Raw genomic sequence first — 572,970 nt, forward strand, 5'->3', positions numbered from 1 at the left:
TGCATTGCTGGGATTATTTTGTTTTCTGGTTCCTGTGTCAGTGGTATAAAGTAGTTTCAATATTGTCCTTTACTGTGACATTTTTCTGTGGCAATATATCATGCATCAAAATGTGTTATTGTGGCCTAATGAGAACCATATAAAAGCATCTGCCAGTGATGCTATTTTTATCCAAATGAGCATGTTGTAAAACCATGTGAAAAAAACTGCTTTAACTATTCCATGCAGTTGTGTGTAAGTCATGGTTTAACCTGAGAGTGAAAGGAGAAACTAGAGGCATGTACATCTGCATTATGTAATAACAATGCATAATGTCATAATGATGCAAAATTTGATAATATTGTTACTCAAAGGCCTCAGCCAGTCCTCAGTCAATAAGCAAGTGGAGCAGATTTCAGAATTTGGAGGAAGAGATTTTAGTATTTTTGGTGTTAATTGGCAATAATTAAAACTCAATTCAATATAAAGGGTCCATATTACGCTAGTTTGACCGGTAAATTGTGAAAATGTCTTGATTTACCGGCCAATCTACGTTCCTACCCTCACCTATGGTCATGAGCTTTGGGTAATGACTGAAAGGAAAAGATTGCAGTCAAAATGAGCTTCCTCTGCCAGGTAGCTGGGTGCTCTCTTAGAGATAGGGTGAGGAGCTCGGTCACATGGGAGGAGCTCAGAGTAGAACCGCTGATCCTCCATGTTGAGAGGAGCCAGCTGCGGTGGCTCAGGCATCTGTTCAGGATGCATCCTGGATGACTCCCTGGGGAGGTGTGCCAGACATGTCCCACCAGGAGGAGGCCCCGGGGAAGACCCACGACAAGCTGGAGGGACTCTCATGTCTCTTGGCTGGCCTGGAAACGCCTTGGGGTCCCACCAGAGGAGCTGGAGGACGTGTCTGGGGTGAGGGAAGTCTGGGAGTCCTTGTTTAGACTTCTGCCCCAGTAACCCAGCCCTGGATAAGTGGAAGAAAATGGATGGCTATTACTCTATTTTATATAGTATATTAAGGCTGTTTCCTCATCAAAAACTTACAGTGGGTACAGAAAGTATTGAGATCCCCTTAGGTTTTTCACCCTTCGTTATATTTCATTTTTTCTTCATTAATGTAGATACAGCACCCCATATTGGCAGAGAAACAGCATAATTATTAAAAAAGAAAAACTGAAATATCACACATAAGTATTCAGGCCCTTTGCTCAGAATTTAGTAGAAGCACCTTTTGAGAACACAGCCATGAGTTTTTTGGGAATGATGCAACAAATTTTTCACACCTGGATTTGGGAATCATCTGCCATTCCTCCTTGCAGATACAGTTCTCTCAGGTTGGATGGTGAACATTGGTGGACAGCCATTTTCAGGTCTCTGCAGAGATGCTCAATTGGGTTTAAGTCAGGACTCTGGCTGGGCCATTCAAGAACAGTCATGGAGTTGTCCTGAAGCCACTCCTTTGTTATTGTAACTGTGTGCTTAAGGTCATTGTCTTGTTGGAAGGTGAACCTTCAGCCTAGTCTGAGATCCTGAGCACTCTGGAGAAGGTTTTTGTCCAGGATATCCCTGTACTTGGCCGCATTCATCTTTCCTTCAATTGCAACCAATCGTCCTGTCCCTGCAGCTGAAAAAAAAACCCACAGCATGATTATGCCACCACATGCTTTACTTTTGGGAGTGTATTGGACAGGTGATGAGCAGTGCCTGGTTTTCTCCACACATACCGCTTAGAATTAAGGCCAGAAAGTTCTATCTTGGTCTCATCAGATCAGAGAATCTTAGATGAGATGTCCTTTTAGCAAACTTCAAGCAGGCTTTCATGTGTCCTGCAATGAGGAGAGGCTTCCGTTGGGCCACTCTGCCATAAATCCCTGACAAGTGGAGAGCTGCAGTGATGGTTGACTTTCTAGAACTTTCTCCCATCTCCCAATTGCATCTTTGGAGCTCAGCTGTAGTGATCGTTGGGTTCTTCTTTACCTGTCTCATCAAGGCTCTTCTCCCCAATTGCTCAGTTTGGCCAGACAGCCAGCTCTAGGAAGGGTTCTGGTGGTCCCAAATGTCTTCCATTTAAGGATAATGGAGGCCACTGTGCTCTTAGGAACCTTAAGTGCAGCAGAATTTTTTCATAACCTTGGCCAGATCTGTGCCTTGCCACAATTATGTCTCTGAGTGCTTCAAGCAGTTCCTTTGACCTCATGATTCTCATTTGCTCGGACATGCACTGGGAGCTGTAAGGTCTTATATAGCCAGGTGTGTGGCCTTCCTAATCAAGTCCAATCAGTAAAATCAAACACAGCTGGACTCCAATGAAGGTTTTGAACCATCTCAAGGATGATCAAAAGTTAAATATATGAGGGTCACAGCAAAGGTTCTGAATACTTATGGCCGTGTGATATTAATGATATTAATGAAGCAAAAAAAAAGAATTTAAATGATTTTAGCAAATGCTGCAATATGACAGAGTGAAAAATTTAAGCTCACTGGAATCAGGTTTGTGTAATATAGGATGCTTAACTGAACCAACAGAAAGTTAGAAAATCAGTGAAACAGTCATTGGTCAACAACAGGCAAGCAGATTAACTAACAACGTCTGCATGGCTCATATTTAAGACACTGAAAATCATTTTAATTGTTTAAAAATTTTTATTTATATATATATATTCTAGCTTTGTTTTTGTTCCTTATTCATCAAAAGGACACTGGACATAATATAGGATTAACTGCTGGTCACCATTAATTCTAATTTAGCCTAGCCTCTGACCTCAGCCTCCCTCACACACTTTCTGTCACAGTTATAATCCATAGATGCTTGTTAGCTTTAAATGACTGCAAGCTCTTTTGAGCGTCAGGTGTGTTGTAGCTAAAAAAAGATGAAATTGTAAACATGCCTATAGCCCAGAATACTATCTTAAAATTCTGCTACATATGTCCATCCTCTTACACAAGACATTTGTAAAGAAGCTGCAGTATTACACTTGAAGTATACTCATGTCCCTCCTCTTCCTATGTTCCCCCATGTGAGCGTGTGTCCACAGAGACCCCATGGGCAGTGCGCAGATGGTGGACCATGTCAGACGCAGATGCCCACCTCTCATCTGCCACATCTCTGCCAAGACAAAGCGCACGGAGCGGGCACGGAGCGGGCATGGAGTGGGCACGGAGTGGACACAGAGTGGGCACAAACAGGAGGAAAAATATGGAGGGAGGAGCCACACGATCCAGGCTAATCACTCTTGGGTAATCAGCCATTTCACGTTCAGAGACGCACAAGCAGCATATACAGGGATTTTCTGCATGAAGAAAGTTGTTAGGCTGTCAATGCAAATCAGTTGGGCAATTATGTATGCTTAAGATTTTCTAATTGAATCAGCATTTCAGGCATGTAACAGCAAGGAATTCATTTGTGAGAATCCTTCAAAAGTGTGGCATTTATTTATTTATTTTTTTGTTCTCATAGTAATATAAAATACATTATTTATCATGTACATACAGTATAGTACATACATATACTTATATATGTGTTGCACTCTACAAACCCAACATGTCTCTAACTATGCCAGAGTCTAGTCATTATTCATGCACTTCGTGGTGGTAATCTACATTTGTAGCCACAGCTGCCCTGTGGTTTCCTGACAAAGCAGGATGAATTCTCACAATATTGGTGACTTCATAAGCTCGCAAGAATCAATTTTGTGCCAATTTTGTGTATTATGGTTTTGGCAGAGCCAAAGGTGAAACGCCCAAACAAACCAAAACAAATATGATGCCAAGTGCCATATTTCAGCCTATTTTAGCTAAAATATGGACTGTTTTAGCTGTGGGGAGCACTTGCATTTGTGGATGGGTAAGACCCCTGTGCTTTTCTCTTAATTGGTTTGAACAAGTTTGATTTCTTGCCTTGTTCTTTTGTTGTAACACTTCCAATAATCAGATTTAAATATATGTCATGACTTGCCCCTTTCATCTGTTTTCACTGGGTTGTAAAGGACAGCCTTTGGTTTGCACATCAGAGAATGTCAATTCTATTGTGCATGTACATTAACATAACAACTTTTTTTTAAAGTGGCATCAATGTGTGTTTGATAACCCTTCTTATAAAGTACATATACATACATACATATACATATACCTGACATGACTCATCTGATGATGTACATCAGTTTGCCACACATTATACTATATTCAGAATGCTTTCATGTCTCTTCTTTCATTGAGGCAATATAAGTGAAGCCTTGTTTTGTGATGGGGGGTGTTCTGATTCATTTGGAGAGCTGTGTAATCTGAAGGAGACCGCCTGCTGGGATCAGTGGCTCACATAGGCCTGATCCTGTTTGTTGGATACATTAGGAGCTTTTATGTTTAGTGCTGTGGAAGGATAATACTGTCCAAAAGCCCGCTCGCCACTGAAGGTACACACAGGTCCAGATTGGATCCCAGCCGGGGGTAAAGGTTAATGGAGACGACCCACAAAACACAGATCTACCACCAGAACATCTGTGGCATGGCTACCCCAGTATCCTAATACTGTGTACTAAAACATATTTGTACAGGTGTCTTGTTGTCTATACACATCCAATCAAAATCTTGTTTAAAACTGTTGAAAAGAAATGAGCTGCGGCTAGTTTCCAACTCCCCAGGTGAGGTGTAGAATACCGGAAAAGACAAAAGGCACTATTTACATTTTATACATTAAGGTTAGATATTAAACAAACAATAGTTTTGGAAATAATGCTCATTGCCTATTGAGCTTTTTAAAGGTGTACTATGTAACATTTCTGGTTAAGTGTTCACCTCCTCCTATCATGAAATATGCTATTGCAGGTTTGTGGAGATGCAAGCCAGCTCACAGTAAGGATGCATGTTTTTCAGTGCAATAACAACCAAAAGGAAAGAAATCAAGCTGTTTTGTTTAGTCTAATTTTTGGCTTTAAACCAAAAAGAGACTCTAAACTACATCTTATACAGTTGTTACTAAATATAGTTACGTAAAAGTTTTGAAAAATCTGTGCACACAACACAAAATCACATCAGAGCTTGTATGTGCGGATGGGAGCATTTTGTGCATTTTGTACCTGGTGTGTTGTGAGACTTGACACTGACAGGTGCAGTAGGGAGACGTCAGGCGGCACATGGCCTAGAGGCAGGTGAAGACGCTTCTGCTGAGTTCAGATCAGAAGAACAGAGAAGAACAGAGAGGACAGGTCCCCGTGAGACAAGGACACGGGAACACACAGCTGTCTCCACATAACACCATCGCATTTAGGCTGAACACAAGCAGCTCCAAGACTATGCACTTTAGAAAGTTTGTCAATTATTTTTTTTCTCACCAACATTTTTTATTATTATTATTTTTTATTTATTTTAGATTTACTTTTCTGCCACTGCCTCTTTAAACCCACAGTATATAACTTTTTAATATTTTGGCTGTTTTTATTACACTGAAAAACATAGAAAAAGATGAGTCCTTACTGTGAGCAGGCTTGCTTCTCCACAAACCTGACTCTGCTTGTTTACATGGAAATGATTATTTCCTTTCACAGTACGGCATGGAACATCTCTATCATCATGGAGAATGTTCCAAAGTGTGTTTTAACTTTTGATTTCCATAGAATAATGCAGGAAACATGCAGTCTCAAAAACACATGTGCAAAATTGCATTATTTTATTATTATTATTTTTTTTTTGCATGTTATAATATTGTCCCCTCGTCAAAAACCTACCTGGAGCTGCATTTGTGTTTCTTTAATCCATTTACCCAGTCTTTTTCTCTCAACACTCAAAAATTCTCAGTTTGAATTTGAACCGATTTGTTGTGTCACAGGTAAAAATCTAGTCATTTACTGTAAACCCCACAAACCATCTCTGGACTCATTCTACAGTAAAATTCTCTATTAAAATAACATTCATGTTTCCAAAGGGCTACATTTTTTAGTTTACTTTCACACTGTTCATTCTTGTTGCTGACAGTAGAGGGCGCTTCAACACCGAAATGCCTCATTGAAAACTGAGGAGTAGTTTATAAAGTGTGTTTTCCAAATGCAGACATTATTTTAAGTTAAATGTGAAATGCTTATCCCAGCGAGACCAAACACATATCTGAAAGAAAATTAAAACTGTAAGAATGTGTACTACATTTTCTTTAGCTTTTCTTTTATATTTAAACCTGCATGGTAAAGTTAATCCAATTGCAATATGGCAATGGGGACAGAACTTGCTAAATTTAAGAATACTTTAAAAGGGGGGGGAACAAGTAGTTTATTTAATTAGTTAGAGAGGATTTTTCCACTTCAGTAGTGTGCATTTTTGATTGCAAAGAGTTCACTAACAAACTCAGCATTGACCAGTTTGCTAAGAGAGGGCAGATGTATAGATTTTCTTTTTTACTGCTTGTGGCTATTTGCAACCATAACATCCATCCATCCAGTTTCTTCTGCTTATCCGAGGCCGGGCCGCAGAGGCAGCAGTCTAAGCAGGGACTCCCAAACTTCCCTCACCCCAGACATATCCTCCAGCTCCTCCAGTGGGACCCCAAGGTGCTCCCAGGCCAGCCGAGAGGCATAGTCCCTCCAGCGTGTCCTGGGTCTTCCTCTCGGTGGGACATGCCAGGTACACCTCCTCTAGCAACCATAACAGCAATATATATAAAAAAAAGAACATAAATAAATGTATAGTATAGAATTTAACAGTATGGCAGAAAATGTGGAGAATGTTCCGCAGTGTGGTTTTTACTTTCTCTTTGTATGAAATCATGCATGTGTCGTGCCACCTTCAGAAAGTTGTTTCTTTTACTGCTTATCAAGACGAGGTTGTTGTTGTGAATGAGAATTGATTCTCAATCGAGCTTCCTGGATAAAAATATATATATATATATATATTATTTTTACTCCATTCAAATAAACTTCACTGTCATTATTTCTTGTATGACTGTTTTGTCCAAATGAAGATAAGTTTGTTATCATAAGTTTGAAAGCAGGACCATACCTCTTTTATGCCTATTCCAGTGGCTACACTATTTAATCCTCCAGGTCACACACATAGCTGTTTGTGTATGCGTTCCCCTCCCTCCCACCTCCTTTTAATCTTATTCTATTTTGTCTTTCAGACGAGAGGTTACGAGGTGCGGGAGCCTGTGGCCCTCATAAGAACCCCCAAAACGCCCTCCATTGTTTGTGTTCATTTTACATTCACTTTGTTTCAATAAACAATGTCTGCATCCAGTTTTGAAGTGATGAATAAATCGAGTATAATCTTGTTGGTTTATTTAGGTGTTAGGCATTTAATTTGTTTTCAGTTCCTTTCCATCTTCAAGTCGGTCAAAGCGCTTTACATCAAGGAACCACTCACCCATTCACACACACCCATACGCCAGTGTACAAAGAGGTGGATTAAGTGTTTTGTCCAAGAACACAATAGCAGTATTCATCTGTGGGAGCCGGAATCGCACCTCCAAACTCCTTTGAGTCATTGGACGAACACTACCAACTGAGCCAATGTCAACCAATGCATTTTAGACTGGAAACTGGACTCAAATACTTGTTTAGTCCCTCTTTGCAGTACAGATTTTAAAATAAACAGCAGTAACACTTTCTAATAATTATACCTTAATTAGCCTTTTAAGACACCATGATCGTTATTGTTAGCTTTAGCATCGTGGCAAAGTCTAATTAGGATGCTCAGAGTGCATTAGGTAAGTGAGGAATAACTGTTCTGTTAGTTCTGTTTTTCACGTTTTAAAGACAGTATTAAATCAGGTACAGCGTCTTTAAGAGGTAATTAGTACTTGTATGCAAACAATAACAATGAATCTTACAGTTTAAGTGTTTTGTTGTTGTTTGTTTTCAAATATTCCTGTTTACAGATTGTATCCTTTCATGTTAGTACGGATTCTGTGTTATACCTGAGTCTAATCCTTAAAAGCAAGAATCCTGGGGAAAAAAAAATAAAAAATAAAAAAAAAATCTTGTGGACTACACTATGTACTTTCCTGTACTTTTCAACTTTTCAACTATTTCCTTCCCGAATAATTCAAGTACCACTACACATGTGCACAGTTTGTTCCAAGAACCACTAATGGCAGTCTGCAATTACAGTGAAAAAAATAACGAGCATGTTCAGATTGACATTTTTTCTCTCGCCAACCTGTACCCAATGGAACTTTTAAGATACCTGAGGCACAAAAAACAGGGAGGACTTTCAACTAGCCACGGGAAAATATAACAAAAATGTGCAATTCGAATGTTTTGAGTGAGAAGAGATGAAAAGTTAATCGAATGGGTAAACATAGATAGAGATAGAGATGTAGGATGATACTGCTCTTTCAGATATGATTTTTACTTTTTAATTTCCTTTGAAGATACCAGATTTTGGACATTGTTGAAAGCTTTGTCCTTCCAACTAAATATTGCAATACAATGTTGAAACTGTAATATTGTCAACATAAGTGTAGACTTACAGTGTGAAGAGTAGCTCAAGTAAGAGTACTGTTACACTGTGAACTATATAATATAACTGAAATCTGACAATATGAGCATTACTAGACATGTACGATGTTATTATTGCGAAATATTATTTCCAGAAAGTCTATGGGAAAAATCACTTTCAGACCTTCCAGAACCAAGTGGAGCCAATGTTTATATGGATCCCAAGTTTGATCTATGTCTGATTTCTGTGGCTAGAAATCAAATTACTGGTCTTACGATAACTTATTTAGCAGACATTGTTGTTGAATTAAGGAGGCAATTGATACACGGACTTAAGACGAGGGGGCTTTTTTACTCTCACACACCTGGGATACTGTCTTGAAGAAGTTGGATTACAGGTGGCGCTGTCATGCTGCCTTCACCAGTAGGAAGACAGTGCCAAAACCTGTTTAAATCAGCTGACTGGACACGTCACAGCAACATCATGTGACCATTCTGAGCAAGAGTGCTATGAAAAGCACTATGAAAACTAAACCTTGGTCTGGTTTCATGCTGATTGTTCACAAGTGTGAACGTTTTCAAGTAAATTGAGCCAAAAAGGGAAAACTAATATGGTCAAAAGCAAAAATGTAATTGCTTAAATAAAAAAAAATCAACTGATTAACTAGCAACATTTTTGCCACATATTATTTTTATTATTATTAGGCCTGAGCCTGGGACAACGTCCTGGCGAGGGACTGCGCCCAGAGCCCCAAAAATGCCAAAAATCAAGTAGTAAACATGCTCCGACATGCCAGTGAGTGGTGTCAAAAATCAGAACTCGATGAGCTCTAATTGTCACCGAAGACCCAGAGAAAAAAATAACAAAAGACGACTCGGTAGCGCCACCTCAAACTTTGATTTTCAATGGGCCAATGGGTGCCCGACCCAAAAGCCAACGTAAAAATCTGAAACTCACATCAAAAAATAGTCAGGACATGACAAAAATAAATGTACAGGAAGTCAGCCATATTAGATCAAATCTGGGAATGAGAGAAGCACACACCCTAGGACACTTTGAATTTAGCCCAAACCCACTAAATCCATGTGCAAATAAAGGTAAAAAAGCTAATACAGCATTTATAATTTGTGAGCTGAATGCAGTGATGTGCAAATACATGGGGTTCAGAGTACTAGACTTTGTTTTAAACTAAATAGATGCTCTACACCAGGGGCTTCCAACTCATTTTCACCGAGGGCCACATCAGCAAAATGGCCGCCATCAAGGGCCAGATGTAACTGCAACATCATTCTTTAGTTCCTCTGCAGCCTGAGGTTGATGAAGCTGAACAAAAAGACATGGAGACCTTAGAAGGCTCTCAAAAAGAACAAGAACTTTTAGCAGAAGTTGCTGTACATGAGGAACGAGGACGCAAGTGCATGCACCATCTGCAACACCAATGGTACGTAAAGTTAGGAAGGGCAATTCCAAATCAGCCAAAAAGGGGAGGAATAACAAAAGCCGAATTAAGGTAACAACTTCCAAACAAGCAGTACCTAAAGACACAGGAAAAGTGGCTGAAGAGGACAGAGAGCACACTGAAGAGCATTTATTAGAGGACCTGAAAAACCTGAAATCTGCAGTCCAAGATGGTGTCTCTGAAACATCTAAAGCACCAACTGAAGTCACCCAGGACCATGGAGCACCAACCAATGCTACTGGCAAAAGACAACACAAAACACAAAAAGGACATAAGTCAGAACTTCAAAATGTTCAAAGAGATCTGACTGAGAACTTAAATACTGAAGAGACAAAGAAGACTTCGGAGGCAGTCAAGATGGTGTCTAATGCACCAAAGTCTTCTAAAAAGGTCAGAGGTAAGTCTTCTCGCTCTAACACCACAGAGGAGAAAGTGCTACATGAAACAGAAAAGCCTGACTTTGAAGAAGAAAGAAAGAGTTGTAAGAGTTCTAAGGTCCAACCCAACCTCACTGCCAACAAAAAAGCTAAAAAGACTGAGGAGCCTTCAATAAGATTCAAGATGGATGTCGAAACACCAAAGTCCACTCGCCCTCAACCTGCAATGGAGTCTAAACCTGCCACGAAGAACCAGGCCAAACCATCCAAAGATTATGGGCCCAAAGCAGTGATGGGCAGATGCAAGAGGCAGGAAAATTTCAAATAGAACTGAGAAACATGGAGGAACCTGAGGATGAGATGGAACTCATCAGAAAGAACCATATTTTTAAGGGCTTTAACCAGCTTCCATGCCATCTGAAGAAGAGCAAGGGAGATGTGGATGCTGATCTGGAATCTGTTCTGCACCAACAGCAAAAGCCAGAGAAGATCAAGAAAAAGAAGAAGCCAGGATTGGGCTCCCTGGCTTTTATGTTTAAATACTGAGTGCCTCACATAGACACTGACATGGGGTTTAGTCTGAGTTTGGATCTAAGGTCTAAGCTGGGATAAACAAGGATGTTAATTTTGACACACTGTATTAAAATGAACATCTAATAAATAAACATTTGAGCTGCAGATACTTGTTGAACTGGTGATTTGATATAGCTACAGTTCAATTTTCCCCCCAAGCATTGACATTGTGATTAGATTTGTGATTTCTGTTTTATTAATAGGATTTTGTTTAAAGTACACATTTTAAACACGGCCTGTAGAACTGACAAAAGACTAAAATATGAACTGACAAACTAATACAAGAACATTTTAGAACATTTTGGACAGAGCTAAACTACAGCGTTAGCAGTTTTTTATGCAGAATAAGACTGGAGATTGTGTTATTTGTGGAAGAAGTTATGGTATGTAAAAAAATGCAGCCTTTGTAATTTGCTAATGGCATTCAAATTGTGATTTTGATTCTATTTTGATACATTTTGCAGCCCTACAGTCTACAAAAAGTCTACAGGCCCATGTTAAATTCCTTAACTTTTTATTATTATGAAAAACTAAACATTCAGAAAATATGCCAAAATGCCATAAAATAGGGATGCAACAATTAAGTGTCTAATCATGACTTGTCGACTATGAAATAAAGTATATACATATGTAATAATAACATATAAAAATTTAATGCTTGCAGTTTGTATTATTATTTTTATTTTATTTTATTTTATTTTATTTTATTTATTTATTTATTTATTTATTTATTTATTTATTTATTTATTTATTTATTTATTTATTTATTTATTTATTTATTTATTTATTTATTTATTTATTTATTTATTTATTTTTCATTTCATTTAATTTTTTTTAAACAAACCAAAATCAGATCTAATTAATGACCTATGTGATTTTTCTTTTCCCGGCCATGTAAATATACCCACTAATCTCCATTGGCTCTATTAGCCTTTCACACTCATCAATAATAAATAAATACAATCATAGACATAAAAACTCAACACTACACCCTATCAGCCGTATGAGTGGAGGCAGGGGGAGTTTGACGCGAGTGGCTTGGCATGGCCCACATCTCCATAACTTCACAGGGTATTAATTGTTTCAGCGCCGTCAGCAGAATGGGCTGTGCTTGTTGAACCGAGTCCAGGAGAAAGAAAAGTCTCCAGCCAAATAGCAGAGAGCAGATCCAGAGGCGGGCGGACTATAGTATCAGAGCTGTGATGAGGAAGAGCACTTGAGCTTGTTGGAATATACACAGATAATTGGCAAGAAATATTCAACAGTTTGTAATGGCTTTTCAACCGCAAGCTTTTTAAAGAGGGGGTATTTTACTTTTATGGGGTATTAACTGCTAACACATACCATTTTTAAATCACTATGTTACCTTTTATTGTTTTGAAAATGCTATATTTGCAGAAAACAATGTACTAATAACAAGTTTAATGAGTTTTACTTAAATTTTTGAGGCTCACTTCCCTTTGTTCTGCGTGTTAAGTAAGAGCGCTATCACAACACAACCAGCACGCATCCCACTAATAAAACTACTGCACATCATCAGGTTTGTCAAGTTGTTGTGTGCAGTTTGGTATCATGTGTTTGCATATTTATGGAGAATTTTTTGGAGGACGTAGGCTTGTGGGCTGAGCATTGGACAGAATCGTACAGCTAACTGTAAAGAGGCTTGGAATAGGGCCCGGGAAAGGTCGCTAAATTCCTAAAACATGCATAAATGACAAATAAAATCTTTTCAGGCATGTTTTTGATGAGGGAACAATGTTATAACATGGTAGAAAGCCTGTAAAAATTGATTGTGCATAATACCCTGTCTTCAAAGAGGGGGTAAATTACTTCTATGGGGTATTAACTACGAACACATAACATATGTAGATCACCATGTTACCTTTTATTGTTTGAAAATGCTATATTTGCAGAAAACAACATATTAACATGTTTACATTTTTCACATTTGTTTTTAACGCTGAGTTTCCGTCCCCCCTTCAGAGCTCTATAACCATACAATCAACATGCATCCCACTAATGAAACTACTGGACATCATAACAGAAATAACTGTTAAAAATAATAATAATTTAAAAAAAAACAACAACAAAAAAACAAAAACAAACTACTACACGTAAGAGTAACTTAAAGAGTAACTGCCGAAATGTGACATCTGATTTATAATTTTAGGTTAATGTAACAAAAATGCACAAATCTAGTATTTTCTACATATATAACACAACATAAAAAAATAAATCATATCTGAAGGAGCATACAAGAAACAAATGTTCAAATCATGTTTTTATTATCAAAATTAAGGTTTTAGTCTTACTTGCATTTTGAAGAGTCACCAAAATGTTTACTGCTAGTTCTGTTACTACAATAAAATATTAATCAAGGTGAAATAAAGGAATAAATATGCAAGTAAATGTAACTAAGTACTCCCCACCTGTCATTTACCCCCTGAAAGTTGTTTTCAGAGTGAATCATGCATGTTTGAGCAATGTTTATTCTCGTCATTGCTCTGTTTTCACCCACTGCTCTTTACTTCATTCTCCAATTTTATTTTCTTAATCGGCGATACACGTAGGATTCAACAGCGTCACGTAGCCATTTTGGCACAAGTAAAAACAAAATCTACCAGCGTCATCTGCAGCTATCCATAGGAGGGGCTGACAGAATACAGCGCTTTGATTGTGATGACGTTTACAGTGACATACATAACGTGGCAGGTGGGAGTCGGCTCCTAATCCTAATACCTATATAACATAATGATCCACGGTTGTCACAGATTATAACTATATACCAGGCTCAAGCACAATATGTTTTCTTTAATATATAATGGTTTGTTTGCTCGGTTGTCGACTCAATTTTAGGAAGCATAATTGTTTAAAGGTTTGTAAAAGGTACACATAATGAATTCCTATTAGACATTAAAAACACACAAACAGATCTGAATCATTTGTGATATAACTAGAGCATTTAACTGTGACCAATGCACTACCTGACCAGTTGAGCTGACCCTTCCATGACGGGGTTGGAGAGACACACACTTGCTCGTCTTGCTGTCTCCTCTGGGTAAGACGTCAGCTGAGATTGAGCCTATGGCCGTGTCAACATTCAATAAAGAATAAGAAAGAAAGAAATACAATAACTGGAATGACTTGTGGATCTGAGATTGTCAACACCGAGGCCTTTTGTTTTTTTTTTTTACTTTTAATTTTAGCTTCATACCTTCCTTCTCGTTCATTCTTTCACTTGAGCTCTCCGCTTTTACTCACTTTCTCTCTTCAACTTCAACATGCGTTAGCTACACACACACGCACACACACACCTACAAACACACACACATAAAGAAAAAAAAAGAGTGAGTGAGTGCTTATGTCTTCTGTCTTGTTATTTGAATCACTGACTTGTTATTAGTATGTCTTGGACCTACAATCTTGTATTTAGAAATGATTCTATGTCTGTTTGACTTTAAATAAGTAAAATAGAGGATTTATAGACATCAAAAGTGGTACTGATCTCAGTCCTCAGTCTACAGTTATGTATACTATCTAAAGTTGGTCAGGCTACTGCAATGGTCTGCCCACTGACCTCTCCAAATAAGCTGCAGTACATCCAGAATGCTGCTGCTTGACTAGAACCAGGAACTATGAGCACATATCCTGTGCTCAGGTCTCTGCATTGGCTCCTGTGACTCAGAGAATAGACTTTAGAGCAGCTCTGTTTGTGAACAAGTCTCTCCATGGCCCACCACCGAAGTACATCTCTGACATGTTAGTGCCATATGAACCATCTCACACTCTGAGGACCTCGAGGACCGGCCTCCTGCTGGTGCCCAGAGTCACGACTAAACACGGGGAATTAGCTTTTCAGTTTTATGCAGCTAAAACCTAGAACAGTCTTCCTGACGATGTGAGACAGACCTCTACTTTGACAATGTTTAAATCCAGGCTCAAAACGGTTCTGTTTAGTTGTGCATATGACTCAAAGGTTTTTCTTCCGCACTCTTCTCTTTTAATGTAAATTTTATGACAATTATTTATGTTTTGATTTGTTTGTACTGTCATGTTAATACATTTCTTATTCATAAAGCACTTTGAATTGCTTGTATGAATCATGCTATACAAATAAACTTCCCTTGCCTAAGAATTGGCCCAGAATGCTCACCAGAACAACACAGCAGGTGCCACACTATCCCTATGCTTTTCTCCCTACCTGTCACTTTTGGAATCCAGTGTAAGATTTTATTGTTTGCTTTTTTAGTTTCTGCACTTCTTCTGACACCTTGTTATTCATCTGAAATGCTTAATTTGCAGACTTCGGGCACAGCACCAAGGTCAGCTCACCAACTGCTCTTGGATTGCCCCAGGTCTACATTGAAAACCAAAGAAGTCAGAGTTTTTTTCAGTGGCTGCCCCTAAACTGTACAACGCTCTTCTCTTGGACATCATAGACAAAACACTGTTAAAGAAAAACACTATTTATTTATTTATGTATTTATTTATTTATTTATTATTATTATTAACCAATTATTTATTTATTAACCAAGAACCTTCAGATCAGCGCACAAACACTATACCAACTTTTTATGGGAAGCACTTTGCGCAGCTGAAGTTAAACAAATAAAATTGAATTGAACTGAACTTTGGGATCGTGTATCTGTTTACACATGCGCTATTAAAATAAATTCAACCCTTACCTACAGAAGCAAGATTTGACGCCATTTTGGTCCTCGGAATTACTACTTCTCCAGAGAATGTAACTCACCAGTTCCTAACCTCCACATGTGTACACTATTGCGTGACATTGTACAATTCCTTGCATCTGTAGTATTAAAATACACACGTTTCCTTGTTTATTCCCCTAAAATGAATCAAAACTAGAGGTACAATGTTTGCAAACTTTTTACACACTCTATTAAACTATTCACAGCAAGTCAGGTAGCAACTGGCAGCATTTATTCATTGACTTTAATGTTGATCCAGATGGTAGAGAGTCTGTTCACTTTTTTTTTCAGTCAACCATAGTAATGTATATTTATAAGACAAACACAACTGCAGCTTGGCGCATACTAGCATGTGGGTGTCTACTATGGAAAAAATAAAATATAAAAATAAAAAGTCACGTGGATGTACACTGTAGAAAACATATATGGAAAAAAAAAGTACTATGAAATAAAAGTCTGACCTCATCTGGGATCAAACGGTATAAAAACGACGAGTTATGGCACGATTTAAAAAGTTGAAGTAGTAAAAGTGTTCATTGGGAGTCAGACTGCATATGGAGAATTCAGTCGTTAGTTTTAATGCCGATCCAGATGGGGCTCATTTGAACAGGTTTAAATAAAGCAAGAATCGTAACCTCTCGGAATGAAACAATGAATGGTTGTATAGGCCAATAAAGCGCTCGGAAGTTTACATTGTGGATAGTAAAAGAGGATTTACAAAGTTCAAGTAGGTAATTTGAAGAGGCGGGTCTCAAAATGCGGTCGCAAAATAAACCAGAGTGTTTAATATTTTCAAACTAAAATGCGCACAATAAGCAGGATAATCTTTCTGCTATGTACGCTTGACGGTACCAAGGTTAGGTCTCAGAGATGGGTCGTCTGTCTTGATCCTTCAGCTCTCGCTCTTCACCCCTCCCTCGTTTTGTCTTTCACTCTGGAAGAGCTGTTCCTGCGTATGTGGGAGGAGCCATGGTTCAATGCCAGCTGCAGCCTGTTAGTACTCACCTATTGTTCTCCAATCAACCTATATATACCCGGCTCTACCACCAATCTCTGCCAGTTTCTCTATATACCTTCAATGGTAACTACACTTTTTGAAAACTCTTACCTTTTGGACTAAATCTTCACTTTTCACAGTTTCCTGTCAGCCATCTTTGCATCCCCAAACACCCCTGCTAATAAACCATTGACAAAAAAAAAATGTTTTGTGTTTTGGATTCTACTTTTGAGTCCTACAATCTACTCCTACAACATCATCGGGGTCTCTGGTTGCCCCCTGGTCCTGACAGTTTGACCCAAAGGCATTGAATTATGGGTCAAACGCGAAGGAGGAATGTTCCTAGGGGGACAATAAAGTGTAATTTTGACTGCATATTCAGGCGAAGTTTAAACTCGTCGTAGCTTAAAAAACATGAACAAAACTAGTTGATTTTGAACTGTCTGACGTTGTACAAAGTTACTTCACACTTTTTCTAACGCATTCTTAGAACTTTCTGATTCTCTGACAATACACAGCTTTATAATTAGATGCACAGTACAGCAGTCTCATTTTGAACTCAAGAGCTGCTAATATAATACATCTACTCTGGGGTATGACACATTTTTGCGCAAATACATAAGCAAAAAATGGGTACAACTACTTAAATAATCTTGGTTTGATACTGGTTTAGAAATGATTCAGTAAGTAGACAAAGTAGTGTTGTTATTCGGTCCAAGGGAAATGTTTCTTTTCTTTTTTTCTTTCTCGGCAGATACCCTTCTGTGGGTGTAATATGATTCATACACGGATTACAACCACTTCCTTGACATGTAAAGTGCAATAAGAATAAAATGTATTACTATTATTACCTTTATAATTATTAATATATAAATTGTACCTTGCTATATATTAAGGGGAACTGTATAGCGAATATACAGTAAGCCTGTGCTAAAAGCGTCATGGAACCTAAAGCTATTGGGACAAACGCACATAGAATAGTTAAAACAAAATAATGTTATAACTGTTATGAATTAGACATACTGTGCAAAGTTTATGGTGATACTGTTGCATTAGGATGGTTTGATAGTCTACTGACCTGGCTACCACACAAAAGACTATTTTAAAGAAGAAATCAGCACCACGGAGAGCTCCTCTATGAACACTCCTTTGTTGTGAAGGTTTGGAAAATTTGGACCATAGAAAACATCCCTGGCTGTGTAGCAATGCTGGTAAAAAAATAAAAAAAAATAAAAAAATAAAAACAGTGTTGCAAAGATCAGCACCACGGATAGCTCTTGTGTTTCAATGGCACTGTGGACTGAGTGTGTGGACAGTTTCTCGTACATTTCTGTGACAACTGATTAGCTAATTGAAGAACTGTTGTAAGTATGTTAAATTACAAGGAAAGAAAAAAAATGCAGGAAAAAGTTTAAATCAAATTAAAAGGATATATAAAAATTATAAATAAAGATAATTTCTGATGCAATGCTTCCCTCTTATGCAAAAATGCTTTTAAAATTTAATTTGTTTGTTTTATTATATTTTTTTTCTCTGACTAGAACATGTTGAATTCTGCTATCCAATATGGACCAAAGTTACAGCACAAAGGACAGTTCCAGTGGTCAGTGGAATGAGCTCTGTTATATAGTATCAGCACCATGGACAGAGGCAGGGCCACTCACAAGCTGTACCTTGAAGTCTTTGATAGGACAAATTTGCTAAGACAAAAAAATAAAATAAATAAAATATAATAATAATAATAATAATAATAATAATAATAATAATAATAATAATAATAATAATAATAATAATAATAATAATAAATCAATGCTCATATGTTATTAATTTAAATATTAAAGCCCCTATATTACACACTTTTAGCCATGCTAGAATGTTGTTGATGTACCTCATCTAAAACATGCCTGGAGTTGTTTTTTTATTTCATTTACACATGTTTAATCCTGTGTAAATGAAAGTCCAAAACTCAAGATGCTCTGCTCCACCTTGTGATGTCATATAGTGATAGTTGATAGCTACTTTTCACCTTTTGTCCAATAAAGATGGACGATTCCAGGCCTAGAATTATCCAAATGATTATAGTGAAGATGTATGGATTTTAAAAACACAGTGGCGCACTTCCTGTATTACCACATGACATCACAAGGGGGATCTTTAAATAGAAAATGCATGTTATTTTGGCCTATTTGTTATTTTTCAATAGTGGAATGACACATGGGTGAAAAGTAAATTTATTGCAGTGACTAATGGTTCTCACTGCTTGATGTTGTAACTTTCTGTTGCTTATGTCCACACTTTTATGAAGGCCTGCGTGGGGGCTACTGCAATTGTGATTTGGGGCTATACAAAAATAGACTGAATTGAAATGAGACAATAAATAAATACAAACCTGACTCCTTACTCTACTACTGTTGCCATTCCTTCCCACGTGCGTAACCCAACTCTGTCCCTACCACCTACCGCGCTATTCTGACCAGCTCCTATAACACAAACCTACAAATCACTGCACAACTTCTTCTTCTTCTTCTTCTTCCGCACTGACTGATGTGATGCACAGCGCTCCCGCAGAGTCATGCCTCCTGCCTCCTCCTTCCCTATACCTCCGCTTGTGCGCATACATGTCCTTCCAGCCTCAACGTCAAACTCCACCTTCCCCGCCAGCGCACAACACCTAACCCACGATCGAACACGTTGGATGGCGCAGTCCTTCGCTTTTTTCCCCCCCCTTCCTCGTCTCCCGTGCTCTCTCCCTCTCTCTCCCTCTCTTTCTCTCCATCTCTCCGGGTCGCAGTCTCGCCAGAAGAGGGCATTATTAGGATTCTGCCTGACAAAGTTGCTGTGACACACGGCAGATTAACAACGGCGGATCGTTCCCATTCCCAAATCTCCCAAAATCTCCAGAGACACCGCTGGGATTACGAGTGAACGGCCCGTGGAGAGGAAAAAACAGACAAACAAAAAAAAAAAAAAACTGGATTTGTTTGGAGATAATTTACCGGTGTGTGAATGTCGCTTCACTCCAACGGCAGCAGCAGCGGCAGCGTCGGAGACTTGTGGATAACGCGTCGGTACTTCGCGCACTGAGCATCCTACAGGAGGAGAGCCCGTGTCGCTCGGAAGAAGAGGATTCGCCTTGGGTTTGCGTAACTCTCTAACGGAAATTTTCCTTGATTTTCACGTCAAACACAACTGGATTTCTTCCCTTTCCCGCCGCGCGTAACAGTGACACGAATTTCTGGATGTGTCTTTACGAGCTTATGCGTCAGATGCGGTACTCTTTTTGGCTGTGACTTGAGAGAGAGGAGGAGAGGGGGAAAAAACGCACGAAAGGAGCTTTTTGTTGATTCTTTTTCTCTCTTTCTTTTTGCTGTAAATGTTACCTGGAGTTTTAAAACGCTGGCTGGATGTCTCACGTTTGATTGTGGAGTTTAAATGAATGACAGTGATTTCGTTTGGCATAAGAAGTGCGCCGACGGATAAGAGTTTTTTCGCCTTGTCTCGCTTCGGATCCAGGGGGGGGGAGTCCAGACCGGTGCTTGTGGTGGATCGGGACGGTGCCGTTGCGTGCGGGGGAGCGGGTCATGTGGACTACCAGTAGCCGTTGAAAAACCTGTAGGCTGGGGCTGATCGAAAAGCGGATATGGGTAAGTTTGCTGTATCTAGTTGCACCTTATGATTGCGTGTGCTTTTCCTTTATAATTCAAACGCCTTGGTTGGGGTTTCCATAACGCATTGACTGTGCTATTAGTCAGGGCTGGCTGCGACGTCTTCCACGATTTCTTTACCATCTTGCCATACACGACTTGTGGGTTGCTTTTGGTCCTTGCGCAAAAGAAAAAAAATCTTCCCTTTTCCCTCTTCTGACTATTATCTAACTCAATGTACTGTGTCTCTATTTTTTTGTCACATCCTGCTATGCTAATCACGATTTTGGAACGCTGGAAGCTGCTCAACTTTACAAAGCGTGCTGCTACATAGTAATACATCATTTGGCTTAAAATGTGTCGGCAGAGGAGGACTATGGCCAAGTCTGTTGTTAGTCTAAAGCTAAAACACACTATCCTAACATCAATGTCATGTTTGGAAGACGTTTTCAGTGCTGGTTTTGCTTTAGGTGCAACTAATGGGTTAAATCCAGCTATTTAAAGGTGCAATAAGTAACTTTTCTTGTGGAGAGTTTGGTGCTTGTTTATCTCTTTGCCTTGCTCATAAGTGTCCCACAGCATGGCACTAAACTAATCTATTTTGCTTTTCTTTTTTTTTTTTAACTGCATCTATTCATTATTGTGCGTGAGCCCGCCTCTCCGCAGATATGATCTGTATCTTGGCCCAGTGGCGTTACCGGCCTGTCTCCACGGTGTCTCAATGGAGATTAACGAGATTAATGTCATTCTATGGAACAGTCCAAGCAAAAAACAATAACATTAATAATAGACTTAGGTAATAGACTGGCCTGCAGTAGCTTATATTTGACAGAAATTTGATAATGAGCATAATGAGCACGCTAATGCTATAGGTGCCACGCTGGTTGCCCACTGGTGCTGTAGGGTGGGTCAAATGCAAAAGATAAATTACCCTACAGGCATAATAAGTATAAGAATATAGCTGCAATCTTGGATAGGGCTGCACGATTTGGGGGAAAAAAGTGAACAAAAGAAAAACTGTGAACACGACTCACATTTCAGAGCATGTCTACAGAGATCTAAACTACAGGGTGGCAGTTGGGTATGCAAAATAAGACAGGAAATGAATGGTACCTATAGGGCTGAACAATATATCGTAAATGAAATCTGAATTTGAGTTTGAACGATTATGAAACTCCAAAGAACGCTGTTATTTTGACAGAAAAATCTCTGTCTTTTTATAGAAAAATCGTGTTGTACCTGTAGTTTAGACCTGTACAAACCTGTTCTGAAACACACACATGGGGTTATTTCATTAGTTTATCAGTTCATAGGTCAGTCTACTCTCAAATATTAACACTCCAGGAGTTGTTTACAATGTCCACTTCTAATCTCAATGTTTCTGCCAAAATCGTTCAGTACTTAAAACACTCCAGCCTTTGCGATTTGCTAATTGCGTCCATTCAAATAGCGGTTTTGATTTGCTTGTAGCCCTACTCTTGAACGCTGTTTGAACTCAAATCTCCTGCTAGCTCGTTCTAATACCTCTACTATCACACCCTCACTAGTTATCCAATTACCTCAATACAAGCTATCCTTTCACGGCCCTCCTCAGACTTTTCTCACCGTGTCTTGTCTCGTGTTATCGTCCGGGGAGCCCTAATCAGCGTCGGCCATCTTTAACCAGTATACAAATGGCCAAGTTCACCGAGGCTGCCGTGACATTAATCGTAAGGCCCATGATGTATTGACCGCGCTGGGGTTACTGCACCGCGTCAATACTATTCCACAGCACAACACATTCTACCATACAGAGAGATGGGGAGGACTGCAGGAGCTTAGGTTCGATGTAAGTGTGCAGAGAGGAGCGTCGTGATGAAGGTGTGTGACAATCAGTGCTACAGGGGCCGGTGCATAAGGAAGTAATGCAATCTCTTCACAAATAGTTTAATGGTAATGTTGGAATTTTAGAACGTAAGGGACGATGTAAGTAACAATGTTTTAGATATAGATGGAAATGCAAAATTGTTGTTGAACCTCATCATAAATTATATAGAAAAAAAAAACGATATGGCTGATGCTATTGCAGTAATAAAAAAAACAAAGTGCTACCTTTAGTTCCTTAAGCTCACGCAGAATCACGTAGTCTGGCATGTTGTCAAAGATGACGTCTGTGGCAGTCAGGATTATGTCACCAAGCTTTATTTGAGCACTTTAAGGCAAAGAGGACGCTGCACGAAATGTGACGACACAGCTACACAAGCCGACGTTATGTGTACAATTCTGCCTCTTTGAGTGAATAATACCGCTTTGAAAAATCAGATAGAGAGCGGTAGCGACAAAATCTCCATGGAGACAAGCAGGCGGAGTGTAAGAAATGTTCCATAATGCACCTTGAAAGGTTCTATAATACACAAAATGGCTTCTTGTGAGCTTTACGCCATGTTATTAAGCTCTTACTTGAAAAATATATTTGGAGTTGTGTTTTGTTTCATTCACGCATGTTTGAGTAACTCTTTATCTTTATCTTTTAGTCTGTCTACATCTACAAAGTTCAAAATGCTCTGTTCCACCTTGTGATGTCATGTAGTGGTAGCTGTTATGACCCAGCTCGGCTAAGGAGAGGGGAAGTAACAAAGATGAGAGTTATACTTCATTAAAAAAGGAATGTTAAAGTAAAAAAAAAAAAAACACACACACAAAAGCAACCCAGTCTCAGAACTATTCCAAGGACTACAAGTGTCAATTTACAAAGTCACAACAATTACGTAGAGACACAGAACAAAAGTGGCATGCTGTTCACTCACAGAACCCAGCAGCATGGAATGGCAGGGGGCGGGTCCTTTTAAAGGCGTGGCAGCTGCAGGTGAAGGACAAGGGGTGGCCAGGCTCTAGGGTGTCGCACCAATCAGCTTATAGGACCCAGCAGCTAATCAGGTGCTAGCTTGGAAACAAGACACTAACCACAGGAGAGGTCTGTCGGATCAACGCTTCCACACAAAAACAGGGATCAGCAGCACGGACTTTACATATTCGCTGTAGGAGGACATGTTTGAGTAACCCTTTATTATTAGCTCAAAATGCTCTGTTCCACCTTGTGATGTCATGAAGTGGTAGTTTTCAAGTTAACAGCTACCTTTTTTGAAATTTTCTTCAGTAGACAGTGGCAATTCCAGGTCCGTAGACATTCACATGATTCTAGTGAAGGTGTATGAAGTTAAAACAAATACAGTGGAGCACTTCCTGTATTACCACATGACATCACAAAGTGGAACAAAGTGTCTTCTGTTTGAAAGAAGAACACAGCCTAAATATGCAGGGTTTGTGAACGAAACAACACAACTCCAGGTATGTTTTTGATGAGGAAACAACATTATAACATAGATCAGGAAATAGCAAAAATACGGGCCCTTTAACGCGTTCATATCCAGCTTCCAATTTACACTTTGGATCAGAGTTTTAGGTTCCAAGATTATAGTAAAGATTCAAATTAGACACGTTCAGTGGCGTTAGATAGAACTGCAAAAGCACAACAGAGGTCAGAGTATATTTCTATTAATTTCTTCAGTGAATCATCCTGGTATAATAACACAAGACTACTGAGTGTTTGCGCTGTATCTATGTTGTATTGCTGTGTTTAACATTAGCTCTAATTACTTATAGAAACACAAACACATTGGAAGAAATAAGACTTGCTTAAGCAAATATGACCGTTCTGACAGTTTCGGCGAGTTCGGCTTTATTGCTGGAAGGAACAAAAATACATCTACACGTAATTTCTTGAACACAATTGAACCGGAAAACAACATGATTTTGGTTGGCGCACGGTTAAACTAGGTCACATCGGGTCAAAGTTCACACGCAGGAAGAGATCGGAACTTTTAAACAACTAATAGTCATGACCTTTGAGCGTAACACTGTATTCTATTTCTCGTTATAGAATAGAGGAAAAGGCAAAGTATTGATTTTGCTTTGATAACATGGGCTTTGCTTGTTGGTTAGCTGCCAAACTTGTAAAAACAATTTCAGGTTATGTTTTTTTAAGAAGTAACTTGTTCTCGTGTATTTGACCTGTTATTTGTAATAGACTGACATAAGCACATATAAGGAGAATATACAAATACAAATCCAAAGACCTCAACACTAGCCCACAGGTTGGCAGTTCGATTCCAACTCTTATAGACGAATACTGTTGTTGTGTCCTTGGGCAAGACACTTAATCCACCTTGTTCCCAATGGCTGCGTACACTGGTGTATGAATGCGTGTGTGTGTGTATGAATGGGTGGGTTTAGTTTGCATGTTCTTCTCAGAAACCGTTCAGAACAAAATGCCACTGTGCCCCTTTATACTGTTTTAGTTGTTTTTACTTATTGATTTTTAAATGTTTGCAATTTATCTTTTGTCTTTCTTTCTAGCTTCCTGTCTTTTCTGAACTATTTATGATCCCGACTTGAAATTCCAGGGCTGTGTGCCTTGGGTTACTTTGGACGATTATTCTGATCGGATGATGGCGTTTTATTATTGTTAAATACTTAGGTTTACAAGGGTTTATATATAAAATACATAAAGTCAATTAAAGCACCACCATGCAACTTAAGAAAAGAAAGACCTACTTAATTTTTGTTGCACTGAAAAATGTAGAAAAAGTGCGTCCTTACCCGGAGCAGGTTTGCATTTCCACAATTCTGACTTTTATTTAGCCTGAAGGAGGGCTAAATCTATCTTCATGCAGAATGGCCTGAAGTATAGTTTTAACTTTCCATTTCCATGCAATCATGCCACCTCAAAAGTTCCGCAGTGATGCCTTAACTGGAGTTTTGGAAGTGAATGTGAGTTTAATCTGCCTTTTATGTCTAGTTACATATAACTTCAGTAAGACGGGAGTGTGCAGTTTCAATCAAATACATGGTCAGATTATAGAGATACTTAAAGACACTGTACCTGATTTCTACTGTTTTTAAACTTGAAATACAGAGCTACTTTATATTAAAGGTCATATATTACACAAAATGGATTCTTCTGAGCTTTTAGCCATGTTAAAATGGTGTTATCTCCTCAAAAACATACTTAAAGTTGATTGAGTAATCCTTTATTATTAGTCTGTGTACATCACCAAAGCTCAAAATGCTCCGTTCCACCTTGTGATGTCATGACAGTCGTGCACGTCCTGTATTACCACATGACATCACAAGGTGGAACAGTGTTTTCAGTTTGAGAGAAGAACCTAAATATGCAGGGAATGAAACAAAACACAACTCCAGGCGTGTTTGTGATGAAGAAACATTATAACATAGATCAAAAAACTCTGTAATATGTGACTTTTAAACAGTTTTCGGCGGTCGATAGTTATTCCTCACTTACCTTATGCATTCCTGAAGAAGTTTGGCTGTCACGGTAATGCTAACAACAACCGCTCATGTAGGTTAAAAACACTTTAGAAAATTAGATGTAGGCAGCATGAAGTGGTTTCATTTCTACTATAAGAGCTGTACTACATATCTCTACAGGCATCTAGGTGCAGGGCGTTTTGTCAACCAAGAATTTCTTTGGCTTCACAAATTCAGCTAATACCCAGCCACCACTTTATCCCATTGCACCGTTCCTCACTCTACATTACACATCTACACCGATGCCTCCTCTCCAGATGCTCAGGTGCCCGTCTCCTGCTCCGTCCCTATAGCTTCACGCTGCTGCCCACAATTATGCCATGATTACACAGAGCCGTGGTCGCAGCTAGCCACCGCTGTAGCTCACCGCTGTAGCTCACCGCCATCCTCTTCATTAGCAGCACGCCACGCACTTGTGCTTCATGGCCCATATCATAAGAAATCTGTTGGGTGGGAAGGGGCCCAGTGGGGAGGAGGTAATAACACAGACACATTTAGGGTTTTAGCACCACAAGTCAAGAAGTGATGAATGCATTTAAATGGAAAACTACAGTTACCACCCATGTGCATTAGTTGGGGAATGGGAAAATAATGTTATGGTTGTTTGTCTAACACTTAAAACGTTGCATATATGAGTTTTTAAAAATAAAAAAATAAAGCTAAACAAAGACAAAAATAAAAAATAAAAAAATGAAAATAAATAAATAAATAAATAAATACATAAATACATAAATAATAATAATAATAATAATAATAATAATAATAATAATAATAATAATAATAATAATAATAATAATAATAATAATAAATACAAAATGCAATAAAAAATACATTATTAAAAAAAAAGTAAACGAGTAAATAAATTGTCAAAAAAAATAAAGGAAGGAAAGGAAGAAAGACCAAACATTAAATAATGGACAAAATCTGGTATTTTCAAAGAATAGACCACAAACTAATGAAAATGCATTTCTGTGATATTGGCAAGTGTTGTTGATTTTTGCTGTTCACTACTTTTCAATATGTATTATGGGACATTTTGAGTGATTCTTTTCCACCTGCACCTTTGGACAGCACTACAAATTTAGTTTCCTAATAGAGTGGACTTTTGGACACAGCCATATACCGTATATAATACAATTCCCCTATGTTCTATTGAAATGGGTCCAATGGCCAGAAATGAATGTGTTGAAAGAGCATTTTAGATAGAGATCGACCGATATGAGTTTTTTCGTGGCCAATTGTTTAAAATCCAGAGCAACAGATGGCCGATAAGCTCCGCTAATATTTTTGGGCTGTTACATTGGGCCGCTTTGATTGTTTTCCTCAAATTATGTCATTTAAATTTATTACAAACTCCCCCACAGTCTCTTTTACCACAAACCTTTATGAGAGGAGTGTAGTCACGTTTTGAGCAGTATTTCATTGTGTTAAAATAAAGCTTCGTGTGTATTTTTTTAGGCAGTAGATTGACCAAAGAAAACATCGATCAATGCTGGAGATTTAAGGCCTTTAGTCTATATGCTAAAAAAAACGTCCCATTATCGGTCTTATATCGGTCTATCTGTAATTTTAGAGTCATGAAAGATGTGATATTCTCTTTCAAATGCAACCGTGTAAACATTCACTGTGCTGGCATTTATGCTGGCAGAGTGGTTAGCGCTCCTTACTCTGACCATTATAGACTTGGTTCTTTTTCCATACTATCTTTTTTTTTTATTTTTTATCAGTGACATTACAGGTGGATTCAGTAGCTCAGGTGACAAAGTGGCCATCTTATAACTGGAAGGTTGATGGTTCGATTCCAGCTCTGACCGTTGCACAATGGTGCTGTTGCTGTGCCCTTAAGCAAGATGACTGTGTGAATCATAGAATATATAAAAAAGTGGATTAAAGGAGTATGTAATCACCCATAAAATACGGCTCCAGTCAAATGACGCTCATCCAGGCTAACAGTTCTAGTGGCAAATTTGGAGCCGAGTATTCCATATTTGGAATTCTGACCACGAGTATCATAGCAACCAAAGAGAAAGTAACGGCCCTTCCCGCTTACACCAGTGGCTTGGGGGCTTAGTAACTCTGTCAAACCTGTCGCTAACACTAGTAGGAGCAACCTCAGGGAAAGAAAGCGCCTGATTTGTCTGATATTAATGTTTATATCTTGATTTACAAAATAAAAATTCCAGGATGATTTAGAGGAGGTTAATATGAACATTTTAAGACCAAAATGATGAGTCTGACAGCAGCAGTTACAGAGAGTGGGGCGACAGTTTTTCTATAGAAAGTCAATTGTAGCCAGAGTCGATGGAGCCGGAACCTTGCCCATGCTCATTTTCTATGTGGAACGTGGCAGCTAGCAGGTTAGCTATGTCCATTTACATATACAGTCTATGGTGTCAATGAATAATGCAATGCTAAGCGGTTTGGGTATCTTGAAAACCACTTTAAAACCCAAGGCAAAATAATCATACATATTCATAACTGAGATTGAATATGACAAAGCATTTGAATTCTAAACACGTGAAGGAGTATTCCATTGTCCTATCCCCTGTTGCGATATTTTTCTAGCTTGTGTACAAGTTCAAAGTAGCCAAACAGGTGAGGATGACCTTCTAGGGGTGCCTATATTATCCAAAGGGCAGCCTGTTGAAAATGTCAACTATATCGAAAAAATGCTTAGGAAAAACGAACCAAGAAATTCTACAGGGCATTTAAGAGTAATCTGAGTCCACTATAGGGTTTTTTATAGTTAAAGTAAAAAATCAATAATTGTCATTCCCTTAATTACATACAGTACTCTGGAAAACTCTTCAGCCTGTTCTCGCAAGTGGGATAATTCTCAGATGCATTTCCTGAGTCATTCATATAAAAAAGGTCGAGGTATGGAGTGAATAAAGTGGTAGCCAGCAGTAAAGCGAGTGGATAATTCTGAAACTCCTGTGTACCTATTGTTGAGTTATTTAAATTGTTTTTTTTACTTATAAAGGGCCAATATTACGCTATTTTCTGATCTATGTTCTAATGTTTCCTCATCACAGACATACAGATAAATTCAGCCCTGGAATTGCTCATCTCTACTGAACAAAAGGTAAAAGGTAACTGTTAAAATGAAAACTACCACTTCATGACATCACAAGGAGTAACAGAGCATTTTGAGCTTTGGGGATGCAGACAAACTAACAAACCAGATATTCTCAAATGTGTGAATGAAATAAAACACAACTACAGGTATCAGGTACCATAATTTCTCCCAAAAACAACAAAATAGTCTGTATAATAAAAAAAAAACCCAAACAAACTGCTAACCGTAGCTGCTGTAGTTTAGATCTATACAAACATGTTCTGAAATATGCTACATGCTATTCTTGTATTCATTTGTCAGTTCATACGTTTATTTCAGTTTTTGTCAATTCTCCAGGAAATGTTTAAAATACCGACTTCCGAATCCTGTTAAAATAAATATAATAATACAAATATTGCAAATCGAAATGCTATTTGTTTCCAGCCCTAGTTTGAATAATCCTTTAATGTCCTGTTTTAAACTCAGAAAATGCCCTTTTCACCAATCCCATATCCTTGTCCTCTGCTCTGTATTTCCTCGCAATTAGAAAAAAAAAAAAAAAAAAGTAAGAATATGTAAGGTTTAAACATATCACACAAGCATTTATCCAGAAATAAAAAACACTTTAAAGAAAATCTGCTTCCTTCTACAGTGACATTTTGCGTGCCCAAGACAAATCCCCCTTGCGGGACAATAAAGTTTAACTTCACTACAAAGAGGCAGGCTCAGCAATTCTGCAGTTTTGAACAAGAAGTCGATGGACCTGTTTAGATTATCAAGTAGTTACAGATCAACATTGTAGTTGTAGTGAACAAAAATTTAAAAGTAAAATGGCCACGGTCTTAACCAAAATGTTGGAACTGATACCTGATCCAGTAAATTCAAATGTAATCTTTTTTGTACTTAAAAAAAGACATATTGTGCTTGTGTCTGCTCTATAGTTATAATCTATGACACATGTGAATTATTATTGTATATTTTGGGCATTTTAAATTGCAATAATGGTCTAAAACGACTCAATAAAAGAAACAAGCCCACTGACTTATGGCTTGGAAAATAGTGGTGTCCAACGGGAGCCTGCATTGCTGTAAACGTCATCGACAACAAAAAACTGCCCATTTGTTGGCCACTCTTATGAATAGCTGCAGATCACACCAGCGAGTACAGTGGTCCCTCGTTTAACGCGGGGGCTATGTTCGAAAAATAACCTGTGAAAGTTGAAATCTGCGAAGTAGTCAGCTGTATTTTTTACAATTATTATATATGTTTTAAAGCTGTAAAACCCCTCACCACACAGTTTATACACCTTTCTCAGACAGGCATTAACATTTTCTCACATTTCCCTCTTGTTTATTTAATTAATAGTGACTCCCGCATATTTCACAGTTCCTCTTCGTCCTGGCCGCTGCGTTGTAGTGTTGATTGAACATTTATGTAAATTTGCCAAGTTGAACGCATTCTGTACTGTGCAGGAGACACGGCACGGAGCAAATTGATTGACAATGGTCTATAGTCCCTTAGCCAATCAGGACGCAGAACACAATGCACGTTCATATGCTGAAAAAAAAAAAAAGCATATAAAAATTGCACAAAAAATCCGCAAAACTGTACCACATTTCTTTTTCCATTTGCACCAAAATAACTACGCGATGCTGCCAAATCCTAAGCATATCACCGATTAAGAAAATTACATTGGAGAACAAAGTCAGTACAGAGCAGTGGGTGTGTGCCAGTGGTAATGAAAATGGGGGTTGATCGGAGCAATGACGTCTTGAATACAGGAGTATAAAGATTCCTCAAACATACATGAATCACTCTAAATACAAGTCTCAATGGTTAAAGTTCCAAAAAGTCACATAATTGCTAAGTAAAAACTATTGTAAATGCATCTAGTTGACTACATTTCAAAACCTATCTACCATTTTTCACCCATCATGTTCGCATCGTAGCGCATTGTAACTAAAACAAAGACAGCCAATCACCTAGCATGACAAAATATAAAAGAATACACTAAATGAATACACTAGAAATATTGCATACCACCGGGGCGTCCTAGTACCCCTGCTTGAGAAGCACTGCACTTAACCAAAGTCTTACAATACGTTTTTACACACATTACATTTGGAAGACACTCAATGGGAAGATACAGCTGGAAAAGTGCTCATTTGGGGCAGAGTATAAAGCAGAACTTAAGTATCCTAACTCTGCCCAAGAAGTGAAGCATAGCCAATTTATTTTCACTTTCCAGAGACGACCTTACACTTAAGATCTAAAATGCAAATGCGTCAGTGACAGAGACAAACGAGCAGCTCTGGCCCTACCTGAGCTACGCCGGCTTTTGTCTTCTCTGCAGACAGGTTTGGACTCGGAAGTAATGGACACACTCTGAACACACTTTTTTTTTTTTTTTTTGTATTAAATTGTTATTTTTAGGTGTTAGAAGTAAGGGTTGCATGATATTGAAAAACAAATAAATGCAATATCTGATTACTATTTTTAGAATTGCATTAGTGATACAGTAGGTATTTGAGCTAAAATGTGAATTACGTTATTTAGTCAGCAGGAAAATATACCACAAAAATAAATAAATAAATAAAATAATAATAATAAAAAATACAAAAATAAATAAAAACTACAATAATAATAATATTAATAATAATAATAATAATAATAATAATAATAATAATAATAATAATAATAATAATAATAATAATAATAATAATAATAACAAAGTAGTGGTCTAAGAAATTATTCTGAACTGAGAGTGAAATTGAAACAAAACAAAATTTTGTGAAACTACTCCTCAAATACTTGTCAGGGGATAACATCTGATTAATAATTTGAAGTTAATTTAATAGGAAGAACCAAACATAAAAAAAAAAAAAATTAAATAAAATAATGTGCAAAATCAAGTATGTTTAAAGGATTGACCAAAAAAATTGGAAAAATGAAATTGTATCTGAAAGACTGGTGCAAGACACATAAAAACGTTCAAATCATTTCATATTGTCAACATAAAGCTTTTGTCACGTAGATTTTCTCACGGTGGGAAGAGGAACCGAAAAGATTTATTCAAGTAAAGCCCGCCACACATTACAGGATAATTTGCCAGATTTAGGACCCAATTTGCGTCTCCCCTCGTGTCGTAACCACAAAACATTACTACCACTGCACCAGCCAATAAGACAGAGCAACAGGGGCAGATGGAGTGACAGACACACACAGGTTCAAGATACAAACTCAAGAAATAGCGAAAAATGATTAGGCAACTTTATTACTCACTTCTCGTAAAGTTGTAAAGTTAAACAGCATCATTCCCGTCCATATTATCCATTAGAATTTGTCCTCCCTAAGTAATGACTCCCAGTCCATAAAACAGTGACATTAGGCCAGTTGGGAGTGTTTTGTAAAAGTAAAAAGGCGTGTGGTGATTTATATAAATGCACGCTGCACGGATCTGGGTGAAGCTGCAACAGATTAATCAATCAATCTATCAGACTTTATTTATAGAGCCTTTAACAACACTCAAGGTGACCAAAGTGCTTTCCAATAAAACCAGCACAATATAAGAACATTCAAAACATTAAACACTGAAATAAAATAAAAAAAACAAAGTGTACAAAGTGACACAGCATTAGTACGTGTTAAAAGCCAAAATAAATATGTTTTGAGCCTGGATTTAAACAGGCCAAAGTCTGTGATAGTGCATAAATCAGGGGGCAGTTTGTTCCAAAGTCTGGGGCGAGCCACAGAGAAAGCCCCGATGACCCCAGTGTTTGAGCCCGGCTCTGGGGACTTCCAGCAAGAGTTGGTTGCTTGACCTTAAAGCCCTATTAGAGCTGTGAACAGACAAACAGAAAGAAGCAAGGCCGCTAAGAGCTTTAAAAACAAACAATACAATTTTGAAATCTACTCTAAAAGAAACTGGAAGCCAATGAAGAGATAAAAGGACTGGAGAGATGTGCTGACGTCTGGGGGTGTTGGTTGAAAAACGTGCTGCAGTGTTCTGCACGAGCTGGAGGCGACTGAGGTTGACTGAGATTAGCTAGAGTAAACGCGACTCTACTTCATGTGTAATTAATTATTACCGATCTTCAGTGCAATAATTATAACACGGTTTTGACTCGCATCTAAACTAAAAGTGCAATGCTCTGATATCTGGAACATTTTAGAGTCTCATAGCGAGTTACTTTACTGTAGTTTTGTTAGCTTTATGGGTTTTTTTTAGCCCTTGATGTGTGCTCTGTAATGTGTGACGGGCTTTGAGTACTATTACACATGTAGATATCAAGTACGAGTAAAAGTATTCAGTTTGAAGCTAAGAAAAAACAATATTTAAAAAGTCCTGAACGGGAAAGATATATCAGAAAAGACTTCCTATTCATATCTTGAATCTTGATACAAACTATATTAATTTGACTTCTGTTTAACCTTGGTTTGCAGAGAACATGACTTCATTGTTTTGGAGGCTAAATTCAACTTTGGCACAAGTACCATTGGCAAACTCCCAGCTTTGAAGAACACTGTAAACAAAAGACAGCCTCTTTAGTAAAAAGAACGGCTGATTGACCAGCAAATTGCCTGAGACAATAGCAATTTGTTTAGTCAGATAATTATTTATAGATATGGTTTCCTTCAGGGGTATTCAATTATATGTTCTTAAGGGCAGGATTTTGAGGAGGGCCTAGGTTTCTGGACCAGAAAATGGATAATGTGCCACCACTTATAAAACAGAAACTCTTACCCACACTTTACACCAAAGCGCAGGAACCATTTTTTTCATTTTGACTGGTCAGATCATCTACACCAGCAATGTTATATGTGCATCCAACGAGCGCAATTACACTACGCATTGCTCAAATTCAGCTGGAGTTCAAATTTTTTAATGTCATTGGAGTGAGAAAGAAAACGAGTAAAATGGTACGTGGTGTCAAAATAAACTACAATCGATTAAACAACATGTGTCACATTCAGGAACTGGGGAAATGACTTGTAATGGACTACAACAAAGTTTATAGTTGTGGGGGAAAAATACACTTTACGACATCAGATAGCAACTTTTCCAAGGGCAACTTGTGAAGGAAAAGGCGGATGGCGTGCAGACTCCGAAACTTGGTAAATAGTCTAATTAAAGCTAGCAAAGCAGCCACAGCTTGTTATTGCTATGCTAATCATTGTCCCTCTCGTTAAGGTTTGTATAGTTTTAAAACATAATTCATCTGATCAACCATGAATATGTAAGCAATATAAAACAGTTTGGTGTTTAAATGTGAGAATATATAGAGCGTTGCCGGAGCAGGTCTCTGGTAAAACTGACGCTTTTAAAAATATAACGTATGCAGCTTCGCCTACGTTACACGTCGCTCCAGATCCAGGTGTAAATTTGGTTTTGGATGGATTTAAAATGCATCTACAGCGGCCTGCTCCCTACAGTCTGCTCATTCAGAATGTGACATTTGGGAGACGTGATGTCTAAGTCGCCCTGAAGTGCCTCTGCGTAGGATAGTCAGCGTTAATGACTTCGTAACACTGAAGCACATGATCCCGTTGCATCATGGTTACTTTTTCAGCACTAGGATGAGATTTGAGCTGTAGAATGTTGAATTATGAACTTGACTTGTGACTCATTATAGATACATTAAAATTAATTAAGTGTCGCATTCTGTTACTTTATAATTCTGCTGTATGGATGGGTTCAATATTATCGTTTATCATTTATATTCGCTTCAGCAACATATCGAGATCCACCGATGTGAGGCTATGAAAGAGCACAGCCATTTTCCTCTATCCAAATTACATTTCCGTGTACATACATTGAAACATCACTTCCATTTTCTGAATAAATAGTCTCTTTTCCTGGCATGTCTCCTCTGAAGATGACAACAGTATCTGCTGTACCCCTCCGCTCTCAATCTAATCAGCCGCTCTGATACAAGGCAGTGGGACTAGCGCACAATGCTGCTCTCCGTGTTGAAAAGAGGCTAACTTGGCAGCGCTTGCTATCATCTCACAGATAATTGGAAACTAATATGATGGCTTAGGCTAGTCCGGGTCTGTCTGTCTGTCCTCCCTCCCTTTATATGTGCTAGTCCCTGAACAAGTCAAGCTTAGTGCGTTAGCAATTTTCCCTCCTTGCTTTTCATTGACAAGTTGTAAATACCAATGAGCCACTGGTGAGATTCTAAAGCGCACCGGTTAGCGAGTCCATTTGCCAAGTTATTAAGCTACATTTGGTTGTATTTTGGGTCAGCAGTAAAGTGCACTTACCGCACGATGGCAGGAATAGCAGCGGTGTTGTCTGTCTATAGCTTTAGCGCACACATTTTTAACTCAATTTTTGGCCAAAACGTAACCATCCGTGAGACATTTGAAATGACAACTGCAGAAAGAAAGTAGGAGATAGAAAAGGGGATGCACTGTGTAGACTTGGAAATCGTGAGCAAAGAAAGTGGTAAAGGTTGTTGTTATTGGTTTAAATATTTAAATATACACGTAATAAAAGCTTCCTTGTGTCCCGTTATGGAATCACACGTACAAAAAAATGTCTATTGTGATCGGTGTTCAGAAACAAAGACAAAAAACCTGTGTGTTATGTAACTTTTCTGATATGGAGTCTTGTTTTGCTTGGAGCTACTATTTAACATCTATCTTGTGTTTACATGTTAAAAAGCTACTAAAAAGTATTTGTCATCTGAATAAATGCAAAATGGACCCCCCACTACAAAAGTTACATAGGGCAACTTTTAGTCTTACACTATTTGCTGTTAATGCTTTTATTTGTGGCTTGTAGTTGCTTATGCTTGCGTCTCGTCCAATACTGGTAGCAGGAACCAAACCGTCACCATCCGGTTTGAGCGAAAGTCTTTAGCAACTGAGCTATTTCTTCCATAACTTTATTCCCATTTTAGAGTTTATTTTAAATCTAAATCTTGAATCCGCTAGACACTTTGGCTCATTTAAATGGGCAAAGGAGGTCTACGTGACCCCATGTAGCTTCTTTTTTTTAGGTTATTACTCGGAGGTAAGGTGTTTAAGAACAGCCAGGTTAATAGAATATGATTACACTGACGACACCCCACCAGCCTGAAGGTCAGAAGTTCCTTCAGGTGAGCGATTCCTGCTCGGACCAAGTTCTGTTATTGTGTACTTTAACCCACATTGCCTATAATGAAAATGGCGTGTGCGTGAGTGTCCAGCTGTGATTAGCACTAGCGAGTATGGAAGTAATAATCACTTGACCGTAGCAATATGAGACGCTTTGTCGAGCCTGTAAAGCACAAGTATAGGCAGCATTATTGTTAGTCTACTTGTGTTTTGGTCATTTTTTTAATACAATGACCCATAATCCGCTTGTATACATTTTATAGATTGCATCCAAAAAGACATGGATGGCAAAGAATGTAAAATTAGCAAAGCGAAGCACCAACGTGGACCACATGCATAAGACCCTACACTATAAGAACATATGGCAACTAAGGCTTTCAAGGACATGGCTAACCTGCACCATGTAACACCGTAGGGGACAGAAAGGTGAAATATTGTTCTTAAATCCAGCAGAACATGATCATACATGAAAAAAAAAAAAAAAAAAAAAGACTAGATTGATACCGGGGGGCATTAGTGCTTCAAGCTATTATTCAAGAACCTGCAATGTCAAGCAATCTACCATCTCTTCTAATAAAACCTACCTATTATGCATGTGGGGATAAAAGCAAGGGGGGGTTTGTTTCATAGGTCTCCCGGGAAACGAAGTCAAGCGCAGAATTCATTTTAAAAAGAAAAAGACAACTAGAGACATCCGCGTGTTCAGATTACAAAGGAGTGTTGTGTTTAGATAATGTCGTATACGTTATTATATATATATAAAAAAAAACACAATTGTAGCATTTCTAAACATGGCTTGGAGCATTCGACAATAGTGTATCACAAACAAGGCTGCCGTGGAGTTTTCGCAAATGTTAAATGAGCAATTATTTGTAGCTGGGATAGTAGGAAATAAGAGGGAAAAGCATACCTTGATTGATATGGGTCAAGTCTGATACTGAAAATGTAAATAATCAGTTCCGCGACACATGCCAGATAAAAGGTAATCCACGTACAATGCAAATTAAAGTTAATTAAAGGTGATATAACTGATTTTTACCCTAAAAAACAGATCTAGTCCCTTCCTGGAATGCATAAGGTAGTTCCTTACTTACCTTATGCATTCCAGATATCCTAATTATTCATCATTATGGATTTATACGCGCTTTTCACAACTTTGAGAGACAAGAGCAGAGTTTTGCAGTAGCGGTAAAGCTAAAAACAAATGGTTGCTGACGTGCACTTCCTGATTATTGGACAACAAAACGCTTTCTAATTAGATGCAGGCAGCACACAGCGGACATATTTTGAGCTCAAGAGCAGCTTATACAGTATATCTGTACAGGGCCTTTATGGACTGGTGCTTGGTCATTGTGTCAATAATTGTGAATACTCCCACAAAGTTTGATCTTTCTTTGCATAATAATCATAATACTAATTTGATATCAATCTGATATTGTATCATCTCTAATAAGAAGGACCAAGGAGGTACAATTGATAACACTGTCCATTTGCACTTGGGCGGCAGTAGCTCAATTGATAGTGTTTGTCCACTGATCCGAAGGTTGGCGGTTCAAATCCCACTTTTGGCATAACCATAATTGGTTGAGCGGTGAGATCCACTGACCCACAGGTTGGCGGTTGTGTCCTTGGGCAAGACACTTAACGCACCTCGCTCCAGTGTCTCCATACATTGATGTATGAATATGTGTGCGGATTGGTGAGTGGTTCCTTGATGTAAAGTGCTTTGAATGCCTTGAAGGTGGAAAAGCACTATATAAAAATTTGAAAATGTGTAATCATAACACTAATTTCATATGAATTTGATATAATAACACCCTAGTAGGAGGGGGTGGCGAGAAAGTGCACTTAATGAATGGCTATAGAGGTGATTGGTTGAGAGGCAAATGTAGCTGGCTGTGATCGGTTGATAGTGACGAGACAGGAAATGCACTCTTCATATTGTCTACTCCTGCATTTTTTCCTCTTTTTTCGCCAAAAGTTGTTGATGTTCCTGGCTCAAACCTCAGAACTGTGAAAAGTGTCTACCCGCATACTCAGGTGTACTCCATCTTGCGATCGCTATTGTGTTGTCCATAATATTTACTTGAATGCACCAGCAATTGTTGGCTCCAAGATGAAGAAAGATGATTGATGTATGTGCCGGTATAATCAATAGCCGGAGCGAATTATCCGTGCGCTCCCTCGACTCGATCCATCTGTAAGGAATGATGAAAGAGTCTTTGGAAAAACAAACAGAAAATGTGTCTAGCCTTTTTCTATTATTTCTCCAAACACACGAACATCGATACACGCACATGCTATACCCATATGGGATCAACAGATGCTTGGCACGAAGCGAAATGGCTATGTTGGATAGCATATGTTCCATGTTGCCTCTCAGCCACTTTGAGTCAGGGAATGAGTTCAAACAAAACACAAATTATACCAAAAGAAGGACATTTAACCCTAAAGCTACACTTCGAACCAATTGTACGACATTGATTTTTGCACACTATATATGCACATGGTTGGTGAAGTGTCTTGCCCACAAGCACGATGACATCATGCACTGGTCAAAGCTAGGATCAAATCACTCTCCCTCTGGTTTGGGGACGAATACCGTAATTGATAAGCCACAGCCACTCCAAATCATATTTATAATGAGAATGTAAGGTACTGTATATAGCATTTACAGCAATACAGTTTTTTGGACATGGTGGTCAATTTGTTTATGTTATAATTTGGTCTTTTGGTTCTCAAGACAATTATCCAATCAGAAAGCATAATTTGGGTTTCCATGTCCATATCACTTGGTTTGAACCAAGTGATGCTTTCTGCTCTGATTTGTCACTTCCTAATCCTACTTGGAGCCAATCATTAATCAGTGCTAGTGCAGCCTTTGCAGCTCAGTGAGTGAATTCTGGAGGTTCTGAACTTCCACATAAGGCATGGACTGTCTATATACTGAGAATGAAAAAACATGTACATGTCCTTTATCTACAGGTTTAGGCACTGCCAATCCAAGTTGACCACGTTCAGTTGATAGCACATTCTTTTTAAAACTAGCAAGAGTGCACCGTACCTTTAATCCCGTAGCTTTAAGTATGGCTTCTTTATAACGCACACTTGAAAATGAAAGTCTTCAGCCGTTAGATTTCTATATCAGCAATATGTATTTCATAAGCGTGTGATAGATTAGCTAGCAAATTCTCACACTTGCCAGTTCAATAGTGTTTAAGTCAAGATCATTTTATCCTGCTGGACCTAAGTTTTCCTATAAGAGAAAAGAAAAAAAAGGCTCTGTACTTGTAATGCTTCTTATGATTTGTCCTATAGGACCTTCACTACCTTAACACATTAGGTATAAAGATATATTGTGGAATCAGAAGCACACAAATAAATACATATGAAATAAAAATAGATGGATAATTCAAATCTGCACCTCTCCTACAAAAATAGTACAGGGAATGTTACAGTAAAAGTCACAGAATTAGAATAGCTTTACATTTTCTGACCTTGGAAACAAGCTCACAATAAACCTTACTACATTATCATAAGGGCAGCAGTCTAAGCAGGGACTCCCGGACTTCCCTCACCTCAGACATGTCCTCCAGCTCCTACGGTGGGACCCCAAGGCGTTTCCAGGCCAACGAGGGACATAGTTCCTTCTGTGTGACCGAGTTCCTCAGCCTATCTCTAAGGCAGCGCCCAGCCACCCTGCAGAGAAAACCCACTTTGGCTCCTTGTACCCACAATCTTGTTAGTCATTATCCAAAGCTCATGACCATAAGTGTGGGTAGGAACATAGATTGACCAGTAAACCAGATCACAATTTAGATTTTATCATAATGCATGACTTTTTTTTTTTTTTTCTATAGATACAGCCATCTGCTTCTTCTGAAAATTCACACTTCACTGTGATTGGTTAAACCCAGCAGTCACTCACCCAGAGCCTTACAGAGGTTGACAAATGAGTGGGAAAAGGTGTCTGTGTTTAAGCAGACAGTGGCATTAAACAGAGAAATGTGAATCACAAAAATAGCAAAATAGCACATTGTCATAGGGATCAGCTTTGAATTTGATTTGTATCCCCATATTGCCCAGCTTTGCATTATCATCTTTGTATATTCACAGGTTATCATTTTGTTTGTTTCTACTCTTCAGGCTAGCAATTTTGTTGGAACTCCATGAATATTTTTGTCGTTTTGTTGTGCGGCATGTTGAACTTTGTATAAGATGTGCACTGTGTCACATACAGCTGAAAATACAGTCTTCAACATTAAACATAACAGATGTAGATGACGAAAGCGCCTGACAGTGAAATTCATTGGAAACTTTAGATAAACCCCAGAAGGCCTTTAGAATTGTTTTGAAAGTGACTTTAAACATATCAGGTCTGATTGATAATAGGAGGAAGCCATTTTTCTTCTCCTGACCTTCATCGTGTCTTCTGTGTTTCCTTGATTTAAGAATGTTTGATGAGGTTAGATGTCTTTCTGAACAAGAGCCCTGTTTTTCACCGGAACAACTGATTGACTCACATTGTGCTCTATCTCTTTGACAGTGATGGGAAGAATACTTCGTAAATATATTTGGTTTCAGAATAGCTGCATTAAAATGTATTTCGCAACATTGAGTTACATGATCTGATACTGCAGTGCTGTAGTATACTGTAAGCTGCAATCAACTTTGTTTCTTTCACCATTTGTTATTCATTTATCTAAGGCAACACTGCGTAACTTTCTGGAAATGCGTTTTATGCCATATTGTGGAATATGACAGCAGGTCGGGGCTCTCCTCTAGACCAAATAAGAGTCAGGTCTGTGGAGATGTAAGCCCACTCCAGTAAAGAGGCATGTTATATCTGTACAATAAAAACATTAACCGATTATTGCTATGCAGTTTGAAATGTAAATTGTACAATCAAATACTGTTATGTATTAAACATTTTTCATACATGTATTCAGTTACCTCCGAACACTGCTCTAACCCTTTCCTCTTTCTGCTTGTCTCCTCCTCACAGGCTCTGCTCTGCGGCGTCGCTGGCTAGTGGTCCAACTCCTGATGCAGGTGTGGCTGGCGGCGAACCCATCTCTGAGTGAGCGCCCGTGCCCCAAGAGCTGCCGCTGCGATGGTAAAATTGTCTACTGCGAATCCAGCGCCTTTCGCGATGTGCCCAAGAACCTATCTGGAGGCTGCGAGGGCCTTTCTCTCCGCTACAACAGCCTGGCCAGTCTGCGCGCCGGGCAGTTTGTTGGACTTAACCACCTCATATGGCTCTACTTGGATCATAACTACATCGCGACGGTGGACGCGGCGGCTTTCCAAGGAGTCCGGAGACTTAAGGAACTGATACTAAGTTCAAACAAGATCACCTCTCTCCACAACACCACATTCCACCCTGTTCCTAATTTGCGCAACCTGGATCTGTCGTACAACAAACTGCAAGCCCTGCAACCTGGACAGTTCCAGGGGCTGCGGAAACTTCTGAGCCTTCACATACGCTCAAATTCTCTGAAAACCGTCCCGATGCGCCTCTTCCAGGACTGCAGGAATCTGGAGTTCTTGGATCTTGGCTACAACCGCCTCCGCAGCATCACTCGCAATGCTTTTTCCGGTTTGGTCAAACTCACTGAGCTTCATTTGGAGCATAACCAGTTCTCAAAGATCAACTTCTCCCATTTCCCCCGTCTGTACAATCTGAGAGCATTGTATTTCCAGTGGAACCGCATCCGCTCCATGAGCCAGGGCCTAACCTGGACCTGGGCCTCCATCCAGAAAATGGATCTGTCCGGGAACGACTTAACGGAATTGGACCCGGTGGTTTATCAGTGTCTGCCCAATCTCCAAACGCTAAACCTGGATTCCAACAAGCTTACCAACGTGTCCCAGGAGGTGGTTGACGCCTGGGTATCCCTGACCACCATTAGCTTAGCGGGGAACGTTTGGGACTGTAGCCCAGCCATCTGTCCTCTGGTCGGCTGGCTTAGGAATTTTCGCGGAGCCAAGGAGACCACTATGATTTGCGCCTCTCCCAAGAAAGCCCAAGGCGAGAAGGTTATGGATGCCGTCGAAGCGTTCAGCGTATGTCAACTGTCACCTTTGACCACCCTCCGGAGCAGCCCGCCCACCCCATCCAACCTCCCCGCCCAAACCGACAAGCGTCCCGTCATTGTGGCTATCCCGACCGGATCTGGCAAGCGCGGCGGATCCCTTCAAGGCCCCACATCACCATCTGCCACCCCACCTGTCGCTCCGCCACCCGACCAAGAATTGGAACCCCTCTCCTTCCATAAAATCGTTGCTGGGAGTGTCGCACTTTTCCTGTCTGTTGCCATGATCTTGTTGGTGATTTACGTGTCTTGGAAGCGTTACCCAAGCAGCGTCAAGCAACTCCAAGAGCATTCGGCGGCCGCTCGTAAACGGCGTAAGAAAGCTAGAGAAACGGAACGCACCCTTAGCTCCCCGCTCCAGGAGTACTATGTGGACTACAAGCCGACCAACTCCGAGGCCATGGACGTGCTAGTCAATGGGACCGGACCATGTACCTACACCATTTCGGGCTCACGGGAATGCGAGGTATGACCCACCCTACCATCGCCATTCCCTCCAAATCATACCATGCTCTCATCGAAGCAGCATGAGGTAATTGCTTGCTTGCTTGAGATGACAGATGCTAATTTTTGTCTTTTTCGGTCTGCTACCTGAAGTCCTAGGTGCAGCAAAAAGCGGATTTGTGGATTCTTTTGTTGTCATGGAGAGACAGTTGGTTTGCTGGGATATAAGTTTGTTCTGGATTGGATGCTATAAATGGAACGGATTACTCACTTCTTTTTTGAAATTTTCCTGACGTGGTGTAATCTGGCACTTAAGCTAGCGTGTTTGTGTGCCTGGTTTTGTATGCGCTATGTTCAATATTTGCCATGGTGGAACATAGCTTGGACTTGGGACTTGTTGATACTGGTTCTAAACGCAGAAAGTCTGTACCTTGTTTAAAAGGGTATTGTTGTTATTGTGTTACATCTTACTGAATTTTTGGATCCATTTTTCATGCAATTTAAATGGGCTATGGACGGAAATAAAAGCAAATTAGATTGCTTTTACCTATTCCCACATGGAGGTTATATTTAACTATATGCAGTGCAATGCAATTCTCAATGCACAGTGCTCACCTGGTTTCCTAGCAACTATCCTTATTAAAATAAATACGTAAATACATTGTTTTCTACTGGTACGCTGACCATATTGATATTGCATATTTAATTTTCTTGTTTATGTTTTATTTATTTACAGGTTTGATTAAATATGGTCCAAAGACTAAAAAAAAAAAAATACACACATATGCTCTGTATTAAAAATTTGGTTCTTTGTAATCAGCAGGGAAAATGGACTGGAAACTGCAGTTATCAGTTATAGTAATGGTCAAAATATGCACAAAAAAAATATTTCTTTTACTGTTGAATATGATACCTATTTTTACACATTATATGGAAATCACTTTTTTTTTTTTTCTTGACCAACAAATCAAATAATTTTACAATAAAATGAAATAACTTATATGTAATCCTTGTTTACTTCTTGAAGTCTGAACAGTTGACCAATTCATGTTTACCTTACACACAGGCCTGTCAGGATAACAGTTTGAAAGTGTTAAAATACAGACGATGAATAAATAGTACAAATGCACACTTTAATAGTTTGTATCTACAGTGAGTTACAGAAGTAATTTATTCAAACCTCTTCAGCTCAAATCTAATACTACAGAAGAATTACAAAAAGTTCCACATTAGCACAAAGAAGAAGCACCCATAATGAATATTGACCCCCAAAAAATATTGTTCAGTCTCTCACTTGCAAGCATGCTGTTTCTTCACTGTTGATACTTTGCAGACGATATCATCAACATTCCCTGAGGGTGTGATGTTAACTGTAGGCACTGCTCTGTCTGCAGCACTGTACTTTAAGTTACACTTTAATCTGAGCTTTGTTGTAACACAATCTGACCATAAATAACTGACTTAGTTGGAACTACAACAGGAGATCTGATGTATGCTGTTAAACAAGTCCCTCTCAAATTACATTACAATCACAAGCTAGTTAATATTAGCCAACAGTTTTCACTTAGCCACTCTCACTTTTTTTGTTGAAAATTTAACAAAAACAAGACCAAGAACACTGGTATTGGTTACAAAATCAGGCTGTGTTTGCTAATGTGTGCATCGTGTCACCATGGTAACTGAACATTCCGCCATAGACATACATGAAGCACCTCCCAAAGTATCAATATCCATGAGGTTCAGAATGTTAAAAAATTACAACTGTAGCCATAGTGATTAACAATATAGAACAAAATTGTATCTTTTGAATGGGAAAAAGTTTACAAAATATTGCATATAGCCTAACAGGAAGCCACGAATTGACTCCTTCCACTGCAGTTGTGTTGTTAAGCTGAGAGGAGGCACTCACAGTCTGTATTCTCATTTCAGTGGAGGGCAGGGTAAGCGGATGCAACATGTCCGCTGTGATTTGTGGCCCTCTTCTGCAATCAAATCAGCCTGAGCGCTCTGACTTTGCATATTTCGGGGCAGTCTGCATTCACTAAATTCCGCTAGCCAGTGGAATAAATGAAAACCACACACCCTGCCTTCTTTTTAAAGTGCATATGGCAGGTTTTCATGTTGTTTTAATTATTTCTTGGTTTGGTAGTTTATTTCTTTGGTACTGGTGGTAAATATTTATCTTAGTTTTGCATCAGTTTGTGAGGAAAATGTTGAAAAGAATTATACAAAAATACAGGAAGTAGCTTTGAGTTCTAGTACATCTGACAGTTTGAACCTCCATTACAAAAAAATAAATACATAAGTAAATAATAATAATATTGTGTCATAAATTTGTATTAGTGTAATTGTGATTATTATTTGGGCCCTTGTTTCCATTATGGTTGCTAGGTAACAGTTAAGGAATTACCTCAAACCAGAAAACTTCACCCCCCCCCCCCCCCCCAAAAAAAAAAATAAAATAAAAAATAATAATAAATAAATAAATAAAAAATAAAAAACAACAACAATAATAATAATAATAATAATAATAATAATAACAACAACACATGCATACCATTTGAAAAAACAAACAAACTTAAATATAATTATAATTATGTTTTATATGCTAATATATGCATTTTAAATTAAATAAAGCACAGAATGTCTTGAATGTATTGCTATGTCTCTGAAAAACCCCGTTAGCAAGCTCATAAAGCAATCTATAAAGTAGCGGTCTGCAGACACACTGATAGCGTGTACGGGTCTAATAGTACAAGTGGCCTTAGGCTTCGGCCAGCCTCTTCTCCTCACCAGACAAATAGGCCAGTAATATATATCTACAGAAATGCTGCTTAGTGGCAGGCAGAGTAATGCTGGTCCGTCGAGTGAAACTGGAATGGTACTATTATGTGTCAGGTGCAGAGAATGTAGTGAGACATGAGCAGATAGGATTCCCACATTGCCATGGTCTGTAAAAAGTGGATTAAGGAGTCGGACTTCAAAGCCTGTTTCCTTATGTGCAAGACTAGTGCACCGGTTACAAAACAAATTCCAATTTCAAGTATCTCCTAATTTATGTTTAAAGCCAAGTACTTACAACAACTACATCAACCGACTTTCTTTATTAATATTGTAATATGTGATTAAGAAGTGTTGTCAAAAGTATCGAAAAATCAGATATTAATTTAGAATAATCTTGAGCAGAACAAGTATAAGACACCTAGTATATGCCCATGGACCACACCTGGACCACTGACGGACTACGCAGGTATACGTTTGAGTAACCCTTTATTATTAGTCTGTGTGCATCTCCAAAGCTCAAAATGCTCTGTCCCACCTTGTGATGTCATGACGTGGTAGCTTTCAAGTTAACAGCTACCTTTTACCTTTAGTTCAGTAGAGATTGGCAATTCCAGGACTGACGTTATCCAAATGATTCTAGTGAAGGTGAATGGAGTTTAGAAACGCAGTGGGGCACTTCCTGTATTAGCACTTAATGACATCACAAGGTGGAACAATGTGGAGTGTTTTCTGTTTGAGAGAAGAACTCAGCCTAAATATGCAGGGTTTGTGTGTTAAACGTGTGTGAATGAAACAAAATACAGCTCCGGGTATGTTTGTGATGAGGAAACAACATTACAACATACATCAGAAAATGGTGTAATATGGGCTCTTTAATTAACTCATGTTATGGCATTTACTCTGTTATTTATTGTCTCAGCAAACAATGAAATGAAACAGTGTTGGAACATTTACAGCTTATACGATACAGAACCTTAATACTACGAACATAATTTGCAATCTTGATTTGCATGAAAATGAGAAGGCGTTTAGAATTAGGTGACATCTATCTGTTCATTCAGTTTAATTAATGAGCATCTGCAAATGTATTTATGAAGCTCAAACAGATAATTAGGTTATTCGGTACAGCATCATTACTGCTCAATTAGAATTTCCAAAAAGTGGAGATGACAGCTTTTAATATTCATAATTGTATTTGGACATTGTATTGGCTTCCAATTTGAGACTCTTAATTATAATAAACACACTCTTAAAGGCACTGTGGTGAATATTGTTTCCGTGTCTTTGAGGAAAATGTGCCAGTACAGAGATGTTGTATAAGCAGGTCTTGAGGGTCAAATAAGCCCGATGTGTATTGCCTGCATCGAATTATAAGGCATATTATTGTCCGGGAATCGGGAAGTGCGAGTTAGCATGCTATTTGTTAAGAGGTTTAACATGATGACGGATCTTCATTTTGGTCTCAGAAAGTTGTGGAAAGCACCTATAAACTCAGTGTGGTTAGGATGCTCAGAACGTATAAGGTAAACGAGGAATCATTTTGGACCACTGCAAACCATTCAAAATGAACTTATTCTGGGTTTTTTGTGTCATTTTTTTAAGACGGTAGCAAAAGAACAATTCTAATCTGTGAGTTGGACAAAAAGTTGTAGGAGTGAACACGTTTTGCTGCTCATTCGCTACCTTATATTAGTTCACATTTTGTCTAGACCTAGCTAACAAACAGAAACTGTAAACCATATGTGTCAAACTCAAGGCCCTGGCTCTGGCCCTCTGTGAAAATGAATTTGACACCCCTGCTGTAAACAATAGGTGTTTTAGTTTCAGAGTAGTTAGCTCCTCCCTTCAGATAGATATTTAAGGCAGTGTCCACCAGCAATCTGACCAGAACTGAAGAAGAGGCTTGGATGAGCAGCGAAACGTCTTCACTCCTCTCTTTTACAATGGATCATACCCGGGTGACTGAGGGATTACGCAGACATCTCTTAAAACGGTAAAAATCTAGTACGGCGCCTCTCTTATTCCGTCTTATTGGCCACTATAATACTTTTAACTATTTCAAAACTGCAATGGGCGTGCTACCTTCTATGTCATATGTCTTGTCTAATGCCCCCAGCCATTCAGACTGTCCTATTAATAGACATACGCAGCATCATACAGAGTGGGCGGAGCTTATTCCTGACCTAAAAAAGTCCATTGTGTCCATTGGGTTCATATAGCACATTGCTTACATTTTTTTCAGCGGTACAAAATGAAAATCATGCATCACCGTATAGCATAACATTCCACATCATAATTAGAGCCTTGACAATTAGCTGTTATCTTGGCTAGACTCAACCTGCTAATTTGCAGAGGTTTTTTATACTGTGACCCCAATTAAATATGAATTGCAGCATGCGGAAAAAGTACATAAGTGCCATGTGATGTGAAAGAAACTGCCAACACGTGGTATATTAGCCATGACAGAAATGCTAATTATGCTAAAAGCTAAAGTGATCCCGAAATGGAAAACAATGAAGAATTTCTTAATTAATGACGCACGTTTTCTAACTACATGTATATAAAAAAGGCTATAAAAGACCAATGCATTACTATAACTAGCATTGTAGAGTATACCAGTCCATATTTATACATTCAGGCATAGTTGTTATAAAAATTGCACTTATGAAACATCAGCAGGAGGCGCTAGCTCTGTATCAGCTGTAATATTAGAACATGTCTTGTGGAGAGGTATAGATTTTACCACAGAGGAGCTTCATGAGTTACAATGCACCAGCGTAGAGCAGTAAGCAGCAAGCAGTTTTTGCTATTACTGTCTTAAAACGTGATTTTAAACAGTTTGCAGTGGTCCAAAGTTATTTATCACTTTCCTAACACATCCTAATTATTTGCTGCAATGAGTTTAGACACTTTTATTGTATTTTTTTACAACTTTCAGTGACTAGAGCGGAGTTGTGCTTTCATGATAAAGCTACAACTAGCATGCTAACTGTGTACTTTCTGGTTCCTGGAGGATAAAACGCTTTACAGTTCGACACAGACTGCACACAGCCAGCATTCTGACCCTAAGAGCCGCTTTTACAATTTTCCGTACAGAGAGAAAACAAATTTGACACAGCTACGTGGACAAAAATTGGATACTGTCACTTTAAGAAGGAGACGGACTAAATATAGTAATTATGTGTTCGCAACATATTGAAATTGTAAATAAACCCAGAGATGAAAACTGTACATTTTACTTCATTCATTTAGTCTCTTTAATATTAGCTATTACCTGAAACAGGGATAATGATAAAATGATATAACAAAATCCCTTAATAACTCATACAATATCTATATAATATACAAGTGCCTTCACAGGTCCTGTACAAAAATACCATTGCGTTCTTGTGGTATCAGCAGTTATACCGGGGCCTGCCTCCATTTTGTTTCTTAAGCTATCTCCTTTGAAAATGCCTCTTCTCTTCGGCCTTATCGGCGAGCCCAGTGTCACCTGCAAACATTGTAGCAGGGAACTATCAGTCAGCGTTCTCCAAAGTTCATCTGGAAAGCACTCCTGTCTTGTTAGAACATTTCCTCTCTCTTTCACGCACATAAATCACACAGGTATAATGCAACGTCACCTGCTGCCACGGCGACCACTGGATTGGAGGGTTTTTTTGCACTCGGACTTGTGTGAGTGGCTCAGGTTTGGGTAGAATTCTGGATTAGATGTAAAAAAAAAAACTGCAAGTCGTTTTGTAAATGCAGATCTTTATTGATCACTACCAAGAATTGTATGGGGATTGAAAAAATCATTTAAATATTGCAGTAATTGAGAAAATTGTAAGAATATTAGGGGAATTAATGAAGAGTTTTATGGGAAATAGTGAAATTTGTAGGAATTGTTATGGAATTGATTAAATCTGTAAGAATTTGAGGATAATTGATAACATGGTAACAACTTTATGGGAACTGAAAAATTTTAAGAATTTTAGGGGAATTGTTCATCAATTACTGTAATATGTGATATTATGGTAATTGATAAAACAATGAGTTAAATTGATTGAGAAAATTGAAAAATTTTGGGGGGAACTGAAAAAATTCCTTCTCTGTATGCAAAAAGGGCATTCACCTGCCTGTGATTTGATAATATTTGTAGAAATTCAGCATTTTGACGTATTGAAATGTAATAAATGAAATAATTAAACATATAATTACCATGAAATTTTGATTACATTGCCAATCAAACATTAATTCCTCCAACCGGGACATTAAAAGGGCACAAAATATGTGACTGAACTGCATGACTTTATCTGATCTAAAGATATCATGCCCTTATGGTTCCAATAAATTAAGAATCTTCACAAACCACTCCAGAAATCACCTTAAATTCCATCATTAGAGTTGGCAGGATTATTTGAAAGCACATGGATCACCCAACACAATTTCTTTGACCACACTGCTGTGTCTGACTATAATCCAGTCCTGATTGTGCCTTATAACCCAGCAGGAGCGCTTGGCCTGGGCAGAAGTTAGCTTGTCTTGTCATAGCACTCTAATTCGAAATGGACTCTGTCTTGCCCCCCCTTGATCCCTCCTCACTGCGGGACATCTTATATGCTTTGATCCCCTGTTCTCCAGTTAGCCCTTTCATCCGGGCCACCACTTGACCCCAGTCCCAGTTTGTAAAGCCGTCAGCCTTTTTGAAACATGACTATTTTTTGCCATTGTAACAGCTGAGTCAAGCAGCATTGCAGTGTGAAATTGGTGTGTTTCTCTAAAAATAAGGTATTTGGAGAGCTCAAAGCCATCCCAGTGTGACTAACTGCCCTGTCATCATCGACTGACCCCTACCACCTTGAGTCCCCTTACTCACTTTAGAACAGAGTCTTATGTGTGGAGGTTTAAGAGAAAGGACCCCATATCAGTGAACGTAGTATTGTGCAATGTCTGTGTACTTGTAATATAGCAGTATAAATCTCTATATATGTAAATACCGTAAATGGATCATTTCATTTTTATTTTTTTTTAAAGGGCCCATATTAGGGTCTTTTCTGATCTATGTTACAGTATAATGTTTCCTCATCAAAAACATGGGTGTTAAAAATTCACACGTTTAACACACAAACCCTGCATATTTCTGTTGAATTCAAACAGAAAAGACTGTTCCACCTTGTGATGTCATGCAGTAATACAGGAAGTGATCCACTGAGTTTTTTAAATTCCATATGCCTTTATTTGCTAAAACATTTCAGGTAGACGGCCCTACGACACATATATATATGCTCTGGTAATATTGTGAGATCAAGGCGGCTGCAGGCGGTGAAAGTGGGTGAAGGCGAAAAAAAGAAACTGGAGCTGCCTGCACATGCCTTCATGAACTACAAAGACCAAACGTATGATGGGATTATATATGATTCATTAAAAAGTCATTTTCACCACAAATCCAACCTATGGATGTAAACTTTATTGTAAGCTGTGCATTCTTTGCTCTGGTGATGTGTGTTGGTCTGTGGTGTGTGGGGAAACAGGAGAATGCATTCACAAAGTTTAATGTAGTTTTATTCAGTGCAACACTTCAAATGAACGCGGAATCTGTTCTGTCACTGGGACTGTGTGTGATCTGAGGCTGCCTGGCTGTTCTCGGGCTCGAGGAGTGTCCAAGCTGATTTCAGCCTTCTCCTTCTCCACTTGGCTGCAGCCGCCTGCTCTCGCTGACAATCCAGGCGAGGATTTCGGCATCTTAAACACACCTATTGACTTTAAAAACTGTCTGTTGTTGGGTTCATTTGGGAGAGACTTCAGTGTAGCTATGTTCACACGCTTGGTGTATTGCATTGATTTTAAGTTATTTATTTTCTGTTTAGTAATTTGAAAAGTTTATGTTGAACTTAATATTATTTTTGCATTTTCAACCAAAGTCATCTTTTAAGAAATTTTGTCTGGTAAAAGGCACTTTTGCTTTGTCTGCCTCCTGCTTTGACCTCTTTGACAGCTTCCCCATGCTATCAAAAAAACTTTTTTTCTAAAATAAGTTTTACTGTGAAAATTATCCCCTAAAACCATTTAGATTCTAAAAGGTAAAGACTATTTATTTATTTTTAAGTTACAGTAAATCAACCCTTAACGTAACTTCTTCTCCTTTTTAGCCACTTAAAGTGCTCCTAAGTGCACCAAAGAAGTAGTTCTGATTGCCCAGAAATATAATCAAAAATGAACAGCTTTTAATCGTTTCCCTTACATAATTCTGAAGGTACATTATGCAACGTTTCTGGTAGAAGGTTTGCTAGCTTCTTGTCTCCATGGAGACATCGTTACTTTGCCTGGAATGTTCCACTGAATAGCATTAAACTTTTATATTTTGCATTTATCCAAGACTACATATTTTATTGCTAAATTAAATTCTTACTATGAGTGAGCTTGCCTCTCCACAGATCTGACTTGTAAGCTGACCTGGTGGTATCACCTTCTTTCATGTCTATGGAAATAGACATATTCCATACTGTGGAACAAGTTGCATAGTTCACCTTTAAATTATAAAACATGAAATGCCAAAGCTAAGGTGTTGAAAAGTAGCTCTATGTTATGCATGAGGTACAGGAGCTTTAAATCACCATGGAAACACATATTCCCTCCTTATACTTTCTCCAACCACTGCCTTTCCACCTCTGCTGTAATAAGTCACCCACATGCTCTCCTGTACTCCTCTGCTTTAATGTATTCTTCACAAGTCCACCAACTCATCTACACTAGCAGGGCCACCGCGCGCTCTCTTGACCCCAAACTTTACGCCGTGAATATTGCCCGTGCCCTTTTTCAAACTAATCGCACTCCGGCCGTACCTTCACGACTTCAAATTAATTACAGTTATTTTTAATAAACCCGACCTGTAAGAGAACTCGGCACATCAGGAATGCATCAGAATTTCCTGCCCTTTCCTGAGGTTTACCGTACTGGCTCCCTGTAATTATTGTCGTCATGGTAAATTATCGAGTTTCGCCGTAGAACATCTGCTGACCTGTTGCGAGGCAGATGCTAGTGCACAAATGTCACTGGAGGAAAATGTGTATATGTTGGCAATATTGAATGGGATGACCTTTATAGGCTAATTTTGCTTATGGTTTCGCTTTGTCTCGTGCAACACAACGGAATGGGATTTTTTTTTTTTTTTTAATGGAAATTGCAGCCGTTGAATAGGTTGAATTATGATGTTGTTAAAGGTGGACTATGGAACATTTCTGGTGGTTTGTCTCCGTGGAGATGTAATTGTCTGTAATGTCCTACGGAATGGCGTTAACCAGCCAAAGAGTTGGTGGAGTAAATTGAAATGACTGAGTACTAAATATTTAGTATCTGATTTTTACTGTCTTAAAGCAGACTTTTCAGAGCTTTTAACCATGTTGTAGTTTCCTCTTCTCATTTACCCTCCTGAAGTTGTTTTTGGAGTGGTTCGTGCATGTTTCAACAATCTTTTATCACCTATTTTCAAAACGTAATATTGCCGATCAAACCCCGTTTTCACCAGCACCATTGTACGCCCAATGCTCTGTACTTACTTTGTTCTTCAGTGTGATTTCCTTATACGGGTAGGATTCAGCAGCGTCGCGTGGTCATTCGGTACAAACGCAGAAGTCAGCAAACTTGTTTCTTTTACTAAGTTGTTTTAGATGAATATCATGATTGAAACAAGCACAATAGGTCTTCTTTAAAACATGAAAAACAGAACTTGTTCATTTGAAATTCTTTTATTCCAAGCGTAGTCTTCACTTTGATAACGCATTCCTAGCTTCCAAATTTTCACAACGTTCAGAGGCCATGCTAATAGTCCATTTCCCGATTCTCGAAGGATCAAATACTTTATAATCAGATGCAGACAGCATGTGTGTTTGGCTTTGTTACCAGACATTGTAAAACCAGTTTGTTCATAAGTCTCATTTGGCTTTTAGAAAATCTGGTTGACTGATCTAAAAGCCACTTTAGCTTCATATGTTTTCGAAGTGATTTAAACGTTGAAATTCAAAATCACTGTTTCTCCTCAGCCTGTCTCCATGGAAAAAAGGAACCTGGCTTTTATGGTTTACCAAGAAACCACACGCATAATAAGTACTTGTGTCTTATTCTTTCAAACTTACCACATAATAAATCACCAAGCGCTATATAAGCCCTATGTAGAACCATAATTACATCCACTTTTCACTCCCTCGCTACTTACATCCCACATGTCCCTCTCCCTCCTACTGTCCAAGGTCACTGAGCCAAACTACTAATTGCACAAAAGGGAAAAAAAATAAACATAAACAATGGAGGTAATGTAGGCAGACCAAGGGCACGCATGTAATTCCGTGGACTGTCTTCTATTTCGCAATTATAGGAGAACTCCAACATGGCCGACGTGGCGTGGAACATCTCTCTCCGGTTGTAATCTCAGACGTTTCACACTGCCAGGGTTCTGCTGCTGCCCCTGTAGCTGTTTGATCCAGTCCTAATGAGGGTCTTAGATCACCAGTGTAGCAATTACCATACCTGGAAAAGGAGGAGTGATGTCCAATAGGGAAGACAGGAATGGAGCTTGGAATGCTTTATATATCTCCTTTTTTGTCCACTGTATTTTTAATTTTTTTTATTTTTTTTGTGGGAAGTTATCTATCTAATTACTTTTATTAATTGCACAAACCCTCAAAAAATAATTATATTTCCTTAAATTAATTTTGCCAGCTTGTATAGGTGTTGTCATTTTGTTTTTGAACATTGAGCCAATGTTACACTTAATTACATTTTATTCAGCAAAAAAAAAAAAAAACTTGTCTCCTTCATCAAACATATACCAGGACTAGAGTAGTAGCCATAAACTGTATATATAAATCGACATAGCTAACCTGCTATTAGGAAGTAATCATGGGCACGCTTCCGGCTCCATCGACTCTGGCTCCAATTCACTTTCTATTGAAACTGTTGCTATCAGGCTCATCATTTTGGCCTTAAAATGTACGTATTAGCTTGCTCTATAAGATCCTGGAGTTTTTATTTTGTAGGTTTGTCCGTGAACGAAGATATGAACATTAACAACAGACCGATCAGGCGCCTTCTTTTCCAGAGGTCGGTTTGATTGACATTGTTGCTAAGCGCCTGCTCCTTGCTAAACCAGCGGTGCGGGATGAAAGGGCATTACCTTTAACAGACTAGTTCCTTTTTAAACTGAAAAACATGTCTTCTTTCTGTGAGCAGGCTTGCCGCTCCATGAACCTGACTCTTATTTGGCCTGAAGGAGGGCCTCTTCCTGTTTCTTTCTAATTAACTGTGGTTATTTTGGACATAATATTGAACTACTGATAACAAATGGAATAACATAAAATTAAATAAAACTATCATAATAGCCTTTTTTAAACATATTTACTGAAGACTGACTTGGCAGGAGATAACATTAGATGCCATCCTGAATTGCATCAATTATAACCACAAAAAAAGATAAAAGATTCTCATAAAAGCTCCTGTATAATCATAAAAATGTAACAAGGATCTTAACGTATATAAAGTCTTCTTTGTTTTGGGTATACCGCTCTTGTCAGCTTCTCCTCTTTGTAACCACTAAAGAGTCCAACGCTCAGCACTATAAGCACGGCTAAACGCGTGACATTTGAAAACGCCACTCGTATGGATTGTTAAATAAAAGCCTCCTCCTTCTGACTGTTATGGAGTATTAATTAAAGATGGCGGCCTCATCACTGAAAGGGTAAAATGGCCTTGGACTAATCAATGAGTTTGATTGGTCATGCTAATGGTGCTTTCAATTTTACAGTCTGGATCAATCCACTCCTGTGATGTACTGTGTGTCAGTCATCAATCTGGGAAGGAGTATTACTCAATTCAGCTGTTTTCTGTTGTATGGATTATTATTATTATTATTATTACATTTTATTTATTTATTTTAGAATTATACCCTATCACAAAATATATATAAATTAGTCCAAATTGTTTTTTTGGAACTGAAAAACATTGGTGCTGGTAGTGACAATAATGATGGGATAGATATTCTTAAGAAATACATCCAAAGCATGCTTTTCAGAAAGAATAAAAGGTGAAAAAGCTGAGGCGGCTTATGGTTCTGCTGCTGCGATGAAGATAAGATGGTGGAAGGTTACATTGCGAAGCTGGAAAGACAGATTTTGCAAAACTTAAGCTATATTTAATTGCTTTTAAAACACTCTAGATTAGTGGCTAGCACCCTCTCCTCACAGCAAGAAGGTTCTAGGTCAACCATTTCTGGACATTTCAGTTCACCTCATCAAACTAAAACATGAACAATAGGTAAAAATCCATCAAAAAGATAATAGTTGTGAGATTTGAGATTACAAAGTGTTCAGAACTTCCAGAGCTTTCCACTTCCACTTCAACTCAATCAACAATCAACTCAAAACGTTATTATTTCGTAAAACATTGATCAGAAGAGATCAGCTTTGCCAACTCTCATGACAGGTGGTTTCACATTTTCCATTTTGTTTATAATGCTCAATAATGGAGCCATGTTGTTTAATGCATTTACATATTTACTGAATCATCTTATATAGCAGCCTTATTCTCCCTATCCATTATTCCTTCATAAAAAAAGAAAGATCGCAATCGTTTTGAATGTTCTAAAAGCCTTTTGTGCAATTCTCTATGGTAATTTGTCCCCACAAATACAAAAAATGTGATCATCTAACAGACAATTATGCCCAAATGGGAACACGTTGCATTAAGGACTAGGGTAGATCACTACTTTGCTGTGCTGTTTGTAATATTAAATACATAATGGCCACTCGGTTTGCCAGAAAGGTTAAAGGACATTATCCAACCCAATGAGGCGTCCATTTTCTCATTAACTATGTGATTATCTCAGTAAAGCCCGGCTGCAGCTCTGTCACCTCTCGCTCCAGTCACTAAACTCCTATAGTTGTAAATTAGCAGTGAAAAAGTAATACTAAGAGGACGATAACGCAGAGGGTCAGAGCAAAGGAGCAGGTTAGACATGATGTAAAAAAAAAAAAAGTCAATTGCAATCAAAAAGTTTTGTCAGGGATGAAAGAAAAGGTTGAAGCTAGTGAGAGCAGTGATGTCTGGACAAAAGATCGTTAGCCTTGTGAGGAAATCAGGCAGTTTGTAGGCAATCGAATCACAGGTGCTTTTTTTTGTAGCGCTTGGGGGATTCCCGTTTCCACCTGGAGGCGGGCTTCCACCTGCTCCTGTTTCCATGGGAATGTTATTTCTTTGGTTATAATCTCCCACAGTATGGCATAAATCTTAATTATCTCCATTGAGAATGTTCGAATAAAGAGAAGGCGACAGTAGCTCAGTTTGTGGAGTGTTTGTCCCCCGATACAACGGTTGAGCGATAAGATCCACTGACCCACAGGTTGGCGGTGTGATTCCAGCTCCCATGGATGAATGTTGTTGTTGTGTACTTGGGCAAGATACTTAACCCACCTTGCCCCCAGTGTCTGCATACATTGGTGTATGACTGTGTGTGAATGGGTGAGTGGTCCCTTGATGTAACGCAATTTGAGAGCCTTGAAGGTGGAAAAGCGCTTTGCATCAAGGAAAGGAAGTGGAAAATGTGACCACTGAACATTAGCCAAGAATGGTTGTAAGTCTCTATTCCATTGAACCATGGAGGTGACGCACAAATTCCACAATTGCATGTATTATTTCATTTTAAGTCCATCTGACCAACACCACATAGCGAAGTATCTTGACACGACAAAGGCAAGCATGGGTCTGACTGGGGTCCAAACTGCTGACCATTGGGTCGTACGAACGCTCTAACCACTAAGCCATCACGACCCCAGCACCTCAACTGACAACTGTTTAAGAGTTGAGTTGCTATTACCCATTTCAGGCTCATGAATGAAGCAGCCCTAGAGTACATTATACAGTATAAAGCAGTATTAATGTTATTTAACCAATGCACAAAGTGGTTCCCAGTCCCATTATCACCAGCCCATGATGTAGTTGTGTTGGCGCTTCTCCTGTGTGCTTTGCCAAACTGCTGCAGACAAACAGCCACAATAGAAAAATGCATCAGCCTATTTACAACATTTAGATGGACCGGCTCTGCTGCCAATATTCTATTAGACTGTGGTGTGGGCTCTATTCAGTGTAAGCAGGGTCATAATCTGACTTTGTATCGCAGTGTTTTGAGAAGTATGTATTGAACAGGATAAGAATTGAATACTTTTAGAATCACATTTCACATAATATGCACAGCAAAACAGGGAAAATGAGAAGTGCTATTTGGATACATGTATAGTTCAAAACAGCAGATAGGTGCTCGTTGGAGTGGTCTTCGTTTTAACTTGAAAATATTTAAGACAACTACTTAAATATGTTCAAGTAAAATAGGGAGGATATTTCAAATTGACATATTTTGCTTGAATATTGCATGTATTCTTGATTTATTTTTTAAACAATCATTCAAGTATTAACCAGTCCCAACCCAAGCTTCAGAGATTCTTAAAACAATATACTACAACTTCACAAACCTGGTGCGATGTGCAGTAGTTGTAGCAGGGTGCATGCTGATTGTGTTGTGATCAGTATGAAAGAGAGGGTGGATTCAGTGTAAAAAAAAAATCCAAAAAAACATTTCAATATGTTGTTTTCGGCAAATATAGCATTTACTAAAGGCTGTGTTGTGTTAGCAGCTGATACCCCATGTGCCCAATGTAAATACTGAAAAAAAAATATATATTACCAGCTTACTTTCCGCAATGTTACCATAAAACTCCTTTTAAAAAATTTGAATAAAATATCAAACCTTTTCCTACTGAAGCTATTCCCTGGCAGTTATTGCTTCTGACACCATTCAAGCCTTCCTCTTTAGAAAACCCCAGCAGCCACAACACCCTCTGAGTTTGATTCACAGATGGACAGGTGGGCATGCAGGGTGAGCCAAAGGGAGGGAGAGCGCTGGATCGCTGGACAGATGGAGCAGTTAGGAGCTCATAGAAATCTGACAGTCTTCCAGAGGAGACTGATAGATTGGCAGGATTCCACCCATACATTCACCTAGGCCTTTGTCCAAAGACATCTGTCCATTCTCTGATCCGCACGAGCTTTTAAAGGTCCTATAATACACAGAATGGACTCTTTTGAGCTTTAAGCCACGTTATAATGTTGTTACCTCTTCAAAAACATACCTGGAGTTGCGTTTTATTTGAGTAATCCTGCATTATTCGTCTGTCTACATCTCCAAAGCTCAAAATGTTCTGTTCCACCTTGTGATTGCATGAAGTGGTAGTTTTCAAGTTAATAGCTACCTTTTTACCTTTTGTTCAGCAGAAATTGCCAATTCTAGGGCTGAATAATTATAGTGAAAGCGTATGGAGTTTAAAAACACAGTGGAGAACGTCCTGTGTTTTCTGTTTGATAAAAGAACTCAGCCTAAATGTGCAGGGTTTGTGTGTTAAAAGATAACTTCAAGTATGTTTTTTTATGAGGATGTGACATTACAAAAGATCAGAAAAAAGAATAATATGGGACCTTTAAAGACACTGTTTATTTTCTGGGTTGGAGTAAGACGTTGGATACTGGAGAGGACAGATTGACATGTTTTTATCAGTGGTCACGTCAAGACTAGGAGGCACCGAGAGGAGTGTGTTTCGGAGGTTTTGGATTAGAAATGTGTCAAGTGGGTTTTCAAATGGCTTGATTGAAAAGAGGGCAAGAGTGGTGCAGTGTACTGGGAGTCGGCAAACCACAATGGCAGATGTTGCTAGGTCTGTTTGTCATACTAATGTTACGGAATGAATTTATTTTCACGATTTCAGATATTAGTGGTTTAGGAAAGGCAAAAGGCAATCGAGCAAAATTATAGTACTATTTGTGGTAATTCATAACTGCTGTATTTTGTTACAGATAAAAAATAAATAAAAAATGTGTTGGATATGTATGTCTGTGGCGGAATGTTCAGTAGTTCCCAAGGTGACACAATACACACATTAGCAAACACCAATAATTAGCCAATGAAGTTTAAAGATTATCTGAAAAATCAAGAAAAAATACAAAATGGATTTAAACAACAGATTTTGGAGAGCCTCTGACTAAGCGTTCATGGTCCTGTTGAGGTGGTTGATTTTCAACAAAAAAATGAGAGTGACCAACTGAAAACTGTTGGCTAATGCAAGCTAGCTTATGACTGTCATTTGAGAGGGACTTGCTTAATGGCACAAATCATCTCACCTGTTGTATTTCCAGTGAGTTCAGTTCATTATGGTTTAAGTCTATACTTGAGTAACAGAGCTTTAGACAGAGCAGTGCTTCTAGTTAGCGTCAACCCCAACCCTTCCAGGGAATGTTGATGATATCAGCTGTAAAGTATCAATTGTCAGATCATTATTTGATGTTGATTTGACATACTGTTCTTCCTTTCAGGTCGTATTGACGCAGGCAGGATTTGAACAGCAAAGCTTCTGGTGAATGGGCGAATGCAAAAAAAAAAATACTGTGACACCCCCTTTGCCACAATAAATCTTTATATATAGTCTAAATACCTCCCTTAAAATGGTGAAGGCTGTAGGTAATGGGGTTGCATGTATGTTCATTAGGACTTATCACAGTAAACCATTGGAATATGTAGTCATTTATGTTTTTAATGTTTTTTTTTTTAATTGACTGATTTTTATGCCAGATGCCCTTCCCATCACTATGAACCGACATCATTCTGACTGGAGTGTGCAGTAAGGGTTAGGTGTCTTATCTAACACAGCTGAGTGAGTAACAAACTGACTACTTTTGGACTGGAGGTGAATATTATACTATCTGTACCACTTCTGCACCACATGCTGCGTCAATAATTCTTTTTTTTTTTTTTTTTTTTTTTACGTGCTTTAAAGGCGTTGCACCTATTTCATGTAATAAAGTAGCATTTGTCTTGCTCCATTACAGATATATTGTGTCTGCTGTTTGCATCTAGTCAAAAATTGTTGTTATTGTTCACGAATCACGAAGTAATGCCGGTGCACTGTTAGCATGCTAGTTGTTGTTTGTATTACTGCTCTGACCTCTGACAGTTGTGAAAGTTGTGCTTATCAACTCAAATCACCATGAATCATTAAGTGAAGAATAACACTGGACCTTAAAGTGAAACATGTCAACCAACAATAAGAAATACACTGAGTAAAAAAGTAGTTTCAAAACTAAACATCTTATATAAATCTGTTTTCTCTTTTATAGTTAGCACAGTTATGTTGAGCAGATCAAGAACTGTAAGAATCCACCTCCCCCTTGTTACATATTATGAACGTGTGTGGGAGATAAATTGACATTAAAAAATCTAAATTGCCATTCCTTATGTCCTAACAACTTTAGATCAGAGAAGTACAGTATGCAAGTGTGGGCGGTGTACGCAGACTCCTCATCTTGGCATCATATAGTCTTATGAATACTTATTCCTATGATGCTTGAAGTACTAGTATTTTTACTTGATTTTTACAGTTTTAAAACACAAAGTTATGCCTCACTTAACTTATGCATTGTGAACGTCCTATTTATTCACTGCAGGTTTTTACAACTTTGAATGGCCAGAGTGGACTTTTTTGGCATCACAGTAAGGCTAAAAACAACTAGCATGGTAACTGCACACTTTCAGATCATTGGAAAATATAATTGCTTTATAATTAGATGCATAAAGTACACAGCAGACTTATTTTGACGTCAAAAGCGGTTTAAAGGCTCATATTACGCTATTTTCTGATCTATGTTATGCTATCTATGTTATTTTTTTGGTGAGCTAACAACATTATAACATAATGTGTAATGTAGGCCCTTTAAACAATATATCTGTACGAGAGCAAGACAAATTTTGCTTCTAATGCGTGGAAAAAATGTGGTACAAGCCCTTTAATTGCATGCCTTTCAAGTCACTTAAACTGTAAAGCTGAAAGGATCCAAGTGCATATTATATAAGTATGTACTCAAGTGAACGTGCTATATATTTTAGTCTGAGCACATGCTTGGAAAGAGAAAATGCCAGGGTAAGTTTCTTTAGAATCTGGGGTTTATAAAGAAGGTGGTGGTTGAATCTCTTAAAGGTACTCCGCCAGCTGTGAATCTGAATAGCTTCTTTCTAAAGGGTGGTATTTTGGGGTAGCAAGATGCAAACGTGAAATCAAAGCAGGGTTGACTGAGAGAAGTTGTAAAAAGTTTGCTGAAATGGTGTTCAAGATTCATGACAAAAACGTTTTATAGGTTCCCTCAGTCGTCCAGGTATGATCCATAGTAAAAGAAAAATATAAAATCTGTCGGCTGGACAAAAAGTTGTAGAAGTGAAGATGTTTTGCCGCTCAACTTCAGTTCTGGTCAGATTTCTGGTGGACACTGCCTTGTATCTATCTAAAGGGAGGAGCTAGCTACACTGACACTAAAACCCCTAATGTTTACAGACAGTGCACACTTACTGTAGCTCAATAGACCGAGCCTACAAACAGAAACTGTAAACAAAAGGGGTTTTAGTTTCAGTTTAGTTAGCTCCTCCCTTTTGATAGATATAAGGCAGTGTCCATCAGTCTTCACTCTTGCAATTTTTGTCCAGGTGTCATATTGATATCTTTCTTTAACTATTTTCTACTGTTAGCCAACGTAAAAGATATGCAAAATGGTTTCATTGACTTTTCAGATTCATTATAATAGCCTATAGTGTGCATGATGTGATAGTCAGTAATATGTATCCTGTGTAGAGCATTTAAGCCTTTTTCTCCATAGTTTTCACGCAATGGGCTATCGTGAACGTAGTCCTTGAATAAAAATGAAAGTAGTTACCTAGGTAGATTTTTAATTTGGAGATGTTTCCCCAAATAATCTTCTTTGAGTAATCTTTTGTCCAATAAATAGTTGCAGTTGTAGTGGTAGTAGTTATTGTTGACTACTTCTTTCCAAATGTTGCGTGCCAAATAGTGTTGTCATCAATCAGAAACCAGTATTTGGAAAGTTGGCTTATTGACTGTAAATGTAGTAGTACCGTAAATTTCGGATTATAAGCCGCTACTTTTTTTCCACGCTTTGAACCCTGCGGCTTTTACAGCAGTGCGGCTTATATATGGAATTTTACTGGATAACGGACCCTGGGGGGCGCTCTCTAGCTGTAAACGTAAAAGTGAGACAGACGTGGGGAAAGATTCTGCTCTGAAGAATTCACTAGTTTTGATTTTGAACGATCATTTTGCGCATCATGAAATGGATATGATGCAGTTTTTAAGATAAAGAAACAGAAAGGAAACAGAGCAGGGGTCGGCCTTTAACACGCAAAGAGCCATTTGGACCCACTTTCCACGTAAAATAAAACACTGGGAGCCGCAAATACTTTTTGACATCTAAAATGAAGATAACACTGTATAATAACAATAATGTAACGGAATAATGTAGGTTTTACTTTCACGGACAAGCCTTCTACACGTGGCAGATAAATATGGCAAAAACAACTTAAGTGCATTAAAAAAATACAACTCACCAAACCGCTGCATCATGCATCGCGCTGATTATGTGATTATGTCTACTCTACTCCGCAGTTTCTTTAAAAAAACAACAACAAAAAAACTCGTAGCGTATCGTTTAATCCCAGGTGCTTATTCTCCATGTGCCAAAGCAGTTTTGAAGGTTTCATTGCCTTATTTGCTTTTCCCGTATGTTACGTAGAGCGGACTCTGTGCGTGAGAGTCACCTGTAGCGACAAACCCAGATTTTAAGTAGGCATTGTCTGTTAAATTTATCTTTCTTTTTCTTGGAGGTCGTAGTCTCCTCTTCTGGCTCCTCAGTTGTCCTTTTCCCCTTTGTTAAAAAGATCTCCAAAGACTTTTGTTTTGGCTCATTTTCACTCGCTTGTGGCTCTACTTTTGTGCGTCGTGTCTGATGTGTTATATGTGAAACGTCACCGCGGAGACAAGAGCAGATAATATACTTGCTACTACATCAAATAGATTTCTGTGGCGATTTCCAGCAGGATTTTCATGATACATCTACGGACGAGCTTATTAGTGTGTCATTAGGGACGGGCCAAAGTTGCTCCTGACCCCTGTGCGCACAACGTCTGAAAATCAGGGCTCTTTACGCAGGACTGTGAGCTGTGTCTGTGTTAGTTCCCAAGCCACGCAGAGCCGCAGTATAAGGCGGAAAGAGGCGCATGCGGCTCCGGAGCCGCGAGTTGCCGACCCCTGAAATAGAGCCACTGCACGTAAGCTCGACATCAATGAATCCAACTTGGTCAATGTAAAAAGACAACAAAAGTTTTCAGAGGAAATAAAAGCAGATTTTCCGTGTTGGTGCAGCTTTATTTTCTAAACCTGCAGATGTGTTCATCCCGTGTTGTTGTCGTGTTGGTGCCAATTTTCAGGCACAGTTTAAAAAAAAGCGTGTCGGTGCACCGTCTTTCTGTGTAAATATCTCATGTTACAATATGAAAACCTGCGGCTTTTATTCAGGTGCGGCTTATATATGTACAAAATTGATTTTCTCTTCAAATTTAGCTGGTGCGGCTTATATCAAGGTGCGCTCTGTAGTCCGAAATTTACGGTAGTAGTGGTAGCAGAAGCAGCAGCAGCAGCAGCAGTAGCAGTAGTAGTAGCAGTACGGGCATGGAAATGGTTGTTTCTTTGGCCATAATATTCCACAGCATGACATTAAACTTTCACTATGGAGAATGTTCCAAAGTATAGCATAAAACGTTTATTTCACATGCACATTACCACTGATATTTGGCTAGCTGTCTACTGTAAATGTAGCAGCAGCAGCAGTAGTAGTAGTAGTAGTAGTAGCAGTGGTAGTAGTAGTAGTAGTAGTAGTAGTGGTAGTACTATAGTAGCTGTAGTTGTAGCGCCATTGTAATTGTACTTATATGTATGTTATCTTCAATCCTCATATCTAATACTCTTAGTCTACTGTAAATGTAGCAGCAGCAGCAGTAGTAGTAGTAGTAGTAGTAGCAGTAGTAGTATTTTAGTAGCTGTAGTTGTAGCGCCATTGTAATTGTACTTATACTTAAGTTATCTTCAATCCTCATATCTAATACTCTTAGTCTACTGTAAATGTAGCAGTAGCAGCAGCAGTAGTAGTGGTAGTAGTAGTAGTAGTAGTAGTAGTAGTAGTAGTAGTATTTTATGTGGTTTGTGCTTCTTACAAACTGTTTTTAAATCTGCTTTGCATGAATGAAAACTACAGTGTGGGATTGTCACACCTTTCATCCTTTTTTACAATGTATTTTTTTATTTTTTTACACTGTAATAGTAGTAGTAGTAGTAGCAGTAGTAGTAGTAGTAGTAGTAGTTGTTGTTGTAGTAGTAGTAGCAGCAGCAGTAGTAGTATAGTAGCTTTAGTTGTAGCACCATTGTAATTGTACTTATACTTCAGTTATTTTCAATCCTCATATCTAACACTCTTGGAAAATTGTATTGGATGCCCTTGCAAGATGGTAGCTACCCACACACCCACACAAAAAAAGTCCCCTGTGAAAATCTTTGCAAAGGAAAGCATCATATTTCATAATAGAAGTCCAAACCTGACAGACATTTGCAGGCAGAGGACGGGGAAAAGAAGATGGATCCTCATTGCCCTGCGCTACACAAGTAATACCTGCCCTACATCCAACAGGATCCATCTGAACAAATGTCATTGATGTGGAGGTTATTTTTCACCCAAAAATATGACAGTCCCGGTTATCGATTGGATTATCCAGGTAATAAAAGGTCAGTATTGACAACTGACCATGGTCGTATTTAGAATTGATTGCGCCACAAATGGCTCATGAGGCAACTTAAAGACCGTATATTACACAAAATGGATTCTTGTGAGCTTTAAGCCATGTTGGAAGTTGTTACCTCATCAAAAACAAACCTGGAGCTGTGTTTTCTTTCATTCACACATGTTTGAGTAATCTTGCATTATTAGTCTGTTTACATCATCAAAGCTCAAAATACTCTGTGCCACCTTGTGATGTCATGAAGTGTGCTTTCTGTTTGAAAGAAGAACAGCCTAAATATGCAGGGTCTGTGTGTTAAACATGTGAATGGAACAAACACAACTTCAGCTATGTTTTTGATGAGGAAACAACGTTTTCAAAAAAATAATACAAAATAGTATAATATGGGTGCTTTAAAGACCGGCGGCCATCTTGGAATCTAGAGTAGGTGGAGGAGACAGGGGCTAGAGATTGCACGTAATGATGTCATAAAAGGCAAAACAGCACGAAACAGGCCTGTCGGTGTGTGGTGTATTTATGGTAGTGACGTTAACACGATGGAGGCTCGTCCTTGAGCTGGTTTATTAAGCACCTGTTGATTGGGCGGTAATAACCCCATCAGAGAATGAATGGGTGGTTTTAAGGGTTTAAGAGTTCAGGGTCTGAAAGTCTGTGGGGGCAGGAGGAAGAGAAGGTAGAGGAGGAAGAGGAGGAGGGGATGGTGTATGTGGACTTGTTCTAACTGAATTTTGCATTATCTGTAATTTCTTCTACTTCTTCTGATGATGATAATGATGATTATTATTTTATACAATTATTATTATTATTATTATTATTATTATTATTATTATTATTATTATTATTATTATTATTATTATTATTATGCATTTATATGTGTGTATTTAATATGTATATTTCTTTTTTCATACATTTTAATTTATTTCATTATATTCATGTATTCCTTGCAAATTTGATTCATATTGTTTATTTTAATTTCATCTTGGGAGTTATATGTTCAATCTTATTTGGCTTGGAGCTAGGCCTCCTCCTGCTTGTTTCCATGGAAATGGTTGCTCCTTTGGCCATAATATCCCACAGGATTAAACTTTCACTATGGAGAATGTACCAAAGTATGGTATAAAGCTTTCTACTTCCATTGAATCCTGCAAGTGCCCTGCCGAAAATGACATACTTTAGATATAAGACACAACATATGAATAAATGTAACAGAGTAGAATCTACAAGTATATTTACATAAATGATAGCCCTGAATCTCATACAAACTCATACATATTCATATTAACACATTTGCTTCGGCTTGTGCTTTATTGCATTTGCATTTTTTAATTATTGCGTTTAGTACTTGAGCCGCCCTTTTCAATGCAGGTACAGCACTCTGTATCCACAGCGTAACCATTATACATGTTTACAAAGGTCTGTTGTTTATAAAAAGTCTTTACAATATTGAAAATACATGATTAGAAAAGTCATTCCCACCGACGAGCTGGACCTTCTGCCTTATTGATATTTGATTGCTGTAATAATCAGTTTCTATCCTCTGGTGAATTACAAGGATTGGTATTTGAAATCATTACCACCACATTTTCTACTGGATTTTCCCTTATCCTCAGACCTTAACCTGCTCTTACAGCCCTTATAGTCTCACTAATATCGAACCACTATCTAGCCTGGCAGACAAGTATCCCCCTGGCGTCAGAATAAAGTACGAAGGAAGTTTTTCAGACCAAATTGTATCATGAAAAAGTAAATATTTCAAGGCGACAAGATAAGACAAGCAGCATGGCATTGAAAACCTGGAAAATGAAAACTAAAGAGTGTAGCCATAGTTCAAAGTCGATGCTGTTGAGATTAGAAGTTTTGTAGCACTGCGGCAGGATAAGAAATGTAAGCACTTTGTAAATATAGGGACAAAAAATTACTTGTATAGTGATGTGCAGATACCAATACCACAATTATCTATAAATTGATACTGACTGCGGTATCCAGAAGTATAGATTCTCATGGAAAAATATCGATACATAAAATTTCTGTAAAAATACTTATCTATCTATAGAATTTCAATGCATTTTAATACAATAATACTCATTGGTATCAGTTATGTATACACTGATATCGACACTGATAGTGGCACCGATCCCGAAAAATTTGATCAGGTATTGATTCCATGATATTAATTCAACCGATATCCTGGTTGGGCCTTTTATGGGGATGTAATAAAACTATTTACTGGCAAAATGTTGGGCTGGAATGTTTAATAATCTTAACTTTTATTCATACAAAGCTGATCAATAGCTACTTGCTGCATAGATAACAAATTAGATCAGTTTTGTAGTAAGTCATGTGTGTTATAGATACCAAATACCAAAAGCCAAAGTATTGATATCGGTATCTGAACTGAAAAAGCTGCATCTGTAGTATCATAGATCATAATACTTGCTGTAACATAATTTGGCATGAGATCCAGGAATTAATGTTATTTTCTGATGAAGAATATTATCAATTGTATATATTTATGATACAATGTAATCCATTCTCTTACCACAGATGTGTTTTTGCGGTTTTGTTGCCCAATTGCTGTCACTAGTAAATGATCTAAGAAACATATGTGCATTTTCCTTGTCAGATATCTCAAATCAACCAACCTCCGTGTATGTGCGCATGGCTGTAGACCTCTTCAGATCATATCCCAGCACCTGACGTTTACAAGCAGCATGATGAAGCACGCACTATCTGCTCGGGTGATTTGCACTGGCTGTCTGCCGGAGAACTGGTGTTGCTTACTCGACCTTCCTCTGCCTGGTGACCTGAAATCGCTCTGATAGTCTGCAGAGAAAGTGCTGCCTAAGCTAAAGGCCGCCCCATCCACCACAACATAAAGCCAGAGCGGTGTTACCAGGCTACGGAGAATCGATGAGCCGGTTCTGTTGACGCTGCGTGCTGTGGAATAGTGTGAAAACAATGAATATAATGAGGTTTGAATGGAGATGAGTTGTGTAAGTGAAATTGCATTCTGTTTGTGTAGCAGTTGGTCTTACTATGCGTACTGTTGCTAATGTTGGCTGTAAAAGTTGTTCATGGGTAATTATTATAACATCTGAACGCTGCATGGAACCCTAAACCTATTTCTAGCAATGCAAATACATTTAATTACAGTACAGTTGATAGGTGCAATGTATCAAGCGTAGTGTAAAATGAACCAAAAATAAGCAAAAACCAAGCACAAGCAATACTTTTGGGTTGTCAGAAGTATCAAAAATCATGTAATAATTGGTACTAAAACTTGTATCGAAACTAGATACTCGTTTGAGCAGGTATTGATACTAAAAAATCACATTCACAGGACAGAAATGAACCTTTCCTGAATAGTTTTAGAATGATTTTGAGCTGTAACAGAACAAGACTACATAGGCTGTCTGTGTAATGCCTCAGTCGTCTAGGTATGATCCATAGTAAAAGAAAAATTCAAATCTGTCAACTGGACAAAAAGGAGTATAGGAGTGAAGATGTCACTGCTCACCCAAGTTGCTTCTTCAGTTCGGGTCAGATTGCCGGTGTTAGTTTCTGTGTAGTTATCTTCTCCCTTCAGATATATATAAGGCAGTGCCACAGCAATCTGACCAGAACTGAAGAAGCGGCTTGGATGAGCAGCAAAACGTCTTCACTCCTACAGCGTTTTGTCCATTTGACAGATTTCAGTTTTTCTTTTACCACATAGACTAGTATAGGCCCATGGACCACTAAGAAACCTACCTGTACGACTGAGAGGTTAGACATATATAAGGCCACATAGTACCCCCATTTTATGTTGAAAATAGCATTCTATTGTCTAAATCAGGGGTCTCAAATTCAAATTAGCTGGGGGTCACAGGTGGCAGAGTCTGGGCCACATCAAGTATTCCACAAAAGAAGTTTTGTTAAAATCTTCTCAAATGTCATCACATCATCGTCTCGTGGGCCACAATTGGCCCCCAGGCCGCTAGTTTGAGCCTCATGGTCTAAATAAAGAATTATTGTCATTGTGGTATCAGAATCGGTACTGAGTATCGAGTATCAAGTCTATTTCTTAATATTGATATCAAGTTTGAAATTTTAGTATCGTAACAACACTAACACATTGTGACCATGTTTTCTTATGTTGAAATCACTCATTTAATTTCGTTCAGTCCATCTAGAGTACTTACCTTTTTGCCACTGAACCTTTTGCAGTACTTTATGTGCAGCACCACAGGAAACTAGTTGTACTTCCTTTAGTAGTAGCAGGAATGATTGCGGTATTAGGATAGTTGTAGTAAAAGTTGTAACTATGATTGTGCGGTTGAAATTCACCATACTCTGTGATTCTCTGTGACCTAGAAGTGTTTCTGTTGCACTACTATATCTTCATGATGTTAACCGCAATTGGCCATCTTGTTAATTCCACCTGTTACTTACCTTAATTAAAACCCATTATCACATTTCGACATAACAAACCCACTAAATATCACTTGGTCTCATTGGATGTCTGCACATAGCCGCGTACCAGCGCTTTGATAGCCCATTCCCCATTAAAAAAAAACCCTTCGGTAGAGAGTCCTGGCTGCGCATTATCCTCCCTCACAATACTCTCCATTTTGCAGCTGTTAACATATGAATCCTGCTGCTGCTGGCCCACTGAATGCGACCATTATGGAGGTGTTTTTCATTCTGTATGGAGTTTTATAACAGCCATCACAAGCCAAATGGTTCTTCGGTTTGCCACGTCTGAAATGGCGAGGATATTCACTTTGCAACAACCCCCATGCACTGAGCAACGCATTTCCTTCAAACATTCGACATTGTATTGCGTGACAAATAGCGCTTGATCTTGGGCATTCAAATCCGTCTTTTTTACCAGTCTCTACAGCAACTGCCTATCACACCCGGCAACGCTCAGAGACAGATATGTGCATATAACTAACACCATTGGGACTGCCCCGCATAGCTTTGTGTGAGCGGTTAAAGGTCGTATATTATGCAAAACTGACTCTTATGAGCTTTACGTCATGTTATAATGTTGTAACCTCATGAAAAACATACCTGGAGTTGTGTTTTGTTGTATTCACACATGTTTGAGTAATCCTGCTTTGTTAGTCTGTTTATATCTTCAAAGCTGAAAATGTTCTGCTCCACCTTGTGATGTCATGAAGTGGTAGTCATCAAGTTAGCAGCTACTTTTTACCTTTAGTTCAGTAGAGATTGGTTGACATCATCCAAATTATTCTCAAGACGGTGTGGAGTTTAAAACCATAGAGGGACACATCCTGTATTTCCATATGACATCATAAGGTGGAACCGAGTGTTTTCTGTATGAGAGAAAGTCTAAATATGCAACTTTAGGTATGTTTGTGATGAGGAAACAGCATTATAACCCTTTAAATTGTATGGAACACGTTAGGGACCAATATAATTTCAATGATAAAAACTTTGCAAAGAAGCAGACAGTTGTTGCAGATTTAAGGGATTATTCCGGTATTTTGGCAAATCAATAGACCAAAAGCGAATGTTCAACTGTGAATTTTTATATTTTTGGTATGGCTAGGAAGAGGACTACCAAGGTGTAAGAGTCACCTATTGTTTAGGTCAGGGGTGTCCAAACTTTTCTCATTAAGGGCCATATATAAAAACACAGACAAAGCTGAGGGCCGATTTAGGGCCATAGACTGGTCATCAATACAGTGAATACTTCAAATCTGTGTTAATATTACAAGATAGACTGAACCACTAGATCATTATTTATGCTTACATTGCAATGGGACACATTAAATATTTGATATGGGCTCATTAAAGTAGATTTTCAGAAATATACAGTAAAAAAGTACTGTTTAAAGTAATATGGGCCAATTCACCTGGAAGCTTGAGGGCCAAGAAAAAATAGTCTGAGGGCCGCATTTGGTCTCTGTGCCACAGTTTGGGTATGCCTCGTTTAGGTTGATTGTGTGCAAAAAGGGTTATTATACCTTGTTATAGATGTGCAAGGGGTTTTTGTTTTTTTTTTTGTTTTTTTGGTTGTTGTTTTTTTTATATTGACAGCCCTTCTGGTAGTGAAACCATTAATTAATTGTCTGACATATAGTAAGGTTTCACTATATAATGTTTCTGGTGCCCACATGCTTGTCTTATATTGTTGCATTAAGTTGAGAAAAGAAAAAAAAAGAAGAAAGAAGGGTCCTGATTTGTCTGCTATTAATGTTTATGCCTCGATTTACAGACACAATAGTGAAATAAAAATGCCAGGATCATGTAGAGCGGGTTAATACGAACATTTAAAGACCAAAATGACAAGCCTGACAGCAGCAGTTGTGAAGAGAGGGACGACAGTTTTTCAATAGAAAGTGAATTGGAGCCAGAGTTGATGGAGCCAGAAGCACGCCCATGCTCACTTCCTATTTGGAACGTGGCGGCTAGCAGGTTAGCTATGTCCATTTATATATGCAGTCTATGGAGTGATACCAACATTCCAAATTACTGTTGTTTTTCAATTAAACACCTCATAGATTTGTTAAAAACTGTGAAACATAATAACATTCTATGCAAAGCAACACAATCTTCATGGAAAAAAAAGCAGTGTCATAGTCTGCCTTTAAGCATTGCGGTGATACCTTCTTCTTGACTGGGCAGTACTTTCCTTATCTGCCCTATGAACTCGGAGTAGAAGCAGGAAGTGGTTCAAAAAGAGCTTTACTAAATTTGTGGAAAAAGTAGGTCATCTAAAGTGGCAGTTCAATTTCTACTTGTATCATTGATGTGGCTTTGAGCAAAACCCGGGCCTCCACCTAGCCCTCAGTGTGACTGGATGACTGGCTATATGATGAAAAGTGGTTTTAGCAGGGCAAAAAGTCCTTTAAATTCACCCAAGACGCCAGAGAGTTTCCGTTGGTACTTGGCGAGGAAGTAATCGGTCCAGTGCTCATGCTAGGTGTGGTTTATTGTCTCTCAAGGAATATTTCGTATTGTATTTGATCCAGTCTTCGATGCAAAGTAGTAAGGAAGATCAGTGGTTGGAAGAAGTATCTTTTGCATTAATATTTAAGGTTTGGGTCATCAAGAGGGAGTCAACCCGATCAAAGATTGCGCATGTAAACTCATCACAAAATTCCTCATAATGTTCCCAAATCAAACCTCAGACCTTCTTGCTGTGAGGTAAACGTACTAACCCCTATGTCACCAGCGGATTTAAAAAAAGGGTCGAATCGCTTTGTCCCTGATAATTGTCATTGAAAGGTTTGTACCCCACCTATGCTCGAAATCTAAAAAATACACAATAATTAGCTAAATCTCTAGCGATAGGTACTACTAGTGTTGTCACGATACTAACATTTCAAACTCGATTTCGATACTAAGGAAAACACACAATGCTCTGTACCAATTCCGATACAACATTGATGAAAAAAACAAACTAATCAGTACATAATTATAGTGTTTTCTTTAGGGTGGTTGTTTACTGGAGTTGATAAAGTTCAAAATTACATCAAAACTGTTCAAGGAACGGTCTAATTTGGTCATGTTACTTTTTCAATACTTGTTAAATCGAGTCTGTTTTTGATACTTGCTTTAGCATCGATTACTATGTGACTTTTGATACTTTTGACGACCTTAGGTACAACTGAACAAAATTTGGATTCAAGATCTTGACATTTTACATACATCAGAATAAAAAATAAACCAATTAATTCAAATCAATGAACATAAAGACTACCCAATTATTTGTATACTGTATGTAGAATACTTCAGTTTGTGGTGTTGTCTTGATATTCACATTAGCATTGAGACACAGACCCAAACATTTCTCTTTCTAAACAGTGTCCAAATGTCCTCCGGTGAAGTATTCAGTTTATTTTTGTACTTTTTAACTTGTCGCGAGTGACATCCCCCCACAGCTCCCTGTCCGATGCCTTAATTTTAAATATTTATACATTTTACCGTGACTCTGCAAAAACCCCATAGAACAGGAAGTAGAGATACAAACAGTGAGGCTGATACAGGTTGACACATAAATACAGACTATATAGGTCTACAAAAGGTATACCTAACCTTAAACATAAAGTATTCGCACTTGTAGTATAATAAATCCATAAAAAAATAACTTTGAGTCTGAAACAATACTGACAACACATCACTAACAACTTTCTTCCATCATTATCTCTCCCAAATTTGCACACCGCACAGACGTGGCAAAGGCTATTTTTTACTGCAGAAAAATATTACGATAATAGTTGAATACTTGACCCGTGATAATGAAATTCTAACTTGGCTAAATCCGCGGAGTGCCCTGGAATTAAACAGAAAGGCCGATTTCCCTTTTTAATCACCGTTAGATTTTTCCCATCAAATACAGGGTCTGCAATCAGCATTAGGCAAACCAGAGAACTTTCAGCCTCCATGTGTTATGAAGGTAAACCAATGTGCGCGAAGAGGGGAGTTTTTGAGCTGTTGTCAATCTGATTAGGCAGCCGCGCTTGAAGAGAATTAATTTACTCCCGCAAGGTTGGCTGCTTTTCTGACATAATAAATGCAAAATACTTATGCAAGAGGTATTCAAGGCCCTCTAGTCATTTTAAAAACATTTTTTCCCACATATTTGAACAAAATTTGTCTTGTCCCAATACAGATATAATGTAAGCACTTATAAACCTGCAGTGAATAAATAGGCTCAGGATGCATAAGGCAAGTGAGGAATAACGTTGTACCACTGCAAACTGCTTGGAATGAACTAGTAAAACAAATCATGTTCAGCGCCTTTAAAAGATTCTGTACATTTTTTTACATGTATTTGAACACAATTTTGTCATGCCCCAGTACAGATATATTACATAAACATCTCTTGAGGTCAAATAAGTCTGTGTACGATCTGCATGCAATGAACTAAAGAAACATTTTTATTGTCAGAGAATCAGGAAGTGTGCAGTTTGCATGCTTGTTGTCGATTGCTTCACCGTGACGGCAAAACTCCGCTCTGGCCTCTGTAAGTTGTGTTTATGAACTCATTATGTTCAATAATTAGGATGCTTGGAATGCATAAAGTAAGTGAGGAATAACTTTGTACCACTCCAAAGTGTTTGAAATGAACTAGTTATTTTATTTTTTTTATTTTTTTTAAGAGTAAACAAATCTGGTACACGCCTTTAAAATATCCAATACAGTTTTGTTTTTTTTGTTTTTTTTTACATGTATTTGAGCACAATTTGGTCATGTCCCAGTACAGATATATTATATAAGCAGCTCTTGATGTCAAAATAAGTCCAATGTGTACAATCTGCATGTAATAAACTAAACAGGAATCAGGAAGTGTGCAGTTAGCATGCTAGCAGTCGCATGCTTCACCGTGACGGCAAAACTCCGGCCTCTGTAAGTTGTCTTGAATAATTAGGATGCTCGGAATGCATGGAATAAAAGGTAAGTGATTGAGTTTAAAATGAACTCGTTCTCTTTTTCACATTTTTTAAGGCAGTAAAGATTAGGTACAGCGCCTTTACTCATGTATGATATTTTGAGGACAAGAGTGACTGGAATTTATCGAGCCGAATAAGGGGTACCCGAGTGGAAAGGGCAGGGAGAAGCAATGGAAAATTACAAGTTCCGGCGAAAGATAAGAGCAGTCAGCGGGGAGACAAATGGGTAGGTGGGTACGAGGATTTGAGGAGAGCGGAATTGATGGTTGGGTCGAATGAAGGCGGAGAATGCCACCGTTGTCATGACACCAGCCTGGGGTGATGAGAGAGATTGTTGAGAAAAAATGGAGAAATAAATTGTAGTAAAGGTCTACCATGTGACATATTTTGCTAAAAAATGTCGTTCCTCTGAATGGACTTGCATTCAAACAAAACTCTTACTTGGCTTGGAACCTTCATGGATAATGTTTTTATGGTTTTAACTTTCTATTTCCATGGAATAATGCATTTGACGTACCACCGCCAGGAAGTTACACTCTTTTGCATTTGTTCCTTTCAATTTTTGAGACAACAGATGATAAGATCTGTAGGCTTGTTACCGTGGTGTCTACTAAATTTATGATCAATCAAACTCCCAATGTTATGCTACGAACACAAACAGCTACTTTGTCTGCGATGTCCATATGTCCTATTCATGTCCCACACAACAAATCCATACTTACAACTGCTAGCTTAGTCTTTGATTTAGCACCTGAGTTTGTTATGTTTGCACTGCGCCTCATAATTCATTAGCATTACCATAAACTTGTGGCGGGGAGATTGAAGCGCTACCTCTTGGGTCTCTCCTCCTTAAAATAAATTAGTTGATGGAGGATACCGCGTCAGTCAGGTCCCGAAACGCTGCATCCGCCCCCGATTTTTTATTTATTTTTTTAACATATTTTCTCGCTTTTCCTACGTTTTTCCTCGTGGCCCGTGAAATCTGGGACCCGCCATAAATATTCATCCCATCAGCGTGCACCCCGGACAGGGCCAAGTGTAGCAGGTGAAGGAGAGCTAAAGGCAGCTCTAAATTATACTCAAGACGTGTCATTGGAATCAACAGCAAGGGTGAGACTTGATGTGCCTGTAAATCCCCCCGCCCACAGGCTACATTCTGATAAACGCATGATGGATGGGAGTGAGGAGCTGATTTATGCAATGCTAGCCACCGCATACATACATACATACATGTTCTGGGATGATTAGATGTTTTTTTAGATGCAATATCCGTAATTTTAACTCTCTTGAGTGTTAAAAGGCCCATGAATTTGAGCAAAATGTGTCTTTCCCCGGTACAGATATACCGCACAATCAGCTCTTAACCCTTGTTTGTTCTGACCTCTCCAAATTAAAGTGATTGACGACCATTATTGAACCCTTGGTAGTATATACACAAGTTTGGGGTCTTTGTAAAGGTAACATGCTGTCGTTATACCCACAGGTGTCAGAATCACTGTAAGTATGTCTGATTAGCATTTATACACTTTGGAACACACATAAAAAATACATTTTCTCACTCTCATCTAATTTTTTTTGTTAAAATTAAGGTGTAGGAAGCTGCAGTAGGTAGCTGCGGGACAAAAATACACTATATCTCAACTGATAATACTGTTGACCACTCACATTTCAAATTTGAGGACAATATCTATAAAACTGAGATTTGTCAAAGTACGTCTGCTGCGTAGTGTCTGCAGCAAATTATGAAGCATTTCGTTGTCCCTTAATCAAGAAGTGTGTGGTTAGCATGCTAGTTGTAAGGTTTACCGTGATGGTAAAACTCCACTCTGGTCTTTGAGAGTTGTGGAAAGTGCTTTAAAAGAAGGTTGTTGGTGTAGATTGGTAGTATCGGTCAACAAGAAGCGAGAAGTAGCTCTCCACCACTATTATATTAGTATTATTATTACTTAGGGGCTTTTTTTTATTCTCTAAAGTACTTTGTGTATGAATTGTGCTATACAAATAAACTTACCTTGCCTTACATTTTACATACATCACATTAGTTTGTCTGAAACAGTTTGCAGTTGTCCAAAGTTACTTCTCTCTTTCCTAACACATTACTAGAACCCTAAATATACATTGTGATGAGTTTATAAGCATGTTTCACAAATTTCAGATGCACCGCCACTGCTGACAACAACTAGCATGCTAACAGGGCGCCGGCGTTACTTCTTGGTTTACGGCTGATAAAAAAAACATATGTATTTTTTAAAAATTTTTATTCCATCATTCTAAAGTGTGATCTATAACCCGTGATGTTTGGTACTTTGCTTTGGTCCACACTTTGCTCTTGTGGCTCCATTTTTGTCTATACTGAAAGCTTACCCTTAAATTATACGATTAACCTTGATAGAATCCTGTGTGATCATTCACAGTACCTCTGGCTTTCTTCCAACCTGCACTTACATAAAACATATGGTTGTGGGTTGGACAATATGGCCAAAGACTGCTTAAGGCTTCGCAGTTGCATTTTCTGTAGAACTGGAGGTTTTATTTACACAGTACTAAAACTGTATTCTACCTCCATCACTCAAAGGAAGTATTCGCCCATCCGCAGTCAGTCTCTCCCTCACACCAGCAGATTCAGCCACGAGAGATAAAGCATGTGTGATGTATTGCTCAAGGACACAACAGTTGTGCGTGCGTTGCTAGCACTGATCGAACCACGGACCTGGGTTTTTGGCAATGTCTCTGTACCCATTGAGCTTCTGCTATCAATTATTGCAGTTTCAAGTGACATGCAAAGTTTGTGGTTGCTAACAATATTTTTTAACCATTGAATAATAGAATCAACCTTGGTTTATGGCAGCAAAGATTAATCAGAACAATTAATAACATTGCTGACTAATTTAATAATCGTTAATTGTCGCTAAGGGTCGACAGTATTTGAGTTGGTCGACCGTTTGTCTGCTGATCTGATGGTCGCTGGTTCGAATCCCGCTCTCAACATAAACATCATCGGTTGAGCGGTCTGATCCTCTGACCCATGTTTTGATTCCACTTCTCTCAGATGAATCCTGTCATTGTATCCTTGGGCAAGACACTTGTTGTTGCTTTCCCGTGAACTACATCTATATGACAGTTTTGACTGCTCATGTGATGTTGCTGTGATGTGTTCGGTCAGCTGATTCAAACAGGTTTTGGCGCTGTCTTCCTAAGCAGAGGTGACTCTGAGGAACACCGCTAGTGAGCAGTCGAAAACAAAACAAACCTTAGTCTGAAAAAAAGAATCTATTAAAATATATTTGACAGTTCCAATGGCAAACAGGTCATAGGAAGCACCTTGAGATGAAATCCTACTTCAAAGCTACACGGTTTTCAACAGTCAATCAACTCCACTGTGCTACGTTTAAACAAATTTGTAGTGAAGTATGACAAAACCTCATTTCTGAATATTACCGTGTTGTATGTAACCCGTTGCCTCATGCCTTAAAGTCTCCCAATCCCCGAGATTTGAGCTGAAATTTGACGGCTGGTGCAACCTCGTGCTTATGTGTTGCAGAAGCTAAATTCCCTTAGACTCCATCTTCTTCAATGTTTCATGAATTTTTAAATGAACCAGATTTTGTTTTGTCCTGTTTTTTTCTCCTTGAGAAAGTCCTTGCCAGACACCATATTTACCATGCAGAACAAACAGGAGCCACTGGACATGTTGGCTGGGATGTGTTTAAACGACGCATATTTTTGGGTTGACTTTTTTTTAGCGTTTAACCAAGTTACGTAGACGTGGTTAAACGCTAAAATCCATAGAGTTGTACTGTGTTATACTTATGCTTGTTTCATTATTTAATTATTCTAAAAATGTCTTCTCTGAATACACGGAAATGCGGCGTTTGCATTATGCCTAGATTGTTGTGTCACAGGTAAAATCCAGGCTAATATGCAGTTTTAAGATAATAAGCCATCAATGATTCTGCTCTATTAGCATACCATTTGCATGCAGGCTAAGGATGTAATTAGTTTATTTTCCCATTGTTCATTCCCGTTGCTGACAGCAGAGAGAGCTCCAATGCCTAATGACTCATTGGAAACAAAAGTGTATTTTATAAAGTGTGTTTTCCAAATATAGACATTATTTCATGTTAGATAATATGAAATACTTATCCAAAGGTCACCAAAAGCATGTTTAGGGAATCAAAGCCACAACAATGTTGCCTGGGATCCAGAATACATAGTTCTTCAATATTTTAACCAAGATTTGAGTCTGGTCACTGGTGAATCTTTCCGTTTTCAGATGAGAATGATTGACAGGTGGATTAGCCAATCAGGAACAAGCATGGTCCTTCTATATCAAAACAAATATGGCTGTTTACAAGGAACAAAAAAATTAAAAAAAGGAAAATATAAACTGAAAAACATTGCGGATTTCTGCAGAGTCAATGAGCAAAGCACTAATCTCTAATCTGAGGTGAGAGAAATGTGATTTTATTTGTAAATGATGTTTGACCAATGAGCTCCTACGTTTCAAATGTGCCACTGAGAAAAATAAATCTGAAAGCATGATCACGTTTGGTTGGAACACAGGGCACAACGTGGGCTTGGGGACCAGACTGATATCGCTCTGTATAAAAAAAATATAGAGATATCATTCTGGGAACAATACATAATGTGTGTTCTTTATAAAGCTTCACAGTGTCAACCAGAAAGCTGTTTTTGCACTCCGTAATAGATTCATTTCAACAGAGTAACAGCTGCAAATGTGAGCTTGCCGCAGTGACATCATAGACCTTGTTAAGACCACTACTAACCAAATATTGACTGTGGGATCTCATAAATATGCATCAAGGGGAGTAAAGGTACGCTTCAAGTGCTAATGTATGCAATCACGAGGGTTTATCTTGTAACAATGGCTGGCAACACTTCACACTAGATTAGTTACAATAATTGGAATTTCTTCATTTGAGTGACTTCAGTATGTTATATTTACCTACTGAATCAATAGAATAAAAAGAGAAAAAGAAAAAAAATGCATTTATTAAATTTTAAGTGTTTGTATTGTAACTAAAAACCTTAAAAAAACATGCATTCTTACAGTGAACAAGCTTGCCTCTCCACAAATCTGACCTTCATCTTGGCATGGCTCTTCATGCTTCTCCCACTTTTTTTTTTACAATCAAGGAAAACAATAAGATCTCCATGGAAACAAGTAGGTGACAGATTCTCAACTTAAAAACTGACTTATTGTATCTTTGAAATGAGAGACAACCATAATGATACTGTGGAAGATTGAAGGTTAAAGGAATAATATTTCCATGGAAACAAGCAGGCCCTCGTATAAAGCAAAGAGTCAGATCTGTGGAGATGCAAGCCCTCTCACAGTAAGGATGCATTATTATTATTATTATTATTATTATTATTATTATTATTATTATTATTATTATTATTATTAATAATAATAATAATAATAATAATTTATTTTATTAATTAATTAATTTTTATTTTTTCAGTGCAATAACTATCCATAAGGAAGAAAACATACTTTTACTGCAGTCTATTTTTGAGGGACAAAATGGTACACAGTGGGGTTTTAAGTAAATCCTCCAGTACCACCTTATGACATCACAAGGTAGAACAGAGCATTTTTTTTTTATTTCTGGAAAGGGAGAGGCAAAATATGGATGATATGTGTGAAAGAAAATGCAATGTATGATTCGATAAGTAAACAGCGTTGTAACATTTACTATAATAGGCAACCTTTACAAGAATAAACCGTAGGACTACACTACATCGTATTTTGCATTCAAGCCGTGTTTAACCTAAGCAAATCAAAGCGGTATTCTCTTCACACAAGGTCAACCCCTAACTCCATCCGCTCGCTTGTTTACTTGTCCTTACCTCAATTTTCCGCTTTACATTGTCGCCTTAAATCCTAGCATCAGCGCAGCCACACATTCCTCTGAATACACGGTTAAATCCGCCCGAACAATAGTCTGACGTTGCAGTTGGGAATACAGCTTTGGGGCTTGTACTGGCACAGGGAAGCAGGAACGCTGGGTGCCTAATTATTCCGGGCTTGCTAAATTACTGTCTCTGTTGGCTATTACGTACCCTGCAATTTTTATTTTTCCTTTCTTTTTTACATTTTTTGCTCTTGTTTTTTGTATCGTCCTGCGTTTTGTGCATCTATATTTCCACGTTCATCTTTTCAGGACCGCCCCGACGCTTGCAATCTGTTCCGAGGTGATAAACTGTGTGAGGGTTGAGCTTAAGCAAAGAGGAAAAGCGGGTTGCGCGGAGTGTGTTGTTGCCCGGGCCGACCACTAGGGGACGGCGAGTACAAAAGCCCCAGCTGTAGGCGATAGATATTGACTGAGAAGCGTATTGTCTTTGGAGATATAGAGGTGGTTCTATGAAAGAGCAGGTGGTCGGAATGTGGAGGTGGCGCCATGCCCTTAGCGTCTGGTCTCCGGCGTGCCCGATTGCTAGCGGTAATCTGCAAAATGCTGGCACGGTTAAAGCAGGATGTACCCAGGGCAGAGAGAAGCTATTTTCAGTGTTAGAAAGACATTTTTGTACAGAATAAAGGTGAGTTAGAATGCAGCTCTATCAGGTAACGATGGTAATTGTGGGTTAATTAAAGAAGCAATATGTAACTTTTCTTGTAGAGGGTTCGCCAACTGTTTTTGTAGCTTTTGTTTTTTGTTGTTTTGTTTAAAGCGTTTTACATCAATGAACCACTCACCCATTCACACACATTCATACACCAGTGTACGCAGGCATTGGAAGCAAGGTGGGTTAAGTGTCTTGCCCAGTGACACAACGGCAGCATTCATCTGTGAGAGCTGGAATCGCACCGCCAACCTGTGAGTCGATGGATCCCATCGCTCTACCAATGATGTTTATGTCGAGAGCAGGATTCGAATCAAATCCGTGGACAAACACTCATCTATTTAAAAGATAAAATGAGAGCAGCTTTATTTTTTTTGACAATGGGGAAATTCCAGTGTTGCAACACACAGTGCAAGAGCAGATAGAGGTATATGGAAAAAAATAAAAAATAAAATAGATTTATTTTTTTCCATGCATGTTATTGCTTAAAACAGTATGTAACTTTTTATCCATAGGCAGCCTGTCAACAACAAATGGTTTATTTTGGTCGTATTTATAGCACTGAAAAACATTGAAAAACATGCATCCTGACTGTGAACGGACTTGCATCTCCACAAACCTGACTCTTATTTGGCCTGGAGGAAAACCTTGTGCTGATTGTTTTATGGAAATGTTATGCTATAATATTCACCAGTATGGCATAAAATGTATATATCTCTATAGAGAATGTTCCAAACTACAGGTTTTTACTTTTTATTTCCATAGAATCATGCAGGTGACATGCCACCTCCAGAAAACTACATACTGTACCTTTAACATGAGATTTCTACTGCAGTATTTCACTTATCTGTTTTGCTTTTACTGAAATGCAATATTTGTTTTTGTTGATCAAAAACGCATTGTCTTTGCATGCATTATTATTGTAAACGGGATCACCTCCCCCCAAATCTGACTAACTTGGCCAGTTTAAAGCCATTTAATGTTCCACTATATGGCATTAAACTTATCAGTTCTGTATTCAAGTTCAAGGTGTTTGTATTGCTAAAACATACCTTCGACAAGCATTCTGATTGTGATCTTATTGTGGTCAATTCTCCACAGATTTTGCCTGGAAAAATGTGTTTGTTTGTTCTTGTTTGTTTCGGTATTAAATATTCGGTATGTGCAAAAATGTTGAGGATGTTGGTAGATAAGCCATCCGTTTTCCTGTGATCATGGGTTAGCCTGCAGCTGGACTTGTTTCACAGTTTTGTTCTCGGCATTTCAAAATGTTCTGAAATAATTTTAAAAAGCCATGTGCTAGTTCCAAAATAAATAAATTATTAAATAAAAACATCTACTAAACATATTCTTCAATATTAAATCTACTGGGCACTCACTTAGGTTTGACAAAAACAACTCTAAACGATATTTGGACTCTAATGGCATTGCCGAAAGCCCCGCCCCTTCGTTCTGTGCCGAGAATAACAAGCTGCCCGTGTCACCGGTCACTGTGGAAATGCACAATGGCCGCCCTGTGCATACTGATTGGAGTAAGTGTTGACACTGGGCTGCACCACGCTGGCTTTATAATGAGACACATGATTAACTCATCAGGCCCTTCTCCTGTTCGGCCTATGAAGGAGGTCACAAGTCTACAGCATTTACACAGCTCACATAGAGGTCCGGAGTATGCTAGCAAAGACGACGCTCACCGTGAATATGCTGTATAGTGGAAATAAGTACAAGATGCTTTCAATCAATGGTTATTTTGATCAGTTTGTGAAGAAACGTGAAGAAATGTGATGTAGTTTGTGACCTTTTCAGCCAAACAATTGACTAAGATAACAGCAAGTTTTGTTTCCATGGAAATGTCGTTCCTTTGGCTATCGTAATATAATAATGTCCACTGAGAATGTTGCAAAGTATGGTTTTAACTTTCTATTTCCACTTTCTTTTTTTGCGTTTTTCCACTTTCAAGACATTCAAAGCACTTTACATCAAGGAACCACTCACCTATTCCCACGCACACATTTATACACCAATGTACGCAGACACTGGGGGCAAGGTGGGTTAAGTGTCTTGCCCGAGGACACAACGACAGCATTCATCTGTGTGAGCTGGAATCGCACCGTCAACCTGTGGGTCAATAGATCTGACCACTCAGTTGAGAGTGGGATTCAAACCGCTATTTAAAAGATAAGATAAGATGAGAGAAGCTAAATTTGTTCGACAATGGGTAAATTCCAGAGTTGCAACACATAGTACAAGAACAGAATAACATATATATAAAAAAAATAAATACAAATAAAAATAAAATAAAATAGAATATTAGAATACTCTGAATATGGCTAAGATACAAATGGGTGTAAAAAATAAAATAAAATAAATACTGGGATTCAAAACTAATATGTACATGCAGTGATTATGACTATGGATATACACAGTACAGAATATGTCAAGAATAAATAGCACTTTTCCTGGTTCACACATGATAAAACGCTTCATAATTAGACGCAGACAGCACACAGCAGTCTCATTTGCACCCTAATACAGTACAGCATATGGACAAGAATAAATAGCAACAGTTACAAACCGTTGGCAGTTGTCCAAAGTTACTCTTCACTTTCCTAACACGGCATTTTAATTATTCACTACAATCAGTTCATTTTCACAACTTTCAGAGGACAGAGTGGAGACTCGCCATCACGGGTATTGCTAACAATGACTAGCATGCTAACAGCGCATCAGCATTCCTTCCTGGTTCGCAGACGATAAAAGGCTTTTTAATTAGATGCAGTCTCATTTGGAGCCAATTACACTCTATACAGCGCATAGACTAGAATAAATACCAACAGCTGGCAGTGGTCCAAAGTTATTCCTCACTTTCCTAACACAGCATATATATTATTCACCACAATCCGTTTATAAGCACTTTTCAGAACTTTCAGACGCCGATGATTCGCAGATGACAAATTGCTTTATAATTGGATGCAAACAGCACACAGCAGTTTCACTTGGACCCTAAGAGTAGTTTAGTTAATACTTTTTTTTACGTTATAACCTGCAAAAATCGAACAGCCTATAGCATCTTTAACGTTAAGGTCATCTTGTTTCTGACTTTCTGGCTAATTACATAGATGTTTATCACTGTGTAAATGTTCTTTTTTTTATTATTCATTTGCATTTCTCAAAAATCCCATATTTTCTCAAAAAACCCATACTTTCTTTCGCCCCATAATTTTTAATAAACACAATAGTGCAATCAGCGCTCATTTTAGACTATTGTTGGTTAATTACATATAAGCCCATATCTCCCAGCTACACTTGACAAAACAAATTGGGCTGCGAATCACCCATTTCAAAGCACTCTTGGGCACACTGTACAAGTCACATTTAAAGATCCGCTTGCGTAAATATTTTGCACTGCATTTAAGCTCCAGACTGACTTAAATGCTGGTACTCTGCCGGAGAATGAAGGGCTATTTTTAAATGTGCACGTCCCAAGAAACTTTCTGATCCAATTATGAAGATATATAGATTTTGGCTTTATGTATTTATAAACTATAGCTTGAACACATTTTGCTTACTTGGTTGGTTGCAGGCTGCTATTTATCATAATAAACTACTACTATTTTTACTGTGTTACAAATGGTATTTTACTTCTATGGGGTATTGACTGTAAATGTATAACATATTTAGATCACCATGTTACCTTTTATTGTTTAGAAAGTGCTATATTTGCCTAAAAAAACTACATATTAACATGTTTAATAAGATTCAGCTTTGTTTTTGGTGCAGATTATAATGTGATACTGCACATCACTTCAGGTTTGTGAAGTCGTAATCAATTGCATGGTACTGCTAACCATAAGGAGGGTTCGAATAGGGCCCCAGAGCGATTGCAAAATTACTCAAACATGCATGGATGGCGTCTGAAAACTCTTGGCATGTTTTTTGACAAGGGAACCACGTTATAACATCGTGGAAAGCTCCAAAAAAAAAAAAAAAAAAAAAAAAAAAAAACCAGTTGATTCTGCATAATACCCCTGTTTAAATGATTTTCAGTGGTCCAAATTTATCGCAGTAATACTAACAACTAGCAAGATAACAGTACATCTCCTTATTTTTTTAGGATAAAATGCTTTATAGTTAGACGCAGACTCCAGGCTGCAAACATATTTTGATCTCAAGAGCTGGTTACTGTATTTGTACTAAGACATTCTGCTCAAATACTTGGAAACAAAACCAGGTGCAGTCTCTTTAAATCTATTTTTTGCAAGAAAGAAAAACTAAAAATGTCCAGTGTTCAATCTGTTACTAATATTTAGCTCCTGACCTCAGTGTGTGGGAGGAGTTGTTGTTGTTTATTCAAATATTGCTCATTATGCAAAAGAAGTTGGAGCAAGCTGTTTTAAAAAAAAACAGTGTTTTGTTTTTTGTTTTTTTTAATACATTATTTTCATTGGAATGGTTATTTGTAACAGGTTTGTCCTCAGGTTATTTATTTTAATTTAACAAAAAAATAAAGAAATAAAAAATCAGAAAAGGTCACTGGAATAGGAAGTAAGGTTAAAGCAATGGCTATACAATAGCCAAAAAGTATACAAATAGGTGCACATATAAAAAATACATAGTTGCACCCTTGTTAAATTTCATAAAATAATGCATTGTGATTTTTTTTTTTTGACCTTTTCAGATTATAATTACTTGAAGTGTTAATGTAAATCCAAATTTCATTGTATTTATTTATTTCTTCTTTTTTTTTAAATTTAATCTGAATAATTTTATAATTTGTGAATTTTATACTATACCTTTTGTATATAATTCTTCTTTATTAGTTTTTTTATATATGCATTTTTTATTTTTTTATTTTATTATTATTATTATTATTTATTTATTTATTTTTTAACAATATCCATGTATTTTTAGAATAGTATTTAGTCTATGCTTCAATAAAAGTACTTTTGTTTTGTTTGTTTGTTCGTTGTGTGTATGTGTTGTTTGTTTTTTTCCTATTTGAGGCTGAACTATTACCAGTCTTGGCATCTTCCTCTTGAGTACTACAACAGGTGGGCTTTGTGCTGTCACTTTGAGGAAACCCGAGGTCGACACTGAAGGCCGACACACAGTATGAGCCGCAGATGTGAGCTCTGTATTTGCCATGTGTCTGTGAGTCTGTTTAAAACTTCTCACCTCCTGCGGTAATCCCTGGTCCCTGCTCGGTCTGCCTGGGATGGAGGCTTTAGATACTTTTATACTGGCCTTGAGTGTTGGACTAGTGATTCCAAAAAGTAAGTAAGCTCCCAAATTCCAAGTTACAGTACTTAAGAGGAAGTTATATTGACACTATTACTGTAGTTTTTTCTTATTTGTAGTGCCCTCAAAATGTATTCAATTATTTATATAGCACATTTAAAACAATTTCAGCTGCCCAAAGTGCTTCATGTAAAAGTCAACAAAAAAGAAAATATACAGATAACACGATACATAGGAAAAGTAGAATAAAACACCAATATATCCTGTGTAGCTAGTATTAAATGCCAGGGAGAAGAGATGGGTTTTCATTCTAGTCTTAAACTGTGTTAAAGACTGAGAGGACATGATAGGCAGAGGGAGGCTGTTTCATAATCTGGGCATAGCAGGAGCTGATCAGCTGACCTCAGGGCTCTGGGTACAGTATAGGGCTGCAGTAACTCCCTCAAATAAAGAGGACCCATAGAGTGAAGATTTATACACAATCAATAACGTGTTGAATTGCACCTTATAACACAGGTGGGATGTGCTCTCATTCTTGGTTTTGTCAGCAGATGAGTTGCAGCGTTCTAGACATTCTGTGAGCGCTGCAGGGAGCCCTTGTCCAGCCCCACACACAAATGCAGACGCGATGTTATAAATGCATGGATTACATTTTTTTAAATCCACTGCAAGTAGCCTCAAATGAAAGATGGTGGACTTTATCACAGAGCTAATGTGCTTGTCCAAAGAGTACACAATCACCCCAAGATTCCTCACAGCAGGATGACAATAAGAGGACAGAGGACCAATCACACTGTCACGTCCAAGCAGTGGGTTAGCTTGGCCAAACACCACAATCTCAGTTTTATTTTGATTAAAGTTCAGGAAGTTTGCAATCAGCCAAGTCTGCAATTCCCTGAGACAGTTCTGCAGAGCTCTGACTGTGGTCTGGCTGTCAGTGGTGAAAAAATAAAAATAAAAAATAAAAATAAATAAAAGCTTATTTTTTATTATTTTTTTTTTTTCAAAGCATTTTCTCACATTCACTAAGGATGTGAATATTTCTTGAACATACAGTATACGCATGTCATTACTCGACAACATTTTATCTATTTTTTCCCCCCTTATTTATTGAATGTCCAAAACACCAGAAAACACCTCTAAGAATATTACAGTAGTTCATTAATGCAGTGCTACTATTTATATGTCACTTTACTTTGTGTTTTATGCTTTCTTCAATGTCCTGATGTGATATATGGTCAATGCTTTAACCCTACTTCATATTTCAAGATGCAAAAGTACAAATTAACATAAAAGTACATAAATAAAAACAAAACTATAGACAAACCTTTCACAAACAACACTTCCAAGAGATGCCAGCTCTCTGCCAGTGATGTGATCAGTTTGTCTAAAATCTGTAATCCCTGATAACTGCTCAGTCTGCGTGGGCTGGAACTTTAAAGGCTTTCAGGGCTGCTTATGATGTCTACTGACTGACCAGGCTGCCTCCTTTCTTCCTTTCCTGTGGCTGCATTGACAGCTTTTAAAACCGTCCATTGGAACTATAGATAAAATATAGTAAATGGTAAATGATAAATGGGCAGGTTTTATACGGCGCTTTTCCATCTTCAAGGCACTCAAAACGCCATTCATACACCAGTGTACGCAGACACTGGCGAGGTGTGTCAAGGCGGTGTTTTGCCCAAGTACAGAGCGACGGCATTCATCTGTGGGAGCTGGGATCGCACCGCCAACCTGAGGGTCAGTGGATTTGACCGCTCTACCAATGATGTTTATGACGAAAGTGGGATTCGAACCGGCAGCCTTTGAATCAGTGGACAAACGTTCTGCCAACTGAGCTACTGTTGTCAAGATACAATATATCCTCAACGCTTTAAATGAATAGGGATACCTGTAAATATTAGAAAGGCTACTGCGTCACAAAAGATTTCGAGAGGACCTCAAGATTTCATATTAAGACTGGCATGTGTAAATATAGGTGTCTGTGTCATGTTGAGAGTGGGATTCGAACCGCCAACCTTCCGATCAGTGAACAAACACTCTACTTTACGCATGCAGAGTTGGTTTACTTATAGCTATATGTGTTTCTTTTCATCTGTAGCTTGTATTGCTTTCATTTCACACACGTTAAGGTCAAGATTAGCCTTTATTATCCTCGCAGGGGAATTTGTCCTCCGCGTTTGACCCATCTTTCATGCCTCTGGGGTAACCTGTCAGCAGCAGATCTTGAGCTAGTCTTTGCCGGGACTATCTTATGTTTGAATGTTATGAATATGTAGTGGTTTGATGGGGGGGGGGGACCAAAGGAAACCCACCCAGACACAGGAAGAAAGCCTGTAGAGCAAGCGCATTTGAAAATTCATTTAATGTTGAGGAATGAGCAACCGGCAGTCTCCCCATCCATCCTCCTCCAACCATAACCCAGATTCTACGAGCTTCAAGTAAGTTTTTAGCTTTGTGGTTTGTAAAGTGATAGTGGGCTTGTCTCAAACTTCCAAACTCCTCGGTATAATCCCTGGTTACTCCCAGTTTGCTTGAGTTGGAGATTTAAGAGGCTTTCGAGGTTGTGTACTGGTGTCGACTAACTCCACCAGGCTTCCAATATTCCCAGAGCGTAAATCTGTTTAGTTGGCTACTTAAGCGCTTTCCCTCTTGTTTCACATCTCCTCTTTAGCCGCCACATTTGGGAATTTTTTGTGGTCATCTGAGTGCAATTTGTGAGTGTTTTTTGGGTTCCTTCCGAAGTCTTTAGAGTCGTGTAGTGTTCCCAAAGCGTGTGCGGTGGCTTCATTTGCATGGCCTAGTTTCTCGAGAGGGGAGTTAGCTAATACCCCACAAGTGCCGGAGCGGAGACTGGAGAAGAGAACACCTCCCTGGCTGTGATGGGGAAAGAGGAGAGGAAGAGAGGGACACTTAGAGGTGTTTTGTGTATGGGGATACACTGGTATTCGTAGTCAGAAAAGGTAGGTAGTGTTGACACGATACTAAAATTTCAAACTCTATTTCAATGCAAAGGAATATACATGGTACTCAATACTGATAATACAAAACACTCTCTACGTAGGTTCCATAGTGGTCCATAGGTGAGATCATTCTTAATCTATTCAGAAAAGCTTCATTTCTGTCCTGTGAATGTGGCTTTTTTAGTATCAATACCTATTCAAATGAGTATCTAGTTTCGATAGTAGTTTTAGTGTAGATATATTTGGCAACCCTACTAGCAGGTGAGATGGATGAAGGACAGTGCATGCAAGCAAAGAATACTACGGCATAAGCGTTTTAGTCCAAAAACACATTTAAAATACAAGATTTGGCAAAATATTTTAAGATTTTAGAAGTTTATAAAGTTCAGAGACAGATTTTAAATTAAATTATAGGTATTGTGGTCATTAGTTACCAGCTGAATAACCCCTGAGTGAAATTTAAAAAAAAATTATATAAAAATAAATAAATAAATAAATGAAAATTATTATTATTATTATTATTATTATCATTATTATTATTATTATTATTATTATTATTATTATTAATAATAATAATAATAATAATAATAATAATAATAATGAAATGGGAATTTTGGGTCACTGTTGCGCTGCATATCCACCTTTTATTTTTTCCCCCCAAAGAGTATCTAGTAAAAGCAGCTATTTGTGCAAGAACACATGATAATGCTCAAAGGCAATTTTAAATGGCAGGTTGTTGGATGAGAACAATAAAAAAAGCAATTGCGAATGGCAGACAATTTTATCCAATCAGGGATGAGCTGCTGGATGAGTACCATGTGGAAACAACTGGATTTCTCGTGACTATGGCTGATAGTTGTTTGTCTGTCATGATTCAACTTCAGAGAGAGTGAGAGAAGGGACTAAGTGGCCTGGGTTAACAGTTACTTCTGAATGTTCTTCACTCAACCTGCTGCATTAAAGTAGTCTAACTCATGCCGAGGGACTTTTACTGTAAAAAAGCATCTACATTTGTCAACTTTCAGAGGCCAGATTAGAGTTTTGCATCACATTTTTATCATCGTACTAACCCTTTACTCCAGACATTTAATAGTACACAAAAGAAACATCTACTTCAGGGCAGCTGTGGCTACAATAGCAGAATGTGGAGTGGATGGATAATGCAATGAAAAGGAACAACAAAAAAAAGCACAAAATCTATATTCCTTGCAATCGGGTCTACTAATCCAATTGTCCTGGCATAACTTTACATTTAACTTACTGAGACACCAGATTTACCTATAGCCGGTTACCTTGTACAGCACTTACAATGACTCATTCAGTGCACTTCTCTCCCTTGCTGAGTCATGCAGTTTCTTTCTTATAATAATAACAATGGCAGACCTTGTGCTTTCGTAAACACTGGTCTTATCGCTTCACTTTTATAATAGGCATTTGACAACAAAAAGGAAACTGAATAGAGTTTTATCCAAAATCTCCTTGAGGAAAAGTACAAACCCGTGTATCTAATTAAAATGTCTGTTTTTCCAGTTGACTATGAAACAGGAGGATGAGTCATAACAAACTGGGGTGAATGTCAGATTTTGTAAGTGTATTGTGCTTGGCAGGTTCGGGTAAGTTTAAGAATGATATTATTGGGCATTTTTGGGGTAATTAAAACATTTATATGGCAAAAAAGTGACATTCATGGATGAGCTGTAACTTACTTCCCAGGAATCATTCTCAGGGTCTTGTGCCTGGAATTTGCAGGATTACCAAAGTGCGGGATTAGGGGAATCTTTATGCAAAATCTGACCCCATTCTAAATTATTATTTTGCATATTCTAGTGTCTGCAATTACTTGAAAACCAATAATCTGTGTAATCCCGCAGTTGTCCAGGTGTGATCCATAGCAAAAGAAAAATCCAACTCTTCGACTGGACAAATGGCATGTCAACCCTGATCCAACCATACGCTGTTGTTGTATCCCTGAGCAAGACACTTACATTTATACATGCCAGTCATAATATGGAATCTTTAAATCAGTAGCTTTTATAATATTCACAGATATTTCTATTCATTCATTTATAGCACTGAGGAAATATTGTATCTTGACAACAGTAGCTCAGTTGGAGGAACGTTTGGAGGAACATCCACTGACCCACAGGTCGACGGTGCGATTCCAGCTTCTCTAGATGAATGCTGTCGTCGTGTCGTTGGGCAAGACACTTAACCCACCTCACTCCCAGTGTCTGCGTATGACGGTGTATGAATATATGTGTGGTTCCTTGATGTAAAGTGCTTTGAGTGCCTTGAAAGTGGAAAAGTGCTCTATAAAAATGTGACTATGACCATTTACCATCTTAAGCTTCATATAAACTCTCACATGCTGAGTAAAAACAAACATGTGTTTTCAAAATCTGAAAAGTCAGTGAAGAAAATTCCCCAACTAGCCATGTGCTTTGTCAGTTTGGTGCAACACTCAACAAGTAATAAGCTGCCATTTATTCCATCTTTAGACCGCTATAGTTTTCCCACTTGAACATTCCCAGATGAGGACACTGAACACAGAAAAGTTAGAATATAAAATGAAATGCATTACCCTTCACTTGGCTTCAAACTTCACTTTTTTATGTTGCAAAGATCTTGCATAGCTAATCTCCCATTTTTATACATTTTAACAATTTCTGGGACACCCAAAACCCTGGAGAAAGCAGTGTGCACATTTAAAAAATATATTCAGAGTTGAGTTGGAATTTTTTTTTTTTTTTTTTGAGAGAGAGGAAGAGTAGGAGGAGAAATAGACATTGCAGCAAATAAAACATGGAAAAAGTAGACGTGCTCGGAATAGTTATAGAATGGGGGAGCAGGGTTCATATATAATAGCTGACTGGTAAAGAATGAGAATTGGCTGTTTTTCATTTCACCTGTCGCGGAAAAAGAGGAAGCACCTGTCACTGCCGGGCCAATGTCACCAAAACAGGAGACGTTTCCATGACAACCACAATCTTTTTCGCTTCCTCTATCTCTATCTCTTCGACTAAGGAGATGGTTTTAAATGTGGAAAAGAAACCGGGAGCAAATTATGAATGAGGCGCTCCCTTTATGACAAGTCTGCTGTATTTGGTGGCACTTACGGCTTGAGTATCTTATTTAATATATTGGTAACTATAATTTAGGCCCTTCGCCAGCACGTTCGGAAAAGCATTTTTACATTAATATCGTGCTGTCAGCGTTAAAGTGTTACCGCATGCGATTAATCAAAACAAATTGACCATCATTACGAATCTGTTTGGACCAATCACGCGTGTAAATCGGGTCGGGAGGTTTACCTGACAGGAGGAACACTGTGCTCAGGGGCTGTGCTGATAACACGCAGTTACATTTACACATAAAATCCATCAGTCTTCCTCACGTGGGAAAGCGCAGATCAGTTGGTGGCTGCACATAAACACGGCAAGGCCAAACCGAAGACGCGGCAGAGATCTCAAGTTGAACACGTGTGCTCCGTGAGGAAAATAAAGGTCACGTATGAGCGCTAACATGAGTAAAATGGGCCATATATTTCATTGGAAGACGCCAGGCCAACTCTACCAACTTGTATATGTCACAGTGAGAGCCAGGTATATCCGCAAGCGGCAATGACGGGCCTTTAACCCCTCTAAACTTGTTGCTTGGTTATGTACATAGGCCTGTCATGATAACATATTTTGAAGTTGGATGTATTGCTTGAGTAAATATAGATGATAAATGATAATATTGAAAGAGCAGATGGAAAAAAAATATATATATATTGTAAATGTGCAGTGTCAACAAAAAAAAAAAAAAAGATGCAATAAATAAACAGCAGAAAGAAGCATTTTAGTATTTAGTTTTTGTATCTGTACTGAGTCATGGAAATGATTAATTCAAAATTCTAAGGTTCAAATCTTACCATATAGCTAAAAAGTTACCATAAATATGCCAGTAGTGCAAAGAAAATGAACACATGATAAATACTGTCCTCAAAAAATATTGTTCCAACTGTCATATATAGTACGATAAGTCCATATAATTATCGTGATACATGCACATGCACATTAGCCTGGAAGATGTGGTCACACAACTTCATTATGAAGTGCAATGTTTAGACTTTGGCTAGATGGGCTTTAGAATAGCTAATTTACCAAAAAACATATCTAACAATGTCTAAATGTAGTTGGTTTAAACCGTGAAGCCTTTCTCTGATCTGAATCGTCACTACCTAAAGTCCAGCACCTACAGCTGAACATAAATCAGCGCTAGTGCAGCTTCTGCTACACTGAGAATGTGAAAAATGTGTGTGTGTCCGCTATACACTCTGTGTAAGTTAAGGCACTGGCAACATAGGCCCAGTTGTAACTGAAGTAGCTTATTTACTTTATGTATCGTATTTTCCAGACTATAAGTCACTCTGGAGTAAGTCACACCAGCCAAAAAATGCATAATAATGAACAAAACATATATAAATCTCACTGGATTATAAATCGCATTTTTCGGGGGAATTTATTTGACAAAATCCAAGACCAAGAATAGACATTTTATCTTTAAATGCAAGCTATAATAATAACAATAAAGTAGAGAACAACAGGTTGAATAGCAGTACAGCCCGCTAACATAACACATTTATATTTATTCAGCTACATGAAGTGTAGACAACAAACTGAATACATGTCTGGTATGTTAACGTTAGATATTAACAGTTAATCAGATGACTAGATGACTATAAGTATAAAAACAAGATAACAAGTTTACTCTCGATCTCACTCCAAATCACTTCTGAACAACTCCACCAGCTCCAGAAGCCTAGAGTGCCCTCGCGAGGTTGTCAGTGTGACAATAACAAAGATGTCTTAATAATTACACATACAAGTCACATCTGAGTACCCTCAGCCAAACTATGAAAAAAACAACGTATAGTTTGGGAAATACTGTAAGAGCGCAGGCTACACACACCTGACAACCACAGGACACAACTTTATACAGTGCTGTTGGTTAAGGTGCGAAGACCCAATCCTAATCTCTATAGGATGGAAATAATCTTGAGTGCGCTATAGAAAACGCAGGGTAATTATTCAAAAAACAGGACACATATGCAAGACTGTAAATTCCCACAGAAGTTGGATGGGCATTTTATAATTTCATATTAATAATAGGGAAGAAACTGCAAAGTGCATTTATCCCTGTGCTATTATGCACATTATACATTTTGTGTGAAGTAAGAAAATTGCACTTTAAGAAGACAAAGCAGTCAATTCAGCCGAAATAAATGGAACATTAAGTTACTTAATTCTAGTGTTGTGTTGGTGAAGAAAAAAAAAAGAAAAAAAGTGTGCGCTTTTTTAACTGTCAGCATTATTTAGCCTTAGATAAGCTTGTGTTTGTTTTAGAATATCTTTTTTGGGAGATCTTCGCAGGGCAAATTAAATTACATAGCTTTTAAGTGAGACAGATAAGGTAGCTACCGCTAAAACAACTTACTTGCATTTTCCGATCCGTGGTGTTTCAGAATGAGAAAAGATTTGGATCGTCGACATGGTGGTTAGCAGTTTTAAACAATATGGCAAACCTTAACTCCTCAAAAATTTGGCATACAGGAAGCGGAAATGCATGAATAGGTTGGGGTCACATGACATCACAGTGTTATAGAATCAGTATAGTTTAAAATGAAGCTGGAGGAGAGGTGGAATCTGCTGTTTAACTGTCAGATTGCTGTTTTGTTGACCCAGTTTATGCTTTTTATCTCTGTAATTACTGGGGCTAAATGAAACAAAAACTGGCACAAAATTCAAAGTCTTCACTGTAGGTATTAATCAGAGGCGACGCCAGACATTTTTTGGTTGGAGGAGCTAAGGTGGGTGCAGAATTTAATTAAGAATTAATTTAGAGCATACCCCCAACCTCATTCCATGCTTGCTTAATATGGATTATTATTATTATTATTATTATTATTATTATTATTATTATTATTATTATATTTTTACTTTTTATCATTTATTTATTTATTTAGTAGTCTCGTTTTGAACACTTTTTGGTTGCCATTTGGACATTGTTAGTTGAGACTGGATGTGCAATAAAAATGGGGCAAAAATGTAGGGGGCGACAGTAGCTCAGCTGATAGAGATCCAAATGTTGGCGGTTCAAATCTCGCTCTTGACACATCACAAATTGAGCAATAAGGTCCACATGTTGTTGTTCTGTTAACCCACCTTGCTCCCAGTGTTTGCATACACCCACTTATTAATGTGTGTGTGTGTGTGTGTGGGGGGGGGGGGGTGAATAGGTGAGTGGTTCCTTGGACAATAGCTTTATATAAAGAGTAGAGTTAAGATTTTTATTAAGCTGCTCAAGTCACTTCCGACTGCGTGCTGCAAGTACGCTGGAGCCAGCTTCTCCGCAATCTCTACTGAACTACAGGACCTTTTAAAGACAGAAAACTTGAAGAAATCTACAGATTCCTGCTCTGAAGTTGGGTTTGAGCTGCGCTGATATGAAAAGTGACACCTCTAAACCTGGAGAATAAAAACTCAGCGAAGCCAGTGGCGGCCGCTTGGTTACGTGCTAACAGCTGAACCGGGGAGTAGCGGTTCAACTGTGGACAACAAGGAACCAATCCAGGTAGTGAAAGACTACAAGAGTTGAAGCAGAGATGGATGATCTTGGCCAGATTAAAGTGTCTCTGGATTTTTTAGCGGATGAAATTACCGCAATCAGAACACAGCAGAAAAAGTACCTTGGATCTTGTGAAAGAGGTGAAAAAGGACAAGAGAATTGAACAGTTGGAGACAAAAGTGGAGGACCTGGAACAGTACACGAGAAGAAACGATGTCATTGTTACCGGGCTCCACATTAAACCCAGGTCGTACGCTGGCGCGGTCGTTGGGGACCGAGGAGGAGAAGCTGGAGACCAGGATGCCATCTCCAGCTCAACGGAGCAACAGGTGGCTGCCCTTTTGCGGTCCAGGGGGATCGAGCTGGACTGCCGTGACATCAAGGCGTGCCACCCGTTACCCAGGAGGAAAACCGCAAGTATTGTCACCTACAACCCGACCATCATCATCAGATTCGTGAACAGGAAAAACAAGTCTGCACTTCTCAAACAAGGACGAAAGCTGAAAGGATCAAACGTGTTCATTAACGAGCATCTCACCAAACAGAATGCTGACATTGCCAAAAAAGCCAGAGAGCTCAGAAAACAAAAGAAAATTCAAAATACGTGGACCAGTAACTGTGAAGTTTTCATAAAGGTAAATGGCACACCTGAGGAGGCGAAAGTTTTGCTGATCAGGAAAATTGAAGATCTGAATAAGGACATGTAAAAGATGAAGCACAAGATGGAAGGTAACACACATTTACACACAAACATTTACTAATATGCCATTGACTGAAGACATTCAAAACTTACCAGGACTGCAAAGTCGTGTGGAGCAGGAAATGAGGGATTTTCATCAACAACAACTAATTAATTTTGAATACACAGATCATAACATGCATGATGTGGATTATGAAATAGACCCAGATAATAACTTTTTTTCTACTATTAAGAATAATTGTGGTTATTACTCATTTCACATGCTAAAAGCAATGAGACATTGCTTTTAGCATGTCTTCAATTGTAGAAGTCTGAATGCGAATTTCTGCAATATTAAAGCTTATCTAAATAAATTTGCACAACCATTTGACATAGTTGCCTTATCAGAAACGTGGATAAAGAGTGAAAATAAAACCACTTTTGAGCTGGAAGGATATGAATGTATTGGTGTCAATAGACAGAATAAAGGAGGAGGAGGTGTAGCACTTTTTGTGGAGAATTCCTTGGAATTCAAAATTGTGGATAACTTGACAACTGTGATTGACGATGTTTTGGAGTGTATAACAATAGAAATTTGTAAAGAAAAACAGAAAAATGTTATGGTTAGTAGCGTATATAGAGCACCAGGGGCAAATGTGGAGCTATTTATAAATTGGATGAAACCTTTTCACAATTAACACATAAAACAATGTTTATTTGTGGGGATTTTAATGTTGACCTACTTAACTCAAAAAATCCTAAAGGCACAGAGGATTATTACTACCATGTATAGCATGGGTCTATATCCTCAAATCACAAAACCAACCAGAATAACTTCTTTTAGCGCTACACTGATCAATAACATTTTTACGGACGATGTCAACAACTGTACACAAAGTGGAATACTAGTGTGTGACATTTCAGACCATTGGCCAGTTTTTGCAGTTTACAACAAAAACTACAAAATGAAAAAATGGACAAACCAATACAATACAAGCGAATTGAATCAGTGGAAGCAATTAATGCTTTTAAAAATGATCTAGTGAAACATAACTGGGAGGATTTATATCAGGAATCAGATGTTGATAGTGCATATAAGGAATTCTTAAAGGGTTTTATTTCATGATAAAAACTGCCCTATACGTCGGTGTAGGAGCAAACAGAAAGCTAAAGAGTGTCCTTGGATGACAGAGGGACTTGTTAAAGCCTGCAAAAAGAAGAATAAGTTATATAAAGAATTTTTGGTGAAAAGATCTGAAGAAGCTGAAAAGAAATATAAAGTGTATAAAAACAAACTAATATTCTAAGAAGTGCTAGGAAAGAGTACTACAGAGTTCAACTAGAAAAAAATAAAACCAACATAAGAGGGACATGGAAAATTTTAAACAACATTATAAAAAAGGAATCAAGACAAAATGGTTATCCTCAGTACTTCATTGAAAAGGACAAAAAAGAATATGATATGAAGGTGGCTGCCCACAAATTCAACACTTTTTTTGTTAATATACGAAAAGAGCTCGCAGAAAAAATTCCTGATATTGATCCTAAAAGAAATTCACAGTCTATGTTTTTTAAACCAGTAGATGAAATTGAGCTTATTGCTGTAGTTAAAAGTTGTAAAAATAAGACATCAACTGATTATCAAGGCTTGAATATGACTCTAATAAAAACTGTAATTAATGAAATTGCAAAGCCACTAACCTCCATATGCAATTTGTCCTTTCAAACTGGTACCTTCCCTAAACAAATGAAAATGGCAAAGGTAATTCCTATTTACAAAACCGGCAACAAGCATCACTTCACAAATTACAGACCTGTTTCAATACTACCTCAATTTGCAAAAATTTTAGAAAGACTTTTTAACAATCGTCTGGAATCATTGACAGAAAAACACAAATTGCTTTCTGATTGTCAATATGGGTTTAGAGCCAACAGATCAACTTCATTAGCATTAATTGATACAATTGAGGAAATAACTAATTCATTAGATAAGAAAAAAATTTGCAGTTGGATTATTCATTGACCTAAAAAAAGCATTTGACACCTCAGCCATCAAATTCTAATTCAAAAACTAGAGTTATACGGAATCAGGGGAGTTGCCTCAAAATGGGTAGAAAACTATTTATCAAACAGGCAACAGTTTGTGAAGCTGAATGAGAGTTACTCACCGTATCTTGATGTTACCTGTGGTGTCTCACAGGGGTCTGTATTGGGTCCAAAATTCTTCATTCTGTATATCAATGACATATGTTCTGTATCTAAGATGTTGAAGTTGGTCCTATTTGCTGATGATACTAATATTTTTTGTTCGGATGGTAACTGGCACAAACTAATGGAAACAATAAGTTCAGAAATGGAAAAATTACAAGTGTGGTTTAAAAGAAACAAGTTAACATTAAATTTATACAAAACAACTATGTTTTTTGGAAATAGGAAGATAGATAATGAAATAAAGGTCAGTGGAAGGAACTATTTTAGAGAGAGTACAGCAGAGTAAATTTTTGGGGGTAATAATAGATGATAAATTAAACTGGAAGGAACATATTAAATATATTAAAACAAAAGTAGCTAGAAGTATAGCGGTATTATCACGAGCGCGGGAAGTATTAGAGTTAAAATCTCTCCAACAATTATACTTTTCTTTGATATTACCGTATTTGACTTACTGTGTAGAGGTGTGGGGGAATAATTACAAAACAAATACACAACCCTTAGTTATTCTTCAAAAACAAGCAGTTACAATTGTGCACAAAGTGGGATTTAGGGAGCACACAAATGATTTATTTTCACAGTCTAGATTACTAAAATTTGAGGACTTGGTGGAATACCAAACCATGCTTATTATGTTCAAAGCAAGAAATTATCAATTGCCTCCAAACATTCAAAACTTATTTAGTGAGCGAGAAGGGAATTATAACCTTAGAGGAATGGCAAAATTTAGACATGCTAAAGTGCACACTACAAGAAAGAGCTTTTGTGTCTCAGTCTGCGGGGTCAGATTATGGAATGGGCTGAGTGAAGATTTAAAGCAATGTTCAAATATTAGGCAATTTAAAAAACTGTATAAATGTCATATTCTGTCCAGATATAGCAAAAGAAAATCCTAGTGGCTATATGTATACTTTTTTGTTGATAGAATGGTTCAGTACTGATGTACAGGAAAGACTATGGTGATTTTTGTGATAATAACAAGAACATGAAGAATAAGAATAACAAGAATAATGAAAATATAATAATAATAATAAGAAGAAAAAGGAAAAGTAGTTAATATTAAGAAGTAAAGTGAAAGGAAGCTGGATGAAATTTTTGTTCAAAGTTTGAATTAGAAGAAAGGGGTGGGATTAAATAAGTGTACACTTCTTCCCACATCGCTTTTGAGAATGTTCAATGTTTTTGTGGATGATATTTTATTTTATTTTACGGGCTGTAATGGACATGTACTACATGATTAATGAACATACTCAAAATAAAATTCATTTCATTTCATAAAAATGTGACCACTTACCATGTGACCTAAGGGGCTACACGGGCCATTTTAGGGGACGCTAATGCCCCCCTCAAGACCTCCCCTCTGCAACCCAGCTCCCAGCAAACACACATGTTTTAGTACAATAAAGACAACTAATATGAAAAAAAAAAAAAGAAAAAAAAAAACATGCTTTCATTGTAGCCAGTTTTGTGGCTAAAAAGCTCTGCAATGGGGCTTTAAATGGCCCATATTACACTATTTTCTGATCTATGTTATATTGTTTGTTTCTTCATCAAAAACCTACCCGGAGTTTTGTTTTGTTCACACATTTAACACACATATCTTGCACGTATTGGCCGAGTTCTTCTCTCAAACATAAAATTAGCTTGTGATGTCATGCGGTAATACAGGAAATGCTCCACTGTGTTTTTAAACTCCATACACCTTCACTAGAATTGCCAATCTCTACTGAAGTAAAGGTAAAAGGTAGCTGTTAACTTGAAAACTACCACTTTCTGACATCACAAGGTGGACAAAGACAAAGACTAATAATAAAGAGTTACTCAAACATGTAAATGAAACAAAACATAACTCCAGGCATGTTTTTGAGGAGGTAACAACATTAGAAAATGGATTAAAGCTCACGTGAATCCATTTTGTGTAATATAGGACCTTTATGTAATTGCTAACCCTGCATCACTGTTATAAGTTTATCATGAATTAAATATGTCCATGCTTGTTATGACATATTAAACTGTAGCTATTATAGAGTGCTACCAATAGTTCAGATACAGATGAGGCTTCCAGCGCGAGGTACTTTTATTTTAGGTGCAATCAGAGTCGATGTGAAAAAGTCATTGAGAATCAGCGGCCACGTTTACTTTTTTTTTCTTGTCTTTTTTTTTTTTTTTTCCTCATCGTGGCACAGTAGGAACGTGATGGGGCCAATCTAATTCCAGCTGAGAGAGACAGACCCCCGCAGGTTACTGATTTTAAAGGCACTACGTTGGTCTTATGTTTCACCATCTCTCATTTCGGACGCGGCAGGGGGCACCTTTGGGTGGGAGCGGAGGGTGGGAGAGGAGGGAGCATGTTCAAACTCCACATTACACACATTAAGCAATAAGGCACTGCTCGCGGAGATACGATTTTGAGATATCGGCGTATCTCAAGTATGTATTTGTTTTGGGAATTATGCGGGTTAATTTGAGTGACAGGTCGTACTGTATATAAACTAGTATATACACTACCACTCAAAACTTTGTCTATTTACATTGTAGATTGAACTATGAATGGACACATATGGAATCTAGTAAACAATAAATCAATAAAACATGTTTAAAACAGCCACTCGACCCCAACAAGGCACAGCTGTGAAGTAAAAACCATTGCAGGAGACTTTATTGAGAAGCTAATAAATTGAAAAGTCAAGGAATTGCAACACTGTCGGCAAAGCAAAGGATGGATACTTGGAGCATTTGACGATATAATATATTTTTTAAAATGACTTTTGTTACTTTTTCAAGTCAGAAAAACTCCTCCCCTGTGTGTAAACTGTGTGTGCACATTTTGGGTGGCACTGATTACAGTTGATGACATGTAGAAGTATTCCATTTTAGAAGTCACTGCTACTACTTTACGTTAGTAGTAGTCGTAGTAGTGGTTGTATTAGTAGTAGTAGTAATAATTATATTCGTAGTAGTAGTAGTAGTAGTTGTTGTATTAGTAGTAGTTGTTGTTGTATTAGTATTAGTGGTAATAGTAGTTGTTGTATTAGTAGTAGTAGTAGTAGTTGTTGTATTAGTAGTTATGGTAGTAGTAGCTGCATTTGTAGTAGTAGTAGTAGTAGTAATAGTTGTATTAGTAGTAGTGATAGTAGTAGTAGTAGTTGTAATAGTACTACTACTATTATTCATATTGGTAGTAGTAGTAGTTGCTGTAGTAGTAGTAGTACTAGTGGTAGTAATAGTAGTAGTAGTAGTTGTATTATTATTATTAGTAGTAAAAGTATTAGTAGTAGTAATAGTTGTAGTAGTTGTGTTAGTAGTAGTAGTAGTAGTAGTAGTAGTAGTAGTAGTAGTAGTAATAGTTGTAGTATTAGTGGTAGTAGTATTTATTTACTTTGTTTACATAACATTCACACATTACTGTACATAGAAACATGCATAGCCCAAAAACCACTAGTCTGAAGCAGTTGATTTTGGGCACCTCCCGCATTTCCTGTATATAACTTTTTGTTTTCTACTTTTCTTCACAAACAGCCACTTGGCTTGGATGTAAAATCATGATAAATATTTACTCAGGAACTATCTCACCAAACAAAGTCATAACTAGACAAACATATTAAACTGTCAAACGCACTTTTTTATTTACTACACAATTCCATATATCTTGCGTAATATATCTGACGTCTTCTATCTAAAATGCAGACTGTAGTAAACATAAAGAATCATTGAATTAGAAGGTGTGTCCAAACTTCTGACTGGTAGTGTAAATCAACTGCATAACAAATATTAAAAATCAAGATGGCTGTATTTCACTCTGGAGCTCAGGGGGAAAAAAGAGGTATATAAAATCATTTATCAAACTCTGACATTTTGTAGATTTCAATTGTTCTATTTATAAGAGAATACAGTCATATATATAAGCAGTTGCAGGGTTTTACACAAGAGTACCTAACTGCAGGATTAACCTTTACTGCGTTAGAGTGTCTATAAATTCAGTGGGGGATTGTAATTGACAAATGTACCAGGGGCGGCACCAAGAAGGGGCTTGAAGGGGCACTAGTCTCCCCTAGAATGCCCCCCCCATAGCTCCCTCCAAAGAGCTATAAATCACTAACTACATTAACGTGTTTAAAACAATGACTCAAATATCCTGAGGTGGGTGGGGCAAGGGGGGTGGGGCAAGGGGGTGGGCTCTAAATTAGCATGTTAAGTGAGCACTGCCATTGAAGAACGTAGCACCACCATAGCCCCTCCAACCAAAAATGTCTGGCTCTGTCCCTGGAATGCACATGAGAATTCAAACAAACTTCACAAGAACATGCAAAATACAGTTCGGGTGCATTTAAAATGTATTTTTACATTTTGATATTAAGGAAGATTATGTAAAAAAAGCTAATTAATATGTCAAAGACCAAAATTAAAATGTCAAAGATCATTTACTTATTTTCAGTTCATTTCAAAGATTTTTTTTATTTTACTCTAAAAATAAATAATTAACTGGCACATTTTTTGAGCATGTAAACACACGCCAAAAATCTGTTCAAATTACTGGGTTATCTGGTTATTCTATTAGTCTGATTAAATTGTCCATGTGAATTTATCTAATGTTTACTATTCCAATTCTGTGCCCTATAATTACACGGCATTGATCAAATAGAGTTCACCATGCAATTCTTATTCTAAGCCCTTCAAAATATTATCAGCACATCAGTGTAATAGAAAAAAACAGACACATAGAGGACACTGGTGCATATTTACTGATCAGTGTCGCCTTTTTGATGTTTATAAAATCTAGGTGTTGCACTTAGTCATGTGCTCAGTCCAAAACTCCTAACCAAATGTCCTTCCTACTATCTTTAAAGAAGGGATATTATGCAAAATACACTTTTTTGAGTTTCTACCTTGTTATAATAAGGTATTGTTCCCTCATCAAACATGCCTGAAGTGGTTTGAGATGTCATCAATGCATGTTTGCGACCTCTCCTGAGCCTTATTCGACCCCTGCTTCTGGTTAGCTGTAAGATTCTGTCCAGTGTTCAGTCCACAGGCCGACATCATCCATACTCCCACACAAACATTTTCTATGAATATACAAAAGCAGGATACAAAACAATGTACTACAACTTCACAATCCTGATGTGATGTGCAGCAGTTTCGTTAGCGGGATTCACGATGACTCATTAAACATGCTAATATATGGTTTCTGCAGATATCTCAGTTTCAGAACAATAAAATCTAACATAGTGATGTCAGTATATTATGTGTTAGCTAATAGTTAGTTAATAGTTAGTTAATGCACCATAGAAGTGTAATACTCCTTCTTTAATGCGCTTGTCAAGTTGCACCTCATATTTACAGTTTTTGGGAAATATTTACTTTGCCAGATTGTTGAGTCCATTTGATCAGCATTCATGCAGTATTACTTTCGGCTGATGTGCTGCTACTTGAAATAATTTCCCTCTGTAAATAACAATAACATATTGGACTGTCAGAGAGCCAATCGGATATGACCGGATTAAATGCCTGTGTAAATATGACGAATGGGATTTTATTGTTTTAATGCTGCGAAGGCAATGAAAATATAAAGCTTCAATGACGACTACGGCTAGTTCTAAATCATATGTTGTTATATGTGTCTCATTTATTACATTAGATTTAATTGCAATAGTTTTTCATCATGTCACCGTCAATATGCTCTAATGATACTGGGTTGGAAATATGTTTATAGATTCTATCAGCTTAAATGTAATGAATTGCGTGGATAGTTACAGTAATATAAGCTCACACACATTGTTACAGGAAGTAAGATCAACAAAACGGCGAAGGCTTCAATTGCCAGTACATAATTTGTGAATTTTGAAGAATTTTCTGATAAAAAATAATAATAAATAAATAAATAAATATTGCACAGAGAAGAAATTTTGAAAAGAAACAAAAAAAATAAAAAAATAAAAATGGTTCACAATAGAATCATTTAGCACAAGTTTGAAACAGATTATATCCTACTCTATTCTTGTACTGTCCTATCCATATCTTGCAAGTGAGTAACATTAGGACCGTTGCCATAGCAAAATAGTTCCAAACAAAATCGAAGCATGTACAGTGTGAAAGTCATGTGACAGAAACTTGAGTTCATGAATTCATGCACAAATAAATATAAAATAGGTGATATATGCATTTTTAAAATCATGTTATTTGCATTAGTTTTATTCATAAGACACTATATTTGGCTAGCTTTTTTTGGGTTTTTTTTTTTTTTTTTTGATTCCTACATCACTAATAGGCATAGACTGATCAAAACAATACTTACATGCGTGCATACATGGGTCCATAGGTTTAGGGTGATTTGATATGCCTACAGTAGGTACAATAGCATTTTTTTTATAATTATCATTTTTATATTTTTTTGTATATTTCTCTATATATTTTATTTATTTGTTTTTTTATTCTATTATTTATTTACTTTTATTTTATTTTATTTATTATTTTTTTATTTTTTGACCCATTTTTCCTATATCACTAATAGCCATAAACTGATCGAAATAATACTTACTCATACATAAATAACTTTTGTGTTTTTTCAAAAAGTTAAAATATCCTCTTATCCCATAGGCCTGATAACCAGCCTGGATTTAAATTGGGTTTCGTGTCATGTTTTGGTCCCTGCACTCCCTGCTCCTCTTAGCGCTCGTTGAAAGAGCGTGATTACAGATGGCAGGGCGCCGCCGTGGGCTAATGTCCACTCATTATTGACCGGTCAATAAGTGTGTTGTGTGTTGGCTGACTCATTAGGTGCGAGTCCCTGTCCGACTGTCTCTGCGCTTTAAACAGTCAATTAGACCTGTTGTCTTCAGTTTGCAAATACCGCACTGACTGGAGTGACTATATCTATATCTGCGTATAGTCAAAAAGTACATGATGTATATGTATATGCTAGTCTTAATTGTATGACTGTTGATAGCCACGTTTTTGTCCAATGAGGTTCATCTGGTCTTCCATTAACTGTAGATTCTTTTTTCCAGACCAAGGTTTAGTTTGTTTTCATACCTGACAGCTTCGATTGCTCACTAGCGATTTTCCCTCGAGTGGTCACGTGATGCCGTGATGTGTCCGATCCGCTGATTTAAACAGGTTTTAGCACTGTCTTTAACTTGCACCTTACACCTTTAACTTCCTTTTATTTCTGTTGAACATTTACTATGGATCCTGTATTTGTTAGTGTCATGTCTCTATAGGGAGATGTTCTGGGCACTATGTCTCTCGGCTGACCTGGGAACGCCTTGGGGTCCCATCAGAGGAGCTGGAGGACGTGTCTGGGGTGAGGGAAGTCTGGGAGTCCCTGTTTAACCTGCTGCCCCCACGATAAGCGGAAGAAAATGGATGGATAGATGGATGTCGCTATAGTTGTTCTGCTTGCTCTACTCCCACCTGTTGCCATCAGAGGGCGTCTTAGGAGATCTTAGGAAAAGCAAAAAGCAGCATTTTCTAAAAACAAAACGATCTCAAACCAGCCGAATATTCCCGTAGCAGCAGTGACAGATAACACTTTATGTCCTTGCTTTTTCATTTCATGTTATCAGATTCCTCGTATATGTTTCCTTCTCTTTAAATATGTATGTGGCCATTAAACCGAAGTGGATGGGCTGCCTTCGGAGCTAAACACTACTTAGTCGGTACACCGCATTCCTGATGTGCAGTTCATGTTTCATGTATGGCCTGTTCCGCAAAATTATTTTCAGTGAAGGCCGCTTTAAGGATCCTGCGCGCTCATTTGCAGTGAAGCAGATTGAGCATGAGCGCTTGGCTGTCACGGCAAATACATGAAGAAGTGTGTAGCACCTCCAACTCCGCTCTCACAAGAAGATAGGTGTTGGAGATAATCAGTGGTGGAGTTTGATCATGACCTATTCAGATCTTTTGAAAAACTGTTGAATGAACTGCATTATAGTGTTGATTTTTTTGTATCGCTAAGTAGATTCACATGTTCTGTAGGCTTTGTGTGCAGCAACGTGCTAGTTTTGTTTCATTCACACATGTTTAACACACAAACCCAGCATATTTAGGCTTTAGAGTTCTTCTCTCAACCAGAAAACACTCTGTTGCACCTTGTGATGTCATGTGGTAATACAAGAACTGCTCCTCTGTTTTTAAAATCTATACACTTTCACTAGAATCATTTGGATAATTTCAGTCCTGGAATTGCCAATCTCTACTAAACTGAATGTTAAATGTAGCTGTTAACTTGAAAACTACCACTCTGTGACATCACAAGGTGGAATAGAGCATTTTGAGCTTTGGAGATGTAAACAAATAAACCAAAATTACTCAGACATTTGTGAATGAAACAAAACACAACTCCAGCAATGTTTTTAAGAAGGTAACAGCATTATAACATGGCTTACAGCTCACAAGAGTCAGTTTTGTGTAATATAGGACCTTTAAAATCAAGAAACAATCTATTAAAATTCAAATTAATCAAAATATAAGCTCCCCAATGATTTTTATATGTAGAATACTTCAGTTTGTGGTGTTTTAATATCTATTATGCCTCAAAATTAACATTATAGTTAGCACTGAGACACAAACATCCCTCTTTAAAATAAATAAGTGTCCTCCAGTGACGTATTCAGTTTTATTTGTGTGCTTCTTAACTTTAACTTTTTAATGTTGGCAGTGACATCCACCCACAGCTCCTTGTCCACTGCCTTATCTTTAAATATGTATTAATTTTACCGTGACTTGGCAAAAACTCATAGAGATGCAATAGGACAGGAAGTAGTGACGCTCACAGTGAGGTTGCTGGGAGCCAATTGACTTTATTCCAAAAGTTGCTGTGGCTGCCACCATCGTCATTCGTGTTCTTTTATTTTGCATGGTGGTGCCAATCTTGACAAATTTTAAAGCCTCCCAGAGAATCGGTAACCTGTCTCATGCCAAATTGATATGTATGTCACTCTGAATTGCATTTTACACATTATCAATCTGGGATGGCTCTCAATGAAAGAGATTTGCGTTTGCATTTAGATATTCCATCTTCGTCAATGGTAGTTCTGAGAGTTTTAGGTCTTGTTAATCAGACCCTAAACCTGCAATAAAACCAGGATTAACACAGCCTCGGTCCGTGTCGTTCCTCGTATAAAATTTGTCACGATTGAGGGTGGGTTGATTCTTAAAGATAAATTCACACAAAAACAAGCCTCTTCTAAAGCATTTGTCTTAAAATCCCCTTACTGAAAGCAGGATTTTAAAAAAAGCTCATAATAATACTTACATAGAGACACAGTTGGTTCTTTTGCAAAAACACTCAAAAACACAACATTTCTTTCCTCGTGTCATGGACCAAACTTTTGGCCCAGTCCCCAGTGTCCGACTCATCAGCCCTTCTGCCTGTCAGAGGCTTCATTCACTAAAAGAGACAGAGGCGACGTAAGGAGAGAGGAGAACGAAACAGAAAGGGAGGACGTGGCATTGACTGAGATGGAGGAATGTCAAAAGCTAGTGCTCCTTTGTTTTTTATATATATATATATTTTAACGTGTGTTTTTTATGTATACACCAAATCCAAATGTTCAAAAAGAAATACAAGTTGTTTTAATAATTACCATATTTTCCGGGCTATAAGTCGCTCTGGAGTATAAGTCGCACCAGTCAAAAAATGCATAATAATGAAGAAAAAAAAACATATATAAGTTGCACTGGCACTTTTTGGGGAAATGTATTTTACAGAATATGAGACCAAGAACAGACATTTTATCTTTAAAGGCAAGTTTTAATAATAATGATAAAACAGAGAACAACAGGCTGTTAGTACGCTAACATAACACATTTAAATTTATTCAGCTACATGAAGCATAGACAACTAAATACATGTCTGGTATGGTAATGTAAGATATTAACAGTTAATCAGATAACTAAAGCATAAAAAAAATAAATAACAAGTTTACTCTTGATCTCACTCCAAATCACTAAATCATTGAATTCTTCATCCTCGGTGTCGTTTCTGAACAACTTCACCGACTAAAGAGGTAGATAAAGCGTTGTTTCCACGTGGCTGTCATCAGACTCAGCAGGATATGATTTTCTTTTAGGGGCATTTTTGTTCAGTTTTTCTCAGATGTCTTTTGAATTAACATAATGTTGACATTTAAAGTTTTCAATAGTACAGGAGTAGTAAATACTGGTACACAAACCTAAAGTCCCCTTGTGTGGTTGTCAGTGTGACAGTAACGAATATGTGACATTATATATTTTAATAATTTCACATAAAAGTTGCATCTGAGTATAAGTCACACCCCCGGCCAAACTATGAAAAAAAGTGTGTCTTATTACTGTAACAGTCTAGTCACGTCCTTTTGTCGCTATTCATGAAATCAGCCATTTTAGGCCAACTAAAGGTCCCCAAAAACATCTTCACAAACTCATGAGATTCCATCTGGCCCAGCTCCTGCGGGTGCGATTGAGCCCGGACCACCAGTGATTCAGACCAATCATAGAGCAGCATTGCTGTTTGGGAAAAAGTGAAGTGCCCAAATGAACCAAAACAAACATACCGACAGATGTACTTCAGCCTATTTTAGCAGAAATTCCGACTGTTTTGTTTTGTGTCTGAGAAAACTGTTGTATTTATGGATGGGGAAAATGTCTGTATGTCTCTCTCAACTGGATTCAACAACAACAGCAAAAAAAATCTCTGCTTGTTTTGTTGCGATGCTTCACCAAGTCATATTCAAATAATCACGACATTCCACCTTTACTCATCCGCTTTCCCGTAGAGACACCCCAGATTGATAAATGCGTATTGCTACACTCTAGGCCTATATAGCGCTAGTGATACTACCAGCTAGTAGCATAGGCCCTGGGAGCACTATTTGTCTATGTTCCTCTCACTAAAGCCGGATGGGAAACGAAGAAATTACCCGGGAATACGCCACAGTTTATATCAGGGAAGCTTGGCAGAACTACCCATAGCCGGTAGGGACACAAACCAAGACTGCTTCCGAGCTGATAGAACAAACACAATACAAACTCACTCCCTCCATTTAGAGCTGCTGTCAAGAATGCATGCAGATTCCACATTTCCGGTATTGTGGATATCTCTGTCTTTGTCTCCATTCTCCTCCTGGGATGCTCCCTCACCACAGTGCCCCCGAAAGGTTAAGGGATCTGCTCCACATAATGGGCTGTCTGCACACAACTTGAGCTTGTCTTCTTCTCCCTAAGGCCTGCTTGTGAAAGGCCTGTCAGAAATGGGTCTAGTATACAGCATGGGTGTTCTACGGCTGTGTTACTGTTGCAATGTGGGAAAAAATGGAAAATAGAATGCCCCCTGCTATGGCGTGAGCAAATACAGAACAGCGGGAGGTAGTGTTAAGCGACTGGGATGGGAATAAGGAGTTGGGTTGAAATGCATAAGATGATTTGGCGTAATTATATAGGATGGTTGTTTATTTAACAAACAAAACTGACTGAGAAATCCGTGGATTTATAGATGATAAAAAACTAAATGGAAAATGCTGTTTCTGTGGTTTAAATCTGGCCTTGGGGTTTTGCGTCAGCGGCATAATTTACGTAGTTGTAATATTATCTTTTATCGTCTATATCAGGGGTGTCTACACTTTTCTCATTAAGGGCCACATATAAAAACACAGACAAAGGGCCGATTGAGGGCCATAGACTGGTCACCGATACAGTGAATACTTCAAATCTGCATTATTATTACAAGTTAGACTGAACCACTAGACCTTTATTCACGTTAACATCCTCAATGGGACACATTAAATATTTGATATGGGCTTGTTAAAGTAGATTTTCAGAAATGGACAGTAAAAAGTACCGTTTAAGGTCATATATGCCAATTCACCTGGAAGCTTGAGGACCAAGAAAAACTGGTCTGAGGGCCGCATTTAGCCCCCGGGCCATGGTTTGGGCTTCTTCAGTAATATATTGGATTTCAAAATCTGTTACTGTGACAGGCCTATTTATCAGATTATAGAATTGTCAAGTAAACTGTTCTATCTGATGTGAGTAATCTGATTTCTTTCCAGTTGTTGTCCACCTATGCAGAGAAATTATGGATGAAAATGTGGCATAAATGAAAGCGACTGAAATGTTAAAGTGTCACCGGGTGTTTTTGATTTTGTGCATGTAAACACACACCAAAAATCCGATCTGATTATTGGGTTATCTGGTAATTTTAGTCAGATTTTTACTGGCCTTGTAAATGTACCAAACCATCCCAGCAAGATAAAGTTGTTTGATTTTTATGAGTTCACAAACTCTTAAGAATCCATCGCGTTAGGTTACGGCTGAAGCGTTTGCATGTGATAGGTCGTGCAGAAACTGACCACATCTGATCACATGACTCACAGAGCAGCATTGTGGGTTATGCGGAAGCTAGCGACGAAGTTTTCTCTCAACTGCATTTAACAAAAGTTTGATTTTTGGCTTGTTCCCGTGCTGTATGAGTAAGCATTTGTTTGAACACTCCAATCACTGGTTCCAGCAAGTGCCATCCCAGATTAATGTGTAAAACTCAATTCAGAAAGCCAAGTACAAGTACTAAAATGCAGTACTTACATAGAATTTTTAGGTATATGTACTTTACTTCAGTACATTTTACAGTGGATACTTTTTACTTTTACTTTAATACATTTGAGAGCAGGTATCTGTACTTTCTACTTCACCATTTTGAATTGAATTGTCAAGTAAAAAGTACTTTTCATATGATTTGAGGGGTTATTTTTTGCATGTTCGTGGTAAAATCCTGACTATTTTTTTCCGAGTACAAGCTTCGGCTTTGAGCAAACAAAAATAAACACAAAATTCATAAGAAAAAATAAGACACTGATTGCAATTGTATATATCATTTTTAATCAACAACACTGAAATACTTCTACTTTTTTAGTACATTTTTAAACAAGTAGAGTAACAAATAACCTTTCACCTCTGTATCTGTACTTTTACTTAAGTAACAAAATCAAATACTTCATCCACCACTGGTTAAAATGTCCCCAATGTCTCCTGTCCATATTACTCATGTACATTTTCCCTTTATCTGAATATTGTAGAATCCTTACAGAAATGAATGACAGCATGTTGTCCTCACCGTTACACCGCACGCAACACCCTTCTGTCTCCACTGCCAAATAACTGCACGCCACAATATCAATTTGGAAACAGAAATGAGAAATCTGTTTGCATGCAGTCAACGAGTTACAAATACATGCAGTCAATGAGATACAAAATATATATTCTTCTCTGTCAAATTTAATCGGACACACTTTTCCTCCATGTGGGGGTTTCTTGTTCCTAACCGCTCTCCACTGCACAGTAATGTAATTGTGTCTGTATGGGCTAGCTGTTGTGTAGCTTTGCTTGTGAAGGCTGTCAGTTTCTCCTTTGCCTCGTGGTCCATGATGCACATAATATGCCTGGGGTGGGAGCTGTCATGGCCGCCTGCTCCCCCTCTCTCATTGGTATTCCTCGTCACTCTCGGGACTGATGGGCGGTGTGTAATTACCGAAGCCACCCCCTGGAACCGAACCATCGCGGCTGCATTGTGCTATATGTTTACCTGCTGATGGTTGGGGAACAAAAACGCGCAGCTCTTTGACAAAAATACAAACTTTATTTCATTTTTTATTTTTTTTTTATTTTTTATTCATGTGGACTCCTTTTGCGTACTTTATAGTGAAATACTTAAATGCCAACTTACTGATATTATAACTATAACTATTTTGAGGACTTTTTCCCATTCAAAAGACATAATATTTTGTTTTGAATTGTTTATTACTATGGCAGCAGTCCTAATCAAGTTTAATCACTCTGAAACCCGTAGATAGGTCTAGGAAAAATGTGACGCATATAAAACATCTACCATAGAAGTCCATGCGTTTCATTCTTTAAAACAGGAGATGCAGCTGTTTAATAAAAGCTACAAACTATAGCTTGAAAAAAAAAGAGTTGGAAAAGTAATTTGGCAAATTATAGGTGGTAAAAAACACAGATGAGCCCATTCAGGACTAGAGGTAGAGGTGGTTAGCAATAGTTCAGTGAAAAAAGCTATAAGTATACAACCTTACCATGTATAAATATCCAGATGTATAACTGAAAAACACCCAGTATGTCTTTTTTTATGAGAGTACATCACGTTAACCTTAAGTATAAATTGTCACTTTAGCATAACACAGGGCTTCCGAGCTAAAGAATGCAGCTGTGCAGGTCACTGGGTCAACAAAACACGCATTATCTACCTTAAAAAAATAAAAATCATCAAATGTATACAAGCTCAGATCCATGTTGACATATTGTGAAAATGCTATCCGCCTCTTCTATGAAAAAACAAAACAAAACAAAAACAAAAAAAACAAGATAAATTGCTATTGGCTAGCTCTGCAGGCTGACAAATGCACACCCACCGTTCTTGAGGGTTCTGGGAGCTTCTTGTCTGCTCCTGCTGGGGTTTTGTCTGGGGGCAGTTGTAGCATCAGTGTTGCTGTCAGGAGCACATTAGGAAGACAAAGAGGGGGCAGAAGTCCGACCAGAGGAGCTTGTCTTTTCGATATCCAAACAGAACGGCCGTGATAACAGCGTGTCAGCTGAAGTCGTGGAGAGTTGCGAATGAGGAGAGGCCGGTTGATCGTGGAATTGTTTCTGGAATGTGCTATGTAAGTATTTATTGTCGTATTCATGGGTTTCATTCAGGTCATTTGTTTGTTGTTGTCGCCATTTTGAGAACGTCACTGTGCATTGTCGCCTATCTCCACTGTTCGATAAATCGTAAATGGCCACATATTTATGAAGCGCTTTTCCACCTTCAAGGCATTCAAAGCGCTTTACATCAAGGAACTACTCACCCATTTACACAGCTTCATACACCAGTGTACGCGAGGCTTTTTTTAATGTTTAGAGTGGGATTCGAACCACCCACCTTCAGATCAATGGACAGACACTCTACAAACTCAGCTACTGTCGCCCCGTCGTACTCATTATGCTACATCAAAAAATATCTGCCTTGCTCCAGATGAAAAGGGGTGATACTTAAAAAAGACAGAAGTGTTGGCTTTTGATCTGCGGGCTGGCGAGTCACTGACATCACAGTAAAAGTTTGCCATAACTAACTTTTGCAGACATAACCGCTAAGATGACAGAAGCTCAGTTAGTGTTTGGACGGTTAGCAGTTTGAATCCCGCTCTCAACATAAACATTATTGGTTGAGGGGTCAAATCCACTGAACTTAAGATTGACAGTGTGATTCCAACTTCCACAGATGAAACCTGTCATTGTGTCCTTGGGTACGACAGTTTGACACACAGGAGTGTATGTGTGTGAACGGGGGAGTGTTTCCTTGATATAAAGTACTTTGAATACCTTGAATGTGGAAAAACAGTATATAAAAACATATACCGGACAACTCTTGAAGATATAAGCCATATCAGACAGTAGTGTTAAGTCCTTAAATAGCCTACTGATTTAATTTGGATGCTAATTGCTAAATAGTAACTTTGAAGGCTGTTAACATCCGGTTAGCAAACACATTCACACTTCGGACGCATGAGATTGTTGTTGCATTGCCTCCATGGTATCACATGTATATCTTTAATTTATTACATTGCAAAACCAAAAAGTACTTGGTTTTGTGGAGACGCATTATTATCTCCATGGAAATTGCTAAGTTTACCGCCATTTTGTGGAACATTCCTGGACCCTTCATCAAGAAACTTACATATAGTGCTCTTTTAAAGGTACAGTATGTCACTCTCAGGAGGAGGCATGTCACCTGTATGATTCCATGAAAACAGAAAATTAAAACCATACGCTGGGACATTCTCCATGGAGATAGGTAAGTTTTATATCATACAGTGGAAGATGTCTGTGCAATCACTCCAGGTATGATCCATAACAAAAGACAAATTCAATTCTGTCAACTGGAGAAAGGTTTTAGAGTGAAAACGTTTTCTTCTAGAGTGAAAACGGTTTCTTGAGTTTGATGAATAAGCCTGTCACGAAAACAAATTTTGAGGTGAGATATCTACTGAACAAAATATAGACGATAAACGATTATGTTGAAACTAATTTATGCCACTGACACAAAAACCTTAGTGCAGAATTACTCTAATCTACGATAACTTGATATAGTAATTATCATGACGGGCCTTTGGATGAGCGGCCAAACATCTTAACTCTAAAACTTTTGTTCAGCTGACAGAATTTGAATTTTCTTTTACCATACTGTGGAAGATTATAGCCAAAGAAACAACATAACCATGGCAACAAGGAGAAGGAGGCCAAGAGTTAGGTTTGTGGAGATGCAAGCCGTCTTACAGTAAAGATTATTTTATCATATTTCTTGGATAAAAATTCATAGTGAGGCTTTAAGTTTACTCACACATCTTTTAATTGTGCAGCAAATTTCTATGATCAAAAGTAAATAATAAAAATTAAAGAGCAACTGGAGTGGCACTTTACAACATACACGGGAGCACTTTTATCCACATGGCGCAGCGGAAATCAAGCCCGTTTTCCAATCCCCTCTGCAAACACGCCTTATGTGCTCAGCGACAAAATGAAATAAGACTACGTACTCACTCACCTCACCCTTCCCAGTACACACACACACACACTCCCCGTACACCCCCAAACACCCACATACACCCCCATACGCTAGATATACGGTGACCGAGCCACGGCTACAACTCTGTCCAATGCATCGGCCCTCCTCACATGAGCAATGGCTTCTGTGATGAAACGTCCCCAATGTTCTGCCGCCTGATGGAAAACCCCTATAGTGCAGGTTTACTCAGAGTCATCCAATTCGCAGCTGCGGCCAGACGTCGGTTGATATACTGTGAATAGAGCGTGGAGAGACTGGAGAAGCCTCGCAAGAGATAGAAGAGAAGGTGATTGAAATGAAAGAGGTACAGGGGAAGGGTTGGTTAAATACAGGATGTGATTTGAGGAATTATAGACTGCAGTTTGGGATCACTTGAAACCCCAAATGTTCAGTTATTTATGGAGATTTTGGGGGTCAATGGAAGGCCTATTACAGTGTGTTGTGAAAGCAAAGACAGATAATGGATGTCTTGATGCGCCAAACTCTTCATTGCAATATTTTAAGTTCATTAAGCTTCAGTTTTAGTTTTATCACTTCTAAGACAATGTACTACGATGCTGTACATTCCATCTTATGTCATTTTTCTGGGATGTTATTACTTTGCCTGGAATGTTGCACAGTATGGTATTAAATGTTCCTTGGAAAACATGCATTCTTAATTTGAGCTGGGTAGTTTCACAGCAGATCTAACCTGTAACTTGACCTGGAGGAGTCACCTAATTGTTTACATGGAGATATATGCTGTGGGTTCAATGCTTTACTGAGGATCTTTCTAGAGAAGGTATCTCCATGGAAACAAGCAGGCAATGTTCCCTCCATTTGAAATGTTACTTAATATCCCTTTAAAGCAGGCATGCCCAAACTGTGGCCCGGGAGCCAAATGTGGCCCTCAGACCAATTATTCTTGGCCCTCAATCGTCAACGTGAATTGGCCCATATTACTTTAAACAGTACTTTTTACTGTACATTTCTGAAAATCTACTTTAACAAGCCCATATCAAATATTTAATGTGTCGCACTGAAGATGTAATGATGAATAAAGTAGTGGTTCAGTCTAACTTGTAATAATAACGCAGATTTGAAGTATTCACTGTATTGGTGATCAGTCTATGGCCCTCAATTGGCCCTTTGTGTATGTTTTTATATGTGGCCCTTAATGAGAAAAGTTTGGACACGCCTGCTTTAAAGTAACCATTATTTTGCAGTTAAGCAAAAGTAGAGTAATAGGAAAGAGGATCCACAAGGTTACTTACTAGTTTTAATGTTTGGATCAGTACAATATCATCTAGAACTTGGCTTAATTATTTTTATGAGCCATTTTTAGGTAATATCCAGTGCTGTTGACCACTAATCAATGAGTGTATTATGTGCATTCATGTACATAATTAACTTTATCAATGTTTTTAGCTCATCTTTGTTTCACAATATACCAGTACCATAGTGAGCACTGCACCATACACTTGACCAGGCGCTAAAACAGCGTGAAGCATCTTTCCCATTACCCACCATGTTTGCACCTCTGCTCCGCGAATCCCCACCATCTTGCTGACGGACACACAACACCTAGCATGACTCGCGTCGCGCTGTGCTGTGAGACAATAAACATCAATAACAACAACCATAACAGCAACCATAGTAGTCCGACTCACGCATTCGGTCGGAGAGAAAGCCCGGAGGAGCCTGGGGAGCCCGGCTATGTGACTCATCGGTGGGCTCTAATGACCACAGATGGCCATTAGCGAGGTGTGAGGTGAGCTAGCATACCCTTTTCCCTCCGGAGAGCTAGCTTGCGCGGCGTTCGGCGACAGCCCCGGCCCTGATGTGCATATAATGAGCCCCTTGGTATATTTGTGCCGGTGTACCAAGCGTGCTCGACCACCCCCAAGTCACCTGCCATTTTGAGCAACATGCCCCGAGCGAGAACCCGCACATACAATAAATCAATGGGAGACTGAGGATTCATTATTGTAGGAGAGGAGTTTTGGGCTTAGCTTTTGGGCTCCCGCTACAAATCAGGTTGTGTTGTCATGCTTTGGCCCCATCGGCTAAAATTCTGTTCATCTGGGCATAAATAAAAGTGCTGTCAGACATCCCAACTTACTGTGATGGCGATTCGATAGGCTGGGGAATATATTATGCATTTCAGATGAAGAATAAGTTCGTGAACAGAAAGTAAATTATGAGTCATAAAGTATGGGTATAAGATTATGTGGTCATTCAAGCAACTATGGACTACTGGTCGTGTCCACATCAAGGAGGTACTTAAAGTGCTGAATAAAACAGAGCTAGTTCACTTTAAACAGTTTGCAATGGTCCAAAGTTCTACCTCACTGCAATGAGTTTATAAGGGCGGAGGTGTGCCGTTATGGTAAAGCAAAAAAAAAAAAAAATGCTAACAGTGCACTTCCTGATTCTCATTTTGACCCTCGAGCTGCTTTTACTTGAAGAAAAATGGGTACAGCCACTCTCATTCCAGACATTGCAGCTTTTTTTTTATACAAATTTGAAAAGTGCCTTGCTTAACCCTTTAAAGACTGAGCACATTATAGACCATTGTAGCTTGCCAAGACTTTTATTCTTTTTTTAGCCATAAAAAATCATCTTAAATGAAGTATCAGCATGTACTTTTGCCTTTTTTTTCCACGCAACTACCTCTATTTTACATATCCATCCTTATTTTTCCTTTAATGCATCAAATAACTGACACTGCGGCACCTACGCTCTGATTGGTCATCTTCGAGGGACAACATAAGCACATTACCGGAATGACAGTAACATATTTAAAGAGCCCCGTGTCTCTGCTTTGAGATGCCGTTTGACTTTACACAATAGCACAATTGGTTGCGGAGTTAAAGTAATGGAAAATCCGCAACCGCAAATCTATTGGAGACGATAGTATTCGACGCTATAGGGTTAAAAATACAACAACATGGTGGCTCACTTCAGAGTAAGAAGGTCCAGGTTGATTTGCAGGCCTCTGTCAGGTACTATTGAACAAACTTAATATTCATGGGTTTCAGCTTCCTGTTTCTAGGTGACATTTTGAGGACTTTTACCCATGCAGAAGAGACAATTTGTTTTGATTTTCATCCCTCTGAAACCCATGGATAGTGTAGGCTAATAAAGTGAACCTTAGCTGTAATCTTTTAACAATTAATTTCCATCATACCAGGCCAAACTGTGTTCAAATAATAACAGAACACATATAATTATGTCTTAAGCCATACAAAAACACCCCTATCCCAAAGTGAGCGTTACTACTTTGTTTACGACTGAATGCAGACCCCATGCTGTTGTTATTCTGTATTAAATTTGGATCCTATTTTTCATGATTAATTAAAAATAAAGCCTGTCTTTCGGCAGAACTATATTTAAGTTTTAATGCCTCCACCTCATATGGTCGTTTTTAGGAACCTGCTGAGAGAATCACAGCACGCGTCTGTCCTCCTAGTGTTTTATTCCCAAATGGTGTTCCAGGGCGGAATAGCTGAGACTGGAGATGATCCCTGGGGAACGGGCTTTCCAAAGCTTTGAGGAGTTTTTCTGGAAGTTGCTGATTCCGGCTTCTACAACTCATATCTATAAGTTTTAAGCGCACATCCTATCTCCCAATCTTTCTGCTTTGGCTCTATAGTGTTCTGAAATTCTGGTTTGTCGCAGTGCTGTAAAAATGAAGGACTTTTGACAAAATTTCAAATGGAACAAAATGGGTACAAGCCTGACAATAGTGAAATAGTATGAGAGTGATTGGGAAATACAAATGCAAATTATGTCTAGTTAGTATTCCAGCAATTATGCCACACAACAGTCACTTTGCCTTGGTGGCTATGGTAATATACTATTTTACAATCAGGTTAAGATTAGGGATAGGGTCAGGAACAGGTAGTTTGGTTAAGATTGGAGCTTAGAACAGGTTATTATTGTGTTGGCGAAAAAAGATGCTTGACAGACTATGTTTGCTCTGGTTATCCATAGGATTTAGAGTGATGAAAAAATGTACTGTTGCCAAGTAATAGGTGTAGGTCACATGATCAAAGTGGGCTGGCATCAGTAGCGTGTAGTGACTTCTATCGATAGGCAAGCAGACTTGGGGTGGACATTAACATTTAGTTGGCAACAATTTAATAATGCCACTTTTTAAACAAACTAATTGCAAATCAATATATTTATTTTTACTGACATTAAATGCATAGTGAGCCAAGTGGAGTCAAATTAGAGCAGCCTAAACCTACATAGTTTATTAATTGGACTGAATTGTTTCCTCACAGATTTCACACATCTTTTATGCTGCTGAGCCTTCAGTACTATTGTTATCTATGTAATTCTCTTTTTGCATCTAGAAACTATATGAGTGACATATGAAGGTCTACAGATGTACAATACAGCTACTGCGCAAAATTTACGTTCATGAACCGATACTAACAACAACAGTGCACTGGTCAGACAAGTGCAATAGTCAGACAGGTTCACTGGTCAGACAGATGCACCTATAACACGGGCTCATGTGTCACAAACGTCCTCTTACACACAGCCTTGCATTAGAACGACGTGCTGACACTCACCTCACAGATACAAATCAAACCCACATCTTTCCTGAAAAAACGTCCTGTGTTTCTCCAAAGTGGAGTAGGTCCAGAATAGCCACAGGTTGTGTAATAACCTGTGTAATAGTCCTGTTATTCCACCAGCACTGTTGCTCCTTCATAAACACACAGGTCACAGACCAGATGTCTCCTACCAGACTGTGGCTTCTAGCTGCCCCAGCTGCTGTCACTCCACTGCTCCATCCTCCATTTGACACAAACTAGCCCTGAAACGATCTCACTGTTTGATTAAATGACTGTCTGCATTTTTAACTAACATCTAATTATTACAAACGTGAAACTATGAACAATGACGTTTCGCTAAAAGCGAAATTTTAGACACTTGTGTTGAACGTTGGCACTGTTGTCATCTCCTGCACATGTGCACGTACTAGAAATCTCCTCAGTTGTCCGATTCCCATGGATCTATAATATGGGTTTATGCAGTGCTGTTTGAGCCGGCTGTGGTCCTCAGTATGCATGTGCCTCTAAAAATAATCGGATGGCTCTCTGGTTGTAAAAGTGCGTGTTGAGAGTGTGCTTTGCATGGAAGTATAATGGCCCAGCATGGCCTCTGTAGCACAGGACAGCAACACAAGTGAATGAGACATTTGGAAACCGCGGTTGCTGCAGTGTGCTCAGTGACCAGTAGGGTGTAATAATGGACACCATGACTTTAACCATACTTCACAGAGGCACAAGTGACATGAAAATTTGATTATTTTTGATATAATTTGAAACTGACACACAATGATTTTCGATTTTATTGGACAAGCACTGCTTGCTTTGATTGCCCTGACCGCATGCCACTGGCTGGCACGCAGTCACCTGGTGCATGATGGAACATGTAGGCAGAGCAGAGTTTAGTTTTTAAAGACATTTAAATTATACATACATTCATGTTCTTATAGTGTAAGTAACAACTAGGCCTACAAAAGTGCTAGAGATGTATCATTTTGTAGAGGACGAATCTTCTAAAAAAAGTAGGCATTGATTTATAATTATATAAGTTTAAAGCTTGTGGTTTTAGAGGAAGCAGGAATAATCTAACTCTCCAGTGAGGGCTGGAAACTGTGTAGCCTTGAGAGTATAGATCCAGTAAGACTCTCTCTGAAGAGGTTTTTTCAGTCTGTTTTTCAGTTTGCGTTTTGTTCAGCCCATATAAAAACAACCACATGGACGATGGAGCGGTATACTAGATAAGTGGTGTTGCAATTCATGACTGTTCTGATATTAAAAGTTTGACTTGATGTAATGACCATGAAAGAATTAGTCGGCTGTTCATGTTCACAATAGGCACAGTTACCTCACCTATACACAGGCCCATGCGGTCATGTTTATGTGGCCTGAACAAAACACAAACTGAAAAACAGCCAGACTGAACACAAACAGGCTATAAGGATGTGGCCAGCCCACTTTGATCATGTGACCTACACCTTTAAATTTGCTCTATGACAGCCATCTACGCCCTGATGAAGGCTGAAGGGCCGAAACGTATTAAAGCGATTTTAAGCGCAACCCATGAATAGTTACTCCTGGATTGGTTGACCCAGTGGCCTTAGCTGATGGATGAGTCGGATGCAATTTAGCACATGCAAATACATATTAAGTAGATCTAATCCTAGGTAATCATTATCATATTTTTCCCACTATTATACACAACGTCCCAAACTTATTATGCAAAAAGAAAGAAAGAAAAAAAAAAGCCTCTCTTCATTACAACTGTAGAATTTTAATTTAGTCTCCACAGGGTTTGTGTTGATTTATGGCACCATAAAGTCATTAGCAAGTAGAGCAGTAGGGATGGGTGAAATGTCTTGCAGAGGGACACAACAACAGTGCACACTTAAAGATGTATATAAAAAATAAGAGCATTTTACAATCTACACTGCAGCCAGAAACCACTATGGCCAATGCATTTTATGATCTTTGTAGCATTTATCTTGGAGTTAGATAGATATTCTTTTTCCTCATTCTCCTTCACATTTAAAGGTCCTATATTACACAAAATGGATGCTCATGAGCTTAAAGCCATGTGGAATGTTGTTACCTCACCAAAAACCTCCCCGTAACTGTGTTTTGTTTCATTCACACATGTTTGAGTAACCAGGTTTATTAGTCTGTATGTATCCGTAAAGCTCAAAATGCTCCGTTCCACGTTGTGATGTCATGAAGTGGTAGTTTTCACGTCAACAGCTACCTTTTACCTTTAGTTCAATAGAGATTGGCAAATACCAGAGCTAAAATCATCCAAATAATTCCAATGTTCAGTAAAGGGATTAAGATTAGAATTACTTCAGTATCCCAGTACTTTTTTCATGTTTTACACAAGCTGCCATCAATTTTGTAATGCCGTGTCTTTTTGCGGAGTTCAATTTAACTTTCTCTCTATGCTCATACGACTTATAAGAATTACGTAACACTGTCTGGAATAGCACATACTGTATATTACCATGGATTTGATGGACAGCAGACTCCATTATATCTCATTATTACTGCTCTGGTGAAGGCATTGGTGAGCTTATTCAAAAAGTGTGATACCCGCCATCTTGGTTTCTGTCACTTCTGCATGTGTCATTTCCTCCTAATGGGGTTTGCTAGCCTTACACCTGACCAGTCCAGAACAAAGCTCTCAAAGTAAGTCTTAATGCATATATAAAGATCAGAGCAACTTATGTTTTTGTACGTGTTTTCAATTTAAAGTGCTCTCTGCTAATAGTTATTGCATTTGTGGTGATATAGGTAACCCCAAGATCCAATTACAGTACTGCAGGTCACCAAGAGTGTTCCATGGGAATTGTTAGACCTCTGGAAAAGTCCCAAGCGAAAATCAAGTTTTTTATATCGTATTATACCATTTTAATGCAGCTTTATGATGAAAAACAGACACATACCCCAATGGTTCAACCTCCCTAAGGGTCTGAGTGAGTGGCAGGTGGAATGACCCAATCATAGTGAAGTATGAACTCTCAGAACAAACAGATTACTGTATTATCACTTTAAAATATTAAGTTTACATGAACTGTGATCAAATGGAAATGGTGATCTGACTCATGAGCATTTTGGAATTATTTATTTTGAATGTTGTCCATCTCTATTCTTGGCAAACATTTAATAATAATAATAATAATAATAATAATAATAATAATAATAATAATAATAATAATAATAATAATAATAATAATAATAATAATAATATAATAATAATAATAATAATAATAATAATAATAATAATAATAATAATAATAATAATAATAATACAATATTTAAAATACTTGGAAACAATGTATCATTAGAATAAAAAAATATGATTAGAAAAAAAAAAGCTTTGTTTGGCATTTAAAATTATTTCAATGTCATTGTCATTTTAAAAGCATTAATTTATTTTCTCTAGTATTAACAAAGAAAGATATTCCACATTCACAATTTGCAGAGGCAATAGTGCTTTGAAGAAATTGCATTCATAATTTTAAAAGCTACTGTTCCTTTTCTTACAAGATATTTAGCTGACATCTTTGCAACATTTCCATATTCAGTATTTATCCTAAACATGAAAATACACAGGAAATTATTATACTATTAATAACAACAGTAGAAACCAATTGCCTTGAAGCTAACTCTGGGCAGTCTTGTCCAGTTTAATTCGAAACGTCTTGTCTAATTTGAACACCATTTTTCCCAACAAGACCTTATTCCATTAAAAGGCCGTCCGTAGCCTTGTCTGGTTGTCTGCTCTGACAAGACCATGGCTAATTTGCACCTATGCTAAGGATCAAGCTGTATTCTTCTCAGTGAGTTAACGTGCACAAAGCAGCTATCCTCAAAGCGCCACCGCGTAAAAGCTGAAACGATCTTTATGTCTTTGAGTTTTCCCAAACCTGTCCTGTCCAGTTAGTCAAAACAAGCTTTCATCCTCCACAGAGAGCTTCCTTTAACAGTTTCAATCTGTCAGAACGTTGACAGGTGTGAGCGGCTCTATTCATTTTGCATATGTAGAGTGGAATGCTGTTTTAAGGTCTCAAGGAGTTTTCAGATGTCTGGATTTGCCTTGGGACAGCATTTACGGATATAGGCAGACAGCACAGATCTAAAATACCCTACCAGGGACTAATTAAGGGAGGGGATGGGGGTGTACATTGATGATATATGCGGTGGAGGAATGAACATAGAAGATTTGCACTGAACATGTACTCAATTTCTAGTACATGTACCACTGCCAAATTTGGACAAATTGAAAATTGCTGTAAAGTATTAGTTACTTTTTTATGCAATTTTAGAAACTTTTTAAATTGTGATAAAAAAAAATTAAATAAATAAATGTGTGCCTGTGTGCTTAAAGGTAAACTGTCAAAACCAGATTTGGAGAGAATTATCCGTGCATTTGTCTCCAGTAGGTTAGTGTAATGGCCTGCTCCCTGGCCTCTCCAAACGAGCATTAAGACAGCTGCAGTACATCCAGAACCCTGCTGCTCATGTCCTGACTAGAACCAGGAAGTAAAAGCCCATAAGTCCTGTGCTCAGGTCTCTGCACTGGCTTCCTGTGGCTCAGAGAATAGACTTTAAAGCAGCTCTGCTTGTGTACAAGTCTCTCCAAGACGTATCACCAAACATCTCCTACATGTTAGTGCCATATGAGCCATCTCGCACTGTAAGAACTTCAGAGACTGACCTCCTGCTGGTGTCCAGAGTCAGGACTAAACATGGGGAATCAGCGGCTCAGTTTTGTACAGCTAAAACCTGGAACAGTCTTCCTGAAAATGTGAGACAGGCCTCTACTTTGACAATGTTTAAATCCAAGCTCGAAATGGTTCTGTTTAGTTGTGCATATAACTAAAAGGTTTTTATTCTGCGTTCTTCTCTTTTAATGTTAATTTTATGATGATTATTTATCTTTTGATTTGTTTGTATAGTGATTTTTAATGTCTTTCTTTCTGTAAAACACGTTGAATTACTTTGTTGTACAAAATGCACTACATGTCTTGCCTTTCCTTGTCGGTGTATAAAAGTGCAGACATAGGGATGGGGCATGGTTTTGGACACCTGGCGATTGTATTACTGTACTCAATAACTATTTTAACTGTAAAAACTTATAAATACATGGTAGTATTATATTCAATTACAAAAAACAACTCATTTGATATATAAAATTTGCAGAATGTATGAACTCTAAAGCATAGACTGTATAAAGAAATGGACTAAGACAGCGTGATATCACCCATCGGCTCCAGTCAAATGAAGACTGCGAGAATCATAGCAACCAAAGTGCCAATCCGGAGTAAGGCTTTGGAAAGTAACACCCCTTCCCGCCCGCACCACTGGTTTAGCAGGGAGCGGGCACTTGGCAACGCTGTCAATCAAACCTGTTGCTAACGCTAGCAGAAGAGACCTCAGGGAAAGATGGCTCCTGATTTGTGTGTCATTAATGTTCATATCTTTATTTACATACACAATAGCGAAGTAAAAACACCAGGAGTTACAGAGAGAGGGGCAACAATTTCAACGAAGCCGGTGCGCACATGTTCACCTCCTATTTGCAATACAGCAGCCAGCAGGTTTGCTATGTCCATTTATATATACAGTCTATGCTCTAAAGCCACACTGGGACATTTTCACACTACAGATTCTAACATTTAGAGTACCATAGATTGTCTCTAACAATCTATAAAAAGCTATTTATGGTTAGTCTTTATTCGCGTTCAAAAATTGGAATGGACCGCCTCTGCTCTACACGGCAGGTATCGTCTCTCTCGCCTCTCCTCCTCTCCTCTTCTCCTCCTCTCCTCTTCTCCTCCTCTCCTCTTCTCTTGCTTTTTCTGGAGCTGTGCCGCGTATGGCCCACAGGCAGGCAGGCAGGCAGGGGCAGCGAGAGCCCGTGGGTAGCCTGTAGAAAATGGATCACCCAAGAAAAACACCGCAAGACTGCAAATGAGCGCACACGGAGGAGGTGGGTGCGGGGGAGCGAGTCCTGACCGGAGATCCAACAGACCTCCAACCAGCTATTCTGATTCTACATCCCCCAATCGCAGTGACTGCAGCAGGGGTCTTATAGGATTCTGGAAGGGCTTTTTTTCTAACCATCGAACGCCTTTGAGAATGACGGGAGATCTACATTGATTGGCATTGAAGGAGCTTCGGCTTCCTGTGTGGGGGGTAGCACCAGGCTAATTGAATGTGCTTTTGGTCACATAAGAATTGGCAAGCTTACAGTTTTACTTGAGAATGGAAGGTGAAGTAAGTGGGTTTTGGAAAGTAGTTTTGATACAACAAACTTTTACTTGTTCTTATTATTGTACACTAGCAATTTAACAAGTACTATACAGAAACCATAGACTGTATATATAAATAGACATAGCATAGCCAGTTACCGCGTTCGAAATAGGAAGTGATCATGGGCGCGTTTCCGGCTCCATCGACTTTGGTTCCAATTCACTTTACATTCAAAAATCATTGCCCCTCTCTTTGTAACTGCTGCAGTCAGGCTTGTCATTTTGGTCTTAAAATGTTCATATTGACCCTCTCTACGTGATCCTGGCATGTTTATTTAGCTATTGTGTCCGTAACTCAAGATATGAACATCAATAAGAGACAAATCAGCTGCCTTCTTTCCCCTGAGGGTGATCCCGCTAGCAAAAGCAACAGGCTTGATTGACAGCATTGCTAAGTGCCTGCTCCCTGCTAAACCAGAGGTGCGGGCGGGAAGGGACGTTACCTTCAACAGCTTCGCACCAGATTGGCTCTTTGGTTGCTATGATACTCTCGGTCGGAATTCCAAATATGGCACCAAATTTGACCCTATAACTTTTAGCCTCAACAAGCTTCATTTGACTGGAGCTGAATACTATGTGTGACGTCACACTCACTCAGTCCACTTCTTTATACAGTCTATGATTACAACCCTCCTTTCAAAACAACAAATCTCTTTTAAAACGTTTTGTCCAAAATGTTCGAACTGTCCAAGATTCACAGTTAGCCTTTTTTTTCCCCAACAAAAAACGTGTGAATGCCAAGACCGTGAGGCTGCAGCAAGAAATTGTCTAAAGAAATTAAAATCATTCAGCGCTTAAGGGGTCTGCTAAATAAAGCATTTGGCAGTTTGAATTATTGACCAAACAGAGGTGTACACCTACAGCAAAAACACCCAGACCCCGAGGTCTCTCTGACCACAGCCAGCAGAAGCACTCATGGATTAAATTGTATGTTCCAATTACCCAGCCCTCTTCAAAGCCCTAAAATGCGATTGGTAAACATGGCAACCCACTAACACACAATTTCATATAATGCAGTGTATTTTTATTATGCATGGTTTGACAATTTAATGCAAAAAAAAAAAACAAATCTACAAAATTATTCATGTTTTCTGGTTTGTTTCAATATTTTATAAGAAAAAAATAAAATAATAATAATAATAATAATAATACAATTAGAAAAATTACAGTGCATAATTTCACTGTCCTGCATAATATGTACAGGTAACTATATACAGTACTTACTCTGAATAATGTGAATACTATGGTAATGTTATCCGTTTCCATAAGTGGTGATGTAGACTAGCAGAGTGCAACAACAGTGGGTGGGAAACTGAATAAGTGAATAGATTCCACATTAAAGCCACTGGTGGATAGCTCAGGTTGGTAAGACAGACATCTACTTTTTGTTTTGTTGTCAGAATTTAAACTAACTCTTAACATTATACTTAAAGTAATAGTATGTACCTTTCTGGAGGTGGAAAGCCGTCTGCACCTGCCACCATCCCACGAAGACAGCTATATCATTTCAATTCTTTCATAATGTTCCCTGGAGTGATGCTGACACAATATCTCATCCAAAGTAAATATCCATTTTAATTTACAGTTGATATGAAATGTCTTCACCGAGGTCATCCTATCGATCGGATGCCTCTTGGCCATACTGAGACTGTTGAAGATTTGAAATTGATCTTGCACAAAGACAATATTTTTAATTTGCCCAGATGGCTAGTAGAATCTTTAAAACAAATTAATATGTCTGATTTAACTATGCAGCTCGAGATGGATCGGTAAGGTGAAGGCGCGATGAACCATGAAAAAGTCCTAGTCAACTATTATGCTAGACACTTGTCATTCTAACTACTGGTCACATGTAGGCTATAATGTATGGAGAAAAAAGAGAAAGTGGCTAGTGCAGAAGTGGCGTATGCAATTTTCTGGTTCAGTACATATAGAGCAGTTGTAAGCCTGATTATTCACAGTACTCTGGTGAGAGCTATGTACAGTTGAAACTAGAAGTTTGCATACTCTGTAAAGAAAGACACACTTTTTTTCTTACTGTCTGACATGATAAACTTTTTGCTGTTTTAGGTAAACTAGGATTACCAAAATTATTTCTATTTGCTAAGTACCAGAATAACGAGAGAAGGATTTGTTTTTTTGTTTTTTTGACGCTTTTCATTACTTTCTTCAAAGTCAGAAGTTTAAATACATTTCATTAGTATTCGGTATCATTGCCTTAAAACTGTATGACTTGAGTCAAACGTTATGGATATAGCTCCATAAGCTTCTCACAATAGTGGGCAAGAATTCTGGCCAATTCCTCCTGACAGAACCGGTGTAACTGAGCCAAGTTTGTAGGCTGCCTTGCTTACACACGCCTTTTCAGGTCTGTCCACACAATTTCAATAGGACTAATATCAGGGCTTTGTCATGGCCACACACTGACTTTTTATCCCCAAGCCACTTGTAATCAGTTTGGCAGTATGCTTCTTGTCATTGTCCATTTGGAAGATCTATTTGCACCAAGTCTTAACTTCCTGGCTGATGTTTTGAGAAGTTGCTTCAGCATTTCCACATAATGTCCTTCCCTCATGATGCCAGCCATTTTGTGAAGTGCAGACAGTAAAAAAAAAAAAAAAAAAAAAAAAAAAGTGTATGTGTCTTTTTATATCGTGTATGTAAACTTCTGGTTTCAACTGTATCTTTCTATATTTTTTTGTGCAACCTTGTGCTCTGCAAAAACATAAAGAAGAGTTTATAGATTGCTTAAAGCTGTACTGTGTAATTTTCCTGGTGGGGGGGTCTTCAAATGGCTTCTTTCCACGGAAATGTTATGGCTTTGGCTGGCATAGCAGTCAGCATCTATCTTGGATTTGTGCTTTTATTACAAAGTAAATATCCCTGAAAAAAAAAAAAAAAAAAAAAAAAAAAACATGCATTCTGTGAGGAAGTTTGCCTGTCCACAGATCTGACCTGTAATGTGGCTTTGTGGTGTCGTCTTCTTGTCTTCATGGTAGTGGTGGATGAAATGCTCAATTTTGTTACTGAACTAAAAGTATAGATACAGGGACAAAAACATTACTCAAGTTAAGCTAAAGTATCACACAGAAAAATCCACTTAAGTAAAAGTATTTAAGTACCTGTTAAAAATGTACTTTAAGAGTAAAAAATAAAAGTATTTCACACAGATTCTGACAAAGTCTTATTAGTGAGTTAAAGAGGTAAATGTAGTGATATTGATTCAAACATGATACATCTTTTGGTCAACAGTAGCGATACAGATACTTTTTTTAATTTTTCTTATGAACATTGTGTACTTATTTTGTTTGCTCAATTCGAAGTTTGAACTAGAAAACTTTAATCAGGATGTTACCACGGACATGGTAAAAATAACAAATCAAATCATATGAAAAGTACTTTTTACTTTTCAGTCCAGTTCAAAAATGCAGTTGAGTAGAAAGTACAGATAGCTGCTCTCAAGTTTAATGAAGTAAAAGTAAAAAGTATCCACTGTAAAATGTACTCAAGTAAAGTACAGATGCATGAAAATTATACTTAAGTACTTTACCTATCACCACTGCTTCATTCTTACTCAACTAGATAATTGCCTACAAAGTATTGGAACCATTTTTATTTCTATTTTTGGTTAAAATCACTGATGTTAGTGAAGATGGGTCTGTTGTCCAGTGACACAAGCAATAGTATATACCTTTGGTTAAGGTTCAAACTGGCAACTCCCCCAACCAACTCATGCACTATACTTTACTGGCACCCTAATTAGTTTAAGATAATAATAAGTCATAAATGTGTTTGAGTAAACTAGTTTGGACTACCTGCTGAATGTCTAACCTCAGTCTTCATCCAATTTCACTGTACTTACTTTCCCATGAAAAATACAGAAAAAAAAACCCAAAAAAACATCTGTCCCAAAAATATCTGACTGAAATATTCAAGCATTACCCAGTATTCTCTTCTATCACTGACAGAACATTACCACAGTCAAAAAATACCTACATATTGATTGGCGGATAGATTGATGGGCAGGCTGAGTCATGGAGGGAGTGAAGAAAAAATGAAAAGAAAAATAGAGGAAGTGAAAGATGGAGTGATTCATGGCTTGGTCGGGGTGGAGGGGTGGAGGGGGTGGAGGTGGTTGGAGGTGCCCCGCCAGCTCTTCTGCAGGTCTGCCTGGGGTTGAGGCTGGGGCCATTGACAAGCTGTCCACATCGCGCTGTAATTTAGGGACCTCACCCCGGAGAGCACGGCTGAGTTATAACTGCCCTGCCTGGCCACCGCTCTACTCCCTTACCCTTTCACTCTTTCTTTACATCTTTCTCCCTCTCTCTCTCTCCCTTTCTCTATATTTTTGTCTCTCTCTGTGGCCCCCTCAAAGTCAAATATCTGTCTCTTTCTCTCCTTCTGTCTCACTGTCCATCTTTGCTTTCCAATCTCCCAGCTCCCAAACCGCTCCCCCTCTCTTTCTTTTACTTTCTCTCTCACGCTCTTTCTCTCTTCACCTCCCTCTCTCTTCCTCCCCTTTGTTTTTTCCAATCTCATGTTATTTAACAGCTTGACCCCGCTCTCTCTTTATCTACCCCCTCCTTTGTCTCTCTCCATCTGTCCCTTTCTCGTTCTCCTCTCTCTCCTTGCGTCTCACTGCACATCTTTGCTTTCCAATCTCATGTTGTTTCGCTGGTCCCAAAGCTCTCTCTTCTTTTTCCTCTGCTTTGTCTCCAACTTCTTCTTCCTCCTCCTTTTCTCTCTCTCTCTCTGCTCCTCCTCTCTCGTTCTGTCTCACTGTCCAATCTCATGTTGTTTTCACAGTTCCCAAATCTTTCCCTCCTTTCTCTCTCTTCTTAACCCTTTAATTTCCCTCTTTCTCTCTCCCCCTTTCCCTCTCTCTCCCCTTTCTCTCTTTCTGTCTTTCTGTCTCACAGTCCATCTTCTGTTTTGATTCTCATGTTGTTTCACAGTTCCCAAATCTCTCTTCTCCTCTTTTATCTCTTCATCTTGCTCTTTCTCTCTCTCTTCTTCTCTCTCTCCCCCTATTTCTCCCTCTGTCACTTTCTTCCTCTCTTCTCCCTCTCTCTCACCTTCACTTCTTAATATTCACTCACTGTCCTTCATCTTTTGACAATATCATGCTGCACAGCCCAAAATCTTTCTCCCCGCTCTCTCTGCTTCTTCCTTTCTCTCTCATTCTCTCACTTCCTCTTTCTCTCACTTGCTCTCCTTCATCCACTTTCTCTTTAACTCTCTCTCTTCATCTTTCTCTCATTCTCTTTTGTCTCAAAGTCCATCATCTCTTTATAATATGTTCCACAACCCCAAATCTTTCTACCCGCGGTCTCTCCCTCTTCCTTTTTCTTTCACTCTCTCTCTTCATCTTTCTCTCACTCACGCTCCCTCTTCCTCTCTCCCTAACTCTCTCTCTTCCTTTCTCTGCCTCTCTGTCCCTCTATTTGTCTCACTGTTTCTCATCTCTTTACAATATCATGTTCCACTACCCCAAATCTTTCTCCCCACTCTCTCTCCCTCTTCCTTTCTCTCTCACTCTCTCTCTTCATCTTTCTCTCACTCACGCTCCCTCTTCCTCTCTCCCTAACTCTCTCTCTTCCTTTCTCTGCCTCTCTGTCCCTCTATTTGTCTCACTGTTTCTCATCTCTTTACAATATCATGTTCCACTACCCCAAATCTTTCTCCCCACTCTCTCTCCCTCTTCCTTTCTCCCTCACTCTCTCTCTTCCACTTTCTCTCACTCACTCTCCCTCATCCTCTCTCGCTAACTCTCTCTCTTCCTCTTTCTCTCACTCTCTCTCCGTCTTGCTCTCTCTCGCTTCCTCTTTCTCTCACTCCGTCTCCCTCTATTTGTCTCAACGTCCATCATCTCTTTAGAATATCAAGTTTCTCTCTCCTCCTCTTCCACTCTCTCTCTAACTATCTCTTTTCCTCTTTTTCTCCCTCCTCCTCTCTTCCTCTTTTGCTCCCTCTCTTTATCTCACGGCCCATCTTCTCTTTCCAACATCATGTTATCATCACAGCCCCTGAATCTCTCTCCCCCTCTTCCTCTCTCTCTCCCTTTCTCTTCTTCCTTTCTTTGTCTCACTGTCCATTTTCTCTTTCCAATCTGATGTTGTTTCACAGCTCCCAAATCTTTCAACTCTGGAAAATAAGTTTGAAGCTGTCTGGGAGAATGGGGAAATCTAAAGTTGCCGCTAAAGTGATTGAATTCGGGGCCGAATGAAAGACTCTGTCTGCCTGGGTCTCAATGTGTGTAACTATAAGGCCGTATCCCAAGGTGTAGCCAACTCCCATTCCCAAAGACGCAAAGGAAGACTGAGGCTCCGAGCAGTTTCCAGATATTAGATGGCACCATAATTCTCTGTCTGCTATAATGCAAAATCAACTTTTTGCAACTTTCTACCGTGTTATAACATTTTTCCCTCATCAAAAACATGCCGAAAGAGGTTTTAGATGTCACCCATGCATGTTTGAGTAATTTAGCGATCTCTCCTTCCCTGATTCGTACCCTCCTTACTGTTAGCTTTACGATCCTGTTCGAAGCTCATCCCACAAGTCCACACAAGTCACCCATGCTTATACAAAAAAATCTACTACAACTTCACAAACCTGATGCGATGAGCAGTAGTTTAATTTTCGGAATGCAACGCACGATTGTAATCTGATAGTGCTCTGAAGGGGGAGTGACTTTGCACAGAGAGCAAACAGAAGGGAGTCTCAGAGATTGAAACAGCTAACAGCTAATACCTTATAGAAGTGTTTAGTTACCGTCTCGTTTAGTCTAGTCCATGTTTATTTGCAGGTTAATCCCAGTTTACGTTCAATTTTGTGTGTCCAAGTGTATATTTTATTTATAACTAGAACCATAAAACCATATACTGCTTCATGAATTCTTCAATTTGAAATATATTATTAAAAAAATGAACAAATCCTCAATGGAAATATATAGAATTGGTCATACGTTGGTGAGGTGTTAGGGCTTTGGGACAGTGGAATCTTAAAGGTGCGGTACCCGATTTTTACTGTTTTAAAAACGTGAAAAACAGAAATAGTTCATTTTAAACAGTTTGCAGTCGTCCCAAGTTATTCCTCACTTGCCTTATGCATTTTGAGCATCCTAATTATTCACGGCGTTGCACTTTTCACAAATATTAGCATCTAGAAGAGTTGTGCTGTCATGGTAAAGCTAACAACAATCGGCATGCTAAAGCGCACTCCTGGAATGTTAGACGATAAAGCGTGTTATAATTAGATGCAGACAGAACACCACAGACTTATTTGGACCTCAAGAGCTGCTTACACAATATATCTGTACTGGGGCAAGACAAATTTGGGGGGAAAAAATCCAGTACAGGGCTTTAACCAGAATTCTGCAGCTTAGAGCGTCTCACAAAGAAGCTCGTCCAGTCATAACAACCAATTAAATTTTGGTTTGGGAGATTGCAGAATTCTTTTTATGTTTCCTTAGTTGCTTGGTCGGAGGTGCAGAGCTTGATAATCCATTTCTTTTTTTTCATTTTGGGTGAATTGTAATTTTCCCCTTAGTGCGAAGAGCCTTTTGGTGCATAGGCATGTGAATTGGCTCTGCAGGCGTCCTTGATCAGGTATCCCCATAGACCACTTTACAACTTAGTTCCTCCACACACGACCAGGGGACAATTAAAGTAAATGAGAATGGACATCCCAGTGGACACACGAGCACACTTTATCACAGTCTCATTTAACTAAGGCGATTCTTTTTTTCAGCTTTTATTGCCAGTGTGTGCCGTCGACTAAACTGGAGAGCAGAGCGTTTCGGATTTGCGGTTGTGTTGAGAGGGCGAGGTGAGGCTTAAGAGATTTTACATCAAATTTGGCAATCGTCATGTGGAAAACTTAAAAATTGGGATAGCATGTCCCTTTTGTCCCTATAGATCCTATTTGTTTTCAGCCCCATGCAAAATAATACAACCAAATGACAATGGTGGCACCCATGGCAACTCGGTGAATACAGGAGAAGGGCAAGGCAAGTTTATTTGTATAGCACAATTCCTACACAAAGAAATTCAAAGTGCAAAATAAGAAAAACATTAAAATCACAATACAAACAAATGAAAGCATAAATAATCATCATAAAATTAACATTAAAATAGTGTGGAATAAATTATTATTATTATTATTATTATTATTATTATTATTATTATTATTATTATTATTATTATTATTATTATTATTATTATTATTATTATTATTATTATTAATTTATTATTTATTTTTTATTATTTATTTTTTATTTTTATTTATTTTATTTATTTATTTATTTTTACATTTAAAGTCTTACTAATCCAGTTCATCCAGGAGTAAAGGTCTTACTAAGGGTAAAACCAGACCTGTTCATAACCAACACTAAACAGACGCACTCCCAAATTCTAAATTGCAATCACACATATTTATTTTACATAATTGCATTCATATTAGCATGCAGAAAGATGATATTCTCCAAGGTAATGGGCAACAATTCATTTATATTAGCTCTTTTATGGGATCTGAATATTTTGGCTCTTTTACAGTTTATTCATATGACAGAAGCCAATGTGAGAGCTCATTTTATCAACAAACTAATCACAGAGAGAAATGACCGAGGCTCAGATGAGTTTAAAATGGTTCAAACTGAGAGTGGGAGTGTTTATCCTTTGAAATGAAGACGAATCTACACAAAACTGTACTGCAATACAATAATAATAGCTCAAAAACTGTCATCACAATACCTGTCTGCGCTGACTCTTGTGTTGGCTCAGTGTTAAATGCACACAAATTAGAAAGAAAATGACTCGGCTCTTTTAAAAGATGAGATCTGGACCCAGCCGTGCACGTTAAGGAACCTCATGAGCTTTCATGCATCACATCACTAATATATATATGCAACAACTTTCTCGCAAACCACCATTATTTTTTTCCCTGGCTTGAAAAACAGATGTGTTCAATCAACGTTAAGTGCTGTGGCGTTGTTTATGTCGCTTCTCATATTATGTAGGTAAAAGGTACAGCGTCTTTCCCCAACGGTTTTCATCACGGTTGGCATTTGGGTCTGACAGCCCAAATTAAGAGCCCCCAGCTTTAGATGCTAATTTAACGGCCTGCCAGTGCCACACGAAATCCCCTCCCCTTCCCTCCCTCCTCTGTAAAGCTGTCTGGCTGCATGGTTCCACATCTCCGTTCCTCGATATTGGCGTTTGGAAGATTGGCAGCTATCGTTTCTAAAGGCTTGGTAGAGAAGTGGAAGTGTAATGTAGCACAATTAAAGTCAATGTACCTGTTTTTATTGTATTAAAACTGTGAAAAACTGTTCATTTTAAGTGGTAAAAGAAAAACTCTGATCTGTCAACCGTACAAAAAGTTGTAGGAGTGAAGACGTTTCGCTGCTCATCCAAGCCGCTTCTTCAGTTCTGGTCCAGGTGACAGATTTGAATTTTTCTTTTACTATGGATCATACCAGAACGACTGAGGGATCGCGCAGACATCCTCATTTTAAGTGGTCTAAAGTTGTTCCTCACTTACCGATGCGTTCATCAGCACTTTTCACGACTTTCAGAGGCCAGAGGATTTTGTGTCATGTTAATACTAATGACAACTGCCATGCTAAGTGCACACTTCCTGATTATCGGACGACCTCAACAGTTGCTTATACAATATATCTGAACTGGTGCAAGAAATATTTTTGCTCAAATACAGGGAGAAAAAATGGCAGTACTGGCAGTAAAAAACAACTAAAAATAAAAATAAATGACAATACATATTCAAGGATTTGTGAAATTTCTACGCAGAGTAAATGTTTGGATATGTACAATTGGATAAACAAGGCCTGTCTCCATGGAGATCGTATTGCCTCCTCTATAACGTTCTACAGAATGGCATAAAACTCATCTATTTCAATGGAAACTGACCGCCAGATCCATTTAGAAGTGAGATCTGCGGAGAGGAACGCTCTCTCACAGAAACAATGTATGTTTTTCAAGGCATTTTCAGCCATTAAAACACATTATTGCCAGTTGATTGATTGCAAAATTGAACGTTTAATCCAAATACTGCAGTACATTCCAGACAAAGCAAAATGATTTCCAAGTAGTAAACCCCCATGTGAAAAGTTGGCGGTTGCACAGCGCTGCTTTAAATAGTACTCCTTTGTTTTATTTTTTCTTCTTAGCTAATCTCTATTGACCGATACATGTTATATTCACTTTACATTAACACAGTGCCAACGGCTCTTTAAATATCCGGGGGAGTATGGCTTGATTATCAGGAATTGTGCGACTGATGCACACATTGGTCATATAGTTTATTCCGTATCTAGGTAACGAGGTATATAAGATATATGGCCTTATGATGTTGTTTCCTGGAAAAATCTATATGAGATATGGCTGGACTATGCAAAGGTTATAATGAATGATGTATGAATAAGGGAAAAAAAAGAAAAAAAAGAAAAAAGGTTTAAACAGATGGGAGGCTTTCATCTTTTCACTTACGGCTGCCAGTTCAAATCTTGTTGTTGTGTCACTGGGCCAAACACTATGACATGTTATAGTAGAATGTCATGAAAGACACTTATTTAGGGGAATTCAACTTAAAGTCACACTACGTAACCCGCGTTGACCCGTGAAGATATCATTTCTATACCAGGAACGTTCCACTGTATGGCATTACACATAAATGAAGCACCTCACCACAGATCTGGCGTGTAACTCGGCCTGGTGGTGTCAACTTACTCTTTCATGCTCATAGATACGTTTAATGTCGTAGCGTTAACGGCATTAAGCGCTAACATCTCCATGGAGACAACCAAGTGGCAGATGGTCCACCAAGTATACACTGTGTTATATCATTTTGGATAGAGCTGCTAAACTGGGCAGTACCAGGAGGACTAAAGAAAAGAGGGAGGGGGGAAGGAGGGGCGGGGTCTGGACGTATTTGGAACAGTGTGATAGGTATCCACACTTCAAACTCCATCCCTGAGGCCGGGCTGTAACACCTGGCTGTAATCAGGACAGTCTTGCGTGATGTCACCAACTACTGGAAATTGCAGAAGCCACTGAAATCAGCACAGACATAGATTTAGACTTTTTTTTTTTTTGACTAGAAAACTGTAAATGTGCCTATTTTGCAGTAACGTTGCAAGAGAAATAATACTAGAAACAGTAGATGATGCTTTTAAAACATCATATACACAGTTGATTTTGTCTTTAGTTCCACTTTAATCTGTAGCTCCTTTCTCAGACCTTGCACTCACATAACCCTCATTTGTCCGGTGGTGTCTGGTTTAGCACCGTAGCTTTTGAAACTGGTTGCCACGGAAACCAGCAGTTGACCATTACTGAGAACTAGAGTCACATTTGTGAATAGTTTTTTTTTTTTTTTTTTTTTTGTACAAATCAAGGCAGAATGTAGTAAAATAAATAAATATATATATATATATATATATATATATATATATATATATATATATATATATATATATGTATGTATATAGAAATTTGGTGTTAGCAGTGTTATTTTTAGCCCAGAATAGAAATATTGCTTTTTTTTTTTTTTATGTATTACTCCAATTTTTTTTTTTATGTATTACTCCAATGATTAGGAAGATGACACAACAATGATTGCCATTTAAAAAAAAGGGTTATTTTACTTCTACGGGGTATTAACTGCTAACATATAACATATGTAGATCACCATGTTAGCTTTTATTGTTTTGGATATACTATAGTCGCCAAAAACAAACTATTAGCATATTTAATAGATTTCACTTTTATTTTTGATGCTGGGTCTTCCCTCCCTTTGCTCTCTGCCCTAAGTCACTCCCCCTTCAAAGCACCATCACAACACAATCAGCATGAATGAAACTACTGCACATCGCATCAGGTTTGTGAAGTTATAATGTTTTTTTTTTTTTATTATTCTTTTGTAAATTCATGCAAAATTGTCATGTGGGAGCATGGGTGACCTAGTCTCGCAAGCTGAGCATCGGACAGAATCTTACAGCCAACCACAAGAAGGGTTCAAATAGGACCCGGGAGAGATCGCTAAAATACTCAAACTTGCATGGATAACAACTAAACTCTCTTCAGGCATGTTTTTGATGAGGGAACAACGTGGTAGAAAGCTTCAAAATGTCGATTTTGCATAATAACCCTGAGGCTGATTCACATTTTCACTTCAAATTTGTCTTTTTTCTTTTTCTTTTTTTTTTTTTTTTTTTGCTGTCCATTTCCAAACAGTCCAAATTAGAATATTTCACAACAATTTTTTCCAGTACTGTATTGCACTTGCAAATTCCTCCCACTAAGTTACTACAAGAGTTAGAAAATTCCTGTAATTCACTCCATTCTGCAGACACTGTAAATCACATCTTATCAGTGTATAATTTAAAGTTACTACATTACACAAACTTGACTCATATGTGCTTTAAGTCATCTTATAATGTTTTTGGGTAACCTTTTATTATTAGTCTGTGTGCATTTCCAAAGCTCAAAATGCTCTGTTCCACCTTGTGATGTCATGAAGTGGTAGTTTTCAAGTTAACAGCTACATTGTGCCTTTAGTTCAGTAGAGCAATTCCAGAGCTGAAATGATCTAAATAAAAAAAACAAAAACAAAAAAAAAAAACACAGTGGCGCACTTCCTGTATTACCACATGACATCACAAAGTGGAACAGAGTGTTTTCTGTTTGAGAGAAGAACCCTGCAACCTAAATATGCAGGGTTTGTGTGTTAAACATGTGTGAAAGAGACAAAACAGAAGTCCAGGTATGTTTTTAACGAGGAAACAGCATTATAAAAGAGATCAGAAAATAGAATAATATGGGCCCTTTAAACTGCATTTGAACCCATTGATTCCCATGTTATTTACGTTGCCAAATAATCCACTGTATTCTGAATTGTACTGGAGAAAATGCATCCGGAAAATTGGTCTTTTCTTGGCAAGACGTGATTCTGGCGTACTTTTTTATATTGCAAAACACTACATACAGTCTGACCTCCTAACAGAATTACAAAGACTATTGCTACACCGTGGAATGCTATTTCAGGTAGCAGATAGTGTTGTAAACATTGGCACATTTAATGCAATAGAAGAACTAAGGCATATTTTTTTCAAACCTTGAAGCTGCATTGGGAATGGGAGAGCGTGACTAGCGTAGCATTTATATTGTTGTAAAGTCCAAATGACAGATTAGACTACTCATTTTACTAAAACATAATTGACATAATGTACGATTCTAGAAAATAATAAAAAATCTTGCCAAGTTTTCTCTATTTTTTAAGTTTTAATCAAGTTTATATTATTGCTTCCTGGTTGGACATGAGCACCAGATGTGACGTAGGCCTACACAAAGATCGTTCCATAACTATTACCTAGCAACCATACTGTTATCATGATCCAAAACGTGTACAGAATTACACAGTGATTATGATTATGACTAAAAATAGATTATAACACCTTTATTTTGTTGTTAAATCAGTGTGTTAATGACATAGACAGAGATAAGCCTATTTCGTATTGACCTTATTCCGCCCCGCCCACTTTTGCCTCTAAATGCTACTAAACTGCACTTTCTTTGTGATGACACTTCTGGTTAAGCCTCCTTCAGAGCACTATCACAACACAATCAGCATGGAGGAAACAACTGCACATCGCATCAGGTTTGTGAAGTTGTAGTGTATTGTTTTGTATTATGCTTATGCAAAATTGGGCTGAGAATTGAACAGAATCTTACAGCTAACCGCAATGACCTCTCCACACTCTTGTATCGACCTTATTCTGCCCACTTTTGCCTCTAAATGCCACTAAACTGCACTTTCTTTGTGGTTTCCTTTCTTCCATTTAAGAGGGAATCCCATTCATTTCAATGAGGAATTTAAGAAAAGTTTCACAGCTAAATCTGATAAAGTAATCTGATTTGTGCAAAACGTTCTATGTTCTTGTGAACCAACAAGCCAACACTGCACCGATTCTCCGGGGGGCTTTAAAACGGCTTTGTAGTCCATGTAGAACTTATTTGCTGTTAAGATCGGCAGCCCCATGCGAAGTAATACAACCCGAATGGCAATGTCGACGCCCACGGCATTTTCCAGAATATGGTGAATAGTAGTATTTAATTTAGTATTCAACTTTAAACAGTCGCCTGCAGCCTGATCCCGTATACCTGCACTTTTGAATTAACTTCCACCTTTAATAGAATGCATTAACTAAACTGTATTCCAGATATAAGATAAAGCTGTTAGAATATTTCTTACTTGACTGTCACTCAGATGTACCGTCTGCGCATTAGAATATAATTTTAAATGTGATTTGTGGTCTGCATTATGTAAAGGTGTAACTTTTCCAGTGAGGGGGTCATGCTTGTCTCCATGGAGATTGTGTTGCTTAGCTTAAAATGGTATGGCATTAAATGTATCTGTCCTGCAGTAACACAGTTGTACCTGATTTTTATTGTCTTGAATAACTTTGGACCACTGCAAATGTTTTCACTCACTTACCTTATGCATTCAGAACAATCTAATTACTCACCACAATGAGTTTATAAGCACTTTTCACAACATTCAGAGTCCAGAACTGAGTTTTGCCTTCACGGTAATGCTAAAAACAACTAGTAAGCTCCTGACAATAAAACGTTTTGTAAATAGATGCAGATAGTACATTGCAGACCTGCTCATATGCAATACTTTACTGTGGCATTTACACCGAAGTACATGGAGGAAAAAATACTTAGAGGACCTTAAACATACTTTCTTACTGTTATCAGGCTTGCCTCTCCACAGATCTGACCTGTAACTTGGCCTGGTATCAACACATACTTGATATGTCCAAGAAATAGATACATTTAAGGTAAAAAAAAAATAAACAAAAATGAAAATGAGTAGGCTTGAATGTTTTGTAAATATAGACTCAGTAATGCAAACACTCTGGAACTAACGTACGCTTATTTTGCTTTTGTGCTCTTGGGCAAGACACTTTTGACACATTTTCTACAGCGAGTGCGAGCGGGTACATTAATCATTTTTGCTTTGAGGAAAGAACGGCGCGTTATATTTAACATTGCATAAATCACAAATGCTCCTAAATCTCCCATAGCGTTCTTAGTAATTCTCGCTGTAAATTCAGTTAGTTAGAAAGTCTATATTTCAGAACGCATTTTTGGCATCCACCCCGAATAATTTAAATCTCACTGGCTGACATTATTAAAAACTCAGACAGAGTTAAAAAATAAATAAATAAATAAATAAAATACAGACAAGTGAATTAATATGCACTGAAATATATGTTGCAGTTACAATAAACACCCACTCTATTATTCCTATTTGCACCAAGTTGTCATGGCAACTTCACAGCAGAGGCGGAAGCACTTAGAATCAAAAGTCAAGGTAATTTCTCTGTCGACTGGCTTGAAAGCTTCGCCTCCTAACGATATATAAAGATTGCATTAACAGAACCACTTGTGAAACGTATAGCCACTATTTATCTCATATAGTTAACAATAGTGTCACTTTCTGTTTAATGTTTTATTTATCGGAACAGAAAGTGCCGATCTGATACTGAAACATTTGCTGGAATTGATGTAATAAGACCATTTACTACAAAGTCTCATAATATTTGAACTTTTTTTTTATATGAAAGCTGTTCTGTAGTTACTTTGAGAGATGCATAACAGCTTAATAACACTTTTAGATCAGTTTTGTTTTATTTTATTTTTGTTTAAAGGAAATAAATGCTGGTTATCAAGTATTGGCAGTTACTTAAAGCCATAGTATCGAAATCGGTTTTCGATCTGGTGAATCCCTAGCTATTTTATCGTATGACGGGACCATGGTAGCTTATCGAGTTTTCATCTTCTGATCTGAAGGTTGGTAGTTTGAATCAGAATTGGTGGTTCAATCCCTGCTCCCGCTGATGAATATTGTTGTTGTGTCCTTGGGCATGACACTTAACCCACATTGTTTTCTGTGTCTGTGTCTTTGAGTGCTTTGAGGGTGAAGAAAAAAATTCACCATTTACCGAAGTTTAGCATTTGCATTAGCAATAAACCAATTTCCTTCCTGTTCAGTTTTTCTCTCTCACAAAAGCTCAAATGGTCTGTTCCACCTGATGATGTAACAGGGTCATCATCTTTTGCTCAGTGATTTAACTTCCATCCATCCATCAATTTTTTTTCCGCTTATCCGAGGCGGGGTCGCGGGGGCAGCAGTCTAAGCAGGGACTCCCAGACTTCCCTCACCCCAGACACCTTCTCCAGCTCCTCCAGTGGGATCCCAAGGCCAGCTGAGAGACATAGTCCTTCTAGCGTGTCTTGGGTCTTCCACGGGGCCTCTTCGTGGTGGGACATGCCCGGAAAACCTCCCTAGAATACAGTCAGCTTGCCAATTTTACATAAATGTTCGATCGCTATCAGTGTGACTCTGAAGTGCTGTATCTTTGCAAGTTTTCTCCCCAACAAAACCTACAATGTTGATGGAACGTTCTGCGCCGACAAAGACGCTTATGAAGGTTTGAACTTTGAGAGTGTTTAAACAAGAGAGAAATGTGAGAAAATGTTAATGCCTGTCTGAGAAAAGTGTATAAAGTGTGTGGTGAGGCCTTAAAAGATATATAATAATTGTAAAACATAAAGCTGACTACTTTGCAGAGTACTTTTTGCCTGTTATGGGTTATTTTTAGAACGTAAAAATAAATGGGGGACCACTGTACAGTTGTCTTGGTTCAATTTAGCTTCTTGATTAAAGCACTTGCATGTACTGTACCTATTATGGAGTACATTCTTGTTTTGGCTTGAAGTATAGTATCAGGAAGGCGGGTGAATCAGCCTCTTTCTCTTGCTGATAGTTCCAAATGATGAATGGAGGCTTGTAGGTGACAATTCACACTGACACATCCAATGACAAAACCAGACCTCCTAGGGTAAATCTACTGATCCTGGCTGTAATATCATGCCATATATCAAATCATATAACACAACTAGTGCACTGATGAAATGGAGAGGAAGGAAAATGATGACAAAAACAAAACAAGAAATAAAAAAATTGCCAGATTTGGGTAGCAGGAGGAGTGTGCCCGGTGGGTACTAGGGTGCAGTGGAATTACAGGTCAGTTGTTAATTAGAACAAGGGTTTTTAACAGGCAAGAAATTGGGTAGCGTGTAAGCTAGTGGCATATTGTGTAAGGATAAAGAGGTTGTGTGAGTGGAGAGCTGGTGATGACTTGCAGAATTTTTAAGGTTATGAAATTGTCTGAGTTGCTGCATCGATGACAATAAATATGCACTCAATGTAATTTCAATATTAAACATGATTTTTTTTTTTTTTTTTTTTTTACCACAAAAGAAAATTTGGCAGGATACTGGGAAGTTACTGCCTTCCCAGTATCCTGCCAGAAACGAAGAAGCTGCGTGGATAAATCGTGAAATGTAGTCACTCTCAAAATATTTGTTCATTAATAAAAGTTAAAAAAAATAAATAAATAAATAAATAAATAAATAATAATAATAATAATAATAATAATAATAGATAAATAATAATAAAAAGTAAAATGCTGAAATGTGACGCACTGCAGGTGAATAGGAAAACATCTTAAATTCAGAGATATCAATTTGAAACTTTTGCTGTAGTTTAGCTGAATAATTTTAAGAAAAAAAAAAGTCTTATTAAAATAAAGCAAACTGACCATTTTTGGAACATTTGAATCTCAAAAATTGACGGAGGTGGATGTTTAAATAATTTTCTTCATTTTTATTGTCATATTAGATTTTTTAAAAAAAAGTACTGATTTAGTATATGAGAACTTAATCTCACTGAAAAACTGCCTGAAAATTCAAATTTTGCCTCATTTTTTGCAGGTAAAACTTTATATATCTAATTCTAAGCGTGATTTATTAAACAAATCCTGTATGCTCTGTCAAAATCTTGTCAAGAACAACACTGTAAAGTTTGGTGTCTGTAGGTGCTACTTATGTCTCGATGGATGAAAAATGCATTTTGAGAAAACAGCCTTAGAAGTTAGAAGTATAACTCTATAGCTGCAAGTTGATTCAATGAAATATTAAAGCAGCTTTCAGTGCAGTGTGGACAATGTTGTTGTATCTTCACTAAATCTTGTATGATAAGGGACCAAACTGACCAAATAACAAACAAAAAAATTGCCTATAATGTCTCGCCTTAAAACTATTCATACTAGGTTCACCTTTGTCCTGAAGAAGATATATTACGCTTTAATACACAAAGTACTACATCTAGAGCTTTGTAAACCACAGTACTTCCTGATCAAAACTGCAGTTCCAAGAGGCTATGTCTGTGTACACTGGTGTATGAATTTGCATGTGAATGGTTGAGTGATTCCTTGATGTAAAGTGCTTTGAGTACCTCAGAAGGTGGAAAAGCGCCATATAAAACTGTGACCATTAACCATTTTTTCATTGTTGAAGCCTACATGTATTTTTATAATCACATGTCAGTACAGAGCAGTGCACGAAGACAAGGAGGCAGGTGAAAACACATTTTTTGGAGCACTCAACCCAATTACTTAAATATGCACGCCTATGATGACTGACACCATTATAACTAAAGAACATAAAAGTCGATTTACATAATATGTCCCCTTTAACTACCCCTCTGCACATTAAAAGATGGACAGAACGCTTTAAATCTCAAGTGCTTTCCTCCCATCCTTTTCTCAGTTTAAAATGTCTGCTCTTATCCTTTCAATTTCCTCTTTCGGAATCCCCGGCTTTTACCCCCAGTTCTAATAAAATGGCAAATTAAAATTCATTGGATGTGCACTTGTTCATTAGGCTCTGAAGGTGAGATTGCCGGGAGAGGATGTGCTAGCATCTATGTGATAGTGAATGACACATGAAAGATAGGGCTATACTCAACCCATCAAGAGAGCACAGTGCAATGCAAGCAGCGCTCACAATGTAAAGAAGGCTATTTGTTTTTTATTTAAGCTAAAGTACGCTCAAGATTGCTAATTAGAATCCTATATGTTCTTTACAAAAGGTTGCGTTGTGTTAAGGGTTGGGGTGCCAAGTAGCAGAGCTTCCTTTTCCTTGTTTTTATATTTGAAAAAATATTACAAGACATGTTTTTCAGCCTGCTTGTTTTACGCAAAGTCAGATTTATTTATTTTATGCTTACAAGTACGTACAAAGTAGTAGGCGGAGATAGGGGGTAGGTGAAAACAGATCGTCTGAGCACTCAAGTCTCAAATGCAGGACAATGTAGTGTTACTCAAAAATGCATGAATCAATCAAAATACAAGTTTGAGTTAGCTAAAGATGAGGAAACGTACTTATAACTTGGCTAAAAACTTAAAGAAGCGTAAAAGTAAATTTTGCATACAGTATGTCCGCTGTAAAGCTACACTATGTAACCTCTCCATGATGGCTGTAACATGGCCTGTTTGCATATTTAAACACAATTTTGCACATAGATTTGAACAATTTCACACTTTTTGATATAGTGAAATAATACAATTTACTTTGGTTTATATGAGTGGATATAGAAAACACTGAATTTTGCGGTTCTTTGTGGTGGAAGCTTATGTTTCATGTGAATAGGCACCGGTTTAATAGGTATATGGTATGTTCAAGTTTGTATGGTTCTTCCAAGATGGCTCACCTTACCTCATCGGGTTAAAACGTCCAGACAACATGAATATATATATATATATATATAAAAAAGGTAACAATCCAGAATTATTAGCATTTTCCTCTGCCCTTGCTACTGCTATGAGCTTCCCTGAATCTTATATAGTCACTTATTTCACATTGGACTTCTTGGCATTGCACCCACAACCTTATGTATAAACTGGACTATGGGGCGCTAACCACTCTGCCATCTTTCCAGCTTGTAAAAGTGAACATTGCATCTGTTTCCCTTTAATAACAGAGCACTGGGCACAGTATCTGATAGAAATTGACACCTACTTGCATTTGTTAGGTTCCAGCGAGTAAATTAAGGCTACTGTGTAATTATATGCACGCTTTATTTCACTTATTTTTAAAAACTAGACATATCCACACATAATTATGGAGTAGCGCTGTGGCTAATGTACTGACTAAACTCCTACTGTCACAAAGGAAAACAAACATGAGATTTGGAATAATAAGTGCTTATATTTTGGGAGGGTCAAGCTAAAGTGTGTGTTAATATCTTGTTTGAATCCGTGTATTCGTTTTTGTTGTTCATGAAAGGCAGTGTTAGTGCGCTCACCTCACACCAAGAGGGTTCCATGATTGATTCTATGACCATTAGAGACCTGGAGTTTGCAGATATTCATTGTGCAGTATATTTTGAGTGAAACAATTCCCACATTAAGCTAAAACTTGCACAGCATATGCATTTGACCCATCCTTTAATGCTATTAGGGCAACTTGTCAGGAAGAATGGGCAAATTTAGCTGTGTGAAACTAAAACGGTGATTCCCCATGTATAGCCCAGACTCTGGGCATGAGCAGGAGGCTGGTCCCTGAGGTCCTGAGAGTGTGAGATGGTTCATATGGCACTAACATGCTGGAGATGTGCTTTGATGCTAGCCCATGGAGGGACTTGTACACAAGCAGAGCTGCTTTAAAGTTGGTCCTCTGAGCCACAGGAGCCAGTGCAGAGACCTGAGCACAGGAGTTATGTGCTCGTACTTCCGGGTTCTAGTTAGGACCCGAGCAGCAGCGCTCTGGATGTACTGCAGCTGTGTTAACGCTTGTTTGGAGAGGCCAGTGAGCAGGCCGTTACAGTAGTCTAACCTACTGGAGACACACACATGGATAGACCTCTCCAAGTCCGGATTAGACAGTATGCCCTTGATTTTTTTTTTAGATGGTAAAAAGCTGCAGATGTTATTGATTGGATGAGGCTGTTAAAGTTCAAGTCCCTTATTAGATCTAGATTTCTAGACTGATTTGGAGAGAGAGAGACTGGATGTAGCTGATGCATTCTCTTTGTTTCTGTGGGCCACAGACTGTGACTTCAGTTTTTTTCTGAGTTTAGCTGGAGAAAGTTGTTTTGCATCCACACACTGATCTGTTGGATGCAGTGGCAGAGTGAATCCACTGGTCCATATTCACCTGCTGCCAGTGAGATATAGATCTGAGTGTCATCTGCATAGTTGTGGTAGGACAAATTAATGGTGCATATTAACTGGCTGAACGGCAGCATGTAGAGATTTAAAAAACGGGTCCCAGCATTGACCCATGGGGCACCCCACAGGTAGGGGTATGCGATCTAAGGCAGAGTTTGCAATTTCAACAAAGTACTCCCTGTCTTCTAGATAGGGCTAGATAGGACAAATTTAGTGCAGTACCAGAAATGCTCACCCAGTCCTCTAGTCTCTGTATAAGGATCCCATGATCGACAGTGTCAAAGGCAGCACTCAGATCTAACAGGATCAAGACTGAGACTTTGCCTGCATCAGTGTTCAGGCGGATGTCATTTGTCACCTTGATAAGAGCAGTCTCAGTGCTGTGGTGGGGTCTAAAACCAGACTGGAAACCATCAAAGGAGTTGTTCATTTGGAGAAAGTTACTAAGCTTTTGGTTAACAAGGCCTAAAAAAACAGCAAGATTTTGCCTAAAAAGGGCAGATATCTATCACAATGAAAGTAAGAATTACAACAGAAACTGGTCTCTAACAAGCCCAACTGTGTACAACACCTTTTCTGTTACCTATTTGCCGAGAGACAGATTCTGACCTTTATCTCCCACTGTCACTGATCAATATGTTCTTTTCACTTTAGAACATTTGATCCCAAACAAATGGGTGATTTTGGCTCTCCTCCTGGGATATGTGTGAACGTGTGGGGACAAAGAGGTCAGGCCATTTCTGCTATATCATATAACAGTGAGTGATAGGGCTGTGATCTTTTAGTTGATTAAACAGTCAACCTGAATTTGTATTGGTCAACTAATCATTCCATGTAGATAATAAGGAGCTGAAATGAGACGCTGAATGAGTTAGCTGAAGATTTGGTGGGGTTTTTTTGGTACTTATATGTAAAAAGGCAGATTAAACTCATGATTCACAAATTGAATCTGTTTTTACATTAATGCATTGTTTCCCTTTACTTTTTATCTGCATAAATAGCTGTTTTGCATGAACTCCCGTGCATACGTAGTCTTGTGAGTGCAGTTTAGGTCAGATGCATAGATGTACGAAATCGTTTTGAGAGCATTTTCCACACCCCCTTTTTAGACTAATTGCTCCAATCTGCACGAATTTCTTTAGTCAACAATAGTCCTAATGTGGGAGAATACAGTACTGACATTTACAGGTGCACTTTGTAACTTCATCATCTGTCTCATCTATTTTATGTTTATTCAGTTGCAGGTGCTTTTATTGTAGAAAAATACCTTGATTAACATTCATTCTTACAGTGAGCAGGGTCACCTCTCTGCAGATCTTGACTGGTGACGTCAACTCGCCTGCTCGTCTCCATCCGTATGTGAGTTTAATGTTATATTGTGGATCATTGAGACAAGCAGTTAATGGACCTTAACAGTGGTAAAACTGAAACTGGTAAATCCTTCTTTTATAAAAAATAAAATAAAATAAAAAACCCAAAAAACTAGAATCAAGATAAATTACATCTGCATTCATTATTATACCAATATGTGCTTAAAGGCGCTGTGCCGGATTTTTACTGTCTTGATGAATGAGCTCATTTTAAACAGTTTGCATTGGTCTAAACGTAAGCCTCACTCACCTTATGCATTCTGAGCATCCTAATTATTCCTCATGATGAGTTTCTAAGCACTTTTCACAACTCTAAGAGACCATAACGGATGCTAACAGCTTGCATGCCAACTGTTGATTAATAATGCTTTCTAATTACATGCAGATAGCACACAGCGGACATATTTTAACACTCATGAGCTGCTTGTACAGTATATCTGTGCTGGGGTAGAACAGATTTTGGCTCAAATACTGGACAAAAAATATAGAGAGAGCCTTTAATTTTATAGCTACAGTGCAGTAAATATGTGTAATCTTGTAGGCTTTACATTTTAACCAATGTACTGCACCAACCATGACATTGCTATTGCTATGTTTTAACTATTACCACTCCTGTGCCCAAATATCCACGGACACATAGACTTAGAGTGAGTGCTACATTGGTGTGTGATGAGAACTCCAATGCATGTGCCCGCCTCTGCCTCTCCCCTGGCATCTTAATAAGGCCTTGTGAATGCCAGCGCTTCATCTCATGCGGGGGAAGACCAAACCACATTCACAAATCCCCACACCCCATGCTCCCCCCCGTACCCCCCCATTCCCCCTCTGCTGCTGTAGAGAGGACGAGGAGGAAGAGAGGGCTGCCGATCACCAAGACTGGATATGCCCGCTGTTCTTTATAGAAGCAACAAGGTACATATTTGTTTGAGAACTGGATATAGGCCAAACATGGCAACGTAATGGTTGCACTGCAAAAGGAAAATTTTGAGTGAAGGCGAGTTGCAATCTTTAAAAAGGCTGGTCTAATTCAAATATATAATTTCTCCTTTTTCCGTAGATTTTTTTGAAGATTTAATACATAAAAAAAAATAATAAATCACATTTTAAGGGTATTTTATTATTATTATTATTATTATTATTATTATTATTATTATTATTATTATCATTATTATTATTATTATTATTATTATTATTATTATTATTATTATTATTGTTATTATTATTATTATTATTATTATTATTATTATTATAAAACATTAAATAGTCTCAACATTTCATTTTTTTTTATTTTTTTTATTTTTATTTTTTTTATTAGTTGTTACTACTTGGTATCATTTTTGGTCCTATCCATGGGTTTCAGAATAATGAAAAATCTGAAAAATTAGGACCATTACCATAGTGATGAACAATTTAAAACAAAAATATTCTTTTAAATGAGAAACTCTAGCATGTAACAGAAAGTTGAAACATTTGAGTTGAAACACATGAATATTTTTTACTTTAAAAAAAAAGGTAGAACAAGAATAAATAAAAAAAATAAAATAAAACAAATAAAATAATAATAATAATAATAATAATAATAATAATAATAATAATAATAATAATAATAATAATAAGACAAGTTTATTTGCATAGCACAATTCATGCACAAGGTAATTCAAAGTGCTTTACAGAATAGGAAAGACATTAAAATCGCAATACAACAAATCAAAAACATAAATAGTCACAACCAATCATAATAAAAACATAATCTAATAATTTAGATCAATACATTTTACTGCAAACGTGCATAATGCAAACCAACTAATCATCCAGATACTCATAACCAAAAGTCAAAAGGCTACAAATCAGAAACAAAATACAATTGAAGTTACGTTTACATAGTCTGTAAAAGACAAAAATGAACAGCAGAGAAACCATATGCCTAATATATTCACTTACGTTGAGTCCACAAATCACACATGGCGAGCAAACTACGCCCTCTCCTCAACATTGCGCCAAGAAGCCAGTGCATAAACCAGCGTCCAAGCAGCTCCACATTTCACCGTGACATAAAGGTTTGTGCTTCTAAATATAACCCAGCCGGCAACCTACCCGAGCTAAATCTATAAATGGTAAATTAAGTAGATGGGAGATAGCCACCAGGGGAAAACGTCTTAGCCAAATAGCACACATTGTAACACCATTATTGTCCATACAGCATGTGTGTGAATACAAGAGAGACTGCACGGCCTCACGTCAAGCGCAGAGGGGTGGGGGGGGAGCGCGACCGGGAAAAATTATGCGTCGGAACATAGCGGCTGAAAGGCACAGATAGGGACAATTAATGTTTATAGCGATAATGCATTAATTTATCACTAGTTTAAAATACATTTAAAACCACAGCTATATGTAAGTGACAGTATCAGAGCAGCGCAACCACCACACCATTTATCATTTACCATTGTGGCTGTTACTGCTCCATGGGGAATGTCTGTAATGTCACACGGATGTCAAGATGTTCTAATTGGATTATCCCGTGAAATACATTGAGATGTGGGGAGTACAAAGCATATAAAATAGGACCTATACGGCTTTTGCTGTAATGTAAGATGTAAGATGTACGGAATGGAATGTGACGGAATCCAGCCACAAGGGGTAGTTTGTGAGGTGTGCATTTCGTGATAAAGAATGAAGCGGGAGAGTGGTTAACCCTCTGTTGCTCCGCAGGTTTGATTTTTCATTTCAGTTTTAGGGTGAAGTATCTTGCCAAAGGACAGAATAAAAGTGTGCATCGGTCAGAGCGATTGAACAACCAGCCTCTTCTTTTTCCGTTCCCTCATTTTGTTCTTGAAGAGAGAGACCACATGCTTGTTACATATCTAGGTTACTTAATAAAATATTGATATGGATAGGCCAACTTACTTTGAACATAATGCATTGGGCAGTATTGACCACATGAGTACAAAGCCTGTAAGTGCCTTTGCTGTCAATCATACAATTCTTTACAATCTACCTACCCACCCACCTATCTACCTACGCATTTATCTATCTGTATCTCCAGCATAAAAATACAACTTTGCCTAAGGACTAAAAAATTTAAATTAAGGTTTCACTATGTATTTTTTTTCTAATTAAGGGACTGCACCTGCTTGTTTCCATGGAGATTTTGTTGCTTTATCTCCATGCCCCCAGACCAAGTTGTAGGTCAAATGGTAAATGGTCACATTTTTATATAGCCTTTTTGTATACCTTCAAGGCACTCAAAGCTCATTACATCAAGGAACCACTCACCCATCCACACACACATTCATACACCATTGTACGCAGACGCAAGGATGCAACAACAGCACTCATCTGTGAGAGCTGGAATCACACCGTCAACCTGTGGGTCAGTAGATCTGACCACTCAACCAATGATGTTTACGTTGACAGCTGGTTTCTAAGTTCCAACCATAAGATCAGTCGACAAACACTCTACCAACTGAGCTACTGTTGCCCATATATATTAGTATTGTTATTAGCCTTTAAACATGCTCTTGAGTATCTTTGCTTTGGCATTTAATATTATAAAACTTAAGATATTGCCTTTGTATTGAAACTACACATTACTTTCCATTGGTTTACTCTCCCTCATCTGGATTTGGTGATCGGAGTCTGACAATGATATATGGACTTTTACCTATGACGTAACAATCCCGAGAATATTGAAAAGGAGTGATTTCTGAGATTTTGGGGTAAAAAAAAAGACTTTGTAAACATGAATAATTAAATAAGCATGAACACTGCTAAATTAAACTCGAGTCATGTTTTTGATGAGGGAAAAGTTGCGTAGTCCATCTTTAACAAAACACACAAAAAGACATCAAAATCCTACACACACAGCTTTTTTTCACAACAGGGTGAAAAAAAGTCATTGAAGTCACTGTGTCGAAAATGTGGCGGACACCGAGCTAATACGTTGACCTTTTAGGCTGACAAAGTGTGTAATGCGATTGCACACGACCAAGCTATTTTTATTTATTTATTATTTTCTTTAGATTCCTCTTTCATAGCGAGAGAGAGGGTATCAAAGAGCTTCTGATACCGCGCGGCCTTTTAAGCAGTGACGGGATAAAGCGGACGCGTGACCTGACCAGATAAATCCACTCCGATTAGCTAGCGCGCTCTATTTGTAGTTTTTCCTATACTTTTTTTACGATGCCATTTTGCTACGTCAAGATAGCAAAGTCGCACAATTGGTCACATCTTGTCCGTTTAATGTATATGTATGGGTTTTAAAATGGCGTCGCGTGTGATGTTGGAATTATTGATCAATATTTCATAATTTTATTGATAGCTGCCCGCTGGGATTGTGAGTTCAAAGTTCAGGCCGCTAGCTTTGATCAAGTATGCGCTCTGGTTCAAAGAATGGGCGGCAGTTTATGAGAATAAAATATTGGAACGCATGCATTTTAATAGTAATTACTTCTTAGTTGTCTATGCCACTTGAAAATGGAAGGCGTATTTGTTCAGGGAAATAGAATGCAATATGATATTTAATGGCCCCCTTATGCTAATAAAGCTTGTTTACAGATCAGGTTGTAGTTCCCATCCCACTGCAAATGTGTTAATGAGCAAGACACTTTGACATAACCATAGCTGCCGCCATCTCTGATCGCCAACATGCAAAGGGAACAGACATGTTTTGAGTAAAGCAAAGAGATAAGATTCTTTTTTAGAGCTGTGTCAATATTTATTTTTATTTTTTATGGACTACATTCAAGATGCATATACAACAGAAATCCCTTAAAGAAAGAAGAAGAAGAACATGGCTGTATTGCTAGCATAAAACTGTTATAATTGATTAGGCAGCACAGAGGCGCAGCGGTTAGTACTCTCGCCTCACAGCAAGGGGGCCCTGGGTTTGATTCTGGGGCGGCGCTGGGCCTTTATGTGTGGAGTTTGCATGTTCTCCTCAAGCTGCGAAGGTTTCCCTTAGCACTAAAAACATGTATGATAGACTCTTCCCCTCTGGGCCAGGACCTGAAAAGATATTCTTAATCGTAGTGGGACTATTTAGACTATAGATTGTGCATTTTACACCTTTTACTTGTAGGGACAGGGATGAACATGGACACAGAAAGCATGCTATAAACACACACTCTCATTCATGCAGCTAGAGGCAAGGGGCATGAAGTGTCTTGCCTAAGGACACAGCGCCAGTATGCACTTGGTCCAACAGTGATGACTGAGTTGCTGGCAGTCTCCCATCCAGTATTAATCAGGACCAACTCTGCTTAGCTTCTGAGACCATACAGCAAGAGTACACATCTTTATTCCCTGCTCTCTTCACCTGCTTCCCATTGAATGAAACATCTTATTTACTATTTTAAAGACTAGATTAGTGGTGGAAGAAGTACTCACTGTTGGTACTTAAGTAAAAGTGGAGATACCAGAGCAAAAATAAATAAATAAACTCAAGTAAAAGAAAAAGTACCCCTTTAAAAATGTACTTTAAGAGTGTAAAGTAAAAGTATTTTCTGTACATTTTGAGGTCTTATAAGACTTACAAGACCTATAAGACAAATGAATTGATTTTGATAAAGATTTGTGTTGAATTTTGAAGCAACTAAATTAATTGCTACTTGTGTTTACTCAAACTGTGAATATGTTAAAAAAATAAATCAATAAGACTTTTCACCAGGTCTCAAACAATACAAAAATACTTTTACTTTTCAGTCCCGTTCAAAATGTAGTGGAGTAGAAAGTACAGATACCAAATGTAGTGAAGCAAAAGTAAAATGTATTCATAGCAAAAGATGAAGTTTAAATCTGTCAACTGGACAAATCGTTGTAGGAGTGAAGACGTTTCGCTGCTCATCCAAGTCACTTCTTCAGTTCTGGTCAGATTGCTGGTGGACACTGCCTTATATCTACCTGAAAGGACTGTAAACAGCTTTTGTCTCTAGTTTCAGCCTTTTAATGGCCCTATTCAACCTTTAATGGTCCTCCTATTGTTCTCTTTTGTTTCTTTTGTTTGCTTTGGGTCTGAATATGGAATCATAGATCTGCGAGAGATTATGTCTCAGGCCCCCATTCCTGTGTATCCACTTTAAAATTTACTTAAGCACAGTTATCTAAAATACGTAGTACAGTCCTTTACAACTTTCACTTTGTTACCGTCCACCACTGGAGTAAACTTAGCATTAAAATATAGGACAAGGCCTTCCACACGCTGCATAATTTGCAATCTGAATTGTTTTGAGTTACTGAACTTTACTTCCAAACAGTAATTTTCCTACCGCCTCATATCACATAATAACTCCTCTACTAAACATGTATGAGTTGTTTAGCATGCCCCGATATACAGCTCAGCACATATTAATACTATTCCGCTGTTGCTCTATTGGATGAGAAATGCCACAACTTTAATTATTACTTCCTTTTTGCCGCAAGTGTTTCTTCCCTCCTTCGCGTGCATCCCATTATAGTTTTTAATTTACTCTGGCATGTCCCACACACCTATGCATAACCCCAATATATGGCGGGCCGCGTGCGTCTCCTCTCTTTACATTATTGGAATTGCCCGATGGACATTGACAGCGAGGATTTAATGAATTAAAGTGGACATCGCTGAGTCAGTTCAATCGATATGCGGTCGCGCTATAGCCGGTACAGCCCATGCTCCGAGGGGAGGGAGATGGAGAGATGCGCGAGATAGGGAAAAGAAGAGGGGGTAAGAAAGTACAAGAACATATAAAGGAGAAAAATGGAGGACAGGGACGGAGCATTCAGAAGGGGATCGCGCATGAATGCTAAATAAATGTGTGGGAAATAGGGCTCGATATAGAAAGGGTTAAGTGTTTTGCAATTACTCAACCTAATGGCTTCTCAGACCCCCGTTCAATAGAATAAAATAGGACAGTATGGTGGTTGGAAGCGGGTTCATATACCAAAGCATGCATGGAATACCATTTAGGGGCCGATCTTACGTCTGAATGTTGGTATCATTGTTACTATATAAGTAAAAGGGCACTAACTTTTCTACTGTAGAATCTGTCGCCTGCTTGTTGCCATGGAGATGTTATTGCTTTGAAATGTTCGAGGGTGTAGCATGGTCACGCCACCACGGACAAGTCACAGGTCATGTCTGTTGAGTGGTGACCAGGCATATTGTAAGAATGCATTTTCGTCACATTTTTTAACCAATGAAAACACATATACAATTGAATAAGCGCAAGAGCTATAAGTTTAATTGTATACTGTGTAACATTCATGGCAATTCACAACTCACTCACTTACAACCAATTGAGATTTTACATTTTTTTGTGTGTGTTTCCATTATTTACCACAGCAAAAGACGAAATTTAAATCTGTCAATTGGACAAGTCGCTATAGGAGTGAAGCCGTTTCGCTGCTCATCGAAGCCGCTTCTTCTGCACTAAAGTGGACACTTTATAACATCGGTCACTTTAATAAGCCATGCTTGCACTGTTGTTCTGATGCTGCTGTTGTTCATATTTTCTACCTCTAAGTATTTTTATTTTATTTTTAAGCATACCTTTTTTAACTTTGTGCATGCCCTTATTTGTATTTATTCAGTGTGTTTTTATGTTGCACTTTATCACCACAGTATGTTCCTAGTTTGTGAGCTGTGTTCACTAACGATGGCAATAAAAGTCTTCTGGTTATGATTCTGATTCAGTTCTGGTCAGATTGCTCATGGACACTGCCTTATATCTATCAGAAGGGAGGGGATAACTACACTGAAACTGTAGACAGCTATTGTCTCCAGTTTCAGCCTTAACGACCCTGTTCAACCTTTATAAGGCAGTGTCCACCAGCAATCTGACCAGAGCTGAAGAAGCGGCTTGGATGAGCAACGATTTGTCCTATGGATCAGACCTGGATGACTCTGGGATTACACAGACATTATTCACCATTCACAATGAGTGTGTTTACATGTGTATGAGTGTCCTGGTTATGATCAGGTTTTTTGAGCATCCTGGCTTGGTGTGTGTCCATGTAAATGCAGTATCCTGAGTTCAGTATCCTGGATGAGCTAGTATCCAGGATACTCGGCTAGTATTCAGGATACTGAGGTATGTAGACGTAGTATCCTGATTTCTCACACCGGTGCATGAGCATGTGCGAACTGAAGTAACAAATGCTGTAGGAGTGGCAAGTTTCCCAAAACAACACTCTCTACCAGAACTTTAAAAAAAAAAAAATCTTATATTATACCTATAAACAAAACAAAAGCAGTCTTTTGTACAACAACCACCTTTTAATGCCTTTATTTTAAAGTATACAGCGTTCCTTTGTCATTAGAAACAGGCTTAAAAGTCTTAAGTTGGCAAGGTTACCCAAATGTTTAGCTTGTTGCCATATTTGTGCCATGGTTGCCATAGCGACCACTCTAATACTCTGATTGTGCCTGTATACAAGTATATGAGTATCCTGTTTTTGCTTGTAAACCTCATATGCAGAATACTGTCATAACCAGGATAAGGCTCAGGATAAGTCTATTTTTAAGATCCTCAAACACACCATTTATAGCCATTTATAATTTTTTTTCTCCATCAAATTTTCAAGTTCTACTATAGGATGTAAGCCAAGCATATTCTAAATTCAAAATGATACTTACTTACTATTACCAGATATTTTTTGGTCTTTTTTTTAATAAAACAACAACATTATAGTGCATATAGTCCCAACTAAAAATTCTGAGTTTTTTTAGAATCCTTATTATTTCTTAGACCTCCACCTCACACGGATACTTCTCATTGGACACAGCACAGCCCTCCCCGTGCACCATCCGGGCCACATAGCGCTCTGCATTACCTCTGCTGTTGTTTAGCGGAGAGCAGCTTGTTTGTTCCTCCACGGTACGAACATTCTGGGACTTCATCACCGGCTCTGGCCTCATTCAGTCCCCCTCTCCCAGCCATAACATTCGTCTTGGTCTACATCCTCGTGCAAGAATCATAATTGTTCTGGCCCTTTGAGCAATAAAAAAAATGAAAAGTCGCTGGTGGCACAAAGGTGGCTGAGTGGTTAGTGTCCCCACAGCTCTGTAGAAGTAACTGGATTTGATTACCGGGGTTGTACAGGTGTTTTTGTGTGAGTTAGCATGATGTTACTGTGTCTGGGTAGGTTTTGTTTGGGTACTCTGGTTTCCTCCATCAATTTAAAACATTTTAATTCTTCAGCTGGGTCAGGAGTCGGCAAAATTTAACACCCAAAGAGCTATTTGGACCCGGTATCCGCAGAAAAAAACAAAAACAAAAAAAACACTGGGAGCTGCAGATACTTTTTGACATCTAAAATTAAGATATATATAATTTTTTTTTTTTTTACCTTTACGCTTTATATAAACAAAATGTGTTGCTTATAAAATCCATGAAAAGCTACAGAGACTTCTGCTCCTGAACCTCTGCTCACAGCGTCTGTAAATCCGGGCTGTATCTCTACACAGGACTGTAAGTTGTCGTCTGTGAGGCGTGAGCGGTGTTTGTTTTTTACATAGTTCTGCGAGTGTGATGCTTATTTTAAGCGATGAAAAATAATAAAATATCATTTTATTTTAATATTTCAAGATCACAATAATCTTCCCATTTAAACTACAATTTAAAAAAAGAACCAACACAAATAAAATACACTTCAATTATATACTTTTATATATATATAATTTATACTATTTTCTCAAGACACGCAGAGCAGCAGTATAAGGATGAAAGAGTGGCTTCGTAGCTGTGGGTTGCCGACCCCTGAGCTAGATACTCTTGACTATGCATCTCATCACCATGAGCACCTCAGACTCAAAATGTGTTTATTTTAATTTGAGAAGATTTGGACTAATGGAGCATGTATTATTACCCAGTTAATACAAAACTGCATTTTTTTCCCCACTTTTGAAAAACTCATAATGGTAACGACTACTCTACATCTATTTACTTTTACTCAAATCTTGTCAAAACATACTGAAATGATAATACAAATTGTAATTCCAGCATTTTTTTTTTTTTTTCAAATATAATTTAAAGATGTATTTTTTTTTTTTTTTCTTTTTTTTCAAAGCAGAATAACAAAATAAAACTGTGAGGTGTAGCATTAAAAAAACAACAACAATTTAATAATTTAAGCGATTTTAACATAGGAACAGGATTTTTTTTTTTTTTTTTTTTTCAGTGAAACCTACCCAACCCACTGCTTTCGAAAAGCTGCCCGAGCATCAGTGAAAAATGGGTCAAATGCAATGGCCTGAAAGGTTTTAAGAGGACTCCCACACGCACAGTCTCACTCTTGGCTCACTTTTATTAGTACAACGTTTCGGTTCCTCTGACCTTCTTCGGGTCAAACGCAATGACAAATTCTCCTACAGGAATCTTAACCTCAACGTTGAGTCACATTTCTGCTAACGCTATATTGAAGTATGAAGAGTTTGGCATGGGAAATGATTACGCAAGATGCAATGCTTAAATGGAACGGCGCCTGGGAGCAAGCTCGGGGAGAGTGAAGCACAACTGCTGCACATGCAAACAGTACAGCTCCCCCAGTAGATCACACTCTCCAAATCTATTTTAGAGGCTATAAACTTCACATGTCCCGCTATGCTACGTACCAGAGCCTCCTCACTTCAACCCGGCCCCATCTGCATGCTCCAGAGGGGGATGTTTTTGTCCCACACACACCAGTATCTATATGGAAACAGCTCTGTAGGGAAGCATGACAGCTCAGGGTGGAGAGCCGCTTGCTGCTAATAACACGCTGAATGTTTTCTTTCTGGCTCAAGTTGTGGCTGTAAGGATCCAGATGGAGAAGGAGCTAGTTCACGGGGTAAATGTCGGCATAAGTAGTAGCTATGGGTTTTATGAAATGGCAGATGCAGTTTTCTATGTATGAAATATGAATATGAGTATTGCTGGCTCGAATAAAATGCAAATGCTCTCCCAAAACACAAAAATATGTTAATTCTGATGCTTCCAAACCTCAATCAAAAATCAATCAACAAAAAAATCAGCGTTTTATTCAAGAATATGTATTTATTTATTTATAAAACTGCTCAAATTACCCAGGTAAATGAGATTTCTCTGTGGGGAGGCATGACAGCTGACGGTGGAGAGGCGGCGTACTCACTGCTTATGAAACACAGAATGTTTTCTTTTTGGATGCAAATAGAGAGAGGGAAAGTTCAGAGAGTAAATGCAGTGATAAGTATAGTAGAAATATGAAATATGTAGTGTAATTTAGATTCTTGTGTGGCTAAAAAATGACGGGTCTGACAGCAGCAGTTACAAAGAGAGAGAGGCGACAGTTTTTCAATAGAAAGTGAATTGGAGCCAGAGTTGATGAAGATGGAATTGTGCCTATGCTCACTTCTTATTTGGAACGCCTCAGCTAGCAGGTTAGCTATGTCCATTTATGTATATATAGTCTATGGTTTCATGGAGCAGCTAAAATGAGTAGTGTTAAAATGTACTGTGAATGAGCTTTATTGTAATGTAGCAAGTTCTACAAAAGGCATATTGATATTTGATGTTTTACACTGGCATAGAAGCATTTTATTCCCTATGCATGTTTAACAGTTGTCAACAAAATGAGCAGAATAATTAACAATCTATCAAGGTAAGACAAGACAAGTTTATTTGTGTAGCACAGTTCATACACAGTCATTCAAGGTGCTTAACAGAATAAAAAGACATTAAACTCACGATACAAATAAATGAAAACATAAATAAACATAATTAAATTTACATTAAAGAGAAGAGTGCAGAATAAAAACCTTTCAGTCGTACGCACAGCTAAACAGAACTGTTTCGAGTCTGGATTTAAACATTGTCAAAGTAGAGGTCTGTCTCACATCTTCAGGAAGACTGTTCCAGGTTTTAGCTGCATAAAACTGAAACGCTGATCCTCCATGTTTAGTCCTGACTCTGGGCACCAGCTGGAGGCCGGTCCCTGAAGTCTTCAGAGTGTGAGATGGTTCACATCAACAAATAAACAGGAAGATAAGAACTCACACATTTTTTCCCTAATTAGCAAAATTGCATACATTAGTATATATTATTTTTACATATTTGTCCCAGGGTTTCATGGACCATTTGTGCTTAATAATAATAATAATAATAATAATAATAATAATAATAATAATAACAATAACAACAACAATAATAATAATAATAATAGGTGGGTGAAATGTCTCGCTTAAGGACACAAAACAACAACTCACGCACCTGATATTCCCACTGGTCTCCCATCCAAGTGCTAACCAGGCCTGACCATGCTTAGCTTCAGAGAACAGATGAGGCATTTTCAAGGTGAAATTATAATTCTGCATCCACAACAATTAAATCAACAGCTGTTAATACCCCTGATTTTAATGACTCCCAGGGCGATCCATGCAATAGAGACCCCTTCCCCCTATTGTAGTGGCTTTGAATGGCAGTCACAGTGGACAGTGTCAGGGTGCAATCATAAGTGGTGGTACTTTTGCTGTCAGAAGTGGATTCTCAATAACTCTCGACAACATGTAGGTCTGCTGCTCCCAGGCCCTTATGGAGCTCTGTGTGCTATACCTGCAGGCTGTTTACACAATATTTATGTCCAAGTGAACATGTCTGAGAAATATCAAGACACAAATGCCCCGTGCAGTCCCACCTGGTGCCTGCTCTGATCCAACTGTAAACAGAATATGCATAGACCTCAGAAGGATTGACTGTGAACGCTTTAAAAATATGAATCATTTGCATTAAACACAGCTGGGTAAACATGTGTACGTGCTGAATTATATTAGTTATTATACAAAAATCATTGCAATCGGTACCATTTAATAGCTACACCTTAAAGCTTGAACAGGCTTAATTCGTAATGAACATATCGGTAGGTTTTATCCGTAGACTGTATAAAGAAGTGGACTAAGAGAGTCTGACGTCACCCATAGCGTTCAGATCCAGCCATATCCGAGTATCCTAGCAACCAAGCCAAGCTAGAGCCGTAACGATCGTAATGGCCCCTTCCTGCTCGCACTGCCGGTTTAGCATGAGGCGTCCGCTTAGGAACGCTGTCAATCAAGCCTGTTGCTAACGGTAGCAGGAGTGAACTTAGGGAAAGAATGTGCGTCATCGGTCTGTTCATATGTTGATTTACAGACAAAAATGCCAAAGAAAAACACCAGGATCATGTAGCGCGGGTTTATACGAACATTTTTTCAATAGAAAGAGAATTGGAGCCAGAGTTGATGGACCTGGAAGCACGTCCATGCTCACTTCTTATGTGGAAAGTATTATTAAAATGCAGTGTGAATGAGTTTTGTTGTAATGTAGCTAGTCTAGTCACTATAAAATAGAAATGATCAGGTTTATTTTGTGAATTTACCTTTGTCAGATATATCATGGCAAAGTACAACGTAATCAATAGGGAAAACTGTCTCTTGCCCGTCACCTGGGAGAATGGTAGTTAAGTCTAAATCATAGCGGGATAAGAATTTAATAAAGTAGTATGACTATATAGACAAAATAAGCATAATGTTAAAAAAAATCCTTGTTGAGATTGGCTGGCAAAAAACCCCAACTATATATTAACAATTTTTTGAGGGAATGTTTATGTTTTATGCTAATTAGAACCAAATGCTATGATGAAAACTCAAATTACGCAAGTAAACGTGATTTCCCAGTACTCACCTCTTCTTGTAATCCCTGACCAATCTTATTCTAGAAACAGGTTTGCCCCAGTGTATAATTTCATCGCTGTATACCTTCACTCTTCTTTTCCAGCATTCCGATTCCTGTAGCTGTAAGGATCCATGGGAAATCTTCCAATTTTCGGTGCCTGTGTAAGGACATGCATTTCAAACAACTCACGTTTGCTAATACGCCATTTTCTTTTATGTTAGCTTGGGGACTTCTTCATAGTGCCTTTTAACCAAGCCAGTATAATCTAATGAGCCGCATTCATTCCATTAAACATTCACTCCCAACCTCTGGTCCCTGCAGTAGCCAATTGCTTATCGTGACGCAGGCCTGGACGGACATAGAGTGTTGAAACTGAGTTATGCTAACAAGCTAACAGCAAACATGGGTGCGTTTTTTTGTGAGCGGCTTTAGCGGTAATGGCTCCCCGGGTGATTGACAGGGCTATTGTGCGGACCTCCTGAGTGACAAGCTAGCATTCAGCGCGGCAACGTCGGAAATGAGAGCGGAATTACAATAGAGCCCATGTCACCTCCTTCGGGGTGAGAGAGTGAGAGAGAGAGAAAGAATGAGGGAGAAAGAGAGAGGGGGGTTAGAGAAAGGGAGGGGAACAATATTGAAGTTGTTGTCTTCAGTTAGTTACAATGTTGCGTGGAAATTGTGCATTGCCTAAACATATTGTGCATGGTTATTAGAGAGGTTTTACAAGGGTTTAATTAAAGTCAAACGCCTTACATTTTTAACCAAAAAATAAACTAGGAATACAATTTTTTTTTATTATTATTATTTTGGGTGTTTTACTGCACTGAAAAATGTAGAAAAAACTGAACTAAATTGTAAGCCAGTTTGAATCTTATTAGGCCTACACCTGTAAGATTTAGCTTTTCGATGTCGTAACTTATATGTGTCTCCAAGGTACAAGATACTACTCTTTCAACGTTACGATAATTTAAAAGACATCTGAGAAAGACTGAACAATAATGCCCCCTAAAATAAAATCGTATTCTGCTGAGTTTGATGACAGCCACGCAAAAGAGGCTCTTTATCTACCTCTGGAGTTGGCGGAGTTGTTTAAAAGTGATACCGAGGACGAAGAATTGAATGGATTTAGTGATTTGGAGTGAGATCAAGAGTAAACTTGTTGTGTTTTTTATGCTTTAGTTATCTGATTAACTGTTAATATCTTACATTAACATACCAGACACGTATTCAGTTTGTTGTCTATACTTCATGTAGCTGAATAATTATAAATGTGTTATGTTAGCGTGCTGTACTGTTATTCAGCCTGTTGTTTTCTATTTTATTGTCATTATTCTAACTTGCCTTTAAAGATAAAATGTCTGTTGTTGGTCTCAGATTTTGTAAAATAAATTTCCAAAAATGCGATTTATACTCCAGTGCGACTTATATGTTTTTTTTTTATTCATTATTATGCATTTTTTTAGCTGATGCGACTTATACTCCAGAGCGAGTTATAGTCCGGAAAATATGTTTCAATCAAATATACCTTTTACTCATAATAACTGTAATACTGATTTATTGTTAATAACAAAAACACTGGGCGGCGTGACTGGCTTTTGATGTGATGCTCATTAGAAGGGTTTTCTGTTGGTTTAATTGTAAAAGTGTTCTCAAAAACTGAAGGGGAACTTTCTGATTGGCCAGTGATTCATAGAGTGAGAAGGGCGGAGCTAGCTGAGTTTAAGTATTTTCAGTTCATAAAAAAAAGGAAGCTAATTGTAACAATAAAACGCAACAATAATTCAACACATGCAAGATAGAAAAGTCTAATGCCATACGGTTGGACATTCCAGACAAAGCAACAGTATCTCTGCATAGACAAACAGACCCTCCACAAGAAAAGCTGCACAATACACCTTTAATTTAAGGATAAATCAGTTAAACAAATAATAACCTAACTGTCAAATAGCAAATTCCGGCATAGAATCCTCCAGCTCAATTCTAAACCATAGAGAATATTATGATGCCACATGAACCCAACCTATCAGCAGATTCTATGACAGTCTTGGACACTTAAATGAGGCTAAACACATGCGCTGTCACGTTTACAGGAGATTACGTGTGGGGGCATGTTCATGTCTGGATTGATATATGCTCCAGAAGGCTTTGTAGACTGATGAACGCCCCCTCTCCCAACACAGCACAGCCAGGACACCACAGGAAATCATGGTGTAAATGTAACAAAATGAGTCAGAGGAACCCACAGTTTTCAAAGGAAATGCCCTCCTTTTGCATATAAGGAGATATAGGGTTACATTTGAGCAAACAGGTTCAAATGTGTGATCGGAACAGTGTATTTTACGTCAAATCGTTTTGTTAATATTTGCGTAGATGTTATATAGGCTGATGAATTGTTTATGTTTAAGCCAGTGCTGAAGATTTCATTAAATTTACCGTGACTTCTGTGTGAGCCTTGATGAAGCACAAGTGTATATTTTTTTTTTAGGTTGAAATGTTAGAATAGTATGTAAACCCCTTGTAAAAATAAATAAATAAAAAAATAAATAAATAAATACATTAAAAAAGCAAAAATTTTAAAAAGCCTATACTTAAAATAAAAAAATAAATTAATAATAATAATAATAAGAAGAAGAATAATAATAATAAATAAATAAATAAATAAATAAACACATGTTTTACTATGTTTACCCAGACTTTGAGAACAAGCTAGCATATTTATTTCATCTTTCTTTCACATGTTATTATGTACGCATTTTGGACAGCTGCCTTTGTGTATCTCTTTTCTTTTTTTTAAAGCAATTAATAAATATTATCTTTTGACAGGCTACAATGCTGTCACATCCCCACCTGCGTCCCTACATATGTGTTATATGTTCACTAACACACCACATACCGCTTGGAGCACAGCTAACCTCTTCTTTACTTCTGCCATGTTAAGCAGCAGCTAGCATTTTCTATACATCTGCAGTGTTAAGTATCAGCTAGCCTCTTCTACACGTCAGCAGTGTTAAGCATCTGTTAGCATCTTCTATAAGTCCACAGTGTTACGCATCAGCTAGCCTCGTCTATACATCTGCAGTGTTAATCAGCAGCTAACCTCTCCAGCACTCCATTCTTCTATAAGTCTGCCGTGTTAAGCATCAGCTAGCCTCTTCTATACATCTGTGGCGTTAAGCAGCAGCTAGCCTGTCTGAAAGCCTGCAGTGTTAAGTAGCAGCTAACCTCTCGGGCAATCCATTCTTCTATAAGTCTGCTGTGTTAAGCATCAGCTAGCATCTCTGTATGTCCACAGTGTTAAGCATCAGCTAGCCTCTTCTATACATCTGCAGCATTAAGCAACATCTAGCCTCTCTATATATCTGCAGTGTTAAGCAACATCCAGCTTCTCTATATATCTTAAGTGTTTAGCAGCAGCTAGCCTCTCTAAATGTCTGCAGTATTAAGCATCAGCTAGCCTCTTCTACACATCTGCAGTGTTAAGCAGCAGCTGGCCTCTGCACCACTTCAATAATGGAGTCTATTGAAGGTGCTCTGGATCCAGGTGGCTATCCTTTCACCACAACACAAAACCCAATTAACGCTGTCCTCCCCTCCCCTGTCTCCTTCTAAGGGGTGTGTGATGGGTAAGGCGATGGTTGCCTCCTATTGGGTTAAATGAATACAATATTTTATAGAATGTGGTTAATATTTACAATAAAATTACAATCTTAAGTTTAAATGTATGTATTATGTCATCTTTTCCCATCCCAGCGTTAAGTGAAAGTGCATTGAAAGTAGCTGCTTTTGGTTCAGCATAAAATAATTAAATTTGTATGATTTGTTTTTGTTTATTTATTCATTTATTTCTTTTTATCTTTCAGAAAATTACAATATTGTGTTTCGTTTTGGTTTTGTCACTTAGCACAAGACAAATCAAAACTGAAAGCAGCACGATTTTTTTTTTTCCTTTTTCTCCTCACAGTTCCAAAATTATTATTATTTTTTGACCAGATTAGTCAAATTTTCCCTGATTTATCTATTTTATTTACATGTTTTTTGTAATGTTACAATACATCATAATCGATCAAAATCCAATGGGACGTTTTTTCTCTCTTGACAGTTCACTATTTTCATATCTGAAGTTCTACAATGTTACCTTTTCTCATCGTAAAACTCATCTCTCCCTTATTTTATTTTGTATGTTATATGATGCCCAGTCTCCTATATTTACTATACTGGAAAAAAATAAAATAATAATCTGTAGGGGAATGTAACAGTGCACAGTATTAAGAATTTCTTGTAGAGGAGCTGGAGAGGGCTTCTGCTCCTTGGCCGCAGCAGACTGGATAGATGGGTATTATGGTCCCAGCAGACGTATATTGGAAAATCCCCTCCGAATTCTCCGTGGTTAGAATAAAGTCTAGGGGTCGCTCAATAACGCTCTCCTGTAAATGGATAGTTTTGGAGTGCACTGCAGCTCATGGCGTCATGGCCTCGTGAAATTGTTTTTTTGCCATAGATAGAAGAGGTATAGCTCACCAATCTATCGGTTAATAATGGTTTGATTCAGAAACAGAGGCGACCAGTAGTCTAGGAGTGTTCTTTTTGTCTAATATTTGATTACATTTTCAGGGCAGGGTTAGATAAATTAATATGGTCGGTCAACTTATATGAATCTACACATAACACTGCATTTGAAGTGTGTCAGGCCTTGTTAATGTTTTTTTTTTTTCATCATATTGAAAATCATTTCCTCATCCTCAAGTTGAGAAGACAAGAACTGTATTCAAGTTTTCTTTCCACAATAAAGTAATGAATATTTCACGTAATATGCATAATTATAGTCATAAAATGTGTCCTATGCATTTCACCCATCCTTCTGTACCGCTGGGGCAACCTGTCAGAAGCAGTGGGTCCCACGGCACAGCACCCAGCGACTCATCTCCAGATCTTGAGTTAGGCTGGGTCAGAATATTCACAATTGAATTAAAATTGCAATTTGAGATCGCAGCAGGTGCAATTATTTAGATAATAGAATGTACTCAGCAAAGAACAGAAACATTTTACAAAAAAATCTTGCTGTACCTTTAGTTTAAACCTCTACAAACACACTGATCGCCGGATCACTCGACGGTCAGCTAGCTTGTTTGTCATTCACCTTCATGCAACTCCTTGCACAATTCCCATTGACTCCACTCATCTCTCCTACCTCTGCCTGATGCTTGGAACAATTAGCATCAAGCCAAACTCCTGTGCCAGTATTTCACCCTGTGCCATTTACTAGTGCTAATACCTTTAGTACCAGTAGCTAATTAGAGCAGTTAGATGGCCTTGCCGAAGCATCTGTTCCACTGTTAATAAGGAGGGTTGTCTAGGGGAGATTGTGTTAGTGTCATTAAGGCTGATCAAATGGTCAATGCTTGAAAGAGGGCTTGAAAGTGAAGACATGCATGCTATAAATACTCTAATCAGTGCAGCGCAAGTTGAAGGTAAACATTCGCTCATCAATGAGAAGGTATCCGGTTCAATTCTGATCCAAGCGCATGAGTTTGAATGAATGAAGAAAAATGCTCAAAATCGTAATATGACTGGAAATATGCAGTGTACAAAAATATATTTAGGATTTTAGTTTTATTTCGTATCATTTTTATTTCAAATGTCCTTCTTGCCAAATTCACTGACATGTATTTGAAAAGAGAGAGCAATGTCGACATAGAACTGAACATAGTATCTTGTGGTTTGAAGGCAAATACTTACAGATAGACCCACAGTCGCCCATGACTTGGGTTAATTGACAATTTTCTCCATTTTAAAAGTCAATATGGGTGCATTTAAACATATCAAATGTGTGAAAAACAAATCGATTGATTCATTGTTTTATAGTATGTAGAAAGGTGTTACTATTTGGGTCAGTGTTACACCCTTAAGTACGGAGAGATTGTCTGAAGCAGAGCGGAGGCCTGGTGACGGTAAATCTGTTTATTTGGCAGTGATTATCTACCAGTGTTCTCCTCTGTGACGTGAGTGCAATGTCAAAGTGGCCCTGGTGCATGACTCTGCATTAAGATGACCACTTAGGGTCAAATAACACCAGAAAGTGTTGACGTCAATTATCGTGACGCACCAGCTGAAACGCACATACTGGCATGACTGTGTGTCCTTTTCCAGTGGTGTTTAGCATGATAAAGCTATATGTATTATTATTATTATTATTATTATTATTATTATTATTATTATTATTATTATTATTAATTTGGGAGGACAGAGCAATGGGGGTGAAGTGGCTATACTTTATTTATTTTATTTTAGTTTAGTTTTTGCATCTTTTAAAATGCATGGTCTGTTGTGGTTAGATCATTTACCCCAAAATGAAAAAGTCTGTAAATTCGATCCCATGCTGACCAGTGCATCTCTCATTGAGCGTCATTCATGAAGCTTATTTCAGTGCGTTGGTGACTTAAATATACGAAGCTGTAAGTCTGTAGACACGCTTTACCTGACTTCCTCGTTCGCATTCTCCCTTTCGCTTTCACATGTAAAAACGCCAAGTCCATACTGGCAACATACGTAAGCTGTTTCTTACTAGTTGCATACAATTTTTATGTACCGTATTTTCCGGACTATAAGTTGCACTTTTTTCATAGTTTCGCATTGGGTGCAACTTATACTTATGCGATTTATATGTGGAATGTATGTTTCTTTCTTTTCTTACTTATTATGCATTTTTTGGCTGCTACTCTGGAAAATACGATAAATGAAACATGATTGAGTGCTTAAGAACGCGTTGTGATGCTGGTGCAGATTTCTCTCAGCATCTTCTTAAAGTCAAAGTTACCTACATCTTTTTAAAGAAAACATTCATAAATAACGCCCAATGTGTCCTTGGGCAAGACACTTCAGTTTTATGCGGCCCTATAGATAAACAATGACATCATGCATTACACCAGGGCTGTCCAAACTACGGCCCAGGGGCCAAATGCGGCCCTCAGACTAATTTTTCTTGGCCCTCATACCTCCTCCTAAACTGGCCCAGTTGATCAGGAATAATTTTTTACTCCAAACTGAAGAAATTCTACCTCTATAACCTGAATAACATCACATTGCATTGTGACACAGACCTAAAAATAATCTTCCAAGTCTTACTAAACGTACAATGGCTCTGTCAAACCTGTGTTAAATGCACCATTTGACTCCCTGTATCGATACTGGTTTGTGGCCCTCCGCTTCAAATATGTTTCAGTGTGCGGCCTTTGGTAAAAAAAGTTTTGACACCCCTGCATTACACTAAACATTATGTGACTGGGGCTGCAGTATCTCAATTGTCTAAGATATTTGCTTTCTAAAACAAAAGGTTATTGGTTCAGTCCATAATATCTGTAATGCATACTTCTTCTGTGTCCTTGTGCAAGACACTTTCCCTACCTTCTCTGTTCAAATATGTTACTGTAATGGTATTATTGATGATGGTGCATTGTCCGGACGTTTATTTTACGGCTTGCAATAAAAGGCAATGACCTAACTGTGACGGTACCCTCCTTGTAAACAGTATTAAAGCAATAGTATTTATTTAAGGTTAACTTTTATTCGAGTGAGGTCCCATGCACTCATGACATTTATAACGTTGTTTTTATTTTTAAAGCTTTTGCGGAGGATGGCAAAAGATAGTTGTTAAATCACAAACAAAACAAAAGGAGTGGCGTCAGGGTTGCCCCAGGTTTACACAACCCATAAAACTTTAGTGCCCGGCGATGGTGTTTTTATTTAGACCTAATGGATTTGTCTAGCCAGAGGAGGGCTTTTTTGGATTCTTGTCTGTAAATGGATTTTTTTTCTGTTTTTTTTTCTTCTTTTTCCTCTCCAACAACGATTGCTCAGAGTTTGCCTCCAATCTCCATAGAAATGTTATTGTTATGCCTGGAATATTTCACGCTATAGCATTTCTCAACAACTAATTCAGGATTTATTGTTGGAATTTTGTCATCAAACGCTAATAATAAGGGCTTATTTTATTTATTTTTATTAGTTAGTCTTATTATATTACTGTTCCTGAATGTCATAAGTAAGAGTGAGTCAAACATATTTAACTAAAAGCATTAAAGTACTTAAAGAGTAAAAAGTTAAAGTATTTTCCGCAGATTTTAAGATCTTATGAGGCTTCAAGTGTAGTCATTTTGATTCCTGCTGAATTTTGTTCAACAAAAACAATTAAATGGATTGTTTTTTCCTACCTGTTTTTATTTGCATATTTTCATTTGCTCAAATTATGAGTTTGCAAAAAATAAACCCTCAGGCTTTTCAGCAGGTCTCAAACAATATAAAAATACTTTTACTTTTCAGTCCAGTTCAAAAATGTAGTGGAGTAGTCCAGATGCCTGCTCTCAAAGGTAGTGAAGTAAAAGTAAAAAATATTGACTTCAAAATTCTAAAGTACAGATACTTTAGTACTTTTACTTTGTTAAGTTCCACCATTGCTTCTGTCTCCATGGAAATGTTATTGCTATGCCTGGGATGTTCCACAGTGCAGCATTTCTCAGCTTATTCTCAACTGATTCACTATTTTCCATTTGAATTTGGTCATCAAATACTGTAATAAAGGATTATTTATTTATCTTAGTATTAGTAGTCTTAGTATTTTTTATTGTTCCCTTTTTATTGTATTTGCACTTTCTTTGGATGATAGTAGCTCAGTTGGTCGAGTGTTTGGCCACTGATCCAAAGGTTGGCAGTTTAAGTCTTGCTCTCAACATAAGCATCATGATTCTGCAGTATAGCATTACACTACTACCTCACATGTATTTGATTCCTTTTTGTTTTGTTTATTTTCTGCTAAAAAAAATGCTGTGAGCTCATGTTTTCCTACTGAACAGAGTTACATCTTCACAAATCTGACTTGGTTTGGTGCCGTCACCTGCTTCTTTTCACATAGATACATTTAATGCCTTAGTGTGGAATGTTCCAAGGCAAACCAAAAACTTCTGTGTACCAAATAAATTGCATGTAACTTTGAATTAACACACAAAACCTGTATATTTAGGCTGAGTTCATCTCTCTAATGTAAACACTATGTTCCACCTTGTGATGTCATCTGGTAAGTCAGGAAGTGCTCCACTGTGTTTTTAAACTCCATGCACCTTCACAAGAATAATTTTGATGATTTCAGCCTTGCACATTTCCAATCTCTACTGAACTAAAGGTAAAATGTAGCTGTTAACTTGAAAACTACCACTGCATGACATCACAAGGTGGAATTTTGAGTTTGGAAGATGTAGATAAACTAATAAACCAGGATTTCTCAAACATGTGTGAATGAAACAAAACACAACTCCAGGTGTATGTTTGTGATGAAGTAACACATTATCACATGGCTTAAAGGTCACAAGAATCCATTTTGTGCAATGTCGGACTTTTAATGCATCGCTGTGGCCAAGTTATAGCTTTTAAGATGTCACAGAAAAAATGCAGCATGCAAGGCAGGAAGGGAAGTTTTGGGTTTTTTTTTTCGTTTTTTTTGTAGAGTTGGTCTCATATTGGTTGTACAGTGTTGAATGTGCTGCTGTGAATTCAACAAAAAGCATTCCGTCTTTGTCAGAAATGGAAGAAAAAATGCTTTAAGAGCTACGGACGATGGCAATACAAGCGGCAGGCATAATAATGTGGAAACGGCTCAAGAAGACGGATGTGCCTGTTATGTAAAAACAAAAAAAACAAAAAAACAACTGTGTGTTTGGTATTATTTCAGGCTTTTGTAATGTAGATGGAATATTATATCAAGTGATTCATACTGTTTGAGTTTCGTCACCGTTCAATGTAATAAAGGACTAACTATGTATTGACAAAAAAATAAATAAATAAAGGTTTTAGCAAATTGAGGGAGGGTCACATCACCCTCAGCGTTCAGTTGCAGAAAAATTTAGCCGATGAAAACTAGTAGTTATAGCGGCTTATCTGCAACCAAGACCCAAATCCGGGTGTGCAACCAAAGAGCAAATCAGGAGTGGAGTTGTTGAAGATATCTGCCCCTTCATGAGCAATGATCCATAAAAGCTGTTAATCAAACCTGTTGCTAACGATAGCGGAGCCGACCTCGGGGAAAGAAGGAACTTGATTGGTCTGTTGATTTACTCTTGATTTACGGACAAATAGCTAAATCATCAGTATGGGTTAAAACTGACATTTTAAGGTTAGAATGAGACAGCAGAGGTGCACAGATTTTTCAACAGAAGTTAATTGGAACCAGGTATGGCCATAGTCACTTCCTCTTTGTAACGCTGCTAGTTAGCGGGCTAGCTATGTCCTTCTATATACATAGTAAAAGACAAAATTATCCTGCTCATCCAAGCCGCTTCTTTAGTTCTGGTCAGATTACTGGTGGACACTGCTTTATATCTATCTGAAGGGAGGGGCTAACTACACTGAAACTGTAAGCAGCTATTGTCTCCAGTTTCAGCCTTAACAACCCTGTTCAACCTGTAATGGCCGTCTATTGTTCTCTTTGTTTCCTGTTTTGAGTATGAGGATAGAGTCGTAGATCGGTGAGAGATTATGTCTCAGGGCCCCATTCCTGTTTAAGGAAGGATTGTCTTTCCTAACAAAAAATGCTTTTTTAACTCCCCTCTCAAACCGTTTCTTTTCTCTGGCTAAGCTCTGAACTTCACTATCTTCAAAGGAGTGGTTAGTGGCTTTGAGATGAAGATGCACAGCAGACTGGGGTCCTGAGGAGCTCTCGCGCCGGTGTTGGTACAACCTCTTATGGAGTGGTTGCTTAGTTTCTCAAATGTACCTCTCACTGCACTCTTCACTACACTGGATGGAGTAGACCACATTACTTTGTTTATGGCTCGGGGTTTTGTTCCTTGGGTGAACCAGTTTCTGTCTTACACACACACATGCATGTACCAAGAAAGTCTATATGCAGGAATACAGAAATATATTACATACAAGACGCAATCTAAAAACCATAGAGTATGAAGCCTTCACCATAAACATAAAGTACATGGACATTAGATAAAAATATGATCAGGATAGCACCACACGGAATAAAACAGCTATCAATTCCCTGAGAGATCGGCGAGCGAAAAAGCAATCCTCCAGTGGAAAGTAGAACGTTGTTACATCCGGTATTATACAAGCTGAATCACCATCTTATACAAATGGTTGGTTGCTTTGACAATCTCTCTCGGACCCATCCAGGTGTACGCAAGTTTTATCTGCGTTCCCGATACCGCATCGCTAGGCCGCTCTCCGGAAATGGAGGAGGAAGCTCGGGTTGCGCTCCGCCGCTTATCAGATCTACAGCGGTTGCCCCGGGATATTACTGTCTGATAGATTGTGAATAAGACATCTGCCAAAAAAAGCTTCTTCACATGAGAGATGGAAGGGTGGAGGATTGGATGGGTAAGAAAAGGCATTGTTCAGTTTTTCAGTGGCTTATCGGGGCAAGCTAGTGAATTTGTGTGAAGTAGGTAGAGGTTAAGTGGAGCCAATAGTGGAGTGTCTAACTTGGCTGACATGTGGGACAGGAGGAAAAGTAAGAACGGATAAGGATCTGAACTTTGCGCTTTCAACACATCTTTGTCTATTTTAAAACAAAGGATGCATTAATAAAAAGGTGCATTTGTGGTGGAAGGTCTGTCACGTGCTCGTCTATGTGAAGATGTTATTGCTTCGTTTAGCATTTTGTGTTTTTAACTTAGGCCAAGTTACGGGTCAGATCAGAGGGGAGGCAACACCGCTCAGATACCACCACTTAGATATGTTTTTCATTCTTTGAAGCATTTCAGGAAAAGAAATAATGTACTGTATATGGAGACAAACAGGTGATGTGTTTTGTTAGCATTGTAATGGTAATTAAATTATGCATTAATTGTAAGTTATATTGCCTTCGTATTGGAATTTAGATATCAAGTCAATTGAGTTCAGTTGTATTTTTATGGTGCATTTAAATCTAACTTCTGCTGCCCAAAGTGTTTCACATTAAAAGTCGACAAAAACAAACACAGGAAAAGAACAATAAAACACCAATATATCCTGTCTAGCTAGTATTAAATGCCAGGGAGAAGTGATGGGTTTTCAAATGGGTGTTAAAGACTAAGGGGATCTGACAGGCAGAGGGCGCCGTTCCATAGTCTGGGCGCTGCCACAGAAAAGGCTTTGTCTCCTCTGGTCTTGAGTCTAGCTTTGGGCACAGCCAATGCGAGCGGCTCAGCTGACATCAGGGCTCTGGGTGGAGTATGGGGCTGTAGTTACTCCCTCAAATAAAGAGGACCCATAGAGCGCATACATTTAAACACATATGAAATAGACAAGCCAGTGCAGGTTACACAGCACAGGCGTGATGCGATGTGCTCGTTTTTGGCTGTAGCATTCTGGATTGCTTTGTCAAAATCCGCCTGTGGAAGGTAAGGTTTTACTTTGGCAAGGAGACTCAACTGAAAAAAGCTGGACTTCATCGCGGAACATAGAGTCCACAATCACAAGATTCCTCACAGCAGGGCGACAATAAAAGGACAGAGGGCCAATCACACAGTCAGTCCCAAGCTGTGGGTTAGCTTGGCCAAACAACACAATCTCAGTTTTAACCCTTTTGACCAATCCTTCTGTGTCACTGGGACAAACTCTCAGGAGAAGTGTGCATAAAAGGATTTGCAGAATGTTGACATCCACGGATTGGTGTTTAGACAAGAATTCAGTTTACCCCAGTGTAATTTGCAATGGAGACAGACTAACCCTTAGATAGCTGCTCGTTTGGAATCAATTGCAAAGATTAGTGAAATACATTTACTCTACAACCTACCCACACCCACCTAAGGCCCATACATTCATGAATAACTTATCACTTATTTTAAATGCATGTGTACGGTAGGCCAGAACTCTAACCAGTTTCAAATGAACTCGTCCTGAAATCTACACCAAGTGCTTATCTGGACTCATTAACCTTGCGAGACAATGCCAGATTCCAGTGCATTTCTTCGCACGCACAGCCCAATCGCTTGTAATTACTATGCAAATTCACCATGACTGTCCCTGCTCCGTCAATTACTTTAGCCGTGCAGTGTCAGGAGGCGGTATCAAGGAGGACAATTGCTCGCTTAAATGGAAAACAAAACCAGGGACATGTTTGCGGGAATTAGCATAAACATGGCTAATGCTCAAGCTGCTTATTTTTTTATTTATTACAAATATTACGTTTTCATTAACTCAATAAATGTTTTGTTGTTTTTTTTTTTTTGTTTTATGAGTAATTCTGTTAATCCTGTTTTGTTTTAGTGTTGTTGTGCTTTTCTCTCATGGGTACGTAGGCAAAGAACTCAGAGCGGGGATTTAACCACAAACTTCTAGGTAGTGGGTGAAAGTACGACTGAACCACTGCCACTACAAAAACATGACAAAACTACTACACATTACGCGCCAACATGGTTACGGTTAATATTTTTGTATCTACTCGGACTATCCACATGAAACCAGTGGTGGAAGGTAACAAAGTACAAATAGTAAGGTACTGTACTTTTTTGTCATTTTTAGGTATTTGTACCTTTAGTAAATTTTACTGTGGATACTTTTTTTTACTTTTACTGCACTACATTAGTGAGCAGGTATTTGTACTTTCTACTCCACTACATTTTTGAACTGGACTGAAAGCTAAAAGGTACTTTATGTATGGTTTGAGGGTTTAGTTTTACCATATTCGTGGTAACATCCTGACTAAAGTTTCTGAGTTCGCAAACACAAATAAATACACAAAATTCATAAGAAAAATTAAGAAACGTATTTGTATTGCTACTGTATTATGAGTATCACTAGATTTAATGTGAACAAATTAATACTTGTGTGAAATACTTTTACTTTTTACACTTAAAGTACATTTTTAAACGGGTACTTACATACTTTTATTTAAATAGATGTTTTCATGTGATACTTTTACTTAAAAGAAAAAGAAAATGATAAACACAATACTTGATCCACTACTGCATGAAACAAAAACTGGCAAAAAGTTCAACGTCTTCTCTGTCAGCATAAATAAAGGACACATTTTGTATTTGTTTATTTTGTATTTTTATGATAGCTTCATAACTTGGTGCCATTATTCAACACTAAAGAAAAGAACTTTAAGCCATAAGATTAATAAGACAAGTTTGTGGAGCCAGTCCCTTACAAATAACGATAAGGTCAAAGAGGTAATATTGTTTCTGTGTCCATGGATCATTATGTTAAAATTTGGACATTTTAAATTGCAACATTCATCTAAAACGACTTAATAAAAGAGACAAGTCACGACTGATGCCGCCATAAATGTCATCGCAACAAAGAGCCGTGCAGTTGTAGGCCTCTCTGATGGATAACTGCAGGTCACATTAGCGAGTAGCAGATTTTTTTTTTGTATTTGGACCAAAATGACTTCACAACACTGCCAAATCCTACGCGTATCACTGATTAAGAAAATAAAATTGCACAACAAAGTAAGTGCAGAGCAGTGGGCGTATGCGGTGACGGTGAAAACGGGGATCGATCGGCAATATGGTGTCTTGAAAAAGATTAAAGATTGTTGAAATCCCTCCAAAAACAACTTCGAGAGGGTAAATGTGAAGAGGAAACAACTATAACATGATTTGAAACTGTGAAAAAGTCAATTTTGCATAATAGGTCTGCTTTAAACACTCCAAAATCAGTAAAGTCACCAAATTGTAAAACACGAACGCAACATTTTAAGGACTCTTCCCGTTCAAAAGAAGCCATATGTTGTTTTAATTTGTTTATCGCTATGGGAACAGTCCTAATTTTAAAAGCACGTTTAGTATTACACAGTATTCTATTTGTATATTTACCGTGCACACTGGTGAAACCCTACCTGAAGCTACTTTCCTCCTCTATCCCACTTTTTTTCCTCCCTTTTTTTGTCTTTTTTCCCAAGACGTGGCAGCTGCAAATAGCTTTACCTTTCCCTAAAGCAAAAGTCCTTTCTTCCTGTATACCCTTCATGATCAAGCTCTCCACTGTTTACCATATTACGCAGAATATTTTAGGCTTTAACTTTTGTATTTTTTGTCTCTCCAGGCGCTGTGGTGTTAGGTAATTATAATAGGCTTGTGTGTCTTCATTTATAACATTTACCCACCATATGTCTTAGATCAAGTAGAACACAGGTGACAAATAGCGAGCGTCGTTTTTCCTATAAGGTCGCTCCAATTTTATAAAGTGGTATAAAATCGGCCAAAAAAATCGATAAAATGTAAGTAAGTGCAGGTTTTATTCATGTAAACTTCATGATGATTCCATGGTAATAAAAGGTTAAAATCATACTTTGGAACATTATCCATGGAGATAGATACGTTTTATGCTATACTGTAAAGGGAAAACATCTCCATGGAAATAAGCAGGAGGAGGTAAATAAGAATCAGGTTTGTGGAGATGTTTTCAGTTTTTGAGAGCAATAAAAAAGAAAAAAACTAAAAAGAACACAGCAAAAAACAAGCTTATACAGTGTTTTAGTCTATTTTTGAGCTATAAATGTAGCTACAAGGGCTTTAGTTGTGCATTAAAGCTGCATTAACTGATTTTCAAAGTAGATGAAGCCGTTTTTTTGAGTGATTAAAGGTCCTACATTATGCAAAACTGACTCTTGTGAGCTTTACGCCATGTTATAATGCTGTTACCTCATCAAAAACATACTGGAGTAGTGTTTTGTTGTATTCACACATGTTGGAGTAATCCTGCTTTATTAGTTCGTGTTCATCTTCAAAGCTCAAAATGCTCTGTTCCACCTTGTGATGTCATGAAGTGGTAGTTTTCAAGTTAACAGCTACTTTTTTTTTCTTTTTTTTTTACCTTTAGCTCAGTAGAAATTGCCTGAAATCATCCAAATGTTTCTTGTGAAGGTATGAGGTTTAAAAACATAGACGAGCACTTCCTGTATTACCACATGACATCACAAGGTGGAACCGAGTGTTTTCCATTTTGAGAGAAGAACTCTTTTTTTTTTATCATAGATTTAGAACTACTTTTTGTGAAGAAGGCAAGCAAGCAATAATTTATTATGAGATGCGGACAGCACCCAGTGGTCTGATTTTGTCACATCGTGCTACTTTTTACAATATACTCCAGGGACAGAAATATAAAATGTACTCATTTGCAAGAATAAAGTTGGGTACATCACCTTAAGGCTTATCTTGGTTATTTTATCTGTATTGAGTGTATGCTAGCCAAACGCCGCTAGTCTGTGTTGTCAGTGTGGGGTTTAATACAGGGTCAAATGCCGGTTTACTTGCTTACATAAGTTCAGTGGGGTATGTAAAAAAAAAAAAAAAAACACATAAAAAAACCCCAAAAACATCTAAACAAAAGATGCTAAAATTGCAAGAAAGCTAGAGCGAGAAAGCTAATTATCTTTGAACATCTGTTTCACACCAGATGGTCTTGTGCAGAAGTAGTATTTGGCAGTAGTAGTAATATAAGTTTTAGCTGTAAAAATGAAGCTATTTATTAAATGCATTATTGTGGTCTGGTATATTTATTTCTTTATTTCTTTGTGTTTATTTCACCCTGGATTGTTCATACCGTTTGGAGACTTGCAGTTTAGAGCATTGTTGTTATGGAAAAACAGCACACAAATATAACACCCTATACACATATACATACATGTTTGGATTTCACTACTGCTGTTACACAGACTATTACTAGTACTACTACTGCTACTGCCACTACAGTAACTACTTTTATTACTACATCACAAGCTCACTTGGTAGAAAGTTTGTCCTGGTGGAGTCAAATTTGAGAAGTTCAATAGTGTACTGCTAATACTACAACTACAACTATTACTGCTACTACTACTACTACTACTACTGCTAGTACTACTACTTTAGCTCCTTTATACCATATCAGTGAAAACTCACAGCCTACAAAACAAGAACATTTGGAGAAGTTCAATAGTCTATAACAACAACAGCAACAACAACAACCACTACTACTACTACTACTACTACTACTGCTACTACTACTACTTCTACTACTTTAGCTCTTTTATCCCATATCAGCAGAAGCTTACCGCCTACAAAACAAGGCCATTTGCAGAAGTCCTTAATATTCTCCAGTGCATTTGTAAACCTTGATCAAATCCACCATTAAAGTTGCATAATACTTAGTGACGGCCCGCCACAATACTGTGTCACATCTCTCCCTGCTCCTCATCGCGGCTGTCAGGAGCGCTTAAACAACCACTTCTGACTATAATCACTGAGAAAGAAGATGGATTAGACCAGGACTTTTGGATGCCACTATTGCATTGTTTACTGTCAACTGCTCACAAGATTTAAGCAGCCCAGATAGAAGAGAATAGAAAGGTACCGCTGTCAGCTTAGGGAGAATTAAAGGATGACTATACAAGCTAATTTATTCAGTATTTGCGAGATTTGCAAAATTTGGACACAATAGCAGAAACAACTAAGCTACAAAATGTGTTCTGAGGTAGCGTGAACATGTTCGTTGACATCAGATGAAATAGAATGAGTTTATATTCAGATTTGAAGATTTGTATATGAATAAATAGACTTTTTTTTGTTTTTTGTTGAGTTTTTGGCATTTTTAAAGGTGAATTATGTACCTTTTCTGGAGCTCAGCCACTTGTTTCCATGGAGATGTTATAGCTTTGACTGGAATGTTCCATAATATTGCATTAAACGTAATATCTTGCAGTTATTCAGGTGGTTTTATCTCTCAAAAGTACATTGAAAAACATGTTTTCTCACTGTGAGTGGGCTTGCCTTTCCACAGATCGGACCCGTAACGTGGTCCAGGGAACAGACTTAACATGAAAAACATTTTATGCCATGCAATAACACCTCAATGGACACAAGGAAAGTTTTGTAATGTGCCTTTAAGAACAAATTAAATAAATAAATAAATAAAAATACTGTATTAATAAAACAACACCAATGTTCCCTCAATTCCCATCCTTTTCCCACCTTTCTCTCTCTCTGCACCTCTTTCTCTCTCCTTCCCTCTCCCCATCTCTTTATCCCTCTCACCATTTCATTCTTTCTCTCTCTCTCTATCCAACTCTATCCTCTCTCTCTGTCTCTCCCTTACTTTCTGTCACTCTTTCTTCTCCTTCCCTCTTCCATCACTTTATCCCTCTCACCATTTCATTCTCTCTTTCTCTCTCTCCAACTCTATCCTCTCTTTCTGTCTCTTCCTCACTTTCCATCACTCTTTCTTTCTCCTTCCCTCTCCCCATCTCTTTATCCCTCTCACCATTTCATTCTCTCTCTCTCTCCAACTCTATCCTCTCTCTCTGTCTCTCCCTCACTTTCTGTCCTTCTTTCTTTCTCTTTCCCTCTCTCCATCTCTTTATCCCTCTCACCATTTCATTATCTCTCTCTCCCTCCATCTCAGTCCTCTTTCTCTGTCCCTCCCTCACCTTCCATCCCTCTTTCTATCTCCTTCCCTCTCTTAATCTCTTTATCCCTCTCACCATTTCATTCTCTCTCTCTCTCTCTCTCTCTTCCTCCAACTATCTTCTCTCAGTCTCTCCTTTACTTTCCATCCCTCTTTCTCTCTCCATTTCTCCATTCCTCTCCTCATTTCTTTATCCCTCTAACCATTTCATTCTCTCTCTCTATCTCTCTCCTCCCCTCTCCTCATCTCTTTATCCCTCTCACCATTTCATTCTCTCTCTCTCCCTCCAACTCTATCCTTTCTCTCTCCCTCTTCCTTTCCTCCCTCTCTCCTCTGTCTCCCTCCCTAATACTGTGCCTTTAATTAAAACTAACACAAACACAGCAAACAAATTTACATAAACAAAACAACATCAGCCGCTAGAAAATGTTCCTTGTACTAACTTTATTTTACAGAACATTGCTGCCGACCCTTCAGAAGATTTAAAGTGCGTACGACAGGTTAGACTACACTTTCCAAACTTAGTTACCATGGTTACATGAAAGACAATTTAGCTGAAGTTTATGATCATTTCACTTCCTGGTTGGAAACGGACAGTAGATACGACACATGTAGAGGTAATTACGGTCCTGTTTCCTAGCAACCGTAACGACAACGAGCCCCCAAAAGTGTCTAAATTACACGATATTTATGATTAGACTAATAAAAATAAATGATAACACCTTTATTTTGTTAGAAAAGGGTTTAAAACGTCAGAAAAAATCCCTTCCTCATGCAATTTTCAATGTTGGTGACGTGCGTAAAGATATTCAGCTTTAAAACTCAACTTTTCCTTTGTACTTTTCAACTTTTGACGTAAGACTATGATAAACATTTACCACAGGTTTTATCCCACCAAACCGAGTTAAAACCTGAATGCACAGCCAAGACAGGACCGAATAGAAAGGTACCGTTGTCAGCTTAGAGAGAATTAAAGGAGCTAATTTATGCAGCGTTTGCGAGATCGGCTGAATTTGGACACAATTGGTCCAGATATGGTAATTCCTAAAGACATATGCTGGGTAGTCATTGTGATAAAGGACTTAACGGTAATTCTATGCAGTGTTTGAGCCAGTAGCCGTGAAAAAAAATCAAAGCGGTTTTACAGAAGTGGGTACGGGCCAGACTTATAAACCTGTAAAACATGTCAAATAAAAGATATGTTATTGTAATTATGCTGAGTCGGCTTATCACCGAATTCTCTATTTTACTTTTGGTATTTATGGTCACGTTCTTGGCACTTAAAGCGGTTTACATCAAGGAATCACTCACCTATTCGCGAGATGAAGTGTCTTGCCCAAATACACAACAGCAGCGTTCATCAGTGGGAGCTGGGATCGCACCGCCAACCTGTGGGTCATTGGACAATCGCTCTACCGACTGAGCCACTGCCGCGTCATGAATGCAAAAGCGTACTGCAACCAGCTTGTCTCCATTTAGCCTGCAATGTTCCGCAGTATTGCATTAAAGGTGTATAAAAGCTCATGAAAAACCTTAAAAACACACATTCTATCTATGAGCGGGGCCTCCTCTCCATAGATCTGATCTGTGACTGGGCCTGGTGTCTACAGAGAAAACATTAGGTGCTTTGAGTGCCTTGGATGTGGATAAGTGCTGAGTAAAAAATGACTATTTGCCATAAAATAAACTTGTGAAGCTGTGTAGTTGTAGTATAATTAATTCATTCATAAAAAAAAAATATGTAGTCAAAAGTGTTCAAAATCAGGACAACATTGTGAATTCATTTTAGAGAAGTGTGACAGTGGACAGTCCAAGAGCAGTCGTCCCAAAGAGAGAGAACATGGCCCGGAGCCAGAGCTGCTCATTCAAATGGAGAGCACACAAAACACACACACAGAACACACATACACAACCCACACACATAGAACACACACACACAACACACACACACAGAACACACATAGAACACACACACACAACGCACACACACAACACACACACACAGAACACACATAGAACACACATAGAACACACATAGAACACACACACAGAACACACACAACGCACACACACAACACACAACGCACACACACAGAACACACACACACAGAACACACATACACAGAACACACACACAGAACACACATACACAATGCACACACACAGAACACACATAGAACACACACACACAACACACACACACAGAACACACATAGAACACACACACAACGCACACACACAACACACACACACAGAACACACATAGAACACACATAGAACACACATAGAACACACACACAGAACACACACAACGCACACACACAACGCACACACACAGAACACACACACACAGAACACACATAGAAAATACACACAACGCGCACACACACAGAACACACACACAACACACATAGAAAATACACACAATGCACACACACAGAACACACACAGAACACACATAGAAAATACACACAACGCACACACACACAACACACACACAACACACATAGAAAATACACACAACACACACACACAGAACACACACACACAACGCACACACAGAACACACGCACAACACACATAGAACACACACACAATGCACACACACAGAACATACACGCCCAAAACACTCTTGTATCCACAGCTTCCCTGAGGTACAGTCTCAGAGGCAAGTCTGCCAATCTGCTCCATCGATCCCTCCAACCACCAACACTCACGCACCACAGTCATATATGAGCAATGAGTGCAGTGTCTTGCTTAAAGACACAACCGCACTATGCACTAGAGCCACTGCTGCCCTGTAACTGCACCTCCATGATGTCAAATAATTATGATATTCTGTATCTAACTATTGTAGAGTGATGACATAAGGGAGTCTAGCTGCTACCAAAGCTTTTTCAAATCACATCCTCACAAACACCGAGGAAGACTTCACTCGCAGCTTGTTTAGGCTTTTCTCTCTCTCTGTGTCCCTCTCTCACTCCATCCCACTATCTTTCTCTATTTCTACCTCCCTCCCTTCTCCCTTCTCCCTCTCTTCCTCCCTCTACCCCCCCCTTCCACTTTTTCCGATTCTAATTCCTGTCTCCCTCCATTTCTTTCTCTTTCTGTCCCCCTCTTTGTCGTTCTCTCTCCATACCTCACCATTTTCCGCTCGTCCCTGTCTGACTCTCTCCTCTCGGCCCCCTCTCTCTTTCTCATTCCCTCTCTCCTCTCTCTCTCTCTCTCTCACGTCCCTACCTCTTACTCAACTCCAATTTTCGAGGCCATTTCACCTGCCCAAACCCTCCCTCCTCTCCTCTCCTCCTCCTCTCCTCCTCTCCTCCTCTCCGCTGCTCCAACTTGGTGTGCCACTGTCCCACATTACCTCCGGTTACCCCCGGTTACCCCCCTTCCGCTCCGCTCGGGTGTGGTGTGGCGTGCGGCGAATCCCAAAAAAAAAAAAAAAAAAAAATTCTACTCATCCCTGTTAAGCATGGTATTCTGGATAGACACAGACGCATAATCCTCTGCCCAAGTCATCAGACTGCTAATGACGTTATCGCCCCGGCAACCAGGCACCACGAGCTAGCCAAAGCACAGCAGGACAGGGAGAGGGGCAGGCAGAGTGGCCATTTTTAATCTGCTTTGAGTGGGATATTCGAGGTAATGTGTGGCATACATTCAGGACAGTGTTATATAAAAGAGGAGATGCCTTTGTGCATGTGGTGGACATTTAAGCGCAAAGTTCACGTAACAGCGAGTGCAGTGTGTTGGATTTAAATCATATGAGTTCATGGACTACAGTTATAGATTAGACGTACATGTAAATATACTTTAAAGCGGACATATTCTGCAAAAATTGACTTTCCAGAGCTTTTAACCGTGTTCTAGTTGTTTTCCCCTCGCCATTTACTCACCCGAGGCCGTGTTTGGAGTAATTCGCGCATGTTTGAGAGATCTTTAATTGCTTATTTTCAACTCCCGTTTTAGCCGCCACTGGCATACGCCCACTGCTCTGTGCTTCCTTCTCCAATTTTACTTTCTTAAACTGTGACACGTGCAGGATTTTGTAGTTTTGCATACTCATTTTTGTATAAATGGAAAAAAAAACAAAAAAAAACAAAATCTGTGTCTCGCTAGCATGCAGCTATCTATAAAAGGGGCCGACAGCTACGCAGCTCTTTGTTGTGATGACGTTTACGACGACGTCAGCTCACATTGGGCACTGCATTTTTCTAACGTAGAAGTCAGCGGACATGTTTCTTTTATCAAGTTGTTAGATCAATATTACGATTCAAAATGTGCAAATGATAACATGACCTATATAGCAGACACAAGCGTAATAGGTCTTCTTTAATGAAACTTTTCTGATATATCTTGCATGTATAGGTACTTATAGGGACTTACTGTCAGTGGGGTCGCCTCTCCACAGATCCGACCTGTAAATTAAAGTCACCTGCTTATGTCACCATAGATATAGTTCAGAAATATTATAGAAATATCTTATATAGAAACATATTTGTGCAGTTTAAGCAGGCCTAGCTGATTTCCCCCTGCAGTACCGGGTCGCATTGTTAAAATTTAAAACGCCCAAAATATTATGACATATATTTGAGTAAATATTTTAATAAATACTTGATTAAGTTTAGTATAATTTAATTACGCCTGAACAAACTTTCAGGGTTTGGTAGCTGAACATAATGCAGTTATAGCAGAAGTAGTTAAAGTAATGTACATGATCACATTTATATAGCACTTTTACAGCCATTAGTGGGCACTCAAAATGTGTACACAGACACTGAAGAGGCGGGTTAAGTATCTTGTCCAAAAAATAGCACAATATTTGAGTTGAATGCATATTTTTCTTTCTATTTCCGAACTCGAAATCAATAGAATTGCTGTATAATGGGCTGTATATCTGTATATCTGTCTGTCTACTCAGTGACAGCGCACAGTAATTATGCAGAGTTTCTTGCTTTAGTTTTGCCACGAAATTGCCAGTTGTTTACATGAATGAAAGATTTATGCACAAGTCGCTTCTTGAGGGGGTAACACAACATGTATTGTATTACAACCGCACAAACAATGTGCTACAACTCTCGAATCTTCTCCTTTTACTTCATTTAGTTCAAATAAATGCATAGGTTCATAAAAAAAAGAAGAAAAAAGCGTCTTTCCTGGGATCCTGTGCAGAGATGTGAGTCCGGTGAATCTCCGCGTGTTCAGATGGGAATGATTGACAGGTGGATTAGCCAATCAGGGACATGCATAGTCCGTCCATATCAAAACAAATACGGCTGCTTGCAAAGAAAAAAAGAAAGGAGAACAAAAAAAATGTACTACTAAAAAGCATCGAGGACTTCTGAAGAATCAATGAGCGAAATACTAAACTGTTAATCTGTGGCGAGAGAAATGTGATTTTGTCTGTAAATAATAGGTGACCAATGAGCTCCTTTGTTTCACATGCTTCCCTGAATAAACACATCTGATTGCATGATCGTGTTAGTTTCTGGCTGGAGACGCAAAAAGGAGGGCAATCAGACTGATATCCCTCTGTGTAAAAAAAAAGAAAAACAGAGAGAGATCATCCTGAACTTGCCAGGCAACCAATCACCACCAAAGTGTTGTGTACAGACGAACCATAATGAAAAAGAATAGCAAATGAGCTGCTGGCACGTCCATAGATGCCGCGTGCATAATTCCATTAGAAAACAGTCGATGTTCATTGGAGCTGTAATATGGTCTCCACTGCTGCAGACATGCTGGCCTGATTGATGGGCAAATTGCTGGGGATTGTGTTTACTTTTTCATTTTAGCTAGTTAGTGATGCCTTAAGCGTTCTGTGTCTCCATCTACATCTCCAGCCTATCCCCCATTTCGCTTCAAGGAATAAACAGGAAATAGCATTATTCTAAACTCTAGGTAAACCTCTCTATGAAGGAACATAGGAGGCACTGGAAAGGATTTAGCCATCGCAAGCATCAAAGTATAGGGCTATTTTAAGTGCTTTTATCAATATGCAATGTTACCCGCGGCGGTGTTGCTAACCTAAGTGGCTTATATCCATGGAGACGTGTGTAAACAAGTAAGGTAAATATGTTCACGGTTGTGTGTAAGACTCAGGACTAACAGAGGGTGGGATTCAAATTGCATTATTATGGAAACAATGGTTTAGATGCACTGGAAAAATAGCTAAGTGCATAAATATACCTCATGTAATTGTGTTCCTAATAACATATACTTATGTTTTTTTGTTCAGAATTGTATGTTTGCCACTTGATGTCATATTGAATCATCCATCCATCCATTTTCTTCCGCTTATCCGGGGCCGGGTCGCGGGGGCAGCAGTCTAAGCAGGGACTCCCAGACTTCCTTCACCCCGGACACGTCCTCCAGCTCCTCCGGTGGGACCCCAAGGCGTTCCCAGGCCAGCCGAGAGACATAGTCCCTCCAGCGTGTCCTGGGTCTTCCCCGGGGCCTCCTCCCGGTGGGACATGCCCAGAACACCTCCCTAGGGAGGCGTCCAGGAGGCATCCTGAGCAGATGCCCGAGCCACCTCAGCTGGTTCCTCTCAACGTGTAGGAGCAGCGGCTCTACTCCGAGCTCCTCTCGTGTGACCGAGCTCCTCACCCTATCCCTAAGGGTGCGCCCGGCCACTCTGCGGAGGAAGCCCATTTCAGCCGCTTGTATCCGCGATCTTGTCCTTTCGGTCATTACCCAAAGCTCATGACCATAGGTGAGGGTAGGAACGTAGATTGACCGGTAAATCGAGAGCTTCGCCTTCCGGCTCAGCTCCTTCTTTACCACAACGGACCGATACAGCGACCGCATCACTGCAGACGCTGCACCGATCCGCCTGTCAATCTCACGCTCCATCCTTCCCTCACTCGTGAACAAGACCCCGAGATACTTGAACTCCTCCACTTGGGGCAGAGACTCACCACCCACCCGGAGGGAGCAAACCACCTTTTTCCGGTCGAGAACCATGGCCTCGGATTTGGAGGAGCTGATTCTCATCCCAGCCGCTTCACACTCGGCTGCAAACCGCCCCAGTGCCTGCTGCAGGTCCTGGCTCGAAGAAGCCATCAGGACAACATCATCTGCAAACAGCAGAGATGAAATCCTGTGGTTCCCAAACCAGGCCCCCTCCGGCCCCTGACTGCGCCTAGAAATTCTGTCCATAAATATAATGAACAGAACCGGTGACAAAGGGCAGCCCTGGCGGAGTCCAACATGCACTGGGAACAGGTCTGACTTACTGCCGGCAATGCGAACACAGCTCCTGCTCCGGTCATACAGGGACCGGACAGCCCTTAGCAAAGAGCCCCGGACCCCATACTCCCAGAGCACCCCCCAAAGGACACCACGAGGGACACGGTCGAATGCCTTCTCCAGATCCACAAAACACATGTGGACTGGTTGGGCATACTCCCATGAGCCCTCGAGGACCCGATGGAGAGTATAGAGCTGGTCCAGTGTTCCACGACCAGGACGAAAACCACACTGCTCCTCCTGAATCCGAGGTTCGACTATCGGTCGGATTCTCCTCTCCAGCACCCTGGAATAGACCTTACCGGGAAGGCTGAGGAGTGTGATTCCCCTGTAATTGGAACACACCCTCCGGTCCCCCTTTTTATACAGAGGGACCACCACCCCGGTCTGCCATTCCACAGGTACTGTCCCCGACCGCCACGCGATGTTGCAGAGACGTGTCAGCCAAGACAGTCCCACAACATCCAGAGACTTGAGGTACTCAGGACGGATCTCATCCACCCCCGGAGCCTTGCCACCGAGGAGCTTGCCAACCACCTCAGTGACTTCAGCCAGGGTGATGGACGAGTCCGCCTCTGGGTCCCCAGTTTCTGCTTCCTCCTCGGAAGACGTGACAGTGGGATTGAGGAGATCCTCAAAGTATTCCTTCCACCGCCCGACAACATCCCCAGTCGAGGTCAGCAGCTCTCCACCCGCACTGTAAACAGTGTTGGTGAAGCACTGCTTTCCCCTCCTGAGGCGTCGGACGGTTTGCCAGAATCTCTTTGAGGCCGTCCGATAGTCCTCCTCCATGGCCTCCCCGAACTCCTCCCAACCCCGAGTTTTTGCCTCTGTGACTGCCCGAGCCGCGGCACGCTTGGCCTGCCGGTACTCATCAGCTGCCTCAGGAGTCCCACGAGCCAATAAGGCTCGATAGGACTCCTTCTTCAGCTTGACGGCATCCCTTACTTCCGGTGTCCACCACCGGGTTCGGGGATTGCCGCCGCGACAAGCACCACAGACCTTACGACCACAGCTACGAGCAGCCGCATCAACAATAGAGGTGGAGAACATGGCCCACTCGGAGTCCATGTCTCCAACCTCCCCCGGGATCAGGGAGAAGCTCTCCCGGAGGCGGGAGTTGAAGACCCCCCTGACAGAGGGCTCCGCCAGACGTTCCCAGCAGACCCTCACAATACGCTTGGGCCTGCCAGGTCTGTCCGGCTTCCTCCTCCGCCAGCGGATCCAACTCACCACCAGGTGGTGATCAGTTGACAGCTCAGCCCCTCTCTTCACCCGAGTGTCCAAGACACGCGGTCGGAGGTCAGATGACACGACAACAAAGTCGATCATCGACCTCCGACCTAGAGTGTCCTGGTGCCATGTGCACCGATGGACACCCTTGTGCTCGAACATGGTGTTTGTTATGGACAAGCTGTGACTAGCACAGAAGTCCAATAACAAAACACCGCTCGGGTTCAGATCGGGGAGGCCGTTCCTCCCAATCACGCCCCTCCAAGTGTCACTGTCGTTACCCACATGGGCGTTGAAGTCCCCCAGGAGAACAACGGAGTCCCCGGTTGGTGCACTGTCTAGTACCCCTCCCAGGGACTCCAAGAAGGCCGGGTACTCTGCACTGCTGTTTGGCCCGTAGGCCGACACAACAGTGAGAGACCTGTCCCCGACCCGAAGGCGCAGGGACGCGACCCTCTCGTTCACCGGAGTGAACCCCAACACGCAGTGGCTGAGCTGTGGGGCAATGAGCAAGCCCACACCAGCTCGCCGCCGCTCCCCGCGGGCAACGCCAGAGAAATGGAGAGTCCAACCCCTCTCAAGAAGATGGGTTCCAGAGCCCAAGCTGTGCGTGGAGGTGAGGCCGACTATATCTAGCCGGTAACGCTCAACCTCCCGCACAAGCTCAGGCTCCTTCCCCCCCAGCGAGGTGACATTCCATGTCCCCAGAGCTAGTCTCCATGTCCGGAGATCCAGTCGTCGAGGTCCCCGCCTTCGACTGCTACCCGGATCTCTCCGCACCCGCCCCATATTGAATCACAGGCTTGCAAATCCAGGTCATGTGGTGTCCATCAGCCAATGGGATCTGTTTACCCAAACCAGGAAGTGAATGCTGCAGTGCTGGTCAATTAAGATACACAGTAATTTCTAATGAACAAATACTTTTTTTGAATGTGCTTGTGTGTGTGTGTGTGTGTGGGGTGTGTGTGGGGTGTGTGTGTGTGTGTGTGTGTGTGTGTGTGTGTGTGTGTGTGTGTGTGTGCGTGTTGGGGGTGTGTGTGTGTTCGTGTGTCTTGTGCGTGTGTGTTACTGAAAATACACTATTTATTCTAACAATTTACGTAAGAGCAGTTGTTGACTGTTTGGATCCAGTTCTACACACTCTACACATTCCATACTGCTGTTGTGTTCATGAGCAAGACACTACACTCACTTTGCCAGGATGATTGGCATGCGTTGTCAATAGATGGTAAATAGTCACATTTTATACATTTTCTTTTTATGCAGTGCTTTTTCAGCTTCAAGTCACTCAAAGCGCTTTACGTCAAGAAACCAGTCACCCATTCACACACATATTAATTCACCAATGCACGCCAACACTGGGGTTTGAGGCGGGTTAAGCGTCTTGCCCAAGGACACGATGACAGCATTCATCTGTGGGAGCTGGAATCACACCGCCAACCCGTGAGCCAGTGGATCACACCCCTCAACCAATGATGTTTGATATCGAGAGAGAGATTTGAACCGCCAAGTTTCAGATCAGTGGACAAACCCAGTCACCGCTCCTGTTTACAAAAGTTGAACTCAAGATTTATAGATTGTAGACACATTTTTATATTTGCACGCTTTCTATGTAATCACGCCGTCCCTGGACAATACTGGCAGCCCCATGAGTCAGTCTGTTAAGAGTAGTTTTAAGGTTACATTGATTTGAACTAAATGCCGCAGACAAACATCTCTACGTTCGCTTTTGCCGTTTCCATTGTGCAACTAGCAACTATCAACCGTCTCAAATATAAGGCAGCACACATCGGCATGCAGGCCCGCGGCAGTACACGAAGCATGCAGCGATTTAGCAGTGAGGGAATAACAGTGTCTGAGTGCATGCCTTAAGCTAAAGTTGTATGTCTCAGTTGGACCGACGCAGATGTGGCCGATGGCGTGCGATTGTTTTCACTGCTCACACCTGATTTGAACTTATAAGCAGATGGGAACTGGATGAATGTATAGGTTCAATGAAATGGAAAACACATATGTGAAAGAAAATTAGCTAAAGTCACTGGTGTTATTTTTTGGTCCCACGTACATCCTCCGCTAAAAGGAAGTTGTCAATCAGTTGTCGAGGAAATTATATTTTTCAAAATCTATTACGTTTGCGGTTGTCAGTGGTATAAAATATAATACTAATCGAACAACATTAAAAATAGATGAAAAAAATAAAAAAATACTGAACAGTCCTCAACAGTTTTACAATTTATTTCACTGAACTGAGTGTATGGTATTACTACGACTACTTCAAACGCACTTAATAGTAATAATACCTTATGCCTCTCAAAGCCCTACACTGTATTCTTTCACTCCATACTCGTATTAGAGCCCAGTTGCTTCGAGGCAGACTGACGGAAGCGAGGCTCACACACTACTTTCGTACTAGGCGAGGTAGCCAAGGTAGTGTCTTGACCTGTAAGGTGTATAAAGAAGTGGATTAAGAGAGTCCGACGTCACCCATAGCGTTTGCCTCCAGTCAATTGGAGCTCATTGAGGCTAGCAGTTATAGGGTCAGATTCGAAGCCGAGTTCCATATTTTGGAATTCCGACCGTGAGTATCATAGCAACCAAAGAGCCAATCTGGAGCGAGGTTGTTGAAGGTAACGTCAATTTCCGCCCACATTGATGGTTTAACAGGGAGCGGGTTCTTAGCTACGTCGAATCTACTGCTAACGCTAGGGAAGGGAAGGCGCCTGATTTGTCGGCTTTAACGTTCATATCTTGATTTATGGACACAAGAGCGAAATAAAAATCCCCGGATTATGTCGAGCAGGTTAATACGAACGTTTTAAGAGCAAAATGATGAATCTGACAGCAGCAATTACAGAGAGAGGGACAACGTTTTTTCAATATAAAGCGAATTGGAACCAGAGTCGATGCAGCCTGAAGCACGCCCATGAGCATTTTCTTATTTGGAACGCAGCAGCTAGCAGGTTAGCTACGTTCAATTATATATACAGACTATGGTCCTAACTAAGAACACAATGAGAAAATTTGGTCCAAGTGAGCCACCGTTACTCCACTTATTCTCTAGATTTTCTTGTGTTTGCGTGTTTACTTATTTATTGCTACTTTATCCATTTGTGTTTCTGTTTTTTATGAGATTTTAGAACTATTAAGATCAACTTGTACATTTACACATTGAACTAAAACATGTACTGTTGCTGAAGTTTAGATTTTAAACTTGGCGATACGGGGACATCCTATTCCCGCATGCAAAACACCCTGATTACCCACGATGCAAAGCTATGCCGGCCGGGGTGAAGTGATTATAATGACATGCAACTTTCTCTCAGAAGTCGGTGAAAATCAGCTCGTCTTCCTGCCCAAGGGGAGATTAAAGGACGCCGCTCCTTTTGACTGCGCGGGACCAAAGCCGCGTGCATCTCCTAAGTGCTCACCGCAGCACTTCAGGTCGGCTTTATTGTCCCGCTCAGGAGGTGGGACAAGGAGAAAGAGATACAGAGGGGGGAATATGGTAGAGATGTGCTGATATGATACTGTTTTGGAGGATCGGATCTGAATCTGAAATAGTAAACGGAGTATCGGTTCCATTGTTTTGGTTTAGTCGACCTCCTGTTTAGGTTTGAAAACGAAAGTAATGAGTCGATTTACAGGATATTATTGCCTCAGATTGTTCCATATAATGTTTAAACTTTATACAGACGCAGTTCAGTGAATGGTAATTAACTGTTGTGTTTTGTTTTTAATTGTGTTTTGAGGAAATAAGTGTCGGTCTCTACTGTAGCATTGTACAGAAGTTTGGGTCCCTTAAAGTTGCAGTATATGACTTTTTTGGTTGTGGGTCTCAACCTTTTTTGCCCTGAGGAACCCCTAAACTTCTGAGCCCTGTCCTGAGGTCCTCCTGCTCATACATTTATACATATTAGATTCTAAACTCATCAACAAGAAAATTCTTTCATAATAAGTGTCTTTTATTTTAAAGAATGGTGAAAAATAATATGTATTAGCTAAATTAATATAAACGTTTTATTTATTTTTTATTTATTTTTTATTTATTTCGCCAACATTTGTTATTTACAACTTTTAAACTTTAAAAACACATTAAGAAAAAAAAATATATATTAAAAAAAATAAATAAATTTGCTTTGTATCTCAAAATTCAAAACACATTAGTAACATATAAAAATGTATGAAAAAAAAAAAAAAACAACGCTAATTTTCTTACATACCCCATGAGATACCCCTATTCCTATTGGGAAAAACTGCACTACTTGATATTTCCACATATATGTCATTACTTTGCATGTCTAAGGGCTAGATCTAGATGGTGGATAATATACAAATGTAATACATGCTGCTTGCTTACTTTCTTACAAAGGTGTAAAACATTATGTTTCCCATGCAGCAGTGGCCATATATCACACTAAGGGAAGATAACAGCTATGTTCTGGTCATTTTGGTTAAGGCCACATTTCTTATCTGTAGCCCTTCTCATCTCAGGAATGTGTGACCCCCACTCTGAGAGGGTTATAAAACATTCACCTTGTTCCAATTTGCTTTAAATATCTTAATGTGTAACCCTCACTGTGTAACTCCACTCTGTGAGTAGTATAAAACACTGGTACAATCTCATCTTGTATAAACTCTGCATTAGACACAGGTTAAGACTCTGCACTAGACTCTGCTTCAGACATCACTTAGGACATTTCTCACTTGACTCTGGTTTGAATTTTGCTGGACGCTGCCGTTAACTTGACTGTATTGCTGTAACTGACAACAAAGACCTACAGAACGATCCCAGAACGAATATGTTTTGAGATGTGGCCCTCAATAAAAAAAAGTTTGGACACCTCTACCTTAAGGTAACTAATAACAGATACTTACTGTAAACAACTAGTGTGTGTTAGTTTCAGTGTAGTTAGTTTCTCCTTTAAGACAGATATAAGACAGTGACGTACCAAAGCCTTGTCAGAACTAAAGAAGCTACTTGAGCGATGAAATGTACGCGCTCTTAACAGAAATCAACTTTTTTGTATTTGAATCTACCTGGATAATTGAGGGATTACACAGACACCTTTCTAGTTCACATTCATTATACACTATTTATTTTCAAAATGTAATATTCTTAGGTTTCGACAGTATTGTAAACATAGAGGTAGGTAACTCTTACGTACATTTTTGTCCTCTCTGCAATGCCTCCTGAGAGCACGGTCCCACAGAGCTGCCGAGGCCTGAAGTACTGACTTAATGTGGGGAGTCTGAAGGCAGAGGAGAGCTCAGGTGTGCAGCGTCCCTGTCCTATAACACCACAGGGCCCACACAAGCCAGTCTGCATCAGAGAACTCACCTGCTCTGACCTTCGTATACCCACTCACATTATTGGAAGAGCATCTGGGGTTTTTACTTTTATTTGTAAAAGTGAAACTACAATTTAACATATCATTTTTAAAGAGATAATCACTTTTAAGGACATTTTCGTAAGGTTTCGTAAGTGTTTTATTGAATGCATATGACATTTGGCACATACTGTTTACTAGGGACAATAATCGTTTGTGATAATCGCTAGCAACATTAATAATTATCGTGATTTAATCATTAATCGCAATTACTTTGGCCATGATAATCGTGACAATAAATATGCAATATCGTCCCATCCTACTGTATACCCATAAAGATGCTGGCGTAATTATGCTTTGTATAGGACGAGGGGGTAAATGGAGAGGCTGAGGTGGCCGATTGTTGGGCTGCTGAGTTTCAATTTGCATAATGAATAGCTTTTGCTTTGGCTCAGATTATGATTTGATGCTTGTTTGTGTCTGTGTTAATGTGCAATTAATCAAATTATGGTCATTTCTAATAGTCTTCTGTCAGAGTTCAGACTGTGAGGAAGAAATTTCACTCTTTCTTGTGTTAAATGGGACTGAGTTTGTATTGTTATGTTCAGAAAATCGTTATTGTAAATTAATAATAATAATAAATGCAGTCTTAAAGCAGTAACAAAGACTTAATGCATAATGAACAAATAGTTTACTGAGAAAGATTCAAGGTAAGTAACTAGTACTAAGCGTTAGAAGTTAAAGTATTATCTATTAAAGGTCCTATATTACACAAAATTGACTCTTGTGAGATTTTAGCCATGTTAGAATGATGTTACCTCCTCAAAAACATACCTGGAGCTGTGTTTTGTTTCATTTACACATGTTTATTATTAGTCTGTCATCTCCAAAGCTCAAAATACACTTTTCTACCTTGTGATGTCATGCAGTGGTAGTTTTCAAGTCAACACCGACCTTTTACCTTTAGTTGAAGTAGAGATGGGCAATTCCAGTGTTGAAATCATCCAAATGATTCTAGTGAAAGTGTATAGAGTTTATAAACACAGGGGAGCACTTCCTGTATTACCGCATGACATCACAAGGTGGAAGAGAGTGTTTTGTGTTCGCGAGAAGTACTCATGAGGAAACAACGTTATAACATAGATCAGAAAGTAGCGTAATATGGGCCCTTTAAGCTGTTAGCAAGACTGAATCATTCTTAAAGTTACAGTATGTTACTTTTTTAGCTGAAAAATAGAGTAAAATGTGCATATTCCTCTATTGTTAGTCTTTGTTTTGAAAAATTGTGTTGTTGTTGTTTTGTTTGTTTTTTTCTTTTTGCATATCTCCCAGCCCTATAAGACAGTACTTATATTTACTGCACTGGCGTCTCTGCAGCGCGCTCCTGTAAGCTGCTCCGGTCTAAGCTGACAGTTCATTTGCGCGAGGATATGTCAAGTCTGTTTCACTCCCCTCTGGACGCTCCTACACGATGCTCGGCTCGAAAACAAAACCTGACAAAGTACAACGCGCCTCTGGTATTACGGATGACTGTCCCCGCTTCTGTGGATAAAGAAAATGGAGAGGCGCGGCACATCATATGGGCCTCATCACATTATATGTACAGTCAGGGTTGATTTGTCAGATGTAAGATGGATGGATGTTCAGATATTTGCTTTTCAGATTTGCATTCAAGAGGATGAAGGAATTGGTGAAATCAGTGTGTCTTATTTCAACCATATATGACAAAACTGTACCAATTCTGAACCTGGGCTAACCAATGTTTAAAATATGAGTAAAAAATGTGAAAAAAACAGAAGGATGATAAAAACAGAAACAGAGTTGGCCTTACATTTTAAACAGGCCAGTACTATTCAGTGAGATCACTCCATCTTGGTTCAGATAAAAAAAAAAACTGTGGAATACTCTGCCCCTGCACAACAAAATAGCTAATGTGAACAATGTAAGTGTGTAAATAACAGCGTGAATAATAAGTATTAATATTCATCCACTATTTTACTGTTAAATTGAGACTATTGAAAAGTATTTTACACTGATCTACAGTTACTTTTAACTCTCACGGTGTTCAAAAATAACACTTTAGAGTCAATACAATTCTAGACCGGTGTTTAGTGTCAATAAAGTAACACTGAGTAGTGTTACCAAAATTTTACTAACAGTAGAGTTAGAGTGACTACATTAACACTGCCCACCCCCACCAGACCCATATGAACCTGCAAACAGATTTACAAAAATATAACTTTTTTTCAGTTTATAACACTTGATTTTCCAGCTGCAGTAGTAATCAAAATACATTAAAGACACGTACCTCTAAAAATTACAGACAGAATTACAGACAAATTAAAAGGCCTCAAAGTCATACTCCAGTTTCCCTAATGTTAACGCGTCAATTTGCAGAAAACAAGTCTTAGTCTGTGTTTAGAACTACAGTGGAAATGATGCAGTCCTTCTTTAGAACTTAGATTAGAACAGTCCTGATATATATTGTGGTCCCTTGTTTATTGCGGGGGTTACATTCTAAAAAATAACCCACAATAGGTGAAATCTGCGAAATACTCAGCTTTATTTTTTTTACAATTATTATATATGTTTTAAGGCTGTGAAACCTCTTCTTTTTTTTTTTTTTTTTTTTTGTGGTGGTGGTGGTGTTTGGTGTGAAAAGATTGAGAGGCATTGCTTTATTCAATTTGAAGAAAAAAACAACTAAAATAGTCCACTGATTTAAAAAAAAAAAAAAAAAAAGTTGCAAATCTTCAACAATCCCCCACACCAAACACTCCTCTATTTATCTCCAACTAAAATTGCATCTAAACTTTATATTTTCCCATCTTCTTTGCTTGTTGCCCCCTAACACTGGCTTGACTCCTGTACTCCGCAGATGTAATAAGGCCAGTGTATGGTCTATGGTTGGAGGTATGAAAGTTCACGGTCCACCGCTCCTCCACATCCCCAGGGGGCAAAGGTCATCTGTTTTATATTCCAGCTCAGAAAACAATATGGTGGACAGTCTGCAGAATAGCGGAGAAGAAGCCAGGTAATATCATTCCATAGTCTCTGCAGGTTAGAGTTGTTTTATTGGGTAAAGTTGAGGACAATAGAGGAATTTTGCGCATTTTCTGGAGGTTGATGTTGTCTCTATTATGCAAAATTGACTTTTTTAAGCCTCCTATCATGTTATAATGCTGTTCCCTCATCAAAAACATGACTGAAGAGGTTTTATATGTCATCTATGCATGTTTCAGTAATTTAGCGATCTCTCCTAGGCCCTATTCAAACCCCCTTATGGTTAGCTGTAAGATTCTGTCCAATGCATCACCCATGTTCCCCATCATTTTCCTTAAACATAGAAAAGCAGGATACAAAACACTAAAACTACAACTTCCCAAACCTGATGCAGTCTGCAGTAGTTTCATTAGCGGGATGCACGCTGATTGTGTTTTGAGAGTAAAGGCTCAGGAGGGACTCAGAGCGACAACACAGCATTTTCAAAACAAGGTAACATAGTAATTAATACCCAATGGAAGTGTTAAAAGCTCTTTAAATATTTTTGGTGTGATATGGGATTGTTTTGAAATCTTTGTGTGGTGTGGAACTCCAACTTGAAAATGTTGGAGTTGCTGTATTTCCCAGACAATAAGTAGCACTTTTTTTCATAGTTTGGGCTGAGGTACGACTTATACTCAGATGCGACTTCCATGTGAAATTGTTAAAATATAAATATAAAAATATTATTTCACATCTGGAGTGAGATCGACAATAAACTTGTTAGCTTGTTTGTTATGCTTTAGTGATCTGATTAACTGTTAATATCTTACGTTAACATACCAGACAAGTATTCACTTTGTTGTTTATGCTTCATGTAGCTGAATAAATATAAATGTGTTATGTTAGCGTACTGTACTGCTATTCAACCTGTTGTTCTCTATTTTGTTGTTATTATTATAATTTGCCTTTAAAGATAAAATGTCTGTTCTTGGTCTCGGATTTTGTAAAATAAATTTTCCCAAAAAATGCGACTTATACTCCAGTGCAGCTTATGTATGTTTTATTCTTCATTATTATGCATTATGGTGCGACTTATACTCTGGAGAAATGTATAGTCCGGAAAATATGTTATGTGGAAGCTCTCTAAAAATGCACTTTAAATTAATAGAAGCCCCCCAAATAAGCAAAATATGAACTATAATTATTACTTAACTAATATTAATAAATTTGCCCTCTTTAGTGTTATGTCTGTGTACACATGGTTTGTTTTCTTGTTTGTATGTCAAGAATAAATTGTACCTTGTTGGAAAAAAGGCCGAAAGATCAAGTGGAGCAAATATATGTCGCATTAGCATATAATAAGCATGCACGGCTATAGCTGGGAGGCAAAGGTGAAGCTTGGGTCAAACCGTTTTGTTCAGTGTGAATGTTCTTTCATGAAGTTGAAAAGTTGAGACTGAATATTGAAAGTCAAAAGGTTAAAACTGTAAGGGCAGTGAAAGTGGTACAAAAATCTGCAAATATTGAAATTACTTAGACTGGTCCAAACTGGGTTTAGTTTTGATAAAACTAAAGGTGCACTATGTAATGTTTCTGGTGGGGGTTCCACTCCCAGCTTATGATAAAACATACATTCCTCCTCCACAGATCTGACCTGTAACGTTAGCCGTGTCCCAATTCAACGGCTGCCCCACGAATGCCGCCGACAAATGTGCCCTGCATTTCCATAGAGATCGTCCGTGAAAGAAGGGTACATCCGAGCAGACTTCGCGCCCTTCTATCCCATCATGCAGCACGCTTCACTTCGTCTATGGGAGAAAATGGAGTCAGCAGATGTCACGGTTGCTAGGCGATGTAACATAAGCGATGTAAAGCAAGCACACAGACAGCCGTTGACATACGCTCCGTGACGTAGGCCTGTCCCATTTCAGCATGGCCTTTGCGCTCCACGGAGGCTACACGCCTTTGTCAGCCAGGCCCTTAGAAGTGTGCAGCCGTTGAAGTGGGACATGGTTATAGTCTGGGAACACCACTTGTTTGTTGCTTTGGAGACAGATACATTTATTGCTATTCACTGGAACCATCTAAGCAAAACGGGATATCTAGAGCAGGGATGTCAAACTCATTTTCACAAAGGGCCACATCAACAAAATGGTCGCTCTCAAAGGGCCAGATGTAACTGTTAGACCGTATAAATGTATCTAAATGTAACCAGATGTAATGTAAAATAAATTAACTACTTTTTAATCTTGTTAATTAACTGTTTCTATATTTATTACTTATTCAAGTTACAAATATTGCATATAGATTTGCATAGATGTGAAAAAATGGCTGTGTAACTGTGTATCTGATGATAAACTGATATTTTAAGACAGTCATGCCTTTTAATTTACCTTGTCGCGGGCCACAGAAAATGGTGTGGCGAGCCGCATTTGACCCATGGGCCTTGAGTTTGACACGTGATCTAGATGGAGACAAGCAAGTATTGGACCTTACAGTAAAAATCACATAGTTCACCTTTAATTATACAAAAAATAAATAAAACTGGCACTTTAAACCAGGTTAACACAATCCACATTTCTTTTTTTAAATTTATTTATGTATTTATTTACACGACTTAGCATCTTCCAGAATGAGATTACCCATAAACCAAAGGAGGCATATTCCTATCTAACCTATCATGTTTAATTGGCTTTATATAGCAAGTTCTTATTCAATCCTGTGTTTATTTAACCGATGAACCTAACTGATGAAGACCGTATGCTTTCATTGCTTTGCTTTCTCCATGATGACACACCTCATCATTAGATTTAAATTAACCTGCTCTATAAGGGGATTTGTTAGCACCCATGGGAGACAAACACCACCTTGTATCTCTCCCTCATTTAAAACAAAAGTATAATTGACTATATCTAAGCTACGTGTCAGACAGTTAAAATAAATACGCCCATTACAGATCCTCTTCCTCCCTGGGGTCTTAATTGTTCTTAGCAGCCGCGCCATTGGCTGAGAGTAGAACACTTGGATTATTAAACAGATTTGGGAAGAGCGCTGTGTCATGTTGCAGTAATCTCCCCAGATGATGGATTAAAAGGGCCGGTGTGTCTTGTAAGCGTGGGGGGTTGGGTGTTTGTGTATACGGAGTGGCGTTATAGTGTAGCTTTGACACTCAGAGAAGGACGCTCGGACTAACGCTGGGAGATGCTCCGAGATGACCCTAGATTCCACCACACAATAGAATTACGTGGGAGGATTAGAGATTAACGAGTGTATGCATGTGTCTGTGCATCGCGAAAGGAGGTATTTGTGCCGCAAAGCTGATGCTAATGTAATCTGAATCGAAATAGAGCATTAAAAGGTTTAGGAAAAAGAATCTAATGACAAGTCGATTGTTTTTCTGTGTAAAATCATTCAGACTGTAGAGCTATTTTAACAACAGAAGTATTTACATCGTAGTAAAAGGTCTTGACATGCTGTTCCTGATATTTTACTGTATTTTCCAAACTATAAGTCGCACTTTTTTTTTTACTTAGACTTTTTCATGTGACTTTTACTTCAGACGTTTTACCTCTGTACCTGTACCATCAACTGTATATATAAATGGACGTAGCTAACCTGCTAGCTGCTGCGTTCCAAACAGGAAGTGATCATGGGCACACTTCCGGCTCCATCGCCTCTGGCTCCAGTTCACTTTACATTGAAAAACTCTCGTCCCTCTTTGTGTAACAGCTGCAGTGAGCCTCATCCTTTTGGCCTTAAAATGTTCATAATAACCCGCTCTACACAATACTGGTGTTTTTATCCATCTCTAACTCGCTGTTTCTGAACTGATATTTAAATACTGATTTATTTAGCGCAACTCGCTCATAGAGAATGAATGTAAGAGGAAGTGCAGATTACTGACATGCTATATAAGGGAGATGCATGCAAAAAGGTACCATGTCAGTTAATGTGTTCTCAGTTTTTGTTTTTCTTTTTTTTTTAAATAATAATAAGGCAGTGTTAAAATGATCCCATCTAAAATATCCTGTAGTAGAGTTTTGTTGCATAGCTATCCTGTTTACTGAGGTTATTGTTGTGAGCAGTGGGGGGCACCTAACTCAAGCGTTCTTGGGAAAAGTGATACTGCTTGTACTCCAAAAATCAGACATTCTAACATTCTGAAAGGCGTTTTAGTAATGTAATGGCATAAAAGTTATGTATATATATTTGAGGAGTTAATTAGCAAAAACTGAAAAAAAATGACTAAAGAAGGAATGTAATTGAATCTTTTAATTGCACAAAATTATACTTGCTCTTTACAAACACAGCACACCTCAAATTCTACATTTCTTACATTTCTATTTTAACAAATGATTTTTTTTTTTTTTTTTTTTTTTCTTGGGATCCAGAATGCTCACTTCTCCAATACCTTACAAAGATGTGAGTCTGGTCACCGGTAAATCTTTGTGAGTTCAGATGGGCATGATTGACAGGTGGATAAGTGAATTAGGAACATGCATGGTCCATTGCAATAAATATGGCTGCTTATGAGGAAAAAAGGAAAGGAAAAAAATATCACAAGAGACAAAAAAACATTGTGGGTTTCTGCAAAATCAATGACCGAAGCACTAAACACCATTGTACTCAAAATCATCAAAAAAAGAATAAATTAAAAAAATAGACTGATATTTGTCTGTATAAAAAATACAGAGACATAATTCTGGATCTCACAGGCAAAACAATGTATATATATATATATATATATATATATATATATATATATATATATATATATATATATATATATATATATATATATATATATATATATATATATATATATATATATATATATATATATATATGTCATTTTTAAGCGGGTACTTAAATACTTGTACTTAAGTAGACTTTTTCATGTCTACTGTTTCAATTTTTTTATTACTTTTACTTAAGTAACTTTTTACCTTGTATCTGTACCATAGACTCTATATATAAATGGACGTAGCTAACCTGCTAGCCGCCGTGTTCCAAATTGAAAGTGATCATGTGTTCGCTTCCAGCTCTATCAACTCTGGCTCCAATTCACTTTAAATTGAAAAATTGTCACACCTCTCTCAGTAACTGCTGCATTGAGCATCGTCATTTTGATCGTAAAATGTTCGTATTAACCTGCTCTACATGATCCTGGTGTTTTCATTTCGCCAGACAGACGAATCAAGCACCTTCTTTCCCCGCTGGCGTTAGTAACAGGATTGATTTGACAGCGTTGCTAAGCGCCCACTCCATGCTAGACCAGCAGTGTGGGTGGAAAGAGGCATTACCTTCATTAGCTTCAGTCTGGATTGGCTCTTTGGTTGCTAAGATACTCGCAGTCGGAATTCCAAATATGGAACTCGGCTCCAAATTCGTCCTTACCTCGACAAGCTTCATTTGGCTGGAGTTGAACACTATGGGTGACGTCAAACTCCCTTAGTCCACTTCTTTGCATTTGTCGCTTTGCATTTCTCAACAACACTCCACTCCCTTCTCACTCTTGATGTCTCTGTTTTTAAAGCCGATAATATGAAATCCATTAAAATAGATGCAAGAACCCAAGAGACAAGCCCAGACGACTTCTCAACCTTTCCGCCGGGACCTTAAATCTGATACTGCAAAGAACGATATAGAAATTAATAAGGTGAAGCCGGCAGATGTGCGCTCTGGCCTTTTTGCCTTTTAAGTGGCTGTCATCACTTTCTGACAGGCCCTGAGAAAGAAAATGTAAGAGAAGACGTTAATGGGAACTGTATGAGTGAAAGGCTTCCAATGCAATGTGGGGTTTCTATACACTTCCAACAATAGCCCTGTCACACTCTTAAAGAAGCGTGGTGGCTGAGGGGTCCCGGCTGGTGGCATCTCCAAGGGAAATGTCACGCGAAAACATGATAGGAAAAGGAGAATAGTAAGTAAGTTGCTTTTTTTTTAAAGGGAGATAGAAATAGATCCAATCCAAATTTATGCATGTGACTTTTTTTTTTTTTTACTGCAGTGGCCAGGAGTTCTTAGTGGTATTTCCAAAGAAAACATCAAGGAAAAGTTATCTTATCTTACTAATATGTGAACAAGGTACAGTTTTTATTTATTTATTTATTTATTTTTTTTGCTTGTCATTTTTAGGTAAAATAAAGGAATAATCCGGTATAGAAGAAAAAAATAAAAAATAAATAAAAATATGTGGCTATGGGTTCCAAATGCTGGCATCTCAAAAGAAAGTGCCATACAGAAACAGATCATGTACAGTTTATGTTTGTGTGCATGTATTTCATGGAAGACTGAAAAAGAGAGAGGGCAAGAGGAAAATGACAAGAAAAAAACATAGTAAAAAATAAATAAAAAATGCAGTGACCAGGAGTTTGTAGTTGGTAGCATCTCCAGAGGAAATGTCAAGGAAAAAAATAAAATAAATAAATAAAAATCTTATCCAATTTATTTTTGTGAGCAGGCTACACTTTTTTTTAATCCATTTTAATCATTGTTTTCTATGGAAGAGAAAAATAAGAAAAAAAACTGTCAAGTTCTCAAATGAACTGTAGAGGTCCAGGATTCCCAGTTGGTGGCATCTCCAGGGGAAATGTCAAGGAGGAAATAGATCCTGGCGAATTTATGTGAGCAAAGGGAAGTCATTTTTTGCTTTTTCTTTCTAGGATACATATAAAAAAATACAATCTGCTGGGAAAAGGGTCATAGGTTCCTGGTTGTGACATCTCAAGAGAAATTGTTAATACAGAAATAGATTCCATCCAATTTATGTATGTGAGCTGGTTGTCCATGGAAAAAAAATAAAAAAAAAATCCACCAAAAAGTTCTTAGTTGGTACCGTATGGTAAATGGTCACACATTTCTATAGTACCTTTCCACCTTCCTTGTACACAGACACTGGGGGTGAGGTGGGTTAAGTGTCTTGCCCAAGGACACAATGCCACCATTTATCAGTGGGAGCTGGACTAGCACCGCCAACCTGTGGGTCTTTGGATCTGACCGCTCTACCAGTAATGTTTATTTCAAGAACAGGTTTCGAACTGCCAACCTTCAGATCAGTGGACAAACATTCTGAGCTACTGTCCCCCCCGTATTCAAAACAAATACTAAGGGAAAAAGAAATATCAATTTATCTATCAATTTACCTATGTGAGCAAAGTAAACAAGGTGATTTTATTTTATTTTATTTTTTTGAAAATTTAATATAAAAGTGGCACAAAAGGCAAAAATATATATCCCGTTATTTATTTATTTTTTAATTTTATTTTTTTTAAGTTCCATGGTGGCTGAGGGTTCCTGGTCGGTGGCATCTTCAGTGGAAATGTCAAGGGAAAAATTGCTCCTATGGAATTTATGTATGTGTCGTAACATCTAGGGGATCAAAGATACACACTCGGAGTAAGGTTTAACAGAGTTTATTACAAACAAGAGGATGTGAATGCTGGTTGGAAGAGCTGGTAGTAGGAAGCTGGGTCGGAGGCTGAGGTGCTCGTACCACTCGTAGGCAACTGGGTAAAAAAAAAGTAAATAATAAAAAAAAATCTTTCAAATTCCTTAAAGATTTGTGGTTGTTGAAAAAATAAAAAAAATAAAAAAAAAATGTCGAATATGATTCCTGAAGGTTCCTGGTTGGGAACATGTCCATAGAAAAATATCGAGGGAGAAAAAGATCCTATCCACTTTATGTATATGAGTAAGGTTATTTTTTTTCATATTTGTTTTTACTGAATTGCTTTTTCATGGAAGAGTAAAAAAAAAAAAGATAGAAAATTAAAAAATAAATAAACTGTCAGCTTCCCAAAAAAACATGATTCCTGAAGCTTCCTGGTTGGGGGCATCTCCACAGAAAAATGCCAAGCGAGAAATAGTCCACATTATGTAGTTTGAGTATTTATTTAATTACTTTTTCATTGTGGAGAAAAAATATGAGCGAGAGAGACAAAAAAAATTAAATAAGCATAATACATGTAGCCCCAGCACTACATGTATTATGCTTATTTTTTTTTTTTTTCCTGGTTGCTGGCATCTGCAGAGACATATAAGGGAGAGATAGATCCAATTCAATTTATATGAGCAATGCAATTTTTTTCCCCCTTCATTTTTTCCTCAATAGAAGACCTAAAAAAAACTAAACCTGACAGCTCGGGGAGTGAATATTTTCTCTCCCCCGTCCTGCTTGACACTGCATTTTTATTCATCGGACCTCCTGAACGCAGTCTTGTGCAACGTAAGGGTGAAAGGGAGTCAAAAACGGTCCATGTGCAACTCCCCTGTCAGCTGCAGACCAAAATAGCTATGTTTTTTTTCTTTTTTTTTTTCTTTTGGGATAGTTTTTGTGTGTATTGGTGTACATATTTTATACTTTGTTTTGGGTCCTTAGAGTGGAGCTGTAAATACATCATGTTAGCCTCTTTTTCTGAACAACATGGGACCACTGATGCACTGATGTCTGTCAAAGTTGTGAAAATCCCTTATAAACTCATTGCGGTGAATAATTAGGATGGTCAAAATGCATGAGGTAAGTGAGGAGTAACTTTGGAGCAAGTCTGGAATTTTGGAGGGGGGGTTTGTGTCGTTTTATTTATAGCATTTGAAAGCTGTGAAAAGTGCTTATAAACTCATCTTGGTGAATTATCAGAATGCTCAGAATGCATGAGGCAGTGGTCAGTCAGTGGGTCGTGCTCAATGGCGCGAGTTTAACCTTTAGCGGCTCGGTCCTGCCCTGCTCATCGACCACGCGCAGTTGAGCTCCCCCCCATGAGACTTTGCGCGACGAGAGCGAGCGGAGAGGAGCGGCTTTCGAGTAGAAAAGGGAATAATAAATAAATTATGAATGATAATGTTTATGTTTCCAGAGGCGCTTCTAAACCTGCGGCTCATTCACGACAACTGGGCTCGTTCATGTCGTACCACGTGACCGCTCTAACCAATCAGCGCTTGGGCTTAGCTAGAGCGGACACAGAGCGTAGACGAAGCTAACAATTAAAAAAGTTTATGAAAATAGACCTTTGTGAAAGTTGTAGGTACCATCAGCCGAACATGAGCAGTTTGTGATTACTTTGCGGCAGGAGGGATTTTTTTCGTTGCAGTACCTATGAGTGGCCACTAATCCAACTCGAGACAGCTCTAAGCTAGCAATACCCTTTCTATTTTTTAGGTTTTATTCATTTATTTATTTTTCCTATAGTAGACATTTGCAAAACATGTAATATGACATTTATTTAAGGCATGGTATCTATGCCAGATATAAAAACACATTGTATACATTGGTTTTGCAGGACAGAAATGTGTATTATTGTTTTTTGTAAAGTGAAATGAATGAATTCTTACAGTAGAGCATTTTCTTCAGCTTTGGGCTCTATTTTATGGCCATTTTGATAATAATAGTAATTTTTCAAAATAAACCATAAACTATAGTGTGACAGTAATGCTATGGAACAACAACACATTTAAAATAAATTGGAGAAATGGAACTGAATTAAGAAAATCTGTGCTTTTTTTTTTTTTTTTTTTTTTTTGTAAAATAAATACTTGTTTTTGTGACTTTCTTTGTTGAACTTTAAAGAACCTGTACCAGATTTGTTTCCATGTATTTGAGCGAAATTAGTGTTGCCCCAGTACAGACGTGTTATTTTGTCTGTAGTATACTATCTGCATCCAATTATAAAGTGTTTTATTGTTTGAGAATCAGGAAGTTCATGTTAGCATGCTTCGGAGATGACAGACAAATAATAAGAGGTATGTTTTTGAGGAGGAAACAGCATTATACAATGACTTAAACCTCACAAGAGTCAGTTTTGTGTAATACAAGAGCTTTAAAATGACCTAGTTCTGTTTTTCACGTATTTAAGACAGTAAAAACCTTATACAGTGGACGTGGAATACGAATTGTTCTGTTAGACTTTGTTAAAGCAACATCTACAAAACATATGGAGTTGAGTTCTTTTGTGCCACCGTCTAATAATAGGAACCTCCATTGGCAGTCATGCAAACTCGCAGACCTATTCGTTAACATGTTTCACACTCATAACTTTCGTGTTGCATGTTCCACACACGTTTCATTCTGCTGATGGATAGGTCTAAATAAAATATGCTATGAGACTGCAGTGGTCCATGCAGCCCTTCGTTTCATAAGAGGTGATGAAGTTAAAACCCATCACTGTACACTCTATGAAAAAGTAGGTTGGCTGTCACTATCTGTCAGAAGAGAACAACACTGTATAAAATGTGTTTATAAGAGACTACTTGAAAGACTGCCTGAATATCTCATCTGCTTGTTGAACTTTGATATGGGAACTTTTAACACAAAACTTCATGATTGTCTACGTCTACAAACTGGACACATTGGAACTGAAATGTGAAAAAAATAAAACAAAAAAAAGCTTGTGGTTAGTTTGCTTGTCTAAAATGGACTACAGTACTGGATACATTTGTGCCACTACAATTGTCCATCACTATTTTTTTTTCAGCATATTAACGTGCATTGTGTTCTGCGTCCTGATTGGCTAAGGGACTGTAGACATTGTCAATCTCCCCCGTGCCGTGTCTCTGGTACAGTACAGAATGCATCCAGCCAAATATATACGTAAATGTCCGACCGCAGTGTGACTCTGAAGTGCTGTATGTTTGCAAGTTTTCTCCCTGACAAAACCCACAATGTCGAAAGAAAAAGACACCTATGAAGGTTTGAACTTTGAGAGTGTTTAAACAAGATAGAAATGTGAGAAAATGTTAACGCCTGTGTGAGAAAAGTGTATAAAGTGTGTGGTGAGGGGTTTTACAGCTGCAAAACATATAGAATAATTGAAAAAATAAAGCTGAGTACTTCTCGAATTTTGCCTCTTACGTGATTTTTTGAGAACATAACTCCCGCGATAAACAAGGGACCACTGTAATGCACTTTAATAATTTAGTGATAAACATTTACAATCACACCTGCTCCTGTTTTAATGTTTCAGATGGACCCATGCAGTTATTTCTGGTGTGTTTGTTTTTGCATATATATTTTTCCGTATTTTAAACAGGGAGTCTGAGTGCTCTCATTGGGCTCTCCCTGTATAAATAAAAATACATGACATAAAAATGCTATATATTTTATGCTATGGCACCCCTGAGTCGCAGTGGGCATATGCATGTTTTGACTAGAAAAGTTCCATTATATGACTGTAGGTATGGGAATAACGCCCACCCTGCGTTTTCCATATATATTGTAGAAGCATGAGCATGTTTTATAGTTCAGTGGGTGGAGAAAAGTAGGTCTGTGTTTGCATAAGGATGTATCAGATGTAACCTTCACATTGGCAGTGTGTCTTAAGATATGATTTAAACATAATGTTGCGTTCTGGTGTAAGGAAATGCCAAATTTCTTCTGCTTGTTGATGGCAAAATGAGAGCAAAACAACAGCAGTCTCAACTCACTAGAGCCAGTCTCTGAAACAGACCGGTTAACGGACGAATATACAGCTTGTCGTCATAGCAACCAAGTGTCACATAGAAAAGCAGTTACATTGAAAACACACAAACAGTTACAAGAACAACAAAAGGTGTCAACTCTGAGCTAAACACAAAATATTAGATCATTACACTAATATTAAATAAAAAATCTCTATGAAAGATTGACATTGGCACAACCTGAGGTACATTTCATTGGTTGTTGAATTAGTGGCAGTAACTTGGCAGGATTTTAGTATATTTACTGTATTTTCCAGATTATAAATCACACTTTTTTTCATAGTTTGGCCGAGGATGCGACTTATAATGAGATGCAGTTTATATGTGAAATCTATGTTTTTTCTTCATTATCATGCATTTTTTGGCTAGTGCGACTTATACCCCAGTGCGACTTATACTCCGGAAAATACGGTAAATCACGTACTCTGCGGTCATTGTTGCAGAACAAACTGAAGTAGCCTTAGAGTTGTAATAAGCCGGAAGACATTGTGATTGTGTTCTCCATTTCAGGCTGTTCCAGTGTAGTCTAGTCTGGCTTTGCGTCTGTCGTAGGGAGTATTATACCTTTGATGACTGCTATTTAACTGCTGTTTATTCTTGGACATATGCTGGACTGTTCATAACCACAATCAGAGATACTTACTGTGGAAAGTTTTGTAGCGTTACAGCTGTACTCTGCTAACACAGTGTTCATTCAGTTGTAAATCTGTATAGTATAATTCATCTTAATCTTGATTTTGATTGCATTTTCTGGGTGTTCTTGACCTATTTGTTGCAACACTGTAATTTGCTCTTATCTTATGACATAAGCCAAGATAGCATTGGGTAAGATGATCACATTTTGTTATTTGAATGCAATAACAGACAAAAAAAAAATAAAATAAAATAATAAAACTAATTAAAAGTTCCATGTTACGCTGTTTTCTGATCTATGTTAAAAGGTTGTTTCCTCGTCAAAAACATACCTGGAGTAGTGTTTTGTTTCTTTCACAGATGTTTAACACACAAACCCTGCATATTTAGGCTGAGTTCTTCTCTCAAACAAAAAAAAAAAAAAAACACAAAACACTCTATTCTACCTGGTGATGTCATGTGGTAATACAGAAAGTACTTCGCTGTGTTTATTAAATCTATGCACCTCCATTAGAATCATTTGCATAATTTCAGCCCTGGAATTGCCAATCTCTACTGAACAAAAGGTAAAACGTAGCTCTTAACTTGAAAACTATCACTTCATGACATCACAAGGTGCAACAGACCATTTTGAAGTTTGGAGATGTAAACAAAACACAAGTCCAGGTATGTTTTTGATAAGAAAACAACATTTTAACATGACTTAATGCTCACAAGAGTCAATTTTGCGTAATATAGGACCTTTAATGTACAGTAGTCATTCTATCAAATTCTTCCCATGCCCGTGGTTAGCATCTCCCCGTTCTCTCCTCTGTATCTTGTTGCGTGGAGCAGTCTCGGTCTTGTATACTCCGGGGGTTTCACATGGAGAGGTCACCACCCACTCTCCCTCTGCTCCTGACCACAGTTTGCACTTACGAACTCCACACTCAAGAGCCAGACGGGAGGCTGTCTGACACGCCACAACACTGCTATGGAGATGTAAGGAGAGGGCATATGGCTGACGTGGTTAACATGGCATGGCCCTAGCTAGGTGTGTACACATGCAGTACTTTCGAAAAATTGTACATACAAAGGCAGTTTTGTTGAAAAAGAAAAAGTGTAGAAAGAAAATATTGCAGTGTCAACAGTTCTAGTATCCATGGGGGAAAAAATCTAATTGAAGTAAAAATCACCATTCAAATATTTGTTTTATATACTAGGGGAAATGATTCAGGCATCAAGGGGTTTGTTTGTTTGCTAGGTTTATTTTGTGCATTGTTCCAAATCAGCAGTTTATCCATCAAAAACAAAAATGAAAATGTGTTGTGTAACTTAAAATCTATATTTGGTAAGTGGACACATTTTTATATAGCGCTTTTCCACCTTCGAGGCTCTTAAAGTGCTTTACATCGAGGAACAACTCACACATTCATACACCAGTGTATGTGGATACTGGGGCAAGGTGGGTGAAGTGTCTTGCCCAAGGACACAACGACAGGATTCATCTGTGGCAGTGGATCTGACTGCTCAACCATATTTAATTACAATCTGATTTTAAAACATGAGCAAAAAATACGTTTCAGAATGTAAAACTCTCATGCAAACAGTTTTATTCCAGAAGGAGTTAGCTTGAATCCACTTTGCACTTTGATATAGCTCCTTAATCTTATGTAGCTTGTTTATTTCACCTTTCCAATATGTCATCCATAATGGTTGTCTACTGTTTGTTTATGTGTTTTTTGGGTTTCTTTTTTTTACTACAAATGACAAATAACCACATAGCGCCGTCTCACACAACCACGACAGAGAAACAACTGCCTGGGATAGTCATGAGCAGTTGTTTCCTCGTGGTTCTCATTCATTCTCATTCATCTGATTTGATACATTTGTTTGTCCCTGAAGGTTCTCACCGATCATAAAATCATGCATCATAAAAGAAGATTAAACTGTGAATGATATTGCCTCCATGTTTAAATAAGCACTACATGGAGTAAAAGTAAGTCATTTAAGGGTCCTGTAAGGTACATGATATTGTCCCAGTATGACGGTTCGAATCTCACTCTCAACGTAAACATCGTTGGCTGAGCGGTCGGATCTACCACAGGCTGGCAGTGCGAATCCAGCTCCCACAGATGTCCTTGTTTCCTTGGGCAGGACACTTCACCCACCTTGCCCCCAACGTTTTCTTTATTTAAACCCTGTACTTCAGACAGGAGAGTAGTCTGATAAAAACTGCATGTGTCCAAAACAAGCTTTTTTGCAGTGTTTGGTGCAGAGCTGGCGAGGAGGGCTGCTCACGGAGGTGGTCGTGTTCATAGTGATTCTGTTTGTTGCGCTCGCTCACTGCCTGAAGGGGGGCTTGTAGTGCCTATACTCAGACAGGAGGCAGAGTGGCAACAGATGCTGGTTACCGGGCAGATTTTAGGGCCTGGGATGCAACAATTATGTAGCAATGTTGTGAGCGTTGTGAGTTTGGGTGTGTTTTGGCATAAAAATATTTCAAAATGTGTGTATTTCTTTCTATTGCAGCAAAGTAAAAAAAAAAAAAAAAAAAGGCTAGGTAAGAATCTGCCACGAATATAATGTCTGGAGTAGGGGCAATATTCATCATTATTATTATTATTATTATTATTATTATTATTATTATTATTATTATTATTATTATTATTATTATTATTATTATTATTATTATTATTATTATTATTATTATTATTATTATTATTATTATTATTATTATATTTTTGCTTCTATTTACTATTTTTATTTTAATGATTTTTTATTATTTTAGATTATATTTTAGCAATGCATCAGGAATGAGCAATGTACTAATGCACCTACGAAACATCTCGTTTGTGGTTCAAGAATTGCACAAAACCAGCAACATGCCCATTTGCCCTCATTTGCAAGATTACACTAGACGTTTCTCTCTTTTTGTTGAGACCAAAACAATAATTGCAGTGTCATTATTATCACTAGTAGGAATAGTAATAGTAGTAGTAGAAGTAGCTGTAGTGTCCACTAATCAACCTACCATCGGTTGACCGTTTAATCCCAAATTTCACCATTGCATGCTTCTGTTGTGTCCTTGTGCAAGACATCCCCCTTACCCATGTGCCATACTGGATGCAGAGTAACTTCATAATGCATTGTAAAGGGTCTTCTAAGTGCTAAATAAATTCTATGCAATATTACTTAGTGTTATATCTAATTGTTAATATCTGTTCGCTTGGAGAAGGCACTAAAATATGAAAAACAGCCGATAATAGAATTGTATTTCAGCATTGAAACTGCAAACCAAATGACTCATGTGGGGCTCATTTTGATTTCTGATCAGATTAGTCTTGAAAACCAAAACACCAAATTTACATAAATAAATGGGATCATGTCCAATGTTGTTTTTGTAATCAAGAATTGCTATCAGTAAAAAGATTTGATTTGAACATGTTTAGTTCTTATCTGATGACACAGAATTATGAAAAATCTCCCATACAGTTCCTTTAACATTCCAGGTTTTATTATTAGCGCTGATATGTCTACTGCAGCATTATACATAGAGCCACACATCCATGTCAGCTATAATTGGCAAAAAACACTAAATTAAACATGAACTCTGCATACCTTCACCATATTGACAGGCAAACCCCACTTTACCGCCTGCGTGTCAGTTAGCCTCATATGCTATTCCTTCCACAGTAGAGATCTCCCTCTGCCTTCCTTTCCTTCCTTTGCCTATTATAATGGTAGTGGCCACAAACATCACCTGCATTGTCTTGGCAAGAGCAGTCCCATTAATATGTGCATAAAACATAAGGTGCCTGTGCGCAGTACAAATGTATGCACCCTCTCCATCCAAGGTGCCATGATTATATTCATATCAGCCTGGCCTTTTGGTGCTTTATTAGATGTATGGTATTCAAATTGGGGGGAAGCTACTTTTTATCAGGCGTGTTCACCTTCAGAGGCTGTAAAGTTGTAAGTAAATCTCCAACATGTTAGTGCCATGTGAACCATCTCACACTCTGAGGACTTCAGGGACCGGCCTCCTCCTGGTGCACAGAGTCAGGACTAAACATGGGGAATCAGTGTTTCAGTTTTATGCAGCTTAAACCTGGAACAGTCTTCATGAAGATGTGAGACAGGCCTCTACTTTGACAATGTTTAAATCCAGGCTCAAAACAGTTCTGTTTAGCTGTGCATATGACTGAAAGATTTTTATTCTGCACTCTTCTCTTTTAAGGTTCATTTTATGATGATTATTTCTGATTACCGTATTTTCTGGATTATAAGTCGCACTGGAGTATAAATCGCACCAGCCAAAAAATGCAGAATAAGGAAGAAAAAAACAGATATTTCACATATAAATCGCATTTGAGTATAAGTCATACCCCCGGCCAAACTATAAAAAAATGTGCCACATATAGTCCGGAAAATATGGTATTTATATTTTGATTACTTTGTACTGTGATTGTAATGTTTGTTTGTTATTTTTGTTTTTTTCTGTAAAGCGCTTTGAATTACTTTGTGTACAAATTGTGCTATACAAATAAACTTGGCTTGCCTTTCCTTGCCACTGCTTGTTAAAGATGCTGCACCTGAATTTTACAGTTTTAAAAGAGACTTATTATACAAAAATCAACTTTTTAGAGCTATTAACCATGTTATAGTTGTTTCTGCTTCTCATTGATTCTCTCGTAGTTGTATTTAGAGTGATTCATGCATATTTGGGCAATCTTTATACTCCTGTAGTCACAACATCCAATCTACTGCCCACTGTTCTGCTCTTAGTTCTCCAATTTCATCTTCTTAAATCGGTGATACACGTAGGATTCGGCAGTGTAAAGGTTATCTAGAGGAAAAGATGACAGAGTGGTATTTGTTTCTTTTATTAACTTGTTTTGATCAATATTGCAATTTAAAACGTCAAAAATATCACATCCATACAGTAGGTGTCATAGATTATAATTATATAACAAAAGCACAATATGTCATCTTCAAAAACGTGAAAAACAGAACTAGTTCATTTTAAACGGTTCGCATTGGGCCAAAGTTATTCCTCACTTGCCATATGAATTCCGAGCATCCTAATTATTCACTGAGATGAGAGCATTTCACAACTTTCAGAGACCAGAGCGGAGTTTGTCGCCACGATTTAGACCTCAGGAAGTGCTTTACCATACTTTTTCTGTATTGGGGTAAGACAAATTTTGCTCAGATACATAGAAAAAATCAGATATAGGTCTTTTAAGATGAATTATAACAGACCGAGGTGGCGCTTTGTCACTGAGGAAGCCATGTCTGTTTGGGAGCTTAGCAGATCGTGTACTGGGGATTGGTCTTTATTATGTTTTCTGCAGTTTTATTAGAAAGTGGAGTTATACAATGTTTGTCTTGAAATTGCATTTTCTGCGGTGGTCTTTTTTTTAATTTTTATTTTTTTTTTCAATCCACATCTATGGTAGCCTAGATCAGTAAATATTTGTAGACTATAAGTAACTATTTAAGATTTAGATTTTAATTTCCATAAACATGAAATAACTGCCTAACTCCCCAGATAAAAAATAGCCAATCATTAATAAGTGCTAGTACTATACTGTCTCTGCAATATACGCTGTCCATATACTGAGAATGAGAAAAAACTTGTATGTGTAACCCAGGTTCAGCTACATACAGTTCCTTTAATCGCATGTAAACAATATAGTGATTATTTGCAGTGTAGAAAGAAAAAAATGTCAAGACGCAAAGTGGTGGTTTGAGAAATTCTGCAGATCTTAAATGTAACGTAGGATTTATCTATGAATCTCCTCTTCCATTCATCACAGCAAGACCCTAAACATTACTTTCAGAAGCCTTAGTAGTTGATTATATAGGATCCTCCATGTTGACTTGTCACACACTCTAGTACATAAAAAGCAGCATAGAGTTGTATCCAGCAGAATCCTCGTCTGATGGTTCAGGGCATCCGCAACACAGTGTATGGTTGTCAGGGGCGACATAAGAAGCGCGCTGGGGCATTGTTCATTCTGTTACAAGGGATGGCTCTATTATGGTACATTTTATTTGATGTGTGATTTGCCAGAGCAGTCCAATTGTGATGTGATTTCTCCATTTCATAGCCTCCATATGTGAGAGCATCCATAAACCACCTCTCCCCCCCATCCGACATGCCAAAAGGCGTCCTGGGTGATGTAATAAAAGCCGTTGGAATGTTGTGACTGGACTAAAAAATCAGTTTAGGTTTTGAAATGTGACATCATGCTGAATAAAGATGTATCACTTTCTATGTGATGCTGTTTAAAGGGCTTTGGAGTCACCGCGGCAAACCGGTTTAGAACTGCGAGTTTTGCAGATTCTTACTCCTGATGCTATTCTTGTCACCGCTTGAACCAGCAGTCTTCTGGTTGGTGGGCAAACTTTGACCCATTACGGTGCTTGGCTGCGGTGACTCCCATCCTGCTGTGGGTGAGCCCGTCTCTGTCCCTTAGTTGAGTGGGCTCTGGCCCTATAGACTTTCACTCTAGCTGCAAATGGATGCACATTAGTCCTGTACGCATCTGGTTTAGTCTTGGTTTAGTCCTGGTTTAGTCGTGGACACATCTGCAGCCTGCCTGTTCTGGTTTAGTCCTGGTTTAGTCCTAGTTTAGTTCCAGTTTAGTCCTGTTTTAGTCCTAGTTTAGTCCTGGTTTAGTCGTGGACATATCTGCAGCCTGCCCGTCCTGGTTTAGTCCTGGTTTAGTCCTGGTTTAGTCCTGGTTTAGTCCTGGTTTCGTCCTGGTTTCGTCCTGGTTTCGTCCTGGTTTCGTCCTGGTTTCGTCCTGGTTTCGTCCTGGTTTCGTCCTGGTTTCGTCCTGGTTTCGTCCTGGTTTAGTCCTGGACACATCTGCAGCCTGCCCGTTCATGAAAGTGGATCTTTCCTTCACTATGATTTTCCTCGAGATTTCTCTTTTTCCCACTGGGTTGTTTTTTTTTTTTTTTCCCCCCTTACTAAGAAGGAGCTTCTAAGGACAGGGGATTTTCTGGGACAGTTCTCCATTTCCTTGTTTTCTGTTGATTAATTTGCTTGTCTGTTTCTCTTTCACTGTTGATTTTCTAACTTTCTGTTGGTTAAATCAACTCTCATATTCAGCCCTAAGAGGCAACTGCTGCTGTGATTTTGGGCTTTACAAAAATAAATTGAATTGAACAGAATAGTGTAATCCATAGGAATTTTGAACAGAATGGTATAGAAATTAGCAGTCTCTGAAAACGAGCACGTGACGCCACCAAACAAGTATATTTTGGCAATAAAACAGCTATAATTGAATAAATTAAGAGAGATTCATTCAGTACCTTACTGTGGAATATTCCAGGTGAAAAAAATACAGTTTTCATGAGCAAGTGACGGGCCATGCGCAAGAAAAGTTACATAGTGCATCTTTAAGTAGTTCATCATTCTGTATAACCCACTTTTGTATTCACTTTTGCATAATATGTAGTAGTAAATATATTATACTCCAGGATAGCATTTTGAAATCTTTATAGACACAAGAGTAATGTTTGTTAAATTAAATCCACGTCTTCTCCCTGGTATTTAATACTGGCAAGACAGGATATTTTGTGTTTTATTGTACTAGTTCTATGTATTATCAGTATATTTGTTTTGTGTTGACTTTATGTGAAGCAGCTGAATTTGTTTCAAAATGTGCTATATAAATCAAATTGAACTGAAAAAAAAAATGGTTTATATATGTTTACATCTACAATACTTCACTTGTTTGTTGTACTTCAGACCACTGTACTTTAAAGCAAGAAATCTGAAATAGGACTACCCACATCCCAAAATCCACTGGCGGATAATTTAGTCTAAGGAAAAAAAAAAAAAAAAAAAAGTCATAAAGTACTTGCAATCAGTCAACTCTGAAAATAAACCTAACTCAAACCAACATTCTGAAACCAGCCCATTCCACGTTACTTCCTTCAGTCCTTTACCACTGCACCCCATCCCTCCCCCATGACGCCCTAATGGGGGGACAGCTGGCTGCGTGGTTCCCTGTCTGTGCACATTTTCTCCTACATCAATAACAGACACCAGGGCTGAGGCGGGGGCGCACTTCGGCTCACTGGGTCTACCAGAGTATCCTCCTGTGTCCTCTGCCTCCTGTATCGCTCACTCCACACTATCTGTCTTTATTCTGCCTCCTATTGTCCCTTTACCGGCGTCATTACCATTTACAGTACACGCCAGCCGCCGCATATCAATCTCCATTTTGCTCGTCTTGATTCATGTGCGCCTGGGGTTTTGAGTCGTTTTTGCCTGGGTCTTTATATGTGAAGCTAAGAGATGCTCAAGCTGCTCAAACAAATGGGTTAGTGTTGAGAATAGACTCGATACTCAATACCAATTCCGATACCACAATGATATTTAAAAAACACACTTTATTTAGACAATAGAAAGTGATTTTCAGCATTTTCTTTTGTGCTGTTATATTTGTGCAATCCTTCAATCCAGATATGTTCCATAAAAGTTCGTGAATGTGACTTTTTTTAGTTTTAGTTTTAGCATCGATTAGTCTCCAAACATCTAAATTTCACCCAAAAACCACCTCCTAACCCTTCGTAAAATAGAGGGAGCAGGGAGGAGGGGTGTGGTCTGGACATATGAAGAACAGTGTGATCCGTCTATCAGGTGTCCACACGTCAGACTCCGCCCCTTCAGCCAAGTGCAGAGGTGTGTGATGTCACCAACTACTGGAGAATGGCCACACCTATTTTTATACATTTATGACCGTAAAGCTGCTCATTTACCTAGTTTGTGCTAAAATTTCCCCCTCAAAAAAAGAAAAAAAGAGACTTGGAACTGTAGACAAAGCTAATCAAACACCATATACAGTTTAGTAGGAAAAATGTTTAGTTCCACTTTAATATTTTTGGTGCATTATAGCGTCTTTCTTTCGTTTTGGAACTGCGGCTCCTCCAGAAATGCAACTCGCCAGAACTTAACCCAGTTTTTATTCCATCCAAATGCACACACAAAATTTCATTAGATAATTTTGCCCATCTGTGCACAATATGGCCGTTAGTCTTGTGAGATCTTGCAGCACGAGATGTTGGCGAATCCCCGTCGTTCTATATGTATTCACATGCGTTGCTGCTTCAAAACACTGCTAACACCAGTAATATTGTAATGAGCTGAACTTTTGTGTGTAGTACAGGGCTGACACCTTTTGTTGTTCTTGTAACTGTTAATGTGTTGTTGTTAATGTAACTGCTTTTGTATGTGACACTTGGTTGCTATGCCGACGAGTTGGTGTGAAGGTTCTATTCGTCAGTTATTGGACTGTTTCGGAGAATGGCTCTGCTGAGTTGAGACTGCTGTTGTTTTGCTCTTGTTTTAGCGTGGGTTACGAGATACAGTATCCCTTGTGTTCAGAAAATAAACAACCAGAAGAAATTTGGCGTGTTTACTTACACGGGAACGATATATTATAGAGAACCAGTACTGCACATCGAAGGCCAAACACAAAACAGCTTTAAGAAAATAACAAAATGCTGAGAACAACAACAATTTACAATTTCTGCGTGGTTAAAGGTGTACTATGTAACTTTTCAGGTGGAGGTTGTTTATGAATTTAGTGATTTGCCTAGGATGTTCCACAGTATGGCATTCAACAGCTATCTATCTCACATTAAATGTTCAATAAAGATTTGCGTGATTATTGCAAATAAAACACCGAAGAGGGGCATCCTCTCCATAGATCTGACCTGTACTGCCCCCTGCTTGTCTCCATGGAGATAGAATTATAAAGAAGTGAACTAAGGGAATGTGACATCAACCATAGCGTTTGGCTCCAGCTAGCAGTTCCAGTTGCAAATTTGGAGTTTCATATTTGGAATTCCGACTGTGAGTATCATAGCAACCAAAGAGCCAATCCGGAGCGAAGCTGTTGAAGGTAACGCCCCTTCCTCCTGCGCCGCTAGTTTAACAGCTAGCAGGGAGTGACCTCGGGTAAAGAAGGCACCTGATTTGTCTGTTATTGATGTTCAGATCTTAATTTACAGACACAATAGCAAAATAGAAATACGAGGATCATGTAGAGCGGGTTAATACGAACATTTAAGACCAAAATAGCGAGGCTCATTGCAACAGAGAGGGGAGGCGAGGTGAACTGGAGCCAGAGTCAAGGGAGCCGGAAGCGTGCCCATGTTCACTTCCTATTTGGAACGCAGCGGCTAGCAGTTTGTCCATGTCCATTTATATATACGGCCTATGGTTTAATCCCATACTGGAAGGTAAAGCAACAATATATCCATGGAGAGAAGATAGTTGCATACCCTCCATCAGAAATTGTATGTAATTTAGCTTTGATTTGGTTTAGGTTAAAGCCGATTAAGGTTAAACAAAGCTGTCCATCACAGGTTTTTGGAGCTTGCTTTTGAGTAAAATCAAAAAAGTGCTTATCAAGTACTTTAAAAGACACCCTTACGTTTTTCTGCATTGTGCAACGTCATAGTTTTAGATACTTACCGATCTCCCAAATGAATGTTCTCTGTTGAATATATGATCTCTACACCAAGCACTTTCTAATGCCAAATCTATTAAAACCACCTTAAACCTTCTTTGTAAATTCACAAGCGTTTTAAAGTTGCTGTCTCCGTGCAAGAACCCTCAGTCTCCCAAGTATTTAATGCCACTTTCTCCTTTAATTGTTCACTCTTGGCCCAGCGTTTTGTCTCAAGACGACACTTTGGAACTTTGTTGTAAAAAGCACTTTATTCAAATTAGCCTCATTATAGTTACAGTAGACTCCCTTAGCCGTGCCATTAGCTTTGCCTCCGCTTGCTTTTCATCAGCGCTGAATATTAAATTGGCTCATTTTAGCGTTTGAAACTGAAAAGAAAGAAAAAAAATAATGTAATATATATGTTTCCTCTTATGCTGAAGTATCGTATTGAAGTTGCATTCAAGAGTATAATCTGTGCTAGCTTTAATTGGGCCCCCCGCATATCAAGTTAGAACTCCTGGCCATAGTTTTCTATATCTAGCAAACATGATTCTGCTGATAGGGTTATGAAATGTTGTGTTCTACATGGGAGGCATATGCATTAGTAATTTCACTGCAGTGTGACATGCTGAAATATCAATGCTAAGATGAAAAACCTGCTGCCTAATTAACCGCTACGACAAGTTCAATAGGTTCCTTGTGAGTGGAGACGCTGTGAAAGCAAAACATGAAGAAACTAAACTATGGAATGTGCAGTGCAGTGCTCCATGTTTGAAGAACTTTTGGATGTAAAGGTAGAGTTAGGCCTGTCACCATAGCTATTTTTGAAGCGCAATATATTGCTGAAGTAAATATAGACGATAATATTGCAATGAAACCATAAAGCTGAATTATCCCCCCCAAAAAATTATTCTAAATCTAAAAAAAAAAAAGACCCCCAAAAGTGATTGTTCCATCTGTCAAGTATTGAACAATAAATCGATGTAGTAATCATCATGACAGGCCTAGGAGGTGGCACATCACCAAGGAGACAGAAAGTTAAAGTTAAAACTACAGCCAAACGAACAAGATTTCCTCATCCCTCTTCCAGGCCAATTAAGAGTCAGGTTTGTGGAAACACAAGCCTGCTCACAGTAAGTATGCATGGTTTTTTTGTTTTTTTTTAATACAGTAAAAACAGCCAAATTTTTTTTTAAATAAAATCATTTTTATTTTAGTCAATTATTTTGCTAAAATATTACATACTGTGGCTTTGACTATGCTGCACCCTATTTTTTATTATTATATATTTATTTTTTAATTTTTTCCATATAGTTGAACACAATTAGTTTTGACCTTACACAGATATACTGTAAAAGCAGCTCTTGGTCTCAAAAATAAACTGCTGTGTGCTGTCTGCATCTAATGGCATTATATTGTCAGAGAATCAGAAAGTGTGCTGTTAGCATGCTAGTTGTTGTTACTATTACCATAACAGCAAATAGTAAACTGCATTTATTTGTGAGAGCTGTAATCGCACCGCCAACTTGTGTGTCAGTGGATTCAACTGCTCTACCAATGATGTTTACGTCGAGAGCTGGATTCGAACCGCCGACCTTTGGATTAGTGGACAAACACTCGGAAAGCTGTTTAAAGCACTTTTAAACTTATTGCGGTGAATAATGGACTGGTGCCAAATGTTTCAAATAAACTCGGTTTGTTTTTCACATTTAGAAGAAATTTACCTGAATGAATGTAGGCTGATTATAGTCGATCATTTTAGCCCAAAGAATGACTCACTTTAACAGTACAATGTTCAATCATCATGTATGCACTTAAGTAGCGTTTAAATGTGTTCTAAACTTCAGAAAGCTGTTGGCAGATAATAATACAACAACAGCTTGTCACCATAGAGACTTTCCTTTGCCTAGAATGTTCCACCGAAAATAGTGTTTTATAATCACGCTACACAAGTTAATGTTTAAGTTCATGATGATTCATCCCTGACTTCATCGGCTGTGTCTCAATTCTCTTTCCTTACCTCCTTTCTTCTCCTCCTGTCTCCTCAATTGCCCCATTCTTCAGCTGTCAATCGAATGCACTATATTAAGTGTCCCAAAGCTCAGAGGAGGCAAGGGAAGGAAACCGCGGAGGAAACATGAGCGAGGGTTCAGGAGCAGACTATCAGTTCGTGTCTCCCCGCTGTGTCTCCTCACTGTCTTCTCTCTCCTCGATGTGTCTCCTCTTTCCTCGCTGTGTCTCCTCTCTCGTCACTGTGTCTCCTGTCTCCTCACTGTGTCTCCTCTCTCCTTGCTGTGTCTCCTCTTTCCTCGCTGTGTCTCCTCTCTCCTCGCTGTCTCTCCTGTCTCCTCACTGTATCTCCTCTCTCCTCACTGTGTCTTCTCTCTCCTTACTGTGTCTCCTCTCTCCTCGATGTGTCTCCTCTTTCCTCGCTGTGTCTCCTCTCTCGTCACTGTGTCTCCTGTCTCCTCACTGTGTCTCCTCTCCTTGCTGTGTCTCCTCTCTCCTCACTGTATCTCCTCTCTCCTTGCTGTCTCCTTATTGTCTCCTCTCTCCTTGCTGTACCTCCTCACTGTGTCTCCTCTCTCCTCACTGTGTCTCCTCTCTCCTCACTGTGTCTCCTCTCTCCTCACTGTGTCTCCTCTCTCCTCACTGTCTCCTTTTTAGTCTCTCTGTCTCTTGTGCTCCTCTCCATGCTGCGTCTCCTCTCCTCACTGTCTCCTCTTACCTCACTGTGTCTCCTTACTGTTTCCTTGCTGTGTCTCCTCTTTCCTTGCTGCATCCTCTCTCCTCCCTGTGTCTCCTCTGCTCCTCTCTCCTCACTGTGTCTCCTCTCTCCTCCCTGTGTCTCCTCTGCTCCTCTCTCCTCACTCTGTCTCCTCTGCTCCTCTCTCCTCCCTGTGTCTCCTCTGCTCCTCTCTCCTCACTCTGTCTCCTCTGCTCCTCTCTCCTCACTGTGTCTCCTCTCTCCTCACTGTGTCTCTTCTGTGTCTGGAACTTCCTCAGCCATTTACTGTGGAGGAATCGAGCAATCAAGGACGGGAGGAGACAAGGGAAAATAAATGAGTTCGGACCATTATGATTTCATCATGACTTCATCACGACTCCGACCATATACAAGATGATTCATACGTGAACCCTACGATATCTATGATCATGAGGATTTACAAACAGATGACACCACAAGACCAAGTTACATGTCAGATCTGTGAAGAGCTGACCCTGCTCAGAGTAAAGCACTTTGAGTTTCTTGAAGCTGGAAAAGCGCTATATAAAAACGTGACCACAAAAACACCTGCATTTCCATAACTCCATAAGCGGTATATTTAATGCTATACCGTGAAACATTCTCTCTAAAGCAGGCAGAGAATCCACCACCCAAAAAGTTACACGTTGCACCTTTAAATCCCACACACCACCACACTTGAAACCATTCCCCAAACATCCGCATCCAAACGTCTTTACCAGCTCTTCCCATCGGAGCGCTGATTAGAATCCCCAGGCGCAGAAACATTTCCATGACATGACTATTCAGCAGTGTTAGTGTAATAACGACAGCTTCTCGGCAGTGCCACATTGTGTGATTTCCAACTGAATTTCACAGCCCCAAATGAGCGGAATGGTCTCGCTTTGACGCCGTTGCTAACTCTGCTAACAGTTCTGCATATATTACTCAGGCACGCAACAGGAGATCACAGTTTTGGAGATTCATATTTGCCGGAGCCCTGCTGTCGACGGGCCCGTGCCATTAAAAAGTAAATGAATTAAATTACAAAAAATGAAAGTAATCAGAGCTCGATATTCAAATGAAGGGTGATGAGGTGTTTAAAAGTTACAGCGGTGGATATACACAGATGAGTAGAGGAGGGAAAGCTAATGAAGAAGTCGTAATGAAGATCGCGCCGTTGGATTGGCTTGCGACAAACAGGGGGATATGCGAGAAGTGTCTTGCTCAAGGGTATGACGACGGGGTACAGTGTCAAAATTGAGTTCGTGTTAGTGGGTCACTGAGCTGACGTGCCTTCAATTATGTCAAATTATTATCAGTGGAGGAAAAAAAAGCAGAACAGGAAATAGACACGTTTTTAAAAAGTGGAGCCGTTTTGAATATGACGAATAGTTAGTAATTGTTTGGTTGTGTTTATTGGACTAAAAATGGTTGCCGAGAGGGCTTGCATCTCCATAAAACCTGACTCTTATTTGGCCTATAGGCTATAATCTTCTACAGTATGGCATGAAACGTATCTGTTTCCATGGAGACAGTTAAATGGTTTTGTTTGACGTAACAAAGCAAGGGTGGAAATACGTGGCAAGCAAAAGTGTTATTACTGTAATTGCATGGTAATTTCTCAAGGATGCAGTATGCGGCTGTTGTTATACTTACCAGGTTTAGTAATTGCTAAGTTATACAATGGAAAAAGCATGGGTTGTATTACGATATTGTGTTGTAGCGTGTGTTCAGTTATCCTGTTTTTTTGGTTTTGATCCTGTTCTACTTTAGTTCCAGGTTAAGTAGACACACAAACACACCGCCAACCGCCAACCTTTGGATCGGTGAATGAACACTTAACCAACGTGGCTACTGTCGCTCCATTAAATGCATCTATGTTGTATTCATTCAGTTACAGCTGTTTTTATTGCTTTAATAGCTTGAAAAAACATATTTTTACTGTGAGTGGGGTCGCCTCTCCACAGATCTGACCTGCAACTTAGCCTTTTGATGCCACTTGCTTGTCTTCTTGGAGAAAGATAAGTTTAATGGCATACTCTGGAACATTTTTGGCAAAGTTTTAACATTTTTTTTTGGATATGGCAGTCCCACCAGAAAAAGTTACATGCTAGAGCCATTGAGTGTATGATAAAACTATTGAAATCCTGTTGACACACTATGGGAGATGTTGTATTTTAAAAAGGCATGGCTTTGTCCACCCACGTGCGTTCATGTGCAATTGTTAATGGTATTTGACGAGACAGCTTTTGTCTTAGGAGCTTCCACTTCACACAATGGTCCCATAGCACCAGCGTCTTTGTTTTGGCATCGTCTTAGATTTATTTACAGTATATTGTCCTTTCTTTTATGAAGCCGCTGTAAGACATGTTCAGATGTTAGATCATATTGTTCTATGGATGTGTCTGCCCACTGCTTTGGACTCCTGTGGTTTCTATGCAGAGGTGGAGAGAGTGGGCATAAATGTACACAACATTATAATCCTCAAGTAGAAGAGATAGTTATTCAAATAATGTCAAAAAGTGAAAGAAGTTTGCACAAAATGTTTTACTTTACTGTCACAATTTAGTTTATCTTACTCAGTTTATTTTACAGGTACCATGCACAGAAGCATTAACCAAAAAAACACCGAAGAGATGTTTTGTACCAGCTCTCAAAGCAAATTTCCATCTGCAGTCCCTGAGAAATTTAAGTAAATGTTTAAATTAAAACAAAAGAAAATTGTATTGTATCATTGTTTTGTGTCACACCATATTGTCAAAGCACATTCGGCACGGTGGCAGAGTGACTAGTACTTATGCCTCACTGCAAAAAAGTTCTGGGTTTGACTTCCGAGGTGTCCAGGCCTTTGTGTGAGTCCTGCGTAGCTCAAGATCAGGGAGATGGGTACTGCCCCCAACAGGTTGCCCCAGTAACGTTGAAGAATGGGTTAAATGCAGGCGACACATTTCTCTACAGGGACAATTAAGTGTACTTTAACTTTAACATTCCTGGTTTGTGAATTTTGTTCCCCAGTAACAGCCTTTTCCGATACTGATTGAACCTTAAAGTCACATAAACAATAGAAAACCCTGTTGATTTCATATAACACAGTTGGCAACAGAAACTAGTTGGTTGCCATGATGGTTTAAAATAGTAAAACATTTTAGACTGCTCAAGTTTGTAATTCAAGATTAGATTAGATACTTTAAGGTCAATGTAAAATCCCAATGCTATTGGGCAGATTCAAGGTCTTTTCCTTTTAAATAAAATACAGGTTTTAGGGGGAATTTACCATTACCATTTAATACACAAGATAAGCTATAAAGTGTAACATCCTGCAGCGCTAAAATCTGACTCACTCCAGTACTCAATATAATACCAGTCATCTGCCTATACCCATATACAAGATTTATGACAGGTTAAGTCCTACATTATTAATTGTAAACTTTAAATAATTAACACATCAAGCTTTTGAAATGCAGTGAGTGTTTAAAAGGGCAACAGCGCATGTGCATTTTACAGTCACTTTGATGTGGATCCCACCAAAAAGTTTCTACAATAGTTTTGTCCGAAAAGTGATGGCTTACAATATCTAGTTTGCTTTAGATGTTTTATTTGACTTTTTTGAAATTGTGACTCCTGTTCGTGACGCCATTTTAAATTATATATGTATTATAGTATAGTAGATGTATTACAGTCGATGGTAGTTACAACAGTTCACCACCATACTGCATTAGATTTTATATTGTCTTTCAAAACATCCAAAGCCCTTTACATTGCATAGTTGACAGAAGCAAGGTTGCCAGTCAGCCATCAGCCCCTCCGACCATCACCCTCTCACTCACATATCACAATCATACTTTGCTAGGCACATGAAGTTTCTTGACTAAGGACACAACAGTATGCACAAGAGACACTGCTGCACATCCTATAGTACAAAGTCTTCCATTCGACTTAAATTTGACCTTGTTAAACAGTTATAGACTGTGTAGATTAAGGGACATAGCTAACCTGCTAGCTGCCACGTTCCAAATAGGAAGTGAGCATGGGCGCTCTTCTGGCTCCACTGACTTCAATCCACTTTCTATTGAAAAACTGTTGCTTCATAACTGCTGCTGTGAGGTTTGTCATTTTAGTCACAAAATGTTCTTATTAACACATGATCCTTGAATTTTCATTTCACTATTTTGTTTGTAAGATATGAACATTAATAACTGACAAATGAGGCGCCTTTTGGGGTGTTACCTTCAACAGCCTCGCTCCGGATTGGCTCTTTGGTTGCTATGAAATTTGGCCAGAATTCCAAATATGGAACTTGTCCTCAATTTAAACCCTACAACTGGTAGCGTCGATGAGCTTAACTGGATCCGAACACTATGGGTGATGTCACACTCCCTTAGTCCACTTTATTATACAGTCTCTGTTTACAATATAGTGTCATTTTTTAAATTCTGAAATAAATTATTCTGGCTAAAAACACAAACCAGCAGGCGCTCCATAATTTGATCAACAGGATACTATTCATTATTTTCCCCGACTTAGCATCCTGGGATTTCATTTTTTATTTTATTTTTCTGTCTCTGTGGGAATTACAACCCATTCACACAGACAAAATATCGTCATCTCTCAACAGACCATCTTAGTATGCACGCGCTGCCATCACGCCCGTAGACATATTCCCAGTTATTAATGAATGTCTGTACTCTGCCGTTAGAAGTGATTGTACCCAGTCCACGAGGCTTCCCTAAGGTCTTCCTTGCCATTTTTGTCACCCCTCATCATCATAATAACGCACTCCGCTCCCATGTTCCACTCTTATTTAGCAGTCTGAGGGAGAGCGCTGTGCTTAGTCTACATTTGTCAGTCAGCCGAAGTACACATCGTGATACAAAATGGTGCTCAGTTCATCTTGGTGTTTACTAAGGAGTTCTGCCAATCACTGAGTTGTAATTTGAAGGAGACAGGAGGTGAAAAAAACACTATTTGGTGTTGTGATGATCAGACAGACAGGCAAGTGGATGCGCCGATGTTGAAATCAAGATGACACCTAATTATCCTTTGTTTACAATGTGTAAATTTTGCTTGAATGAACCAAAGACGGAGTAGGGATATACTTGAAGTTACATGTTAGAACAAAAGGATCTTTGCAACGAACTGTAATCAGTATGAGCATGTGAGTCTATAGGAGTGGGAGTGCGTCATTGGGTCCTACGAGTAAAAATACACTCATCAAGGAGTAACTAGAAACTTAAAAATGTCAAAATCAACCCTCCTATTGTATATCCTCCAGTGCAAAATAGATTGTGGGGCTTAAAATGACTCTCCAAGGCACTCTGATAGAAAAGCCCTTTATTACAAAAAATGGGACTCCAAAGTATTTCAACCTATACATATCCTCTTCAGAGATCACAATGAGTATGTGAGTGTTGTAATATAAAGCAGCAGGTTGTTGGCAATTTAAAAGCAGAACGCAAAATGAGCCTCACAGGAGTCTCTCATATGGGTTGCCCGTTTCAATGCTGAAAGTCCACTTGGTTTAAACCTAAGATAACTCTCCGATCTGGATCCTCACTACCTAAACCCCAGCACCTGCAGCTATGGCTAAAGGTTGTGACCAATGTGCAGATGTCCTTTGCAGGTTAAAACGTTAAAATCTGGGCATTCAGTGATTAATAAACAACAGTCCAGATAAAAAAAAAAAGTCTGCCTCCCTGAATGCTTATTGTTTTGTAGCAATCTCTAGAGTACAAGACACTGAATCCTCAATGTGCTTGTATGAACAAATGTGCAAGGCAAATATGCAGAGACAGTGAAAACCAGTGGTCTGCACACTAGTGGACAAGGCTATGCTCTGAGCCAGATGGACTTCAGAGTGTGCGGTTGGACTGGCACTTGACTTGGCTGTGATGGCATTGCTAGAAATTGGACGATTAAAAGTGCTGTCGTGGTTTTAACTGTCCAAAGTTATTCCTTACTTACCTTATGCATTCCTAGCACCCTAGTTATTTCCTGTGATGAGTTTATAAGAGCTTTTCACAATGTTCAAAGGCCAGAGCGAGTTTTGCTGTCATGGTAATGCAAACAACAATTAGCATGCAACACTCTTTATAATTAGATGCAGACAGACTCCAAGAGATGCTTATACAATATGATACTACACTACCTGGCAAAAAAAAAAAAGTCGCCACCTGGATTTAACTAGCAAATAGGTTGGGGTTGCTGCAGTTGTTCAGGTCTAGGTTCAGCAACAGTCTGTGCTCAAAGAATGAGGTCAGCTGACACCTGAATATACTGAATGACCAGGTTATTTAATCAATGGATTTCTTCTTCCCTGATGGCACGGGCATATTCCAAGATGACAATGCCAGGATTCATCAGGCTCAAATTGTGAAAGAGTGGTTCAGGAGACATCATTTTCACACATGGATTGTTGACCACAGAGTCCATGCACCGCGCACCGATCGACGGCGTCGTATCTGCACCCGCCTCATCTCAAACAAACCTTTTATCTCTGAGACTCTGATGAAGAGCAGAGTGAACTCAATTAAAAGTAATGCACCACATTTTATTGTCAGTAACGGTAACGGCGTTACGACGCTGGGAAAAGTAATTAGTTACATTACTCCGTTACTGAAAAAGTAACGCAGTTAGTAACGCCGTTATAGTTTAACGCCGTTACTCCCAACACTGGCCATAATCAAAGCTAAAGGCGGTCCAACGAAATATTAGAAAGTGTGACAGTTTTGGTTTTTTTTTGGCCAGGCAGTGTAGATACTCATTTGAGCAAGTATCAATACTAAAAAAGTCACATTCACAGGACAGAAATGAACCTTTCCTGAATAGTTTTAGAATGATCTTGAGCTCTATCAGAACAAGTATAAGACACATAGACTAGTATACACCCACGGACCATTATAGAACCTACCTGGACGAGGGAGGGATTACATAGATATAAGGCCACATGGTCAGATAAAAGAAGGTACTATTAGTTAATGTTGAAAATCACATTCTATTGTCTAAATAAAGACATTTTGTTATCACCATATCAGAATCGGTATTCAGTATTGAGTCTAATCGTTAGTATTGGAATGGAGTTTGAAATTTTAGTATTGTAGTTTAATACAATATATGTACTGGGACAAGACAAATTTAGCTAAAATATCTCAAACAAAATTGGGTACAGATCCTTTAAAGCTTCATTGTTGATAGGCCTGAAATTTGTATATGAAAGAAACACACAAAACAAAGATGAGCTGTTTGTTAGCCGGAGTGTAATCGTAGCTAATGTATCCTGACACCATGAAAGTGTCTCCAGCTAGCAGCTCATTAGATATCTAGTCACTCAAGTGCAGCCCTGTCAGCCTTGTGTTGTCACTTCACGGGACGGAAAAAATAAACCCCTGACATTTATTTACCTTGAGATGAAATATCAATACTTTTTGACAGTTCAGAGCAAAATGTGACAAAGTGGCTTTTAAAGTTGATAGCTGAAATTAACAAAATAACTACACAGACACTTGACAGTTTCTTTGGCCTTGCAAGCTGTGAGAGTGAACTTTTAGGAGAGCAGACAAAAGCAATTCAGGATCTTACATAAAAACTGAGATTGTGCCGAACAAATAAAATGTTTAGTTAGCCTTATGCTAAATCGATGGAGGCTTTAAAGCGGCTGTAGCCAATTTTCCCCATGTACTGGAGCAAAAACAGTTTCGCCTTAGCACAGATATATTGTAAACACAGCTTTTAGGATCAAAATGAGTGCACTGTATGTTGTCTGATTATGCTATTATCATCTGTGTGTAAAGCGTTTTATGGTCTGAGAATCAGGAAGTGTGTTGTTAGCATGCTAGGCTAGCAAAATTCAGCATTGGTCTCTGAAAGTTGTTAGCGCCTATAAACTGATCACCGTGAATAATAAGGATGTTCGGAATGCATAAGGAAAGTGAGGAATTAACTAGTTTTCATGTTTTTAATGTTTAATGCACATTTTAAGGTGCTAAATACTAAACATAGCGCTCATTCAAAAGTATTCTGACACTACAATGCGATAAATGGATTTACCAGTAGAAATTACAAACATGTTGGCTGTAAAATTGCTCTTTTTTTTCCCAGTAATGTGCTATTTGATGTTCAGTCTTTAGCTTTAGGTATGGCTGAATGATGAAACCTGCAGAGGGTAGAATAGCAGTGCAATGTTTTTTCTTTCTTCTTCTTCTTTTCTTTTTTTTTTTTTTTGCGAAAATTGCAAGAATATACTCATATGAACCTTGTTGTCATGGCACCACATAATTTGACAAAGACGTGTACAAAAGCAAAACTAGTTTCTCATTAAAGCTGTACAATGGATAATGACTCTTATTTGATCATTTCAAAGTGTAACACAATTCATCGTATTCATTTTCAGAGATTGATAAAAAAAAAGAAGGAAAAAAAAGGTGTATCCAAAGCAGCAAAGCAAAAACTCTGTTACATTTACTTGCCTTTGACTCAGTTACATGTACCTGACTTTGCAGAGTACTTTTCGATCAGCATACTTTTACTCCTACTTGAATAATGTTGGTTCCTCCCTTTTTATTTGTGTGTCTATCCTTTTGAAAATGCCAGATGTTGTGTGTTATTTAAAGTTTAGTCCTTCAAATTACATCGACTTAAAATTATAAATCAAATGTTAAGTTCTGACAGCTACTGTTTAAGTTACTCTCACCTGAGCAATTTCTTGGACTACTAATTTTTACTTCTTCTTGAGTAGTTCTTGACTATAATTTTTGGCCACTCTACCCATGTCTGGAAATATGTATTACTAAGCTGCATTACCTAAACCTTTTGAAAATTGCATCAAATAGGTACATGTTTTCTGATGTAACCCAGTCTGGTTGGTATTGCTGTAATTCCAGGCAGCTTTAGACTCCTACGGGCGGACATATTTGAGTAGTGAAACCCAGGTCTCTAAGTGAGCTGTTCAGTCTCTCACTCCCCAGGGGGCGCCGTAATCATTTTCAGGTGCGAATATTAAAAAGTGATGCAAAGTCGAGCCAGTAATCGCTCAGCAGAGGACACGAAATGTGAGAAATGAAAATGGATTTAGTCGTCTGGCGTTCCTCCATCCATCTATCTATCAACGACCTTGTTTTCGATGAACAAAAAGGCGTTTGTGCAATATTATTTGGTTTCAAGTCGAGGTGGACGGTGGATTTTTATTATTATTATTTTTTTTTACAAATTGTTATATGCAAAATTCAGTCTGGCAGTTCTTACTGGCAAAAAAACCAACAAAAAAACAAAACCTGTTATCAAGATAATCCAAATAAATGTTAAGATACAGTGGTCCCTCGTTTATCGCGGGGGTTACATTCTAAAAAAGAATGCTGTAAAACCCCTCACCGCACACTTTATACACTTTTCTCAGACAGGCATTAACATTTTCTTTGTCGGTGCAGAACATTTCATCGATATTGCGGGTTTGATGGTGAGAAAACTTGCAAACATACAGCACTTCAGAGTCACACTGCTAGCGGTCAAACATTTATCTAAATTTGGCAAGATGAACGTATTCTGTGCTGTATAGGAGACACAGCAGGGATGAGGTTGATTGACAATAGTCTACAGTCCCTTAGCCAATCGGGACACAGAACACAATCACAAAAAAAAATGCGAAACAGCAAGGCCACGGAAGGTGAACGGCGGTATAGTGAGGGACAACTGTGCTAACTTTTGTCAATATCTCCTACTCAGGACAGCATCTTTCTCTAGGTCTATAATTCTGCAAAAAAATAAAATTCATGTAATCATTGGATTTATCTAGCTCCTTTCAAAACCCCCAGAATGTTTTGCACTTCATTGTCCAGTCATTCCGTACTGGTAACCAAGTATGTGCAAACTGACGGAATCGCGAGGCTGCCAATCTGCTCCATCAGCTCCTCTGACCACCAACAACACACACATACCACTTTCGTATCATAAGCAACGTGGGTGAAGTGTCTTGCTTAAGGGTGCAACAACAGTTTTAACCACAGCTGCCCTCCGTGGTGCATGATATTACCAACGGTCCAATCCAAATGCCCCGCTTAGCTTCAAAGATCAGACGCGATTGTGCCTTGTCAAGGTTCTATGCCGTTTCAATCGCGAATAGAGTCAACTCAATGTAGCTACGTATCCCATTCTTTTGACCCCTGTTATACAAAGAAAACTCGATTTCCTCACATCTTCATCACGCCACATTGAGGATTCTTGACACAAAACAAAAGACGGGAAGGAACGTGCACCATAGAATCCTGCTCTTAAGACATAGTAGCCACTCTGACTCCCTTTGCGTTGGTTAAAGGTTCCAATTACGCTGGAAAGGTTAATGTGTTGTATGTGTTACCTGTGACAGAAGCATTACTCACTGCGTGTTCTGTGGGTCTTCTGCTGTCTGAGCTAATGCATGCGTGGTCGTGTCCGCAGGCACTTTTGAGCAGGTTTGAGGAAATAGTTACAATGAGAGAGGTGGAAAAGAAATCTGTAGTAGGCTAGCTGTATATTGTTCTATTACTATGTTAATGTGTTTTATTTATTTGTACTTTTACTTTAAGAGTGCACTAACTTTTCTAGTGGAGGATCTGCTGCCTGCTTGTTTCCATGGAGACGCAATGTCCGGAATGTTCCACTATATGCTATTAAACTTAACAATTTCATAGTGAGTAGGGGCGATAGTAGCTCAGTCGGTTGAGTTTGTCCATCAATCTGAAGGTTTGCGGTTCGACATAAACATCAATGGTAGAGCGCTCAGATTCGCTGACTCATAGGTTGGCGGTGCGATTCCAGCTCCCACAGATGAGCGTTGTTGTGTTCTTGGCCAAAACACTTAACCCAACTCGCCCCCGGTGTGAATATGTGTGTGAATGGATGAGTGGTTGATGTAAAGCGCTTTGAGTGTCTTGAAGGTGGAAAAGCGCTATATACAAATGTGATCACTGACCATTTAACTAAAACTATTAAAAATGCATCATAGTGTCCACTGCAATATTATAATAAAAATATGTCTTGACTGGAACCTCTCTGTATTCTTGTTTTCCAATCACCAATTTCATTTGGTTTGTCACAGGAAAAGTATTCCAAAAGTAAAATTGCCAACTCAGAAATTAGTATTTTATGTTAACTTTTCTTTCTACTAAAACTAACTTTGCTACTGCATCACTGTTCCCATTAATTGCTGACTTTTATTCATAAATTGTCAGTTTTCAGACTTCTTACCATTACAATTTCTTTCACTCTACAGTCCCAATATGGCAGCCACACTTCTCTTTTCCACCTATCACATGTCCATGTGTTTTAGAATGATGAACATTTCTATACGTTGCCATAAATCATATATATTGATTGAGAAAAAGTCCCAAAAATGTTGCATATAACAAGACGCTGATACCCACTGGTCCAGGGATAGTCAAATTTCATTAAAGGCCATTTGAATACTGTTGTTTTTTATTACCAATAACCAGCAGCCACCTGATGAAATATTTAACAGGGATTTGGGCTTCCAGGCGTTTTTAATTACCATGCACTAAAAAGGCGTCTCCAAAGGTTTCTCAAAGACGCCTTGGGGGCTGTCAGTCAATGTTTGCTTGTCCCCCTCGAGATGCCACATGTTTAGCTGTTTCTGGGGTTGGTATTATGAGACTTGCAAAATGCATCAAAGGGAACTTATTGGATTTGTTTTGCTTAGAATTTTAAGCTTTGCTCAGTTAGCTCCTCTTTTTTGTTGCAACTAAGCATTAGACGGACTTGAAAATCTTACAAACTTGAGAAAGTAGCTAGGAATAATTGGGGAAAACTGAGCAATTTTGGTAAGTGTTTTCGGTCTTCAGAAACACAGTGCCAGAGAATGCAGGATGATTCAAACAAGCTTCCAAGAGACATAACACAGCTTAAGTTTGGTAGTTTGCATAATAGCCATTTTACACCTGTGACTTCCAGGACTGCAGTCACCTAAACGGCCCTGTTTTTCATAGTTTGGAGGTTAACACTAACTAACTCCTCCACTGAAACTGCATTGGGGCTAATGCCTGTGTAATCACTCCAGGTCTGATCCATAGTAAAAGCCAAAGTTAAATCTGTCAACTGGACAAAAAACTGGGGCTAATGTATGGGGTAGAAGGGAACACTCCTTACGATCTAACCTATGTTCCCCCAGCCCAATGGCCTCACATTTCTTAGAAAGTTTGGGGTAAAAAGGGCCCTATGTTCCCACAGCCATGTTTTCCCCTATTTAATAGATATTTTAAAGTAAATGCATAACCCCTAATCTCAGTTTGACCCTAACCTTAAAGTGCATTTGACAGATTAATACATATTTTTTCTCCCAAACACTTAGTCTTGCTATGTCTCTTTATATTCCAATATTCTCGTGAAATTATGGATGTAAAGCTCCCATCTGCGAGTTCATTAGATCAAAAGATGGCAGATGCGAAACCTGCCCCCGTCCCACCCCTTTTCCCCTCTCGTCTGGCCTATGTCCAGTCTCACCCATGCTCTCTGCTCTTTTTCTGTCAGGGTCAAAGCTGGCAAACAATCAGACAGTAGTAACATACATAGCATCTAGTGGTGAAATGTGAGAATACAACAGGGGTGGGTCGGCCAATCTTATTACAGATGGTAGCTTTAAGAACGATTTATCTTTATTTTTGATGGCATATTTTTATTCTGCTGCTGTTGTACTCACACTGAAATGTATCCATTGTTGGACAAATCAAGGTTTCCTATTTCATCTTTCTCACATCTTTTCTCAAAGCATCCATTACTGCTACAAAGCTTAATTCCACTTTCGCTTCGGCATTACTGAGATTCTGTCTGAGAGTCCCCCCCTCATAGGAACTGTCTGTTTAAGGTTCCTTCTCAGTGAGTTCTATTACCTTGGGGGGCTGCTTATGTAGTGTATTGCCACCTCCACTGGGAGCATATGTAACAGGCTAGATTTGGATGTCATTACCTAAACCCTATGGCTAATTACTATACGGATGAAAACCTGCTCATTAATTCAAGACTGCACAATCTATCATCATTACTGCCAAATAAGTTGTTGTTATCGTTTTAATTTAAATTAGGAGCTGTGATCGGGTTTCAGAGAGGCATTTTCATAAGAATCCATTAATATGCGTGTGCTGGCAGTGGCACCGACAAATATGAGCATGGTAGATAATATTGTTTAATGAAACTGAATCTGATTAAAAATAAAAAAGGATAATGCATTGTGTCGCAAATTTTGGCAGTCTTTGAAACTCGCATTTTTTTTTTTTATTTGTGATTTTAAAATATATAGAAAATAAATTAATATGCACTTTCTATAGGGGCTGCCAGTTGCTTGTCTTCATATTATTGGTTCGACAGGAATGTTCGACAGTATGGCATTAAACGTTTACCCTCGTGAAGACTAGCAAACCACCGTGCCAAGTTACAGGTCAGATCTGTGGAGAGGCAAGCGCACTCACAGCAACAAAGCATGTTTTTCAAGTTTTTCTTTCTTTCTTTTTTTTTTTTTTTTGTCAATGAGAACACGTTTTAATTGAAAGAACGTAAATATAGATAAATTAAATGCCATACTGCGGAACATTCCAGGCAAAGCAATAACATCTCCATGGCGACAAGCATGGAGCAGAAAAAAAGTACAATTACATTACAATATACATACATACATTTTTTTTTTTTTCTGGATTTTAAATTAACTCAATGTGTATAGTCTCCTGAAACACAACATACAAAGTTTATTGCATTACCACAAACGACCATCGGGGGACCTTCATATCAGACATGCTACAATATACAGTAATACATGTCCGTTTGAAATATCTACTGGATTTTTGCTTCCTGTCTTGACTAAATACATTTATTAAAATAACTGTCAAATCTCTCGGAGCCATTTGGTTTGGCAGAAGGTGTAATATCATGTGAATAATCTGTCAGATGATGATCTGTGGAGAGGCGAGCTAAACTCACAGTACGAAAGCGTGTTTTTCAAGCTATTTTTAGGGCAAAAAGAACACCTATACACCAATAAATGCAATGCCAAACAGCAAATGCAAAACAGCAATTTCTCCATAAAGACACGTATGTAGTGGACCCACACAAGAAGAAAAGTTGCACCTTCAGGGAAAGAAAATGGTACAATATTAACACATGTCCATTTGAAATATGCATTGGATCCGTGCTTCCTGTCTTGCCTACATACCTCTACAAAAATAGCTGTCAAATCTCTTGGAGCCATTGGGCCTGGCAGAAGGTGTAATATTACGCAAATAATCTGTCAGCCAGGAACAAGCTTTTACCTTTTTCATTTTCTTTTTTTCCTCCTTTTTTTTTCTTGACGGAGTGTTCTTTTAAAGAGGTTTTGCGTGGAGAGCTTTGAAGTGGGGCTGTATGAGGAACTCATCCTTGCTCAGTGTATTACCGGAGCAGACAGTGATGGCTACACCCCTCATTTTGCAGAGCAGGGCCGAGGACTCAGAGCGCAGAAATGCCAGTCTAAAGCTCTTTTTAGGGTTCATATAAAAGGCTGGCATGGAGGGAAAGTGTCCAGCTTTAGTGCACTTCAGATCAAGTGGTGCTGAAGTCAAAGCGCAATATAAGTAAGGGCTTTATATTGATTCATTCAAAGTGACATTTGGAGTTTTCTTGATAGTGGTGTTTCATGGTACTTGTGCATACTTGTTTCTATTTTCAGTTTTTGTTCTGCCCCTTGGTGGATTTATTTTTGTTTTCATTTATTTTACACCTACTTGTGCGGAATTGTTCATTTAATAATCAATTGCTTCAAGTTCCCGCTATTTTTACAATGAGCTTTTAGTTATGCAATCATGAAACAAAGTAGAGGATTTACCTGGATCATTTGCTGTACTGTGAGTTGACTTGATCCTTTGAGGTTCTAGAGGCAATTCATCATTCTGGTGCAGAGATACTTTTAACAAGAGAGTACATTTTTTTTTTAGAGTTTTTTGGAAGTCATTTGCTTGGCATAGTGAGACAAATGTTATTCCATATCTTATGCTTCCACTTCACAACAAGGATGTGCTATAATTTGTTAACACTAAAGCAATATGTAGTAGACCTACTATTCAAAGATGCATTACATGTAGCTTTTTTTATTCTTAACAATAGTGAAACATGGCTTTGAATGTAAAGTGATACAGTATAACATATGATATACGCGATGGTAGCTCAGTTGGTAAAGTGTACAGGGCTTTGAGTGCCTTGAGGATGGAAAAGCACGATATAAAAAACATTTACTATATTTCTAATTAATATAAACTGTGCAGTATGTGAATATGTGTTGCAACAGCCTAACCCCAAAACAACAACACATGTCATGAACAATATATGGTATCTCTTTGCATTTGCTAAGCAGTAATTACAGTTCTTTTTCACACTTATGGGAACTGTTGATGCATGATCTGGGTCAGGCTTTGCTGGAAAAAAAAGTTCAAGAAAAAAAAAAAAGACCAATTAGATTTTCTCCGGCCTCACTTCAAGAGTAAAACATGTCAGAGGAGATCAGAACAGAGCCTAAACGGCGTCCACACGGACCGCCCGCTGTTTGGAGAGCTTTGGTGTTTGTCCATCAGCAGATATCTAGCTCTGTTAAAGGCCATCTGTGTCCAAATGCTGTCGGGGCGGAGCGTGATGCGTAGTGTGGGGGCTGGAAGAAGAAAGTCACCAGCAAATCACTTCTGGCATATTCACAGATCATTTTAACATGTGCAAATGGAGAGATATTTTACAGACGAAGGCTAAAACATCCAGTTTATTTAACAGTATTATAGTTACACTTATTATAGCATTGTGGTTCATTTTGAAATTGTGAAGAAATTAAGATGTACCTTATTTATACTGTTTTCAAAATATGAAAAGCAGAAGTACAGAGGTCCCTCATTTATCGTGGCAGTTACGTTCTAAAAATGGCCCGCAATAGGCAAAATCCGTGAAGTAGTCAGCTTTATTTTTTACAGTTATTATATATGTTTTAAGGCTGTAAAACTCCTCACCACACACTTTATACACTTTTCTCAGACAGGTATTAACCTTTTCTCACTTTTCTATCTTGTTTAAACACTCTCAAAGTTCAAAGCTTCGTATTGTATATCCCCCTTCCTGGATGATCGCTTTAAATGTGTTGTTCACGTGCCTCTGCTACAGCGGTACCTCTCCGTGTAGAAAAACACTTCTGAGTCCAAAGCGTTTCTGAAATTTGTCGGTGCAGAACGTTTCATCGACATTGTGGATTTTGTCCGTGAGAAAATTTGAAAACATACAGCACTTCAGAGTCACACTACGATCGAACATTTGTGTAAATTTGGCTGAGCGCATTCTGTACTGGGGACACGGCACGGAGCAGATTGATTGACAATGGTCTACAGTCCCTTAGCCAATCAGGGCACAGAACACAATGCACATTCATACACTGTAAAAAAAAAAAAAAGACAGTGAAAGGTGAACTTCAATATAGCAAGAGACCGCTGTAGTTCATTCTAAACGGTTTGCAGTGGTCTAAAGTTATCCCTCACTTACCTTATACATTCAGATAATCCTAATTATTAACTGTTTTTTGACAACAACTAACATGCTAGCCTGCACTTCTTGATAATCAAACGATAAATTGCTTTCTAATTAGATGCAGACACCACGGGGCTGACTTATTTTGACCTCAAGAGCTGCTCATACGATATAGCTGCAAGACAAATGCTGCTCAAATATGGGAAAAATCATGTAAAGTGCTGTTAAAAGGAAATGTACAATATTGGATAATCTACAAATAACACAACATTAGCATTATGCACAACAGCATGCTCCTTTAGTGAATTAGCTTGTGTACTAACCATCACGCCTTCTGAATCCTGGGACTTGTAGCGTTAAAAGGCGAGGCTTGCTTGCTTTCTCAGGCCCAATATCCCTGATTAAAGTGCCACTTTGGAGCTAAGTTGACCACAGAGGCACTTAAGCTAGGTCATGCTAATTCCTCAAGTGGCCCCCACGAGCTAGCTTAGCCTGGAAGAAATTTGGGGACCCTGAATGCATTATGTCAGAAATAGATCTACAAATGGTCCGCCTTTGACACCGGCCATCATCTCGTCTTCTTAATATGCATCCAAGCTTTCGGCAATGCCCGAGGGGAGATTTACTGTATAAGTGGAAGGTGGGAGGTGGGCGAGAATTATTTGTTAAGGCTCCGAATAACATCAGCCGGGCCCCCACTTTGATCATTTGCATGTATATAGAAGACATTAAACTTAAAAAGCAGGACAGGGCTGAGGCGCTCATGCGATTGGCTTTGGGAAAATATGAGGAGCGCAAATTCAATATGGGGGAATGAGATTTGGCCCAGATGCATGAGTTAATGACAAGCGCGAGATCGGGAGAGCGCCCCAGGGATCGGATTGTTTAATTGAAAACCGCAATGGAGTGTAGTTTATTTTGGCCCGCAGACTCGCCCCTTGTTTTCTAATGGGAGGTATAGCAACATACTCTTTACCATTTACAAGCAAATTCGACATTGCTACAATTTAAAGATGCACTGTGTCCATTTTCTGCTCTTCTCCACAGAGATGTTATAGTTTTACCTGTTCACTTTATTCCGGGAGTTGCCGTGAATGCCGCCATCGTCTCTCGGGTTTTATTATTTTGTACGGGGCTGTCGATCTTGACAGCAAATAAGTTCTACTAAGGCGGACTACAAAGCTGTTTTAAAGCCTCCCAGAGAATCGATGCATTGTTGACGAGGTGGAGCAAATGGACATAGAACGTTTTACACAAATCAACATACTCTTTATCATATTTTAGCGGCAAAACTTGTCTCAAATTCTCCATTGAAATGAAATGGATTCCTGCTTAACCCCTACAAAAGTGTGTTTAAGTAGCATTTAGAGACACTACCATATTATCTTACAAGTTTGATGGGGAGAGATGTGAGTCTGCTCATGGTAAGAAATACGTTTAACACCATACTGTGGAACTTTCCGAGCAAAGCAATGACATCTCCACGGAAACAAGTAGAAAAGCAGGTGGCAGATCCCCTCTAGAAAAGTTACACAGTGCACATTAATGCTTTTGATTTGCAAGTCTAGCTGCTAGTTCTTCATAGGACTGAGTACCATAAGTGCCATTACTTGAACAATACCTCGTACCCGTTTTTGTTTTTGGTACCGACACTTGAACTCTACTTTTTCAGTGTCTTGTCCTGTATTAAAGGTTATGTAAAATAGACAATTTCAGTACCACTTGTCCTCTACTGTACGTTAAACACCCCTAGAGACGCACTACAGATATTTTACGATTGTGTACCTACTACCAAAGAAGAAAGTATTAGTAGTAAAAGCATAAATCTAAGAGCACTTATAAAAAAAGGCATAACCCTAGAGTAAATATGGAAGACGGATTCTATTTGGTCCAATAGATAGCAAAGAACATTATGGTAGCAGCAGTATAATATATACTGTAGATGTAAAAAATCGAATATTGCGTAAGTCCTGTTATTTTGTGGAGTGCCCAAGTGGTTTGGAAAAATGTGAACTTGCAGATTGAGTTGAATTGTAGATAACCATGTTTGTATATTTCTTTACAATATGTGGGAAGAAGTTTGATTTAATCCAGTCTAGTATTGTAGTAGTATTGAATTTCTGTACTATGCTAAAGCAGCGACTACCCCCAAGAGAGCCCACAAATGCATATATTCTGAGCAGAGATGGAAAAGTGGCGGTAGCATGGCAACACACAGATGTAGAAATCATTACGTGTCACACAAAGCCCAGAACATAACTTGTAGCTTGTTATTTTTTTCTGCATAGTGATATAACGCAAAATGAGGCTCTGATGTCTTCTCTTATGTAATAACAATATTACTGTAATGTAGTATAACGAATCGTGAATGAAGATACTGGTGAGGGGGGCGCTAGTGAGCAGGCAATGGCGTAGGTTAGAAGTTTAGTGTGCTCTGTATGAATCTGCAAAAAAAATAATAATACAGTTTTATTTGACATTTGGCTGAAATTCTAAAACTTTGATACATCATTTGGGCTCCTATCCATGGGTATAAATGGTGAGTAACATCTGCAAATGCGGGAAAAACTGCTGCTGCTAGCGAAACAAGCTCTGATGCACCTAGCGTCGGAGGAGCTAACCGAGCCAACGGAACCGAATGAGCAACCGGTCACGTTGGACCTGAAGACTGAGATATTATCGTCTCTCAAAACCGAAATGACTGCACTCTTTCAAAGTGAGCTCGCAAAGGTCATGGCAAAACAGTTTGGCGATGTTAACACGGAGATGGTGCAAGTAGTCAGATCTGAAATACCTAGCAGCACCGCAACTTTTCGCTCTGAGTTGGACACAATCCAATCCACGGTGCCTGATGTGGAGCAAGAGCTCTTAGGGTGCTCAGACCAAATCACAGCACTGCAAAACTCCGTCTAACAACTAGAGAAAAACGTGTCGGTTCTTCAGGATAAGTGTTTGGAAATGAAGGGACAAACACACATCTGCATACTGAATGTAGCACAGGAATCCTTGAGCTAGGTATTCAGAGAGATACTGGAAATGGATAAAGATGTGTTGATTGACAGATCCCATCGCACTTGTCCATCAAATCGAGTAAAGGGTAAACCCAGAGCAATAATCTGTCGTGCTGGTCCCCTCCTCTACGATGGTTCCACAATGTTCATCTTTCCTCACTATACGCCCAGTGTGGCCCACGCTAGATCAGTGAAGTCAATCTGTTTAGATAATAGTCATTCATCCTCAGTGTGCTTAAGGTAAAGAGTTATACAATGTAAGGTTCTTCATAGACTGCATTGGTCCAAAGTAAAGCTACCTAAGATCAAACCGGAAGTTGATGCTAATTGTGATCGTTGTGAAACTGAACCAGGGACACTGTTACATATGTTTTGGTTTTGTTCAAAGCTGAAAAACATCTGGCAATCCACTTTTAAATTTATTTTTAATGCATTAGGGGCCAATGTTGAGCCTGAGGCAACAATTGCAACATTTGGTATATCACTGCGACTGTGCATTTCCATAAAAAAGATAAAAACATAATTGCTTTTACCACATTCCTGGCTCGAAGACTAATACTGCTCAAGTGGAAAGACAAACGACCTCTAACATTTAGATTGTGGCTTGCTCACCTTATACACCATCAGTACCTGGCAACCTACTATTACTTCAGTATATATTATTATTTATATATATTTTATGGTGCAACAGGGTGGGTTTGTTCTGGGGTTTGAGCGTAAACAAAATGTAACGTAAAAGTGTTTGAAATTTTATGTTTAATTGAATGCAGATGCAAGTGAATCTCCCTGTTTTCAGATTGCCGTGATTGACAGGCGGATTAACCAATCAGGGACATGCATGGTCCTTATCGGAAAAAAAACAACAGGAAAAAAAAAATCACAGGGGGCTGAAAAATGCAGGACTCTTGCAGAATCATTTAGCGAAGCACTAAACACTGCTAATCTGAGGTGAGATAAGTTTGACTTTGTTTTGTAAATCATAGGTGACTAATGAGCTCCTTCATTTCATATGGAAAAAGCGCTTCTCATTTGCACAATCTCGTTTGACCGGGCTTGAGACGCAGCAGAGGACGTGTGGATCGGACTGATAACTCCCTGTTAAAAATAGAGAGAGATAACATTCAGGATTTAACAGGTAATCAATTTTGTACCATTGGTGTTTTTATATCAATACTTGTTCAAATGAGTATCTATTAAAGACCCTGATAATTACATATGCCAAGGGAGGAATTCAATATTGTAACACTATATTCCTACACTAGCAAAGGAAATACAGAACGCTTTTCAAATTATCTTGAGCAACTCAGCGCTGTGATAAAATTAGATGCCTTGTCTCTGCTCCTGTCTCTTCTGCAGACAAGCCAAATATTGTCCCTTGCTCATTTTGATGTTGTCATAGTCACTTTGATATATTTGTACACTTTCTGACATGTCCCCTTCGGGCTAGCTTCAGTTGAGACGCACAGGTTTTTAATATTGTTTGACAGTTATAATAGTGCAGCGCTTCAGGTTTAATTGAACCTGACTGTAGATCCTCCAAAACAGAAGGATGGCATACTGCGTTAGAGACACTACGCTGCGAAACAATATATCCAAAAAGTACGTGTGAACCAATTTATATATATTTTTGACAACACCACATTGAATCTTTGAAATTCCAGTATTTTTACGTGCTTATTTTTAAGTCTATACCCTTCACTTCATTAGATTTGTTTTGATCATTCCAGTTTTCAAAGGCTTCCTGCAGCTAACCAACTTCGACGCTAACAGGTCCTATTTTTAGCCTTATTTAACCTGCTTAATCTGTCCTATATCAACCCAACACTGATACCGATGAGTTTTGCGCTAAATTACGCTGAAACGCCACCTCTTTATAGGGTTTTAGCTAACGTAAAGAGGCTATCATTATCTTTGCTCCACTCCAGCTTGAACTGATCTAAACAATTAAACCCCCCATTGTGCAAAATGTTTAGCTATAAAGACACTTGTTTTTACCGCGCCTGTCCACACACCGCGTTCTTACTAGGCAATCTGGGTGAAGTGTCTTGCTTAAGGACACACAACAACGTTTTTGCCAGTGTTGTCCCATTGTGGCACGTGATATTTCCATCCAAGTACTACCCAGGCCCGTCCTTGCTTAGCTTCAGAGATTAGCAACAGTATAAATAAGTGACATGAAGCAGCTATAGCTATGGGTTTATGTATAATATTTCACCTTTTTTCCCCCTTCCTTTCGGTTCTACTTCCCATTGTTGCAAAAGTTCTCACCCATACATTCATTAGACACCACTGACTTTACATGGAAACGTGTTCGGCATTGAGTACAACATTTCACAGCCCATTAGGTGTAGTCTGCGCTTGCTCCTACTGTACGCACTACACTGGGCGGGAGAATGAACCTTAACCAGACAACCACTGAAGCATGAAGGAGTCCGCTGGCTTCTTCTTCCTCCTCGTCACTATTGTCCGTATTGTTTTGTCCTGTACTTTGTCTTCCTAACCTATAACTTGCTAGGATAGGGATAGTGCATTGTGATCTGTAATCAAGAGGCACTGCACATAAAGGGACCAGCAGTCGTTAAGGAATTAGTGGGTGGCTAACGGCTAGCTCGGAGAGTCAATTAGTCGAAAATGTGGACATGTGGATGCGATTTCACACTTTAGCAGGGAGTGTTAAGGTCTCTGAAGTTAACTGACCGGTACTGCAAGTATTAGCCTGGGACTGCTTTTTCGCCCAAGTCACTGGGTTAGAAAGAAACGTGTTATCAATTATTGTGTGCGCCACTTATGTAATGAAGTTGCGATGTTTTGTATTGTGATAATCATGCAGGAGCTGTTTTTTTTTTTTTATATATGTATACTGTTGGGATTCTCTGTAATGGTTGAGGTGGCTGTTGTTTTGCTGCTGTGGTAAAGATCAGTGGTGGATGACGTATAAAATGGTGTTATTTAAGTAAAAATGCATATACTGGAGCAAAAAAACACAAAAAATACTCAAGACAGAATAAAAGTGTCACATGAAAAATCTACTTAAGTAAAAGTATTAAAGTACCTGTTTAAAAATATACTTCAAGACTAGAAAGTAAAACTATATCGTTCAGATTTTCAGATCTGATAAAGCCTCAATGTAGTGATTTTGATCGAGATTTACACTGAATTTTGTTCAGCAGAAACAAGTGAATTGACTTATTACTTTATTTTTCAGTCTTGTTCAAAAATGTAGTGGAGTAGAAAGTATAGATACCTTCTTGAATGCAGTGAAGTAAAAGTAAAAAATATCCACTTAAAACTTTACTTAACCCTTTAAGGACTGAGCACTTTATAGACCAGTACAGCTCGCCTAGACTTTTATTCTTTTTTAGCCATAAATATCACGTTAAAGGAACTGTACTGCATTTTTTCACACAACTAACTCTATTTTACACATCCATCCATATCATTCCTTTGACGCATCGGATAACTGACCGGGAAAATCCCTGTGGTACCTGTGCTCTGATTCGTCATCTTTGAGGGACAACATAAGCACATTACCGTAATGACAGTAACATATTTAAAGAGCCCCATGCCTCTGCTTTGAGATGCCGTCCGACACTGTAGAGTTAAGTAAAGTCTAAATCTAAAACTTTTACTTAAGTACAGCACTTTAATACTCTTACTTTGTTATGTTCCTCCACTGGTAAAGATACAGAGCAAGTTAAGGCCGGGTATTAAAGGGATATTCAACTTATCTACTGTGATTAGGTCTTACTGTAAACTGGTCTTGATAAAAACCAGATCATGACTTTTCCTTTTCCTCTTGATACAGACATGGTAATAAAATTCATGATCTGATCTTTATGTCGATGTTCTGTTCAGTAACTCTGTTTAGTTTAATGGAGCTCCACATGCTCAAATGCAAAAGCTTTCCCCTAACTGCTCGTCCTATTGGCCAGCGTATGTAGTGAGTGACGGGTGGATCACAGTGAAGTTTGAACTCTCAGAAGAGATTATGATAATATGTGTGCATAAACTGTGATGAATTCTAAACAAAAAAACAAAAAAACTCAACTTGTTGTCATCCGGGTTGTATTATTTTGCATGAGGCTGCTGATCTTGACAGCAAATAAATTCTATGTGGACTACAGAGCCTTTTTAAAGCCTCCCAGAAAATCGGTGCAGCGTTGACTTGTTGGTGCACATGAACATAAATTTTACACAAATAAACCTACTTTGTATCATATTTTAGCAGCGAAACTGTTCCCAAATTCTCCATTTAAACGAACGAGACACGAGACTCCCGCTTAACCGGAAATGCGCCACACAAAGAAAGCACGGTTTAGTCTGATTTGCAGCAAAAGTCGGTGGAATAAGGTCAATAGTTGGCAGAAAAATGTATCTATCTGTCTATCCCGTTGTAGTTTAACCGTCCTGACAGTAGAACATTTCCATTATACCTCCCAGTTGAATACACTGTCACCGCGTCCACATGTTGCTCTGCCGTTCTGTTGCACGGAAGACAGGAAACGCACGCATCATGTTTTATTGGTGGGATTCGCGATCATCACCACAGCTGTTCACGCGTCGACAGATGTGCACTGCGTCACAGATTTAGACATGACATAACCCCCCAACACTACCCCCTCGTCCTCTCCCGTTCTCCCCCCCACACACACACACACTGCAGCTGCGACGTCTCTTTCTTTCTTCCTTTCTCCCTCCATCTCTCTCGCTCTCCCGGGAAGCGCTAGTTGTCTGGAAACAAGCTGACGATGTTTAGCTTCACGCCCCCTCGAGCGAGTCTGGCTGGTGGGCTCCGTGTCACAGAGGCCCGCCCCGCAACATCTGTGCTCGGCTCGGCGACGACCACTGTATACGCGAGCCGCCGCAATGCACACTGTAATACAGTATGGAGGAAAAGCTAACAGAGAAAGAGAGGGGGAGAAGAGATGGAGAGAGAGACAGTCCTCTACTTGATAGACGCCCACGCGAAGCACAAAACCAAGAGTCGTGGCCCAGTTGATTACATGGATTATAGCTTGCCTGCATAAGTTAATGTGTTTGCATACTGTTCTATGGATGTAGTTGCTCAGGTGGAGTGTGAGCTGCATGCTTGTCTCCATGGTGATGCGATTATTTAGTCTAGAATGTTCCGCAGTATGGTATTAAATCGTGAAATCGTGTTAGTATGTTCGACTATATCTGTTTGTTTAGTTTGGTTCCCTTTGTCCGTCCTTCCATCCCGCTATTTTTTCTCGGGAAGCACTAGTTCTCTGGATGCAAGCTGATAAACTAAACAAGAAAAAAAAAAAAAAAAAGAAAAGAAAAGAAAAGAGAATTAAAAATGTGACTTTCAATTGATGCATTTTTCTCTGACCTGTACTCTAGCCTGATGGCACCCTCCTTCTTGTCTCTGTGAAGACTGGGAGGTTTAATGTCATTTAGAGGGACTTTCTTGGCAAAGTAATTCTATCTCCTTGGAGACGAAACAATTCTCAAACTCTCCACCAGAAAAGATCCATAGTGCAGCCTTAAAAGTCTGCATCAGTGCATATATAACTTCAGAATAGCTATGTGTCTGACAAGAGGTGACAGTTTTAATATTGGTTTGATTTAGTTGATTTCAGCCATTGGATTTCTACTTTACTTTTTTTTTTTCTTTCTTTTCAGTCCTTTGCAAAGTCACTGTTAATCCCTGAGGCTTCATATTAATAGGGTGGATTTGTCATTGACCCTATTTCACAATAATGGCCTGATTTCAACTGATTTTGTGCTTCTATCTTCTATTCTATCTTTGGGGTCATCTTCACCTCATTTACTTTTCTAATGGAGTACATAAAAACACAGCACGCGCCATTTGGATATAGTGACTGTGAAACAAATTGGCTGGCGACTGGTAACAAAATAAGGCAATTCAGTTTGATTTCCAAGAATTTTTGCGATTTCATTTCAATTTTACAATACACTTCAAACTGCGTGCCCACTTGAGCATGTTGAAACGGAAAGTGGGGATATTCTAATTACTACTCACTGAATATTGCGAAATACTAGACAACACGCAGCTTCGGGGATAGAAAACGCTCTCACGCACATTCATACTACAGTGTACGCAGACGGTGAGGTGGGTTAAGTGTCTTGCCCAAGAACACAACAGCAACATTTATCTGTGGGAGCTAGAGTCGTGGATCTGACCGATGTTTATGTCATGAGCAGGATTTGAACCGCTAACCTTAGGATCAGTGGACATCCGTGTTGCCCCTAGCTACTGTCGCTAAGGGGCGGTACAAAGATTGATATACATATTTTGTGCTTACCTATTGTATAGATTGAAATAGCTTATCAATATTTTGTGCGTTACACTAAGAAATGTTGCTTTGAATAGTGACAGTAATTACAAATTGTATCTACGTTTTAATAAAGACGCACTATGCAACTTTTCTGGTGAGGGGTCTGTCACCTGCCAGTATCCATGGAGATGTCATGTGCTCTGCCTGTAATAATGTTGCTCAGTATGGCTTTGAAGTGATCTTTCTGTTACAAATAGAAAGTAACAAAATGAGTTCATGGTTTAACTTGTAATTAAACCTTTGTGAAAATGAGCGATTTTGTTACTTAAGTAAAAGTACTGATACTGGAGCGCAAAGAAAATACTCATAGACAAGTAAAAGTATTAAAGTAACTCTTTTAAAGTGTACTTGAAGACTAAAAAGTAAAAGTACTTCACACATATTTTGAGGTCGTATAAGGCTTCAAATGTAGTGATTTTGACAAAGATTTGTACTGAATTTTGTTCAACAGAAACAACCGAATCAATATTTTTTTGTTTGTTTTTTTCCTGGTTGTTCTTGGTTGTATATTTTTGTTCACATTAACAGTAAAGCCCTCTCCCTTTTCAGCCGGTCTCACAGAATAATAAAAAATACTTTTAGTTTTCAGTCTCGTTAAAAAATGTAGGGGAGTAGTACAAAAATGCAGATATTGTCTCTCAAATGTAGTAAAAGTAAAAAGTATCCACCTTAAATTACACTTAATTAAAGTGCAGATACCTTTTTTTTTATTTTTTATGTAAAGTACCTTACTTTACTACTTGTTACATTCCACCGCTGAAAATGATGCACGGGTTTATATAAGCCATGTGAACAGGATAAGTGCTATAGCTCAGACAACGCACAGGGGAAATGAAATATGGAAGTAAAATCATATCTTCTCCTTGGGTCAAGAAACTGCGTTAATGAGCAGATGAACAGTCTGAGGCGGCTGGTGGTTTTGCTGCTGCGGTGGATACGGGTCAGTACGTTTGTAACACAGAGAGTGCATTTGTATGGAAAGTTTGGTGTTTCTAATTTTGCTTCCTGGTTGGACACAGGCAGTAGATTTGATGTTTGTAGCTACGATAAGACTAAGAAAAATAACAGACAATACCTTTAATTTGTTAAATGAAGGTTTAAACTGTCAGAAACATGCCTTTGTTGTGAGTACTTTGTTCGGAAGTATTCTATTTTAAAACTCACAGCAACTTCCTGTATTTTTGTACTTTTCTTCTCAACAAAATGATAAATACTAATAAATATTTAGCACGGGTACTATCCCATCAAGTCAAAAAATAATAATAATAATAATAAAAAAAAAAACAAACAGAAAACATGACAACCCTACAAGTCTTCCTGGTTGTATTAACACCATGCCGAAATGTGCTAAGATGTGCTCTCCCACTGGTGCAGTTAATTAGCGTTAGCAAGACACACATTACTGTAGTTGTTGAACTCTTGTTACATGGCACTATTTTTCTTCTGTATGTGTTAAAATCATAAACATTGAATGCGTTCATCAAATATAGATTACAGCTTGTTTTAAATATAGAAATGGCCATATATCGTACAATCCTATACTTAAGAAAAAAAGAAAAAAATGCAAACATGAGAAATTCATCAAAGAAAGTGGTGGGTGATTTAAGCAGTTATCGTGGCTCTGTGCATTAATTGGCCTAAATGAGAAGTGGGCAAAGCACTGTATGTTTAATAATGCAATATGTACAAATACTGTACACATATAGAAACTGTGCTGTAGTGTGGAAGCCATTTACACAACTTGTACATTAAACATGCATGAATGCTAAACAAAGGGCACAACACGCATAACACAAACAGTAAGAAAAGAAGGGCTTCAAATGGGTTTCAGCATGGTGACAAATTAAGACTGTTGTCATGGCAATAAAAATACCATTGTATTGTTAGAATGGTCAAGTCCTCCATACTAGAAAAAAAAGTAATGTGATATACATGGAGGACCAAAAGTGTATGAATGAATAATAAATGTTGGAATGAATTAAGAAAATTAATGATATTATTGCAATTGGTACTATTCTTCTTCTTTGTATTATTATTATTATTATTATTATTATTATTATTATTATTATTATTATTATTATTATTCCATTTATTTGATTTTTTTTTTTTATTAATATTATGATTATGTTTATATTAACCATTTTTAAATACATTCCAACATTTATTTGTGTATTTATTGATTTCCAATTATGACATTTTTGGTCCAACTTTCATAGACCAGAGCGTAGTTTTGCCGTCATATTAATGCTTAAAAAACTAGAGAAGATGCAGACAGCACACAGCAGACTTTAGTATTTACCACAAAAGCTGCAAAGAAAAAAAAATTGCAGTCAAACATGGGGAAAAAAAGGGGACAGGTGTGGAAATGAATGAAGTTTGATTTCATAAAGCTGGTGACATGATAGAGGAATGGTAATCTACTGCACAATATGAAGAAAGGATTTAGGAATAGCGACGTTTCTCCTCATAATAATCATAACACAAAAGTTTGATATCATGACATCCCTAGTATATTTCTCTATTTACTCCCTGGTTCGAAAAATGAAGTCATGAACCTCTCCGACATGCACAGTACAGCCTCTTCCCTCCTCTTACACGCGGGAGTGTTTGGCACAGCTCGGCACACTTCTGAACAGTAATACCCCATAAGCCCAGGGAGGTAGTAGCTCTGTCTGTGCTGGTGGCGATGTGACTGCATGGCTCCTGAGCTGCTATTAAAGCATGAATTAGAAAAAAATACAACTTCTAAGAGCCACCGGCAAGCTGTAAAAAATGAATTTCCACAATATTAGAAGGTTGGTTTGGGTTTGAATAATGATTGCTGAAAGAGGTTGAAACAAAATGGTGAAAAAAAATGTAATTGATTGCAATGCTTTTCCTGTTCCTGCTATTCAAATCCTTATGAATACAAATTATAGTGAGTGACACGCTTTGCCCAAGGACACAGGTAGCGGGAGCTTTGTTGTCGTGTAAAGGGTGCTATATAATAAAAATTGGACACTACAAAATGGATTTTTCTTTTTTTTCTTTGGCAAATCCACACGTATTTACTGTATATCCTGGCAAAAAAGAGCAAAGCGTAACTTTTCTGGTGGAGTGTCCCTTACCTGCTTGTTTCCATGGAGATCATAAGAAAGTTACACAGTATGGCATTAAAAGTATCTCTGTAGCTTTTCTTAAATTACATAGGTTTCGTAGTAAAATATACCTTGAAAAACATGCATTATAGTTTAATATAGCTGCTTATCTCTGTAGAAATAGACAAGTTTAACACCATACCGTGGAATATTTCAAGCAGAGCAATTCAATTTCCATGGTGACAAGCAGAAAAGTTACATCGTGCATCTTTAAGCGTGTGATTTCGAGCGTGTGAACTCATTTTATGCAATATTTGTAACGTGATTGGCCTTTAAACGCTTTGGAGAAACTATACTTCGGCATCGAACATGCATAAAACAACATATTATTTTCCAGCTTGGATGTCCCTATACTTGGATTTGGTGTAGAGCTCCATCTACTGGCAGCAGCGGGAATGACTATGGGGCAAAACAACTCTAATCTAATAAGGAAACATGCCCTGAAATGTTGATGTAAACACACAGCATGAACAAAGTTATAACATGGTCAAAAGCTCAAAAAAAGTCAATTTTGCATAATAAGTATCAGAAGTAACTGGCATGTTTTATATTAAAAGAGGAACATGTAGTAAGAGACCAGACTGGATACATTACTTTGAGATTCATAGATGTGTTAAAAGTATTACCTAAATTTTCTGCATAAATATAAGCTGAAATGGGATCAGAAACGGCATACTGCAATTATTGAAAACGTTTCTCCGCGTCTAGTACCCACAAGAAGCCTATGATTACAGCCCATTCACTGGCAGTTGAAAGCAGAAAGCATAAAGAGGAATCTGATGGAAGAAATAGTGCTGGGAAAAAACAACAAAGGTACATCATGGTGGAATCATACAAGCAACACAAAAGAAAACAATTACACATGTGTTCTTCAGACCTCAAGTATTCTCAGGGTAAGTATAAAACTTATCCTTTTTTACATATTGTTAGTTGTAAACAGCAGTATTGATCTAAAACGACTTAATAATAGAAACAGGCTCACCGATTTCAAAACTGCAGAACAGATAATCTTCATCCATTCATAGTGGCATTCACCATAGCAACTGTAGGTTTTCCATTTACTTGTCTTTAAGGTTGAAAAATGGCTTTGAAACCATTTTGAAACCTACATAGGCCTGTCACGATGATTGCAATATCAACTTATGGTTTGTAATATATATATTTTTTAGATGTCTGTGTAATATCTATTTGAAAGGAGGAGCTAGTTTCAGTGTAGCTCCTCCATCTTTCTTTTAATATTTTTTGAGGTCAGTATTTACCATGTGCACATTTTCTTTGCACACATTTTTGATTATTTTTTGGCTACATGATAATATTTAAGCTGTAAAAGGTTGAATTAATGACTCATTACAGATGCAAACTCACTACTTAAGTGTTTCATTCTGCTGTTTATTTGTTTTAGCGCATGATTTTTTAACAGTATTGTACATTTAGTTAGTTTTTGTGGTTTAAATCTTGTCTTAGGTTTTTGTGTCAGCGACATAAATTAGTCGCAATATTAAAGTGTATCGTCTATATTTACTTAATCAATACATCACACTACAAAAACCCTACATATATGACTCAGAGTCTGAAAGTTTTGAGTTCATTTATCTTTACTTACTCCGGGAGAGCCCAATGAGACTTCTTCGGCATCCAAGCACCCTTCGCGTACTGCTATATCCCATCATGCACTGTGCGTGACTTCTTCTACGGGAGAAACAAGCTGTATTTTCTTAAAGTTATGTAACACTAGCTACAATTGGGAGAAAAATCACTCAATCCTAGAACGTTTTATTTGCCTGTTTGCCTCCATCGCGTAGGCCTGTCCCAAAGCCTTTGCGGTCAACGGAGGCTACACGGAGGAGCACCCTTCGTCGGCCGGGTACTTCGAACTGTGCAAATTCATCACCGCTTATGGAACGAAGGGCTGAGTGAAAGAGTGTATGTAAAAGTTTCAAAGTAAAGGGTGAAGTCTGCACGTATATTATATCGCCATAATCTAGTACAGAAAGAAAGGGTGTCTGAACTGAGATACTTTGAGTAATCCTGCATTGTCTTGGATTTGAGGCTTGAGTGCGCAGAACATTTTTGATTTCACCTACCTCTTATCTCTAACATTCTTGAATCAACCAAAATACAGTTAAGCGTAAGCTAACGATGCTATTAAAAAAAATTAAAAGCTCATAAAAGTTGATTTTGCATATGTCCCCTATACATTAGAGATAGCGTTTTGTTTAGAATAAAGCTCCTTCAAACATTTATTTTTTATTATTATTGGCATTTCAATTTGCCATATCATTCTCAAAAGACTGACTCATTCTTAACTTCACCATTTGAACAATTTCCAAAAACTTGAAGGTCGACAAACAAAAGTACTGTCACCATATTACGATTGGCACTTTGTCACCTTCAGTCCCTGCGGCCTAAATTGAACTGGGAACTTTTGATTTTATTTTTTTTATTTCATCCTTCCCCAGACAGATGTTAGCATTTACATATTTGGCTGTCTTCGCTGTCAACTGTCTCCTGGCTGTGAAGAAGTCATAATTTCCAAATGGTGCGACAAAGCTGACAGCATTCCTAATGAGAGGCGCTGTACCTCGTAACACGGTGGACACTGGCTGAATGTCAATGCCGCCGACCCTTTGTTCTGACGGGTTCTGTTCTGTGGATTTGACTTTTCTTAGACCAATCAATCCATACAATGTTTATGCATCTGCTGTGATCAAATGCTCTTTTGTGTGGCGGAGGTATTGATCGGACTGATATTGTGTTTCTCAGGATCCCTTCTTTAGTCATATTGATCTTCGTACTTTGTCGAGGGAGAAGAGAAAACAAGAAAAAAGTACTTTTTTGTTAACCAACGGAAATGAAAAGCTTTTGTGCCTTGATACTAAGCTTATAAGGGCGCTTGGTGTTTCAAGTGCGGGGGATACAGGCTATAGCAGAATATCCTATAGACTTAGACTAAAGATGGACAGTGTAACTTTTCTAGTGGAGGTTCCACCAGATAAAGCTGCTTGTCTATGTGGAAATGTCATTGTTTTGCTTGGAATGTTCCCCAGTATGGCATTGATGGCATTCAACTCATCCACCGTCGTTGATAGAAGCAGGTGATGCTACCAGGTCGAGTTACAGATCTGATCTGTGGAGAGGTATCCCCACTCAAAGTAATGCATGCATATACTGTATTTCACTTTTTTTTTTCAATTAAAACATTTGTAATTACTACTACTACTAATAATAATAATACTAATAATAAAACGTTACACTGTAGTCATTATTCATCATCTCCAAACTCAGTGTTAGTAAGCTGCTACTACTGTCGCCACAGCTGCCCTGGGACAGACTGATAAAAGCATGGCTGCCAATCTATGTTACTGGCACCTCCGACCACCACCAATCACTCTAGGCACGGTGGGTGAAGTGTCTTGCCAAATGGTCAAAGCGGGAATTGACCTTCCGACTTTCAGGTTGGGGGACCACTGTTCTAACCACTGAGTTGAAGAGATTAATTTAATGCCATACTGTGGAGCATTCCAGGGAAAGCAGTAACATTACGATGCAGAAAGCAGGTGGTATGCCCTCCACCAATAATGTTACATGGAGAATATTTAAGTAAAATCAGCCAAAATAGGTTGTAGTCTTATATACTTACGTAATATATACATTGAGCAAAGGATATAATTATAAATGATCTTTTGTTACCACATGGCTGGTTTGGGTCTTCCTTTTATCTTTTATTATAAATTATTTGAATTCTTCTCTGTGGGAAGTTTGTTGGTGAAAAAAAAATGATAGAGAATGTAGTTTCTGAAACCCAAAATGAACACTTTTGCACTTCCATAATTCAAGCTAAGAAAAAATAACTCTTTAAAATATGCATAACCAGAAGTCCTAAAAGTGATTAGCACAAGCCCAGAGTTATGCCTTTGACAATTTGAGCGAATCCACTGAACCGGCGGGGAGCTAATATGGGTTAATTAATTCTGGCCTGGGCGAGCTGAGAGGGGCCGGGGCCGGGGCGGGTGAGCGAGGAGAAGGGGGGGTGTGGGGTGTGGAAGGTTTTCAACTGAATAGCACCAACAGAGCAATCCGCTGAGTGCCCATAATGTAATGAGTCAGGCTGGGTTAATGGATGAAATGATGGCGTGGTGTGGAGATGTTAGGTGAAAGGAGATACCTCAAGATGGAAGAGAATGTGTGCTTTTTTTTTCACCGATCCATGGTATTTAGTGGAGATATTGTAGCTTTAATGCAAGTAGAGTGATCGCTGTATATGCAAGTGGACTGAGGAAGTGTGATGTGATGTCGCCCGTTGCGTTCGTTTGCAACCAAATGAATCCAATCGAGGCCGTGTTTCGTATTTGGGATTCAGATGCGCAACCAAAGAGCGAGTCAGGAGCGAGGTAGTTGACCGCTAGTTTGGCAAGGAGCAGCTTTGCATGAAGTATCCGTCAATCAAACTGCTAACGGGAAAAAAAGGCGCCTGATCGGTCTGCTATTACGCTCATTTCTTTATCAACGTACAACAAAAAAATGAACGTTTTAAGGAAATGATGAGCCTGATAACAAAGAGAGGTGCGACTATTTCTCATTAGAAGGCAATGGAAACCAGACTCCAATGGAACTACGTCGCGTCCATGCTCATTTCCAATTCATAACACGGCTACTAACAGGCTAGCTATGTCCACGCTGACCTCTTTTCGTTGACCTCTACTGCTATTTAGAGCTACAATTAGATTTCAATTTGTCCACGTGTAACAAATCCACCCAAAAACTGAAGTGAAAAAGTTATTTGAGTTGCATTGGTTTGTATTTCAGATGACAAAATGACAAAACTGAATCATACATAACAAATCTGGTAAATTGCGGTGAAGGAATTACAGTGATGGAACAAAAAAAAAATCTAAGATAATATATTTGGTAGTGCTCTTACTGACTGATCTGTAATAGATCCCTTGTCCAGTTATGTACAGAATGCCTAGTCTCAGTCTTGGCTTTGTTTTGTTGTTTTTTTTTACCATTTATTTCTATGGCTTCTATCTGTATAGCAGATTTGATCAACAATACAATTTTCACCATTCAAAAAGCACTAAAGTAAAGCCAATTTAATTAAAAATGCGAATTTCTGCTAATTTAACTCTTTTCTCAACCAAATTCGTTACATAAATTCTGTATAGTTTAATAAGCATGCCTTCAATTTTAGCTCAATTGCATCTATACCAAATGTTTAATTATCAAGGACCAAACTGTATGCAATAAAACTATGCAGTGAAAATGCCTGTTCAACTCCAAAACATGACACTTTGCAGAATTACACTTTGTTGTCGAATTGTAAAGTGGGGGCACCTCATGCAAACGTGTCCAGGTAACACAAAAAACACCATTTTATCAAAAACACAACTGCTGGTAATGTTCTCTCAGGGTAATTCCTCCTCTGCCCCATGACATTAGCATGGTCCGCAATTCCCTTTTACCTCCATAACATGCTAGCTAGCACAACATGGCAAAAACATATGCTTCTGCCGCTTATTTTCTGCGGTTCATAGATAGACTCGCACGCCTTTAAAATCATATTTGACATCGCTTTACTACCACTTTTGTAAGAGATATTTAAAAGGTGATATATTTATGCTTCATCCAGGTTTAAATGTTTTAGTTTGAATTTTTAATCTATACCTCAGTAATGGTAGAGCATGTGCAGGCAGTGGCTCAGTGGTTAAGAGCGTTGACCCGTGAATCCTGCCCTTGAGCAAGACACCTCACGCACCTCGCTTATGTTTGATGATTTTAAAGTTGTTTTTTTTTGTTTGTTTTTTCTTGAGATAAAAGTTATGATTTTTACCTTTTGTTTACAATGTTCACAAACAACGCTACACAAAAGAATATAAGTATAACCTTATTTTTAAGTTGCAAAGTGAAAACACAGTCATACAAGCACACACATGCAAATCTCTTTTATTTATTATTATGAATTATTGATTTAGTACCTAAGATTTTGTGTTGTATCAAATGTAGCTCAACAGGCCCGCCCACTGCAAAGTTCGTTCTGGTTACCGAAGTAAATTTTCCATGATTTTTTTCCCGTAGACTTTTAGAAAAATTTGAAAATCAAGAGTTTAAAGGCACGGCTAACCAGCTCTGTGGGAACTAATATCCATAATGCAGTAGTTTTAGTCCAAAAAGCACACTTAAAATGCAGGATTCTGTGAAATATCATGTTTTATCAAGTTTTAGAAACAGATTTGACATAAAATTGTATATATTTAGTTACCACATAGTCTATTAGAGTAAGCTTTCAAACTTTTTTATTTTATTTACAAAGTCTATGGGAAAAAAAATGAATAGGAAAATGTACTTTTGGAAGTACATTGGGGTGAGGTGGAGTCCCTGTTCTTTCTGGTCCCAGTGTAGACTTGGGTTGATGTGGTGTGTGTTTTAAAGCGTAAACAACATAATAAAGCTCATTGATTATGTCACCGTTAAGACATCAGATGCTATTTATCTTAAAGGTGCACTATGTAACTTCTAAAATGGAGGGTCCGCTACTTGCTTGTGTGCATGAGGGTGTTATTTCTTTGCATGGCATATTCCACGGTATGCATTTTTTTCAATTATGGGTGTTTTATAGCTCACAAATTCCTAGAAAAGCATAAATTCTTACTATGTATAGGCTTGCTTCTCCATAGATCTGACCATTAACATGTCTCCATTGTGATAACCAAGTTTATTTGCAAACTGCGGACTAATAAAGGCGAAGTAAAAGAAAAATATAAAGCAAACTACACTGAAACTAAAAACATCTATTGTTTAGAGTGTCAGTGTAGTTACTCCTCCCTTCAGATAGAGGCAGTGTCCACCAGAAATCTGACCAGAACTGAAGTTGAGCAGCGAAACGTCTTCACTTCTACAACTTTTTGTCCAGTTGATAGATTTTATATTTTCTTTTACTATGGATCATGCCTGGACGACTGAAGGATTACACAGAAATCAAGGCAAAGCTGTAACATCTCCATGGAGACAAGCAGGTGGCAGACTATCCACCAGTAAAGTGACACAGTGCACCTTTAACTAACCAAAAAAAAAAAAAAAAGTGAAAGTATTTTGGGTGAAATTTTGGGTGAATGACTCAGCAGTAGTACATTTGCCTTCATTACACTTAACGCTGTAAGCTAGCAGTACTATTCTGAAGTGTTTCCTAAAATCACATCTGGGGTGTTAGTTGTTGTTTTTTACGTCTGGCAAAACACGCAATGAGACTTTTGTTATGAGCTGAAAGTAACAACGCAGCAAGAACTATAATTTCAGAAAGGATGATTTGACTATCTGTGCCTAAAATAGAAGTTTTAGACAATAGCACATTGATTTCAGTTGAATGCTATGGGGACGTATGGAGAGTCAAAACAGTTACAAGTGCATTCACATTCTGTCTGATTGTAGCAGTGGTGGAACAAGTACTTGATTTTGTTGCTTAAGTAAAAGTACAGATACTGGAGCAAAAAAATACTCTAGTAAAAGTATCTAATGAAAATATCTATCTAAAAGTATTTTGCACAGGTTTTGAGATTTGATAAAGCTTCAAATGTAGTGATTTTGATAAAGATTTGTGTTGAATTTTGTTCAACAGAAACAACAACTTTTCAACATTTTCATAATTTGACCCAAAAAATAATAAATAAATAAATAAATAAAATAAAAAATAAAAACAGCCAGGGAAAAAAAAAAAAAAAAAATTAAAAAAATAAATAAATTAATAAAAAAAATAAAAAATAATAATAATAATAATAAATTATACTTTTTTCTGTTTTTATTTGTATATTTTTTATTTGCTCAAATTATGAAAGTGTTAAAAATAAAGCCCTCAGCCTTTTCAGGATGTCTCATACAATAATTAAAAAATATGTCTATATACTTTTACTTTTCAGTCTAATTCAAAAATGTACTGGAGTAGAAAGTACAGATAAATGCTCTCGAATATAGTGAAGTAAAAGTAAAAAGTCTCCACTGTAAAATTGACTTAAGTACTAATTTTAGGTATCTGTATTTTACTTAAGTATAGCACTTCACTACTTTTACTTTGTTGCATTCCACCCCTAAATTGTAGTACCTTTTTTTAAAACGGTAAACGTGCAGGCTGCATACACTTCCTTTAAGAAAGTCTGAGTCTTATGGGGCTTGATGTGTAAAATAAATGTAAAATAAGCAAAAATAACAAAACGTGTAGGAAATGACAATCCATTACCATAGCGTGCAGTATGGAAAGATGATAGTGGTGTACATAATGGCTTTTTAATTACTGTAATTATTTGTGGCTTTATTTACTGTATGGCTTGGACTTGATTTACTGGAAAGCATCATCAAAATCGATCTGTTATCTTTTATTATTACTATGATATTACTTTCCCTAGTTCACAAATGACTTTGCAATCAAAGTGGAACTAAATGGCAAATTCCAAGTACTACATGACATCACACAAGACTGCTCTGATTACAGCCAGGTGTTTCTGATTACAAACACCTGGCTGCAGGGGTGGAGTTTGAAGTGCGGATACCTGTTAGACCAATCGCACTGATCCTTTTACCCCCAAACCCCGCCCCTCCTCCTCATCCTCCGTCACTCTCTTCTTTAGCCGTCCAGGTACTGCCCAGTTTAGCAGCACTATCTGAAATGTGGTTATGGGGGGATTTTAGGTGTTTAGCCCCACTTTAAGAGAATTATTCATTCACTTGGTATAGTTTGTGTCACTTTGGCCACAGCTGCCCAGGGACAAATGAAGAGGCCAGTGGCTGCCATTCTGTATCCACCCTTTGTACAAACAATTATCAAGGACACCAGTTTGAGCTAGGTATGGTTTAAGCCCACGAGTGATTTGGTTTTACTATTTAAAAAAAAAAAAAATGTTGACGAAATAATGTAAAAGTTCATGTTATTCAAACGAAATATTATGTTGGTTTTGCTCATTTATAAAGTTGTCCAGTTTTAAAACTGAAATTCAAAAGAGCTTTCATTGGTTTGAATCATTTGACATTCTTTCACTGAATGTTGGTAGTGCTGCAATTTTTGTTCTCAGAGCTGAACATGATGTTTTCGCACATATCTGTCACATGAAATCTCACTTAGATTCACCATGGGACAAATTGAAATTTAGAAAAATCACCGCACAAATGAGCGATGAAGCCTGGAATTTAGAGGAGTGATGGAGTTGGGCGTTTATGACTGACTGAGTGAATTATCCATTTTGTATTTCTCTACAATACAAAAAAAAGCAAACAAAACAAGTATACAAGTCCATATAAAACATTAAAAACAGGTGCAGGTGTGTGTATAAAAGTTCATTACCAGATTATTAAATTGCGATTGTGTCACCAAAGTATCCAGTTTTGCTTTTTCTTATATATTCCAGTTTTATGACGCAAAATAGCAAAAAACCCTCTTTCCTGTCTCAGTTTTGGTGAAGCTAGTCCTTAGCTTTATATCTGGTAGTAAATGTCCCAGTATCAATGATTACCACGCAGGTAAGGTGTTCTGACAGTTTTTGAAGTAGTCCCTTATAGATATATTTCATACAGTGCTGTTCTCTTCTAATAGACAGTGATGGCCAACCCACTTTTTTCACACAGAATACAGTGATGGGCTTCAAATCCATCACCTGTAATAAAACGAAGGCCAGAGTGAAATAGTGGATCCAACATTTTCAAAGAAAGGTTGCTTGCATTATTTATTTTCTGCAATTTATTGGGAATTTTATATTTCAAACCAATTTACAGAGTAGGAAAGTACCGTAAGTTTTATAAAAGCACATTACTGTAACTGAGTGAGTTTTTAATATACTTTTTTAGGAGAGTTTTACCACTGTTTTTTTGTAATTCTAAAATGTTTTGTAATTGTAAAATTTTTGTACAATTCTAAAATGTCTATGATTTTAAATGTGACTCATTGCAATTACAAGTCTCAGTTGTCCCTATCCACCACTGTCTCTCTGTACACACAAGTACACAACAGTACTGCGTCAGAACAACAACCATTCAGCTTTAAACTGTTTAATTAATCAAGTTTTGCATAAAAAATAATAAATACAAATAAATAACAATAATAATAATAATAATAATAATAAAAATAATAACAATAATAATAATAAATAAATAAAATAAAATGTAAATAAATAAATACATCTAAAATACTATCAAAATTGCAGGAAAAATATCTTGTAAAATTTTGGACCAATATATTTAAAATGTCCAAATTATAACATAATGATCCATGGGTGTCATATATTATCACTATATACCAGACAAAAGCACAAAATGTCTTCCTTAAGTACAAATTTGGCAGCAGCATACTTGTAATTGAGTACATGTTTAGCCATGTAACAGTACTTTTACTTAAGTAGAATTTGTCCGTCTCTGCCAATCTGCCTCTGCACTACATCGACACGCCAATGGGCTGTTAAATTTGAGTAGCAACAGTAGCTTCAGTCCCAGTCCTCCCCCCTGCTGTATTATTCATACCCTCCATGTCGGTGTCATCGCGGCTGTTGTGAACTTCTTGACGCCCGTGTGTGGAGATCTGACGGCGTGCCTCGGAGCCAGGCAGTCCTCTTTAATCCGGGTCATATCGCACCACATCCCCGCTGCTTCCCCTGCCTTTCAAAAAACTCTTTTAATTGGGACTACTTTTTTCCGCCGGAGCCATTCACAACACGTGCGATGTAAAGTTGGGTGCAGTGCCACGAGAGCCTCATCTGTTTGTTTGGTGTGTATTAGTGCTTCTAAAAGGAGTGCAGGGGCCTCGCGGAGCAGATGTGAGGAGGGCCCCTGGCTGTGACATGTGATGTGAAAGTAAAGATGAAAAGTGTGCGCTGTTACTACTGCTATGCATATGGGAAAACTATCGTCTGTTGGTTTAATAAAGTTTGCCGTGTTCAAGGCATAGTATTTAAAGGTCCTATAGACTCTCATGAGACTTAAGCCATGTTATAATGATAGTACCTCATCAAAAACACCTGGAGTTGTGTTTTGTTTCACTGGTGAATTAACTCAAAATGCTCTGTTCCACCTTGTGATGTCATCCAGTGGTAGTTTTCAAGTTAACAACAATTTTTTTACATTTACTCCAGTAGAAATAGGCAGTTCTAGGGCTAAAATATCCAAATGAATCTAGTGAAGGTGCATGGAGTTTAAACACACATTGGAGTACTCCGTGTATTACCACATGATGACATCACAAGGTGGAACAGAGCCTAATATGCATGGTTTGTGTGTTAAACATGTGTGAATGAAGCAAAACACAACTCCAGGTATGTTTTTTGATGACGAAACATTATAAATAGAACAATATAGGCCCTTTAAAGTGCATCTTGCAGGTTAGACTACGCATTTCACTCAAACATACAGTAGTTATGAGGGCCTGTACCAGTTTTTAATGTATTCTTTGTCAAGATAAACGCTCCAGTGGTACCATCAGTGAGTCAGAACTATAACAAAGAAGAGGAAGGACAAACAAGATTTTCACAGTTCAAACACTAAAAGGTCATTTGGTTCATATGGTCCACCCTCACCGAAAAAGCCAAAATAATGAAGGAAGACTCATTTAGATCATGAACAAAACAACATTGTAGCACAGCATTCTGTATTCTTCTTCAAAATACAGCCACTACAAAGTACAGACTTAAATGTGCTGTACCTGATTTTACCATCTTAAGAACGTGAAAAACAGAAATAGTTCATTTTAAACAGTTTGCAGTCGTCCAAAGTTATTCCTCACTTACCTTATGCATTCAGAGCATCTTAATTATTCACAGCAATGAGTTTATAAGAACTTGTCACGACTTTCAAAGACTACAGTAGAGTTTGCCATCGCGGTAATGCTAACAATAACTAGCATGCTAACCGTGCGCTTCCTGATTCTCGGACGAGGAAACGGTATAACAACATTATTAGATGCAAACACTACACATTTTCCTATATTTTTGTACTTTTCTTTTCAACTTTGTTTTTTTTCCACAAGCTGCCACTTAACTGATATAAAACTATGATAAATACTGACCACAAGTACTACACCACCAAACCAAGTACTAATTAGAAAATCATGAAAACCTGTCATATGCACTTTAACGTAGGCTAGTTGTTTGCAGTATGTATATGGGCCATTTTTTATAGGTCATGTTGATAACCTCCACACTATACAAGGAAATGCTTGAACGAACTACTCGCAAATATTTATAAATTGTATTCATTATATATGTAAAAAGTGTTATATATGAAAAAAGTGAGATGCAATGCCTTATATGTCTGAAATTATTGGCAGTCCCCATAAAACTGATGCTGCGGGCTAAATATGGCTGCAAATGGAAAAAGAATACGGGGCAGTACTTATATGTATTTAACCCTTTAAGGACCGAGCACATTATAGACCATTATAGCTCGCCTAGATATTTCTTCTTTTAGCCATAAAAATCAAGTTAATGGAAGTATCAGCATGTACTTTTGCCTTTTTTCACACATCTACCTCTATTTTACATGGCGGCACCTGCGCTCTGATTGGTGATCGCTCTGATTGAGATACAACGTAAGCACATTAACGTAATGACAGTAACTTATTTAAAGAGCCCCACGTCTCTGCTTTGAGATGCTGTTTGAATTTACATAATAGAGCAATTGGTTGCGGCGTTACGGTAATGGAAAGTCCGCAAATCGCAAATCTATCGGTGGCGATTGCATCCTACGCTAAGTCACTTTTTTAAGAAATTGTGCTTTTTAGTTCTTTTCTAGCAGCACGAACCTACTTGAGTAATGTTTTTATTTACTGAAGTAACAGTAGTGAAGTAACTTGAGTAAAAGTTTTGGTTACACTTTTGGTTGAGTAAAAGTTTTGGTGACTCTTTTGGTTACTCCATTTATGGGACCACTACTTTGTACTTACTTAAAAACTATTTTGGCACCCCACTTTGAATAGAATAAATAAATATGTACTTCACTGGCATTGAAAAGAAATAAACAGGATTGTGTGTAGTATCATATAACTCCATTTCACCCATAGATACATTTTAATATAAAAACTTTTATTTGTTTACTTGCAGTTTTATTGCCATATAATGAAAATCTAAACTTGGGAGAGACAGCGTGGGCTTGTCCACCTAATGATACCATCAGTGAGTCAGAGCTATAACAAAGAAGAGGAAGGACAAACAAGATTTTCACAGTCCAAACAGTAAAAGGTCACACATTTGGTTCATATGGTCCACTCTCACCGAAAAAGCCAAAATAATGAAGGAAGACTTATTTAGATCATGAACGAAACAACATTGTAGCACGGCATATTACATTTTTCTTCAAAACACAACTGCTACAGAGCACAGACTTAAAGACGCAGTACCTGATTTTACTTCTTGAACGTGAAAAACAGCAAACAAAATGGCAGCTATAGGGAGAAAGAGTGGGTTAATAGTTTGAGATTGGAACAAAAGCTAACTGGATATGATTGGCAGGTTGTAAACACCGTCTTCCCGCTTGAATTTATAGCACAGCTCGATTGTCTATACTCGCATTGTATTTTTTATCATTCAAATGGCCCCGTAGGCATTTTTCTATTTAACATCAATATCCAAGTCTGTTTTAGAACGATTATCTTGCCAAAGTTATGCTCCGTACCCCCCCAAAGCAAACTCAGGACTGTGATGTGTTACCATGGGAACTATCACCAGCTAGCCAACTGCCATTTCAGAAATATCTCATAATTTGTGGTATGCTGATGTTACTTTCAAAACGGAGCTGGAAATATGCACTCGGGGGAAGATAAGATGGATGATTGTTTTGTGTGCTCAAACGAAACTGTTCTGTGACAAATTGCGTATCTTTTCTGAACATCTGACCCTGGTTGTGTTAGCATGACTTCTTTTAGCAAAATGATCTGCCCTTGAGCTTGCTGTAGTTGTGCAGTTGTGTAAAATGGGGTTGTATCAGATGCCCTGCCTGTTAGAATAAACTGACTCAAATAACTTCTTTGTGATAACACAGAGGTGGTTTAAACTAGGGTTTTCGTGGACGTCAGCACAAGGGAGAATGCACGGAGTGAGTTAGATGGAGTTTTTGGGGGTGACTGGACAGTTTAATCGGCCTTCTCGCTGATGCATGTTCTGTTTACTGGTTCTTTTCTATGTGCTGTACACTCCCAGTCAAAAGTTTGTGTGTTTATTCTTAAAAATGTACTACTATGCCATTATTTTAGATATACATTCTTTATATTTTATTTTCAAAATCCTCAAAATGGCCACTCTTTGCTTCGTTAACAGCGATGCAAACCCTTGGCGTTATCTCAATGAGCTTCGTGTTGACGTCTCATGAACTGGTTTTCACTTCACATCTGTGCTTTGTCAGGGTCAAGAAATGCTACGAGCGCAAACCAGTGACCAAAACAAAGAGCTGTTTTTAAAAATAATCAAATATGTTCATGCTGTCAGTGAGAATCTACGATGTGAATATTAATTAAAATAAACAAAGAACAAAAACTAGTTCCTTAATCACTGCAACGGGAATGTCTTAATTCCACTACGCCTCTAGTTAAGTTTTAAAATCATACCAAGTTGTGCATTAGAATATCATCAGTTTTAATGGCCTAGGGTAACAGTGGTACCATGGGTATTTGCCAACCAACCAGATGGCAGCCAGTTCAAATGTTCCTCAAGCGCATAATATTCTTGAGATTCATGGGCAAGAAACTTCAACGACATTGTGAACTGCTGTGAAAGTATTTGGCTGGTCAAGATCGGAAGGGCATCAAACGTAAATGCCCATCAAATGACCATACACACACATAAGCATCATTGTTAGAGTGCTCAGACCCATTGACCCACAGGTTGGTGGTGCAATTCTAGCTCGCAAAGATGAATGCTGTCACTGTATCCTTTGGCAAGACACTTAACCCACCTCAGCCCCTGTCTCTGCATACATTGGTGTATGAATGTGTGTGAATGGGTGAGTGATTCATTGATGTAATGCGCTTTGAATGCCTTGCAGGTGAAAAGTGCTATATAAAAATGTGCCCATGTGACCACAGGAACCAACTATTTCATTTAAAGCATCAAACACTGCATAGTTTTGATGTAAGTGCGAGACCCAGTTGGATGTGCTCTGTGCGCACTGCCATCTTGCCACACAAAACAGCTTCTGGCCACAGATGAAAAACAGAGTCAGTTGTCGCAGATGTTGTTGAACATCGACATTTTGGAACCCTCTTCAAACAAATGGGTACATGGTAGTGCTTGGCTCAGATGGTTTGTGCTAAGGTCATTGAAAGTTGCAAGGGTCAAACCACAAAGCGATGTTATGTAGCAAATGAAATGCATGCGAAAAAAAAAGGACTTAAGATGATTTATGCAATATTTTTAGTCTGTAGACTTCAATGGACAGGACAAAATGTGTGAAATGAGTGTGAAAAGTAGGAAGTGACATTAACCATATTGTCCAAGCTAAGAACTGACATTTCAACATGGAGACTGCAAGAAGACTGCACGTCTAATCCAGGTCTCAAAGTGGACTACACCATTTCCACTGTAGTTCTAAACAAGAAATTATCCAAAGGGAGACAAAAAGCGGATAAAATTAAGTTTAATTAGGCAAACCCACAAACTGAACAGCTGTCCAAGAAACACCCGAAGGAGCTCGCATACCACCAGAAAGAAAAACTAGCCCACAGCACTCAGTTTATCATGCAACACTTGAATTAAAATGTTGTCCATGAATTCATAGGTGTCGATTTCCTGTTTATGTAGCCATCTTGAGTACTTCAGACTGTTCAAGAGAAAGTCGTTTGTTTGGAAGTGGTAATGGCCATGGCAATGGTGTGAATTTCATCAAAGACATCGATAAAACAGGACATGGAATTTGTCATTTGTTTCATTTTGATAGAAGATTATCAAATGCCAACTGAAGAAAACAAATACACACTTTTACATGTGGTAAAGTAATCAGTATTAGCACTTCAGTAAACAGAAATGACACTATACAAGACATACAGTAGATCCAGATTTTGTTTGGACAATGCAAAGCTCTTGGCACAGCTCCAGTTTGAAGGAACAGATGGGAGTGCTGACTCTAAACCTAAACAAAAGACTGCTTGCCGTATTTAGCTCGTCACAGCCCGACTATGTTGTCAGACAATCTTTACATCGGATTAAGTTGCATTTGTGCAAATAAGCTGTCATTTTCCCGCCGAATGGTAAAAGAAAGTCTGCGTCCTTCGTCTGGTTAGCGCTCAAAAAAATACAAGCACTGTAGTGGCTGTGATTGTTGGGAATTCATGACAAATAGAAAGGCCATCAATACAGCGAGGTCATGCTTAGATGCGCTTCAGTGCATCACCGACGCCTGGCTGGAAAACTCACAAAAATCAATAGGACAACGGCCTTATTTTGACGGAGACATAGAATTGAAGTTTAGGTGTTTTATGTATCAGTCCGGGACCACATGGTAAAACTTTACTATAACTATATCGAATTAGCCTTAATAAAGACTGAAGACAAACATAATTCATAAGAAACAGATAGTTTTGCAATGATTCAAGTTTAGAAACTACTTAATCAATACCATAACCCTGAAACCTAAACTCTTAATTAGGTAGTTACTAAGCTTTATTCCCTCATGCCTAACCACTTAAATAAATGATTACAAAGCCTGAATCATTCCTTAAGATGGAGTATTATGCAAAATGTAGTTTTTTGAGCTTTCTGCCATGTTACAATGCTGTTCTCTCCTCAAAAACATGCCAAAAGACGTATTCCTGCATGTATTTAGCGATCTCTCCAGGGCCTTATTTGAACCCTCCTGTGCAATGCTCAACCAACAAGCCAACATCATCTATGCTCCTACACGACAATTCTCTATAAATATACAAAAGTATGATACAAAACTGTAAACAGCAACTTGATAAACCTGATGCGATGTGCAGTAGATTCATTAGCGAGATGCACGCTGATTGTGTTGTGATAAATGATGCGTGGAGCAAAGTGAGAAGGGGGGACTCAAAAACTCAAAAATGAAATAATAATGTAACGTGGTGATATAAATATGTTATCTCTTACCAGTTAATACCCCAGTAAGTAGGTAAAATGCATTATTTTTAAAAACTTAATTAGCAACTTGTTCATTATGATTGAATTCTTACATTGTGGTTTATTAAGGCTAATTAAGATGTAGTTATTATAAAGTGAAAACCAGTTATGGTCTGTGCGTCTCCTTCACCAAAGTCTGCCCTTGCATAGAAACTACAGAAGTACGGTTTAGGTTGTATGGTTTATAATAAAAATCAAGCACACTTCCATTTAAATATGCACTAATAGTGGTTACCTCAACCAGGGCTGGGTAATTAATCATATTGTAAGCGAGATCGAGAGTCAGTCAAGTATAATTAACAATGATATGCTTGGAGTTTTAAGTCGAGATGTCCAATCCTCTGTTCGTTAAACCACGTGATCTGAAGGAAAGTTTGGACTTTAGAGGAAAAAAACAGTGCTAAATGCTAAAGGTCATTTTTTTTCTTTTTTCTTTTTTTTTTTGCCAAGATAGATAGTTAGAAAATTGTTTGATCTTCTTCCTCTGTATGTGATGAACTGGCAAACATGTCCCCAAATGTTCTCTGGGCTCTGTTGGACTGTAGCATCAGAAGTGGGCAGGCGCACTTTGTTTCCCTGATTGGTTGTATACTTTTCAATTTGCTTCAATTCTGTTAGCGTGATTATCCATTTGTATTCTCACCACATTTGTTCCATCCCATAAAAAGCCCAGTGCAAACCAGACTCATTCTTTGTATGGAAAGTACAAAGAATTCAAATGGATGCTTCTTAGGCTAATAGTTATCGGCATCCATTACGTCATGTCACTGGATACATTCAAATTAATGTACTAAAATGGCACACTTTGCAACTTTTCTGATTGAGCGTACACCACCTGCTTGTCTCTGCTTACCTGGAATGTTCCATAGTATGATATTATACGTGTCTAACTTGCATTTATTCAACTAGCAATGTTTTAACTGCTCAAAAATATATACCTAGAAAAACATGCATTCTTACTATGAGCAGACTCACCACTCCACAGATCAGACCTTGCTTGGTCGTCAAGTGCCTGTTTCCATGGATATTAGTGTTATCAGAATACAAATATTTCAAGCTCAATTCCAGTACTAAGGAGTAGCCTTGATACTCAATATGGATTCTGATACCACAATGATATTTAAATAATAGTACTTAGTTTTATATTACCATGTGGCCTTATGTGACTGATACAGACATGTTTAAAGCCATACTATAGAACATTCTACGCAAAAAAGCTAGTCCCTAGAGACAAGCAGCTGATGGATCCTCTTCCAGAAAAGTTAAACCTTTAAAGATCATTATCTAATCTTTTTCTTCCTCTCTTTTCTCTCTTCTCTACCCATTTTCCCTTCCTTGTCCTGACTTCACCCTACACCTCCGCATCTCCTCCTCCCTTTCTCTCTTTCCTTCTTAAAACAGGTCCCTCACCAGATGGGTGCGCTGACCTTCTACCGCTACGAGCAGCCCATCGTGGACTACTGCCAGGCCCACCAACCCCTCCGGCTCAACATGGGTTATGAAGGTCCTCCCCAAGGCCTGGAAGGACTGGAGGAGCTGGGACCGTGTGACAGGGGTACCATACAGACAGTGGCCCTACCCGCCGTACCTCCGGTCTCCAGCATAAACGCCCCAGTGCCTGGAGCCCGATCGCCCCCTCCCCCCCTCAGACCCCCGATGGAAGGACCCAGCGGCGGCCCATATCCTCCCCCCGAACGCACCGGCACGCTAAAGTTCGGACGCTAGCGAAGTTTAGCCGTTGACATCTGGCGAACGTTGCCAGATAGCATCGCGGTAAATGGGGCAGATGAGGTGGTTGTTTTTTTGAAGGTTTTGTACTAAGAAACACTGCAAATATAACCTGGAAACGAAATGGAACACGTGTGATCTTGTAACTATTCAGAGGACACAGAGACACCCTTCCATGACCGTTTTATGTAACTCATTTTCGTTTTTTTTCATACGTCATAAAATAGCCCTTTATACTGCCTCTCGGGAGATAATCAGCAAAAAATGGTACCTCTTCAATATCCAATTACGTGAGAGCACCCAAGGGACCTGTCCACACGCCCTATAACTCAAATCATGAGAAGGTGCAATAAACGTAGGTGCAAAACGAAGCGGTGGCCAGTTCGGTCACATGCTGAGATGAGATTAATGTAACGTAAGAGGCATCGGATTCAGATTATTTTCGTGTTGTTTTATTTTTACTATATTTAATGTGCATGTCAAACCAAAGAGTTACCTTTTGTTTTTGGTCAACACATTTTTTTTTCTTATTGTTTGGCAATTCGTGCATAGTCAGTGTCAAATCTATCCCTTGAACGTCTTTGGAACGGCCGTATTTCTTTGAGCATTTGGGTTATTCAAATTTCATCTATTTTTTTTTGTCTACCAGTTCAAAGTTTAGTTCCATAAAAACAACCGCATGTTCTGTTTATGTTTCTGTCATGCTAGGTCTCTGTCAATGATTATATCCAATGCTTTAAAACGGAACATCTGACTGGAGAGCATTGTACATATTCTTCAAGGGTAGGGTAACCACTCTCACTGCCCCCAGCCGTCATTAAGAACGTTGACGAGTCAGGATTTGAATCGCATTACAATGGACATTTCGGGGTGGAACAAACAGACTATCATGCTGGATTGGCTACGTCTGGTCTGGTTATGTGCTTTACCCCATGTCCCAGCAGTGAAGAGTGCCTCATAGGGACCGTGATAAAGCGTTGACTTGTCGTTGACCTGGCCATAAACCCAAAGGAACTACTGGGACTATAGCCCAAGATGGCTGCGTGGTCCCCGAAAGTGTATGCCGGTGGTAAGAGACTTTTTAGTACGCCCAGTAACCATTTGGCTACTGTTTCAAGCACCGCAGCACACTTACAGTACATGGAGACAATGAGGACTTCACATGGGAATGGCTTGTCTAAAATCATCAGTTGCATTATCAGCGTGGTGCACGGAGGGTCATTTTCAACATGTGAGTAGTCGCCGGGCCCTCCATTTGCAGAAAGTACTTGGGGTCCTTACGGCGCAACGGAGAAATCCACGATAAAAACTGAAACGGGCCAAACTCACATATCGTAAAAAATATATATATAAAATGGACAAGAAATAGTGAATTATTTTTGTTTTGTTTCAGCTCGGAAAAGACTTTTGGTCTCGAAGATGATGTCAAGAAATTCTATAAGACTTTCAAAAGAACTCTAATAGAACTTATTTATCCTGTAAATAGTGAAAATTTAAAAATGTTATCTTCTGAAACACATACTGCTTGTGCGACAGAAGATGGGAGCCTTACTCAAAAGTTCGGGTAGGAACCAAAAGCAAAACAACGCAGAGAAAATGGATTCCTACTTGGATGCTCCCGTCGTTTCAATGATGAATATTTTTCTATCTGCTCCCATCATGATTCTACCATTGCGATATGTTTTACTGAAGTTATTTATCAATTGCTTTTATGGAGTCACACTATAATGGTAATATTCTGAGCGCTGTCAATGTGATGTGCTTCAAGACCCACTTAATGTCTGACGTGCGCTGGGATAGCTGGTTGTCTATTTTCTAACTTCACAATTATTGCTTTATAATGCACTTGCTGCCATTTTCTGAAAATGTGTGTTTTTTTGGTTTTGTTTTTCTTAAATGTGCCATGATTTTTAATTTTATAAACCACTTCTTGTGATTTCAAGTACAGACAATGCAAGCAAACCAACTGTGTTTGCTTATTAGTCGAAATTTGTAATAGCAACTGTGCCAACATATACCTTTCTATCCATGCATTGTCCTTAACGGGGGCCGCCCTCCAACTGGTTCCAGAAGTACATTTTCCATTCATTTTTCCCATAGACTTTCCGATATTAAAAGTTTGAAAGCTTTCTCAGGGCTAATCAGCTACGTAGTAACTAATGACCACAAGATTTTATGGTGAATTTGAAACTTTCTACACTGCTAAACTAAAACATTTCACTGAATCTTGTGTTTTAAACATGCTTCATGGACTTACTACAACCTCGTTATGGATATTAGTTAGCAATAGCTGATGAGCCTCAACTGTGCCTTCAAACTCTTGATATTTGAATGAAGTTTCAAGTAAAATAATTGAAAATTTACTTAAGCAACCAGAATGGACTTCAGAGTTCCAAAGTGGCTCCCAACCTTTTTTGTCTTGAGTACCCCTAAGAGTATTAACTGTACCTGTGTTTCTTTAATCATAAATCAATTTGCTAGTACATTGGCGAACTATTAGAATTTATTGTTTAATAATATGTACGCCAGAATGACTACAGAAACACTTTGAAGGATGTAAAATGTACTACGATTTTGTTACATTCACCATTCAATGCCAATGCCTTTCTTTTAAAATCATTCCAAGTACCCCCTGGCTAGAGTTCCTATACCCCCAGGTTGGCAAACGCTGCACCATATCATCCCTATTGCCATCTCCTCCTTGGCCTGGATTTCACGTCTGCCTCTGTCTTTTTTTGAAATGATGTGCTATTTCCGTCGGCATGGCGATATTTTCGGAATCTTTATGCCCTGTTAGGGAGGAGCGCTGAACCACACGGTAACAGGCAGGAGGTATTCTTCATTGTCCTGAAAAACCCTGGCAAACCACATTTAAGTGTCATGGACAAGTCCTTTTGTTCGCCGGCCCTATCCCAGCCCCAGTAGAGTTTTGTGGTACTAAAGCTAGGTCACGGGAGAAAGATGCAGTGCGCACTAGAGGGGACAGTTGCACAATGGGGTACTTTTGGAAGTGTCTGGCCATTTTTTGACTTCGGAGACTTTGTTGTGAATAGAAGTCTAAAACCATGTCCGTGAAGTTTTGTTACAACTGAAATAGTGTAATCATAGAATGTTTTACAGGATTTGCAAATTGTCCAGGAAAAGATAAAGGGAAATAAGTCAGATTATTAGATTGTGTTGGATGTATTGAGTCTAAAAAAAATAAAATAATAATAATAATTACACAACACTGAAGCATCTTTGGATCTATAAAAACTCGACCAAAACCAAACCTGTTCAGATTGCAACCCGCCGGCCAAATCATGTCCTTCAAACAAGCTGATAATCTCCCAAAAGTTAAAAGTTAAAAGTCGCCTTGGCCCTCAAGAAAAATAAAAGTTTGCAGCTGATGTCATAAACATTCCCTGGGGGTTTGATGCTAATTGGGGGCACTGATCTGTCTGAGGCTTTGTTACACATAAATCTGAGCTTTAATTTAACCAGACCAGAAAGAACTGTCTTAGCTGGATCGACAACAGGTGAGCTGATTTTGAACTGTTAAAAAAAGTCCCTCTGAACTAACATTAAAGTCACAAGCTAGCTGTGTGTTCGCTAATGTATGCTAACAATAGTAACATTAGAGTTAGTAGTGCCAAATTAGTAGTTGATATACAAATTGACCATTCAGGGAAATTGTTCTGTTTCATTTGACAAAAAACAGGATTTTGGTTAAGACTTACGGTCGTAAAGCTAGGTATACTTGACAGTTGTACGTTGGAATGTAAGTAACTGATTGGTGGAAGGAAATCTAAAAACATGAAGCCTATACTCAGAGATAATATATGCTTGGTGGTCAGTCAGAAATGAATTAAATATTTTTCATTCAAAAGGTAATGTGGCTGGAGATATCTTAACTAATTTAATAGTGTTATTATCAACTTGAAAGACATCCTATTGTCTTGCTAGAAAACAACATTAATTGGAAATGATGGCCCTGACATTTTTGAATACTCGGCTACTAATGATGAAAGCTTAAGCTAGCTCTCGTTGTCCGTGAAAATTCCTGCCATGACAGAATTTGTATTATTTATTTTTATTATTTTTGTAAATTCGAGCAACCTCCATGGCAACTGTCCGAGTCGGCCTTCGAACATCAATCCCTCCGCACTAATAATACATTAATACTAGCCAAACATTTCAGGCACCTTTGTGAAACTGACCCCTGGGGGAACGAGCTAGCTGGCACTCTATAAGCTGTAATTACTTGAGTTTTCACAGCACTAATGAACAACTCACTCCAAAGCCATTGATCACAACCATACCGTTCCATCATTTGTTCAATTAGAAGTACTAATGAAATTGTGGTATTGTCAGAATTAGAGGAATAAGTGATAGATTAATCCTGACTACCTCCCTGATAACATCAAATCTCCTCTGCCCCATCCTGCTGCCAGACATTATTTAGTCTTTTGTCCATTCGGTTGTCATCAGAGAGGAGCAGGCGCGCGGTTAGCATGCTAATGACGCATGTTTGAGCTGCACTCCGCTACCGTCTGTGCGCCCTCGCCATGCCAACAGACAGCCCGCGTCTTCTGCTTAGTTGGTTCAGGCTCATCTCAAATCCAAATGGTCGTTCTTTTTCTATTAGTTGGGATGAATAAATGTTTTACGGGAAATTAGATGGGAATAGCTACAAATGTTGTGCTAATATTGAAAAGAGAGGACAAAAAGATATATATATTTTTATCTAATTTTAGTGCTCACTTTTGCGGCATGCCTGACCTCCTTGACTATTGGGTTGCCACATCAAATCATTTGCTTTCATGGAGTGATTTGCACAGTGACTTGGCCCGATGTTCTTTCCTCTAAAAAATGCGCGTTAGTTATGATTATTTTATTGGCAGGAAGAAACTAAAATGTTTGTTTTTGTTTGTGGTTGTGGTCATAGACTGTATATATGAATGGACATAGCTAACGTTCCAAATAGGACGTGATCATGGACATGCTTCTGGCGCCATCGACTATGGTTCCAATTTACTTTACATAAGAAAATTGTTGCCCCTTTCTCTGTAACTTTTGCCGGTAGGCTCGTCATTTTGGGCTTGAAATGTTCCTACTGACCCACTCTACGCGATCCTGGTATGTTTTATTCAGCTATTGGGTCCATAACTCAAGATACGGACATTAAAAACAGACAAATCAGCTGCCTTCTTTCCCCGAGGTTGCCCCTGCTGGCCTTAGCAACAGGTTTGATTGACAGCGTTGCCAAGTACTCGCACCCTGCTAAACCAGCAGTGCAGGCGGGACTGGGTGTTACGTTACATAGCAGTGCGCTAGATTGGCTCTTTGGTTGCTATGATACTCGCGGTCAGAATTCCAAATATGCAGCCTGACTCCAAATTTGTGCCGTAACCGCTAGCCTCGCTGAACTTCATTTGAAGTTCAACGCTATGGGTGACGTCACACTCAGTTAGTCCACTTCTTTATAGAGTCTATGGTTGTGGTATAAACTTCACTAAAGTTCTATTCATGGAAGTGTCCTTTTTTTTCTTTTTTTTTTCTTTTTTTAGAATAACTAGATCATAACATAGCACATAATAAATATCTATTTACAGATACTATAGCTCCAACCTTTATTTACTGTATAGTTGATTAATAACAAAATGGCTAGCTTGAAAGCAAACGTAAAGCCCATGATAAATAGTTGAACAAAAGGGTTAATTCATAGATGTTATCATATACTAGGCCTATACAACCTACTGTACATGATATACTAAATGAGCGGCTCTACAGCGCAGTTACCCAAGCCTGACTTAGTTCCCTTTTTTCCATTAAAAAGAACTAATACATCAACAGTCAGACACGCACTCATGACAAATCATTTCTAAAAAGCTCTTGTAAATGTTAATAAAGCACTGCGGGTTCCTGGCGCCTCCATTCATTCTAGTTCACCCAAGGCCATCCTCCACACTTCACCGGCTTCTAATCCATTACCTGATAAATAGATTTGAAAAATTAATTTCTGAGGCACACATGGATCCCAGGCTTTTGTGTGCCGAGTGCGTCATGTGTGTCTTACCCAGAGGCAGAGCAGGAACTATCCTTACATACAGAACACCAGCAGGACTCCAGAGAGCGCGGGTACAGGCTGTGCGCGTCTGCTATTGGAAACATGAATACCATATCTTTCTCTATGTCCCGTTGGGAGGTCTTTTTTTTTCCGAGTTACTACGTCAGAACTTTGTATTGTTATGCGAGTCAGGAAGGAAGCGAGCAAGCAGTGAACTACGGGTGTACTTTGATGGTAGTGTTGAAGTCAACTATTTGATGCCGGCAGGTGTATCATAACCTTGAATTGGAATTGGAAATGTAAGTTAAATGCATTATTTTCTGGACAGGAAGGGTGTGGTCATATTTGTCCGTCCAAGTTTAGTCCTGATATAGACTTGATTTGGTCCTGTTTTAGTCCTGATCAAGTCCAGGTTTAGGTCCGAGTATAATCCCAAAGTTGATATGGCAGGTGCACCCTTAGTGAAGGTCATTCGTTATTATGGTTCACTGAGTATTACAGTCTTTATTCAACAGTCGCATTTTTGAGAATTGTAACTGCTTTGTTTTCAAATTGCAATGCTGCTAATTAGTGATCGCAACATGCAACATTCTGCAGTGCTACCAGCAGAGGGCAGCAAATGTCTCTCAAATTGAAAGCTACATTTTTAAAGTTAAGTTTCAAGAAATATTTAAAATCACTGTAGCCTACCTGATTTTTATTGTCTTAAAAATACGTGGAGACCAGTACTAGTTCAGTTTAAATAGTTTGCAGTGGTCAAAAGTTATTCCTCACTTACCTCGCGCATTCCGAGCATCCTGATTATTCACTGGGATGAGTTTATAAGCACTTTTCACCACTTTCAGAGCCCACAGCTAACAACAACTAGCATGCTTTATAATTAAATGCAGACAGTACACAGCAGACTTATATAATCTATACTGGGCAACACGTTTTTTTTATTTTATTTTTTTATCATGGGGAAAAATGGGTACCTTTTAAGAATCAATACATGTTATTATTATTATTTTTAATCATAAAAAAATCAGTCTCCAAAAATCTCAATCCAGTTCCATCTCCGCTACTATGGTCTTGACTTAAACCCCACCTGCTGTCGTGTGCAGTAGCAGCGGCTCGTGTATCAGTCTACCTCCTCTGCAGCGTCACCCCCGGCCCATCGATTCTTATTGCTCCATGCTGTTTCACATTAGCCGCGAGTCTTTAACCCCTCGACCTGCTTTGTCCTGACTGTGTTTTTCTGCCATTGCTCATGTCAAGGCAAGAACTTAGCATCGTTAACCTTTTGTCGAGAAAATGCGTTTGTTTTTTTTGTTTTTTTGTTTTTTCTGACAAAGCCTGTTTATGCTCCTAATTGGGCTTCAGTGCACATTGAATAAGGGGGATTACTATACTGCAAAAAGGTATTTCTATAGTGTGTAAAAATATGGCGAAATTAAGTCATCTTGCCTAGTTTCAAGTGTTTTGCTTATTTGTTTATTATTGGGCATTGACCATTTGACTGATTTCAATGTACATTTCTGTCTGTGGAGTGACAATATTGCATTTAATAGACAAAAAAATAAATAAAATGTTGCCACGCTGGAAGAAAAATGTGTTAGAGGAAAGACACATCCCGTAACAACTTTTAATAACATGGGATAATGGTACATGGTAGATCATTGTAAACTTTATCGTTATTACATATTATTACAGTGCAGGGCAGTTACAGTTGCTTGGCAAATTCAGAATGATATTTCTCTGTATTTTTACACAAAGGGATATCAGTCTGATCCCAACACGCTCTTTGGTCATCACCTCAGATTAACACTTTAGTGCTTCACTCATTGATTCTGCAGAAATCCACGATGTTTTTCAGTCCCTCGTGATATTTTACATTTTTTTTTCCTTGTAAGCAGCCATATTTATTTTGATATGAATGGACCATGGACCATGCATGTCCCTGATTGGCTAATCCACCTGTCAATCTGAAACCATCTTTGAGATTCACCAGTGACCATACTCACTCCTTCATCAAGTATTGGAGATGTGGGTTTTCTACAGTTACAGTGTAGTGAGGAAATAAACAGTAAAGACTACACTGGTCATTTCAGTAATACATGTAGAATATTCTGTTTTTTGCAGTGTGTTATTTAAATATCCATACCTACATCTCAAATTTGGCAGAGAGCAATATCTGTATTAGTCCTTCTCTCTTATATTGTTCATGTTTCCTATTATTTGCTGCTTTCCCTTTTGATCTATCCTGTCCAAACGCAAGCCTCACTCATTTCCTACAGAGAGCTCATATTTCTGTATGGTGTAAATATGCGCTGCATTGGTTTATTTGGTAGTTGGTTTGTTGGGATTTTTTTGTTACTCTTGTTTTATTTTTTTTATTATTATTTTTACTGTATTCAGAACTAAAGCATTTTTGTGGAGACCTGGTCCAAGCGCAAAAAACATGGCTCTTCTTTGAGTATATTATTGTCAGAAAATGTTTTGTAAAAATTTTGATGATGATACCAGAAATAAACATCTAATGATGGGAAATATGATGCCTCTGTGTGGTCTATATAGCACAAGACATAATGATAACGATAATTTAAACCTGATAAGCCTGATACTTACCACATTTAACTAATTACTTGCCTGGACAATAAAACGTTGATACTAATCCAGTTTGTAGATGTGTTTCGCTCCACAAGCCAAATTAACTTTTTTTCAGTGTTTTTGTACCACAATTGCTTTGTTTCGTGTCCAGGTGCCTCTGTCATTATTTTTAGATGCTGTCTGTCTCCTCACTTGTCTGCCTGCCTGCGTCGGACCCGTCTACCTCCCTGCCTGATGAACCAGAAAGCCAGTTTAGACCCGATAAAGCAGCACGAGGCCAAAACACTTCTTGGGACATGGGATACGCAGTTTGCCTAATATGCATCAGACAGTGGACAACAGAGCATGTCCACTGGATCTTGAGGTCAAACGGATAAAATAGAATTGGACTAAGAGTTAAGAAACTGGGATTAAGAGATCTGCATACCAGTACCAAGTCGATATGATAAAGTACAAATTCCAAACACTGTAAGTAAAGATTTCCATAACAGCGGGAATCTCACGTATTTTAAAGGAGAATTTGTCAACACTGCACAGATTCTCTGGGAGGCTTTAAAACAGCTCTGTAGTCCGTATAGGATGCATTTTCTGTTTAGATCGGCAGCCCCATGCAAAATGATACAACCCGTATGACAATGGCGGCGCCCACTGCAATTTCTGTAACAAGGTTAGTAAACTGGATGGAGGCAGGTAAAATGAATATTCTTAAAATGCAGATTTATGTTGTGATACTACTAATAGAAATGATCAGGTTAAACATTTGTGAATTTAACTTTTGTATTTCATGGCATAAGTCTACAGTTTTCCTATACTATACTACGACATATAGTCTTGGCCCTGGTATGAGCGCCCTGTTCAAATATAGAAAAATACAAACAAAAACTACACAAGTCAATTTAAAACATAAAACATATAAAAGAATAAATGTTTGTCAGCAAATTATTCAATTGCATTACTTGGAAAATCAGATGCTCATGATGAATATGAGGATTTGCCCATTTCTGCAGAGAATCTACACATGTAAAGTTAAAAAGATCTCCAAACTGAATACATTTGGCGTAGCACTAGTTCATGTACCAGTACCACCCATGGAGTAGTTGGCAATTGCTTCAGTGCCTAACTACAGAGCACAGCATTATAGACTCTTTTAAAAACCACCGAACAAATGGAGCCTCTTTGTTTTTTGTAAAAAAAAAAAAAAAAAAAAAAAGTTCATTTACTGTGCATTTACAAAGCAACAACTGCACAGACACCCAGACATGAAACCAGATTTTTTTTTTTTTTAAGCCTTAGTCATTTTATAAAGTTACATTTGGTTTTGTCGTCACCCACTCCCTTACCTTCCCACATCTCAAATTACCAGGTACTGTTGTGCACAGAGCCAATTTGGGTATCGCAATCAACTTTAAAAGTGCATTATGGAACTTTTCTGGTCTCCTTGTCTCCATGGAGATGTTATTGCCTTGCCTCAGTATTGCAGTAAACTATCTATTACCGTTTTTGTTTTTTTTTGGTTTTTGCTGCAAACTGAGTAATCATCCACTACTCTCCACAGAAATGTGTAAGTTGAAAGGGCCTGTACCATGTATTTCAGCAAAATGTGTCTTGCTCTAGTACAGATTTATCATATAAGCGCCTCTTGAGATAAAAATAAGTCCGCTGTGTATGGTTTACATTGAATTATAAACCATTTTCTTGTCAGAGATTCAGGAAGTCCACAGTTAGTATGCTAGTTGTTGTTAGCATTACCCTCCTGACAAAACTCCTCTCTGAAGACGCTTATAAATTCATTGCAGTGAATAATTACGGTGCTCGGAATGCATACGGTAAGTGAGGAATAACTTTGGACCACAGAATTTATTCTATTTATCAAGTTTATTTATAATATTAAAATAAAATGCAACGATAATTACTATATCAACTTATTGTTCAATATATGAAAGCTGGAACAATATATTTTGGTCCTCAGTATTTATTGTGAGTACTTTTTCTTTGCAAAAGTAGGAGGATTTGGGGTATTTTTGTTTGACTGCGATAAGATTTGAGCTGTAGAGAGGTGGAATTAGCCCCTTTTATGGCTAATTATTCGTACATTCTGCCTTTTATTTGTTGCACCTCATGTCTTTTAATGAAACAGTCTATTTACTGGGATTATCTTGCAGTACTTAAATCTTAATTAGTGGCATAAACTAGTTTCAGTATATTATTTATCGCAATATTTCTCTGTAGCAATATATTGTGCTTGAAAATGTGTTATCGTGACAGCAAACCCTCCACTAGAAAAACATATATATAGACCTGTCAAGAATAGCACACCAGAATGATCGATTTGGAGGTCATAATAGTACAAGTTAATACTACTACTTTTCGAATACTCCTCATTGGTCCCCACTTGTACTTCACAGCTGTGGATTGCTGTAGAAAAGTGCAACATGGTGTTAACAGCAGATCCATGTGCTGTGGAGGGTCTCAGCGGATCTGACTCCAGTCCAGCACGTGTCAGCTGCCACTCATCTGGCTCTCCATCCTCGGATAACTTTGGTAAGTACTGAGGGCTACAGGAATGAAAGTTAACACGCTAGTATGAGTTATCTTTTTATTACCGAAGTCACATAAACTTAAAGCCACGGTATGCAACTTTTTAGCCAAAAAAGAGACTAACATAAAGGGTTTTGGTTGTTTTTTTGTACTGAAAATCTTGCATGTGTCCTTTCTGTGAACGGGCTTGCATTTCCACAAACCTGACTCGTATTTGGCTTATTTAAATGTTCCTTTAGACGTACGTTTTATGGAAATGGAAACATATCTATCTCCATGGCAAATGTTCCAAAGTATGGTTTTAACATGCTATTTCCATGGAGTCGTGCTAGTGACGGTGACGTGCCACCTCCAGAAAGTTACATACCGTACCATTAAGTATTGTACTCTTTTTAAATATTAAAATTATATTCTGTCTAACTTTCATATTTTAAGAAGACAAATGGTGGAACAATATCATAAATAGTAGTTGTAGTAGTAGTAGTAGTAGTATTAGTAGTAGTGGTCGTCAGGGGAATAGACGGTGGGGGGAGGAGCAAATTGGTCTGTTGTCCCAGGGTTCTAGGTGCCCAGAATTGGACCTTCATCTCATTAAATTATATTAGAATGGACCAATTTTTATTGAAGGAGCTAATAGTAGTAGTAATAGTAGTAGTAGTAGTAATAGTAGTAGTAGTAGTAGTAGTAGTAATAGTAGTAGTAGTATGTTGAATGAGAAACAAAGAGAATTTTTCATTATTAAGAAACATCAAGCTATAAGTATACTGTAATCGTTATAAAATATTGACTTTCTAAGCTATAAACTATTGAATTCCTGCTAGCATCTAACACGCACCACAGCTAGCACCTCCAGTATGGTATCTGGAAGGTCAAGAAAAGTGCATGTGTCAAAACACACTGCTACTCTAGTCCTGACTGTATCTTAACTGCCAACGACTCGTTGCTGTTACAGAGACACATTTGGATGCGGGGCCTTGTAGTCAAAGGCATTCGCCTATCCGACGCCAGGGTACGAAATCACACTACGCGTTCCTCTGACAGCGTGTGGTTAGCCCCACTGGAGGCTAACCCAAAATAGCAACCGCACAGAGCTCCTTGAACCTCAATGTAAGATCACGTAAGCCATCGACAAATCTTGCATGAATTTGTGGTGTGATTGTGGTACGCTACAACCCATTGGAGTATTGGGAAAGATTTTTACTGCTTAAAAATGTGAAAAACAGAATTGGTTTATTTTATGCAGTTTGCAGTGGTCCAAAGTTACCTTATGCATTCCGAGCATTCTAATTATTACGTGTTTCCCAACTTTCAGTCACGGTAAAGCAATCATGCAAACAGTGCCCTTCCTGACAGGACACAGCTGAATTTGTTTTTTATCTTAAGAGCTAGTTTAGGGCCAGACAAATATATGGGGAAAAAAAAAAATCGGGTATGGTCTTTAAACGTCCATGTCGTAACAAAAGCTGCAGCAATGTCCATCCATCCATCCATTTTCTTCCGCTTATCCGGGGCCGGGTCGCGGGGGCAGCAGTCTAAGCAGGGACTCCCAGACTTCCCTCACCCCGGACACGTCCTCCAGCTCCTCTGGTGGGACCCCAAGGCGTTCCCAGGCCAGCCGAGAGACATAGTCCCTCCAGCGTGTCCTGGGTCTTCCCCGGGGCCTCCTCCCGGTGGGACATGCCCAGAACACCTCCCTAGGGAGGCGTCCAGGAGGCATCCTGAGCAGATGCCCGAGCCACCTCAGCTGGTTCCTCTCAATGTGTAGGAGCAGCGGCTCTACTCCGAGCTCCTCCCGTGTGACTGAGCTCCTCACCCTATCCCTAAGGGTGCGCCCGGCCACTCTGCGGAGGAAGCCCATTTCAGCCGCTTGTATCCGCGATCTTGTCCTTTCGGTCATTACCCAAAGCTCATGACCATAGGTGAGGGTAGGAACGTAGATTGACCGGTAAATCGAGAGCTTCGCCTTCCGGCTCAGCTCCTTCTTTACCACAACGGACCGATACAGCGACCGCATCACTGCAGACGCTGCACCGATCCGCCTGTCAATCTCACGCTCCATCCTTCCCTCACTCGTGAACAAGACCCCGAGATACTTGAACTCCTCCACTTGGGGCAGAGACTCACCACCCACCCGGAGAGAGCAAACCACCTTTTTCCGGTCGAGAACCATGGCCTCGGATTTGGAGGAGCTGATTCTCATCCCAGCCGCTTCACACTCGGCTGCAAACCGCCCCAGTGCCTGCTGCAGGTCCTGGCTCGAAGAAGCCATCAGGACAACATCATCTGCAAACAGCAGAGATGAAATCCTGTGGTTCCCAAACCAGGCCCCCTCCGGCCCCTGACTGCGCCTAGAAATTCTGTCCATAAATATAATGAACAGAACCGGTGACAAAGGGCAGCCCTGGCGGAGTCCAACATGCACTGGGAACAGGTCTGACTTACTGCCGGCAATGCGAACACAGCTCCTGCTCCGGTCATACAGGGACCGGACAGCCCTTAGCAAAGAGCCCCGGACCCCATACTCCCAGAGCACCCCCCAAAGGACACCACGAGGGACACGGTCGAATGCCTTCTCCAGATCCACAAAACACATGTGGACTGGTTGGGCATACTCCCATGAGCCCTCGAGGACCCGATGGAGAGTATAGAGCTGGTCCAGTGTTCCACGACCAGGACGAAAACCACACTGCTCTTCCTGAATCCGAGGTTCGACTATCGGTCGGATTCTCCTCTCCAGCACCCTGGAATAGACCTTACCGGGAAGGCTGAGGAGTGTGATTCCCCTGTAATTGGAACACACCCTCCGGTCCCCCTTTTTATACAGAGGGACCACCACCCCGGTCTGCCATTCCACAGGTACTGTCCCCGACCGCCACGCGATGTTGCAGAGACGTGTCAGCCAAGACAGTCCCACAACATCCAGAGACTTGAGGTACTCAGGACGGATCTCATCCACCCCCGGAGCCTTGCCACCGAGGAGCTTGCCAACCACCTCAGTGACTTCAGCCAGGGTGATGGACGAGTCCGCCTCTGGGTCCCCAGTTTCTGCTTCCTCCTCGGAAGACGTGACAGTGGGATTGAGGAGATCCTCAAAGTATTCCTTCCACCGCCCGACCACATCCCCAGTCGAGGTCAGCAGCTCTCCACCCGCACTGTAAACAGTGTTGGTGAAGCACTGCTTTCCCCTCCTGAGGCGTCGGACGGTTTGCCAGAATCTCTTTGAGGCCATCCGATAGTCCTCCTCCATGGCCTCCCCGAACTCCTCCCAACCCCGAGTTTTTGCCTCTGTGACTGCCCGAGCCGCGGCACGCTTGGCCTGCCGGTACTCATCAGCTGCCTCAGGAGTCCCACGAGCCAACAAGGCTCGATAGGACTCCTTCAGCTTGACGGCATCCCTTACTTCCGGTGTCCACCACCGGGTTCGGGGATTGCCGCCGCGACAAGCACCACAGACCTTACGACCACAGCTACGAGCAGCCGCATCAACAATAGAGGTGGAGAACATGGCCCACTCGGAGTCCATGTCTCCAACCTCCCCCGGGATCAGGGAGAAGCTCTCCCGGAGGCGGGAGTTGAAGACCCCCCTGACAGAGGGCTCCGCCAGACGTTCCCAGCAGACCCTCACAATACGCTTGGGCCTGCCAGGTCTGTCCGGCTTCCTCCTCCGCCAGCGGATCCAACTCACCACCAGGTGGTGATCAGTTGACAGCTCAGCCCCTCTCTTCACCCGAGTGTCCAAGACACGCGGTCGGAGGTCAGATGACACGACAACAAAGTCGATCATCGACCTCCGACCTAGAGTGTCCTGGTGCCATGTGCACCGATGGACACCCTTGTGCTCGAACATGGTGTTTGTTATGGACAAGCTGTGACTAGCACAGAAGTCCAATAACAAAACACCGCTCGGGTTCAGATCGGGGAGGCCGTTCCTCCCAATCACGCCCCTCCAAGTGTCACTGTCGTTACCCACATGGGCGTTGAAGTCCCCCAGGAGAACAACGGAGTCCCCGGTTGGTGCACTGTCTAGTACCCCTCCCAGGGACTCCAAGAAGGCCGGGTACTCTGCACTGCTGTTTGGCCCGTAGGCCGACACAACAGTGAGAGACCTGTCCCCGACCCGAAGGCGCAGGGACGCGACCCTCTCGTTCACCGGAGTGAACCCCAACACGCAGTGGCTGAGCTGTGGGGCAATGAGCAAGCCCACACCAGCTCGCCGCCGCTCCCCGCGGGCAACGCCAGAGAAATGGAGAGTCCAACCCCTCTCAAGAAGATGGGTTCCAGAGCCCAAGCTGTGCGTGGAGGTGAGGCCAACTATATCTAGCCGGTAACGCTCAACCTCCCGCACAAGCTCAGGCTCCTTCCCCCCCAGCGAGGTGACATTCCATGTCCCCAGAGCTAGTCTCCATGTCCGGAGATCCGGTCGTCGAGGTCCCCGCCTTCGACTGCTACCCGGATCTCTCCGCACCCGCCCCCTGCAGCAATGTGTATAATATAATGTATAAGCTCAATGGAAAAGGCTTCAACGAAGTACAGAAGCTAAAAACAAAGAATGTGATGTTACTACAACATTATACTGAGAAATGATCATATTTAACTATACATCTCCAATCCAAGTTATGCCTTTTCTGGAAACACACTCTTCTCTACACGCTTTCTTGCTGTTAACACTGCAAGGCTGAACTACAGAAGCCCAGAGGAACATGCTAAGGGGAGAGGTGGGAGAAATAAAATGGACTCTCTTCCAGACAAATCGATATGAACTTAAAATTCATTTTAATCTATCATTTATAGCCCCATCATGAACCATTTTGTCCATTTTGTAATAGAAAACATCATTTTAAAAAGCCAGTGAAAAAAATTATGAAGCCATTATGGAAAAACCCAAACTAAAAAAAAAAAAAGAGTAATTTGCTCACTAATGCAATGCTCTACACTTTTCTGATCAATGGTCCACCACCCGCTTGTCTCCATGGAGATAGATACATTTAATCCCCTACTTTGGAACAGTCTAGAGAGTTTGGTTAGCCCCGCTCGAGGCTTAACCAAAATAGCAACCGCACGGAGCATTGGGAACCTCAATGTAAACCCGTGTAAGCTGCAATCACATAAACAAATCATGCATGGATGTGGAGAGTGATCATTGCAGACCTGGGAAGAAGATACCTCTACGTTGCAGCAATGTGCACAAAGTGGGCGGCAAGAAATAATTTAGTTACTGGATGATTTTGTACTTTTTTTTTTTATTTCAAAAAGATATTCCTAAACTTTTTAAACCATATTTTGCCAAAAGCTGCTGTCCTTGAAAACATGAAAAGGGTAATTTGTTCATAATTTTAATTCTCTATCTTTGGCAGTCCTTGTTTCTAGCCAGCCAAAACCACACATTCTTCAAAGAGGTGTGGATCTGGAACCGTATCCTGTCTTCCTGATTTCAGCTAGTCATGATTGACAGGCGGAATAACTGATCAGAGAAACCCACGGTCCATTGAGGTACAAACAAACATGGTTGCTTATGCTTAAACCTGTCATAAACTAATACAACTGACATTTTCTGAAGTTTTTTAGTACTTTTTCTGGATTATTTGGGGCAAAAATACACCAACCCATGCTTTTGGATTACCCTGTGATATAAAATTAATGCTATCCATGTTTTGTTTTTTTTCCCCAGCAATATATAGCATCTATGTGTAAATAAAAAATAAAAAATACCCCATTTGAAAGGGAACTGCACCTGAAACCGTTAGCTATGGTCAACCTATGGGTCCAAAACGGGTTAATGCCATTCTGAAACATTCTCGCCATGCAATGAAACCACCATGAAAACAAGCAGGTGGTGAACTGTATTATTTATATCCTTACATGTATCAGGCTTCGCAATTTTGCCAGGGTTTTAAACAACAATACAATACATATAATACATGTTGGAATAGGAGCATGGTGCAGACCTAGAAACTCACACTAAATAACAATTAGCCAACCATCTGTCATCAGCCTGGCAAATCAAGAATATCTCTGTGTATTTTTTATACAGATTCATATCAGTCTGGTCCCCACGTCCTCCTTTGCCTTTCAAACCCGGTCCAACGTAATCTTGCAATCAGATCCATTCCTGTGACACATATGAAACGAATCACAAACCAGGTCCTTTTTTTTCAGCTTACCCATCATTCCAGTTTTTGTTCTTTTTGGATTTGCGTTTCAAGTGAATGGGAAGTTTTTGATTCATCTTTAGAGTTCCACAGTTTCACTCCAGTGACAATAAGGCCTCTGTTTTTTGGGAGGTGCGAGCTTTTGCTACCTGTGATCAATGTGAGTCTATTAGAAATGTGCTCTGGTACCAGTTATCAGTTGTATTACTTGTATTGCTTATAATTCCTCAGACTACCAAGCTCGGTGTTCTTTATTTTTGTATACAATGCAGCCAATATTTCCTCCAGCTACAGTACACCTTCTGTCAGGTAGTGAACTGCAAAGAGAAAACAGGACACAACCGGACACAGGGTAACCTAGATACGAGATTTTGACAAACTTTTGAAAGAGATACAGAGAGAAAGAACACTGGCTTCTGTCACCTTCCTTCTGCAGTAATTATTTATCAAACCTTTAGAGCAGCAGTTGAGGTACTTAGGTGACACAGCGGTGGTTAGCCTTTGAACCTTGGCTAACCGCTAATGACTGCTGAGGTTACGTTGAGGTTGCAGAGAAATGTCATTGCAAATTGTGTAAATGCTTACTTTTTCCTTGTACTGTGTTTTTTCTTGCGGTTGCCACGGAGAATTTGAGGCGGACACAAAAGTAGCTCGTAACTCGCTTAGGATTTCAGACTATTTTATAGGTCAAACTCTCCTATTGTATTATTAATGGTGGTAACTTTTCTGTTGGGGGTCTGGCACTAGTTTCTCTCCATGGAGATGTTATCGCTTTGCATGGAATGTTCCACGGTATGTTAACAAAGGTATCTAACTTGCATGTGTTCAGTTACGTGTATTTATTGATAACAGAATAAATACATAAATGCAAAAAATAGTCTATATAATCACTACGAGGAGGGTTGCATGAGTCCACATATCCGACCTGTAACTTGGCATGGTAGTGTCACCTTCTTGTTTCCATAGCGAAAGACAAGTTACTTCCATATTCTGAAACATTCTAGCAGTATTAGGAAGCGTGCCCTCCTGCAGATCTTGAAGTATAAGAGCAGTTCTTTGAAATCACCAGTGCGGAAAAAGCATTTTACATACTGATATAGTACCACGAGTACACATTACACATAAAAAACCTATACAAGACAGTATTCATATGGACAATGTATAATGTTAACTGAGCGAGCTATTTATAAAGCTTCCCTGTAGAGTTGTGAATAAGAAGCTGACAACCATGGATGTCAGAAGTCAGAATAAAAGTAAAAATGTATTGTGTATACGGGATCACTCACTGTATTATCCACAAAGAGATGCAAACAAGGCATGCACTGTCTTTTGTACAACTGTGCAGGGGTTGAAAATCAACAACAATATATAAACAGAAAACAACTATAATGTCAACTGTGTGGGCTAAGGAGAATATAACTCGGTCAGACGGGAGGAGCTTGGAGTAGAGCCGCTGCTGCTTCGTGTCGAGAGAAGCTAGCTGAGGTGGCTCGGGCATCTGTTCCGGATGACCCCTGGACGCCTCCCTGGGGATATATTCCAGGCATGTTCCATCGGAAGGAGACCTAGGACACACTGGAGGGACTATGGGAATGCCTTGGGGTCCCACCGGAGGAGCTGGAGGACCTGTTTGGGGTGAGGGAAGTCTGGGAGTCCCTGCTTGGACAGCTGCCCCGCGATCTGGTTCCGGATAAGCGGAAGAAGATGGATGGATAGTTAAAGAAATATTCAAATCTGTCAACTGGACACAAAGTTGTAAGACGTTTCGTTGCTCATCCAAGCTGCTTCTTCAGTTCTGGTCAGATTACTGGTGGACACTGCCTTATATCTGTCTGAAACAAGGAGCTAGCTATATGAACTCAACTGTGGTGTTGACCAATCAGGTGCCTTCTTTATCCTAGGTTGGCTTCTGCTAGCATTAACAACAGCTCTAATTGACAACTGAGGAAAAGGGCGAGTTCTTCCAACAACCTTGCTCCTGATTGGCTCTTTGGTTCCACATTGATATTTCCCGACTGACTTCATTTGGCTGCAATCGAACGCAATGGGTGACGTCGCTCTTCCTCAGTAGCGTCTTCTTTATACAGTCTATGGGTATTGCCCCTACAGCTTCCATTGTATTGGTTATAAAGAGGATGCAGTACCAGAAGTTACCAGAATTATCCACAAAGACATGGCAAAAAGGAATATATTCTTACCCTAACTGTTTAAATCCAACTTTCTTTTTCTTTTTTACACAAACATTAAAAAGAGGTGTCAAGACTCATTCGAAACCTACAAAGAACACTTTGTCCCTAGTTACTAGACAGAGACACATGCATGCTATCACCGCTCGGCAAATTGGAAAAGTAGCAGCTTTTCTTGTGCAAAGGTTAAAAATAAAGTCTGGCGTGGCTCTCAGCTGATTGCGCGCATACCAGGCAGCGGCGGCGGTGTCCATGTGAAAACGCCCTTGGCTGGTGGTTGATTGGCCGGGTCAGATGGCATTGTAAGCGTGCACCGTCTAATTCCGCGCTGACCTTTCCGGCTCCGTGATAGGAAGAGCGGAGCTACCGAGACGCGATGAGGTGAAAAAACTGCTGCCTTCCAGAGCCTCATGGAGTGATTTTCCAATTTTGTGCAATTCATTAATATTATAAACTGTGATTAAAAGGGACCTTATCATGCTAAAATTGATTTTTTGAGTGTTCAGCCATGTTACAAAGTGGGTTATTGTCCAAGAACCCACCTCACCTCCAGTGTCTCCATACACCGGTGTATGAATGTATCTGTGAATCGGGGAATAGTTTCTTGATGTAAAGCGCTTTGAGTGTGTAGAAGGTGGAGAAGTGCTATATAAAAATGCCAAACCATTTCTCCCCTAATTAAATGGTCTAAAATAGATCCTGCTTGCTTATGAAAGTAAAGTGTCCCAAACTTTTTATTAAAAAAAATACATAAAATCATAAAAGTCATATGCAAATGAATAAAACCAAAAGTAGCTGCTGTGATTAGCCTTATTTGAAGGAGAGATATTATGTAAAAGCAACTTTTCAGACTAGCTCAGTGAGAGTTGCATTTCAGTTGATTAATTGCATATTTGAGAAATCCTGTTTCTGGTATTTGAGTTCTCAAAAAATTCACCTACGACCTATCCCAATTGTTCAAAAAAAATTAACTTACTGAATGGAAAATCTACTGCTTGTTACGGTGGAAATGGTAAATGGTCACATTTTATATTGTGCTTTTCCACATTCAAGTTAATTTCTTACCCAAGGACACAAAAACAGCATTGAACTGTGGGGATTGGAATCACACCTCCAACCAGTGATCTGTGGATCTGACTTCTCAACCAATGAAGTTTATGTTGAGAGCAGAATTTGAACTGCCAACCTTTAGATCAACGGACCAACTTTCTACCAACTGAGCTACTGGCACTGCATGTAGCTTCTCAGTTCTTAACAGAATTTCAATGGGATGTTTTTTATTAAGAAGCAGTTTTAGACCAGTGTTTACAGTTTACAATGAAGAAAATGTAAAATAATCTATGTATGCCTTGTTACCAACATGCCACAATCACACAGGCAAGTTGGGCAAAGTATCTTACCCAAGGACACATCACTATGCTAACCCCCAGTTGTAAAAAACTGACTACCACCTCTGTTACTGATACTTTTTTTTCCCCCCACCACCACCACCACTACCACTACCACTCTGTTCAATTGTATCTCTATGGGGTTTTTACTGAGTCACTCTAAAACAAATAAATATTTAAAGATAAGGCTGTGGACAGGGAGCTGCGGGTGCATGTCATTGACAACATGTTAAAAAGTACATAAACCAAATAAATACTTCACCACAGAGGATGGTGAATATCCAAATTTTAACACAGTAAGCATCTGTTCACAGCCCTCTTTGATCATACTTGTCATGGTTGCCAACTCTTTCTATTTGTATTTTACGCAGAGTGATTTTAACCAGGTCAACATTTCTATGAGACTTTTTAACCCCGCGTTCACCATCCACTGTAAATAATAGGACTCCTGGGGGATGACTGTAATGTCTTGTCCTTAGCCAACCTAGCTAGTGTGGCTTTTAGCTGTACTCTCGCGGCACAGTTTGGATCCTGGAAGTAGAATCCATTGGCACAAGCTTTTTTCTTTTTTTTTTCTGGGATGTGCAACTCAAGGACCTTTCTTCCATCCCCTCTGGCACTTTCTTTTCCTCCATACACTGTCCACGCTCTGACCTAAAATGAGCAACTCCCAAAATAGGACAATGGTTGGCAACAGAAAAAATGCAAAAGAAGATTCTGAAATAAGCCTGAATGATTTTTGAATGTCTAATTGTGAATATTCTGACAATGGAAATTTTATATTTTTAGTAATATGCTTTTATCTATCAGACAGCAGTAGCACCTCTAGTGGTGATATGTCAGAATACAACAGGGATGTGTTGGTCAATCTAATTATGGGTGGTAGCTTTAATAAATTCACTTGCACTCATTTAGAACTTCCTCTGCTTCTACTGTGCCACTGTGTCATTGGGCAAGACACTTAACCCACCTTGCATTCAATAGTGTTTCTTGATGTACAGTGGTCCCTCGTTTATCGTGGGGTTAGCTCGAAGAATAACTTGCAATAGGCGAAATCCGCGAAGTAGCCAGCTTTATTTTTTGCAATTATATATGTTTTAAGGTTGTAAAACCCCTCACCACACACTTTATATACTTTTCCCACAGGCATTAACATTTTTTCACATTTCTCTCACTCTCAAAGTTCAAACCTACATAGATTTAAAAAAAATAAGTACAGTATTATTGAATGAAACCAAAACTCAATACTTGTTTTCAGGCCCAAACATTTGTTAATAAAAATATAAATGTTTTCCTATGCAGTAAATCAAAATGCTACGATCAAACACTGTAAATTTAACAAGCTGAATGCATTCTTTGCTGTACATGAGACACGACACGGAGGAGATTGATTGACAGTGGTATACAGTCCCTTAGCCAATCAGGACACAGAACACAATTTGCACTCATACTCTTAAAAAAAGTATGCAAAATTGCTCTAAAAATATCCGTGAAACAGGTGAACCGCGATATAAATGACTGTAAACCTCTTTGACCATTTTAACCATTTACTCCTATGTGCCATTTTAACACTGGGGATTTGAATTAATTACTGTAAAATGCAATTAAAAAAATTCAATGTGATTGAAAAAAAAAAATAAATAAATCGAATATATAGCTTGTCTAATATGATCAAGTGCCTCATTTCACATGCTTTTGAAACGGTGAATTGCAATAATATTTTTGGTTCAACCTTTTATTTGAGGTCGAGTCATGTTTTGGATTCCCGCAGTGAGGCTTTAAACAAGGGGTTTCCAGCAAAAGCTCCAGCTGAGTCAGGAATCATTAGAAGAGTCAACCCCCTGTGACGGAGCAGAGCTGTGGAAAACATTTGAAGGACACCTTTTTTTTTTTTTTTCTAAAAACAATAGAAAATACCCAAAAGAGACAGAATTGGAGTTCAAGTACTAGAATAGAGTAGTGGTATTCCGTGATGTGTAATACCCACAGTGAGAATGTGCAATGAAAGGCAGTTGGGCCATGTTTTATAGAGTCCCATTCTGTGGACAAAAATGTGTCTTTTGAGAAAACCTTATGCCTGATATGCATAAATTCAGCAAGGAACATTGTGATTTTTCAAGCCATTCATAAAATTGCACTCTACTCTAAAGGTTTTGGCTCTTTAACCCAACCATTCTTCACTCCATCTTAAAAGCCGAATGAACGCTGTCATTGCGTCCTTGGGCAAGACACTTAAGCCACCTCACCCCCAGTGTCTGCGTCCGCTGGAGTATGAAGGTGTGTGTGAATGGTAAAAGAAAAATTCAAATCTGTCATCTGAACAAAAAAGTTGCAGGAGTGAAGACGTTCCACTGCTCATCGCGACTTGGATGAGCTGCGCAACATCTTCACACTTTCTGCAACAAAAGATACATTTTTGTTCACAGAATGGGAGTCTATAAAAGATGGTCCAACTGCCTTTCATTGCAGATCTCAAAAGCAGCAGCGGCAGAATCTTAAGCCTCCTCAGCCTCTCGAAAAAACAGCTTTGTATCGCTGTGTCTCTGGGATGCAAGAGACAGATGTTTTGTTTATACTTTTTCTTCATTGTATAACTAAAGTCTCTACCTTCTGAGATATAACACCCAAAATTTGACTATTCAGTGGTTATTTATCTCCTTATTAATCTCTTTTTATCAGGTCGACGTTTACACAATCATTAAAGCAGACCTATTATGCAAAATCAACTTTTCAGAGCTCCTTTGTGCACGTTTGAGCAGTCTTTCATCGCTTATTTTCAAGACACCATATTGCCAATCAAGCCCCGTTTTCACTTCATTCTTCAATTTTAATTTCTCAATGGAAAACACACATAGGATTCAGCAGCGTTGCGTGGTCATTTTGGTATAAATGGAAAAAAACAAAAAAACAAAACAACATTCTGTACTCCGTCGTGTGATCTGCAGCTATCTAAAGGAGGAACTTCTTGTCGATGACGTTTACTGTGATGTCATTTTTGTGTATCGCAGTTTTCTAACGTCTAAGTCTTGCTTTAGATGAATATTGTGATTTCAAATGTGCAAATTATAACAATGATCCGCAGGTGTCATAGATTATAACTATATAGCAGACACAAGCACAATAGGTCTTCTTTAAGTCATATCAGAAGCTGCAATATCTCAGACTATGGTTGGGTTCATTTTGTAGTACACTTGTAACATATAATTTGGTGCAAATACATGGTCAAATGTGATAGAGGAGATATTATATAACATGTTGTGTTACTAGTGTATTAAGTGTAGTGTAAAACAAAGTGTTACCTCTGTTTTTCACATATATTGCCTGATTTTTTACACCATCAATTACTTGACTACGTTTATAGCTTCTTAGGCTGAATGCTAGGGGCAAAATATCCAATTGCAATTTCCCTGACAAACATTGCAAATGTTTTCACTGTTCAAAGTTCACATTTTAACCAAATTCAGAGGATTTGACAAAAATACTGAAATATGAACAGTTTAATGCAATAATTACATTTCAGCAGTGGTGGAAGAAGAACTCAATTTTGTTACTTAAGTAAAAGTACAGATACTGGAGCAAAAAATACCTAAGTAAAAAAAAAAGTATCGCATGCAAAAATCTTTAAGTAAAAATATTAAAATACCTCTTTAAAAATGTACTTAAAGAGTGAAAAGTAAAAGTATCTTGTGCAGATTTTGAGGTCTTGTCGGTGTTAATTTTAAAACTGAATTGATAGTTTGTTTTTTCCTGGCTGTTTTTGTTTGTTTTTTGCTCAAACCTTCCCAAAAATGTAGTGGAGTAGAAAGTACAGATAGTTGATCTCAAATGTAGTGAAGTAAAAGTAAAAAGTAACCACTTTAAAATTTACAAAAAAGCGTCTTATGTACAGTACTTTACTACTTTTACTTTGTTACATTACATTTTAGAACATGTTTGTACAGATCTAAACTACAGTCCCAGCAGCTTTATGCATAATAACATTGGATATTTTGTTTGTGGAGGAAATTACGGTACTTCACAAATTGTAGCCTTTGCGATGTGCTAATTGCGTCCAGTCAAATTGCAATTTCGATTCGGTTGCCGTTAATCTCGCATCATACGGCCTCAGAAAGCTACGCAATTACACACTGAACAAAAGAATGCATTCGCCAATTTTAGTCACCCTTTAAAATCTCCACATTGCTTAACAAAACCATCAGCAGACGAGCGGAGTAGATGGTAAATCCTTGACTAAACACTTCCTACAGCAGATATCTTTACTGCAGTGCCAAGGTATAGATTTCCCACAAGCAAACACAAGTGCTTCCTGTTACAAGGCAGAATGAGCTGTGTAGTGGCATGTCTCGCCAGAGGATTTCAATCTGTCGTGCATTTTGTCAGCGCCCTCCCTAGCGTGCGGCGGTAAGTCTGTCTCGTGGGGGACAATCACTCCTCGGACTCCAGACACTGCGGTCTAAATCAGGGCTTCTTCTGGATGTGCCACCTCCCTGGGCGCCACACACACTCACACGTACTGATGCACTGTGAAATTGTATACAGTGAAGAGGGAAGAAAAATGTATTGTATCCGTTTATTCAGCCTGGGTGGACACATTGGGACGTGCTCTTGCAATGGCAGGCAATATGGATGAAGTGAGTCGCTCTGATGTGAGGGTGTGTGCTTGGGTGAAGTTTGAACCGTGGAAGTTGGCGTTGTGCGTGTAGCGTCGGAGGTCATGACAAAGAAGCTAAGACAACGTGTATCAGGTGTAGTGATGGGACTTTTGTCTTCTTTGTGGGATCTGAATCTTTTGGATCAGTTCGCTTCAAGGGCTCATTCAAAAGGCTGACTCTTACCATTTATTTACATGACAGAACCCAATGTGAGAACTCATTTTGTCAACAAACTAATCACAGAGAGACATGACCAAGGCTAAGATTTTTTGGAGTGTGTTTTTACCCTTTGGATTCATGAAAATTCAAATAAAATGTTGCACTAAAACAACAATATGTTTTTTGTGCACAAATCTCTCACTTGTGTCGCCTGCTCTGCTTCTGTGCTTATTCTTGTGTTGTTTTAGGGTTAATCAGTGTAAAATGCATATAAATTAGAAAGAAAAAAGATTTGGTTCTTTAAAAAAAATGAGATCCTGTCCAAACCGTTCAAAAGAGCCGACTTGTTTACGAACGTCACATCACTAATCAGGTCTACATACCCCAAAAGTCCAATATTTGGGCCTTTTCTGGAACAGATGCAAATAGAAGGACACACTTGTTATTTGTGTCGTTATTAATCCTTTTCTTAAATACATTTCCTTTGGCATCTCATGTTTTGCGGTATAAAATAACGACCATCAAGAGATTACATTATTTTTCGGCTTGGGCGCTCTCCGTACTGGAATTTGGTGTAGGGCTCCATCTAATGGCAGCAGAGGAAGAAACAAATGTCATTTAATTAAAGAACATACCCAGATATGTTAATATAAGAACCCTGTACTGAACATGATTTAATGGCAGAAATGTTTAGAACGAGTCTGGCAATGATTTACGGACAAAAACGGCAGGGTTTCTATCTGTGACGCAACAATCTTGGGAAAATTCAAAGCGGCATTAAAGCAAAATACAACTACAGGCATATTTTTGATAAAGGACCATTATTATAACATGTTTAAAGGCTTTTTATTGACCTTTTTATTCACAGTGTAGGCCAGAATTTAGTTGTAAACAGCATCAACATGTGGACCTTTTTCCCCATTGTCAGCATTTGGCCCATAAATACAAAATGGAAAAAAAAAATGTTCCGGTTAGATTTTTGACCATTTGTAATTGTATCTTATTTTGCATGCTTTCAAAAACTGCAAATTGTAATATTTTTGACTCAACCTTCTATTTACTTATGTATTAATATTTACATATTGCAATGACTTACAATATGGGTGAAAGGAGTTACCATCACCATGAAAATATGTGTTTGGGTGAAGTTTGACCCATACCTTGTGGTTAGTGGGTAAATGCTCAACCCACTGCACCACTGTCACTTTTTTTTTTTTTTTTTTCCTTCAGTAAGTATATTAAAACAAATTTAATTCACAGGAGGGCAAAATTATACATTGCAGAATTCTGTTGGCATCATGTTTTGGTTAGATGAGTTTGATTGAAGGTGCGTCACGATAAAATGGCTGCCAGTCCAAACTACAAAGTAATATCCCAGTAAACAAATTATGCTGTCCAATAGGGTTAGTCTCAAACCCTGTGTTGAAAACCATTTGAAACCGGTTCTGTCAATATGCCATTCATTAGTCCCAAAATAGACGGTTGGAAGGTTGCTAACTTTTATTGTTTCTAACCATCTCCGCATAATTTATTACCAACACCACCACTGTGTCTCACTGAATGAGTGTCAGCCAGAGCCAATTTGTGACCAGAACATTGCAGGATGAGACCAAGACTTTTTTTTTTTTTTTTTTCTTAAATGACTCCAGAGTTGTTAAAAGTAAAAGTAAGAAATGAATGAACTATTAAGCCCATCAATTATTGCAGAAATATTGAGACAGATTCCGTCGGTTGGATTATTTTGCGATTTAAACTTACTAGATATGAGATGTTTGAATATGATATGATCTTCCAGCTTTGGCACTTCTGACCGACGTATCTCCTAGTGACGGTTTCGCTTCTGGCAGCTATTGCATCGCCTGGAATGCTCCACAGTATAGCATTAAAGAAGTTAACAATGCATATTCAATTACAGGTGTTTAATGTTAAAAAATACCTTCAGTGCCTTCTTTGTCACCAAGGAAATCGATATGCTTAATGCCATACTGTTGAACATTACAGGCAAAACGACATACCTATGAAAACATCTCCATGGAGACAAGCAGGTGGCAGTACCTCCATCCGTAGTTACATAGTGATTTAACGGAGATGGTCTGGTATGGATTTTTTTTCAAGCAATTCGATACCTAATATATGTTTTTCTGTTGCGTTTTGCTTTTAAAATCCATAACCTGTTACAGAGAAGTTTACAAGTTAACTTTTCACTTTTGTAGTAATAATAACAAAATGTATTTTATGAAGTTTGGATATAAATTCATATTTTTCTGTTTAAAAAGGCAAAGCAAATGCACTGAGGACAAACTGGGAATGGAACATGGACACACAGACTGGGGCACTGCAGACAAAAATTAACATTGGTGCCAAATATTGGGTAAATTATCAGTATTGGACCATCGCTAACATTTACTAAGCAAATTATTATTATTTTAGACAGTGATGATATTGAGCAAATCACGCTTTTTGTCTTTTTTGAGCCATTTAACAACTTACATCACTGTGCCGAGTGAATTACAGGCAATGTATAACACAATCCTTAAAAAAGAAAAAACATATTTGCAATCCCATATTCAATAAAGAAGGATTTACCTCTTTTGCACTTTTGTCACTTCAAGCAGATGATCCTTTTGCATCTACCGTAAGACCCTGTTCGACATAAGGACAATATGCTCCATTCATCTATATAAATACGTCTTACTTAGTCTCTCCCGGTACTTTCTGAAGCTCTGATTTCCATTCCAATCCGGATACATTACCAAAACCGTGCGACGCCTTGGGGTTGTGACTGATGAAAATGATGTTGGGAATGCATTTTCGTTTCTATGGAGCTCAGCGTTTTATTTGTTCCCAGTCACATCGTTCCTTGAGGAATAAAAATACCTCGTGATAATATGTACGATTGCCCTATGTGAGCAATTTGCTGCATAATAAGATAAATACTGAATATTGAATAGCAGCAAAATGGCCCTCTAAAACAATAGAGGTAGTTATGCTCTGTTTACTCTATGCTTGATTTCTTTCACGCACACTATCAACAATCTTATTTCCCTCAAAGGGCCAATAAACGTAGACGTATTGGGTAAAAGCCAAGTTTAAAAATGAATGACTTTCCGCTTATTGCAAAACAGCACTGCATTGTAATCTACATAGAGATGCTACTGGCAATGATGACGAACAGGTTGGCAATCAGTTTTCTGGTGTATATTAAAAAAAAGGGGGGGGAAAAATAAATAAATCACCCAAAAAAATAAAGATAAAGAAGTTATGCAAATGTGTATCAAAGAAGAGAGAATTTCAATTAGCTAAATTAACTATGTAACGCACAGCAAACTAATTTCATGCAATATAATGAAACTTTATATACTTTACAAAGTGGTTGGGTGTTCGCCCATCGACTGTTGGTAAACTAGTTCAAACCACACTATTTATGTATTAAAGGTGCTGTACCTGATTTTCATTGTCACTGTCTCGCGAGTGTTCGGTCCAAAGTTGTTGTCTGACTTTATGACTTTAATTATTCACTGCGATGAGTTTATAAGCACTTTCCACAACTTTCAGAGACCAGAGCTAACAGCAACTGACAGCAGCATGCTAATGTGCACTTCCTGATTACTTCCTGTGACTTCCTGATCTGAAGGGAGGAGCTAATAACACTGAAACTATAAATAGCTATTGTCTCCCGTTTCAGCCTTAATTCAACCTGTAGTGTCCGCCTATTGTCCTCTTTGTTCCTGTTTGTTGTGGGTCTGAGGATAGAGTTGTAGATCGGTGAGAGGTTATGTCATATTTAATTTCGTCTTTTGCTATGGATCAGACCTGGACGACTGAGGGATTACACAGACAATAACAAGCTTTATAACCCTAAAGATGGTAAGGGAGCTGGAAGACAACGTAAAGCATGCAGTAGACTTATTTTGACCTCAAATGCTGCTTAGACAATACATCGGTACTACGGGAAAGACAAATTTTGCTCGGATGCATGGGAAAAATTGGCTACAGGGCTGATTCTTTCTGACATCCACCTCTGTAGCAATACAAGCTCTCACCATTTTATTTCCCCTTCCTTTTATTTGTGTTATTTATTATATTATTCACTTTATTTGAAAGGGATAAGATGGCAAATATCTTCTCAAACGAGCTAGGTTTAAAGTAAAATAGGTTTATGAAAATGCATTTCTTACGTGATCACCTATTAATCAATCTAACTAAATAAACTGAAGATGTCTGTCTAATCACTCAGTCGTCCAGGTATAATCCATAGCAAAAGAAATATTAAGTTCTGTCAGCATAAGGAATCGTTTAGAGATAATGAGGTACAGATCTCAGCCAAAGAAAAGAAATACTTTCAGAGGGGAGTTTAAGGGGCAGTTTTTTTTAGGAAAGACAATTCATCTTTGAACAGGAATGGGGGGCTTAGGCATCATTTATCTCCTATTTATAACTCCATCCTCAGAGCTAAATCAAGACAAAAAAAACAATAGTGATAGACAGTTTGCTAACAGGTGGGAGAGCATCCATTAGGGGCCTGAACAATTATGTAAAATATGATATTCAGTGTAGTTAGGGCCTCCATTCAGACAGATACAAATAAGGCAGTGTCCACCAGCAATCCGATCAGAACTGAAGAAACAGCTTGGATTGGAGTGGCAAAATGTCTTCACCTTAAAACGTTTGTCCAGTTGACCCAATTTAACGTTTCTTTTGCTATTAAAAAATAATAATAATAAAAATACAATAAAAATACAATAAAATATGTAAGTTAGAGCAGACAACGTATTCACTAGAGGGCAAAAACCCCCAAAACAAACATTATTTTTTGCAACCAAATATTCACTATTTATAGCCACATGTCCTCCGTCACAAAGAATACACCATTTTGTCCCATACACTCCACAACTGTAATTCAATTTTGCTCACTATTCCCTTGGCTTCATTTACCGCAGCCAAGTCTGAACTCCTCTGTATCTTGTCAGATCCTCGTTTCCAGGTTTCTCACTTCTGGCTCCTCTCTCTTTCTTCCTTCCTTCCTTTCTTTCATTCTTTCTGTCCGTCTGTCCAAAACAAACAGTCTGAGAAATGACATTTGGACAGGAGAATGATGGACACCCCACTCTCAGCCACCAGCCACCCAGCAGAGTCCCACAATTTATCTGCATAATGAGCAAAATTTATCAAGGTATAATGATTTCTGCAGGGCGGAGGCTTGGCTGGCAGGGATAATGACTCGATGGGGGAAAAAAATGGAGTTGGAAGAAGTTCATGGACAGACTGCTTGTTCTTTAACCCCGTAGACTTTTGTAGACTGCCCACAATGGCTTTTGCGGCTTGTGAGAAAGGCACCTTAAAGCGGCTATGCACGATTTTTCATTTATGTTTATAGCAAAGTTTGTTAGCACATATACGTTGTAAAAGCAGCTCTTTCGATCAAAATGAGCAGAGGTGGGTAGTACTTGAGTAACTTTTTAAAGAAGCTGTACTATCTAGAGTAGTTTTTTTGGACACCATTTTTACTCCAACTTGAGTAATAATTAGTTTAAAGTTACAGGACCCTTACTTGAGTAAAACCTTTTGGTTCCTTTTCCCACCTTGAGTAAGTTTACAAGTGACAAAAGCTGTTGAATGATTTGTACATCTGTTTCTTGCACCGTTCTTTCAGATATTTTTTTTCTAATTTTTGTGTCTATCCTTTAAAACACCAGAATTTGTGCATTAATTAATATTTGTCCTTCTAATTGCATTTAGTTTGAGTTGTAAATCAGATATTACGTTCCAACAGTTACTCTTTAAGTTACTCTTAAGTACTAGTTTTTTTCTCTCGAATAATTTCTACGACCTCTACTTGGTACTTCTACTTGAGTAATAATATATTGAAGTAACGTCGCCCTTACTTTAGTACAATTTTTGGCTTCTCTACCACCTCTGTTATTAAGTGTTTTAATCATCTGTTAGCCTTACTTTGACGGCAAACTCCACTCTGTCCTCTGAAAGATGTGAAAACTGCTTATAAAAGTGCTCATAAACTCATAGCAGTGAATAATTAGGATGGCTGCAAAGTATTTCACATAAGCTTTTTGTTGTTTTTTTTTGTTTTTTTTAAAGACAGTAAAAATCTGGTACAGCACCTTTCATATTACAACTGCATGGTGTATCCACAAGAGGGGAACAGAGAAACCTTTTCACTGTAGAAGTCTGTGCATGCACCAATTCCAAGTTAACTTCTTCAGAGAAATAGAACAGGAAACGTGAAGAAGAAAAATTTAACTAAGGGCACCTTCAGAAACTTTATAAGACTTGAAAGTAGTATTATTTATTATATTTTTTCCCAACAATTCACCTGTCTGTAAATTGTAGGAAGAGTGAGTTGGTCGTTAACCAGTTAAAAGTTTTAATATTGGTTGAGCAAATGTTTGCAATTGTTTCAAAGAATAGGTAATCCAAATAAATGGAAGAAAGTAAACACAATTCGAGGGAGAGCCAAGAAATAACATTTTGTTTTTGTTTGCTTTGGGAAAAAATAAAACTCTTTAGAGTCGAGCCAACAAGCCATGGTGAGAAAATGCTTAGTGCAGATGGTGTTTTGGTCTTGCTTGCTCACTTTCTAAAATCCATTTTCAAATTTTGTCCTTTTGAATAAACACATAAAATATATTTATGCAGCAATAAAAATACCACAATGGATAGTGATATAAGTCAACTAGGCTACAGTTTATAGTGTAACAGAAAACTTTAAACAAGCTCTTCTGGTGGAGAGTCTGTCTCCCTATAGAAGTGTCACTCTGTTCCACAGTAACATGTATGTACACTACTAGTCAAAAGTTTAGACACACTTTTTCCATCTATGTTTCTTCTTTGTTTCCATGACTATTTACATTGCAGATTCTCAGTAAAGGCATCAAAACTATGAATGACACATACAGAATGTCATACACAAAATCAAAATAACTCAAATCTTCTTTCAGATTTTAGATATTTTGAAATAGCCATCCTTTGCTTTGATCACTGCTTTTCACTCTTGGCATTTCTTGACCCTGACAAGGGACAGCTATGAAGTTTCATCATGAAAGTCATTTAGAGAAGGCCAAGGGTTTGCAGCTCTGCCGGCAAAGCAAAGGGTGGCTATACTTTGAAGATTTGAATATAAAATAAACTAAATAGCTGAGTCATTTGACTTTTTTTTTTGCTACATGATTCCATAGATCATGCACCATATGTCGTATGTCTTCTAATGTTTACAAAATGCTGAAAGTAGTAAATGAAAAGAAGAAAAACAATGAATGAGAACCAAGCAGGTGACACCACCATGCCAAGTTACAGGTCAGATCTGTGGAGAGCTGAGCCGGCTAAGAGTGCATATTTTTCACTGTATTTTGGGGGAATAAAAACAAACAGAAGAGTTTAATGCCATACTGTGGAACATTCTAGACAAAGCAATTACACTTCCGTGGAAAGAAGCAAGAAGAGAACTCACTAGAAAAAGTTACATAGTGCACCTATAAGATAATTACTGTTAAATACTATTCATTCTTTTCTTTCCCCTTGATACAGAAAGTATGTAACAGGCTCATTTTAATAAGGCTGCCTTTCGCTTACTTCACTTGGCATTTAGACATAGTGACAAGTAAAAAGATTACATTGTTTAATCCTAGACTTACCACAGCCATTGTACAGAAATATTATGTTCAGAATTACACCATGACGAACCAAAAAGTCAAGTCCCACTTCACAGTGACATTTTCTGCAAACTGCAGCCTTTGAAAAATCCAAGTAAGTTAAAAAGCAGAAAAGATGTAACTTGTCACACTCACACACTGAACATGAAGAAATTCTGAAGAAACCGAAGATATGCCACAAGGTCTGGCCACAACTAACAACAGTATGCTAAGGTGGACTTTGAAATCAGTTCTCTGCATTTGACTGAGACATCAACCCCTGCTACTGGGGCAACCTTGAACCCGATTTTGATCCATTATAGGGGCAAACTGGGACCTAGTTGTTGTTAGAGAACACTTTATTTTACGATCCAGGGATGTGTCCACTTAACAGTAAATCTGGTACAGTAAAAAAAAAAAGGGTTTGAATGAATTTTCTCATACTGGACATCAGTGCTAGATGATATGACTTTTTTGGGTTTTTTTGTCACAATTTTCAATTAGATTTTATTTTTGTTTCTTAAAAATAAATGTCCTTGAACATTAACAACCCATACTTAAGTCAAATGTATGTCTCTGCCCCAAAACACATGCTTTTACAGACAGAGAACTGGCTGTGATCTGTCCATTAAAAAGATCCAAGCATATCATTGATGATTAGAAATGACAGAATCTCGATCTTGATTACGCCAAAAGGTATAGGTGGTACTATTCCAAGTAGGAAGGCAGCCCCAAAATCTGCTTAAATCAACGGGCCAAAAACGTCTCCATGGAGATATTTTGCTGGGAATGTTCTACAGTACAATATTAAACATATCCATCTTGCATTTATTCAATGACAGGAGTTATTATTGCCCCAAAATACAGGTTACTCAGACCAGAAAGTCAGACTGGTGGCATCAACCATGGAAATTAATGGCATACAGTTGAACATTCCTGGCAATTGCTTGTGTCCATGGAGATCTAAAGTCATACAGTGGAACATTGCAGGCAAAAGACAAACAGATTGGCAGTATCTCTTTGGTATCTCTTAAACGCACTCCTCAGGGCCAGTTACCGTTTAAAGCTTTCAAAAAACCTTTGCTGTGTTATAGATATAGAATGGTAGACAGTTTTCTTGAAATGTAGTCTATAGAAACAAATTGCACTTCACCCTTAGAGCTGAATGCACTTGGGGACTATGAGAACAGGGTTGTACAATTCCACTGTTATCCCACACCGACATGTTACTTTGCTCCATGTCACTCCATATTCGCGAGTGGCCATATGCTCTTTGCTAAAATGGCTGTGCGTGTTTGCATTTATGCTGGAGCTGTTTTGTCCTGCCAGGCCCTTACCTTTTCCTCTGGCTGTCATCCTCTCAGACAGGGGGCCCAGTAGAGCGTGAATTTCATCCTCCTCACTCTCTCCCTCTCCTCTTCCGTGTCCTCATTGAAGATGCCGGTCGTCTCCTCCGGTGTCCTGCAGGCATAGAGGCAAACCGCACACGGAGGCACGGACACACTGAACTTTAGAACAACAACCGCCTCGACAAATTCAGAAAAAGGAGAGGCCAAATCGGAGACACTCCATTGTCGTAGTTAGAGATGTCAAGAGCGAGAGAGTGAAGGATGAGGATTGACAGAATGGGGGAAGAAAGAAAGTAGGAAGCGCTGGAGAAAATGGTGATGCTGGGTAGTTTTTAGCAGAAATAGACTGATGTGTCGGTTGGTCAATATTTGCACATCTTAGCCATAGACTTTATATATAAATGGTGCTAGCTGCTCAAAATAGGAAGTGATCATGGGCGTGCTCCTGGCTTCATCAACTCTGGCTCCAGTTCACTTTTTATTGAAAAGCTGTCACCCCTTTCTGTAACTCCTGCTGTCATTTTGCTCTTAAAATGTTCGTATTAATCAATAAGCTACGTGATCCTGGTGTTTTTATTTGGCTGTTTTGTTCGTAAATCAAGATATGAACATCAACAACAGACGAATGAGGCGCCTTCTTTCCCTGAGGTCGCCCCCGTCAGCGTTAGGAAACAGGTTTGATTGACAGCTTTGCTAAGGATCCACTCTCTGCTAAACCAGCGGTGCAGGCGGAAAGGGGCGTTACCTCAACAGCCTCGCTCCGAATTGGCTCTTTGGTTACTATGATACCTGCAGTTGGCTTTCCAAATGTAGAACTAGGCTCCAAATTCACCCCTATAACCGTTAGCCTCGATGAGCTTCATTTGACTGGAGCTGAATGCTATGGGTGACGTCAGACTCCCTTAGTCTGCTTTTATTACACAGTCTATGATTTTAGCGCATGTTCCGATGTTTAATTTTGGCCGACCTGCTGCCTAAAGTAAACATAAAGCTTACACACTTAAGTGCAAAGGGATAACTGCACAAAATGTGAACACAGCTATCTTATAGATTTGTGGATAATAATCAAAATCAGCTTTACCATATTAGATTTACAAGGAAAGGTGGGTGAAGTGTCTTACCTAAGGACACAACAAGTTGGGGGACCACTGCTCTAACCACTAAGCCACTATCATCACTCCAATTGCAATTATTGTTGGCCAAATTTGTTCTTCACACAACAGAGTGGAGGCAGGGAGACACTGAACTTTAGGACAATAACCACCTCGATGAATTCACAGAAAAGGGAAGCCAATCAGAATCAGTTGCCAAATCGAAATCAGTTTTATTTGCAAATTACCAAAATGTCCATCAAATGCACAATTATACATGTAGTGGTGGAAAGAGTACTGGAAATTTACACTCAATTAAAAAGCCATGGATTAAACCGTGCACCAATCAGAGCAGAGACATGGAGACAATGAACTTTAGAACAACAGCCACCTCGTCAAATTTACAAAAAGCTGGAGGCCAAATCGCAATCAGTCCATTGTCATAGTTAGGGATGTCAGGGATGAGAGAGTGAGGGATGAGAACTGATGGAATGGGGAGAGAAAGGAGGACGAAATAGGAAAAATGTGATGCTGGGTTCTTAGAAAATGGATGATAAATTGAGTTAGCAACTTAACAAAATGTCCATCAAATGAACAATTAGACATAAAGTGGAAGTAGTGGTGGAAACGTACGAACGTAGGAGAAAAAGTACTCAGTTACAATTGCTGCTGTCAAATTTGTACCACACACGCCAAACTTTAGATTCACAAAACTTTATTAGTCCCGTGAAGGGCAACTCAGAACAACTGTCTCAACAAAATTCACAAAAACGGCAGGCCAAATCGCAATCAGTCCATTGTTATAGTTAGGGATGTCAAGGGCGAACGAGAGAGGGATGAGGATTGACAGAATGAGGGGAGAAAAAGCAGAACAAAGAAGTAGAGAAAATGGTGAGGATGGGTAGTTTTAGTGGATGGATGAAAAGTGAATTTACAAATTAACAGTTGGACAGTAGAAGCAGTGATGGGAAGAGTACTGGAAATCTTTACTCAGTTGAGCACAATTAACCTAAACTGTAGAGAAGAGAAGTATAAAGTATGTATGAAAAATACTATTCAGTTTTATACTACCAGTACTTATTTTACATATTACATACATTTTCATAGAACACTTAAAACTGTTTTAAACCATTGAATTAAGTAAACCAGTCATTGTATTCCTTGAACAGTGTTGTTTATAAAAAAAAGAAACAGACATAGGTGAGAGAGAGATGTCCTCAAAAAAGTACAATGATCTAAAAACTCTACTCCGTTGCTGTGACAATTTTTGTGACCCACTAACCAAAAAGTTAGTGGCTTAGGACTTCTAGGAATGCTTTTCTCTTTGCACTCTATACATACATCATTTGTGACAAGTCTTAAAATGTTAACAACTGAGGTTACGATGTCTAGAAATATTTATTTAAAGCCTAAATAAAACATATTGGAACTTGAGCATCACTAGTTGTTCTCTCAAGACATTTCTTCTACAGCTTTACTTCGACTTCTACAGCTTTTATTAGTAAAAATGTGTGTCTTTGGATAGTTTATTTTACTCCTAACCATATCAATGTTTCTTTAAAATCATCAAAACCCAACATTTATCCCTGTTTGGGGGGAATTTGTATTCTGGGCTCTTTTATCATACATTTCCCTTGGAGAAAAAAAACAAAAAAATGACTAATAGAATGTGGAATGAGCCACAGTCAGAGCTAGGCACCAAAAAGAGAATTGCAGTTGCAGTTTTAGCTTTGATATGAATGCCAAAAGGAATAAAAACATGACAGAAATATTGCATCTGTGTGTTCAGCTATTGTCGGTAAGAATACATGTCTTGTTTAGTGTAGCAATTAAGTTCAGAAAAAATGTATACTGTAACGCAATAACAGAGGGGAATTTCTAATACATCCAGTGAAGACATTAAAGAACACATATGCATTATTTGTACTGTATTGTTGTTAGCATTTGGAATATGCTCTTGAGTAACTTTGCTTAGAAATACCTTTGCTTAAAAATAATCACTATATACAGGCAATAAACATGTTCCTACTGGTGCAATCTGTATACTCGGATCTGGGGTTCACAATAGAGGGAATTACCATTGAAAAAAAAATGATTTGGCGATAGAAAATCTGTCTGGCGATGATTTATGGACTTAAAAACAGCAAAGGAGAATTCTATACCTTTACCTGTGATCTTAGACTGTATAAAGAAGCGGAATAAGTGAGTGTGTCAAATGAAGCTCATCAAGGATAGCAGTTATAGGGGAGAATTTGGAGCCAAGTTGCATATTGGGAATTCTGACCACGACTATCATAGCAACCAAAGAGTCAATTCGAAGCGAGGCTGTTGAAGGGAACGGTCCTTCCCGCTTGAACTGCTGGTTTAGCAGGGAACGGGTGCTTAGCAAAGCCGTTTAGCAACATCAAACTTGTTGCTAATGCTGCAGGAGTGACCTCGAGGAAAGAAGGCGCCTGATTTGTCTGTTAATGTTTATATCTTGATTTACCTACACAATAGCAAAATAAAAACGCCACAATAACGCAGAGTGGGTGAAAATGAACATTTTAAAAACAAAATGATGAAATGATGAGGCTGACAGCAGCAGTTAATAAAGGGGTGACAATTTTCCAGTGTAAAGTGAATTGGAGCCAGAGTGAATGGAGCGCCCATAATCACATCCTATTTGGAACGCGGCAGCAAGCAGGTTAGCCATTTCCATTTCCATATACAGTTTACGCCTGTGATGTAACAATCCTGAGAAACTGAAAACAAGATGTCTCAAACAGACCCTTTAAATTCACATAATTGAATTGTCTTTTACTTCCTACGTTATTTGCCCGTCCTCCATATTTGTTCAATCAGTTCTATCCTACTTTCTCAGAACCATCCAATGAACATTAAGCAAAGATTAGACCTAAAAGACCAGTTACTTGCCACTGATAGTTGCCTGCAATTATTTCCCTGTTGTTTCTTCCACAATTCGACTTTCACCGTCTCACTTCTTGCAGGGATCAGTCTAACATAGCAGCACTGTGTTTTCTGCTGCCTTTCAGTATCTCAAGCCTCATTCCCCAAACTGCAGCTTTGCGCAATGGAGGAGCGGGGGACTGTACCTGGCTCAGTCTGGTAATCACTACAAAGCACACTGCATTTGTGTGGATCCGGAGATACTCACACCTGACAGACATCCCAGCATTCGTGAGCCAAATGAGCCAGAGGAGATGAAACCGCTTGGAACTTTGCTACAAGAAATGTTTTTTGTTCCAATGCATAGGACATGGAGGGAAGATGATACGAGGCTAAAGCTATTGCTGTAAGGGTAGTGTATAAGCATGATGCTGATTGCGTTTCAGGAGGTTGCCAGATACTTTCCACCAGTTATTTTCCTCTTTGGGTACACTGATGTTTGCTGGCTCGATATTCTTTAACGAGGGAGTATAAGCAAAACTGATTTTTTTGAACTGTCTACGATCTTATCATGTTGTTCCCTCATTAAAAACATGCTCAAAGAGGTTTTATATGTCATCCATGCATGTTAGAGTAATTTAGTGACCTTTCTCAGGCCCTATTCGAACCTTCCTTGCATTAGCTGTAAGAATCTGTCCAATGCTCAGCCCACAAGCCTATGTCATCTATGCTCCTACATGACTATTCTCCATAAATATACAAAAGCGAACGTGGCAAACCTGATGCAATGTGCAGTAGTTTCATTAGTGGGATGCAAATTTCATATCGCTTGTTTATGATTATGGAGACCTGGCTACGATCACACCAACTCTTTCAGTGACCGTGTTTGCATCGACTAATGCCAGAGTCATACCAAACGCTAGTCAGGTGCGGGTTTTTTGCAGGATTTCCTGAGTGATTAAAATCGATGTGTCCAGGTAAGGTCTGCGTTAACAATTTGTCAGGAGTTTTAAGGTAATAAGACGACTATTAATGACTGAATCCATGTTAATCCGTGTTGCTTTGGTCAAATACACACTGCAGCACACTGTAGTTGGTGTAAGTCTGCGAGTCACCCACATTCACCAACCTACCTCATATTGACTGGCATAAGAGAACACAGAAATTCAGCCCTACAATGACATGCTATAAACTATATGCAAAACCATTATGGTAGAAAACAGTAAGTTGACTTGGGGGTTTTCCAGCACAGCCAATATGGTCTAATCCCAAAGCAAAATTCAGTGACATATCAGGCTCAAATGTTTCACAATTAGATGAATATCCGTTCATGCCATAGACTGTATAAAGAAGTGGACTAAAGGAGTATGACGTCACCCCTAGTGTTCGGTTCCAGTCAAATCAAGCTCATCGAGGCTAGCAGTTACAGGGGCATATTTGGAGCTGACCGCGAGTATCATAGCAACCAAAGAGCCGATTCAGAGCCAGGCTATTGAAGGTAACACCCCTTCCCAGGCGCTTAGCAATGCTGTCAATCAAACTTGTTGGTAATGCTAGCGTGAATGACCTCAGAGAAAAAGGCGCCTGAGTTGTCTCTTATTAACGTTCATCTCTTGATTTACAAACACAATTATGAAATTAAAATACCAGGATCATGTAGAGCGGGATAATATGAACACTTTAAGACAAAAATTACAGCGGCAAGTACGGAAAGGGGCAAGAGCTTTTCAATAGAAAGTGAATTGGAGCCGGAAGCTATGTCCATTTATATATACAGTGTATGGTTTATGTCGATATATGTCATATGTTCGTGACAGAAAAGTGCTGTTTTTGCCAAATAATCACCAAGGCAGTCAGTGCAGGTATAGAGGCTTTTGAATGGCTTTTCTTTGACTTCAGACAGATTTATAACAGGTAGAGTCTGTTCTCAATCTAAGCAAACAAAACAAAGCTCAAAATAACTTGAAAACTTAAGTAATATTTAGTGTGGTACTATTAACACACACAAGGACAGTTTCAAGCACTAACCAGCCATGTATAGGGTGTTGGAAGATTTCTTAGAGTCCATTATATTTGACGTGTATGCTAATCACAAATGCTAATCAATCATTAGCATTTTGTAACGCTAAGTAGGCTAGGCGGACTGACTGCTTAAGTTAAGTAACGTTGTATTACTGTAGAGGTGATCAGAAAACAAAATTCGAAAAAGAGCCATAAACTGTATGAATGAAAAGGGGACACAGGGTAAAATGAAAATATGAATATATTATAGATATTTCAATGTGCATATACATATAACCAGGTATGCAATAATATTCAATAGATACAACAACAATATGTGTATATGATAGACATGTATATTAATATATATTATAGACAGGAAGATATGCAATGAATGAAATGAAAATCAAACCAAAAAGGACAACTTCAGGAGTGCCAAATATTTCTAGTCCCGTGAAACTACTGAATGTCCATTCTTTTGCAATATGTCCATGTCTTTTGAACCGTGTTTCAAAGTTCAAAGTTCAATCCAAGAATAAATAAAGTTCGATTTCCTACCACAATGTGGTGTTTCTAGCTCGCCATCACGGGACTGAAGAGTGGAATATTCTTTTACCAGAAGAGGGGGGAAAAAAAACCTGACCTGCAACCTGGTCAAAGGAAAAAAAACTAATTAAATCCACATAATTAATTACAGCTGCAAGCCTCCGAACTAATGACATATATATAAATTAGCAATTATTTTGAAATGCCATAAATTTAAATGTTCAATTAATTTAAAAATAACATTCCTAGATTGTTATATTAACAACACTGAGTTCAATAACAAGTCAAAGTGCACCTGTAAAGCTTACAGTTCATCAATAGCTTTAAAAGCTTATCAAATATTTTCAAATCAAATTCACTTAGATATCATTTGCGCAAAAGAAAATCAAAATATGTAGCTACATTCATTCATAATACATCACAGTAGAAAACTATCATGGCCGCCAAAAGAGTAACTCAAAATAACAAAATCGGACACTAAAACGGGCCCACATAACATAAATGAAAATGTCCTTTAAATGCTAAAGGTTTGGCCTTTAATTCGGCAGGAATAATAAATCAAATAATGTCCGTATTTAATCAATAAACACGCTAATAGGTCGCGCTAATAACACGCTAGCATTAGGGGAATTAGCTGCGGCCTCCAAGGAGTTTTGAATACTCAAACGCAAGATAGCGGTAAAGTGGCGTGTGTTTAACTGTTTAACTAAAACAACGGCAACTTAACATGATATCGTGACTCACCGATGAGCGGAAGATGAGATGGACGGTAAGTTGAGGAAGAATGAGCCACGGAAAAGTTAGGACGCCAACTCCAGAGCACAAACAGCAACAACCAGCACCACAGTGAGCAGCAGCAGGGAGCAGCAAACAGAAAGTGACGGGGGCCGGCCCAGGTGATACTGAAGAGGCTCACCGGAACAGGAAGCAGAGATGGGGGCCGCTAAGTCACGTGGGTTACAATGTAATGAATATCTCACTGCAAGTAAGCCACATTTGCATTTTAAAATGCAGCTGTACTTAAGTATGATCTAATTTGATATTGTATAAATGTCTGCACCATAGCCAACAGTAAAGATTAGGACGGTGCAGATATTTGAGTAGTTTATGCAGATTTTCTTTGGAGTTGATGTTTGTTTATCTTAGAAGTAGAACCAATATGGCTGCCGGTAGCATATAGGTGAAGTGTCTGGCATGAACTCATAGCAACCTGGTTTTGTCAATTATGCATTATATTCTACAGGGGAAAATAACATAAATTTACCTATCTATAAGAATAAAACCTGTTTAAGTTAGAAGACTGTATATAACATTGCAAAAATCTCTAATGCCCTTCTTTCTTTTTTTTTTTTTTTCATAAAGATTGACTTCTACCATAACTTCAGTACTAGCAGCAGACTGACTTCTGGCTAATGACATCCCCCGTGACAACCAAAGCCCTCCACCAAATCGTATTTCCAGCACCGCTCCAGGACATGTGCGGATGACCTAACAACCACAGAGCAGGCTTTGAGAGGAGGCCTGGAAGAACTGGCGAAATGAACTTCGTGTAGCTTCAAAGCAGCCAAGTCGAGAGCCAGGGAGCACACTGAGTGGATACTGACAGCTTTCAATTCACTGCAGCATGTAGAACCGCTCCAACCATCACAGAGGAGCCAGTGCACAGCCACGATCAGGTGACAGCCCCTTCAGGGCATCAATCCAAAGAGCCTGCGTGTGCGGAGCTGGCTGACAGGCTGACATCCGTGGAGCGTTGTGAACTACAAGGGAAATGTTAAGCATGGCTCTACCAGCATGGTGCATGTCCCGGAACGTCTAGTGGCCAATTCAGTCAGGGTAAGTGCCAAAGATGGGGTTGGGAAGGCAAGGATTTCAAACGTGAGTGAACAGGAACTGGATAATCACATTTTGGCAGTCGTAGTTGTTGAGGAAAGTGTTTTGTCTGGGAATTAGTGATGGGTGATAGCAGGGATGTGTGTTTCCATCCGATGCCAGGTAATACGTACTATCGCATGAATTGAAATATTGAACTGTTACTGTGTTAAAATCCATTGATACTCCTCAAATATAAAAGGAGTACTTAATATATTTTGCTTTTTTAACAGATCAAAACTTATGCATATATGTGCAGATGCTGTAAAATATTTATTAAAATTTCCTTTATCACAAATTGACTAAAAACATATATATATATATATATATATATATATATATTTTTCAGTATCCATATTTTTGCATGAGATATGATACATTACGTATTCCAATACCTCAGTCAGTATCGATATATAGATATTTTGGTATCAATACACTTATCACTACTGGGAATATAACTGTAGAGTACATGCAGAGTTTATTCGTAAAAAAAACAGATAAAGACTGTATCAAACTAGTGGAGAATTCAGATTTAATGTCTTTGTTTTGAGCAGTTCTCAAATGCCAAATATGTTTCAGTGCAATAAATTAGAAAGTGATTCCATCTTGATAGTGACACATGAATTTATGCAACTGTAGCTTACATTCACTCATAGGATATACTATTTTGTGTCTTTTCTTCACACTATCTTCTACTTTTTCCTCTGAACCACCTCCATATATATCCATAATGTAAATGCACGCCCCACATTAACTAAATAATTTGTCACTGAAGATATGCTCACACACACACACACACACACACCCCCACACACCCCTACACATACACATACATATACACATACACACATACACCATCAAAAAGTTGTTCAAAGGATGAGCCTGTCTATTGAACTCTAGAATTCCCATTTGTCTTTGTGATAGACATAAAATACACTAAATATATATTTGTACATCTTCACCAGATACCTAACACTTGCTCTATTATTAATATCGCACCACCTGACCTTTTCAGCCCATTTAATTGGTTGGGGCCATATAAAGCTACCTGCTGATCCATTTTCACACTTGGGGTTAGAATCAGCCATTAAAACCCACCCATGACATTTACTTTCATCTTGCTTTTTTATTTTTTTTGTTTGTTTTTTTGCAGGTTGAGCGCTTCAAAAATGTATTTATTTATTTATTTTACACCATGGTGAATTTATTTGCTAATTAATGTATTTAGCCATTGTGGCATAGTGGAGTTCACCCACAAACTGCTTCCTTGGGTAATTAGCAGTAATATGGACATTGCTGGTCAAAATGATTGTTTTTCTAAGTCATTTCCATCTGCCCTTCACTAGGCAAAACAGTGACGACTAATCCCCAATCATCTCCTTTGTTTGCCTAAAGCTGCATTATGTAACTTTTTGCTTAGAAGGTCTGTAACTGATAATGCAACAATGGCCAATGATGTTCATATAAAGATGTTATTGTGTGTTATTGTTCCCTTGTATGAAATGTTGAATAGTGCAGTGTCAAGGCCAAGGTACAGGTCAGATCAAGAAGAATGGTATGAACTCCGTAACCCAATAGAATCTCTCAGTGTCTTTTTTTTCCACAGACATGTAATTATGAGAACATTGGATTTCATGAACAATAATACATGATAAGAACATCGCTAATGCTTTGGTGTTGAACAAGAAAGAAGCCACAGCCATGAGTTTCAAAGATTTTTCCTTTCCAGTAGGATACCTGATCTGAAAAATGAGATCTTAAGAGTTCTATATTACGCTAAACTACCTCTTGTGAGCTCTAAGCCGTGTTATAATGTTGTTACGTCCTCAAGAACGTACTTAGCCTTTTGTTTTTAATATCTCCATGAAGACTCTTCACCAGAAAAGTGACATAAGGGTTGCTATTATTCTACCTTAACTTTTTGAGCTTTTAATCCTGGTATTGTTGCTCCCAATTCAATATATTATAGTTGTGTTTTGTTTCATTCACACATTTTGTCATTGTAATTTGACACATCTGAGCTGGATTCTTTGAACACACTGTCTAATGTTGACAGTAGCAGAGGGAACGATAAATATTAGACTTGTTTTATGTGGATTAGGAAGGCTAAATTACTTTTTATTTTGTAAGTTATTGTTTTAAGTAGAAAAGTGATAAGATATGTCCAATATATTATAAAATAAACATTGTCAGAATTTTAGAAGCAGAAATATGCCATTTAAATTCAATCCATCCTCAAAAAAGTTGATCTAAATGTAACACTGTTTCTATTAAGTTAACTAACCTTCATTATTTAGAAAGATTGTTTTCAGAAAGCTGGTAACAAATTATAGGAATGGTAATACATTAGACAAACTGAAGTAAGGATTTCACTGACTCATTGCTCAATACCAATTCAAATACCATGATGATACTAAAAAAACACTCAAAAACAAACAATGGGACATGATTTTCAATGTTAAATAATAGGACTTTGTGGTGTTATGTCTCTGTAATCCCTCAATCGGCCAGGTAGGTTCCATAAAGATTCATGTCTGTCCTGTGAATGTGACTTTTTTTAGTATCAATACCTGCTCAAGTGTGTATCTAGTTCCGATACTAGCTTAAGTATTGACAAAAATAATTTCTTCTCAATAATTATCAAGGACAGCAGCAGCAGGAGGTAGTGGAGGTGTGGTAGCTCTCAAGGGGGTGGATACCGATGACCTTTCTGTCTTGACACAGGAGATTATTTGCATTGTGGAAGCTGGAGTGTGCACTGGCCTTATGTCAAGTGAGCCACAACTCTTCATCAAATATGAGTATATGGACAACAGGCCCGACCTAGACCCAGCCCAATCAATAATCAATGATATAAAACACAGAAGCACAGCCAGAGGGAATGAAAGCGCAAAGGTCATGGATATGGCAAGGTTAAAGCCTAAAATTGGTCCGCATCGGTTTCAGTAGGTCATTGTGAGGTCATGGGAGTCACCGTACAGATTTATGTGGATGACTGTGCTAATATTTTATCAGGTAGAATACATTGCTATTTTGGGGGTGGAGGATGGGGGTAACATTGGTTAAGAGGGCTGTTCTTTTATAAAGTTTGACACATCCTCCAGTGCCAGTGGGACAGCCTGTCAGGAGCAGTAGGTGACAGCAGGGCCAGGGACCATTCTCCAAATCTTTAGCTTAATTCATGATAAAGAGACAATGAAGACAGATGTGTGAATGAGATACTAGCTTGGTACTATCATCTCTGTCCTCGGGCATTGTGTGACTGTGCATTGTCCTGATAAAGAAATTGTCATGATCCGCAGTGTCCACTCCTGGTTTTCCTCCCTGCGTGCTCCTTCCCTCCCTCACCTGCCAGATCTGGGCTGGGCTCCTGGCTTCCTGCGCGCACCTGCAGCCCATCAGTGCAATCAACATGCCTGCTGGGCATAAAAGGAGCTGGGAGAGGAGACTCAGCGCGGGATCATTGTCATGTTCACTTCACCCTGTCGTGTCACATCTTTCCTGCCTGCATTCCTGTCGCCCTTGTGTTCTTGTCGTGCTCCGGTCCTGGATGTCTCCTGCCTGCTCTGCCCTACGCCCGTCTGGTCTGCCTGTCGTCCTGTCGTCCCTTCATGTGGTCTGTTCCTGTGTTCCTGCTCACCTCCGGATCACCCACAGGTTGTACATTGTCCATTTTCTACAATAAATCCTGTAAATATTCCCCGGGTCTGCATCCTTTGGTCCGCTACACACACCCGTTACGACAGAAATGAAAAGAAGAGAGAGTTTGATAACCCTACTGTGCATGTTAGCATGGATGAGTGAAGGTGGGTGAGTATCACTGACTGCATATATATGAGGACGCTGCATTCCAAATAGTTAGGGAGTGCGACTGGGTGCGATTTGGCTCCATCGACTCAGCTCCAAATAACTGCTAGTCTCGACTGGCTTAATTTGGCTGGAGCCACATGCTACATGTGACATCAGCCTCCCGTAGTCCACTTCTGTTATATAGTGGGTATTCAACACATTGTAAATACTCACATTTATATAGTGCTTATACCTTCAAGTGCTTTACATCAAGGAGCCATTCATCCATTCACACACACATTCATACACCATTGTAACCAAACACTGGGGTTTCGAGGTGCATTAACTGTCTTGCCCAAGGATGCAATGACAATATTCATCTCACCCACTAACCCGTGGGTCAGTGTATCTGACTGCTACATTTATCTTGGGAGTGGGATTTGAACCACGAACGTTTGTATGAAAGAACAAAAACTCATCCAACTGAGACTGTGGATCATTCTAGGCGCAGCAATGATATCCCAATAGTGACTGACCCCCCACTAGAAAAGTGACAGTGCACCTTTAAAAGATTGACTTTCATCAACTTAACTATCTTTTGAAATGCCAAAGGTTAGTCCTACCACCAGCTGTACCCTGTGGCTGGATTTTTCATTTGCTTCAATCTCTGCAAACTTTTATTTATCATGATAAACTTATGCATATTCAAACATTTGACTAATGAAACAGCCTAATTGCGCTGGCAGGGTATTTCTCCAGAGAGCAGGTTGAGTACTTAGAGGGATCAAACGGCAGCGCGCTAAAATGGAGATGAGATTGGGGGAAACAGATGAGACATGAAACTAACTCCTAAACCAGCAGAGAGAGAAAGTAGTCCAGCCCCAAACTGCACCTGCATCCTGGTTGCTGAACAGACTGTTGGACAGACTTCAGAGCTGAGACAAAAAAGGACAAACAAACCACAATGTACCATCCCAGCAGAAAAAAAAAAAAATATATATATATAAATATATAAATATAATGTGCACAGGTGAGGTAGATTTAACTGAGCTAGAACTGTTTGGGTGGTAGTAATGCAGGGGCTTATAAGGTCAATGTATATTTGAATTGTGTTAAAGGGCCAGTACCTTAATTTTTGCTATGTAATTGAGCAAAAATTGTCTTGCCCAAGTACAGATGCATTGTATAAGCAATTGAGGTCAAAATAAGTCTGCTGTGTGCTGTCTACATCTGATTATAAACAGTTTCATCATCTGATAATCAATCAATCAAGTCTATGGTTAGCATGCTAGTTGTTGTTATCATTACTGTGGTGTAAAAGTCTGCTCTGGCCTTTGAAAATTGTGAAAAAACACTTATAAACTCATCTTGGTGAATAATTAGGATGCTCAGAATGTATAAGGTCAGTGAGGAATAACTTTTGCTCACTGTTAATGGAACTAGTTCTGTTTTTAAGTAAAAATCAGGTAGATCTCCTTTGAAGCTAGGGTAAATAACTTTAATGGTATGAATGTTGTGGCTTCTCCCATAGTATATCAAAAGCTGCACTTTTGTTTTCCATAATTATATTCTGTTCAAATATACATATTCACATTCAGGCAAAGATTTATTTTGTTTTGTCTTAATTTAACACCTTATTATTATTTTGTGTATAACTTACATTTTTATTATTATAGTTATAGTTTTAAAAATGATGATTCATTGTTTTATGCAGCACCACATTGCCAAAGCAAGTTCCCAGTTTGTGAATTTTGTTCACTGACGGTGGAAATAAAAGTTTTCTTCTGATTCTGATGCTGATTTATGATGACAAAATCCCCCTGCTGTGGCTCTCTGCAGCTAATATAAAAGAACTTTATCCATCACAAATCCGGAGATATGAGCCATAAGCAGCGCTTGTGGTCCTCTCCTACTTCACTTGTGAAGCTGTGCCCGCGCCCAACAATGAAAGCAAGTGAATTATGTAACACTGCAGTATGTCAGTTTGTGAGAGCTAGGAACTAGTTTGATTGATAAAACCATAGACTGTATAGTGGCCTGTGTTGTCACGCAGTGTTCGATTCCACTCAAATGAAGCCAATCGAGGCTCACATCGACTAATTTGCAACCAAGTTCTATTTGGAAATTTGAGGTTGTGTATCATAGCAACCAAAGAGCCATTCAGGAGCAAGGTAGTTGAAGGTACTTGCCTCTTTCCATCCACAACGTGGGTTTTAGATCTGTTGCTAACACTAGCAGGAGTTGTCACATGTTATCAATGTTCTGTTATGACATTCTGTATTCTTATCTTAATTGTGAATACATCTGTCTGTGTCACAACCACCTTACAGTGATATCACAGTCTCTATTTCTATGGCAACACATGTCCAGTAACCTTGGGCCACTTTGACTAAACTGATTTTCTTGTACTATTGTTCCCATGTATAAATACACTGTATATACTGTATGTTCGCTCAAGAGCTGAGGGCGAGACGACACTTTGTTAGACAGAACGGCTCTTTGGCAAATGTGCACAGTTGATTCAGTAAACCAGACTCTTGGATTCAAGACAACCTTTTTGCTGATTTTATATTTTTAAGGTTTTTACCATTAGGAATTCCACAACAGTTCATATCACACAATAGTAAAGAAAAACACCAGGATCATATAGAACTGGTTAAAAGTAACATTCTAAGGCCTGGGGCAACCATTTAACCGATCAGTAGAAGTCAACTGGAACCAGACTCCAGTGGAATCACTTCCAGCCTATGTTCACTTCCTGGTGGGCTAGCTATGTCCATCTATATATACAATCTAAAAATATATATATATATATATATATATATATAAATACATGCTTGTTCTTTTCACAGTAAATAATTAATAAACGTTAGCCTACATGTAACACGAGATGTGAAGTAAACATGGTGGATTCTTTACACATTTTGGTTCACAATTGGAAAAACTTCTTGAATTTAACATTATAACTATGTATACCATTTTCTAGTTTCCAGTGACTTCTGTTGTCTTTCCACTAGAGTTAAGGTAATAAGCTCGAGCTCCTATTTCACTTTGTAGCACCTCTCTCAAGTTATTTCTGAAGCTGGATCTATTTTTATTGTTGTGCTCTGGCCTACCCCCATTCATTTTCTCTTTCTTGCGGTCATGTGGGCGTAGTGACATTCTGTGCGCTCTGCTAGCTGCTGCGATTATCACTATCCATCATTTGTTTGGATTTTCATTTAGCATAAAGAGGCGGTCCCATTACTGTTATCATTTCAAACGGAGGTCGTAGAAGGCTGGGGCAGTCTTTGATTCAATTCTGTCTGTCCTGCAAGTTTTGGATTCAGTTCCTCTTGCTAATGTTATTTTGCTCATCTGGTCTGGCCCAACTACTCTATACATAGAATACTGGCATCGCTTCTTGTCCTTATGTCTTTCTTTGGGTGAATGTTGTCAAGTTGTATGGTCATATATTGTACTAAAACAAAAAAAATGGCAGCTTAAGGGTTGCAGAAAATAGTTATTGATATGTCAATAGCTCTGACTGGTTCATCCACACTCAACTAATTTACTGTATCAATAATGCATTAGTCTTAGTGATTTTACAGGTATACAGATATAGGCCTGTCACAATAAGAACATGTGTAGTGCGATTCATTGCTGAAGGAAAGTATAATATTGAAACTAATACTGACACAATATCTCTAAACTTTTTCAATACCAAAACTGTAATTGAACAGTTTAGTTAAATAAACTGTATGTAACCTGTGCTATTAGTGTTTTACTGAACCTAGGTTGCCAATGCTTTAACCTGCAAATAGAGTACATAAGCAAGTTTTTCTTACTGTATGGAAAAGCCATACCAAGCTGAGAACCTTCAGAATTCACTCATTGAGCTGCAGGGGCAGGTGCTGGGGTTTAGTGAAGATTCAGATCAGAGAGAGTCCTTTTAGGTTTAGACCAACTGGATTTCAGCACTGAAACTGCAAACCCAATGAAAGACTCATGCGAGGCTTATTCTGACTGGATAATTGTCTTGAGAACTAAAATTCTGAGTCTCCCCTCCCTTTGCTCCCCATGCAAAGTTACACCCCATTCACACAATCAGGGTGCACCCCGCTATCCCGCTACTGCACATCAATAGAAGTCAATTTGAACCACTTCTCGCCCATGCTATATAAATCATGTCCATTGTTTTTGTAATCAAGAATAAATTAGCATTCAAATTGTTATGGGTAAAAGCTATGTTTGATTTGTACATGTTTACCACAAATCTGAGGATATAGATAGGTTAAGTTGTCTCAGATAAAATATCCCTGACCTGTGGGAACCTGTCAATCCTGGGACCCCTGTTGTTTAACCTCTACATGCTGCCGTTAGGCCAGTTAATACAGAGCAATAATGTGTCCTACCACAACTACGCGGATGACACTCAGATTTATGTCTCACTGACAGCAGGTGAATATGGACCAGTGGATTCACTCTGCCACTGCATCCAACAGATCAGTGTGTGGATGCAAAACAACTTTCTCCAGCTAAACTCAGACAAGACTGAAGTCATAGTCTGTGGCCCACTGAAACAAAGAGAAAGTGTCAACAGTTATCTCCAGTCTCTCTCTCTAAAACCTTCAAATCAGGTTAGAAATCTAGGGGTAATAATAGACTCAGACTTGAACTTTAACAGTCACAACAAATCAATAACATCTACAGCTTTTTACCATCTAAAAAATGTTGCAAAAATCAAAGGTATACTGTCAAAACCAGACTTAGAGAGACTTATCCATGCATTCGTCTCCAGTAGGTTAGACTACTGTGACGGCCTGCTCACTGGCCTCTACAAGCAAATGTTAAGACAGCTGCAGAACATCCAGACATACAGTTTCTTTAATAGACATGAGTGGCAAAAAATAAATCACAAAATGAAATACAGTAACTGATGAGTGTCAATTATCCGACCCTCTTTAGCTCAAGTTTAATCGTAGTACAAAAAACAAACAAAAAAAAAACCCTCAAATTTCCCCACAAAGAAATAAAAAAACATGATAATGACCCCCAAAAATGATCATGCCATCTTCCATATATAAAACTATTAGTTGGTATAGTAATTATTGCAATTATCAGCCATATACATCTACCTTCACATCTCTCAGCAAATCAAAGGAAAGTATTGTCAGTTTATGTAAAAAAAAAAAAAAAAAAACTACACAGAAAAAGTCCTGTATGTAATGGGGAAAAGTGGAGAAGTGGAACCAGGATCTGGGGCAGGAGCAGTGGTAGATGAAGTACTCAGTTTTGTTACTTAAGTTAAAGTACAGAGACACAGGTAAAATGTTACTCAAGTGAAAGTAAAAGTATCACATGGAAAAATCGACTTAATTAAAAGTATTTTAAGTACCCATTCAAAAATTCAATTCATTTTATTTTTGTAACGCCCAAAATCACAACAACAGTTTTCTCGAAGGGCGTTCATGTTTTGGTTGATGGGGGAAACCGAAGTACCCAGAGGAAACCCATCCAGACACGGGGAAAATGTATTTTTAGAGTAAAAAGTAAATGTATTTCACACATGTTTAAGTGTGAAATATGTTTTAAGAGTTAAATGTAAGTGTTAAGTGTTAAATTATATATATTTTGGTCAATAGTAACAATACAAATCAATTTCTTAACTTTTCTCAGGAATTTTCTGTATTTATTTTTGTTTGCTCAAAGCCGACGCATGGTTATTTTTACCGCAAACATGGTAAAAATAACCATGAAAAGCAAATAACATATGAAAAGTACTTTTTACTTTTCAGTCCAGTTTAAAAAAAAGGTAGCTGAGTAGAAAGTATAGATACCTGCTCTCAAATGTAGTGAAGTAAAAGTAAAAAGTATCCAAAATGTACTTATGTGAAGTACAAATACCTAAAATTTCTGCTTAGGTACAGTACTTTACTGCTTTTACTTTGTTACAATCTGCCGCTGCTCAGGAGTGTGTAGCTGTTGATGTATAGAGAATCATGTAGCGGAACTGAACCAGCAACCATTTTCCAGAGAGGCAATTGTATTTCCCTCTCATTTCCCACTATACCATGTGTTGATTCTTTTAAGGTATGTTTATTCATCATTGCACATCATTACATCATCAAAGAAATGTGAAAAAATACAACCAGCAACCAGCATTTAATCTTCAAACGATATAGCACTACTAACACTGCATGACTTTCCCAAAAAGACCTTTAAAAATATCAAACTTCAGTGCACTTTAATGGCCCTATATCTGATTTTTCCCCATGTATTTGAGCTAAATCTATCTGCTGCACCTGCGTTTTGTTATTATAAAGCGTTTTGTTGTCCTATAATCAGGAAGTGTGCGTTAGCATACTAGTTACAGCCACACCGTGCAGGAAAAACTCCGCTCTGATCTCTGAAAATTGTGAATAGTGCTTATAAACTCATCCTGGTGAATAATTAGGAATGCATAAAATAGTGAGGAATAAGTTTAAAACAAGCTAGTTTTGTTTTTCACGTTTTTTAAGTCGGTAAAAAACAGATACCGCGCCTTTAAAAGGAAAATGTTTGATATAATGACATTCTCGCTGTCCAAATACCGCGCAGGGTTTTAGTACTTGATGCTCTGATCCCCAGCGTCTTGTGTAAATGCTAAAATGCACATAAATTCAAAGCGGGGTCTTGCTAGGCTAAGTCGTGCCATATCGCCTGCCGTGTGCCCTCCCCCATAATCCCTGGGTAAACACTTAACTGCAGCAGCTCTTTGCTTTTCGCACAGGTGAGTGATCCAGTCATCCAGGACCCATGGGGCAGAGGCGCTGACAAAAGATAGTGCTTATAGTAGTCTGCTGTTATAGAATAGAATTACTAAGGTATAAGGTAGTGCTTTGTTCACAGGGACGCGCAATTAATATGAATAAAAAATGTCTGCGTAATCCCTCAGCCGTCCAGGTCTGATCCATAGTAAAAGCCGAAGTTAAATCTGTCAACTGGATCCAAAAGTTGTAGGAGTGAAGCTGTAGGAAACAATAAACAATAGCTATTCACAGTTCCAGTAGTAGTTAGCTTCTCCCTTCAGATAGATATAAGGCAGTGTCCACCAGCAATCTGACCAGAACTGAAGAATAAGCAGCAAAACATCTTCACTCATACAACTTTTTCACCAGTTGACAGATTTAACTATGAATAAAAAAATTTTCTACTTTATGTTGACTTCAACTTGATGACCCTAGCATGAGTAAAGACTTACTGACTTATTTAAATGAATAAATAGTGCGGCAACGACTTAATAAAAGGGTTATTGTTTGTGTATTTTATGATAATGTCACCTTAATTAGCCTAGCTTTAGCCTAAACCTAGCCCAGCATGAGCAAATAGTTCAGGATCTACTTAACAAAGGAGACTGCAATCGAGGCGTGGAAATACAGCTGATCCACCACCTCCAAGACCGGCGACAGTTCTGAAGACCAACAAGGTAAATACATCTCCTATTGTGTTGTCTTTAAAGAGGTGTTTATAATGTTCCCTCATCAAAAAAAACATGCCTGAAGAGGTTTTAGATCTCATCCATGCATGTTTCAGTAACTTAACGATCTCTCCCCAGTCCTATTTGAACCTTCTTCACGGTTAGCTGTACGATTCTGTGCGATGCTCCGCCCACAAGCCCACGTCATCCATGCTCCCATACGACAATTGTCCATAAATATACAAAAACATGATACAAAACTGTACACAGTAACTTGACAAACCTGATGTGATGTGCGGTAGCGGGATGCACCCTGACTGTGTTGTGATAGCACTGTGAATGGGGTGTGACTTAGCATGGGGAGCAAAGGGAGGGGAGACTCAGAGCGTCAAACAACTTTTAAAATACATTAATATGTTGTTTTCAGTGAGTATGGCATTTTCAAAACAATAAAAGGTAACATAGTGATTTAAATATGTTACGTGTTAACAGTTAATACCCCATAGCAGTAAAATATCCCCTCTTTAAAAGTATGTTTATAATACTTAACAAATGGGTTACTAGGCCTGTCACCATTCTAAATGTTGAAGCGGGATATATTGACTGACACTGACACAATAACACTATAACAGAATTATCCCCAAATTCTATTCTATTCTAAATGTATGGTTAAAATGAGCTGCAATAAGTAAATACATAGAAGAATGCAACACTAGTAATTACTTTGTATCTATAATGAGTTTTCAAATATGATCATATTGTAAAAAAAAAAAAAAAAAAAAACATTTCTTACTAGTGCAAAAAATGGTTCACATGATAAAAACTGACTCCAAAAAAATCTTGCATGTGAATATTAACCATGTGCTAAATGATAATGGATGAGTTTGACGAGTTATTATACTACCTTCTACTGTGTCGTACCCCAGCTTTAAGTAGTTACTTAGCCTAAATCATTCTTAATAAATTGTTGCAGAAATTATCGACACAGCATCAGCAAATGAAGCACTTTTAACTTTTGGGAATTGGATAGTAGGGCTGACCGTAGCTCAGTTGGTAGAGCGTCTGTCTGTGGGTCGATTCCACACACTCCCACAAATGAATGATGTTGTTGTGTCCTTGGGTAAAACACTTAAACCACCTCACCCTTAGTGTCACCTGGGTATGAATGTGTGTGTGAATGGGTGAGCAGTTCCTTGATGTAAAGCACTTTGAGTTCCTTGAAGGTGGAAAAGCGCGATATAAAAATATGACAATGTACCATTTACTTTGACACACGCCTACTCTGAAGCCCTATGGACCCAATACAGTGGGTATGTCCTGTCACAATAAATAGAGTTAAGAGGCCAAGATGCTTTGAGATGAAGAATGGTGAGTTTCTAGATTGCAGCGTTAGCGAGGATGCAGTTCATGTCAGGTCACTCTCTACTCGGCCACGAGGCTAATGTACAGGATAAGCGGTGATACTGGCTGACCGATGGGCTCGGGGAGGTCAAGGCTCTGTCGTAGGCTGAGTCACCCTGGACAATCCCCACACAGCAGGCTTCAAGGTGCTTTGTGTCTGCTTATATTTCTGTAACATTTGGAGAAGTGCAGTAGTGGAGCTAAGAGATCCTTTTACCCTTTGTAAACACCTACAGCTGTGGGCATGTGTATAGAGATGAAAACTGTAAAAACAAAAGGGCAAGGGTGACTTACATTTGCATATGTTACTTTAAAAGCTTCAGGTAAACTCCATAAAATAAAATAAAAAAGTCTTTAGACACCAGATTTCAGAATGCATGAATAGTATATTTGAATAGTATATTTACTTTTGTTTATGTATGGATTTATTTTAGGGCTGTCAAAGTGCGTTTCTGTATAGACTCTGCACACCTGATTGGGCGACAGGTGCGTTGGAGGAGAGGCACTTGTCTGAAAAGTTTTAAGAAGACTCCCGCACACCGTCTCACTATCGGTTCACCTCCATCAGCACAACGTCTTGGTCCCTCTGACCCTCCTCAGGTCTGTCAAAGTTCACAAATTAAAAGCCATGTGACCATTTTTTCTCCTTGTGCCAGTGCAGATATATTGTAGTAGCTCTTGAGGTCAAACTACATTTACTGTGTGACGCCTGCATCCAATTATAAAGCAATTGGGATGCAGATTATTTTATTGTCCAATAATCAAGAAGTGTGAGTTAACATTGTAGCTGTTAGCTTTACCATCATGTAAAAACTCTGCTCTGGTCTCTGAGAGTTGTGAAAAGCACTTGTAAACTGATCAAGATAGACTGGTTGGGCTGTACGTAGGAGATCGGTACAGGTTCAGCGCTACTATGACATGGTTCAATTTACACATAAATCCAATACCTCTCGAGTATGGTACGAAAAAGTAAAGTAAAATAAGTGGTTAAGATATAGTCTTGTATACGTCGTTGTTCACGAGTGAGGGAAGGATGGACCATGAGATTGACAGGCGGATCGGTGCAGTATCTGGTTGCTGTATTGGACTGCCGTGGCAAAGGACGGGCTTTACCACGAGTCGAAAGGCCAAGCTCTTGATTTACCGGTTAAGCTACGTTCCTACCCTCCCCTATGGTCATGAGCTTTGGGTGATGTGTGATGTGTCTGGGGTGAGGGAAGTCTGGGAGTCCCTGCTTAGACTGCTTGCCCCGGCGACCCAGTTCCGGATAAGCAGAAAAAAAATGGATGGAGGGATGGATGGTTGAGGTATAAAGTATACTTTTTAATTGCTCGTAAGGGAAATTCATTCTCTGCTTTTCTTTAATCAGTGCTGCTGGGGTAGCCTCTGTATCTGTATGTAGAATTTTAACCTTGGTGGACCATGGCTCATACCTGACCATTTAAAAACTGTATATAAAGATGTATGTATATGTTATGAGGTTACTTTATTTTTATTATTTAAGTTAAAATGTAAGTTTAGATTACTTTTTGGAGATGAATAAAAGAAATTCTCATTCTGAATGTGATTCTGAAACCCATCAGACTTGGGGGGAAACATAGATGTGGAGATAAACCCGGAATTTGTGAGGCGATAGTTCTGACCACTGTGCCCCCATATGTTTTAAATAGGAGAATCATTTCACCTTAAAACTGCAGGATACTTGAGGATGCCAGGCCAATCCTAGCAGCTTGCATCTGTCACTATAAAAGCTAGTGACCTTTGAAAACATCTACCTCAACAAATAAATGCAGCAATAATCTCCACTTCACCAGCCTGAGCTTCTATTTATTATAAACTCAAGTGTGCTATAATATTAAGCTGGACAAGCACCAAACTCTTACTATCACCCTTTAGAGAAGTGGGAGTTGAGCATGGATTTAGCCCTAATAATCTCCTTGACAAAATGAATGTATACATCTCATTGGTTCACTGCATCCCACACATGGCATACACGTAAGGTAAAAAGACACATTAGAATGGCTCCAGGGGCATCCCAAAATATGTCCCACATATAGAGCTGTGTTTAGCCCTGGTAAACAAGGCACACGCCAAGAACCATGCACAGCACCACTGACACATCCAATGTGTTGAAATGTGTGTTGACTTTCCTTGCTCGGGGCGAGTATGTATATCTGTAATGTGCTGATTATAAAAGAGTAACGTAAAGAGCGGTGGCATAGCTTTGTGGTCATGTATTCCGGGATCTGCGCCAGCAAGTGGTATAGCCTAGTAAATAACTTTGTAATTCAGGTTTGCCAGTGAATCAATCTGAAGTTTTAGTAGTATATTACATGTTTGGTGTTGCAGATATAGTCACTGTGCTTGATTTGTTACCTGGACAGCCAGAACCACACGCTTTGACAAAACTTACCAGACGAGTGGGTTTGGATTCGTGTCTATGCAGTTTCAGAGGGCGTGATTGACAGGTGGATTCATGCAATAATTTTCTAGAGGAGATGTCTGCTCTACAAATTAGCGGCTGTGGTTGGATGCATAGACTGTATAAAGAAGTGGCTCCAGTCAAATGAAGCTCATCAAGGCTAAAAGTTATAGGGTGAATTTGGAGCCGAGTTCCATATTTGGAATCCCGACCGTGAGTATCATAGCAACCAAACAGCCTATCTGGAGGGAGGCTGTTGAAGGTAACACCCCTTCCCGCTTAGCAATGCTGTCAATCAAATCTGTTGCTAACACTAGCAAGAGCGACCTTGGGGAAAGAAGGCACCTGATTTGTCTTGTATTAATGTTCCTATCTTGATTTATGGACACAATAGCAAACATTTTAAGACCAAAATGACGAGGCTCACTGAAGCACAGTTACAGAGAGAAGGGTGCCAGTTTTTCAATGTAAAGTGAATTGGAGCCAGAATCTATCACTTCCTATTTGTCAGGCTCTGTGGTCCGATTCCAGAACCTTCTGGTTTTAAACAGATTATAGAAGGGATTGGCTGGTCAGGCAAATTGATTTGGCCAATTTAAGAGAAGTGTCTTGCCAACAACATCAATAAAGGTAAAAAACACCTATCCTCTTCATCGAATGTGATCGAATTTTGACAAAATGTGCAACGTTTGTCCTAAAATCTACCATTTTGAGTAAATGCCAATTGTATTTTATGTAGTTCATATAGAAATCAATATTTACTTTCAGTCTTTATGTCATGACAAAATCTAAAATCATTGTACATTTATTTTTTGCGTTTGCCCTTATTTTTAAAATTTGGAAATTCAGTTGCATTGTGTCTTCCGGATATTTTCATCATTCATATTGCCTTGAAACATGCTGTATACAATTAACATCTCATTAGATTTTCCCTCTTCAAGTCGATCCCTTTCTTGCTTTTCAACCAAAAGAGCTTGACACAGCTGCTACTGTACTTAGCCAGGGCATCATAAGCAAATCTGCAATAACAGTTCCCAGGCATATGAGAAAAATATGGCCAGGCGAGGATTTTAGGGTTATTCAAGCATTGCTGCCTGATCTGTCTAAGGGCAATATCATATCAGAGTAATGAGCACATATACCCCCTGCTTTGGAAAATCATCCTCAGATCTGCGTGTTTTTTTTTTTTTTTTTACTTACAGTAGCCCTAATGGCAGCTGCAGTAGTTTACTGAGAAAGAGATAGACTAAAGGCTTGAATTTTACATAACTGCAATGAAATCAAATCGACTCAAAGAGATTCATAAAAACTGGAGGTGTGTGATTTTGAGTAAATTTCAGAGAGAACAAGTGTTCAGGCACAATTCAGAATATTTGTCTTGATACCAGTATTTTTTTTTTTTTTTTTTACTTATTAGCTGATATTTTTATAGTTTGTTTTTTTTTTCTTTTCAAGCTAGCAATGATTCATTCTGTCTTTACAGTTGTTAAAGTCCTTATTTGTAATTAGACTAGCCGACCATGCCTTGTTATATTCTCTCATATAACCACTGGATACTACACTGCATGGCAAAAAAAAAAAAGTTGCCACAAAAAAAAAAAATATTAAAAAAAAATAAAAATTATATATATATATATATATATATATATATATATATATATATATATATATATATATATATATATATATATATATATATATATATATATGGGGTTTTTTGGCCAGACAGTGTATCTACGTTACTTCAGTCTGATAGTGTGCCATCTTTTTCTGACAGAAAAAAACAGAGACCACAGGTGAACCTGAACAGGTGAGTGGAGGAGGGAACAGGTTTCACATCTGGTGAAAATAAATAAATGGAGATGTAGAGCTGGAGAAGGTGTCGGACAGAGGCCATAAGCTTCCTCTATTTGGAAATCCATTAAGTATACCATACAATGTTTATATGGCTGAGCCATATCATATCGGAAATCAAAATACGTATGTAACAGTGACCTTCTGGCCCCCACTCTATAATGTGCATGTGCACTGCCGCTTGTTTTCATCTCAGATGTGAGGGAGATCAGACAAAGAGCGCCGCTAGATGCTACAGCTAACGCATAGAGCCACTTAAACAAACACTCTGCAGACACTACAAACATGAATAATGACATACAGGGTGGAGTGAAGGCTGAACTTTGGCAGCATCGAGGCCTGTAGTCCCTCTGGCTGACAAAGCTCTTTCATGCAGCTAGTGTTAAATGTGGAGCTTCCTTAAAGCCTATGTTTTTACTATGAAAATTAGCCATGTTGTTTTTACTATGCAAAGCCATGTGCACTGATCTGGTCTTTCTGCTGGCATCAGAACATTAATGTTTGATTATTGAATATTGTTTATAGTGTAGGCTATACTGTGGAAGCATACAGGTTTTAAAAAAAATACATTTATTTTTTTGTTTACAAGTCAGCTTGGAAGTTGCAATGTTAAAGATTAAGTTGGGCTTATAGCATCTATTGTAGTTATTTTTATTACGCTAAAAGTTTTAGGTTATATTGACCTGCTCTACATGTCTATATAGAAATTAAAATTATAAATTCAAGACATTGTATCTAACTACTAAAATATTCATTGCTTGGTTGCGTAAGCAGAGTCTGGTGTAGTGGAACACAGCGGGATGGAAGTTGCTGATTCACCAGGGCAAACCCTGACTGAGAACAGAAGAAAAAAAGATCTAGAGTCCACTCCAATACCTTAGTAGGGCCAAAGGCGTTCAATTAATATTGAAGAGGCTAGCTGCAAGTTTTGGCAGCTGGTGAAATGCAATGATGGAGAGAGGCTGTTGGATCAAGAGTCCAAGTATATCAATGCCACAGAAGGCTGAAATAGTACTGGAACAAGGTACAATATGTTAGCAAAAACAAAAGGTAAAAATGCAAACAAAGCGGTAATTGTGTAGGACACTGGATGTCTGTGAAAACTCTTTTTATTGTTCTGGTTGTTTGGCAGTTGGTTGGTTGGGAGGTCTGTCAGCACAAAGAAAGGAAAAAACAAAGTCAGAACTGAACTGCTCGTAGCACAATGGAGGTATACAGTGACGTGCCAAGGTACAGGCTGTGCACTGAATCAAAGGCGTTTTTCAAATATGAAAAAATGACAAGCTCAACAGGCATCAACATCAGAGAGTGCAAGGTAAGTGACTATTGTAGTTACTTTTAATTTGATTTTGTATCATTTTGGAGCTTTGAAATAAAAGCTTTTATTGTCGTTTGCCTTGAATTTTAGGTAAATTGTATCTGTAAAAAGAGTTGTTCGGCCAACTTAATAATAATGCATGAATGTTTCAAAGTAGTTTTACAATTTCATTCATGAGTTATGAGGAAAAGGGTAAATAAAGGATCGCATTGTTTGTCATTGTTTGCCCGGTAGAATTCAGTTTATAAAAGGTTCCATGGAATCCTCTTGTCCTCCTCCAGTCAATAAAATGCTGAGTCATGATAGTGAATTTAAATGCGTGGGACATTACCCAGAATACAGCCAGCATAACACTGGACTGATTATACGATCGCTACTGCCTGGTCTATTTTGTATCTAACATCACAGGCCGACCTCTAAAACGGGTCAAAGTGTTAATGTTTTTCTCCATTATATAAATCTTGGATGGGTTGAGGTCTGGCAAACTAGTTTCTTTTCTTTAGTCTTCATCTACTCATTGTGTAGTTGAATGATATATATTTTTGTCCATATCATGTAAAAGAAATTCAGCCCTATTTTATTTGCAACTGTATAAACTAACATCAGCTGGTGGATCATCGTGTGTCCGTATATACACTCAAAGTATCTGAATGAAACAAAGCAAAACCAGGTCTGATTTTCAGGGAGGGCTGACATTATGAAGGTCCTTTTGTACAATATGAATCCTTTAAATATCACAAGGATGATGCAATATCACTTAAAAACAGATTGCGATTAACTTGCCAATGTGACCAAAAAGATGCATGTACAGCAGTAAAGTAGAGATCTGAGGCAGTCTGCAGTATGACAAATTAGAGGTCCTTTAATACAGCAGGGACAACCATGGTAAGTTTATTGTGATGTGTTTTTCAATACCTTTTGGCCATGTCCTAGCAGAGCAACTGCAGCTTACTCTCTTGACCCTCTGATGCACTCAATTTTCTCATATTTTTTATGCCAAATCAATGCTGACACAAAAAATCCAGTTCTAGCGCCAAGCTGCTTCCTGATCCTGAAGACGTACGTGACTCAAATGAGGTGAAGTCAGTTCAGGTATGTAGGTCAGTAGACATTAAAATCTGCAGCTCGCATTAAGAACTCCTCCAGGCGCTGCTCCACCTGAGTACTGCCTCTCAGTGTCTGAATGCTAATGCTTCTCTGTTAGCACTATACTGCCTTCTCAGCAAAGCCTCTGAATAAATACAGTTTAAAATAGTGAGTGGGAGACGTGTGACGAAGGTCATGAGACAGATTTCATGATCTTGCAGGAGCATATTATGCGGCCATGTCTGCTGAGGCACCAAGACAGCCCATTAAATAGAATTTAATATAAAGAAAGAAACAGTATTTCAGGGGCAGAAGCCAAGGCTTTGGCAGGAGGGAACCGCATTTCACAGAGTGCTGTGCAACTTTGTCAGGTGAACGTGACTGCTGGGGACAAGCTCAGATTGATGGCTCCGTCTTTCCCCCTGGCTCAGCACTCTTTGATTCCACACAGGCACAAGATGAGGAGCCGGACGCTGCCGGATGATAGATAGGAGTTTATGTGTCTGACATGCTGCCTCTCTCCATCACAGGGCTGTGGATTTGCTCACAGAGAGAGGCCAACACAGACATCAGAGAAACACATGGACCAGAAAGGAGGGAGAAGTCAGGCCAGGATCTGCATGTTCTGGCACTCGTGATATCTGTGGACTTTCTTTGAAAGGCTCATGTTTCGCTATTTTGTGGTCTATGTTATAACGTGTTTTTTTCATCAAAAACATACCTGTGTTTTGTTTAATTCACACAACTGGAGATTAAGGCTGTGTTATTCGCTCAAACTGAAAAATCCATACACCTTAACTCGAATCATTTGGATGATTTCAGCCCCGTAATTGCATTTCTCTAGCAAACTAACAGTAAAAAGGTAGCTGTGGAACAGAGCATTTTGAGCTTTGGACATGTAGGCAGACTAAAAAAACAGGATTACTCAAACATGAAACAAAACACAACTCCAGGTATGTTTTTGATGACATTATAACATGGCTTAAGGTTTTCAAGAATCCATTTTGTGTAATTTAGGACTTATTAAACACTTTCTTCTGGATGGTTTGGCAATCCTCAAACATATAGCTTTAGACCAGTGTCGAAAATGTATAGGCGTTGCATTAAAATGGAACTAAATCCTCTTTTTTCACTAAACTGTGTATATGGTGTTTTAATAGCATTACCTACAGACAAACTGTGTTCAGATACATTGAAAAAAAAAAAAAAATCTGGTACAGGGCCTTTAGAAAATATCCAAAACTACCGCTGTACAATCTACACCCGCTTAAAGGTTGCATCTTCTCCTAATGCACTTCGCTAACATCATTAATTATGTGGCAACATGTAATTTCTGCCTGTTTAGTCGAATCCACTCACTATTCATACACATTGTCCTTCATATTGTTGTTGAATTGATTGGCTTTTCCCTGATGGATTTCCCATACGTATTTTCCATGTTTACCTTTTCGCCATTTAAAGACCTATTGTGGAGCTTCTTATAGTAGCTTTTTATATAGATTCCCCATACAACCAGCTCCTCATCCATCCCCATCAATGTGTGCAAACCTGGCCTGCTCCGTAATTCCCTCCCATTCAATTAACCGTCCATTTCCTGGGTGCATTGTTCCCTCCGATTTACCGTTCACAATGGGTACACGGGTTCATATTTACACAAGCAAACAATTACCACGCTAACATCTGCTGCGCTAGGGAGGGCCGCGCCGGATGACCTATCATTCCGGTCAAATCCTATAGGCGAGGAGCTAGCTTAGGTAATAGCATGTAAACTCGTCAATAGCATCCCACGGCGTGAAGCTAGCCCACAACGCCCAAGACCATTACTCATCTATAGAATGTGTCAAGCGTGCCCAATAAGCCCATAGTTTTTCATATGCAAATGCGCCGCTTCTAATCTTTCATTATACCGTATTTGCATGCTGTTCTGGAAATGCTTTGCTATACGCTAGCCCTACTCCCGCGCACTCCTCCACCGCACGCTCAACCTCCAACCTGCCTTTCATGACACAAAAAAACAAAGATGTTTACATGAGCAACCGCGGTGAGCTATCGGAGAGAGTATGCAAATAAGACATGGGTAAGGAATTCTGCAGCTGCTAATACATTTTCCATGCATATTCACCAGGTGTGATCAGTTTTAATATATCTGAGTAAAATGTCAAGCAGTCGTGAGGGGATTTGAGAGTGGGGAGTGAGGTATTTGGAAGTATATCCCAAGAAAAAAATACTATTTGGAACTAGTTTCTCATTCTTGTAAATGTTCTACCTGCTCTGTGTACAGTTTAAACCAGAAAACATACATACACTATATAAAAAGACACATACACAGTGTATGTGTCTTTTTATATAGTGTATGTAAACTTCTGTTTTCAACTGTATGTGTTTGAATTCATACAGTATCTGAGGTTAATACACTGTGTAACTTTTTCTGGTAGAGTGTTTGCCACCTCCTTGTCTCCATGGCGATGTCATTGCTTTGCCAGTTAGTTTAGTGTAATGCCATAATATAAAGCAACTATCTTCATTGAGACAAGTAGGTGATGCCACAAGGCCAAGTTACAGGTCAGATCTGTGCAGACGCAACACCGCTCGTGGTAAGAAAGCAGGTATTTTTGAGCTGTATTAAATGTATTAAACAAATGCTAGATGATATTGATAAGGTTATCCATTTTGCCATAATGACACATTCCTGGAAACGCAATATCATCTTCATGGAGAGGCAACTGCCATCTAAAAAGGTACATACTCCGACTTTAAATATAGACAGAAATGATTAAAAAGAGAGAAAGTTAAAGATACAAATGACTTTTTTACCTTGAGAACTCAGGATGTGCCTTTCGCATGTGTAAACTTTCAGAAACAAACTGGTTTATGGCTGAGCATATTGTACAAAGAGACAACCCAAGTTAATCCAATTTGGAAACACATGAATAAGGAAACTAATTAATTAATAAAGAATTGATAGGTGTATATTTTCACTATATAATCATGGATACTTGTTCAAATTTACAAGACTTGTGCATATAACTTTGATTGAAGAAAATATAATAACTGACAGAATTAAAAATAACACCAAAAATACTGCTATGGTCCATATCCAGTGCAGTGAAAATACCTTCAGCTTCCACTGAGCAGCATTGTTTTATTATGCTCAATTTTTCTCAAGATTGACATCAGCTGTCAAAATTCAGTCAATAGCCTCGAGCTAGTCAATAGCCAAATTCTTTACCCCGCCTTAGCTCAAAGTGCACACGTTTTTATAAACAAAATATACCAAGGCATGAAGTTCATCAATATTTTGTTTGTGTTTTTTGGACTGAAAACATAGAAAAGGATGTGTGGCAAAAGTGCTAACCACTCTGCCACCCTGCTGTTTTAAGACCTCAGAGCTGTAAATAGCATATTGCATGGTTAAATATAGCATCACTGATTACAGAAGGGGACTGAGTAGTTAGCATAGCGTTGGTTTGATAGCCCCGTCAGGACCATACTAAGCCATTTCTCCTTCTTCCACCCAAGTCAGCGCCCCGGGGCACTAAGGTAGTACATCACCGCTGTGCCCCAACCCACTCCCACAATGCATTTCTGCCCGCATTTATATAAGTCTCACGGGGCAGCGGCTGCAAACACACGGCTAATTAAAATGAGCATAATGCGCTGATTGATTAGGCCAAATGAGCTCTCCATTCTACCGGTGACACTTTCAGATTTGATGATGCGTTTAATGGCCCCGCAACAACTCGGGAATTTACAGTGCCAGTCGAGCAACTACGGTCTGGGGTGTGGAAACAAAGCTTGGATACAGTTCTCTGCCTCACAACACATTTTGCAGTCAAACAAAATATACATAATTAAAGTTTTAAGTCAACATTGCCAAATTATTTGTTTTTAATTGTTTAATTGTTGAGGTACAGTGTGCAGGGATCACCTCACTCAGAACTGACTAAGCATCTTATCAAAAATTGTGTAACAAATCCTGATCATCATCAACAATACCTTGCTTACTTTTTAATTGATTATTTAAATATTAATTATTATTTTAGTTAGTTTGTCAATGTTTCGTGTTTTTTTAACATATTTTTTTTAACCAATAACACTTAATTAACTGAATAATTCCAAAATAGATATGTTCAAAGCCATATTTCGAAATATTCCATGCAAAGTAAAACTAAAACCATCTCCATGGTCCCGATAACAACCAGAAAAGTTACACAGTGTAGCTTTAACAAATGTAACAAACAACAGTGAGGGTTAAAAGATAAGTATGAACATGTAAAAGCTTACACTTTGCTCTTAATTGAACTCTATAGTCAATTTTTAGCTGTTTCAAGCCTGGAAAACCTAAACCAACTCTATACTTTTATCAATAAGTGTAAAATTAAAATGTATACACCCCACTCAAAAAACAAGAATAAATAAATAGCAATATTTGTAGCCAGGGATGTAAAGGTAAAGCTGTGTAGATCAGATCATTTGTATTGTGAGCGCCAATACTATTAAAATCATGAATTATACTTTTTCTAAATCCCATTTGCGTCACAGTTAGATATTTATATGCACCACAGAATGCCAATCACAAAACCCCGAACGACAACACACCAGTGATTTGCTGATACATTTGAGTTATTGCTTTCAAAGTCCACGCGGCTTTGTGGAAGAAATTGTTTTTGCTATGGAGTGTTTTGGTGAGTGGAACAAGTGGAGGCAGAGATTTCACTTTTATTGCTTGTTGAAAAATGTGTCCATCCCAATCATTTTGGTGGATATGTCGACTGAGAAAAGAGGGGGCTGTTAAACCAAAATATTCTGCACAGAACTTATCTAATAGTGTTTGTGGCCTTCTTTAAGATCTATAATGCAATATCCTCTTGTATTGATTATGAAATTCAGTTTTGTTAACTGCTTTTTCTTCGACGTTGTGGAAGGATGAAGCAGAAAGGATTTTATAATGTTTAAACATTTTTGGAGCTTGTTCCCGCAAGAAAGAAAGATATACAAGTTTTATTTTGTTTCAGTCATGTATCTTTGAGAAATTCTGCTTATTTAGTTTCTCCTCCCAAAAGCTTCTCACAATACATTTGACTAAATATCGTTGTAGAAATTCATCCAAAAAATGGATTTAATTTATCTTCCAGTGCTCAACTTGTGGTCACAACAAATCATGGCTTGTTAACAGCTCACAGCTACCGTCTAAAGCCTTGTTTGAACTGCTTTATGCTTTACTCAATGTACCCACTCCTGGCAACAGTGCTGTTTTGCGTGAACATAAATTACAGGTTAAATGCACTGTACCTAAATTGTACTGTCTTCAAAATGTGAAAAAAGGAGTTATTTTAAACGGTTTACAGTGGTCCAAATGTATTGCTCGCTTTCCTAACACATTCCTATCCCATCCCACTTATTCACCACGATGAGTTTATTGTCGTTTTTCACAACTTACAGAGACCACAGCGAAGGTTTGTTATCACGGTAATGCTAACAACGATTAGCTTTATAATAATTTGCAGACGGAACACATATTAGACCTATTTATTTTGACCTCAAGAGCTGCTTTTACAATAGGCCTCTATCTGTACTGAGACAAGACACATTTTGCACAAACGCATGGAAAAATAAACGGTTACATCCACTTTAACTCATTGTAAAAGTAAAGCTGCCTATCATTCAAGCAAACAAAAGCTATCCATGAAAAGCTACCAAGTAAATGCTCCAGTCACTCATGTAAAAGTGTTGGCTGCAAAACTTGCGTTCTCTCCCCAAACTGCCTTCACATTTAGCATTCTGTCCCAGTCCTCTCAAACAGGTGTACATCGACTTCAGATGGGCCTGTCACGACAGAAGAGGACTTGACAAGGGAAAGTTTCACTCCATCAGTTTGTCATCTCCCTGTTCGTCTCGCCTGCCTGGGACAAAGCAGGAAGAGGGCATTAGCGAGGGATAGAGCAGGAATATCTGCTTAACATCCTAATTGGAAATGACAGCCACGGCGGTGCGGTGAGCCCTGCAGGGGAGATCGAAGACTCACAGCTCCGTTTGACGCCGCAGCATGGATCCCAAACCAGTCCAATCCTCATCTCGCCACACCTAATTAACACCTGGCTTCTGCTAATTACCCAAATCCACCGACATTCCCTAAAAGTGCAAGGGAAAAGCACAACTGTATAAGATTTACAACACAGGCTTGGACCTCAGACGTCCCCAGGCGTGGAACCTGCAACCATTGGAACAGGTGTTCTCCCTCAGATGTACCACATGGAGCGGCAAATTAAAGTTTCCTGTTTTAGGAGTTTTCTACCAAGCACTTTTTGTTGCTAATATTTCCAGTTAAGTAGTCCCTTTGGTGTTTTATACAGTACATGGTGCATGTGACAGATCTAGAGCAAAATAATAGTGCCACTCTTAGTAATGCTTCAGTAGATGAAAACATGTTTACAAGGATCCACTTTTGATCATTGACAAAGTGAGATAAACTGAAGAATAGCGATTGTGTTTTCGGCACGTGGAGACAAGCTGACAAGTGGATATACAAATGGTAAATGGCCACATTTTTATACAGCAATTTTCCATCTTCAAGGCACTCAAAGCGTTTTACATCAACCACTCACCCATTCACACACCCATTCATACACCAATGTACGCAGACACAGGGGGTGAGATCGGTTAAGTGTCTTGCAAGGGCACAACAGTAGGATTCATCTTTGGGAGCTGGAATCACACCGGCAACCTGTGGGTCAGTGGACAAACTCTCTACTAACTGAGCTACAGTTGCCCAAGTATTTATTTATACTAAACACACTTATCGATAGTTTTCAGAATGATGAGAATTTAAGACAATTTAAAACGTTTGAACATTTCTTTCAAAATTTTCTCAAATTGTTGCTTTTAAACAGGAAAATGATCCCCATGTTGCCTTCGTATCAATGCAATAATCAGTGATAACATGCGCTCATGCCTCATAATTTATTATGCATTTGTTAAAAAAAAAAATGCATTTGAAACTACCTTGGTTTGTGTACTTGGTGTTCAAGCAAAAAAAATAAATTAATAAATGAATATTCTCAAGTCAATAACAGACAATTCATTGGCTACCATAGCAACAGTCTACAGTGATTATTGTAAATATGATATCCTGCTGGGTGTTCACTGCTGTCGCTGATTATTCTGTGTAAATCTTTAAGTTTTCTTTTCTCACACTTAGACTCTTCTACGCCGTCTTCCTTTGTGTTAGCGATGCACTTAAGAGACGTTCACTGAGTCACTTTACATTGCATTATCTAAAACACTATCCATGGTTTTCAGAGCGATGAAAACTTGAAGAGCATTACCATAGCAAGTAGCAATTAGATTCACAAAACAATCTTTTGCATGATCAAAACTCTTCCAGATTACGCCTACAAAGTAAAACTAATGAATATGTAGGCAGGGTGATAGAACAACACAGTACAAAATGCTTAAAGCTGGCATATAGCAATTCAATTCCTTTGGCACAGCCCAAAATGAGTCTCACAGGTCTTAAGAAAACTGATTTAACTGAGGGGTGTCCAAACTATGGCCTGGGGATTTAACCGAAAGAAAGTAAAAAAATCCAAGAGTGAAACAGTCATTGGTCAATAAAAGATCAGCAAATTCATCGACATTCACAGGAAGTAAGCACATAGTTAATTGTTTGGTTGTGCATCCGGGTTTCTAAATTTGGGTTTTGGTTGATGATTAGCCACTATAACAGTTAGCCTCAAGTAGCTTCATTTGGTTACAACCGAGCGCTATAAGTGACGTCACGCTTTGTTAGTCCACTTCTATATTCTACTGATCTTTTTCGGTGCCGTCCACTTTTGCCTCTAAATGTTCCTAAACTGCACTTTCTTTGCGGTGGCACTTCCCGTTAAGTGGAAATCCCATTCATTTCGATGGAGTTTTTGTGGTCTCTGGGAGTCTTTAAAACGACTTTATAGTCCATAGAGAACTTATTTGCTGTCAAGATCGGCAACCCCACGCAAAATAATACAACCTGAATGACAATGGCTGTGTCCAGGGCAACATCGGGAATAAAATCAATAAACAGTCAATGTTCCAGACCCACAAATCTTTGTAAAGTTTTGTCAGAGCATGTGGTTTTGGCTGGCTTAGCAATAGAGGCAGTCATTAAGATCAGCAGGTTGCACGTTTGTAACAACAGCACTGGGCTATATATTTAAACACACCCTACTCATTGTGTCATTGTCAGCAGTTAATATGTTTTTAGGCCAAATTCCACAAGCTCTAAACTAATCCCTCTCTTCTCCTTTATTGCAGCACTTAAACTTTGCCAAATCCCAAACTGCCTACTCGCTCCCATCCACAACAGTAGCACAGTAAGTGAGTCTATCTAATTACCATCTGCCAGTTGTTCTTCGCTCACGGTCCCTTCTGTACGTTATTAAGCTGCTGTTTACCTAAGAGCAGAGAAACCTAAGTCTGCTGCAGTGCTGAGTCTTATGCTAAGGAGTGAGAGCCAGTAATTAAGACACTGATCTGGTAATAAAGTGGTGCCAGGTATCTTGGATTTACTCATCTCGGCTCTTTCCAGCAAGTCCATTTTCACTTAAGGTTTAATTTCTCAAGAGGCGGACAGTTTAAAGGAGACATTATATGCAAAAACAACTGCTGCGAGTTGTAAACAAGCTTATTCATAATTAGTCACTTGGAGTTGTATTTGGATTGATTCATGCCTGGTTGAGTAATCCTTCATTTGAGACTTCAGAAGTTCAGAGTTCAGAAACTTTCCATTGGTAGCTACCACCTATCCCCGCCCACAGCTCTGTGCTTTGTTGAAAATCTGTGCAAAAAAGACAACTGGTCGTACAGGGTTAAAAAGAATGTCAACTGGTCAGTTTTTAGGAATAAAAACTTTAAAAAACCTATGACTTATTGGGGTGTAATTCAAAATCAGAGACTTGGTCAGCTTTGCATTTTTGATCAGGACATCAATGGACTATAATAGTTTTGGTGGCCGTTTCACAACCTGCTTGTCTCCATGGAGATATTTTTCGCTTTGCCTGGAATGAGGTAGAAAATGGTTCAGTCATCCAATACCATCAAATTCAAAATTGCTTCTGAATAGGAGATTAAACCTTCATTTCAAAAGTGACCAGATGACTAGCTTCAAAACCGTTTCCACCTTGTACCACTTCTGGACGAATGAGGGATTACATCAACGTTTTGGCTGGAATCTTCCATAACATCTTCAAATTATCTAGCTCCTTGGAGGTCACGCACACCAGTCAATCTTTTGAATACTAAAAACACCTGTAATGGAGCTAGCGTCAAATCAGCCTGGAAGATCTAACTCAGCACCCATCTACTCACCGCTTCTCCAGAGTTTACCTGCTCCTCAGCCTTCATCGCCACCTCCTCTTCATCCAACCAGCACCCAGTCTGCCATATTTAAACCCCCCACCACAGATGCATGGCCGCTTCTGTTTCTACCTAGTCCCGCCTCCTCCCCAGCACCTACTCGGCTTCGCATCATCTCATCGTCCCCTTCACTCCCCCAGCCTCACCTCGACCACCTTCAGGGACCTCTCCAAAACGTCTTCATCGCAGTGTCTTCTTCTTGGATCTAAGCGCCAAAGATCACTCATTCAGTAAAGTAAATTGAATATACGCAAGACAAGTTTAACGCCATACTAAGGAATATTCAAGGCAAACCAACAACGTCACCATGGAGACGTGGCGATGGGGTGCTCCACGGTGCATCTATGAGTCATTTCAGATGAGTGTTGCAGTTTACAATCAACAAAATTAATGATCAATATAAGCGCTTTTTTTTAATGACTTTTGACTATTAAAAACACTTGTATCCGAATAAATGTGAGGTAGATAAGCGTAAAGCCATACTGCGGAACATTCCAGGCCATGCAATAACATATCCATGTAGACAAGAAGATCAGGTACATCCTCCTCCGCAAGAAAAGTTACGTAGTGCGAGTTGTTTTGGATCGGTGACGCGGAACACTCTGATTATGACGTACCAAAAAGCATTACCTTTTTAAAGTCACTTAGCACGGGTTATAAACTTCCTAACCAGTCCACTCTTTTGTTCCCTTGGTGTGGTGGGAGGGATTGTGTGTTTTTGGCTGAGTCACAGTTCCGCGGCTCCCGTCTGCTCCTCCAAACCCTGGTCAATCTGTTGAGCTGTTTGTTTGCCTGTGTCAGTTCTTGTCCGCCTCCTCCTTGGCCCTAATCCTTCCAGTTTTCATTCTTTCTATCTCTCTTCCGCTCACCCCCTTCTCTCCGTCTCTCTCTCTCTCTCAATCCTTTGTTCTCAGTATCGGCTTTGAAACTTGTTACTGGAGTCAAAAATGTGGTGCGTTGCAGATTTTGTGCATTTTGGCTAATTGTGGGATTAATCATGGATGGAAAAGCGAATGTGGGAAGAGTTTGGATTACAAAGCACATGGATTATTTTGGCAGATATTTCAGATTTTAGTGTGTTTAGTCAGTGAATAAAACAGACAAACCCACAGAAGTTTGGCTATAACTTTAATGGCGTACTTTAATTTTCTGTCGGGGGAGGTGGGGGAATCAGCCACCTGTTTGTCCAAAATGGAGTTGTTTTTACTTTGCCTGGAATGTTCCATAGTATAGCATTAAATATTGATTTTGCATTTATTCATTCACTACCTAAATAAATACATGCTGTGTTGGCTGTAACTTAGCTATTAATACTTAGTTACTGTATCTGGATTACAATTTTTAAGTAACTCAGTAGGGTGAAGCACTGCTGTGAAAATACTTGTACTACATTAAATTAGTTCCAAACAAAATAGTAGTTACTTAATTACCCATAAGCCTTTTGCCGTCAGATAACCACCAGGTAGAGAGAAGCAGTTTGTAGCAGTGTGGTGCAGATGTTGCTCATTTCTGTAGTTGCAGTGATGCCATTTGAGACAGTTTAAACAACCAATTTGTTGTTTACCTCAATTTAAATGTATTTAATAAAACATAAAAGCATATATCTGATTCATCAATTCATTAATTTGGTCATTTATACAGTACCGCATATCCCACTGTCATGTAATTAAGTTAGATTCTTAAGGCAGTGACTAAGTAGTGCAATATATTCTTTTTTTTTTTTTTGTTAAAGTAACTAGTAATGGGTAGTTACTTTTTCAACGTTACTTCCTCAAAACTGCACACACACAATATTTCTTCCTGTAACTCGGTCTTGTGGCATTACCTTCTTGCCTCCATGGAGATAGGTTTATTGCTATACTGTGGAACATTCTGGGCAAAGTAACAGTATACTCCACCAGAAGTGTGGCATAATGCACCTTTAAAACAAAGTTTGTACAGTAAAAAATAGGGAGAATAATATTGGTAGAAGCTGCTTTTCATATTGAGTCTGACCACACAAGACTTCTTTTCTCACAGAGCTACTCGGCCTTTGCAGCGGAGCATATTTTCACCTTGTCAAATGTTTCACTTAATTTGCCAGCCATCCCTGAAGGGAGAAGATTCATGCTTCATGTGTCCATTAAAGCAGACAAAATGTCACTCTCTGGAGGCTTCTCTGCGGCTGGAGTCTGGCTGGGATGAGAAAAAGAGATTGGTGCTTTGCATGGCACTGGGTCAGAATACATCGGGGACAAAAGAAGGGTTTCAGGCATCATACTTCTACTAGATATTTTTAAGATCAAAAGGGGCCTACATAACTCTATGAGAGAAAATCCACAAATAGTGAACCTGAACCTAAACTACTTGTTAGAGTCCACAAATTTGCTGTTCAAAGTTGCTTCAATTGACAAGAATCATGTGTTTGAATAATACAATTTTTTATTCTATCCTGACCAAAAAGACATTGAACTTTTTGCCATTTTTTGTTTCATGTGAATAGGCCCATGGAGACATTAAAAAACACACATTGTGCTTGTGTCTGCTACATAGTTATAATCTATGACACTCTATCATTATGTTATAATTTGGACATTTAAAATAGCTATTTTGATCTAAAACAACTTCAACAAAACTGAGGTGCCCGATGGGAGCTGACATAGGCGTAAACGTCATCACAACAAAGGCCCGTGCAGTTGTCGACACCTTCAGTAGAGTAGTGGATTTCTTTTCATTTGTACCAGTGCGACGCTGCTGAATCTTATGTGTATCACAGATTAGGAAAATAAAATTGGAGAACAAAGTAAGTACAGAGCAGTGAGCGTATGGAGGTGAAAACGAGGGATGATAGATGAAAAGAGGAGTTTAAAGATTACTCAAACATCGACTTTGAGAGGGGAAATGAGACGTATAAAGCTATAAGATGAATAAAAGCTCTAAAAAGTCCATTTTGAATAATAGGTCTGCTTTAATCCTAAACCATAAAGCTTCATTTTATACTAAACCGTTTACAATCAGTTTGTACATCTTTGGATAGTCGGTTTTATTTTCTATAACATACAAATCCCTTTTTTTTTATGACAAAACCATTTTCGCACTGCCCACATTATGTTAAGGCTGTGTTAAACAATGGAGCCCTTCATACAAACACAGCAGAAATGAAAAAGCGTCGGCTGAATACGTTACACCGCACAAATGCATTCTGCATTAAAAGAAAAGAGAAGGAACATTGTATTTCGATTTTTTGCTGACTCTTCAAAGCTGATATATTTAGAATGAGAGAGCCCAAGTATGGCTGACCTGCGGGTCGAGTCCACGGGGACGACAAGGTTACCATACTGTATGTTAGCGCCTAGCACGGTTTTACAGCTCACAGCTAAACCCTGCAGGCACATTAAATAAGCTATGGCAGAAAGATGTGATCCTAAATATAGCAGAGCCTAGAGCAGTGTTTTATTAAGAGTAAAGGTGTATAAACCAATAATTGACAATATCGGAACATTGCTTATTGTTCGCTCACCAATAACAAACACGAAGAAGTTATATCCATTATATCTTTGCGTAATCTGGCGTTCTCTCCCGCCCTATTTGAACCCTTCTTACAGTTAGCAGTGCGCTTCTGTCCAAACAACTAGCACCTGCACAGCAATTTTACAGAAATATACAAAAGCAGGTTACAAAGCAATACACTACATCTTCACAAACCCGATGCGATGTACAGTAGTAGTAAAACGCACACCGATTGTGTTGATATATCGATCTGAAGGAGGAATGACTTAGCACAGGAAGCAAAGGGAGGGGGAACTTATCAAAGCGAAGAACAGAATGAAATCGAAGAGGGTTATCAAATAATGTAACCAATTGCAAGTTGCCTTAAGCCGGGTGTCCTCTGCACAATTTTGACAGTCTGTGATGAGATATTTCTGTCATAGCTCAAAAAAAGTAGGGCATAGGTTTCACAGTAAGACAGGGAAAAGATTAAACTCGGAGCAGCTGTACAACCAAAGGCAAGCTGCGGTTGATAATCTGCAGTGTCTAATATTTCGGAATTTTGATCGTAGAGTGCGCCCGCCTCTCGCCATTGTCATTCAGGTTGTATTATTTTGCATGGGGCTGCTGATCTTGATAGCAAATAAGTTCTATAAGTCCCATAGGGAATCGTTGACTTGTTGGTGCACATGAACATTTAACTTTTTACACAAATAAGCAAAACTTTTCTCAAATTCTCCAGACTGATGTGATTCCCGCTTAACCAGAATTTCCATTACAACAGTGCGGTTTAGTAGCATCTAGAGGCAAAAGTGCGTGGGGTGGAATAAGGCCAATACAGCAGTAGAGCTCAGCCACAAAAAAGACATATTTTCCACTTTTCTCTCATTTACTAACTAAACAATGCTAACATGTTGTTCCTTCTTTCAGCTAATTGATATGACTCCAATGTTATTACCACACCGCACTTGCAGCCAGCATTTTCTCACACAAACTTTGGCATATCCATTATTTATTTGTGTGAACCACGTAAACAAGTTCTGTTTTACAACTTTTAATTATCAAAATTGCCAAATTTAGATTGAGGAGAAAACAAAATAGGCCGTACCCATCAGAATTTAGATTTGGTAATCTGTTGTTAAAGTTTATGGCGGGACATAACCTCACCGGTGACGGAGAGAATTGCTGTTGTTTATTGTCATTCCATTCAGTGAGCTAAGATTCACGACAGAAACAACGGTAAAAATCGTTTAATATTTGTGTCAATGCGGATTTATTGAAATTGAAATTTGCTTTCAGGAACTGTTCATTCTTTATTGGCTGTCTTTGCATGTGCGACTTTTACTATCCCATATCATCATGCTAAATAAAACGAAAAACAAAGATCTGAACAAGGGTGTCTAGACCTCAAGGCACGTTTCCGTAGTTCAGATCTTATCCCAGATTCTTAATCAGGAGAATCAAGCCATAGCTGATGTATAAGCATGTTTTATAGAGCATGTATTACACTTCTATGGGGTATTGGATCGCCATGTTAGCATTTATTGTTTTGCTATTGAACGTCAGGCAGGAGGGACCAAAAAGACAGAACTCGGGGAAAGGTTTAACAGTGTTTATTTACAAAAAGTAAAAAATCACTGTAGATCAAACGGTGAGTCGGAAGCGGGGTGTTTGCCGTGGTCCAAGGGTAGAGCGTGAGTAGCAGAGTCTGAGGATGGACTGTACCGGTAGAGAAGAGCAGGATCGGAGGCGGGAGAGCTGACGGGTCCAGGGAGCGGAATCTGGTGAGGAGCAAAATATCCAGTTTAGCAAAGTCAAGAGCAAAAAAACATGACCGGAGCCAGGGAAGGAGTACCACAGAGATACGCAGACGATCTGGAGCTGGGTGTCAGGTCCTGGCTCTTTTTATCCTCCCCAGGTGCAGCTGATTGTAGATTAGCTCCAGGTGTGTGCGGGAGAAGCCAAAATCTCCGCCCAGCTCCAGACACAGGCGGGAGGGGGGAAAGTGCAAAAAAAGGGCAGGACCGACAGGGATCATGACAGCTATACTTGCCCAAACGTTTGAGATGTTGTAGCGTTTTGTTTTGTATTTGCGTATTGTGCTTCGTTTCATGCTTTTGTATACTTGGAAAATTGCCGTGCGGGAAGATGGTTGAAGCTTGTCGGTTGAGCTTTGGATATGATCGTACTGCTAACCTTAAACAGGGTCCGAAAAGGGCCCAGCAGAGATTGCTAGATTACTCAAACATGCATGGATCTAAAACCTCTTCTGGCATATTTTTGATGACAGAACATTATTACGCATTAGAAAGCTCCAAAAAGTTGATTTTGCACAATACAATGTGCAAACTCTCTACGAAAAAGCCCTGCATCGTCACCAAATCCTCTATTTTCTTTATGCAAGGCAGAATTCTGACATTTACTGAGTAGTTTTCCCCTATATCATATCCATCCACAACTGAACACGATTACAGTGCTTTCCTCCACTTAACTACAATACTCGATGTACGATGTTCCCAGATGGTTGCGCGAGTTGAAAGCATTGGACCGCCATTGTGTAGCCCTTGTAAGTGGAAAGCGAATAGCGGTTTAAGTGTTTAAGAGGGCTTGCATCCGAGACCCCCTACCGAACACGGGGAAGTAACAAAGTGCCGCATAAGCTTCTAGTAAAACGGATGGGAAATTGCGCCTGTGAAAGCTAAAAACTCCAAGCCGCTGTGACCAATCTGTCCATTCAAATGCTGTTGGAGTAAGCCAGTTCTATTGCTCCTGTTTGTGTCATGGGATGAAAGCTAGTTCCAACACAAGACCGGCACATTCAATTGCACCACTAGCAATGCATTATAATATATGTAATAACTTCAAAAGGACTCGCGCAGTTAATCAGCAGGCGCGAGACGCAAATGAACTGAATTACAAGCCGGTGGGCTGAGAATCCAATATGAGCTCTTTCATATCGAGAGAAAGTATTATGGATTTAGAAGTATTGTGTGTCGGGGTTCAAGTGTTATTGCCATAGTAAATGTAGCGATATGTGAATGCTTGAGAAACTCCATCTACACTGAATGAGGTGGAGACGCAGACTTTCTCCGTGCCGACAGCGGGTGGTGGGAGTAATTGAAATACCTTATACAGTGGCAATGTGCTCAATTTGAAACAACAAAGGCGGATTAATCAAGGAAGTATCTCTCGGGAGAAGGCTGTATAGAAATGCAATTGGCATTTCTGCTAAAGGGGAATGGATATGTTTCCGGTATGCAAGTTGCTGTACGTTGCTTACAGCGTGTTTTAAAGGGTCTCATAATCAGGAGATACTTTAAATTCAGGCATGTATACTAGTCTGCGTGATAGACTTGTTCGGATACAGTTCTAAAGCTATTCAGGAAAAAAATATTCAGGTTTTTCTGTCCTGTGATAGTGACTTTTTTAGTATCGATACCTGCCTAGTTTCGCTATTGATTAAATCTGATTTCCAATACTTCTACAACCCTACACATAAGCAGTTCAGTCAAATGATTTAGCCAAAAATGTAAATCTGTTTTTTAAAGTTGACACAGACTAGCGTTAGGAGAGTTAGCTATTAGCTCTATGGAGTACTGCATTACAACAACTTAGCGTAGTGATAGAGTGGCACTTCAAACTCAAAAAAGGACATTTTGGGAATATTCATGACAAAGTAACAAACATCTACATAGACGATAAACAGGTGACAGACCCTCCATGAGAAAACATGTTTATTTGATTAAATACTGGCTTTAACTAATACACAGTTCAGTCAAATGATTTAGCCAAAAATTAAAATGTGTTATCAAAAGGCTGGATCGAATTTCATTGAATGAGCTGATCTAAATTATTTATTCATAGTGTGTGTCAATGTGGATTTTTTGATAGTGAAAATAGGATCCAGAAAATTCTGTGTTGGTTTACAAAGAATGATGTGAAAAGGGAAAAACATCCAGTATGCAGCAGTCCTGTGGGCGAAAATGCCTTGTTGATGCTAGAGGTCAGAGGAGAATGGGAAGAGTGATTCAAGCTGATAGAAGAGCAACGTAGACTGACATAACCACTCGTTACAATCGAGGAATGCAGCAAAGCATTTGTGAAGCCACAACATGCACAACCTTGAGGCGGATGGGCTACAACAGCAGAAGACCCCACCGGGTACCACTCATCTCCACTATAAATAGGAAAAAGAGGCTACAATTTGCACAAGCTAACCAAAATTGGACAGATGAAGACTGGAGAAATGTTGCCTGGTCTGATGAGTCTCGATTTCTGTTGAGACATTCAAATGGTAGAGTCAGAATTTGGCGTAAACAGAATGAGAACATGGATCCATCATGCCTTGTTACCACTGTGCAGGCTGGTGGTGGTGGTGTAATGGTGTGGGGGATGTTTTCTTGGCACACTTTAGGTCCCTTAGTGCCAATTGGGCATCGTTTAAATGCCACGGGCTACCTGAACATTGTTTCTGACCATGTCCATCCCTTCATGACCACCATGTACCCATCCTCTGATGGCTACTTCCAGCAGGATAATGCACCATGTCCTAAAGCTCGAATCATTTCAAACTGGTTTCTTGAACATGACAATGAGTTCACTGTACTACAATGGCCCCCACAGTCACCAGATCTCAACCCGATAGAGCATCTTTGGGATGTGGTGGAACGTGAGCTTCGTGCCCTGGATGTGCATCCCACAAATCTCCATCAACTGCAAGATGCTCCTATCAATATGGGCCAACATTTCTAAAGAATGAATCAGCACCTTGTTGAATCAATGCCACGTAGAATTAAGGCAGTTCTGAAGGCAAAAGGGGGTCAAACACTGTATTAGTATGGTGTTCCTAATAATCCTTCAGGTGAGTGTATATTCCGATGCGCCTTATAGTGTGGAAAATACGGTAGTCTATGTGTCTTATACTTGTTCTGATACATCTCAAGATCATTCAAAAACCATTCAGGAAAAGGTCATTTTGTCCTGTGAATGTGACTTTTTTAGCATTGATACCTGCTTAACAGTGGTGGAAGAAGTACTCAATTTTGTTATTTAAGTAAATGCACAGATACTGGAGCAAAAAATAAATAAAAAAAAACCCTCAAAAGTAAAAGTATCACATGCAAAAATCTATGTAAGTAAAAGTATTAAAGTGCCTGTTTAAAAATGTACTTAAACAGTAAAAAGTAAAAGTATTTCGTGCAGACTTTTTTTTCTAATAAAGCTTCAAAAAATTTGTGCTGAATTATGTTCAACAGAAACAACTGAATAGATTTTTTGTTTTGGTTTTCCTAGCTTTCATTTCTATATTTTTGTTTGTTCAAATCAGGAATCTATTAAAAACAAACCCTCAGCTTTTTCAGCAGGACTCAGACCATAATAAAAAAAAATACTTGGAAAAATGTAGTGGACTATAAAGTACAGATATATGCTTTTAAATGTGGTACATAAGGGTAAAGAGAGTAAAAGTAAAAATAATCACCTAAAATGTATAGTTAATATGGTACTTTACTACTTTTATTTTCTTACATTCCACCACTGCTGCTCAAATGAATATCTAGTTTTGATATAAGTTTCAGTATTGATTAGATCTGTTTTTTGATACTTTTACAACCCTACTCATATGGAGTTCAATCAAATGATTTAGTCAAAAATAGTGGACTCAGACAAGTAGTAGCAGTGTAAGTATTTGCAAAAACTTTTGAGCACTGTTTGATTACCCTTCTCTTGAACCCACCGACAAATTACGTAAATGCAGTTTTGTATGTGAATTCCTCTTTGCAGCGTCTATCTATCCAAATGAAAGGTCCCTTTGCAGTTTGGCATCATTTGCGTTCATAGGGAGCTTAAATAGTGAGGTGATGAGCGCCGAGCCTATCTCAGGAGGCTTGATTCTACTCTTTAGAAGTTATCTTCCTTGATGCAAACAAGAGCTTTGCCAAAAATAACACGGTACAAACTTTCAAAGACAGAAGTTTGCTTGTGTGTTTTTTCCATTGAAGTCAGGATCTATTTCCTGCATTGGGCTCATACATTTTTAGAGAGTGTTTTGATGGCTACGAGGAAAAGAGAGAAGCACACTCCGGAGGTTTGTCGGAGCAGACAGATTTGGGGCGGTAGGGAATCTGAGTTCTTTTGTGTCCTTGAAGATGACCACAAATGAGTAAGAAAGATAGAGATCAGAAATACAATGTGTCCCATGGCAAAAGCATCATATTTTTACAGGCCTATACTGCTGGTTATTTTGTCAGATTTTTTTTTTTTTTTACATATTTTTATTCAAATTCTTGGTCAACTAAAGACATGTCCTGCTGATCGATTAGTCGACTAAAAAAGGGGCGCAGCAAAAACTATTTTGTGTCTGTGTAACTGACCTAAATTGCACTCATAAGACTACAGTCGCACAATAGTTCATACAAAAACAACAATTTATGCTGTAAAAGTACTAGGGAACAATGGATTTACATAAATATAAATACCAAAAACTATCAAATAAAATGCACTCACTTTCTTGTTGTCCCATATAAATCCTTAAATATTACTGTATTTTCTGGACTATAAGTTGCACTTTTTATCATAGTTTGGCTGAGAGGGCGACTTATACTCAGATGCGACTTTTATGTGAAATTATTGAAAATATGGTTTCACATCTTTGTTACTCCAACTGTGCAAGGGCACTCTCAGCTCTTCTGGAGTTGACGGAATTCAGAAGCAACACCAAGGAGGAAGAATTCAATGGATTTAATGATTTGGAGTGAGATCGAGGGTAAACTTGTTAGCCTATTTTTTATGCTTTAACTATCTGATTATCTGTTAATATCTTACGTAAACATACCAGACACAAATGCAGTTTGGTGTCTATGCTTCATGTACCTGAATAAATACATGCTACGCTAGTGTGCTGTCCTGCTATTCAGCCTGTTGTTCTCTATTTTATTGTTATTATTATTATAACTTGCCTTTAAAGATAACATGTCTGTTCTTGGTCTTGGATTTTATAAAATAAATTTCCCTAAAAATATGACTTATAGTCCAGTGCGACTTATATATGGTTTTTTTCTTCATTATTATGCATTTTTTCACTGGTGCGATTTATACTCCGGAGCGACTTATAGCCCGGAAAATACGGTACATGACATTTAGCAGGTGTCATAGATTATAGCCATGTAGCAGACAAAAGCATAATATGCCTTCTTTAATGCTTAGAAATGACCTATCTTTACATAAAAGCCAAACCATTACCATCTGCCGATTTGCTGACAGCACAAATAAGGATAAAATTCAACATGACCCCCATGCCAGAAGTGGTCAGATACATGGGGTATGCGCTTCAATCCGAGTTCATCCAAGCGGGTTCATTCCAGAATTGAAGAAGCCGCTTGGACGGGCAACAAAACGTCTTCACTCTAAAACTTATGTCCAGTTGACAAATTCTTTTTTTTTTTTTTTTTTTTTTTTTTCATTTCCTAACGAAGGACGAGATTTTAGACATTATGTGATCAAGTATTGTTGGCGTCAGACCATACCAAGTACTTAAGTCTGCGTATTAGTAAAAATGTACATTAGGAAACACAAGATGTCTGGGTAATCACTCAGTCATCCAGCTATGATCCATCCAGACCTAGTCTCCAAACAGAAACTGTTAACAATAGGTGTGTTAGTTTCAGTGTTGCTAGGTCCTCCCCTCAGACAGATATAAGGCAATGGCCACCACTACTCTGACCAGAGCTGAAGAAGCGGCTCAGATCAACAATAAAACGTCTGCACTCTAAAACTTTTGTACAGTTGAAAGAATTGATTGTTTTTTTTCTTACTCTGAAACCTTGTGTTGAATACTGTGTGTTACAAACTTTCATTTATGCATACATATATCCATTTATGACCTTGTACGGGCAGTATGTAAAATTGGTTTACTTCTTCATAGGACTATAGATAATACCCTTCCCCGGGTATAAGTACGGAGAAGGCTCCTTTGTAGTGTGACACATGCCCCTGATGTCTGTACCTTCACTATTCTGATCATATAAAACTTCTTTCAACTCTCTACCTGGTCTGCAATTGCTTCTTTCTTCACAATTACATCACAGGATGGAAGCAACATCCTGAACTTTATCAGTAGGAATCTGAAGCACTGTCCCCCAGAGGCCAAGACCATCGCCCATAACTCGATAGTATGCAGCACCTTTGGATACTGCGCTACCATCTCGGACCATCAAAGGACAAGAGTCAACTTGAAAGGGCAGCGCATTTTGTAACTTCTGACTATGATCTTAGATGGAAAACTCCACCCACCTCACCCCACTGAACCAGATCTTAAACCCAATGAGACCTAGCACGGAACATTGTCTCAGAGTGGAACCAACGACCGACTTTGGGCTTTAAAATTCAGCTGGCAAAACCTTAACATCACGCAGTCGCTCTCCCTTCATTGGAGTGATATCCATTTCGATTTTGTTGATTACCAGAATCAGATAAACCGTAGATAAAATGCAGAAGCCAAATATATGGTCAATATACAAAATCTGATATGTAGCAATGTAGAGGACTGATGAAGATGGAAAAAAGCTTTATAAGTAGTAGCAGGTTCATAAATCTGTTGCAGTCTGATTGTGCTTGTGTTGACTACATCGACTGTTTTGCATTATTCAAAGTGAAAGAGTAATAAGACTGGGGAGTAAGGGGGTACTGCTGCCACCTGAGCCCATGCCTTTAAATAAAGTCTTCTATTTGTCAGCGCTGTGAGAAAGCCTTGTTTATTAGTAAGGGACATTCTTTCACACCACAATAATACAAGAAATTGCATATGGAAATAGAACCAATACTTTTATTTATTTGTTTGTTTATTTATTGAACATTAAATATACATATATATCATGTCTTGGTATATGAGTAGGATATCTTATGTTTGAAAGTGGAACTAAATACTAATTTTTTTATTAATTTTTTTCTTGCTGCTAAACTGTGTATATGGTGTTTTAATAGTATTGTCTACTGTTCCTACTCCTCAATTTTAATGAAAACTAGGTCAATTTGCAGCGTCAAAAACAGTGTTTATGCTCCCGACAGTGGCCACTACAATCTCACGTACTATATGACATCACATAGGACTGCCCTGATTACAGCGGGGGGTGCAGTTTGAAGCATGGATCCCTGTTAGGAGGAGTTTAGGTGTTTAGCCCCAATTTAACAGTAGTTGAAAACCAGTTGTTTTTTTGCAAAGGCCTCTGAACACTGAAGTTTGTCACTCGGATTAGATAATTTTTATCATCTTTCTCAGAATCTTGTTTTGGCCGTAACCAAGAATATTGTTTTGTATGTATTCTTTATATTGAATTTAATTTTAAAATAATACGCGCTATTTTTCATATCAGTTTATAGTTCAGCTTGCATTTGGACTATGGGGGAGGGGGGTACAAAATAATGATCTGCAAATGGATACATTGCTATAACATTTCATTAAATAGAATTTTGAATTGCTGGTCATCAATTGATTTGTTATGTGCACTTCTTTTCTCCAGCATCAGCATCCTTATTCTTAAGGCCCTCATGGGATTTTTGCTTCATAATTAAAACTAGTTGGCCCCCAATCCATCCAAACATAATGACAGATTTTGAAGCTTTAAAACGCGTATCCAAGGTGACGAGATGGCTTTGATGGCCGTTTTGTCCACAAATGAACAGATTGCTTATGGCTGCTCCAGCTCTTGGATTGCCTACGCTGGTGGGTGAAACTGGCTTCATTACGAGGACAACATGTTGACAAATCGTCTGAGCAAAAGGTTGTATGGCCAGTGAATAAAAATGTAATTAGATAATATCCAACTGGCCTGCATTAGCATAGCGGCGCGCACACAAACATGCAAATGAGTGGGGAAGTGAAGAACTACTTTGAAGAAGGGCAAACTGCAAGTTGATGGGAATCATTAGCCAAAAGTGGTGAAATAGCCCAAAAACATAATGTATATTATAATAAATTAAAGGTACCTGATTTTTACAGTCTTAAAAACATGGAAAACAGAACTAGTCCATTTGAAACAGTTTGCAGTGCAAAGTTATTCCTTGCTTGTGCATTCTGGACATACCTACTATTCACCATGCTTTAAAGACCAGAGCGGAGTTTTGCCATCACGGTAATGCTAACAACAATTGGCATGCTAACTAATAGCATGTCCGATAATCATGCTAACATGTGATTATCGGACAAGAAAATGCTTTATAATTACATTTTTACAGCAGGCGGCTTATTTTAACTTCAAGAGCTGCTTATACAATGCATCTGTGCAAGGTCAAGACAAATTTTGTCCAAATACATGGAAAATAGAAAATTTGATAAAGTGCCTTTAATGCTACAGGCATTAAAGGCACTTTATCAAATTTTCACGCTGTTTATCACGTTGTTTATGATGTTCCACACTTTAGGCCAGAAAGCCTAAGCCCATGTCACCCATGATCCTGCATGGCATTTTTTCATGAATATACAAAAGTATGACACAAAACAATACACTATAACTTCTCAAACCTGATGCGATGTGCAGTAGTTTCATAAGCAGGTGGCGTGCTTGAGATGGCACTTTGAAGTGGGAGTGACTTGCAAATAAACAAAACTGAAACTAATTACACATTTTAATGCATTGTTTTCAGAAAACATAGCATTTTGAAAAAAATTAAAAGGGAACATGGTGATCTCTAATGTTATGTGTTAGCATTTAATACCCCGTAGAAGAGTAATACCTCCTCTTTACATAAGCTTAATACTATCTGGACTTGCCTGACCTTTCAGCTTTCACTTTCTGTCCAAAGCGTTGGCGTGAACAGACATACCTATAGCTTACTTATAGGTGTCACTTACATAAGGATCTGTCAACTACAAGGAACTGTTGGAATGTGAGAATGTGTGGGTAAACGCAAATGCAAACTCTGAACAAACACAGGAACTGCAGGGCGATTAGTATTGCTATAGGTTTGGGATAGTACTTGATTATTGAGAATGAACTGTAATTTGTATTGATGTATTTTCTTCCTGTGGCGTCACTCTCATGAGCTACAATATAAGCAGTGGCGGACCAAAGCCTCAGGACCTGTGCCAGCTGCTCATATTTACAGATATAACTATCCGTTGGTCTAGAGATGCCAAAGTGACCATTTACAGCCTCTCAGCCTGTGTGCTCACCTGTGGAGCGCTGAACCAACTCAGTTTAATGTATGTAGAATATGCAAAGTGCTGATTCTCCACAATATTTAGTGCTTTTGTTGACTATGCTGACTGCCTTACTGCTTAAACGCATAAAAAGAAAAACATCACAAAGCATTAGCTGACTGATATGACCACCACAAAGTGCACAGGGCAAATCAGAACACGCACATCACCATCAACTGAATATAAATATAATGGACACGTTTTAACTTTGTTTTCTCATTCGGGTGTAATCTGAGTTAATACACATAGACCATACGATAACACCAGGACCTCACTCACCGCTGCTGTCTTCACCAGGCTTCACTAGCATTTTCACACATGTTAACAGATGTGTAATCCAACCATGGAAGTATAAATCCATGAATCCAACAGTTCATTCATGCTGAGCTTCGAGAGGTCAGAGTGTCAGTAAAGTAGCCTGCTTTGTTTTAGATGCTTTAACTTAGGTCCAAAACCGAAACTGCTCAATTCTGAAAAGTAATCTCAGTATTTTTCGAAAAAGAAAGTCCATCCATCCATCCATCCATCCATCCATCTAGTACTAGTCACTCAGGCAAACAAACAATCTGGTGTTAACTGGTGGCCTGTGCAGTGATGACACGACGGGGCCAAGCGCAGCACTGGACAGACAGCTGTTCTCGGCGGGACTGAGCCAATGCACCAGTGTTAATGTCGGCCTGTCAATCAGCTGCAAAGAGACAATCTGATTGGTCATTTTCAACGCTAGGACCAACAGCTTGCAGACAGAAGGCTCAAGGAAAGAGATGGCATGCAAATTAATCTCCATGGAGACAAGCATGTGTACATATATAGTACACCTTTAAATTCAGTTAGAAATCCATAGTTTCAAAATAAAAGCATGACAGACCTTTACATAAAACAGATTTTTTTATAGACACCCATGGCATGCACTTCACAGTGGATAGCAGAATGGTTTACACAAAGTGAAGGTATCTCTGTCCGTTGAAGTGAGAAATACCTTGAGAGCATGACACGGCGACGATGATATCTCTGACAGACAGCGGGTTAGTGGAAAACGCCAGGAAAAAAAAAGAAATTCATCTGACCTTTCTTCTGAACGAGGTGTCTGCTCCAGGTTAGCTCCTCTGCTTCACTGACTCCTCTCTCTTCTCGTCAAGAAAGCTGTCGGCCATCTTTGGAGAGGACACCTTTCCTTCATTCAATCACCTTTATCTGCAAAACCATCTGCCTCCCCACGGCCTGCTCCTACATCTCTTTATTTTTGGCAGAGGTGGGTACAACAGCCATACATTGTACTCAAGTAAGAGTAGCGTTAAGGAAAGGTGTGCTCCAAGAAAGTAGGAGTAAAATGTACTTGAGGTAACTACTACTTAGGCCCTCTACAGTTTTTTGGGGTTTTTTTTCCCATGTGTTTGAGCAAAAAATGTCTTGCCCCAATACAAATAAATTCTATAAGCAAAGAGTTGTAAAAAGTATAACATTGGATCATTGCAAACAGTTTAAAATGAACAATATCAGTTTTTTTTCATGTTTTTAAGACAAAAACAGGGCTTTTAAGTATGAGTAAGTTGGAAGTAATATTGGATTTATCATTTGAATTTGAATAATTTGACAAAAAAAAATAATAATAATAATAACAACAACAACAATACTACTACTACTACTACTACTACTACTACTAATAATAATAATAATAATAATAATAATAATAATAATAATAATAATAATAACTGAAGGAGTGGAGCCAGAAATTCAAATGTTCAAATTATTTAATATTATCAACTTTTGTCATATTTTACTCCATACTGTTACTTGAAACTAAAAGTTGCACAAGTAAATGTAACTGAGTACTGCTGTGAATTCTGATGTGCCTCTAGAAACGTGAGTGTTGCCAGGGAAGGCAAATAAGACTTGTTTGCATTACAGATGTGCGCAGCATGTCCTTATCTACCGGTGAATAACAACAGGACCGGCTTATGCGGCGTCCAATTTAACGAGATCAGGAGGGAGATTTAACAGCAGGGTGGCATGGCATTCCGTTACATGATTCCGGTGAATGTGTTTTCATGTTGGAAATGGCTGACTGACGATGTCCGAGGGAGGCGCAGGTGTATGGTATATTAGATTCTAATGGTAAACGTGATGCATCTGCTGCAGCTAGGGCTAACACAAATGGGATATTTCTGTGATGTTGATGTGACATGTGGTGATGCGGTGGTATGAATGAATTACCATATGCAATGTGTTTATGGCTCTCTACTTGACAGGCCAAAGAGATAATGCTTATGAGAAAGTACATCGGCCTACATATGTCAAACAATGTCAATTTGCGTTTATATCAAAAGACTAATATTATGCATTATTAATATTGGTATTGGCCTTTAAACGTGCTCTTGAGTAGGCCTAACTTTGATTCAGCATATAGAACTGTGTATTACTTTCTTCAAGTCTGCGCTTATCAGGATTTGGGGTTAGCACTTCATCTACTGGCAGCAGAGGAAATTAGCAAACAAAATGTAGCTATTTAAGCTGCGCGCCTGCATGGTGATATAAGAATGCAATTATAATGAACAAGCTTTGAAGGCAGAAATGCTCAGAACATGACTGGTGATGATTTATGAACTAAAAAACAGTGCACGAGACAACCGGACTTTTACCTATGACTTCACAAATCTGGGAAATTTGAAACAGTGCAAAATCTGAGACCCAGAGCAAGTGAACAGGATTATTTAAACAAGCATAGATTAAGCTAAATACAAGACCACGTGTGGTTTGGGTGAGGGTATTGTAGCATAATTTGCGTACTTTTATCTTCATTTGCTGTTTGTTAGTCAAAAAAAGTAAGCTCGTCCACAGTGGTTGATGAAAGTTGGAGTTGGCTGTTTCGGTTAATTAATTACATTCTCTAAAGCCATCGGCCCATTTATTTTTCTGAGTGCTAACCATGCAGCGTTCACTTCCCTCTGTTACAGGCATAAGGTCGTAGACACACAATGGAAACTTTGCGCGCTGAGTTATGTGAGAAAGCTGCTTTCACGCGTCACTGACAGACACACTGACGGACTTGTGTTCATTCTTAGCTATTTTATTTGGATGATAGACCTCTGCATTTGAGTTTGTCTGCTTCAAAGCATACATCAGAGCAGATAAACAAATGGGATTGAACATGACACTCAGACACCCGGCTGAGCGGAAGTGGATGTGATCTTGTGTAAAGAAAATACTATGACCGCGAATAAAGCTTGTTGTGTGTGACCATTAAACACTGCGGTTCAGATTTTCTTTTAGAGCGCTAACCATTGACCATTGGATTAAATTAGAGGTGGAGCACTTAACTGGGTCAAAGAACATATAAAATTACAACGCAGGTGCTCTTCGAGGAGTAGGTTTAGAGCAGTGCAATATTAGGGCAATAGGTGGCAGGAAGAAAGAAAAAGTTTGTGCAAAGTGTTTTTATGTTTTTACTTTAACACATATTTGGATCCAGCACTCATGCTCACTTGTTTTGGATCTGTCATTTTCCTCTTCATAGTTGTCTGCCCTAAAACAGATTTGACTGTTCAGATTTTGAGACTTTTTTTTTTCGGTTCTTGTTTATGTGTCAAAAATGTCATCTTCTTCCTTCAAGAAGAGATGAGAAAGATGAATCCAGGGAACATGGTAGACATAGGCTAATAGTTCTCAAATATGAAAGTGTCAGGAAGTAACGACGTGTTACCAAAAATAAATATATATGTTGCAACAGACATGAAGATGCTTAATCCTATGTCATTGCTTTTTTTTTTTTTTTTTTTACGCTATAAAATAATGTAAATTAATGTAAAATTATTCCAAGTATATAAAGTCCAGTACTCTAACTGGGCCATATCTTGGAATACATTACATTTTAAATAAGATATATAGATTTATTTATTTATTTTTTATTTTTTTTTAATCAACACAGCAGATGCATGCAGAACCTGAATGTAGAAAGAGCCGTGGCTGTTTGCGCGGTTGTTATGAAGTTGCAACGCTAGCTAACAATGTTGTCAGCGTACTACACATTATGCTCCTAAATTAAAATTAGTAAATGGGATACATCATAATGACCCATACATGTTAAACACAGGTGAGTGGGTAAATTACAAGAAGAAATGTCCTAAACTTCAGTGGCCGGGCATCCATTCATACCTGATTGACACTCTAAGCCTCTATTCCTGGGAGAGCCTGAAATCCTACAAGAAACTGGATGCCTACTGCTATGTAACAGACCATCATGTTCAGGTCATACTATTACATGATTACAACATTTAAAACTCTGTGCCTCAGAAGACTGATGTGCAGCCTAGTCAAAGACAAGAGAGAAGGACTGAGATATAAAGTCTGGGTCATCGTAAACAAGAAAAACAACTGCATCGTGACCCCGCACTGTCCCTGCATGGCTGGGTATGTGATTGATATTAACATAATGTTATAAATGAATACCATCTCTCTTTCTATTGCTATGTAACCTGATCTTGAGTCACTGATGATATCGTAAACAATTAATTTGCCGCAATTACACAGTGGTGAATGCTTTAGTACCATTCAAACCAATGTGTTTGACAAATTATATGCTAGACTGAGTGAAATTTGTGTCAGAAGGCCAAAGTGGATGGAGAATGACTTAAACCAACCAGCCACAACAAAGGCAAGGCAAGGCAAGTTTATTTGTATAGCACAATTCGTACACAAGGTAATTCAAAGTGCTTTACAGAATAAGAAAGACATTAAAATCATACAAATCAAAACATAAATAATCACAAATAATCATCATAAAATTACCATTAAAAGAGAAGAGTGCAGAATAAAGACCTTTCAAAGCACCAAAAGGTCAATGTCAAAGGTATGATTTATTTGAAATGATATGATCTACTCAATTAAACAATAAATGCTGTCATCACCTGATGGAAATAATATGAAATGTATGCTTTTAATTTTTGGTAAAATAGACACTTAATATATTATACAACAGTGTACAATTTAGTATATTTGTAGGTTTTCAGAGGTGACCAATGAAGATGGTCACAGCTGTGCTCCCAAGTCTGGATGGCAGCAATACAAACACTGCATCAGAATCTGACCAAGTGAATGGAGACCAACTGGAATCACTGGCAGCTCTGTATGATGAGAATCTGAAAAGCCTCTCCTCAACTGAATTACAAGAGAAGAGTGATGAGACATTTTCTAGACTAAGAAAGGAAGTGTGTGAATGCAGAATGCGTTACTAAAAATCAGGAACAATCACAGGCTTGGCAAACACAGAATAGGCTGCATAACTAGCACCACCCTGCGTCATGTATGCACTGTTAGACCAGAGCTAGCTAAACCAAATTTGGTCAAACAGATAAAGGCTTGTCTGGTGTAAAGGCAATAAAGCGAGGGAGAGAAAATGAGCCCACTGCCAGAAAATGCTACACTAAAGCAATGAAAGCACATCATCAAAAGTCCAATGTGGCACTTTGCGGTCTTGTTGTACACCCAGACCATCTGCATCTTGGGACATCACCAGAGGGAGTGGCACATTGTAGCTGCTGTGGTAGAAGAACTGTAGAGATCAAGTGCCCATGCAAATACCATGATGGTCTGACAGGGAGCAGTGAAGACACAGATTTTTCCTTCCATCTCAAGAAGAATCATGAATACTACCATCAAGTCCAACTGCACTTGTTTGCGTGGGGTGTCCAGTACTGGGATTTTGTTATTTGAACACAGCGGGATCTAGTCATCACTCACGTTGCCAGAGATGAAGAAATGCTGTACACAGTCCTCCCCGTCGTTGAACAGTTCTTCAGAGAAAGTATTCTGCCTGAGCTCTTAACTCGCAGCAAGGACCTGAAACAGCAAATTGTGTCAATAAAAATGTATGTGAAGTCAATAATGCAACTGCAACTCTGTTTTTTTAGGTTTAGGCATGTCACGATTGGTAACATTAAATCTAAAAACAATTGGTGAGTCTTAACCAGGGTTTCTACACTGTCTTTTACTACCTCCAGGATCCAATATAAGAGGGCACTGTCAGACCTTTTAATTGTTCATTCTATACTTTTAATTGTTCATTCTATACTTTCAGTTTGTTGATGTCCAGACACAGATGGTCACGCTTGAATTGAAGTTGGCTGTGCTTCAGTTTGACATCATCATGGACAACCTTTGGGACTACAGCTTCAGAAAAATGAATTGGACAGATTGAGATGTTACTATCCGATTTTTTCAAAGGGTTATTTTCTCAATGATTATTCAAACTATGCCAAACATAATCATGGCCAAAGAATTATTCACAACAAATATATAAACGTTACAACCTGATAATCTCATTAGCAACTGTACCTGTCTACAACACCATGTTAACATTCAGAAACACATACTTGTGAAAAGTCATAGGCTGAAAATCAGTTCACAGTCACAGTCTTGGTTGAGTTAGTGCTAAGGGTTAAGGGTTAAGTTCAGCACAAGGCTTCATTCAATAATCATTTGGAAATCCACTGGTGCTGTCATCCTTTTGTCTTTTTCTCTTATAGCTGAAACACACAAAAGAGAGCAATCATTTAGTACAAAAAAAGAAGAAGAAAAAAACATTTACTTTATTTACCACAGGTCTTACTTCCTCAGTTCGAGTAAGTACAAATCTCATCTCCAGACATCCCAGCAATCAGTCAAAATTGAGCCATGTTGCGTTAGCTAGTTACTCCAATTTGAACGATTAATTATTCAAATTTTTGTATATGTAGGACTCAATAATTGTAACCAGTGATGCTGATCAGCTAACAGGCTTACCTGATATGAAGAGATCCCTGCAGATTGTTGAATTTTATAATCATCTTCCCGTTCCAATCTCTTCTTCTGAGTATGTGTTATGCACCATGTTTTACTCAGTTGAAATCATTGCAGGTATGTTTACTCTAAACCTGGCTCGCCATCTATCTCAGACTTCTCAGCATGACACCGCAGCTCTCCCAATCCACCTCGCAACCATTCACCATCAGACGCAGCACATACTTAAGGCACGATAATGTATGCCGGCCTTATGCTGCTCCTATTTATTATAGCCTACCTCTGAATTAATTCCCTGGCTGTGATTAACTAATGTCCGTAAGCATATAACACCCAATGCAATGAACTGCCCAACTCCATCCACTGCCCTGATGGAAATATTACTCATGTGGCCAATACAATCATTTCAGTCATTTACCCCAGGCATTTCAACCAGAGAGATGTATCCAAACGGAATACCATTTTCAATCTGGCTCTGTATTTCCATGGCATTTAACCACACACATACAAGTTTTTGCTATCAGTAAATGGTATAAACCTTTTCCGCAAGTTCAAAATGGCTTGCCATGTAAGCTACCGCCCTGGCCTCAGCTCCCTTTCTCTCCCAAGATGGTAGTTAAAAAAAAATGATGTTGACCTATGCGTGGCCAAAGCACTGTATATCTCAGCTAGAACAGCGTGCAGGAAATAATCCGCCACAGTTTTGAATTATTATGTGTCCCCAGGTCCCTAAATGGATTTTCTTAGGAGCAATGCAATGCTGTTATAGACTCTTGGACATCAGACGATTCTGCTTTGTTGTTGATTTTTTATTTTTTATTTTTTGTAATTGATTTTAATATTACCTCAGCTTCTATAATCCCACTTATGCAATTTGATTTATAGTCACTCCTTCAGCTGTGGAGAACGCCGCTGATTAATTGCATCTCTATTGACAGATCTCAATTATTCTGACATAGTACCAGATTTCCACTGTACAAAGCCCATTAATAGGCCTCTCCATGTCATTGTGATTACATTGATGGATGACTAAACAGTGGCCTTATGATACCCCAACAGTAAACAATCCAGCAACGGCTAACTTGACATTTCTTACATTATTTTCACTTTTTTTTTCCTCCTCTTGCACAATATAAAGCAATTACAGCGTGTACTCTTTGTCCTCATGCCTTTGAAGGTCAACCTGGAAGCCGTGACGTACATTAATTAAGTTTTGAAGGGAAAAAAAAATCAAGGTAACACAGATTTGGTCTAGTTTTCCACCTTAAAGACTACATATAGTAAAGGTAGCTGTGTTGGTTCATTGTGTAATTGCTTTAGCTTCATGGGTCTCAGGGTCTCACCTCCGGAGACCTGCACTACTTAGCGTTGGGTGATTGCAACAGTATTTTTATTTTTTTCACCTCAGCCTCTGTGAACTGTCAGATCTCAACTACGGCTTGGGGAATTTTCTTGTCAGCTCTACATGGTTTAGTTATTACCTCCTTTGTGCTATGATTGTATTAAAACTAGAAGGACTTTTTGAGCTCCGAGTTGGCGTCCATCTTTACACGATCAGTGGAAGGGATTGCCAAAATCGGTAACCCGTTCAAAAGTGACATAGAATGACAAGTGCTTGCATTTAAATGTACATATATGGGTTGTACTGTAGGGCTGGGACTGTTTTGAGCCCTACTGTGTCCCATGTCCCAGCAGATTTATCCAAAACCAGTGATTTGTCCCAGTTTTATACAAGAAATGTCACAGGTATCACTATTTTTGACCAATTTTTATACCTGCCAAAAGCAAAGAGTGGAATATATTGGATTTGTTTGGTTAAAATTGGGAAAAATATGCTTGAAAATGACCATAACACCTAAAAAATGCACCAAAAAAGTCCCTCAAATTATACACTGACCCACGAGTGAATCGAGAATGGATAATTTTATGGGCTTTTTTTTTACACAATTTTATTTATGCTAACCATCCCAAACCAAGGTATGTCCCAGTTTTGACAGTTAAAAACTTTTTACCAGGCAATTTTACCGAGGCATGGCAGGAGTGTGACCCTTCTCAGCTCCAATAATTCTTAGGAAACACAGACAGCAAGGACCAAGAATTAACAACAATATCTGACTAACCTTTTCGTAGATCAATGTGCATTGATTTCCTGGAAACTAAGCTCAGTTCTGTTGACTGCAGAACCAATCGATTGTTGTCTTTCATCTGCTGGACATCGCGGCATATTATAATTTGTATTCGTGTATCTGGTCGGGACAGAGCATGGCTACATTTGCTGGCCTGCATTTCCTTTCACAAATGTTTTCATTCATACACCAGTGTACATGGGCACTGGGGGTAAGGTAGGTGAAGTGTCTTGCACAATTACAATGGTAGTACTCATTAGTGAGAGCGGGAAAGTGCTTTTACCACTGAGCCACTGCTGCACCATTACACCTTTCGTTGCCCTTTGCGTACTGGAAATCCGCTTTGTACCTTTAGCTAAACTAAATTGTTGAATACATATAGTTTTAGTTATGTCATATACCTCTACTATCATGTAAACTTTATATTTAAGAGTTTGTAACAGTATGTCCACAGTGATGACCCTTTTATTTATACCTTCCGTGCGATTCACTGAACTGGTGCGTGCTAAATCTGCAAAACAATGAGCATTTCTTCAACAAAATACAGCCCTTTTTTTCCACGCTGCCACATTTTTCTTTTGTTTTCTTCAAGAATATAAAAGTAGCTTGTATTTACCCGCAGGTGAACAGTACACAATCATGCAGAAAAAGCAGAAGAAACACAACGCAATCAATAAAAGCAAACTTCAAAAGGGACACCTAGGAGGAACCAAGTCAAAAAGTCCGACGCTGATTTTCCACGATCCTACTCTTTGCTCCAAAAGTGTTTGACAGCAACCCTTATTCCACTTGTGCGTTTGTTCTTGAAAGCAGTTTCATGTGCTGACATAATCTAAACTAGTTGCAGTGTTAGTTCAGTGACACGGTGCTCACAGCTGCACTGACAGACTGCCAGCATCTACTGTATTCTCCATCAATTATTAACCTTCTCCCCACCGCTTCACACTGGCAGAGGGTTACGTCAATAGGCTTTGATATATTCACCTGAGGGTTGTCATCTATATCTATACACAATTGTTACATTATAAAGGACCCACAAAGGATGAACGTGGATATGCAAGACAATGTATGGTTGATATAAAAAAAAAAAAAAGGTCTTAAAGAGGCTGTACCTGATTTTTACTGTGGTTTGCAGTGGTTGAAGCTGATTTCTTGCTCAACTAACGCATTCTTAGTATCCTAATTACTCATATGCGACAAGCAACTAGTATGCTAACAGCGCTTCTTAGTTCACGGACAAAATGCAATGCAGACAGTACACAGCGGTTTTATTTTGAAGCTATGCATTTACAATATATCTGTACTATATTTGTAATTTGACTTTACTGCACGAACAAAGTAAATGTGTCAGTACTCTTGCCTCCGTAAATCAGCGAAGGAAGGGCAGCGTAAGCGAACTCCGGTTTTCTGAAAATACATAAAGAAATGTGTAAAGGAGCAGCGACTCTAAACAAAGCTCCCTCATCCGATCTCTTAAAAGGACACAGCAAATCCAAGGGTTTTCGTTCTGGTCGGGACACACAGCTTGTGGCCACAGTTTAGATAAGTTAAGTTGAAAAATTGAGAGATTTGCCCATTGGCTCTGCACTTTTTTTTTTTTCACCACAACAGGCCTGTACTTCAGCCAAAATTCTACAGACACTGCGCCAATCTGGCCGTCAATCTCTTTCTTAAATCGTTTTTCCTCTGAACTGGAACTGCAGTCACTCAGTTTAAAGAGATGTCTAGAACTCGAAGGATAGTGGATTGCAGTTGTTGTGTCCTTGGGCAAGATACTTCACCCCCTTGTTTGCATAAGATTGAGTGGGATTGTGGGATTGATGGTGGTTGGAGAGGCTTGCAACTATGTACTAAATAGACCGGGGAAATGCTGGCAATATGAACAATTTGAATACTAAAACCTGTTTATTTTTTTTTTTTTTAATAGGACGTAATCACCCATGGGTATAAAGTGATATTTCTGGACTTGTATGGTTAATTTTGCAGTCACATTTGTACTATAATTTAATACAAGACACTTTTGGGTGCCCCTTTTAGCACATGTATTTATTGAATGCAAAATACTTAATCTGATTATTGTTTAAACAAATACATTGTTGTCAACACTGCCCCACTTCACATCCTAAAATTAAGTTTCCTAAAATGTTTCATTATTATAAGTGAAGGAAACCAACAGTTTTATTTAGCACAAACAAGTGTTAAGATGCAAAAATTTCACCCTTGATTTTGACAAGGAAAATATTTGAAACTATATTCAAAATGAACACTGTTTTTGTATACATTAGAATTTCCAACACAACATATATATTAAAGATGCACTATGTGACTTTTCTGGTGGAGGGTCCGTCTACTCATTGTCTTATGAAGATGTCACGGATGTCTGGAATATTCCACAGTATGGCATTAAACTCATTTAAATTGGAGTTTTTATGTCACAAAAATACCTTGCAAAACCGTGCTTTCTTACTGTGAGTGCGGTCGCCTCTCCACAGATCTGACACGCAACGTAGCCCAGTAGTCTCACTTGCTTGTCTTCGTGGAGATCGGATCAAATTAATGCCATGCTGTGGAGCATTTTAGCAATAACAGAGGTGACAAACCCCCATCAGAAATGTTGCACTGTGCAGCTTTAATATTACTATCTGGTCGGATACTATTTTATTTTATTTTATGTTTTTTATAGATCAAGAGCATTCCAAAACAACTCCAGCAAAGTAAATTTCTTCCTAAACTTATATGATTTTTTTTTTTTTTTTTTTTTTCAGTATAGGTATATTTTTGGACAACCACAAACTATCTACAAAGGTATCTGACAAGAAACTTTAAAATCACATACCATTTTCAGTCTATATCACAAACTAAAACCCTATACTTCTCGTGCCATTTCCCCTCACTCTTGGCAGCATTCTTTGCTTCCAGTGCGACGGAGGTGAAGGTGACCCCTGCCGCGCGACTATCCGAGTTGGAGGCACTTTTCCCTGTAGCTCTCTCCTGCCACACGGGCCATCAGAAAGCCCCGCTCAATCCACTCCTCCAAATTGCGTTTAATGGAACACCTTGACCTGCCTTCCCTCACTGCCAAAAATAAATAAAGAAATTGTTGGCCTCCCTCCCCGTGCACAGGTGTTGCCGGCGAAAAACTCAAAGCATTACACTGTCCGTTTGCTATAAGCTTTGACAGATTCTCACCTACGGCGCTCCACTGACCCGCTGAGAATGTATTTTAGTGAGTGGACTGAAATCAGATGTCTGGGCTGGTGGAATACTTCAACATCTTTCTGAGGATAGTTTTGAATGTATAGGATGCAGTAAATACGTATGGGAAAAAAATATGAAATGATATGACATATGGCTCAATCACGAAGAAAATATTCTGTGTAGTGAATCAGAAATGCTGATTTGACATACACTACTCCTTTCTACATTTTATATACTATATATATTGGCTCTAATATGACTCAAAGAAAATATTCTATGTAGTGAATCAGAACGAATTGGATATAGATCAATGTATCGGTTGTCCGATATTTGCACTTTTTAGTGTATCAGCTTTTGGCCTTACATCTCCAGCACAGGCCGATATTTAGTTTGGGCCAAGCAGCTGCTTAAAGAATATGCATAAAACTTTATTTGAACACTTAAGTGTGAATAGGGTACTGCATAAAATGTGACTACACTGCTCTACTATAGGTCAGTGGTAAAAAAAGAAAAAAAGGGCTGTGGGTGACTGTAGTAAATTTAAGTTGCAGAATTTGGGGGAAATTACCTTAATGATTCTTTGTAGCTGAGAGCCAAATCTTTAGCTGTTCAGATCTGCTAAAAATCCAGACTACAGTAACATGGTTTGATGGCACACCAGGCTGGCACGTCTGTTCATGCCGATAACAGAGTAAATATGGTTCAGGCCTGGAGAACAAATGAGATCATTGTGGGCTGTTCCATGTTTTTCCATGTAGTTGATGGAACACAAACAAGTTTTGTGCCATTGCATATGTGTGGTATAAGTAGCTTTTAGGGCAGAACCAGCACGGTTATGTGCTGTTTGCTTCTAATTTTAAATAGTTTAAATGTATAAGAGCAAAGTAAAAAAAAAAGAAAAAAAAAAAAGTACACTGTTTGCATGCTAGTTGTTGTTAACTTTACTGTGACAGAAAAACTCACTCTGGCCTCTGAAAGTTGTGAAAAGTGCATTGAGGTGAATAATTAGGATGCTAGGCATTTTTCGCTTTAGTTAAAATATTGCTGATTCATAAACTAAATGCTCTTTAAGAGAATAAAGAAAAACCTTCAAGAGCTGAGCCAAAACAAAATATGAGTTAAGAATTTATTAGCATGAATTTATATATCTTTGTAAATCAGTCTGTTTCCAAATTGTCCATTTAAAAATGTCCATCTGTCTTCTAGTTTTGATGTTTTTTTACTTTATGTATTTTAAACAGATTATTTATTTCAAGTAGAATTGGTTGTACAACTTGCAACAGGCTATGAATGAACCAACTTCCTCTAACATCACTAAACATGAGGGCAAAAATTCAGCTTAAATTGGAGAGCAGACATTTTAGTGAAAAAAGGTTGGATTTGTAAGGTTACTTGTCAATCAAATGTGCATAGCTGTTAATGTGTGACATTTTGTTTCTCATTTGGGACCTCCTGATGTGATGCCACTAAAAGCCTCTTTAAATACAGGCTACTACAAAACATAACATTCAACCTTTTTTCATATACTTATATAACCTTTTAAATATAGTTTTTTTTTCTTTTTAAGCAATAATTCTACATGTTGTACTACCACCTCACCATTTACTCACCCAAAGTTGTATTTAGAGTTATTTGTCCCTGTTTGAGCAATCTTTAATCGCTTATTTTTAAGGCGCCATACTGCGATCAACACCCATTTTCACCACCACTGGTACACGCCCACTGCTTTGTACTTACTTTGTCCTCTAATTTTATTTTCATAATCGGTGATTTGGCAGAGCTATGTAGTCATTTTGGTACAAATGAAAAAAAAAAAAAAAACATTAAAAATCAGCTGCTCTCTAGCATGATCTGCAGCTATCCATAGGAGGGATCGACATCAGCTCCCATTGGGCACTCCACTTTTCACAGAAATCAGTGGACTTGTTTCTTTTATTAAGTTGTTTTAGATCAATATTGCAATTTAAAATGTGCAAATTATAACATAAGGATCCACGGTGCTATAGATTACAGCTATGTAGCAGACACAAGCACAATAGGTCTTCTTTAAAAATATGTATCAAATAAGAATGACTTTGGCATGTCTAGTGTCAGGCCTCACCAAAAAACAAAAACAAGCCCAAATCGATTTTATTTTTAAACACTGGATGTTGTCAAGCGGTCAGAAGTTTTGACCTACATGTGGAGAGCATTTGAGGATAGGCTCCAAATCCTCACGTTATCTTGGTCCCTGGTGGGTGGACGAGACCTGCAGGTAAAAGCAGTGGAAATGTGAAATTAAAGATCAAAAAGTGCAGCTTCACAATTCTTTGAGAAATCTCAATCTAGTTTCCATGGTAATTAGACAGTAAGTCATCTGCTGGTCATTTCAATGGCTGTCTGACTTATTAATTTTTTTTACCAGAGAGGCTTGGCTCAACGAATGTTTTTGTAAACGCTTTTCAGTTCTGTTGAAGATGCACCAAGTAATTAAATCACGTGGAGGGTTTTCTACCTGCTTATGAAAATGTGATTGTGATGGATATTTATTTATTTTTTGTGACAAGTCCATCCATCCATCCATTTTCTTCAACTTATCCAGGTCCGGGTCGCGGGGCAGCAGTCTAAGCAGGGACTCCCAGACTTCCCACTATCCCAGACACGTCCTCCTGCTCCTCCGGTGGGACCCCAAGGCGTTCCCAGGCCAGCCGAGAGACATAGTCCCTCCAGCGTGTCCTAGATCTTCCCCGGGGCCTCCTCCCGGTAGGACATGCCCGGAACACCTCCCTAGGACACCTGTGAAAAGTTTATGAAGGATATTACAAGCTAAACATCGGTATCTGCAAATATCAGTAATCAGCTACAGCAACAGGTCAAATACTGGATATCAGCCCATCCCCGGTTTTTATGATCCAAAGATACTCCCAAGAATTCCAAGCATCCCAATTATTCACCGCAAGGAGCTCATAAGAGTTTTTCACAACGTTCAGAAGCCGCATTGAGTTTTGTCATCATAACAACCACTAGCATGCTAACAGTGCACTTGCTGATTATCTGGCAATGAAACTCTTTATAATTGGATTCAGATATTACACATAGAACTAACTTTACTCAAATAGATGGTGAAAATTGTGTTTAGAGACTTTAACTTATCTATCTTCAGAGAGACAGAGAAGGTAATGAAACCAGGCCAGGTTACAGGTCAGATCTCTGGAGAGGTGACCCTGCTCAGTAAGCAACGTAAGCAATAAAAGAACAACTGAGCAACTTGAGTAATTAAATAACTGTAACTGAATAATGCAAGACAAAATTGTTTAATGCCATGACAATGAACATTTTAGACAACGCAACGTCTGTTTTTTTGTTTTTTGTTTTTAATTCCTCTCAGTAAACACTAAAAGGTAGCAGATCCTCAACAGAAAAGTTACATATTGCATCTTTAACATCTAGAAATTATGCCGGAAACATGCTTTTACACACCCTGCGCAGTAGCCCCTCTAATTAGAATTTAAATGTTACTGGCCATAAACCATCCGGCGCATTAAATGAAGCCAGGGAGAATCTAATTAGCAATGACTGCTGACTTGAGTGACAACTTGTTTATGCAATTTGTCGATAAGAGAGTGATGCCAAAATCAAGGGGATAAAACACAGTCCGCAGACTTTGCCGGTGGCTCAGTGATAAAGGCGAACTTGATTGCTTATGAAATTAACCAAATATAAAAAAGTTGCCAGCGCACGCTATCAACATCCACTGACATTTTATATATTTATTAATTAATTTATTTTTTCTGGCTTATTTTGATTTGGTCTTGAATGCGGAATAAAGAGGAATAAGTCTTCGGGGAATTGGCAATCCCTTGAAAGAAATCTAACTTTAGTTGGCGCTCAAGTTGTAAACATGCTTTATTTAGCATCGTGCAGTGATGTTAAGAGATGGGGGCTTTGAAAGTAGGATTCATGGGGGTGGATGACATCTCAATTGCAGATATATGGTCGATAAGGAGTTTCAGGAGTAGTCGGAGCAGGCTGTATGTAGGGTACTTTTCACAACAAAAAAAAACAAAAAACAAATGCTTCCGTATCAATTTTGTGACATTTTTGCTTCATGTGATGTAATCTGGTTGTAAAAAGTGAAAGGAGAGCGATAAATCATAGGAATTTGTAATCAAAGACTTTGGTAGATTGATGTTACATACTTTTTGTACCTTAAGAACCAACCTTTTTTGAAAATACAGAATTCCAATATAAAGAGTCACAATAAAAGCTACCGAATGTACAAATCTCTTAGCCCTTGAAGGACACATATTATGCAATATCTATATCTTTTAACTAGGCTATAACATTGGTCCCCCAACAACAATACACCTTGAGTTGTATTTCGTCCTTCAAGTTGGTTTTACTACTTCCTTGTAAATAAGCTGTTTACTTTTGAACCTCAGAGAATATATAGTTTGAATTTCCCCAGGATTGTTGCGTCAAAGCTAGAAACCCTGTGTATTTCTGCCATTACATGATGTTCATTACAACTACATGCTTACATTTACACATCGAGGCATATCGATTATCATTTAGTTTGATTGTTTTTCTCTGTGGTAATTTCCTCTGCTGCCAGTAGATGGAGTCCTACACCAGACTCCAGTAGGGAGAGCGACCAAGCTGGAAATTAATGTATAGTTCGACACATGTTCATTTTAAAACATAATATGCCAAAGCAGGAGCATGTTTAAAGGACAATATAAATGTTGCATATGTGTTCTATAACAGAAGTATGTTTACATATTTGAATATTGCAACCATTATATCTATTTTTTACATGTATTTTTATCTTCTACTGAGATGCTTTTACCAACAGCAATTCATACATTCAAAAAGTGTAAGTGGAGGTCGCTAAATGGTCCCCGTACAATGTTTTAGATTTTTTCCCTTATACCTGACCTGATATGAGATTTGAAGGATTCTGAACTGCAAAACCATATTCATATGACCCCAGCTTGACTTGCAAATATCCAAAAATACACTATCGGTTCGAGGATGCTCAATTTCACAGTGTGGCAGAGCTTAAAGTGGTGCAGTGGGCAGAGACTGACAAAGGTGGGCCAACACTTCCACTGATATGTCGACTGGTGGTTTGATCTCCGCGTGGGCCCTGTGCACCTGCTGGGAAAACTTGAGGTGTATGCTGAGAGGAAGGCTAACTGCACAGTCAACCTGGGCCCCGAGCCAGATCCAGTAGGAGGCTGCATCTCCAACACCAAAGTGCCACGTGAAAAGACCTGCTGTGTCTTCAAATGCACGGGTATATGTTGTAAGTAAAGTTATGGAATTTCAATTGTTGTGTTAGTCTAGGCCTTTTTCATTCATCCTTCTCAATCGGTGGTGATAAGTTAATTAGCCATGATTACACTTTGGCAAACTGACAAAAGCATGGATGCTCAATTTTTGTTGCAGAGACTCACACTGAGCTATTGATAAAATACATGTGGGTGTAGTGTCTTGCCCAAGGGGTCACATTGTATTTGAAGGTATATCCAAGGGTAGTAACTAGGCAATGCCAATTTCATTTTTTTTGTATTTTTTTCATTATATACATATTCATTAATTACTGTACTGCATCTGCATGTTGTTCCATCCCGGACTGCCCTTCACCTTTTAGCGCATTGTAAACCCTTTGTGTCTGATCTGGGCTGGACAGAAACACGGCTGTTTGATGTTCATTTTCTATTGTAAATTCTGTTTGATGAAATTTGCAGGTTTCCATTAACCTTGTACACCAAGATGGATTCTCGTGATATTTCTGAGTTCACAAACTCATGAGGCGTGCTCCCACTGTAAGGATAATCTGGTGGGTGGCATTAAGGTTTGTACGGAAGCCAGAAGTGTAGCGCCGAAGCAAAACAAAACAACCATGGCGACGCGGACAGACGTACTTCGGCCTATTTTAGCGTCAATATGGACTATGTTGTTTATGAAAAATGTGCAGAAGGTAAAGTGGAATATGTCTGTGCTTTTAACTTAAATTGATGTAATAAAAGTTAGATTTTTCAACCAATCAGATTCAAATAGTCATCATGATGTTCTGTGTGTCTGAACACTTTCAACAGCATCTGATATGACCTGTATGTGGTTTAGCATTTGCCAGATGTGAAAATGAATCACAATTTATATCATACTTGCACTTGTATAAATCATTTTCAAGGCCATAGTCAATTCCTTTCTATGGTGTCTAGCAGTATGAAAGCAGCTAGACACTTCACTTACCCAATCCTCTGCAGTGAATAGAAGACCTGGTTGTCATAGCGATGCTTTTATCTGCTTGACTAAGGTTGAAATTTTCTGGTAAAATGTAGCAGAAGGTAACATCTTATTTTATGTTAGCTTTGGTACCAGAAAAGCACACTGGATTGTATTCAGCGCCAATATTTGTCTCAATCCATTAAGTGTGAAACGATTACACAAAGGATAGTGAAACGCAAGGTTGCTTAAGCTGCAGTTTTGAATACGGAGAATATATTTTTATGTAAACTATGTGGGTGTGAGATTTGTATTAATTTAGAGTTTCAGACAAATGCTCAGTGCAAAGTTCTCTCCTGCTCTTGAGTAATGTGCTAAACTTCTTAACTACATAAAATAAATAGTGAATAGTGCAATATTTACTAGATATTTAGACTAATGTGTTTTCTTTGACAGTGTTTACTCCTGCTAACACCGGCACATGGTTTAGTTGCTCTGGATACTCCAACCAGCCAACTGCAGTGCGGTGCAGAGAATGTCATTTCACTATTCCACTAAACTGTACAAAAATGAAATAGACTTGCTGTATAGTGGCTCTTTTTTATAGTATGTCAGATTTACATAGAGATATTTATGTCTGTGCAATCTCTCAGTCATCCAGGCTTGATCCATAGCAAAAGACGAAGTTTAAATTTGTCGACTGGATAAATCGTTGTAGGAGTGAAGACGTTTCGCTTCTTCAGTTCTGGCCAGATTGCTCCTGGACACTGTCTTATATCTATCTGAAGGAAGGGGTTAACTACATTGAAACTGTAAACAGCTATTGTCTCCAGTTTCAGTCTTAAATGGCCCTATTCAACCTTTAATGGCCCTCTACCAGCAATCTGACAAAAACTGAAAAAGCGGCTTGGATGAGCAGCGAAACGTCTTCACTCCTACAACGATTTGTCCAGTTGACAGATTAAACTTCGTCTTTTGCTATAGAGATGTTTAGTCTTCAGTTGTGTCATCATACCACAATAGTTAGCTAGTAAAATATAGGCAGGGGACTTTCACTCTAAAACTCCTCCCCTTGGGGTTGGACTTAGTAGGATGGGTTATCAGTGTTTCAAGCCAGGTCCATCAGTTGAAAATGGCTTCTGGATGGGAGCCAAAACGTCTTGATTGAACCACTGCTGACCAATGAAGCATTACACCTCATAGAACTGGTAAGAGAACTGGAGGTCAATTCTAGGAAATTAGCTGACCACAAAAATCATTTGAGGTTTAACCTAAGATGTAGACAGACCAGCATAATTCTTAAAAGGATGTAGAGCAGAGAACATTTGGCAAACGACAAAGACACATATGCTCAGAGAGAGGATAAACAAGAACAACTTTAACATGGAGAGATTGAAGAACAGAGTAGAATATCTGCAGGATAAACGAGCACACACTGTTCCAGACGAATCTCAAAAGAGTGAGAGATTTATCACAGGAAGTACAGTTAGCACATCACAAAGACATCACACAATAGGGACATAATGACCTATAATGATGTTAGCAAGTGAACTATTGACCTTATTCCGCCCTGCCCATTTTTGCTCTAAATGTGACTAAGCTTTCTTTGTGGTGGCACTTCTGGTTAAACGGGAATCCCATTAATTTCAAAGGAGAATCTGGCAAAAGCTTTGCTGCTTCAGTTGTACTTAAGGGTAAAAGAACATGTTGGTCTTTGTGTTCCCTCGAGAGTTTTGTTCAACAACTGAAAACAATAACCAATGATCATTTTTCAGAAGTGACTGCCATTGCCCGGCCAGCCAAAACTACACACAGTTTTCTATACTTTACAAAGATGTAGGTCTATAATCTGGGTCCTGGTCTTTTCTCTCAGAGTTCAGATAAGTGTGACTGACAGGTGGATTAGCTAATCAGAATAAATTGCTCACAAGTTATATATATATTTTTTACATTCACTGTAACAAAGCCAAACAAAACAATGAAACAACACAAGCTAGTCCATGGTGGAGTGACTGTAGTTCGTCATCACTGCTGATCTAAAGTAAGTGAGTACACGTCGAGTTGAATGCCTCTCCCAGACGGCTCCTAGTGAAATCAGACTGTGTTGCTACATACACCTGGAATCTGAGTCCACTAGGGCTGTTGTCAGCTAAAGACATGTCCTGTCAGTTAATTAGTCGACTCAATAGGGGATGTGGCAAAAACTGTCAAAACTATTATGTATCTATATGTATCTGACTGAAACACTCACAAAACTACAACTAAAAAAGCAACTTTTTATGCAGAAAAATAGTAGGAAACAATGAATTAATGTAAAGACAGATTAAACTTTACTAAACTTTATAAAACAAATGAATAGATTGATCAACTAAACGACTAAAGGCCTACAGCCCTAGAGTTCAAACAGACTTATCCAAATGTGTTATTGAGATCTAGGAAACTCAAATCAAGATCTCATCTGTAATTCACATCTTTAAAAGCATTTTGAAAATCCTGTTTGGATTGGAGAAGGCCAGCCATCCATTTTTCCTGGCGTGGATGTATACATAATGAATAGAATTGTAAATCCGCAGAGCACCTTGAGCTGGTGGTTTGTTTACACACAATATGAGAAATGTACCATCTAGTTTTCTGCTACTTTAATATACATTATGCAACATGAAAAATCAAGGGTCAGATATAAAAATTAATGGTAGTATTCAAAGCTGCAAGTTGTTGGAAAGAAAGTACCAAAGTAACCATCCACACAGCTAATCTTCGTTTGTTCAGATATCTTAGCATTAACCTCTTTGCCATACAGATCTATAGCTTGCATTAGCCTGCATCCATGCTGTTTGTGACACCTATCTACAGCTCCCCTCCACTTTAAACGTTCCAGACATTTGCTCTGTGGGAAAACAGGGTAGTTCTAGAGTATGCCGAGGCGATCGATATCCGGTCCCCTTGCTTTATTGTTTTCCTCCCTGCTCTCATCCACCCATGGCGATCCTATTAGCGCCATATAATCTGTCTCAGGATGACACCTTTCCTGGATCCAACCCACCAGATTACCACATTAAATACAAAACACAGCCAGGCTTTACTTGCTATTGGAAAACTATACAAGCATATTTATTGCTTTATATGAGTCACCATAGGTTCAGGAGTGGTTTAAGGTGGCAGCTCTCGAATCTAAGCATGTTGCAGCAGGACTATAGAGTTGTTAAGAGTGATGTCACGTCCGGATCCATCAGCTGATTGAAAACAATTAACTTGTTTACAATTTCCTCTTCTTTAGTGACAACACATCTGACGTTGAGAGATTGCAGTCGTATAAACCTAATGAGGTTGTTTAACAATTAGGTACAATAAGGTTGGTTAATAAGGTTAACAGTCATTGGTGGTTTTCCAATTTCTGTGGATTATAATTTTACTTCATAACATCGGACTATTCCAGGCAAAGCAATAACAACAGGTGGCAAATCCCCAACCAGAAAAGTTACGCAGTGCACCTTTAAATCTACAAAACTGAAAATGTAATTGAAAAACTATACAATGTACAGTATAATATGCAACAAAAATGTTTTAATTCTGATTCCAGTCCCCACAGATGAAAGCGGTTGTTGTGTTCTTGGGTAAAACACAACCCACCGCACCCCCCAGGGTCTGCTGACACTAGTGTATGAATGTGTGTGTGAATGGGTGAGTTGTTCCTTGATGTAAAGTGCTTTGAGTGCCTTGAAGGTGAAAATGCGCTAAATAAAAATGTGACCACTTACCATTTACCGTCATTTTACTTCCTGTTTGGACCTGACATACATGACATTTTACTTCCTGTTTGGACCTGACATACAAATACAAGTAAATCACAACACCATTAAGCACTTAAATTTAAACAATCCCAAAAATGTGTTTCTTTTGTGTAAATTGTTGCTGATTATATGGAATTTTGTGTATTGCTAAAATATAAATGTGTGTGTATATACTGTATTTTTGACTTTTCTTCACAAACTGTTACTTGGCTGGTGTAACACAAATATTACTATGCACCTTTGCACATTTCCTAGGTCGAACACACCAGAATACCACCTTAAATGCATAAAACAGCCAGGCATTACTCAATATTGGAAAACTATACCGGGATATATTTTGCTCTACAGAAATCTCTATATACTCAGAACTAGTTTAAGGTGGATGCACTTGAGTCTAAGCATGTTGGAGCAGTGCTATAGACTTGTGGGGTGAGAGAAAGGGTCACACTCCACTCTCTGAAGCCACAGTACACACAAAAGATAAACGTGTTTTTGTGCACGGCTGTGAAATTGCAAGGAGAATTGCGTTCCTCTCTCAAAGGTCGCCTGCCTACTGGATATGTGCTATGTGACTTTGTTTTTTGTCGTTGGTGGAGTTGGAAAATCCTGTTACTTAACGTTCATATGACGGGTTTGAGTTCCAATTTGAATAAAATGCAGTTAACATGATTATATTAAAGATTTTACTAAAACTTTTTCCGTAGTTTTCCGTATTTTGACAATTTTGGTCTTGAGTTTAGTTGGACATGGAAAGCAGATGACATGCCAATTCCATAACTGTAACTGTTTTTTTTTTTTTTTTTTTTTTTTTTTTTTTTTATGATAATGGCAAAAAAAGAAATACAAAACTTTTATTTATTTATTTATTTTGAATTAAAAGAACATTTTAGACTGCTCAAAAAAATATGTATGTAAACTGCCCACGAGATTGGTGTAATAATGTGACCAATTTTACCACAGAACTGTCCAAGCAAGCAGAGTAAAAAACGAAAAACTTATCATGTAGACTTCAAGACAAACTAAACATGACAAAAAAAACTCTTTTTGTGCAATAAAAAAACAATAAAACCTAATGAAATAATACTAGCGGGGCTGTAGTCAACTAAAGACATGTCCTCGTGATCGACTAAAAAAGGGGGCGTGGCAAAAGCTCTCAAAACTATTACATATCACTCATAGACTATATAAAGATGTGGACTAAGTAAGTGTGACTTCACCCATAGTTTTTTGCTCCACCCAAAATAAGCTCATCGAGGCCAGCACTTACAGGGGAGAATTTAGAGCCAAGTTCCACATTAAGAATTCCATCTGTGAGTATCATAGCAACCAAAGAGCCAATCCAGAGCGAGGCTGCTGAAGGTAATATGTCTACCCTTCTAAACCAGCGGTACAGACGCTTAACAACGCTGTCAATTAAATCTGTTTCTAATGCTAGCAGGAGAGACCTCGGGGAAAGAAGACACTTGAGTTGTCTCTTATTAATGATCATATCTTGAGTTGTGGACACAATAGTGAAATAACAATGACAGGATCATGTAGAGCAGGTTAATACGAACATTTTAAGACCGAAATGACGAGCCTGACAGCACCAATTACGGCGAGATGAGCGACCAGTGTAAAGTGAATTGGAGCCAAAGTCAGTATGTCCATTTATATATATACAGTCTATGGTATCTCTATGTATCTGACCCAAACTGCACTCATAAACCTACAACTGCAATTTCTCCACTTACATGAATGGGATTCCTACATCACTGGAAGTCCTACCACAACGGAAGTGCAGTTTAGTAGCATTCAGAAGCAGCAGTGGGTGGGATAACATCAATAGATTTGTGAGGTGGTTTTCCAATTTTTCTGCAGATTATAATTTTACCAGAAAAGTTACGCAGCGCACGTTTAAATCAGCAAAATGTGTGAAAATGTACTCAAATCTGCCTTTTTACTTATGCATACCAAAAAATACCAAGCTAACTCACTCTCTAACTTTTCCTTTCTGCTGTTGTCCCAATAATCAAAATAAAACGATCGACGACTACAGATTTTGATTGACTAACACACTATCAACCAACAAATCAACTAAAGAACAGTTGTTGCTTTTTGTGTTTTGTTTTTTTTTTTCTTTTGCATATGGAAAACCAAACAGGCACAAAAAGAACGATTTGATCCAGGTTACAGCCATCTGCTCTTGGCCATAACCTGCTAATTGTCCCAGGCTACAGACAGAGAACCGTATGCGTTCCAGTTACCATTTACTTTCCCCGTAGAACAACAGAACTTGTATGCTTTATGCTTACTGGTGTGTTTTGATGGTTATTGTTCATACAGCATGACTATTAGACCCCCAGGAAAACACATTACCTGCAGACAAGTGGAGTCCATTTAAAGAAGGATTTATTAGCGTTAATGGTGCCCTATTATCAGTCCTGTAGCAGCAGAAAACAGTTAAGTGGTGATATCTGTGCGCTAACTGCTTATAAAAACATAATAAAGGAGCCATTAATGCAAAATAAAGCTGTGTAGGCCCAGCAGTGGTTCAACAATATCACAACAGGTAATTTGGTGGAATGGATGGTGCCATTCACTGCCATTATAATAATACAGAGCAAGGTGTATACAAGTCATTACAGGGGCGATTATGGAGTGTGAGTGTCCTTTCGGATCATCAGTCACGCAAAAGGTAGTAGTTTTTTGGGAGAAGCTGTAGGAATTGTCAGATTTTTAGCGATTGGAAAAAATTGGAGGGAAAACTCAAGAGGTTGGTGGTTCAGTCCATTATAGTCGGATCAAAACAATGAAAACAGTAGAGCTAATCAGGTTATGCCAATAAGAGCTAGATGACCACGATTTATTAGGGGCATGGCTGAGGGACAGTTGGTTCACACCTTCGGATAGTTCAGTGGACTTAGATAATAACAAATACTGCTTACTCTGGAGAGTCCTGACTATGCCTAGTGTAAATGTTTGTAGTGGTAGGGGAAACTGGTGCATGCGGAGCACCAGTTTAAGCAGGAAAAACATGCAAACTCTGCAAAGAAAGGCCCCGTGCCGCCCCAGAATCGAACCCAGGACCTTCATGCTGTGAGGCGAGAGTACTGGCCACTGTGCCACTGTGCAAAAAGGGTGTCATTGGGTCATTCAGGTAGGTTCCATAGCAAAAGAACATTTAATTTTGACAAGTGGACACAATATTTTTTCACTCATCCATCTAGCTTCTTTGGTTCTGACTGAAAACTAATAACAATAACAATAATAAGTGGAAACTAATAACATATATTGTAAACAACTAGGTGTGTTTCAGTGTCGATGGCTCCTTCATACAGACAGATATACGGTTCACCAATTTCCAGTCAGAACTAAAGAATAAGAACTAAGAATTAAATGTTCTTAGCTATAGATACCAGAACCCCTGTCAGAACTGAAGAAGCTACTTGGGTGAGTGGTGAAACGTATTGCCTTTTAAAAACCTTTGTCCAGTTAATAGGATTCAGTTTCCTTTAGCTCCTGGCAAGATGAATTGTTACTTATGTTTGAGTTGAAAAGCAAAAGGCAAAGCAAATGCACCAAAAACAAAGATGGTGTCACTGACAAACATAGTTAGACGGATTATTTTGTATTTGAAAAATGAGCAGAGAGAAGTTCTTTGTGCAAGTATGGATTTTAGGAAATGTAGTATGTGCTTTTCTCTCAACTAGATTTATCTTCTTGCCCCACAGTTGTGACTCTTTGACCACTCATCAGCTTGAAGGATTGTGAAGATTACTACAGAGCTAATGTTCGTACCTACACCTACATTAATTATTTATATTTTCATGGTTTTGCACTTGAGTTGTTTGGATTTTCATAGATTTTTCCACTTTTTTTTGGACATTTGTAGATCTCTAGATGTTAAAATACACGTACGTGCATTGAGTAGCACAAAGAACGAACAGACAAAATCATAAACTATTGTTGTTGTGTCATTTGGCAAGACATTTTACAACCCTTGCCTATTCAAATTGTTAATGGAAAATGAGAAGCTTTATACAGTCAGTCTTGGGGCAGAGTAGCTTATTGTGAATATTGCACAACACTCCAATAAAATTGCTTGGAGCAGCTACGTCCATTCTTGGTTTCACAATTATGACTCTTATTTAAAAATCGAACCTCTATCGACCTGTAATTTCTGATCATAATATTGCAGCCGGAGTCTACACTGACTTCTCGGGCTTGTTTGTGAAGTCCGATGAAAGAGGACTTTTCATCAGAGCTTTTTCCGATTATTGGCGTGTTTGGGGGGGAAGTTGGCGGAGCGTGATTTGCTGGCGTGTCAGATGGATAGCGCAGGAAATGGATCACTTGGTTTGATTAAAAGGCTCCGCTTGGCTGGCTTTGCACATCATAATCTAAGAATGGATTACACTGCGGTAATATGGGTCACAATATTTAGCTACTGTAAAGGGTCTACGGGAAATGGTACAAAGGAGACCTGAATGAGGCCAGATTTGCATGTATATATGCAAGGGGTAAACTAATATTCCAGTGATGATGTACTTTGAAATAAGTACAGGGCCTAGTTAGCGAGAAGCTTTTTAACTATGCAATTAGAGAGACTGTAGGGTGAGATCAGTTACTCAAGATTATTATGTAGAATTAACTTTCAACGCCGTGGCATATGCAGTGTTTGCTAAAATAAGTTTCAAACTGCTATACTCACAACCCCTTTCCAATTGAATTTAATGCCTACTGAAAAAACGTATGTCGAAATGTTGAAACTAATAATGTCATGACACTGAAACCAATCAAATATCATTTCAAAAACACTATTTAGGAGTTTGGTTATGAAGTCAAAGTTTGGCTATTTGATCCTATGTACTGCATGTTATTTTTGTGTGCTTGGGTAAGACTCTTTATCCACCTTGCCTGTGCGAATGTGAGCAGAATTTTGCACAGAATAAACAGAACATTTTTTACACCCACTACGTTAAAGTGAAACTAAACTAACTCCACTTTTTCACTACTAAACTATCTATGTGGTGTTTGAATACCATTGTCTACTGTTCCTAGTCATTTTTTAAAATCAATTTTAGTGCAAACTAGGTACATTTATGTGCTGCCTTCAGTGGCCTCTGTAATTTACAGTAGTTAGTGACATCACAAAAGACGTCCCTGATTACAGCCAGTGTTTCTGATTACAAACACCTGCCCTGTGGAGTCTGAAGTGTGGGTACCCGTTAGATCAATCGCACTGTTCTTATACCTCCAAACTCTGTTCTTCAACCTCCTCACTTTTATGAAAAAAACAAACAAACAAAAAAACAGTACAGTACAAAACATAACAGGACTTGACAAGAGATAGAAACATGCACAGGAGACAAAGAAACAGACAAGAAAATGATAAACCTGGTACAAAGCATAAGACAAGAAACAGAAATAAAACAATGATTCGAGCTTGGAGTGGGTTGTGGGCTTACAATGAGTTAGTTTTGACATTCAGTTTCAGGGTTGACTCTCTATTCTCTTTTATTTATTATTCCCTTTTCCTTTCCTACCTTTTTTCCCCTGCTTTCCTTCCCTTTTCCTCTTTTCCTTTCTCCCTTTCCTTTTCTTTTTCACTTTTCTTCTTCTTTTTCTTTCCTTTCTTCCCCTCGCCTTGCTTTTTTTCCCTCTTTTTTTCCCATTTTCCCTTCTCACTCCATTTCTTTACTTCTCTGGAGCTGCTCTATTTTAAATGTGGTTGTGAGTTTATGTGTTTAGTGCCACTTTAAATAAAATCTTTCTGAGTTCTCAACATGTTAGCCTAGCTCTTTATTTATTTTACAGTCTAAGCAGCGTTAAAAGTCCACTGTGTAACCCTTCCACTGAAGAGTCTTACTTGTTTCATGGAAGATGTTATTGCTTTACCTACAATGTTCCACAGTGGGGCATTAAACTAAGCGTCCATTAAGCGACCATGCATGCTCAGAGAAGGAATACACATTTTCCAAGTTTAGCTATATTTTCAAGTTTAGTAATTGAATCAATGGCCATACGGTGAAATATTCCAGTCAACAACATCTCCATGGAAACAAGCAAGTAGCAGACACCAGAAAAAGTTACATAGTGAACCTTTAAGCAAGATTTTTAAACAGTAAATCAACTTTTTTTTAAATAATACGGACAAGTCTAGGGCTACAGTGATACATAAAAATAAAATAAAATCACAGTTGCTATGCTAATGTACCATTTGTCAAAGTCTTGGAAAAACATTAGTCATACTCAACTTTACCACTGATGTGCAAATGATCTAGTCAACAGTAATAATAATGTGCTCAAATTCATTCAGTTTGGTATGTCTGATTTATCTCCAGATTTCAGTGTTTGTGTGGAATTTATCACAGCCGTCCCACACAGCAACACATGCAGTCAGAACCAATTTACAAAATCCAAATTTGAAAACTAAACAGGATTTTTACTGTGGTGCTTTTAAATCAGAGCCTTCTTTGATTAGATTTGGCCTTAGGTCTTTCGATGTAGAGGATCCACTACTCACACACAACCCATGCAGAATTAGAAGTGTTACCATAGACTGTATAAAGAAGTGGACTAAGGGAGTGTGACGTCATCCATAGCATTTGGCTCCAGTTAAATGAAGCTCATCGAGGCTAGCTGTTATGAAGGCGAATTTGGAGTCGACTTCCGCATTTGGAATTCTGACCGTGAGTATCAAAGCAACCAAAGAGCCAATCTGGAGCGAGGCTGTTGTAGGTTACGCCCATTGCCGCCTGCACCGCTGTTTTAGCAGATAGCAGGCACTTAGCAACGCTGTCAATCAAACCTGTTGCTAACGCTAGCGGAAGCAACCTTGAGGAAAGAAGGCACCTGATTGGTCTGTTATTAATATTCATATCTTAACTCACAGACAAAATTGCAAAATAAAAAACATCAGAATCACGTGGAGCGCGAGAATACGAACATTTTAAGACCAATGATGAGGCTCACTGCAGTAATTACAGAGGGGAGACAATTTTTCAATGTAAAGTTAATTGAAGCCAGTCGATGGAGCTGGAAGTGTGCCCATGATCACTTTCTATTTGGAACACGGCAGCTAGCGTGTTAGTTATGTCCATTTATATATACAGTCTATGCATGTTACAATAGGTAAATATCGTGTTATTGGACAAATCTGATTGTTTAAGAATATCCTCACACTTGCAGCAGATTTTATTTAAGTTAAATTGCAGGTAGCACTGCTAAAGCTGTAAATTCCACAGTTGAGACTTACAGAAGTGAAAAAATACACTGCATCTGACCTGTACAATAAATGGTCAGAGGAATAAATTGTCTGTCACAGCAGCACCTCCAGCAGCCCAGCCCAGCCCTCCTCCTCCTCCTCCTCCTCCCCTACCTTCTCAGAGTGAGGACAGGTGTGTGGGAGCCTCATCAGACTCGGACCAGCTGTGACTCTTAAAGACTCTCCAGACAGCTTCTCGATGCTAGATTGTACACACTTAGTACTACGTCTAGCACACTTTGACACTTACCTGAAATTTGATGATTTTTTTTTTGCTATTATTTACCTGATCTTCCCTGTTGCTCCAGTGCTGCCGCCACAGGTCCTCCCTGTGATCTAGCTCCTGCCCATTCCTGACCAGCTCTACCTGCAAGATACATGTTTTTGTTAATAAACACGTTTGCTCCATTGACTGTAGTCTGCACTTGGGTCCTTTGCCAAGTTTTGACACGTAACATTGTTTAACATATTTTAAACATATTGTTATCGTGTGTGTTCAATATGTACATGTTCCTGCAGTCAAATGAATGATGAACTGTGGTGAAATCTATGGTAATCCTTAAATAAAAAAGTTACTGTTTTTAAGATACTGTGTGTAAAGGAGTTTTATTTTGAGAAGCACAGTAGTTTTTCATGGTAAAGGAGCGGGTCATGAAAAAATATTTGTAAAAAAAAATATATATGAATGGCTACTGTACACGTGTATACAGTAAGAAGCAGTTTGTACAGGCACATTTTGCTGGCTGCATTTCTACTATATATTAATGCTATTTTTTTCTTATAGTGTAGTTTGATTTGTGTGAAATGTTCCATGATTATGTGCACCAACAATGGCAGCGACACCCACAACATCTCCCAGAATAAGGTGAATACATTTTTTTTTGACAGGGAGAGAACAAAATTCACAAATTAGGAATGTGCTTTGCCTATATCGTGCAACAGAAAACAAAAGTGTGTAGATCCCCAGACTCCCTAGAATTATACTATGACAAACTTTATTGATGAAAATTAGATCAAATTGGATTTAGTACTTCACAAATGAGCAGTTAGTTTGAATGCTGAGAGTGATCAGTATTTTGTACACCTCCGCAGACCTGGCTCCACACTGTGCGATTAAATTAAGGACTGTATACAGAAACTCTGCACTGCTCATTTCAAAGTGATTTTCCCACTCCAGTCATCCATATCACGAGCTCTGCTGCAGAGAGCCCTTACACAAGTCAAGGTGTGTGTGTGTGTGCACGCAGTTATTGACCTCTGGCTGGGGAGGAGCATTACTGTCCAGTGTGGCGTGAAACCAGCCTACGCCCCGTGTCCAAGGTGACTGGCACTGCCCTGTCCCGCCCAGGCCAGCTCTTAGGCCTCTGATGGATAGACTAGGCCCTCTATGGGTGTCTTTTTTACGCAGCATGAGAGTGGGCTTGTTGATATAATTACAAAATCCATGGACGTTATCAGTCAAAAGTTTGGACACACCTACTCATTTGGTGTTGTTTTTTTTGTTTTTTTTCATACATTTTAGACACTTAGGAAAACATCCAATGTATGATGCCAGATATGTGGAATTGTTTAGCAAAGACGAAAAAAATAAAGAAAAAGCACGCAAAACAAAATATTTGTATTCAATTTTCTAAAAGTAGCCACCCTTTGCTTTGTTGACAGTGCTGCAAACCCTTGGCTTTCTCTCACGGATCTTTATAATGAAGTCTCCTGAAATGGTTTTGACTTCATAACTGTCAAGATCAAAGAATAACAAAAGTGCAAAACCAGTGATCAAAGCAAAGGGTTGCTATTTTAAAATATCTAAAGTCTGATTCAAGTTTTGAGTTATTCTGTGTCATTCATAAATTTGATGCCACTATTTGTCAGGAGAAAATCCACACACAGTCCTTATGACATCATCAGTCTTTTTTGAACTGACTCCCCCATGTGTTTGCTTCTGCTTGTTTTGTTTGTTTTCTTTTTTGTTTTTTTTCATGCTATTTCCCACGTTTTTAGTTTGGTCTCAGTGCAGTAAACTTTCAGCCCCTCAACTCTCCTGGAGCGCACCACATCTCCACAAATGAAGCGTACTTACCCGGAAATGCACCAGAATTCACTTTAATTGAACCAGGTGTGAACACGGCCTTAGTCAATCCTCTGTCAGTAAAAGTATGTGTTTCGGAGCAAAATTTAGACTTTGAATGAAGAAATGTGACTATTTTTGGGGGGCTAATGACACCAACTTGAACTCTGCCTTATTTAAGTCCTTGAAATGAATAGTGAATATTAGCACTGTAAACTGAATCTCCATTTTAAAACCTCACAAAGCTCATTTTTGGTACATAGCCAAAAAAAAAAAAAAAAAATCACATTCAGATAATCCTTCAAAACCAATTAGCTCAGTTTAGCAGCTGTGGCATCTGCTGTTTTACCACGTTTGTGTTGTTCAAGGACTAGTACATATGGAGCTAGCCTGAAAGACCTAACTGCTCTCCCAGCTCCCATCTATCCCCAGCTTCTCCAAACGTCATCTAATTGGCCACGCCCTTCTTCACAATGTTTTCTTCCGGGGTCTGAGCACCAAAGATAACTCCTTTAATAAAGTTTCCTAATACTGTCTGTGTAATCGCTCAGTCGTCCGGATCTGATCCATGGCAAAAGACGAAGTTAAAATCTGCTCTATTTAAAACATAAAAGAACAATAGGATGGCCATTAAAGGTTGAGTAGGGCCATTAAAGGCTGAAACTGGAGACGATAGCTGTTTACAGTTTCAGCGTAGTTAGCCCCTCCCTTTAGATAGATTTAATGCAGTGTCCACCAGTAATCTGACCTGAACTGAAGAAGTGGCTTGGATGAGCAGCAAAACGTCTTCACTTCTACAACAATTTGTCTAGTTGACAGATTTAAACTACGTCTTCTACTAATACTGTTCTCTCGTGTCTGTCGGAGTCTTTCCAAGTTGAACTACAAATCTGAGCCTTATCTGACACAAGTATTTTTGCTACTTTAACTATATTGAAATTTGAATTGTTCAAATAATTCACCCTTTGTTTTTTTTTGTTTTTTTTCTCTAATCAAAATGCTTTACAAACCTGGCAGCACAAATCCCCCCACACCAGCCTGTTATGCGTTTATAGAATGCTTCTTTGTCTGTGTTATCAGCACTCATCTCATGTACATTGGTTGCTGTGTGCTTGTCTCCTCGGGAGTGTTCATCACTGGGCCTGCTCCTTCGTGCTTAATGCTAATGAATCCCTGTATGCCGTGCAGTAATGGTCCTCAGGAAATGCTCCCCTCTTGTGTCACTTTCTCTTATCTCCGTCTCCCATGCCCCCTCCATTCATCTAATGCACTGCTTTATTTAAATAACGTGTAAATGAAATGTGTCAGCAGCATTCTTCCCTCCCATCAGGGCTTCTTATCACACCGACTCTCTTTTTCATTCTGTACACATTCTGTATTATGAACATTTTTGTGTTTACTTATTGAGGGACGGCATAGACAGCTCTTGTATTGTCGCCTCTCTGTCAAAACATTGTCTGGTTTCAAATCTTCAGCCGCTGATCAAGGGCCCGGTTGTGAGGGTAGCAGTCTAAGCAGGGACTCCCAGACTTCTCTCACCCCTGACACTTCCTCCAGCTCCCCCGGTGGGACTCCAAGGCGTTCCCAGGCCACCCGGGAGACAAAGTCCCTCCGGCAAGTCCTAGGCCTTCTCCAGGGCCTTCATCCAGTGGGACATACCAGGTCTTCAACTGTTTGATTGAAAATGATTGTTTAACCTTTGGACAGATTATGAAAAAAATGATTTTACTTTTCACACCTGTAACTCTTATGTTTATTTATTTATTTATTTATTTTTTTCTTTATTAATTGATACAACTGAACATTTTTACCATTGACTTCTATGCTCCCTTTACTGTATTGCTGTATTCTGCTGGGTATTGACTGAAAATTATAGTCTAACCTGCTTTAGTTTTGGACAGATTATAAAATTATTTATTTAAATTTTCACGTTTGTAACTTTTTAATTTTTATTTTTTATTAATTGATAAAACTGAACATTTTTGCCATTGACTCCTAAGTATATTTCTCCCTCTACTGAATCCCTTATTGTGCTGTATATACAAATAAGCAGTAGATTGTGCCATTTCGTAACATTTTTAATTCAGTATTTCTTAACTTCTATTGACTCTTTTAAAAACACATTTGCTTTAACTGTTGCCACATTTAAACTTCTGCTACGCGATCCTTTCAAATATTTAAACTATAACTTTTCACAACATTCATTTATGAACACACCAACAGCAGGCTTCACAGTTGACACCAGTTTGCCTGATTGTGTGAGCAAAGAAACCAACACTCCAGCCTGTTCTTGGTGAAATGATAGTCCAGTGGCTACAGCCTTTTACTACTCGGGTCGCTTGTACAGGAGCAGCATCTGGCATTTTCAAATTGTCACTGTGTGTAGTCACTCGCGATGACTTCAGCGCGATTTCTAATAACTATTTTATTCTCTATTGCCAGGGATCACCACTGCAAAAAAAGTTTCATGCTGATTTGCCAGATTAGTACATCGAATGTCCTTTCCATTGGCCTGGCAAACCAAATCTACAGTACATGCTTCTCCAATACTTTGCAAAGATCTGGGACTAGGGTGGAACATCAGTGGGGGTTGCTGAGTGGTGAATTAGTCAATGGGATAAACGCGTGGGCTGATTATGTCAAAACATGGCGACTTTCAAGTAAAACAGGGAGTGAAAAAATTAGCAGACGACTGAGATCGATTTGTACAAATATTGTGATTGGATGAGCAGGCTATGTTTCTTTAGCAACCAGCCATATTCTAACTGAAGTGGTCTACGGTGTGACATTTACAAGAAACACAGTGGCATGTGGTTGGATAAGATTCAAACTGGATACCTGCTGGTTCCAAGACAAATGCTTTATCCACTATGCTACTGCTGCAAAATGACTTTCTCCTCATTATTGCCAACGCACAGCAGAAATAGATATTCAGTTACAAATTGAGTTTAGAGTATACAAACAAATCATCCAACTATAATAATGAAAAACTAAATAAATAAAAAATCGGAAGAATCCCTCGTTTTTGCGTACAATGGTTGAGTAGTTCCTTGATGTAAAGCGCTTTGAGTATCTTGAAGGTAGAAAAGCACTATGTAAAAATATGACCATTTACAATTGACTTAATATGTTGGATTGCAAATTTTCAGGTGTCTTTAGTCCTGCTAGTCTTCACAAAGATGTTATTGCTGTGCATGGACTGTTTCACACCATGAGTTTAAGCGTATCTTCATTGCTAATGATTTATTCAGTTGCAGGTGTTCTCATAGAAAAATTATTAAAATAAAATAATACGGTGAGCGGATTTCCACAACTCTGACCTGTAAGTTTGGCTTGTGGCATCACCTGGTTGTCTCAAAGTAGCAACGCAACCATGAAGACAAGCAGATGGTGATTCCATACATCAATTTTCTTCATTTTCTTCCATTTATCTGGGACCAGGTCGCGGGGGCAGCAGTGTAAGCAGGGACTCCCAGACTTCCCCTCCCAGACTGTGGACACTACCAATCACTCTCATATTTGAATAATACTTGCTCAATTAGTGTGTGAAATCTCTTGGCTATGAACACATCAACATTATTGTCAATTTTAACCTTCAACCTTCCAGCAATAATACGACTACCCGAACCAATTTGGACCAACAACTGTGAAAACTAATTAATAAAACCAATCCCAGCTAATAAACATAGTCTTGTCCTCTCAATCTATTCAATGCTACCTAGGTTAAGAGTTAAATAGGGCCACCGACGCCCCTAAACCCACTCTGTTAGACATAAAAAAGAACATCTAAATGAACATACTCCCTAGTTTCCCTTCTTCTAAGTTGCAACTCCCCCAAATCAATACAGTAATGAAAATATATCTTGTAGTGGTGGCAAAACAAAGTGGAAGTAGAAAAAGGGTCACTCAGATTAATGACATTTGGGAGAATTATCCCCAGATTGTGCATATTGCCTCCACTTACAAACTTTTCTTCCTACTTTATTTAGCTTCTTCGTTGGTTATTTAGGACCCATTATTATAGCATCGATTCACTCTTCACTTTCACAACATCATCCTTGACCTCAATAGCTACCTGTAATTAGCCAGAGCCGATTTTTAAAGTCCCACTTGAAAGCTGCAGCGATTGGCAGAAAAATAATGTTAGAGGAGAGGAGTCGACGAAAACAATAAACTATTAGCTTGAGAGGCGGAGATTTCCCTTAAGAGTTGGCGGCGAACAAAAGGAAGAATTAATGTTGACCTTCCATCCGTGAGGTGCAGACTTAAACACCTAACGCTCATAGAAAAGTTGCATAAAAGTCTAAATAAGCAGGACATTAATGGACACAGCTGACACGAAATTCTAAAAGTTTAAGTAGTGAGGTCGGACACTGACCTTCAATCATTGTTTAACTTAAAACAACATACTTTTTTTAATGGAATGTGTGTGTGCGTGTATATGTGTGTATTATCTGTGTATTAGAACAGCCCAATCTCTAAATATTTTTAAATCTTTGTTGAAACCTCATTTGTTTGCATTGGCTTTTAATACAAGCTGAGCAGAAATCTTGTATTGTTCTATTGTGTTTTTGCATGTTTTGTTTTATAAGACTGCGATTTTTACAGCACTTTGGGCTGCTGTGGTTGTTTTTAAATGTACATTCTACATTAATTTGACTTGGCCTGTACACTAAGAACTCTCACTAATTCAATCTGAAGGTATTGGTCTGAGAGGTCAACAAAGAACAGGGTGGAACGACCTATAATGGCAGGTAAACACGGGACTTTAGCGATGTTTTTCATTTCCTTGTTCTTTCTCGTAAGCAGCCATAGTTGTTTTGACATGATGGACCCTGTGTGTACCTTGGCCTGTCACGATAATTACAATATTAACTTACCGTTCTATATATGAAACAATATTTTTGAGGTCAATATTTATCGCGTGTACATTTTCTTTGAGCTACTGGGTTATGTTTTTGGCTGGACTATAATATATGAAGTTGAATTAATAACTAAGAGTCATTAGAGATGTTTCATTCTGCTGTTTATTTATTGCAGCTCATGATTTTTTAATAGTATTGTACATTTAGAATTGCTTTTGTGGTTTAAATCTGGTCTTGTGTTATTGTGTCAGTGACATAAATTACTTGCATTTTTACCGTTTAACGTCTATATGTACTTCAACAATATATTGAAGTTCAAATTTTGCTATTATGACATGCCTAAGTGTGCCTGATTGGCTCATCCAGCTGTCACTCATGGCCATCTCAACTCAAGGAGATTTACCAGTGACTAGACTCACAGCTTTGTAAAGTACCGTATTTTCCGGGCTATAAGTCGCTCTGGAGTATAAGTCGCACCAGCCAAAAAATGCATACATAAAACATACATAAGTCGCACTGGACTATAAGTCATATTTTTTGGGGAAATTTATTTTACAAATTACAAGGCCAAGAACAGACATTTTATCTTTAAAGGCAAGTTATAATAATAATAACAACAATAAAATAGAGAACAACAGGCTGAATAGCAGGACAGCACGCTAACATAACACATTTATATTTATTCAGCTACATGAAGCAGAGACAACAAAGTGAATACGTGTCTGGTTTGTTAACGTAAGATATTAACAGTTAATCAGATAACTAAAGCATAAAAAACAAGCTGACAAGTTAACTCTAGATCTCACTCCAAATCACTAAATCCATTCAATTCTTCATCCTCGGTGTTGCTTCTGAACAACTCCACCAACTCCGGAGGAAGTTCCGCTTTCCGCTTCCTCTTCTCCGTAGCTGTCATCAGACTCAGCTGAATATGATTTTCTTTTAGGGGGCATGAACAAAACTTCAGTCTTTCTCAGATATCTTTTAAATGACTGTAATGCTGAAATTCTAAACTTTCTAGAGTACAGGAGTAGTAGATACTGGTGCACAATCCTTGAGTTCTCTCGCGCGGTTGTTAGCGTGACAATAACGAAGATGTGAAATTATATACTCACATGTGACTTATAAGTGAGAATCTGTCGCACCCCCGGTCAGACTATGAAAATAAGTGCGACTTATACTCCGGAAAATACTGAAGAAATCCCAAAACACTGACTTGCAAAAACTTGGATTTTGAAGTATGTAGTCAGTAATTTGTTGTAGAAATAAAGTTAATACTCCGGACTGCTCCCTTGGCACTATGTCAAAACCTTCTACTGCAGCCAGTTATCCAGAGGTTTACTTACAGCTTTGTGACTGCCAATCTGCGCCAATGCTCTCACACACACACCACATTCATACATACAGGCAAGGTGGGTGAAGTGTCTAGCCCAAGGACCCAACAACAGTGTGCACTTGTGTTTTAATGGGCAAACGCTGCAAGCTCTGAGCCCCCGTCGCTCCAAAGAGGTGACTATAGGTCATACATTGTAATATTGTGCATAAAAGGACCCACAGTTCCAATATACCTTGAACACCCCAGTGGCTCAATGTTTGCCACATCACACCTTGTAAATTAGAATTGATTGATAACACATGACAGTGGACTAATTGTGTTTATTTGCCTGTATCCCTGGGTTTATTTCCGACCACTCTCCGCTCGCCTCCCCACTGTATTCGCTCCCATCAGGGCTGACTGATAAGCCACTTTGACCCTGTGTCTACATGTCCCTTATGCGGACGGAGATGATGATCGATGTTTCAAGTGACATTTCTAAGCTAATAACCTCTTATCCTATTGATTCTCTGCCCAGATACCCTGCTCTGTTCTCTGGCAACAAATGGATTCCGTCCCCTGCTGTCCTTCTGCCCACCTCTCCTCTATTTCCTTGCATTTTCCTCGCATAGAAAATCCGACACGGACTTTCATACGGCTTTGGAGCACACCCCTGGCGATAATCCGCTACTAATTAAAAGGCCCGCATTACGCTATTTTCTGATCTATGTTATAATGTTGTAATGTAATACCCGGAGTTGTGTTTTGTTTCATTCACACATGTTTAACACGCAAACCCTGCAGTTCTTTTGTCAGAAACATGCTCTGTTCTACCGTGTGGTGGCATGTGGCACTACAGGAAGCGCTCCACTGTGTTTTTAAACTGCATACGCCTTCACTAGAATCATTTGGATAATTTCTGCTCTGGAATTGCCCATCTCTGCTAAACACAAGGTAAACTGTAGCTGTTAATTACCACTTCATGACATCACAAGGTGGAAAAGAGCATTTTGAGCATCGGACTAATAATGCACTTACTCAAATACGTGTGAATTAAACAAAACACAAATCAAGGTATGTTTTTTGTTTGAGGTAATAACATTATAACATGACTTAATGCTCACAAGACTAACTTTTGCGCAATACAGGACCTTTAAACCGAAAAGTAGTGTTTTGATTTTTTACATTTTATACTACTTCAAAAGTCACCCTGCAGTTTGCCTACAGGAAGGACTGTCACTGTGGTTTAGTGATTTGGAAAAGGGCACAAAATGAACTGGAAAAAATGCCAAAGAAATGCTAGGGGAGACTTTGAGAGGAATGCTCAAAGGAAGCAATTTTGCAGCGTAGCCGTATCGCAGAAGACAATCACAGAGCTTTTAACCATGTTATAATTGTTTCCCCTTCTTCTTCCCCTTGCCTCTCGAAGTTGTATTTAGAGTCATCTTTGAGTAATCTTTATACTTCTTGTATTCCAATCATCCCCCATTTTCAGTACTGTACTAACTTGTTCTCCAATTTTATTTTCTTAATTGGTGATACATAGGATTTTGCTACGCCATATTACTATTTTGGCACGAATGAAAAACAAGTTTACTCGAGGACTACACCAAATCGAAGAAGATAAACAACAAATAAGTGTTAAAGCTATACAACCATGCATGGAAAATCATCACACCTTGTAAATTAGAATTGATTGATAACACATGACAGTGGACTAATTGTGTTTATTTGCCTGTATCCCTGGGTTTAACAAATATTATTAAGTATGTATATATTAAGTATGTAACACAGTATGTAACTTTTCTTTTTTTTTGGATGCTTATTATTACTACTACTACTACTACTATAGACTATAATCTGAAAATTATAGATTATATTCAGATTATAGTCATGCTTTTTAGTCACACGGCCTAAGGGCTTCGTTTATTGTGAGCAGACTTGCATCTCCACAAACCTGACTCTTATTTGGTGTGGAGGAGAGCCTGCTCCTACTTGTTTCCATGGAAATGTTGTTCCGTCAGCTATAATCTTACACGGTGTGACATAAAATTTATCCATGGAGTATGTTCTGAAGTTTGGTTTGAACTGTCGATTTCCATGGAATCATGCAGGTGACATGCCACTTTATGTATGTTACACATTGTATCTTAAAGATCCATGTATATTTTATGTACGAACATGACTGATCCCTGAAAACTATCTTAACAAGCAACTCTTTCTTCTGACAGCTCCAGACCTTTGGGGATCTTCTCTAGTTCCTTCAAAAGATCAGATATAGCGCATACAGTAATCCCTATAAACACTTGGCTTTTGATGCCATTCATTTAAGAGTATATCACAAGTGACTGTATATTGCACCTTGGTTACATCAGGGTGTGGAGTGGGAGTTGGTGTGCGCCTCTGGAACAATGGCTCGTCCCTGGGATCACAAAGCCCTCTGATGTTTGAACATAGTTGAAAGATATGACTTCAATGTGGACAAATGTGTTGTTTGAAGACAACATGGTGAGAGCTGGATGGATGAGTTGCTAGTTGTTACAATGTGTAGTTATGAGGGAATATGAGAAGATAGTAATTCAAGGTTGAAGTATTCTTTGTAATACGTGGCTGGTATGTGTTTTATTAAAGAAAAAGTAAAAAAAAAAAAATATCTGCATTGTTGTAAATCCTCTTTTCACCTAGGATTGTTTAATAATGACAACATCGGCGGCACGGTGCACTTAAGTCTATTAATCTGAGGTGAGAGAAATTTACATCACCGAAATAAACAAATCTGATTGCATGGTGGTGTTTGATCTTGGCTTGAGGCGCAACAGAGGGCACGGTGACCAGACTGATATCGCTCTGCAAAAATACAGTGAGAAATCTTTTTGAATTTGTCAGGATGTTTTGTTGAACAAGACAAAGAAGAAGAACAAGGAGAACAAGAAGAAGAAGATGACTGAACATTTTTTAACCCTATATGTGTATGACTTTGAGACTGGACAATGCAGGGTTACACAAACATGCATGAAAATACAACCTTGAGTAAGCTAATGATGAAGAAATATAAGATCATATGAGTTGATTTTGCATATTATGTCTTTTTTAACAACTCCAACTTCCTCAAACTAGATTTTGTTTCTTTAATTTGCTTCAAGTTATATAGGTGAAAAAATACATTATGGAACAGTTCAGTAGCCCATTGTGTACCTCTGTGTCTAAATGCATATTGTAATTATAATTAGCAGTGCTTGTCTTTCAGCAGGCTGAAGATGTCTGAGCTGTGGAGCATTTTAAGCAGCAAGGAGGAGGCAGCAGCTCACAGTGATTCATACAGCAATACTGTATATCACAATAACAAAAAGGTTCTGAAAAAACGGTATTTTTTATGTATTTTATTTTAGATTATAGTCACAATTTTCTATATTACTTTGGCTATGTTTTGATCACGGTTATTATTATCATTATTTTGTTTTGACAGTTTGGTAGTAATTGTAGGTTTGTACATTGTTGCTTTTAATTAAATAAAACAATACTATTAACACAGCCATGAAATATTTACAGTATGTGAATATTAAGCTTTTATTTCAATTTTTAGATCTGGAAAGTCTAATGAGAAAGTGCTTGTTGAGCCAAATAACTTCTATGATTGACTTAAAATTCCACTTGTGTGATGTTTAAGGACACATGTTATACAGAAGTTACAACTTACCATGTTATACTGTTGTCCCTTCATCAAAAACATACCTAGAGTTGTATTTTGCTACATCCACGCTTCTCAGAGCACTCAAAAATACTTCAATTTTGCCATGATTGTTGTGTCACAAAAATCTGGACTTCTCCTGCGAAGTTTTTAATCCCATAAATCATTACTTCTGCAGTCAAATAGTGTTCACAACAAGCACATGGCCTAAAGGCTTCATTTATTGTCCTATTTTTGGAATTTGGAAAATGCAAAATACGTATCCCGAGGTGACCAAAAGCATGTTTTAACGGGAATGAAATAAACTTAATACTAAATATAACTTGTTTGTATCGTTATTTATTACTGATACATTCAGCTAGAAACGTCTAATGAACTTAATTACACTTAACCATTGTTTCAAACTTCTGCATGTGAAACAAAACTCCATTGTCTAGATGTTTACTACAAAAGTGTTGCATCCCATATGTCTTGTATGTTTTTTTGTTTTTTCATTCTTTTATTCAGTCTATTCCACCTGCTCTGTTAAGCTTCATAAAACATGCTTTATCTTATACTGAGAAACTATACGAGGAAACACTGATGCAAGAAATATACTAAATACTTAAACAAACTATAGTCATCACAAAAATGAGGTTTTCAGATTATAGAATGTGACGATTATTGAGAGGGCAATAATCATAGGACTGTTTTAATTAAGTAATAGCCAAAACACTAATTGACAAAGCCTCCAGAGCTGGCAGACCCCCCCATATCAAATATTAATATAACTAGTGTCTTGTGTCAATCATTCAACCTGCAGTGTGCCTACGCTTTATTCAGCTGTGGAGCTTTGACCAGAGCGTAGGATAAGGCAGTGGCTGTGTGATCTGAATTCATATTGTTCTAGTTCTGTCAGTCTTTTTTGGTTGAAATCTGTCAGCTAATACACTATTTATAGTACGATACTTGTTTTACAGACAAGCAGCTTTTATTAACTGTACATTATTGACTAACATAAATGAGATTACTTTGGGGTTTGGGTGGCAGCGTCACACGGAACTAAGCAAAACTGATTTATTTACAGGCCATTTACACCACTGTCGGACATTTTTTTATGCATTATTAAGGTTATTGCCCTGTAAACCTGAGCTTAAGTATATTTTCATGCCGTTCATGTTGAAAGAAGACATATTCTATACTCTATAACATAATGATCCACAAGTGTCATAATTTGCACATTTTAAATTGCAATATTCATCCAGAACAAACAAGTCCGTGTAAAAAAAGACTTGAGAAACACACTAAAGAAAATGACTACGTGACTCCTGCACATCATTGATTAAGAAAATAAAACGGGAGAACGATGTGAGTATAGAGCAGTGGCCGTATGCTGGTGGAGATGAAAACAGGCGATATAGCGTCTTGAAAATAAGCGATTAAAGATGCACGAATCACTCTAAATATAACTTCAGGCGAGTAAATGGTGAGGAGAAACAACTAAGATCTGAAAAGTCTATGCAGATTTTGTATAGGCATGCCATCTAATGTATTGATCACAGTTTGACAACAGAACAGCTCTAAACGAGACTGGCAATGATTTATCAACTCCGCCGGGTTTCTACCTGTGACGTAACTATCCTGGCAAAATTTGAATGCGGCCTTGTTGGCGGAATGTTAGCTGAATGATTAGCACTCTCACCTCACCGCAAGAATGTTCAGGTTTTCTTTTATGTGGAGTTTGCTTGTGTTTGGGTGGATTTTCAGATAAGGGTCCCCAAACTCAAGTTAAAGAATGTGTTATCGAAGTTTAAATCTGTCAGCTGGACAAATCGTTGTAGGAGTGAAGACGTTTCGCTGCTCATCCAAGTCACTTCTTCAGTTCTGGTCAGATTACTGCTGGACACTGTCTTATATCTATCTGAAGGGAGGGGCTAACTACACTGAAACTGTAAACAGCTATTGTCTCCAGTTTCAGATTAAACAACCCAAAATAAACAAAGAGAACAATAGCAGGGTCGTTTATGTTTGAATAGGTCCAGTTGACAGATTTAAACTTCGTCTTTTGAGGTGGATCAGACCTGAACAACTGAGGGATTACACAGACATGGATGTGTTATCCTCTTAAAAAACACAATAAATGTTGCTGTAAAATGGACAAAAACAGGAAGTCTTTTGCGCACAAAATCCTAATCCTATACCCAGGAACAATACTATTAACCCTTTAATGTTCACTCCAAGAAAAAAACATTGAAATTTTTATTTTTTATTCATTTTTTTTGTGCTTTTTAAGTTATTGGGTCACTAATGACAAAAATAAATTTAAAAAAATACATAAAGTTTTTAAAATATATGCCTCTACCAAATGGCCGAGATGTTGCTTGATGGTAAAAGTATCTATTACATATCTATAAATGTATATTATCAATTAAATTATTATTTAATAACTATAAATACAAAAAAGAAAGTAGAAAATGTAAAAATACCAGAAAACAATTCATGTCAAGTAAATTTTATTCCAACAAAAGAACTTCACTCCCATTTTCTGCACAAAATTCCAACACTTATTTGACAATTGTATTTCAAAAACATATGTGGCATCTATGTATTTCCCTCTCTTAAAATAATAAAAAGGACACCTGAGGACCTATCCAACTTCTCAGTTGTGCTGTGTAAAATCTTCCAGGAACTTTTTTTCTTGCATTGAACAAATACAAAAACTATACAAATCTCTCAAAGTAATGGTAACCATTGGTAACCCTCGGCACATTATTTTTGATGATACGCTACAAAGCAATCCCTCTCTCCGATGAAGCACAGGACACACCCTTTGGGCAGAGGCTGCACCGTCCCAGGTTGTCAGTGTGAAGTGGCCAATGTCCATAGTTGTCGTAGCGTATGTCTGGTTGTGGGGGTCTTGGGGGAAGGCGCTTCTTCTCACAGGACATTTGTGGTGGACTAGCAGATGATGGCCGACCAACTCTAGGTGCTGGCTTGTTGACTTGTTTCAAACTGTGGGCCACAGCCAGACGAAACATTTTGAGAGGCATTGGTTTTTCCTTCAGTAGGTCACAGTCTCTCTTGTAGACAAACCAAGAATTGGAAATGCACAGATCAAGGGCGTATCCAAACAGGGGGAAGTACCAGCGTTGTGATTTAGCTGGGGTCTTGTACAGATGAACCAGCATGTCGGAAAGATGAATGCCACTCATATCCTGATTATAGGCAGCAATAAGTGATGGGCATTGGACAGCAATATTCACTTTTGCATCTTTGCTCCACCGTTGGACACTTGTAAGAGGCTTGATCCCAGAGGCATTGCTGAGGAGAGTGACACATTTGTTATCGTACCATTTGACTGCAAGTACACCTTCAGTGGACTTGTAATGAAGAGCCCCACATCCTCTCTTCATCAGCTCTTCATCTTCTATCAGGTGAGCTCCCCCGATGCGGTTTGAGCGGACTGTGCCGATACATTTAATGCTCAGATTTGCATGCAGGCTCAGGACCAGGTCGAAACTAGTGAAGTAGTTGTCACAGAAGACAACTGAAATCCGTGACTGTGATATGGTTTGCATAATGTTGTCATCACTTTGCTCCCTAGAGGTAACTCCTGCTCTTCCTCACTTAGATCAACATTGAAGAATGTGGACGGCCCTTGATAGAGCAGTAGGCCATGGATGATGCCAGAAGAACGGGCACGGCAGAACACTTTGAAGCCCCACTTGTCAGGTTTATTGGCAAAATATTGGCGGAGAGTGCCAGCCCTTGTGCCTTTATAAGACACCATGACTTCATCCACACTGTGCTTGTAAGTGGACGGGATAAGGAGACATTGCTTACGAAGCATCTCAAAAAGGGGCCAGATTTTGTAAAATCTGTCAGGTATGCCATCACACTGCTGATTATCGTTGAAGTGAATGTAACACTGTAACAGTGTGAATCTCCTTTTCGGCATGATATCAGCAATCAAGTTAAAACGTGATGCAGGGTGCCAGTAATCTTCCATTGCCGGGAAGTTGAAAACTCCCATAAAAAGTAGCATAGCCAGGAAATCCTCAATCTCACAAGGGTTAGTTTTGATTGGATCCCCCAGCTCATGGGCAGAGTACAGGTTGGTTTGATGAGCGATATGTAGAATCATCTCATCAGTGAAGAGCATCTTGAAATATTGAAATGTCTTGACAGAATCCGGGGGTGCAAAACTTGAATCAGGAACCTGGAATTCGTCAATATTTACATGCTCCCAGATTCTCCTGGATTCTTTTTCTTTCTTTTCAGCCATTTTTTTCTTCTTTGTGCATGGGGGTGACACAGGGGCCTCATCCAGCTCTTCCATTACTTTTTCCCTTTTTTCTTCTTCTTCTTAGCAGATGTGCTTATAGAGGGCATCTCCTCTTCATCCATAAATTCAGTGGAAAGGTCTCCGATCACCTGGGCAGATAATCAGGATCCCCTATTATGTCATCATGATCACTCAGATCAACCTCAGAATCTTGAGGATCTTCTGGTACAAGGGCCAGAAAAGACCGTAGCCTTGAACCATAAAATGATTTAGCATCCATCTTTTGTTTCTAAAACAAAGAAATGGAAGGTAAAAAAGATCATGCACCGTTATAGCTAAATATTAGCACATATTAAATAATTTCAGTATAATAACACTGTAATTGTAACATATTGACAACAATGCATGAACAGAAGTGTTTTTATTCCATCGAAAATAGTAAAATTTTATGAATTTAGCAAAAATTCATCAAACTGCTACCATATGGTTGAGATGTCACCCCATGCCAAGTTTTACCATAGAGTGACATCTCAACTGTTTGTTTTTAAAAAATTATTTGACCCTGTTGCATCATGTGACATAATTCTGTTAAGTAACGTGTTAGATGATGTAATATGTTGAAAAAAACAATTTACCTTTAAAAATGCAGCCAGAAGTTGCCCACATGTCACATGGGATTTTTCTGTTTTTCACTTGCTGGAGTCACGATGAGTGAAAAGTCCTACTGTCAAAAAACAGAGTGCCCTCTAATGGATTTTTTATGCATAGCATACCTCAATCAAGTGGAAGTTCAACACATTTCCCAATAAGATATAGTGACTCAAAATGTGTCGAGTAGAACATTAAAGCAAACAGACATGAACCTATCTAGCCTATCTAGCCAACAGCCCTATCGCTCACTTATGCAAAGCGGTTGAAGCGTCTTGCCCTAGAACACAACAACACCACGCCTTTGGTCTATGCTGGGATCGCACCACCAACCTTTAAGCCACTGTCACTCCAGAACCTTTTATCAAACGTGCAGTTTTGGCTGTGACTCAAAGCAGTACCACCGTATCTTTGGGTTGAATCGAGGGCACAGGACTGTCATGTCCGCTCTGTCTGACCAGCTGCCCCCTCTCCGTCTGAGGCTCTGTGCTCCTACATCAGCCCACTTCTGTCACGCTCTGCCTTTATCCACTCTTCAAAGGTACTCCGTGCTGGCTCCTATTGCCCTTGGCCTTGTTAAACTCCATTAAGGGCTACTGCTGGGTTTCAAATAAAAATGCAATATGCTATAGGAAAATAATAATCCTGTACCTGATTTTTTTTCCCTTTGTATTTGAGTAAAAATGTGTCTTCAAAAAACAGCTCTTGAGACGCTATCTGTATCTAATTAGAAAGCATTTTATTGTGCAGTAAGTGTGCGTTAGCATGCTGGTTATTGTTAGCGGTTTCTCAGAGCTGTGAAAGGAGTTTATAAAATCATCTTGGTGAATAATTAGGATGCTCGGAATGCATAAGGCAATAAGTGCGGAATTTTTAGTTCAGTTTTTCACATTTTTTTAAACGGTACGGCACCATTAATAGTGATTGAGAGGTTAAATGAGTTCTGTTGTAACATAATGCATTCTACAACCAAGACATGAAAATTTTAGTTTAACATTTGTCTGTTTTTGTTTTTTTTTGTTTTTTTTTATGTAATCAAAAGGAAAAACTGCCCCTTGCCCTTGATCTGAGAGCATGACTTCATCACATTTTAAAATCTGAAAACCACCATTCCCCGTGCCAGTCTAATTAATGAAAATGAATGAAAAAAAAAGTCATTGCTGAACATTTTTGGATAAGTGGTTGGAATGTATCTTGTATTTTTAGTTTATCCGTGTGTGTTATGTGTGTGTGTGTGTGCTCAGGGAATTCATACTTTTTATGTTATTTGCAATTTAATTAGCAGCTGCTCACGTTCGCAAAATAAAATTAATTAATCAAGGTGTTTGGCACGAAAGCTTTGATCAAGATTTTCTCGTCTATTAACAGGCCTTTTCAAGTTTACTCCAATTACAGAAGTAATACTGCAGGGCGTAGTGCTAAACAAGCTGTCTTTGTTTTTGCAGTCATGTGAAAAAAAAAAAAAAAAAAAAAAGAGGTACAGCGGCCCTGAAGAGAAAGGCAAAAACAAACAGAAAGATGAAAGTAAAACATGTCAACTATAAATATTGGAATTTTAAATAAATAATTCAATTTAATGCAATGGGGATTTTTTTTTTTTTTTTTTTAAATGAACTTTTTAGACCAAAAAAAAAAAAAAACATTAAAAAAATCTATAATAAGACATTGGTTTCTTTGTTTCTAAATTAATTATTTGTTTACTTAATTAGCTTGAACCAACAAACATAGCTTTATATAGTCTTCTAACGTATTAAAAGGGATTACAGGTTAAGGTAAGTTTTAAGAGATGTTGTTAACATAAAACTTTTGCTTTAAAAAACTAGTCAAACATGTCTTACTCAAGCGCAACTTCAAGCTACTCTCACTCCTCCCTCCATCGTGTCTAATGCAACTGTACGCGAACATTCAATGCAAAAATAAAAATACGTGATCTAAGTAAAGTTAGCTAAGGTTCACTTTATTGTCCCTGTAGCACATTTGAATTTGACCCATCCTTTACTGCCACTGAGAAAACCTGTCAAAACCAGTGGGCGCAGCATCTTCTCCACATCTTGAGCTAGTCTTGGTTAGGACTACGTTAAGAATTTTGTTTTTCGTGCGTGTTTTGGGTTGATGGGGGAAACAGGAGTGTCCAGAGGAAACCCACTGTGATGACTTTCTTTACTTTAAATCTGTATTGTTATGGATCTTTTTGAGCTAACCTTCATAGTACCATCTGTTGTTATGCATGGGTGTATCTCTTGTTTGCGCGTCGAGCAGCCTCGAGCCTCTTTGACTGGATTAAACGGGTACGATTGTTTTGATGGTATAAATATCCTGTATGTATTTTCATTTGTCAGCTGAGGGCGAGACGACACTATTAGGGACAACAGCTCTTTGACGATCGTGCACAATGGATTCAATAAACCAGGCTTTTTGATTCAAGACAACTTTTCTGTTGATTTGTAGCTATATTTTTAAGGTTTTTACTATTAGAAATTCTACAACACCACCCACACACAGGGAGAAACATGCAAACTCCACACAGAAAAGACCAGGCAGCTTGGGAGTTGAACCCAGAACCTGCCATTATCTCACAAACAACTTATTTTTCTTACATTTGAAAGAAATATCGAGCTTGTAACTACGTTGATCTTAAACTATTTTGTATCTCTATTTGTTGACATGCACCGGGACAGAGTAAGTTGGGTTTTGCATGAGGTTTTGAGACATGTTCTCTTTTTCTATGAGTCAAAACTGAGACACGACCAGTGAATCATTTGAAAGGTAACATCTAGCCACGCAATACCAGCATATGTCTAGGTCAGGATGGACATTCAAATTACTAATGCAATTTATTTTTATCCAAATAAATATGAATTATCCACCATGCTCTTGTTAAATGACTTCAAAAACAGAAATATGCCCATGTGTTATGCCCTGTTAAAAACTCATCTGACTTCTTATACAAACTTCCACTATTTAACTTTTAATTGCAAGATGTGATTTGCGTAAATGTTCAGGCCTTTTCTTTCACAAATACATAATGAAGGAGCGGGCTGCGTTCAAGTGCTAAAATCATGTCATCTTAGGTGTTGGAGGAAAAGGATTAGAAATAATTCAAATAATAAGAACTACAATTAGCTAGGGCTGGATGGGTTTGAATATGCCAAAACCCTGCTAATGAAGCAAGTTGGAGAGTGTCGTATGTTAGCCATTTATTCTTAATTTATGCTAAAGTGATTAATCTGAGAGTCAGGCTGGAAAACATTTGGAAGTCAACCTTGCAAAGTGCTTCTCACACAGCCATAAAACATTGAAAACATGCTTCGCCAATTAGGGCTGTGAGTGGAAACTATCAGGATGTATTCATCAAAATATTAGAGAGATGCAGCCTCCTCATCGTGTACTCCACTGCCCAACACAACTCAGGCTTAGCAAAAGAAGGTAGAATTCTATCACCTGGACAAGTTTTTAGACTGAATATGTTTTGCCATTCATCCATGTAGCATTGTTATTCCCGTGCAGGTAAGGAACTGGCTTAAATATATCTCTGAAGGGAGACGTTATCTACACGGAAACTAATACACCCTAGTTCAGTGGTTCTTAACCTGGGTTCGATCAAACCCTAGGGGTTCGGTGAGTTAGTCTCAGGGGTTCGGCGGAGGTCAAGACATGCACCCGACTCATATGATTCATGGACTGCGAGCGTTCCCAGACGCTGGCCATGTCCCAATTCAACAAATGCAGCCTTTGATGTGCTTATCGAAGTACCCGCCCAAATAAATGGGCCGTTCGAACGGCATCAAAACAAAATGACATAAAAATGAAGAAAAGGAACAGACTGATGGAAATTAGGTGATGGGTGTGTGTTAAAATGTTAAAAATAATAAATAGCATAAATACAATAAGTTCATTATTGGAATACATAAGGTTAAAAATTTAAATGATTTCAGTGTGGTGGTATTAAAAAGGTCATGTCTTTGTAAAAAAAAGGTATGTATGTAATTTGTTGTGAGTTTATACATTGTATTGGTTTTATTCTTTGAACACAGTGATGTTAATGCACGGTTCATTTTGTGCACCAGTAAAACATACATATGTCTTGAATTAGAAAAAAATAATATTTTATTTTTCAATAAAGAAGGGTTCGGTGAATGTGCATATGAAACTGGTGGGGTTCAGTACCTCCAACAAGGTTAAGAACCACTGCCCTAGTTGTTTACAATAGGGAGTGTCTGTTATGAGTGTGTTGAATTTAACCTTGTACAGCAAGATGGATTCTCGCAATATTTGTGACTTCACAAACTCACAAGAATCCATCATGAGAGACCCCCACTGTAAGGTTAAGTGGGTGGGCGGGCCAATCAAAGAGCAGCATTCAGGTTTATGCAGAAGCCAAAAGCCAAGCACCAAGGTAAACCAAAACAAACATGGTAATGGCGATAGATGTACTTCAGCCTATTTTAGTGTAAATATATACTTTTGTTTGTGAAAAACATGTGTGAGTGTAAGCACTTTGTGCATTTGTGGACAGGGAAGATGTCTGACAAAAAATCTTAACTTTTGTTACTTCCAATTGAGAGAAAAGTAAATCAGACTTAAATAATCGTCATGGTGCTCCGCATTTTCCGATCGCTTTCAGTGAGAGTCATCCTAGATTGATAATGTGTGGAACTCAGTTCAGAGTGCTACACATATCAATCTGACGTGAGCCAGGTTATGTTGAATTACCCTAAGGTGTGAACTGTCACGCAAGTTAAATTTTGCATAATTTTCCTAATTAATTCACTTAGCTGCTTCTATTAGCACATGCTAATTAGACCTATTGTTTTCTTTGTGTTGATCTGAGGATGGAGTTGTAAAAGGGTGTTTTACCTTACACTGTTCAGAGATGGATTGGCTTTCCTGATATAAATAGCCTCTTTGACCCCTTTCTCCAACCACCTCTTCGCTTTCATGAGAATTTGTACTTCACTAGTGTTAACTTCACTTCACTCTTCAAAGGAGTGGTTAGTGGCTATGAAATGTAGAAGCACGGCAGACTGAGGTCGTGTGAGTCCATGGTGGTACATTGCTCATTAAAAATAATTAGTAAATCATAGCTCATGGAATTCATTCACATTCACTACAACAACACTGGGAGTAAATTGAGACAAAAACTACATGCCTTGTCAAAAAAAAATGAAATTGTGTAGATGTTTTAACTGTACTCACTGAGGTGTATACACAGTAAAGTCTAGATACAATGTTGTGTCAGGAAGGGCACCCAATGTCAAACCAACGATTAAATGCTCTATACACTTCCAGCCAAAGGTTTGGACACATTTTTCATCGATGTTTCTTCTTTATTTCCATTATTACTCACATAGTAGATTCTCACTGAAGGCATCAAAACTATGAATGACACATATGGAACTTACTCAACAAAAATATAAAATATAACTCAAAACTTTTTTTTTTTTTTTTTACTTTTTTTTTAAATAGCCAGTCTTTGCTCTGATCTCTTTTGGCATTTCTTGACCCTGACATGTCTGATGTGAAAACCATTTCATGTGAATTCATCGAAAGGATTATTAAAAGGCCAAGGGTTTGCTACTCTGTCCACAAAGGAAAGGGTGGCTACTTTGAGGATTGTTGAGTCTTTTTTTTGTGTTACATAATTCCATATATCAAGCTTTGTCTTCTGTGCGTATATAAAATGTAAAGCGATAGAATGTGTCCAACCTTTGACTGGTTTTGTACACCCTCTCCAATTTTCAGACAAGGACCCACCACTAGCTGTTTTTTATCGGAGAATTTTCAGCTTCTGAGACTCACTTAAATCTACTCAAAAAGGCATTTACTTCCACCGGTGCATACTGTTTGATAGACCACGACACCATCAGCTTTGCTTTTCAGAATCTCTGTGTCTGTTGTATAAATGGGTGAGATGGTACAAAAATGCCATTTAAATTTGACCAAGGTTTGTTTTTGAACGTTTTGATCGAATTTTAGAGGACTTCATTAACTTTATAGCTTTTTATTTTCACTTTGTCATCAAAATAACCTTGAACATAATTAAGTTTGCTTTCAGTACATTGCTGCAACTACACACACACACACACAGACACACAGACACACACAGACACACATCGCATTCACTTGTTTCAAAAAGCCTTGTCTTATTAATCCAGGCAAGAAACCGTACACCAAAACCCCCTTCTGATTCCTACACTCCCAATCAAAAATGCATTGTTTACTCGTCAATTTGAGCAAGAAGTAAAACAGTCAAGAGAGAAAGACTCACATAAAGAGGAAGAGGACATGACAGCTAGGGAGGAAGCAAACATCCTGCCTCGTGCGTTTCTATTAACCTCTCCCATCAGCCAACGAAAACAAACAGATCCTCCACAACACGGAAGGGTCCGGTGGAGCGCGTCGAGCCCAGTGGAGCGATGCCGGGACGGGGTATGGAAGTCAACGGGCTTCCCCTGAAACGAGGCCGGATGGTGGTGGAAGGTTGATTAGGCACACTATCCACAAAGTCACTTCCAACAACAGGGAAACTCAACAGGCGAGCGTGAAATTGATCAAGCCGTGCGCCATCTACCAAATGAAAGAGGTCTGGTGGAGGCTAAAATGGAAGAAAACGGTGTAATGGACAAGAGAATAGAGGCGAAGGGTAAAAAAATAATGGAGAGCGAAAATGGAACTTAAGAACAGAAAAAGCAGGTTGAAAATACTACTTAGAAGGTAGACTTTATTTATTTATATAGAAACCATTATCTAACCCGGTGAAGAAACCCCGCTGAGATCGAAATCTCTTTTTCAAGGGTGAAGTGGGTGCATTACAATTACATGGGTGGCACAGTGGTTGGGTAGATGGCGCTCTTGGCTTAAGGTTCAAGATTGGATTACGCAAAGTCTTGTCTGTGTGGAGTTCGTGAGTTCTACCTCTGCTCTCGAGTTAAGTGCATTTGAAAGACCAGAGTGGAGTTTTACTGTCATGGTAATGCCAACAAAAACTAGCATGCAAACTATGCACAAACCTTTTTTATTAGACGTAGAAAGCATGTATTGGTCTCACTTTGACCCATAAGAACTGCCTTTACAATATCTCTCAAGGCGCTTCTCTGATTATACAGTTTTGTCTCATTGTTTGTAAGTTTTTGGAGGTTTTTCTTGTTGTTTGGGAGTGATTTTTGGTCATCTAGTGCTAGAATAACCATAACGTGTAGCTTGAGTTCTACGCATTAATATGTAATGGCTCTCGCAGAAAGCAGTAGGGACAAAAACTCAATTTCACGATGAATATTCGAAGTTTATTGTTAGGATTAAACTTCGGACAAAGTTCTTAAACAATCCCCAACCTGCCTAGCGTCCTCATTTTGCGTACCGGGGGGTCTAATTGAAAAGTTTACAAAATCACACCATGATCCACTTGCATGCAGCTCGCAAACATACTAGCTCCACATGTTTGTTTTTAGTGAGTGACAAGTCAAAGAAGCGAGCTGAGGAGGAGTTCTATATTGAGACGCGCCTGCAGAGCGTCGGTGCCTTTGGAGTCGTCGGATTTGTCTGCTCTCTAAGGTTCAGTTAACTGCAGGGCCTGGCTGACTCACTGCTCCTGCATTTATTTATCTGCGCTAGCCCCCCTCTGCGCCCTAATCTGAGCTATTGTTTACTTAACCCGCTCAGCTGTGCAGGTGACTCATCATGTTGTGGTTTTGGCAGCCCACTTAAGTAAATCAAGAACACATTTAAAAAGTTTGCTAAAGCGATACAATGAATTACCTGCAACACGAGCAGATGTTGGAAGCAGCTAGAGAGTTATGTAACCATTTCTGCAGCGCTGCCTTTTGGAACAATTTGAAATGATAATTTTTTTTTTTAGTTCAGCTTTTATATGCTTCTTTCTTAAAAACATACCGGCAGCTGTATTTTGTTTGATTTCCTGCACGTTTGAGTAATCCTGCAATTTTACTCGTCACCCTTTCCAGAGCTCATCTACTAAATTCCACCTTATGATGTCATTAGGTGGTAATCCAGGATGTGTTTGTGTACTACTTTTTTGGCATTTTGTTCCAAGACGTGGTATTTTTTTCAAACTCATTTTCAGTAAATGTTTATTTTTGACCATGTTGTTCTTTCATTATTGGGTTCAAGAATTTGGTGAATAATGAGAACGTTGGGACATGGAAAGCTAGTCTCACCGTGTAACAAACTGTCGAACATTTAAGGACTGCCGTCTTTTAAACCCCATTTGGAAGCAAAATGAGCACTGAAAAAAACTAAACTGCAAAATATTACAAATAAGAAATTGTGAAGCATTAACAGAGGTTGAAGGACATACTATGTGAGGCCATTTTCATCTGAGTGATTTGAAATGTGTAAAATTATTCACAGAAGCAGTATTTTTAAACTATTTAACTGGCTGCTGAAGGCTCTAACCCAGTGGCGTGCGGTCAGAGGGAATCAAGGCAAACGGTGCTTGTTCAATAAAATCTAACATTATCCAGTGTCAAAAGTATAGTTAAATAGTTATGAAATGTATCAAAATAATCCAGTTTTCTCCTCATTTGGTTGTCGTCACAGTGTCCTTTACTACTACTACTACTGGTCACTGAGCACATTTCGGCAACTGCGGATCCTAAACGTCTCATTAACTTGTGTTGCTGTCCTGTGCTACGGAGGCCATGCTGGGCCATTATACTTCTATGCAAAGCACACTCGCAACATGCACTTTTACAACCGGAGAGCCAGCCGGTTGTTTTTAGAGGCTTGCGCATGCAAACTGAGGACAGCAGCCGGCTCAAACAGCGCTGCATAAACCCATAAGTGCACATGTGCAGCAGGAGACAACAATAGCGCCAGATTTCAACACGTGACAAATAACAAAAATAGGTTGCTTTTAACTGCACATTTCTAGTGATTAGATGTTAGTTAGTAATATGGGCAGTCATTTAATCAAACATGAGCTAGTTCCAGGGCGAGTTTGTACAAAATGGAGGAAGCAGATGGAGCAGACAGTCTTTTTTATGAAGCTACAGCATCAGTGGAATAACGGGATTGTTACACATGTGTGGAGGAACATGTGGCTGTTCTGGACTTGCTCTGCTTCAGGGAAATACAGGAGGTTTGTTCAGGAGAGACGTGGTTTTGACTCGCATCTGTGAGTTGAGTGTGAGCGCACTGTTCTAACGCAGGATTGTGTTGAAGATGTGTTTTTTTTTGGGGACATGAGGACTTATTATAGCCTGCGTGCACCTGTCTGACCAGTGCTCTGTCGTTGTTAGTATGAATGTATGTGAAGAGATGTCACATGTCACTCATATGGTTTCTATATGTATAATAATAAGTACGTGGATAACAAGGTAGCTGAGATAGTGAACAATAGTATACGTTAATACAAATAAGATAAGATAAGATATGCCTTTATTAGCCCCGCAGTGGGGAAATTCCAGTAAAATATGCTCATTTGCAGTGTTGTTTGTATAAAAAAGTGATGTTAATAACTGTCATCGACTAAATATTGATGTCCATCCAAAGTCTGCTTGCCTACCCATAAAAGTCACTGCACGCTACTGCTCTAACCTAACCCAATTACAAAAGTACATATGGTGGAGAATGAATAGAAAAAAATTATATGGTCCAGGAATTGGGTTTTTTACAGCACAAACAGGATGTAATGAGGATACAATTAACCAGACAAGAGGTTGAAAAGGTTTCATGTTTACATGCATGTACAGAGGATTCGTTATCATCCCGGGCCAGAAGAGTGCAATTTAAGCAGCACAATAAATGCAAACACAGACAATGCATTTTGAATAGGACCAGAGTCAATTATTTAGAGTGCACCGTATTCATTATTCTATACTTTGATGCTTGCTCAGTTTGCATCAGTAACAGCAAAGTATGTTATTATATATATTTATTTTTTTTACTTTTTTTCTCTCATTAAATATGCATATTAATCACACTATCATCATGCTAACTTAGTTCAGTCAAAAGTAGTGTTGTGTGTAGACCTGACATGATAGCAAATTTTAAAGTGCGATACCTTGCACTTTAAGTAAATATAGACATAAACGATAATATTGCAACTATTTTATGTCTGACACAAAAAGACCAGATTTAAACCACAAAAACTATTCCAAATATAAACTATTGTTAAAAAAAAATCATGACCTGCAATAAATAAACAACAGAATGAAACACTTAAGTAGTTAGTTTACATCTGTAATGAGTCATAGAAATTATTAACTGAAAATTTTACAGCTTAAATATTATCGTATAGCCAAAAAATTACCAAAAAATTACTCAGTAGTGCAAAGAAAATGTACACATGATAAATACTGACTACAAAAAATACTGTTCCAGCTTTCTTAAATAGAGCAATATCGTGGTTGCATTGCTACTACTGATATTTTCACCAGTATAACAAAACACTTTTTATTGGGTTTTACTATAACATACATATATTTTTAAATCACAACAGCTCATAATATAAACTTGTACTCTGACTTCCTGCTCAAAAGTGCAGAACTGAGTGGCCCCGCCCCCTCATAGTAGCATTTTACTGAAGCAAACAGCAGATTTTCATTTATCTGCGGAACAGCGGCTGACAGTAGCACTCTCACCTCACAATAACTGAAGGCCTTGAAGGATTGAAGTTTGTTTTGCTGAAAAATAGCTATGTGATGTAAACCGTGTACCATTATAATGAGCCCAGTTAATAAGCGCCATAATGTGGAGGGCAACTAGTTGTTTTGGATCTCTGCTCTTGTTACACATTTTTATTCTTATTCATTAAAAAAAAAAAGAAAGAAGTTTGGTCACATTTGGTCACATTTTTATATAGCGCCTCCACATTCAAGGCACTTTCAAGGTACATAAAGGAATTACTCACCCATTCACACACATTCATACGCCAGGTGGGTGAACTTTCGGATCAATAGACAAATACTCTACCAACTGAGCTACTGTCACAAACCAAAAAAGTCCCTGCAATGATATTGGGTTTTGAATTTGTCTTTTATATCTCCATCTAACCAGCCTGCCTGCCCTTCGTTTACTGTGTATTGCATCCAAGTTTCATCGTCACATCTCTTTACATGTGCCTGTTACACAATGTGCTGTAACCGTGCCTGAAATAGCTCCCATTATCATCATGGCATCTTCATCTCTCCAATCACTACGACCACTGCAGCTTTTACAAACCCACTCTACAGGAAAAAAAAAAAAAAAAAAACACAAAAAAACCACAAAAAACTATACATTGTAAACAAACCACTGGTGAAGTGAACAATGGCTGTGTATGTTTTGGAAATCATAAAAAGTGAGTTATGGATTGATAATGTGGTATCTATACGCTGTTGACCCAGCCATGAATTATCAGAAAAAATATGGTGCCCAAATAAGATAATAATATGAAGAGTTCTTAATCCAACTCTTTAGTATCTATCTATCTATCTATCTATCTATCTATCTATCTATCTATCTGTACTGATTACATGTTTTTGATGGTTGAAATGTATGAAATAAGCCACTATGTTTTTTTTTTGTTTTGTTTTTTTCAATTTAGATTTAGATATTGATTTACTTATTTCATTTATTTATTTATTTTAATTTGAAATCATTTTAATCATTTAAAAAAAAAAAAAAAAGCGAAAACGTTTGCATGTATGTTTTTTTGTTTGTTTGTTTTCTGCCTTCTCCTTTTGGGGATTATGTCTATTGATATGATTTTCTGTTAATAATGGGAAAAGAGAAACAAAAAAACTGAGTTGCCAAAATAAAATAAAATAAAATAATGTTTATGTAGTCGACCAAAGAAATTCTTGGTCATCTAAAAACGCCCCCATTCAGTAATCGACTGAATGGGGGCAATTCATGGTGCTGACAAAAGCTCTCATTTCACCCAAGCTGCACTGAAAAGATCACAGAAGATCATGTAATTAAACTTACAGTTTTTACACAATACTACTAGTAAACATTGCATTTATCACTTTAAAAAAGACAGATTAGGCTGACAATCCACAACCAAATCTAAAGCTAACTCACTTCATGCTTTCACATTTCTGTTGTGATCCATATCAAACCTTATAATCCCAATCATTTTGTTGAACTAAGATGGCATCAGCCAAAAAGTTTACTGAAGACTAAAAGCATATAGCCCTAATGGGTATGTAGCGACCGATAATGTGATAACAGCAAATAATGTAATTACATCCAAATACGTCATATAATTTTGGTCAAGTTTAAATGTAATAAGCCCATAATGTGATAACAGGCCGATAATGTAATAACTTGGGTGAGCCAATAACAAAATAACACTTTGCCAAAAAAGTACTACTTTTATTATTGGATGGGTATTACAATGTTGGCTGAACAAGGGAAAAAAAAACAATGTCATAATGTAAAAATTGCAGCCAATAATGTAATGCTTTGAAAATATTGCGTAATAAAAATATTAACAAGCAAACAACCTTTCAGTCATATGCACAGCTAAACAGAACTGTTTTGAGCCTGGATTTAAACATTGTCAAAGTAGAGGCCTGTCTCACATCTTCAGGAAGACTGTTCCAGGCTTTAGCTGCATAAAACTGAAACACTGATTCACCATGTTTAGTCCTGACTCTGGGCCCCAGCAGGAGGCCGGTCCTTGAAGTCCTCAAATTGTGAGATGGTTCATATGGCACTAAGAGAAAAGAGTTTGGAGGTTTGGTTGGACTCAAAGACACACTCAAATGCACAGGTGACTTCATTTGCTATTTTTTATAGCACATAGCATAGTTTGGCCAGTGGTGCAACTTATACTCAGATGCAATAAAAAATGCAAAATATCTGTTTTTTTCTTCATTATTATGCATTTTTGGCTGATACGACTTATACTCCAGTGCAACTTATAGTCCAAAAAATACGGCACATGCATTACAGACCCATAATACACAGACAATTAGGTAATAAAGTGTTAGTGTTAGTGTTTTGGCAATGAGTTACTATGTTATTGGCCCACAAAAGGGTGGGCAGGATAAATGTCACTAAATGTAAAGAAATGTCATGTAAAATAAATGTAACTACTTAACTACTTCGGTTTTATGTTGTCCCCTGTCCCACTCCCCATGTGGAGTGTATCTCTTTCAGATGCCCCGATGACAGCTGGACCCTCTCCTCCTCCCCGCCTGGCCCTCCTCCTCGCCTGGCTCTCCTCCTCCTCGTCTGGTCTTCCTCCTCCTCGCCTGGCCGGTTTTTCTTGTTTTGTCTGATTTTTCCTGTTATTTTGTTTTTGTGTGTAGGCAGCACGGTGGCTGAGTGGCAACACTCATGCCTCACAGCAAGAGGGTTTGGTTGGATCCCCGGGTCGCCAGGCCTTTCTGTGTGGAGTTTTTCATGTTTGTCCCCGTGTCTGGATGGGTTTCCTCTGGGTACTCTGGTTTCCCCCATCAACCAAAACATGAACGCCCTTCGAGACAACTGTTGTTGTGATTTTGGGCGTTACAAAAATAAATGAATTGAAAAATTGAATTGAAATTGAACTTTTAAACTTGTTAAATAACTGTTTCTGTATTAATTAGTTATTCAAGTTGCAAATATTATATGTCTGTGTATTTCCTGATAATAATAATAACTGACATTTTTGACAAGTGTGTATCTGGTGAGCGCACACCTTCAGCACTGCTTGCTCCGTGTTTGGTGTCAAAATGTCAATGTAGATTGTGCCGACCCCGCCTCATAAGACAAAAAACATACAGATTTTCTCCTTAAAGCACAAACTTGTATTCACCTTTAGCACCTTTCTTGAAACTGCCTTCCACACCGACAATTTTCCTCTTCCTGAACAATTTCTCAGTGTCACTTGGGAAAATCTCATTAGTTTATTGTCAATGCACACATTAAAGCAGTATAGACTTAAAACGACAGTCAAGCCTTAATTTACCTTCTCGCGGGCCACATAAAATGACATGGCGGGCCACATTTGGCCCCCGGGCCTTGAGTTTGACACATGTGCTGTAGCGTATGTTTTAGACAGAATTTTTTACTGAGTTGCTGCTATCGCCTGCTGACAGTGTTTATAAGTGAAGCATTCAAACAGTGATCTGCACCATGGCTATTATGAAGCAGAATTCAAAGCAAATTTACTGAAAATGTACAGACTTTAAAACACATGTGCACAAAAATATAGATTCACAAATAAAACTACTCCGGTTTTGTCTCCGAGGTGCAAATAATATTAAATATGAAGCTCATAAGTAGACTCAGCATAATGTTAGACCTTTGCAATGTGTAGGTGGTAGTGTATCCCCATGGCAGCTGACCAGGACCTTGCAGGTGTTCTCTGTGCATGCGTGGGATTATGATGAATATGTGTAATGGACTCTTATACCAACGATCAGGAATAAATGTGTGAATTGTGCATCTAACACTTTTTTCTATTGAACCTCAGCAAAAAACTAGCTGCACTAAAGACGATGATGACGGAAATCCATCATAAAACACAGCTGCTAAAATAGATTTAAGTTGTAAAAATAAGTGTAATAAATTTGAATAAATAAAACTTAATAAAGGCTCAAATTAATGCAAATAATATCAACAGAAGCCGGGCCCAACTGGCATCAAATTAACCAGAAAAGAAACCAACACTAATCCAATCACACAAAAATGAGTGTGTTTAAATACAAAATGAACACAAGAGGGCAGTACTACACTAAAAGATAAAATAAAACTACTAATTTAGGCAAAGTAACAATCAGGAAAGTAATTATAACTATGTAGAAAATAATAACAGTGATTAATAAAACAACTTTACGCAAATTATCTGGCAACTCAAAAGAAACAAGTGTAAGTAAATTTGGACAGATATTAACTAACATGTGTGCACCCAACATGAGAAAAATCTAACTAAACTATGTGTATTTTTTTATTTAATGAATATGTGCAATGTGAAATTTAAAAGAAATTAAAGAAAAATACTGGCACTATGGATCGGTGGCAGGGGACAAGCCAAGAATTGAGAATTTGAGAACGGTGTCGCAACAAAAATATTATGTATCTATAAGTTGATTTGGGTAAAAAGTTGCGCCAATTTTCTCAGAGGTTTTTAAACGGCTTAGTAGTCCATGTAGAACTTATTTGCTGTCAAGATCGGCAGCCTCCCAATGTTGATGCCAGGGCTCACGACAACTTCCGGAATAATGTCTGTATCTCTACTAATGTGAGGACTTGTGCAAGGAATCTGAAAAAAAACCACATGCTTTTAGCGACAGAGGATTGGCTGTGGACCTCTTGATAAAAAAGACCCAAGCATTCAATTGCCAATTACATATGAGTGAATCTAAATTACAATCCTTCCCCTGGCCTTAGAAACTGGGAGGTTTGCTCAAGCCCCTGAAGAAGAAAGACTTATGTGAGTTGAGAAAAGTGGAAAGTGAAGCTCATTTTTTGTTGTATTGTCCATTTTATGATGAATTTAGGAATAATTTATTTGACGAAGTGTTCACCCAATGACGACAACCAGATGAAATGGTTGATTTATTCTAATGTTTATAAGTTAGCATCATTTCTCTGTAAAGTCTGGGAGAAGCGGCAAATGAGTTTGTTTAGATGAGCCTATTGGTGTTTGTAACACACGTCCAGCAACTGGCCTATTGTATTTTATTGTATTTTGTCAATGGTGTCTTATAAACCCATTAAAGCGCTGGCCATTTTTGTATGCAAGACACAATAATAAAATAGAAACAATCAATCAACAACAAAAATAAATTAATTTTAAATTATATCATCATAAATGTAATTTGACCAACAACAGTATTTTATTAAAACTCCTCTAAGCTTTTTAACCTGATCACAGCTTCTACCATCAACCAACATCAGCATCAGCAAGTTTTTTTTTTTTTTTTTTTTAGTTTTTTTTTTTTTCAACAGACAAAAATATAAAACAATACAAAGTGTGAAGATTGACTTATTATCTAATTCTAACTAAGCTTTACTATAAAATGTGGCTGTTTGTATTCAGTATTTGTGGTTTTCCTGCTACTATTTTTTTATCATCTTACTACATTATTCATACTTTTACTACACAAATTACACAATAAAGACACAAAAAAACTAAATTAAGTCTATAATTAACCTTGGCCTTATATGTTAAGATGAGTAGCCAGTTGGAGCACAAAGAGAAAATCCATACTACGAATTATTTCCCATCGTGCCTTGTGATATTCGTGATATTGTCTGGTGTACTCTGATGTTCCTGTCTTTGTCTCTTTCCTGTGTCACCTCCGCACTGACACCCTCTCTCACCTCCCTCGGTCCTGAGAGCTGAAATGGGTCAGGCTGACCGGAGGTGTGTCCAGCTCTAAATGAATGTGACCTGACAGTTACAGCAAATGCATGCGGATCTATAGGCAGCCAGCTATAGTATTCATCACAATGTACCGCCTGACTCTACTGGAGGAGAATATCGACATGCTTTTCCTATACTATACAAAGATAATGCAAAAAATAAAATAAATAAATAATAATAATAAACCTTATCTAATGTCTGAGTCTAAAAATTCTCCTTTCCTAATGTATTTCTAGCATCCTGATTAATTACGATGATGAATTTAAGAGAATTTTCACAACAGAGGTCATTGAGTTCCTCTGTATAAATAAAGATAAAGGGGAGTTTGGCCATACTAACAACAACTACCATGTTAACAGTGCACTAGCTGAACTTGCTGGTTCTCTAATTACATGCAAACATTATACAGCAGTTTCATGTTTTACCTTAAGGGCTGCTCTACAATATATCTGTACAGGAGGGAAACAGATTTTAATGTAATACATGAAAAAACAGGTACAGTCCCAGAAATTTGAAAATGGAACATATCACACAGTGGAATGACTTCTGCAGAATCAATGTCCAAAATGCTTGTCTCTATGGAGATGTTATTGCTTTACCTGGAATGTTCTAAAGCAGGGGTGTCAAACTCATTTCTCAACTCAAGGGCCACATCAACAAAACGGTTGTTCTCAAAGGGCCAGATGTAACTAACTGAAAGATAAATGCCACTAAATGTAACCAAATTTAATGTAAAATAAATGCAACTACTTTTTAATCTTGTTAATTAACCGTTTCTATATTTATTGCTTATTCAAGTTACAAATATTGCATATGGATTTGCATAGACATGAAAAAATGGCTGTTTAACTGTGTGTCTAATGATAAACTGACATTTTAAGACAGTCATAACTTTTAATTTACTTTGTCGTGGGCCACATAAAATGACGTGGTGGGCCGCATTTGGTCCGCAGGCCTTGAGTTTGACACATGTGTTCTAAAGTATCAAATGGTTTGGATACTAGTTTTAGCTTCCAGAATAGGTCAGATCTGTGAGATGGAGGCACCACTTACAGTTAGACAAGCAGGTGCTTTGATGCTCACCAAAAACAGTTGCAGTATAGACCTTTAAATAACCCCACTGACTAAATCATTTCTCTCAGTCCTGGGTTTTGTTGGTAGCAGATCTGACAAAGAGCGCTCGTACATGATTCTTAAATGCAGTTATTCCTTTCTCAACAAACGTTATTTTAACTAGATTAAAGAGGAACATACTGTACTGCGCTTCTGTCCGCTATATAGTTATAATCTATGACACGCGTAGATCATTTATTCATCTAAAAAGACTCTGAAAAGACGCAGAATAGGTCTACTTTAAACAAATGATTACGTGAAATGGCAACTCCTCCTTGTTTTTTATCTAAATTGGTCATCCAGGCTTCCTTACACAAAAGGCTGAGCTGTGGAAAAAAAACCTTGAAGATGAATCGCAGTATACTGTTGCTAGGCTAAACGCTCGTACATTAGCATTTGAATCGTTCCAATTGCAGAAGACTACTTGAGATTGCTGTTGGATTGCATCTTGACAGGCGCGTGACATCTTAAGCAACTCAATGTAGAGCTAATGAGGCGTGGATGGGCTTGTCAATCAAACGCACTGTTGTAATGTCAGTATGTCCCTTATTTTGTCACTTAAAGCTGTGGAATCATAGAACACTTACGCTAGGCAGCCTCCTGAGAATACTCAATGTACAGAGACCCGGCTAAGAATAGGGATTATGTAAGTATTGACTGTGAGTTATCCCTCCTGTTTCCAGAGCTTTTGTCACTGAAGCAAAAAATTAGACTATGCTACAGGTTTAAGGAGACTAAGTAGTGTTTTGAGGAGGGGGAAGTGCTAATGTTAAACTGTGGAAAGCAAAAAAAAGTAACTTGTAACATGCTTCTATTGTCAGTAGAGGGTGCAAGAACTCAAAATGTAAATTAAACAAAATATGGGACCTCTATGGTTGACATATTGGTCGCATATATCAATAATCTAACCTATTCGATATTAAATCAGTTGTAGGGCATACTGTACGTAGCTTTCATTTCTTGTATCGTTTTGGTCTTTAAACGTGCTGTTGAGCATCTTTGCTTTGGTATCTCATCTTATAATGACCACATATAAAAACAGACATTATTTTCCATTCATTTAATTGCTACATAATTCCTATATATTTTACGTAATATATTTGATGTCTTCCGTGTGTGTATAAAATGGTAAGCTTAAAAAATACATTGAGAAAAAAACGGTGTGTCCAAATGTTTCACTGTTAGTGTATATGTCCCAGGTCTCCCTATTTTTGACCAGTTTGTTACCCACCAGTAGTAAAAAGGGTAACATACTGTCAAATATTTAAAACTGTGCTTGAAAATTGCCAGATGACCAAAAAATCTACTCAATTGCAAAGTAACAGTTTCTCAGGCTGCTGATTTAAGAGTGGACCAAGTGTCTAATAATGCTTTTAATTACACACAGTTTTAAGAATTTTATTATTACCACCCTCCCCAGCCTGGGTCTGTCCCAGTTTTTGGTTTTGAGAGTCTGGCTTCATCTATTGGAAGCAGAGAGGAAAAAAAAAAAAATCTAATGAACATGCCAGACTTTCTACTTATGACACAACAATCTAGGAAAATTCAACATGCGTATTATCCGAGTCTCAGTGGCAAGGATTACTGAAACCAGCGAAACCTACGAAACCAGCGTAAAACATGCTAAATGCATCTCCAGGTATATATTTTTTTATAGGGAATCAAAGGTATAACACGCATAAAAGTATAAAAAACAAAACAAAACATAAAAAAGACATATTATACTTTTGTATTTAATCATAATATATCACACATAATTTCTGTAGTAAATTGTTTTTTTCTTTTTTTTTTTATGGCAATGCGACACTTTTTGCCTTATGTGTATGAAATGAGTGTCCCTGTTTTATAATTTGACAAACTGAACAAGGTTATATTTATGAAACTGGTACATAAAGTCTTTTTGCCCACTGTTTCTTCACGGAAATGTTCCTTCTCACAGTGCTAGTATTTTTATTTTTTTTTACATTTAACTACCTGGAGTTCTTCTTCCCCATAGACCTTACAATTATTATTGAGTTTTTACTAGTTTGTTTAACTAGTAATAAGTGATGTTCAAAAGCACAGTATCCATATGAGCATATCCCAGTGAAACAACAAATTTAAATGACTGGGCTGCAGTAGTGGCAGACATTCACCTACCAACCAAAAGATTAGCAGTTTGATCCGAGCTTGTTTGGCTATTTGTGTCCTTGAGCATGGCACTTCATCTACCATTGCTGTATAAATAAGGTTTGAGAGTGATAGGTGTTAGTAGGAGTGACCGATGACGCAAATAGGCAGCCTCACTTCTGTCAGTCGACACCTGGGCAGCTGTGGCTATTAGCATCACGATACTAAAAATTATATCAGTTTTTATGTATAAGGAATAGACTCGATACGCAGTACTGACACTTGCTCTGATACAGCTCAAGATCATGCCTAAAGTTATTAAAAAAGGTGAATGTGACTTTTTTAGTAGTGATACTTGCTCGAATGAGTATCTACTTTCAATACTAGTTTTAGCATTGTTTAGTATCTGATTTTCGATACTTCACAAACCTTCTTCTACAGAAACACTTTACCACCCACTCAGTACGCGATACTTAGACTACAGTGTACTGCTTTGACAGGCTTGTCCTCCAACCTTATAATACCTCATCAAATCTAACAGTTGTCATGGCGATCAAGCCGGCTGGACTTTTTTCTAAGCTCAGGGTCTTTGGAAGTGAAAAACGCCTGACACCATTTTCGTCTCTGTTAACTACCATCAAGGCGGTGATATCAATAGCAGCGCCATTTGTGAATGCCGAACGGTCGCCCTTCAGAACTCTTTTAATGCTTCGACGGGGAGAGAGTTTGACACAGTTTGACCTGCGTTAAAGTTCTTTCTAACTTTAAAATCTAGAAGCTTTTTTGTCACCCAGCTCAAAATGCACACGGACATCTAACCTCCAGTAAATACCCACCATTAAACCAAAGCGTACTGCATTTATATCTTTTACTTAGACGCATTTGCCTGATGTGAACCCGGGTAAATTGTTCCAGGAGCTGATGAGCATAGTTCAATAAGCTAATAAGGAATCTCATTAGCTTAGAGAAGGGGTATTTTATTTCTATGGGGTATTAAATGCTTATACACGAGATACTTAGATCACCAAGTTACCTTTTATTGTTTTGAAAATGCTATATTTGCCAAAAAACGTGTACTGTATTAACATATTTTATAAGCTTCACTTTCTCCCTTCTCTTTGCTCTCCGTGCTAAGTCACTGCCCCTTCAGAGCCCTAGCACAACACATTCAGCATGCATCCCGCTAATGAAGCACAGTTTTGTTTGATGCTTTTGTATATTTACGGGAACACGTTTGAAGTAAGGTTGTAGGTTGAGCGTTGTACAGAATGGAGGGTTAGAATAGGGCCCCGGAAGAGATCGCTAAATTACTGAAACATGCGTGAATGACAGATAAAACTCTTCAGACATGTTTTTGATGAAGAGATAATGTTATAACACAGTAGAAAGCTCACTTTTGCCTGATGTGAACCCCGGTAAACTGTTCCCAGGAGCTGATGAGCGTAGTTCAATAAGCCAGAAGAATCTCGTTTGCTTAAGCTCGGTTATTGTCCAGCGGAGGATGGGCAGACAACACAGCCGTTTTCGAGAGCTCGCATTCAGATAGCTTTGTCCCTGACCTCGAAATGACCGTCAGATCGCACTGCCTACACACTCAAAGGAGATGGAGATGGAGGTGCGTCAAGCAAAGAGAAGCAATGTGTGTGAAAATGCAGTGTTTGGAGGTCTTGGCGACATTGTTAACTGGTTACATGTATTTGTGTGGTAGTCATACACACTCAGAGCTCTATTTTTGAGTATAAGTGATGATTGTAATGGTCCTCCTGCTAGGTAAAAACTGTTATTTTCATAGTGTTAAAATTACCTATGCTTTTTCCTCATAAGACTTTTTTCTTTTTTTGCATTTAAAGGAATACAATGCAACTTTTCTTACGGTACGGTTATTGCTTTGCCTAGAATGTTCTACGGTATGACATTGACGTTATCTATCTCTATGCATGTGAGCAGGTGGCAGTAGAGGTGTGCGCTGCAGAGAGTCACATAAAGAATGACTGTTTTTCAAGGTAGCAGTATAAAAGTATGTTATGAAAGAAATACCATATAGTTAAATGCAATAAATGATAAATGTTTGTATAGCGCTTTCCCACTGTCAAAGCACCACTCATTCGTTCATACATGTAATCGTGAAAGAAGAGATTCCAGATCAGGTACAGAGTTGAAAGAAAGTTCCGCCAGTTGAGTGTGTGTCGAGTGTGGTTCTGTGTAAGTTTGTGTTGAGTGTGTCAGCACAAAGGAGCCATCCAGTACCCCAAGAAAAGTACTATCTATAGAAGGCTGGTCTTATAAGGACTTAAACTAAATGTACATACTGTCCGTACAAGGTCATAAATGGATATACCGTTAACTATTCACAGTGAGGTAAAATAAGTCGCTAACAGATGCTTGCAGTCACTAAAAAGATGTATTACTAGACCAGTCAACCGAAAAAGATGAATACCCGTGTCATGTTACCGAAGTCGCAGATTCCAGTGCCAATGTCCATTCTTAAAATAAGCATGTTTCGTATTCTTACAGAGAAACAAGTTCACTTCAATGTTGTAACACACAGTATTCAACACCAGGTTTAAGAGTAAAGTAATGAAGCAAAAAAAAAAATCATGCTTTCAATACACCAGTGTACACAGACATTGGAGGTGAGGGCAGTTAAGAGTATTGTGGGATCTGACCGCTCAACCAATAATGTTTATGGCAAAAGGGGGATTTGAACCTCTAACCTTCAGATTAATGGATAAACGCGCTACCGACTGAGCTACCGTCGCCCCAAAACTGTGACACTTTTCACTTGAAACAGAAATAACCCGACAAGCATTTTCTACCCGAAGAATTACACAGAAAAGCTTTAACTTTTAATAAAGATGATAAAATACACATCTTTCTTGTAGACTTAAATTTGTCCTCTGTGTTTGACTCATTCTTCAACCACTGTCACCGGGTGCCATTTGTCAAGAACAGTGGGGTGCCAAAGAGCATTGTCTGGAGACTTACTTTCAAAATTTAAACTAGTTTGGTCGAGGCTACCAAACGGGAAGATTGACCTTGTGAAGTGAAAAAGTGAAAAAAGGGCGGAGGTACTACAGCGACTTACAAAAATGTTAAAAGCCTTTATTATTTCATGGCAATTATTTAAAAAATGATTGGGAAGATTGGCTTATTGTTACTGCTTTGAATCAATGAAGAATACCTACTCAGACACGGGGAGAACATGCAACTCAACACAGAAATAGTCCACTAGCTGCTTAACTATAAAGTGTATCTATAGCTGCAAGAGTTTAAAAGCTATTTCCATATTTTTGTATATATTTGTTGTCATAACGTGTGATCACAATATAATTTCAAAAACCCTGACATCCCTGGTTCAAATACATGTATAGTACAAATTGGAGAGTTATTTTTAGCCTATGATAGTATCCACATTGAAATCATCCCCCACAACTGGGTTAAAGCTTAGCATCGGAGGCTGTTTCTTGCATGTTCTGATAAGTGTGCTCAAGACACGGCCAAGGTACAGCAGCCCCAGGGGGTAATGATGCACTGGGATCGGAGGAAAAGAGGAGAGGGAATGGCTAAAACCTGATAAAATAATCACTGACCTGTATTCAGACTAGAGGAAATGGAAATCTAACAAGGAATCAGGAACAAGGAAGTAATCGTGATACTCTTTCAGATTAGATTAGGGGATTAGTAGTTTATGGCATTTGAATTGTAAACTCGTTGTATATTGGATATTTATCTAAAGGAGACATGAATTTTTCAGAGGTTTCTATTTGTAACAAAAAAAATGTATACATAGTAGAGAATTGTTTTTTTTTTAAATTTATTTATTTATTTATTTTTGTAGTAGTAGTAGTAGTAGTAGTAGTAGTACATATTACATAGTATGTAACTTTTAGCAAAAATAGACAAAAATAAAAGCATGATTTTTTATTTATTTATTTATTTTTTTTTTAATTACATTGGAAAACAGATTTTTAACAGATTTTAAATTAAGTTTGCCTTTAATATCTATTTCCAGTCCTATGGCAACTTTCCTCCCAGAAAGTTACATACTATCACTTAATTTATTTATTTTATTTATTTATTTATTTTTTTTTTTTATGTTGATCTGATCCACCAAGTTATACAGTGTGATGTATATTTTCTTGATTTTAACTATTAATTTGAGATGTCAGCATGATCCCTCAGTCGTCCAGATATGATCCATAGTAAAAACTTTTTTTACTCTTAATTTTAGGTCATAAATATTCTAAAATAAGAGATATTCCACAATGTGCATTTGGATTTTTATACACTAGTAAAGTTACAAAACAAAATACGCACAGTAATTGTAACTCTCTATTTATTTTATTTATTATTATTAATAATAATAATAATAATAATAATAATAATAATGTTATTTATTTATTTTTCTGAAATGGCATCTGGAAAATTCCAATTACATTCAGTTTATAATTAGTTTAATTTTCAGCATGTCAAGGAGCATTAACACCTGAGACAAGACAATTACAAGAATATCAGAACATATTTGTGCATAATTATTATTTTTAATTGTTTTTATTTTTTGATTTTACATAACACCTTTATATGTAGAAGCTGTCAATTACAAAAATATTTGCTAACACTTTGACTAGTTGCAATCACCCAAACCGCTATTTCATTTCAGTTACAACATATCCTGCAGCCCCCTATTCGACAGCGCCCCTTGTGAGCAACTGCAGTGCGGGGAGGCGGGCCACAGCGGGCATGGGGCCAGCTGGGGGGGAGGGAGGAGGAGGAGGAGGGGGGAGTCAGCAGGAGGGAGGGAGAGGGGAGGCTGGTAGCTGGAGGGGAGGGTTCTGCTGCAGCGTGTGTGGTGATTAATCAAACTGTGCCTGCGTGTCTCTCGGGTCCGTCCTCCTCTCTGCCACAGGAGCTCCAGTCGACATGTGCTCCTGTCCTGGGGTATGGAAGCCTGTGTGTGTGTGTGTGTGTGTGTGTCCCAGGATGTGAGGGGAGAGCGCGGAGCTTTTTTCGCCATGGGAAAAGCTGCTAATATAAAAAGAAAATATACATGATCAGGGATGAGGATCAGAATGGGGTTATGGGCAAAACTGAGGTAGGTCTTTTTAACATGAAAGCACGTTTTAGTAGGTGGTAAAAGCGGCTACACTTTCTTTACTTAACTTCTTCTTTAAACTGTATTTACTCAAATTTTTGCTACCGGTCAAAAGTTTGGACACGCCTACTCACGCATTTTACTTTATTTATGGTTACTACTTTCTACATTGTAGATATACACGTAAGAAAGCAAATATATGAGGCAACAAATTGAGTGAGTACGTAGCAAAAAGTGCAATATCTCAACTAAATACAATATTTGTATATATATTTTTCATTCAGATATCTCAAAGTAGCCACTCTTGCTTTGTCGACAGCGCTGCAAACCCTCAGACTTCCTTCAGTGAGCTTCTTGTTGAAGTGTCCTGAAATGGTTTTCACGTCACAGCTGTGCCATGTGAGGGTTAAAAAAGGCTGAGATGTTTTGAGTTATTTTAAGTCTATTCTTGTTTACTAGATTCCATATGTGTTCAGTCACAGTTTCGATACTTTCAGTGAGAATCTACAATGCAAATACACTGCCTGGCCAAAAAAAAAAAAAAAAAAAAGTCGCCACCTGGATTTAACTAAGCAAATAGGTACAAACCTCCTCCAGTTGGTCAGGTCTAGGTTCAGCAACAGTCTGTGGTCAAAGAATGAGTTCAGCTGACACCTGAATGACCAGGTTATTCCATCAATGGATTTCTTCTTCCCTGATGGCATGGACATATTCCAAGATGACAATGCCAGGATTCATCGGGCTCAGATTGTGACAGAGTGGTTCAGGAGCATGAGACATCATTTTCACACATGGATTGTCCACCACAGAGTCCAGACCTTAACCCCATTGAGAATCTTTGGGATGTGCTGGAGAAGCTTTGTGCAGCGTCAGACTCGACCATCATCAATGCAAGATCTTGGTGAAAAATTAATGCAACACTGGATGGAAATAAATCTTGAGACATTGCAGAAGCGAAATAGAAACAATGACGCAGCGAATAAGTGCCGTAATCAAAGCTAAAGGCCGTCCAACGAAATATTAGAGTGTGTGACCTTTTTATTTGATGCCCAGGCAGTGTAGTAAAGAAAAAACAACCTTGAAAAAGTGTCGAAACTTTTGACTAGGCTATGCAAATCTATATATAAGGAACTTTTTTACTATTTATACTCATTACTATTCATATTCATACTAGTCTAATTGCATTTCAGGCAAATAACAACTTGTAATAACACATACTTATATAGTAGTTAGTGTTCAGGTTACCATTACAGTTACAGGGGGGTTATGAGTTTAATGAGATCTAAACTTAAATGAAACTATGGTTTGCTTTTTAAAATCAACTTGAATTAAATGATAGTTTGTCTAAATGTATACTCTAAAATAATTATGGTGAGCTATTGTCTTAGAAGTGTTTTGACATCTTTGCATATGAAAGATTAGCTTTGGAACAGATTCACTTTGAAAATAACAAAACGTCTTCACTTCTATCGCTATTTTTTAATATATTTGATTAACTGCGATGTTTGACTTGTTACGGAATATTTATTATAGTTTTCAGCATCAAGAAGTTTGTGCCAGTTAATTTATTGTATTGCAAAAAAAGAAAAAAAAAAAAAGAAATTAAGTGAAATCTTAGAAATAAGTCTTTAGCGAGTGATAATTAAACCAAAACTTGCCAAAAAAACAAGATTAATTAGCTGGCAGGCATATATAAGCAACATTTCATTTCATTTCAGACATGCTAGGAACAGCGCTACTCCCAAGTTATTTGCTCTACACAACATAAATAAATACATTGAACCTTCAGTAGGTTTTACTTTCACTTTATCATAGTTGACCAAAACAATGAAACAGTGATTGGGGACAGCAGTTTTTCATTGCTGCTGATCTGAAACAAGTGAGTACATGTCCAAATCACAGTCCTGCATAAAGCACAAGCAGAAGTCTTTGTAGCTCTTCATGGATTTCATAAGCAACACACTATAGTTGTAAGCGTACAGGTATAAAACAAACAATATATACAGTGTTATCTTCATTTTAGATGTATGTGCGGCTTTTATTTTCGTGGAAACCAGGTCTAAATGGCTCTTCAGGTGTTAAAGGTTGCCAACCCCTGGTCTGTTATAAATGTTCATGTCTTTATTTAGAGACAACATAGTGAAATAAGCCCAGGATCATGTAGAGCGGGTTAATACGAAGATTTTAAGGTCAGAAGGATGAGCCTCGCCTCCCAGCAGCAGTTACAGAGAGAGGGATGACATTTTTATTCAATAGAAGTCAATTGGAACCAGAGCTCGAAGAAACCACTTTGTGTCCTTGCTCAATTTCTATCTGGGACGTACTGGCTAGCTCCTTAGCTACGTCCATTTATATATACAGTCTATGGTCCAAACATATATTTCCATGGGTGTTTCTTACCTCGTGCTATTGAATGCCTCTCCTAGCCTGCACCTATATGTAATCAGACTGTGATTTTACACGCAGCGGGCATCTGTCGACTTCTCCAGATACGTTATCGGGATCTCGGAGATTCAAACTACAACACCTCAATCATAATTCTCGGGTTTACCTTGTGAGAAATTGCTTTAAATTGGTCTTGACAAGTTATCCGGTTTTCCTAGCGTACATGTTTTATAGTGACTGTTTTTAGCCATCTTCAATCTATGCTTCTCTCGTCTCATCTCCTTCCTCCTCCTCCTCCTCTACACCCCTTCCCTCTGCTGTTGCCTGCTGGGTCCCCACAGGCTTGGACCAAACATGTACGCTCTTATTACATGACACATGGAGAGGCGAGAACAGAGGAGAGGTGATGTCTCGCAGCCAGCGACAATAACAGGCACGGCTGGTAATGCGTCCGTTGGAGAGCTATCAAATACAACAACTACCTGCTGGTGTTGGGAATAAGGAGTGACAAGGTTTGAAGGAACAGGCGAGATGGCTCTGAGACGTACAATATAGATAAATGTTAGGAGTTTGGTTCTAAAGTGCGCCTCTGCTCAGGGATGGGAATAACAAGAAGTCGATATGTTCAAAGAGGTGTCAGCGAATGTACACAAGGAGGCACAAGAGCGGAGAAAAGGATTAGGAACAAAAGACTAGTCTAAATGTGAGAAGGCAGAGGAGTTAGATAACAAGTCAAATGCTGAAAGAAGTAACGCGGTGTAAGTGTGTCACTACAGATGTCTACAGTGAGAATGCGCCTCCATAGAGTCGGTGATGAAGGCATGTTCTGTTACTGCAAGAAGACTAAAACGGTGTGTGGTTAGCTGCTTGGAGTTCTCAGCTTTGTGGAAACTTATTTTGAAAAGAATCTCTAAACAAAACTGGATTTTCTAGATTCTAACGTGATAATGATACACACACTGACAGCTCCAAGTCTTATTAAAGGTGTGAAGGCTCAAACCTGTGTCTAATGAAGTAAAGTAAGTTCTAGTAAATTTGAGTGGTTTTCTTTTGTATACGAGGCCTCTCAGATCCATCTACAAACAGGCATTAAAGGCACTCGATAAAAAACCTCTTTGTTATCACCACTACCTCTTTGTTATCACCAAGTAAATATAAAATGTTTAGTTATGACAATTAAGTTTTGTAATCAAAGCTAAGAAATGTAGAGTATTCAAAATTATTAATAATGCAGCTCCACCTACATCAAAAAAAATTATTAAACTTTCTTCTGAAGAAACTACTCGATCCACTCGGTCTCTGTGAACCGATTGCACAGTTCCAAAAAGATCCTCGGCTTTTGCTCAGTCGCCTTTAAAATGTAAAATGTGTTTCTCTGCATTTGACCCATCCTTCAAGGACAAATTGAGCAACCTTTCAGGAGAGTACGAGACGCATCGCTCTATATCTTTAGCTCGGCTTGGTCAGAACCACCTAAATGTTTTGTTTTTTTTTCTTTTGGTCATGTTTTAGTATGTCTCAATACGCAGCCATTGAGAACTGAAAGTTTAGACCCCCATGCATTAGACATTTTCCGCAGTTATATTTGTGGAACAGTGTCTCATGTTGCCACAAAAGGAGCACTCTGCATGCACCATTAACAATCCCTTTTTTCTCGTTTTTCCTCTCTTTTTCAAACAAAAGCTTTAATCAAACAACTCTTTACATACACAGTTAAAGACTTTGTTCTCTGTTGTCCAGTACATGGAGATTCAGGTCTGTGATATGAGCTGAAAAGATCTAAAGAGCCTTGATCTGAACACTGGTCCTGAATGTTAGCTTTGAATATGATTTTTCATCAGTTGTTTTGTCCTAAATTGAGCCCGTTTTAGTCCTGATGTAAACTTGGTCTGGTCCTGTTCTAGTCCTTGTTTAGTCCTGGTTTAATCCCATTTTCGGTCCTGGTTAAGTCCCAATTTTGATGTGATGAATGCGCATGAACATAATCCCAACGCACTATTTATGTTACACTGTAGATGCTTTTCATGTTTCAGGTTTCGTTTATTTTCGTTTCCGAATTTTGGCTCGGAGCAGGGTCAGTAGCTTTAACATACAGACATGACAAGACATAACAAAGACAAAAAAAGAAAAGAATGGACATTATACGGGGTGTCCATAAAGTATTTTTTTTAACCATTTAAAAAAAAAATTAATTACAAAGGCAATTGATAAGATATAATAATTAGATTTGTTCTATTGTACTATTACAGTTATAAAAGCTTTAAATCACACTACATTTTGTATTTCAGGCATCCTGTTGATTAACCCTATAGCGCCGGATGCTATCGTAGCCGTTAGACTCACGGTTGTGGACTTTTCATCACCGTAAGTCCGCAACCAATTGTGCTTCATCTAAATTCAAATGACGTCTTAAAGCAGAGGCATGAGGCTCTTTAAATATGTTACTGTCATTATGGTAATGTGCTTACGTGGCCCTCGAAAACGACCCATCAGAGCGCAGATGCCGCCGGGATTTGATGCATCAGAGGAAAAATAAAGATTGATATGTAAAATAGAGGAAGCTGTGTAAAAAAAAAAAAAAGGTAAAAGTGCATGCTGATACTTCCTTTAACATGATTTTTATGGCTAAAAAAAAGAAAAAAAAAAAGTGTAGCCGAGCGATAATGGTCTATAATGTGCTCAGTCCTTAAAGAGCCCCATGCCTCTGCTTTGAGACGCTGCTTGAATTTACATGAAGCACAGTTGGTTGCGGAGTTACAGTAATGGAAAGTCCTCAACCGCGAGTTTATCGGCGACGATAGCATCCGACGCTATAGGGTTAAAAAGAAATCCTTTTGAATGAACCCCTAAGAAATGGCTACTACTCCTCAAGAGAAGGCACAATGTGTATCATGCAATCTGTGGAGCTATGTTAAAAATATTGTGTATCGAACAAAGATATGAGACATGACTAAAAGCAAAAGATAACATGCACATTGCAGCGAATGTGTATGAACGAAAGAGTATTTGTATATCTGAAACTGAGTGATTGGTTGTGTATGTGTGTGTGTGAACTGAATGTTTTTAGAAATGTCGTATTTGAGGAGTGAGATGTGTTGTATTAGATGTATGCGCCATATTTTTTTTACAGGTCTTTCATCCACCTACACCAAACTGTTACTCTTACTCAACATCAACCTGTCCAGGGACTACACGTAGAAATTAGTGTTTTTGCTATAACCTGGCACCATACATCTTTGTTAAGGTGTTTTTTTAAGGTCAATGTGTTGTCGTGCACTGTCTCTGTCTAAATAAAACCATATCATAGATGAGGTTATGCTACACAGAACAGTCTTAATGCTCTTTGTGTGACTAATGGTGCCCATACAGAGTTGCTTTAGATGAAGTAAAAAAAACAAAAAACAACAAAGTACAATAAAACAAGTCCGATCAAGATCTTTTTTTTTTACTGTGAAGAGACTTTATGGACACCCTGTACAATAACTCGGGCTTCACACATCCATATTGTTAATTAGTTCTATGGACTGGGGCACAAATACATTTTTATACCTGCTATTTTTGCAAGGAACCCTTTATCCCTTCCCAGACTGCAGGAACTCATACTGTGTGTTGAGCACATGAGAGGGATCTCTGATGATCTTCAGATCCTGTCTCACAACTGACTGTTCAAAGCCGGTCTGTGGTCCAGTCAGATTAAACCCACCAGCCAGTTTGACCAGTCTAAGCATCTGCGATTTATACTTGACAGTCAGGTTTCTAAATCAGCTGACTACTCCATACCTTAGCACAGACTCTATACTATCTCTATAGAACGTCAGCATAATATTTTGGCCGACTCCAAGCCGCCTTAATCTCCTGATAAAGTACAGACCCTGGTGTATCTTGGCACACACACTCATCACATGCTCATGCCAGCTCATCTGATCGTCCACTTAAACCCCTAAATATTTATTAGTTGAGGCTTGTTCGATTTGTTTGTTCAAATTGTATCCCTACCTCATCATCGGCTCCAGTTGAGCTGCGGTCTACTAGAAGTTCTTTTGTTGTGTTCGCATTAACATGTAAGTGGGGATCATCAAACCATTGTGTAATTGTTGAATTAAAGTCTTGTTCTTGCACCTCCTACTTGCTCCAGACATTTTTTCTTTTTGTTCCAGTGATGTATCGTTTGAAAAAAAAGTTAGTTTTAAAGACGGCCGATGTATTCAGAAAAACTCCACAAAACAATGCATATCCAGACTACACATTTAATGCAGTTAAAGGTGGTGTTAGGCTGTGGGTGTGGGAGACGTGAGAATTTTAAACAAAAGTCAATGCTGGGCTTTGTAGTTATAAATGGGGATTTACATAAGAGAGCAAGGATTATGAATACATAAAAATAAACTATCCCAAAATTACACAACCTCAGACAGAACAGTTTTTCTTCTTCAGAGCGCTGTGTGTTTTACTAAAAGACTGTCTCTCTCTCCCTCACTCTCTCTTTCTCCTCTCTGTATGACTCATTATTTAAATGTAAAATAGACACCCACGCTTTCAAACTAATACTGTACAGAGCCAAACTTGTTTTACCAAAGAGTTTGCAAAAATGTAAACAAATGCATTAAATTAGTCAGGCTTTGTATGTATTAAAAGTGCAGTGTACATTTAAGTCGTAAATGTTTCTGCGGCTATAATCTATAATCTGTTCCGATGCTCATTTACAGGGGCTTTTACATAATGTTATGCCAGTTTACCGTACTTTTCAAACTTTTCAAACTTTTTCTTGATGACGGATGATATTATTGTAAATCCCCATAATCTTTTCTGGTGGGAGATACACTACCTGCTTGTCTCCATGAAGATTTTATTAACTGTTATGTTCAATATGACATTAAACCTGCATATCTGTGACGAGGCTGTCCCACACAGAGTAATCATGCACGTTTGAGCCTATAATTGATCAAACATAAAACGATACGTTAAATGTCACAAAGCAACAGAGATAAGCATGTGGCAGGTGAGCCCTTTAAGGTACATAGTAAAGATAATGTTATTTTGGTTTTTCTACAGCATCTAAAATATGTTGTATTCAGCTGATCCAGATGTCCCGCACACACAGGTTGGCATTGTGAGTCTATTGTTTTGCGTTGTACAAAGGAGCAATGGAGCACAGTAGGTCAAGCATTCGCCCACTAAGCAGTTCAAACTACTTCAAATGCATACTGTGTTTCCCAACAAGGTATTAATGAATAATTCATTTGTGTTTTTGCTTTTTTGTTTTTTTGTATTGTCAAAGTCACTTTGCAACGTTCTACTTGATGATGGCAAACTTCTGTGTCAACAGCTTCTCACCATGTAGCTCAGCATCAACACCTACTCAAAGGAAAATCTGTTTTGAATACTAGTTTTAGTACTGTCACTATCGCTCAAGTCTTATAATGGTTTTTTGTACTGTCAAAGTCATTTAACGTTTAACAAATTTCTATGAGACACATTCAATTAATTATTTTCAAATTTGTTACAAATCTGAAATGTCAAACCCAGTTTCAAGGCAAAGGCTCAACACTCGACACTGATTTTTAACTCAAAATAATGGTAGATTCAATCAAAATATAATTTAGCCTTCTACACATTCTGAAAGCTCAGTACTGATACTGAAACATCTGCTGTTGATACTAGTTTGATACTATTTTTTTTTTGTTTTTTTCTTTTTGAGCTGTCTTCCCTCAGTTTTCCACTCATCCAAGCAGCTTCTTCAGTTCTAAAAAACAGAACTGAAGAAGCCACTTGGATGAGCGGCAAAACGTCTTCACTCTAAAACGTTTGTCCACTTGGCTGAATTGAATTTTTCTTTTGCTTTTTCTGTTTTGATTATTTAATTTATTTTTTTTTCCTTTTCTTCGTATTTAAAAAAAATATATATATATGTATTAGACAATCCCCAGTCACCACTTTCGCCAACAAGTGAATGAAATACATTTACAAACAATAACAAGATTTACTTAAAAAGTGACAATACATACCAAGATATATTTCAAAGTATTTCATAGCCGTAGTAACACAAATATAAGATAGAACAGTTGTCTTGACAAGCACTTGGTTGCATGCTTCATGTACTCCTCTCCTACTTGTACTTGCAAACAGCACTATAGCCTCAACAGACTTTTTTTTAAAAAAAATTTTATTCGTCATGCATACAAAACAATATCTGCACAGATCTTCATGTTTTATTGAAAGTCCTCTGTATGCTCTAAGAATACATCGGGATAACACCGCATACACAAGTATAAAATGTATACTCTAGCTGCAGGTGACCTAAATATTAAATTATGATTAAATTAAGATTTTGAAAGACAAAACAAATATTGTGTATTACGCTCGAGATCACAATGCTTTCCACTCAAGGCGGCGCATCCCTTAACCTATTATGTAAACATGAACCTGATTATATCTACGCTTGCAATCTCGCCTGTAAATAACTTCAAATTATTTACAGCCGATACTAAAATTGCACACTCAATTTCACTGATACTCAATACTGATCCCAAAAACAGCAACAACAATGATAAAAAACAATCTTTCTTTAGACAACAGAATGTAATTTTCAACATCAAATCATCATACTTTCTTTTATATTGCCACGCAGTCTTATACTTGAGTTATCCCTCTGTCTTCCAGGTAGGTTCCGTAGTACTCCATGAGCATATACTGGTCTATGAGTCAATATCAATTGTTCCTAAGTGGCAATTTAAGCACATGGAGCAGTAAAACACAATAATATAAAGCTCAAACAAAAGTCTCAATGCAGTTCAACAGGTAGAGTTGAGATCCGGTGTCAGCGCAGTGAGATTTGAGTAACAACCCTCAGGACAAAAGTGTTCCTCCTCTGTGTCCTTTACGTACTGCCACATTACAGCAGCCTCCAGGAACGTCTTCTGCCATATGTATGTGGTCTTATACAGCTCAAGATCATTCCAAAGCTATTCAGGAAAGGTACAAATGTGTATCCAGCTGCTACACTAGTTTTAGAATCAATTAATATCTGATTTCCGTTACTTTAACAATTGTAGTTCGAAGTAGAGAATGAATAAAGACGAAGTTGATTACGCGTGGTCTTATGCAGCAGAGCTATAGCTATAGAGAGGAGCAGGGTGATGACGGTATGATGAACGATCACCAGGGGCAACCAGAGGAGTGCAGGTGTAGGGAGGGGGGGTGTCACGGAGTATGTGCTGTACTATTGTAAGAGCAGTGTGTTCGACAGTGTCCCTCAGTCCCCACTGTTGTCATGTCATATAAAAGCTTGCACTTAAGGGTGTCCCAAATGTCTCCCACTAATGTCATATTTCACAGATAGTATACGTGGGTAAAGGCATTCAAAATGTTTAGAATACATACTACAACTACAGGACTTTTCTGAACCCTAGAGAGGTAAAGTGGGTGGGAATAAGGAGCAGTGGGTGGGAATAAGGAGCAGGTAAAAACACATCCGGACAGTCCCGCATAACTCAAACAAGGAGGCATGCATTTTGAGACCTGAAGAGAGAGAAGGACTAAATATTGCAGGATTTTAAAAAACGACTGTTGTATCATGTGGCGTCTTAAATCCTGCTTAAATCACGGTAAGCGCCCAATCTCTCACTCTGTCTCTTGCACTCTCCCCTTGTTGTGTTCCCTCCCTTGCTCACTCTCTCTCCCTCTTCCTCCCTCCGCTTCTCTTTGTCTCTCCTCTGTTGTTCTCTCTCTCAATCTCTCACTCTTTCTCCCACCGTCTGCCTTGCTTCTTATCTTTCCGTCTCTCCCTCTCGCAGTAGCTCTGTATGTTTGGGTCAAATACACACTTTAATCTCACATAAGAAGGTCAACAGCTCTCTCAAAAAATTCCTGAAAAGTCAACCGATTTGTATTTATGTGTACTGCAGTCGCCGTGCCAAATTCAAATCTTAATACTCGCTTCTATGTAACGTGCTCCCTGCTTTGGTGAGTTTTGTTCAAAGAAAAATAATCAGATAAAGCTGTACTCTTCCCCAAGTGGGACTATTTGCTTTGGTGCATGAGCTTAAAGGGAGGGCTCACATCTTCATTAGGAAACAGGGACACAGGAGTGAGACTACGTACATGTGATCAGTCCTCGGAGAATAGTGAGTGTATAGTGTGATGTTGCATTTAGAAGTAATAAAAATAATGCATAAGTCTTATAGAGAGTTTAAACATTTGTCCAATTATAATTTTTATTATTATTTATTTATTTATTTATTTATTTATTTATTTATTTATTTATTTATTTATTTATTTATTTATTTATTTATTTATTTATTTATTTTTTATTTATTTATTTATTTATTTATTTATTAATTATTATTTATTATTTTAATTTACTCCTACTTCTTCAGGACAGTTGAAAAAAAAAAAGGTCCTCCAAACAGTACATACAACATAAGATCAAACCATTGAATTAACAATTGCCCGATATGGAATATTTTTTGGATTATGGATTTTTATGTCAGTGTCGAATCCAGAATTGTTTAGATTCCAGAGCAACTGATAACTGATAAGCTCTGTCGATAATTCTGGACCCATATTTTGTCCCAAGTTTGATCATTTCCACCACATTTGCTTTTTTGTTTTTGTAATTTTGTAGTTAATTGCAAAAGAGAGGAGGAGGCCCCGGGAAAGACCCAGGACATGCTGGAGGGACTATGTCTCTCGGCTGCCCTGGGAACGCCTTAGGAGGAGCTGGAGGACATGTCTGGGGTGAGGGAAGTCTGGAAGTCTCTGCTTAGACTGCTGCCTCCATGACCTGGCCCTGGATAAGCAGAAGAAAATGGATGGATGGATGGATGGAATTTTTTTATTGATTGTAATTTAAATTTATAACAACAGTCTTTTTTTTATTTCTTTATTTTTTACTACACATCTTTAAGACCGTTGTATAGTCATGTTTTGTGCAGTTCTGTGTACTCTTTAGGCAGCAGTCAGCAAGAACAAAGCATCGTCCACTGCTGGTGATTTAACAATTATATCTAATTGTGTGCATTATTCGCTCCTTCTTATCTGGCAAATCCAAAATGATATCTTTCTGTATATTTTATGCGGAAGGATATCAGACCAGGCTAGGGTCTAATTATGCAAAAAATAACAGCTAGCGCCCAGTGCAATCTTTTATAGTCAAAACAAAAGAAGCTTGACAATAGTGTGTGTGGGAGTAATAGCACAGCCAGAACAGACAGATTTCATAGGGGTTATGTGGACAATGTAAATAATAAAAATGAAATTCTTTTGTATTTCTTCCATTCCATATTCACATAATTCTTTATTTATTTGCCCTTGGCCCTTGGCAAATAAATAAAGCCAATTCAACGGTGCCTAATCCTACACATATCACAGATTAAGAAAATAAAATTGAAGAATGCAGTAAATACAGAACTGTGGGTGTGTACCAAACAGGGATTGATCGGCAATATCGCGTCTTGAGAATAATTAAATATTGCTCAAACCTGCACAAACCACTCCAAAAGCAGCTGAGGGTAAATGAGAAGGGGAAACAACTATAACACGGCTAAAAGCTTTTAACAAAGTCAATTTTGCATAGGTTGTATAGGTCTGTTTTAAAGCGCAGGGAAAGAAATAACTGTTCTGGTGGGGGTAGTGGACCTGCTTGTCTCCATGGAGATGTTGTAAATAATGTAACAACATACCACAGTTTTATGATGAGAAGGAAAAAAAAAACAAAAACAATCTTATTCCAGTAAAATTATTCTGAAAAATAAGTCTAATATTCTTAAATCAAGATAAAATTATTATTAAGGTTTTTACTGTCTGTCATTTAGACCACAACCTTTTTTTTTTTTTTTTTTACTGCTATCTCAAATAAAAATACTGAGACCACTTTGAGATAAAAGTGTTGAATCAATATTTTGTAGCAAATATATCTGGGGTTTTGAATGTTTTTTCCACCTCTTGTCCCGATGGCAGAGGTAAGGTCGCGAGCACTAAACTCCACTAATTACTTGAACTATGAGCAAATAAAGTAGCAAATGAAGAAACCGTAATTGTAACGTTTAAAGCCCTTGTTAACACTAAAAGGGTGCTAATTTTTCCCAGAAAAGATTAGCAAACATCATTATTAACATCTAATTAAAGTCATTTGCATGGGCCCTGTTAAACACTGTTATTCTGTGTCATTGGTGCCGTGATGCTAATGCTAATCCCCCTCAAACCACACATCTCCGCTCAAGTGCGATGAACAGCTTGGGTGGCCTTGTTTGGCATCTTCACCATAAAAAAATAAATAAAGTTCATAGTGCATCCATCAGCAGGGCAAGAAGAAAAACCATCTATTTGTCAAATTAAACACAATTAGCCAAATAGTTTTAAATAGTGACAGTGAGTTTAAAATAAAGACTTTGATTCTTATTTGTTTGTTAGCACAGATGTTAATTACAAGGCTAAGCACACAGACACAGGAGTGACAGTGGCCAAACAGCTTATGCAGTTATTTTACATACAAAAACAAGATTTTTAATAATAAATCTGACATGGGTTTTATGAGGCAAAACATGTCAAAACCAAGGATATAATAATGAATTTTTAAAATCTGACAAAATTGTTTTTGAATTTAATTTGAACTCAAAATTTAACTCAAAATTTAATAGGACTAAGGTAACTTTTTAAGGTTGGTTTTATGAGTCAAAACAGGTCGAAACCAAGGACATAATAATGAATTTTTAAAATGTTCAAATCTGTCATAATTTTGGTTATATTTGAATTTCATTTGAAATCAAAATTGAACTCAAAACTAACCTGAAAATCACTTTTAAGGTTGATTTTATGAGGAAATACAGGTCAAAACCAAGGACATTTTTTTTAGAATCTTACAATCTGTCAGAATTATGTTAGATTTCTTTTTATTTATTTTTGATTTGGTTTAATTCTGATTTAGTAGTGGTTTGGCAATTTGGTAGAGCAATGTGGATAAATCCATTTGTATATTATTTTTTCCCAATATTGAAAATTGCAGTTGTTGTTATATGATCATTATTGAAAAACATCAAGCTATTTACTGCAATTTTGTCCTTGTCTTGTCCTTTCGGTCATACCCAAAGGTCATGACCACAGGTGAGGATAGGAATGTATCTTTGTATGTATGTATATCTTTATTCCTTCATATCAGTACAATACATGTAACCATAAAAGCATATATAAAATGTCAAATATTTCACTGAAAATCTTGAAAAAGCATTTTTATTTCCACCTTGGACAGCCATAACAAGAATGAATGGTCCATGTGCCTGGTGTTTACATGTTCTGTTAGCAAGTATCAATCTAGTCGCATTTACCATTACTGAACCATATCTTGTACTCTACGTCAAAGACCCAATTCAGCACCATGGACAGAGGCATTTTCAACAGCTTTTTCATCTCAAAACTGAAAGAGTACGCACAATAGTGGGATGATTTTAAATGCTGAATCAAACCATTTGTATTCAAACTTACTTAGAGGCAGGATGGACCAGAATGCCTACATGTGCCATAGTAACACTTGTATTTTTAGCCAACCACAAGCCACACAAAGTGATAATGTGAGGGAACAGTAAAATAATGGTGAAAGGACTGACCTCAATGAAGAAAACCCAGAATAGAAAGCTTTTGTTTTACTCAAAATGTTTTAAATTCACACCAGAAAAGGTAATAAATTAGACAAGGTCATCTGCAACAAGACAATATTTTTAAAACTATATTTACTTTGAAGGCAAATCTGGAATTGGTTGCAATTATATTTATTGGAGGGAGATGCCAGTTAAAAGATTCATGTTCCAAGGCATTTTTCCAAGTCAGAGGTGGGAAATATCCCAGCTGCTAGCTACTGGAACTCATCATAAATTTCAAGACTGTGGGTTTTTTTTTTGTTTTTTGTTTTTTCTATGTCTGAGTACTATAGGCTAATACTCCAGCGTGGTACTCTGAATTTCATGTAATTAAGTAAATATGTTAGTATGTCAGTACAGCATTGTGAAAGTATCTACTATATTATGGTCAAAATGAAACCCTTCATCAATGAGGAAGTAATACTGATGTGCTGTTAGCATGCTAGTTGTTGTTAGCATTACTGAAATGGGAAAACTCCGCTCTGGTCTCTGAAAGTTGTGAAACGCACTTTTAAACTCATTGCAGTGATTAATTAAGATGCTAGGAATACTACTTTGGAAAGTGACGAATAACATAGCTGCAAAATGATTTAAAATAACAAAAAATAAATAAACTAAACTCACCAGCAGTGAAGCACGGGTCAAGTATAGAGGACAGATTTTAAACGAGACCGTGTGCTGTCTGTATCTAATTATAAAGCATTTGCATCGTCCGCTAACGAGGAAGTACTGGTGGTGCGCTGTTAGCATGCTAGTTGATGGCAGTACTGAAATGGAAAAACTTATGAAAACTGAAAAAAAAAAAAAAGTGCTTTTAAAGAGAATAAGACTGGCTATTAGTGGGTTTCAGATTACATCACAACATTCTATAGGACAGTAATATTTAGTACAGATGGGGCGCAGCTAAAACGAATATTGTTAAAATGCAGTTTTTTGTTGTAATACAGTGAGTTCTTGGGACTCGTCACTATTAGAAATGATCAGGTTCAACATTTGTCAGTTTACCTTTTGGATATTTCATGGCAAAGCACAATGTAATCAGTAGGAAAAACTGTCTCTTGTCTCCATCTGAGAGTATGACACCATTGAGGAATAACTTTGGACCACTGCAAACTATTAAAACAAAAACACAGAGGGGACATTTCCCTATACAAATCAAATCGTAAAAATGGAGTTCACCCCCTCTCCCACACTCCCTAAGTCTCGCTTGTACCCTGCCGCTGTAAGACCTCTTTTATCTGCACAGAGGTAGACCTGTCTGCTCCTACATTTATCTCCCCGTGCTCTGTACCTCCCCTAATTACAGCCATTGTTTACCTCTCAGCTGGCACGCCCATTGAATTATTGATGCCCGCCCTGCCCCAGTCAGTTCCGCGGCCTCGCCAACGGGCACGATCCGCCAATGGAACGGAAACCTGCCAATGTACCCCGCCACCCCAACTACCCCCCACACACCGCCATCCGCTGTACGCGCTTTGACAGCCCATAGAGTTATTATGCTAACGGACATTTGTTTTCCTGGCAGCACGCATGGCACTGCATATACGCGCATCTCGACAAGCTAAATCAACCACCATAAACGGATCATTAAGCGATTTCAACACTTCTCCCCGAGGTAATATTTTAGCTCCTCCGTTATTGCTAAAAATCCGCATTCATTACATCTCTTGCTTGACGTTGAAAATATACAATTGACCTTTGGGGGTATTATAATCAAATAGGAACAGTTGATGAACATCCCAAGAGCTCATTTAATGAACAGAATCGCTTCCTGGGTATAATACAAGTCATATCCAATTTGCCAAACCTGCTGTCATTGGCCCGTAATAACCCGCTAATGGCAAGTGTACACGCAAATGTTTCTATCTTTTCGGCAAATATGAAAGCGAGTGGAGACCCTTACCAAATCCTTGAATGATTGCCCTCAACAATAAGTAAATATGCAGAAATAAAATTCAATTTCCCACAATCCCCCAGTCCTCCTGCTTGACGCCATTCAAAGCTGGCGAGGATTTAGACTTGAGGAGAGATATTACGCAAAAAAAGAGCTTTTTCGAGCTTTTAACCAGGTTATAATTGTTTCCACTTTGTATATACCCACTTGAAGTTGTATTTAGAGTGATTCGTGGATGCGATCTTTAAACTCCTGTATTCACAATGTCATTGCACCGATCTACCCCGTTTTTCGTCAAAACTACGCAAACAGGTCTTTACTTACTTGCTTCTCCAAATTTATTTTCTGAATAGATGATACGCATAGGATCTGGCAGCGTTGTGTAGCCATTTTGTCTAGCTTGATATGCAGCTATCCGCTAGAAGGGCTAACAGCATGTAGCACCGTAAAGTGATCAATATCGTGGCTTTAACGCAATGACCCACAGGTGTCATAGATTACAACTAGCAAACAGAAGCACAATATGTCTCAGATTTGCCAGACCTGCTGTCGAAGACCCGTAATCACCTGCTAATGGAAAGTGTAGACACAAAAGCTTCTATCTTTTTGGCAAATATGAAAGCGATGGAGACCCTTACCAAATCCTTGAATGATTGCCCTCAACAATAAGTAAATCTGCAGAACTAAAATTCAATTTCCCACAATCCCCCAGTCCTCCTGCTCGACGCCATTCAAAGCTGGCGAGGATTTAGACTTAAGGCGACTTAGAGGTGATTTATGCGCTAATGCAAAGGGAGGCAGGGAGAAGAAAGCCCGGAAGTCGCGGTGTCACGGCTCGCAGTTTGTATGACAAGACAGGGCAATGCGCGGGATCAGATAGCAGGGTTTCCTCGGGTGCGCCCAGGCTCAGCACCCATGGGTAACCTCTGGGTGAATCAATCTGAGATGTCGGAGCCACGCGAGATAGGGTTGACGTGCTTGTTTAGAGCGGTCCCGCCTTGACATGCCGGTCTATTAGAGATCGCAGAGTCTGTCTCGGTGGACTTCCTGTTTGAGAGGGAAAAGCAATATATCATGTGTCAGGAAGCCCATTCAGAGATGTATTATCATAGATGGGGCTGTCTGGGGAGGAGCGGCACTCTTGTGTGTTAAAATGATTGGATACAACTTGGAAATAGTATTGTGACTTGTGTGTTTTGTGGCTCTGAAAACTAACAAGAGGATGATGACATATTGGAGGATCCTTATGCTAAGTAGTTGAAAAGTCATTTAAGTCCAAGACAACAAATATGGTAGAGGTGATATATTGCTTTTTACATCTATGAAATATATATTTTGTTATATGCTCCATAGAGAAACTTTTTATATGATTGAATTATCACCATTTTACTGAAGGGAAATATAAAAAGTCTTGTTATTGCTAGAGACGTCATGGGCCATTATTACTATTTTGACAGAAGCAAGAGATATCGGTTGATGTTTCTTTTTCGGTTGAACACATTATTGTGATAAGGATTCATATGGATTTCAGCAAAAAAGAGAGTGCACGGAGTGAGTTTTACTGGAGTTTTTGGAATGAATGGACATTTTAGTTTTTTTCACCTATGAAGATGCTGTTTACTCATATATAGTTGTTTTTTATATGGGATCTTAATACTTTTGTGGCCTTTTTCCAGTGCCACGCCATACCCCCTTTTTGACCAGGAATTTCTTTGTTACGGCAAAGGAGAGCCAGGACATCAGGTCAAAGGGGAGTTAACAAAACCCTAATAAGAAGTTAACTCAATGGTAAGAACAAGACCGGAGCAATAAACAGCCACACCCTGCCAAGGCAAGGCAAGTTTATATGTACAGCACAATTCGTACACAAACAATTCGAAATGCTTTACAGAATAAGAAAGACATTAAAATCACACAAATCAAAACCTAAATAATCACAAATAATCATCATACAATTAACATTAAAACAGAAGAGTGCAGAATAAAAACCTTTCAGTCATATGCACAACTGAACATTGTCAAAGTAGAGGCCTGTCTCACATCTTCAGGAAGACTGTTCCAGGTTTTAGTTAAAACTGAAAGGCTGATTCTCCATGTTTAGTCCTGACTCTGGGCACCAGCAGGAGACCGGTCCCTGAAGTCCTCAGATTGCAAGATGGTTCATATGGCATGTTGGAGATGTATTTTGGTGCTAGTCCATGGAGAGACTTGTGCACAAGCAGAGCTGCTTTAAAGTCTATTCTCTGAGCTACAGGAGCCAGTGCGGGGACCTGACCACAGGACTTATGTGCTCGTACTTCCTGATTCTAGCTCGTTTGGAGAGGCCAGTGAGCAGGCCGTTACAGTAGTCTAACCTACTGGAGAAAAATGCATGGATAAGTCTCTCCAAGTCTGGTTTTGATAGTATAACTTTGATTTTTGCAATGTTTTTTAGGTGGTAAAAAGCTGCAGATGTTATTGTTTTGATATGGCTGTTAAAGTTCAAGCCTGAGTCCTGCCAGTAATCAGCTACCCAGCAGGAATCATTAGTTGGCCAAAGGAGGAGATACAGACCACAGACGTTAAGACACGAAAACTCCTAACCATGCTCGGAGTGTTCCATCCCAAATTCAGCACCCAAAATGAAACATCCATGAGCCATAAGTACATTAAATACATGTGCAATAAAAAAAAAAGTACTGTATTGTTTTGAACCACCATCACTGAGATGATTATATAGACAAAGCCCCTATTTCTGCTGTTTGTGTCTATTAAACTCAATCTATTTGTTAATGCCACAAGACCTTACATATTTTTAAGACTTGATAGAGGACCTTGGACCTTGATACTTGTATATGTCCACTTTCTATACCCAAGGATTTCACAATTTGAAGCTTGCATGAATCCTTCTTATTTTACCGTTTAAAAATAAACTTGACTCCCATCTGACTCACATTTTTGCACATCAACATTTTCATTTTGGTCGGTAACATCTCATCATTGCATTATTCTGTATCTAATAGTACAGTATCAGACCATTTGGGATAGCCTGGCATGCCGCAGAAAGCATTTCCGTGTTAAATGGAGTCTGACGGCATTAAGAGCGGGGAGTCCTCGGTGTGGAAACTCTGCCTTACCAACTGTGCTAAAGCCGTGGTGATGGAGCGCACTGGGCCCCACCAATATTATTTAACACATTTGCTTGGTTACTGCACTGATGTCTTCACTACTTTTACCATATCAAAATCCTGTAAAAGGTATTAAAGCATATCAGTGGCTAGCATTTTATGTGTCATTGCATCAAATAGAAATATTGTGGTTAAAATGGCATGCATAACTATTATTTTATGGCTACGTGAGCATTCCGTGGGAATAAATGACTTTGGTTGAAGACAGCTGCCGAGCACAACATGGCTATTTCATGTGACGATTCTCCCTTTGCATTTGCGTAATATGTTATTGCAGCAATTATAGCTCAATTAGCATGATGTTAGCTACATGGTCAAAGCAGCTGGAGCTTTATGGTTTACAATGTGGCTTATTTACATATGATCAATTCCCTCCATTCGTCAGTTTCAATTTGGAAACAATCACTTAATCATAGAGTAATAGGGGTATGTTTAGAAAAAGTGTCAATTAGCCTTTTTTTTACTTAGCATAGTGACTAGAGAGATTAGCATATAAGCAAAGGCAATAATTTCTTGAATTTAAGCACAATACCACCTTTGAAATTATTAATCACAACAAATGCCTTCAATAAAGTTAATTAAAGTGAGTTTGATGTTGATGCATTTTCAGAGCATAACCCAAAAATATAAATTAGTTTCTTTTCGTTTCTTGTAAAAGAGAGTAAAGTTTAGTGGTTATAGTTATTGTCGGTTAAAGGACACGTATTCAGAATGTACTTTTTCGAGTTTTTAACCATGAAATACATTGTTCACTCATCAAAACAAACTTGGAGTTGGATTTTCCTTTACTTATGCTTGTTTGATGAATCCTGTTTAGTGTGTCTGCTAACCCAGGATTTTCCTAGGATTGTTACGTTATGGGTAAAAGTCCAGAACACTGGATGCAGCTCATCTCCAGCCTTGGTTTGGACTATCTTAGCGGGAGGATTTTATTGACTGTGCACGATTGGCATCTCACCAGTGGGACAGAGATTGGACCAATCACAGAGCAAAATTGTGGTTTGGGTGAAAGCCAAAAGAGAAGTGCTCAAACGTATCAAAACAAACCTGGTGCCATCAATAATTCAGCCTTTTTTTTTTTTTTTTTTTTAGCAGAGATTTGGGATTTTGGAAAGATTGTGGTTTTCTCTCAGCTGGATTTAACAAAAGTTTGATTCCTCAACTTGTTGTGATGCTTTTCCCAATCAGCAGGACGTCTACATCAGTCTTGCTTCTGTCAGGTTACTGTATAGTATTTAGTAGTTATACTTATTATAGGTTAAAGGACATATATTCAGAAAATACTTTTTTGAGCTTTTAACCATGCAATACATTGTTCATTCATCAAAAACATACAGTTGGATTTTCCTTTACTTATGCTTGTTTGATGTATCCTGTTTAGTATGTATGTGACCCCCTAAGCACTAAAAAAAAACACACACACATGCAATTTGGAATTTTCCCAGGATTGTTACATCATAGGTAAAAGTCCAGAACACTGGATGCCACTGTGCAGCTCATCTCCAGTTCTTGGGAGAGCTTTGGTTAGGACTATTTTAGCGGGATGATTTTATTAGATTGGACCAATCACAAAGCAAAATTGGTTTGGGCGGAAGCCAAAAGTGAAGTGCTCAAACAAATCAAAACAAACACGGTGCTATCAATGGGAGAACTTCAGTCTTTTTTTTTTTTTTTTTCAGAAATTTTGGAAAGATTGTGGTTTTCTCTCAGCTGGATTTATCAAAGGTTTGATTCCTCAGCTTGTTGTGATGCTTTGCCCAATCAGTCTATATCAGCCTTGCTTCTGTCAGGTTATTGTATAGTATTTAAAGCACCTGTTCTGATTTTTGTTCATGTGTTTGATCAAAATTAGTCTTGCCCCAGCACAGATATATTATATAAGCATCTCTTGTGGTCAAAATAAGTCCACTGTGTACTGTCGGCATCTAATTATAATGTGTTTTCTGGTCCAAGGATGAGGAAGTTAGTTAATGCAGTTAATTGTTGTTAGCACTATTGTGATGCCAAACTCCGCTCTGGTCTCAGGAAGTTGAGAAAAGAGCTTATAAACTCATCGTGGTGAATAATTAGGGTTCTCCGAATGCTTAAGTCAGTCAGTGAGAAATAACTTTGGACCACTGCAAACTAGTTAAAATTAGCTAGTCCTGTTTTTTCACAAGGCAATAAAAAATAGGTACAGCATCTTTAAACATACAACATATTCAAATAAAATAAAACCCAATGACAGTCAAATCACCTTTTTAATTTGCCAGTACCAACACAATCTGTCCAATATACCGTTCACCCATAAAACAGTTCACCTATGAACAATTATATTTTATTACTTTTAAATATTACCATGTTAAGCACAGACTCTGCTCCCTTCTGTATACCCTTATTGCTTTGCCTTTCACAGCCACTTGTGTAACTCCACTCCCCCATCACTCCACTGGGTACAGTATAGCTCTCCATGACGGCTATTTGTGACGTTCGCCGCGGGGCAAGGCAGAGGGGCCGAACAATAACGACTGCAAATGAAAAGCCCTGTCAAGTGGCATTAGGGTGTCACTTGTAGACTGTGAATCACCCTATCACAGAGGGGCCCTGACTGACACCGACCACTTCTGCTAGCTTACTTTTCTATGTGTGGGCCCACGATAGCTGATGTTTCTTGGGAAAATATAAGTAGTTACATTTTTTGTGCATTTATTGGAACATGTGTAAAAGCAGGATACAGTAAAAAAAATGAAAATTATATTTGACAGTGTAAAATGTACTCTTAAGTTAATTAAGTAAAAGTTTTGGTTATTCTTCTCCCTGTGAGTAAGTCTACAAGTGACAAAAGTGCATCCCGCTAATGAAACTACTGCACATCACATCAAGTTTGTCAAGTTGTTGAGTATCGTTTTGCATATTTATGGAAAATTGTTGTGTGGGAGCATTGACAACGTAGGCTTGTGGGTAGCGCATTGTATAGAATCTTACAACTAACTATAAGGAGGGTTCAAATAGGGCCCGAGAGAGATCGCTACAATACTCATACTTAGCAAACCTCTTCAGGCATGTTTTTGATGAGGGAACAATGTTGAACATGGTAGAAAGCTTGCATAATGTCTCCTCTTTAAATGATCTGAACAGTTTTTTTTGCACCATATGTTTAAGCTGAAGTACTATTCTTCTCATGAATGATTTTTTATTTATTTTTTTTCCATTGAGAGTATTGTGACAAAATCAAGACTACTACACTCTATCTTTATCTAATTAATAATAATAATGCTTTGGATTTATATAGCACTTGTGGTGGTTAGCTGACAAAAGCGCACACACCATTTTCATTCTAGGCATTGTGGGTGAAGTGTCTTGCCTAAGCACACAATGACAAAACCTGGTCCAAACGGGAATCGGTTCTCTGACCTTGAGGTTCATTTTATCCATTTCAGACTTGTAAGAAAGAAGCATGCGAATCACACTTTGGGATACGAGTGGCCAAAGAAAAGTGTTTGTGAGAACTAATCTACTTCTTTCTTAGACAGTTTGAAAATCCAGTATCCCTTTTTCCTAATTTCTTGGACAACTACTTTGTACTTTTACTTGAGTACAACGTGTGGCTAATTTGGAGAAAAGGCATTCCATATTATCATTCACTGAAGTGGAAAACTGATGAACTATCCGACACAATGCGTTCTTCAAGTGGGCTTCAAGTGTCACTTTGAAAATGACAATCAAGGGACATCTGAAAAGCCTTACAGAGCAGCTGACATGTTTACAATTTGTGTCCAGGGCAAGTGCTAATATAAGTGGGATGAAATGGAAAATATTTAACAAGGTTGTGCAATGCGTGTGATTTGCTCCACCAAAGCTGTCAAGTTGTCAGTTACCGGTTATATAATGCTGAACAATACGCGGTAAAAGCAATCTCTTCTAAGCCGTCTGAAAATAATTGATTCAGTATTGTTTTGCTGTTGCTATTTGCTATTGTAAAGCGTCTTCTCATAGGTACCATTTCTTCAAAAGCTACACTAAACTACTACAACACTAAATTCTACGTCTTAATAATGGACAAGTCTTTCGTACCACGAGGTAGCTTCATAGTTTTGTGCGTTATTTATTCACCTCAAACCTGCTGTCAGTTGCCAGTCTGTGCTGTCGGCCCCTACTGATCCCACGTCACACTCATATAAAGCCAGGGTGGGTGATGTGCCTTGGTTAAGAACGCAGCGACAGTATATTCACTAGAGACATGCTGGTATTCTGCTTTGAATACCAGCTCCCTTACTGTTTCCAAGCAGACTCCCATCCCAGTACTAACCAGCCCCAACCTTGCTTAGCTTCCGAGATCAGAACAAGATTGGGAATTGTGAAAATAGTAAGACTGTTATGCAATATTTTTACCTTTCTATGAAGTAAGCTGTATTTACCACGATTCCCACCCTGTACACAGCAAACGATAGTATTCTGGCTCATCTAAAGAGGTGTCCATGTCTGTACTCCACTGTGCTCACCTACTGCTCCAGAAGTTGCATTGAAGGATGCCCGTAGTTACTGCACCAACATCGACAATTTAAGTGACGTCCTGTGCAAAAAAAACCAAATATCGTGTTTTATTAATCACAGAATAAGCTGACCCCGTGACCTGGAATCCAGAATACACATGTCTCCAATACTTTATGAAGATGTGGGTCTGGTCACTGGTGAATCTCTTTGTTTTCAGATGGGCGTGATTGACAGGTGGATTAGGGACACACATGGTCTGTCCAAATCAAGACAAATATGACTGCAGTGCTTACTAGGAAAAATGAAAGGAAAAGGATATCACAAGAGACTCAAAAACACTTCGAATTCCTGCAGAATCAATGAGTGAAGCGCTAAACTTAATCTAAGGTGATGGAAATATCATTTGTGTGTGTAAATGATAGACAGCCAATGCAGCCCTTAGTTTCATGCACATCGCTGAAAAAAAAAAAAGTACAGTTATGTTTGACAATTGCAGTCCTGGTCAGAGTCACCCACTTACGCCCAAACGCACATCGACTCTTCACTTCTACAAGCACTTGCAATACATCTCAAAAAGTCAAAGGAAAAGGGTTTATTGTTCAAAGCAAAAAATATTCCATGATATTGTTTCAACTTAACAGAGCCACGACCTGGAACTCTCCCAATCACCAAAGAGTACACTTGGCTGTTTGTTTCATCTCTGTTCGGTTAGCGTAGCTTTGATGATGAGAGCCTCTGCAACTGAACCACCCCGTGCATGCTTTTAATTAGCATTTCTTCCAAGGTTGTATTGTTTCTTTGTTTGCTAAAGAAAAATAACAGGTATACGTGTTATGAAATATATGTAATGGGGCTCTTTCATCTCCGCGGAGGTGAGTGGGTTTTGCTTTGTACTGGAATGACAATTGTAAACACTTGTAAAACAGGTACAGCTTCAGCAGAGAAGGCTTTCAGTGCAAATAGTCAACAAAGTCTTTCTGCTTAAAGTGCACTATGTAACTTTTCTCCACAACCAGCATGCGAAAATATTATGGCATTGCCCAGACTGTTACTTGGCCATTCTGCACTAGACCAAGGAATACTATATCATCAAGATCAAAGACTGTCTATATTTTTTTTCAAAGAGCCTGTATTACACTTCTATGGATTGTTAATTGCAAACACATAACATATTTAGATCGAAACGCCACCTTTTTTGCTTTGAAAATGCTATATTTGCTGAAAACAAAGTATGTAAATGTTCAGCTTCATTTTTGACACCAAGTCCCTCCTCAACTTGTGTCGTGTGCTAAGTCACCCCCACTTCAGAGCGTTATCACAACACAATCAGCGAACGTTCGTGCTAATGGAACTATTGCACATCGTATCAGGTTTGTGAAGTTGTGTATCCTACTCTTGGCCGTGCAGGAACATAAGTTATGGAGGCTTGTGGACTTGGGTTTGAATAGAGCCTTGGAGAGATCACAAGATTACCTAAACGTTGCATTGATGACAGAACCTCTTCAGGCATGTTTAAGATGTGGGAACAACATTGTAACATGGCAGAACGCTCCGAGAAGTTGATTTTGCATAATAGCCCCTCTTTAATGACATACCCAGTTCCAATTCTGTCAACTGGACAAATGTTTTTGAGTGAAGACATGTCGCCGTTCATCCAAGTGCCTTTTTCAGTTTGTGTCAGATTGCTGGTGGGACACTGGCTTATATCTGTCTGAAGGGATGAGGTAACTACACACCTATTAATTACTAAAGCAGGTTTACACGCGGTCTCGACAAACACTAAAATCAGGTAAAATTATAACTCCATAAAAATGATTTGCTTTCTTATTTGCTTGTTTGTTCTGTGCCCCTGAACCCTTGGCTGTTGGGAGAAAGCAGAGCGCTGCAGTCAGCCAAAAAACAAGCTAGCAATCAGAGCCATACATATGACAAGGTCTTGTGAAAGATAAGACGAATCTTTCACAAGGTCTCACCATATGGACTCTCAATTAGCAAAAAAAAAAAAAAAGAGATGAGCTGCTTCGTATAACTCTTACTCAATTTTAAGTTTTAAAGTGTACAACATCCATGTCATGCCACAATCTATTTCACACACAACGACTATACAACACTATTTCAACTTTCTTATTTGAATAGTCATTGAGGCATCACTAGCACTGATTAGTGATTGGCTGTAAGTGCTGGGGTTTAGGAATTCAATATTGAAACTGGCAAACAAAATGAAAGATGCATGTGAGGCTCATTCTGCTTTCTGATTGGATTATCGTCTTGAGAACCAAAGCGCCAAATTGTAACATAAACAACTTAGCCATGTTCAATGTTTTTGTAATTAAGAATAAATTGACTTTACAGTTACCAGTCAGAGCAATGTTTGATTTGAACGTTTGGGTCAAAATCTCATTACAAAAAAATAAAAAAAATTAAATTAAATTTAAAAAAATAAAATAAATTAAAATAAATAAAATAAAAACAAATACAATAAAATCAAATAAAAATAAAATAAAATAAACATATGCACATTTCTTTCCATAGTTTATGAACCACCAATATGACCACTTTTAAAGCCACAGTATGCAAATTTTTTAGGCAAAAAATAGGCTTGACTAAAAGCATGTTTTTTGTTTTGTTTTGTTTTTTTATTATGGATGTTTTTAATGTACTGAAAAATATAGGAAAACATCTTACTCTGAGCAGACTTGCATCTCCACAAACCTGACTCTTATTTGGATGAGGGCCTCTTCCTGCTTGTTTCCATGGAAATGTTGTTCCATTGGGTATAACATTCCACAAAATGGCATTGTCTATCTTCATGGAGAATGTTCCGAGGTATGGTTTTAACTTTCTTTTTCCATAAAATCATGCAGTGGACTTTCCAACTCCAGACAGTTACACACATTTAATAGTTTTGTGTTTGAGGAAAACAAAGGGAAAAACAAGTCTCCTAAACTCCAAATTACAAACTTGTAGCTAAGCCTCTTCTCCAGCCCAGCGAGTGTTTCTGGAGCAGGGATAAGATGGCATAAGATGATTATATTTTAAAATGGTGCAGAAGTAAGCCGCTCTCACCTGCCTAATCGCTCCCTGACATTTAGGTAATAAGTCAACTCACAATGCACCGTGGCACTGCAAGGGACCTAATCTGATCTGTGCTTAAAATGTGTGCAGGATAAGTACACGAGGAGTATATAGAGTAACTTTTGATGGATGAGAGACACAGAAATTTTACTTTAAGGCTCTGTAACCTATTTTTTACTGTCTAAAAAAACCAAAACATGTAAAGCTGAACAAGTTTATTTTAAACCCAGTGGTCCAAAATTGTTTGTGTTTGCATTTTGAGCATCCTAATTATTCACAGCGATGAGTTTATAAGCAATTCAACTCTCAGACCTGCATAGACCAGAGCAGAGTTTTGGTGTAACGGTAATAACAACAACTAGCATGCTAACATGAATCTCCTAATTAACTATGCATAATTAGATGCAGCAGACTCCAAGAGCTGTTTATACAATATATTTATACTGGGGCAGAGAAATATATTGCTCAAATACATGGGAACAAATTGGGTGCAAGGCCTTTAAGTAGTGTTGTAGTTTTGTTGTAGTATTCCCAAAAATAGTATTCCTGATGTAGAAATAAAAAGTAATCATCCACAATGAAGTGATTATATGATGTCTAACCTCAACATTTTTCATGTCCATTAAGGTAAATTTATAAAAACAAAAATACAAACAAACACAAAAATAGTGAGCAATTTTGAATGCAGTGCTATTTTCAACTACCAAAAAGAACAAAAAAGTACAAAAATTCACATGTCAAACAATAGAAAACCATCACTGCTCAACAGGCCTGGGCGATATGGTGATTAAAAATGTATTTATAATCTGAATTGCTAAAATGTCTTATTGCCGCTCTATACTGAAACACCGACATTTCTACACACACTTTTGCCCATCTTCACCTCCTATTGGTCAGCCTCTGTTGTAAACCAAGTGAGCAACAGGTGGACTCAACCAATCACTGTGACATTTGAAACTTTGTGAAGCAGTAGATGACTTTACCTCTTTTAAGGATTGAAAGATCCAAAGTTTACACATATCGTGATTAAAATGAAATTGTTATCCAAGAAAATTGTGATATTCCATTTCCAGCATACCGCCCACTGCCCTTTGCTAAATCAAGATCTTTTGAAGATTTTTTTTCTTTCATAGTTAAGCAATTGTTATGTTTTGGTGGCAATTGCTGAAAAATTATACATTTTACTCTCCCAAAAAATGTAATTGCTTTTTTGCTGCAACCAAAAAACATAATTACTCATTCATCCCGTTGACTGTATCCATTTTGTAAATACTTCATCAGCCTAATTAAAAACCTAAATAAGACTTAAAAATGAGCCGTACGACAACTGGTGTAGCAAAACTCCCCACTTATGAAAAAATGATCACATTTTTGGCGCCTACGAAGCCAAAGGATCAGAGAGATGGTAAATTATTACTTAGCAGAGCTGTGGGAGTGGTAAAAGGACACACCGCAGAGTACACTGATCAACATTAATAAGGCCACAGCAAAATAAGCACCAGCGATATAAAATTCTATTAAATTAGCTGGAGTTGAATATAATCTGATCCCACCACTTGCTTTGGAGTGTTATCAAAAAGAAATAAAGATGATGATTAAAATGTAAGCGTGGCATATGTTGTATGTATGGGGCTGGGTCATATGGGGTGACATCGAGTGAATTCAAGTGGAAATTCCATTCATTTCAAAGGAGAATGAGAGATTTGCTGCTGTATAAAAGAAATTGATTTGTGCGGAATGTTCAGTGTCCATACGCACCAACAAGTCAGGAATGCTGGAACAATGCCAGGGTCATCTGTGCTGAAAGGAACAAATACCATCAGTGGATCAGAGAGGCCATCAAGATCCGAAAACAAAGTCCAAGGAGGATAGATCGTGACGAGGGAGTGTACACCTTATCACGCACATGCAATCCTGGAGAAAACGTCATAAAGTAGGAGACGTTAGCTTTCTCTACTGTCTGGCAAAACCAAGTAAAGCAGCCTACAAGACAGTACACCATCACATGTCTGACAAAAAGAATAGCTACTTCTAAGTTTAAAACTGAAGACGGAAAGAACCTTTACCAAAGACTGCACTGGTTCTCTGGAAGGCTTTAAAACGGCTTTGTAATCCATAAAGAAAATATTTGCAACTTCAGGTATAAGGTGAATACTGCACCAATCACCGCTGCACCTGTCTGTCACACCTGCAGTAAAGAGTCAAGACTTTTTTGTGTACAGAGCCTTTAAGTATTGTTATTCTTGACGGCCCTGTATCAATTTTTCCCATGCATTTGAGGAAAATTTCCGAGCACAGATATATTATATAAGCAGCTCTTGAGGTAAAAAAATGTTAGCTGTGTGCTGTCAACTAAGTGTGTGTTAGCATGCTAGTTGTTGTGAGCTTTACCGTGAAGACAAAACTCCACTCTGGTCTCTAAAAGTTGTGAAAAGCAATTTTAAACCCATCTCAGTGAATAATTAGGATGCTCAGAATGTATAAGGTAAGTGAAGAGTAACTATGGATCACTGCAAACTGTTTAAAATGAACCAGTTCTCTTTCATGTTTTTACAACAATAAAAATCATGGACGGCCCTTTTAATACTGATGTTTCAGGAGTGTGTCAGTAATGCAGTTAAGTCACTCATGCTCTGATGGATATGTTTGCCACAAGCTCTTTTATTAATACTTGTAAACACCAATGTGATAATGAAAAGTCTAACATGCTATAATTACAATACATGTAATACAAAAGACTTATCAACCAGGGACATGACAAACCCAAACACAACTCACAATGAAGCTAGCGAAAGAGGACGTGAACAAAGTAGAAATTACAGGGCTGTATAAATCAACACATGTAAATGCCAGGTGAGAATGGAAAACGCCAAGATGGAGATTAAAGAGGAAGATGGACTACAACACCTGGAATTATCTACATCTACTTTTTAATTAAAATAAAGGTAAGTCGCACCATTCATCATTAATGTGAAAGTCTTGGGTCAATCCCGTCCATGCATTAAAATATAATGTTATATTCAAAGGTGGGGAGTACTCAGTTACTTTTACCCATTCATTTACTTTAGCAACTTTTTTGAACAAAATTGTACTTCTTGGAGCAGTTTTCCAACACCATGATTGTATTCTCACTTGAGTTATATGTTTTACAGTCTAACAGTACTCTTACTTGAGTAAAAGTTCTGGTTACTCTTCCCACTGTGAGTAAATCTACAAGTGACAAAAGCTTTATGTCGATAATATTAAATGGTTTGAACATTTGATGCACTCCTTCTAATAAGATGCACTTATTTTCTAACCTTTCATTTATTTTATTTATTTCGAGCTTATGTATCAAATACACTTAATGCTTAAGCTTGAAAAGGATGGGAAGAAGAAAACTTAACCTTTTCTAAAATTTTGTCCCTTAAAATGTTTTAGCCCATCAATTATGTTAACTTCAAAATATAAATCTGATGTCACGTCCATGCAGTTACTTTCACCGTTACTTTTACTTAAAGGCACGGTACCTTACGGTCTTCAAAAGGTGAAAAACAGAAAAACTGTTCATTTTAAACAGTTTGCAGTGGTCCAAACCTATTCCTCACTTACCTTATGCATTCCGAGCAGCAATTATTCACAATTTTTATAAGTTTATATGTTTATTAATGCATTTCACAGCTTTCAGAGGCCAGTGCAGAGTTTTGCAGTCACGGTAATGCTAATGACTACCATGCTAGCAGTGTACTTCCTAATTATCAGACAATAAAACATTTTATAATTATATGTGTCATGATCCCTGTCAGACCTGCACTTTTTTGCCCTTTCCCCCCTCCTTTCTGTGTCTGAGCCTGGAACTGGGCGGAGATTTTGGCTCCTCCCACACACACCTGGGGCTAATCGACAATCAGCCGCACCTGGGGAGGATAAGAGGAGCCAGGACCTGACACCCAGCACCAGATCGTCTGCGTATCTCTGTGGTACTCCTTGCTTGGCTCCATTCATGTTTTGTTTTTTTTGCTTTTTGACTCTGCTAAACTGGATATTTTGCACCTCACCAGGTCCCGCTCCCTGGACCCACTCATCTCTCCTGCCTCCAACCCTGCTCTTCTCTACAGTCCGTCCCGTCTCAGACTCTGCTACTCACGCTCTACCCTTGGACCACGGCACACACCCCGCTCCCGACTCACCGTTTGATATACCGTCATTTTTTACACCTTGCACCTTTTGTAAATAAACACTATTATACCTTCCCCAAATTCTGTCTTTTTGGTCCCTCCTGCCTGGCATTACAACAATATGTGGGTAGCACACAGCTGACTTATTTTGACCTCACAAATTGCGTAGACAGTATATCTGTACTGGGGCAAGACACATGTTGCTTAAATGCATGGAAAAATAAGTAGGTGTTTCCCCAAAGTCTTACATGAGTAATTTCTCAGACCACTGTTTTGTACTTCTACTTGAGTAATATTATTTATAACTAACACAGTATAATAATGGCTTCTCTACCCAAACTCTGGTTCTGTTCTTGTTGTCAAGGGTTTGTGCATAGCTTTGGATTAGTCTCACAAGACATTTGCAATCTTTTTGGCAATCCCCAGTCCATCTGACATATAGCATCCACACCAAACTCTATTTCCACTGCTGCTCGGCCATGACAGGCCCGGAGCAGACACACTGACTCACCCGCTGTCACAGCACTGCACCGCAATAATATCACTGCAGACTGTCACCATGGATTACCTTCCACCAACCGTTATGCCATCATTTCTATAGGACTAGTCAAGATAGTCAAAGTCTTTTTTTTTTTTTAATGTTTGGTGCATTTGGAGTGGCTCTTTTGCAAGCCGCAGTAGCTCTTCGGTCACAACAATGGACGCCTGGTTGCATATAGTATGTGCTTACTGCTTTTCCAACCACTAGTAAAAGACCTTGAAGTTGTGTATCTGCATAGTAATCATTATAATATATTTTTATTTCTGAAGTTGCTGTATTCAGAAAAATAGAGACAGATCCACCTCATCTTCTGTTTTTGTTTCTTCTTCTTCTTAATTACAATTATTTCAACAGCATTAGGTGACACATAATGAATCAGTTAACTAATGTTAGACCATAAAGATGCACATTGCAACATTTCTGGTGGATGGTACATCACTTGCTTGTCTCCACGGAGATTTTATTGCTTCACCTTGAATATTCTACACTACAGTATACCACTGCACTTGGGTTTGTCCGAGTAGATGCGTTCTTGCTGCATAAAAATACTTTGACAACATACATTATTGCTGTTAGAGGAACTGCCTCTCCACAGACCTGACATGTAACTTGGCCTTTCGGAGTTACCTGTTTGCCTTAATGTTCCGCAATCTATATACATCTAAACATAGTCAAACAAATTACAAATCGAACAAAATAAGAAAATGGCGGGTCCTGCAGCAGAAGATACACATTTAAATCTGTTAGCTAAGTCAGTAGTACTTACGCCTCACAGCAATGAGATCCCAGGTTCAACTCCCTGGCTGTTCGTGGCCTTCCTATACAGTTTAAGTATTCATTAATTATAATTGAAACATGCATTATATAAATCAAAATTTCCATGACTGATTATTGGCAAATCCAATTTACCGTTCCATCTAACCATTTCCTCTTGATACATATTTACAGCACTCAACCCACGCTCCACATCCCCACTCCCCACTCACACCATCCCTGCACCCTCTGCTCTCAAGTACCAGCTCTGTGCCTGTGCCTCCGGTAGATCCCATGGCACCCAACACATGCAATTGTGTGGTAATAGAACGGTAGGTGCTTAGGCCCTCCAATCCCGTAGGGGGGGGCTGTCCATTTAAGAGAGGCTGAATGCTTGATCCTGTGGCGTTAGCGCTCCATGTTTGAGTTAATACCCCAGAGAAGAGGTTCCGTCTGGGGGCATAAGCGACCGACATGCTAGGCTAAGTTTCTCGCTATGGTTGTACGCACCAGTGGATGTTTTTCCAAGATCAGGCCTTGCAGTGTTTACAGTTGATTAGGGTGTACTTTATTGTTGTTGAAGGGTACACTTTGTCCTCTGCATTTGACCTTTCATCCTTCAATGCCAGCTGTCAGGAGCAGTGCCCAAAGACCCATCTCTGAATCTTGAGATACGTTTCGGAATATCTAACTGGAGGATTTTGTTATTGGTTGATGGAGGAAATGAAGAGTACCTGAAGGTAGCCAGACACAGAAAGAACATGCAGACCTGTGAGGAGAGTGCTTGTCATTAACCTTAGCCATCCTCCCGTCTAAATCAGATCTAAACTTCGGCTAAAAGTCAAAGCGTGGACTAAACATCTCTAGACATTACACAGACTGATCCATGACTCAAGACAATTCAATTTGTTCGGTAGTTTTCAAATTCTATGGAAGAATTTGCCGTCAGATTGCAGATTTGTTGACCTGGTTTATGGCTAATATCTCTATAATATCTGTAATTACCGGGCCTATCCACAAAATTTAACGCCTTCTCTGTCAGCACAAAAAACAAAAGTGATTTTTTTTTTTTCACAGTAGCTTCAGAAAGCAGCGCCATTATTCAACAGCAAGAGTGTGATTATTGTCAGTTGAAAGGACCTTGAGCCAAGTTTGTAGAGCAAAACCCTAACAAATAATGATAACGTTCAACAGTTCATAAGTTTGGAAATTTCTTTTAAAAACTGTGAATCTGAAATCCAATTCAAGAACGTAACTTAACATCTAAACAAAGATTAAACCGGAATAACCCAAATCTAACCCATGATGGAACATATCCCAAACTAACCCATTTCGAAACCAGACTGACCTAAGTAATAGTAACATTTGTGCTCCTAGCTTTCTCTCTCTATTCTCCAGTTCGTCACTTCTTGTCATGCACGCCCCCAGGATTCTGATCGGAGTTGGCAAACTTAGAAGAATCTCTTTCCCAAACTTGGCTCAGATGAAGAATATATATGACGACTCTCCAGATGTTCAGCCGCATTGCTTTAGGGAGAAATATTTGGATACGTCTCAGTAGTGACTAAGACTTGTGTTGTCTGACTGTATTTATTTTCTTCGCTTGCTGTGGGTAGCAGTTGACATGTACAAGTTTAAAAATATTCTCCGTTACAATGAGTGGTTTGTGATCTTGTTCTGTTTGACATGTGACGCTACTGCAAGATTTACAAGGACTTTTTTGGGAATGGGTAGGACTTGGTGGTTTACTTTCTGGACTAATTTAAATGGATATGGTAATGTGATAGTGATGTGACGTTCACGAATGAGTCAGCTCTTTTGAAAGGTTTCTTAAGGTTGAACGATTGGAACTGGATCAGATTTTTTTTTTTAAAGAACCAAATCTTTTTCTTACAATTTGTATGCATTTCTATAGTGATTAACCTGGAACCAAAATAAGAACTGGCACAGAAGAAGAGTAGGCAACACAAGTGGGAGATTTTTGCACACAAATCATATGTTTTTAAATTAGGCTATTATTGTTGTAGTGCAATGTCTGTAATCCCTCAGTCGTCCAGATGTGATCCATAGCAAAACACGAAGTTTGAATCTGTCAACTGGACAAATCGTTGTAGGGCTGAAGACGTTTCACTGCTCATCCAAGCCGCTTCTTCAGTTCTGGTCAGATTGCTGATGGACACTGCTTTATATCTATCTGAAGGGAGGGGTTAACTACACTGAAACTGTAAACAGCTATTGTCTCCAGTTTCAGCCTGATCGGACCCCTTCAACCGTTAATGGACCTCCTATCCCTTCAGATATAAGGCAGTGTCGGCTTGGATGAGAAGCGAAACCTCTTCATTCCTACAACGATTTGTCCAGTTGACAGATTTAAACTTTGTCTTTTGCTATTGTAGCGCAATGTTTTATTTAGATAACGCATAATTTCAATTAATAAACACACTCCCACTCTCAGTCTGAACCGATCTTAGCCTTGGTCGTTTCTCTCTGATAAGTTTGTTGTTAAAATGAGTTCTCACATTGGGTTCTGCCAAAAAAATAAGTATAAAAAGAGTCAGTCTTTTGAACGGCTTTTTGAAATGAACAGATCCCAAAGATTCGGATCCGATAAAAGAGCAAAATAGTCTCTTATCTATAATCTGATGTAGAAGTTGGTGGTAAAATTAGCAGTCAAGCCTACCAACCCAAGGACAGTAACACTTCTTCCACCTGTGTTCTTCTAACCACCTCCCGTCTCAAAATTGTGAGATGGAAGTGGTCTCTGGTCACTTCTTCTGGTAAATTACCTCTGTAGCACCATAAGAAGAATGAGTACAATGCAAAGGTCAGAATATCTTAACCTTAACAGCTGAAATGAAGCTATATTTTGATCTGTACCATCTTGCTAACCACCCTCAGCTACTCTGCCTCCAATACATCTATTTTTATAAGCCGCCCTACATTGCAAAATCGACTTTTTAGAGTTTTAGTTGTTTGGCCTTACCACTGACTCACCCGAAGTTGTATTTGGAGTGATTCTTGCATGTTTGAGCATCTTTAATCACTTATTTTCAAGATGCCATTTTACCTGTCAATCCCAGTTTTCACCACCACTGGTATACGTCAACTGCTCTGTAATGACTTCGTTCTCCAATTTAGTTTTCTAAATCAATGATACGCTCGCTACCATGATGTGCAGGTATCCATCGGACGTGCCGACAACTTCACAGCTCTTTGTTGTGTTGACATTTACGGCAACGTCAGCTCCCATTGGGCACTGCAGTTTTCTTATGCAGAAGTGAGCTGATTTGTTTCTTTTATTATGACGTTTTAGATTAATTTTGTGGTTTAAAATGTCCAAATGATAATATAATGATCACAGATGTCATAGATTATAACTACAGTTGAAACCAGAAGCTTACATACACTATATAAAAAGACACAAACACTTTTTTTCCACTGTCTGACATGAAATCAGACTTTTTAACTTGTAAACTTCTGGTTTCAACTGTGTACAGCACACACAAGCACAAAAGGTCCTCTTTAACCTTTATGTGCAGTACTATTACAGATATAATCAAGGAGTGACGATAAACAAATGCATACATACATAATATTTTAGTGCCAAGAGAATCTGAACCCACAAGGAGGTCAATGTACCCAGGCTTTCACTGTATTTAAAAATGCCCATGCAATGTTAGCATGTTAATAGAGCTAAAATGCATTAAGCTTTTTTCATAATCTGCTACACTTTTACTGTAAGCACCGCAGATGCCGGTTTATCTGACCTGCATTAACGTGGCAAGCCCCTCCCATTTCAGCCATGCCCCGCCCCCACCCCTTCCGTCCCTGCTGCATACACAATCATGAGGCGCGCACAGATTTGAGTGCGGTGATCAAAGATTAAAAATGTTAGAGCTTTTACAGTGATGACTGGAAAACGGTGTCTCACAGCAATTAGACCAGAAAATCCCTCTACTTTAATCAATGCGGTTTTGTGTTGTGTCACCGTCCTGAAATAATTCATTCATTATTTTGTTTTTGTTTAATTTATTGCCGCTTGCCTGGTAATTACTGATTTCTATGCATGATTGCAGTAATGCCTGTTGGTCTAATCTTCTTGACAAACAAAGCATGTAAATAAGACTCAAAAGTTGGTGGGTCTATGGGCAGATTTCATAGCATAGATGAGCCGGCATAATCCTTGCATTCAAACTTACCTGAATGGAGAATCTGAAGGTAATGCACATTTTATCAGTGGAATTTACACCCGAACACAATGAAAAGAAAAAAGGCTGTCATAGTTGGGGAGAGGATGGAACAGTGTGATTGGTCTAACAGGTATTGATACTTCAAACTCTGCCCCTACAGCCAAGTGTCTGTAATCAGAGCAGTCCTGTGTGATGTCACCAACTACTGGAAATTGCAGATGTCACTGAAACCAGCGCAAACTTAGATGTTAGGCGTTGGTACTTTTTAGGTACTACAAAAGTACCTAAAAAAATGACTAGGCACCGTAGACAATGCTTAAACGATTTAGCGCTTAGTTCAACGTTAACCTTTTAAGGACTGAGTACATCATAGACCATTATAGCCTGCCCAGACTTTTAACGTGTGTTTTATGGCTAAAAAAGAATAAAAGAAGTATCAGAATGTACTGCATTTTCACACACAACTACCTCTATTTTACATATCCATCCGTATTTTTCCTTTGACGCATCGAATAACTGACTGAGAAAATCCCTGCGACACCTGCGCTCTGATTGGTCATCTTCAAGGGACAACATAAGCACATTACCGTAATGACAGTAAAATATTTAAAGAGCCCCTTGCCTCTGCTTTGAGATGCCGTTTGAATTTACATGATAGCACAATTGGTTGCGGAGATACAGTAACAGAAAGTCCGCAACCGCGCTCTGTCGGCGACGATAGCACCTGCCACAATAGGGTTAATAAACTGGATATTAAATAAAGTGTACAAATACGCCATGTGTAATTTCAACTCTACCAATAGGTGCGTTTAAGATACCAGAATCCTCGCCTGGATTGTCACCGAGAACAGGAGGCCAGAGCGGAGGAGAAAAAGGTTAAAAGACAGGACAGATTTTGCGTTCATATGAAATGATGCACTGAATAAAACACATACACACATCACCAGAGGAAAGAATGCACAGCTCACAATAAAGTTTACACGCACAGGCTGGATACATGGTGAAAATGAATTTAGTGAATCAAACATACTCATATATTAAGCTACTTATATTGCCTGTATCGTACAAAACCCTGGGTCTTTTATGTCTTTAAGCTTCTGTGTTGATATAAAAGTATATGGATGTAAGATGAAGAAAGAGGGGGATGGATTAGGGGTGAACAATTAGGGAAAACATGAAACTGCGATTTTTCTGACAAGCATTGTTATTCCGATTGGGTTTATTAATTTATTTTGAGATGTATGTTTTAATTAATTATAGGATTCTACTGAAAGTTCACAGTTTAAACACATCCAAGACTGACATGTTCTTTGAGGAAGATACTTAAAAATAGCCAATTGGGTCCATTCAAACCGCGATTTCGATTTGATCGCGGTTAATCTAGCAGCTCTAATGTGAACCGGAGAAACAGCGGCTATATAGGGAATATCCTCCAGCTATACTCCTGATAAAGCTCAGCTCAAGATCAGGAGATAGGTCCCTGGTTGAAACGCAGGCTACAAATTTCCCGGGTGTACCTTAACTCTAATGTCAATGACTGTATTTTAATGTGTTTTTGCTTTTCTTTTTATAGTAGTACGACTAAATGTGATAAAATGTCAAAACTTGCCTGTGCGAGGGATCGTACATAAGTCACCCGAACTTGAGTAATTCCAAGAGTGTACCATCCCCAAGTCCCTATAGCCTTATTCAAGTGCATATTTTAGGTCAAAACTTTTATAAAACTTTTAAACTATCATCAAACTTGAACTGCCCCGGGTTACTAGTGATAAGACTGCTCATTGACCATTCGGGACATGTTTTTTTATCTCTAATTATGCCTGCTTGGCTTGTGGTCTTTTACATGCACTCCCTGTATGTGAGGTTCTTGCTTAGAAAGATGAAGTTCTCCACTAAGAAAGTTAAACTACCATCCCCTGGCTCAGAACTCTGGTATATCAGCTGTTGAACATAATCTGTTTACTTCACTTTCAGCTGTTGGTTGTGATCTCTCGGTCTGGTTGAGATCTTTCATGTTTTGTATGATAACTAAGTGATTTTTGCAATCTGTCATGTAGCTGTATGTGTCATAAACATTGAAATTATTCAAAATCCACCAGAAAAGTGACACGCTACATACTATTTTCTTTTTTTTTTTCTTTTTTGTTTTTGCTATGGATCCCATTTTCATAATAATAATAATAATAATAATAATAATAATAATAATAATAATAATAATAATAATAATAATAATGCCTTAGTCTTAAATAGTGCTTTTTCAGACCTTTTTCTTTTGTGTGTATCATTGAAGTTACTATTGTAGCCACAGCTGCCCTGGGGTAGACTGAGTTTAAAAGTTTGTTACCAGATTATGGTCCCTCGTTTATCGTGGGGGTTACGTTCTAAAAATAACCCACAATAGGCACAATCCCTGGGGTAGTCAGCTTTATTTTTTACAGTTATTATATATGTTTTAAGGCTGTAAAACCCCTCACCACACACTTTATACACTTTCTCAGACAGGCATTAACATTTTCTCACACTCTTGTTTAAACACTCTCAAAGTTCAAACTTCAAACCGTATATTATGTCCCCCTTCCTCAATGATGGCTTTAAATGTGTTGTTCACATATGCCTCTGGTCCACTGGTATCCACAGTGGCAGCCTCTCCATGCAGAGAAACACTTTTCAGTCCAAAGCGTTTCTGAAATTTGTCAAACCAGCCCTTGCTGGCATTAAATGGGCTTGGTACTGCGTGAAAAGTACTCGTACTGGCCTGGCTCTGCATCATCCTGCTCCTCGATGTCATGAATGTCATCACTGTCAGCAAAGGTTTCAGCACTTCAGAGTCACACTGCGATCGAACATTTATGTAAATTTGGCTGAACACATTCTGTACTGTACACGAGATATGGCACAGAGGATTGCACTAAAAAAATCCGCGAAACAGCGAGGCTACGGAAGGTGAACTGCAATATAGTGTTGGACAACTGTATTCCATTTTTGTGAAGCAAAACAGCTAAAAGCCCTCTTTCCAGCCTCAGTTCTGGTGCGGCTAGTCCTTAGTCTTATGCAGTCATGTGATCTGATATTAAATGTTCCATTATCAATGAGGTATTCTGCCTAAGGACACAACATCAATTTTTGCCACTCGGGCCCCACTGTGGCACCTGGAATTCCTGGCAGTCTCCCATCCAAGTACCAACTTGGCCCAGCCTTGCTTAGCTTCTGAGATCTGACAAGATCAGGCTTTGACCATGTGGTTTGGCCATTTTGAGAGCTGAGGATTTGCAGACATTATTCAAACAAGCGTCTTTCTTTTTACATTTTCTACCTAGTCCATGATTAGTTTCACATAAAAGGTCAAATTTACTACTGAATTAAGTCAGTTGTCCACTGAAAGAAACACGTCAAATAATAAAGACATGCAAGATATGGAAAATTGGTTTACAGAACATATTAAAAAGTAAAAATAGGCAATAGCTTTGTGGGAAATGGGGAAATTGGGGAGAACCACAATAAAAGAGATATCACTCTTATAATGTGTCCAGGATGTTGTTTTGTTCTATTGTTTATTTAATAGCCCAACCAATTACTTATGAGTTTCCATGGTTACATAAAGTATAACAAATACACACTACCAGTTAAAAGTCTGGACACACTTTATCATTTATGCTACTTCTTTACTTCCAGGATCATTTACATATTAGATTCTCACTGAAGACATCAAAACTATGAATGACACATATGAAACATAGCGAACAAAAAATAAACTCAAAACTTCTAGATTTTTAAAAATGGCCACCCTTTTGGAGACTTTATCAAGAAGTCCAACGGTTTACGATGCTGTAGACCAAGGAAAGGGTGGCTACTTTGAGGACTTTTATATAAAATTTTGTCATGTAACTTGTTTTTTTTTTCTTCTTTACTACATAATTCTATATACACTGCAACTTTTTTTGGCCAGGCAGTGTATCTTGCTTCATATATTTGATGTCTTCTCTGTGTGTATAAAGTGCTTTAACCTGCACATAGACACACACATGTTTTTCTTATTCTCAGTATATGGACAGGCCTCACGTGAAAGCTCAGAACCTCCAGAATTCACTCCCTGAGCTGTAGCGGCTGCAGTAGCACTGATTCATGATTCATAAACCAACTAGATTCTTACCTAGTTATTCTGCTTTCTGTTTGAATAATCATCTTCAGAACCCAAACACCAAATTGTAACATGTCAATGGTTTTGTAATTAAGAATAAATTAACATGACCATATCTGGCAAAGAAAAAAAAAATGACAAAAGAAACAAAGGGGCAATGGAAGAAGAAAGAAGGAGAAAAGGGGGTATATTGAAAAACAGGAAAAATATATATAAATATTTATTGGAACCTCACTCAATTATTTATTTTTCAGCTTCTTTCAAAATTTTCTGCTCTTTCCTTCTTATTTCTTTATTTTCATTTTCTTTCTTCTGTTTTATTACCTAACCATACACACACACCCCCACACACTCACACACAATAAGAAGAACAGATGCTTAATGTCTCTTGTCCCTTCAATTCTGGATGTATACACTCCTTATTCCCTCAAATAAATGCCTTTTATTGTTTATATTGTCTTAAATAATATAATAAAAAAATACATTAACATTACAATCACCAGTAATCGATATATTTGATTTAAACATCCATTAATCCAACCTCCATTAATATTACTAATGTATCACATATGCAGCAAATATCAACCAAACCATGCACGCACATTCACAAACTAATGCAAAACTGTGTGGCTTGAAACTGCTTTACCCATTCTACTCTAGTTTGTATTACAACAAAACGATACTGTATTCATCTTAAAATGCATTCAGGTATAGGTTTTTGTGATAAAAACATACTATGGCAATCCCTCCTTGATCACTTCTTTATATATTGCTGAAAAACCCAAAAGAGCTAAAGTGATTGACTGTCTGAAAGTGGTCATTTCGAAGTAAACAAATGGTGTAGTGTTGTAACATTGCCTTTCAGATAAACGCTGCCCTTAGGCCCATCATGTTTATCTGTGAAACAAGTGCTCAGGTGGATCTCTATTATAGAGAGGGGGCTTAATACTGAGCGCCTCTTCAAACAGGGCTAGGGCTGTAATGGCCTTGTAATGCAAACTCTCACTTTAGGGTGATTGAATAAAGTGAAGTCTAATGGGAGAAGTCTTCAGCTGAATTTAAATAGACACATTCACAGGGTACAAAGCTAAAGATGGTAGTGATTGAGACGATTTATTCTACTTTATTTGTAATGTAAAGGTTTGAACTATTTGTTTTGCCTCAAAGAAAAGTCCACCCATTCTTATACTTATTATTATTATTATGGACAAAAAAATTAAGGGTCTTTTTGTGACAATTAGAGCTTATCGAGTTCTAATTTTCTCACTGGCATGTCGGGGCATGTTTACTCCTTGATTTTTGCCATTTTCCGGGTTTCGGATACGGTTTGAATGAGTCCCTCGCCGGGACACTGTCCCAGACTTGGGCCTAAAAATGCATTATTTGGATGTTTTCAATATTAGACTTCAGCAAATATGCAGTCAGTAATCCAATCTAATTCTCTGGCCTGTATCATAAGGCACCTCTGTTTACTGTCCTTGTGCCTGTGTGTACAAGCTGACAGCCATTTTGATTGGCATGTCCCTGGTTTTGATGGACTTCTCTTTAGCCCCGCCCCCACCATACAATATTTCATTACAGCTGTCAGCTGTCCCAATGACACACGGGACCGTCCGACTTCCAAATAAATGCAACCCACATATTGTATTTGGCAGATAAGCTTTCTCAATCACCTTTGTAAATACACACTTTTTTTTTTTTTTACATTTATTATGTTTTTGTTGTTGTTTTTTTTAATTCAGGAACTCAACCATGCTGCATATATATAATTACTTAATCATTTACTTCTGTGAAATAAAAAAGAAAAAACACTTAAAGTCAAGATCTTAAAAAGAAAGAAAAAGGCTTTCAGTCATAGACGCTGAAAAATCACTCATCACACATGCGTGTATCTATGAAAATGCTACTGCTATGCCTATAATGCTCCACAGTATGGCATTAAACTGATATATCACCATACAGGTAACAGGAAACAAGCAGGCAATGCCACAATAAAACATATCTGATCACACTTACACTGACGTCACCTGATTGAGAATATATGAATAATGTTGTGTTGTGTAACATTCCATGATATCTCCATGGAGACGAGCAGGCCCTGGATCCTTCACCAGAAAAGTTACATCGTGCACTTTAAGTCATATTAATGCTAACTTAATGTAACTTAACAAGCTTCTTAGTAATAAACAATCGCTATTGTTATTGTTATCAAAGGTCTTTGAATTCAGTATTTTACAAATTAGACTATATATATTTTTTTAAATAACAAAAAATGCCCAATAAATCACAAAAATAAAAAAATTAAAATCATTGCATATTTTGTACATATTTTATTTATTTATTTCTTTTTACCAAATGCTGAAATTCCATGACTAAATCTTGTTTTGTTTTTTTTCAAACCAGATAGAAATTATTTGAAGTTTGTAATCGTTGTACTTTTTGAGATACATTTATTTATTTATTTTATTTTTTAAATTATTTATTTATTATTAAGATTAAAACAAAAACAAAAAAAATATGTGTAAAAGACTACAAAGAAGTAAAGAAAAATAATAAAAAATAATCCATGAGTTGGTAAATAGTTAAAAATCACAGTTCCCACATTAACAAACTTAATTTTGGAAATGTCCAAAATATACAAAATATCTATATCTATGTGTAAAAAGAATCTCTTTTCTGCAAGTTGCTAAAATATACCAGGAAATAGGAGCCCTGGTGCTAGGGTAGGTCAGTCAGAGTTAAAAGCTACCAAGATGGCACTTACTCTTTAACAGTCACAGTATTACAAAAGACATCATAACTACATAGGGAATAATGGCAAATATAGACCTATCACCCAGCCAGGGAAAGCAAATTACATATGGGTAGTATCAAAGGTGGAGGTTACATGTTCTCATATTGGAGGTGGCCCACTAATTCTAATGTGAAACACGCTTTAACACTCCAAACCCTCAGGATTTACAAGACGCCTTTGAGTGTGATATGAAAGATATTTTTTGCTGCTGCTAAATTGGCTTGTAATGACTGACACCTCGCTGGTCAGGGAGTTAGCCAAGCACTTGTCATTCCAATTACAGAACAAAAACTATGCTAGCACTCTTCAAATTGACCTGTCTACCCCACTAGCATCAAAATTCGGAAATGACCCGGAACTAGACCGGACGAGGCAAAACATAATCGTGGGTTAATTAAAACAAGACGGTGGCATGTTGTAGAGGAATTGAATTTGAAGGTATTGCGTTATTAAAGACGTGAATTGTCAAAGTCATTCAGACAGATGGGTACAAGTTACGAGGGGGAAGAATGACCTTATAAAGTCAGCTACTCCCGGGGAAATATGACCTTATTTGGTAAAGGTCAGAGTTCAAGGTGGCTGGTGTATTATTAGACAAGGTTTCTTCAAAATCATGACTGCTGGCGGTTTGATCTTCAGTTGTACTGTTGAAGCTATCCCAACCAAAATTCGATAATAATTGTACTTTTTGGATACATTTGCGTGTTTTAGTAATCTTGCATTTTTATGTTATCTCTGTCCACAGCAAAACACGTCTTATCTGACCTTGCTTGGTGACGTCATCTGCTTGAGAAAAGGTACATAGTGCACTTTAAGTCGCATTAATGTTATTAACTAAACAAACTACTTTGTAATAAAACATATCCTGTTATTAAAGGTCGTTCATTGTTGCTGTCTGCATTTGTTTCATTTGCATCTTTGAGTAATCTTGTATTTTTAGATTATCTCTTTCTGTCTTCTTCTTCTTCTTTCAATCTGTTACAGAGATGTCACTGCTAATCTTTCAACATGTCCCACTTTTGTTAGCAGATAACAACTTATAATTCAAAAGTTCACAATGAAAGAGAAAGTGCAGCCAAGCGAATCAAGGAGAAACGTAAATTCATTTTAAAGTCGCACTATGTCACTGTTCTGATGGGGCTTCCCGTCACCTAGTTGCCAGATGTTGTGCCATTGCCTGGAATGTTTCACAATAGGGCATTAAACACACCTGTAGGAGACAGGTAGAAGGGTGCATGTTGTGTTTGCTGCTTGTGTGCGTGTGACTGGTTGAGAGCAGACGGGGCATGGCTCACATGGGCAGGTGCACATGCATGTATGTGTGAAAAGGCGGCACTCGCCTGGGGCAGTGTTGAGAGTCAGGCCCGGGCAGCTGTAATTTTTTTTTTACCACAAGTTTATCTCCATTTACTTATGATACCATAACCTGTTATGTCCATCCATGTCAATCCATGTCCATTCTCTTTACTGCGCTGCTGATAGCTCTGTGTGTCTGTGTGTTCACTAAAATATATCGCCAACAAATGCGTATCGGATCTCAGCGTTTTTTTTATTTTGTTTTTGCCCACAGTAAACTCCCAGCGTCTCACGAAGCTACAACCCAGGACCCACTCTGGCTCTCACTGCCTCAAGGTTTGCTGGGGGAAACCGCTACAGCACTTATCATGCATTTATTTATTTACAGGTGTTCACGAAGATACATAACTTGAAAGCCATATTGTGTAACATTCCAGGCAAGCAGGTGCACTAGAACAGATACAAAGTGCATCTCAAGAATGCTTTGTCACCTGCTCAGTAGACTTAAGGTGAACTTAAGCCTTAGTACGATCATGACGAATAAGAACCACACAGAGATCTGACAAAAGCCTCTGTTAGTTTACTAATTAGATTCCTCTGATGTCTACTCTGAACATTTTTACAAAAAACAATTAATTTTCAAATAATACTGTATATCATTATACACTGCCCACCTCTGGATTCATTACAAACAAGCCCGTCTCCAAAAGCTGCAGGTGGCTTATTATGGCGCTCTATGTGTGCTCTAGAGGAGGCCGTGATGGACTAGTGTGATCAAGATGTTTGTCACTGCACGAGTGAACACGTTGCTGTACTAAGAACTTTAATGTACAGTTTTATTTGCAGGTTGAACAAGTCAGTAAATGAAATAATAATGTCACTCAAATATAACAGTGCAATACGCTATCAGTCTAAGATGTGGAGAAACTAGTATGGTTGTCTTTTTAAAATATAAATGTTAACTGTTTGTATTGTCACTGTCCTTGTCTGATTTAAAATGGACCATGAGTCTGTAATAAAGATGAGCTGAAATGAATCAAACCAATGTCTTGTCAATGTTTTCTGTTGTCTGTTCTCTTTTTTTCTCTCCACAAGAAGATATAACCTTGTATTCATCTGGTTTGTTATTCCATTCGTCAATCTGCCCAATTATTTCCAAGCACCATAACACCAGACTGCCTTCTTGGTACCAGCAAAGAAGTAGATCCGATTGGCCAGGCTATCAACAAAACCACCAAAGCACGCGACCTTGAGTACTCCACTAATTCCAATTACACCACCTGATAAAAGAACCCATTTTGAACCCTCACCAATTGCCCCTTTCCTTTTCATCATTAACCAGCTGATCGAAGACTGATGTTCTACTGTTGATTCAAACTATTGTATAATCTTCACCCACCTCACAATGGACAGCGTCTCTTTGGATCGATGGCATTGATTGAAACCACTTGAGTCGCGGTAAGTGGTTCTTACTGATAGATCTCCTCCAACAGAGACAACGCAACAGGTGCCAAAGGGGACCACAAACCTCCTGTCACCACAAGGGCCTTTATATCCTCGGTAAATTGGAGGAAACCTTTGGAGACATCTTGATAATGAATAGCTGCGAGAAGACTTGGGAAGAGAAGAAAAACAGTTGCAGGTGGAAATATTTCAGCAGCTTGTAGTCTGCAGGGTAAAATGTGTAGCAAATCTGATGGAAAAATATTAAAATATACACACACACTGTATATGAATAATATACTATAATATTTACTGCCTCAACTTCATATATATGTGTATAATTCAATATGTATATACTAAATATATTGTGATATGGTGGTGCCCTTCTAAATTTCTGGTCATGAAAATTTTGAGTCGTAGCTAAAATCACGAGTCGTTTAGCCACAAAGATCAAATTTAAAACCGCTGTACGACCAAAGACGAGCTGCGACTACCCTCCTCTCGCTGCGTCTGCGATCAATCTTTGTGGCTAACAGTAAACACAGCAGAACACAGCACCATCTCTCACTGATTCACTTTCATTTACAAACTTTTACAAATGGAGAAACACTGCTAGCGTGTAGTGCTAGTCTCAGCTATTCTGTACAAGTACAGAGACGAAACCACCCAGAGCCTGGAGTCTGGTATTTGCCCGGGCAAACGTAGCCACAACTGATGGTGTGAACACTGTGCATGTGTGTTGTTGTACAAGTACCTTATAATGACAAAAAAACTAAAAAAGTGCAATGGACCAGGCTTAAAGTTATGCGACATATGGCTATATTGCTTTAAGTCAGAGGTGCCCAAACTTTTTGCATCAAGGGTCACATCTCAAAACATATTCGAAGCAGAGGGCCACAGACCAGTTATCAATGCAGTGCGGTGCTTTAAACACAGCTTTGACAGAGCCGCTGTGTATTAATAAGACTTGAAACACATTCATTTTAGGTCTGTATCGCAATGTGATGTTTGAAGATCTAGTGGTAGAAATATTTTAATTTGCTCTTAAAAGTACTGCTTATGATCAATTGGGCCGGTCCAGAAGGAGGCCTGAGGGCCAATAAAAACTGGTCTGAGGGCCGCATTTGGTCCCCGGGCCATAGTTTGGACACCCCTGCTTTAAGTGATGCTCATCCCATAGAGTTCCCACCTCTTCCCTGGGTTTGTCTTTGTGCTCTGATGAAGAATGTGTTGGCCGAAGTGTGTTGGTGTCTTTAATAGTTAAGATGCAATAAAGGCTTTAAACTTTTTTTTTATACAGATGGAGTACCTTGTTTTTTTGCTTATTTTTATTTTTATTTTTTCTGTCTTATTTCTACTCTTTTACTCTACAGGCAACTACTGAGAAATGTTCAAGTTAAAGTGGTACCAAACACTAAATCAACTTTATTTTGCTTCTAAACTCTCTATATGGTGTTTAGGTATATAAAGTCACTGGCACTTTTAAATCTTCAATAGCTCCTATAATTCTTAAGTGATACTCACCAAATTTTAGCAGTAAGTAAACTGAACCTTCAGAGATTTTTAGTAATATATACGGTTATAATTGTTCACTTGAACTTATCACTACTTAAACTACGGTAAGTAAAAATGACCTAATTTTTAAAAAATAATGTTTTTTAAGTGTCCACCATTTTCGGTTTCGCACTGAACAGCCCGATCCAGCACACTTTGCATAACATTTAAAGGCATTTCCGGACTCATGGCTCTTATTTGATCCTCGATATTACGTTTTAAGTTGTTTATTGCCTCAGGTTTATTCACAAACATCTTTTCTTTAAGATCGCCCACAGGAAGAAATCAGGACTAGTCAGGTCTGTGGAGATCACATACTGCCCCCTGTCATTGAAAACCACTTATTTTTCCTTTAATGGCATTTACGTTTGGGGCATCTCTGGTATTAAAATGTCAACTGTAACACTGTTGGGTTTAGGAATTTGACCCATGTGACTCAAAGTTCCACTGTACAATGAGGGTTCGTTCCTTGGTGCTATATTTGCTCATATTAATGTCGGAAGGGTAGTTCTAAATGCTCTGAAAAAACTAAATAAATAAATAAATTGTCGCATAAACTGTCGCATTGTCTACTGTTCCTAGTTAATTTGGCAATTTTAGTGCAAACTAGGTACATTAGGTGTATTAAAAAAATGGATGTGCCCCGGGTCTAGTGGTCACTGCAATTTAAAGTGCTTGGTGACATCACGCAACACTGCTCTGATTACAGACAGGTGTTTCTGATTACAAACACCTGGCTGCAGGGCGGAGTTTGAAGTGTGGATGCCTGTTTGACCAATCACAATGTTCCTCATATGTCCAAATATGTCCCACCCTTCCTCTATCCTTCTTTCCCCTCCATTCCAATCCCTCTTTAGCAGCTCTATTTGAAATGCGGCTGTGGTCAGACCTTATGTTTAGTGCTTCTCCAAAGAGCACCCGTCTACAAATTTGAACTATCCATGTCCTCACGCAGCGCTTCTCATTGCATTATTTTTGCAGATGGAAATGTTGGCAAGCTGGCTAAATTGTGAGGGAAAGAAGGTGGCGAACTCACTGAATACAAAGTGTGTCTGTGGCTTCTTATTTTAGCTTTGCAGTATATCTATGGGTAAACAACTTGTCCCACATTTGCGAAAGCGCGACCTAGAGGCAATAGATTTGAAGCATCAACACATAAGGTTGATCTTAAGGCATAAAGCTGTCTTGCAGGCTCTATAATACTTTCCTTTTTCATTTGAGGCAATGTATAATATAAATATACTTGCAAAGTGTGCCCTGGTTATAATGATTGGAATTCAACCCACGCTGCAAGATGCTGCACCGTTTGAAACTTGGGATTCGGTTTTATTTCCGCAGATATTCCGTAGCAAGCTAGCCTAAAATGTACTGCCACTGTGAATTTTCTCAAATAGAAGTAAAAAGTAATCATCCACAAATGTCATTACCAAAGTAAAAACAAAAATACAACATTGGGTGCCAGAAGCTGAGGTGGTTATAGAGGGTAATTTAATTTAATTCAAATCAGTCTACACAGTTGTTGGGTCCTTGGGCAAGACATTTACCTAACTTGCTTGAGTAAATGTATTCTGTGAGTCATTATTGATTTTTAGAAGGCTACAGGTTCAGAAATGTGGCTGTGTTTCTGCTTGTCTGTCCTTGGGCAGTTATGGCTACAGAATTGGCTTACCACCACATAGTGCAGTAGAATAATAATTAACTACTACAAAGTGATACTTGTCAAGTTTTTACATAATAATAATAATAATAATAATAATAATAATCTGTATATTCGGATTGAAGTTCAGTTTCAGTTCAGTTTAATGGGTTGGTGGACTGTTACCAACTGCATATGGCTGCTTTTTCTAATGTCTTTCTCACTATGGTAATAAGTTAAAGTGTTTTGCATCCAGTGAGAGTGTTAACGAGCTAAAAACCCACAGGGCCTATCATGTGGTGTTACTCATTAAAACACCCAATCTCCCCTGTGCAACAGATATTAGCGTAGCATACGGCAACTCCGACAACTCCCACTTGTCGTAATGTTTCAAGTTCAGAATTAATTACAGTTTGGGTAAAATAGTACTGATTATATGTCAGACAAGAAACATTTGGCCAATCACATGCAGTGTGACTACACCAAAAACGGTTTCTGCTGTCTCAACTTGGTACACCATGCTGGGCCGTTTCAGGGGTCCAAAGTGGACCACTCAGATAGTACCAGCTTCCAAAGAGATCTAGCCCAGTGTAACTCTTTTTGGAACTTTTAACTGTTTCTGTTAAATTTTTCTTTCTTTCTTAATCAGCGGTACACATAGAATTCGGTAGCGTCCATAACTTGCTAATGCGATCTGCGGCCATCTATAGAAGGGGCTGACAGCATGTGGCAATTTGTTGTAATGACATTTATGATGTCTGAGTTTCTGACATCCACCTTTATGATTAAAAGGTATAATTTAGGTATGATTTAGATGTAGCTATCACCCTAACCAGAGTCAGTCAAAACGTGGCTTATGTATCCTTTCTATTGAAGTGTACATAGGATCCGCTAGTCTCCATGGAAATGTTACTCATTAACGTGGAATGGAGTTCAGATGGATGTGATTGACAAGTGGATTAGCCTTTCAGGGATGCACATGGTCCGTCCATATTAAAACAAATATGGCTGCTTACAAGGAAAAAGGGAACGGAAAAATCTATCCAGGGACACTAAACTCTGTTGAGGTGAGGGAAATATGATTTTTGTTTGTAAATCATAGGTGACCAATAAGCTTCTTTGTCTCACATGCATAACTGAATAAAAAACTAACCTGATTGCATGAACGTGTTTGGTTCTGGCTCAAGACTGACATCAATCTATATAAAAAATAGAAAGCTATCATTATGGATTTGCCAGGAAACTCTATATTATATTAGCATCAGATTCAACAACCAACACATTTCAAACTATTCCAAAATTACACCAAACGTTGACCCTATTCATGACTTTTGACAGTAGTATTTTCATTTTTACAAAGCTCAAATGTTGGTTCCGCTCAAAGGTCCCAGAGGGGGGGGTTGGAGCGTAGGTCAGGCCTCTCCATGAGTCTCTTCTCTACCATTTCACAGCAGTCAAAGGTGTTGTTTGTGTGAGCTCTGTCTCCAAACACCTGCAGAGCCACAGAAGCTCCACAAAGTCCACAGGGAGGAGAGTGGAGGCAGGACGCCACATGCTCAAACTAGACGGCTTTCCCTGCTTTCCACGTCCAGAGATACATTTGGGACAGAGGTGGTCAGCTTTTTTTTTATCTTTCATAATGGACTGACACCAAAATACATATTGATATTGATACGCTTGAAGTATTGAAAGCACTGATTCTCATGCACAAAAAGTCGCCACCAAAAAGGTCACACACTCTAATATTTCGTTGGACCGCCTTTAGCTTTGATTACGGCACGAATTCACTGTGCCATTGTTTCGATTTCGCTTCTGCAATGTCACAAGATTTATTTCCATCCAGTGTTGCATTCATTTTTCACCAAGATCTAGCATTGATGATGGTCGAGTCTGACCGCTGCACAAAGCTTCTCCAGCACATCCCAAAGATTCTCAATGGGGTTAAGGTCTGGACTCTGTGGTGAACAATCCATGTGTGAAAATGATGTCTCATGCTCCTGAACCACTCTTTCACAATTTGAGCCCGATGAATCCTGGCATTGTCATCTTGGAATATGCCCGTGTCATCAGGGAAGAAAAAATCAATTGATGGAATAACCTGGTCATTCAGTATATTCAGGTGTCAGCTGATCTTATTCTTTGAGCACAGACTGTTGCTGAACCTAGACCAGACCAACTGCAGCAACCCCAGATTATTTCCTTTGTTAAATGAAGGTGGCAATTTTATTTTTGGCCAGGCAGTGTATCTATCTGAAGGGAACTGTAAACAATAGGCGTGCTACATTCAGTGTAGTTAGCTTCTCCCTTCAGATAGATATAAGGCAGCGTCCACCGGTAATCTGACCAGAATTGAAGAAGCAGCTTGAATGAGTAGCGAAAAGTCTTCACTCTTACAACGTTTTTTACAATGTGATCTTTGTATGGAATACTTGCTTGAGAAGAGGACTTGTTATTTTGCCTATGAGTCAAGAAGCTGACAAATCCAGGTATGTGTTGCTTGAGTCATCCATTACCTTAACAAACTAAACATTCAACGGGGTGGTCAAACTAGGGACAAGTGCAGCAGATTAGCTTTTGCCGTAAGCATTGGAAAACAGTGTTAGTCCTAAGATTGGTTAGAACCACAACAACTGATCAACCAATTTCCCACAACATTAAAGTACATCAATCAAATCATTTTCACCAATTTACATATTTTTACGTCACTTTTATTACATCACTAAACGAAATTAAATCTGAAATGTAAAAATCTCCCAAACATTAATTTCCTCCAGGTCTACACAGAGGCTGATAGAAGTCTGGCGGACACTGCTGATTGGTTCTCCCAGCAGCGGCCTGGTGTCATGGGGGTGTGTCCTCTGTGCCGAGAGCGATGTCTTAGCAGAATTCGAGCTGACAGGGTTATTTCATTATGGGGCCGTGGGTGGACCAATAAAGGGAGAGCCAGCTGAAATTAATACTGGACAATCTTTCTTCCTGTTATGCCCAGCAGAATTTTCATTAGAACCATAGGGGAGGAAAAAAAAAAGACTACTGAAAGGTCTGAAGTGGAAGAGGAGTGCCTTTCACTGAAGTTGGTTTGTCCTTTGTCTAAAAGTTCTTATCAGTGTAACAGGAATTTGATCCTTTCGTGCTATTATCACTGAGGGACAAGGCGTAATTTGCTTCTATTTAACCATGCATCCATTCAGGTCTGTTTGTATATTAGTAAAATATGTGGCATAGTTATTGAAACATATTTCACTGGTTATACACTCCGCTATGTATAAAGTGAATGTGAATGCTGTGAATTGTCAAGCATACATTTATCCATATTTAAAATTCCTGTGACTACTTCAGGTATTTACTTTTTTAAATTTTTTATTGAAGATGTATTTAAAGGAATTGTATGTAGCATGCCCTCTTACTGATTTAAAGAAGTACTGCAAAGTTTTCCACATTGTAAGAATGATAGTTACTGGTTTAATGGTATAAGAGGACCAAAAGTCTGAAACATAAAGTCAGAAGGGTTTTAATGAGTTATACACAGGTGTCTCTCGGTGTGTGTATGTGTGTAAGGCGGGTCCTCTTCTGGTCATGGCGTCAAACAAGGTGACTGTTTCACAACCCTCTCAGAGTTCACACATTCCATAATGAGAGGGGCTACAGATGAGAAATGTGGCCTTAACCAAAATGACCACAACATAGCTGTTTTCTTATTGTCCACACGTCCTTGAAAGCCCCTGCTGCTTTGCATAGCATCTTTTTGAGTCCCGACACATTCCATATCCAGTGGTGGGAACGTGTTATTTACCTTAGCATTAGAACCTTTAGAAATCACTCACTGAGCTGCAAAGGCTGCACCATGTCCTTTTGGAAGCTTTACCGTTACGGCAAAACTCCACACAGGTCTCAAAAAGTTGTGAAAAGTGCTTGTAAACTCATAACAGTGACTAATTCTGATGTTTGGAATGCATGAGGTTTAATGAGAAATAAATTTAGACCACTGCAAACTGTTAAGACAGTTAATGGGCACGTTAAGACAGTAAAACTCAGGTCCATTATCCTGAATCCACCCCACTGTATATCCCACATTTCCAGAACAACCAACCAACCACTGAAACATCACTCTTAACTTTCACATTTACTTCACTGTTCCGAACATCCAGGGACCGCACCGACCTTAAGACCGTAGAATGTATCCATAAAGTGACCAATTTTGGATCTTGTTCAGATTTTTTGTTCTCTTCCATGTCTTCGCAGCACTGGCCACACTACATGACTTATTCAGTGTGTTTCTACTGCAGCATCTGTCCCCCCCCCCCATCTCTGATCTCTTCATGAGGCTCCCTTGGTGTGCTTTGAGTGTGCGTGCCAAACCAGCTGTTATCATCTCGTTCTCTCTCATTTAGGCATGTCTTTATTTACTTCTCTGCATAGACACGCCGGTCTGTGCATTGTTGTAGCAAAGTGGTTCCCCGCTGAGAAGTTTAGGCTGGAAAAGGGTTGAAGGAAAAATGATGATTGAACCCGTTCCAAAGTAGGTTAGGCATTTTGTTTCTCTTGCAGGTTTCTCACCTTTGCTTAAATAATCCTGGGAAATAGTAAGACAAGTGTAATAGACCCAAGGTTTCTGACCAACCAGTATGACGTGGACTATGAGAAAATGAGCTAGGCCAATAGGGCAGGTTAAATAAAGGGTATTTTTGATAATACAGGTACCAGGTTACACAAGTTTATAGTTTCAATAAATACAACATTAAGCCAGGAAAATGCAGTAATGGTCCCCTCTTTGTACATCCAATCCAAGTTTATTTAAATAGCAGATTTTAACACGTCCACAAAGTACTGCACAGAGTAAACACATCAATAAACACATTCCATAAAATATAGCATAAAAATTAATAAGTAAAACCCGCCACACACTACAGGATAATTTGCCCGATTTAGGACCCAATTTGCTTCTCCCTGACTTTGGGGAAGCGTGTCCCAGCTTTGGATCTTAATGTGCAATTTTTGACTGTGTGTGTGGTGTCAGTGCGACTCTGAGCTTCCTTGTCATCGTAACCACAAAACATCACCACGGCAACAACCAATAAAACAGAGCACCAGGGGCAGACAGAACGACGGACACACAAATGAGGGACGCACGATACAAACTCAAGGAAATGGTGAAAATAATTTAAAGATGATTTTGTTACTCATCTCTGGTAAAGTTGTAAAGTTAAACTGCAGCATTCTCATCCACATTATCCATAGAGTTGGTCCTCTGCAAATAATGACGCCCAGTCCACAAAACAGCCCTATTAATCCAGTCTGGAATAGTCTTTAAAGCAGACCTGTTATGCAAAATCGACTTTTCAGAGGTTTTAAACATGTTATAGTTGTTTCCCCTCACCATTTACACTCTCGAAGTTGGACTTGGAGTCATTAGTTCATATTTGAGCAATCTTTCATCACTTATTTTCAAGACGCCATGTTGATGTTTTCACTGTATAGGTCCACTGCTGTGTACTTACTTTGTTCTCCAAATTTATTGCCTTAATTGGTGATGCAAATAGTGTTCAGGAGTGTCACATAGTCTTTTTGGTACAAATGGAAAAAAAAAATCTGCAGTTCTAGAGTGTTGTGCAGGCGTCCATCGAACGTGCTGAGTCTTTTAACATTATATATATATGATCACGTTTACAGCGACATCAGCTCCCACTACAATACAGCTCTACAGTTTTCAGATGTGGAAGTCAGCGGTCTCTACGGTGCTATATCCTGCTTTGAAATATGATTCTCCTTGTGTCTGTGACGTGCGCTTTTTATCACATGTTTAAAAATCATTTGAGCTTGAAAAATCCTCCAGTATATGCCAGGCTTAAGTCAATAAAAACAATAAAATATTAAAAAAATGTGTAATGGAAAATGAAAATCAATAAAAGACAAAATTCTCATGGCATTCACACGATAAACATTTCTAAGCCTTCATTTTTTTTATTTTTTTGTTGACTGAAAACAACAGACAGGGTCAACAGATTCAGTGTCAGGACAGTTTGGGGATCCCAGTTTGATCTCAAAACACTAACTCAAAAATATAAGACAAAAATTTTAAATGCTCAGTGTGCCAACCAGTCAGTAACAAGAGCAGACAACCACAGCCATGGCAACCACCGATTTGTCAGATATTGTGTTTTTTTTTAGTTTTTTCTAAAATAATCTGAAAAGAAAATCGGATTAGTCTGGTGATCCTGAATAAACAGTTCCTCAATTTTAATGTACAGGACCTTAATTGGAAAAAAAGTGCAAGTTTGGTGATTCAAATCTCATCTTACAACACTTGAGTTCTTATGTCCCAGGGTAAGACACATTATCCACCTTATCCATTCATAATACTGTATATGTTTGGTTGCAACAGTAAATTTGTGCGTAAAATTCTGCCAGCATGTTGGATTTCCTAGTTTCTTTACCTCTTTTTTGGCATCACACACATCATACAACAATATTTCTGTCCAAATGTGTATTTATGACACGTCGCTACGCTATTACCACCTAATTCCTATTTTATTTTAAATCATTTTTACTGTGTCTAATATTTCCTCATTAAATCCATATAATGACCATGCACTCTACCATTTGGGGACTACGCATTTAACGGCAAGAATTATAGCGTAACATGCAATTCACAGGCAGACCTGCCGCGGGAATAGTTTGCACACAACTCCCTCTCCTGTCCTGTCAAAACACTTATTTACCAGGGGAGAAATTGCACCTGAACGATGCTCTAGGGGGGCCAGGGACAATAAAAAGATAGAAGGGAGAGACGTAATAGACACAGGCAGACAATGTGGCCGACGGGACCGAAAGAGAGGAGGAGGAAGCACAGCAGCTGAGAAGCACAGCACCCATGGGAACGGCCCGGCTCGGCACTATCCCAATTTTCATTTCTCGGTGTGCAACCCCAGATGATTAGGGTGTAATGATGGTTGTTCTAATTGGCCTTTTGTCTCCGCAGTTTTGTGTGATCACATAGACTCACAAGGACCCACGGGGGCGTTCACGGGCGAGCGAGAAAAAAGGACGTTTAGCAGCACGATTTATGCAAACAGAACTATAAGCCAAAGCCAAGGTTAAATGGGTTCTTCTTTTGACTGTTTCTGAAAGGGTTTGATAATGGCTGTAATCATGAAATTATTTAGTCTCTGTCTAAGTACATTACGAGCCAGTGCCGTATGCTTTAAAGAGTCATTACTTAAGTCGGCTTGTCTTGAAGTGTTGTGAAAGTATGTGAAAGAAATATACATAAAACTTTGCATAATAACTGCTTCTCTTTCTGAATAACAATCCTCCTGTGACTTTAAGTAATTGAATTAATGGTCAGGTCAAGCCAAGTCAAAGTTATATTTCTATAACACATTAAAAAAAACCCACAGTTAATCAAAGTACTGAACAGGCCATAATCTCTTCTCAATAGTAACCAAAACATGGAAGAAGAACTGCTAAAATGAATAATGTTATTCTGGAGATTTGCAAAATTAGAACAGTGAGTATATTGTCTATAAATAAAACTATAAAAAATGAGCAAAAGGAGCTAATTAAAGTCATCTAGAATAGTCTCCCGAAGAATGTACAGTGATATTTCTGCATTTTTGTGGTTACTTTTCCACTCACGTGTTGCTTGATACTTCAATCAAGACATTGAAACCGATATTGAGATGAATATTCTTACTGAGATATCGGTTAAAAAAAATCAAGATATCCATTGTTGTCAGTATCACCCACCCCTTATGCCATTACTACAGTGTACTTCTACTGTGTCTGTCTACCATTTTCTACATGGTGGATTCTTCATATAGGTTAGATTTACTTGCGTGTGACCTGTGACCCATGTAATTGCAAATATGTTTATGTAATACTAGTACTAACTCATATCATACGTTCCTATTGTATGTAAAAGAAGAAAAAAAAAACATCTAGTACTGGCTTTATTGCACTTCTGGTAATCTGGTAAAAATAGAACAATAGGAGGGCCATTAAAGGTTGAATAGGGTCATGAAGGCTGAAACTGGAGACAATAGCTCTTTACAGTTTCAGTGTAGTTAGCCCCTCCCTTCAGATAGATATAAGGCAGTGTCCACCAGCAATCTGACCAGAACTGAAGAAGCGGCTTGGGTGAGCAGCGAAATGTCTTCACTCCTACAACGATTTGTCTAGTTGACAGATTTAACTTTGTCTCTTGCTTTGGATCAGACCTGGGCGACTGAGGTATTACACAGGCAACGACAATAAAGTTGAATCGAATATAAATTGCACAAAATCATTGCCCACTGAATAATTAAATCAACCAACCATGATCATCACAGAACAAAATAATGAGTGAGAAAAGATATGATAGATCAGACATCAGTACCCTCTCAAAGCTCTGGTGTCTGTGAGTCTTCAGAGGAGGCACTTAAGAAGTAAAAAATATGTTTACAGCCAAATGCACAAAAAAAGACAAAGAGCACAAGAGCTTCTGAAATCGTCAACAGCTTTTACGATCTTAAAAACATGAAAAACAGAATTTGTTATTAAGTTATTCCTCACTTACCTTATGCATTCTGAGCATGACTATTCACCGCAATGAGTTCATAATAGCATTTCAATACTTTCATAGACCAGAGTTTGCTGTGACAATAGCAACTACCATGCTTACAGCACAATTCCTGATTCTCAGACGATATTTAATTAGATGCAGTCAGCACACAGCGGTCTCATTTTTACCTCAAAAGCTGCTCACAGTTTATCTGGGTACAGCTGCTTTGATTTAATACTTCCAGATGATTTCTTTTTATGTTATTTCGGCAGTAGCCCTGTACAAAAGGTTATGGCAGTGTGAAAAATGTAGTAGATGTGAAGGGCTTTGGAAGTCATGCATTCAGCGCCGTTACTTTAAAAGTGTGTGAACAGAAACACTACATCTAATCTAAATCAAATGGCGTGACTGCCCTTTGCCTTCAGAACACTATCAGTTCGTTTTGGTGCCATTGCTCAAAACTTTTTCACAGTAAGTACTTTGTATTGACAGTTTCTCACAATGTGGTCACTGCAAATCCCAAATGTCTAAAAACAAAATTGGAAAGTGTTTTTAATGCTACTAATTATGGCGTAATTAAGAACTTCACTCCTCCGTGCGTTGGTATCTAGTTCATTTGATATAGTTTGCAGTTGTTCAGTGTTATTCCTCACTCACCTTATGCAGTCTAGAGCAGGGGCGTCAAACACATTTTTACCGAGGGCCACATCAGCAAAACAGTCACTCTCAAAGGGCCACATGTAATGCAAATTAACTACTTTTTTAACTTGTTCATCAGCTGTCTCTGTATTTATTACTTATTCGAGTTACAAATATTACATATACATTTCCGTAGATGTAAAAATATGGGTGTGTAACTGTATCTCCTGATAAACTGACATTTTAAGACAGTCAAACCTTTTAATTTATCTTGTTGTGGGCCACATAAAATGACGTAGGGGGGCCACATTTAGCCCGGGAGCTTTGAGTTTGACACATGTGGTCTAGAGCATCTTGCGAGTTTATGATCGCTTTTTACGAGGCCAGAGAGTTGCTTGTCATCACAGAAATGCAACAACTAACATGCTAACCATGCACTTCCTGATTCTAGTACAAGAAAACGCTTTACAATTGGATTCTGACAGTACACGACAGACTTATTTTGACATCAAGAGCTGCTTATGCAATGCATCTGTACTGGGGTAAGAACATTTTGCTCAAATACGTGAAAAAAAAATGTGGCACTGGCTCTTTAGAGTAAAAGTTGGAAGATAGTTGTCAGGGAAGAACGTTTGCTGAGCTTCCCATTGTTCAGTATTCTGACGACCGCCTTTGTAACCATCTTATGCATAAGTCATTGTTAAGTCTATAGCTGTATAGTGTACTTTAAAATAAGCATACATACTGTTCTCAGTCGGTATTAACAGCATGACGGTGCACTTAGTACACCCGGGTATAATAATAATACATTATATTTATAGCACACAAATCTCCAAGTGCTACACAAAAGAAGAAGAATATTAACATCATAAAGAGGTTGTAAAACATCCGTATAAAAGACAAGGTAGCGCAGATGTATTTAACTGAGGGTTTTCTTAAAGAGAGGGTATTAAGCAAAATCGACTTTTAGGAGCTTTCCACTATGTTGTTACGTTCCTTCATCGAAAACATGCCGGAAGAGGTTTTGTATGTCATCGATGCATGTTTGAGTAATCTAGTGATCTCTCCCGGACCCTATTCAAACGCAATCTAAAGCTCTGCCCACGAGTCAATAGAAGTAGTAGTCATTGTGTTGCGGTAGCGCTCTGAAGGGGGAGTGAGATGGTAGTTAGCCATGACTTCAGGATCCAAGGAAGTTTTGTTTTTTGTGTGTGCACATCTCGACATTTATTGTTTGTACTCAAATTGAACAAATATACGGTACCCACCTGGACCCAGCGTACTTCTTCTCAATGAGCAATCCAGCCCACATTACTAGAAGTCGAACTGAACACTCATGCTCTACATAGAAGCTAACCCAAAGGGGATGTGATGAATATGAATAACACGAGTAACATGAATACAACATATTTTCAACTGAACGCAACTTCTAGAATTGCAGAGGACCCTGACTACCACCATAACGAATCTACCTAATGCCTGTACTATATTTTGAAAACCAATTTTCTAGAAACCATGGAAACACCGCAGCGAAGTCACCACTCCCCCCGTTCTCGGTCGACGACACAACAATTGACACACTTCAATCCCATGTAACATTCTTATATCACCGTGAAGATAAAGTGTCATTGTCCATATCATTTTCTGTCAAAATCACTATTGTTCCATTTTTCCATTACACTTCGGTATTAACAGGTGTCAGAAAGGCCCACATTTCTGATGGTACTCGAAAAGCCGATGTTAATCTCTGTTATTCACTATTGATTTTTGTCACTTGAAATGGCCGTACCTGACGCAAGAGATAGCGGTTGAGTGTCATGAAAAGCAATAGCTGAGGGAAAACAAAGATGGCGCGGATAATTCAGCCAGACAGATATGGCCCTATTGGTCCTCCTGAGTTTTGCGTGAGCGATGCCGTGTTTGTCTCTAATTACTTTTCTACATGTTGGATGTATGTAAGCGAGGTCGATTGGGGATGAGTCATGAGAGGCTTGGCAGAAAATAAAAACCCATCAAGTTCATTCAGCCATAGAAATTTCATAGAGCCACTTAATGGCACTGGCGTGGAACATACGGTGGACAGGTGTGTGTAAGTTTGTTCGAGAAGCGATGGGTCAGGAGCAATGTTCCCTCTAATTTTTCATGAGTCTGAGCAAACACACAAACTCCCTGAGCGTCCCATGGACCAGTGTGAGTGACATCAGACGTGTGCACTGTGGTCATGCTGCATCGCATCCATCCAAGTTAAATGGTTTATTAAAAGAATCAAATTACCGCATTTACATTTCTGTTATAAGACTTTTAATTAAGTGCTTTAGCCACTTATACAATGAAAATGACAAAAATCTTGCTCATGACCTGTGTAGTATGTTAATGCTATTGGAAGTATAAATATTTAATTTTAACTATGGCAAAACATGAACTTCCAACCAAACCAAGACAACTGTAAACTCCAATGTTGAAAACACACTTAATATTTTTATGATAAAGCTCTGACTTGTATTATGAGTATAATCCATTGTGTGAAGCTTTTGCTGTGACTGAGTGAGATTGTCCTACTGTGTCTGGGAGACAGTCCGGTAACTCTTTTTCAGTATATGACACGATCATTTGATTTTTACAACTCATAAACTAGTGACAGTCAATGACCAATACACACTGAGAGGAATCTGTATCTGCACACCCAGCTGCTCTATTACTGTACATTTATATATCATATCAAAACACAATATAAAATGTGTATTTGTACATAAAATATATTCAGATTGGGGGCGCAGATTGGCATTAGCTAATGCTAATGATTACACATAATACACATTTGACCCACAATTAAGTCAATAGCAGAATAAACCACACTTACCGATCAGGAACAGCATCCAGTCCATCAGCACATCAGGTCCTCTGCTCCTGAGTCCATCATGAGATCTTCACTCGGTTCCATGAACCGCTCCAGGTCCAGATGCCTCTAGTTTAACTTGTACAAACATCCACAGTGTCCTCGGTCGCGTACTTCCTTTGTTTTGTCCGTTTCGTCATGTTTAAAACGCAAAACTGCTGCAAAACAGTGCGTAAAATTACGCAATTACGCGCGCGTAATTTTACGCGCGGATCTTTGCCCGAGGGCGGGCCGTCGGAACGTTCAGGGGTTAAACAGCACTTTAGAATCATTAGCAAGTTTTCACTCCACGTCGGCTAAAACTCTGGTAGCGGGACACGAGGACGCCTGTCAATGACGATGATGAGATGCGCAAATACGTCTGTGAATCACATAATTGTCTGGAGCAGCTCGTCCCCGGTCACACTCACTGACTCACATTGAAAAATAGCGCAGAATGAATTGTTGTGTGTTTATTTTATTTTCAATTCCGGATCGATTTTTTTTGTGTGCAGCACAGATTTTCTGTGCGCGGAGACTGTGTCAGCAGTGCGCAATTGCGCACGCGCGCAGTTTAGAGGGAACAGTGGTCAGGAGGTACAGAATGAAGGTAACAAACTGCCAGTGGTTGTTGTAATAGGTTAACAGGTAAAGGACTATAGTTTTTGTTTTGTTGGAAAACTATGGACTGTATAAAGTAGTGGACTAAGGCAGTGTGACGTCACCCGCAGCGTTCGGCTCCACTCAAATGAAGGTGATCGAGGCTAGCACTTATAGAGTCAAAAATGAGTTGCATATATGGAATTACGACCGGGAGTATCATAGCAACCAAAGAGCCAATCTGGAGCGAGGCTGTTGAAGGTAACGTACCTTCCCAAACGCTGGATTAACAGTGAGTGGGCACTTAGCAAAGCTGTCAGTCAAACCTGCTGCTAACACTAACGGGAGCAACTTCGAGAAAGAGGGCACCTGATTTGTTTGTTATTAATGTTCATATCTTGATTTATGGAGACAATAGAGAAATAAAAATACCAGGATCATATTTATCTAAAATTACCATTCTCACTACAGCAGTTACACAGGGAGGGACGACAGTTTTTTAATGTAAACTGAATTGGGGTCAGAGTCATTTTAGCCGGAAGTGCGCCCACGATCACTTCCTATTTGGAACATCATGGCTAGCATCCATTTATTTAAACAGTCTATAATATAATTTTAACATTCTAAACTCAAAAACCTGTCTATATTTTTTCCTTACAAACTTAAGAATCATGTTTGCCAGTAAATACACTGAACTTAAATTCTTCTTTCTTTTTTTTGACATGAAAAAGGAAAGAAAGACAATGAAATTTAAATGTGTGTTTGCCCGCAAGACAGACTCCCAGACAAATGAGCTAAAATCACAAGCGTCTAAGAGTAGAAAACTGTCACTCAGTTGTGAATAAAATCTTCCCATACCAAATTTGCATACATAATCTCTAAACTGTAGGCCTATATTTAATTAAGCATTTACATGGACTTACCGTAAATTTCGGACTTTAAGCCTCTACTTTTTCCTCACACTTTGTACCCTGCAGCTCATAGAACGGTGACGCAAATTTATAGATTTTTATGATCTAACGGCCACTGGGGGGGGACTCTCTATCAGTAAATGCAAAGGTGAGACAGACGTAGGGAAAGATTATGCGCTGAAGAATACACTAGTTTTGATTTTGAATGCACACATCCTCATCATGGAAAACACAGAAGGAGATAAAGTCACTGATCCCGTGTTGATGGCGTGTTGGTGCCGTACTGACGATTTTGAGGGATTGTTTTAAAAAGCGTATCCTTAAATTAAAACAAAAAAAAAACAAAAAAAAACTTACTTCCTTTTACTTTACTTACTTCACTTTTTAATTGTTTACATAATAACAAAAACAGGACAACAAAATAATAATACCCCCCCCCCCCCCCCCCCCCAAAAAAAAAAAAAACAACAACAAACAAACAGATGAGGACAGGTATTTATCCAGTGACTAGGAGTCAAGTTGTTGGATGTTTGCCAGCGAAGGGCCAGCAGTTTTTTCGCTGCTGTCAACCTTGCCAGTAGTATTTTTTGTGGAAAAAAAGACCAATGTAATAATTTTGAAAAATCATTAATTAAAAAGATAAGTGGTGTAAAACAAAAATCTTTGTTTAACATTTTAGTTAAATAAGAATGTAGTTTTCCAAAATATACTGACGTCTTTACAGTCCCAAAACATGTGGATAAAGGTACCAATCACATTCTCTGAACATTTATCACAATATGGAGAAGAAGTGAGCTTCATCAGGTATCTCTTTTTAGGGGTTAAATAAGTTCTTTGTAAAAAGTTGAAGTGTAATACCTGATGGTTTGGATTTTTTGATGAGTAAGTAATTGTATTCTATATTCTTTTCCAGTTGTCATTCTCCATTACTGCGTCCAAATCCTTACTCCACACGTTTTCAATTTTCAATGGTTTATAATACTTCACTTTTTGTGTACATATCTCATGTTACACTATGAAAACCTGCGGCTTATATTCAGGTGTGGCTTATATATGTGCAAAATTGATTTTCTTTAGCATTTTAGCTGGTGCAGCTTATATTCAGGTGCGCTCTAAAGTCCTAAATTTATGGTAAGCTGTAAAAAGGCTCAAACTGCAAAGTGGAATTTGACACTTTTTACTTTAAGTGTAAATTCATAGTTCTTGTAGTAATGCATAAAGACAACACAGTCCTTTTCAAACACTTTTTTGTAAATGAGTAAAATTTGTGTTTTCCCCCAAAGAGTATCTTGTAATAGCAAGACTTTTATAGCCAATATACATTTTATTGTATTTTTTAGTATTTCTTTTTTATTTCTAGTCGATCCTGATGCTCTGAAATGCACTTTGATCGACTACACTTGGGGATCCACGTCAGTTTCACTTTGCCGCCTGAAAAAAGCAATTCAAAAGCCATGCACTTCAGCAAAATTCCTAAAAACTTGTAAAACAGTTCTAGTTTATTTTATATGATTTGCAGTGGTCCAAAGTTATCCCTCCTTCTCGTTTTGCATTCTGAGCATCCTATTTTGTTCCACTGTGATGAGTTTATAAGAACTTTTCACTACTCTCAGACACCAGATTGAACTTTTGCTGTGATGGTAAAGGTGATAACAACTAGCTTGCTAACGGGCACTTCCTGATTATCAAACAGTAAAGTGCTTTATAATTAAATGCAAACAGCACCTCAAGATCTGTACAGGGGCAAGACAAATAAGCAAAATCAGGTAAAGGTCCTATAATGCAGATTTTTGTTAATGCAATCTGTAGTTTTATATTTCTTTTTATTTAATACAGGAAATATAAAACTACAGACTGCATTATCTGGATGTATCTGAGTGACATTCATTCTGTTAATCCAGAGTCAGCCAGGGTGAAAATGCAGCAGTACAATGCGAGCACCCACTCCAGTCTTCTCATGCATGTAATGTTGTGTAGGAAAGTCAAACAGCAGTGCCTTTTTGTACAAAGACCTTGGCCTTTGTTTGCATCTTTACTGCAAAAGAAAAAAAAAGAAAATGGTGGTACAAATTTTTCATTTTAAACTGTAACCTTTCTCCTCGAAAGTAACCATAAATGCAGGCAGTGTGATGGCTAAATGAAATGTTGAAGGACAAGTGTTGAATAGCTTTACATTATGGTGGAGAGGTGAAAGACGGGTAAAAAGAGGTGGAGAATATTAGAATACAACAGGGGTCAAGGCGGAGTTACAGGTTGGATCTATGGAGGTGTCAGACGTTCACAGTAAGACTTTTTTTTCACTTTCACTTGCACTTTACCTGATCGTTACAGTCTTAAAGCAGTTTGTAGTCCACGTATTGTGACCCCAAGAGCTCCTTATACAAATTGCTCAAATACAAGGAAACAAATTGAGTACAGGGTCTTTAAGTTTAATGCTATACTGTGGTATATTAATGCTATACTGTGGAATATTCAATGTAAAGCAACAACATCTCCATGGAGACAGCAGTAGCAGACACCCCACCAATAAGGTTATGTAGTGCACCTTTAAATGAACTTATATATTTTAAATATCCTCTTAAAAATCTTAACTATTTTATTTAGATCAAAATAAAACATTTATACACAAAAAGGCAGAAGTGGAGACTTGCAAATCATGACTTGGACTTGAAAGTCAGTGACTAAAGACTTGGTTTGAGCCCTATGATTTGAGATGACTTGATGCTGTGCAAAAAGTTTTTACACGACACTTTTCTCTGTGCAGTTGATACTCGGTGCTTCATTTCTAAGGAACAAACTGGACCATGTCCCTCCCCACTCATGTACTTATGTTACTCCTGTTACTACAATAACTGATATACTGTGATATCATATCCTCAAATGTCTCAGAATGATATTGGAATTATAATTAGCTTATAAGATCCCTTACTTAAATTGTTTTGTTGCAGCAACACCTTAAAAACAAAGGGAACTACATAGACCACGATCCTTTGCTCCACTTTAATGATTCACACTAAGGTCTTTATAAAAGTACAACATAGTATATCTACAACTGTTAACCTCTCCAGAATATTTCAATAAGTATCGTACAGTGAGATTTGGATAGTTACATCCCTATTTGTAACCATGACTGTTTGAGGTCACACAATTTACTTTAAAAAGCATATAAATTCCACATATAAGAGCTGTACTTTGGAATGCCTTGAAGCTCAAATCAGAGGACTTGGTGGGCCACTGACTTGGGACTTGACTCAGACTTGAGGCCACAAACTTGTTGACTTACTTGGGACTTGCAAAACAATGACTTGGTCCCACCTCTGCAAAAAGGAGACACAATACATCTAAATAGGATCAACATTTCATTTCATTTGTTTATTTATGTTTGAGTGTATAACCACTTTCAACTTGCTGGAGAAAATATGGAACCTTTTTGGCTGGACTATTTTAGCATTTGTCTTTAATGCCTAGAGGGAACATTACAAAACATGGACCTTGTTATTTACTACACAATCTAATTTCGCTTTATGTACACTCCACGTTATTTTCCCAGTAACGCCAATGACATCAATTTCCTCATAACCCTCGCCTTTTGGAATGAGCTAGTTTCCAAATTGATGCCTGTATATACATATATTGATCCGTGAACCTAGCATGGATTTAAACGTGTGCACGGATTGGAGGGAGCTGTATTCTACCCCTACAGGCATCATGGGGGCCACAATGTAAGGGCCTGGCGTCAAGGAAACGGGTTTTAGTGCGCGCTAATGCAGTGGATATGCCATTTCCCGGAAGCTAGTTTAACCCAAGTGCTCTGTGGAGGCTTGTGCACATATGGCGCGGCGACTGGCTGTGTGAGATAGATAGGAGCTGCATATTTAAATAGGACCCAGTTATCAGTTTTATGGTGTTTTTTTTAAAAATTGTTTAAATTGTTATTATTTATTTATTTCTGCCAAGCGCTGGAAGAGCAATTATTTCCTCAAGCAGCTATTTGTCGTGGATCAGTTCATTCCCATAATGTCGCTGGAACACATCACCCGTGAACGGTGGGTATATAGGAAGTAATGAGTTCATTTGCGCTAACATTTACCTGAGACTTTTTTATTTATTTTTGCATGAATTGTACTTCTAGACAATAGCTTTTTTTTTTTTCTTTTTTTTTTTTTTCATTTGTTGGCTTATTCGGTTGGGAATGTCACAACAAACCAATCGCACAGTTAGTCTTTGGTACTTATGATTCCTGTCACAACAAACCCCGTGCTGTGGTTGGTGCCAGTCAAAGAGTGTGTCCTTGGGCAAGACACTCAGGTTTGAGTAAGGCAGCTATTGTACTAGTTACTACATATTGCCTCTACTACCACAACAATTTTGATCAACCTATGAGTTATTTTTATTTGTTTTGCTCACATATATTGTTCTTAAATACATGTATTAGGTAGGATCATTTTGAAATATTATGATTTTTTTTTTTTTTTTGTTTGTTTTTCTGTTTGGAATTAGCATGAGTGGTTCAGTGGGTTAAGCATCACTGTCTTGGAACCAGAAGGCTGTGGGCTGTACATCCACGCTCCCTCCAATTGTGTGAAATCACTGCTAGCAACTGGTTAGGCAATGTCTGTACCCATGTCTTAATGAACATATTGTGCAAACCATATCACAAAATAGTTCTTCAAGAATATACCTGGAGTCGTATTTCGCTTTGTTTATGTTTTGCTTGATAAATCCTTGTTTGGTGAATCCGCTCCTTTCAAGCACCATAAAAAACATGCAATTTTGAAATTCCCAGTTTTGTGACACAAGAGGTAAAAGTCCATAAATCAAAATCTGAGTGAAATCACATTTGTTACAACTGTATGTTTCTGTTACCATGTTGGAAAAAGCTGCTAATCATAAAGCTTTTTGGAATTTTCCTTATGTAATGCTGTCCATTGCCAATAAATGGTGATATAATCCCAGTTCCCAGTATTGTAGAACTACTGGGAACTGGAAGAATACAAAGATCACAAGATAGATATTATTTTAAGTTCTAAATTATGAAATGCCAAAAGCAAAAGTAGTGAGGAACACAGTTAAAAGCTTTGACATATACTTGGCGTCGCCTGAGGGTTGCCATGGTCGCTCTTGGCTCACATGTTTTGGATGTCCTCTCTCACGCTCAAGAGGAGACCTGGGCTGTGGAGACTGATAAGGAGCCTCTGCTATATCACCGGATGCTTTTCATTTCCATAAAGATGACTTTGTTTCCTAATTAATCTCCTGGCTCCATCTCCCCCGCTCTGCTCCTGTCACTTCCATAGGATGAAACATGGCCGGCAATTTGTTAAATCAATTATTCCAGGGAGGGGGAGAGCTTTGGGCAAACACAGCACCGCAGACGCACACAGACATGCACTGAGTTACACAGAAGATGGGCAAGGAAAGGGCACTCAGTGCGTTTACGAGAATAAGCAGTAAGAATGGCTCATTGGACCTGTTTTATCTCACTTTATTGTACATAGTAAAATAGTAAAACAGAACAAATATGCAATTCCAAGCGCTTTGGGGCTGGTGAAATGTTCAAAATAAGTATGCTGTTTTGATGCGTGTAAATTAACTGTGTATTTCTTCACTTGAGAGCTATTGTGTATTGATTCTTGTATAAAGGACAATACAATTAGCTGCTGAATAATGGCCTCTGAGGGAAGTGAAGTTAGAGAAAGTTGGTATTTTAGTGCTTGATAAATCTTTGTTAGAGACAGAGTTTTAAATGCATGTGCTGTTGTTTTTTTATTTATGTTTTTACCTTTATATAACTATAATAATCCTACTGAGATTTGGAACTCTTGCCCCAGAAGGTAGTGTAACCTATGTAGCTTATGTTTTTAGTGATAAAGGAGACTGGTTGCCTGGCAAGTCCAGAAAAAAATATCACTCTCTATTTTTATACAGAGGGATATTGGTCTGGTTACCACTCTGTCCTTTGCACCTCAAGCCAGGCTCAAACACGGCCGTACAATCAAACTATTTTGTTATTTTGTTTGTTATTTATTTATTTGTTTCAGACATTTCTGTCTTAAGTCCACAAAAGCAAATCAAAGTACACAAAGTCTGAAAAAGGAATAGGCAGAAGCCTAAGCTTATGACGCCTACACCTTTTGTACTAAACATAAAGAGCTGCTATGTTCAACAGTATGTACAATATGAACAAAAAAAAAGAACAAGTAAGCAATTCAGCATTCAGCGTATGAGTTTATGATTTTCTTTTTGTACAAACTTTTAAAACGGCTCAAGGTTCTGCAGTCTTTAACATCGTCTTCTAACCTGTTCCAAACATTTACTCCAACAGTTGAAATGCAGTGCTGTTTTACATTTGTTCTGACACTTGGTTTTTTATATACATCATGTCCTCTAAGATTAAACTAGTTTAACTCGTTAACACATGTGAAGGAGCTGATTGGTCTCCCATCATGTTGAACAAAATGACATTTCTCTAACCTCAGATTAACAGAGTTTAGTGATTCACTCATGGATTCTGCAGAAATCTGCAATGTTTTTTAAGTCCCTTGTGATATTTTTTTTCGTCTTTTAGCAGCTATATTTGTTTTGATATGGATGAACCATGAATGTCTCTGATTGGCTAATCCGCCTGTCAATCATGCCCATCTGAACTCACGGAGATTCACCGGTGACTAGAGGTAAAGTAAAGTATTGGAAAAGTGAATATTGTGGATCCCAGGCAAGGAACCGGGAGCGCCCTATGTAGATACGGGCAAAAAACAAACTCCCCACAGAAAGGCTCGATGTTGTCCAGGGAGTCAAACCCAGGGAGTCGAACCTAGGGCATTCTTAGTGTGAGGCTGAAGCCAGTAGGTGTGCCGCCATGTTGTGGTACACTTGTCCCTCACTATAACGTGGTTCACCTTTCACGGCCTCACTGTTTCGCATATTTTTTTGTTGTTCAATTTTACATGCTTTTTTACAGCATATGAACCTGTATTGTGTATTGGCTAAGGGACTGTAGACCATTATCAATCAATCTTCTCTGTGCCGTGTCTCCTGTACAGTACAGAATGTGTTCAGCTTGACAAATATACATAAATGTTCGATCGCAGTGTGACTCTGAAGTGCTGTATGTTTGCAAGTTTTCTCCCCGACAAAACCCACAATGTTAATCAAACGTTCTGCACCGATAGTATTTCTAAAAGCTAGCATTTTTATATACAGTATAGGAAAACGCTCAAATAAATGTTTGACCCTGAAAACAGGTCTTTGGTTTCATTCTGTAGTACTGCACTTATTTTTTTTAAATCTATGAATGTTTGAACTTTGAGAGTGTTTAAACAAGAGAGAAATGTGAGAAAATGTTAATGCCTGTTTGGGAAAAGTGTATAAAGTGTGTGGTGAGGGGTTTTACAGCTGCAAAACACATATAATAATTGTAAAAAATGTAAAAAATAAAGCTGACTACTTCGCGGATTTCGCTTATTGCGGGTTATTTTTAGAACGTAACCCCCGTGATAAACGAGGGACCACTATATATGCTTTGGAGCTTAGCAATCTCTCTCCATTTAGACAAGCAACTGCGCTTATGAGGTCTGACTGGAGCAAACTGTTGTAATGAATGTTGAATGAATTTTCTTCTTGCATTCAGCGCGATGCAAAGAAGTCCTTCGGAGGAGAAAAGGTGGACGTGGCATTAGGGTTGAGCGGAGTGAGAGACAGAGAGAGTTTGTCCTTGTTGACATGGCACAAAGCTTTGTAAACAGTGGGATGACGAGGACTCTCCTTGGCCCCGCGCCTTGAACTCCTGCAGAAAATACAGAGCCGTGGAGCCTCTGGGGACAGCAGACATGGAGGAAGACTGAGGGCGCCATGACAGGCAGAGGAAAAAGAGGAAGAAAAAATACAACCGGGAAAGAGATGGATGCCACGGGGGAGCACGGGTGAGAGAGGAGATAAAACAAGAGAGAAGTGAAGTTTTTTTTTACTGCTTTCACCCAGGCTCTCGGTGAAAAAGGGGAATTATACATTGCATAGAAAGATGAAATTTTTTGAAGCTAGAGACAAATGTGTTCATTTGACTTCAACCTTTTTACATCTCTTCACGCTCTCCCCATTCCAGCTTTTCTGGCTACTAAATCCTATCAAGACCAGAACTATCCAAGCCACATTATAATGTTTGTTTCTCATTATATTTTTTTCACTTCTCATGTACAGTGGTGGTAGTTTTCAATGGTGGAAGAAATATTCAGTTGTATTAGTTAAGTAAAAGTATAGATATTGGAACAAAAAATGCTCAAGTAAAGGTTAAAAGATCACTAAAATCTACTTAAGTAAAAGTATTTAAAATGTACTTAAAGAGTAAAAAGTGAAAGTATTTTGCTCAGATTTTGAGATCTAATACAGCTTCAAATATAGTGATTTTGATAAAGATTTGTGCTGATTTTTTTTTCAACAGACACAACTGAATTAATAGTTTTCTCTATCTGTTTTTATTTATATATTTTTGTTTTGCTATGAACATGTTAAAATAAACTCCTCAACCTTTTCAGCAGGTCTTAAATGATCATAAAAAATATTTTTACTTTTAAGTCCAATTAAAAAATGTAGTGGAATACAAAGTACACTTAAGTAATATATTTTAGAACATTTTAAAGTATACACTTTAAGATATAATATAAAGTATACACTTTAAAATGTGCTTAGGTAAAGTACAGATATCCAAGTTTTATACTTAAGTACAGTACTTACTCTGCATCTACACTGCCTCTCTGTCCACCACCAACAATACAATAATTGTGCACTGATCTTATTTAACTCTTACATAACTTATCGAGCTGCTCAAAAGGCACCTTCAGTTTTGTCCATTTAACATTCACTCTTCAACCTTTGCAGTGGTAAGCTTCTTCAGATGCCCCTGTTGCTCACTCATTTTCATTTACTATAGTAATACTTAAAATTTACCATACCACCTTGAGAATGCGGGAGACTCCATGGTAAAAGCATCAGTGCATTCTGTTGTTGTGTCCTTAGGCAAAACACCTCATTCATCTTCATAGACTCCAGTGTCTATGTGCAGTGGTGGATGAATGAGAGTATGTTTGTGAGAATGAATGCAGGACAAAAGATGAAAATGACCATTATGGCTACAATCATTAATCATTAAGCCATACAAAACCCAACCTTTTTGGCCTATAATCAAAACTTGTGCTAGAGGTTAAGACAAGGCAAGTTTATTTCAATATCGCAATTCGTACACAAAGTAATTCAAAGTGTTTTATCGAATAAGAAAGACATTAAAAAACATATATAATCACACATAAAATCAACATTAAAAGAGAAGTTATATGCAGAGCTAAACAGAACCGTTTTGAGCGGATCAAGACCATCCATGAAGCGGACTTAAATTCCTTTAGACGTGTATGTGGTACTCTACCATTCATACAAACTACACATTACCATTCTATATCAATCCTCTTGAATGAAAACTGCCAATTCCTCAGTCTGTCTTAAACACTTGGCTCTGCATTCTCATTTGAATCTCATTTGCCCTAAACCGCTCTAATCCTCGCATGTGCTGAAAGTGCAGGAGCAGACGACGAGACCTCCCGCTTTAAAAAACCACAAACAACAAAGCACATTTCCGATTGAGTTTGACTCCTCAATGATCTACAGGTGCAGCGGGTGCGGAGGGGCATGATTCATTCGGGGGGTCTCGGATTGGTTCCAAATGAAAAAGCAGATTTTCAAATAGGAAGACAAACAGAAGCCGCTGCCTCTTTCCGGCTGGTATTAGGTAGAAGAGGGATAGCATGCTGGGGTGTGTTTAAATCAGGGCTCTCTATCTTGTAGCGGGACACATTTCATTAAGGGCAGCAGATGGGGCTGCGGCTCTGAGCGTTCACGCATCTATCATACGCATCCATCGGACAGTTCTCTCTCTGTCTCCGTGATGACAGTGCATGTGCCACTGAGGTTCTTCAGATGTAAAGACTTGCCCCCCACGCCATTTCTTCCACTTCACGAAACCTTTTTTTTTGTTTTTTGCATTTGTTGGGTTTACGACACATTACAATATCAAACTGGTCATAGTTGACAAAAAATGAACGAAAGGTAGTTGAGAATTCTTTGGTAGGCTATATTTTGTGGAATATTGAAAATGTAGAAACATCGCATGGTTTATGGTTAATACTTCTGTATGTGGCTTTGTACACAATGATGAACAGCTCAATGTGAGTCTCACTACTTCCCAGCCAGTTCGGTCTTTATCTCGATTTTTGCCATGTTGCACTAAAATGAATAAAAACATACAGATCAGGCAGTGGACAGTGAGTTATGGGTGGACGTCAGTGATAACTTGTTGAAGACTTTATAAATGAGGTGAAATCTTCATCAGAGGATGTGTCTGTGTTTAAGAGGTGTTTATGTGTCAGTGCAAAGGTAATGCTAATTAGGCATAATCAATATTAAAATAATGCTATAAACTAAAGTAATATACTTATAAAACTGGTTAGTCTTCACATTTTAATTGGCTGGTTGTATTATGTTTTGCGTTTTAATAAAAGTTAGCATTGGCTTTGAGACACAGTGAGCTAACTAGCATGCTGCTGAGCACAGAGCACAGTTATCCTACTGGGCCTAACCACATGAATCAAAAACTGGTACAAACTTTGATGTGTTCTCCATCAGCACAAATGAAAATGGAGTGAAGAGAACCTATCCAGTTCAAAACAACATTTTTTATATATTTTGAAGGTTGTTATGACCCAAAAGTGGATCAAAAATATATTTAATAAGGACACAGGAAACAAAGAGAAGGGTTCAACACTTTTTACTTTATTTTTACTTTCTGGTTCTTCTCAATTTTTAAAACCGTTGGGAAAAAAACCTTAACAAACCTCGTGTCCAAAAAAAAAAAAAAGATAAGGGCCGTAGGAGCTACCAGCGCACCGCTGTCCCTATCCTAATGAAAAAACAACCTATAAACAATCCCTGCACAAAATAAAAGAGCGAAAACAGAATGTCCAGACTCACTGGGCCAAACAAAAAGAAGCTAAGCTATCGAAAAAGCTAAGAATCTGACATAGGTGTGCCAGCAGGGAGCAGTGCAAGGCTCAGACAGCGTGGTACGACACGCCAGGCTCACACTACTCAAAGGCTCCTGGGCACAAAACAAAAAGGACCAGAAGCAAAGAATACTTGACTACGTATATGCAAAAAATAGACAAAGATCTAAATCAACTAATTAACTAGAAATAACAAGAATATATGGGAAAAAATAGGACTAACTTCTATAAACTTAAACTGGGAAAACAAATCACTACAAATATATAGGCAAATAAAAAAGCAAAGAGGAAAAGTGCCCAAACGTAACAAGGGTAAAGCTAACAACTAGCATGCTAACTGCACACTTTCTGAGTATCGGACACTAAAAACTCTTTATAGTTTATGCAGACAGCAGGCAGCGGACATATTTTGACCTCAAGTGCTGCTTATATAATAAATCTGTAAGGGAGCAAGACAGATTTAGCCCAAATATAGAGACTTAAACCAATTTGGAGGAGTGATAGAATGGACAGGATTGGCTTTTATACACATAATATCAGGTTGTGTGCAGGGGCCCTTCCTCTTCAGATCAGACAACCTCCCCAGCACTTGTCCCAACTTCTCTCAGCATCACATAGCACTGTTAAGATTTTCTATTTGCACTCTGCCACTGTCACGGCACTGTGCAAACCATTTCCCATTCCTCTTTGTTGCACATGGCACTCTTGACCCAATCTGAATTGTATTTTCACGTGTAGTTGTTTACGCCACTGCTATTCTCTCCCTATTTTAAGTCCATCCCTTCAAAGACAGTTTCTTCACAGGATTTGTTAAGGAACTGCCAGGCTGGAGCTAGTGTTGTGGAGTGCATAAAGTTACTGTGCATGGAGCAAACTAAAAAATCTAAATTCTTCAACCAATTTAAAGAGATAATATTATGCTTCTACCTGTTAACATGTAACATATTTAGATCATCATATCACCTTATATTGTTTTGAAAATGCTATATTTGCCAAAAACAACGTATTAACATGATTTACAAGTTTCACTTTCATTTTTGATGCTCTCAGTGTTCGCTCCCTGTGTCACTCCCCTTTCAAAGCACTATGACAACAAAATCAGTGTGCATCCCGCTAATAAAACTACTGCACACTGCATCAGGCTTTATATCTTGTTGTGTACAGTTTTGTATAATGCTTTTGTATATTTATGGAGAATTGTTGTGTGGGCTTGTGGGCTGAACATTGGACAGAATCTTACAGCTAATAGGGCCCAGGAGAGAACGCAAAATTACGGAAACATGCATGGTTGACATCTATAACCTTTTCAGGCATGTTTTTGATGAGGGAATAAGATTATAACATAGAAAGCTAAAAATAAAATGAATTTTGCCTAATACTCACGCTTTAATAAGGGGTGACCTTGTTGATGTATCATATATATATATATATATATATATATATATATATATATATATATATATATATATATATATATATATATATATATATATATATATATATATATATATATATATATATAAATAAACTTGTTTAATGCATAATAATGTCATTCAAATGTAGCAGGCAAAGTATTGAGACTTTTGATATCAGTTGAGTATGCCATGTTCCTGCCCTGTACACCTGGATCCTTACTCTTACCATATTCCTGGATGTCCCAAAAAATGATAGTATGATATAACATAACATAAGCATGGCAAAAACTCTAAGGTCAAGCTAACTCTAGAGTATATCCATCCATTTTTTCCCACTTCATTTGGGGCCAGGTCAGGGAGGCAGCAGTCTAAGAAGCTATGCCCAGACTTCTCTTTCTGTGTATGCTTCTTTCAGTTCTTCCTGGGGGATGCCAAGACGTTCCTATGCTAACCAAGATACATAGTCCCTCCAGTGTCCTCCCCAGGGAGGCATCCAGAACATATGTATGAGCCACCTCAGCTGGCTCCCCCTGGAGGAGCAGCGGCTCTACTCTGAACTCCTCCCATGAGTGACTGAGCCCTCCTCACCCTGTCTCTAAGGGAGAGCCGAGCCACACTGTGTCCCTTGTATCTGAGATCTTGTCCTTTCAGTCATTACCCAAAGCTCATGACCATAGGTGAGGGTAGGATCGTAGATTGACTGGTAAATCAAGAGCTTTGCCTTTCGACTCAGCTCCTTCTTCACCACAACAGTCCAATACAGCGACCGCATCACTGCAGATGCTGCGCCGATCCACCTGTCAATCTCACACTCCATCCTTCCCTCACTCGTGAACAAGACCCGAGATACTTGAACTCCTCCACTTGAGACAGGGAAGTTGCATTCACCATTTTACAAAAGTTTTGTATATGCCCACTTGGTCACTGAAAAACCCAAGTATAATTGCACAAAAGGTGCTGAACGTGGCTGTAATTCTAATGCAGACAAAACATACCATACTGCTTCTGGAAGTAAGTCGGGACTTCTCGCTGAGCACTCCATTTTGATTATGTAGCTGTTCCATTTAAATGAGTCTCGCAAATTACTCGGAAAATGATCTTGGATTTCTAAACGGCACAAAAAAGAAATAACCTATAAAGCAGCGGAGTAGGCAAAAATCAAAGTTACCTCCTAATCACACTTAATGAGAGGAGAGCGTCTGCACCTCTCTTTGACTCTGCCATCCATATCTCTGTCTGGGCACTGGGGTCCATTTCTGTCATTTGCTCCATTGGCTGCTCTCAGAATGCAAAATGGAAAGTCAAAGGGGAGAAAGTTCCACAGCTTATATATATATAAGAGGACATACATTGATAATAATGCAGTTGATTTATATAGCACTGTTTTGACACTTGGATGTGCTTTACTTTGCATTATTCACTACACTTGTTGGAGTTACTGTAGCAACTGTTGCCCAGGGGTAGACTGACTTAAAGTGGAACTAAACACTAAATCAACTTTTAATAGCATCGTGTACTGTTCCTTGTCCTTTTTGGCAATTTTAGTGTAAACGAGGTATATTTCCAGATGTATGGTTAAAAACTGTCATTGTGTGCTGCCTTTAGTGACCACTGCAATTCCAAGTTCTATGTGACATCAGGCAGGACTGCTTTGATTACAGCCAGGCGCTTCTAATTACAAGCACCTGGCTGCAGAGGTGGAGTTTAAAGACAAGGTGGGTGAAGTGTCTTGCCTTAAGACACAACAATAGTATGCACTAAAGCCACTGCAGCTCACTATAGAATCTGTATTCCTAGCTCTCTCCCATCCCAACCAGGCCCCAAGTTAGTTACGGTTTAGATAAGATAGGAGGCCCTTGTTTGTCCCACAACAGGGATTTCAAAGTATCGAAACAATTGCAGGGAAAAGGTAAATAGAAATGCTCTGGACCATTTGACACTTTCTTGTGTAGAGTGTCCCTACTCTCCCTGTATCTGCCATGCAACTTAGTCTAATGAGAAAGCTACTCAACCAATTAGAATGTGGTCAAGACAGGCTAGGAGGTTGAGGATAGAAAGTCAATTTGTGGCACTGGGTTGATCCATTAAATTGGGAGTTCAAAAGTCACGGAATGGCCAACCCAAAAGTACAAACGACGCATTAAGTGAAGCGTGTGTCTTCTTCAAACTCAGCAGTGAAGGAGGGTGGTGTCTGCGGGTTAGGACATACGGTCGCGGAGCTCAGAGGTTGTTTTAGATTGGTGCACTGTGGATTGGTTTTGATTACTTTGGTCTTTATTATTATTCTCATTTGCAGACAAGTGCCATAAGCTGGGGTGACCTTCCCCGCAACCTTGGCGTACAAGTCCGGAGAGACGATTCCCAAAGTAAGAATAGAACGGACTTAAATCTTAAGTGATGAGTTACAGTTCGGATCAGATCATAGTTTGAACAAGGTTATTAGGTTTTTGGTGACAGGGAAGATTATGTATATTTAACTTAATTTTTGCTCATTGTAATTTATTAGACAGTGATAGAGCATGATTTAACAGAGGAAGAGTTTAAGGATGTCAGAATCTTCAAAATCCCATTTATCTTTTGGTTCGGTAAGTGGATTAGGGCACCTTGCTAGCTCATCTGGTGCTTAAACAGGATTTGAATCTCAATTTTTGATGGCATTAAATAACGCATTACATATATTCTTTGGATGTTGTCAGATTTAAAGGTGCATTCAGCCACCCCCTTGTCTCTAAAGAGATGTTATTGCTTTGCTTGAAATGTTTCAGTGTAAGGTATTAATGAAACTTAGAAATATTTATTCAATTTCAGGTCTTAATGACTAAAAAACATTCTGAAAAACATGCATTCGGGGTCACAGTTCGCCAGATCAGAAAGGGAAATTTGCCTAGTAGCATCATGTGGTGTTCTGCATGGAGACAAATAAGTTACACATGAATAAATCACATCTCCATGGCGACAAGCAGGTTGCGAACACTCCACCAGAAAGTTACATAGAGTACCTTACAAAACAAACAGCTTGAGTCAAAAAAATATGTGCATTGACCTTTAGCCTATGCAGTTTTCCTCTTTTTCCAACATTTTGGCACTTTCTCAAGGTGTTGATAAGGTATGGAAAACTAACAATTTTACACTTTTGCCCCTGTGGCCTAATCTTAAGGTAAGGTACGCTGGTCTAGGATCTTGGCATAGATCCGAGGAAAGAACTTTTTTATAAGTTGAAGGCTATCATCAATCAAGAACTGGTAAGACAAATTTCAGACAATTTGGATGATGTTTTTGAAACTGACTACCTCGAAAAAAAATGTACCATAGACCACTCCTGGACAAATGAGTGACTACAGGGATTTCTGCAACATTTGGTGCATGTTTTTGACCCTAGTGCTATTTTTACCTTGCACCCCAAACTTTGTAATTGGTCTGATATGTTGAGATGACTTCACATCGCGTCTTCGTTCTTCAAACAACTTCTCACGGGGCTGTGTCGACTGCGCCTGTGCTTACCATAAATACCTTTGAGGCATCGCTCAGCAAGTGGGACAATTTAAAATTCAAAGCGGAATGAGACACATGCCGCTGTACACCAGGAACGCGAAGTTCTTTAGGAAAAATATCTTGTCTGCTCATTTGCGATCAGAGGTGCCCCAAATACCTATGTCACCAGTTGATCAGGGACTATACGTTTCAGTGACAAACTCAAATACATCCTGAGCAATAATAAAGTAGCATCGCTTTCAAAAGTTTGTAGAAGTCAAGGTTATTTAGATTGGAATAGTTAGGTGGAAATCAATTTGTCAGAAAGACGTCAAAACGCTCACTTGACAGCAATCCAGAACATCAAATTATGTCCCAATTTTCATAAATACTTATTACAGTGACAGATGACATCCTCAGCTTTGATGTGCAAATGACAAGCACATAACTGAAGCCCTGATAGACTGACATAAGCCAGGTGGGAGTTTTGTATTTATTTCAAACGATATCAGTCTGGAAACCCTAGCCTCCCCTGTGTGTGCTGGGGTGGAAAAATAGTTGTTTACATGGTTTGCACAAAGTAATTGGCTCAGGTTCCTTTGTCCACTTGTGCAAAAGACATTATTATAACTCCAGCGATGTGTTAAAACAGAGTACAGTGCACGTTTTGAAATTTCTAAACTCAGCCTTTTTAATGTACTTACTTGTTTGTATTATTTTGTTTTATTTGTTAAGGTGAAACGCTCAATAATCTAATTTTCTGTTTCTTTAAAATAACATTCAGTAGTAAATGATATATCGCCCACTTCTAGTTCTAGGCCTTTTCTTGTCAAAACCAAATCTGGAATGCGTTTTTTTTCAGTAATTGTTCTATTTTTCTCTCTCTCCAGAGCTCAAAATTCTTACAGAACAAAATCAAACTTCTCTGGCCCCAGTTTAACAATGGACTTCACCCATTGACTCTGCAGATCTGCTGTGTTTTTCTTCCTGTATTACCAATAGAGCTGACATGACCGTGTAGAAGTGGGTCCTGGGCTGCATGTTTTGAATAGAATAAGAAAAGTGCGTCTTGCCTGGCCAAGCTTGCCCTTACCTCCTTTTAACGGCACATTTCATAACAACCAACCCTTTTTTATGCTACTGGAAATACTAGGGCTATGTTATCCAAAACAGGTTATAATATCCAATGGTGCAGGAGTAAGTGGGTGGGTTTTACGGTTCAAACTGATTCATGTTCCTGATTCATGGTTCAAAATCAGACAATGGCTTTATAAATTCCTGTCCTTTCATCCATAATGGTAACTTAAATTTTAACCATCCTGTTATTTAGTTCAAATGCAAAATTAAATTCCACTGTCTACCTACAGAATCTGGCCGTTTTACCAAAGACCATTTTAACGTGGAGGTATAAATCAAAGCATCCCATTTGGGAATGTCAGGGTGTAGACAGAGTATTCCCTGAATGTGAGATCAGTCTTTAGCAGTAAATGAGACCGGCATCATGATGAAGTGTTTGTCACTGTTGGGAGCGCTGATTCAGACTGCTGCTGTAATACCTTCTAAAGGTTATGGGGGTTTGTGCATGCTCAAACTTCTCAAGTGTCCCCTGGGTTGCAACATTCAACTGCACTTTCAGCTGCTTAAACTGCCTTTAATGCCAAAATACACAGCTATGATGCCAGAGCTAATTTGCACTTGCACTTGAGAAAACCTGTTTTGTCAGCTTTGGTCTTACAGGTTTTGGAAAAAAAAAAGAAGAAAATGCGTAGATTAGTCTCAAATGGCGATGCAGCTGTCAATCATAACAGTGGGCACGCAAGGTGAACAATGTTTTTTGTTTTTAAATCCTCCAACAGACAGAGGCTGATAGAGTAGACAAAACTGTACTCAAGTAAGAATATTATTACTTCAAAATAATATTACTCGAGTAGAATTACAAAGTAGTGGTCCTAGAAATTACCCTAGTTAAGTGTGAAAAAAAAAAGTATTTGGTAAAACTACTACTTAAGTTGAAGAAACTGTCAGAACGTAACATCTGATTTATAATTTAAAGTTATTTTAATATGAAGGACAGCATATTAATTATAATTAGCAAAATCTGGAATTTTCAAAAATGAGAATAACTACATTATACCCAAAGGAGCAGTACATTTTTATATATTTTTTATTGTCAACATAAAGCTTTTGCCACTTGTAGTACTGGGAAGAGTAACCAAACCATTTATTCAAGTAAGAGTACTGTACTCTACTCAAGTAGGAGTTAAAGTTTGCTGCTAGAAAGGTACTCAAGTAAATTTCACAGGTATAACTGTAAATGAAAACTACCCTTCTCTGCAAGAGTAGTGCTCATTTCAATGCTTATAACAAAGAGCCTGATAATGATTTATGGACTTAAAACATAGCAGACCTCCAGATGTTTACCTGTGACGTAACAATCCTGAGAAATTCAAAATTGCTTGTTTTCGTTTGCTTAGAGGGAGTGGACTTGCTATACAGGATTCATCAAACTAGCATGAATGAAGGAAAAAAAAAACAACTCCAGGTATGTTTTGGAGGGTTTGAGTGTATAATGTTATGTTAAGTGTTCATTTTGCATTGTAGTTTCATTTAGCATGTACAAAACCTGCAAATATGACCAATCCTATGTACACTGATCAAAAACAAAGTTATCCAGCAGAAATTCCGTGCCATTTTTTTAAAATTCTGTGCCCAATATCGAGTTGTTTTGGGGGTTTTTTGTACAAGAAAAAAAAAATCATTAAAATCTTAAAATCTTGACTTAAAATTACTTTTATTTATCCTCTTGGTATCAGGTATCACTTGTGGCACAGCTCCCTCCTGCAGCAGCTCAGTGATACGGCAGCCAACTATGGACATTTTTTCCCTCCTTTTTCCTTCTCTTCTTTTTTTTTTTTTTTTTGTGAGACAGATGGAGTCAGCAAGCGTGTCGGCCCGTCTGAGATGAACTGCACATCTGCCCCTCACATGAAACCAGGGCCACAGACGGTGAAGGATTACACGCTCCGAACCAGGAAGTCAGAGAGAATTTAGCCTCAACTTTGACCCCGGGTTTGGAAGGGGGACGGATCCGTGAGAGCGCGGAAAAGCCGGAGAGACAGGTCAGTGTGTGAAGAGAGCGGATGCGGCCATGCAGCTGAGGAGAGGGCAGAGACACATGTGCACGAAACAGATGCCGCTCACGCCCACGGAGAAGCTGTTAAGCTAATCAGGTCTCTATATGTGATTTATGGTATGGCTTGAGTAAAGGTGTACTATGTAACTTTTCTGGTCATGAGTGCGCCACCTGCTTGTGTTTCTGGAGATGTTATTTCTTTGCCTGGAATGTTCCACAGTTAGCATTAAACCTATTCATCTTGCATTTGTTTCCAATTTTACATGTTTTAAAGGAACTGAATATGAGATTTAGATGTTAAATCATCATCCCCCGATATGAGGTTAACGTGTCAAATCAAATATATCTTTTACTGATAACAATTCTAATGCTGGTTTATTCTTCTTGGGCATGATATTCCATTTGTTAGGTGTTTTATTCAGAAAGCAGAATGAGCCTGACATGAGACTATTATTTGGGTTGCCAGTTTCAGTGTTGAAATCCACTAGAGTCAAGCCTCTGATTTGAATCCTCACTACCTAAAGTCCAGCACCTACAGCCAATCATTAATCAGTGCCTCAGTGCTGTCCATATAACATAGTTTAACAAAACCTTGTGAATATGCTTTATATGCAGGTTAAGACACAGGCAACCCAGGTTCAGTTGTGATTGTACTACCATTTTTAAAACAGTAAGAGCACAGGCTGCATATCCCTTAAAGAAACACTAAACATTGTTACTATTACTACAGACATGCATTATTACGGTGAGCATGATTGTCTATATATATATATATATATATATATATATATATATATATATATATCATAAGTGATTTCATATTATATCTCAACATAGAAAAAAACTGTGACACTAATATTAGCCCTGCGTGTAACACATCGATGCCATGGACTTGACACATTCCCTTCTCCAAGCAGCAAACATATATCGCCCCAACCCAAATGCCTATATTTAGTTAATCAACTTAATAAAACGTACGCCCCACAATCATCAATGAGCACCTCCACTGTAATTAGGTTTAATTAACACGCTGCACTTGATTAAGTACAGAGCACATTGTGAAAAAAAAATCTGGCAAATGAGCACACTGTGTGGGATTCTTTCATTAGTAATGCTCCATGCACCAAACAAATTATATCTGTGCAAAATAACTGCAGTTTGCCAAAGCATGTGCTATCAATTGTGTATACAAAAAATAAATAAATCATGTAGCAAAAACTTTGTTAATATGTGTAATATGAAAACAATGCAACCTGTATATCACTTTATCATGCATGGCCAATCTGCTTTATTTATAGATAAAATAAATAAGATGAAACCTTTTTCATCCCACAATGGTGAAATTCAGGACTTGCAATGCAAAGTACAACAGAGAAGAGAATAGAACATATGCACTAAAGATGAATAACTATTTATATATTTTAGTATAAGTTTAAAACCTAATTGCATTCTGACCAACACATTTTAAGAAGATAACTAAGAAGATAAATAACAGGCCATTTCACTTTACATGTACTGTATGAACAAAATTTAAAAAACTCTCAATTACATCAATCATCTTTGCTCTAGTTCTTGAAATTTGTGAAATGAGGTTGTCGCTGTGATTGATTAGGATGTTCACAATGCATAAGATGAGTGAGGAATAACTTTGGACCGCTACAGCTTCCAGTGGACTAGTTCTGTTTTTCATGTTTTTAAGACAATAAAAAACAGGTAGGCTACAGCTAAATCAGGCGTCTACATCCTCTCCGCTTCAATGTTTCCAGTTTATATTTTGACTATTGACTATTTTTTTCCCAAATCTGGCAACTCTTGGGGGTCACATGACCGCAGAGACCCTTGAGTAGAGGATGTCCGCATACTTGAGATACATGAGCAGATGTCTGTGGCAGAGGGCAGTACTGCATCTATGATAACAGAGCCACGTGGAGCAGAAGGGGAAAGCCTGCCCTCTTTAAATCCCCTTTGGTGTTTACTGCGGCGCCATATCGCTCCACATCTCAAATCCCTGCTATCCTCAAAACACCATTATGGCGCGCTAATCCCCTAACGTGCACGGTCAATGGCCCTGCCCTGGGAGACTGACTCATTTCACCAGGAATAAGCCCTATTGGATTTGCAGACTACGTAGAATCCTTGTGTTTGGAGTCTGCATGTTCTCTCGGTGTCTGGGTGGGTTTGTTTTGGGATGCTCTGCTGTGCCCCATTATCTTTAAACATGCACGACAGGCTTATCCTCCAGCTAGGTGCTCCTCGTCATGAGAAGATGGGTCCCTGAGCACCACACTGTCCATGGCCACCTATTTGTTCTGTCAGGCTAATGCAAAAGTATTGAAGGTTTTAAAAAAAAAAAAGTTCTTATAAAAAACATAATCACTACTGTTACAATTATAAATATTATTTTTACTAACTTTTTGGTGGAGGGTTTGCCTTTTGTCTGTCTGGAATGTTCCACAGTATGGCATTAAACGTTTCCATCTTGCATTCATTCCATTAAAGTTGCTTGACTGCTGACAAAAATCTTCACCACGTTGGGTCACCTCCTGTTGGTTTCCATAGATCATTTTAATGCCATATTTTGGAATATTACAGGCAGAGGAGTAATATCTCCATGGTCACTCCACCAAATGGTTAGTATTGTTAATAAACCTGTTAACCTTCACAGTTTGCTACAAAAAAATCCCCAAACTATTAACACAACCCCAAAAAACACCCAATAATATTCAAATACGACTCCATTTAAAATTTTTCAAGCGCCGTTCTGTGCTGAGTTAGGAGTTTGTGCACCACTGCTTGGGAAACACTGCAATCTTACATTATAATCCTCTTCTACCTTTACAATCCTTACATAACATTAGGAGCAATCCGGGGTCTTAGCAGGGACAAGTTCATTAGGCGTGATGACAAACGGCGTCAGTCACCCGTGGCGCGCTTGGGAGGGCTGAAAGATTACGGAGCAAACAGGAGATTAGCGAGGTATGTTATTGGATTTTAAGGTTGTCTTTGGGTGCTTTGTTCAAACAGATAGCAACCGGGCTACAAAAATAAGAGATTGATAGAATGCCGTGGGGGCCGGTCTACTCATTTCTGTCAGGTGCAGTTAAGTGGATCTGATAGTTTTGAGAAAAAGAAGTCCGGAGGGAAATAGCTGGTTCCATAAGTACAAATATGACGCAGTGTTTTTGAATGGATATTTTTTTTAGGCTTTGGTAAACAATGGAAAGTCTAGAATGCAAGAATGTTAGTTTTGACAAATGAATACGCTCAGAGTGTAACCACCTGCTTGTCTCCATGGAGATGCTTTTACTTTGCCTGCAATGTTCAACAATATGCCATTAAACACGTCTGTCTTGCATTTATTCAAGCACAAGTTTTATTTGCTGTGGATGTCTTAAAAAAATCATGCATTCTTACTGTGAGCGGGGTTGTCTCCACAGATATAACCTGTGACTTGGAGTTATTGGAGATAAAACAAACTGGTGATAAATGACATACTGCGGAACATTCCAGGCAAAGCAATAACATATACACAAGCAGGTGGTAGACCCTCCACCAGAAACGTTACATGGTGCACCTTTAAAGTTGAACTAAACACTAAATCCACTTTTCTTGCTAATAAACTATCTATACTGTGTTTAATACCATTATTTATAGTTTCTTGTCATTTTCTGACAATTTTAAAATATGTACATTTGCAGTTTTCTGGTTAAAAAAAAAGTGTGATGCCTTTAGTGGCCAGTAGTTGGTGACATCACACCACACTGCACTGATTACATCCAACCAGGTGTTTGTAATCCCAAACACTAAGTTAAGTAGACCCATCGCACTGTTCCTTATGTGTCCAGACTCCGCCCCTCCTCCTCCCTCACTCTTTTTTTTAGTCCACAGATACAGTGGCTTGCAAAAGTATTCATCTGCCTGGAACTTTTTCACATATTGTCACGTCATAACCACAAATTTAAATACATTTTCTTAGCATTTTCTGTGAATGAGCAACACAAAATGGCACACAAGTGTGAAGTGGGAGGAAATATTTCATGTTTTTATATATTTAAGATTTACATTTTTTTTTTAATAAAAAAAAAATAAAAGTGCAGTGTGCAAAAGTATTCAGCCCCCTTTTTCTTGAATGCAACCAATTGTTTTTAGAAGTTGCCTGATGATTTTTGAAAAGATTTAATGTTGACCTAATGACTAAAAATAGTCCACCTGTGTGTAATCTTGTCTCAGTATAAATGCTGCTGTGCTGTGAAGGCCACAGAAGTTTGTTAAGAGAGTGTTGGGGAGCAAACCACAAAATGAAGTCAAAGGAGCACACCAGGTCAGAGAAAAAGTTGTGGTGAAGTTTAAAGTGGTACTTGGATTTAAAACGATATCCCAAGCATCAATCCATGCTCCATCATCCATCCATGTTCAATCCATCATCCGGAAATGGAAAAAACATAGCATAAATGCAAACCTACCCAGACATGACCGCCCAACACTTACAAAACGAACAAGAGCAGCACTCATCAGAGATGCAGCCAGGAGGCCCATGGTGATTCTGGAAGAGCTGCAGAGATCCACAGCTCAGGTGAGGGAATCTGTTCACAGGACAGCTATTAGTCGTGCACTACACAAATCTGGTCTTTATGGAAGAGGAGATTATGATAACTCTTTCTGCTCTTAAGTTAACCTACACCATTGTGTCATTTTTATTTTGATAGCTGTTTGTTCAAGTCTCTCTTAGAAAACAAATTTAATGCTAACTTAACTAAATATTTACAAATATGTCAAGTTTGATTTGCAAACCTCCCACAGAACCTCAAACCTCTCATTAGAAAAAAAGCCAATTGCCAGTTTTCACAGTTTTGAGTAGGCATGGCTTGTCAAATTGTCAGTTGTTTTAAAATATTTGTGTGTAATTTTCTTTAACTGGATTAAAGTTTGCCTGAGTGCGCACAGTATGTCTATGACTTGTCTGTGACTTTTTTTGAGTTTTAAATTATTGTGCTCTCATCAAATATATGCCTGGAGTTGTAACGCTTGTTTCATTAAACTGAAAAATGCTCCATTCGCATTTTGCCCAAATTGTTGCGTCAAAGGTAAAGTGTTTAAGACAATAAGCCATCACCGGACTCTATTAACCTAGCATTCACGTTTTCCAAGGGGTTCATTTCATTTGTTCATTTCTCATTGTTCAGAGTATAGGGAGCTACAACGCTTAAAGGCCTCATTTGGAAACGTAAGTGTAGTTTATAAAGTATGTTTTCCAAATATAGGCACAAGAATACATAATATTTGTGTGTGTGTGTTATTTTAACTAAATTCATCAGTTCTTTACGACACCAAAATAACAAAGCTCCAAAACTGCTGGCTTCGCTACACAACAAGGTCATAAACTCAAACTTAAACAAAACTGAAATGAAAAATGGGGCGGAAGCAGCATTCTCATCACTTTGAGCTTAAGGATGGAAGTGGGTGCTATATTTGGTGTCTCATTTCAACTATTATTATTTCATCTAGGCTTTGCTACAGACTGGGCTCGCTGTAAAATTCATCCATGAGCGAAAATCGAGATAAGTAACATATGGAGGCGAGACGTGTTCCGGGTTTATCCTCTGCAGATATGAGTGTGCACTGGGAACAGATCTGGATATCTTTAGCAGTCTGACTAAGAGCGGGATTTGAGGCTTTCTTCTGTGCAGTTGACCCCTGGGGAGGCAGCAGCACCACCGTGGAGCTGAAGTAGAAAAGGCCGACTTTTCCAATATTCAACTGTGTGGAACTCAAGTGTTATTCACACATGCAGGCTCAGGTATTATTTTTGGAAAACAAAAACCTTGAATGCAAAATTTGTAACTCTGATATCCCTGTGTAACTTGATTCTGTTAGTATTGTACAAATCATACAATAAAATGTTCCTGCCTGCGGTGCTGCAAAAATTGTGAGTACTCAAATTTAAACGTGCACTGTGCAACTTTTCTGGTGAGGGTGCTACCTGCTTGTTCCATCCATCCATTTTCTTCCACTTATCCAGAGCCGGGTCATGTGGGCAGCAGTCTAAGCAGGGACTCCCAGACTTCCCTCACCCCAGGCACGTCCTCCAGCTCCTCTGGTGGGACCTCAAGGCGTTCCCAGGCCAGCCGAGAGACATAGTCCCTCTAGCGTGTCCTGGGTCTTCCCCGGGGCCTCCTCCTGATAGCACCTTGCCACCGAAGAGCTTCCTAACCACCTCGGTGACTTCAGCCAGGGTGATTGATGAGTCCGCCTCTGGGTCTCCAGCCTCCGCTTCCTCCTTGGAAGACGTGACGGTGGGATTGAGGAGATCCTCAAAGTATTCCTTCCACTGCCCGACATCATCCCCAGTCGAGATCAGCAGCTCTTCACCCGCACTGTAAACAGTGTTGGTGAAGCACTGCTTCCCCCTCCTGAGGCGTCAGATGGTTTGCCAGAATTTCTTTGAGGCTGTCTGATAGTCCTCCTCCATAGTCTCTCCGCACTCCTCCCAACCCAGCGTTTTTGCTAGAGCTACAGCACGAGCCGCGGCATGCTTGACCCGCCAGTACACGTCAGCTCTCTCAGGAGTCCCACAAGCCAGCAAGGTTCAATAGGACTCCTTCTTCAGCCTGACAGCATCCCTTACTTCCGGCATCCACCACCAGGTTTGGGGGTTGCCGCCGTGACAAGCACCACAGACCTTACAACCACAGCTACGATAGGCCACGCTGGCAATAGAGGCTGAGAACATGGCCCACTCGGAATCCATGTCCCCAGTCTCCCCCAGGATCTGGAAGAACCTCTCCCCGAGGTGCAAGTTTAAGACCCCCCTGACAGAGGGCTCTGCCAGACATTCCCAGCGGATCCTCACGATGTGCTTGGGCCTGCCAGGTCTGTCCAACTTCCTGCTCTGCCACCGGATCCAACTCACCACCAGGTGGTGATCGGTTGACAGCTCTACCCCTCTCTTCACCCGAGTGGCCAAGAAACAAGGCCGGAGGTCGATGATCAACAAACTGGATCATCAACCTCCGACCTAGGGTGTCGTGGTGCCATGTGCACTAATGGACACCCTTGTCCTCGAACATGGTGTTCGTTATGGACAAACTGTGGCTACCACAGAAGTCCAATAACAGAACACCACTCGGGTTCAAATCAGGGTCACTGTCATTACCCACATGGGCATTGAACAGGAGAACAATGGAGTCTCCAAGGAGGCCGGGTACTCTGCACTGCTGTTTGGCCCGTAGGCTGCTACAACAGTGAAAGACCTGTCCCCGGCCCGAAGCTGCAGAGACGCGACCTTCTCGTTCACCAGGGTGAACTACAACACATGGCGGCTGAGCTGTGGGGCAATGAGCAAGCCCAAACCAGCTTGACATCTCTCCCCACGGGCAACACCAGAGAAATGGTTTCAGAGCCCAAGCTGTGTCTGGAGGTGAGGCCGACTATATCTAGCTGGTTACGCTCAACCTCCTGGACACCTGGTGGCAGGGCTCTCGAGCACCCACCCCAGGCCTGGTGGGGCCCTGGTAATGCCAGACCGAGCAACGTAACTGGGCTTAGTTGTGTGCTCATCATGGATGGCTTCTGAACTGCTCATACTCTGACCCATCCCACTGGACCTGTTTGCCATGGGTGACCCTACCAGGGGCATGAAGCCCCCGACAACATAGCTCCCAGGATCTTTTGGGTGCTCAAACCCCTCCACCACGTTAAGGTGGCGGTTCAGGGAGGGGCTTGTTCAACTGCTTGTTCCCATGGCTTTGTTGCTTTGCATTAAATGATCCATTGTATGGCATTAATTGTATATCTTACAGTCTATGTAGACCAGAATCTCTTCCTACAAGATGTTTCTTCCCTTTGTCGTTGAACTCAAGAACACTTCAAAACCTTTGGGTCAGTCCAGAGCAGAGGCTGCAAGAATTACAAATAATTAAAAGTAACAAGGAGAGCTCAGAGCATCCTCAGCTCATAGCGGAGCTGCCACGGTGCTCTGGATTCATTCTGATGGGAGTCTATTTTGACGGACGCCGCAGCTGACCACAAGCCTTTTTTAATTGTGTGAACACATGGTCTCACACATACCATAACTGCTCCAGTACAGCAGCAGCAGCTGCAACCAGGTGCACTCTGTGTGAGGTGCCATTTTAAAGAGCAAGTATTATGCTAAATTGATTTTTTGAGCTTTCTGTCATGTTATAATGTTTTTCCCTCATCAAAAACATGCTTGAAGAGGTTTTAGATGTGATCCACGCACATCTAAAATCTCTCAGGCCCTATTTGAACCCTCCTTACAATTAGCTGTAAGACTCTGTGCAATGCTCTGCCTCCAGGCCTATGTCTCCCATAATCCCACACAACAAATCTCCATAAAGATACAAACGCACAATACACAAAACTGTACACAACAACTTGACAAACCTGATGCTATGAGTAGTAGTGTCATTAGTGGAATGCACACTGCTTGTTATGTGATAACGCTGTGAAGGGGTAGTGACTTTGCATGGGGAGCAAGGGGACAAAAATGAAAGTGAAATTTATAAAACATGTTACTACATTGTTTTCGTAGAATATACCATGTTGTACTATTTTTTTTCATTCATTTTATTTAGCCCATAGCAAAGCAAGTTTTTAACATTGGCAACACACTTTTTTCTGATTCTGAGGTACTCTTTAACCTTTCGTGCATCCGAGTAAGAATCTCCTGTTATCGGCCACTGCTCTTAACTAGCGTGCTCAGTAGCAATGGAAGAAGCGTGATCATATATCTACCTCCCTTCTTCACATCACTAACCTCTCCACCTGCCTTAAAATGTATTCACGATTTTTAGTCATCAGAAACCGATTTTGATGAACAGGTTTAGCTAGTGTATAACCTAGACTCTGTGCAGTCACATTAATGAAACGCGCCGTGCTTTAGGGTCATACTGCTTCTGCGAGCTATGGATTGCCTGTTGTGAAGCCTAATGGGGGTCTTGATCTCATTTTGCCTCAGTCATGGATATGGATAACTATTCTTTCTTTTTCATATCAAAGTATATTTTCAAAAATCCATTTTAGTCCCTGCCATGACTTGGTCTCGACTAGAGGTTATTCACCCCAACTATGCTCCTTATGGGATAAAGACAAATTTGACGTCATGGTCATATTTACAATTCCGGTCACATCGCTTTCTGTAGCTCCCATATGAGTAAAGCAAAGCCCTCCATTTTCCAGTGGGCGAGGTGTATTATACTGGATCAGCCTCTCCACACGGCCATGAGAACAACAGTCACCCATAATGCATCACTGGAATTTGATTCTATTTCTACACAATTCTATTACTTCACTAGTCATTCATTTGACCTCTGCAAAGTGAAGGTAAAAGTGATCGCAGATACATTAAGGTGGTGTCAGGAGAGGTTAGTCAGACTCTCCCATGGAATCTTCAGAATGTTTTATGGCTGGTAATAGTTTAGAACTAAATGAAATATCTATGTGCAGTATACTGTTTTATCACCTGACATTTAGTCCCCTTTAGAATTATAAGGTGTTCTGTGTTCTGGGAGGTTCTGAGATATTGAGGATTAAAGTTCTGACCGCATGATGGAATTGGGAAATGATTTTTTTTTGCTTAGATAAACCTAAAGTATTGACCAAACCTTATAAAATTTTATAAGCATACAAACAATATTCATGGACTATTAAGAATATGATCAACAAGTTTTCTTATCCCTTATAATTCTAAGATGACGTTTTTACTTTTGAGGTAATAGTAAGCTGCTCTTGAGTAGTAATATCACAATAGTACATTTTGCAGCTTTTTGAAACTACGGAAAAGGTAGTAATTTCGATATCATAAAAGTAAAAAAAAAAAAGTTCTGATGTTAATACCATTCCATTTGTCCATTTTTAATGCTATTTTTTTTTTTACAGTACTGGAAAAGAATAACTAGTTTGGATACTAATTTTCATATGACTAGTATCTGGGACAACTTTACTCTTTGGCTAACTGTTTAACAGTAAATGTAACTATGCAGACTTGAAACACATTAGTGAAATACAGTCAGTTATGTAAGCGTAACTATACATATCTGTATAATGCCTTAGTCGTCCAGGTATGATCTATGGCGGGGGGGTCAAACTCATTTTCAGCGACGGCCACATCAATAAAATGGTTGCTCTCAAAGGGCCAGATGTAACTGTAAGATAAATGTCACTACGATTTAATCTTGTTAATTAACCGTTTCTATATTTATTACTTATTGAAGTTACAAATATTGCATATGGATTTGCATAGACATGAAAAAATGGCTGTTTAACTGTGTATCTCCTGAAAAACTGACATTTTAAAACAGTCATACTTTTTAATTTACTTTTTTGCAGGCCACATAAATTGACGTGGCGGGCCGCATTTGGCCCACGGGCCTTGAGTTTGACACATGTGATCTATAGTAAAAGAAAAATTCAATCTGTCAACTGGACAAAAAAGTTGTGGGAATGAAGACGTTTCACTGCTCATCCAAGCCACTTCTTCAGTTCTGGTCAGATCACTGGTGGACACTGCGTTATATGTATCTGAAAGGGAGGAGATGACTACTGAAAATAACACACCTATTGTTAACAGTTTCTTACAGTTTCTTTCTTTAGCTATTATGCTAGGTGTTGAATTTTTCTTTTACTATGTAACTATACACACACGTTTTTTAAGATTTTTCTAGCTAAACAGATGCGGGCACTGAGCCATCGCATCCACTAAGGGGGCCCAAGCTCAAGTCAACCCAAGTAAACTCGCCGACGCCCAGATAGTTTATGATTAATTTATAAATTATTCTATTGTCATTTTGTCACCTGTTTATTAAAAAAAAAAAAATGTGACAAATGCGTAGTGTCAACTTTTTGGGCCCTGAAATTTAAAATGTACTAAATTGATCCCAAAGGGGAAATTTGTCCTCTACATTTGACCCAACCTTCCTTTACTCGCTATTGGAATGTCCATGGATCTTCTGAGAGAAAATCACTTCATTGTAGTTTGCCTAACAGAACGCCTGTGAAAAAGACTAATCGATGGCCCTGACAGAGCTTCACACTGCCTGTCATCTGACTTACAAACAAGCAAACTCCTATTCTGCTGTTCTGTGTCTCGGAATTGAATTGAACAAAAACATGCTGATAGCCTGACCTTCTATGAGTGACTATGCTCGGCAATGCCATGGCAACGCACATCTTCACCGAGGCTAATAGCGTCTCATAGAGTTTCTTTGGTGGATATAACATCTCTAACATTGCAAAAGCCTCCGGTAAGCATCAGATCAGGGTTCACTGTTCTTTGCATAAGGCTAATTAAATCGTCTGCAGTCTACAGGCAGAAGGAAATAAATAATTGTGCATAAGTCCTTATCGGTGTCTTCTCCGTCTTTCATAAGTACTGTCTTTCAACCAATCACACCTCAAGCCATTTATAATAATTTATTTTCTCTTCAGTGTTCTGGTCTTATTCGATAAACTATTCACTGTACTCATTTGGTTGATTTAATTTTTTTAAGCTGTCTGGCACTGAGCCCCAGAAATCACAAAATTTTCTCTGGATTGTTGCATCATAGGTAGATATTCTGCACAGATTTGAAGTCTATAAATCATCATTGGAGTTATTTAGAGCATTTCTGCCATCAAATTGTGTTCATTACAATTACGTGCTTATATTAACATGGCGACCACATCAGTAAAATGGAATTATTTCAAGTTCTAATACGTGAACTGGCAAACCTTAACCACAGCAGGGCAACTTCTAGCATCCTTGGCTCTTTCTCTTCCCAACCAGAAAGGTAAGTATTTATTGTTGGGTTTTTTTTTGGTTTTTTTTATTAGAAGGAGTAGTAGTAGTAGTCTTAACAATAGATGTGACCGAATATTTAACTGGTCTCAAGACGTTTCTGAAATGTTACAAGACAGAGATTTAAATAAACAAGTTCTACCAAATAAATACATCTAGAACAGTATTTCTCAAACTGTGGTATGGTATCCGCTGGTGGTACGCAAGCTCCTTTAGGTGGTACTTCAGTATATGGGTTTGATTTTCTAGAGTTAATTTGATCTTCTTTTGTGTCCACCTTTCAATATTTTTTTTTTTTTTTTCTTTGGATCTACAGTTCCAATGATGTAGTCTACGTTTAGACCTGGTTTAGTCCTAGATTAGACCTGGAATAGTCCTGTTGTATACATGATTTAGATCTGGTGGTACCTTTTTTTGATACTTGGTGTGAAAGTTTTGAGAGCCACTAATCTAGAAAAAAAAAAAAAAAACATCTATTGAAATCAACATAAATATTCTTTTCATTCTCGGCATTAACATCCTTAACTATGTTTCATGGTTTGAGCTTATGAACGCAAACAGTGAATGTCACCCACAGAAGCACCCAGATTGTGTCAGTAAATGCGTCTAAGCCTGCTGGCACCCTGCCTGTATCAGATCCACTCGGACCCCCCCACATGGGCGTCTCCGTAGGGGGGTGGGTTTAATGGAACGACAGCTGTGCCAATGCTATTTCTCATTTAACTCACTTAGAGCGTGCCATCTTATCACGCGCTGCAAACAAAAACACGGGGTCGTCCTTGCCTCCGCGGATCTCCTCCTACCATCACCCCAGCTCCCTAACCTGATTGGGGACTTTCAGAATTTAATTGTGGTAGTGGGAAATTGCTCTTCGAATGTGATAGCTTGGAGGCGAGGCATTGTACGGGGGTTTCCTTGAAGTATTGTTCCCTTTGGTATAGCAGTGGGAGGTGTATAGAAAAATTGGTAATATTGCATTTGTTGTGTTGGAGATACAGTTGGAATATTGAGTCCAGTGTATAATATAAAAAAGCTGACATAAAAAGAAACAAAAAACCTTTAGTGTACTGTAATCGTCCAATGCCAACAATACTAACAATCCAAAAATGGTACTATAGTGTTATTTCTGTAATTTTCACTTTTTGTGTTAGGAATTGCTAGATCTGAATGTTGTCATGGTGATACGAGAAAAAATACAGACTGCTTTTTTTTTTTTTTTTCTCTCAGGGTTGCCAACCTTTACGTCGACTATGTATAACCAGAGGTGGGTGAGTTTGTACCCTTGTCAAACAGCTCATTCTATTAAAAGTAGATGTTTTGTGTAAAATGAATCCTGAATGGGTTTGCTCCACCTCTTTTCTCATTTATCAATGTCCAGTGTAACAGACACATCAGGGAGGGGGACGTAAGTATTCCCTGAAAACAGCCTTCAGCCTTTTTCACAGCTTTATGTCACTAAGAGAAGCCCCACAATGTCAGCTTTTTAAATTGAATGCTAAAACATAGCTATTCAAGTACATTTACAGTTATGTCAATAATACAAAACCCTGAACCACTGAACCCAATGAAAAAATAAGGCAGTGAGCATTTATTAAAAAAAAAAAAAAAAGATGAATGGATAAGATTAACACAGATAACTAAAAAGGTGAAGCGATAAAATGGCAGAATATGTTTAGCTATCTATATGTATTCTAAAGGTTGACAATTCAATTCTAGTTTGCATTGAGGCAAATTGTTATTGTGTCATTGGACAAGACGCATCACCAACTTTGCTTTAATACTCATGTATGTACCCTGGTAGTATTTACACTAACCATCTCATTTAGTGTGTGCATTAACAGACAACAGGATTATATAACAGCATTTTTCTTAAAATTAATTTGTCACCTGCACTGCCCACCCACAGTAAAAAAAAAAAAAAAAATGTTGTCAGCCAAAATGTGTTTTAAAAGCTGATAAAAAAAATACAAACTATAGCACAAGTTTCAAGTAAATTCAACAAAGTAACCCAAATACGTCTGTCAACATCTGCCCATATCCTTCACATTCGACAGTGCAGGGAATGCTCTGCACGCACCAAGCTGCACTCGCCCAAGAGGCCACTCTAACATAATTAGCTACAAACCAATTATTCAAGCAATCAGTTTCAGTTTGATGATGTGTCAACACTCCTTGTCAGCCCAAACTGTTCCTCTGCTGTTTAGCTAATTCGCTATTCATACTACGCAGGCCATAATGCCACGCGCCCACTCCTCAATGTTAATAGTTATAGTCTTGGCAATCAGGAATCAACTGTTGACAAGTGGTGAGGAAGTAAAATATTCAAAAGTTATGGTACTAAATGAGGCACTTTTCTAGTTATCCTCCCACGGTAAAGGCTTAAAATGGACTACTTAAATGCACAGTGGCTTCGTATCTTGACGGTTGAGGAGGCAGAGATATTTGGAACTGCTGTAAGGATTCTTGGACAAAAATAGACCTGAGTGATACCTGGGCGGTTGGAAACACAAGGTAAAAGTGGTGCAGGGGAAGCCATGAATGTGTGGGAATTGCACATAGAATATAATATGAAAACCTATATTGACACATTCAAGATGCACATGTTGGGTTTTCAGCAGAGGACGCGTCACCCGCTTGTCTCCATGGATATATGACTTTGCCTGGGATGTTTCACAGTATGGCATTGCAGTTGTTTACCTCAATAAAGATAGTGTACCTTTATGCGCTCCTATTTTGAGGAGGTCTTCAACAGTATTTAATTTCAGCGTTTAAACTGCTTGCACAACAAAACATCACGTTGCATCACGTTGACCACATCTTTGCTGATTTTTTTTTTTTTTTTACTTCAGAAAGTAAATACCCACCAGTTTTTGTTAATTTGTTTATTTATATAACTTAAAATTATGTTCAGGTGATTTCCATTGTGCTACTATAGACAAGTTAATATGAAGGAAAATTTACATGAACATAAAAATGCAGCTTTTTAAAAGAAGGGATATGTACTTTTTGGAGCTTTCTACCATGTTATGAAAAAACAAAACATTAAAAACATGCCTGAAGAGGTTTTAGATGTTACCCATGCGTCTTTGGGATCATTTTTCCTACTTGAACCCACCTTAAATTTAGCAGTACAATCCTGTCCAAAGCTTCGCCCACAAACCTACAACAATTTTCCATGAATTTGCAAAAGCACAATTACAAAATCAATACACTAGAACTTCACTAATCTGATGTGATGTGCAGTAGTTTCATTAGCGAAAAGCGTACTGACTGTGTTGTGATGGTGCTCTAAAGGGGCAGTGATTTGTGCCAGTCAGTGACAGTGACTGAGAGCAAACGAAGGGAGGACTCAACGAAACTGAAACTTATGAAATTAAACATGTTCATATGTTGTTTTCAGCTAATATAACATTTTCAAAACAATAAAAGGTAGCTTCATCATCATCTAAATATGCAATGTGTTGGCAGTTAATACCCCAGAGAAGTGTAATACCCTCTTTAAAATTATGCTACAGACAACTTAGTAAGAAAGAAAACTGACATGTAAATAAAAATGCAGCAATAAACATAGCACGTCCTTTTTAAATATTGGGATTTTTAGATTCATTATTATCATCATGTAATCCATCAAGAATATAGAGATTGTATATTGTGCAGGTGCGGCAGGTGAGAGGTTGTCATTCCTGTCAGCTTTACTTTTCTATCATCTTAGAAAGGAAGGTTGTGAGATTGACACCATTGGCCGCTCCGTGAACTGGCAGTTGGGGAATATACTTTTAGTACATAGGCATAATTAAAAAAAAGGGTTTAAAGTTAAATTAGCTTTGCCCCAGTACAGATTCCAAAAGCATTTCCTAGGGTCAAAATGACAGTTTTTTTTTATAATTTACAAACCAGGAAGTAATGCTGGTATTGGCATGCTAGTTGCTGTTATCACAACTATGATGGAAAACTCTGCTTTGGCCTTTGGAAGTTGTGAAAAGCACTTCCATGGCAATGAATAATTAAGATGCGGGGAATACGTTAGGAAAGTGAGGAATAACTTTGGACCACTCTAAATATTTTTTTGCAGAGGACTATATTGCACTATTTTCTCATCTATGTTATAATGTTTCATCAAAAACATACCTGGAGTTTTGTTTTGTTTCATTCACACAATCTAAAAGACTCTGTTCTACCTTGTGATGTCATGTAGCAATACAGGAAGTGCACTACTGTATTTTTAAACTTCATAGACCTTCACTACAAGCCCTGGAATTGCCAATGCCTACTGAACTGAAGGTAAAAGGTAGCTGTTCACTTGAAAACTACCACTACATGACATCACAAGGTGTCAGCTTTACGGCAAATGCTCTTCCTGAACCAAACCCTCTGTGACTGGAGTAAGACGGAGCTGAAAAGTCTTGCCAAGGGACACAACGTCATTATTCACTGCAGAAAGATTCACATCAACACTGGACTCATAGCATAACCTGTAGCTAATGATATGGAACACTAATAAAACGACTAGATAAAAGGGGTAATAAGAAAGTTTGAGCTATTTCCTATTATAATTTTATGCAGCCTCCCACTCTCTTTGACTTCAGCTTTTCACTTATTATAATATAGGCCCAGTTGTGTGTGGTGATTCATTAAATTAGCATTGTAAATTTGGCCTAAATTTGTCTGGCTTTATCTGATAAACAAATGAAATGCGTCATAAGTCATCATGACCTCTGCAACACAAAGGCGTCACAGTGGTGTAGTCCTGACCATTACTGCCTCGAAGCATGGTCCTGGATTCAATTTCACCGTTTTTGTTTTGTTGTGTGGAATTTGCATGCTCTCTTTGTGCCTGTTGATGTGTACAATCTAAAACATGCTACTTCTCCAGCTAGACACTCCTAAACGCAAAGATCTCGTGATGGGACTTCCATTTCTGCTTTGCAACAAGTAGGTCCTGGGTGCAATTCCTTAGCCCTGTGCCCAGTTGTATGGAGTTTGCATGTTCTTTGTGTATGTGTGTGCATGTTGTGTTGCTGTTTCTGAGAAGAATCTAAAAACATGAACAACAGACTATTCCTACAGCAAGGCACTCCTGAACCTAAAGATCAGGTGATGGGGTTTCCATTGCTGCCTCAGAGGAAGCGGGTCCTGGGATTGATTCCTTGGTAGTTGGTTTTTATTTCTGGAATTTGCATGTTCTCTCCATTTCGGGATGCTGTTTTCTGAGTATGTTTGATTCTTTCTTAAACTGGAACATGCACAATAGGCTATTTTCTCAAGATAGGTGTTCCAAAACCTACAGCTAAAGATCAGGTGATGAGGCTACAATTTCTATCTCACAGCTAGAAGGTCCTGGGTTCATTTCCCAAGGCAGGTGGCCAGATGTATTGAGTTTGCATGTTCTCTTTGTATGCATTGTGTTGGATCTGACCACAATCTAAAACATGCACTATAGATCAGTGGTCCCCAACCTTTTTATTACCGTGGACCGGCCAACGCTTGAAAATTTTACCGTGGACCGGTAAGACATTTTGCTAATTTGTGGGTTAAAAACCCCTTAGCATTCCGGGTCATTTTGGTGAAATTGCCTTTGTTCTGACCTCTCCAAATTAAAATAATCACCATTATTGAACCCTCAGTAGTAAATGCACAAGTTTGGGGTCTTAGTAAAGGTAACACCCTATAGTTTTACCCACAAGTGTCAGAATCACTGTAAGTTTGTCTGCTGAGCATTTATACACTTTGGAACACACATAAAAAAAAAAAAAAGTTCTCATCCTCGCCAAAAACGTTTTGTGAAAATGAAGGTGTAGAAAGCTGCAGTAGGGAGCTGGGGACAAAAATACACTATATCTCAACTGACAAGATTGTTGACCACTTACATGTCAAATTTGAGGTCAATACCTATAAAAATTTGAGTTTTACAATCATTTTATCATGAGTAAGTCCAGGCCTCTCCAAACCTATCCAAATGAAGACATTTGGAGAACATTTGGGAAAAGTGCAATAACTTTTGAATGTTTCAACCCACAGACATCAACAAGGGCTCTACTGAAAACTCACACTGAGAGGAATCTGTATCTGCACACCCAGCTGCTCTATTACTGTACATTTATATATATCAAAACACAAAATGTATATTTATATACAAAATACAGTCAAAACAAGTGGTATGGGTCAAAATAAATATATATTTACAAACCACACACTGCAAACAGTGAACAAACACACACACTTCAAAATGTAAACAAACACACACTGGAAACTAAGAACACACTGGACATGATTGTACAGTGAGACAGTCATTCTGTGACAGTGGCTCAGTGATTAGAGCTTTTAGGCAAGACACTTCACCCAAGTGGTGTGTGCATGATGGTTGGTGGTGGTCGGGGGGCGCAGATTGGCATTAGCTAATGCTAATGATTACACATGATACACATTTGAACCACAATTACGTTAATAGCAGAATAAACCACACTTACCGATCAGAAACAGCATCCAGTCCATCAAAACATAAGGTCCTCTGCTCCTGACTCCACCGTGAGATCTTCACTCGGTTCCACGAACCGCTCCGGGTCCGAGATGCCTCTAGTTTAACTTGTACAAACATCCACAGTGTCCTCGGTCGCGTACTTCCTTTGTTTTGTCCGTTTCGTCATGTTTAAAACGCAAAACTGCTTCGTAAAATTACGCAATACGCGCGCGGGCCGTCGGAACGCTAAGTGGTTAAGTTGTTGGCGCTCAAGTGACGGAAATGTAACCGAGAGAATCCGGTCATTTTTCAAAATAAAATATTTTTCAAAATAAATGATTGTTCAGACAGATAATAAATACAACGGAAATGGGGACCACTGCTATAGATCATTCCTCCAGCAAGGCTTATAAGAATGTAAAAATCACCTGGTGGGGGGCTGCCATGGTGGGTTCAATTCTCATGCCAGGGATCTCATTATAAACATGGGCACATGCAAAAATGTTACATGACTTTCCATGCTGTCTGTGGCAGAATGTTCAGCAGTAACCATGGAGACTTGATGTAACAGCCTGAAACGTCTGAAAACTCAAAATTCATTAAAAAAAAACACATTCTCAGGAGCCTGTGATCAATAGAAGCATTCATGGTCCTGTTTGGGTGTTTGATTTTCGACAAAAAAAAAAGCTGAGAGTGACAAACTGACAAACTATTGGCTAATGCAAGTTTTTTTTTATTTTAGAGGGACTTGTTTAACAGCACAAATCAGCACACCTGTTGTAGTTCAAGCCAAATCAGTTCTTTATGGTCAGATTGTGTTAAGACAAAGCTCAGATCAAAGTGAATGTTGATGACATCAGCAGCAAAGTATCAATGAAGACAATGAAATGCATCTAAACCTCACAAGAGAGACCTATTCGATTTATGACTAAAAATCTTTATCCAACTCAATTAAACTGTACCATAAAGGCTCTTTAGATTCAATACTTTTGGTGTGTGTGCCTGTCCTCCTGCAGTCAGCGCTAATTTAATCTTCTTCTGTGAATGCCTGCTGGATATCCCATTCCAATCAACAGGGACCAAAGTAATTATTAATATAGAGGAGAAAATATAATAGCTGGCTCCACTGGCATTTCATTAAGTTGCATATTAATATATTTCAGCAGTCGTTTTGGGTTTTCATTTCACTATGTCTTCAACTTTTTTTGTTCCTCATTTCCATTATGTTAGTGCCTTTTAGTGCCCTAAAAATATTGCAATTATGTCAAAATTCCTGTTGAAATTTCAACATCATTGCTAAAGGTGCACTTTGAAACTTTTTGGTGAGGGTTCTGCTTCTTGATTTCCATACTGATGTTTGCTTTGTTAGGAAAGTTTCACAGTATGTTTCCATTCTACCCAACTGCTGGATTAGGGCTGGTTGGGTCATAGTTGGGTCAAATGGAACATTTTCTCGCCTTTTGTCTGGTCTACCCAGTGTTCTGGGTCAAATCCTCTCAAACAACCCAGCGAAATGGATCAAATACAGAATGATCAACTGTCCTCAGCAACCATTACCTCCTCTGATGCTCCAGAGAAACAACTGATAAAGATATTTATACATTTTTATTACTTTGTGACTTTATTTGAAACTTTCTGCAATTCAAGCATTTAGTGCCAGTTAATGTTATTATTACTATGTTATTATTAAGGTAATAGTTGTAGTCTCTTGTAGTCTTTTTATTTTGTATCTGAATGTTTCTCATATAAATCCATACAATTTGTCAGATTTAATATTTCTGAAGCTCATTATATCTGTTGGTCGGAGGATCGAGTTCCACTCGGACCAAGTTCTGTCGTTGTGCCTTTAGGCAAGACACTTCACCCACATTGCCTAGTATGAAAGTGGTGTGTGTGCGCGAATGATAGGTGGTGGTCGGAGGGGCCGATGGCGCAGATTGGCAGCCTCACTTCCGTCAGTCTGCCCCAGGGCAGCTGTGGCTACAATAGTAGCTTACCATCACCAAGTGTGGAAATGAATGAATAATGACTATAGTGTAGCGCTTTGAGAGGCTTTGACAAGCCTGTAAAGCGCATTACAAGTGTAAGCCATTTTTTTTTTTTTTTTTTTTTGTTATGGAGGAAGATGTATTCCATATTTGACTTCTCTTTCTATTCCCACAGTGGAATCTCCAGCAGGCCCGAGTTCTGGACTGAGAAATGTAAGTGTAAATACATCATACGTTTATTATAATTATGTTAATATTATTTTATATTTTATGAAGCCTGAAGTCCTTTGTAGAAAAAGTGTCACCAGACACACTAAATTTTATCTGTAAACATGACAATTTCTCTGCATGTTCCCACAGTGGAATCTCAAACCGAGGTGTCCACAGCTGCAGAATACAGTGTAAAACCAACTGAACTTATTTTCATCTATCTGAAAATAAATAAATATGTCTTAAATAGCACTGTGGCAGTTAATCCCATTTATTGGGTTGAATGAATCCAGCAGAGCGCTTAAAAAGTTGAGTTAAAATAATCCAAACTACTGGATCAAAACAACCCAGAGTTGTGTTGGTCCAGTAGTGACCCTGTTATATACTGTATTTACACAGGTTGGGTTGTTTTTAACCTCACATTTTTTTGTGGGTATGGTGATAAACTTGTATTCAAACATTTATTCAATTGCATGTGTTTTATTGAGGTATGTCCTCTTTCTGTTGTGTCCACGTTTTTGTTCAATATGTCTTGAAGGATCTGTGTGCCAAATTTCAATGGTCTTCAACAAACTACATTTTGTCGTCCCATTCAATTTTTAGAGGGGCGCTGTAGAGGAGCTTTATATAATATCTACACATCTTGTACATCGTTGTGTTCAGGTTGTCAATGCACACAAATGTCTCATTGGATCCGACTCAATTCATATCAAATTGACAATACAATGAAACATTTGTGTGCATTGGCAACATGGAAGAAATACACGCTTTTTATGCTTTTGAAATTTCTCACTGATTTGCGGATTAACCACACACATATTTTAGAATTCATCAAAAATCTAAATAATATTTTTTTATTGCACATGGGTCCAGGTTATTTTGCCTAATTATCAAAAACTTTTTAAAGAAATTCTAACGTGGATATATTAAAAGAGAGAAGTACTATTTTATTAAAAATTTAATTGATAACATAATATTGCACATGGATTTTGTGTCTTTTGGCCAAGTTTGAAGTGTTTTTGATGAAAACTGTGGGGAGGAAATGTCAAAAGAATATGATGAGTGATTTTGCCAGTCCCAGATTTGATCCAATATAGCTGACTCCCTGTAGAGTTTAGGGTGGGGCCATAATATATATTTTTTACATGTCCTGACATGACCTATTTTTGACGCTAAGTTTAATTTGTCAACTATGACTTTTTTTGGGCCAAGCTCCCATTGGTGCAATGTATTACGATTTTTGAAGCAGTGCTACTGAGCCATCTTTTATTACTTTTTCTCTCAAAATTAGAGCTCACTGAACTCTAATGTTCAACACCACTTAACTGTCTATACATTATTGTTTACTGCTTGACTTTCACGATTTTCCTCAAAATTGTACAAATACAATTGGGCCCAAGCGCAAATACGCGAGGCGGACAGGTCGCTGACTCGCCCTCCTCCAACATTCGTGCTTGGGGCCCTAATTAGGGGTAAACACATAAAATGCACCCACAACCACATTTCAAATAGAGCTGATAAATTGTGCAGTATCTGGAGAACTAAAAAAGAGAGTGAATGGGGGAGGAGAGACATATAAAGAACAGTGTGACTGGTCTAACAGGTATCCACACTTCAAACTCTGCCCCTGCAGCCAGATGTTTGTCATCAGGGCAGTCATGTGTGATGTCATGTAGTACTTGAAACTACAGTGGAGGCAGCACACACTCCGTTTTTTGACTATTTTTGACCAGAAAGCTGTAACCAGGTGTTTGTAATAAGAAACACCTGATTGTAATCAGGGCAGTCTTTCATGATCTCACCAACTACTGGAAATTTCAGAGGCCACTGAAAGCAGCACACACTTTTTTAAACCAGAAAGCTGCAAATATACCTAGTTTGTACTAAAGTTGCCAAAGAATGACTAGGAATAGTAGATAATGCTATTAAAACACCATATACACAGCTTAGTATCAAAAAAGTGAATTTGTGTTTAGTTTCACTTAAACAAATATATATTTTTGGTGGGTAAATGGCTGGGGGTTGAACTCTTTAATGTGTGTGAAAGTTTTGGTAACCATTGATATAGGTACATATAACCATGTACAAAGAACGCAAAGAGCCCTATATCTTGGCTTTGCTCTTGGGAGTTAGTTTTTGGGAAATTGTTAATGAGAAGCATATTTTCTCCCTCCAGTGTAAAAAGGTCAGTGGAGAAAAGCTGTCAGCAAGGATTCATCGGGCCGCCCAAGGACACTTTGTGCACTAATTTTACAGCACTCGGTGGCCTAACTCAAAGCCTATGCGCTTCTGTTTGCATGTTATATCATATCTTATCATCTTCCCCATTAACAAGTTCACACCAAAAGTTTCAAACTGGGAAAATGTTCAAAAAAAATTACACTTGAATAAGAGTTGGCACAGCTAGACTGAGAAAACTTATATATTTGTGATTAAAACCACTAGTTAAGATGGAAGGTGCACTGTGGATTTTTTCTGGTTGAGGGTACTCTGCCTGCCTGTTTCCATGGAGATGTAATTGTTTTGCCTAGAAATACATTAGTCTCATCTCCATGGAGACAAGCATGTGACGTCACCAGGTCAAGTTACAGGTCAGATGTAGAGATTAGACACCACTCATAAGAATGCATGTTTTTCTATTTATTTTGAGCCATGAAAAAACACCCATAAAGAAATAAATGCAAGATAAATATTAATTCCATACTGTGGGACATTTCAGACAGGTGGCGTACCCTCCACTAGAAAAAAAAGTGCTTAGCTGAAGCATTAGCTCATGGTTAATGGGGGAAAAGAAGAGCACCAAAGGTTACGCAAAACACAAGAAGATGTAAAGGCTAACATGTGCAATTTCTGGAACTCCAATCTGGGACTTTCTTGCTGTGAGGCAGGAGAACTAATGACTATGTCGCATGCCACAAACCTGGAAACACTAGTTTGGACTCTCATCTTGCTGAAGTCAAATTTTTCATGCACAGTGAGTTTCTTACTATCAACATTATTGTCATCTAGTTTAGAAATTACACAGTCTTCTTTCTTAGCTGACCATATCACAACCCACTGATGATGGAGGAGCCCAAAAATATTCCACAGCGGCAAATTGTCTCATAGAAATGTTTAAATTTAGCAGAAAGTAGTTACTGGAGGTGTACTTTTAAAAGCAATATCATACTAGCATCAGTTGGGTGCTAGGCGTCTTAGCCCTTTTTTAATTTTACAACTGAAAGCCAAAGCATTAGCCCACGCTTGTTGGGGAGAAAACCAAAACACCCAAAGGTTACTTGAAGGAAAGAGCACCTAAACAATTTCAGGGAGTCAATCCTAAGACCTTCTTGCTGTGGGATGGCAGTACTAACCACTATGGCACATGCTGCGAAGGCTAAAGACTTTAGTTTCCGCTACAACTTGCCAAAGTCATGTTTTCATGCATGGTGAGTTTCTTACTATCAACATTATTGTCGTCTAGTTTGGAAATCGCACAGTCCTCTTTCTAAGCTTACCCACTGATGATGGAAGAACCCAAAAATATTCCACAGTGCCAGCTTGTGTCAGAATTCTGCCTAGCCTGCATGTTATTTAAAAAAAGATCCTTGGAGATTTCCTTAACATTAATTTAGTCAACAACATTACAACAACACCAACAGGGAACTTATGATTAGCAATGTCTAAATTTAGCCTGAGTTGTTACTTGAGTTGTACTTTATGACAAGTTTCACAAGAGCAATAGGATGCTAGCTTGAGTCGGGTGCCAGACATCTTAGCCCTTTTTAATTCAAGAACTGACAGCTGAGGCTACAGGTAGTCGGTTGCGGCGTTTATTTGTGTCTTGTCAAAGTACACCCTTGGTTGCCATTCTTTTTGCTGAGGCTGTGAGCAGGTGACAAGTCTACTTCTATGGGATGAATGTGGAGATTTCTGGGACTTCTTCAAACTGCTTGTCAGGTGATCATTTGGAAAGGGTAAAAATGGCCTTGCTGTGTAACTGTATTTCTGCTAAGAGAATTTTACACTCAGGGGTGGGTAGAGGTGCCAAAAATGTACTCAAGTAAAAGTAATGTCACACAATACAATGTTACTTAAAGAGTAACTGTTAGAACGTAACATCTGATTTATGAATTTAAACTTAATGTAATTTGAAGGGCAAAACATTAAATAATGTATAATATCTGGTATTTTCAAACAATAGACACAAAAATTAGGAAAAAAATCATACCTGAAGGAATGGAGCAAGAAACACAAATGTTTAAAGCATTTAATATTGTCAACATAAAGCATTTACTACTTGTGGTCAAATCTCTGTGTCAAAGCTGGATATTGTCAGGTCTCAGAAGCTAAGCAGGACCGGGCCAGGTTAGTACTTGGATGAGAGAACACTGGGAAGTCAAGGTGCCACAGTGAGGCGTAAGTAGCAAAAACTGTTGTTGGGCAAGGCACTTTATCCACATTGCCTAGTAGGAAAGCGGTGTGTGCATGCATGTTGGTGGTGGTCAGAGGGGTAGGACAGCTGTGGCTACGATAGTGGCTTATCACCATCCAGTGTGGAGTAAATGAGTAAATGAGATTTGAATGTCTGGAAAAGCAATGTACAAGACTAATGCATTATTATTACTTGTAGACTTACAGTGGGAAGAGTAACAAAAGCTTTTACTCAAGTACTAGTTCTGTTACTTTAATGAAAATATTATTCAAGGAGTAACTTACTAGGAGTAAAAGTATGTTGCTAGAAAGGTACTCTGAAAAGCACTATATCTCTGGTTACAGTATTACTGAGTCATATTTGAAGAAATCTTCAACCATTTTCTTGACTCAAAGAAATTGGAAAGTAATAGAGTTCTGGGTGGAATGTCAAAAAAAAAATTTCAACTATTAAACTGGGACCAAAATAAGACCTAAACCGATTAGAACTAGATCTACCAGTTCTCGACCAGAACCAAACTAGAATTAAACCAGGACCAGGACAGAATATGTGTATGACCCAGGTTACAGCTTTACAATTTCAACTCTACTCTGCTACCTACTTGGATAGCTTCTGGTTGCTATGTGTTTTTTCTCTTTTTTTGGCATTGGAGTTAGGTAATGTGCAAAACGCGAGAGAAAAAATAAATCTTCTGTAATTGGCTTCAGAAAGACTTTCATGTTTTTGGGAGTCCTCAAGTCACTAGGTTGATTTTATTCCCCTTAATGAATTTTAAGTGGAGATATTAGACACAAATAGCAGGACTAATTAGAAAACCAAGGATGACACTACACACATGTGAAAGTTAGACTGTGATTAATAGTAATGCTATGTCACTGATGACTGCCTATAAATGGTTAAAGAGGGGTTATTATGCTAAATCAACTTTTTTTGAATTTTCTACCATGTTTCTTCATTAAAAATACACGTGAAGTGGTTTTCTGAATCATTCATTCATGTTTGAGTGACCTGTTGGTCTCTCATGGGCACTATTAGTGCCTCTTGTCTAAGACTCAGCTCAAGAGCCTATGTAACCAGGAAGTTGTCTGTAGCACTCCCTACAGTGGGGCAAAAAAGTGTTTAGTCAGCCACCAATTGTGCAAGTTCTCCCACTTAAAAAGATGAGAGAGGCCTGTAATTTTAATCATAGGTACACTTCAACTATGAGAGACAAAATGAGAAAAAAATTCCAGAAAATCACAGTCTGATTTTTAAATAATTTATTTGCAAATTATGATGGAAAATAGTATTTGGTCAATAACTCACAATAATAACAATAATCTCAATACTTTGTTATATACCCTTTGTTGGCAATGACAGAGGTCAAATGTTTTCTGTAAGTCTCCACAAGGTTTTCACATTCTGTTGCTGATAGTTTGGCCCATTCCTCCTGCAGATCTCCTCTCGAGCAGTGATGTTTTGAGGCTGTCGCTGGGCCACACGGATTTTAAACTCCCTCCAAAGATTTTCTGTGGGGTTGAGATCTGGAGACCGGCTAGGCCACTCTACAACATTGAAATGCTTCTCATGAAGCCACTCCTTCATTGCCCGGGTGGTGTGTTTGAGATCATCGTCATGCTGAAAGACCCAGCCACATTTCATCTTCAAGGCCCTTGCTAATGGAAGGAGGTTTTCACTCAAAATCTCATGATATATGTCCCCATTCATTCTTTCCTTTACAGGGATCAGTTGCCCTGGTCCCTTTCCAGAAAAACAGCCCCAAAGCATGATGTTTCCACCCACATGCTTCATAGCAGGTGTGGTGTTCTTTGGATCCAACTCAGTATTCTTTCTCCTCCAAACATGACAAGTTGAGTTTTTACCAAAAGGTTCTATTTTGGTTTCATTTGACCATGTGACATTCTCCCAGTCCTCTTCTGGATCTTCGAAATGCTCTCTAGCAAACTTCAGACAGGCCTGGACATGTACTGGCTTAAGCAGGAGGACACGTCTGGCATTGCAGGATTCGAGTCCCTGGTGGTGTAGTGTGTTGCTGATGGTAGCCTTTGTTTCTTCGGTTCCAGCTCTCTGCAGGTCATTCACTAGGTCCCCCCGTGTGGTTCTGGGATTTTTGCTCACCATTCTTGTGATCATTTTAACCCCATGGGGTAAGATTTTGCGTGGAGATAGAGGGAGATTATCAGTGGTCTTGTATGTCTTCCATTTTTTCCTAATAATTGCTCCCACAGTTGCTTTCTTCACAGTAAGCTGCTTTCCTATTGCAGATTCAGTCTTCCCAGCCTTTGACAGCTCTCTGGTCTTGATCATAGTGGAGTTTGGAGTCTGACTGTTAGAGGTTGTGGACATGTGTCTTTTATACTGATAATGAGTTCAAACAGGTGCCATTAATACAGGTAACGAGTGGAGGACAGAGGAGCCTCTTAAAGAAGAAGTTGCAGGTCTGTGAGAGCCAGAAATTGTGCTTGTTTGTAGGTGATCAAATACTTATTTTTACCAATTCATTCATTAAAAATCCTACAATGTGATTTCCTGGATTCTTTCCCCCCATTCTGTCTCTCATAGTTAAAGTGTACCTATGATGAGAATTACAGGCCTCTCTCATCTTTTTAAGTGGGAGAACATGCAGAATTGGTGGTGGACTAAATACTTTTTTGCCCCACTGTATGCTCGCACCACACGGTCCATCCCTGCTAAGCCTTCCCCTCACAAAACAGTGAGTGGGAGAGAGACAAAGCACCAAAAATGCATCATAATGCTAACTTTGTCTTCACTACTCTTCTATTTCTGTTAGAAATCTGTAGAAAAAAATTGCAGTATCAATAGTTTTAGAGAAGTTCTTGTTCTCTCAGTTCTTCTTATCTTGGCCTACATCAACAGAGGTATAATACTCCCTACAACAGAAGCATAGCCAGGATGGACTGCACTAGACTGGAATGGACAATCTATCTGGAACTATTACAATGTGTTCAGGGTTCATGTCTCTGGGTGCTAGGTCCGTAATGATGATAAATAAACTTCTTCTGTATAGGAACTCTGGCGTCATGTGGCTTCTCTTTAACTCTCAGGCTACTACAATTTATGCTACAACAAATATATATTCTGTCCATAGTCTTTACATGGTACACATTTGACAAAAAACCCCACAAAGGTCTAAAGTGCCTATGCCACTATGGTATGTATAGAGCCATAAAGCTCCTCATTGAAATGCCAGACCAAGCTTGCAGGTTATCCAACACCAGTGCAGTAGAACTACTTTCACTTTGAGTGGCAGTACACTCCCAACTCCCCCCTCTCCCACAACCCACACCCATCTCTGCCATTTCTCATTCCATTAAGCTCTGAATTATTCAAAGCAGACCAAATTGATTTCTTGATAGTTTAATCGCAAATCAAAACCCAACCCTAGGCCTAGTTCGTTCCCTAGGGGCAATTTTGGACAATCAAATATTCATAGAGAAATGAAATGTTAGCAGATCATTCGTGCTTCTGCCTGATTAGACTGACACAATGAAATTCAGATGATGGAGAGATGGAGATATGGAAGAATATGACGGAGATTGGCGTTGAAGTTAAAATGGCAGGAATAAATTGAAAGAGAGATCAGATTTGGGACTTGATGCTATGATCTAAACGACGCCTCTGTCTGGAGGACTTGGCCTTTAGAAAAGCGGCAGCCCAATTTATTTTGCAAAGTACAGTCAAGAACTTTTGGCCAAGAATCAATTTAAAATAAAACAGATAGAACTTTCATTTTGATGAATTAGCAAGGACTTTTTACAAACTTTTTGGCTCAAATTTAAGGATGTATTTGAAACTAGAAAACAAGCAGAGTTGGCCCAAAAACTGGCAACGGTTTCAGGCAAAGTTCTCTCCAAATGTATTGATTTGTTGTGCATAATGTGTTCCACTGGAGATTATTCATTTGCGAAAATCAACTTTATAGAGGGTGAGAAGGCAAATTAAAAAGGCATTTGTAAAAAGACAAGTCTGTTATGTACTGTCTGCATCTAATAATAAAGTGATTTCTTGTCCAGTAATCAGGAAGTGTATGTTAGCATGCTAGTTGTCATTATCGTGACGGCAAAACTTACTGACTCATCATGGTGAATAATTACTTTTTAAAACAGTACAAATGAAGGAGAGTGGCTTTAAAGTTTAATTTACAAAAGGTATGGTTTTCAAAAAGAGTGAATAGCCAGAATGGAAGCATGTCTGATTAGATTGCATCGGTGCAAACTCAAGTCAGGATAGGAAATCTGCACACGCACAATGTTGATGTTACTGTCATAGTGGCTATTAAGGACATTTATGAAAACCACACTGTAGCAAATCTCTTTAGTTGAAAAATACCCTAAAAGTGAATGAATAGAAAGATTTCTTTACCTGCTCTTCTGGCCTTTAATAAAGAGTCACTGTTGGCACACCTGACAAGAGAATTTGATATGGTGACACAAAGAAACAACAACAATAGCACAATTTACTGGGCTCGAAGGTTGTGATAAACACTATTGCAAAGAAGTGCCAAGATAACAACGCCAAGTGCAAAAAGACACCGTCGCCTTCTGCATAGCTTTTAGCTGTTAACTTATACGATGCCTTCTGTCAACTGAATACAATATAAAGTCCTGATTGTGTTTGTTTATTCTCACCCCATAACTGACAGCAGATATTGAATTGTCATAGCCTGTACTATTTTTCATTCTAGTCCATTACTTAATGACATTTTTTTCTAATGTATTTTACTGTGGGATCAGGCAAAGGATCTTATCTGGATTGTAAAAAACATACATGGAGAATTGATCTAACTTTCTTATTTTGTTACTTGACACCAGCAGATTTGATTTATTTGATTTATTTTCATTTATTTTTGTTGGTGTTTTGTTTAATGCAACAGAAAAGAATATAAAATGTTGCTCTACCCACTTCATATTGTTGCTGTGGTTTTTTTTTCAAGACACACAACTTGGTGATACACTTCCTTTTGTTAAAGGTGTGTGTTTAAGTTTAATGTTTCGCTCATTGATTCTGCAGAAACCTGTGTCGGTTTTCAGTTGATATATATATATTTTTTTTTGGGGGGGGGTTCTTTTTTCCTTGTAAGCAGCCATATTTGTTTTGATATTGATTGACCATTCATGTTCCTGATTGGCTACTCCAACTGTCAATCACACAAACCCATCTAAATTCATGGAGATTCAACCGTGACCAAACTCACATCTCCGTAAAGTTTGGGAGAAGTGTGTAGTTTGGATCCCAGGCAAGGTTGGAGAGGTCGTAGTCGCAGAATAGCAGCCATGTCTCTGTCAAGTCGTCCTAAGGCAGCAGTTGCTACACAATTACTTCACCGTTATGAAGTGTAAGGAGTGAATAATGAACTGCTGTTGAGAAACTTGTGTAGAGGAATATAAATCTAATCATTTGTTTGGTGATTTGTCAAGCGATTGCTGCATATAATGTCAAACAAGAGGGTAAATACCAAATTATTCCAGTTTCACAGGTTTCTGCTCTTTCAAAATCACCCCATTATCATAAGATTATAATAGGCTGGTTAAATGTCGATAGACCAATTCTAATAGAAATTAAAAACACCACACTTTCACCTGAATTTCCTAAGGCTTGAATTAACCGTTCATCATCAGACAAAGAGGTACGCCATTTTTTAGATTTATTTCCTGATAGATTCTCCTCATTTGACTTGGGTTCAATTGGGAAATCTGCCACCAGCGCAATTATCATTTTTGTGTTTTCTTTTGCATGTGAAAACAAGGCAATATACTTCCATCTTGTTCTACATGTTGATATTCTTATTTCGTTTATTTTGTTGTTTTCTGAAATGTTCCATCATCTAGCATTTAACATTTATCTAGCATGTATTCAACTACTTTGAATATGTATTTCATTGTTTAAAAAATACTTTGAAAAACATGCATTCTTAAGAAGAGTGGGGTCGCCTCTCCACGGATCTGATGTACAACTTGGCCTGGTGGTCTTATCTGCTTGTCTCCATGGAGATAAAGATGTTTCGTGGAACATTTCGGGTAAGGCAATGAGACTTTCATTTAGACTGTTTGCAGTTGGCGTATCCTAAAATGGGACACATTACAAGTCATGTCTGTGAAGAGGCAAGCCCATTCACAGTATGGAGCATTTGGAGAGCTTTTCTTTAATAAAAACAACTGAAAATGCATTGATTTCATTATGGATATCACGGCAGGGGGTCGAATGATGTCAGATGGAATGGTAAAACAAGCTAGTGCTAATGTTTAATACCTCTGCTTTGGTTCTCCATACACCTTCACCTCAACCAATCGAAAACCGTTGGGATGACTTACTCGTGCTGACGTGGAGAACAGGTCCATCAGAAAAATTGCCTGGGCAGATTGGGTTAGTGCTCCGAACAAACCCACGCCCAGCTGGTTACAGAATTCCACAGGGTTCCCAGCGTTATGCGGAGATAACGGCGGCTGGAGTGATTTATGCTCCAGGCAGGGAATACCGTTGTTTCCGAGAGCAATATGATGTCCATTGCTGATGTTATTATACAAAAAGATGGTTCAGATCATATTTTACATTGGGAATTTGTAGTCTTGATGTACACATTTTTGACATTTATTAGTTGCAATAATAAAGAACATTAACATCAACCTTTTCTAACAAAATTTCAAGTGTAATGAGGTTAAAATTATAGCTGCAAGCATAGATTGTTTGGTTGCTGATTGAGAGCTCACGTAAAATCGGTGAGGTATGTATGTGCAGAAATGCTTAGGAATTTTACCACCTTATGATAGTCACAAGGTACAAGAGAATTGAAACAAAACTCCAGCTGTAATTTTTCATATCTATATATATATATATTTTTTTATTTTTTTTTCAAACATGGCTAAAAGCTCAAAAAGTCTTTTCAGAATCGCAGAATAGTATGGGACCTTTTAATATGGCAATGACAGGAAACACATATTTGTATGTTTGGAATTCTCAATATGCTTAGTATCTAAATTACAAACAGCAAGGAAAGAAAAATTATGCAGAATACTGATTTAAAGCGACCATTTATTTCTTTTCCCAACACATTGCTAGCATTCTAACTATTCCCCGGGATGAGTTTATAAGCGTGTTTCACAACTTTCAAAGACTGGAGCAGAGTATTACATCACAGCAAAGCTAACAATAACTAGCATACTAACAGTGCACTTCCTTGTTTGTGGATTATAAAATGCTTTATAAATAGATGCAGACAGCACACACCGGTCTTATGCTTCTACAACAGGTCTGTACCGGGGTAAAACTAATTACTACATGGGCAAAAATCGAGTACAGCAAGTATAATTTTGAGTGTAGATATAATATAAACGACATGTTGGTTTGTTTGTGTGTTTATATTTGGAACCTTTACAACTGGGACTGAGAAGAAAGTGTTTCTAACATCAGCCTTCACTTACAAAGTGTAACAAAGCGATTTAGCCTTTTAAATGTAGGCGGCCATGTTGGACACCCTGTCACTGTGCTTTTATGTATTTGACTTTGATCAGATGACTTTATGACAGCGATCATTTAGCAGTGCTTTAGCAGATATCAAAATAACTGCAGGCATGGATCCAAACTGTAACCATATTTGTACATATATTTGTACATCTCATGTTTGTCTTGTGCAATGCAAGTATTTACTGACATTTTTAAGTCAAGCAGGATGGCTTAAAGGTAAACAGTTAAAATATTGCTTAGCTGAATATTGTGAGCAAAAAAAGGACACACATACTCCACTCTGTAGCAATGCGCTAGCTACGCAGCTTTTACAGAAAGACAGCCAACCCCAGGAGTGTCAGAAAACTCATTTACTACATATTATTTTGAAAATAGTACCGAAGGAGCAACATTTCCATGGAAATAAGCAGGGGGAGGCATTCCTCCGGGCCATATAAGAGTAAGGTTTATGGACATGCAAGCCCGCTCACAGTAAGGATGCATTTAATTGTGTGTGTTTCAGTACAATAAAAATATACTTAATGGAAGGAAAAAATAATCTTCCATTTTAGTCTATTTTTGGGCACATACTGTGGCTTTAAATGTGCAGTACATAACTATTCTGGTACAGTGGCCCCTACATTCTTGTCTCCATGGAGATGTTATCTCTTTGCCTGGAATGTTCAGCAGTATGACATTAAACTTATTTTCTACAAGTCAGATCTTTGTAAAGATGGTAAATCTGAGATCCCTTATTCACTCATTTTTTGTGACTTTTTGACTATGCTAAAAAGCCCAATGTTTCCCTTGTCAGGTTTTCACAGTTTTCAATTGTATCCTTGACTTTGGCACATGGCTTATATTCAAGAGTCCTTCCCTTAAGTAGCTAAACATGTCAAAGCATTAGCACCTTCATCAATGCAATGGACTTGCGACTTGAAGTGCATTACATAATAGACACAATGCAATAAATGTGATATTCCCGTCCTGCTCCTTGCATTAGCTGCCACATGCTAAATCAACATCAGTGCGGTGTGCATATATTTCAGTCTGTATATAGTGACACCAGAGCCGGAGCTACTGACACTCTTTAATTAACCGCGATGTGTCCCTGCTTTTCCACTGGGTATCTAGTCTTTAACAGCATTCAATAATATGGTTCCTACAGACCTCTGGGAGCACAATGCAAACACATAAATTAATGTAAACGGCATTTCTAGGTCTATGAGTATAAATGACTTAAAGAAAGGGTATTTTTGGAGCTCACTACCATGTTCTAATGTTGTTCCCTCATCAAAAACATGCCTGAAGTGGTTTTGTCATCCATGTGAGTAATCTTAAGATCTCTCCTAGGCCCTATTTGAACCTACTTATGGTTAGCTGCAAGATTATGTGCAATGCTCAGCCCTCAAACCTATGTAACACATGCTCCTGCACGGCCATTTCTCATAAAACTATTAGAGCAGGATACAAAACAAAACACTACAACTTCACAAACTTGGCGTTATTGCTTGGCTGGGAATGTTCCACAGTATGCCAGTAAACTTTTGTTCTTTTTGTTTCTTTTTTTTTTCTTCTCAATGGAGACAAGCAAGTGACACCATCAGACCATGTTACAGATCAGATCTGTGGAGAGACAGCCCAGTTTATAGAAGGCATGTTTTGCAATGCATATTACAGCGATACAAACTTAAAGTGGGACTAAACACCTAAACTCTGCCCACAATCACATTTTACATTGAGCTGTTAAACTGGCCAGTTCTTGGGTGACTAAACAGAGATTGAGGGGGGTAGGAGGGGTGGAGTCTGGACAATGTGATTGGTCTAACAGGTATCCACACTTTAAACTCCGCCCCTGCAGCTTGGTGTTTGTAATTAGAAACACCTGGCTGTAATCATGGCAGTCTCTTGTGATGTCACCAAGCATCTGAAATTGCCGTGGCCGCTAAAGCCAAAACAAATTGTTATACATTTTTGATCACAAAGCTGCAGATATACCTTGTTTGGACTAAAAAAGGAGGCAGTGCTAATACTAATGCTGACACACAGGTTGACTTATGGTTTAGTTCCACTTTAAGGAATAAATGCTAGATAGGCCAAGAAATATCATCCCCATGGAGACATGATGGAAGCAAGAAAAGGGGACATTTACAGAAACTTATGGGGAGAGAAAATCTAGTATTTCATTTCCATAATAATATACAAATAGCATCCTGCGGGTTTCAATAATCCTGTTTCCTCTTGTTCTAAGCACTCAGAACAAAATTACACATTTCACAAAATACATTTACTGTGCATATTTAAAGTCTATAAACCATCAGTGGAGTCATACTCATTTCTTCACTACAGTGCATTAGGATGTTGGTGCTGATGCTTTTAATTTTGTGTCATTATCATTACTGCCAGCAGAGGGTGTGCTAATGCTATACTAACTTCCAGTGTATTTAGAAACATAAAGGACCGCTGTATAGTGTCTCTCCCAAAATGCAAAAAACTAAATAGGTCAAAATGAGCAATAGCGCGGCAGAGAATGTATTATGTAGGTGGAAATGTTTGTGCCACTTGGGAACAGGTGGGAGATGAATATCACATGTGCTTTCTCAATGGTTAGCTCTACAGTAAGTTAAGATGCGTCTGAGGAGATTTACGGTGGTGCTAAAAGAAAACACTTTTTGTGGTGGGGATAAATGGTGCATGTTCTGAGCTGCGCCAAATTAAAACTACGCTGGGTATTAATATTAAGTGACTAGATTTAGTTTTTGCTGTTCAGCTCATACCAGCTCCAAATGGGTTTATGAAAGATACTGGGAGCAAGAGAGAAAGAATTAAAGGCCTTATGTATGTATTTTTCCCATGTTTTTGAGCAAAATGGGCCTTGCTCTAGTACAGATAAACTGTATAAACAGCTCTTTAGGTCAAAATAAATCGGCTGCATGCTGTCTGCATCTAACAGGACAGCGGACACTGCCTTACATTCATCTGAAGGGAGGAGCTAACCACACTGAACGGACACACCTATTTGTTTCTGTTTGTTGGCTAAGTCTAATGAGCTACACTAAATGTGAACTGTGCCTGAGTCATACTTATCCATCCAGACAATCCATCTTTGAACAGGAATGGGAGCTTTAAACATAATTTATCTCATATTTATAACTCCATCCTTAGACCTATATCCAAACAAATAAAACAAAAGAGCTAGCCAGTATACTAATAGGTGTGAGAGCAGCCATTAGGGGCCTGAATGATTACTAAGTAGGACTAAGGCACAATTTAAAATTTCAGATTCATTTTTTTTTTTTTTTACATAATATATTCCATTTAAGAAACTCTATAGAAGATCAGATATTGTTGCTAAAACTATTAGGCTAATCTTTTCATAATATCACAATTAACTAGTATTTTTCAAAGTTTCTTATGTTTTAAAAATCCATTGTGTGGGTATTGGCCTACTCTGAACATCAAATTATTATTATTATTATTATTATTATTATTATTATTATTATTATTATTATTATTATTATTATTATTATTATTATTATTATTATTATTATTATTATTATCAAATGTATTAGTCAATGTACACAAATCAGACCTTAACCAGAAGCAGTCTTATCTTGGCTGCAATTGTATCACTGCTTCATATCTCAAATCCAACAACATCATTACTGGAAAGAAATACATTTTGTCAAAACAGTTCTAATAGCCTGTGCGTCTGACTTGCATAAACACACTTGTAGCACTTTTTTCTTCGCCATAACAACAGTTTGAAAAATAAGTAAAAATACCTGATCAGATCAAATAATATTAAATGTGGGGTTACTGGTTCAAATCTGACTCAAGCACATACTATTGTTTTGTCTCGATGCAACATATTAATACATCATTTCTGGAATCTGAATTAAAATCTGACAAACGTCTCTTACATTTGACAAAACAGACAAGGCAGTAATATTTAGTGGCTGTGGCTTAGTGGATAGAGCAATCACCCACCAACGAGAAAGTCAAAGCATAGATTCCTGCTTGTTCCAGTTCTTACTGTTGTTGTGTCCTTGTGCAAGACACTTCACCCATCTTGCCTGTGTATAAATGCTGTTGTGTAAGTGGTGTCCGGATGGTGGAGATTGTCAGCCTTGTTTCTATCACTAAAGGCGCATTCATACTTGTCCAGTTTTGGTACTGGTTTGGGTCCAGTTTGAGTCCTAAAGTAAATTTGGTTTGGTCCAGTTTGAGTTTAGTTTTAGTCCCGGTCTAGTCCAGATTAAATTACAGGTTTAGTCCCATTTTATAAGTTATCTAATACACAAAACTACATTTTACTTTACTAATATTGTTTTTTTTGTGTCTAAAACGAATGAACTGCATTGGCTGTATCTAATTATACAGTGTTTTATTTAGGATGTGTGCTGTTAGCATGCTAGTTGCTGTTAGTATTTCCATGTAGGTCTCTGAAAGTGGTAGAAAGTGCTTATAAACTCATCACGGTGAATAATTAGGAAGCTCAGAATGCGTAAGGTAAGTGAGGAAAAGCTGGACTTCTGCAAACAGTTTTTAACACAGTAAAAATCAGGTACAGCACTTTTAACCTGAGTCTTAAACCCTTAATTGAGAAGCTGCAAAGCCAGTATCATTATCATGTGTTATAATTATGTATTACGCTTTAATTTGAGTTAATTATAGCTGTAGTGGCAACTTGTAACCCGCCCGTCTTAGTTTTGTTAAAGTATCAAAAATCAGATAATGAGTAATCGAAACTACATACTCATTTGAACAAGTATCGATGCTAAAAAGTCACATTTACAGGACAGAAATTAAGCTTTCCTGAATAGCTTTACAATGATGGTGAGCTGTATCAACAAGCATAAGACCACATAGACTAGTATATACGCCTATGGACCACTATGGGATTACACAGATATAAGACTGCATGGTAATTTTAAAGAAAGTACTGTGATTTAATGGTGAAAAATCGTTTAGATAAAGAGTTTTTGTGATATCGTCGTGGTATTGGAATGGGTATTGAGCAATAGCGAGTCTATTCTTCAGTATGGAAATCGAGTTTGAAATTTTTGTCCACACACATCCACTTTTTGTATTGAAACCCACTTGTGATCAAACAGTCCTTTTGAATGTTGACCACATATCCCTGTACGCCTCTGGTTTAACTGTAGCCTGGCTGTGAACTCTCTCTGCTTTAACTTTCAGACAGCACATCACTTGTTTAAACGTGATCCAAAGTTACACCGCGTCGCGCATGGGTGCTGTCAATGTGAGGTACCGATATCATCCATGGGTCACGGGTCAGCTGGGAGCCGCTCTGGTCGATCTTAAGAGGGTGGACAGTGCGCTGCTCACACTGCTCTGGGTAACGCTCAGTGACGCAGGAGGAATAAAGAGGGAATGTGTGTGATGAGGGGTGGGGTTACACTGTCATCTGCTGGGGGGATGAGAGAATGCAGCCACCTACAGTATGATAGTAGTCAATTATTATTTAGATGGAAACAAAATGAATCTGAAATCTGAAGTATTAATTAAAAGGCCGATATTATGCTATTTTCTGATCTATATTATAATGTCGTTTCCTTATCAAAAACATACCTGGAGTTGCAAAGGTTTAACACAGAAATCCAGAGAAACAGAGTTCTTCTCAAACAGAAAACACCCCATGTTCCACATTGTGATGTCGTGTGGTAATACAGGAAGTGCTCCACTGTGTTTTAAACTCCATACACCTTCACTAGCATCATTTGGGTGATTTCTGACCTGTAATTTCCTGCACAAAAGGTTTGACATGACACTAGTGACAGGTGGAACAGAGGATTTTGAGATTTGCAGATGTAGACAGACTAAAAATAAAGGGTTACTCAAGCGTGTGTGAATGAAGCAAAACACAACTCCAGTTATGTTAATGCATTTGATTTGTGTAGCACTTTTTAAGACACTCAAAGACGCTTTACAGTGCATTCATACTTGGGAAATGGGTGGAGTGTCTTGCCTTAGGACACAACGACACCTGGGTATTCCCAACGGTCTAACATCCAAGTACTGGCCCAACCTGGCGTGGCTTCAGAAAACTGACGAGATCAGGCTTTGAGAAGGAAAGTTAGCCATACAGTAAATTGGTTAGTGTGATGTTATAAGATTCTCAGAAGGTTTGTGAATGTCCGAATCGGATTTATGATCAGTATTTCTGTAATTTCATATGTCTATGCACATGAAACAAAAACTGACAGGAAGTCTAATCTTTTTTCTCTTTCGGTTCAAATGGTGGAATGAACTGTTGGAATACTTTCTCACCTCCTTATCAAAAGTGGAGGTACGATGCAGCCTTATTGGTGTAATTGTGAGTAAAAGAAAGTTAATATATATGGCTGCTTTGTGAACACTGACCCTCACGGAAATTATGAGGTTGGCCAATATAAGCAAAGAAGGCATTAACATGATCTTTTCCCAGTAACTATATTTGTTAAAAGTGCGTGTATATCATGCAAAATTATAATAAATAAATACATTGGGTTAATCTTGGTTTGAAAACTTGAAAAACATTTGTCAGTTTAACACATCAAATTTCAAAATGTCTTGTTGCACAAATAAGAGAAAAAATCTTGAAGAAAAAGCAGTAAAAGTAGTTAATTTACTTTTTTTGCTGGAATGTGATTAGTCAAAATCTATAATGTAAATGTGTTTCGTAGCTTTCACTATTCCAACATTTATATGAGCTGTACATATTTTAAAATTGTAGCTTTCACCTGCATCACCTGTGTCTCCTTCCAGCTGTGATGTGACCAGTAGAACCACACTCGAGTATTGGAGGACTTGAGGACACATCTGTTTGTACTGCAATGCCCTTTAAAGTGAACAGAACTTTCTCCTCTGCGGGTGATCCTTAATGCACTCTATGTACTAATGGCTGGTTATTACACTGTTAGGGAATGTACTTGTTTTGAGGTGAAAATCTTGGTGAAGAGAAAATATAGTATCACACATTGGTTGAAAGCTTTTTATTCTCCACTCTTCTCTTTTATTGTTAATTTTATGATGTTTATTTGTGTTTATTTATCTTCTGATTTGCTGTATTGTGATTTATTGCCTTTCTTATTCTGTAAAGCACTTTGAATTACTTTGTGTACGAATTGTGCTATACAAATAAACTTGAATTGCCTTGCCTTGCCTTATCTAAATGTATAATATATCTGTTAAGTTTTAAACGCATTAAAAGTTAGAGCTGCAACAATTGCTTCGAAGTTAACATTAAATTTGCAAACAGTCACTACGTTTAAACGCATGGCAGTAAAACTATACAGCTGACCTAGTTAAATTTAAACCAATTTATCCAAATGCCTGTAAACCTCAGAACTACGATTGAGTTGTGGTTGGAATGTCCCACTAAGACATATGGAGAAGCCGATACGTACTTGGCTGCATGAAACAGTGCAGTCCGATCACACTAGGAGTAGGCTAGGAGTGACTTTCAACTGCATGAGGTAAGAAACAGACAGGAAACTATTGGACATATTATACATACATAAATATTAGATGTGTACTCACTCGTTTTAGATTAGCTGTATAGCAATATAGGTCAGCAAAAAAAAACATTGTGGTCAACACTTCTCAGATCTCAGAAGTTAAGTAGGGCTGTGCCAGGTTAGTACTTGGATGGGAGACCACTGGGAATACCAGGCACCAGTGGCAAAACCTTCATTGTGTCCTTAAGCAAGACACTTCACCCACATTGCCTAGTATAAAAGTGCTGTGTATGTGAATGTGGTGGTCGGAGGGGTTCAGTACGCAGATTGACAACCTTGCTTCACAGTCTGCCCCAGGGTAGCTGTGGCTATAACAGCTGCTTACCATCACCGAGTGTGGTGTGACTGAATAATGCACAAAATTGTAAAGCGGCCTGAGCTTCTGGAAAGCGCTACATAACACTAATGCATTATACTTTTTAATATAAAACTATACTGAATATGCTAACACTATTGAAAACTGCAACCTCCGGATCTCATGCAGCAAACAGCTCTATTACTCATCAGATACATTTTCATTTATGCAAAATGAATTCAGATCATTTGTGTTTGAATACATGAATCTTGCCCATGAATCATCCATATCACCGCTCGCCGTGCTCACTTCTTTCCTTATACAACCTTTGGACAAAACAATGTGCTTGATAATGCACATAATATTTCAGATGTATATGTATGCTTCCCACTTGAACAGCACAAGCCCCTGTCAAACATATTCCATTTGGCGTGACCCATAAAACTGCACAAATTTGAATCTCATGAATTCAAAGGTGCATTGGCAGTAGTTCGGCTCCATTTTGTGCAAATCATAGGCTTTTTGATGCCAAGGTAAAGACAATGGAAGAGGTGAAGGGTAGGATGTATTAGATGTACACAGCTCCAGTTGGATTCTGGCTCTATATAAACAAGAATAGGTCTGTGTGAAGGTGACATTTATGTAAGGGCCAGCATTCAGACTGCTCATGTGTGTCCTGCCATTGCACAGACTGGTTTAACCATTAGAGTTTGGAACTAGATTATTTATTTATCTTTATTTATACAGGAAGAGTACCAGACTCTTTTTCTTGAGCGCCCTACAATGCAGTACAATACAAAAATAAACAAAACAATTAGCTGCACAGGCCCATTTAAAACATTAAAAAACAGGTGCAGGTGTGATTATAAATGTTTATCACAAGATTATTAAAGTGCATTAGTGGCACCAATGTTTCCAGTTTTGCATGTCCTTGAAATGTATTCCATTTTTGGGAAGCAAAATAACCATTTGAGTTCTAGTGTGGCCAGTTTTTGGGTGTAGATAATCATGAGATCCTGTATTTAAAGTTCCAGTATCTGTGGCTGTGTGGGTGTTAAAATATAAGGAGCAATGCCACCTAGTTTTTGGCTAAAAACAGACATGCAGTGGGATAAAACCAATTAAAAACGCTATAAGTTCCAAAACCAGGCAACCGGTGTAAACAACCAAAATCCTAAAACCAGAATAGGTTAACAAAAATAATTTATTACAACAGCTAAAATATGAAAATAAAAACAGCTGGGTTCACTAATAAAATACTAAAAGTCTATTGAAAATAGTGGAGGTAAAATCCAATGAGTGGCCAGTCAAATGTTTTTTACAGTTGGATTTTTGGTGCTGATGTGGCCAGGTCATACAGTCCTGCCAGAACACTACAGAAAGGATACTTACAGGGCAGGGTAAGTAATCAGCACCTCGCTCTGGGTTAATTTCTTCTCTGTGCTCCGTCCTTGTTCTAGTCCTCCAGATGGCCGAGCCTCACTAAAAGACAAGCGTGCAGCAGTCAAGTGCTCTTTTCAACATGCATACACACCAGGCAGCAGTGACTGATCAATCCTGCCAGAGTACTAAAAGCGGTACTTACGGGACAGGGCAGAGGAACTTTGACTGCCTGCCGTATTCAGCATCATACTCTGGCTTCATGTGGACTCTTTGACTCCATGACAGATACTGCCGATGTAGTCACTGCTGCCGTCCATTGCATCCATAGACTGTATAAAGATGAGGACTGAGTGAGTGGGTGAGTGTGACGTCACCCATAGAGTTTGGCTCCACTCAAATGAAGCTCATCGAGGCCAGCAGTTATGGGGTGAACTTGGAGCTGAATTCCATATTTGGAATTCTGACTGAGAGAATCATAGCAACCAAAAGGTCCATCCAGAGTGAGGCTGTTGTGAGCGCGCCCACACTGCTGGTTTAGCAGGGAGCGGGCGCAATCAAATCTGTTGTTAACGCTAGCAGGAGTGAGCTTGGGGAAAGAGGGTGCCTGACTTGCCTGTTATTAATATTCATATCTTACTATACGGGTACAATATGAAATAAAAACACCAGGATCATGTAGAGGGAGTTAATATGAACATTTTAAGAGCAAAATGACAATGGAGCTAGAAGCGCGCCCATGTTCACTTTCTATTTGTAACACAGCAACTAGCAGGTTAGCTATGTCCATTTATAGATACAGTCTATGGTTGCTGCTCTTGCTCCCGTGCATATGTCTCCCACAGTTTGCACCCATCATGTCTCATCTATGTCCTCCTTTGACTCTCCCCTTATAAAGAGCTTGGTGCCATGTGACTTGCATCTGTAAGTTCACTGGCTAAAAACATGGGGTAAAATTGTTATAAAAGCCTGTAATTTAAAAGCAAATGTGCAAATCACTGCAAAGTGTACCGTGCATAGTCATTCTTTGTCACATAAGACATTCAGGAAGTCTACCAAGTAGACCCTTACCTACAGTGCTGTTCTCTTCTGCCAGATAGTGATGGCCAACCTACATTTTCATAGAGTGTACAGTAGTGGGTTTTAAATCCATCACCTGCTATGAAACAAAGGTGAAAGAGTGTATCTAAAAGTTTCAAAGTGGAGGCTGCAGTCTGCATGTATCTTATATCTCCATAATCTAGTACAGAAAGAATGTTTGCTTGAACAATTTCTTTTCACATAATCAGTGGGATACAAGATTTGTTTCTGTAATAAAATGATCATTTCGATTTTGTCGCGAGAGATATATTTTAAAGGATACATTGTCGTCAAGCCAAAACCCAAGATATTTATAGGTGGGGATTCTTTCAATCAATGTACCATTTAGTTTTGTAGCTTGCACATCACTTGATAATTGATTATGATAATTTAAGATTTTTGAGGGAATTTTGGATTTCATTAAAATATTGCTGCCATTTTAAAACTGCCTGATCAGCAGAGGGAGCAGTTGCATACAAAAGAGCATCATCTGCATATAAATGTATACAGCATTTCTTAAACTGCAACTAGTAGAATTAATAAATATATGAAAAAGTAGTGTACTCTGTAGTAGTAGTACTCTGGGTAATTACCGAAAGGACAAGATCGCGGATACAAGCGGCCGAAATGGGTTTCCTCCGCAGAGTGGCTGGGCGCACCCTTAGGGATAGGGTGAGGAGCTCAGTCACACGGGAGGAGCTCGGAGTAGAGCCGCTGCTCCTACACGTTGAGAGGAGCCAGCTGAGGTGGCTCGGGCATCTGCTCAGGATGCCTCCTGGACGCCTCCCTAGGGAGGTGTTCTGGGCATGTCCCACCGGGAGGAGGCCCCGGGGAAGACCCAGGACATGCTGGAGGGACTATGTCTCTCGGCTGGCCTGGGAACGCCTTGGTGTCCCACCGGAGGAGCTGGAGGACGTGTCTGGGGTGAGGGAAGTTTGGGAGTCCCTGCTTAGACTGCTGCCCCCGCGACCCGGCCCCGGATAAGCAGAAGAAAATGGATGGATGGATGGATGAAAAAGTAGTAGGTCCCAAATAGAGCCTTGGGGCACACCTTTGCGTCAAGTTAAAACATTTTATTTAAACCCATCGGCCACTACTCCCTGGGTTCTGTTTGGAAGATAATTTTTTAACCAATTACATGTAGCTTTGCCAAATTCTGTTCCTCAATCAAAAGCTTTAGTTATAACAATCAACAGTGCTACACAATCATGTTTGTCATCAAGGGCTGTGAGAATGTCATTTAAAACCTTTGTGGCTGCAGTGACAGTACTATGCCCTTTTCTGAAACCCAGTTGATAAGATTTCAAAATGGAACATTTATTTAAATGAACTGTAACTTGATTTGTAACTAACTTTTCTAAAATGTTTGCAAGACAAGGTAATTTAGTAATTTTTAGTAATTTTTAGTTGTCCCACCTGTAAGAATGTCCGTTTCTGGTGTAAGTGTTAAAGAGGACCAAGAGTCTGAAACACAAAGTCAGAAGGGTTTAATGAGTTTTGTACAGGTAAAGTGAACAGTGAAACAACAGACTCTACAGAAAGGCTAGGATGATTGTTCTGAGATGTGCATGTTCACAGTATTTATTTGTGCATGTTCACAGTATTTATAGTGTCTCTCAGTGTATACATGTGTATGTAAAAGGAGCGTTATCTTCATGAACTCCCATGCAACAGCAGGGCCACAGGAACTAACAGCTCTGTCCTTGAGTCCGAGCATCAGTGTCTCCTATTGTATTTTATGTGTCTGCATTTTACTGATATTCACATGTTTGCATCTTTAGCATTAGTACATCCAGATAAGTTTAAAGTAGTGCGTACTGCTAAATGCAGATAATTTATACATTTTTAAATTAAGGCAAAACATGATAGAATTGGACCAGATAATATGCATTGCTTTCCTGACTTAAGCACCGTGTCTACAAGTGATTTGATGTCACTCTCCAACTCCTTGGACTGTTGTAGTTTAATGTGATTGGAGCTGATGTGCACTGTCACAGTGGATGTCCACACAACTGGACAGTGTCTGTGCGCACAGTGTTTATGTGTGATACCTGAGCTCCAGGATGGGACTCGGTTTCAGCCTGTGGAATGGCTACATGGTTTACCACAGACAAACTGATAGATGATTAATCACATGTTGTCCTATTTTTCACATTTTGTACTATCTTTATGGACATGGGAATTGCTCCAATTTTGTTGTCATTATGCAGTGGGTACCGCTGTGATGTTCTGCAAGGGTCTGAGAGGTGATGGTAACTCCTCATGACTTGAGAGACATGGAAACTTGTCCAGGCCACGAATGTTAAATCTATTTTCAATTCAATTCATTTATTTTTGTAACGCCCAAAATCACAACAACAGTTGTCTCGAAGGGCGTTCATGTTTTGGTTGATGGGGGAAACCGGAGTACCCGGAGGAAACCCATCCAGACACGGGAAGAAACATGAAAAACTCCACACAGAAAGGCCTGGTGACCGGGGGATCGAACCAAACCCTCTTGCTGTGAGGAGAGTGTTGCCACTCAGCCACCGTGCTGCCTACACACAAAAACAAAACAACAGGAAAAATCAGACAAAACAAGAAAAATCGGCCAGGCGAGGAGGAGGAAGACCAGACGAGGAGGAGGAGAGCCGGGCGAGGAGGAGGGCCAGGCGGGGAGGAGGAGAGGGTCCAATGGCTGCCTCTGATTAGGACTTGCATGATCATGTGAGCACTTTCCCTTTTGTTTACTATTTGTAATGAGGGAGTAGAAGAAGTTGGACCTTTTGGTTTTGCAGCGCTATGACAACCATGATGGTGGTAGATAAGGACTTTTTCCAATGTAACCACCAAATCAAGGAGCTGCTCACAAGACTCTGGGTTTGAGTCATTAAGGAGATGTGGTTCTCTTGTTCTGTTATCCTCGATTCTAAGAGAAGCGCGTCCAGCCGGTGAGTGACGCCATACTGGAAAGGAACTCCCCTGCAGTGGCCACCCAAAAAGGAGGCCACTCCATTTCCATTGAGATAACTTAAGACAGATCGCCACACTCCATCAGGAGGTATGTGTTTGAGACGCAATATAGAACTCTTTGCTTAATATTGCCGTAGCATCATAGTATAACAATATTTATGCCATCTCTTTATTTCTCGAGCATCTAACTTTGATTTACTGCCACTGATCGAGGAATTATATGACAAAAATTCCTCTATAATGTTAAGAAGTTTTCGTCACGTTGCTTGGAACGTGGAAGTGGAAGATCTCACGAATGTAGGTTTTGTGTTTAAAATCAATGTATGTAACTTTAAAATCAGTGTATATAACTTTCTAAAGATGGCACATCACCTGCATGATTCCATTGAAAAAGACAATTATTTTGCAGCATTCTCCATGGAGACAAATATGTATTTATGCCTACTGTGGAATAATGGCCAAATGATCAACATTCCTATGGAAACAAGCAGGAGGAGGTCCTCCTCCAGGCCAAATAAGGGTCAGGTCCGTGGAGATACAAGCACAGTAAGGACACACGTTTTTATATGAAAACAAAATTTTGGGGCAAAAAAAGTTACATATTATGGCTTTAAATAGACCGTGCCTTACTTTTACTAAGGAAAAATGGGGAACTGAATGATATTGCCTATACAGGTATAAGGGGCTGTATCTTTTGTCTTGTCCTAGTACAGATATATTGTAAAATGAAAGTGATGTGTGCTGTTTGCATCTAATTAGAAAGCATTTTTATCATTTTCAAATCAAGAAGTAGGACTGGTGCACTGTTACCATGCTAGTTGTTGTTACAGTTGCAGCCAAACTCCACTCTGTTCTCTAAACCTCGTGCAGACGAACTCATCACTGTGAAAAATTAGGATGGTAAAACTGCATTAGGAAAATGAGGAATATCTCTGGACCATTGCCATAAGACAGTAAAATGGGAGCACACAAGTAAGCAGTAACTAGTGACAATTTTATCCAGTCAGGCAGGTTCTTTGGGGTGTCACGTCGATGCTTTGTCTGGTGGCACTTACAATGGTGCTACAATTGTGCGATCACGATCATCTCTCTCAGGCCATGTGCTGGATATCACAGCCCCAGATTGGAGGCAGATGAGAGGGGCAGCTGCTCTGAGTGGCTGGGTGGGACCGTTCTCTCCCTGTGTGGATGTTGGAGGGCCAGAGAGAAGGGGGGGTCACAGCTGTGCTCCTGACCACGGCTGAGGCGGCACACGGCTCCCCCTCAGCTTCAATCAGCTCCACTCTACTGCTCCACAGTCTGGACTCCGGCCGAGGGGGTAAGACACATGTGCACCGCCCCGCTCCAAGGAGGCAGCTGCAAATGAAATCAGATTTATTTATACAGTTAGAGAAATATGCAAAATCAAGTGTTTTTAACCATATGTAACCATAACCGTTATAATGATTCATCATTAACTTAAAGTAACCAAACCATAAACTTATTTGTGTTTCCAGATATGATGTAAACATGTTCTATTTAAATATTGTGGTTACTGGTAACAATTATAATGATAATAGTTTACAAAAACACTGGACTGATAAGCCAAGTTATTTATGTTGTAATTTGATGTTTTGGTTCTTAAGATGATTATCTAACCAGAAACCAGTTTTTGGGTTGTCAGTTTCAATGCTGAAATCCTGTTAGTTTAAACCTAAAAAAGACTCTCTCTGAACTGAATCCTCCATATGTGTATGGACAAGGCATGGCTTGTCCATATACTGAGAATCAGAAAAACTAGTATGTGCCTTCTATCTGTGGGGTAAGACACTGGCAACACTGGTTCTGTTGTGATTGTAATACCGTTTTTCATTTGAGACACATCACAGGTTACATACAGTTCTTTTAATCAGAGCTGTGCTGCGAGTGATTTATGCATGTTAGAGTAATGCTGTATTTGAGGTTTGAGTAACCAGAGAACTGATCATGCACATACTGTTAAAAATGTTGCAGCCAATTAAAAAAATAAAAAAATAAAAAAATGTTCCTTGCTATGGTGAAATTTCATTATGAAATTTCATTATTGAACAAGAAATCAGTGAACCCATTTCATTTTCTATTAAGGTTTATAACAAACTAAATGTCAAATAAGATAAAATATAAAAAGCATATTGTCTAGAATATTCAATACTTCTGGCAAATTATTGGAACATTATTGGCAAACCAGATCCACTTGTGTTGTTTAAATAAAGTATAACTTTCACTAAAGCTTATGCTATGAACCAGTCCAGTTGTCAGTACCCTCCTATGGCCACTAGATGGAGACCTTACTCCATTCCCGACTGCAGAGGAGGACATGAGCAGGATGCTAATCTGCCAAGTGAAATGGGGTTGTACAGTTCATTTACAAAAGCTAGATTATCACTCCTCCAGCACAAGTACTTTTTGAGGTAAAATTTCATCTCTGAAGGATGTATTTATTTATATATTTAAATTGTATTTATCTGATTGCCATTGTTATATTATAAGAAATCTTAAGCTACCACAACATAGATGCCATGAAATTCTTAACTGATTGGTTCCCCTGAAAATAAATAGTATAGTTATCTATACTAACATTGACAAAGATCATACAGTGCATATAGCACATGTTACAGGCACTAATTTGACTTATTTAAAAGTCTAATCTCTTGTAAGAACAAACTGTTGATGATCACCATGGTTCTTAACCTGATGCTCCTGTAGCATCTCACAGAGGGAGCAGTGCACACTGTGAGTCCTGAGAGCGTGTCCGGTCCTGATGACCCGGCTGTCGTAGATGTCACACTGTTACTTTCAGATTATACTGGAAATGTTAATGCAACATAATTCACTTTGCCGGGTATGTCCTCTTCTTTTTCACATGAAGTTAAAAAAAAGTGTCTATTCTTGTAAATAAAACAGAGTACAATGTACATAGTGTTCTGGACTTGAATGCCTCTATTTGTTGAAGAAACTAAAACTGAAACTTTGTTTTGGTGGTTTCACTCAAATAAATGAGACTTTGCCAGTGTTTCTCCTTCATCAACCACACCAAATCAGTTGCATAACAACTTTTGAACGACAGTCAAATCTAATATCTTTCAGCATCTTGCCAAGTTACCAAGGCTTATATAACAAACATTATTTGAGATTAAAACTATGAAATTATTTGTCCAATCATGCTCAAAGGCAAAACAAATCCAACAGCAAAAGTAGGGACCGTGTGAATAAACTTAACTTAACTTACTGAAAAAACTAATGAATATTTTCAGGGCATCTGGGTGTGTGCATTTCCACTCAGTGACCATTGGAACTCAATGGACATACTGCATAGCAGATACTGCAGGAGCACAGGCTGCACTAGCACTGATCAGTGATTGGCTGCAGGTACTGGGGTTTAAGTAGTGACAATTCAGATTTTTTACTTTACACCACATGGATTTCAGCATTGAAACGGTCAATGCAAAGCAAACCATGTGAAGCTCTTTCTTCTTTCTGATTGAATAATCATTTTGACTAAACTAAAACATCAAATAACTACATAAACAACCTGGCTATCATGTCTTTATAATCACAACTAAATCAGCATTACAGTTGTTATTTTTAAAATCAATATTTGAATTGAACATGTCTACTTCATATCTGGGTACACAGTTAGGTCATGATTGTGGGATTTAAATTCTAAATCTTGCATACAGTTTCTTTAATTTTCAAAATGCAGATTTGTGTGAGCATATCTTTAATATCTCTGTAGCCTAATTACTGGGCCTATTGTCATAACACACATTTTATTCATTTATTTATTTTAATGGTGGCTTTTTCCAAACACACAGTTGTTGTTAGTTAAAAGGACTTTGAACATACATTAATACAGCAAATGTGTGGATCCAATCCCTGAAAAAATATATGGTCCAAAATATGTAAATTTTCAACAAATGAATCTTAGTTTAATAAGACCTTGGCCTAATCATGACATCAAATTCTATAATGTAGAGAAAGCAAGCAATTGGCAACTTCAGAAGCAAACATTTTGTTTATTTATTTATTCATTCATTTCTTCATTTGCACAACAACACATATCTGCTGGTTTCTGTTGATTTCATACTTGACAACATGGTCTCTATGCAAGTAAAGCTCCACTAAACATTATACCCCCACTTGTGAGTGAGCAGCAATGGAATGAAGGGCTGGATACCAGTCAAACAAGTAAGAAATCATTTAAATACAATACAATATGATTCACTAGTATTTTTACGTATTCAGCCCATCATGAAACAATGTAGGATAGAAACTGCATTTTTGAGGGATTGGTATCAAAAGGGTGTATCAAGTTATACAATATCAGGAGCAAAAAGGGTGCAGTAAAGAGCATGCAATGGTTTACAATGATTATTTATGGAGGAATGTATGTATGTAAGTGAATAGTTGTTTAGTCTGGAAAGTTCCACAAAAAAAAAAAACAACCCAACAACATAATATTTGGTCATTTCCATGGAAATGACTCCACCAAAGTATTTTTGGCAAGAAGAATATATTTAATTTAATAAATGAAAAATCATACTGCGGTTTGATAACCTATATTAGTAAAATAGACAAGAAAAGAAGCCTAGGGATGTGGATGTTCTTTTCAAAACTCAAACCAAAGCTGACAGGGTAAACCAACACTTTGCCAGTTCACCCAAAGCATAAATGTTAGGTAACTTTACAGATTGCATAACTTTCAATGTGTGGTGTTTTTTTTTTTTGTTTTTTTTTTTTTTTTGACTGAACATGAATTGACTGATTTCTCCAAAAACTAGATCAGCAACTCTTGTCCGAGTCTACAGGCAGCTGAATTGAGACAGGCTGACACGTTTCAAGTCTGTTTGTCCTAATATTAATAACACGGACAGCTTATAATAAGGGACATAATACATTCACTTAAATGTACCTGAGCAAATACATTTTTTCTTGAACTTGAATACATTATTTTAAAACAATTTAAAGTCAAGAAAAAAAGTTTTGGTTACTCTTTCTTTAAACGTGCACTATGTGATAGTAAAAGAAAAAATTCAATTCTTTCAGCTGGACAAAATGTTGTATGAGTGAAGACGTTTTGCTGCTGAGACAAGCCGCTTCTTCAGTTTTGCAAATTTTGTCCAGTTGACAAATTCATTTTTTTTTTCTTACTTACTATGGATCATACCTGGACGACTGAGGGACTACACAGACGTGCTCTGTGTGACTTTTTCTGGTGTATGGTACATGGTACAGAGATATTATTCCTTTGCAATAAGCATGGTTTCATTACACTTGCATTTATTGTTCAAAATTACCTTAAAAAATTACCTTTACCTGCAACTTGTCTCCATGGAAATAAATAGTTGTTAATAGATTGATTGTAACCTCTATAGACGTTTGCGTTCTAAAACTTGGTATTGTTCCATGCATTTCCAAAGGAGGGGTTAGCATGTGTGAGTAACACCACAGTCTTGTCAGAAAACATTACCACATAGCACTGTAGTAGCACTGTTTTGCATTGATTAATGTCAGCAATTACTGCTAAAATTAGCATACATGTTAAGAACCACATAATAAACCTTTCTAAAATCTAACTTATTTCATTTCAGTTACTTTAATTTATACAGGGAAAAGCCCAATGACAGTACCAGACTCTGAGGTTGGTTGACGGCATCCCACATCAGCAGGAGGGGAATATACACCAAGAACAACTACGGTCACATCTAATTCATTCATCATGGCAATGGACATGGATTTTCCCACTGTCACCTCCGACTGGCTTTGGATTTGAGTTGGTAAAGAGATGTGATTCTTTAGTTCTGTCATTCTCGTTTCTAAAAGTAGGCAGCTGTCACAGTGTTTCAAGCCAGCGAGTGACACATAACATCAAGGCCCCAAAAAGGAGGAGGACTTGAGACAGATCGACACAGAATCAGTGCACTCCACACTCCACTAGGAGGTATGTGCTTCACACATAATGTACAAATCCTCACTTAATATTGCAGTAGCATCATAGTAAAAGGACATTTGCGTCAAGTCTATGTTTCTCAAGCTTTTTTCATCGTACTCAGAATGCGGAAGCAGGAAGCAGTTATACTGGACAATTATGCACCAAAAATATGATGGGCCGCACCATCTAACAATGACATTTTCTCTCTCTTTTTTTCATCAAATACCACAAATCCTGCATACATTAGCGAAATTTATAAACTGGAGCTGGAAGTTAGATTAGAAGTTAGCTAAAAGTTAGCCTATTGGCAAATTTAACAAGCATATAAACAACAACTATTACAGCGGTAACTCAGTTGGTAAAGTGTTCATCCACTGATCCAATGGTTCAGTGGTTCAAATCCTGCTCGGTTCAGTGGTCAGATCCACTCACTGATAGGTTGGCGGTGCAATTCTAGCTCCCACAGATGCATGCTGTTGTTGTGTCCTTGGGCAAGACACTTAACTCACCTTTCCCCCAGTGTCTGCATACACTGGTGTATGTGCGTGTTTGTGTGTGTGAATGGGTGAGTGGCTCCTCGATGTAAAGTGCTTTGAGTGCCTTGAAGGTGGAAAAGCATTATATAAAAATGTGACCATTTACCATTATTTGTCTGTGCTAAAATAAATGATGTTGTTTTAATTTTGCTTTCCTATTAAAATGGATGGGATAGAACGTTAATCTGTTGCAGGCTGTGTGCACAACGATTGTAAACATGCCACTCCTGGAACAATGTGTAAATGACAGCAAGTCTAATCATTGCTGCTTGCAGGTCACACCTCATGTCCCTCACGTTCCTCATGTCCCAATGCTCTAGTAACGTTTGTGAACAAGTGGCCCTTTTGAACACTTCCTTAATGTGAACAGATGGAACTGGATCTTATTTTTGATAACTGAGCCAACTCAGTTCAGTTCAGTTCAGTTTTCTTTCAGATTTTTATGCATTTTTACACTGATTAACACTGAACCAACTCAAGAATCAGAACAGAATCAGACGTGACATGAGTGAGAGCTTCGTGCACAGAAAAAAAAAACAAAAACATATTTCGGACAATAATAACAGATAGTCTTTAAAATTATTATTGTATTGCACCATTCTATTTAGATTATGCATTATTCCAAAGGGTAAACACACTCTCAGTTTGAACCACTTTAAACAGATGTTATCCATGGTCGTTTCTTTGTGATTAGTTTGTCATAAAATTGTGTTTTCACATTAGCTTCTGTCATAGAAATACATTTTTAAAAGCCATTCTTTTGAACAACTCTTTTATATGAACGTATTCAAAAAATTTGGTTCCCATACAAGAGTCAAAAGTCCCATCACAACAATACTCCTTTTACACGATGTTCATAAACACATTGTACAATACGCCCTAACTGTTCAACTCTATAATCCTAACTTTCCGTTGTGAAGTGATGGAACATTCCAGTGCCAAAAAAGGGAAAAGGGCACATCATAACATCAGCTGACTCCTCGGAGTGACATCTTCTGTTTGAACTTGTCCTAACCCAGATAGTGCACCTAGTTCCCTCTCACCTTGAATGACTCCTGAGAGCTGGAGGTTCAAACATGCCCAACGATTGAAGAAGAGGCATGATGTAAGGCGTTATGCAGATGTGCAATGGGTCAAAACGCTGTCACAATCAATGTATCATCCCTGTCTATTAGAACATGTCAAGGTTTGAGAACAAAAAAACAAAGAAAGTTGGAACAATCTGATATGCTGCCTGGTCACTGTTGGCAAATACATCTACCACTTTAACCCTAAACCATGCACCGTGTGTTAGAGAAAAACACTAGGTCAAACTGTGTGCAGGTCAAATTGTACGATCAAGCTAGAACACTTTATCAGACATGGCGTCGAGATGTCTGACTCCCCCCACTGTCCTTCAATGTGAGGCACAACTGAGCTTATTTAAACCCCTTCATGTGATCGCATCAACGGGACTTGAAAAAACAATATTATGTGATGTAGCAAAGGTTTCAGCAGCAGTCATCTGGACACTGTTTTAGTAATCAATGGCCAACCCAGTGAGGTATAAATTCGTGGGTTGCAAACTAGTCCCATCAATTGAAAATAACTTCTGGATGGGAGTTGAAACGTCTTGATTGCAAAACAGTGTCCAAAACGCTGAAACCTTCTCTATATCGGACCACTCTCGGACAAATGAGGGATTACATTGTCCTATGTGTGACAATGGGATGTGTTGAGTGTTCAAGTTCCCCTGACTTTTGTGATGTGTAATAAATGTGTAATCGCAACAGACATCCAGACTCCTGCTTAATTATCAGTATCCTATGATAATGTACAATTGATACTTTGCAACTGATGTCATTAACATTCTCTGGGGGTGTGATACTAACTAGAGGAACAGTTTTGTATGAAGCTCTATTGGACTGAATCTGAGCTTTATTTGGACACAATGGGATCAGAAAAAGCTGAATTAGTTGGAACTACAACAGGTGGTTTGATTTGTTCTGTCCCTCTCAGAAAACATTACAGTCACCAGCTAACTAGCATTAGCCAACGGTTTTTCAGTTAGTCACGCTCACCCTTTTTGTTGAAAATCAAACATCTTAAAAGGACCATGAATGCTCGTATTGATCACAGGCTCCAAAAGCGTCATTATTTAAGGCCATTTTGTATTTTTTCTTGAGTTTAAGACTATTTTAAAACTTTTTTGATTGTGTTTGCTAATGTGTGCATTGTGTCTTCATGGTAAATGCTGAACATTTCACCATAGAGATAAATGTAGAACACACCCAGCGTGATGTCACTGCAAAGTATCAATCCTTTGGGATAAGGATGACATGACACACAATTTCCACAAAACAAGACACAATCCGAGATCGGACATGATGAGATTTTGAAATGATTCATAATAAATAAATTGTGCACTTCAGTTGACAATTTTGGACTCACCATTTACTGTATTTAATATTTTTGCTGTCATTGTTTTTGGAACTACAGCTTCTCAAGAGGTATAACTCACCTTAACACCTTATTTGCCCAATCCAATTATTTATTTATTTTTGTTTGATGCTATTATAAAGGTCAATTATTTATTTATGTATTTATGTATTTATTTATTTACTGCCCCAATGTCACAAAAACATTCTCAACCAGTTCACTGTCTTAAAAGCTGAGGGACAACAACAGGGAAAGGAGGAAGTCGATATAACTTGTTGATCATTCTCAGAAACTTCTTGGCACAAATTCACAGCACAGACATGGATCATTGGGTGTGAACTGCTATCGCTCAGTCAACACACTCTTATTCCAAATTATTTTATAGGGACGTTAGACTCTTTCATCCTGGTTTGTGCTCGTTAAAATGTTTACAATTAGATGCAGATAGTAGTGCATGGTTTTGAGACAGTCCTGCTTTTACAATATAGTCAACGGAAAAAACAATATTTAGAACGAGTTGGGTTCAGCTTCAATCGTAAAGAATATGTTCTAAAAAGTGTCAAAGCCTGAGTAATAACAGCACTCAAATTTGCTTTAATATTCCATGCATTATGCGGTGATATAATTATAATCATGGCACATTTTGCCTGCATAGACAGTCTGCTGTGTTCTGTCTGCATCTAATTACAAATCTTTTTTTTTTTTTTTTTTTTTCCTCAGAGAAGCATGCTTTTAGCTTGCTAGTTGTTGTTAGCATTACTGTGATAGAAAACTCCGCTCCCCCCTCTGCAGCGAAAACTTGTGTCTAAAAAAGTACTAATGCATTAGTGTTTTATAGCACTCAATGTCACTTTACAATTTCTGTGGTGGCATAATAATGTAATCATGGCACACCGTGCACTAAATGATAGTGCCATAGTACTCGAGACCGGCCTTGGTAAAAATCCTACTAATTTTGAAGCAGTTTTCTACAAAGTGCTTATGCAAGTGCATTTACACACACATATTATCTCTATCTATCTATCTATCTATCTATCTATCTATCTATCTATCTATCTATCTATCTATCTATAGTACAGTACTTTTAACTCTTGAACAAAGATTATGAAATGTGCCTAAATTCCCCCTAGGAGATAAATAGTGATTTGATTGATTGCATGTTATCTTGAGGGTGTTTTTGCCCCTAATAAAGCGCGTGCTAAGGCTAGATCCTGCAGAGAGAGCCGTTCACAATGAGGTTAATCAGGTAGGCGTTGGCATGGGCACTCTATCAACAGCTTTAATAAGGAAGCCAACAAACAGGTTAGATAAACTCAGGATAATGGAGCTAGTGACGCACATGGTGGTAAGATATAATGTTGTGAACATATCTACAAAATGTATTCGTTTTATTGGCAGTGATCCAGCTAAATGGGCATGCAAATATTTAATTGCTTTAACTTATTATATTCACTACAAATAATGCATGCATCTGTTTGAGTCATGTTTGGAAACAACCATGCAGATATTATTATGATTAAAACAGACCAATGCTAGTGGCAACAGAGATGTTTAAACACCTGTAATCCAAATTCCAAGTACTCATGTATATTTAACTCTTGAAATACTAAGGCAAATATCCTGAAGTATTATATATTCCTGTAATCTGAATAATGGTCCACTATCTAACTTTTCTAGTGGGTGGGTCTGTCACCAGCTTGTTTCCATGGAAATGTCATTGCTTTGTGATAAATGTTTGACAGTATGGGTTTAAACTGATCTATCCAGAGTTTCTTCAATTACAGGGTTTTTTATTGTTCTAAAAAAAATAAAATAAAATAAAAAAGTATGATTTTTTACTGTAGTTGTAATGCATATTTTTAGTTTAAAACAAAAATGAAACAAATGAAACTTTATGCCTTCTCTAGCAGAATTTTGGAAAATACAGTTCGGACTGATGTTTGGATACAAAGTCACAACCAAAGTACAACCTGAATTTTCAGCATGGTTCACTCCCAACTATTACTGGCAAAGGCATTGTCTGTGAAATTACTACTTCCATTTGTTTAATTTTAAAGAGCACATATTATCAGGGCTGGACCGGGAGAATAAAGTGGCCCTTGACTTTTTGGTCTGGACCGGCCCCTGATCGAGGCAGAAAAAAAAACATTGCAATCAGTTACTATATTAAAATAAATAAGTTTAACTGGTTCCCCTGTCGAACCCAAAGTGCACGCCCCTGGTGTTCAGAGCGCAGAGTCACAGTTTGTGTAGAGCAGTGGACAGTGCAGTGGTCAGAAGTGGCCCTAAACTCCACAGGCCTCACACACTTGTGACAAGGCGTTTGAACTTTCACTTTTAAGGATAATAGCTTTTGCTCCTTTGCAAAAATCACATAACAAATATGCTACGTGCATCTGCAGTAAACACACTGATTGCGCCGCATGAAAATTAGCTAAAAACAAAAGGAATATGTAGTCTGTCCTAAAACTAAAACTGGCGTGAGGACTGAAGAGTGTAGAATTCCTTTATCATCTTAGAAACATTTATATGTTCATAAAATTTCTTGTTTTCAGCATGATTTCTATGAACAGGCTCACTACTAGCAGACAGGGACTGGTACTCCCGCATCAGCCTCGCCGGTACGGGTTGGCCCGGGTGATAAAGGATCGGGCCAGGACCACATCTGCATGAGGCCAAATGTGCGTAAGGCCGCAGTGAACTCATGGGAGAGCGTGCACAGGCAGGGAACGCTGAATAAGAGCGGGACACTTAAGTGTTACCTCAGGACTGTGCGTGGTGTTGTGCACAGGTCTGACAGAGACCACCCCAAAAAGGGCTTCGGCTCACTGGGAAAACCCCCGGTACTCCAGATGGCCAGTCCACCCCTTCATATTATGCATTCTTTCATTTTAATTCTCTTTTAAACATTCATTGGTCACCTTGGAATAAGTATTTCACACTTCCTGACTTAAAATATCTGTCTGCATATGGAAAATGTACGGGCACAAAAACTGCATGCAAGTCAAGTTTTACCTATGACACAACAAAACTGGCAATATGTGAACAGTTTTGAGTGCTCAGACAAGATGACTTTGGATTTAGAGAATAAAACAAGTGTGAACGAAACAAAATACATCTTGAAGTATGTTTTTGACCAGGGGACAACATTATAACATATTCTTTCTACCTACAAAATAAAACACATAGCTATGTATGTCAGGGTTTCAAGTAGCATTTTCTATCTAGTCAAAATGTTTAAAAATTTTTTTACAAGCGTTATAGATTTACTGTTTGTGTAATAAAACAATTAAAAATAAGCAGCTATAGAATTTATTTAAACGTGATTTGGGAGTTTGGTGCCAAAAAGAGATAGAGCTGATAACTGCTTTCCCGGAGGTAGTATATTACAAGTATTCCAGGTACTTCATTCTCCAAATACCGGTTCACTTTATGGGAACACAACAGAGAATGCCATACACTGTGTAACTATGCATGTTTAAAAGCTCCTGTTAATTATTGAATTATTGAGCAACCAATGCAAGACTATGTTCTGCAGCTTACTAAATAGCAACAATTTTCATATAGACAAACACAAGTGCAGAGGAGGGGAGTACTTAGATAAGATTAAAATAAATGACTGAGTAGTTTAATAGTAATGGTACTCTTGCGTAAAAAATTGGGTTACACTTCTCACTATGAGTAAGTCTACAAGTGACAGAAGATTTATGTTGACAGTATTAAATGATTTGATCATTTGTGTTTTTGAATGGCTCCTTCAGATGTGATTTAAATGTTTATTTTTATTTATTTATTTATTTTGTTTATTTATCTTTTTTTTTATCCTTTCCAATTTATCCATGTTTAGTTCCCTGCAATTACATTTAATAAATCTGTTATTATGTCCGATAAGTCTCACAATTGCTCTACTTAAAATGGCCGTACCCAGTTTTTATTACATTTCTGTGTAGTTGGGAAAGTCAAATATGCAGAGAGAAGCAATTTGTGTATTTGTTGATGTTTGTGCCTTTCTCTCTTCTAATTAACAATAGCTCCTGATCGTGTAATCCCAGACTGATGATGTAGAACTCAATTTAGATGCAAAACTCCACTCTGGCCTCTGAAAGTTGTGCTTATAAAGGCATCATGGTGATTAATTAGTTACCCACGCTCAGACTGCATACGGTACTACTCCAGTCCGGTGGCCGCAAGTATTCCGTATAGTAAAAAAATATAAGGGGAGCTCAGAACATTTTTGTGCAGTGTGGTGGTGCTGGTGGAGGTGTCATAGTGCTCTAGATTAAATTCGTTGGATTCTATTTTTGCTGGATGCCGGAGCCAACCACAAGCCTTTTCCCGTAATAAATAAAAAGTTATCACATGATCGCCTGCAGCTTCAAAAGCAGTGACCGCAACAGCACAGCAGAGCCTTCAGCTTTCGTGTGAGTGTTACATGGGAACTTAACTGGTCTGACAGTGGAGTCGCAGCTGGACTGGGTGCAATCTGAGCAATGCAATAAATTAGGATTTTAAAACACATCTTGAAAACACTAAACATCATCAGGTACCTTGTCTGTTTTACTCTTGAGTATTTTTTTAAACTACACTATTCTTCTACTTGACTGATTTTGCTTTGAGCTATTCTTTCTCTTACTTAACTTTTTGGGCCACTCTACCCGCCTTTGCACAAGAAAGAACATGCAATTTCCACAAAGAAAGCCACAGGAATTGAACTTGATCATTTATCCACCAATCTGCTTAAACCCAGTAAACACTATGCTCTCATAACGTTGGCAATCAATCAACTGTGGAAATCACAATTTGACATCACTTATTTACCAAGGTACAATGGATGCGTGAAGTTATTTTGGCCTGCATTCAAAGTTGTGTTTCATAAACCTTTTCTATTGACCTGTATACAATGGTTTTAACCGGATTATAAGTGACATGACTGGTCTGTCGGGAACATGCTGTACAAACTGTAGCCAGTTTTATGAATCAAGTCTTTGCTGCTTTGGAGGGAATGAAATGAAACTCACACAATGAGAGGAGCTGACATGACTTACATAACGATTAAAAACTGTTGGAAAATGTTGTTAAGCATTTTATGACCTAATTTTTAATACTCCCAAAATAAAATGAGGATTGATGAAGAAAGAGTTAAAAGTTGCACTTGCATTCAATTGGAGGTGGATATAACTGTGTATAGTTTTAATTTTTGTAAAATATACAAAAGAAATAGTCCCTGTTTGGGAAATTTAGTCTCTGGCTGCATTTGACCCATCTTCCAATTCAGATGCATGGAGCGTGGTGAGGTCTATTTGTTTTACATCTTTTAGTTGATGGAGAAACACATCCTGACAAAGTTAAAACTGGCGTGACTCAAAACAATGTGGAAATATTTCTCCCACAATTTGTACATAACAAAAAATCATGGATATTTAGGGCTATATTCCTATGATTCCTTTGCACTTGAAATATTTGGGGTGTTACCATTATCTGGAGAAAATTTCAAATATTATTTATAGCTGTTGAAGGATATTTTAGAGAATGAAAAAAAGAAGAGGAGGCAGGGGACCCCGGGGAAGACTCAGGACACACTGGAGGGACTATGTCTAAATCGTTATCTGGCTCCAAGAAACTTTGATTTATATTGACCACACCTACTATTAATCCATGTAACACCCATAGAATCGACAAATTATGAAAAAATACATGCAAGAAACTTCAGTTCGAATCATAAATCTTATTTGTCTCTCCTGTAAAGTTACAACTTGCACTTTGTAACTGATAGTTGTTTTACTTTCTATCTATGTTTATTTGGAGAAGAGGGTCATCTATCCTGAAACATAAACATTAGACCAGGGGTGTCCAAACTTTTCTCATGAAGTGCCATATATAAAAACACAGACAAAGCTGAGGGCCGATTGAGGGCCATAGACTGGTCACCAATACAGTGAATACTTCAAATCTGTGTTATTATTACAAGTTAGACTGAACCACTACACCTTTATTCATACTTACACCCTCAATGAGACACAATATTTGATATGGGCTTGTTAAAGTAGATTTTCAGAAATGTACAGTAAAAAGTAATGTTTAAGGTCATATGGGCCAATTCACCTGGAAGCTTGAGGGCCAAGAAAAATTGGTCTGAGGGCTGCATTTGGCCCCCGGGCCGCAGTTTGTCTTCATTAGACTAATCCTCCAACTACTCCAGACCTAAACTATGCATAAGAAGAGGCTCAAAATTCAGTGGACAAAATATCCACTTGGCTTTAGTCCATCAAAAGTTCTGCTCCTCTCACACTATGGACTTCCGATATGTCTCATAGCAGAAAACGCCTCGACTGGAGACACTGGTGATGTCTCTGAGTAATCCTGATAGTAGTGAAACACAGCAACCAGAGCTGACTTCACTCTCGCATGTCTCACATTCCAGATGGATTCCCTAATGCTTACAAGTGAGGTGCAGCAGTAGATTCTTTAGAAGGACATCAATTAAAAAAAAAAAATAGGGAGAGTCAGATTCTGTAAGCAGTGGTTCCCAAAGTGGGGCTCTGGAGGGAGGCTACAGGGAGAAATTACAGTTTGAAATGATCTATTTATAATATTTGTTTAAATTTACTTCTGAAAATCTGTTTCAAGCCTGGAACATTCATTATGTATGTAAATATAAACTGAAAGCCTTTGAATTATGTAAACAACCACCAAAACGCATTCCTAGATTAAGAAACTCCTCCACATGGAGAAGAGCCAGCTGAGGTGGCTCTGACATCTGTTCTGGATGCCTTGTGGAGATAGTCAGGGTATGTTCTGGGGAAGACCCAGGACTTGGGATTCCCCTGAAAGAGCTGAAAGAAATGTCCGAGGTGAGGGAAGTCTGGCCTCCCTGCTCAGACTGCTGCAACACAAAAAGCAGAAGAAAATGGATGCATGGAATTGATACTTTGCATTGACATCATGCTGACGGTGTTCTGCATGTATGTTATGGTGGATTGTTCAACAGTTACCATGGAGACACAATGTACACATTAGCCAAAAAAGTGTTTAACTCAACAAAAATACAAAATGGATTTAAACAACATATTTTCAGGAGCCTGTGATGAATATAAATGTTTATGACCCCGTTCAGGTGTTTGACGATGACTAACTCAACAACTGTCTGCTACTTTGTGACTGTAATCTTATTTGAGGGGGAATTGTTTAACTGTACAAACCCAGCTCACCTGTTACCCGTTAGGTCTTTGGGGTCAGACTCTATGATCAAGCACAGATTAAAGTCGAATTTGAGTAACAGCGCTTCAGACAGAGCAGTGCCTCTGATTTGCCTCTAACCCGTAAAGAATGTTGATGACATCAGCTGCAAGGTGTCAGTATATGTCCTCCTGATGAATACAAAAGAAATGTATTTAACGGACTAGTGCTCCCTATTGTGAAGTGCGTGTAGACTCGTAACCACTGGGTTTGGGTTGAACAGCTTGTTGAGAAAAAAATTACATCACAAAATACCTCTCAACTGAAACATATTGTTCCATGAAATCAGCACAAAAAGCCTCACCCTCCTATGCTATGGATCCCTCAAAATACAGCTTATAAAATGTATGCAACCTATTTTTTATTTATTATCATGCTGCTATTAATTGCACAAAGCTTATATTCTAACTGCATTGGCTGATATTTGATTGACAGCACTAAATGTTTGAACCATGAACATTGTGTTGAGTTGTGTTCATGGTGCGTAGACCCCACGAGTACAGTTCTCAGCCATCATCTGTCTGTGACGCATTAGCATGAGCAAAGTGACAACAGTACAGGTTTACGAGGAGAGGCACGCCATTATGTCTGTCTGGTATGTGAGAACTAATACTTCCTCACTTCTGCAGTACACCTGGGTGACTTCACCAGTGAACTCATGTCAACTTCTACAGGCCTACTTTCCCAGAGGCAGGTTTGTCACATCGTTCCATTTGCCACATAGATGAGCACTGCCTTATAAGGACATAGAGAGTATCATAACAAAGAGCATTGTTGTGGATACTGAGATTACTTATCGCTTAAGTGTGTACTACTAAAGGCCTACTAAATTCAAGTCCAATGGGTGCACATCAACATATAAAGCTTCTAAAACATGGGAACACTGAATACTAAATTGTGTCTTGCCCCAGTACAGACATATAAATTTTTTTTTTTTTCTCTAAGCATGGGTAGGAAGTACGCACTTTGCATTCTAGTTGTTTTTAGTATTACCGTGACAGCAAAAGTCTTGCATCTGAGAGTTGTGAAAAGCGCTTATAAACTCATCATGGTGAATAAGTAGGATGCTCGGAATGCACAAAGTAACAGATGAATAACTTCAGACCACAGTAAATGAGCTAGTTCTGTTTTTCACATTTTTAACACGGTAAAAATCTGGTATTGCGCCTGTAATATTTTAGATTTGACCCATCCACTGACACAATCTGTTAAGAGCAGTGAGTACGTCCATAGCTTAGAGTACCTAGCAGCGGGATTGGCGTAACTGTGCATGTTTTAGATCAGCGGTGACAAAGTGGAGTTTATACTATGGCCTGCAAGGGGGTGCTGAGATTGGAAGAAGAATCTATGTGAGGAGACCGGTCCAGTCAATATCTGAACACAATTTAAACATAAATCTCTTTGCAAATGTGCATCATCAGGTTTGGTACACGGCCCACTAATGCGACACAGTGAGAACATATAAACTCCACCCATTAATCCTCTGTCCCTGCAGCATTTTATACTAGCTGGTGTTTTTTTTTTGCAAGGCACTTTCATCATTGTTGTTGATGTGATTATTAATAAGCTTGAATTGAAAATAATTAATTTAATACCACACACAATGCATGCTTGCTGTGGGATGAGAGTCTAATCACTTTCACGGTGTATTACAGGTCAATCTATTGTTTGAGTTAGTCTAAATCGGTTTCCTGAGTTGCCAAATTGCCTGCGGCGTCCTTTGAACGCTCATTAAATCTATGTTTTGGGTTCTCATGTTTCAAGTATTGACGCACATTGGATAATTAATGGCTTGATTTAGCATTGGTTTTGTCTTTTCCCACAAACAAGCATGTGGATAGCATGGCCTTGATCATGCACGACAGGTAAAATCCTCAAGTTAAGGTAATGCTGATAAAGCCAAGCTCATGATTTGGAGATGGGTCCCCACTGCTTCTCACAGTTTGCCCCAGTTGCATTGAAGGATGGGTCAAATGCAGAGGACGCATTTCCCTTTAGACAATTAAGTGCACCATAACCTTAAACGGTGCCGATGATTTCGTATGGGTG

At 38.5% G+C, this 572,970-nt stretch overlaps 2 protein-coding genes across 2 annotated transcripts; one reads left to right on the plus strand and one right to left on the minus strand.

Annotated features, from left to right (window-relative positions):
• Positions 1-20,164: 20,164 nt before the first annotated feature.
• On the plus strand, positions 20,165-270,193 carry LOC117379219 (leucine-rich repeat transmembrane neuronal protein 4). The gene is made up of 3 exons (XM_033975898.2): positions 20,165-20,168; positions 40,703-42,258; positions 269,870-270,193. The coding sequence occupies exons 1-3, from the start codon at positions 20,165-20,167 to the stop codon at positions 270,191-270,193; spliced, it is 1,884 nt and encodes a 627-aa protein (XP_033831789.2).
• Positions 270,194-400,712: 130,519 nt separating this feature from the next.
• On the minus strand, positions 400,713-402,265 carry LOC117379220 (piggyBac transposable element-derived protein 2-like). The gene is made up of 2 exons (XM_033975899.1): positions 401,554-402,265; positions 400,713-401,473 (listed from the first exon to the last, which is right to left on the minus strand). The coding sequence occupies exons 1-2, from the start codon at positions 402,263-402,265 to the stop codon at positions 400,713-400,715; spliced, it is 1,473 nt and encodes a 490-aa protein (XP_033831790.1).
• Between the last annotated feature and the right edge of the window lie 170,705 nt (positions 402,266-572,970).

The sequence above is a fragment of the Periophthalmus magnuspinnatus genome, chromosome 12 (genome assembly GCF_009829125.3).
Source record: "Periophthalmus magnuspinnatus isolate fPerMag1 chromosome 12, fPerMag1.2.pri, whole genome shotgun sequence".
In the NCBI taxonomy this organism is placed as follows: Eukaryota; Metazoa; Chordata; class Actinopteri; order Gobiiformes; family Gobiidae; genus Periophthalmus; species Periophthalmus magnuspinnatus.

Coding starts and splice junctions, on each gene's coding strand:
- LOC117379220 (XM_033975899.1), bottom strand. CDS start 402,265: ATGGAAGAGCTGGATGAGGCCCCTGTGTCACCCCCATGCACAAAGAAG. Junction 401,474..401,553: donor ATTCTTCAATGTTGATCTAA/GTGAGGAAGAGC, acceptor CACGGATTTCAG/TTGTCTTCTGTGACAACTAC.
- LOC117379219 (XM_033975898.2), top strand. Junction 42,259..269,869: donor CGGGCTCACGGGAATGCGAG/GTATGACCCACC, acceptor TTCTTAAAACAG/GTCCCTCACCAGATGGGTGC.